The 531,355-nt window shown below is 39.7% G+C and overlaps 11 protein-coding genes and 5 long non-coding RNA genes across 29 annotated transcripts; 7 read left to right on the top strand and 9 right to left on the bottom strand.

Moving 5' to 3' along the window:
• Positions 1-25,014: 25,014 nt before the first annotated feature.
• On the bottom strand, positions 25,015-33,505 carry hsbp1l1 (heat shock factor binding protein 1 like 1). The gene is made up of 3 exons (XM_085148786.1): positions 33,313-33,505; positions 33,148-33,214; positions 25,015-28,221 (listed from the first exon to the last, which is right to left on the bottom strand). The coding sequence occupies exons 1-3, from the start codon at positions 33,355-33,357 to the stop codon at positions 28,127-28,129; spliced, it is 207 nt and encodes a 68-aa protein (XP_085004912.1). The 5' UTR covers positions 33,358-33,505; the 3' UTR covers positions 25,015-28,126.
• Positions 33,506-39,732: 6,227 nt separating this feature from the next.
• slc66a2 (solute carrier family 66 member 2) lies at positions 39,733-76,992 on the top strand. Of its 2 annotated transcripts, XM_085148779.1 has the most exons (5): positions 39,733-40,483; positions 42,200-42,333; positions 45,579-45,629; positions 56,923-57,139; positions 74,019-76,992. In XM_085148779.1, the coding sequence occupies exons 1-5, from the start codon at positions 40,281-40,283 to the stop codon at positions 74,227-74,229; spliced, it is 816 nt and encodes a 271-aa protein (XP_085004905.1). In that variant the 5' UTR covers positions 39,733-40,280; the 3' UTR covers positions 74,230-76,992. The 2 variants fall into 2 exon arrangements, with proteins under 2 accessions (XP_085004905.1, XP_085004906.1); XM_085148780.1 differs by lacking the exon at positions 45,579-45,629 and having other exon boundaries at positions 39,734-40,483.
• Positions 76,993-78,120: 1,128 nt separating this feature from the next.
• On the bottom strand, positions 78,121-125,461 carry kcng2 (potassium voltage-gated channel, subfamily G, member 2). Of its 2 annotated transcripts, XR_014871951.1 has the most exons (4): positions 125,000-125,461; positions 111,958-112,855; positions 78,932-87,600; positions 78,121-78,479 (listed from the first exon to the last, which is right to left on the bottom strand). XR_014871951.1 is itself a non-coding variant. In XM_085148764.1 (3 exons), exons 2-3 carry the CDS (start codon positions 112,741-112,743, stop codon positions 86,773-86,775), a joined length of 1,614 nt encoding a protein of 537 aa, XP_085004890.1. In that variant the 5' UTR covers positions 112,744-112,855; positions 125,000-125,461; the 3' UTR covers positions 78,121-86,772. The 2 variants fall into 2 exon arrangements, 1 of the variants encoding a protein (XP_085004890.1); XM_085148764.1 differs by having other exon boundaries at positions 78,121-87,600.
• Positions 125,462-160,983: 35,522 nt separating this feature from the next.
• ctdp1 (CTD (carboxy-terminal domain, RNA polymerase II, polypeptide A) phosphatase, subunit 1) lies at positions 160,984-258,686 on the bottom strand. Of its 3 annotated transcripts, none has more exons than XM_085148757.1 (13): positions 258,391-258,686; positions 257,215-257,298; positions 256,009-256,102; positions 253,956-254,084; positions 253,383-253,533; positions 252,427-252,517; positions 251,471-251,637; positions 245,737-246,780; positions 242,831-242,972; positions 242,479-242,709; positions 239,642-239,795; positions 220,187-220,410; positions 160,984-162,391 (listed from the first exon to the last, which is right to left on the bottom strand). In XM_085148757.1, the coding sequence occupies exons 1-13, from the start codon at positions 258,684-258,686 to the stop codon at positions 162,199-162,201; spliced, it is 3,000 nt and encodes a 999-aa protein (XP_085004883.1). In that variant the 3' UTR covers positions 160,984-162,198. The 3 variants fall into 3 exon arrangements, with proteins under 3 accessions (XP_085004883.1, XP_085004884.1, XP_085004885.1); XM_085148758.1 differs by having other exon boundaries at positions 245,737-246,777; XM_085148759.1 differs by lacking the exon at positions 220,187-220,410 and having other exon boundaries at positions 162,242-162,391.
• LOC146493693 (uncharacterized) lies at positions 169,048-192,371 on the bottom strand. Its single transcript, XR_014871954.1, has 2 exons — positions 179,822-192,371; positions 169,048-179,531 (listed from the first exon to the last, which is right to left on the bottom strand). It is a non-coding gene; the product is annotated as an uncharacterized LOC146493693 (long non-coding RNA).
• On the top strand, positions 201,053-205,853 carry LOC146493692 (uncharacterized). The gene has a single exon (XM_085148768.1). The coding sequence runs from the start codon at positions 203,718-203,720 to the stop codon at positions 204,942-204,944; it is 1,227 nt and encodes a 408-aa protein (XP_085004894.1). The 5' UTR covers positions 201,053-203,717; the 3' UTR covers positions 204,945-205,853.
• On the bottom strand, positions 221,194-224,413 carry LOC146493691 (uncharacterized). Its single transcript, XR_014871955.1, has 2 exons — positions 224,305-224,413; positions 221,194-223,733 (listed from the first exon to the last, which is right to left on the bottom strand). It is a non-coding gene; the product is annotated as an uncharacterized LOC146493691 (long non-coding RNA).
• Positions 225,903-227,939, top strand: LOC146493690 (uncharacterized). The gene is made up of 2 exons (XR_014871956.1): positions 225,903-226,002; positions 227,083-227,939. It is a non-coding gene; the product is annotated as an uncharacterized LOC146493690 (long non-coding RNA).
• Positions 258,634-271,618, top strand: adck5 (aarF domain containing kinase 5). Of its 4 annotated transcripts, none has more exons than XM_085148761.1 (15): positions 258,634-258,746; positions 262,882-262,976; positions 263,066-263,215; positions 264,042-264,117; positions 265,932-266,132; positions 266,216-266,356; positions 266,517-266,630; positions 266,938-267,069; positions 268,293-268,376; positions 268,664-268,745; positions 269,393-269,471; positions 269,552-269,643; positions 269,735-269,987; positions 270,938-271,054; positions 271,126-271,618. In XM_085148761.1, exons 3-15 carry the CDS (start codon positions 263,178-263,180, stop codon positions 271,226-271,228), a joined length of 1,512 nt encoding a protein of 503 aa, XP_085004887.1. In that variant the 5' UTR covers positions 258,634-258,746; positions 262,882-262,976; positions 263,066-263,177; the 3' UTR covers positions 271,229-271,618. The 4 variants fall into 4 exon arrangements, with proteins under 4 accessions (XP_085004887.1, XP_085004886.1, XP_085004889.1 ...); XM_085148760.1 differs by lacking the exon at positions 258,634-258,746 and adding an exon at positions 262,035-262,219; XM_085148763.1 differs by lacking the exon at positions 258,634-258,746 and adding an exon at positions 262,095-262,116.
• On the bottom strand, positions 267,992-290,104 carry cpsf1 (cleavage and polyadenylation specific factor 1). The gene is made up of 38 exons (XM_085148754.1): positions 289,936-290,104; positions 289,302-289,467; positions 289,176-289,203; positions 288,948-289,081; positions 288,769-288,849; positions 288,532-288,683; positions 286,169-286,315; positions 285,824-285,963; positions 285,629-285,739; positions 285,444-285,537; positions 285,271-285,358; positions 284,256-284,399; positions 284,040-284,091; positions 283,880-283,953; positions 283,726-283,800; positions 283,560-283,640; positions 283,165-283,260; positions 282,890-283,072; positions 282,027-282,168; positions 281,646-281,824; positions 281,303-281,439; positions 281,044-281,224; positions 278,931-279,137; positions 278,693-278,782; positions 278,471-278,617; positions 278,224-278,376; positions 277,746-277,862; positions 277,388-277,478; positions 276,354-276,438; positions 274,598-274,739; positions 274,326-274,478; positions 273,693-273,869; positions 273,306-273,372; positions 273,158-273,205; positions 272,924-273,079; positions 272,114-272,243; positions 271,885-272,023; positions 267,992-271,808 (listed from the first exon to the last, which is right to left on the bottom strand). The coding sequence occupies exons 2-38, from the start codon at positions 289,443-289,445 to the stop codon at positions 271,761-271,763; spliced, it is 4,413 nt and encodes a 1,470-aa protein (XP_085004880.1). The 5' UTR covers positions 289,446-289,467; positions 289,936-290,104; the 3' UTR covers positions 267,992-271,760.
• Positions 290,105-291,394: 1,290 nt separating this feature from the next.
• Positions 291,395-302,711, bottom strand: parp10 (poly(ADP-ribose) polymerase family member 10). The gene is made up of 11 exons (XM_085148755.1): positions 302,584-302,711; positions 301,377-301,552; positions 298,520-298,756; positions 298,081-298,311; positions 296,949-298,006; positions 296,625-296,837; positions 295,627-295,732; positions 294,552-295,553; positions 293,279-293,412; positions 293,022-293,196; positions 291,395-292,948 (listed from the first exon to the last, which is right to left on the bottom strand). Exons 2-11 carry the CDS (start codon positions 301,549-301,551, stop codon positions 292,650-292,652), a joined length of 3,630 nt encoding a protein of 1,209 aa, XP_085004881.1. The 5' UTR covers position 301,552; positions 302,584-302,711; the 3' UTR covers positions 291,395-292,649.
• Positions 302,712-303,625: 914 nt separating this feature from the next.
• On the bottom strand, positions 303,626-404,485 carry LOC146493684 (CMP-N-acetylneuraminate-beta-galactosamide-alpha-2,3-sialyltransferase 1-like). 4 transcript variants are annotated; one of them, XM_085148775.1, is made up of 10 exons: positions 404,033-404,485; positions 396,733-396,888; positions 364,202-364,324; positions 361,285-361,410; positions 355,907-356,599; positions 352,521-352,714; positions 328,717-328,896; positions 318,738-318,783; positions 314,178-314,297; positions 303,626-311,587 (listed from the first exon to the last, which is right to left on the bottom strand). In XM_085148775.1, the coding sequence occupies exons 5-10, from the start codon at positions 356,195-356,197 to the stop codon at positions 311,414-311,416; spliced, it is 1,005 nt and encodes a 334-aa protein (XP_085004901.1). In that variant the 5' UTR covers positions 356,198-356,599; positions 361,285-361,410; positions 364,202-364,324; positions 396,733-396,888; positions 404,033-404,485; the 3' UTR covers positions 303,626-311,413. The 4 variants fall into 4 exon arrangements, with proteins under 4 accessions (XP_085004901.1, XP_085004902.1, XP_085004900.1 ...); XM_085148776.1 differs by lacking the exon at positions 361,285-361,410; XM_085148774.1 differs by lacking the exons at positions 361,285-361,410; positions 364,202-364,324.
• On the bottom strand, positions 336,351-344,710 carry LOC146493685 (uncharacterized). The gene is made up of 2 exons (XR_014871958.1): positions 337,432-344,710; positions 336,351-337,387 (listed from the first exon to the last, which is right to left on the bottom strand). It is a non-coding gene; the product is annotated as an uncharacterized LOC146493685 (long non-coding RNA).
• Positions 404,486-467,470: 62,985 nt separating the features above from the next.
• On the top strand, positions 467,471-471,612 carry LOC146493683 (CMP-N-acetylneuraminate-beta-galactosamide-alpha-2,3-sialyltransferase 1-like). Its single transcript, XM_085149043.1, has 6 exons — positions 467,471-467,740; positions 467,833-468,029; positions 468,129-468,308; positions 469,284-469,329; positions 469,418-469,537; positions 470,091-471,612. Exons 1-6 carry the CDS (start codon positions 467,486-467,488, stop codon positions 470,268-470,270), a joined length of 978 nt encoding a protein of 325 aa, XP_085005169.1. The 5' UTR covers positions 467,471-467,485; the 3' UTR covers positions 470,271-471,612.
• Positions 471,613-504,542: 32,930 nt separating this feature from the next.
• On the top strand, positions 504,543-526,371 carry LOC146493681 (CMP-N-acetylneuraminate-beta-galactosamide-alpha-2,3-sialyltransferase 1-like). 3 transcript variants are annotated; one of them, XM_085149042.1, is made up of 7 exons: positions 504,543-505,545; positions 505,766-506,027; positions 506,119-506,315; positions 506,409-506,588; positions 507,579-507,624; positions 507,713-507,832; positions 526,112-526,371. In XM_085149042.1, the coding sequence occupies exons 2-7, from the start codon at positions 505,773-505,775 to the stop codon at positions 526,259-526,261; spliced, it is 948 nt and encodes a 315-aa protein (XP_085005168.1). In that variant the 5' UTR covers positions 504,543-505,545; positions 505,766-505,772; the 3' UTR covers positions 526,262-526,371. The 3 variants fall into 3 exon arrangements, with proteins under 3 accessions (XP_085005168.1, XP_085005166.1, XP_085005167.1); XM_085149040.1 differs by lacking the exon at positions 526,112-526,371 and adding an exon at positions 508,386-510,082 and having other exon boundaries at positions 504,549-505,545; XM_085149041.1 differs by lacking the exons at positions 504,543-505,545; positions 526,112-526,371 and adding an exon at positions 508,386-510,082 and having other exon boundaries at positions 505,552-506,027.
• LOC146493682 (uncharacterized) lies at positions 524,720-525,769 on the top strand. Of its 2 annotated transcripts, none has more exons than XR_014872008.1 (3): positions 524,720-524,944; positions 525,029-525,109; positions 525,606-525,769. It is a non-coding gene; the product is annotated as an uncharacterized LOC146493682 (long non-coding RNA). The 2 variants fall into 2 exon arrangements; XR_014872007.1 differs by having other exon boundaries at positions 525,601-525,769.
• Positions 526,372-531,355: the final 4,984 nt, after the last annotated feature.

Here is a 531,355-nt window from a genome sequence, read left to right as displayed (position 1 = left end):
TTCAAACCCAGAACCTACCTGCTGTGAGGTGACACGACTAACCACCACAACACCGTGCTGCCCTACACTAAATTATGTTTGAAGTCTTTATAGTTTATTAAAGCTTCTGAAGCGCTCATCAAATGATGAGTGACTGAAGATGTTTGTCGCTGAAAAACAAAAGCACATCCAGCCATCTTTGCAAAGAAAACATTCGAGTTTTAGTCGATCAGAGAGATGAAATTTTCCACCAGCTTTGATTTTTTTTTAGGGTTAAGTATTAAGTCAGGGTTTAGAATATGAGTTTGTGGCGGTTAAACTTGGGGTATTCATGTCAATCTGTGTCCTCACAAAGATAAAACTAATATTTTGGTTGCTATCTATCCCCGACACATGGAGGGTAGTTGTAAGACTGCACACCTTTGGGGCAGGAGTTGCAAGTTCAACTCCTGCCTGGCAGCAGTATCCAGTAAGGATCCTGGATAGACCCCCATGCTAAAACCAAGCCCTGAGATGGTGCAGCCACGTCTGCAGCCTCGGACACAAGCATTTCACTGCATGTTGTTCTCTGTATGATTGTGTATGTGACGAATAAAGACAGCAGTCTTTCTTTTCTATTCAAAATGTAAAAAAGCTATAGAAAGCATGTCTTTGTAATAAAGTGTGGCTCACTGATATACTTTAATTAGTCTTTTATTAATAATTTTATTCAGAGAGGTTTGGTAAACACATGGAGTGATTTGATCAAGCAGTAAGAACTTTTTTAATTTCTTGAAACTAACCCAAACACATAGATTCGTCCCAAGTACCAAAAATTACACTCTTCCAAATACACACATGAGGTTAGCTCCAAAAGCAACGTTTTTAGTTTAATAGCTAATTTAAGTTAATGGACCAGATTCTTTAAAGCACACAGACTGAAACTTTTAACTTATTAAGGCTTAAAATTTACAGTGTGACAGCTTTGATGGACAAACTGATACCAACAGACGTGTCAATAGCTGGCTGGTGTCTGCCACTTCCAAGTGCTGTGCAGTGTTTGTCCTGACAGGCTATCTAAGAAGTCTGAGCTCCAGTTTTGTTAAATAAAATTCGATCATTTTCTTTGAAAGTCCTTTATTGCTAAATTAGTGCCTGTGTCTGTGAGATGCTCCTATAGAGTTGATGAATGCAACTTGCTTACTAAGTTTGTGAGCATTAGCTAATAATTTAGCACCCCAGCCTCTCATCCATGGGGGCTCAAAAAAGAACTGTCACGATGGCTGCTTCCATGACAGAGATCAGTGCTCAGGCTGATCTGTGTGATCAAACTGACTCGGAAATCACATCATGCTAACAGCTTGTTGCTGTCTGTCTGTTGTTACATAATAAATTCACTGGAGCTTTTCCTCCCTGGGTCTCAGTTCAGAGAGAATAACGACTAATTTCAATGTCAACTTGCGTCGTCACTGGGGACAGGCCCTGTTGAGGCTATTTCTGCACACTTTCACTTGAATGATGCGTCGCAGCTTTTTACCATATGGAGAGAATCCATGTCAGTTGGCTCAGTCACATTTCAGTCTCAAATACTGCGTCATAGGACACTGATCTATTCAAGTCTACACTTAACCACTGAGTAACATATGACAAAATAGTGATTGTAGATGACATTATAACTTTGGTTCTTCTGTATAAGATCCATATTTCTTATTCATCCTCTCTCACTGCCTTTCCTTCTTTCCTCCTTCTTCTTTTTAATCCCCTTCTTACAAACTCTCAAGGGTGACAATGAGGGTGTGCGAGAGGGAGATGATGAGTGTCTAGGAGACATAGCAGCTAATTACCAGCACTGATGATTAAACACAGCCTTGAACACTTGGTGTGTGCGAGCGTGTGTATGTGTGTTTCAGTTTTTTATGGACTGACGGGGCAAAGTCATTGTACTTCACACAGCGCTCGACAACTTTTACTGTCACTTTTTCATGATTCAAACCTACCGCTGTGTCTGCAACAGGCTCCACTGAGACGAGAGAAATCTGATTTCTCTCGTCTCCTCTTTAGACGACCCTCGGTTTTTTGCTCCTTGTTCTCCTCCCTCCTTTTCTGTTTTTGCTTCTCCTCTCCCGCCTTTGGCGATGTAAAGAGATTACGGAAAATGTCTTGAGATGGCCTCTACATCGCAGGTCAACTTTTGCCATTTCATTTGGCTCTTTAGACAGAAACTGTCTGCCGCAGGCAAAATGACTTCAGACCAATAAAAACGCACTCTGTGTGCAGAAATGCACAACATCTACAGAAAAGGGGGTATGTAAATAAAACATTATTATTATTACTACTTATTTTTATTTATTTATTTTAGTTCAGCCTTAACATTCCAGATAGTCAGGAAGCATGTCTGAGTTTTTTTAAAATGAGCTGACTGAGAGGAAAGCTAGAGTTAGATAATGAGACAAATCGTCTCATCGTGGAAGTATATTCATTCAGCCCACAGTAAAACCTGAACGTCTGATCTGCTAATCCAACATATTCCTCTGATGTGCTAAAACCACTGGCTGCATATAAAAGATGGCCATAGTTTCCAGGTATAATAAGCAGAGCTAACATCTATGTGCTTCTGTAATCTGTGACTGTCCTGATCAGTTTATGGTCTCAATAAAATCTCACAAAGACTGTATAAATGGTGGACATAGCCACCATGACATCACCCACTGATTTGGCGCACCACATTACCAAGTCTCAATTTTAGGGTTTTGGCCATCACCATGTTTGCATTTTTACGGGGTGGTGCTAAGTTTTAAGCTAACACTAGCAAGCTTGACTAGGATTGTATGAAGCTGGAATTGCTGCTGCCTCTTTTGCAGGTTACAATCACAGAGTGTATATAAAACACGGACAAAGCCACCATGATGGCACCAACTGGTATGCAAAGTACCTAAAGCATCAAGCAAAGTGTTTCTGGCATCACCGTGTTTTTGTTTTGAAACCAGATGAGACAAGCAGTGGGTTAATGTCACAGAGAGGGACGCTGCGCGGTCATAGGCTAGTGACTCAATCACCTAATAAGGCATACCCTGATATTAGGGATGCAACGATACCAATTTTTTCAAACCGATACAATACCGATACTTGGATCTGAGTACTTGCCGATACCAAGTACAAAAACCGATACTGCTACCACACACACACAAATGCAATGAATTGGAAGACAGGTTTTATTTTATTCTCTGCCGATAATAAATAATATCTTAATAAAAATGACCACAAAAAAATTTCAAGTGAAAAATAAGCACTTCTGTTAAATTATTGCAGAGTCTCCACATTGTAATTTAACAAAATACCACTGAACTATTGGCACTGTGTCGAGCTTTCAGAATAATAAATAAACACTTCTGTTTGGAATAAAATAAATACAAATTAGGTTTGAGAATAATATAAACTTTTAAATTATTTCATATCGCAGCTCGAGTATGCTGAGAAGACGGTGCTATCCTTTGTTTTCCACGACCGGCATTGGCTGGTCATCCAGAGCGATAAAATGAGTCAAAGCCTCTGTTATTTTAACTGCCCGTGGATTTTCTCTTGACATTTTTCTTCGCTTTTCCAAAACCCGAGTTAAAGTTGGCTGTTCCGGTCCACACTGCTGACATTTTGTTTAGCCTAGCTACAGCAGCCTCCAGTTTCTCTTTTTTTATCTGAAGCCGCCAGTCTCACTCCTCTAACCCTGTGCCTGTTTAGTGGGGGATGTCCCCCTAGTGGCCAATCTAAAAAACTACAACAAAAATGACAATCCACCCTCTGATTAATGAAATAAGTTAGTATCGGTTTGTGGTATCGGTTAACTTTTCCGAGTTAACCGATACCACATTTTACAGTATCAGTCCCGATACCCGATACCAGTATCGGTATCGGTGCATCCCTACCTGATATAGTTGTATTTAAACTCTAATGGGGGCCATAGTGTCATAAAACAATCATGTATATCCAACAAGACTTGAAATTTTGGCACTAAGGTTAAAAATCATCATACTGCAAAGACCGGATGCCAACCTCCTTTTGACGAGGAAAAATCAGTGATTGAGTTACATTTTTTGCTGTTGGAGACTGATTTCAATTAGTTGCAGCAGCCAGTTCATGACCCAGAGGTTGAGCAATTAATTGCCATCCAAATTTATGCAGACAGGTTAAGAACATGCTGCAATCAGTCTGTGCCGAAGAGCACAACTCATCTGTGATGTGTCTCTTTACAACAGGAGCTTGACTGAACCGGCTGCCAGCTGCTTGCATTCAGGTTATATTCCTATATGAAGCAAGGTTGCCAGGTAACTATGTTACATGACATCGCTGTTTGTGGAGGAAATTCTGAATTTTTCTTTCAAATCTGAATACAAGAAGTTAAAGTAATTTCTGTGTATATAGACAGCAACAGATTTGTGATGTTATCACAGTAAACTGACATATTATCTCAAACAGATTGCATTCAATTGTCAACTTGGCCTCATTCAATCACAGACTGACTCCATCTTGTTGCTGTTTTTACCATTTTATTGCCATCTTGATGAATCAAAGTTGCTGTGAAGATGGCAGCTGGCTGTGAGTGGTTGCAGACTGGGTCCCAACCCTCGAAATAACCGTTTCAGAGGCAACAAGATTGCAAATTCACTGCAACAGTTTGCATCCACTGTTTTCCCTGAAGCAGGAAAAAAGGCTACCAAGGACATCTTTTGTGTCCCCTGTTGGCAAAGTTATTGCCTGCATGAAAATTAAATGTATCCATGAGTGTATTATAGTAAGATTCCTTAAAAATATGTACTAGCACTGGTCTTAAAGTCCACATTCAGTTCTTTCACTGAAACTTTCATCTCGGCTCTCTTTTTTAACAGAAAGCTAACGACTCTCACCTCTCAAGACCTCTCTCTGTTGTTAATGACTCTGTCTTTAAGCCGACCAATGGATGTACCACCTTGGGCACTCAATCGTTAATCATGAGGGGACAAAAAGGGAGCAGACAGAGAGAGAGATGAATGAGGGGAGAACGCATGGGCATGGGGGTGGGTGGGTGATTATCCCGGATTGGACAATGACTCCACTCCAGTGACTTAACATGGAAAGAGGAAAAAGGCATGATCAGAGAAAAAAAAGAAGGAAGAGAGCAGAAGGTAGTCTGACAGATCCTTAATTAGCTGTGGGATGGAGCAGGGGAGGAAAAAAGAGGAGGGAAGGAGGGAGGAAGTAGCGTTATCACTGATCAGACATGACATTAAAACTACATGCTTAATATTGCGTAGCTAGGTAAGGTGCAGGTTTGCATTATGCCACCTGAAAAGCTCTGACTTGTGGGGGCATGGACTCTACAAGACCTCTGACTGTGTTGTTTGCTTACAGAAGCTTCGTAATGTGAAATTCGGGGGAATCTGGAGGTCAAGTGATTCACAAGCCGTTAGTCATTGAGCACATGCTTTCTGAATCTCAAAATGATAAATAATAAATTACAAAATGACCTGAAGGTGATCACTGTCCCCATAACCTCTTCAGAAAAGTGTTTAGTGAGCTCACTTTACAAAGAATGCAGGTTTAAGGCACTTCTGCATTGGCTTCACCACATCCTATACACTGTCCACGGTTGTATGTGGAAAAAGTTACTAACAGGCAGCTAGCATGAAAATGGTAAATAGAGTGGTACTTAAAAGGAGCATTCATGCACTCCTAGACAGTATTACAGCACTTTATTCTATGCCTTTTAGTACTACTTCAAGCCGATGCACTGGGGTACTTTATCTGGTCTTTAAGTCTGATGTCATTAGCCGATTCTGGGCCCAAACTCCGCTGCAGGTCCCTAAATGAAATGAGGCATCACTGAGAGTTAAAAACTGTCTAAATTCTTTCATCTGTAATAAAATGATCAGCGTTGCTGCTCTACCAGGTGTAACAAATAAGTTTAACATCCAGGCATCCATAAAAACAGAATTTATGAAATTTAACGGAGTCAGAAGTTAGCAGGGAGTTAGGTCACTAGTTTCCATCTAAATATAATATACCGTGTTCTGACTGAGGGATTTCTGAAACAAATTAAGACGTACAGCTCCGCTATCACTTCCGACATAAATGTAGACAGAAAACTAAACAGCAGTGACGTTTGTAGGGTTACTGAAGTTTGGCTAGCTGGTATATAATGATGTGCTACGTGATCGCTAGCGACACAGCTATATTAGCATAATTAAAACAGTGAATCTGGAGGATGAGCGCTAACCTTTTTCCAGTCAATAAAAGTTAACGTGAGGGTTCCTGAAGGTAAGGAACAAATGCAATCGCATGGCAGGATGCTGTAAACAGACCGAACTTCAGTCGGGAGAACAACTGAGATAATCCATCCACACTACGAGGTTAGTCATTAATATACTGCTGCTGGGCTGTAGTTACATCGTAATGTTTTAAAAACTGAGCTTTAAAATGATTAGCGGTAATAAAAACAGAGAGAGGCCAACAGTGATCACTGACTGTTTTTAGGGGCTTGTTGAGATTAAATAGAACAAGATACAAAGCATTACATGTTAAAAACACAACAGCCTTATTAAACGCAGAGTAGTTTGGGCCCGGAAGCAGGATTCATCACGTCATCACTAAAAGACCGGATAGGTTTCGGTATCTTGCCCAAGGATTCTTCAGCATAGAGACTTTCCCAGACTGGCTCTGGTAATTGTTTGTCACTATGACGATAAAACTAGCAAACGTCACCGTCCCAAACATCAGGCACTGAGGCAACTCCTACATAACGTATTTACAGTTTAGACTTAGCAGGTAAACTTTTATCCTGTTGCTTCAACCACTTGTAGCAGATGGCTGTCCCTCCCTGAGCCTGGTTCTCCCAGAAGCTTCTTCCTATTAAAATTGAGTTTTTCCTTCCCACTGTCGCCAAGTGCTTTGTTAAATTGCCATTATTGGGATTTTCTCTGTAGTATTGTAGGGTCTCTACCTTACAACATAAAGCACCTTGTTGTGACTACTGTTGTGATTTTGCACTATATAAATAAAACATAATTGAGCTGCTTGAACAGAGAAGGAGATGAGCCACTGAGAAGTCTGAGGAGAAACACTAACCAGGCCATCCTTAACTCCTGACTCTTTTTTTCTTCTGATAACAGATTTGTGTAATGAGTAATATACGCTATGGTGACTTTGACATGCACTATGGACTGGTTCAGATTTACAGTACAGATTTCAAACAGCACTTCACAGTGACTGACACACTATAGGGCATTACAAATTTTCTAAGTTGACTGTTTGAACACAGCCAAAGCAACGTGCACATGAATGCCAGGGTCCAGGTTTCCCATCAGTTAGTCCACTGGGGACAAGGCTGGGATTGGGGCCATCTTCACTGGCAATCACACTGTTGTGAATTATCTGTTTCTAGCACTTGTTAACGTTATTTACAATTATACTCATGAACTATAAGTAAAAGACGGGCGTAGCTTCCCGGCCCAAGAATTAAACCCAATGCAGCCTTAAACCCTTAAACCTGCATATTTTTACGGCTGACATTAACATGGCTGACACTTCTCTGGTGAGTTTATGGGCTCAAGTCATTAGTTTCAAGTCCGTTTGAACACCATGTGAAGATAAATTTTTACTTTATTATAAGAGTCATAAATGAGGATTGACCAGGCTGTGTTCATTGGCTAATAACTCATTCACTAATGAGCATGCAGTGTTCCTCACACATAAAAAATACTTTTCTTTTTCCTACTATATCAAATGTATATTCTTTTTTTCTGTCATAACCTGTGTTCTTACCTGTTTTTATACCTCAATTTCAAATCTCCTGAATGTATTTATTTTTCCCATATGTTCAACTTAGAACACACTCAGCCTGTTTTTCAAATTGCTTTTCAAGTGTCTCCACTCTCAATTTCCCTCAATTCTCCATCTAGTCAGCTTTGATCGCTGACTAGATGGAGAATTGAGGGAAATTGAGAGTGGAGACTAGATGATTTTATTATGATTCAATAAAATCATAATTCACGTCGGCAGTAATGACACCCGGTTACGCCAATCGGAGGTCACTAAAATCAATATTGAATCGGTGTGTAACTTTGCCAAAACAATGTCGGACTCTGTAGTTTTCTCTGGTCCCCTCCCCAATCAGACCAGGAGTGACATGTTTAGCCGCATGTTCTCCTTAAATTGCTGGCTGTCTGAGTGGTGTCCCAGAAACGATGTGGGCTTCATAGATAATTGGCAAACCTTCTGGAGGAAACCTGGTCTTGTTAGGAGAGATGGCATCCATCCCACTTTGGATGGAGCAGCTCTCATTTCTAGAAATATCGACAAATTTATTAAACCCCTCAAAACATGACTATCCAGAGTTGGGACCAGGAAGCAGAGTTGCAGTCTTACACGCCTCTCTGCAGCTTCTCTCCTCCTGCTACCCCCCCAAAAACCCATCTCCATAGAGACTGTGTCTGCTTCCAAAAAGACAAAAAACAAACAACTTAAACAATCACAAAGAAAGAATAATACAGTATCCACATCTGAACCAAAGAGTAAAACAGTGAAATGTGGATTATTAAATATTAGGTCTCTCTCCTCCAAGTCTCTGTTAGTACATGACTTAATAATTGATCAACAAATTGATTTACTCTGCCTTACAGAAACCTGGTTGCAGCAGGATGATTATGTTAGTTTAAATGAATCAACACCCCCGAGTCATTCTAACTACCAGAAATCTCGAAGCACAGGTCGAGGGGGCGGTGTGGCAGCAATTTTTCACACCAGTCTATTAATTAATGATAGACCAAGACAGACTTTTAATTCATTTGAAAGCCTGATGCTTAGCATTGTCCACCCCAGCTGTGAAACTCAGAAACCAGTCTTACTTGTTATCATCTATCGTCCACCTGGGCCTTACACAGAGTTTCTGTCTGATTTCTCAGACTTTATATCTAATTTAGTTCTGAGCTCAGATAAAATAATTATTGTGGGTGATTTTAACATCCATGTAGATGCTAAAAATGACAGCCTCAACATGGCATTTAATCTGTTGTTAGACTCAATTGGTTTCTCTCAAAATGTAAAAGAACCCACCCACCACTTTAATCACACTCTAGATCTTGTTTTAACATATGGCATAGAAACTGAACATTTAACAGTGTTTCCTGAAAACCCTCTCCTGTCTGATCATTTCTTGATAACATTTACATTTACAATAATTGATTACGCAGCAGTGGAGAGTGGACTTTATCAAAGTAGATGTCTTTCTGAAAGCGCTGTAACTAAGTTTAAGAATATAATCCAGCCACTGTTATCATCGTCAATGCCCTGTACCAACACAGAGCAGAGCAGCTATCTGAACGCTACCCCAACAGAGGTCGATTATCTTGTTAATAATTTCACCTCCTCACTACGTACGACTCTGGATACTGTAGCTCCAGTGAAAACTAAGGTCTCTAATCAGAAGTACCTGACCCCGTGGTATAATTCTCAAACACGTACCCTAAAGCAGATGACTCGTAATCTGGAGAGGAAATGGCGTGTCACAAATTTAGAGGATCATCATTTAGCCTGGAGAAATAGTTTGTTGCTTTATAAGAAAGCCCTCCGCGAAGCCAGAACAGCTTACTACTCATCACTGATTGAAGAAAATAAGAACAACCCCAGGTTTCTCTTCAGCACTGTAGCCAGGCTGACAAAAAGTCAGAGCTCTGTTGAGCCAACCATCCCTTTAACGTTAACTAGTGATGACTTCATGAACTTCTTCACAAATAAAATTTTTATCATTAGAGAAAAAATTACCAATAATCATCCCACAGATGTAATATTATCTACAGCTACTCTTAGTTCCATTGATGTTAAGTTAGACTCTTTTTTTCCAATCGATCTTTCTGAGTTAACTTCAATAATTACTTCCTCCAAACCATCAACGTGTCTTTTAGACCCCATTCCTACAAAACTGCTCAAAGAAGTCCTGCCATTGATTAATTCTTCGATCTTATATATGATCAACCTATCTCTAATAATCGGCTATGTACCACAGGCCTTCAAGGTGGCTGCAGTTAAACCTTTACTCAAAAAGCCATCTCTAGACCCAGCAGTCTTAGCTAATTATAGGCCAATCTCCAACCTTCCTTTCATATCAAAAATCCTTGAAAGAGTAGTTGTCAAACAGCTAACAGATCATCTGCAGAGGAATGGTTTATTTGAAGAGTTTCAGTCAGGTTTCAGAGTTCATCACAGCACAGAAACAGCTTTATTGAAGGTTACAAATGATCTTCTTATGGCCTCTGACAGTGGACTCATCTCTGTGCTTGTCCTTCTTGACCTTAGTGCAGCATTCGATACTGTTGACCATAATATTCTATTAGAGCGATTAGAACATGCTGTAGGTATTACAGGTATTGCACTGCAGTGGTTAGTATCATATCTATCTAATAGACTCCAATTTGTGCATGTAAATGGAGAGTCCTCTTCACACACTGAGGTTAATTATGGAGTTCCACAGGGTTCGGTGCTAGGACCAATTCTGTTTACATTATACATGCTTCCCCTAGGCAGCATCATTAGAAGACATAGCATACATTTTCACTGCTATGCAGATGACACCCAGCTCTATCTGTCCATGAAGCCAGATAACACACACCAATTAGTTAAACTGCAGGAATGTCTTAAAGACATAAAGACTTGGATGGCCACTAACTTTCTGCTTCTTAACTCAGATAAAACTGAGGTCATTGTACTCGGCGCTGAAAAGCTTAGAAATATGGTATCTAACCAGATTCTTACTCTGGATGGCATTACCTTGGCCTCCAGTAACACTGTGAGGAACCTTGGAGTCATTTTTGACCAGGATATGTCCTTCAACGCACATATTAAACAAATATGTAAGACTGCGTTCTTCCATTTGCGCAACATCTCTAAAATTAGAAATATCCTGTCTCAGAGTGACGCTGAAAAACTAGTTCATGCATTTATTACTTCCAGGCTGGACTACTGCAATTCATTATTATCAGGATGTCCAAAAAACTCACTGAAAAGCCTTCAGTTAATCCAAAATGCTGCAGCAAGAGTACTGACAGGGACTAGAAGGAGAGAGCATATTTCTCCTGTTTTGGCTTCCCTTCATTGGCTTCCTGTTAAATCCAGAATTGAATTCAAAATCCTGCTCCTCACATACAAGGTCTTAAATAATCAGGCCCCATCTTATCTTAATGACCTTGTAGTACCATATCACCCTATTAGAGCACTTCGCTCCCGCTCTGCAGGCCTACTTGTTGTTCCTAGAGTATTTAAAAGTAGAATGGGAGGGAGAGCCTTCAGTTTTCAGGCCCCTCTTCTGTGGAACCAGCTTCCAGTTTGGATTCAGGAGACAGACACTATCTCTACTTTTAAGATTAGGCTTAAAACCTTCCTTTTTGCTAAAGCATATAGTTAGGGCTGGACCAGGTGACCCTGAATCCTCCCTTAGTTATGCTGCAATAGATGTAGGCTGCCGGGGGATTCCCATGATGCATTGAGTTTTTCCTTTCCAGTCACCTTTCTCACTCACTATGTATTAACAGACCTCTCTGTATTGAATCGTATCTGTTATTAATCTCTGTCTCTCTTCCACAGCATGTCTTTATCCTGTCTTCCTTCTCTCACCCCAACCGGTCGCAGCAGATGGCCGCCCCTCCCTGAGCCTGGTTCTGCCGGAGGTTTCTTCCTGTTAAAAGGGAGTTTTTCCTTCCCACTGTCGCCAAAGTGCTTGCTCATAGGGGGTCATATGATTGTTGGGCTTTTCTCTGTATCTATGAAGCGCCTTGAGGCGACATTTGTTGTGATTTGGCGCTATATAAATAAAATTGAATTGAATTGAATTGAATTGAATCGCCACACCTTTCTCTGACTCTTTTGTCGTTTTGTTTTTCCATCTTCTCTCCACATGTTCCCATCTTATTTCCAATCACTTCATCCCTCTCTATCTCTTTGTGTCAGTGAGACATGGGTGTGTCCAGGGATTGGCAGCTGGCAACCGACCCCATCTCTGTCACCATGGAAACTGGGTCAATTTCTCGGTAGCCATGGCATTGAAACAGCAGTGTGTGTTCCCCTGCAACAGGTGTGTGTGTGTGTGTGTGTGTGTGTGTGTGTGTGTGTGTGTGTGTGTGTGTGTGTGTGTGTGTGTGTGTGTGTGTGTGTGTGTGTGTGTCTGATTCAGTGACATGACTGTGCAAGTTGGGGGGATTCTGGAAATAGACGGGCCAGGAGATGAAAAGCACACATGCGAACAGGTGTGTGCACACATGCACGTTTTTTGCTTGAAGTTGTTAAATGTGTTAAAACATGCTAGTCATTCTAAGCTTTAGCAGCTATAACAGTTATTATTTTTATTAGTAATAGTAGCACATCTTTATTAATGATCATCAACTTTTTCTTTGAACACTAAGATTCAGCCTGACTTTTAACTCAGTATCGTGTCAACAGTTCAGTCTGCTGGTGGTGGTGTAATAGAGTGGGGGATATTTTCTTGGCACACTTTGGACCTCTTAGTACCAGTTGACTTGAGTATTATTGTTGACCATGTCCATCCTTTGATAGCTATGGTGTACCATCTTCTGATGATAATGGTCACTTCACAAAGCTCAAACCACCTTAAACTGGTTTCCTGTGAGGTCACTGCAGTCAAATGTTCTCCACAGGCACCAGATCTCAGTTCATGACCAAAATATCTGATGAATTTTTCAAGCTCACTGTGAAAACTGGGCCATTGTGTAGTTGTACCTAACAAAGTGTCAAGTGAGTGTATACACGAGAATTACCCAATTTACTTAATGGCTTTAGCACCTCATTAAATTCTTTCCCAATGGTCAATGATCTTAAATGCTAGTTCCAAACTCATTTGATACATTTTGATGTTTCTATTTTAAATTATATCTTAATTATTACTTAGAGTAAAATAGATAAATTTGTGGGATCAAACGGTGCACCAATAAAAAAGCAAAAACTTGATCGCACCCTGAACTTCTTGTCTTTTAAGCATTGATTCTGTTATTCCAATAACAATCAAAAAGCACAAGTACATTGTAACAGATCTTTCATAAGCGCTTCTCCAGAGTCCAGAGAACAATCTGGTTCATGAACCAAATCTTGTTCATCTACAACACTGTTTTATCCATTAGTGCTGATGATGATAATTCCCCAGCAATCCAAGTCTTTTTAATGGTTCTTTGATGCAAATGAAGAGAACAGAGTCATACTTGAGAAGCATTCTTTGTATCTCTGTGCCCAAATTTCATTAGTGTGATGAGTACCACCCACCGAAACACTGCAGCAGGCCGAGCACACCTCCATTGCAGGAGTAATCCCCGGTGATGGCAGCATCTTCCGAAAAGACAGAGTACACCTCTACACATCCAAACAGCTTAGAAAAGACTTGAAGAACACAACAGGGAGCCAAATGCACTGACCCAACCTCCAAACTCCCCAAATCCCAATCCAATCAAGCTTTCGCAAGATGCGCTAAGATTAGCTCGCTCCACTGAGGCCCCATCCCAAAACCTACAACATCCTAGTGCCAGACACAACAGGACCAACATCTGTGTCGCAACAGGTAAGAGCACAGGGGCGACCTACGCAGTATTAGCAAGCTGGTTGTAATGTTGAGGTCAATCACGTGGCTAAATGTCAAACATACAGACTACTGGGGCACACTACAATTTACTGATGTTCCCTGGATGCCTCACAAGCTGGCTATTTGTAAATTACTATTGAAATGAGCTGCACTGTTGGTCTGAAAGAGCAGCAGGTGACAGGGAAACACCACTGCTACCGCTAATGTTGCAGTCCAACAATGGTAACTCACACTGTCACCAGTTCTCTGCTTTTCACACTTGCATTTGAGTGGTAAATGTATGACTCTTACCTTTTGATAAGGTAAACTTTACAATTCAAACAGAGAGATGCACTTTTTGATAGAAATAGACGATTAACACCTACAATGATTGTATTTGTAAACCATGTTAGACTGCTTCTTTAGAACCATTAATGGCCTTTCTTGTATCAAAAGCTGTAAATATTAAAAACTGCTTTTTTTTTCCAGTTCCTGAAATAATGTTACAGCACCATTAGCTCAACTAGCTAGCTTGTTAGTTAACCTTGGGGCAGAAAACCCCCCCACAGTTCTCTGCTGACAAACTTAAATCTCTAGCACACATTATTACTTTAAAGAGCATTAGTGCTTTATGTTTGATACCAGAGCCTCCTATTCATTAAAATTTATTGAGATTTCTGAAATTGCAGCCTTTGCAGAGGTGACAGAAACCAAAGCATGTAAAAGGACCGCACTGACATGTGTTTGAAACAAGCTGAGGATTCTTCAGTGTTGTGCAGGACATAAAAACGGACAGCATTGTGTGTTTATTTACATGATTCATGTAATACTGTAGATACATGTTTGTTATTAGCCATTTATGATTAGCTTGTCACTTCAGTAGAACGTTACTGTCCTTTGTGTTTTGATAGTTCAGGCGTTTTTTGTGACTGAGCATTAGCAGTGTAATTAAGCCATGACAGAAACTCCACTGTGTGTGTAAGAAGCAGCAAGTTGTGGTGGCTAAAGGTGACTGCTATCAGGAGGCTACGGCTCAAAAAAATGAAATTGGGTGGTTGTTACATGCATAAGATCCAAACTTGTAATTTGAACTAAATAATTCCATGTTTTTATGGTGAACGTAATTAAATCATGTAGCATCTGCATGAAATTGAGGGCTGGATCCAGGCAACTAACCGCCCTTACTAGATTGTATGATGTCATCTCAACAAGAACAAATTAAGTTGCTGAATTTCATGCAGATGCTACATGATTTAATTACGTTCACCATAAAAACATGGAATTATTTAGTTCAAATTACAAGTTTGGATCTTATGCATGTAACAACCACCCAATTTCATTTTTTTGAGTCGACTCACGAAATTCACAAGATCACATTAGATGTCAAACACCAGGAAAATTAGTGGGATTACACGAGGCAGACAACCACACTACATGTATGCTGTTACTATTTCTTATGGTTTAACTTGTCAAGGACAACAACATAAAGCATCATCAAGCATAGCTTTCCTACTTTTGTTAAGACTGTATTGACAGATTATTGCCATGGTGGTTCGTGCTGTTGCCTCAGAGCAAGAAGATCCTGGGTTCAAATCCACAATGTGGTGAAGTTTGCAGTGGGTTCTCTCTGCGTACTCTGGTTTCCTCCACATTTAAGAGTCATGCAGTTGTAAGGGTAACTGGTTATGCTAAATTGCCCAAAGGTGTTAAAGTGCAAATGATTGTTTGTCTCTGTATGATAGACTGGCGACCTGTCCAGGATGTACCCTGTCCCTCTTGCCCTATCACTTCCGCAGCCCAGATAAAGATAAGAAGATGGGTGGATTGGAAGTTGCTGTAAATCCATTGATTTTTTTTGGTTGAACATTACTTAATATGAATACAACATGTACTACACACATAAGTTACATTTCATTCATTCAACAACATTATCATTGGTGTAACAAGCAAATATTTTACTAGTTCATGTAACAAGACTGACTTTTGATGTGCCAAAGTGTTTAAACAATATAAGATGGATTTAAATAAATTTAATTAGACTAACGTGGTGCAAACATGTTGATTGAACAAAAGTCAAATTAATTGAATGTTAATGTTAATATTATGTTAAACCTACACACATATATCATGTTGACACAACACAATCAAGATGGATTAATATAACATGATTTGTTTAGACGAAATATAAGTGGCAAGATAAAATTACGTTCATCCAATGAATTGTTATTTTGAGTGTAGAATCAAAATGTTGGATGCCTTAAAGGGGATCACAATGCAGGAAGGTATTTTATTACAATAGAATCATGTGATTTAAAAATCCTAAATTAAACTGTATCTATTATTTCAAACACTTCTACGGAAAAAAAATGTGGAAACGTGCAAGAAGATAATTTTAATTTCCTATCCAGCATATAGACGTTTTCTCCCCTTCTGTGCTGAAGCCCTTTCCTCTCTCTGCTGCTCTTTACGCCATCCACTGCCCCTTCTTTGTTCCAGCCATGAATTGACTTTTGTGCCAGAACAAAGTTGGAAGTCTGTTTCTATTCCTGTGGATAGAAATGTATTACGGCAGACAGGGGGTGATGTATGTTACAAAGACCCTAAAATAACTGCCGGGGTAAATTTAGCTCACTGTTGGCACAGTAGAACAGAACATACATGGGCCAACATATGTGACTGTGAGTTAGGCTCCTAAATGAGCTGCGACTCTGAAATTACAATGACAAAGATAACAGGTGGTCATTTGCGGTTTGTTTGCATGTGCGTGTGCAGAGAATGAGGGCGAATGTGGCCGAGCCAGAGGCGAAGGTGACAGGGATTTTCACTTCAAAGGCAGGCAAGAGCACAGCACAGATTAAAGCACGGCAGGAATCAAAGAGCCTCAGGCGACTGGCAACACACAGGTGTCTTCCATATGCATGTGTGTAAGCTTGTTTGTCGTGTCGTAGAAGAGGGACCCGTCCTATTCTTTACCTCCGATCTTAGAACAACCTCTCTTGGTTCATGAACTCTTTATTTTCCTGTGAAATTTAAGACTTTCATCAGGAGAGGAGAGCAGAGGTGATCCTCTGTGGATGTTCACAGAAGGTGAGGCAACATTCAAGCACCCTTTATGAAACTGTTCCATTTTCCACAATTGCAAGGGAGATTTTGGTCATCCGAGGGATTGTTGGTTGAGTACCTTCCATTTTGTGGTGATCTAACAGACAGCAGTGCCACTACGCCACAGGGGCGCTCAGTGCTCTCGTGTTATCCAAGTGGTATCAGTACAGACTAAAACAGTATAACACGAAGAACAAGGTGTCAGAACTGAAGCTGCCCACGTGCAATCCTGGCACTGACATGTGAACTAGTGCTTTTTGCACAAAAAGTAAAAAGAATATCCTGCTGCTCAACATTTTTTAACATTATACTAATGCATTTACACAGAGCAGATGGCACGGTAAAAACACATTAGAAATTTGTTCAGGTTCTGCCAACTTGTTGGATTTTGGGAAGTTTAACAAGCTTAAACTTCCCAAAATCAGGGCTGACCATAATATTTTGGGGTTTTCTTAATACGACCAATTATAATATAACCATTGTGGTAATTAATTTATCGATATCTTTTAATTAAGGGGACAAATTAATAGCACAAAAACTGTCAAAGGAGACATTTCCACTTGATTGTGTAAAGTGACAAAACAATCAGAAACAAACAAAACACAAAGGGATGTTAATATTGATATGTCATGTTTCTACTGTTAGCTTACAGACACACAGCTGTATACTTCTTACAGAGGGAAATGATTTATTACATTTAGATTCATGCTGCATGGTCACAATAAACTAAACCTGCCAAGTTACTGTTACAATAACCCAAACAGGCGCATTTCTCTATCGTTGTGTCTGCAGCACTGCTGTGATGAGGTCAGAGTGGAAATTACAACACTTCTGTATCTAATTTCAACTCAACAAACAGCTTAGTGCAAGTTATCAAGTACCTAATGCTAACACACGAACTGTCTGTATGTTAGATAAAAGTGCAAGAAGACCAGATGAATATAAACACACTATTTATTTTGTGCTGTCTTACTGTGGAGATACTGTAAAAAAAAACAAAAAAAAAAAAAACATGCCATTTCTATAGTAAATGGTGAAAAAACAGGAACTTTTCTCCCTTTTAACTGTTTCTCTCTTATATAATTACTTTGGTGTAGTATGAGAGGCCATGGGGGAAATCCATGAAAATACAAACTCCACAATTTAAGCCCTCCACATTTTAAAAGCGTCCAGTTTGCCGGATTGGAGTCCTTGCCGGGCCAATTCTAGCCCCCGAGCCTTATGTTTGACACCCCTGCTCTAAAGGGCTGCTATTCCCATCAGGTCAGAGTGAGCACTACTGCTACTTAACCCTTTCATGCATAGTGGTCACTACAGTGGACAGCTATTCAAAGGTTGTTTTCTTGTATTTGTGTCAGCGTTGATGGTATACTTGCACATAAACACAGTGTAAATTATTTACCTAAGTGGACATGTAAAAAACTCTTTGAAAAGTACATGTTTAAGAAAATGAAGTTCAAAAATCTTTTTTCATGCCTAAAGATGAATAAAAATACTTAAGAAAGAATCCCGATTGAAGTTGTCATAATTCATGCATGAAGGGGTTAAGGGCAACATCAGGAAGACGGAGCTGAAAAAGGTGACTGGGTTCGTAGTGATGGAGAGATAAACAGCTGGATCGTAGCTTCTGCTCCACTGCATGAGGAAACCAGAGGAAGGAAAACCTCAGGCACACGTGAGCATTTGTCCTGGATGGAAAGACGTTAAGAGAAAAGAGAGGAAACCACTTTGGATTATTGACATTTACCTTGTTTCTCACATATTAAGTGAAGTGTGCAAAAGTGGCATTACGGAGAGGGAGAAATAGGGCGAGCAATTGTACACACACTCTCTGAAGTGCCTTACCCTAGCCTGAGTGCTAACCATGTACAGCCATTAAAGCCCCCCTCCCCTACCGCCCACCCGCCCAGCGTGGGCCACAGGGCTGAACCTCTCAGCCTCCAATCGCTGCCGGTCACCGCTCTCCACACACCCACTCACCACTCCACCGCTGAGGAGAAAAGTGTGTGAACTCCATTTACTGCCCCAAGTGCTAAAGTAGTATCATGCAATGCTCAAAGTGTCTCATGCTCACACTGTGCCGGGAGCAGAATCCATCAGCGTGACACCCTCCCCTCTCCCCTACCTTTGGCTGTTTCCCAAGTACACATAGCCATGCACATGGGTAAACACACACGCACACAAATACACTTACATAGGCTGGCAAATGTCTGCTTTAGCACAGGCAGCCATAGCAACACGGTCAGCAGCGTTCTTGCTCTTTGGCTTCAGCGAGCATCACAACGAGGCCTGGCAGCATTCGAGGCGCACTCACGCACAGGCACACATGTACCCACCTCTACACACACACACACACACACACACATGCAGCCAGTGTTGTTTGATTTCTGTGTAATATTTCTGCTGGTCTCAAAGGGGATTTGGTGTCTGTCTCAAGAGGAGGAGAGAAAAGTCATGCAAAAAAAAAAGGGATTTATACCACTGCCATCTACAGGTGAAACACTGCAAATGCAGCTTTGTGGTTTGCTGTTTTTTGGATTCGCATAGAAAAATAGAAAGGCAAAGCTTACTCTGTGTCTGTTATGCTTACCTTTTGTTCATGCATGATTAAAATGTCCAAATGTACTGTTGTGCCATTGGGTTGAACAACTGAGAACTATCATGGAAAACTACAAAAGCACAAACACCACAATACTGTTTAAGAAAGCACATCTGATCGGAGTTTTAGTCTGTTACCATCCCCTTCATCAGAAGGTTCACATCACTGTATGAATTATCTCAAATATCAGCAGGAAAACTAATGCATTAAAAAAAATAATGCACTGCACTGATGGTTAGAGTAACGCCTGGCACGCTGTCTGTGTTCCAGTTCGTGCTAAAAAAGATTCCAAAACAAATCATGAAAACTGTTTGTTTTTGCTCTGTGTGCAGGATCGTGGTGAAACAGCAAAAGGAACAAAACAGCAAAGTCCAATAACATCATCACATGATGCTGCCAGAAGATTTCTGAGTCTGATCTAACAATTGATGTGTTTCAAATTTCATTACTATGCAGGCACATGCTGCTGGACACTTTCAGCACCACGGTCAGCAACAAGCAAATGCACTGCAATGAGCACATGTGACCACTAGAGGGGAGTGTGAGTTCATTTTAGGAGCATTTAGACTTTTTAATCCCACACTTGGGATACAGCAACACAAGGGACACAAGAAACTGGGCCCAGTCCCATTCACAAACTGACCCCCTCTGAGGTTTTCCCAATGTCAAACCATCAAGTGCATGAGAGCACTGTGACTGATATTAAGCATGGAGTGGCAGTAGACCTTACCAAAAAAACAAAAACAAAACATGTGTAGCAATGTGCAAGTGAAAGCTGCACGAAAAAGTCTTAGTCTGTCCATTTTTTATCCTAGTTTAAATTTTAAACATCCAATATGGAAACTTCCTCTTTTTGGGGGAGGGGGGACTTTTTATTTAGTACTTTTTTTGGTAATAAACAACCAAACAAGAAACATATCAACATTCTCTGACATAATACCATTTAAGAGAAAAACAAAAAAGAAAACAAAACAATAAAAAAAACAGACCAAGACTGATACAATAACATCTCATAGGGGCGATTTATAGCTTTTCATTACAATGTTCCTGAGTTCTTGTTCATTCACCCAAGTATCTGGTCACACAGTTCCATCTCTGGTAGAAGATCTCCATCTTCAGTTGCAAGCTTGCTGTCATTCGTTCCATTGTGTGAACTCTTTTCAGTCTCTGTTTCCATTGTGTTATGGATGGTGAGCTTGTTTGTTTCCATTTCACAGTTATCATTTTCTTAGCTATCACTAAGAGTATTCGCAGAATATATTTTTCATCTATGGTATACATCTCTCTAGGTATAACTCCCAAGAGAAATATGGTTGGGTTTAGTGGAATATTTACTTGTAGGATTTTCTCTTTTTCTTCTTTGATTCTTATCCAGAAACCTTGAATTATTGGACAGTCCCAAAAGATATGTGAATAGTCTCCTATTTCCCCACATTTTCTCCACCATAGTTCTGCATTAACACTGGAAGTCCCAGGCTTTTCTAAGCCCACGTCAGCCAAGTGGAAGCTAAATTGGCTAGTCTTTTAGCATCAATTCATATGCAAATTAGGTTGTTACTTGAGAAGTGGGGGGAGTGGGGGAGTGGGGGTGTGTGAATGATTTCTAACTGCCAAATGCCTCTTTGTTTGTCCAAAAGTCACCAACTTGGAGTGGTTAGTTTCCTGAGCCACAAGGAAACTTGTGTTTCTGCCATCTTAGGGAGAAATCAACACACACAACACATTTCCTTTGTTCCTTAGCTGTTGGCTCTCCATTGTTGCAGATGGAGAGCCAACAGCTAAGGCCAGGAAAAGTGTCTCGAGTCGCCTTCAGAGCTTCCTGTGTTTCATCACTCTTGACATGCTTCGTAGCATTCAAGAATGGACTATTCAACATGCACAGCAAACGGAGCATGTTCATTGGTTCATGGACCTCCCTGAACTAATGGCATTTATTGCAATTGTCATCTTGCGGGGGGTTGCTAGGGTTCCATCTCTACGTGACTGCTGGTCAGCAAACCTGGGAAACCCACAGATAATTGGAACTATGGCACGAAACCGCTTCCAAGACATCATGCAACACCTACGCTTTGATGACAAGTCCACCCGCAGTGATCGAGCGAAGACTGATAAGTTCGCTGCAATTTCCAGTGTGTGGGAATCATTTGTCACCAACTGCATCACGTGCTACAACCCTGGTCTACATATCACCGTTAATGAACAGCTTTTCCCATCGAAGACTCGGTGCTGTTTCCTGCAGTATATTGCAACTAAACCGGACAAGTTTGGGATCAAGTTTTGGGTGGCTTGCGACCTAAAATCCAAGTACATTTGCAATGTCTTCCCATATCTTGGCAAGGACCCCAATCGTCCCAGTGGGGAGAGACTGTCTGAAAATGTAGTGATGAGGCTGATGGAACCATTCCTAGACAAGGGCAGAAATGTTACCACGGACAATTTCTTCACATCGCTTTCACTTGCACAAAAACTTCATAGACGGAAAACCACCATCCTCAGCACAGTCAACAAGATTCGCAGGGAAATTCCTCAATCCACTAGACAGACAGATTGCAATGAATTCACCACTCAGGTATGTTGCAGGTCTTTTGTGGTTCTATGTTTATGTGTTTCATTGTGTGTAAAAGGGCTATGGAAATAACAATTTATCTTTTTTCTTAGGTGTTTTCAACCTCTGCTGCCACGCTGACAGCGTATGCAGCCAAACGGAAGAAGACAGTCTATATTCTTAGCAGCATGCACAGCGTGGTTCAGACTGATAACACCACCAAAAGGAAGCCAAACACTGTCACCCTTTACAACACCACAAAGTGTGGCGTGGATGTGATGGACCAGATGGTGCGGGAGTACACTGTCCGCCAAGGAACACGGCGCTGGCCAGTTGCTGTGTTCTATAACATGATCGACATGGCAGCACTGAATGCACATGTGCTGTATCAAGCATGCACCGGGACGAAGGAAAGACGGGTGGACTTCCTGGTGGAGCTTGCAAGAGAGTTGGCTCACTCTCATGTGGCTGGGAAGAAGGCAAGAAAAGAACAGTTGCTTCGGACTCAACCCTCCACACCTAGCCCTGGAAAAAGAGCCATGTGTCAGGTCAAACACAAATGCAAGAACAATCATGCCACTGTGCGATGTGTTCACTGCTACAGATACACATGTGGTAAATGCAGACTACAGATACCATGGCAGTGCCAGGATTGTGAGTGATTGCTGAAAATGTTGAAATGTACTCACTCACTTTTTATTATTATTTGTAAATATGTGTACAAATGGTTGGGGTGTTTTTGTACTGTTTGTATCAATAAATCTCAGCAACAAAGGAAATGTGTTGTGCGTGTTGATTTCTCCCTAAGATGGCAGAAACACAAGTTTCCTTGTGGGTTAGGGTTAGGCCACACCTAGACTAGTGGCTCAGCGCCACCTTATTTACATAACAAAAGCAGCAGTTCACAGTTCAGTTCAGGATATTAGCTAAAAGCCTACCAGCCATTTGGCTGGTAGGTGGGTTCCTTACAATGTGAGGAGATTACAAGAGGTGTATTAAAAAAAATCTAATTTTACATTTTAAATAAATTTCTCTTCCCATACATTATCAGTAATAATAATATGTAGTTCTAGTTCCCATTTCTCTTTAATATGGTCTGTATTTTGGCATGTCTCATTTGTAAGCCTTTTGTAAATATGAAAAACATGTTTCTTAGTTGGGAGATGTTTTTCTGTAATATTAATAAAGTATTCTTCTATGCTGTTAGGAAATTTATTGATCAAGTCTCTTTCTTTATGGTTTAGGATACAATGTCTTATCTGAAGGTATCGATATAAATCTTTAGGAGGAAGTTGGAAATGTTCTTGGAGCTGGCGAAATGATTTGAGCTCTGTTCCATTAAAAATGGATTTATTGTGTAAAGGCCTGCATTGGTCCATCTACTAAAGCCACTGTCCCACACAGAAGGCAAGAATTCTACAGGGTGGGCCATTTATATGGATACACCGTAATAAAATGGGAATGGTTGGTGATATTAAAGTCCTGTTTGTGGCACATTAGTATATGTGAGGGGGCAAACTCCTCAAGATGGGTGGTGACCATGGTGGCCATTTAGAAGTCGGCCATCCTGGATACGACTTTTGTTTTTTCAATAGGAAGAGGGCCATGTGACACATCAAACTTATTGGTAATGTGACAAAAAAAACAATGGTGTGCTTGGTTTCAACGTAACTTTATTCTTTCATGAGTTATTTACAAGTTTCTGACCACTTATAAACTGTGTTCAATGTGCTGCCCATTGTGTTGGATTGTCAATGCAACCCTCTTCTCCCACTCTTCACACACTGATAGCAACACCGCAGGAGAAATGCCAGAATAGGCATCCAGTATCCGTAGTTTCAGGTGCTGCACATCTCGTATCTTCACACCATAGACAATTGCCTTCAGATGACCCCAAAGATAAAAGTCTAAGGGGGTCAGATCGGAAGACCTTGGGGGCCATTCAGCTTTCCAGGAAACTGTTCATCTAGGAATGCTCGGACCTGGCACCCATAATGTGGTGGTGCACCATCTTGCTGGAAAAACTCAGGGAACGTGCCAGCTTCAGTGCATAAAGAGGGAAACACATCATCATGTAGCAATTTCAAATATCCAGTGGCCTTGAGGTTTCCATTGATGAAGAATGGACCCATTATCGTTGTACCCCATATACCACACCAAACCATCACTTTTGTTGGTCCAACAGTCTTGGAGGGATCCATCCAATGTGGGTTAGTGTCAGACCAGTAGCGGCGGTTTTGTTTGTTAACTTCACCATTCACATAAAAGTTTGCCTCATCACTGAACAAAATCTTCTGTGTGGACTGAGGGTCCTGTTCCAATTTTTGTTTTGCCCATTCTGCAAATTCTGTGCGCCGATCTGGGTCATCCTCGTTGAGATGCTGCAGTAGCTGGAGTTTGTAAGGGTGCCATTTGTGAGTAGCTAATATCCACCGAAGGGATGTTCGACTAATGCCACTCTCCAGTGACATGTGGCGAGTGCTACGCTGTGGGCTCTTGCTGAATGAAGCTAGAACAGCCACTGATGTTTCTTCATTAGTGACAGTTTTCTTGCGTCCACATTTTGGCAAATCCAACACTGAACCAGTTTCACGAAACTTGCTGCAATGACCCGGTTACTGCGTTCACCAGATATCAACACAATTTCGATCTGCTCCTCACGTGTTAACCTCTTTGACATGTCAATGGCTGTGAACAAAGAGAAACTTGTAAATAACTCATGAAAGAATAAAGTTACGTTGAAACCAAGCACACCATTGTTTTTCTTGTGACATTACCAATAGGTTTGATGTGCCACATGGCCCTCTTCCTATTGAAAAACCAAAAGTTGTATCCAAGATGGCCGACTTCTAAATGGCCATCATGGTCACCACCCATCTTGAGGAATTTGCCCCCTCACATATACTAATGTGCCACAAACAGGACTTTAATATCACCAACCATTCCCATTTTATTACGGTGTATCCATATAAATGGCCCACCCTGTATATTGTCTCTCACTGGCATGGTTCTCGAGATGGACAAAGGGCCCCCCATTTTTTTCCCTTATTGTTGTCCACACTTTCAGAGCATGTTTTATCCAGTCATTCTCTATTTTTAGGGTTTTAATCAATTTTGAATTAATGAAGGGTAATGTTAATAAGGATACGTTCTTAGCTGTGCTTTGTTCCATCTGAACCCATCCAGTTTCCTGGTCATTTCTAATCCTCTTTAAAATAAAAAATCCTTACCCTCTAAGCTCAAGCTAATTTTAATGCTCACAGTCAGTGGATTCAATAATGTGATTAAAATGATCACAAAAGCTTTTCCTTTTCTTCCTTCGCAGGATCAGGATGCTGGTAAGATTTCTGTCAACTTGTTGTTCACAGCATACAACATAACTGAAAACCACATTCAGTAATTAGAGGGCACTTTTTTAAGAATATGAGTCAGATCCGGAGCAGATTTAAAGGGTTTTTCTCTTTTCCCATGCTCCACCTCTCCACACAGGTTTACGGAATTTGGATTGGTAGCAGTCGACATGTGTCTGTGGCAGTTTTGACCTGGTCCGTCCCTGGTGGGAGCCCTGTCTGCTGGACCAGTCAAAGTTCTTAAAGACCCAATATTTGGAGTCTTCTTTGCTAATATTTAGAAACAGCTACTCTCCAAATACAACACACCACAGTTCACATTTTTACCTGCATTTCTTGCTAACTTGTTGCCTTTATAGTCCACATACTGCAAAGCAATGTAGAAAGTGTTAGCGCTACACATTCAGTTAAAGCCCCTCCTCCTCACAGGGCAGTCCGGCCCTTGTTCACTACTACAGGTTTAATTCATTTTATTTTCCTAATTTCCTCAATACACTGGATGCTGTACGTGAAACAAAGTTACACTGACAAAGAGAACATGTAGAAAAATTTAATGAGGGTGGACACACTGATGTTGCACATTAAATGATATTAAGGTCACAAAAAACTGCATAGATATTAAACAGCATCATCTCCCAGAAATGCTACATGTAAACTGATAATTACATTTTTATTTTATGCATAGATGCAAAGTTAACAAGTGCCTTTCAGGATTTAGACTCAATATTATAATCACAATATTTCAACAAAAAATGGAAATAAATACTTGCAGTAAATAAATGAAAAACATTTTCCTATTTTCCCCAATGAGCTACTGTCACTGATGCCACGCGTCTTGATTTGACATGTGAATGTACTGAACAGCCTGAGGCAATGTAAGCACTGTAGCATCCTGGGTAATGTTTCCCTGGTCATTTTAAGTATAGAGTAAATATTTAACACTTTAGTTCAGGGGTGTCAAACTCAAATACACAGTGGGCCAAAATTCAAAACTGGAACAAAGTCGCGGGCTAACGTTAATATTTATTGAAATATATTTATTCCTCCAGATATAAGAATGAATCTTTTCTTATGGACACGTTTTGCTGAAAAACTGAATATGGAACAAGCAAAGCTTAATAATAAACAATATATATATATATATATATTAGCTGTATAATACCAGTAGGCCAGCTCTAATAGTAATTTGGTATGGCAGCCTAATTACATTTGGCCCGCGGGCCAGAGTTTGACACCTATGCTTTAGTTTAACAATAACTAAAGTATCTTCACCTTGTAACTTGCCAGGAGCTGGACTATAGTCCACCAATAAAACAAAAATATTTTCTAGCTGTGATGTTTTTATCTCAGGTTGAGCTTTTTAACCAGCTTAAACACTTGTTGTGCAAGAACACGTGTGTTGTGGACAAGCAGAACTGACTGCACTGCTGACTATTCACTGATATTTGTGTCACACTGTGATAAAGAGTTGAGTGTGCTTTGAGTGCTCGGACAGAGTAGAAAAGCGCTATATAAGAACCAGTCCATTTACCAGTCAGAATGTTCAACACACATCCATCAGAGCAGACCAAACCTGCCCAATTCTGATAAGTGCCACAGATACATAACAGCCATCATACTAATAGGTGGGAACCTGCTCAAGTGCATCACTGTTGCAGTTCAGTGCTGAGCACCATGTTCCTCTGACTCGATGTTCAGCTGCTTTGTGAGAGAGGCTCTTTTCAGTCAGGTGGACATACTGCAACCATGCTGGATTGCAGATCCGCTGCAACATTCAGAGATACCAGAACCACAGCAGGTAAACAGCTGGTTCATGTGCCGCTAAGCGTCAAAGACTGTAGAGCAGAAGGCAGACTGCTGTCAGCAGTGCTGTCCATGAAGGTGGCCCTCTTCATACACACGATGAGACACTTGTTGAAGAGCAGCTGGTTTATTGCTCACTGAGTACTTTCTCATAAAGTACTCAGTACCAAAGTAAAACATTTACAGACGAGAAACTTATAAATCTAACTATTAACTGATTTTGGGGTTTTTTCCTATTTGAGTGTTCAGCCACATGTGTGAGTGCATGTAACCCCAAACTGATGCTACAAATAGAATCAAAATCTCTAGAAACCAGTGAACCAGCACAAAAATTAAAAATTCAGACATAAACATTGTGCACCGACACATTACAAACACTACAAGTGTGTAATTTGTGCATTTGTCATATGGAGAACCTGCAATTAGCATTAAGACATCAAAACTTTGAGAACTCCTGGTCTCCACATCAGTAAAACTCAAGGATCCAGAATTCACATCCACAGATGTTACTGAGGTGAAGGTTGTTAGAGATTAAGGGTAGTGATGTGCCAGTTAAAGTAAAGACAACCACCGAAACAAGCAAACAATGGTGTTTTAAGATGTTAATAAAGCCTTTATAAATGCACCATGCTGTTGCTTTATTAGACTTCCCTGTAGATGCATTTCTGCATAACAGCTTAGCCATCAGCCCAGCCTTGAATAAGACAGGCTTGCTTGTAACTGGCTGAGGTTCAGAGAGGTATTTCATTAATTACATGTTTAAAGCCAACACAGACGGTCCTGAGGAGAAGCACACAGCTGAAGTAAGACTTCTGTGAATGCTTCCAGTCACAATGAGAGAGGTCAGCTTTGTCGTGCTGGAGTACGAGGCAGAACTGTTGGAACTGATTGCCCAGATTGTACAGGTGTACCTAATGAAGTGGTAAGAGGCTGTATTTTATGAGTTGGAAAAGTGGAAAATAATGATGTCTGATTGGAGGACATTGCTTCCAATAAATCTCCGAGGTTACCCTGATTGGATATGATCTGAACAGCACATCGTAGCAGCTGGAAAAATAAGGACATGTTAACATGAGATTCACTACTTCAGGTGGGACTTGACCATCTGAAGTCCCGCTTCAAGACCGATGAAGTGTGAGGTCACAACAGGAAACAGCTCATTGGACAGATGAGGTGTCAGCCTGGCGTCACTTTGAAGTTGCCTGCGCCTCCATACCAGCTTGCGTCATGAGCTCAGTGACGTTTCTCTCAAGGTCGTTGATGCGGGTTCCCATCTGATCAAGTGTGAGCATTAAGAAACAAACAAGTCTGCATTCATGAGAAGCTAACTACATCTACAATATGTTCATTTTTTCCCAGCTGTTTGAATAACACCACCTCTGAGACCAGGAGCGGAGGTCAGAGGACACATTTGTCAAAACTGCCAGTTATGAACAAAAGCACTGATAACGCAACAGCAGCAGTGATGATGACGCTGGCACAGAGTCTGTTTACACACTGCAAAGAGGCGGAGCCGTTACTGACACTGTGAGCTCAGGTAGAGTGAAAGAAAACTTGCTTCTAGTGCCAAAAACAGCAGCGCTGTTCCTGTGATCACCATTAAAACCTTTACTGGGAAAAAGCAAGCGTCAGTCTTTCATCAAAGCACCTGACCAGCAAACTCCAACATGAATAAGAGCAAACTTTGTAGCTGCCCCATCCTCGCTGATTGTTTGACACACGGAAAAATCTGCAGTAAGGCTCCAGAAGTTGTGTTAAAACCTGCAGATGGACTGTTCACTTTATTCATTCATTATACAGCTCGCTGAAGCAAACAGGGGTGAGTCTAAAGGGGGGCATGGGGTGTACTAGACCATATTTATTTCAAGGCTTTTGTAACATTTTTCTGATTGAAAACGAAATAATATAAAATATTGTGTTAATTAAAACCATGTTAATATTTAAAAATATAAAAATAAAAGCTTTTTTCATAGCTAATAAAACATACATGAGCCATTAAACTGAGAGCCACTGACCTGAGGGTTGTTCGGTTGGACACTGAATTATAAATAATATTACATAATGTCTACACCATCATTGGCTCCTGTTAACATCAGAAAGTCTTCCAGGAAGTAAAGGTACATTTTTATGCTGTTGTTTAAATACTTGAGATTAATATATATTTATAGGATTTAAGAAAATATTTTCTTTTAAAAATTACATTTCAACATGGCACATAAATACAATTAAAGGGCTTGTTTGGGGTTTTTGACAGATGTTGCAGTTAAACTTTAAAACACTGCAATTTCTAAAATAGAAACCACTGAGCATTTTATTGTGACATACCCATGTTTTCTCTTTTGTCTTATTAATTAGCGATTATAAATATTCAAAAGTATTTCTTATCCAATTGCACGATCTGATATCCTCGTGTCGGTGTTGTTCCCACATCATCATCATAATAAATGTTGTTCCAGGTTCAACATTGCAAGTGAGCAATCACATTGTTGTGACGTCATACTTTTGCAACTTTGGAAAAAAACGCCTTGAAGAAAAAAAGAAAAAAAAAAAAGAATCTACTTAACGTGCGAGAAACCGCCTCTGTCCGCCAATCCAGCAATTTGAATTTGTTGCATTTCAGGATACTGTTCTTTAATAAACGGTAAGCATTATACATATTGTTCTTGCAACACTGGAATTTTATAAATGAATGAATCGCTTGGCTTGCAAAAGTATGACGTCACAACAATGAGATTGTTCACTTGCAATGTTGAACCTGGAGCAACATTTATTCTGATGATGTGGGAACAACACCTACACGAGGAGATCAGATCATCCCATCCGATTAGTCAATTAATCGATGGAACAATTGACAGATTACTCCGTTACTAAAATAATCGATAGCTGCAGCTCTGTTAGCTTTTAATAACTATTTGATCCCCTGCTGTAAATTTGTAAGTTTGTTCACTTACAGTGGGGCAAAAAAGTATTTAGTCAGCCACCGATTGTGCAAGTTCCCCCACTTAAAATGATGACAGAGGTCAGAAATTTGCACCAGGGGTACACTTCAACTGTGAGAGACAGAATGTGAAAAAAAAATCCATGAATTCACATGGTAGGATTTGTAAAGAATTTATTCGTAAATCAGGGTGGAAAATAAGTATTTGGTCAATAACAAAAATACAACTCAATACTTTGTAACATAACCTTTGTTGGCAATAACAGAGGTCAAACGTTTACTATAGGTCTTTACCAGGTTTGCACACACAGTAGCTGGTATTTTGGCCCATTCCTCCATGCAGATCTTCTCAAGAGCAGTGATGTTTTGGGGCTGTCGCCGAGCAACACGGACTTTCAACTCCCGCCACAGATTTTCTATGGGGTTGAGGTCTGGAGACTGGCTAGGCCACTCCAGGACTTTCAAATGCTTCTTACAGAGCCACTCCTTTGTTGCCCGGGCGGTGTGTTTTGGATCATTGTCATGTTGGAAGACCCAGCCTCGTTTCATCTTCAAAGTTCTCACTGATGGAAGGAGGTTTTGGCTCAAAATCTCACGATACTTGGCCCCATTCATTCTGTCCTTAACACGGATCAGTCGTCCTGTCCCCTTGGCAGAAAAACAGCCCCATAGCATGATGTTTCCACCCCCATGCTTCACAGTAGGTATGGTGTTCTTGGGATGCAACTCAGTATTCTTCTTCCTCCAAACACGACGAGTTGAGTTTATACCAAAAAGTTCTACTTTGGTTTCATCTGACCACATGACATTCTCCCAATCCTCTGCTGTATCATCCATGTGCTCTCTGGCAAACTTCAGACGGGCCTGGACATGCACTGGCTTCAGCAGCGGAACACGTCTGGCACTGTTGATTTGATTCCCTGCCGTTGTAATGTGTTACTGATGGTGACCTTTATTACTTTGGTCCCAGCTCTCTGCAGGTCATTCACCAGGTCCCCCCGTGTGGTTCTGGGCTCTTTGCTCACCGTTCTCATGATCATTTTGACCCCATGGGATGAGATCTTGCGTGGAGCCCCAGATCGAGGGAGATTATCAGTGGTCTTGTATGTCTTCCATTTTCTGATGATTGCTCCCACAGTTGATTTTTTCACACCAAGCTGCAGATTCACTCTTCCCAGTCTGGTGCAGGTCTACAATTCTTTTCCTGGTGTCCTTCGAAAGCTCTTTGGTCTTGGCCATGGCGGAGTTTGGAGTCTGACTGGTTGAGGCTGTGGACAGGTGTCTTTTATACAGATGATGAGGTCAAACAGGTGCCATTCATACAGGTAACGAGTGGGGGACAGAAAAGCTTCTTACAGAAGACGTTACAGGTCTGTGAGAGCCAGGGATTTTCCTTGTTTGAGGTGACCAAATACTTATTTTCCACCCTGATTTATGAATAAATTACAAATTACAAATCCTACCATGTGAATTCATGGATTTTTTTTTTCACATTCTGTCTCTCACAGTTGAAGTGTACCTCTGGTGCAAATTACTGACCTCTGTCATCATTTTAAGTGGGGGAAGTTGCACAATCGGTGGCTGACTAAATACTTTTTTGCCCCACTGTAGTTGTAAGTGAACAATCTTTTATTTTTATGAAATAATATCAACCAAAACTCCAGGAAAAACACATTAAATAAACGTTAGAAATGATTTGCATGTCACTGAATTCAAACATAACATGACTCAGTGCTCGGTGGAGAAGCCCTTGTTGGCGATTTTACCCATTTAGAATTAATGCATCTCACAGCATACAGAGTGTTCGGAGCACGAGTGACCCGCATATTGCAGCAGGGCACTTACATCCAAACTCCTCAGGGCGCTTTTGTTTATTTTTGTCTGAGGTTCGATTTTATTGAAATTGCTTTTCAATAAATGATTTGCAATTTGAAACTGCATCTCCATTTCTGTGTGTATTTTCTGACTACATCAGCAACAGCTTGAGCGTTTAGTTTTGGGTCACTGCTATGCTGTAAGACCCTTCTTCTGTGTTTTTGCTGAGGGAAGGGGTTTATATGTGGAACATGGCTCTGTCCTCTGGCCCCTCTATCTTGTAAAGTCGTCCTGTGCCCTCAACAGGAAAACACCCCCAAAGCATAATGTCTCCACCTCTGTGCTTGACTGTGGGGACTGTGTTCTTCGGCTCATATGCAGCATTTCTGTTCCTCCAAACACAAAGAGCTCGACTTTGGTTTAATCTGACCACAGGTTAGATGTTCAGTGGTAAACTTAAGACAGGCCTGTACATGCTGGTCCATACCCTCCTCAGGATAATCCTCATCCAATGATGCAAGATCTTACATGCAGCTCCAGACCCAGGGTGAACAGCTGTCACCTCCTCACCAAACTTCTTGCTGTTGGTCTTGGGCAGGTCTACAAACTTGTCCCCGATGTCCTTTGACAGGACAGCTCTGGTCTTGCCAATGGTGGCGGAGAGGTTAGAATGGAGGACACTGATTTTGTGTGCTTTATACACTGAAATAGTTGAGACCAGGAGTATCTGTAACTGACTGACTGAGGTGTGCACCAAATGGGCAGACAGGCAATCTGTGGGAGTCAGAATTCTGGTATACTAATTTCACCCAGTGACACTCAAATCAGTGTAAATTCATTTATAACAATTAATTTCTTTGTGAGTGAGCAAACTTACAAAAGGATCAAATAATGATTTCTCCAACCATATATCAAAATTACCCCTCGTCACTGACACATTTTCAAGTAGACAAAGCTCAATTTCTGAGTATATTCCCATCTTTTAACACACATTTCACTGTTGACTCTTTTACAGGAAGAAATCTCATTACTGGGTGCCAATGTGCCTTAAACTGATCATTATTATATAAATATATACAGTAGCAGAAGTCACAGACACAGAGGACAGTCAGAATGGCACATTTGACAGAGGTTTGTCTCATTTGATTTTCTTCATACTGCACTTTTAAGTGATTGTTGTATGAAAACCAAAAATGACGTATTTTTAAAGAAGACTTATTTCACCTTCAGTAGCAGTGGCGCTAAACTTGTACAACAGTTGAACAGTTCAAGAGTCTCGGCAGCGGTCGGTCGCCCTCTAGTGGCCACGTGTTCATTGACAGGAGTCAAAGTTAAAGTCTCATTAGTGAGCTCATTGCTCTCAGGTGTGTCTAAGCAAGCAGAACTTTGAGCTGACTGACTGCGTGGATAAAACGCGCCTGAAATGGAAGAAAACGCGGCTGGAAAAAAGGATATGTTTGGACTCCAGCTGTTCAGAGATGCTCTGGAATCTTTGCTCAAGTCGCTGCATGGTTGCCTCCATCTAAACGGACGAGAGAAGGAAACTCGTTCTTACACAGATGTTTGCGTGCCCGGGTTGTGCTTTTTACAAGACACGTAGGTCACATGAAACAAACTCACCGCCTCGGTCATGTCTTCAGCTGCTTTGCACTCTGTTTTAGACATGGTGTCTCCAGACACACACACACAACCCGCTCGGCTGCACTCAAACAAGCCGCACACACGCCTGACTGGGACTGTTTTGCCGCACCGGCCTGTGACACCCAGGTTAAAAAATCCCAAATGAGTTTCCTTTCTGTGACGTTGGCGGTGACTCCCTTAACTTTGCGGTATGCCGAGTTGACACAAACTTCCGCTTGTGGCGCTCGTCCCTTCAAAATAAAAGCGTCGCAGGGAGACTAAAGATCACCCTGAAGACTAAATGGAAAACAAGGGAGCTTCATTCAGAGTCTTCAGGCTGTGTAGAAGAATAAAAGACGTCATTACCAAATACTGACTTTCAAGGTTGCTAGAAACTCAAAAACTCCTTGTATGTACTCCATGAATTTCCATGTGTATTTGCACGGTTACATAAATGACTGCATCTATTTCCCATTTAATATAAATGCAAATGTAAATTTCTATATGAAGAAATAAGGTGCAGTTCAAGACTCCTCACAGTGCTGCATTAAATATGCTGGCAAATTGTCTGCATAAACTTTGGATCCAGTACCAGGATCTGTGGCTCTGCATTGCAATTTCTGTTTAAACCCACCCAGTAAAAGAGAAAACCACCAAAGCGTCCTCTGCCCACTGTCTATTTGTATCAAGACGTGACAAGCTCAGAGTCTGTAGACACCAGAGTCTAACTTCATTGCTTCTCTGTTAAACACCAAATTAAACCTCATAGAACCACATTAAAAGTCCCAGTGCGCGGGCAAAACCTGTGACTCAGGTGACTAAGTGTCCCGCTTTATGTGAGAATAGCTTTTTTTTTTTTTATCTATTTCCCCTACCACATTTATTAAGATAATGTCCCACATTTTGATTGTTTCTAGTTTAAAGCCTGAGCTGCAGGTCACATTTATCCAGTGGATGCGAAGTAACAGGAAGGTCTTTTTCTCACACTTAGTGGTAAACTTAGGAAACCTTCAAGTCACCACATTTTTTTTTCAGCTACAGACGATTTTATTTCAATATGATTTTTTTTTCTAGAAAATTTTTTATTTTTTAAATTTGGCACAAGGGTGAATAGCTATGGCCTAAATGTACACGGTATATGTAAGTTGCATAATTGGCTCATAATTGCAAGGTTTGACTCTTAAATCTTTGTGCCAATCTCTGATATTACCAAGGTGTAAATGCCAACAGCTTTGACATGAGGGTAGGATCATTTAGTCTTTTTGATTTGGATATAATTCACTCATCAGTGTTAACTGGTGACCATTCTGGATAAAATAGACATAGAATAGGAACACGTCTAACACCAGAGATTTCTAAGAATGGGTGGATTCATCCTTAAAGTCATCCAGAAGAGCCAGCGTGGGTTTAAGACGACTGAAAGATTAAGAGGAGCGAGAGGTTGAGGTTGTTGCTCTCTGTTAGCCCTGAGACAGGCTGGTGATCTGCCCAAGGTTTACCCCACCTCTCACACCCGATCTCACCCTAAGCCAGCTGGGATATACCTAACCCAACCCTGAATTTAATAAGTGGGGGAAATGGATAGATTGGAATTTATGCTAATAAAGTCCACTTAATTTAATTGTTAATAATGAGGCAGATCACATTCAGGGGGATAATATTGATACAATGACCATGAAGACAAACTGTGAGTTTGAATTTAAGCAGCAAATCTGGAAAAGTAAAACTGTTCACACAAGTAAACAGATTAGAAAACACACCACGCCACATGTGTGAGCTGGAAACTCTGTTGAATTCAGTCTTGTGCTGTGGCAGGATGTCTACAGTTAGGGTTGCCAACCGTCCCTTAAAAAACGGAATCGTCCCGTATTTAGAAACAAAAGTACACGTCCCGTATTGAGCTGAAAAGTGACGCACTTTGTCCCGTAATACAGTGAGAATCAAAAGTAGTCTATAAGTTTTAATGTAATTAACACTTTGTTTGAAAACATAATTCCCAGCCCCGCTCCTGCTTTGTGACCAATGAGCTGACAGCACACTTATGACAATTCGAGTATGACAATTCAGATTACCGCTCATCTCATTGGTTGAGGAAAGGTCGCTTGCAGAGAAAATACCGGAAGACAACAGATGACCACAACAAAAAGCATGGCCAACAGGGAAACAAACGCCGACACTGCGGTCTCAGACGACAGTACACCTGAAGCTGGGCAAACACTGTGCGATTTTCAAACTGCACGATTGGCTCGCATGGGTTATAAGTTCGTAGGTCACGATGCAGGGTCTCACACTATACCGCCCGATGCTCTGATGCGACCCGAGTGCTCACACTGTGCCTCCATAAAATGAAGGTTATAACAGAAAATCTGTCACACAGACACACACCACCATCAACTTTGCTAAATTGCTAATGAAAAACACTGATCAGGTAGCTGTGACTGAGCAGCAATGTAAATCCGACTATTTTCACGGTTGTTGTGGTCGTGATAATTTGGTGATGCCACTTCGAAAAGGCTCGGATGAGCTTTCCAAAGTTCTACAAGTTGTGCCTCCATCGCTTGTGTCCAGATCACACGCCGCACAGCCGTGCTGCTCCGTCTTTTTCACCGACGTTTAGGTGTTTGCGTGTGAGCAGTGTGGGCGGCTGCGGTGACACCCTCACGAGCGATTGATGATCGGGAGCTGGTCGTGAGGTGTTAATCGCTTCTCGTTACCCCACGTATACTACACGATGCACGATGAAGGCCAAAATCGGGCCGATCACCAAATTGGTCGCACGACTCAAAAATCGGCTCAAAATGGGCCAAAAATCGCACAGTGTAAGCCCAGCATTAGACCAGCAATGTTTGTTCCTCTCAGAGAAAGAAAAAAAGGCTACAAAAGTACAGGAAAGAATGGGAAAAGGAAAACACCTGGCTGGAAAAGTGCACGATAACACCAATAAAGCGCACTGCACTGTGTGCCGGCGCACTTTTTCCATAGGCATGCTTCTAATGGTGGGCACATGAAGAACATGAGGGGCGTGAAAGCTCGGGGAACCCTTAACCAATTTTTGTCCACCAGGCCACGGCAGAAGCAGATATGGTATGTAAACACTGGTTTGTTTGTTTTTAAACCCTCTGGTTAAGGTTAAAATGGGCATGTGCAGTGAATATCAGCGCTATGTGGCCAGAAGTGTGATAATATAATTTATTTTGTGTAATAAACAACTGCAAGGATAGATGATTACAACAAATAGATGAGTAATACATAAAAGTAATACATAGATGAATAATGATGATGAGTTATGATGCGTAATCATGGGAACAAGTGGGTTTACAAACGGGAGCAAAAGCTGAAAAAATGCCTCTACTGAAGCCAATTGCACTAAATGCACTAAATGTGCACTGTTACAAGAATATTTTTCTTTCTATTGTTTTCTATTAATTTATATAATTTTAGGTTAAGCAGGACAGAGTTCTTTTAAAGAAAGATTTACTTTTATACTCAAAAGTTAAGTATGACAGGCTTCTGTTTAAGAAAGAGACCTGTTTTATTGTGTTAATGTTGTCATTTTGAGCTAAAAAATAAATGGCTAAATGATTTTAGTTTCCCATGTGTTGATATCACAAAGAATATGCATCTACTTAAATCAAATTCAAGTCAAATGGTTAAAAAAATAATTTCACACACAAAAAAAGAGCTAAAAAATTCACCACACTGGGAAGGGTGAAGACAACTGGGTCGCCCGGCCCTGGCCACCAGGTGTCCCTTATTTATTTCTCAGGGAGTTGGCAACCCTATCTACAGTATAAATGTCCACAAGGCATTTCATCCAGGTAAAGGCGCAAAGCAAAAAAAAAAAAACCAAAAAACGAAAACCCACTTGTTTTCCCCAATTTCCGCCTTTTATTTTGAAGGCGAATATTGTTACATTTCCGTTGTTGTAGCAGCTGCCTTTCTCATCCTTAACTGTGACAGTGGCGGAGATTTGTATGCGTGCAGCACATGGGACAAACATTTTTTAACTCTTTGTAAACTGGTTTATCCTGCCAGTCAGGTCGCTGTGGGTTTTGTTGCTGCGCCCCCAGAATGAGGCTTTGGTTTTTATGTAATACATTATCCTGCTCACTTTGAGAGATGAGAGAAAACAGCTGTCTGCCATGAGGGTTACATAACTTTTATTAAGCCTTTATAAATCTCTCTTTATTTCGGGGAGTGTCTCTTTCACTCCTGCTGAATATAATACATTTATACTGTATAACATTATTACAACGGCTTGTTAAAATGGACTGCAGTGATTAAGGGATGGACTGTACAAAGGAAGAAGTCAGCTAACATAAACCAGGTTACATGAAATATTGAAGAAGATGTTGCTCTACAGTCAGTGCAGAAAACAGGCAGAAGCAGATGCGTCACTTTGTTTTAGGCCTCTTCAGTTGCAGTTGACTAAAATATTCATTGTCTGCAGCAGGGCCGGATTAACCTGCTTAGTGTTCTCAGGACAAAGACTGTGGGTGGGGGGCTGTAGCCGTATCGTTATGATGCACACTGAGGACTGCGTTAGAGATTTGTGAGAGCGAAAATGTTTCTTACTGCTGTTAGCAAGTGATAGAAATAATTAAAACTGTCCACTTCTTTCATCTCTTTCCCCTAGTTCACCCCCTAAAAAGCTGAGGCAGGCTGACCCTGGATCTCTTCCTCCCCACTTTCACCAAGCACTTTGGAATTCTCTCTAATATTATACAGTCTTTCTAAATAAATTACAGTTAAACTGAATGATTTTTGTGGTTTTTGCACTTCTTCAGATATCCTGTTTGACACCTCCTGCTCTGCGGTTTGTGTCACTGTTCACAAATATATTTCCATTTTAAAAAGCTAAGAAGGACCTCCTTCTGAATGTGAATGTGTTAGAGCTTTGTAATGGTCCAAATGGCCCAGGGGAAAAAGCTGTTTCTGAGTCTGGAGGTGTGGCACCTGATTGTTCTGAGGCGCAAACCAGAGAGCAGCAGGTCAAACAGGTGGTGAGCCAGATCCAAGTTACCTATCATAGAGCTGGTTTTCCTAATATAGGAGGAGCTGGCGATGGCCTCCAGGGGGTGCAGAGTGTAGCCAATGATTTTTTGGGGGGAGTGTTAATTACACTCTGCACAGCCTTCATGTTATCATTTGTGCTCCCTGCGTACCAAACACCCAGGCAGTAGGAGAGCACGCAATGCACTGAGGAGCGATAGAAGGCCAACAGCAGCTTCTGGTACAGGTTATTCTTCCTTTGCCCAGGTGAGATCGCCAGAGATGTAGGTGCCCAGAAACCTGAAGATAGAGACAGAATAAACCCACTCACCATTTATAATGAGAGTGGAGAGAACCTGTCTGTGCCTCCTGAAGTTCACAATAAGTTCTGTTGCTTTAAAGATGCTTAGTTTCAGGTTGTTTTCTGAGCACCAGTGAGAAATATTTCTACCTCTACACTGTCTCATCTCCATCAGAGATTGATCAGAGATCTGTCTGACTGACCGAGGCTGGTTTGTGAGGAGGTCTTTGATCCAGGAGCAAGTGGCAGGGGGTTCTGAATGTGGTCTAGTTTGGTAGCAAGGATGTCTGGTATTATGGTGTTGAACGCTGAGCTATAATCCACGTAAAGCATCCTCACGTAGCTCTACCCATTCTCCAGATTTCCCGCTGCTCTGTGAAGGGTGATGGTGATGGCATCCTTCGTGGACCGATTTGCTCTGTAAGCAAGCTTGTGGGGGTCGAGAGAGGGAGGTAGGCAGTCTCTGATGTGCTGAGACACTTCATGACTACAGACCTGAGAGGTATAGGTCTGTGGTCATTGAGGCTTTCTATTCCAGTCTTTTTGGGGATGGGAATGATGGTGGAGGCCTTCAGACAGGTGAGGACAGTGGCATGAGTCAGGGAGAGGCTGAGCAGGCTGGTGAGGTTTCCTGGCAGTTAGTCTGCACAGGGTTTGACCACTGGCTCTCAGTCTCCTCCTGACCTCATGTTCCTCATGTTGCACCTCAATCAGATGTTTTGGTAGCCATCAACAAGCTTCTGGCATAATTCTGTCTGAACATTTCGCCTGTGTTTGTGGCAGAATAGACTGAAACTGGTTGGTTTTCCTGGTGCCAACCTGTTTTTTTATGAGTAGTCCAGGTTGAAGTGGGGGCCTAATTTTTTTAATCCTCAATTCCAGAGGCTTATGAAGCAATTTCTAAGTAGCTACAGAGTCAGAGCCCAAAATTACCATAACGTTCACGTTCTGCCAAACAGCTGACACAAACTATATGTTAAAATTCTTTCTTTTCTTTATATATTTTCTTTTTTTATTCTTTCTATTATTTTTTTTTTTAGCTAACCTGCTAGCTAGCTAGCCACATACAGTTTGCCTGTGTGTGAACTATCTTGATCAAGTTGGATAATCTTTGATTGAGCGCGTGACGTGTGACGTTCCAGGAAGTGTTGGGAAACATTACAGACGGGCAGGACAGCGAAGAAGAAACAATGGTGATGTAGGGACACCGCAAACAAAAAATGCTGTTTCATTTCAGGTTTCTTCACATTTCAGGGGCTTTTTTATACATTTTCAGGAGAGTCGTGTGTTTCCTATAACGACTTGAGTTCAGCCCGTGCTAAAACGCTGACAAGCATCAGCAGTGTTGAGTCAAGGAAATGGGAAACACAGAGTAAATGACCGTACTGCAGTGACTGCACACAACCGCTGCTTTTGTACGGAAGCTCATTGTTTACTGCTCATTGTTTCCGCTATTGTAACGTCAGCCCCAGATACGTCGTTTGTGCTTCACGGCTCTGTTTATGATGGCGTGGCATTAGCTGCTGTTTCTCAGTCATGCGTGGAAAACACGGATGCTTCTCTCCCGATCTCAAAGCCACATCGAGGAACCGGAGGAGGATCAACAGCCAAAAATAGTCTCTAGAGCCACTGACAGCCAGCTGACGTCTCTTCGCTTATTCCGCCGACGAACAGCATGGAAGATGAGTTGTTTGACCAGATCCTCACCGTGTTTAATAACCTGGTGGCGTGGGTCGCTGCCGGTGCCATGGTGTTCGGTGGGGTGGTGCCCTACATCCCCCAGTACAGAGACATCCGCCTGACCCAGAATGCAGAGGGCTTCTCCACCTACGTATGCCTGGTGCTGCTGGTGGCAAACATCCTGAGGATACTCTTCAGGTAACAGACTCTCACATCCTTTGAGAGCTTGTGAGGTTGTTATGGGAGGCTTGGGATATTCTCTGATATTCAGCTTTTAAAAAAAGAAGAGATCCTCTTACACTGCATGTTAACCGACTCATAGAGGAAAGCCTGCTGGGTTGAATGCACTGCAAACAGTCTGCTGGTTACTGTTAAACACCAAACTGTATTTTACCTCTGAACAGTATTCAACTTATAGCATTTTCCTTTTTTTTATACAGTGGTTATAATGGTGGATATTAAATGAGGCCACAGAAATAATGATGTAGAGACTTGTACATATAATGTGGATAACACGAGGCACAAAAATACACAGTTTAAGATAAGAGTCATGCATTGTGGCTCTGTAGTGCAGTAGTTTGCATGTTTGCCTAACAAGTTTCCTGGTTCAGTCCCAGGATGAGATACAGATCCCTTGGTGGTTGTGTCAGGAAGAGCACCTGGTTTAAAAATCCAACAGGTTAAGTATGCAGCGCTGTGGCAACCCTGTGTGAATAAGTGAGCAGCTAAAAGTAGCTTTAATCATGTAAAGCTACTCTATTAGAGTCCAAGCATTAATACACTGTATTGCCAAAAGTATTTGCTCGTCTGCCTTCACACGCATATAAACGTAAGTGACGCCCCATTCTTAATCCATAGTTTAATATGATTTCGCCCAGTCTTTGCACCAATAGCAACTCTCCTAGGAAGGCTTTCCACATGGTTTAGGAATGTGTCTATAGAAGTTTATGATCATCCTTCCAGAACCACATTTTTGAGTGCAGATGCTGATGTTGGACAATAAAACCTGACCCACAGTCTCCGTCTAAGTCGTCCCAGAGGTAATCTGTCAGGTTGAGGTCAGCCAAGTTCTTCCATACCTTTTCCACACCGCTCCTTGGTATCCTTGGTATGCTGAATCAGTAAGAGTTCCTTTTGCTGGAGCTAAGGGCCCAAACCCAACTCCTGAAAAACAACCCCACACTATAATCCCTCCTCCACTGAACTTTACATTTGGTACACTGCAGTCAGACAAGTATCGGTCTGCTGGCAACCGCCAAACCCAGACTCATCCACCAGGTTGTCAGAAAGACAAATGTGATTTGTCACTCCAGAGACCTTACTGCTCTAGGATCCAGTGGTGTCCTTTACACCACTGCATCCAAGGCTTTGCATTGTGCTTGTTGATGTAAGGCTTGGATGCAGCTGCTGAGCCATGGAAACCCATTCTGTGGAGCTCTCCATGAAATGTTCTTGAGCTGATCCAAAGACCACATGAGTTTTGGAGGTCTGTAACGACTCTACACACTATGCCCCTCAGCATCTGCTGACCCCGCTCTGTGATTTTACATTGCCTGCCACTTCATGGCTGAGTTGCTGTCATTCGCTTCCTTTTTGTTATAAAACCACTAAAAGCTAAGGAAAATTTTACAGCTGGACATGTTACACAGGCGGTATCCTATCAGTGTACTACACTGGAGTTCACTGAGCTCCTGAGAGCGACCCGTTCCTTCTGCATATCTAGCCTCTTGATTGTATACACCTGTGGCCTTAGATGTGATTAGAATTCAATGATTTGAATGAATATGGTGTAATATGCACTTAGGAATGAGTGTAATAGGTCCCCTTGAAGGTCTGGTGACCAGCAAATGGGTGAGTGAACCGTAGGGTAAATATGAAATCTTAAAATCCACATATTGTTTTCTTCTTCTTTAGATTTGGACGCTACTTTGAGACGCTGCTGCTGTGGCAGAGCATCATCATGATCTGCACAATGCTCATCATGCTGAACCTGTGCACCAACGTCCGCATGGCCACTGAACTCAGCACGAAGAGGCGCTCCTTCTTAGGTCAGAACACCCAGGCGGTGCCACTTTACAGTGCAGATAAGGCTCAGATTAGTGTGTGTGAGTGTGTGAGAGGCTGGTGATTGCTGCCTGTGATCTCCTGTGCAGGTTTTTGTTTCTAAAACTATATAAAATAAGCTTTCTGAAGCTGGTTTTATATTGCACTTAGTTCAAATAAGTGATATAGGATGATGGGGTAAAATATATTACTAACCATGAAACTTTCCAGGCTGATTACTGACATTAAGGTGATTACATTTTGTAAGTTTTGTCATAAAGTTATTCATAACCCACACAGGGAAACGCTTGATTCTGTTTTGTGACATTTATCCATTTGTAAACAAACACAAACAGCTGCCCTTTGTTGTCTGATACGTCGTGCTGGGCGTGCTACAAGTTCCTGCATACTTCGAGGAAATTTGACTAAACCTGGCTGCTAATATGAAGAGGCTCAATGTCAGATAATGGGAGAGTATCAGTTAAACTAGTGTGGGCAGGATTAAATATAATCCAGTGTAAAAGGAAAACATGGAGACACTGTTTTATAATCAGAGCCTCACACATTTCTTTTTAGGTCGATAACAATAGTTGGCGACTCTAAAATCTGATACTTCAGCGAATATACATAGACAGGTTTGCTTAAAATTCGTATTGTGTACTTCTATCTTTATGAGTCACTGCTAAAACAGCACAACAGTACAGTTTAAATGCACAGTTATCTTTACGCTCAGTACGACTGCAGCCGGATCAGCTGGTTGTGGCATTTGAAATGCTGTTGCTAACAGGACAGTTGCCCTCTGGTGGACAAACTGTGCAACATCAACACAATGTTTCTCCTGTCAACTATTTTTGGTTCATTTCTCAATTGTTATAAATGCTGATAATTAGCAAAAGCTAATACCGGCCAATAATATCAGCCTGTCAATATAACTGGAGCATATGTCAGGAAGTGCAGTGCAATAAAACACGTTTTATCCATCAGCCTTTAGGATAGATTGTTAATTTTACTAAATGTAATGACATTTTTGGGCTTTGTTACTTTAACTGAAGCTTCAGACTCGTGTCTGATTGCAAAACACACGAGAAAAACAATAAGCTGTCCTGTGATTCTATCTGACATCTAAAATGATCACACAGAGGAAGTTTGAAACAACAGGAAGTCTCTTGTCTCTCTCTTCTCTTCCACAGCTGGTCTCTGTCAGTCACTGCTCATTCACTCAGTGAACAGCGCACAGAGAGACAGAGGGACCGTTTAGTGCCAGGGTTTTTTGTATTTTGGCCAAACGTGTAGTTAGTGCATTTTGCCTCAGTAGGGCAGTGTAGCTTCATGTTTAAGTGTCTACACCAAGCAGCAACTGTCAGAGAAATTCCAAACTTCCAGTGAAGTAAACCTAAGATGTGAAAAACAAAAGTTGTTAACTGCTGAGTTAGATTAGATTGTTAGGCTTAGCTTAAATACTGAAGTCAGGGCTAAAGGCTGTATTTTTCAGTTTTTGTACAAATGTGTGTATTTAATCCACAATCATTCACTGCTTCCTGTAACCCGGAGGACTGTATAGTGAGTTTATCTGCAAAATTGAAGGAACAAATACATTGGAGACTACAGGGTTCATTTTCTCAGCATTGTGAACTTTATAATTGTAGTCACGGAATTAAAACGTCTTGATGCATTCTCAATCATCCAGGAAAAAATAAATCTCCAAAAGTTGATTCTGTTCATCTGGACGTAGCGTTTTCTGGGAGAAACGTTTCGTCACTCATCCAAGTGACTTCTTCAGTCTCAGCTGACTGCAGGTTTCCCCAATCTTTTCTCCCAGAAAACGCTACGTCCAGATGAACAGAATCAACTTTTGGAGACACAATTAAAACGTTACCAGTCAACGTTAACTTGATCAATAAATACACATCATGCCAAGCATATTCATTTAAATGAAAACACACAAATACCCTGGTAGATGATATCGTGCTGCTCTCTTTCATCTTTGGTCTGCAATGCTTGGGTCACGGCCATCGACTGTACTCTAAACTCTTTTTTGTTTTTTGAGTTAAGTTTTGAGACACAGTACGGTCAGACGACACCCTAGGAGCAAGCATTAGGTGACAGTGGGATGGAAAAACTTCCTTTTGACAGGATGAACCCTCTGGCAGAATCAGGGTCAGTGCGGGGCAGCCATTTGCTGCGACCAGTTGGGGGGTGAGGGGGCGGCTGTTTTGCATTGTGGAAGTGATTAATGCGAATGATTAAATGCAGAGTGGTGTATAAACACAGAGAGTGAAAGGGAGTGAAGAAGAAACACCAGGAAGCTCCCAGCAGCCTAGGCCTACTGCATCACAACTAAGTGATGGTTCAGGGTCACCTGATCCAGCCTCAACTATATATTGAAAAAAGGAAAGTTTTAATTTTTAGCTTAATCTTAAAAGCAAAGAGCGTGTCTGTCTCCTGAATCCAAACTTGGAGCTGGTTCACAGGTGAAAGCAATGTTTAAAATAATTTTCCCAACATCACATGTTCCTATAAATGTGTGTGTATGTGTGCGTTTGTTTGTGTTTTGTTTTGTGTGGGGTAGTTAAAGAAATATTTGTTATTGAAAATATAACTGAAAAGCTTGAAAGCGTCACAGCTCTGCATCACACCATCTTGAAATATTAAGCGCGTGTCAGGTACATGTGACACTACAGATAAACATCGTCCTCACCAAGCCAGATGTCGGCTCATTCCAAGGTCTGGCTAATAGATTCGTGTGTGAAATATGCTTTTATGGAGCTTTTATGTATCCTTTGGTAGTAACGGTTACGTTTAAAGAATAACATGACGAAGGCTATTTTATGTCTTCCTATGGAACAAAAAACTGTGCCAGCAGTGCAGCAGAAGCTGTGAAGATGAGCAAGCTTAGTGCAATAAATGCTAAAACAAATAAAGTAAAAGGAATGTAAGACGATTGGGAAAATAGAACTTTGGACTTTGCAGATGTCACCAGATTTGTGGATTAAAACACCTTGATGAAAGGATGAAAGTTACATTACTGAACTCGAAATTTTATTGATTGCTGTTTATTAGCTATAAAGGTTATGCATCTGAGGAAGCTAACAGGTGGGAACACTCCTAACCTCACAGATCACTGGTGTAACAAATCACAGAATCAGTGAGTTCTGTAATTTGACAAAGATCAACTCCAGCTTTGCTGAAGAAAACCAAGCTCTATTTTTTTCTTTTTTGTCTATATATTTTATGTTTTTTTTGTCTGTAGCCACAGACATTAAGGACGAGGAGGTCAGAATCCCTAAGAGGCTCTTTCTGGGTATGTACTTACTGTGTCTGTCATGAAACATCAGTCGTAGTTCATCTGCCTCTCCCATCTCCACTCCTGTGTGTCTTGTGCATGGTGATAACCCTGCCTGGCTCTCATTCACAGCCCACCCGTCTCACTAACTGACACCGACTAACAGTTTCCAATGAGTTGACGTGAAGCATGAGCCCCTTTCTCTCGCATGTTTTTGAATGATCGAGCACATTAACCGTTTGTCGATTCTAGAAACTGTTGTGATGCTTTACAGCATGTTTCACTGCACGCCCTTAGTGCACAACAACGTAGGAAGAAAAAGAAGCTAATCCTGTTAGACCTGCACTGCCACTAGTTTACAGTAGTTACTGTACTCATGTCATTGAGTTACAGTATGAAGTAACTCAATGAAATATACTCATGTTACTGTGATATTTATGTATTTTGAAAAGCAATAATTGATCTTGACGAAGTGCAAAAGACAAAAAGGAAAATCACTGCATCAGGAAACACAGTCACAAAATGTTGTTGTGTTTGTTTTGTTGTTGTGATTTTGTTTTCTTTTTCGGAAATGTCGTGTTTTCTGATTTGTCTTTGTGTTTCGCACTTCAGGGCCAGCATACAAGCAAAATTAACTGTTGTGTATGAATAACAACCTTTAAGCTGCGGCATGTTGATTTTTATTCTGGACTAATACAGTAATGTAAAGCACATTGTTGAAAGGCTGCAAAATCAAACACTAATGACTTTTAATTAATGCTTAATTAATGATTTTGAATTAATGCTGTCTTCCTACTGGCTGACTTCAATACTTTCAGTACAGTGTAAACCCAAACAGAACTCAACACATTTAAAGAGGACTCAGGACTTATGTTGCTGAACTTACAAGTCAAGCTGCATTTAAAGTAAACTCAAATATTCTCATTTGAATTGACGAATCCCAGCGTATTACTTGGGATTAAATTAAAATGGTGAGACTCGTATCCGCTATCTAATACATTTAAAGTATATTTTGTACTTCTTTATTTTTCTGTTGACCAAAGAATTACTCCATACTTGTTTTTCTGACATGGTGTGGATCGTCAACTCGGCAACCCACTGCACTCTTTGTGTCACAGTTTTGCTAATCTAATATAAAGGTAAATGACATGCAGTCCAAATCGAACCCATATATTTTATTTAAAAAATAAACCATAGGAAGCATGTGAAATGTTTAAGAAAAATTTAAAAAAAAAAAAAGTAAAATATATTCTTTCATAGTTTAGGTTATTTGCATATTTGTCTAACAAGTGAAAAATGTCTGGTTGAATCCAAGGAGGAGATACAAACCCCCATTTACCAGTTTACCACTGTGTAGCATCTCCTTTTAACAACAGTCCAAAAAAGCATGGGAACTGATGAGACCAGTTGGTGGACTTCAGGAAGATTAATTTCGTTACATTCCTGTGTAATTTAGGATTCCAGCTAATCCACAGTATTTGCTCTGCTTATTGCTATTTGTTTCAAGATCACCAGATGTTCTCATTTAATGAGAGAAATTGCCCTTCTTTTGTAATAGTCTAAACGACTGTGGCATATAGAGTCCTGCCTAAAAGACTTTAGCCGCCCTTCATTTCTTTATATTTTGATAGGAAAATGGAAATTATGATTTATCAAAATGTGCAAACACATATGGAAATTTATTTTTCATAGATTCAATAAAAGAAATGAGAACAAATTATTTTCTCTGGAAACAGCATGTTGGTATCAAAGTGCCTAAAGATACAATTTGTTCTTTTTAGGTTATCTGTAGACACAACACCGGTTCACATTTTAGTTAGGTGCCTTTTCTGTGTTTGAATGATTGATAGGTCAATGTTAAGTGACCTAGCAAACAAAAGCAGTCCTCTGGAAATGATCAGAAAGTGAGTGGAATAAGCAGCCAATGTTCAAAGAAAAACTTCAGAAAGCCTGGAGAACTATTGCAAGAAATTCTGGCTCCTTCGAATTAAAATACTAATAAATGAGAAGTACTCAAGATTTGTACACAGTCATATACATATGTTTAAATGTGTATATACTTGCAATTGGTATACACAGTTCAATTGGGACACAGCATGAAGAGAGGGCTGTTGTTTTTGCGATGGACACTAGATGGCAGAAGGAAACCATAGATGTGCGAATTGAAAAGGCAGCGTGCACTTTTAGTTCAGTGTGTCCGAATACAGAACAAACTTTCCTGTTTAGTTTGTAGTGCACAGTAGACAACATGGACAGAATTGCTGATTTCCTGTCATGTAAAAGTCAAGAGCGCAGAATCGTTTTTCATTAGCGTCATTGCTTCTTTGATTCAGTGTGTTCTGACGTGTGTGTTGCTGCTGCGTGACTTTGACCACATGTGAAAGCTGCCATCGCTGGGCTCTGAATGGTCATCGATCAGTGAGCTCTGCCAAGTGTCATTAGACCCTTGCTGACAGAAAGCCATGTTCTTTGATCGCAGCTTTGCTGCCTTGCTGCTGTTCATTGATTTGCTAGTGAAAATATCAAGAGCGAGCATGCTGTAGTCCGCCGTCGATAAAAAGTGAGAAAACACACAGGGAGAAAAGACTGTAAGACTGTTAGATCAAAACTGCAGCACAGAACAAACACATTAGAGAGAGCAGATATTCGGTTCACACCATGTCACTCTGTAGTGACTCACTGTGGTGCTGTTTAGTTCTCAGGACAGTTTCTCAACCTGTGCATTTGTCTGACTGTCCAGTTTGTTCCCTTTGTGTTCGCGGAGCCTCAATAAAACCTCATTTGTTCTCATAAGAGCACAGCGGCATTATCACACCAGGCACCTTCATCAAACAGCAGGACATTTGTACCTAGACAGACAAAATGTAGGTGACTTTTAATAGAACTTCCCAGGACTGTCCAAAGGAAGCTGCAATAGATGTGATAGCTGCAACCTTTCTATATACAGGTGCCTCAGACTCACTCACATATGTGTGCGTCGGTGCTGGACTGTAAGTCTTTTGTTGTGGCATGTGTAGTTTTGAGAGAGAAGTTAAGTCCTGGTGTAATAGCAGCTCAGTGTGATTTATGTGCAAGACTGCCTGCTGCAATCCTTTAAGAAGATTAAAACATCAGATCATTTGGCTGTGTCTGAAGCAGAAATGCCAGCAAGCACTCAGGTGGAGGTAAAAGGATTTGGGGGGGGAAAAGCAGGAAGACAGTGCAAAAGTTTGTTTTTGAGTCAAACTTTTTAGAGGATCTATAAGAGGAGGCAACAAGGAAACCAAAATGTGAAACTCTACTCCACCATGACAGGAACTGTGTTGGTTCCCTAAAGGGTGCAGCTCTCTCCATCACATCCACACTTTCATTTGTTTTGAGCTCCATTCAGTCATCTAATTTGATTTTTATATTAGGCCTTTTATTACTTCTGTGAATGCAAATATCTGACATTTTTGCATTTGTTCCAGTCAGCACATCTACACAGAGCTCCAGGGTTGGAGCAGGGGAAATTAGTTCAGTATGGAAACCCGAAAGCTTTAACAACAGTTTTAACAGATGGGTCAGTGTACTTGTACTTACTTTAACTTCAGATTTTTACTCGGCTATCTAGCTACAAAGTTACATATGCAGGGTGTTATTATGAAGAAGCTGAGTATCTATCTTCAACCTATCTTTACTTTGTATAGATGGTGTTGTCCTTTCTTTTGGAATCTCATCATCATGATTAACTTGATGATGAAGAAAATTCTGCTTCCTGACACATCTTCTTAAGGCGCATCCACACATGAAGCAACTAGCAGTCACATGGCAACCAGAGACCACTGAAAGTCAGTAACACCAAGAGACTTCAAATGACTGCTAACAGAATAACCATTGATGACATGAACTGGGTCCAGCTTTGAGGCAAGCCACTGAAGCACCAACCAGTGAGAGCTAAGAAGATATATGACATATCAGTGAATGCTAAACACATTAGAAGAGTACCAAGGCAACAGAAGCCTACAATGTCCACTAGCGACTGGCCATTAATGACAAAGCGATGAGCAGATCACTTCCTTGACATCCTACTGTGAACTACACTGGAAAATGGAAACCTGGCAGTGTAAAGGGAATGCTGGGTATCAGTGACTTTTAGAACGTCTACATCAGGGGTGTCCAACTCCAGGCCTCAAGTGATTAGTTCATTATCAGGCCTCTGGAGAACTACAAGACATGAGGAGGTCATTTAGCCATTTAAATCAGCTGTGTTGGATCAAGGACACATCTAAAACCTGCAGGACACCGGCACTCGAGGCCTGGAGTTGGACACCCCTGGTCTACATAAACACAAATTCATTCAGAGTCCAGTCACACCCACACATTCCTACACAAATAGTGACAAGGTTGCTGCAAAATGACTGTCACCTGTACAGTGTTGCAGACTGAATAGAGTTGGAGAAAAGGGACTGGTAATATTAACTAGGCAATTTTAGACTCCATGGCAAAACACAATATATATCTTAGTATTTCTATGAAGTCGGCGAAACACAAGCCATTCTGGGTTCTTTATGTTCCTTCTCAGTCATGTGGCTACACCCAGATGGTATACAATCCCAACTTATTTTTTAAATTCAAGATTTCCTTTGATGTAAAAAAAAAAAAAAAAAGAGGAAAAGTCCAAATGTAAAAAGGAGTCTCTTTTTGTAGCATTTTTCCCACAAAAAGAAAAGCGTCCCTGTGCTGATGTTGTGAAGAATTTAATAACTACAGTTATGTTATGTGATTATGTCACAATGATTCAGTGGTCCCATATCACAGAGATGTTGGCCTAATGATGTTATGGAGGTACATGGCAATACAAAAGATTTCCATTTCTTTCTATTGTCTGGGAATGGCTCATTGCTCATTTTGGTCCCATGGGGGTCTGCACCTGTATAGCTTCATTGGATTTGGCAGCTTAGAATATATCACCTTATCCTGTAGGTGAAGTTATCCATTCCCCACAGGCAGGAAGGAGCTCAACTTTTAGGCTGAATGTGGAGGAAGTTGCTGTGACTTGCCAGTGAAAGCCTATTAGTCACCGTGAAAAAGCTACCTGTCCAAATTTCAGAAAATGAAGCCCGCTGCAATCCAGGTTCAATTTCCCAGGTTGTTATAACTGTCTTTTATAATAATGTTCTCGCTTCTCCCACGGGTGCTTTTGAGTGACAGCCATTATTTCAACTACCCCCTTAGACTTTTCTGGGGCCTAACTGAAGCTGGCAGGAAACAGCCGGTAAACAAGCGATTGGAATCACCGGCTCTGACCCGTGCCTTCCTACACATGTACCGCAACCCTGTGGGACATTCGGCCACCACAGGGAGTCTATTGTGTGCAGCTTCAGTCTGTTCCCACACAGTGCCACTACGGCTGCCACACAGCATGGGGATTAAAGAGGAAGGCAAGAATTCTCCCGGGCACGCAACAGAGGGTGTATGGTAGGGAATGGCCAAGGTGCACTACAGTGATAAACATCCATTTGTGGTCGCTGTGAAGTGGGCCGACAGACTACTTTTAAAAAATGTTTGCTACTTTTCAGTGCTGAAGGCAAATAAGTCTCCAGAAATTGCACATGCATGACTGAAAGTTGATTACGAGGCAGCACCGACGTGAAGGAGCGCATTTACTGAAATAGGAAGCTGAAATTGCACAACAGTTAAGATGCATGTCCCGGTCACAGTGTTTGCCTTTTATTTGCGAAGGTTAACAGTCTTCATTTGAAAGGTGTTGCAGAATTGGTGATCATGCAGTCAGGTTGCAAGATGGAAAAAATGAAGCTTTCATTTCATGCTAAGGCATGAAATGAAAGCCTCTCCAGCCCCCGGTTCATTACATCAGCGAAAACTGGAAGAGAAGTCAAGAAAAAGAAATCCTGTCGATACATTAGTGCTCACACATTTACATCGAGAAAGAGAACAAATGATGTTATGGCTCAAAAAGGTTAGGGTGCAGTATGAAATAACCTTTATTAATTAGCCTTACACAGTGCAGCTTGCAGGTGCTTTTTGTTTTTTTTAACTCGATTCTATAGGTAACAGTGAGGCTACAAACTGCACTACTACTAAGTAGCAGAAGAGCTGATACAGGAGAGGCATCCACTGCCTATTAATTACATCTATACATCCATTTTCTTAACTTGGTGTATCATGAGCTGTCATAAGCTCGGTGTTCAGAGAAGCACTCAGCAGTCTTTCACAGGACTAACAGAGAGCATCCACACTCATGTTCACATCTGTGGCTAATTTTTAATTACTAATGGTAATGTGACGCAATGCAAAATACTTTATTTACTCAAACTTTAAAGCACTTTGAGTGCTTAGAAGAGTAGAAAAGCGCTATATAAGAACCCGTCCATTTACTATTTACCATTTATTTATACTGTATTTAGAAAATTGTTTCTTACAGCAGCTGAATTTATTGACATTTTTATTTTTATTATTATCATTTTCTCATTTGCACATATGGTCATTTTAGAATCACCAATATGTCTAACCCCATGTATGACTTTGGACTGTGGGAGGCGAGAGTACCTGGAGAGAATCCACTCTGACACAGGAAGAGCATGCAAACTAAGCACTTTTTATTTTTCAATTTCCTGAATAAGATATATCCTGATATATCTGAAATCAAACAAAACCCCACCCTTGTTCTTTAGATTTTCTTGCAGGGAAGCCAGTTTTCCTCATAAAAGGTTAGCATTCTCCAAATACATGCTGATATACATCCTGCTGGTAAAGGATGTATATCGGGACATATACTCTTGATGGTTCCATTTCCAAACCATAAATGCAACTTATCACAACAGGAATGTATCTGAGTTGAACATGGACATTATACTTGGTTACAGACAACATTGAAAAGTAAATATTCCTGTCATAGTTCTTTGAGGTCTGCGCAAAGTCTGTTTGAAGTGCATATGCAGAGTTGGTGCATTTTGGTATAGTGTTTTCATGGGCAAGTCTGCTTGCGGACACCTTCATATGGTCTTATGCTCACCATCTGAGGTTGAAATTTATGTCATTGAGACCCATACATACATTAGCATTAGCAGCACATGCTGCGTCTGATGTGAAAGGACCTTTATGCTGCGCACTGTGACTCACAGCAATGATCCCGGGTCAGCCCTGACTTTGTGTTAAGCTAATCCTAAAGTAATAATGGTTTTTCTAAGCACTGACATATCACAACTTTATCCTTTCAACAGCTGCTGAAAGTTAGGTGACCTAGCTTCTATCGGATATTTATATAGAGATCCTCCAGCTTCAAACTGTATTACCCTTCAAGGACCTAAAGCTCCATAAAGCACCCCTCCGACAGCTAAACCCATCTGCTCTCTGATTGGATAGTTAAATTTGTGATTGACATGACATTGACCAATCAGATGAAAGGAAGAAAAATAGGGTCAAAATTCGTACTTGTAACTTGAAACTTGAGTGCAGAGTTTGACACTTATTTTTTGGCTAAGTCCACACACAAATCTTTTTTACGCATACAAATCTTTTTTACACACACACAAATTCTTTTTACACATACAAATCCTGAGTACAAAATATTTATGACCACAATTTGAGCCCATACCCATTGTTTTCATTACCTGCAGTCACATGTGGTTCCCACCATATATTCAGTTTTGTACTTGGTGTGATAGCTTTAGCTCTAGGTTGGTGTTGATGTTTGATTGCCCTTCATCACTTCTGACTATATTTGGCTGTTATCACAGAGTGCCAGCCTGGTGCTGGCTCGCCCAGATTCATAGTCCTTTGGCTCAGCTGCAAGCAGGGCTTCACAACCACACCAGATATCTACGCCTGCAGTATAAACACTGCTTTAGAGCACACATAACAGCTGTCTGTGGGTATTCTTAATTAAACTCAGAACAGGAGTAAGTACATGCTGCAGCGTACCACTGAAAGTAGGGCTGGGCTATATCGTACCGTTCACGGTAATACTGATGTAATTTTGGGCAACAATAGGAAAATGAAAAATCGCGATAGAATATGGGTAAAACGTGCATGCGCAGTGCCTTTGTTTACATACGCACATGGCGGTGACGCAGAATGAGAAGAGCGAAAGTGGATCGTTGAATGAAACGGATGAACCAGAATTGGTTTGTAAAAATGCTACAACTTCAGTGGTGTGGCACTGGTTTAGCTTTTGTCCGTCAGATACACAACAAAGCACTATTTTTGGTAGAGCATGCTAGCGGGCCGTCATTATTACCGTGTTGTTTGGAAAATACGGCACACTTAATATCAATCCTTTGATTTTTCTGAAAGTCGACAGTGCCCCTTATAATCCCGTGTGCCTCATGTATGAATTCTGGTTGTGTTTACTGACCTCGAAACGATTTTATGTACACGGCGCTCGACAATCTGTCAAATGTTTTAGTACGACTTTGCTAAGCTACGAAGCCGCACCGCTTGATGGATTATCGGAGTATTACAGCTATCGTAGGCAGGCGCCTCGCGGAGTGATACATACTGTGCTTCAACATAATATTACCGTATTGTGTGTGTATAACCTCTTTTTAAGTTTTGTGGATATTATACATGGTTATGCTGAGGATATGTCGGCCAATTTCCACTGGAAATGCCTTTTGGTTAAATTGTCAGCAAGGAATTTGCACTGTTACATTTTTATATAACTTTAACGTACATAAAAAAACAGCTGCTTGTTTAAGTGAAAATACATTGATGGGGTTTTTTGCACTAATAAAGTTGTGGAGTTGTAAAGTATTTTGTCTAGTGTCAATTATATCGTCAGTTATATCGTTATTGCAAGTTTTAAATGTATATTGTGATAAATATTTTTGGTCATATCGCCCTGCTCTAACTGAAAGCTCCACTTTCCTTTTGTTCAATACTATATTGTGTTACCATCTTGGATACTGATTTTTTTTCCATGGTAAAATCTTAGTGTGTGCTGGATTGGCAGGCTACGACCTGCTTTAAATGGCTTTTTGAGAATTCAATTACATTTGTTGTATTTGTTTAGCTTTGCTTTCAAAGAGATACAATTGAATTGGCTCAGTTTTAAAGAGCTGGGTTTCTGGCACAGTTTCATAAATATGTGTGGAAATGCTATTGAAATGTCAGAATCGGTTGCCATTAATTCTGTAATGAAACAACCATCCATTCACTCTTAAACTCAAATGTCATAAACATTTCCACTCTATTACTTCAGATTTTATCAAGTCTGTGTGAAATTTAAAAAAAAAAAAAGAAAGGGATTGTCCAATTCAGGCATTTAGTTGAGCTAAACAATGGTTGGCATTTGGTATTGTTTTCTGTTATTCTTCTGCAGTTCATAGGCTTTTCTCAGGAAGCCTATACAGGCCTATGCAGTTGGCCTTCGTGGAGCACTTAGATGTGCCACTTAGATAAGCAAAGCCTCATTTAGACATGATTAAGTAAATCAGGTCGATTACATTTGTTGCTTGTAGAAATTGCATTTGAGATGCAGCAGTGGGAGTTCAGCCATGATTGGACTTTTATGGTTAAAGTTTTCACTCTCCTAATTTTTTACTTGTGTTGTGGTTTCACTGCCTTAATACCATAAAGATATATCGCATGTGTTTAGTCATCAAAGACTTTATAGGCAAAGTTGAATTATTGTCACCGTTTCCTTCAGTTAAAGTTGAGTCTTAGGCGATGAAGCCAGGAGACATAACAGTGTGATTAGTATTGGCTTGTTTGCTTATTACAGGAAGACAGTGCTGCTGTGATCAGATTCTTTACCTAATTATTACACATGCAAGAATGCACATGAGAGGCATTGGGACTGATAACAGGGTTTAAATCATTCATCATTGTCTCTATTCCCATTCATCCCATTACTACAACGGAAAAGAAACATAACCTCGGCTGACCGTCACACACTCCAGTTTTTCACCACGTTCTCTCTTCCTCCCCCCCATCCACTCATCAAGACCACAAGTAAAATGTTTCTGTTTTACAATAATCTTAATGAGAACTGATTCCAGTGGGGCCCGGCTCAGATATTTGTTGCATGGTAACATGGTGTGTGTTCTGATTATGAGAAGGGAATTGTGACATATTAAATTTTGTAGTTATTTAATTAAATAAAAAATGACAGCAGTAGTTTGTTTAATTTTATCAACTTGAGGCTTCAATAAATAATTAAATAAAAACAGAGAGGATTAGTAGATGATCCCTTGTCTCCAGTGCTGGAAAACAAGAAAATTAATAAAAATTGGCACCACAAAATTGCCTTTGTGACTATAAAACGATGACTCGAACATCATTTCCAAATGGTAATAAGCATTTGGGATTTTAATTATGAATGTTAAAATTCTGCCCTACCTATAAGAAAAATACACCTTCTACACAAGAAATATTACAACTTAATGTGCAGATTACTAAAAGGTTTGCAGAGCTCATCCACTGAGGATGAAAGCTTTTTTGAATTAAATTACAAGTTACAAGAACATTTACCCCAAATGCAATGATTTAATGACATATTCTGGGGTACTGTTTTCAGAATTTTGGCAATAAAAAAATATTCTAACAGAGTAAATCCAACTGAATTCACCTGATTAGGGTCATGTATTTAAATTTCATTTAATTACATCAGATGAAAGTGTCTCTACAGTAAAAGAAGGCCATGTCTTCCTGGTTAGGGGCTAATTTAACTCCATCTGATTAGGTGTAGGTATTTTAACTCACCTGGTTAGGCTTAGGCACTTAGCAATTAGGATTAACCCAGTGGTTCCAGTGGTGACCATTGGTGGCATGGTGGTGCGGTGAACAGCATTAACTGGTTAAATCACCGACTCGGGCCTTTTGCATGGAGTTTGCATTAATCTATATGTTGATGTGAGATAAATAATGAGCTTGAAGTGTACAGAATAAAGCACTGCATCAATGCATAGTTAAATGTGGCCAATAGTCTGAAGGACTTTGAGTATTCAGTAAAGCTGCATCAAAACATGGAGGATTGCTTATCACAGATCACTGTGAAGACTGACGGTTGGTCAGTAGTGAACATTCCAGGAGCCAGTTATCTGGGAAACCATCGAATGTTTTTATTGGCCTGTCAGATGTCAGTCACTGGTATCGTGTGTGCTCATTGGTTGCCAACATTTTTTTAAAATCGTAATCACATGAATTTACTGACTTTTTATAGTCTCTGGTATTAACGGATGCAGCTTAAGATTGGAAAAGCAGTATATAAATAAAAGTGCCTTCCATAGTTGGGATTAGACCATTAGGAACCATTTTTTTAAATGAATTTTTTTAGAAGAATGATTTTTAATTTCATTTCTGTGTCTCTCATGTTATGCACCTTTAGATTTTGACTGGAACTACTTCTGGTCATGGAGTCGTTTTGTGGACTATGTGCAGTGCGTGCTGGCCTTCACTCTGGTGGCAGCGTACATCACCTACCTCCTCCTGGACTCGGTTTTGTTCGTGGAGACTTTGGGATTCCTGGCAGTCTTCACCGAAGCAATGCTGGGTACACCGCAGCTCTACTGCAACTACCAGAACAAATCCACAGAAGGCATGAGGTACATCTGCCATTTTCATAAAGAATCCACTTTATGTATTCAGTCATGAGGGGATGCAATGGATAAAAACTCAAAGCAAGCATTGTGGGAATATTTGGATTAGAAGAAAGGCAGATGAAAGCAGTACTGAACTCTTAGATCTTTTTTCCAATTGTATCAGCAATGACCTTCTAGAGCTCAGTCAAAGTGCTTGTGAAGGTTTTATTAAGATTGGTATTTTCATATTGTCACAGAACACGGAGTGTTCAGGTAACAGGACCCCAAACAAGACTCAGCACACCGCAGCTCAGAACTGTGTACACGTTTTTATTGAACTGAAGAATCTTTTAACAACGTTAAGGAAACGAAAAACTAAGGCTCATGCCAGGGGGGGAAACGAGGAGCGTGGAGCCCAGGAGCACCGTAATCGGGACCGTGGGGAAACTGCAACAGAAAGGGGAGACACAGTTAACAGTACGCAGATTGTCAAGAAATGAACAGCTAGACTTCATAAGTAGCCGAGGCTTACAGGTAGAGCAGGACCGTGGAGCTTGTAGGGGAGAGGTGCCCGTGAAGGGAATCCTAGGGAGGGAGGCAGTCAGGCAGGATGACAGGCAGGCCACAGGCTTCCACGCCGAATGCTGGTCACACTGGGAGGAGACTTACAGACTGGCGAGGAGAAGCCGTCCGAGCTGGCTGAAGTAGTCCTCCGGTGATTGCCTCAGATGAGACGCAGGTGATTTGGAGGCGGCCCAGCCCGAGGGTGTGGCCACCGCAGCCTCCCACGGCTCCCTGGATGCCAAGCCACGGGCCGTGACACATATATACATCCCAGTGACTGAGCCCTACCAAAACACAAAGCAGGCCAGTTATTAGACAATACATATGTGCTCTGCTGTTTTGGCGTTGAGCTCAGATGACAAGTTGAAGTATCTCCATGTGTTTTTTGGTCAAATTCCTGAACAAAAAGCTTTGTTTGTGGAGAAACCAAAGAGTATCTAACAGCATTTGGAGGGCTTGGAAGTCATTTTTTACCCTTACATTGCAATCTGGAGCCTTGAAAGCCAAACCTCAACTTCTGTAAAATCACTAACCAGTTAGCTTTGAGTTGTCATGTTACTTGCAGCTAGTTTTATGAATGCTCACCATTCGAAATACTGTAACAAAAAATTATTACACCAGGCAGTGTATTGTGTGTCAGGTTCTCATGCTTTCAGGTTGGTTGGTTTGCTTTCTGTATGATTTAATCAATCTCTCACATCATTATAGAGACATTTTAGCCCACTCCTCTTTACAGTGTTGCTTGTGTTGAATCATATTACAGGCAATCATTTATGAACAACTCTCTAAAGGTCTTGCTACAGATTTTTAATCAGGTTGAGGTCTGGACTTTGAGCCACTGTAACACCCTTATTCTTTTCTTCTTCTGACGTTCTGTTGTAGATTTGCTGCTGTGTGTGAGATGATTATCCTGTTGCATGAGATGACCTCACATTTGACTCTAGAATACTTTGGTAGACAGAGGAGTAACTCAGGAGCTGCAAAATAGCCCAAATCATCACACTTCCACCACCGTGCTTGACAGTGGGTATGAAGTGTTTGCGCTGATGTGCTGTGTTTGGTTTTCGACAAACGTGCTACTGTGCATTATGGTCAGACATCTCCACTTTGATCTCATCTATAAAATGAACATTTTTCCAGATGTCTTGTAGTTTGTTCAGTGCAAATTTGGGGTGATTTATGTTTTTTAAAGATCTTTGTTACAAATAAGCTGCAACCATTAAGCTTGTTCATGTTATAATTAGCCTGTTGTTTAATTACTTGTTGCTTAGACATATAAAACAGCCAGCAAGAGTTTGTAAAACAAATGTAAAAACAAAAAATAGAAAAAAGGAATCAATCTTAAAAACTACTGAACCCATCAGTTGCTCAGCTGACACTGGTCTATTTATGTATGCAAGCCTACAATTTTCAACAACACTGTCATCATGAAATCATTGATCCGGGCGACTTTTTAGCTTGTTATTGGTGGTGCAAATCTAAATGGAAAAAACGTCCCAGAAGGTATGCAGTTCTCAGGAAAGCACCCTAATTGACAGTTCCCGCTAGAGGGTCCCAAGAAATCTTTTGTCCAAAAATGCAGTATGACACTGTGAAAGTTAAGTCACGCCCCCAAATTAAATTGACAGATGTGTCCTGCAGGGACCTGGGATTTCTATTTTGACTGGATAACAAACATTTGACCGAAATGTTCTCACCACTAAAATTTCAAAAGTTCTGACATGGCGTAAAGCAGGGGTGTCAAACTCCAGGCCTCGAGGGCCGGTGTCCTGCAGGTTTTAGATCTCACCCTGGGTCAACACACCTGAATCAAGTGATCAGTTCATTACCAGGCCTCTGGAGAACTTCAGGATATGTTGAGGAGGTAATTTAGCCATTTAAATCAGCTGTGTTGGATCAAGGAAACATCTAAAACCTGCAGGACACCGGCCCTCGAGGCCTGGAGTTCGACACCTGTGGCGTAAAGGTTAAAATCTCTCATCTTAGAATGGAAACAAGGAACCTTACACACTGTATTCCTATTCATTTTAGTTGTTTATCAGACTGTATTAATGTTGGCAAACAGCCCCATGTGACTGTAGACTACAACCCCCCCAAAATCAGAAGATGGGAGATAATAAGACCCAATCTTAGAAAAGGATAGACTCAGTCTGCAGGCTTCTTAGAGAAGTTTGCCACTATAATCAACTTTAAATGCAGACTGGTTATTGGCCACCACGCTCTTTTTTTCATGAACTATTTAGGTCTTCAGTGTAATTTATCGAGAGTCAGCCCAATGAAAATGAAAACAGATTTAGTCCTGTCCTCGATTAATGATACTGTCTTTGCCCTGTTAAATAATGTTTCTTTTGTGAGTGCCGCTTCCATCACTGACAGCTCTGTGGCTGTACAGCAGCACACCGTAATGATTCCAGATGATATTGTCACACATGTGATCATTAACACTGACACATGCTTATTAAGTATCTCTGGCACCTGAAGTAATAGCACGGCTCACAGCAACCACGTGTTAATTCAGCCTGACAATTGGCTATCTGAAGTTTTGCCTGAGAATCAATATGGTAATGAAGTATTCTGTTTCCCCACGTCAATTGCTAATGTGTCATTTAGGCTCATTAATGAAGATCTGCATCAAGCCTCAGGCTGTAATTAGAGACTGTGATATAATATTGATTTTTGAAAGCATATACAGTTTCAGAATTGGCCCTAGCAGCTCTCTGAGCTGTGGCCAAGCCCTGGTAACTGCTTTTTGGAATTGTATACTTTGTTACAGTAATTGTAGGCATGGATTTAAAAAGAACCCACAGAGAATCAATATGATTAAACTAGATTTAGATAAAGATGTTTAAGTTGCTAAAAGTACTTGGAAAGATTAAACTGATGATGTCCATATGAAAAGACTTATTCATCTGAGATTGTTCACAGAACATGCAATAAAAAGCTTTCTCACAGTGTGTGTCCTGCCTTAGAGCAGAACCCCCTCACACACACACACACACACACACACACACACACACACATACACACACTCATATACCCTCCTCTCTGCTGGTTGACTTTCTGCGGCAGACAGATAACAGAGCTCCAGCAGGGCTGCCTGTCCACTTAACCGGCCATGACAGCGCCCACGCTGGGCCTTTCCATACCCTCTCTGTCCAATGCCTTATTTATTTTTGATTTCCTTATATTTTCTGCCCACCCAACACTCTCCACCACTGACATTGTCCTTTAAGCTCTCTACACTGTGTGATTGCTGAAGGACCCCACACTCGGTTGTTCTTATATTGCTAAATCTGGTGCATTTTGTGATTTTTGTGTGATTAGAAAGTGTTTCTTACTTTTTTGCTAGGTTCCTCTTCCCCTGACAAAGTTAGCTGTTTTCTACACTGCATTTCGACAAACCTGTAGGCAAAGGTTGTAAACATTGTTTTGGGTCAGGGCAGGTGTAATGGTATCTCTATGGTGCATTGGAGACTGTCTGTGCTCTCAGTTGTACTCTGTAAAATGTATTTTAGATGCTCTAAAGGAATATGTTGGTTTTTGTGCTGCTTTTATGACTGAGTTTCTTGTTCTGGCCTTTAGAAAAGAATTTTATTCTTCTGAAGTACTGACAGCACACAGAAATGTTTGTCATTGATGTTGATAGGAAGAACCATATATGCTACTGTCAAAACAGCAGAAAGAATTTTTTGTGGGAAAATACATCATGATGGAATTACAGACAAATAGCCAACAGCCGTTTTAATCATAGATTTAATCTGGCTCTACGACGTGTTGCACTATCTGTATTTACAAAAAGATTGCAATGGCAAGAAGTGGGAACTCTCTTTTACGCAGTCTTGTCATTGCAGTTGCTGATTTTTGTGACTCACCGTGTTGCTTATGAATTTCTAGGAGTTTCTTTCTCATCTTGATTCATTTAATTAAACTCGGCCCTTTATGTTACATATTGTTATGGCCCGTCTAGGGGTGGCCAGACCACAATATAAGGGTGATCCATCCTCGTCAGACCCCGAGCAGCCACATCACACAATTGGTAAAGTTTAATAATAATTTATTTACAATATGTTGATTTATTAGGTTATTTGACACAAAAGAAGAGCTGGTTATAGCTTCGGGGTGGACCTAACACCAAAACAACAAACAAAAGGAGCCTATCTCGAGGATTTACCAAACTTAACTAACCAAAAGAATCAAACTAAATGAAAGCAACTTGCCTCCCTAACGACGAAAAACAGGAGAAAACTATAATCAAACAAAAAGGCAGTCCACCCCTACATGCTCCTGTACTCCTGGTCTGCTGGTTAGAATGAGGCGAGGATGAATGACTGGCTGTCCATGGCGGTGTCATCATATGAGCCATCTCCAGCTGGTTAGCCAATCCGTATGATCCTTCTTCTGGATCCACCAATCACGGAGAGGTACCTGTACACTGAGATTTGCATATTAAACAGCATTACATCAGGAGTCGTAACACACATAGTCACGTGACAAAGAACATTTATTCTGAGCTCTGTACAGCCCTGCGAAGAAGTAAGTACACTCTTACTACTTCCTTAGGAATTAAGAGGGCAGATGCATGTTAACACAATGCTACAATCTCACCAGGAGTGGTTATCCAAGCAAAATGACTCCAAGATCACATCAGAGAAAAAAAAACAAAAAAAAAACAAGTGCTATATCTTAGCATGTTAAATTTTAGGTTTATACCTTGTTAGATACCAGGTATGAGCTGTCAAACAAGTGACCAGTTCAGATGTTGTGGGTAGAAAGAAAGCCTAACTACAGAGGTACTGTAAACACTACTGTAAGCCGCAATAGTGTAGCTAGCTAGACTTCTGAGATAAAGTAAATTTTTGTTGTCTTATATTGTGGATTAATGCTTTCCAGTAAAACTAACCAAAGTTAATCTGAAATTACATTAACGCCACAACACGGCAAGTTCGCACTAGTTCCCACCCATGTAATTGAGCATTGCGTGGCACATACTGTTTTACTTTTGTCCATGACACGCTTACCTTCAGGGTCATACTTCACATGAAAACCAAGATAGTTCCAAACGCCAGATCTGAATGAGGGTGGGGGAAGTTCAATTTGCTATGTTGCAAGGAACTTAGCTTCTGTCTTGCTAGCTTGCGCTGCGCTCAGTGGATCTGCGCTCGACAGTGCAGTTTAGGCGGTGTAGTCGAACACAGATCCACTGAGCTCTCAACACAGACAGCATCGTCAGAAGGAAAGTTGATAAAATAAATTAAAAATGTTGTATTGTTCGATACATATGCGTACCGAACCGAAAGCACTGTATCAAACGGTTCAATATCGATACGAGTATCGTTGCACCCCTAGTAAATAGCCACGTGTGGTCTGCTTTTGTGTAACTTTCAGGAATATTACGGAGATGAAAGGGCTGGAGTTGTTTTCAGGTGTTTCATTTTCATTTGGCAGATGTTCATTGGCATACAGTATATAGTCCAAAAAAGTTTCAATACAAGTAAAAGGAAAGTCATCATTAGGCTGAAAAAACAAGAAGGAGAAAGTAATCTTGATCAAATTAACAAACTGGTACATTCTTAAAAAGAAATAATGCACAGGCAAACTCTATTACACGAAAAGGTCCAGAAACGGTAAACTAAAGTGAAGAGCTAATGGAGTAAGAACGCTGGGGGAGGCAGGCATAACACTGTCAAAGTTTAGTATCAAGAGACACCTTCATGAATGTATATGAACAGTGTTTAACTCGGTATCTGTCATTCCATGTCAAATTAGAAAAACTGGAAAAGTTCCCACTGGATAAAATAACCTTTGCATTTTTAATAAAAAAGTAGAAGAAGCTACTTTCAGCGCTCCCTTATCTACAAGGACTCCATAATAGCTGGAGCAATCCTTCAAGAACCAAGTTTACATGGAAGACGGTGCCAACTTCTAATAATAATGTCAGTTTATGTGTTTAAATTTAAAGAAATATATTAAAGATATATGCAGACAAATATTTTTTTCTCCATGAAGCTCAAACTCCAACTATATCTGTTAACCCATTCAATTACATTATATTTATATAGCACCAAATCACAACAACGATCTCCTGCAGGCACTTTATACCAGTATAGATGCTACAACAATACAATTCCAAGCATCATAAGAAACGAAATCTCATTTTGACCATCGAGATCATGGAGTGTATCATAGTTTCAGTAACAACGCTGGCAGTATTTAACATCAGTGATGTAGAGTAAACATAAAGCACTGGTGCCCAGGGTGTTGTTCTCACTAGAGAAAAGTTCAAAAAGTGCATTTTGGTAAACTTTCAAGGTTATATCACCATGTGGGAAACCAGATTATAGGATATGAAAGGTCTCTGCTTTTAGACCAGGCCATATGGCCATATATGATTCTTACTCTGTTAAAAGAATCTATTTATTTGAAAGTTTTACTAACACCAGAAATCAGTATAACTAATTGCTTGTTTGTGTGGGACCAATGGTTATATTAAAGCTTTTTCCACTATTTAGCAGAATTCAATTATTAGTATAAAATATAAACCTGCTAATAAATTGAGATCATATAGATTAAGCTATATGAAGCAGGGGGAAATTGTCAGTGGCAATGGTGATACAGTCTCATTAGTTCTCAAATGATAAACACAGTGTAGTAGGGATGGGTACCGGTGTCCGGTGCCATGATGGCACCGGTTCTGACATAAACGGTAGTAACCAGACCGAAAAGCAGCGCACATTTCGGTGCTTTATTTCGGTGCTTTTTTTTCCTGAGCTGTGATACACTTTAGATTCTAGCCAATCATTTTACGTTTCCGAGGATAGTAGGCGGGGCCAGGTACGTAAGTTCTTTTAGAGCAGAGCTACAGATTAAAAATGCCCAAGGCGAAGCAGTCAAAAGTCTGGCTGTACTTCACAGCAAAATATGCAAACTCAGCAGCCTGCAACAAGTGCTTTAAGCTGATACTGTGACACTGTCAAAGGTAACACCTCGAATCCGATGAAACACCTGGCGACGCATAGCGCTTTTTTTTTAAAGCCGAGAAATGCGCCGTATTTGATAGCTTGCTGCGAGACCTCACACCGAGCACATCTACTGCGGGTGTGGTGCCTGTTATCGGACCCGGAGCCCTGCTAGTGTAGCAGAAATGATGATGGCAGCAGCAGCCGTTCTTCTCTGCGTGAGTAGCTTCATGTTGTTCATGTGTAATTTACGTTGAGTAGGCTAACCACGTTATTACATTAATGCATGTAAGGTGAACTAGCAAACACCGTCATAGTTACATGCGGCTGTCTTCTTGTTTGATGGCAGATACTCCCTTCACCCTGGCCAAAAAGGCTAAAATGACCAAAGAAAAAGTGGAAAACAGCTAAACATGAGAGCTTTTTGGACAAAGTTTATGTTTTTTCCATTGTTTAAGCACTGCTTCCAGCCAAGAGTGATACCATATATGCCCCATAGCTGCAGAAAAGGCTAACATTGTTATCTTTTTACAAAAAAAACAGCTAAACATGAGAGGTTTTTGGACCAATTTTGTGTTCTCCATTCTTTAAGCACCGGTTTGAGCACCGTTTAAGCACCGGCACCGTTTCAAAAGTACCGGTTTGGCACCGGTATCGGATAAAACCTAAACGATACCCATCCCTACAGTGTAGTCCCTGTATCTCTGTTATCCAAAGAGTTAGTTCAAATATAGCCAAAAGAACTCCAGCCCCCAGTCAGTGAGAACATGAAGCTTCCTGTTAGTTCTGCTTTTTCTTTTGTTAGCCTACTGCACAGTCTGAAGGTAAATCTTCCTCAAAAGGAGGACATTGTCATTTCCAGTCCTGTTCATTGTTTGTCCTCTCCTTCCCGTGAGCACAACCTGTTGAGTCCGGCAGGCTGTTGCTAGGTTACTTACCTCAGCCAACAATCAAGGTGTGTGTGTGTGTGTGTGTGTGTGTGTGTGTGTGTGTGTGTGTGTGTGTGTGTCGTGATATGAAGCAAAAATCTATAAAGGAAGGATGTTGTGTTTTCAATTTTCAAGGTTAGAACTCGGCTGCAGTGTTACTATCAGGTTTGTTCTTGTGTTCGGGGTATGTGTACTTAAGAGGAAGTGAGAAATGCACACATGTAAACAAGAGAGCTACTTTCTGTAAGTGCCTGGAACTAAAAAGGTTCCACATGGTAAAGGATAATGCTGACTTCCTCTCAATTAATGGCCCAGGCAGCAAGCTCCCACTCTGACTGTAGGTATATTTTAAGTTACACCACTTCCTAGTATTTATATATTCAGACTCACAGTAGTGCACGTCTTCACACTCCCCAGTAGGCAGTGGGTGGAGTTGAAGCGGGGTAGATATTGCTATGAATCATTTCAGATGTACTCAGCGTGTAGACATACACCATCGCTGCACCAGACGGGCGGTAGCAAAGCTGTTTTGTTATCGTTGTTGTTGTTGTTGTTGTTTTTAATCATGAAGGGAACTCGGGAAGACAGCTCATGTCCATGAAGACAGATCTGAAACCATGTGTTAGTTATCTGTTTATTTACCCTCAGGTGTTATATTAACCTCATCAATCATAATCATATGCTTCCCAGTATACATAACTTTAAGTTAAATTTCATTCTTTTAATTCGAATGCTAAACCAAATTTGTCATTGGCAGCCTCCAGTAGTTATGATTTTTTTTTTTTTATCATAAGGATAAAGTGAATGCTCCCCATCATCTTCGTCAGCCTCGGCTTTTATCAGCGAACGTTTATACTTCTTATTCCCTCCTGCAGCCAGCTGCTGTTTGCTAAAACTGAAAATTTCACTCTGACTGGGATTTTTTTGTTTGTTTTGTTTTTTTTGGGGGTGGGGCTTTTTAGGGGCTAACACAACATTAATCACAACAGGTCTGCGTAAAAGAAAGCAAGTTTTAATTTTTGAGATATAAGTGTTTTTTGGGGGGTGGGGTTGCATTCATTTATTCTAAACAAAACCTCATTTTAATAAATGACATATTGATTAATATTTAATTTTAATTCAGTTTTTTATTGTTAATTATGAAATCCTAATTAATCAAAAAATAATAAAATCATGAATTAAGACATGCATAAATTTAAAACAGTCTGAATCTGGAGCTAATTTTCTCCTATGTTATTCTTTTAGGCAGCACGGTGGTTAGCACTGCTGCTGCACAGCAAGAAGTCTTTCTGTGTGGAGTTTGCATGTTCTCCCCGTGTTTGCACTGGTTTTCTCCGGGTACTACGGCTTCCTCCCACTGTCCAAAGACATCCAGTTAGTGGGGATAGGTTAATTGAAAACTCTAAATTTCCCGTAGGTGTGAGTGCAAATGGTTGTCTGTCTGTATGTGTTAGCCCTGCAACAGACTGGCGACCTCTCCAGGGTCCAGGACCCTGAAAAGGATAAGCGGAAGAGAATGGCTGGATGGTTATTCTTTTATTCATTGTACTCTAGAATTTATACCCATTTATTTTTTTATTTATAATATAAAACACAGTGTTCAGTTCTTATTAGTGTTCTCAGAAATTGGAGTATTTGCTTACATAATATACATAATTGGCTTTTTAATCCATTTTCTGACATTTAATTCTAGAAAGTGACAAAAGATATGTTAATACGAGTTTAAGTGCTGCTTAATAGATCATTTAGATGTTTTCTTGAATCATGTGGGTGCCACTGGTCTTGGAACCAAGTGAAACTATCTCAGCCAGTCTACAATAAATATTTGTGAAGGCAGATACTTTAAGGAGGACATTAGGCCGGATTAAAGGGGTGTTAGTGGCATGTGTATCCTGTGTTTTGAGGGGGGCTGTGGTAACAGTTTTCAAGCTGCTGCTATTATTAGATGATACATACTGATGCTGACCAGCCCACCATTAAACAAATAAAACACAACAACACATACAGGCTCGCACAAACACAAAACACAGAAATGGGACATCCAGACAGCCAACTGCAGCCTTATAAGGTTTGTGATTTTGAGCTGCATCCCAGTATGCTAGATAACAGTGCCAGAGCCTTATTTAGCCTGCAGGCTGCTGTCTGCACACACTGCCACGTGCCTTGGGTAGATCTGAACTGACTGCTGATGCAGCCAGGCCATCACCTGTGGTCTGGTGCATGGCACCGCTTGTGTGTAGCAGGGCTGTCAGGCAGAGCTTCGGATCACCGCAGCTGGAGGATCCTCAGATCATTCGTCCAACATGAAATCCCTCCATCTGATCCATCACTCGGGGTCCTGCTTTCTCTTTCTTAGATGATTAAATGATAATGGGATTGTTTCTTTTCAATCCTTCAGGGTTACAGCTCTTGAACTGTTGATCTAAAGTCATATTTTTCTAAATAAATGTATGAATGAACAACCAGACAGCGAAGACCACAAAGAACAGCAAAAATGATACAATCTTGAGCATCTTTATTTAAAGAAAATTAGTAAATTAGTAGTTAGTGGTATGGTAATGGTATGCGGGCCTTCATAATCTTCTTCTGATTGAATTTTGTCTTTAATGGCACTTAAATATCAGATCGTCTAATCTTTGTTTTTAATGATAATAATGGATTGCATTTATATAGCGCTTTTCGAGACTCTCAAAGCGCTTTACAATTCTACTATTCATTCACTCTCACATTCACACACTGGTGGAGGCAGCTACAGTTGTAGCCACAGCTGCCCTGTGATAAAACTTGGCATATCATTGCTCGACTCAGCATTTAAGTTGAATAGAAATAGTATTTGAAATTAATGTTTGGATTAAAACTTGATGGAATGGCTAAAACATGATGGAATGACCCCACTGTTTTTGCTTTGTCTTGTAAAAATGCCTAGCTGTACATCTGTAAGCCACTTGGCAACCCGCCATCGGAAAAGCTCCTTCTGTAATGCTACAGCTCTGTTGTCACTGCTGCACTGTTCATCATAGTCAATTTGTTAATGGTTTTTTGCCTCCAGGTTTCCACAGTTTCATATCCTTGCCTTATGCTTTTTACAAATTTGTGCCAGACAATGAATTGAAATTACATTCTATGTTTAAATATTGTGGTTCCTACTAAAGTGTGAGTGAAGCACAAAAAAGAAATGTGCTAAAAAAACAACTAAAAATAGATGGACAACAGATCCTCTGTTTTAACATAAACCTTATAACTTTATACTAGTTTACTGTATACATCATATTGTGGAGCTGAAATATGCTCCTCTGATTAGCTGTTGATGTCAGCACGCTATGCTCTGGGCTGAAATGGCAGAAGTGGAGAACTACTGTGGCGTTGAACCAGACAGTTTCTACTTCTTCCTCAGAAAATGTTTTTCTCAGAATTCTGTTCTGAGAAAAAATTCTGTTCTGGCCTAAAAGTGACATCCATTATTTACACCGTCTATTTTCTGGACTCTAAGCTAACCAAGCTAATGCTACTTTAAGGTTTTGTTGAATTTTACAGAAGAGGATTAGGGCCACTGGGGGGGAAGTTGTCACGTCTTTTTTTTTCTTCTTTTTCAGAATTCTGACTTTTTCCTCAGAATTATTTTTTCTCAGAATTCTCAGAAAAAATAAGCTGTAGAAAAACTTGATGCTTTTCTACAGCTTATAACTGCTCAGTTTACAGTCTTTGCTGGTTTTATTGGTGCACCATGTTGAAAATGGATACAAATAAACAGACAGTTTGTACTTAGCCAGTGTTACCATACCATGCATCTGGAACTCAGTGTAGAAACTGTGTGGTCAGTGCAGCTATGCTTCTCCACTGCTGCCATTTGAGCCCAGAGCTCAGTTGGCACTCTCCGTCCCTCATTTGTCTCAGAGAAGGTGACAGATAAGTAGCCAGACACCCTCTCCCCACAGCCCTGCCTTTGCCACGTCTTATTAGGGAACCACCAAAGGAACTGGTCAAACAAGAATCCTCCGTCTCTTATCTTTACATCCAGATTCAGCACCATAACTAAGACAGCAGCCACTGAGGGAGGTGTGGGTGGTGGGGTTTTTTGGGGGATGTTTGGAGGGGGTTGTTTTCACAGTGCTAACAAGCTCCTCGTGGAGAAAGAGCGGTGTGAGGACAGCAGGTATAGGGAATGCAAATACAAACGGGTATAGAGAGTTGATGGGAGGCTGAATGGATGAAGAGAGAGACATGCTTAAAAAAAATGGAGAAAAAGATGCCAGTGCAAACATTTTGAAAAGATTCAGGGAAGGAGCTGGAGAAATGTTAGAAAGGAGTGTAAGAAAAATGACAAAATCTGCAACAAAAAAACCCAACAAAAAAATCGTCTTAAAAATACATAAGTCTAAGGTGAGGTTGGGGATATAAATAATGCAAGAAGGGATTTGGCTCCAAAGCTTTGCCCCAGTGTGGCTAAAGTGCACACAGTTGGGGTGACAAGCCACTCCTCCACCCCATTCCCTTTTACATTTGTTAAGCGGCTTATAGAAAGGCAGGAAATCTGCTAACACAACGATTCATTGTTTCTTCTTTATCTTCATATCACCATGATTCACCTGCTGCAGTAATCAAAGCATCACACTGCAACATGTTTATTCAGAATGCTCTATCAGAGGATCCGCGGGGCACTGGGAACCGCAACTAAATGTACTTTACTTTCTTAGTGGAACATTCATATCAGACGGTGAAATATGCCCTGAACATCAGCCACAGGTCAAATGTTTCTGGGTTTTTTCATAACGTTCACAGTAAGCACACTGCACTTTATTGCCATTGTGTAACCTAATGGAGACCGTATTTTATAAAATCAGCATTGTGTTGAATTCAGTAAGACTAATGCGGTGAAAGTGTTTTGTTGAGATCACAGACGACTAAGACAGAGTTGTTTTCCCTGGACCGTGGAAAGGTGTAACCAGTTTAGTGTACAACACATCAAAGCTGCTTCAAGGTTTGACATCTTGTACATACCTTTTTTGTAACGAGTTATCTATTCTGCCCATTTTCACCCAGAGAAATGCTCTCACTGGATATTTTGTCTTTTCTCTGTAAACCTTTGAAATGGTTAAATATATGAATCCCATACAGTCTGCTTTCCAGAATATCAATAAAAAGTTTTTCAGAATTATAGCTATTATTTGATTAACAAAAATAAAAGCTGGTCAACACTTAAGTTTAATGGTTCTCAGTTCTAGAATATGTGAACGTTGATTCTAGGGGAAAGATGTCACAGAATGTCTTAACATTGATGGAAACACTGTGTCCTGGCATTACACACTGAAGGTCAGTTTGGCTCTGTCTGATTCAGCTCAGTAGGTGACATTGATTGAATGCTCATTGGTAATCACATTCATTGCCTAGCAGGTGTCAGGGAAGAAGAACCTGATTAGATTTACAAGTTGATAAAAGTAAAGGCAAGCAGCCACAGTCACAGTCAGGAACTGAGTTCCAGCCATCAATCCATCCTGATGCTTAACTGGGTCTGGATCGCAGGGAAGCAGTCTAAGCGGGAGCATCCTTAGTCCCTCTGCCTATCCGGTCCTCCAAGAGGGACACAAGCTTCCCAAGAAAGAAGGAAAAAGAGCGTTATCTGTCCAGCATGTGCTCGGTGTGTCCCGGACACACTCCTGGTAGAGAGCGATCCAGGACAGTCACCTAGAGGCTTTCTAGTCCAAACATTATTTTGGTCACTACCCAGATGAGGGCAGAAATGTGAAAAGCAAAAAGGTAGTGCACTACAGATCAATACTAGTAATTTAGACTCTGTTTTATTTTATTTATTTTCTTTTTTTTGTTGTTTTATCTGAGCACATACGTGTGTGTATTTACATATATATTCATATTTGTAAATGCAAGTATGTGTACTTGTGTATATATTGTTTTTTTTTCTGTATATGTCTGAAATAAATAAGATACAATACAATACAATACAATACAAGGCTAATACCACAAAATACCACAAAAGGAAATGCTTTCTTCTACTTTTTCACAGTTTTTAAATCTCAGATAAACATATCTCCAGACCTGGGCAATAAAACTCATATCCAGCAGTATCTCACAGAGTCAGATACCACTGGATATATACCAGCCCTTCAAATTCAGGGTAGCAGTTGCCTCAGTGGCAGAAAAAAAAGATATCTGCAAAGCTCTTCAATAGTGCTGACCAACCAAGCTAACACGCTTGAGTGAAAGGATTTCAGATATCTCAGCATGTGTTCACATTGTTGTAGGCTGGTAGCTTTAGGAGGCTCATCTGACAAGTCCTCCTTCTGTACGTCTATGAGTGGATTGTGGGCACACTGCTGGTTCAGTCCTTTCTTTGTCTGCATTGCCTGTGTGTATTTCTGCCTCAAACAAATAATACAAAAAAAATGCAACAAGCAAACTAAAAACAGAGGCGAGCGTACCTGAGCTCTGCAGAAGGCGATGGATTTGTTGATGCTGTCATAAAAGAGAGCGGGAAACACCCATAACCACCAAGCCAAACTTTTCAGAGAGCTTTACAAGCATTTTTGAACTGATGTCCTCGCATTACTTGATACGCAGCTGTACATTGTGTTTTTCTATCTTGGGAGAGGATAACATGTATGAGAAAGTGTGTTTTCAGAACCCAGGCCTTTGTTCTTTTTTCGCTCACTCTTGTTTGGCTTCCTTTTCCATCTCATTAGTTGAGTTCACAGTGCTTTCCAGTGCCAGTGAGAGGATGATGATTATGCTTAGAGGAACTTTGGCTCTTCCAAGTCACGTGGGCGCTCATCTCCAGTCACTTGTAGAGCGATAACTGCAGAATTCATGCCTGGATTGTCTCACGTGCACCCTGTGAACAGCTCGGTATGAACCGGAAACAGAATTTTATAGTTAGAAATGTGCCACGGGATGCAAAGTTAATAAGAAGCATGCAACCTGAAGAGATTCATTACTTCAATTTCCCCTGGTACTTATTATGTCATATTTCCTATTTCTTTCCTGCCTGCAATTCTCAGACCTTGTGTCCTGCTGTCATTAACATGTGGTTTTGGTGACCAAATGGAGTAAAAAAAAAAATCAGTCCCAGTAGAAATGAAGCCAGGATGCATTAAAGGTCTGGTCAAAATGCTAATGTGGAAGTTGATGTGCGGACCGACCCAAAGTGTTCAATTTGAGAACAAAGTATTCCATCAGTAATTTGGTTTACTCTGTAACAGCAGTCTAGAACTCATTAATACTAAACAGTTTCATTTTGCACATATTCTTCAGGATTCTATTTTTATTTCCTAATGACATTTTCTGCCAAATAAACTTCATTTGGACACGTTTAGTTTTTGTAACAACCATGTTGATGCAATAACAGTATTATGGAAAAAGTCTCTCATTTCTTTATTCTTTCTTTGGATGATGTGAAATGGGTGCAGCTATTTACTGAAATATGTGCAACAATATATGGAAATACAGCATAGAAGGCAAAAAGAGAGTTTATACAATTCTAATGAGCCTAAACGTCAATATTTGGTATGACCTTCTTCATTCCTCAACACAGACTGAACTGTTTTATTAATTTACGTACTCTTCTGGAATAGTTCTCCAGGCTTTTTGAAGTACATTGAAAGTTCTTCTTCGGATGTAGATTATTCCAATCTCTATCAAGATGATCCACACTGCTGTTGGGGTCCAGGCTCTGGTCATGAGAGTCCATGACCGATTGTGTTCAATTTTGAGTTATTATATCCGGGTATGTTTTTACTGCACTGGCAGTATGTTTGGGATCATTGTCATGCTTAAAAACCGAAGCCTTTGCTAATCAGATACTTTCCAGATGATATTAATTGGTGGATCAAAATCTGGTAGTACTTTTATGCATTTCTAATTCCATCAATTCTGATAAGATTGTCAACACTATTGGCAGAAAAACAGCCCAAACCATGACAGAGCCTCTACCGTGCTCTACAGATGTCTTTAGGCACTGTTATACCTCCCTCCTGATATCCTCTGTACATACCTGCTCCCACCGATTTTCAGTGCAGTTCTTGTGTGGTTTGGCAAACCTCAGCATTTTCTGTTTCCCTTCCTTAAGAGAATAGTCACTAACAGCATTTCTAATGCAGCACCCCTAGACACCTAGCCTGTTACTAATTGCTTTGCTTTTATTGAGAATTACCGCAACACGACTTCTAAAGTCTATTAATCATGTTTTAAATAGGAAGTAATGTATTAACCAACTTATACTAAAAAGAAAAACTGGACAAAGGCTGGTGAAGGCACGACAAAGCTCTACAACACTGTTGTCATGTTGTCAGAAGTGCTTGTTAGAAAAATAACATTCAAAATAATTTAAAGAAAATTAACTCCAGTAAATCTGGTAACAAAAGAATGATACAGAATGGTAAAGCTACAGTAATGGGCTACAATATTAACATTGTTTTCTCTTCTTCTCTTCTTGTTTCCATCAAGCATCAAGATGGTTCTGATGTGGACCAGTGGTGACACCTTTAAAACGGGGTACTTCCTCCTCACCCAGGCTCCGGTGCAGTTCTGGATTTGCGGCCTGCTGCAGGTCTTCGTGGACATCACCATCCTCTTCCAGGTTTACTACTACAGCCGCTACCCGCAGAAACCAGTGTCACACACAGTTTCTCACACCACCAGTGCCAAAGCCCTCTGAGAACATCGGCATAATCTCTGAGGACACTACAAAGCAGCAGCGAGGAAGGCCTTATCGAGGCACTGTGGAAATGTATAAACACACACGCACCAAAGCATCTTGAGATGATGCAGGCTGCTGCTCCCCCTCACCTCCTAGTATAAATGAAGACTCCAACGCACTCATAAATAAGGCAAAGATACACAGACACCAGGTGGTGGCAATGTCTCCAGTGATACCAGAAGGACACTTGTTACACACAACGTCAGCCTGTTTTATTTATTGTCCTCTTGACTTATCAAAGCGGCTCAATGCATGCTAATAGGAATGCAAACGTCTCTGAGAATACACCTTGAGTTATCCTGTGCATGTGGAGAATATTATGCACACACAGAACATGAACATCCAGCGTATGCAAACTGCAGATGCACGCACTGAAATCAGTGCTCAAGGAAAAGTGGACCAGCTTGTGTCGTCCTCAAGATGAATGTTGCTTGGAACTTCTGCCTTAAAGCACCCACATTTTCAACATGGATTGCTGCATTGCCAGTAATGTGTTACACATCAATCAAAACAAAAAAAAGAAATGTTAATATACAGCATTGCTGAATGTACATTTGTTGTTGTTTTTTCCCAACACAGTGGAGAAATGCCAGTCAGTCTCCTGCTTGTTGGACACCATATGCTGTCATACTCAATCTTGCACGACAAAAATACAGAAAAGCAAAGTCAATCTAACGTCACCAAATGAAGAAAACTCCTCACGTTTGGTCATGGATGTGAGTGGCCTTGAGACTAGCAAAAAGATGAGCGACTTAGCCTTTGTAAGCAAATGCCAAGACTTTTATACTAAAGCCCTTGACGACATTTTATATATATTTTCATCGTTTCCAAAACGTCCTAAATAAATGCTCAAAGATGTGTTAACATCATTAAACTTATCCTGCGAGCCTACAACTGCACTTCATAAAGGTAAAGGAATAATTTAAGCTGCCAGTATGATGCAGCCAATTTTCTGTGTCTGGGACTAGCAGCTGAATCATAGCTCGAGGCGCTAGTTTAGCTTCACGTTCAGTCTGAACTCATCTTTATGATGACGACCGCATTTAAAGTCGCATCATGGGCTTAATATAGTGATGTTTGCGGCTTCTGTTTCATTTTGAACATCATCCTACATTCATGCTATAACTGCAGGATAACAAGAAGCTGTTTTTCTGTCCTGAATTGGATCATGTTTTATTCTAAGGCCTCGTGACAGCTTTGCATTCACCACAATAGACTAGATTTTTCTATTTCTATTGTGTTGCAAGCAAGTCTCGCCAACTGACGGCCAGAAGCTGAGCGCTCTAAAGCTTTTTTCAAATTATATTATTTTACATTTGCTTGCAGCTTGATGCCAATATTTTACTGAGACTTGTTTGACAAAAAGAAAACAAGAACACTCAGAAAGCGCAGCTCCCTCCGAAGAGCAAGGGCTAAAATGTTTTTATTACAATATGCTGACGTCAGCCTGTTATGGCATCGTTGTGAGGTGTTATAGTGAAAGAAATATGTGCGTTATACAGCTTTCTCCATGTCTTTTTATGTGATAAAGTATGATATGGTTTCAACAAACTGCAATCTGGAGCGGGCACATCCTGTTACAGCACCACGTTCAAATTCATCAAGCTCTTTAGACCGATCCATTCTTTTACAAACATGTGTAAAAGCACACGGCGTGGATAGGTGTTTGATTTTATACACCTGTGGTAATGGCACTGAACACACCCGAATTCAAACGTTACTTTTGTCCATATTGTCTATCTTGCTGTGGCATTGAGATCCATCGAGCTGCGCTAGACTGTGATTGTATAAAAAAGACAAACTTTGTTGAGTTTGATGATGACCACTATCAGGAGGCTGCTGCTAGAAATGCTCTGCTGCTGCTTGTTTCCTTCCTGAAATCAGAATCATGGATGTCCTAAAGTGGCTCGTGATGCTGTACCATTCCTAATTGTACAATCATAATCCATAACATATCTAAAAACTGAGCTACATCAATCCCACATAGCAAAATTGGTATGGCCCAGATCTGGCCCACACAATGGGCTTACACATGGCCCACATACCGCAGAGAATGACGGCCCTTTGGTGGCCCAGATCTGGTTTGCCAGAGGTGGCCCACACATGGGCCAGCACAAGGCCAGTTGCAGACACACTGGTGGTCTTGTGCCAAAGGGCCGTCATTCTATATGGTATGTTGGCTGGAGGAACCAGGGATCGAATCACTAACCTTTCGATCAGAAGGTGACCTGCTCCACCTCCTGAGCTACAGCCACCCACTGGCAAAGATGAGTAAACCGTCACTAGGTTTTGGATAAAGTGAACACTCACAAACCTGTCAAACCTGCATTTGAAACGTTGGCTACCATAGAAGTATTGCAACGTGGCATTTGGGTCTTCTAACTAAAATAGGAAAATAAAAAAATAAATAGCACCATCATTGCCAGACCTGGCCCACATCTGGTTGACATACACTCTGCCATGACACCAGTTAGTCAGAAGTTCCAGCTTGATGCCGGATCCAGGGAAGACCTGTTTTCTATGAGCCTGGGCCACATACACCAAACCACAATCGGGCCAGATGTGGCATGCCATCACATAAATAGTGCCATCTACACCAGGCCTGCCCCATATCTGAATGACATACCACTTACTATGCCAGAAGTCAGCCAGCAGTGCCGGCTTGACACCAGATCTGGCCCAGACCTGTCTGCTATGTGGGATGATTTTAAGCCATTCTGAGAATAAACCAACAATGACATAGAGCTTCATAGAGCCCCATTCATTCTAAATTATTTCACAAGTAGTCCCTATGAAACCAGAGCTCCCATGAATGGGAGTTCTCAGTGTTATTAGAATTTTTCTTTTTTAAATGTTCGGGATTGACCAGTAAAGTGCACAAACATCATTTCGCTCCTTACAGCAATAATAACGTTAAATACATTTTATGAAAAGGCTTTTATGCAGGACCAAGTCGATATGTTCTGTGAGCGGTGTTGTTCACAAAGCCCAAGCTGTAATAAACTGGAATTATGCCTTAAAGAGATGAACTTCACAGACTCACAGTTCAGAATTTGCTCAGCTAAGATCGTACCTCTTCCTCATATTGGCTGCAGAGAGCACTGACTGGCCAGTTTATCATTTATGACAAATCCAATAACATCCTTTAATATCCCCCCCGCTCATGACCCCACATCATTGTGAGGTCCTCTGCAAGGGCAGGTTCTACTCATCATTGTTTTGTCATATGAAATTCATTTCCTGTTAAACGCAGAGGCAGCCACATGATTTTTTTTTTTTCTTTGTGTTACTGTTGTTGTTTTGTCATTTCTCTCTGAGGAGGAATGCCGGACCATAAGGTGCACGACTGTCAGCCCTTCAGTGATCTGTGTACCACAGCAGACCTGTCCTCGTCTTCAAAAAGAACAAAACTGCAACAAAAATAAATCTTTGTGTTCTGCCGAGAAACGACTATTCTCTGCTTCTTCTTTTTATAAACACGTTGGGTGAGAATCGGGTACTGAGGGATCGGTGGGGGTATTTTTTTATGTTTACATCTTTTTAGCTTACGTATTTATTTTGTCCTTTTTTATATTAACTCTTCAGGTGCCAGTGTAAGATTGCCTGTTCTCTGTCCCGATAGTGCTGAGCCCGAGTGTGTGTGAGTTAATGTGAGATACCTGACAGGGTCCTGTTGTGCAAAACAAGATTAAACTGACCTCGGAGTTCCACTTCTGTGACTGTTTCACTGCACGTGATGATTTATCTTTGTTTGCTCCGTGTTTTGTATCTGTTTGCTCATTTGTCATGTGAACGTGTTTTCATGTTTTTTGTTTGTTACTATACCAAAAATATCATTCCGTGAGTATGTTTATTATGTGGTTTTGGTTTTTTACCCTAGTACAGCGATTTATGTCTCTATTTTTTTTTATCCATTTTCCTTTTAAACTGGCCACACACCTGTAGTTCCTGAGGCTGTTTAAACCCACCCAGTATTGTCAAGCATTTAATGTGGCATTGTCCCCCAATAAAAAAGACTCAGACAAACTCTTGCGCCATGTCTTTACTTATTGGTTTTTTTTTTTTCCTTTTGATGGAGATGTTTTTGGGACTTGTGACGACATCCGTCGTTGCTCTGATCAACAGTGTCGCTCTGGCAGGCATCAGTTGTCAAAGGAGGTGTAAGCCCACCAGCCGTGGTCCTTCTTTGGGCTTTGGGCACATGCCATCTGAAGCAATAATAAAAACATAAATCGTAATGTGCTTGGCTTTCCACACGGACCTCTCTGCAGGCACAGAGAGGAGGCACAACAAAGATAACAGAGTCACCAAACAAAAAATGATCAAAAAGATGGATTTGAAAAAATGTTTTCTAACCCAGATTCACATTCAAAATGTGTTCCTATTTATGCCTTTCACTGCACCACATATGTCTCTCATAGATTAGGCCTGATTCATGCGCACACACACATGTACTGCATATATAAACTGAAATGACACATGGACCATAACTGACAGAAATGTGTTTGAAACTTATCTAATTTAAACTCAAAGGTCAGGACCTCATACACACAAGCCTGGAAATAAAATTCTTTGTTTTCAGTGCCTCTGGAATTTGAGTGAATGTGAGAGAAAGAGGCTTCCCTTTGTGATAAATACTGAAAACATACGAGGCACTCACTTTTGAAACTCCTCTAGGGCCTTGTGTTGTGAACATTGTCGCATCAAACCTCTTCACAAGTGCACCTCTGCGTCAAACCGCCGCTGACAGGTGGCTTCTTACCAGGGTACTCCTCTAAGATTCAGTTTATCTGCATGGAATGAATATATTTTAAACAAAGTGACTGCGCTGCTTCACAGAGAGCCACTCAAGAGCTTTTTGAATGTGAGTGGTGGTGTTCACAAGCAGCATGGCTATTGTTCAGTGCTGGAGATAACAATTGGCCCAGGTATTAGAATGCCTATAGAGCAGTAACAGGATATAAAGTGGGCCAATTATGGTTTTCCTATACTGTTACAGTGGTAGATGCTCATTTCAAACAAAATGACAAATAATGAGGTTTGCCTACTGACAAGTTGTCCATATTAGCTGCAATCTCAACTGTCAGACTGCTTTAAAGGCACTGTTTCCAATCGTTTCTGTTCTATTAGACTATTAGCTATATATTATAGTTTTTATAGATCTAAAATATGGATTGGACATCACTGTGAAATCACCCATTAGTTTTGAAGCTTCTACTTTAGTGTTTTGACCATAGTCATGTCGAATTCTTTGGGACTGATGAAAGGTGGAATGCTAATTTATCAGTTAATGTTAGCTAGCTTGTTAGCAAGCTGTATTCTTGAACGGTATCAGTGCAGCACACAGAAAGCAACAGGCTAATAAAACATGAGAATTTTACTCACCAAAACTGAAGCCCAAATTTCTGGGATGGTCAGTTAACAAGACAATCGGTGATGTAGTAGCTCGTCCGCAATCGCTCTCAATTCACAGGTTATTACAACCAACTGGTTAAACTACAGGAATGTTTATGAGACATAAACCCTGATTGACCTCTAATTTCCTACTTCTAATTTCAGACAAACCTGAGGATATTATGTTAAGCTTTATAGTTTATGTCTTGCATATAAACACAACCATATCCATAATCACATACTGTGTATGCTACCATTGTATATAGTGTATTATCTTACTTATATTATATATGTATGTATTTTATTTTTTTTTTTTTTTTGTATTTTCCTTCTGATATCTGTACCTGAGCTGAGGTAACACAAAAATTTCCCCGTCGTGGGATCAATAAAGTCTCATCTTATCTTATCTTATTACCTTGGCCTCCAGTAACACTGTGAGAAATATTGGAACCATTTTTAATGTGCATATCAAACTAGTATGTAGGACTGCTTTCTTCAATTTACACAATATCTCTAAAAGTAGAAACATCCTGTTTCAGAATGATGCCATAAAACTAGTGCATTTATAACGTCTTACTGGACTACTGTAATTTATTATTATCAGGCTGTCCCAAAAACTCCCTAAAAAGCCTTCAGCTGATCCAAAATCTTATAGTGAGTGCAGACAGGGACAAGAAAGAGTATATTTTGCACATATTGGCTCCTCTTTGCTGGCCACCTGTTAAATCCAGAAACAACTTTAAAATCTAATTAAAAAATCTTAAAGAGCTCATAGTACTGTATCACCCCAATAGAGGACTTTGCACGTCACACCACAGGCTTACTTGTGGTTCTTAGAGTATTTAAAAGTAAAATGGGAGGCAGAGCCTTCAGCCCTCTTTTTTTCACCTAGCCCTCTCAGCCAGGGGAAAAAATTTGGTAAATTTTTGCCCCTGCCCCAACAGATTCTAGAATCACCAACTGGCTGCACTGTAAGACAAATAAATCCATTGAAAATGATGAACATGACCTCACCACTGACCGTGAGCACACTATGAGTGACGACCCATTGGGTGATTATTGTGTGCCACTTTGATTAGAGCGATCCTTGAGACTTGTTGACTTTTGACCAAGATATTTCCTTCAACGCACATATTAAACAAATATGTAAGACTGCGTTCTTCCATTTGCGCAACATCTCTAAAATTAGAAATATCCTGTCTCAGAGTGACGCTGAAAAACTAGTTCATGCATTTATTACTTCCAGGCTGGACGACTGTAATTCATTATTATCAGGATGTCCAAAAAACTCACTGAAAAGCCTTCAGCTAATCCAAAATGCTGCAGCAAGAGTACTGACAGGGACTAGAAAGAGAGAGCATATTTCTCCTGTTTTGGCTTCCCTTCATTGGCTTCCTGTTAAATCCAGAATTGAATTCAAAATCCTGCTCCTCACATACAAGGTCTTAAATAATCAGGCCCCATCTTATCTTAATGACCTTGTAGTACCATATCACCCTATTAGAGCACTTCGCTCCCGCTCTGCAGGCCTACTTGTTGTTCCTAGAGTATTTAAAAGTAGAATGGGAGGGAGAGCCTTCAGTTTTCAGGCCCCTCTTCTGTGGAACCAGCTTCCAGTTTGGATTCAGGAGACAGACACTATCTCTACTTTTAAGATTAGGCTTAAAACTTTCCTTTTTGCTAAAGCATATAGTTAGGGCTGGACCAGGTGACCCTGAATCCTCCCTTAGTTATGCTGCAATAGATGTAGGCTGCCGGGGGATTCCCATGATGCATTGAGTTTTTCCTTTCCAGTCACCTTTCTCACTCACTATGTGTAGATAGACCTCTCTGCATTGAATCATATCTGTTATTGACCTTTGTCTCTCTTCCACAGCATGTCTTTTATCCTGTCTTCCTTCTCTCACCCCAACCGGTCGCAGCAGATGGCCGCCCCTCCCTGAGCCTGGTTCTGCTGGAGGTTTCTTCCTGTTAAAAGGGAGTTTTTCCTTCCCACTGTCGCCAAAGTGCTTTCTCATAGGGGGTCATATGATTGTTGGGTTTTTCTCTGTATGTATTATTGTCTTGAGGCGACTTTTGTTGTGATTTGGCACTATATAAATAAAATTGAATTGAATTGAATTGAATTGAATTGAATTGAATTGAATTGAATTGAATTGAATTGAATTGAATTGAATTGAATTGAATTGAATTGATCACATCCCTAACTCCAGTATCCAGGTCGATGAGTTATGAAAAAATTCTGGGCTAATTGCAATATATACAATATCAACCATGTTTAGAAGCAGCGGCGCTCACCATCACCAGGTTCTGTTTGCAAAGCCAGGTGAGTGGCAGCCAATCAGAAGGAAGACAGACAGGAGCTGCTTATTACTGGACTATGGCATCACACAGTGGTCAGCGAGGTCCCATTGTGAAGCGTCAAGCTGAGTGTTTTCTGTTGCTTTCGTGGTGTTTTCAAAGCAGAGATGACATGCGAGGGGTGGATCTGAGTGAGAAACCAAGGGAGACTGCACATTCACAGGCTAATGACTTGTAAATCACACGGCAAACAGAGCAGAACAGAAGTTTATCTGCACATTTAATCCCGCCAAAATCTTAATAAAAGGAAAAGAAGTACAATTATAACAGTATGTCATTTTTCTACACGATATAGAAATGCTGCTATAGTACATGAAATAAATCTGGACTCTGGGTTCAATTTGCAAGGAATAAACGTGTACAGAAAAAGTCCTGGCAGCTCGTTGTCCACACCCATGATCATAAAACTGAAAGTTTCTAATTACACTATAGAAAATCTAGTTAAAAGTCAAAACTTTATATCTTCCTTCATATTTTTCAAAGCATTCAGGTGGGCCAGATTGGAGTCTTTCTCAGACTGAATCTGGCCCACGGGCCTTACATTTGACACCCCTGTCACAGAGCACCATGTTGGTTTTCCCAAAGACATCTAACCCTCTTTTTTGCCACAAGACTTACCCTCATACCTGGTTTGAGAGACGGAATCCAGCTGGATTGGAGCTAAAATTCCAAACAGAGTGCCTAAATCAACAATAGATGAAAACTGAATGAATTTATTATCAGTGACAGACCTGAAATGAAAAACAAGAAGTCAAACCACAATCAAACCAGTCCTGATTCACGTACCTCGCGAGTATATCACATACAGCTCTGCAAGTTTGAGGAAGCACTTGTGTAATAAATTGTTTAAGCCTTTCACATGGGACTGTGTTCATTATCATTTTTATTACATTTTTGTCAGAGACTTCCTCAGGCTATGGATTTATGACTCAAAGCACAAACCCTTTTAAACTCAAACACACCATCTGCTCCTCATCAAAACTCTATTTCCATTAAAATATTATTTAGTAGTTTTAAGAGTGTTCCCTCTGTAGTATTTTCACACTTTTTAATGACATTTTTTAATCCAGTGACTGCAATCCAGGGCAAGCACGTCCTTGCAACCTGTACGGCCTTTTGCAAATACCTGAACCTAATTTGCACTTTCAAGCACGCTTGGACGCCTCCAGCTTGACAACAGCTTGGGAAAATGGTTCGCTGTTGTATCACTTCAAAGTACCAGGCACTCGAGTGGGAGAAAATGAAGAAAATGAAGCATTGTTTGTGGAATTACATGAAATCATGTGAGGGTGTAGAAATTATTTACAATAGCTGTTATTGCTTTTTGAATGAAGCTTTCCCGCAATCTGTTGTTTAACTGCCTGAAGGTGGATGTTTAATACTTGTCAGAGTTAGTCAGCCTCTTTGAAGAGAAGAAAACTATAATTTCTTTTGGGGAGTGTTTGCTCTCTAACAAACTTCATGTACTTATAAATACAGGTATCACTGGTGATACATTTTGTCACTTCTACATTTTGTCACCAATCTTTGGTTCATAATCAGAGGCCTGTATTATCAGCCTCACATAATTTCAGGTTCAACTCTGGGTGGTCAGTTGTGAGAAAGGTGGCTAAAAACTTAATAGCTATAACCTCTTACTGGGATCCACTGCCATGGCAACTTCTGCTTCACACCTTGCATGCATCGGTTAACAGATTAATGTCGCCTACTAACCAATCATTTTTGTGGGAAAGAAGCGTCGCCATTTGTAAAAGACGTCGTCTTCAAGTCTCACATAGAAAAGCACAGATCGGCACATAGTACAGTTGCACAAATAAAAATATTTTTACTTTATTATGCTTGTGTGATGTTCATTGGTGGCTTAATTTATAATATTTAATACATTTAAAGAAATTAAATTGAGTTAGGCTCAAAATAGCAATATTCATTCATTTGAATTCAACTATATTTATATAGCACCAAATCACACCAACAGTTGTGAGGCGCTTTACGTTGTAAGGTAAAGACCCTACAATAATACAGAGAAACCCCAAATCAGACCACCCCCTATGAGCAAACACTTGGTGACAGTGGGGAGGAAAAACTCCCTTTTAAAAGGAAGAAACCTCCGTCAGGTCCAGGCTCAGGGAGGGGCAGACATCTGCTACAACAGATTTGGGGGGGGGGGGGGGGGGGGGTGATAATGGTAGCATCTGAAAGGATACAACCTTCATCTAGGGAGCAAATTAATTTAGAATTGAAAATGTAAGTGTGAAATGCACTTCACACACGTACACACACGCACAGTTGTTTGTCGCCAGATGCCACGTTTATTTCTAGTTTTCATTTGTTATGACCGTCCACAGTCTGACAGCTCCGGTCTCAGCTGATTTCCAGCTTCCCCTCCGCTCCTCTCCCGTCTCACTATAAAAGGGGAAGGAAACCATCATCAGTCCAAACGCCATCAGCTGTTCTCACCTGCGTCTCCAGCACCGCCCCGTTGAGCTCACTGCACCACTCCTCCCCTGCAGCCGCGCCCGGGACCACACCTCCGCCACAGTAAGCGTTAATGAAATATGCAGTTATAATTAGCCTCCTAGGACCTGGCGTCCACATATGTGGACATCACATTTTGGGTTATGTAGACCAAAATACTCAATTTTGCTCTACAAGGGCCTGATATCCACTTACGAGGACATTATACTGCTACTGTTCTATCAAAATTTTAAACGAATATCCTCACATGTGGCTCTCAATCAGGTAAAAAAAAAATCTGGTAATTCTTTATTTTTATATTCATCGGGTCCCAATATGCCCAGATATCAAGAGAAATTAAAAATGCATGCTGTGGAAGAGTTCGGGTCTTAGAGGTTAATCTGAGATCTTGCTGTGCTGTAATGATGAGTTCGTGATACTGGTAAGTCCATTAACTGACCCAGTCGCCCCTTTTCCAGCCAGCTTTTCTCCCTATGTGTGTTTCTCCCACTGTGAGTTATGTTCACACATTTTTATATTTATATTTCAGTGCTCTTCCTACCACACACACACACGCACACACACACTGCTGCTTTGAAAGCCACTTTGCTGCCAGTAGACCTGTCCATGTTTGTCACAGGTCAACAAGACCTTCTTCATGTGAATGCATTTGTGGATAAATTGGGAGACCCTGGGTGGACATCTTCATGTATCAGTGTTAGAGTAAGTTAATTGAAAAACTATCCTTCATATGGACAAAAAATTGTGTCCAAAAGTTGTTTGTTTTTGTTTCTTTGTTTCTTTTTTACTATAACGGCAGCTATTATAATCTGAGCTAATCATTAGTATCTTTAATAAACAAATACACAGGGAACTATCCTCAGCTAGCAACAACCAAAAAAATCTTTGCAGGATAATAAAAAATCTCAAGTTTTTTTCCAGATCTTTCAGATATATGATTAGACTGTATGTTTGTCTAGATTCCAACTTTCAGCTGGTTCCCTTTTGTGTTCAGCTGTTGACCACCACAACACTAGCTCAGGATTATTATTTTTCTTGCTGTGCACACTAACTTAACCCAGCCCTGTATTCAGCTGTACCTAATCCCAGTGTTGGTGTTGTACCAGAATCATCATAGTCAATGTCGGCCCAGTTTAGAAGTGACCAATCACATTGTTATGATGTCATAGTTTTATGACATGGAAAAATCTGCTGATGTTCACTCAAGAAAACATCCTGAAAAGGGGGCAGTTAAGTGTCAGGGTTAGGATGTGCTCAGGTTATAATTAGGGTTGTCTTTATGGTTATGAGGTGAGGGTTAAGGTTTGGTGTGATGGTGTTTACACAAAACAAAATGGTTACATCACAACTATGCAAATGATCACTTGAATGTTGAACAATAGTTTTGATGATCCAGGAACAGCACTAACACATCGCATCAGATTGTGCCTGTATTCACCCCATTCCCAGTCTTTATGCTAAGCTAAGCTAATGTTTATTCTAGTTTGCTTTTTGGCAACACATGAGGCTGGTATCAGTCATAAGCATATACGCATGAACTATCAGACTATGCCACTGAAGCATCTCCCTGTGCATCAGGCAAAGCCTTTTAATGGAGATGCCAATGTGGGAACAATCTTCCTGTCAGTTGCCAATTAAAACAACAAAACATCCCAGCAGACTGAAAAGCCCTCTGACGGATGAATGAGTGTTATATCATTATGTTGAGAGTAAATAGCTGTGTTCCACTGGAAATGAATGCACTGAGATCATACAACACATAATTAAATACTGAATTGAGATCTTAATAATAAACTGCATGTTTAAAATCTCAGCAAACACCTTTATTTCACACAATCCACTCAATGCAGCTACATGAGGAACATAAACTATTATTCCGAGGTCTAAACAAGAACACGTGTGTTTTAGTAGCAGATTTTCTTTTCAGAGACTAAACTGAGTCACAGTCAGTGAGAGTACGGTTCATTAGGTTTGTTTTTGGGTTTTTTTTTTTTAAGATATTTAAGTGTGAATATTGTGTTGTTTCCTATATTTTAAAATCAGATTTGTAAAAAACGAAAAAGACCTCGTCTGCGGCTCTCCTGTAAAACCTGTGAAATTCAGACACACTCTGGTGCACAAGCGCTTCACACGTTCAAAGCAGAAACCCCGAGCTCAACAGAGAAAACCTCATCCCTGTTCACAGTGCCGCAGCTTGTCATTTTTGAAGTCCCAGTGCTGGGTATCAGCCTCTGTGGCTCCCGCTTGAAAAAAGACAGGCTGACAGAGAGGCTAAGTCTTCATGGACGCTCTGATCTCAGCCGCCCTCTGAGCAGCCATGGACTTTCTCCGCTGTATGGCTGAAGCCGTGGCCTCTGTAATGCCATGGTAGCTGTCCGTCTCCTGGGAGTCCTCGCTGTTCTGCGACTTGGTGCTGTCCTGCGAGTCTGGCTTCTGCCTGAGCGCCCGGCTCTGCTCCTCCTTCAGCTCAACATAGGAGCGGGAGAAGGTGTGAAAGATGGATGTGACAGGAAAGGCCATGAGGAGGATACCGCTCAGGATGCTGCTAAGCGCCACCACCTGGCCAGGGATGCTTCTGGGCACCATGTCCCCATAACCGACTGTAGTCATGGAGATGACCGCCCACCAGTAGCTACCAGGGATGCTGGTGAATTCCTGCTTTGCGCCCATTTCGCTCTCAGCTAGGAAAACGAGTGGTGAGAAAAGAGCCATGGCCACGCACAGGAACAACAGCAACAGGCCAAACTCACGCGTGCACCTCCTCACTGTTAGGCCGAGGGTCTGCAAGCCTAAGGAGTGGCGGGCCAACCTCATGACGTAAAAGATTCGTAGTGCGCGGAGAACTCGGAGAACTAACCCCACCTTCTCCAGGTAGTTGTTCCCTGAGCCTGCAGGTTTCCCACCCACCGACAGAGAGTCCACGATGAGGGTGATGTAGTAGGGAAGAATGGCTACCACATCGATGACGTTTAGAGGCGTACGCAGGAACATACACTTGCTCTGAGTCTGAATGAAGCGCAGCAGGAACTCCAGAGAGAACCAGGCGACGCACACTGTCTCCAGAACAAAGATGTTATAGCATCTCTGGGAGCACTCACCCTGCAGAGGAGGGGAAAACAACAACAACACAAAGACAAGTGTTACAACCTTCAGCGAGAGAAACAGATCCAAAAGTGTTTTAGATGAAGGTGAGGTTAGGACACAGCATGGAGCCAGTCATTAAGAAGGTATTTTAAGGCTTGTTATTTCATCTGCAGGGTTTGTTATTGACAGCCGAGGTTGCCACTTAAGCTCTGACAACAAAAATGTGTCTGTTCTCTCACAGAACAAAACACAGCAGAGAAGGTGCTGAAAGATTCATGAAGCTTATAAGTACACGCTTTGATTATGTGATTTAGGCAACCTCACTGAGTCACGCATCAAACCGCGCTAAACAAAAGGCTTTAAGAGGTGTACAATGTGAAGATAGTGTTAACGTGAAGAGTCCCCGACAAATGAGGCTATGCTGGATTTTTAAGATGAAACACCTCTTTTCATAATAATCTACTGTAAAATCATCTATTTTTCCAAGCCTGATGAAATAGAGTTCATGAATATTTAAAAATATAATTATAAGAGATGACTTTATTTGATTAAGTCAAAGTTACCCCTGGAGCAAACTGAAAACATAAAGTGTGTGAGTATACTTTACATTTTTCTGACATGACTCAGTGTGATTAATGGCCGAGAAATATTCTTTGCTTTGCAGTTTCTGTGGTTTTTCATTCAAATATGAGGAGATACAAAACAGAGACAAAATACAGCAAACATATGGCAACTTCAGCAGCCCATTAGAGCCACCATCTACAAGCACTGGGGTGTTGACTTTGTGTCGGAATGTGCACAAGGGTGAATATGTAAGCCTTTGCATTTGCCTTTGCATTTGCTCAGTCAGCCTCATGCATTTTTAAGAGTATAAACTCTGCTTTGCAAATAGCAGGGTTTTTTGCCCTTGAGACATCAAACTCGCTAAGCCCATTAAGGACCATGTAAATGACTGATAGGCAAAGCTGGAGTTGCAATTTTTCACCCAGTAACAACAGCAGCAGAAGCAATAACCCACTAAAGTAAAAGTGAGGTCACAAATTAAATGAGAGTATACAGCAATCATGCTGAATATTAGGATTTCTAAAAGAATGTAACATGAAAACTAAGCAGTTTATTCAGTCTTGCTGAACAGGAAACATGTCGTGGAAGAGTCCAGCCTGAATGCAACTGAATGCAAAATTGTAGCTTGACATCAAACTTACAGCCCATATCTTACCTACATACATATTTCACTAGACATGGAGTCTTTACTGTACATCACTCAGCTAGCAAGAAATCTGCAGACTAACAGCCAGAACTCCACACTGCAGGCAGTAATAAGTGGCTTTACAGCTAACCATCACCTTCCTTTCTAGGCATGAAGTGCACAGTTACAAGGAATGGAGTTGGGGGGTGCCATAAACCACCCTGAGTGCCCAGGAAGAGTAGAAAAGTGCTAAGAACCAGTCCATTTGTCATCAGTTTAACTGAATCTTAAAACTGAGAATGAATAAAATTCAATTGCATTTATACAGCACCAAATCACAACAACAGTCACCTCAAGGCGCTTTATATTGTAAGGTAGACCCTACAATAATACATCAGAGAAAAACCCAACAATCATATGATCCCCCCTTGAGCAAGAACTCTGGAGAGAGTGCGAAAGAAAAACTCTCCTTTAACAGGAAGACACCTCCAGCAGAACCAGGCTCAGGGAGGGGCGGGGCCATCTGCTGCGACGGGTCGGGGTGATGAAATGATGGGATGCTTGAAACTGACTAATCCTTGAAACATTTTTAGTATACAGCCATGTTTGCTAGTCATGGCTGAGGTAGTGGGTTTCTGAAACAACAATCTGTTTTTATTTCCTAGTTGTCCTATACTGATGTGATGACAGCGTGTTTCATATGCAGGAACTACACTCTAATACATGCAGTACACCTTTACTCTTTTTCAGTGTGCAGGATATGTGCATATTTACTGCTTTTATACTGGAGAACAACACTGACAACACTGCTCCGGATTGTTTTCATGGTTTTCAATGATTCAGCTAATCCAATGACTGCAGTGCAGTGTTAGCCAAGCGCAAATGAAAGCAGTGAACAAAATGAATGAATTATTCATCATTATTGTGTGTCTGTGTGTGTGTGTGTGTGTGTGTGTGTGTGTGTTTGATGCATCTAAAACTAACAAAAATTGAACAATTGTTAGTGTCACAATTATATGTTTGTCACAGTACAAATAGGAGGCACAAACATCACACAGACTTTCTCTCTGGCTCAGATAATCGCTTTCTGTTTAACTTTTCTGTGATACTGAAATCATAATTTTTTTTTTAATTAGTTCTGAGGATGACAATCTTACAATTTGTAATATTTTTTTACACCACAAATGTGAATCTTGATTGAAACTTTAAACCTCTTGATGTCAGGAGGTCACTAATCATTACAATCTATCCTCTTTCATCAAAGCTCATGACAATTCAATCAAGAGCTGTTTATCATCAAAGCAAAAATATAAATTTCCAGGTGGCACAAGAGCAAAAGTACCATCAAGGGCAAGCTGGAGTTTGAGGACATAGAAGCATGTGGACAGGTGGAGCTCGGACCTGAACCACAAGCCTTGCGGTTATTACTAAGCGAACAACTAAGCCTTTCTGAGCACTATCAGTCTTTCCAGTTTTGGACTGACATGCCAAGATTCCCACTTCGTGTAGTTACCTCTTGGGTGGAATGTAGTGCAGAGACTAACATATGCTTTGGGTGCAAGTCCCAAGGTGGTATTAGGAAAATTATAAAATTGTGTCATGTAACTTTTTGGTCTGGTTACATATGGAAGCAAACTTATAAGAAGTCAGAGACAGCATTCCATATATTTCAAAAGTGGATATGAGTCCCATCACAAGATAATCTCCAAAAAAACAGTTGACAGTAGATAAAAAGGTTAGGCTTCACACTCCAATTGAGAAATATGAAATAACACAATAACTATTAGATTAAAAGAATACCATCAGATTCATTTTTGGGAGAATTATCAGCCAATTTCGACCGCTTTGTTCTGTCTTTTAAGGAAGATTTGGACAGCTTGCAGAAACTATAATACTGTGCTAAATATAACTGTATTCTCTGAAAAAATAAGTGCATACCCATTTACAGTTTTTGTGCTACATATTTGGAAAAAGCAATCATTTGATCCCCTTTGGTGTACTACCTACAGCTATGTGAGTCGTGTCAGTAAAGTTAGCTTTTTCAAATATTAAATAAAAATAGAAATCTGTAAGTGTGTGTGCCTAAAACTCTCCCTCTGTCGTGAATCCCTCTTTTAGTCCTCATGCTCCCGTGGCAAACCATCACATGGCAATTTTGAAGCTGTGTTATTGCAGCACGGCCATTCAAATTTGAGCTAAAATCCACCCTCTAACCACATGCTGTCATTTCACATCCAAAGTAATGAGTCTGAAGCCAAAACAAATAAGTGTGCTACTATCCAAATCCTTAAGGAACACGCTCATTTTCACATGGCAACCAGCATGCTTTGCACTTCCTTTGTTTTTCTGCTCTTCCGTGTCCACGGGGGAATCTGTCTGTTTGTGACACATTTGCAATCGATGATGCCATCCCTTCGTTTGAATCTGACCAGTGTATATGTATTGTTCTCTGTCAGAGGCTTTCTCGCTGAGTGCATTCTCCACTCCCTTCTGCTCCTTCTCCACTCTGAAAAGCCTCTGATGTACATAGATGTACCACTGAGGATCAAATTAAAAGCATGCAATTATTCATCTCAGCAGTCAGGGGACTCTGACCCCATCACAGCTGAAGACAAGCATGTAAACCAAACAATGCAGGAAGCAACGGCTAACCTTTGATACGCACAGTAAATTGGAGTGGGCTCTGTATAACAAACAGGCACACTTCAAGTACTGAGCTGCTCCTGTCTTCGGCACGCCCAAGATTTTAATGGATCTATTTACTATTCTCATTTGTTCACTTCACTGGGCTTTACCATGTGCAGCGAGTGTCTGTGTGTGTAATTGCCACCCAGATAAACTCCGGTCTTTTCTTCCGCACAGCAATTTACCTGTTCACAAAGGAATTTCAGACAAGTTGGGGAATTTAATTCAATTCAATTCAATTCAATTCAATTCAATTCAATTCAATTCAATTCAATTCAATTCAATTCAATTCAATTTAATTTAATTTAATTTAATTTAATTTAATTTAATTTAATTTAATTCAATTCAATTTAATTCAATTCAATTCAATTTTATTTATATAGCGCCAAATCACAACAAAAGTCGCCTCAAGGCGCTTCATAGATACAGAGAAAAACCCAACAATCATATGACCCCCTATGAGCAAGCACTTTGGCGACAGTGGGAAGGAAAAACTCCCTTTTAACAGGAAGAAACCTCCGGCAGAACCAGGCTCAGGGAGGGGCGGCCATCTGCTGCAACCGGTTGGGGTGAGAGAAGGAAGACAGGATAAAAGACATGCTGTGGAAGAGAGACAGAGATTAATAACAGATATGATTCAATGCAGAGAGGTCTGTTAATACATAGTGAGCGAGAAAGGTGACTGGAAAGGAAAAACTCAATGCATCATGGGAATCCCCCGGCAGCCTACATCTATTGCAGCATAACTAAGGGAGGATTCAGGGTCACCTGGTCCACCCCTAACTATATGCTTTAGCAAAAAGGAAAGTTTTAAGCCTAATCTTAAAAGTAGAGATAGTGTCTGTCTCCCGAATCCAAACTGGAAGCTGGTTCCACAGAAGAGGGGCCTGAAAACTGAAGGCTCTCCCTCCCATTCTACTTTTAAATACTCTAGGAACAACAAGTAGGCCTGCAGAGCGGGAGCGAAGTGCTCTAATAGGGTGATATGGTACTACAAGGTCATTAAGATAAGATGGGGCCTGATTATTTAAGACCTTGTATGTGAGGAGCAGGATTTTGAATTCAATTCTGGATTTAACAGGAAGCCAATGAAGGGAAGCCAAAACAGGAGAAATATGCTCTCTCTTTCTAGTCCCTGTCAGTACTCTTGCTGCAGCATTTTGGATTAGCTGAAGGCTTTTCAGTGAGTTTTTTGGACATCCTGATAATAATGAATTGCAGTAGTCCAGCCTGGAAGTAATAAATGCATGAACTAGTTTTTCAGCGTCACTCTGAGACAGGATATTTCTAATTTTAGAGATGTTGCGCAAATGGAAGAAAGCAGTCTTACATATTTGTTTAATATGTGCGTAAGAGAATGCCTTTCATAGATGAATTCTGTCTTTTTAAATCATCTTCATGTCAAATCAGCAAATCAAAACAAATCGTTCCAACACCTGGAGTCAGGTTGTGGCATTGTCTCAGCAACACCTGGCGCTTCCTGGCCAGGTATGATCATTTCTCCAGCATGTTTGGGCCCTAATTGAAAAATCTCTCACCACTTGGAAGATTTCAAGAGCCATGGGGATCTGATGCCTGAGTAACCTCAATCAGCTCCTTCCAACATGAAGGAGCAGCAGCTATTGAGGTTCCTCAGGACACGTCTTGCACACACTACTTGAGATCTGTCGGCCACATTGGACATGGTATAACCACCTGGTGCCAGTGGTTGCAGACGGTCGATGCCCTTTCACTTGGTGAAAATCATTTCCAAAGGATGGTGGGTTCACCACCGAAACCTTGGCTGATTGTGACCTACACCCATTTTCACACCTGATTAAGTAGAGGTGGGAGGTCCATGTCCCTCTTGTGGGACACTCTGATAGGGCTTAAATCTATTAAATCTTAAATCTCCACCATTTGACCTTAGAACTGAAGAAACGTCTTGGACGAGAAACGTCTTCAAGCTACTTAAAGAAGTCCAGATGCTTTTCTTTCTAAGCTCATTTGCAAAGAATGTGCTACACCAAAAACCTTGCATTGATGATTTGGTTGTTGGCAGATTCCCACATCTTCCTGTAGTTGCTCAAGTTTGTCTGCAAGACAGCAAGTTCCACCTCAACACACAACATTTAAGATTAGGTCAGCTTTTTCAAGGAGCAGTTTTTACATTACAAAATGCCAGCATGACTGGAAAACAGCATTGTAATTATTTATCTGGTAAGATGGTTATGGCTTTATTACCAGTCAGTGGTTCTGGCTTGCAAACCTTTGTTGTTGATCACCAGCTGAATTAAACTTATTATATGTTATTGAAACACCTGATCACTGGACCAAATCTTAAATATGCCCTGTAAATATGTGGAAAACATTATCAGTCCCATCGTGTAAATGCGCTTCCATGCTTCCTGCTACCATGGTTGCAGTGACAGCGCTCTCCTGGAAAACTCAGAAACAAGCTAAGATACAAGAGAAAAGAGACTGTCACCAACAATTTCAATGACTTACCTGTAAAAGCATATTAAGACAAAGTTGCATCTGCCTTATGTTTCCTCTTTGCACAAAAACTCCTAACTCAGTCTAGATTTACTGAAATGCTTTTCTGAATGGCCAAAAAGCAATAAGGAGTGAAAATACAACCATCACTGAGAGGAATGCCTGTGGGGGCAAACTAGCACGACAATCAAAGAACAAGGTTTTAAAAAGAATGGAGGGACACTTGTACAATGGCAACATTCAGCCACTGTGAAAGGTTTGACATGCAGCTTTATTTTTCTCCTTTCTTCTTCTGTTATGTGCCCACTGTTGGTGCAAAGTGTCCACTACGGCGTCTGAAAGCAATGGCAACTCTCACAGAGATGTACACAATAACTGTTACACAAATCACAAACACTAACACAGAGGAGCTGTCGTGTGGAAAACACTGAGCACAGAGCATGCTGACAGTTGCCTTGTGCTGCATCATCTTTGCCTCATTCTTGTTGGTCTTTTGCTGCACTCTGTGGCCAGTGAGTAGATTGAATTGTTCAGAAGTGCTCTACTGTGTCGTTGTCCCCCCATCACCCACCCCATCATCGACAAGGAGCAGCAATAAGACCATCTCACACAGCCATACAAGAGAGATTTATCTCTCTTGTATGGCGTGTGGAGTGGAAATTCAAGGACGTCAGAGCTTATTTTAATCTTGTCTGTCCCATCACAGGTTTAGAGTCTGATTTGGGCTAACAAAAAATAAATAAAACACTAAATTTATGAAAACTCATTGCATTGATGTGTAGTTTTAAGGTTAGATATATTTAATGCTACAGTTGCACTAGGAAAAACAATGATTGGAGACTGCAGTGCCAAAGTTATTGCAACCATGTGAAAAAATGAATAAACTGTTTTAAAGACAGGGACAAGGCTGCAGTGAGTGGCACTGTCAGTTACCACGTTCAGAGTGACTTTGGTGTATCAAGACGATGATAAAACGGAAATAAGATGGAGTCAGTCTGCTATCAGCTTGCAACTGAATGAGTCCAGTTTACAACTACATGCAATCTGTCTGTGATAATACAGTAATTAACTGCCATAAATCAATGGAAATCACAAATCTGTTTCTGTCTGATAAAGATGAAGAAGTTCACATTGACTACTTACATTCAGAGCCTTGCTTTTATACAGGAATAAAATCAGAATACAACCAGTTGCCAACCAGTTGATTCGAGTTTGCTAATGCAAAAACACTGTGCTCATCTTCACAGACTTGTTTGCAACTCTTTGCCTATGCTTATAAATTAGACTGAAATCAGTTGTAAACCTTGATCAGTCTGCCTGAGAGTGATCCAGTCAGTCAGAGAGCGAGTAAACTGTCTGGCTGTCTACCACCAGACAACCTGTGTAGGTTGTCTGGTGGTAGGTTAATGGTCTTGAATGCTCAGTGTCTGGGGGACCGGTTGGTCACCACAGCTGTTTGCAATCCGTGAAAAAATTAAAAGGCAATCACCAGCTTTATTTTAGGAGAAGTATTTCTTCTTCAGTCACCTTTCTCACTCACTATGTGTTAATAGACCTCTCTGCATTGAATCACACTTGTTATTAATCTCTGTCTCTCTTCCACAGCATGTCTTTTGTCATGTCTTCCTTCTCTCTCCCCAACCAGTCGCAGCAGATGGCCCCGCCCCTCCCTGAGCCTGGTTCTGCTGGAGGTTTCTTCCTGTTAAAAGGGAGTTTTTCCTTCCCACTGTCGCCAAAGTGCTCGATCATAGGGGGTCCTATGATTGTTGGGTTTTTCTCTGTATGTATTACTGTAGGGTCTACCTTACAATATAAAGTGCGTTGAGGCAACTGTTGTTGTGATTTGGTGCTGTATAAACACAACTGAATTGAATTGAATTGAATACTTTGGAACCTAGTATGGCTAAAAAACTAGCATTTACATTCACTGATGGAAGTTTAACAGTGGTCTCCTTTCTGGAGTTTCCATGTAAGCATTAATCATTATTGTCAGTTTTCATCAACCAGCTTTTTTTTGTCTGGCAATAACAAAGACGATAACTAAATAAAAACTAAAGGACAAAAACTATGATAGACAGTGACACTGACACTAACTGACACTTTTGTCAACAAACAAAAATATTCTGGAGAGACCTGATTCAATCAGAACTGAGTTGGGATGAATTTGGGAGTAATCAAGTCAGAAGTAATCTCCTTTGTGCCTGTGACATACGGACACATTTAGCATTTGATGTCAATAAAGATATGATGCTTTGTAAAACATGCGGAGCAACTCTCACGAGTAAAATCACAACAAATTTTTCCACCTTACATTTTAGTTAACTGCTATAATCTTCTGAACTTCTGACTACGACTAACACTAAATTTAAAAAAGTTTGTGAGCTGGGTACAGATTAGGTGAACTGGAAACTAAACAGCCCATGGCAGTGAATGCATTCATACAACTATTTTTAACTGTGGAAAAACAACAACCTGCCCCCACCCGGCCTCACTTAATGAAGTATTTAATAACCATTAGAACCATTAGTGCTGATTTAACCTGTTTCATTTCACCAGTAACTCCAGGCTTCATGGTTGTCACCTTTAATACGAAACACTGTCACTCAAGTTTTTTTGTTGTTTTGTTTTTTTAATACTCATCTGGATTTGTCTCCTGAAAGCTTCAAACAGCAATCTGTGACAGTGAAAGCTGGTTTTGAGATTACTGTAAGTAACCAGGATGCTTGAGAAAGTGGATACAGAAAGTGCTCACTGATACAAAGAAACCAGGCAGAGCAGAGAGAAGTATTTTACACAAATGGTTACAAATAGACCAATATTCCAATGGTGACCTTCTGCGTGTGTCATAATTTATCATAATAACCAAACACCTTATCAATCAAATGCTTTCTCCTCATAAACCAGGCAGTTATAGCTGGTTTAGCTAATTTCCCAGGTTCTTCTGTGTTTGTGTATAATTACTGAGTTGAATCTTAATTAGGAGGTAAATTATTCTGCTGAAACCAATAGTCAGTAATGGTATAATCATGATGACTTTGCCAGGAACTTAAATAACAATAATAATCATATTCACTGACTCTGCCTGGGAGAAAATCTCTAACCCACCATCGCTGCTGAGCTTGATCAAATTTATTGACTCATCTGAAATACATTTCTTTTTCAATAATGTGAAAACACTGCTGTAACTCACGCACGCGCCACACTGACCCAAGCAGTTTTGTACCTCATCGATTCACATTTATTACACTCGGCTGTTTGGGGATGGAAGGAGAAAAGTTTTGTGTTTGCTGCGCAGAACTATTTTAATCATGTTGATTTGTGGCTTGTGCGGTCTGAGAGCCACATAAATTTACTCGTACGTACTTTTTCTCTTTGAAAAAGCCATTAATCAATATTTACGCACTAGTGTTACCAGCAGTCGCACTGCTCCTAGTGTGTATTTGCACTTTATGACACATGAATGTATTTTTCCTCCTCTACATCCACTTTAACTTGTAACAATAAGAAGGTTGTGTCTTTACACTGTTATTTATATCCTGTTCTCTGCTGTGACAAGCCATATTCCCCATGGGGGCCATTATGGTTTCATCTGCTGTAATCTTACCTCAAGTAGCAGCGATATTGATGGCTGTTGCCTAACAAGTGTATGCCCTCACTCTATCTAACTTCTATGGTCAAATGTACCTCTATTACTCATGAACAGGAAATCGTGAAAACAAAGATAGCTAGGTGAAATAAGTCAACGTGACCGGGTAAATGGGTTTCTTTATATCTAGAAGCAGGTACGGAGGATTTTCACTTTTCGTTAACAGCACTTTTTTAACCCATCACAGATCTGGTTCATTTGCATTAACATTTATGAGCAGGGCTAATGCACTTCCATTGGGCTGAAAATGATTGCCTTAAAAAAAAACATTTCTGTCTGACTGACATTGCATTCAGCAGCACATTTAGACGAGTTGAAAGCTCATCGTCTGGCACTGAAAATCCTTTCCATGTTGTATTAGATTTTTCTTTAGGTTTTGGAACAATTGTACCCTCATATCCCCTGAGACTTATCACTGAATAAGTCAATATTCCTCATCTTTTCCACACAGTAGAGTTCTTCTTTTGTGGTCACACTGGGAAAATATATTTTCAAAATACTTGGATTCACTGGTGACCATTTATGTTGCTGGCAGATAAGACTCCTCTGGCTGGAAATGTTTGCTAATGCAAATGCCTCTCGCTAAAGCCAGTGATGTTCCGTCTTTATGTGCGGAGAAGTTGTTCAGCTGGGTGTGCTTGCAGCTCCACAGGGAGAGGAAATTACAGCCAGCACAGCTGAAGCTTTTCTGTTACATTTAGCAACCAAAAGGTAAAACAAGTGCATTGCTTATTCTCCTTTCGTTTTAGTTTTTGTTTGTTTTCAATTAATTCTGAATCCAAATGACTGCATTCCAGCTGGGTAACTGTATGGGGCAGGTAGCTACCTGTGGAAATAATGGCTTTAATTTCCATAGCTGTTGTTTTGATGTTTGGAACTTAGGAGTGTCCTGATTTGTAAATGAATCTTTCTGGAAAAACAAACAATTGGCAAAAAAATAAATAAACAAATAAAAATTAATTTTAAGGTTTTATATATGAAGGCAATAAAAAGTAGTATTTATCAGATATTAAAATGAGGTAAATACAACCTCAGATGAAGAGCAACATAGCACGTTAACAAAACTTGAGCCTAAATGCAGAAGCAGTATATGAAGAACTCAGTACAGCCCATGATTCACCAGCTTGTAGAGCCAGATTCAGAAGTAATAACTTAAAGTAACTACTCTCTGTATGACTCGTTCAGCCGCTCATGTCATTGTGGAAGAATTTTGGCCCACTCTACAACATTTCTTCAGTTCATTGAGGCTTTCAGGCATTTGTTTATGGGTAGCTCTCCAACCACAGTAATCAGTCATTTGGAGTTTGACTAGCCATTGTAATGCCTTGATTCTTTTCTTTTCCTACCATTCTGTTGTGGTGTATTTGCTGGTGTGTTTAAGATTACTGTTCAGTTGCATGACCCAATTTCATCAAAGCTTTGGCTGTTGGACACGTGGCCTCACATCTGGCTCTAGAAACTTTATGTATACAGAGGAGTTCAGTCATTGTGCCCATGTCCTGTGGCTGCAAAAACATGCCCAATCACCCATCCACTACCATGTTTGACAGCTTATATGATGTGTTTAGTTTTCAACAAATGATGCCAAATATCTTAATTTTTTATCTTCAAGGACATTGTTTTAGAAATCTTGTGGTTTGTTCAGATGCAACTTTCCAAACCTAGCCTGTGTTTCCATGTTCTTTTTAAAGAAAAGAGGTTGCCTCAGGACAACCCTTCCAAACAAGCCATACTTGTTCAGTCTTTTTATAATTGTACTTTTAACATTAACATTTAACACTGAAACCTGCAGAATCTGAGATGTCGCTCTCAGAATTTTTGCAGCTTCTCTGAGTTTTGCACAGTCAGACTTTGGGCTTTGCTAGGATGTGCACTTCAGGTAAGTCTGGCAACTGTCATGTTGACTATCTTTTTATGACTAACTCTTCTTACTGTAGAGTGATGGACTTCAAATTGTTTGGAAACAGCTTTATAACCCTTCCAAGATAATAGAACCAATGCTGTTATCATTCCTCATTGGCAAAACTAAACGCTCCAAACCAGCAAACTGCCAAAATCCAAGTGGAGGAGTTTAAGTATCTCAGGGTCTTGTTCTTGAGTGAGGGGAGAGGAAGATCAACAGACGGATTGATGCTGCAGCTGCGGTGATGCAGACGCTGTATTTGGGTAGTGACTGAAAGAACAAGATTGTTGATATAAGTGGTGGAAATGAGCTTTGAAATGAGGGAGGCGTATCTCTCCCTTCAAGATAGGGTGAGGAGTTTGGCCGTTCGGAAGGGGCTCAAAGTACTATTCCACTTCAAAAAGGAGCCAGTTGAGGTGGTTCAGGTATCTGACAAGGATGCCTTCTGGGTGACTTCCGGTTGAGATGGTCCAGGCATGTCCCACTGGGAGGAGGCCCTGGGGCAGGACACGCTGGAGGGGTTATATTTCTTGGCTGGTCTGGGAATGCTTTGGCATGCCCCCAGACAAGCTGTAGGACCCAACTCTGGATAATGGACGAAACTGGAAGGGTGGATATATTTCCATATAAACACAATAGTGTTCATCATGTCTCTGAACATTACACTTGGAAACTGATTGTAGAGAAGGTCTGCTAAAGTTCTTGCATAAAACATTAACAATATTCCCACTGTTGTAAAGTCAAAGAGAATCACAATTCAACTAGAATTATTCACCAAAACTCAGAGTGAGCAGCAAATCATCACCACTGAGAAAAATGATGAAGCAGATCATCACCACCAATCATCAGCACGCACTAAGACAAAATTACTGGCTTTCCTAAAGCTTTTGCGCACATCTTTCTTCCTTGCGATCACAGTCTGAGCTCTTGCTCCCCCGTTCCCCTGTGAGGATATATGACTGTGGCAGGGCTATACTTTAAAGTGGCTGGCATTTACACCACAGTGGAGTGTATGGGCCAGTGAGGCATTGGGCAGAGTCACTGAAAGGTTAGACCAACACCCGGGGCTCTCTGTAGTGATGAATGGGACAAGAGAACAGTTTTCAAAGATGCTTATGTGAACAGAGTAAGCGATTCTGAGGGAAGAAATCGACAAAACACTTGAGATGTTTAATCCCCTATTCATGCAGCGAGTGCGGATGAGAGTCAGTAAATTTAAAATGCAATATAGCTTCTTTTTTTTCTTTTTGCTTGTGTGAGAGAGAAAAAGGCGAGAGCCACTGAATGCTTCTCTAAGAGCCACATTAGATTAGACAGACAGGCTAAGTGCTTTCCATCTAAGACGACGCCTTAAAAACTTCCGGTTTCAGCCAAACTGTTTCCTCCAGCTAAAGAGATTGAGTGCATTGTGGCTTCCTGGGCTTAGGTTGCAACACTCCCTTGGTTAACAGTGAAATGTCATTTAATTTACTGGCAAACTAGAACTGCATTTGAATGTGTGTGCCAGCTGCTGCTCCTCTCTGTCCATCTAACAAGTACTTGGTATGAGCAGGTTTTTCCTCTCTCAGGTCCTGTGTTTGTTTGTTTGTTTGTATTTGGGAATATCTTCGTGTGTTACACTGTCATCTTTGACATTTTTCTAAGATTCATCTACAGAAATGAAAACAAATGATGTCTTTGAGTCAGGCTGGTAGTAACAAAGTGCCTAAAGATACAGTTTTAAACTGGTTCTCTGTTAATGTAGATACAACATTACTGCTTGAAACCACTTTAAAAAATTACTGGTCTGACTCCTTGGAAGTAAACTATAAAGAAATGAGGGGTGGTATGAGACTTGAATAGTACGGTAGTTTAAGTACAGTAAATAGAGCATTCGGGCACCTCCCCACACACGTCAGAAGCAGAGAGAGCACCAAGAAGATCCAACACATAACAGAGCTTTCATCAGTGTCAACAGATGTGAGACTAATGAAGTCAGATACAACAGTAAATGAAGAGTGAGGTGTCAGTGTGATGGAAAGCGATATGAAGAAGTGCAGCAACTGTGGGAAGGCTAAAGTAGCTTAAATATCCCTATGTCAGATTTGCCAGTTGCCAGCTGAGCTGATCAAATAAATGATCATGTTGATTTATGTTTCCCCTTTGTTTCCTGACACTTCTTCCACTCTTAGTGTGTTGTCAAACACTGGAGCAAGCCCACTTTATTCCAAGTTAGCAAGTGTCCAGTGACACAGTGCAGCATTTAAAAGCAAAACAGCTGACTAAAAGTTTGTATCTAGTTTTGACCTTTAAATCCAATCCTATAATAACTCTCTTTACTGAATGTACATTACAACCTTGCTGAATCAAAATCAGTTTGTCCGTGTTGTGTTTAGAACATACCTTTGACCCGTGTGGCCCCAGTATCACTTTTAAATGAAAAGTGTACATTTCATTTCCATCCATCCATTCGCTTCCGCTTATCAGGGTCGCGGGGGTGCTGGAGCCTATCCCAGCTGTCATAGGGCGAGAGGCGGGGTACAACCTCTGGACAGGTCGCCAGTCTGTTGCAGGGCCAACAGACTGCGACAGACCGTTCACACACACATTCATACCTAGTGACAATTTGGATTATCCAATTAACCTATCCCCACAAGCTGCATGTCTTTGGACGCAGGAGTACCCGGTGGGAACCCACGCAAACACGAGGAGAACATGCAAACTCCACACAGAAAGACCCCGGCCTGATGGTGGAATTGAACTCAGGACCTTCTTGCTGTGCGGCAACAGTGCTAACCACCGTGCCACCGTGCTGCCTGTACATTTCATTTAAGTCAGTAAAATTCTATTCAAGGAGCAGCGCTGATCAAACGATACATTGTGGCATCATATACCAGCCAACAAGTTATTCCAGGTTTAGCTTTATAAAGCAGAGTATCAATTATATTGCCAACACTGGGGCCACATCATAAGCATCATAAACATTCTATCTAATAATTTTGCAATATATTATTATAATCTTGAATTGGGTAGCCTGTCTATTTAAGGAAGCCATTTCATTTCATTAGTGTAATTTGTACAATTTGTTGAAATCTAAATGGCAGGCTATTAAAGCCATTAGGATGCAGTGTAATAGAGAAGGAGGGTTAGTGGGCGGATTCAACTGGAAGATTCAAAGAAAAGCGTTTAGCTGGGTAAATGCTGACATTAGTGCTATGAAGGGGTCTACATATAGAACTGATTCACTTCTGAGACAAAACATTAAACCCAACAGACTAGCACTGAGTGGATTCCTCTCATGTCACCAGAAACTCTGACCTGTACATAAGAAAGTGTGCTATGCTGCTGAAAATGCCAAGACCAGATACGTTGGCTTATTCCTCTGTGGACTGTAGTTGCTCCAGGCCTCAAGGGCCGGTGTCCTGCAGGTGTTAGATGTGTCCTTGATCCAACACAACTGATTTAAATGGATAAATGACTTCCTCAACATGTCTCAACAGTTCTCCAGAGGCCTGGTAATGAACTAATCATTTGATTAAGGTGTGTAGACCCAGGGTGAGATCTAAAACCTGCAGGACACCGGCCCGTGAGGCCTGGAGTTCCCCACCCTGAGGACTGATCAGACCTGGAAATGAGGAATTTTTTTCCTCCACTTTTTATTAACCATGATGTTGGTTTGTTTTTATAAGCTCCTAAAAAGCCAAAGTTTTAGAGAGGTGGGTGGCACTGTTGTGAGAAGCTTCAGGGTTTGGGTCCAGCCTGGGACCTTTCAGTGTGGAGTTCTCTCCGAAAATACTGGCTTCCCTCAACAGTCCAAAGATACGCAGAGGGTTAGGTTAACTGGTGATTCTAAATGAGCCTAAATGTGAGTGTGAATGGTTGTCTGTCTTTATGTGTTAGTACTGCAACCTATCCAGGGTGTAACCTGCTTCCCATTTTATTGAATCTGCAATTAGATTTCACCGCCCACCACAACCCCGAATTAGATAGTTAGAAGAACATGGAGGGATATTCTTCCTCCATAATGCACATTTTAAACACTTAGTGCCAGTTTCCTTTAATAATAATAATAATAATAATAATAATAATAATAATAATAATAATAATAATAATAATAAAAAGAGGAAGAAGAAACACTTCCTAAGACAGCAAGGTACGAAGTGTCCACGACAGTGTCCGGGAAGAATACAACCAGATGCTAGAGAGTGTCAGCAGAGAAAGCAACACAAAGTCCTGAAATGCTGTTTTACTTTGGTCCATTTGTTCCGGTGAAGCATTAAATAGCTCAACTGCTCATTAAGATGGTCTGGTGTCACCACATCCCATGTGATAATACTACCCACACAAATGCCAGCACCTGAGCAGAGCAGTGCATTTAATGATGCATGATCAGCGTTAATCGTTTCACCTGTCTGCAGTTCTAATGTTGTGGCTGATCAGTTCTCCAGACCAAACTCTTCTACAAACACTGACGGAGGAAAGGAGACTCTCTTCTGCCAATTACTCTGACAGCATGGTGTACACCACGACTGTTGGGAACATAACAGCTCGATCACACCTATATTTTTTTTTATGCACCACTGAGAGAGAAACTTTTCTTCATCTCATTTTTCATTTATGAGCATGTGCACATTGCCCAATTAACATTTCTTACCAGAAGCTGTAAACAAAAGTGACTCTTTTCTTTTATTCTCTGTCTCTAACTTCTGATACTTAAAAATACGTTGGGGGGAGTGGCACACTGTGGTTTGTCTCAGTTTAACATGGTAGGTATGTCAAGAATGACACAGCTGTCTCATTATACCGTAAAATTCTGGGTTTGGGGGTTGCCTCCTATAGCTGCTTCAAATCAGCTTCCCGGCCCTAATGAACCACCATCAGCAAGACATTCCAGGGAAGAGCCGGTTGTTTAATTAGTGCCACAATGACACAATTTTCAGCTGTCCAATGACATACTGTTTTCTTGATCAGTCCTCTTCTGACTTGGATAATAAAATAATTCGATTTAGAATGACAGATGACACAGTCTTCAGTCAGCGTTCACCTTGTTTTCTGTTTCTGGTTGATTTTCCCGTTCAAGCTTACGTACATGCAAACACACCCAGCTGCGTTGATGAAGATGGATCTTTTAAGAAAAGGAAAACTGCCATATGGCCCCTTTATAATCACACTGAGGTCTTTTGACATCATTCAAGAGGTGAATTAGTGTGACACAAACACTCTCCTCAGCCTGATCTCAAAGTCTCTCACGCAAAGGCGAACATGAAAAGGAACCAGAGGGAGACATCGGCAGCTTTAATATGCTTTTTTGCTCCACTTGTCATTGACTGTGACAACATGTCTAGTTAGCTGGGGGGAAAGAAAAGGCCTGGGGTGGCAGTGCTTTTCTTCCTGCAAGATGAAAGCTAAATGCAGCAACAAGTGAATCCAATCTCCTTGCACTTTTAGACCTAATTAGAGCTCAGAGACTGCAAGTTATGAGCATCATCGCGTTATTTCCCAATTTTGCAGGTTCAAGCTTTGTATTGTTTTGAACGTACAGCGTTTCCCCTCAATTTGTAATAATCATACATCTTCTCTAGGGTATACTGCCATTAAAGGGCTAGGTCTATGATCTGGGATACACATATGATCGCGAGGTTTCTACCAAACAACTTTATATTTTTTATTCTTGAACTCTACTAGACTATTAGAATCAATAGTTTAAAATAATCCTCATTTATCTGATACTAGGTCTGAAATCAGCTATTGTGAATTATCTTCTCTTAGGCCAACTTTGATGCTTGCATTTATAGAAAACAGACTGGAACAGACCAACAAACCAACAGCAGTTACCATCGTCTGAGTTTGATAAAGGGTCTTCCATGAAGCATTAAGAGTGAAAAGAAAATGCAGTATAGATAAATTATATTGTCAAATGTATTTACATGTCTGCCTTCTCACACACGTATGGACCTTTGCAGCTATAACACCTTCAACCATTCTGGAAAGGCTTTAAACAAGGTTTAGGAGTGTTTATGGGAATTTCTGACCATTGTTTGAGAAGTACTTTTGTCAGGTCGGACACTGAGGTTGGATGATAAAATCTGGCTCACAGTTTTCGCTCTAATTCATCCCAAAGATGTTCTGTCAGGCTGACGTCAGGACTGTGTAGGCCAGTCAAGTTCCTCCACTACCAAATACCAAATGCAAAAAATAGACAAAGGAGGGGAGATTATGGTGTCTGGTTGTTTTCCACAAGTTGGGCTTGGCCCCTAAGTTCCAGTGAAAAGGAACACTTAGTGCTTCAGAATACCAAGACATTTTGGAAATTTCAATTTCAATAAGAAAAGGCACAATTAGTTGGCTGTGAGTAGCAGTTGGGAGCTACGCTTACCAACAGAACTAGAGTACTGTGAAAAAATCTAATTTCTTTACATCTTGATAGAAAAACAGGAACTAGGTGCAGCAATTTATTGAAATATGCAAACACGCAAGGAAAGAGAGTATGTAAGAGAAAAAGGGAGTTTGCACAAGTCTAACAAGCTTGCAAGTCAATATTTGGTATGACCACCTTTTTTTTTCCAACGCAGCCTGAACTCTGTTAAAAACATTACAAGGAAGATTGTCTAAGCAGTCTTCAGGAATAGTTCTCCAGGCTTTCTGGAGGACATTTAAAGCTCTTCTTTGGATGTTGGCTGCCTTTTGATCTGTTCTCTGTCAAGAGGATCCCACACTGCTTCTGTAGCGTTGAAGTTCGGGCTCTGCATGTGTTCTGTTGTGTGTTCTTGTGTTTTTCTATTCAGGTATGCTTTCATTGCATTGGCAGTGTGTTTATTTGTGTGTGATGATTGTCATGTTGACAATGAAACTGTTGCCTGTCAGATGCTTTCCATATTGTACTGTCTCTGATGGTCCTTTTCTGTGTTCATAATTCTATCAACACCACTGACTGAAATGCAACTCCAAACCAGACACTCTCTCCTGTACCTCTCTCATGACCTCCTTTATACATCATGATGTTGTGATTTCACATTTGGACATCTAGTATTTCCATTTTCGTGACCTTTTGCAGGTGCAGATTTACAGTTTTAGTGCTGATCTCAAACTCTGGCACAAAGCAGACATCAAATTCTCTTTGAAATTTGGAGAATCTGCAACCGAGACTTTTGAAATCCTCCCCAAAGCCCATGAAAGTGAAGCTGTGAGGATAACCATCAGGGAAACTGCTAACATTCTCGCTAACAGTTCAGGAAATCAATTTTGAAAATGGATATGGATTGTTGCATCTCCTGAAGGTCAGGTCATCCTACGGGATCCTAGGGAAAGCCTCTCTGGACCTTCAGGTCCAGAATTATCAGAGGTGTGTGGTTGGATGTGAAGCTATGACCCGATAACTAGGGATGGGTATTGTTTAGGTTTTATCCGATACCAGTACCAAACCGGTACTTTTGAAACGGTGCCGGTGCTTAAACGGTGCTCGAACCGGTGCTTAAAGAATCAAGAACACAAACTTTGTCCAAAAACCTCTCATGTTTAGCTGTTTTTTGTAAAAAAGATAACAATGTTAGCCTTTTCTGCAGCTATAGGGCATATATGGTATCACTCTTGGCTGGAAGCAGTGCTTAAACAATGGAAAAAAAACACCAACTTTGTCCAAAAACCTGTCATGTTTAACTGTTTCCCACTTTTTCTTTGGTCATTTTAGCCTTTTTGGCCAGGGTGAAGGGAGTATCTGCCATCAAACAAGAAGACAGCCGCATGTAGCTATGATGATGTTTGCTAGTTCACCTTACATGCATTAATTTAATAACGTGGTTAGCCTACTCAATGTAAATTATACACGAACAACATTAAGCTACTCGCCCAGAGAAGAACGGCTGCTGCTGCCATCATCATCCGTCATCATTTCTGCTACACTGGCAGGGCTAGGGGCCAGGACTCTCCTCTTCGGGTTCATGTTGCTAACTCCGGGTCCGATAACAGGCACCACACCCGCAGTAGATGTGCTCGGTGTGAGGTCTCGCAGCAAGCTATCAAATACGGTGCATTTCTTGGCTTTTAAAAAAACGCTATGCGCCACCATGTGTTTCATCAGATTCAAGGTGTTACCTCCTTTGCACAGTATCACAGTATCAGCATTGTAGAACTTGTTGCAGGCTACTGAGTTTATATCTTTTGCTGTGAAGTACAGCCAGACTTTTGACCACTTCGCCTTGGGCATTTTTAATCTGTAGCTCTGCTCTAAAAGAACGTACGTACCTGGGCCCACCTACTACGCTTGCAAAGGTAAAATGATTGGCTAGAATCCAAAGACATCTCAGTAAAAAAAAAAAGCACCGAAATGAAGCACCGAAATGTGCGCTGCTTTTCGGTCTGGTTACTACCGTTTATGTCAGAACCGGTGCCATACCGGTACCCATCCCTACCGATAACCAGACTTCACATCAGTCTTCATAGTAAAAGAGCAGTTGGCAAGACTGAAGAGGGTCAGCAGCAAAACCAAGACCAAGCTCATCATTTTCTTTGACACTCATGAGGTTGTGAATTATGAATTCATGCCCAAAAGTGAATTCTGTTTAAAGCCAGGGCACGTCTTTTTCTCCAAAAACAAAAAGAAAACAAACTGAAGTTCAAGGTTCACCATGTTGACAAAACCAAGACTACATTGCAGAATGGGGCTTCCAAGATTTCCAAGGCTCTTTTTTTGACTAGTAGTGAACCCCTTTTAGTGAAAGATATACACAAACAGAACCATAAAAAAGGTTTTGATTGTTGTGGTTGGATGGAGTGGATGGAGTAAGAGTTGCCATTCTTTCAAAGGACATTTTGAGACCATTCTTTTCTCCACGCTAATTATATGTAGCAAAAGATAATTAATGGCCTAATTCGTCACACGGTAGCCCACACACTCCAAGTTACGCAAGTATCGTGCTAGCAGATGTAAACACATCCTTAAAATGTTTGCCTTGCCCATACAGGAGGAAAGTACAGACCGAAGTGCTGCTGTAGCTGTGATTCACTGCAAGGGAACGCTGCATATTTAGTGATCAGTTGACTGAACATACAACACAGTGAAGTGAGGCCTGAGTGCCAGCAGGCAACACAAACCGCCCAAATCTAGATCAGCAATTCCAAGAGTAAGGCTGAAATGTAAATCAGTTTTTAAAAAAAAGATTAAAAAGTTAAAAGTCGTTAAAGTATATTCACTTAGGGTACTTTTACCAGCTATTAAAAGTACTAAGCAAAGCGCTGCAGTCGCTCACACATGTCAGTGCTAAGTTATGGCAACATTTATGGATGTCAGAGAAACTGAGGTGGAACGATGATGTAAGTTTCCCTGCTGCTGCAGTTTCTGCAGCATGTTTTCTGTGCTTGCAAACTATTCTGTTGCGAATATTTGTTCAAATTGCAGACATTTTGATATCCTGTTCTAAAATAGTGCACATGCTTCTTTAGATTTTTTATAAAGATGGAGAAAAGACATGCTGAAGAATGAGTTACTGTGACAGTCAAGAAGTGCTGGCAGAAGGGAAATTGCCAGATTTCTCTAATTTCTTTTCCTTATAATGTAAAGTATCATTGAGTACTTAGAAGTGAGCAGTTTATTAGAATGTTTCATAATATTAATATTAGTGCTGTCAGCATTAATGTTGTGAAAATGATGTTACTGCATAACCGCATTAATGCAGCAAATCTCTGTTAGCTAGTTAACGCGGATTGCCCCGTGCGTGGGGCTGCATGGCGTGAACGTGTTAGCGCAGTTAGCTAGTTACCGCATTAGCACCGTGCAGCCCCACGCACGGGGCAATCCGCGTTAACTAGCTAACAGAGATTTGCCGCATTAATGCGGTTATGCAGTAACATCATTTTCACGAGATTAACGCTGACAGCACTAATATTAATATTAATATAATTAATATATGTGTGTATTTCCAGTTAGTGCTCTCACTGTGTTTACTGGTCACTTGGTCTTGTTATGGTTTAAAGTATACAGCTGCTAACTGTACAGATTAGCATGTCATGGTGTTATATAACAATAATGAGCTTAATTCATATTCATTTTTTGAAGCAGGTCAAATAAAATCAGCCACATGGAGAGACAATCAGTGGGATTCTGCTAATGCAAAACTAAAAACCATTTATTCTTTTAAAGATGAATACAGAGCCTCGTTATCGTCCTTGTGAGGCGCTTGCTGTCACTCGCCTCTGTCAGTGCGCCCCAGGGCAGCTGTGGCTACAATGTAGCTTGCCATTGCCAGTGTGTGAATGTGTGTGTGAATGGGTGAATGACTGAATGTAGTGTAAAGCGATTTGGGGTCCTTAGGGACTGAGTAAAGCGCTATACAAATGCAGGCCATTTACTTATTCCATATAGGAGAGAACATATATCATGTGTTGATGTGTAATAACATATGCAGAGACTGTGAAGGGAGCCTCTCAATAATCTGGTATTCGAGTGAGGGGAGACGAAGCCTGAGCTGTTGTGCCTGAGCCTTTGCCTCTGTCTGTGTCACGAAGATTTACAATAAAGCTCAAAAACACTCAGTATGTGGGCTGCTGCATAAACATAATCTGAATTTTACTGAAGCAGCTGTACAGCACATACAGCCTGAGGCTATACTGAAACGAAGAGAATTCCTAGGACAGGGTTCCCTTCCCATCCGACTTAAAGATTGTGTTTTGTGTGTAAAGCCATAACTGTGGTGTTCCTCATAAAGAATCTGCTGCTATACTGGAACAGCGCTGAGTGGGAGCCAGAATCCATGACTGCTGTCTGTTTGTCTAAACTTAGTGAGGAAATCCTGTCTTATCTTCTAAAGTTCAGAGATGCCACCTTTGGATTTAGTCATGATTTCTAATAATAGATATTCTGGTGCCCAGCGCTGCAGTTTTTACTGAATAAAAGCAAAGCAGTAACTCAAAAAGGCTTCAATCTGGAAACCAGTTAGGAATTTTTGAATAATTTCAATTAAAATCTGTGGATCTGGAAAGATTTGCAAGTTCTCTTACTTAGAAATCATGGAGGGGTCTAATATTTTCAGCAGACATGCATTTCCACTGTGAGACAGAATCTAAAAAGAAACATCCAGAAATCACATTGTATGATTTTTGAACAATTTATTTGTTAATTACTGTGTCAAATAAATATTTGATCACTTAAGTCAAAAAATGTTAGATATTGATACAGAAGCCTTTGTTAACAATTACAGAGGTCAAACAGTTCCTGTAGTTCAGGGAGGGATTTTGGCCCACTCGTCCATACAGATCTTCTCTAGATCTGTTAGGTTTCGGGGCTTTCGCTGAGCAACACGGAGTTTCAGCTCCCTCCAAAGATTTTCTATTGGATTTAGGTCTAGAGACTGGCTAGGCCACTCCAGAACCTTGATATGCTTCTTACGGAGCCACTCCTTGGTTTTCCTGGCTGTGTGCTTTGGGTCATTGTCATGTTGGAAGACCCAGCCACGACCCATCTTTAATGCTCTGACTGAGGGAAGGAGGTTTTTGCCCAATATGTCACAATACATGGCTCCATTCATTCTCTCCTTAATATGATGCTTCCAGCCCCATGCTTCACTGTAGGTATGGTATTATTGGGATGATACTCATCATTCTTCTTCCTCCAAAATGGCGAATGGAGTTAAGACTAAAATGTTCTACTTTGGTCTCATCTGACCACAGGACTTTCCCCCATGACTCCTCTGGATCATCCAGATGGTCCCTGGCAAACTTCAGACGGACCTGGGCATGGGCTCACTTAAGCAGGGGAACCTTCCGTGCAATGCAATTTTAAACCATGACGTCTTAGTGTATTACTGATAGTAGCCTTGGAAACGATGGTCCCAGCTCTCTTCACGGCATTGACCAGCTCCTCCCGTGTAGTTCTGGGCTGATTCTTCACCATTCTTAGCATCATTGAAACCCCACGAGGAGAGATCTTCCATGGGGCCCCAGTCCGAGGGACGTTGACAGTCATCATTAGCCTCTTCCATTTTCTGACAGTTGCTCCAACAGTTGTTCTTTTTTCACCAAGCTGCTTGGCAGTAGCCCTTTCCAGCTTTGTGAAGGTCTACAATTTTGTTTCTTGTGTCTTTTGACAGCTCTTTGGTTTTGCCCATGTTGCTACTTAGACTCTGGCTGATTGTGGGGTGCACAGGTGTCTTTATGACAGCTAACGACCTCAAACAGGTGCTACAAATTTAGAATCATGAGCAAAGTGTAGCTGGACTATTTGAAAGCAAAATAACAGATCTTTGAGGGTCAGAAATCTGGCTAATAAGCAAGTGATCAAATACTTATTTGACACAGTAATTCACAAATTAATTGTTCAAAAATCATACAATGTGATTTCCGGATTTTTCTTTTTAGATTCTGTCTCTCACAGTGGAAATGCACATATGCTGAAAATTGTAGACCCCTCCATGATCTCTAAGTAAGATAACTTGCAAAATCACACAATAATTATTGACCTCACTGTATTTTGAAAAAAAAAAGTTATTTCTGAAGAGAACTCACTCTCTCCTCCTCCTCTCTGAGGTCGGGCATGGTGCTGACACACAGGGTCACAGCAGTGATGGCTACAAATAAGACCGAGAGGCAGGCGAAGATCTTCCCTGGAAGGCCTGAGTGGGGGTTCTCCACCATGTCCCTCAGCCTCCGCATGCAGCCTCCTGAAAAGGTCTCCTCTGGTCCTTCCACAGGCTGCTGGGTCTCCTCACAGGACTGCGGTGAGTTGAGCTCGGCCCCCTCCTCCTCCTCCAGCCTCTGCTGCTCTTTGTACTCCTCCTGCCTTAATCGCAGCTTCCTGAGGCAGCACCAGTCCAGGTTGTTCTCCTCCACCCCCCAGTACAGCAGCTCCTCCTGGAAGGACAATGCACACATCTCCCTCAGGAGCCTCAGTTTTCCCGCTGCCAGGAAAGTCACGATGATGCGGAAAGCTGACGGGTTTCGGTCGAAAAAGTACTCGTTGCAGCTGCCGTCGTAATCATCGCACACGTCCATGATCTCTGCTTCGTTGCTACAAGCCCGTAGCTTCCCCAGTCGCGTCAGAGGGAACTCATCCAGCGTGGACCAGGGGATGTGGTACTTAATGCCACCCACATTGATGATGGCTGCCCCATCCGCCAGGTCAATCTCACCTCCATCCTCTCGGTGAGACTGAGGCTGAAGCAGGAGCTGAGCGCGCTTATAGAACAACCCCTTCTTGGATGTGACCTCTTGTGGGTTCTCCAAGCGTTTAAACTGGAATGTGGTGAACTGGTGATCAGTGTTCCCTGCCAGGAAGGCCACCTCCTGGTACATCCCTGCAGCTCTGCTGGGGGAATCCTGTCCTGCACGATGCGATGGGAGGTGGTTTCACAGGGCTGGTGACGTGAGTTGCAGCTCGTCACCCATTCAGCAGCACAGCGCGTCTCTGTATGACAGAAAAGACAAATATCTAAGTGACATCAGGTACATGCTCGTGGGCAATGCAGAGCAGTTAGACAGGTTTGTGAAGGTCAGACCGCAACTTTGATTTCATTCTTCGCATCGTCATCACTTTTTATTTGCATACAGCACTAAAATGTATCAGTTCATCTGAACGTAACAGCAGCAATTAGTAGATTTACTCAAAGGTGAATGAGAAGCTGTAGAGTCAAAGATGGAGGAAGCTAATGAAGCCTATTAGGTGGTGCTAGGTGCTCAGAGAGTACTCTGCTTTGAATTATGTACAAGAGGAAGACAGAGGATTACAGAAGTGACTGACATTACTTATTGCATTTGATTGCACAGAAATGCTGGTAGATGCATGTGTGTACGGGAAGTGGGTTTTTTTTTTCGTTGTCTCGCATGTCTACCCGTTTTCCACTATCCTACACAAAAATTACGTAAAAACAGATGACCCACTTAGAAGCATCAGCAAACTAATTTACCTATTTAAGGGGCTTTTATGAAATCCTGGGAGAGGCCCAGAGAAGTGGCATGAATGAGTATGTTTTTCAAAAGGAAACAGTCATAAAGAGAACATGCAAACTCCACACAGGAGATCCAGACCTACCCACTGAGCAGTAGTGGAAGCTAATGTGTCTGGGGAAATATTAGTGCTTCAGAAAGTTCCCAGTCTTTGGAAAACTTCCTGGCATTATGAAACTGGTAACTCACTTTTTTCAAGCTGACCTCTCTGTACTTGTGACTTATATCATCAGCCTAGCCAAGTATATTTTAAGCTGCAAGAGTAAACCAAGTAATAGCTGCAATCATGGCTTTTAACTCCTTTTCTGGCTGGCCTGAAGATGGAACACATAGATGAAAAGTTTTTAAGAAAAAAAAAACACCTCAGTCAAGAGTCAGATTTTTTCCATAGCTGTATAAAATGATGTGGAGTCAAACAGCAGCGTAAGCTCAGAGAAAAGCAACTAGAGTTCATGCTGAGGTTTGAAATCAATGCAGAGAAATGAATAATGTTTTTCTATTCACTGCATCAGCAGGCTGTGAAAAGTTTGCTTTATTATCCTGTAGGAAATGTAGAACATCACACAGGCCCAATCACAGCACGCTGAGACGAACACGAACACAGGAGAGGATCTACCTACAACACATGACATTAAAATACTGTTCAATGTTTTATCTTCATCAAAGTGGTTTTTTACTGTTTTTGTCATGGTGAATTGGGTTAAAGGACTCAGGTGCGAGACTCCTTGCAGAGTGACAGTGAATTTATTCACAGTGAAAAAATAAGTCAACAGTTCGAGTCTGTAATCCAAAAAGGGCAGTGCAGTGATACGGTGGCTTCTCCCCGTGGTGACAGTGCAGTGACAATCCAAAATAACTCCTTGTGCCCGCTCCTCCTCCGATCCCTGGATCCTGGAGGCAGATGAGAAAAACACACGCGCAGTAACGAAAACGTTCTCTCCTTCACAAACTAGGTATGCTAATCGCGACTACGCTACACGGTTTAGCTCAACGTTCCAGCGTTGGTTGTGACTCGACTGCACCGTTAAATAGGTCTGCTTCGGATTAGCAGTATCCAGCGAAGTGATTAAGCACAGGTGCGACGATTCCAGCTCAGGATACTCCCCCGGGTCAGCTGCCGTTCCGTGCCACGGCTTCCGGAAGTACACGTTCCAGCATACAAATACACATGCACAGGATGGACAGAAGAACACCACAAAGTACACACAAACACAACAAAAATTGGCAAGGCGACCAGTGAGGACCGTCTAGCCGTGACAGTTTTACCTCAAATTAATGAATTGATTTGCATGTGAGTGAAATAAGTGTTTGATCCTCAAGCAAAATATGTCTTAGAATTTGTTGGAGAAACCCTCGATGGAAGCGTTTCTCGTAGTTGATCGCCAGATTTGCACATATCAGTTTCAGCTCCCTCCACAGATTTCCTGTAGGACTGAGATCGGGAGACTGGCTCCATAACTTTAATGTGCTTTTTTTTTAGCCATTTTGTTGGCTTGAGGGTATGTTTTGGGTCACTGTCACGCTAGAAGGCCCATGTAAGGCCCATCTTCAGTGTTCTGGCTGAGGGAAAGAGGTTCTCCTCCAAGACTTTACAGGGCATGGCTCCATCCACTGGTACCTCAATGAATGAATGAATGTTACCATGTAGCCTCAGCAGAAAAACAGCTGCAAAGCTGTGCTTGATAGCGGGGATAGTAGTCTTTGGCTCATACTTACCATTTGTCTTCCTCTAAACATGGCAGGTCAAATTGATGCCAGTTTATTTGATTTTCGGTTTCATTCGACCACATTGCATGGTTCCAGATTAATTACATCAACCTTTGTCACCTTCTCACTAAGCCTCTTGCTGATGTTCTTGAAGCCCATTACAGTCGTGTGAAGTTCTACAGTCTTGTCCCTGACATTCTTTGACAGCTCTTTGTTCTTGCCCATGGTGCTGGAGAGGTTGGAATGGAAGAAATTGATTCTGTGGACACGTTTGATTTATCCACATAATGAAATTCGATCAGGCGTATCTGTAATTATGATATACTGATTGTTTGTAATCTGCATGACTTATGGCCATGTAGCCAATCTTTGGGAGCCAGAATTCAGGCTGGGTTATAGGGGATCAAATGCTTATTTCACTCAAGGATATGCAGGACTTTTGATTGGTATTTTGTCTCTCCATTCATTCTGGGCAGCACAGTGGCACAGTGGTTAGCACTGTTGCCTCACAGCAAGAAGGTCCTGAGTTCAATTACACCCAACAGGCCAAGGTCTTTCTGTCTGGAGTTTGCATGTTCTACCCATGTTTGTGTGTTCACTCCAGGTACTCCCGCTTCCTCCCACAGCCTAAAGACATGCAGTTAGTGGGGATAGGTTAATTGGAAACACTGAATTGCCTATAGGTGTGAGTGTGATTGGTTGTCTTTGTCTATGTGTTAGCCCTGTGACAGATTTGCGACCTATCCAGGGTGTACCCTGCCTCTCCCCATAAGACAGCTGGGATAGGCGACCCTGAAAAGGATAAGCAGTAGCGGATGGATGGCAGTTTCTTTTTCTCCAACTGTAATCTCTAAAGATGAAAACAGTCATTGTAAGTATTATATGTTTGCCGAGGGTCTCTACTATCCTAAAAGATTAACTTAAGAAAGGTCCCAGAGACAAGTCATATAGGAATGGTTACTTCAGGCAGGACTCCTGTAGTCAAAAGAAATATCTCATTTCCATTGTCACATATGGTGGCAAGACTCCATTCTAACAGTTCTGTATCCTTTCATGGAAAGCCATGGATGGGGGGAGTGTCATCAAGACCCAGAACAGAGATCAGTGACATCAGAAACAGCAAAGGATGAGCAGGGGTGAAGGTGGGTAGCAAAGGGGATTGCAGATCCTTGGTAAATCCTAATGTTGAGTATTGTACAGAAAGGTATCAGCTGAGTTGGCACTGAGCTAAGCTGATTTCCTTCAGATGCATTTAATGTCAGTTCCAGAGCCATGTTTAACATAACAGCGATACCACATATTGATAACAATTAGTTTTTCTACTGTACAAGCACATTTGATGAGGAAGCATTACCTTTTTTCTTATAAATGTCAAATGAACTGTGTGCTTTTCTACACTACTGGAGCACTCGAAGCATTTATAAGCATGCCTCATTCACCTACTCAGACCTATTCAAACAAACGCTTTTTTCTGTGTGCTTTCTATGTAACATTCACACTGGGATGAATTCTTGATAGGACTACTTGGGGTTCAGTATCTGTCCAAGGATCATCTACTGAAAATATCAGCAAAACTGTTTGTTTGTTTGTTTGTTTTTAAAAAACAATCTACCTACAAATCAGTGCTGTTGAAGCAAGAAGTCTTGCTTTTGCACATTTCTGATTGAGTTTTGGAGTGATGCCTGAATGCCTGCTGTTGTTGCTGAATCAGACTTGTGTCATCACTCGCTGATCACACAGACAAACGTGTTGCTTCTTTGTTGCTTCTTTGCACATCTTCTCTCATCTTCAGAAACTCTTTGACTCTAATTACATATTTGTTGTGTTCAGTTTATAACCCTTTGCTTTACGTAACATGGGTATTTGCACACATAAACCAGATATGTATAGCAAAGGCCTGTGATCCTGTTTGCTGAGAATGACTGGACTGGACCCGAGGCAGTGGAGCTGATGTAGAGAGACTCGGAATATCGTCACAACAAATTAAGAGTTGGACCCCTCCAGCTATCCTCAGTTTCCTCTTCTATTTGTGGGGCCAATCAAGTCGTTTTCTCCCGGGGTGGGGTTCAGAGAGCGTCACCTCTACAGCAACTCAAAAAAGTGGTTCTGACAGGAGCAGTTTATTGAGCATGACACTGCACCCCAGGGTGGCTAAAAAAGTACAGAGAGAATAAATTCAAGCTATATAGGAAGATGGCAAACCGAGAATGAATAACATGTCAAATAAGGATTTATTTAGTCGTGAAAATCCTACATTTCTAGCCAAGTAAATGAAACATTAAAGCATTTGCAGCAAGAGTTTGGCCACCAGACTGCATTTGCTGATGTGTAGTCTTCATTAACGATGTTTTTTGATGTTCACTGTTTTGCTGAATCTGATGAGGCCCCTCCCTGATTATCTAAAAAATTCTAAATATAATATTTTGCTCATAAGTTTACATACACTGCCAGAATTCATGATTTCTTAACCATTTTTCAGAGAATATAAATCATAACAAGGAAAAAAACTTTAATTTCACTCATGGTTAGTTGTTGGCTGAAGCCATTTATTGTCAAATAACTGTGTTTAAATCATAATCACTACACAAACTACCCAAATGACCCTGATCAAAAGCTTACATACCTCAGTTCTTAATACTGTGTTTTGCCCCCTTTAATATCAATCACATCTTTAAGTCTTTTCTGGTAGTTGTGGATGCGGCTTTTTATCTTCTCAGATGGTAAAGCTTCCCATTCTTCCTGGTAAAAAGCTTCCAGTTCCTATAAATTCCTGGGCTGTCTTGCATGAACTGCACGTTGGAGGTCTCCTCAGATTGGTTCAATGATAATGAGATGGCCACTGCAGAACATTCGCTTCATTTTGCTGTAGCCAATCAGAGGTCGACTTGGCCTTGTGTTTTGGATCATTCACATGTTGCAATGCACAGCTTCCGAGCTGATGAGTGCAAATTTTTCTCCAGTATTTTTTTTTTTTTTTTTGATAACTTACTGCACTCATATCGCCATCACCATCACATCTGACCAACTTTCCCAAGTTTCACAGTAGGAGTGGTGTACCATTCATCACAAGACTTGTTAAATCCTCTCCAAATGTAGTGTTTATGGTTTTGGCCAAAAAGTTCAATTTTCTTCTCATCACTCCAAATGACTTTGTTCCAGAAGGTTTGAGGCTCGTCTCTGTGCTGTTTGGCATTTTGTAAGTGGAACACTTTGTGGCATTTGTTGTTTATTGTGCATCTTGAAACAACCACACCACATTTTTTCAGAGAGTCCTGTATTTCACCTGAAGTTATTTCTGGGTTTTTCTTTGTATCCTGAACAGTTTTTCTGACAGTTGTGGCTGCAATTTTAGTTGGTCCACCTGACCATGCATTGGTTTCAACAGAACCCCTAATTTTCTACTTTGCGATTAGAGTTTGAACACTGCTGATTACTTTGACATTTTTTTATACCCTTTTTCTGTTCAGCTACCTTTTCCCGCAGATTCTTTGACAATTCTTTTGCTTTACCCATGACTTTGAATCCAAAAAACATCAGTACAGAAGCACTGGAGTCTGTCAGGAGTCCAGAAAGTCACTGACCTTTTATACACATCCACCAATTACAAGTAAACAGATCACAGGTGAAGATGTTTATCTTTAATAACCTTCTTGTTTCAAGCGTGTGCATGTTATTAGACCAAATCACCAGGCTGTGTAACCGCTGATCAGGGTCATTTGGGTAGTTTGTGTAGTGATTACTATTTAAAAAGAGTAAACACAGTTGTTTGACAATAAATGGCTTGAGCCAACCACTAACCATGAGTGACATTAAAGTTTTTGTGTTATGATTCATATTCTCTGAAAAATGGTTGAGACGTCATAAATTCTGCCAGGGTATGTAAACTTATGAGCACAACTGTATGAGCAGTGATCATAATTATCATAATAACCCCCTTCCAAATAAAGTTAAGCTTTTCTGCCTATTACATCAGTCCTGCATACATATTCGTTTTTGGCTATCTGCCGAAATACAGTATTGGTATTAAAATAAACCAACATGTCAACATTTTAAATGGTAGTGGCATATTATCTTAGTAAAGACTCAGAAATATCTAAATATAACAAATATTTAAATTTAGTGTTTCTGAGTAAAAAAAATAATGGCCAATTTCACCAAATATCAGTACTGGTATCAGTCAGGGTTAAAGAGCTGCAAGTAAAGCAGCTGCCTGTGAGCGAAGACTGATTTTTCAGTTTTTAGCTCAACATCCTCAAGACAGCCACAAACTTGGGGTCAAGATCACATGTTTTAAGATCAATCACCGCCCACATCTCCAAGCAGAGCTTTGTTGACAGTTTAAATTATATTTCATCGCTGAGAAGAAGGGCAGAGCGTCTTCTCGTAGCATGTACACAAAATACATTTTTTTTCAAATATCCTGTCTGATGGTATTCATGATATCTCTGAAAGAGACTGCAGAGCCCTCACATCTTCAAGTGAGGTTAAATAGGTTTAGCTTTAGGGTAAGAAGGCAGCTGATTGTAGAGAAAAGTGTGTGGGTTGTTCTTGTGATCAGCTATGAATGTAGAAAAGCAAGCTTGCCGAGCATTGCAGGGTACTCTGCTAAGCTTAGTTGTTCTTTTAGAACGACCCTGTACACATCCAGCTTAGTTTTTCAGTCTCTTTATCCCCTTAAAAATGAAAAGCTGTAACTAGTCCTTCCAATAAAACTCAACAAGAGTTAGTTCAGTCCCAATTCTAATTAGACACAAAAAGACACAAATAAAACCTGTTTCTTTGGGTGGATTAAGGTGTAGGATCTTCAAAACTCAAAACATCTGTTTAAAGTCTTTTAGTTTTAGATATTTGAGAAAAAAAAAAGTTATTCATTCCCTTATTGGAAAAAGAACATTAATATTGATTAAAACGTATCTAGTGTAGTGAGTCCTGTTTAGATATATTTATTTATTTATTTTTTCCTTGTATGCTGTGACTTTTTGTTCGTACACTCACGTGTGGACACTGATGGCCCTCCTGGCATTTCCCCAAGCCAGAGCAGGAGGTTCATATCTAAGACAAAATATCTCACCTCACACAGAAGGACCTTAAACCAATCTTTATTTAATTTGGGGGTTTTTATTACAAGCCTCGCTTTATTTTTTGGCACCATCATTTTTATGGCAGTGCTCACAATACCACACTAAACATAACGGTCGCTGCATTATCGATGTACACCGTCATCGTAGAAACATCCCAGATGGACATAACAAACCATGCAGTAAACATATATTCGCTGCATGTTGATATTAACGTACTTGGCCATTTAAAATGGATGTAGCATATTATGGATGTTAAACTTTGAACGGAGCGTTTGGCCGCTGTCATCTCAGCTTTTTGAAAACAGATGTATGGACTCTGCATACTCAATCGTGCACTGGCGAAAAGTTTACTCCAGACTTAAGTGAATCCTTTTTTTTAAATCATCCTTTCATGGATCTAAGTGGTTTTTAATTGATCAGATGTGCTCCCTATAATCCACCACACAGAACACCCTAAACATGTATACGGGGCAGGAGGTAGTGAAATGAATGATTTTGGACACTTAGTCTAACTTTTAACTTTAGCCAACTCGTTCTCATCCCAGGTCATCACATACCGTCGTTATGTTGCACATTTGGAGGCATGCGAGCCATTTGGACTGAATCTATACATGTTAATGTGTTTTATGCGCTGATCATAAATCACTTTGGAAAACACTATCTGATAGGGTCAAGGTTAGGGTTAGGGCTGGAATAGATGGCTGTAGCATGTGTTACCGCGTTACTGTGAGACGCGTCGGGACGTGATAAATCATCGGTATGTTATGGGTTGGGATGAGAATGCTCTGGCTTTAGCACATTGATCCAGTAGTTTGCAATTCTAGTTTAATAAAACAGGACATCCAACATCCCCAATAGGTTGAGGGATCACAGCTCAAGTTACAGTTACAGCCTTTTATTTTTAATAAAAAAAGGCTTTTGTCACACCAGGTGACCTTCAACCCCAAATATTGGATCTGTGCAATCAAAAGTAAAATAGTCACCTTTCTCTCTGTCCCTCTTCAGAAATAATAACTGAAGAAGACAAAGAACTCTTGAAATGTGAATTGCTCTTTTACCACCAACTGCTCATGAAAATACAATTTACATGAGTCTTTGCATAAATATGCCATCCTCGCATCACTGATGCATTTGCCTTCCCACATCCACTCAACCTCCGTCTTTGTTAAAGGCCTGAAGCAGACATCTGTTTTGACTGACACCGAACCTTCACCTGACCGGCTGCTAAATCACTGGTGGTTACCCTCTGGATGACTTTTTGGCCGCTGAAAGCCCTGCTCGAAATTATGAGCACCGTTGAGTTTCTTGCCAGCAGTATAGGCACAGCAATCATCTCTGAGAAAATTATTTCATAATCTAGAATGACGCAAACCGCAATAATCACAGAAAGAGTGCTTCTTACGGCACAATCACATATGTAGCACTCAGGAGAAGAAGCACAGAGTACCTATTAGATTATGACTCATGGAAGTTGATGGTTTTGTCCAGCCAGGTTTTGTGTCACTTAACAGATCCTTTGTTGTGGATTCAATACCTAATGTTCATAATTGAAACTGGCAAACCAGTATGGGATGCTTTCCACACTGTGAATTATAAATGGGCTAAATGGGTTGGCTTTCCGCAACCCAAAGCCTATTATTTATGTACACTGCTTTGAAAGCTTAAAAAATGCACTTGCACGACTGTTCATTTTGAGCCGGAATATTTTGGAGATCCGGATCAGACCGGGAAAGAGATGCAAAGGCAGAAATGAGCCTTGCAGCACTGACCCACCTACACTGCACTCACTGTAAGTTTGATCAAAGTACATTTTGTAGCTAAAAGAAAAACACTAAGGCTGCAGCGACTGATTATTGTGATTCAACTGAATCTATAATACTCTTCTTTATACTGTTACAGTGGCACAGGATCATATTAAACATGGGAAAAGCTTCAAATAATGAGGTATATGTATGCAACAGAAACCCCTGTGAGCCAGAAGCTCAGGCTGCTGACAATTCTAGACACTCGGTTTCAGCTCCTTGGATTTATGTAGAACTCTTTGTTGCCAGATCCAGCCAATCAGAAGAAAGCTGGTTTAAAGTGAGAGGGAAGGAAACTAAAATGATTTTTTCTGGCAATGGAAGAACCCAAAGGGTAGCATCAAAGCCCAGTATGGCTTAAAAAGGGTTACATTTAAACTGAGAATAGTGCAAAGCTACTCTTTGGGCTCTACTACTAGAGCTCAAAGATGAATGTACGGAGCTGTCCAACTTCAACAACAACAATTAATCAGTTATTTGGTAGTGTTTGTGTGCCTGTTGTTCTACCTGTAAACACGATAGGTTAAAAGGTTTTGAATGTATACCAACAAAACTTTGTGGGGTCATGTTCGCAGTCCATAAAAAGTTGCCTTACATCAAGGTCTTCAAGGTCAACATGATTCATGATTTATTTGTTGAAAACTGACAAAAAGTTTTATATTATTAGCCTTACAAGTGTGGTGCGATCATACAGTAAACATGTCATGTCAACTTTGACCTCAGGTCAGAGGTCAAGTTTTCTGAAAATTTCGTGAATGTGATCACTTGAGAATTTTGAAATTCATATTATAGGTGGAGACTGGGAGACTGGAGCTCATAGCATCATCATTCCTGTGATGTTCCTGAGGGGGCTTCTAAAAGTGTCCTTGAGGTGCTTAGTGGCAGTACTACAGGGTGCATTCTTTCATTTAGAGATGCTTTCATGCACATTAAATCATTACCTTGTAATTATTTTGGATCTTTTGATTGCCGTGACTTGGAAAAACAATTTTCAGAAGCCAGAAATTGCGTATGTGCAGGCACAGAGTTTAGATTAGGGACACTTACACCTCAGCAGCTTAAGAGGGAAAAAAAAACCACAGTTGTGTCCATTGACTGCACTCAATTCTTTTGACTCACAAGCACACAATGTGGTCGGCCTAGCTGCTTGCTACAGCCCGCAGCCTTCCATTCTTCTGCTCAAATTATGAGTAATCGATGAACCACCTGCACAGCCAAATTTTAGGGAGCGCTTTTATTTATTTTTTAAATCTTTTTCATGTAAAAAATGACAAATGCTCACACACAGGGGCAACTGAATACCAAACAAGTGGTGGTCAAGATTTCAGGCTGCAGGGCCAGCAGCTGAAACAAACTGTGATGCAGTGAATTCTCCTTTTCATGCAACATTTTGATTGTGTTGTCTTTTGTGCATCTGTAGAGTGTTAGCCACACTGTATCAGTGCTGAGGTTTTGGATCTAACTTTTAGCTTAATTCTGTGTATTCTCTGTCAGGAGGCATCTAATAGCAACACAGCAGACTTAAAAGTGTCTTTTTTGAGCAGCGTGCTTTTGCTCTGTGCTTTTTACTTATGCGTTATTTATAATGGAATCAATCATGGGTCTGATTTTCTCTTTTAAAAAGAAGTTGCCCCAGTTGCTTTCATACAAGTCCGTCCAAATCCTCTCAAATTTTACATCATTACTACTTTTTATAGAAGTTTGATAAGTACGTGACCGTTTCAATTTGAAAATGAAACCTTCCCTTTGAGCCCGACACTCCGTGTCAATCAGCTGATTCAAAGGACTGGATTTCTCGAAGCATGAGATAGGGAGGGGAAGATAATGGGTTGAATAAATTGCTGCAATGGAAAGTATCTATTTGATGGTAGAGCCAGTTAGGATGGAGATGGAGTTTAGGGAACAAACATGGGCGGGTGGGGGGGGGGGAAGCTGCCTAGTTCCACATAATGAATATTCCCATTATGTCCCTTCACAAAGAACACAAACAGAGCAGCAGCTTTCTACCTTCCATCTATCATGTCCCAAGAATCTGCAGGCTTCTCTGCTCCTTCTGTTAGCTCAACCTTCAGCTGGAGGAGGAGGAGGAGGAGGAAGGCTAATGAGGGAAATAAGTTGGTGGAACTGTTTGCTTTCAGGGCGAACTTGATAAACCAACATATTTTTAATAGGCAAGACAATAGCCATGTTCCCCACCGCACAGGAAGGGTGGGGCGTGCTTTAAAACACAGATTTACATTTCAGGGGAAAGAAACATTTGCATCCCTTTATAGATACCAGCGGGTTAATGATCCCAGCAGGAGGAGGTGCTGGCATGTTTATACAGGCAATCCATACAGGAAAAATGAGAGAAAAAAAGAATGGGGGTGCTTCTTTTTTTTTTTAAAGCTTCTCTTCTAGTCACGGTGCAACTCCATTGCTCAAATATTGACAGAAAAATCAAATACTCTTCCTCTTGAGATGACAGGTCAAGGTTTGGTGCTCGTTAACCCTGCTCTAGGGCACATTTAAAGCAGGAGGCTGCTGGGAAGAGGCTCCTTAAAGGCAAGGTGACTATTTAATATGCATGAAAACATATTTAAATTAAAGAAAGCAGGCCATAGTACTCCCAGTGCTCCCTAAAGGAATTACCTAATAATAGCATAACAGGAAGAGATGCAACTAAGCACCTTAAGGACACTTCTGGAAGTCCCTTCGAGAACATTACAGAAATTATAATCTAATGGAGAAAAAAACTGGAGGATATTATGAATGTATTCGTTGGACCTAGAATCCTCTGTAGCCACTTTACTGCTCCCTATAGAATAATTAATGGGACAGTCCAGTGAAATGGAGGAAGTTTGTCATATTTGTGAGTTTAAAAGAGGAAAAGCCGGCAGTGCCTCTCTTATTCTTCAGTCAATATTTGGGCGCTTGCATGTCTAAGACTGACTATGCTGTCTCTACCGAAGCAACAAATAAAAACAAAACAAAAAAACAACCTGTAATGTGATGTTTTGCAGTTGTCAGACTTACCCGGTGTGTCGCTGGGCTTGCGTCCATCTGTTTCAGCCCGCTCGCACGTACGCGCCCCTCCGCGTGCAGCATGCCTGTAAGTTTCCCACGCAGATGGTCTGGGACATTGTAGTGAGAACGAAGCACCGAGCTTCACACACAGCTCGCACCGGAGTTTCAAGGCTTCTCAAAGTCACCGGTTTGAACGATCGAAAACGATCTGCGTTAAAATTCAATCATGTGGTCCAGCGGAGACGCCAGAGGACGCAGAAATGTTCCACACCCGCGAAGACTCCGTCCGGGCTGTCCCCGTCTCTTCATCATCAGAGGCGACGTGGCAGATGTTGCGGAGAAGCGTGTGCGTGTGTGTGTTTGTGTGCGTGTGGCTCAGAACAGGTGAAGAGCTGTGTGCAGCTCTCTGACGGCCACGCCGCTGCGCTCCGTCTGCTCAGGTGCGTCCGGATCTGCGCGCTCCGCGGTGCGCTCTGACTAACTGCGCGTCTGGGAGAGCAGGACCGCTTCTCACAGCGTCAGGGGGGGTGTTTGGTATCTTTTCCCCTTCCCACTCTTATTGTGATAAGATTAAACTCTCATCATTTCTTTTCTTTCCATGGGAATGTTTTAGTTTACATTTGAAATAAAAATTCAATTTTCTTTGGTTTGTTTTTAGGATCCCAGCACATCTAATGCCTTAATTTAGAATCTTTTCTTTAACATTTAGGTATTGATCAAAATGTATTTATTTATTTATGTATTTTAGGACCTCTGATTCTCATCTTTGTTGTCTGATATGAATTAAAAAGCTTCCCAATGCAGCGGAAAACTGAAAGAAGTAGCCAATAAAGTGAATAAAGTGCAACGTCTTTGCGCTTTGGCCCTTCGAGAGGCAGACGCACCCAGCTGATTCAGTGGGTGTGGCTTTGCGGAGCTGAAAGACAGCCTTTAACAACACCAGTCCGTTCTGTCAACAGCTGAGTGCATTGAAAATGAGAGACAGCCGCCAGTAATTGCAGGAGTCTGATTGATGCTAGAGCAAACAATGGTGATGGCAGCGGAAGAATCCATTTGCAGGATATCTGCTAACAGCTCGGGGTTAAAGCTGCTGTTGCTCTGACATTTAAAAAAACGACAGGCCTGAGATTTAAATAGGAGCAATTTTCACCTACTCAAAATGTAATCAAGGGCAGGCATTTGTTTTTAGCAGTGGCATGCTGGCTGCACAAACTACCCTTCAACAGGTGGCATTAAATCAGACTACCATATGGTATATATGGAATGTCTGCTCCGTGGCGGTGATAATGAAGTTAATATATAATTATTATTTTAATTAGCTTTAAAAACTATTTTAAGATAAAGTAGATCATAAAATGTCAGACTGTGTGATCATAGTACCCTGCATTGTTAATGACCCGTATTGCTCTTTTTTGTAATCTAACTAATGAATTTATTGTTGTTTTTAGGTCTATCAGCCCACCGTTTTTAAACGGAGGGTATGCTACTCCAAAACTGTGCACAAAGTATTTTTTTTATTTTTGTAACTTCTTTAACAAAAAGATTAAGCACAGGTGTATTTCTATTGTTGGGGTTAAACCATGGATTGATCCTGATATATGTGCAACTGATATTTTTTATTTTAAAAAGATACATATTTGTCTACAAATCTTTCAAGGTGATGTGATATGTGTTGTTGTTAATGGTAAGCACATACAGCAGGCATATATATATGAGTACTGCTTCGGCATCAGCTTGTTCAGTAACTATTTATTATACAGGCAGTGAATTTCTATGAATAGTTTTACACGGTCTGTCTGGCTGAAAGAGCATTTCCATGTATACATGTGGCTGTTCAGGAAGGTCCCTGAACCATCATTGCAGAAGACAATAATAATCTTGTTTTGACTAAAGTGGTGCTGAATCACATGATAATGCATAAAAATAAAACAATAACTGTTTAAAATTTAACTTCGTTATTTGGGATTTGCAACCTACGAAAGCCACTGAACATAATTCAGAACCACTCATAAAATATTTTTTTCTTATTATATTCTTGTATTTCTTATTATTTTTTAATAAAATGTTATTTGTGCTGTGGTGATGCCAGCAGGGAAACTTAAAATTATTTCTAAAGTCTAACAAACTGATTAAATAAAACAATAAAACATTATTAAAATTGAAAGCCTATTGTCATTATACATGGTATAACAAAATTGGAAACAGCTCTATAAAAGTGCACACGTGCTTAAAGCACATTATAAAAACTATACAATAATAATTTAACTATACACTTACTATAAATATAAATACACAGTACAGTGGTGACACAGAGACAGACAGGCAGATAATATTTCAGTGCAGAAAACATTTGTGAAAGTTTGAGTTGAGTATGGTGATGGCTTTGGGGAAGAAGCTATCCCTGAGTCTGTTTGTTCTGGCCCTTACGGATCTATAGCGCCTGCCAGAGGGCAGTAGGTTGAAAAGATGGTAGCCGGGGTGGGCAGTGTCCTTTAAAATGTTTCTGGCCCTACTAAGACAACGGGAGTTGTAGACAGCAGACAAGGAGGGCAGGGGGCAGCTGATGAGTTTTTGTGCTGTGTCTATCACCCTCTGCAGTCTCTTCCTGTCTGCCTCCGTGCAGCTGGCGTGCCACATTGTCACTGCATAGGTCAGCAGGCTCTCGATGGTGAATCTGTAGAAGGTCACCAGCAGCGGGGTGTTTAGTTGCTCCTTCCTGAGTACCCTTAGGAAGTGTAGCCGCTGCTTTCTTGACTAGGGCCGTGGTGTTAGCTGCCCAGGAGAGGTCTGCAGAGATATAGACGCCAAGGAATTTGAAGGACTCCACTCGCTCTACACATTCTCCGTTGATGTGCAGGGGCAGTTCTGTTTGATGCACACCATTCTCCCTCAGGACCTCATCTCTGTAAGCCGCCTCGTTTCCTCCTGTGATCAGCCCCATCACTGTTGTGTCATCAGCAAATTTGACAATGATGTTCTCTGGGTGGGCGGGACTGCAGTCATATGTGTAGAGGGAGTAGAGTAGTGGGCTTAGTACACAGCCCTGGGGAGAGCCAGTGCTGAACGTGTGAGGGGAAGAGAGATGAGGACCCATTATTATTACATATGAAGTTTTGCAACTTTGCAGACTTATTGTGGTCTGTTGCAATCCACATGTAATTACAGCAGACTAATCATACTAACTGGAAAATGAGTTTGTCACCTCTGTTTTAAATAAACCTGAATGCCTCTTGTGTCATTAACTGTGCAAAGTTAAGCCAGTGAGACACCTAATGGTAACTGGAAATGACTCCAAGTTGAGTCAGACTAATTGTACAGTAATAATGCTTACAGCAGCAAACAGATGAGAGCAAGCCAGTGAGTTAAACTGGACTTAGACTGGTTCCCTCTCAGTCCTGACAGATTGAGAGATTATCTGAGAAACCACATAATTATTCATGATTCTATGCAAAAAGGAGGTGAACAAGTTGGTGACAAAGGACTCATTTTCCCCATCATTACTGCTAACTTTGCTTTTATTTGACAAAAGCATGCAGTGGATTCTTTAAAAAAATGACAAAGACTTGCTTTAAAGATTAGAGTCAAGAAACACCACTCAACTGGCATCGCTAATGAACACACTGAAAAGAAAGTGTGCTGGTCTTTGTAAATAATCCTTGATCTCTGTTTTGCTTCTTTTGTGTTTCTCGTGCGCTTGCATACACGAGTGTCTTCGTCTTGCCTGGAGTGATAGTTCTTGTTTGTCGTGTTAGTCTTTGTTCTTCTGTTTACTTTCAGTTTCCTTTTGTAGTTTTTAGTGTTTTTATTTCATCTCTTTATTTTTGTTTCCTCTCTCATTATTTCCTAGATTGAATTCACCTCTGCTTTATCATCCCTCTCCTTCGTGTCTATGTAGTCACCTACTGTCTCCATTAGTCATTGTCAAGCTGTTGTCTGATGTTTCTTCATGTCGTCCATCATCCTCCTGTGCTTCTCTTGTTGGTTGACTTGGTTTATTGGATTTCTTTCCCTCTGCTATAACTGTTCATCTCTGTTTGCTCACTATATAGTTTCATCAGTGATCTTTTTAGTTTACTATGTACTTTGTCAGCAGTTGGATCCACATAACTCTTTGTAACCAGTGCAAAAGAAATATTGAAATTGTGGTATCTTCTGCCTCCGCCTTGAGTTGGGATGGGAGAAAAGACAACAGAGAGTTGATTTAAAGAGATCCTTTAAATTTGGGAAAATCTAATTGGGCTTTTTTAAAATACGTTGTGTTATGCCTGCTTTTCACGGGATATGAACTCTTCAAGCCCTTTCCCCTCCTTGTGCCTCCAACAAGGACTGTGTTTTTCTGTGTGTGTTTCATGAGCTAACTCTACCCACACAGAGGAATCAGATCCTCTTGGGCTCCTTTAGTCTGGTGACAGACACTTTTAATCTGCTTCCCATCCCTTGCATACATCTGTCTCTCTCAGCAGCCTGACTCCAAACTTTTCCTGTGTTTGAACTTGTTATTCAAGGTGCCTTCAGTTCACATCACATTGATGAGATGAAAATGGAAGGTTTCTGGTTGTTGTTGAAAATCATATTTAATTTAACCATTTTGGGTCAGACAGCTATTCTTGGTTTTTATCCATTACATGAAAAGATTATGTAGTCAAGGAGGGTTAAAATAATCAAAACACAGCTAGGAACAAAAAAAAAAACCCATTGCAGTGGGTTTAGACCCTGAGAGATAACTATGAGCCACACTGATACAGCTATTAGCGGCACTCCACAAGCATCTGACACTGATGAATTACCATGCTCCAAATATGCTGCATCAGCCATGTGGATACATAATAAACTTAGACTTCATCATCTCGACTCCCCTCCGCGGGAGGATGAAGGGGCTTGGCCATGAGTAACGAGCTGCTAAACCTGTGATTATGGTCATGGCATGTTTCCAGCCTCGTGTCCTCTCAGGTCTCCAATGATATGGGAGGAAAACATGAAAGGAGGAAAGGGAGCACAAGGCCTCGTTTTCTCCAGAGCGAGACTAAGAAGTGTTTACTGTTGGTTAATAACACTTGTTCCAGCTAATGCGCGCAAAAGGTCTGTCTTTGGTTGTAAAGCCTCATTAGCCATGTTTTTATTTCAAGGCCACATAGGATTAGTTAGGCTGTAGAAAGCCTGTGTGTCCGTGGTTCCCAATCTTCATATCTTGGACATGTTCCCATTGAAAGATTGAGTTACAAATATTCTTTTTATATCAGCTACATTTCAGTGGATTTTGTTACAATATTATTATAATACTAGGTAGGTGGTTAGGGGTGTGACTCTGAAAGGTCCATTCAACATTGTTGTAGCCCGTAGATTCATCACTCAAAGGCAATTAACATTTATAAGATGCCACAACACTCCTGCTGCTGTAGTAAACTCTTAATAGTGGAAATATAGTTGTTTACAATGATCAAACACAAAGAAGAGAGATGGAGACCTCAACAAAAGTAAAGAAAAGAGGAAGAAGACCACCCGCCAACCTCCACGCTCCACTTTTCTATGGCTTAAATGAGTGCAGGTGAGTCAGTCAGCAATAAGAATAAATCAGAGAGGTGAAAGCAGGTTAATAAGGATGACAGAAAGACAGCAGGAGATTGATAGATGTGTTGGCACAGTGGGGTGTGCATAACACTAACATGTGTGGAATAATGGGGATGCATAAACACCGCTCAATCCAACCAAAAGCAATGTGTCAACCAAAACATAGTCTTTTCTTTGATGTTCTCAACTACAATGATGAAGTGTAAAAATAATGCTCAGCTCATCAGTCACTGGTCTGAGTTGCACATTTAACCAATGAAAACAAGACAAGCATAACAAGCATAACTTTTACTCAGCGCTAAATCTTTGATGCTAAATCTTTGATACTACTCTCCTGCAGAGGATAATAGTCACATGTAGTAGCTTTTCATTAAGGCAAAGGCTCCCTAGTTGCACATTCTTTTCCTATACCAATTTATTCATGCTATAAACATTCTGATTGCCTCCCTGCTTTGTTCTTCATCCACCAGTGCAAGCCATAGAAATGCTCCTTTAGGCTTACCCATTAATGATATTGTTAGCTAAAAGTATGTTTAGCTAACTATTTGCACCATTACGTTTAGCTAACAGTTTATAGCATTCCTTTTGGCTAATTATTGCCATTTTAAGGTAATTATTTTACTGTTTGCTATTTCACACAATGATCTAATCATTTTTTTTAACATAAGATAAGCTAATTGTAAATTAGCTGCTTTCACTTGTATTTAAGCTTTATCAGCACTTAGTAACGTTTCAATTCATTCTACAGGTAATTGTATCAGGAGATTTTTAAAAAATATATTTTTAAGCTATACTATACAATTCATGCATATCTCCTGAGCTCTCAATGAATTGCTCTATATACACCTTATACTGAGAATCACTGGCCGAATGAAGCAGTACTAATCAAGCAAATATGTAGTTGTGTGTATATATGTGTGTGTGTTGCATTTTACCTTAATTTTGGAAATTAATGCTATCACAGAATACTGTTTCCTGTTACATTGTCACATTTTGGCCGGTTTAATTCTGCATTATGTATGAGGGGTAGGTGCATATGAGCTGTTGCTACACCATTTCTGTCTCAAATATAGTTGGGTTCTTTTTTATTTTTTATTTTTTTATTATTTATTTTTCTCTCTTTTTTCTGTTCTTTTGTTTTTTTTTTTAAAGTACAGCTTGTTTCAGTATGATCAGAAAGAAATAAAATAAATGTAAATTAAATGAAATTTCACCGAGTGCATGGATCTGAGAGTGTGTGTTCATTTACTTCCCTGTGACCAACTGATGATCTGTCAAGGGTGTATCCTCTCTTTCACACTATGTCCCCTGGGACCTTCTCTAGCTGGATTGGTTAGGAGATGGATGGATGGATAGATGGATTGATTTCCTCACTGGATTGAGTAAATGTGGTATATCTTTAATTTTAAGCTTTTTTATTGATTGAGATTAATATTTTATTTGTTCAGTAGGTTATTTTTCAAGGGTACAGCAAGCAGCCTTGATTGAACATGTGCAGCCTGCTTCGATTTGGCTTTATGATAATGACCAGCTGTCGTAAAGAGACGCTCACCTTATGTAAGATCTTGTCATGATCTGAAGTGAGCAGCTTCAATATTAATGACCAAGCTGTTGATCTGTATCTTCCCATCGGTCTACTGGGGCTCAGCTGACAGCTTGTTGATATCAGGAGGGGTAATCCTTCTGGTGTAGGAAAAAAAGGAGCTTAAAGTATCAAAAAGAAAATGCCCTTGTCTGTTGTGAGTAAAGTTCAATTCAATTCAATTCAATTTTATTTATATAGCGCCAAATCACAACAAAAGTCGCCTCAAGGCGCTTCATAGATACAGAGAAAAGCCCAACAATCATATGACCCCCTATGAGCAAGCACTTTGGCGACAGTGGGAAGGAAAAACTCCCTTTTAACAGGAAGAAACCTCCGGCAGAACCAGGCTCAGGGAGGGGCGGCCATCTGCTGCGACCGGTTGGGGTGAGAGAAGGAAGACAGGATAAAAGACATGCTGTGGAAGAGAGACAGAGATTAATAACAGATATGATTCAATACAGAGAGGTCTATTAACACATAGTGAGTGAGAAAGGTGACTGGAAAGGAAAAACTCAATGCATCATGGGAATCCCCCGGCAGCCTACATCTATTGCAGCATAACTAAGGGAGGATTCAGGGTCACCTGGTCCAGCCCTAACTATATGCTTTAGCAAAAAGGAAAGTTTTAAGCCTAATCTTAAAAGTAGAGATAGTGTCTGTCTCCCGAATCCAAACTGGAAGCTGGTTCCACAGAAGAGGGGCCTGAAAACTGAAGGCTCTCCCTCCCATTCTACTTTTAAATACTCTAGGAACAACAAGTAGGCCTGCAGAGCGGGAGCGAAGTGCTCTAATAGGGTAATATGGTACTACAAGGTCATTAAGATAAGATGGGGCCTGATTATTTAAGACCTTGTATGTGAGGAGCAGGATTTTGAATTCAATTCTGGATTTAACAGGAAGCCAATGAAGGGAAGTCAAAACAGGAGAAATATGCTCTCTCTTTCTAGTCCCTGTCAGTACTCTTGCTGCAGCATTTTGGATTAACTGAAGGCTTTTCAGTGAGTTTTTTGGACATCCTGATAATAATGAATTGCAGTAGTCCAGCCTGGAAGTAATAAATGCATGAACTAGTTTTTCAGCGTCACTCTGAGACAGGATATTTCTAATTTTAGAGATGTTGCGCAAATGGAAGAACGCAGTCTTACATATTTGTTTAATATGTGCGTTGAAGGACATATCCTGGTCAAAAATGACTCCAAGGCTCCTCACAGTGTTACTGGAGGCCAAGGTAATGCCATCCAGAGTAAGAATCTGGTTAGATACCATATTTCTAAGCTTTTCAGCGCCGAGTACAATGACCTCAGTTTTATCTGAGTTAAGAAGCAGAAAGTTAGTGGCCATCCAAGTCTTTATGTCTTTAAGACATTCCTGCAGTTTAACTAATTGGTGTGTGTTATCTGGCTTCATGGACAGATAGAGTTGGGTGTCATCTGCATAGCAGTGAAAATGTATGCTATGTCTTCTAATGATGCTGCCTAGGGGAAGCATGTATAATGTAAACAGAATTGGTCCTAGCACTGAACCCTGTGGAACTCCATAATTAACCTCAGTGTGTGAAGAGGACTCTCCATTTACATGCACAAATTGGAGTCTATTAGATAGATATGATACAAACCACTGCAGTGCAATACCAATCTGCCGATACTATAGATTGAGAAGATAGCACTCGTTGTAGAATTCATATAAAAGATGGGTTTTATGTTTAAGCATTTATACCTACTACCTACTATGAACAATGGCAATATACTTTCCACCAAAGCCTTCAAGCCTATTTTTGTATAAATGTTTTCACTTTTATTTAAACAATGACTTTGGCAGCTTCTCTACTTCTTCCCATAGCAATGAGCTACCAACAATCATGTAATCATGTAATTTTCATCTGTGTTATTCAAAGGCTGATATGTATCATTCCACTGCACAACAGAGCTCGGACTAGACCGTATTTCAGTGTTTGCACTGCCTGTACACTGAGAAAGGTGAACAAAGCTACTGTGGTATTACCCATTGTTTTGCGAAGTCCTGTTCTGAAGCCTCAAGTTGAGCATTTCCACCATCAGTGGTCATGAGAATTTGCATAATTATGATGAAGGAACTGACCTCCCAGCCCATTGTTCCTTCAGTGGGCTGGTTTCAGTTATTATGCAAATGTACTGTTTATAAGATTGGGGAAACCTGCAGTCAGCCTGAAGAAGTCACTTGGATGAGTGACGAAACATTTCTCCCACAAAACGCTACGTCCAGGTGAACAGAATCAACTTTTGGAGAACTAGTAGACATCTTTTTTTCTTTTTTTGCCCTTTCACCTTTGGTTTGGTTCATTGTTAGGTTCAAGTTAAGCTGGGCATACACTGTGCGATTTTTTCAGTCGCGTTATTCAGCTCCTGCTCAAACTGCACGATTGACTCACAGGAGTTAGAAGTTCGTAGGTCACAATGCAGGGTCTCACACTATACGGCCCGATGCTCTGATGTGACCTGAGTGCTCACACTGTGCGTCCATAACATGAAGCTTATAACACAAAAATCAGCGTGAGAGGCTGCGGTGACACCCTCACGACATCCGACAGGAGTTCAAACAGGTTTGATTTTCTTACGACCAAATGACTGATGATCGGGAGCTGGTCGTGAGGTGTTAATCGCTTCTCGTTACTCCACGTATACTGCACGATGCACGACACGCGATGAAGGCGAAACTCGGGCCAACCCCGAAAACTGACTGAAAAATCAGCTCAAAAAGGGCCAAAAATCGCACAGTGTAAGGCCAGCTTTAGGCTTGGTTCAAGTTAGGCATTAAAAAATATTTGCAGGTTTGAGTACAGCACGGTCACATGGAAAAATGAGCCAATTCATTGTACTTACTTGAACAGAAACACAACAATGAACTCATTTATATGGTACAACACAGCAAAGCAAGAGACACAAAGATCTCAACACCAATAATAATAATTTGTCAAACATAATGGAACGGTTTTGTTCCATTATGTTTTCTGTTTTAAGAGCATTACAACACAAGCAGTCTCTGGGGAGACAGCTGATGGAGATCTTAGCAGAAATAAAGATATAACATAAATGCTTTATACAGAGGAGGAAAAAGTTAAATGTCACTCTAAATGGAATCTACTTTCAATGCAGTTTTAAGACTGCATTAAAGAAATATGTACTCCTCACTCCGCAGAAGCTTAACTGTCTAGCTCCTCAACATCCAGTAATCATTGTGAGATAATGAGCCCTAATGACTAAATCACTTCAGGAAAAAGCACTTTAGAGTTGAACAAATTACATAAATGCATTTCATGGGGAGCAACTTCCACCTTTTATAGACTTTTTCTTTCTGGGTCTGTACAGTAGTTGGATTCAGGAAATGTCAATCAAGGCCAGACCTTGTGGGTAAAACGTGGGCACAGAGAGAAGTGTTATATTCTCCTCTGTAGCTGCTGTTATTCATTCACATCATTTAAAGCCACAGGAATCGATATTTGTATTTCACCAATGGATCAAATGATGATGACTTAGCGATATTCATTCAGTAGTTAAAATGAAAATAATTCTATCGAGAGGTGAAATCTGCTAAAATCAGAGTGTTTCACTAAAGAGACATCAGATGGACAGAAATGCTTCTTAAAATGAGTGATCAATGTTTCTATGTGTAAATGTGAAATTCCCTTGCAGCACATTTGTCATTTAACTCTACAGATGAGGCCTAAAATAATATCATAATATATTAATCACGATTCCACTGACCAACATTTATAATAGGATGTATAATTTTTCCTTCAAATTAGAGGTGTAGCCACTTTTACAGGATTGTTGATCAGAGCCAACATAAAGCTGACTAAGATATTGATCCTGGTCAATATTTGTAACTGTAATTATTTACTAGCTTTTCCTATTTACATAAATAAATTTATGTTTTTATACATAAATCTGATATTTATTGATTCATTGAGTCATAAGATATTACTCACACACAAAAACAATTTATATAAGCTCAATACCTACAAATAATGACTGAAAAGGCTCCAGCTGAACGAATGCTTATAATTATACCTGGCCTATAATCTTATCATTAAAGATTCCAAGTAGAAAAAGAAATAATATCAAAAATCATATAAGCCTCAAAAATATATTTGTAGAGCATTATTTTGAAGACCACACAGGAATTTCACATTTTTATGTTTATATCAACATTATTCCACAGTTTAACCCCAACAACAGAAAAGCATCTTCGTTTAGTCTCTTTCTTTGTTTTTGTTTTTTACAGTAAAACAACAAAAGTCTCTCAGATCACACTTCTTGTCTTTTTCTGAGAAAAACCTTTGTACACAGTTTGAGAGTAAATTAGATTTAGCTTTAAATATTAAAAGAAACCAAACTGAATTTATTATTGTTTTAAAAGTCGACAATTCCACCAGACAAAAGGGAAGTATAAGTGAACAATAAATGATATCTCATGTTATTATATTATTTTCATTTGCATTTTTATTTATGAAAATAATATTTAGGTCTGTCTTAAACTTTTGTGAGTATTCTGCCCTGTTGCACATTTAGAAAGCAATTAAAGTGCATTTTCTGATTTACAGTGAACACCAATCGTTAGGGAAAAGAGTGTATTATGTGACCTATCGTGAGTAGTTTCTAGAGGCTGGTGGCAGTTGCTAGATGATCAGAGACGTGGACAGTTCTGCACGGAAAACCTTCTTGCGATTGCTTGGGTCGCTAGCAGGCTGCAGTGAACGGCAGTAGTTTGCATGGAAGACTCTGTCAGACACCCAACCAAAAAAATCACAAGGGGGGTTTTGGTGCAGAATCCGCTTTTAACTGATTTCACCAACTTGTCAACCAGATGGTGAACATGCATTTTACCACAGTGACTGGAGGTACAGTGAGTCAGGGCTGCCAGGAAGTGGCTGACTGGTATTTAGTCTGTGGATTGGCCAGTTACTCCTGTAGAGAAAGTCTGAACTGGCTCTTTGTTCAAAGGGTCCAGGTTTTGATTCCATGGATGTTCCCCCAACAGACAATGCAGAAACCTGATGGAGCCAGGGACGAGGAGATTCACCTGGCTCTAACTACCTACCTGTGGTTGTCTATCTTGCTTCCTCTGACAAAATACTTTTCCTGCGTAGCCTTACAAGTCCAGTGCTATTTGTCAGCCACATCCGTTAGCTCTCCTTTATGATCACTTTGTAAAAAGCAAAAGAACTGGCGCCATGGGTCCGTTACATTTAAGGCTAAGACCAACATATGAGAACCTTGTAAGCAATGAAATGTTCATACACACGTTTTGTGCCTCTTGGTGTTTTACTAAGAGTTAAAAAGGAAATGCACACAATTTAGAAAGGCCAAAGCAAAAGATCAATCAAATAGGAATTACCACTTGATCAATTCACGTAAACTTTGTCCTAATTTATGTAATCTACTCTATGATAATACTGATTTCTGATATGGGTCTTGAGATGAACGAGAGAAAGGAGAAGCAGTACATCCTGGCCAGCGGTGGACTTCTCTCCATCCTATGCCCAATAAAGTCCAAATGGTGAAGCAACGACTCAGTACAAAGTATTTCAATTGCTTTGAGACTTTGATCCAACATGGCAAAAAAGAACAGATCAGTCACATCCTGGTTTCCACTGCTGTTGGTATATTGAGTAATTTCCTATATCTCACAACCTGTATGAGCAGTACTGTAGTTCTGCTAGTTAAGACACATTTCACTGCGTGTTGTACTCGTATAACTTTGCATCTGACAAAGATTCTTGAATCTTGAATCTTTAACCATAAAAAGAGGATTTGACGGAGAGGTTAGTGACGGAAGTGACGGACAAGATAAGTGACTTATGTTGTAACTGACGTCAGACGCCGGAGATTTTGGCGGAAAATTAAAGCGAATGGTAGTTTAGAACTGAACAAATTCCTCTAAAGTTTCAGTATTACCAAATACACTTATCAATTGTCTTATAACTAACAACATTTGTCTAAATCATCTCCAGCACCCTGGAGAACAACGGGGAGAGTTTAGAGGCTCTCCAAGATTACATTGATCAGTGCTTCCAGGATCTCGTAATGAAGAAGGCTCAGAGTGCATCTTCCCTGGCCAAATCTGAGACGCCGTCGTCAAAAAGATGTCGTTCCTCATCTGGGACTCTCCTCAGCTCTTTCTGGGATAGTGGCGCAGCTGCCCCTCTGTTGGTCTTCCTTGGTCTCTTGTGTTCTGAGGGCCTCTGGATGTCTGGAGTTTTGATCTCCTCCATACCTGCTTCATGCCCTGGAGGATGTGGCTCCCCCACACCCTCTAGCAGATCATTACATGAAGGAACCTTTTAATACAAGCGCACTCATGCTCACAGGTGTACACACGGGTGCTCACACACACAAACAACACCCTTTTTGGCTCCTACCTCAAAGCACACTGTGCGCTGTCGATCTTACGTGCTGCACAATAATGTTTAATATTTAGTATTTACTGTTATATTCACATAGATCACCATGATGTTGTTTATTATATTGCTCTTTTTTTTTCTTCTGCTTGTTTTCTCTTTTTTCTTTCTCAACAGGTGATCCAGGTGATTGATATTTGTATTTTTTGTCTGCTTATTTTGTTGGTTTTTGTTTTTTGCCCTTTATCCCCGTCCCTCTTCCCCGCTGTTTTTCTTTCTTTCTCCTCTTTCTTTTCCCCAGTCAAGTCTGTCCCATATTTAGCAAGTGAAAATAAAATGAAATAAACAATAAAAGGTGAATCAAATAGACCATTACGGCAAGGCTGGGATGGACAATTTGGTAAAGTAAATCCGTTGGGCATCTTTCTTCACCTTTAGACAATAATTCTGATGGCAAAAGAGCCAAACGGGACAGGCAAAAAAAACATAAAAAGGTTGGATGTAAAGTCCTTTATTCCAAGCAGCGGGATCTCAATCTCAAACATGGACATTATACAGTTCATATTTGTGGTGCTGAAGTGGACGGTGGGTGATGTGTTTAGCTGGGGTGGAGCCCCTCAGAATCATATTCTGCTGAAGGCCCCATAGAACCCTGGGCCAGTCACTTTCACTGGTAACCAGTGTTGTTTCTTAGGCCTCACCTCGGCTTATAGTACTCACTGAACTCAAACGCTCTCTCTCCTGTTTATACTGTGGGTGCGTTTTGGAGAACGTTTAATGGGATTATCTGGAATTATCTTAGATCCATGATAATCTGGTAGCCAGAAATATTTCCAAACAAAGTTTGCCTTACCAACTTTATTAGTTGAACACAGTTGCTTTAAAGAGCTTACTGTCCCTAAGTGGCCTAAAGCAGGTATTAACACCGCTTTAATCCCTCACCTTGAAATAATAAAAAGATTAAAGCTTTATCTTTTTGTAATGCCATGAAATCCTTTTGGGTAGGAGAAGCTTTTATCTGCTGTAGATCAAAGGGATTTTTTTTCTTTGTTGTTTTTATTCAGAATAGGACTAATCTTAAATTTTAGGACTATTTGCTAAAAGAAATACTTGTCATATTGTGTTGGGGCTTATTCAGAACTATCCCATTGTCTTGTTTTTCTTTTGTTTTTTTGTTTTTCAATTTTGGAACTAATGAAGTAAATTAATATTATCTGAGACACTGTAGAATGAGACATTTAAGTGTGCAAAAATGTCGACTCATGTTCTGATTATTTGTTGTAAAAGATCTGAAGTTAGTTCGGTTTGCACTACCTTCAGTCAAGTACTTTTCATGTGAAGCTGCAGTTGAGATAAGGATGCTGGAGGCAGTAAATAATGTACAACCTCCTGGAGAGCTTTCTTCACGGTATCACATCCCATCAGAGAAGAGGTCTTTCTCTTTTTATTGGGTGAGTCGACAAATGCTCTGCTGCTGTTGTGCAATATTGAATAGATGGAGGGGAGCAGAAGGACCAACCGCATGCGATAACACTGTGAGATTTTTATTTCCTTTAACCCTTTAAGACCTACCATAGAACCAAGTCCGCCAGAGCTTATATTATATTTTTACATGTTGTAGAGCCATTTTTGGGAGCATTTCAAGTTGATATACATCAATACAACCATTATAGCCCAAATTTTAATAATATGTATGCATTAAGTGCATAGTAATTACATAAATTGCAAAAAAGTGCAATAAACTACAAAAAAAATTAAAATTGTTTTTGTTTTTTTTTAACATATATTTCTAGTTAGAGAAATTTAAGAGGCTTATCCTTCAAAACTGTAAATACAAAAAAGTTGCACAAAATAGTTTCCCACCACAGGAAATTTATTTTAAGTGTCTTCATAGTTTTATTTTTGAAATACACCAATGTTTATATACTGCAGGAAAAATGAAAATACATATTATAATGCAAATTTGCAAAAAAACAGCATGTGCATCAAAATAAACTATTTCCAGCAGTGCAATATGAGTCCTAAGCATCCCAGAAACGACACAGAAAGTCATAAAGTCAAACATAACTTTTAAAAACACCAGTATAGGCTCATAAGGTCCTGATGGTAAAAAAACTACATTTCCGCAAAATGATGTCACTTCCGGTTTTGGGCAGGTCATGGCGGACATGCGATAGTTCACTGATGGAGTAGGAAGTGTTATGAACAGCTGATCAGATCGGCAAAGCGTGTTTCTGGAATATTATGTTTTTGTTGCTGCAAGCGCTTTTTATGCAATTTTTGCAAAGCTATATGTGGAAGGAAACTGTGACCTAGGACAAGCTGATGGCATAAGATGTAAGTACAACTCCTCATATGCAAAAAAAAATATTGCGCTAGCTTATGTGGTTGCAGTGCTGCCCGGATTTAAAAATAGTTACGCAAAATGGACCGGCTTTAAAGGGTTAAGTCACAGACGCAAACAATCTAACAAACAGAATCTCAGATGTGGAACGTCTTTCTGCATATACATGGATCTCCATATTCTAGATCATCACGCAAAGGGATTTGATTTGCAGAGTTCACATTAGATGCTGTACCAGCGAGTCTCCCGTTTTAAAATAGTACCTGGAGTCAGAGATGAAAAAGGAAGTGCGAGCAGAACCTGACATCCTGTGTGAAACAGGACACGCAAAGAAGAGCCCTGCCAGCAGCAGGGAGCAGCCTCAGCAGCAGCAGGAGCAGCTGGATCTCCGGATGAACATTTGACTGCTGCCTTTGTTTTACACTCATGCTGGCCCACTTCAAAAGGGGACATAAACACTTCGCCTCTGTCAGTGCGCCCCAGGGTGGTTGTGGATACAATGTAGCTTGCCATCACCAGTGTGTGAATGTGTGTGTGAATGGGTGGATGACTGAATGTGTAAAGCGCTTTGGGGTCCTTAGGGACTAGTAAAAGTGCTATACAAATACAGGCCATTTACTTCATGGACTGCCAATGTGATTTTCCTTGTTCAAACACTAAGAATGAGCGCTAACATCTTGAGATAAAATGATCAAGATTGCTGCCACTGCAGCAGCAAAATAAGACTTCAAACACACTCATTTTCTTGGAAAACAGGTGAAATGATTTCAGATTATCTGGTCTTTGATAAAACCAGCATTTTCCAGCTGAATGACTGCCACTGATATTTCATTGATAATTAGCATCTGCTGCTTCAGTCATGTTTCACCATCACAGGCTAATACTGCAGCTGCTGCCTGGTACCAGGTACTAGCTAGTGACCATTTATTTAGACTCACATAACACCTGACACATCTCTGTCGACTTATTGGTTTTACCTTCAAGCCACCATCATTTGCACTTCATCACTGACTGAACTGTACCAGAATGGTCATGTAAACCTGTTTATAAATGGGACCTAATCCTCCCTCTACTGATAGGCTTCTTTTGTTTGATCCAATATATTCAGTACATATTTTGTATATATGCAAATACCGGCTTTTACAATACTGATCAAAAGTATTGAGCCATGTTCAGTGATTTATTGAAATGTACATGTAGCCTCTTTGTCATTTCAATTCTGATAGGTTACATGAAAAATGCATGTTGACCATACCTGGCCTGTCACCTAATGAGATGGTAAATGAGATGGTTCTTCTATAGCGCTTTCCTTTCTTCATACAACATGCCTCATTCATCCAGTCGTACAAGCACCTTTTTCTACGCCTAAGTGCTTTCTATCTAACATTCACACACATTCATACTCTGCTGAACGCATCATTTAATCTTCCTGCCCATAATGAGGAAAGTAGCTTTTATCTACTGTGATGTAACTGTGATGAGACAAGTGGAAAACTGCTTCTGTCAGTCTATAGTTCCTACAAGGAGCTGTTCCCTGCAATCATTGGTCAACCTCACAGCACTAGTTCCTAAATTCAATCTTGAAACTATGTGATATCATCTGATGACAATTTAGTGTTCAATTAGCTTTCTAAAGTGTGGATTTGCTAACAATAGCTGACACAGTTATTGTTTGGCGACACTGGAAGCCTAAAAGAAATTCAATGAAGAATTCTGGAAAAGGACACGCGGCGGCGGTCCTGCATCTGCCCACAAAGACAAACAAATAATGTTGTGGCCAGTAATATTATACTTTAACCAAAGCTTTATAATGATTTTCAGGTGCACTGTAATTCCTGCAAATCCACGACAATGCTAGCCTATTTGAACCTCCCTTATATGGACTTCAGTGTTTAGTGTCTGTTAAGCAATGCTAGATGTAAGAAAACTATGATGCCAAATATAATAGGACAAAGAATGCTGACGTTAGCATTTGGCTTCATGCATCACTTTGTAAACAGTGAATACAGCATGTAGAATTAACTAAAAATCTAACAGAAAGTGACCAGAATGTTCAAACTTATGCTCTACCAGGTGCATCAGGCTTGTTCTTGTGTATATTGACTCTGTGTGCTCTTTAGTATTTCAAAGATTTAGGATCAGACTATTCAAGAGTTTGCATGGATTTAATGATTTCCAGTCAAAGTTCTGGAAATCTGAGAGTCACATGTTTTTTCTGCTCCGAGGCTGTCAGAGCGGCTCTCTTTGATGCCTCTCATCACAGCCACTGTGTGCTGCCGCACACAATCAGCACCCAGCCAGTGAGAGGCATGTGGGGCGGATTCATGGGATGGCACTGCCTGGCACATTCGTTACTGCTGCCACCAGCAGCAGGAGACATCTCATAAATGGAGTGGGCTGTGGGTGTCAGAGGACGTCCGTCTTGTCAAACAGCAATATTTGGGTTTGCCTATGCCGAAAACCACCTACACCTACCTCCCCCTCCATCCATCTCCACACTGTCTGCTTTGCTGCTCATTGCTACAGTGTGATACTGAAGGACAGTCATAGCTACAGAGGATACAGTGTGAGGTTTTACAAACTATGCGAGTGTTAAAGTAAACCTGTTAAACCCCCTAACATCCACCAGATTATCTCTTTAGGATTGGGATTAGGTTAACATCCACCTCTTTCTATGGCATGCCCAACTGTAAGGCTGGAAAATAGCACTGTGGACAAATCTCGAGCCACCCTTTATTTCTTTATATTTTGCTAAGAAAATGGAAAACATGTAAATAATATGTGTTATGATCAACTTTTTATTCTTTTTATTCTTCAACATAGGCTGAAATCTCTGAAGCGAGCTCTTTAACTAGTCTCCATGAATTGTTTTCCAGGTTTCTTGATGGACAAAGCTCTCCTTTGGATGTTGCTGCCATTTTTTATATTGTCTGTCAAGATGATCCCATGCTGCCTTTGTAATGTTAAGGTCCGAGCTCTGAGGAAGCCAATCGATGACGGACAGCGTCCCACTGTGTGGTGTTCTATCCAGGTGTGCTTTTACTGCAGTGTGTTTGGGATCATTGTCATGTTGAACAATGAAGTTGTTCCAAATCAGATGCTTTTCAGATGGTATTACATTAGGGGTGGGTTTTTATAATCGATTTATCGATTAAAATCGATTCTGGCTTGGATTACGTAAAATCGATTCATTAAAATCCTGAATCGATTTTTTAATATAAATTTATTTTGCCCGAAATGCCAGAATCTCAGGTGAAATCTCACAAAACTTCAACAACCACCAAACAGCTAAAACAGTAAATGAGAGCAGGAACATGGATTCTGCACAAAGACTTAAACACACAGCGCAGCCTGCGGATCAGAATCAGATGTCGAATTTCTCACAGTCGGGGCTGAAAGCCGACAGCCCGCTGATTCTGATCTGTCGGCGGGTCCGCGCTTTGTGTTCACGCCCTTTATGCGCTGATTGTAAAGCTGTTAGTTTGATGTCTCTCCAAACAATATTGACCGAACCAGCAGCAAAAGAAGATCCAAACTACACTTCACATAAACATCGTCATGTATTCACTCTTACTTTTACTGTTTTGCTTCTACCATGATGCACAGCTCTCTCTCCCCCTCTCTCTCTCTCTGTATGGTTTTCTGCATTATTCGCTTGCTTGTTACACACAAGTCTACCTTTGTTTACAGCGCTATCGGCCGACTTTTTTTTCTTTCCGTTTTATATACTTCCGAAAAGAAAACCTAATTTCTGCCGTTCAATGCTGAACAAATTTAAACTTTTTAAAATTATGCAAAATGCAAAATGCTTAGCCGTGTCTCTAATAAAACCGCTGTAACTTCAGAGGTAATGTTCATATGTTGATTAATGGTTTTCTTTCGTTTTTGATGTACTGCAGAATATTTTTATAAAATCCCAGGCCAGGAAAAATCACCTTCATGTGTTTCTGTGTTTTATCTTCAGCTACTTTGACACAAAGGCATCTGCTGTGACGCTCACACCTTTGATAAAGTCTTGCGTGTGTCAGCTTCCTTTTTATAGATACAAAAATATGTAAATGTACTAATCTGAATTATAATATTTCTGACTGTCAAAATTTCCCATATTCAAATCGAAGTGAATCGAATCGAATCGAATCGAATCGAATTAAATCGAATCGTGGATCGAATCGATTCTGGACCTTGTGAATCGGAATTGAATCGATTCTAGAAATCAGTGACGATACCCAGCCCTATATTACATGGTGGACCGATGGTACTGTTCTGAAGTGAATTTGTGGAACCAGCAAAGGATGTGTGGACCAAGACTGGACTAAAATTCAGGTGGAGCACCTGAAATGTTATAGCAAATGGAGTTTGGGCTTTTTTTCTATTTTGAAAGAAATATTTACGTGTTACCATAGCGACCAGAGAGCATTAAGGGCCAGAGAGGAGGATGTTACTCTCAAGGTTGTTGGCGCATTTCAGGAGGACGCTGCTAATAAAGTTACATTTATTTGCGTTAATTATTATATTTACAAGATACCACCGTTTTTGTCTTGGTCGTATCTTATTTTGTTGTATTTATCGGCGACACCTTAAAGGTCAGTCTGTGAAATATTGTCTGACATTAAACTGGTCCGGGGCGCAAAAAAGATTGGGAACCGCTGGTCTATGGTGAGTGGCCAATATAATGTGATGTGTGGGTGAGTCAAAGCAGCCAGACTCACTACACATCAGTAGCATCAATGAAGGCCAAATGTGTTCCCACAAAACTGGGTCATATTTTACCAAACATATGCTTCTGCTTGGGCATGGTCTTCAGAGGGTGAATCATACTGACTTTACTTAATCCCTGACTTTTTCTCAAACAGCTTCATTTTTTGGGTGGCTTGCCATGCAATTTTGTATGCATCTTTATGGTCCCCAGAGGCTAAAGCTTAATCACTCTGGTGAACTCTTGACTTATCATGTAGCAGGATAGGATGAATGATATGATTGCAATGACAAGAATAATCTATCTGTCCCCCTCTTTTTCTTTTTTTTTTTTACATTATGACAATAACCTTTAACACTATTTCCAATTAGAGGCACTTTGTGTTTAGTGCTAATTAACAAATGTTAGCAGCCTAAAACTCTGCAAACTTGTTATCTGTTAAACATCAGCATGTTACTGAAATCACTCAGCTCAAAGCCTCAGTGTGTACTGTACTTCTCCAGAGAGCCACTAGCATGGCTGTACACTTCTGGTCCTGTTATTTAATAACCTCCCCAGAAATGATGCGGTGTAGACTGACCTTGAGCCTCCAGTGCTTTCAGGAAGATTCTGAGCAGTGACTTAAATAGATAACTGATTGTGTGCGCAACAGCACAAAGTCATTTTCTCAGTGTCCTCTTATTTCCTACTTCAGCTGTGAAAACTGAAAAAGATGTAACTCAAATTAGTAATGGAGAAAAAAAAAGGACACGTGTAAAGCAGCTTTTTCTCATCAGGGTTATTTGATAGTAAACTGTGCAATGAACCTGTGGTCAAATGTTCTTTTACAGCAAACCAATAATCCCTGAAGGCACTGAGGCAATCAGGGGTGAGCACTGAGCGTGACTTGACATTCTGGGGTAATAATGGCATGATGAAGTTCTTCTTTTACTGCAGCAAATACCCTTCCTGATTAATTAACCCAGATCTATCTATGCCGAGACATAAGAGGGCCCACTATGGCTCTCTCGGACGCCTGGGGGCCACATGTTTTATGAGGACCGTACATCAAAGTGGCAGAGATCTATAAGATATATGACGTTTGTAAATCTTGATCTGTATTAATAAGCAGCGTGGATGGATTCTGGTGGTGTACCTGCTGCTGCTCTTGGTGATAACACAACAAATACATGACAAAGTTCTCTTCCTATCATTAGTTGACATGATTCCCCCTGTTATCAAGGGTGGCATCCCTGCTGCTGTGTGAAAAGATGATCTGTCATATACACGGATACTTGAAATATGAGCCAAATATGAACCCACTGAGTAAATCAGAATGAGGCTTGTATTATAAAAGACAGTGTGGTTAACTCATAAATGCAAAAATGAACTTTTCTGATTCAAATATGAACAAGGAAACATAACCTGATCAGATGTAACATTATGACCACTGACAGGTGAAGTGAATAACAGTGATTATCTCTTCATCATGGCACCTGTTAGTGGGTGGGATACATTAGGGATGGTAAATGGACTGGTTCATATATAACACTTTTCTACTCTACCTGAGCGCTCAAAGCACTTTATACAATTTGCCTCACCCATTCATGCAAAGACTTGGCTTTCTATCTAACATTCACACATTCATATTCCAGTGGATGCATCCAAGAGCCACTTGGGGTTGGTGCCCTGCCCAAGGACATGCAGACCTTTCCTCAAAGTTGATGTATTAGAAACAGGAAAAGTGGGTAACCGTCTGACTGCGGTATAATATTCTCATCTGTAGTCCTTCCCACATGAGCAAGTTCATCTCTGAGCAGAGTCAGTGACCGCTCATGTTCTGTGATTATTGCAGTTTGCACTGAAATTAACTGATTTTTCTCCCTCAGCGTTTGTGCAAAACACCCCTCTGCTGCTCTCAACTCTGTCAGTGACTGCTCCTGACTCGAAATAAGTAAGGATTTGAGCGATAGATATCACCCTGGGTTAACACACCTGAATCAAATGATTAGTTTGTTACCAGGCCTCTGGAGAATTTCAAGACATGTTAGGGCTGTCCAAATTCATAGGCTGCTTCCTCCAGAGAACTCTGCCTTCACGGTCTACGTGGGGCTGTCCTCCGAAGGCCGGGTGGACCGGAATTGAGTGGCTGTGAAATTGGACGGTCTAGCCTTCAGTTTTGTGTTTTGTGCTCCTTGCTATCTAAAATATAACAGGACACTGGCTTAAACTCTTGATCATCTCACACTTCTGTTTGATCACTTATAAGAGTGATATTAAGTGATATTAAAACTTAGTAGCGGCTGCCATTGTTGGAAACTGGAATTGGCTGGACCGCGCTATGAATTCTGGGATATGGTGGGCCACGAAGGATACACCCGACCCATCATTCAAATTCGGGGAAAAGGAGGACGCATTTCTCGGCTGCATTCAGAGGAGTCTACGAATTTGGACAGCCTTTCGTTGCGTCGCTGTGACGTAATCGGTCTACAAACGCGGCCTCAGGAGGATGCAGCCTATGAATTTGGACACCCCCATAGAGGAGGTAATTTAGCCATTTGAATCAACTGTGTTGGATCAAGAACACATCTAAAACCTGCAGGACACCAGCCCTCGACGCCTGGAATTGGACACCCTGACTTAAAGGGTCTGTTACTAACATCATTGTGCCAGATACCACAGTACACCTTCAGGGCTGTAGTGGAGTCAATGCCGCAACAGGTCAGGGCTGTCTTGGCGGTAAAAGTGTGGCCAACACAATATAACCGATGGTCATACTGTTATGACTGATGTACAAGATGACATTAGCATTAATGAATAAATGCTTTCTGCCCCCCTTTAATGTCAAACGGATGGTTAGCAGGATTCTAAAATTTTGTTTATTTTTTTAACTTTGGTGATGGGATTTGTAAAACGATACCACAGAGAGAGACTGATGCAGAAAAGACTTGAATATGTTTGACTGATGATATTGCTGATCTTCCTGATACAGACCCAGAATCCAACGGTTGTCTGGGAGAGGCTCATGGTTGGCCTTATATCCTACAGAGAGGTGACAGAAGATACGACTGGCACATCAAAAAGAAAAGTAACCCAGCCATCTGTACTGCTGAATATTTGACTGCTACAGATAACATGGTTGACATCAATAAATCCATTGCTTTATGAAGGCAACACTGTAACCAAGGACTAGCTTCTCTTTGCACTTTGAGGTACTAATATTAATAATTTAATCATCCTTTTCAACAGAAGGCTTCCTTTGAATAGCTGATAAGAAACATTGCCACTTCCCGGTGGCATTGGTGTTACTGTCTTAGCCTCATAGTGCCTGCACCTTCAAATTTGTTTATGTGGTTATTAAACATTGTGTTCAGCTCCATCTGTAGCAGAAGACTTTAGAATTTAGCCACCAAATTCCAAATAAATGAAAAAATAGCTTTGACTCAGCATTTCTCAGTGCAGTTTTACCTGCCAACTTAAATGCAATTCCTGTGCTGCATCGTGATAAGGACAGAAATCCTTTGAAAGGAAAGACAAAAATAATTTGCATTGTACACAGCTGGAAAAATCCCCCAATTATGAGCACCATTTCAAGGCTCATTACTGGACAAATTGACATAGTAAGAAGGATATATTTTTCTGTAAGAAGCTCAGCAGGGCTGCCTTTGCAAACTTCTGTTCGTGCTACAGAGACAATGCCGAAAACGGCCCCTGATGTTTTCAGAAAAGGAGCTGAAGATAAACTACAGTGCACGACAATGGACAAAAATATCCTGGGTATTAGTGAGTGCTGTATTTCTGGATCAACGGAAATTAGCAGAGGTGTGGGGATTTTGATTAATATTCTTAGTCCTTAATGACTCGGGACCAGAAAGCTATTGGCTGATAAAAGCTAGATAAGTCTTTGAGAGACATGTCATCTGGATTTATAAAGATATCAGTCATTTGAGTTTAAGATGAAAGACCTCTTTGCATAAAAATGTTAAAGTGAGTCTTTCGTTTATGACTAATTTATCTAAAAAGTCCAACAGATAAGTGTCATTTATGTTTCTTTCAGTGTGGATCTTATTTTTACAGTAAGTTACAATAATTCTTGGCAATAAGTCAAATCATATCTCGACTTATTGATCTTAAAAAACACACACACATACATATATATATATATAGTGAAAGTGTTGTTTTTTTAAAGTTTTGAAGCTTTAAATTGGTGTCAGAAAAATGTTCAAGATCAAAACAGAAGAACAGTAGGACAGTATCTACCGTGGGCCTTTGATTAGCATCGCACAATGGAAGTTGGCACATGATGTTGACCCAGTTACAAGCAGCACATTTACACTAAAATAGTGTCCTTCATTATTTCTGGAACCCATTAAAAACTTTTCTGACCTGTTTTAAAAGTTGGTTTCAGTCTGCAACTGATATATGACTTAAAGGTAATTTGAAGAGGACTCAAGGGCCAAATTCAATTTGATTGATCTCATTTCATTATGCAGCTCTTGCTATCATGTATCTGTCTTATCAACTTAAACCAGGGATTACCGATTCTCGTGTTCATGCATCTTTTTTTTCCTGGAAAACCATAAAAAAATGTTGAAAGGATTACATGAATGGAAACACGTATGTCATGCAGTGCTTGTAGGGTAATGTTAATAATGGAGTTAGTTAGTCAAGCTGGCACTGCTGCATAAACTCAGAGACACCAGTGGGTTTCCAACAAAAGCAAAGAAAAGAGTCGCTGTAATTTTAACTAATCTAATGATGCTCTAAAATGAACTGTATGGAGTGGTGTATGTCATTTCTAAAATGATCATTCACAGTTTTCCAACAGATTGGGGCATTATCTGTGGTTGCTGTAATGGCTTACTAAAATCAGATTCATCGCTCCTTTTCATTCATTCATTGACTTTCATCATTTTACAGCCAGTTACACCTCCTTCTAGTTCCCCACACGCTAACAGCTGCAGCCTGTCTGCGCTTTGCTAATCAAAGGTGTGAAAGGTTTGGACAACCTTTGATGTGAGTCTTGCTATTATGCTTTGCCCTGTATCATATTTGGAAATGCACTTGCATGACTCAAGATGTGAAAATCTACAATAATCCACATGAATGCCCCGAAGTCTGATGATAGGAAAGCTGAACCTTTGTCTGATCTTCTAGGAGACTTCCAGCTCGATGTGTGGGGGTATGTTCATCCATCACTCTTTTCTCACCTTTATTATGAACTTGATTTCCAAGTCAGTGGGTTTACATAAAGCAAACAAATATAATTAGCATGTTCTGGCAATTATGTTACGGTTTACACACTCTTTTATTCATGGCATGATTTTTTTTAACCGTTTCTGCAACAAGGGCTTATTCCTACCTGACTGAAGAATCAGTGCCACCAGTCGTTTGCATCAGTGTGTCCACAGTAGAAGTCTGAAATGATCAAAGGCTCATCTCTCAATAGAACCCAATCTGACTCAAATTCTGTTGTGGAACCTTAAGAACTGTGAATAAAGAAATGACATTTCGTTATTCATAATTGTACTTTAATATTAAACATGCTAACTGAGATGTAGCTCTTCGGTTTTTGGAGTTTCTCTGGGCACTGCCGAGTCTGAGCTTCAGGTGGGTTGCTGGGACGTACTGGGGAGACTGGCAACTGTCTTCAGTGTTTTCCACTTGTGAGGAATACTTGTCACTGAAGAAAGATGGACTTGTTTAGAAACATCTGTCCGCACTGGAACCAATTCATACCAACATGGCAACCAGAGGCCATAGAAACACAATGAAGCAGCAAACAGACAAAGTGGTCACACTTACTGATGATCATTTGATCAAGTGCACCTAAGAATATACGTTCTCACAGGACTGCTTAGATGCCTGTAAAAATGTTCTTTTTCACATCACTGTGGGGATACAATGGCTGTTGAAAATTAAACGAATAAAGAATAAAATTAATCAAATTCAATTCCAGTACTCCTGTCTGCTTTTCTACCAACATCTGCTATACAGAGAATGGATAGGCACATAAAGCGGACACTCCCGATTCTGGTAGCCCTCTAATTTATTCATCATGTTGTTATTTGGGGAGGGACCAAGATGGCGCCGGTGTGTGTGGCTTGCCGTCTGTCACTGCCAGTGTTATGTTTGTTTGTTTTGATTTTATTGACTATTGTAATAAATGCCAACTCTCTCTTGGTGTATGATCGCCAAACCCTACTGGATCTCCGACCTTCTGCCAAAGGCTGGGCAAAGTGGAACCAAGCTGGATATAAAACTTTGCCCCCGCTAAATTCGGAGATCCCAGCTCACCTGTGCCGTGTTCCAGATCCACCACTCCGGCAAAAGTGCCGTCGCCGGGGTCGAAGGGCTGGCTTCCTGGTGAAGCTGAAAGCTTCGTTAAGGTATTCTCTTAAGCCCTTATCCAGAAAACAAGGAGCGGTGCCAAACTTCTGTTTCTCTCGGCGATCGTTGGAACCTGTCTGTGCCTGGCTGGTACCTGTCATCGGCCTGGATGGGATGTTCCAGTCCCGAAAACCCTGCTCTCCTCGCCCCCGTCGGCGTGGTGTGAATCTGCGGAACCTGCGGCCTCTGTGTCGGGCTTCTAGGACGGCTAGCAACGGGGATCCGCCGCTTACCGCCAGGATTGGCCTGGTAAATGCTAGGTCCCTAGCGAACAAAACTTTTATCCTGAAGGATTTTTTCACATCCCGAGGACTGGATTTTCTCTGTTTGTGCGAGACGTGGCTGAGCGCCGGTGAGTGCAGCATCTTCTCAGATCTTCTACCTGGCGATTGCTGCTATTTTAATTCCCCACGTATGTTGGGCCGAGGAGGAGGAATAGCTACGATCTTTAAAAGTCATTTTAAATGTAAGCAGCTATCAACCCCGTCGTTCACCAGCTTTGAACTGTCTGTGTTTGAGCTGGGCTGCTCTCACACAGTGTTGTGTGCGGTGGTTTATCGGCCTCCAAAATACAATAAGGACTTTGTGAGTGACTTTGCTGACTTCTTGGCTGAATTCATGCCAAAATATGATCGTGTTCTTATTGTTGGGGATTTTAATATTCACGTGTGTTGTCCTGATATGCCCATGGCGAAGGGCTTTTTAAACCTTATTGATTCGTTTAATCTGGTGCAATGTGTGACAGGTCCCACACATGAACGTGGACACACACTTGATCTTGTTTTATCTCATGGTTTTTCTGTTTTTAACATAGATATTTGTGATGCTGTGTTTTCTGACCACAGTCCTGTGATGTTTGAAGTTCCTCTTGCCTGTGCCTCAGTTAAACCTCGCGCTACTGCTCAACGCCGTCGTGTTTTTAACTCCTCCACTGCTGAACACTTTTCAACAGTCTTTGACCAGATCTGTAAGATCCCGGATTTTTTATGCAGCCAGACTGAGGAACTGAGCTCATGGTTTTATTCTACCTGTCGGACTGCTTTGGACACTGTGGCTCCATTAAAAACCAGACGGCCTAAAACTAAATCTGAGCCCTGGCTGAACGACATGACCCGAGCTGTCAGGCGCGACTGCCGTCGAGCTGAGCGCAAGTGGAAAAAGGACAAACTAGAAGTGTCGTTCCAGATGCTGAAGGACTGTTGGCGCCAATATCAAAGAACTGTAAAAAATGCCAAAAGAAAACACTTATCTGACATTATTTTGTCAAACTGTCACAACCCGCGTGTTTTATTTAAAACTATTGACTCTGTTCTTAATGCACCTTATACTGACTGTATCGAGCCCTCATCAGATGCCTGTGAAAATCTTTTACACTTTTTTATTGAGAAGGTCTCCTCCACAAGGGCTCAAATCTCTCCTTGTGCTCATGACCTCTCAGTCTCTGTTTCCTGCTCTGCTGTCTTTGACAGGTTTGAGCCTGTGACTCTGTCCTTTTTAAAGGAGACTGTTGGTCATCTTAAGCCTGCAGGGTCTCCAAATGATGCTGTCCCTCCTCGACTTTTAAAAGAGGTGTTACCTACAGTTGGTCCTTTGGTTCTTGAGCTGGTAAACCATAGTCTGATGTCAGGTGTTGTCCCTAAAGATTTTAAACATGCAGTAGTCAAACCCCTGATTAAAAAACCTGCTCTTGATCCTACGGTTCTTGCAAACTACAGGCCTATCTCCAAACTACCTTTTCTTTCCAAAATTCTGGAAAAGGTAGTTTACAGCCAAATAATGGCCTTCCTGGAAAAGCAAAATGTTTTAGAGGTTTTCCAATCTGGTTTTAAACCCTTTCATAGCACTGAATCAGCCCTTTTAAAAGTTTTTAATGACATATTTCTAGCGACTGATGCTGGGGACTGTGTTGTTCTTGTGCTTTTAGATTTGACAGCTGCGTTTGATACAGTGGATTATGCCATTTTATTCTCTCGTTTGGAGCACTGGGTGGGCATTAGGGGCACAGCACTGGAGTGGCTCAGGTCCTACTTGGCGGGGCGAACTTTTTGTGTCAGCCTTGGTGACTATGTGTCGTCCTCCGCTCCCCTCTTGTGTGGTGTCCCACAGGGCTCAGTTCTAGGCCCCCTCCTCTTCTCTTTATATCTGCTTCCTCTTGGTTCTGTACTGAGAAAGCACGGCATTCCTTTCCACTTTTATGCTGATGACTGTCAGATCTATGTCCCTCTAAAGAAAAAAGGCAGATACCTTACACAGCCATTACTTCAGTGTCTCAATGACATTAAGGCTTGGATGTCTGTTAACTTTTTAAAATTCAATGATAAAAAGACAGAGGTGATGGTTTTTGGTAGCCCCACTGAGACCCCCAATGTGTATGTAGATTCCCTGGCACAGTATGTTAAGCCAACTGTCACAAACCTGGGGGTCAAAGTGGACTGTGATCTGAAGTTTGATAATCAGATAAAAGCAGTGGTAAAATCAAGCTTCTTTCACCTCAGGCAGCTGGCAAAAATAAAGCCAATTCTTTCACGGCAGCACTTTGAGACGGTGATCCACGCCTTCGTTAGCACTCGGCTGGATTACTGTAATGCACTTTATATTGGGGTCAGCACATTATATATTAGTCATCTACAGAGGGTGCAAAATGCCGCAGCTCGTCTTTTAACTGGCACTCGAAAGTCTGAGCACATTTCCCCTGTTTTAGCTTCACTTCACTGGCTGCCCATTTCTTTTAGGATTCATTTTAAAATTCTTTTATTTACTTTTAAAGCTCTCCATGGCCTAGCCCCATCTTATCTCTCTGAGCTGCTACAGCCTTATACACCCACCCGCTCTCTCAGGTCAGCTGATCAGCTGCTCCTGCATGTACCCAGGACTGGGCGTAAACTTAGAGGAGATCGTGCTTTTGCTGTAGCAGCTCCAAAACTGTGGAACAAGCTTCCTTTAGAGATTAGACAGGCCAGTTCTTTATCTGTTTTTAAGTCCCTCTTGAAAACCCACCTTTTTACCCTGGCCTTTGACACCACGTGAGATGTTGGTTTTTTATTTTTTTATTTTTTTATTTTTAGTTGTTTTTAGGTGATTCAATGCTGTTTTATATTGTTTTTGTTTCAATATAGGGCTGTTTTAATTTTATGTTTTATGTGTTTTACTTATTTATTTTGCTGTTTTCTGTTATTCTATTGTTTTAACTTATTTTCTGTACAGCACTTTGTTCCTGTGCTGGGTATTTTAAAGTGCTCTATAAATAAAATTGGATTGGATTGGATTGGATTATTTGTCAATGTGTTATAACCTTCACTGGTTATCATTTAAACCGCTTGTCTCAAAGATAAGAAAAGTTTAACTTAGATCCCACTTCACTTTGCAAGCCATTCATTCAGTCATTGTCACTCATAGTAATTGAGTGTAATCGACTTTCTAATTCTCTGATCAACAAATTGCTGCTGGGAAGCAATTCAAAATAATGTAGTGTGTGGCTAACTTGAAATGTATATGGATATTATAATTTTATTCATATATATGTTTTTTTATTCCAATGTATCTAATTATCAAACTATTTTATAACTTTTTTATTATGTTCCTTCTAAAGCATTTTGCATCCCAATATGCAGAGCTGACACCTCTGTTAAGGTGGAATCCAACAGAAGGTCAGGTAAATAACTATAAAACCCTAAAGCTTTCTTTCATTTTATTGTGTGAAAGACAGATATCATTATACTCAACTTGAGGCACTTTTTAAAGCCATCAGAGCTGCTCTCAGACGCAGTGTAGGCAGATCTGACCTCAGCTGTCAGTCAGACCAAAGTGCGTCACCGGTTTTGTAGTTTGTTAATCGTGTTCAAGACACGGTTAGGACAAAGATACAAGAATAAAATCAGCCTCAGCAGAAGTAAGAGCTGAGATAACTACAAGTGGGAGCAGCTGTCATCAGCTGTCTCACGAGCAAAGAAAGCATTTTTCCATTTTGTTCAATCTTTAGGTTACGTCTGGAGGAAAGATCTGAAGTCTCATTTGCATTTCTAGACTGAACAGCAGTTTTGTCTGCTTATATATAATAAGGCAAATAACTGAACGACCTGTTTACTAGATTCCTCCAGGGCTTTAAAATAAACTTCTTACTTTTTTCCTCAGAACTTTAACAACTTTTAAAATGTCAGTTTTCCTGCAGAATTTCAGTGGAATTGCCACAATCAGCAAACTTGCTAACAGGGTGAAGAACATTTGGTACAGGCTATGTCCACACGTAAACGCAGAAATGAAGGAAAACGCTGCTAGGAACATGCCAAAGCAACAGGTGGCGCTATATTCCTAACCTGTAGAAATGCTGGCCAATCAGAAGTCTAGAAGCCTCAGTGGGAAAAAGTAAACAAGGATGGGGCATAGAAGCAGAACCCAGTTGTATGTGTGGAGGGACAGTAACTGTGTGTGTATATGTAAGCATTTAAACACTGCAGAGAGTACAATTAACAGTAACAGTATTGTAGAAGTTCATTTCACTGAAACAATAACGTGGCGCACACTGTGATGTCAAAAAAGGTGCACACCTTTGACGCTGCGTTTTCTCCGTTTTTCTCGTTCACAGGTAAATGCAAAACGAGTTTTAGAAAATATCCACCCTGGCAGGCGTTTTTAGAAATCTCCGTTTTCAGTGACCGAAAACGCCGTTTATGTGTGGACGAAAGGTGCAAACGCATAGAAAAATCTGCGTTTTCAAAAATAGCCTTAGTATTAGCCAATGTTAGCTATACTGTTACTGTGCTATATGCATACTGCAAATCAGTGTTTTCCAACCTTTTGGTGCCATGGCACATATTTCACATTCGAAAAATCACACGGCACACCACCAAACAAAAAGCATACTGATAACAAGCGGAATTGGCTCGGTTTGTCCCCAGTATACCTTTTTTGCTTTCTTCTGACCACTACTCATGCTAGGGCCTTCATTCAGGTCGGAATTTTTCTCAGTCAGATTGTCTTTTCAAATATTTATCTCTCGCTATTGTGCGCTGCAGTCTTACTCACAGCATGACTATTATGCAAATTCTCCTTAGTCTTCTGTTTTACTGGCAGTTGGCAACCCATTTAATTAGTGCAGTTAGTTGTACTGCCCTCTAGTGGAAGAGAATGTAATTGTTCTGCCAGTTTCTTAGGTGTGCCATGGAAGATTATCTCTATGTACCACAGCACAGTGGTTGTGAAACACTGCTGTAAATGGTATTTATTAAAGTGAAAGGCAACAATATGACTCAGAGCCAGCTGTTACACCTGAACTGTGCTGAAAGTTTCTTCCTGTGAAAAGGGAGCCTTTCCTTCCCACTGTCACCAAGTGCTCATTGTGGAGTTCTTCTCTCTATCATTGTAGGGTCTTTACCTTACAATATAAAGCACCTTAAGGTGACTGTTGTTGTGATTTGATACTTAAGTTCAAAATGTAAAAATAACAACAAAAACCAACACAAAACTATATACACACATTAAAACTGAATTTAACTATTTATACATTTAACTATTTCTCTTTCTTCATTTCTGTTTCTTTCTTTTTTATCACTGATGACAACTGTCCAAACGTTACAGCATTTATTTACAGCACCCTGGAGTTGTCATAAAAATGTTTGCTGCCTTAAAATGTGTTGATCTGGCCACACACCAGGCAGGAAACATAACATGATTTTGTGTTTGCAGGTTGTCAACATTTATATTCAAAGAAAGGTCACACTTCTTGTATCCACAGCCATAAAGCCGGATTCTACAAAAAAGGCTTTTGTGATGCAATTTGGCAGTTAAGGTAAGTTCCTCTCTGCAGGAAGGAGGTTTTAGGACCATGTAGTCTAAGTTGAAGCTACAAAATAAGCCTAATTTACATTCAAATGTGGACATCAAAGCACTGCTGAGCACTATAGCTCTGTGAATTCACAGCAGAGGATGATACTGGCCTTGTGCACGGGGAGGAAAAGGGACTCCATTTACTGCTGTTTGCTTTGGCTTTTAAAGCAGCCGACGATCAGCCGTTCCAGGAAAGAAACACATCAAGCACCATAACAGATCTGGCAGAGTTGCGCTTTTAATAGACTTTATGACTGTGATTTATCCTGCTGTATCCTGTGCAATCAACATCACACCTGAACACCCATTACACTGACTGAATGACAAGATGATAGAGTAATATCACAGGTGTGTTTCTTTTTCTGGCCATAAAGCCCCAGGCATCACCGTGCCCTGACAAACACAGCACAGAAGGAAATGTTATGTGTTTGCCATCCATAGATGATTCTTTCGGTCTTTGTTTCCCTCTTGCATCTAGAATTGCAAACTAATGACTTGCGCTGTTTGTAGACCCCAGTAATGAGGCTGTTTGCGTCTTTGTAGTAGGAAAGAAAACAGAAGCAGAGGTTCTTTTCAGGTTGCATAAACCCAAGCGGCAAGATGGAATGAAGGCTAATTCTGTTGGTTATTTTTATGACACTGAGACCATTAACCGAGTGGCATCTCCTGGTGGGAGTCTATTGCTGTCAGACACAATATGATTCCAATGTTTAAAACCCAACTAGGAACAGACGGCAAAGGGCCAACTGACTTCGTCCCGAGTATGATTAAGATGTTAAAGGTGGTTAAGTTCAAAATGTAAAAATATATTATCCCAGAACAAAAACCAACACAAAACTACTGTGTTCTTTAGAAACAGCTTTATTAAAATAAAGTATCTTTTCTCTCTAGGTTAAGTTGGAAATAAAGACTTTACATGTCAACTGTTCTTTCTGTTGAAAGTCACCATAAAATCCACACCAACACAAACAAGTATGGCTGTCAATCACTGTCACAGTTTTGGGGCATAAAAGGTGAAACAAAGTAAAATGTAAAACTTTTACTGAACAGAGAATCAAACAGACACCAGCCGTCCTGCCTTAGGACAGTAATTTTATTGAATTAGCTGAAATGCAAAATATGTCACTGCTGAGTTCTGCAAGTGAGAAGAAAAAGAAAACAGACTCAGTGCTATAGGTTTGAGACTAAACAGATGCCAAACACCAGGGGTAAATGTAAGCAACCCTCGTGCAGCACATGCTCCATTAGTCACAGTCTGTTCAAAAAGAAAAAAATAGAATATGTATCGTCACCGATGTGCCTGAACTACAGGCAGATACCACCAAAAACAAAGAATGAGATGCTGTTTTGTGCTGCTTTCTCTCCACGCTGCCACGAGCGAGTAGGGACAGTTGATCATTTCCTGCGGGAAGATACGAACAAATATCTCTTGAAAAATTAGGCTGAAGCAACAATCATTTTTCTATTACACAAGAATCTTGCCAAAGGCATGGCTTTCTGCAAGGTCTTTATGTCACGCTGCTATTGTTTTTTGTTTTTTTTTTGTCAGAATTGTCCCCCCAAATACCATGTAAGTGATAACACAGCCTCATTAGTTTAAAAAAAATAAATCACAAATGTGACCACAGCACACAGGAATGTCCTGCAAATTCATAAAAACACAATTTAACACCAGTCAACCAGTGTGGGTGGTATATAACAGCAGAGCAATGTTTAATGGGCAGCAACAAGCTAATGCTGATTCCCATTAGATAGCTAATACCCCCAGTAACGAAAGATTAAAATGTTTGAACAAGTTTTCACTGCTGAGTCGATGTATCCATACATTTTGTGGTAAATTCTTAATTTGCTTGTTTGTCTAAAAGTATGGTATGTATATGTTGTTGTTGTTTTTTTAAAGGGCTGTCTCTCAAGCCTGGGCTATTTGACTTTTTTGAATGGGTCCATGAGAATATCGCTACAAAAGTGCACTAATTACTCGGATGGCAAATAAAAAAAAAAGTGTGTGAGACTCTTCACACTCTATCATGGGGTGCCATCTAAGGCTACATCCACACGTACATGGGTATTTTTGAAAACGCAGATTTTTCTATGCGTTTGCACCTTTCGTCCACACGTAAACAGCGTTTTCGGTCACTGAAAACTGAGATTTTTAAAAACGCCTGCCAGGGTGGATATTTTCGAAAACTCAGTTTTTGCATTTACGTGTGGATGAGAAAAACGGAGAAAACGCAGCGTCAAAGGTGTGCGCCTTTTTTGACGTCACACTGTGTGCCACCTTATTGTTTCGGTGAAATGAATTTCTACAATACTGTTACTGTTAATTGTTCTCTCTGCAGTGTTTAAATGCTTACATATACACACACAGTTACTGTCCCTCCACACATATGACTCGGTTCTGCTTCTATGCCCCAACTTTGTTTACTTTTTCCCACCGAGGCTTCTAGACTTCTGATTGGCCAACATTTCTGCATGGTTAGGAATATATCGCACAATATATATGTTCCTAGCAGCGTTTTCCTTCATTTCTGCGTTTACGTGTGGACGGGATTATTTTTAAAAACAAAAACGGAAACTCCCCATTTTCAAAAATACCCGTGTACGTGTGGGCGTAGCCTAAGACAGTAGAAAGCAAGGGACTGTCAAAAAAAGTATGATGCATTGTCAGTGGTGGACAACTCCAGGCCTTGAGGGCCAGTATCCTGCAGGTTTTAGATATCACCCTGGGTCAACACACCTGAATCGCCTCATTACCAGGTCTCCGGAGAACTTGGCTATGTCCCAATTCAGGTTCTGCACGCTTGAAGTACGCACACTACGCGTACTACGTACAGTGCGTACTATAAATACGAGAAGTGCGGAAGTGAGAGGCTTGTGAAATGGGACCGTCTAGCCTTTGTCGCGCTGTTCAGGTTGCCTAGCAACCATGATACTAACCACGAGAAACACGAGATTATGTGACATAAATGAAGGAGAAAAAAATGTTTTGTTGGTCATTCATTGTTGTCATGACATCACTTTGATTAGTTGAGTATCTGAGGCTGAGACCACGGGACTGTAAAACATGATTGTTGGGCTTCATTTCTGTACTGAACAGTCATTTCAAGAGTAGTTAATAATAAGTAAATAACAATTAGCTCTTGTTGTTCATGAGATATACAGACAGCTTAGCGTTCCCCCAACCCCCCAAAAAACTGATATAAAATCTATTGTTTTAATGAAACACAACATCTTCATTTCTTAATAAGTGACCTTTATTTTCATTACTGATAACCTGACAATTATTTTCATGACTAATCGATCAGCAGTTTTTTCAACATAATATCAACACAGAAAAATGGCTGTCAAAAGACTGAGGTATTTTTTTTTCCTTTTGCTTTACTACAGTTGACCAAATATTTACCATCGTACATGAGAAAGAAAGAGTAAAATCTTCACACTGGGAAAGCAAAAACTGGCAAAGGTTTTGCAGTTTTGCATAAAAAGGAGAATAAAACAAATATTTTATTATCAAATTATTTGTCACTTAGCCATCCCCCACATTGGGCCAGCTACAGGTGGTCACCTCTCGACAAGAAACATTTCCCAAAATATCAGACTAGTCCATCAAATCACAGAATGCTGAGCTACAAATGAAATCTTACAAGGAAATCATCAGATTTTGTTTCTTTTGTCAATTAGTGATTGGCTCCAGTGGGAGATAAGTAAAAGGAAGGTATCCATTCTAACAAAAGGATCAACAATTAAGGTAGCAGATGAAGGAAATGTGAGCCATATTAAAAACAAAGTTGGGATCACTTCATGGTTATAGAGCACAAAAGACTCAACAGTTGATCTCATTGTCGCAAATGTACCAAATGTACAAACACAACGAAGAGGAAGAAACAAGCTGTGGAAACACATTCATATGTCTAGATCCGCTGGTTGCATTCATAACACAAAAAAAAACTGTCAAAGAGGCCAAAAATAAAACTGGAAGTCAAGAGTAAAATATTTAGCTGCAGGCCTTAGTAAAACTATCTCAAACTCTTTGGCATGTACAATCAGCAAAATTTACATGTTATGATTTCACTCATTTGTTTTTCAACAATATAAAAATCGAAATAGAAAAACAAAATGTATCAAATTTCATGTGTCCTACAGGTTTTTTTATGTTACAATAAAATGTTAACATCAAAGTTTTTTTTTGTTGCATTTTGTTATTTTTGCCAAAAAGGTTACACATCAATGCTACAAAAATCTAAGTCTTTATTTTTGTCTTGATTTTTGTACAACACATCTTTTCTGTACAGGATAATCTTTTTTTTTGTCTTCTTTATTTTCTATTACAACACTCATACATCCTAATTACACACAGTTCCCAAGCAGAAAAATAATTGTTTAGGTACCATTTTTATGGGAGACTGGGGTTTTATTTTTGTTGTCTTTGAGCCCCTTAATTTCATCATCACATAAAGTCATTTAGCTCTGCCTCCAAGGCGGCGGCCATCTCATCTTCCTCCGAGTTACTGCCCTCTTCTTCCTCGTTAGAGTCTTTGGAAGATTCATCAACAAACTTCTCCCCTTCTTCCTTGTCTTCTGTGTTGTTGCTGTCGACATTGTCTTCCTCCTTATCTTCCTCGTGCTTACGTTTCTGGCCCCTAAAAAAATGACACAGGATTATTTATGAGAACTTATAAAGCCTGATATTTATGAGACCCTGGGGAATATTTTCAGTTTGCACTATTAAAACATTCAAGATTTAAAGGTGCTTAATTTTGTTACTTTCCGTCAGAACAATGCTAGCATTTTACCTATTTCCTGCCTTTGTGCTAGGCTAGTTAGCTGTGAGCTGTGGCTTCATACTTTGCAAAAACACATGAAAGCGATGTCACTTAGCAAAAAAGAGCCTTTAATTAAAAAAAACAACAACTTTGAAACATCATGAACAGAAAAAGTGCCTGCTTTTAAATGCTTAGCCGACTATCCAAATAATCTTTAGTTTCAGTCCTATTTTGAATATAGTCATCTCTTCCAAGATGAAAATGATACCTGGATAAACAGATTTAATCTCTTTCAACATGTTCAAAACATGAAAGAATGACATTCTCCCATCTATTAAACTGCTAGGACCTTCTCAGTCCCTATATCGCACCTATTCCCCTCTACAGCAGATTATGGACTAATTTCTTGGACATCATGAATAACCATCACCCTAGCTTACATTAATCTGCATATCTTCATACCAAAATGAGCCTAATGAGTATGTGCAGATTAATGTATCAATTAATAAATGTCACATTTGCTACTATGGGTAGTCCACCCCACGACAAATGCTATGATTTGCTCGTGATACCAGTCCTCATTTAGCCCGATAATCTGTTTTTAGTCTACAAATCTCACACCCATCACTAGACAGTTGTTAAATTCATAGATCTTATGCACAGCTTTGTCAATAGAAACTAAAACATACAGTGAATCCACCTTAAATGTACTATACTGATGGTATATTTGAGATACTGACTCAGATGGCATCTGAGTCGGTATTGTTGAAGCTGGAGGAAAGCACACATAGCTGAAGAATTCTTTGATATTACTGTGAACATGCCATCCCTCTTTTCACTCCACTCCAGTTTCTCCATGGCATCCTCAGTAGAATGGCTTATTAGCATGATGCTAATGAGGTGTGTAGGTGTTTTGTATGGTCATTGAGAAGGTCTGACACCGGCTCTGACAAGAGGACCCATCTCATTAGACCGCACTGTGTCAGACAGCCTCGCTAGCCTCCCACGGCAGCGGGGATCTGCCTTTGTGTTCATTAAAGGTCACATGTCGGCTTATATCTGTGGAGAAGTTTCGTGACATGACGGTTTACAGCGGACCCCTGCAGACGGTGTCTGTGAGCAAAAGGGCTGCGCTTGTGTTACAACAAACGAGCTCAGAACCCCTGAACTAACAAGAAGTTTAATCTCCAGAGCCAGAAGTTGGAACCTCAGCGGTGAGAGGGTAATGTGAGGCTGAGCTGTGAGGGCAAGAGTGGATATGAGGAACTAATTATTATTTATCTGGAGACAACGGAGAAGAAAAGCCAATCCATCAATGCACTGTATCACGCTGCCTGAGCACGCCCATCACGCTATATGGGCCCGTTTATCAGGATGTGTGTATCACATGAATATTTCCATACCCACATCCCACCATTCTTTCCAAATATTAACAATGGGGACAGCAGGGGGCGGGAGGGGAATGGCTTCCCCCATTGCTTTCTGCTCTGCATCATTACATCCAATCTAAATCCTCAGCTATTAATCCAACCACCCACAGACACACACGCTACTTACTCCCACGAAACTCATTCAAGTCACCTCCCAAGCAGGCTTCAGCAGCTATCCATTTTAAAAAATCTCTTTCACCTTCTGTTAAATGACATGGCTACAAAGGGAGAAACTGCCATTCACTAGTTTATTTACTAGTTAGTAACAGGCTGCAGAATAAGCCATCTACAGCTTCTTTCTTTCATTTAGATATTAAACGGTCATAGCTGAGGGTGTACAGTCCTGGTGCATGTACACCCTCTCTCTGCTCTGGATCAGGATGTAATAGAAATAAGCTAGTCCTTATTAGATATCAGCTGCCTGCTATGCATAGGTTATATGACCATTTCCAAACAAATCCACAGTTAAAGATTATTCACGCATATAAAATGTTCAAGACATTTGCCAGTTTTCCCAGGAGTGGACGTCCCAGCAAGTTTCTCCCCCACAGTCAGATCATTCAAAGCATGGGAAGCGCTACTAAACGACACCTGTGGCGAGGGTTGCTAGTGTCAGCGGAGCAGTCAAAAAACGGCAACATAGAGTTCATTTTTATTGGGTTCACTGGTCTGATTAAAGTTTTGTAGGAGAGGACAGCAAAAAATGAAAAAGTTCAGAAGCAGTAGGTTGTCTTCTACCCAACAGACTGTATATAAAAAGTCAAGACACCATAACAATGGCTGATCTCGATTTTAAAGCCTTAAGCACTTAGACCACGACCATCTTATTGTTTGAAAACAGGTATGTTGAGCCAGGAGTGGATCTGAAGCTGAAACAGAAGAAGCTGAACAGATGAAATGAGCAAATGAGACTGTAGAGTCATCAGCAAAGAGTTCATAGATAGGGATGGGTACCGGTATCCGGTGCCATCATGGCACCGGTTCTGACATAAACGGTAGTAACCAGACCGAAAAGCAGCGCGCATTTCGGTGCTTTATTTCGGTGCTTTTTTTTCCTGAGCTGTGATACACTTTCTTCTTCCTTACATTTCTATTGGCGGTTGGCAAACAACTGAAAGGTGCATTACCGCCACCAACTGGTATGGAATGATACACTTTAGATTCTAGCCAATCATTTTACGTTTCGAGGATAGTAGGCGGGTCCAGGTACGTACGTTCTTTTAGAGCAGAGCTACCGATTAAAAATGCCCAAGGCAAAGCGGTCAAAAGTCTGGCTGTACTTCACAGCAAAAGATGCAAACTCAGCAGCCTGCAACAAGTGCTTTAAGCTGATACTGTCAAAGGAGGTCACACTTTAAATCCGATGAACCTAGCCCTGCCAGTGTAGCAGAAATGATGATGGCAGCAGCAGCCGTTCTTCTCTGCGTGAGTAGCTTAATGTTGTTCGTGTGTAATTTACGTTGAGTAAGCTAACCGCGTTATTAAATTAATGCATGTAACGTGAACTAGCAAACATCATCATAGCTACATGCGGCTGTCTTCTTGTTTGATGTCAGATACTCCCTTCACCCTGGCCAAAAAGGCTAAAATGACCGAAGAAAAAGTGGAAAACAGCTAAACATGAGAGGTTTTTGGACAAAGTTTGTGTTTTTTCCATTGTTTAAGCACTGCTTCCAGCCCAGAGTGATACCATATATGCCGTATACCTGCAGAAAAGACTAACATTGTTATCTTTTTACAAAAAAACAGCTGAACATGAGAGGTTTTTGGACCAATTTTGTGTTTTCCATTCTTTAAGCACCGGTTTGGGCACCGTTTAAGCACCGGCACCATTTCAAAAGTACCGGTTTGGCACCGGTATCAGATAAAACCTAAACGATACCCATCCCTATTCATAGAGCAGAGGAGCCAAAGGTCATTCACCTGTAGACTCTTTACAATGAAACTTCTTTTTGCAAATACAAAATTTGCCCCCTGCTGGCCATCATACAGAATGCAGGTTTAAGGCCCCGACCTCTAGGTTCACTGGGTTTCACTTTTATTCAGTCAGCACATTCACCAAGAGACATGCTGTGGACTTTGTGCACAACTGGGGGTTTGTGTATATGGATACTGAGCAACATGGACATAAATATATATTATTAGCCTTCAAGCGGGAGTAGAAATTGATTTATAAATAAAGTATAGGGTTGTCAACAAAACAAAACAGACTCTTTTTCTTTTTGTTTTGATGGCTATACAAGATGACCAAACTGAAAAAACCCAACCCACAAACAACAAAAAAAAACGCACGAGGGATTAAAGCTGGAAGTGTTCACAATCTGCATATCATATTATTTTTAATAAGAAATGTCTAAATCACTTGCAGCTGCTAGTGCTACGCCTCGGTCTCCTAGTAATAGTGAATAATGCAATTCATTATTATCAGGATGTCCAAAAAACTCACTGAAAAGCCTTCAGTTAAATAATCAGGCCCCATCTTATCTTAATGACCTTGTAGTACCATATCACCCTATTAGAGCACTTCGCTCCCGCTCTGCAGGCCTACTTGTTGTTCCTAGAGTATTTAAAAGTAGAATGGGAGGGAGAGCCTTCAGTTTTCAGGCCCCTCTTCTGTGGAACCAGCTTCCAGTTTGGATTCGGGAGACAGACACTATCTCTACTTTTAAGATTAGGCTTAAAACTTTCCTTTTTGCTAAAGCATATAGTTAGGGCTGGACCAGGTGACCCTGAATCCTCCCTTAGTTATGCTGCAATAGATGTAGGCTGCCGGGGGATTCCCATGATGCATTGAGTTTTTCCTTTCCAGTCACCTTTCTCACTCACTATGTGTTAACAGACCTCTCTGTATTGAATCGTATCTGTTATTAATCTCTGTCTCTCTTCCACAGCATGTCTTTTATCCTGTCTTCCTTCTCTCACCCCAACCGGTCGCAGCAGATGGCCCCGCCCCTCCCTGAGCCTGGTTCTGCCGGAGGTTTCTTCCTGTTAAAAGGGAGTTTTTCCTTCCCACTGTCGCCAAAGTGCTTGCTCATAGGGGGTCATATGATTGTTGGGCTTTTCTCTGTATCTATGAAGCGCCTTGAGGCGACATTTGTTGTGATTTGGCGCTATATAAATAAAATTGAATTGAATTGAATTGAATAGTAGATATACCTATGGTATGAATTTGAAAATCCTACCTGACAATTTTGTTTAGTTATTGCATTCACAAGACTTCTAAAACACTTGATCTCTGATCTTGGAGTCAAAGTCACTGGGATTTAAACTTGTGTGAGATTTTTAATAGCAGATATATGTGTGCCATGAATGTGACAATCTTGCATCACCTTGCTGGAAAGTTACTGTATTCACAAACTTGGATATCTGTGCTGCCAGAGGGTGATGACAGTACCCTATCAGTCTTTTTGAATGATAAAACTATACAGAAGCTCAAAAATATGCTGGATTTATTATCTAATCCAGCTTGCTCCACGTAACACTCACAGAGTTACATGAAGTACTATAAAGCAATCATTACTAACTCATGTATGCAAAGCCCTGAGGGTTTTTGGTGAATGTGCTCCTCAGACTCTCAGTAAAGTCCAATATTTCACTCTCTCTTATATGAGTACAGTTCCATCGTTTTAAATGGCTCCACAGGAAACCCTAGAGCTGAGTCAGATACTAAAGGGGAGGAAACAAACCAAATGGGGAAAGATGAAAGTGAAAAAGGCAGCCTGCTCCCTAGACAAAATAAAAAGATAAGACTGCTCGGTAATATAAAGCTCCCTCATTATTTTCAGTTGTATAACTGATACAGTGCAAGTGTTGAGATAATAGGATCTCTTAATGCACTTCTTTCATTTAAATTTCCTCATTACTGGATGTCTTATTGGCCAGTAAATTTGACGCTGTAGCTGTGAAGGCCAATCTGCCATAAAAACTTCAGGAGGAAGTTGCTAACAATGTACTTTAAAGTGTTAGCGAGGCACTTTTGACTTCTTTTTCAGCATGAGAGGTTTTACCACTGTACACAAATGCTGGCTTGTCAAATAGCTGCAAATTGTCAACAGCTAAATGAATTGGGCCCTGAGCCCAGAGAGTGTGCTTGAAATCAAACTGCTGTTGATAGCACAAGAAGTAGAATGGGGCTGACCTTCCAGGTGGTAATCTGCAGGCACAGTTCCTGCTAGTTATGAAAAAGAACTCAATTTTGTGTATCTAGCACCAGCTCACAACAAAAGTTAGGGTGCTTTAGATCAGCGGTCCCCAACCCATGGACCGGTACCGGTCCGTGAGTTGTTTGGTACCGGGCCGCGAGAGTTGTGGCTTGGGTGTATGGTTTTCAGGGTTTTCATTGTTTTTTAGCGTTATTTTTGATCGTTTTTATTGTTAACTCAGTTTCCCTGGGTCTTTTCCCTTGTGTTATGAATAAATCTTCTTTTTTTGGTACCGGTACTGGTTTTATTTTGTTGTATTTATTCGCAACACCTTAAAGGCCAGTCTGTGAAAATAGTGTCGGACATAAACCGGTCCATGGCGCAAAAAAGGTTGGGGACCGCTACTTTAGATGTTAAGGTAGAAACCCTACGTCCACTAGCACCTGATCCAGCTGTAACTAAGTTTTACCAAAAAGGACAATTTGAAGCCTAGTCTTAGAGGATGTCCGAGTCCTGAACCCCAACAGAAGCTTATTCCACAGAAGAGAGCTCTGATACCTGAAGGCTCCATCTCCAACTTCTTTTTTAAAAACTCCAGTAAACACAATTTAAGCTTGCACTCTGACAGGTAGGTGAACTATCGGGATAATATGGTACTATGAGGTCTTTAAGATGTGATGGGGTGTGGTCATTAGGGACATTTTATATAAAGTAAATAAAGTCAAACACAATTCTGAAGCCAATGAAGAGAAGCCAGTTGGGCTGGTATTACCCAAATGATAAAAGGCAATGCTAAAGATTTATTTTATATAAGAGGATTAAAGATATATCCCAGTAAAAACCAATGTAAACAAAGCATGTGGTTATACAATGTGTTTCTGAGAACTATGCAACTGTCTGGAATTCTCACATTCATGCCTTCCAGATGGTTTTGGAAATTAAAATGATATTGTGTTCCTCAAAAAAAATACCAGAAATGTCAGTTATGAGGGTGCAAAAGGCGATAACGCGTCTGTTATTAGAGACACAGATGTTCCGGTCATTACTCTGAGGTTTTATTATGTGTGTGTACTATGGGAGTATAATTGCATGAGGACATACTACAGAGCGCCTGCTAGCGAACAAATAGCCTGCAGCTACAAAGCCTAAACACATCATTAGAGCCACCAGTGATACAAAATAACTAATAAAAGTTGGGAGAAATGCATCTGCCCCAAGTTGACATACATTTTTATAAAACTGCGTGCCTCAATCCAGGCAGCACGAATGGTGCCCAGGGGAGCATTCAAAGGAGCTGCACTGGGAACGACTTCACAGAAAGGGCACGGTAACCATCCCACTGATAGAAAAGTAAGCTCTTATTTAAGGCTGGGGCGCCAAACACCACCCAAGGCATCCTGATCTAGGACTGTTGAGGAGACGCAGTGAGAAATCACTTCAAACACTTCTGACAGCTCTGCTAACAGCAAGGAGGAAGGAAGGGTTGGTTGGAGGGGAAAGATGGAGCAGAAAGGCAAATGGAGCACATGCAGTGGGGAAGAGGAGGAAACAGAGCACAGAAGACATAAGAGGGAGGTAATGAACTGAATAATGAACTAAACTTTGAGGGGCTCAGACCAAATCTAGTTGATTTCTTGGGGGGTTGATTTCTTACTTCCTACAGTTTGTTAAGCTAATTCCAAGAGAACTTTTTCAAAACAGGATGGAAATCAAAATCAGATTTCCTTTCACACTTCATCCAACACTTTTTCTATCCATAACGGCCGTTTTGGCACAATGTCAACTACTCCCAATGTATTTAGCCAGCTAGAATTTATTTTTAACCATAATCCATATAATTTACAGCGGATATGTCAAGCACAGATGCTTACACAGATACATGCATGTATTCAGAAGCTCCATATGCAGAGAAATGATAAGCAGTCTATTTAAAATGACTGTTTTTCTACTGACTTTATCTTCTCAGTGTATGAGGGAAGCTTGTCAGTTTTGCTTAGCTATGCTTCAAACACAATAGGGGCTTTCAGCAGCGTTCAAACCAAACAACAGACACAATGACAGTTAAACAACAAACAGTCACGCAAGTCCCTTTTTGAAGCCACATGCTTTTAAGCCCCACTTTTCAACAAAGCTTACTTTCTGCACTATTCTGTTCAGTAAGGTCAGGAGAAAAGTCAAGACGAAGACACTCAATTCATAACAAAGTACAACAGTAGTTCCCTCAAGGTGCTTTATACTGTAAGATGAAGAACCTACAATAATACAGAGAAACCCCAACTATCAAACAACCACCTATGGGCAAGCACCTGGCATGAGTGGGAAGGAAAAACTCCCTTTTAACAGGAAGAAACCTGAGGAACCAGGCTCAGGGAGGGGCGGGCATTTGCCGCGACGGGTTGGAGGTGAAGGGAACCAGACAGGACCAAAGCCGTGGAAGAGAACCACAGATTAACAATAACATTAACAATTAAATACTGCTTGTGTAGTTAAAATCTATTTGATCCATTTGAAACCATTACACTAGCAAAAACCTGCCCTGCTGTGCTTTTTCAAATTCTACACTCTGTATTTTGTGCTGACTCAAACAAATTACAATATAATTAGTTTACCGGCCAACCATTTTGACAAAATCTGCACGTCTTGCAGATCCCAAAACAGAAAAGCTTGTGGCAGGAAAACTGCAATGCCAAAATGAATGTACGACACATCTTGTGGGTAGCGGCATCTTCAAATTTGCAAAACAAACCCCTAGATGAACTGCTGTTAACATGGGTAGTGTTAATCATTTAAAGATATAACTGGTACAGCCTTCCTATAGTTTTTAGTTTTTCTCCACTTTTCCTCTAAGACCTTTTTCTCCTTTAAAACAGCTCACCAGACATCTCCAAGCCAAGGCTGTGACAAAGGTGTGACGCAGCATGTCAACTGTGTGATTCCCTGTCAGTATCATTTATATCTTCCCCTGTCACCAATGTCTACATCAAACCACCCCCATCTCTGTCTAAGCCACAGGCTGCAGAATCACATTAAATCCCCCCGGCATCTTATCATATGACTTCTGTTTTTTTTTATTTCATTTCTGAGCGCTTACTTGTAGCATTAGCTTTGACAAGGCAGCAGGGATCAGTTTCAGATGGATTTGGACCAGGATACGTTAGTTTTTACCGAAAAACACACTAGGGGATTAGTGAAACATCAATGCTGATGAAGGGAGAAGACTCTGGTTCAATACTGCAACAAAAAACATCCATTACATACCCCAAAATCTTTTAGATGTCTTAAAACACCAACACTTTGGACTGGTTCCAACATTGCTTAATTAATTTTTAAACTTGTCCCCACTCATAAAATACTTGAGCTGTATCTTTGCTTTGGGGCTTTCCGTCTCTATACTCTACCAGAGCTGTGCTAACATCACTGTTGACCCTGCTATATCTCTTATGTTGTATCATCCCCTCCCCTTCCAAAAATAAAAATTAAAGACTGTTCGAGTTAGCGAACAGTGACAGGTGACACATGACTGCGAGGTTACAGGGATATTCAATATAGTTGAGTGAAAAATGGAATGAGTCTACTCAACGCAGAACTTTGCAGATGTGCTTCGGGTGGTACATAAACCTCTAATCCCATCAGTGTGATACCGAATAATCAATGGATATCGGGGAAAAGGGCACGCTTCACATCATTCCTTTGTTTCCTCTTTCTTCAGGGACTGAGTCAGCAGACTGAACATGCGAATGCTTAGTTCAGTCACTTGGAAAAGAGCAAAGTTAATATTTAACCTTTATACATGGGAGGTGCCAAGGGTCCAGTCACAACAAGAATAAGTGTGTCTGTTACAGAAAAGATGTCAGAGCTCATACAGAGAGTCTGAGGCAATTATGACGCTGATTTATGGCTTTAACACCGAGATCAGCTCCACTTGGAAACAGAACACCTGCTGAGAAATAAACCTCGGATGGATGTTGTTTGATTGGACATGAAACAGAATTTAAACTACTTATCTAAGACCTGAAGTAAGAAAGGCTGCTGTGTTATAGACATTAAAAGCCCTAAGGTTTACATTATTGAGGCTAATTAAAAAGTATACTGGGAACTTTGTGTTCAGAAAAAATCTAAGAGTGGAATTTATTTATTTTGAATATTTATATGAAGACTTTTGTAATAAATCTACATTACAGCTTAAAAATCAGGACTATTTTTGATACTCCACCAACCCCCAACAACTTCAGTCCATGCTGTGGGTGGAGATTGCTAAGGACTTTCTCATCTCAAAGCATTTTTTTCCTTAACAGACTAACTACCCCAGTGTTGGAATCTGGCTCCTGATGAGGTACTTTTTACACCTCTATTGTTGGCAGTTGCCTACTGACTAACAGCTCGCCTAATTATCAATATTGAGCCCTAAGTAGAGACCATAATCATGGTCTTCAATCAGTGGTGATTACACTGTTTGTGTTTTCGCTAAGCTGTGAAAATAGGACGAAGCTTTAGATTCAAATTTGTGACGTTTGCAGTAAGACGACATTAGCACAGTGTCAAAAAAAACAAACAAACAGAGCTTCCTATTTTGTGCGCTTGCAGAGTGACAGCAAAGCAAATGCGGAGTCACCAGGCAAGAAGACTTGAATGTGAATCAAGTTTTGTGAAAATGCAATGATGCAGAGTCACAGCGTTCAGTGAAATGCCAGTCGCTGGGATGGAAAATAATGAGTCTGTCCCAATGATGGCTTCATGCCATCATTGCACTGTGAGACAGTTCTATCTCACAGTACAAACCCAATCCCAGAAATGTTAGGGTGCTGGGTAAAAGTAAATAAGAACAATGCAGTGACTTGCAAATTTCAAAAACCCATATTTTATTCAAAACAGAACATACAAAAGATAACACGTTTAAGCTGAGACATTTTACTATTTCATGAAAAATATTATCTCATTTTGAATTTGATAAGAGCAACATGTTTACACAGGGCCATGTTTACCACTGGGTAGCATCACCTCTTCTTTAACAAAAGTCCATAAACTTCTGGGAAGTGAGGAGACCAGCTGCTGGACTTTTGAGAGAGGGAACTTATCCCATTTTTGTCTGATATACATTTCTAGTGAACAGCAGGCCCCAGTTCAGCACCGGGACGCTTCTGCTACAATGTAATTCTATTGTAATAGATGTAATATGCAGGTTAGCATTATCTTGCTTAAATATGCAATGCATTCCCTGATAATGTCGTCTGGATTGGAGCATGTTTTGATCTAAAACCTGTATATACTTCTCACCACTTATGATGCCTTTTCAAAAGTGCAGGCTTTCAAGTCCATGAATGCACACCCATATTAATAGAGATGGAGGGTTTTGAACTGAGCGCTGATAACAAGCCAGCTGGTTCCTCCCCTGTTTAGTCTGGTGGACATGCTGTCCTGCAGATTCTCTGATTCTCATTAATGAACTGTCTTCCGAAGAATGTCCAAGCAGTCCTGTGCTAAAGAAACAACAAGATCAACCAGCTCAGAAGATATGCTAGCACGTCTGCTAGCATTAGCTTAGCAGTTAATACTCCAATACAGGATAAATGCGAGTGGTACAGTTTAGTGAAGTGCAAAGAATTTGAACGACATCTACAAAAAACGTTGCCATTCCAGTCATGAATATCCAGGCCAGGGAGTTAAAGTCACCTTTGCTCTTTCCAAAGACCCTTAAAACAAACAGCTTAAAAAAGTGTTGCCTACAAAGCAGGTTTATTGTGGGTATAATGGCAACCATAACCTAAAGTAAAAGCAGGTCAGGGTGGTTGAACAAAGCTGCGACCCATAACCCCTTTTACATGAATCACTGTTTGTCCAATTTCCAACAGTTAGCAGATATTAAGTGGTGACTAAAGTACACGAGTGAAGCCTCAGGAGCTTTTCAAAATCCACTTTTCCCCACACACACACACACACACACACATACACACCGCAAACATGTGTTGAGGACATGTAGCTTATGCATGACTGTATGGCTTATGATAAACAGTGGCTATTGACAGACCAACCTTTTCCTGAGATCCATCTCTCTACTTCACTCAATGTGAAGTAAGATAATAAATAGAAAAACTGTGTGCGTCACCAGTTTGTAGGACAAAACTGGCTCAGATTACAGTTTCGGTTTTCCTTCTCGTGCATTTCTCCTTCCTCCCACTTTCCTATCTGTGAAAAGCCTGAATAAGCATTCCTTTTCCTCATGGTCTTCCGCCCCCTCTCGCACTGCTGAACTGTGCGCACAGGGATCACTACCCTGTTTTCCTTCTGCTTTGCTGAGAAACATTTTGCTGGGTTCGGCTTATTTACAAGAGACATGCAAGTTAAGGTGGACTGCTGCCGCCGTCTTTTAAACCCTGTGTCAGTCATAATCTTTCTTTACTGCATGTGACAACTTCCAAAGCACCGTTGGGATTAAGGCTTGAGGTTTCAGTGTCAGACTAACAAGAAGGCTGTGTGTCAACTGATAAAATGTCCCATGGGATAGATTGATCCATTCTGAGAGCCAAGACGAGGCCTAAAGCTCCAGTTGCTCACACACTTCAGTAACCACTACATAACTAAAATTTTCATTTTCAATTCACTATTGGTGTTACCATCAGAGAATACACATTTTCCCTAGCTACAAGTGGTTGCAGGGGGTCGCTGACTGGTTTCTAGACCAGTGTGGCTGGGGCTTTAGTTATCTTTCACTACAGATACACATTTTGTAGACTTTTAGATAATTAAAGGTTTTATTATTGGTGGCTGATAAGGTGAGGAAAAGGAGCAATTGTCAATATGCCAAGAGCGCAAGTGTTAGTTTCAGCTCAGAAAACGCACTGATGTAGTGACAGGTAGCTATCACAATAGTTTTCTAACATCTGAAGAGCCAGATAACTGCTCATGGCCAAACGCGACAGTGATGCACTAAAATGGTCAGGCTATGGTAATGGATTTTCCCTACTTCATGTTCTAGTTTATCCACAGTTAGCAACCGGTTAAATGACAAAAACAAATTAAAAAAATATAAAATAAAATAAAAACTGCCCTAGAAAAATCTTTGAAAATATCAAGAAAACGTGATAAAGAATCTTAAATGTTAAAATCTTTTCTACTTTTAGAAATGATATTAAATTATAGATTTTTTTGTATCCGCAAGCAATTTTCCACCAAAGCTCCACCCCAGCTCACTGTTTTCATACAGTTTCTAACTTAACTTCAGTGTGCTTTATGTCTGACAGAAATATGCTGCCAAATATAAATTACTGCAGATGGAAATAATCTTCTTTTGACTACAGCAGTGCAGAATGAACCAGTTTTTTTTTTTTATATCCATATCACTTGTTGCCACGTGCACTTCCACCTCATGGCTGTGAGAAGCCTCGCTCAAAGGTACCCTGGTGCAGATTGGAGAGGAGGGGCAAATGGTCTCTGAGAAATATCCAGAAACCTTTCTTCTTTTTATACCACAGTTCACGTGTCTATTTCTCTCTAAAAAAGAACTTTATTGTGCTGAACACACAAATACTTTCAGAATGTGACAAAAACACTATCAAATTTAAACACCATTTATGCTGTTCTCCATCATAATGACACCTCACATTAATAACTTGAGCGCTGGAGCGTGACACCTTTTGTTCTCTGTGGGCTGATACTGATATCAGTATTTTAAAATATAGCAATATAAAGCTAATGTCTTTTTTTCTACATTGTATCAAGCATTTCTGCAATGCAACTGACTAGACACAGAAGCATGTGGAGCCATTAGCATAATGCTAAAAACCTCTCTTCTCCTGCTGATCTGATAGGATGCAGAGCTGAGGGAAGCTGGTCAGGCTTAGCCTCAAAGTCTCCTTGAATTCAAGGCATCTAAAATAAATTCTTACAAAATATTCAGTGCTTGTGGCTCCTTCAACCAATGATTTGCTCATAACATACATAACACCAGGGTTTCCCTCTGCCTCTCTCTGTCCAACAGTGAAATCAAGGACTTAACATCCAGCCTCCTTATGGTTAGAGTAACACAGAGTACAAGGATAAAGTTTACCCATATGTGAATTTGCTGTTAGAGCTCCTCACCACCAGCTTAAACCAGTTTCTGCATTATCTATTGGGGAACACCACTAGGAATTAGAAACTTGGACCCTCTAAACTGAAAGTTAGTCCAGACTTCCTGCATTAGGAAACTTAGTTGGTTGTAAATGTAACCCACATAAAATTAGGGTACCACTTTAAGGAGTGATAGATATGAGGAGAGATGGACAGCCTGCTCAACCAATCGAAATGCACAAGTCCCAGTATGCTTTGGCCAATAGGAAAGCATCCTGCCGCTGTGTGTCCCACCCACCTGCTCTGAGTTCGCTGCTATGTGTGGAGGTAGTTGCGTGCTGGCCGGAGAAAAAGAGAGCTGCGCTGCAAAACTTTGATCCCTGAGAAACTGAAGTTTTTGGAGAAGGGTCAGGCTGCAGCCACTGGGGAGTGCCATATTGGGACCTCCACAGTAACCGGAAACACGTGACCTCCACAATAGGCGGAAATACGTTCCTGCATGGATCATTAACCTTGCAAATCGATCGTAAAGGTTGGTACAGAGTCTTCCGTGTATAAATTTGCTGTTAATAATTATATAATTCTAGGAATCATCTACTTTGCTTACACTGATTACGTTGGCACTTTGTTAGCGTTACAACAACAGTCAGACCCCCGAGGTATCTAAACTTAAGTAAGGAATGTGTGCACTTTTGACACCTCTGGTTAGCATTTAGTGGTCAGTTTCGGGGGTAATTGATTTTTGCTTGTTATTAAACAAATTCACTTCACTGCTTTTCACTATCTGACATCAATGCACATTGTTCCATTTACTGCATAGTGCGCTTTATTCATGTCTCTCATTCCACCTGCATCAACATTGTAAAGTTTGTCACAAAGAGATTTATACATTTATAAATACTAATATTCTCTATTCCATTCTGTTCTGCTTTTTTATTGCCCAGATTTTAGTTAGCCTTTGTTAAATTGTCTTTTATATGTCAATATATATGTATGCCACAAATAAAAGTGTCTTGTAAATTATGTTTTTGTAAAGAATTTTCTCCCCAAATCTCTTACATGCTAACTGTAACGTGTTATTATTTCTGCTAAAACCTGAACTTAAATGTGTATATGATGTTTATCTGTTTTTCTCTCTGTTTTAGATGCAAATATCAAATTTGAATTCTGCCACCAAGCCAGAATTGCAGGAATGCACAACATGTTGCTGAAGACTCTTTCACTGCCCTCTGTGCCCCACTTTCAGCCCTACTGTCAGGGCAAAGATCGAGGAGCATATAAATGGATACATTAAAAATGCTTTGCCTCTCAAAGGTATGTTGGTATTAAATATACCTTATAGTTAAAGTTATAAATATGCACTTCTTTTCAGCACTTCTGCAGTCTCTCTGTTGACTCTTCACATTGTACAGTTCAGTGCATTCATCAGCAAGAGAAAAAAGGGTGTTTTCATTAAATATATTTTTTCCTGTTCACCATATTTCTTGACAGTTCTTCTGATCCAAACCATTTTGCTTTCATTATTGAGGATGGCTTGGATATTTTTGTTAATATGTACAATCTGATTGTTAGATAAACTGATTGCATTCTATACAACTAGGCCCTGGCTGTTTGTTTGTGTTTTTTATGTGTTGTTGTTTTTTTTTTTCAGTGTACAGAATTCCAATTAAGCTTATTATAAAATGTTGTTCACTTGTTTTAAATGGTAAATGGCCTGCATTTGTATAGCGCTTTACTCAGTCCCTAAGGACCCCAAAGCGCTTTACACTACATTCAGTCATCCACCCATTCACACACACATTCACACACTGGTGACGGCAAGCTACATTGTAGCCACAGCTGCCCTGGGGCGCACTGACAGAGGCGAGGCTGCCGGACACTGGCGCCACCGGGCCCTCTGACCACCACCAGTAGGCAAACACGGGGTTAGTATCTTGCCCAAGGATATTTGGCATGCAGCCAGGAGGCAGCCTGGGATCGAACCACTGACCTTCTGGTTAGTGGCTGACCTGCTCTGCCACCTGAGCTACAGCCACCCAAAGGTTTTATGTCCATACTTATAGTAAAAAATTTTAGTGTAAATGTAACAGCATTGTTTATACTTGTAACGTCAAAGTAAAAAGCTTACAGTTGCTATTAACATTAATGTATTATCTTGTAATCAATAATACTTTTAGACATTTTACGAATTAACCCTCTGGGCTCTATCCTGGCCATTTGTGGCCACTTCACTTTTTTTTTGGACTACTACACTGCAGTGGATCAATAGAATGATGCAGGTTTGATCTTAAGGATCTAATATTGTGTGTGTTTGTGCATGATGTTGCAAAGCAAATAAGTATTTGCAAGATAGACTGGAATAAATTATGACGCATCAAATATTACACAGGCTGCAGTGAATTTTTGTTGATACAGACTATTGAGCTTTGAGTTTTCCAGTCAAACTTAGCTTTGACCGCATGCTAAAAACACTTTTACTCTTCTATATTTCATAACAAGACACCATAGCCAAAATATTAACAAAATATATATTAATAAAAGATTCAAAGCTGCAGCACATACAGCAACACATACTAGTTAGTAGTTAGTAAATGTGTCCTGGACTTAATGCAGCTGCAGAAAGCGCTGCTGCTGTAAGTAAGCGTAACAGCTTCCAGATCACTTATTTTTCTGGAAAGATGGTAAGAAGGGAATTACTGCTCATTTCTACAATCTCCCAGATCTTGGAATACAAGCCTTTTGCCCATGAAAACCACTTCACAGTACTAAGAGTCCACTAAAACCTACAAATGAAAAGTGGTCCTGGAAGAAATAGGGCGCACACTAGTGACCTCAACAATTGCAAGACAGCCTTGTCCCCGATGCTTAAAATAAATAAATAAATAAATAGGAAGATTTGTGAAACCATTAGGACTTTATCACCTTTTTATCTGAAACGTTACTGGTACTATATATAAGCTAACTGGCATTTAAAGAGTAAAAAAAAAAGAATGTAGATAAAATTTTGGTTTTGATGAAAAGGACTGGTGCTAATTTAAAGAGTCAAGTCGCTAAAAGTAGATAAATGTTTTAATAAATATACATTTTACAGCATTTTGTGAACATACACAAAAGTAGCCTAATTTGGCCACGAACAAGCTGAGAGTTTTATAGTTTTTGCTCTCCTTGAACAAAAATAATAGTGCATGATAATCAATGTGGATGTTAATCAATTAGATGTCCCAGACTCTACTGTTAATAATACAGCAGTCCCTCGTTTATCGTGGGAGTTACGTTCGCTACGCGAAGTAGACAATTTTATTTTTTACAATTACTATAGATGTTTTAAGACTGTAAAACCCCTCACTACATGCTTTATACACTTTTCTCAGACATGGATGAACATTTTCAAACGTTTCTCTTTTGTTTAAACACTGTTAAAGTTCAACCCATCATAGAAACATAAGTCCAGTATTACAAAATGAAACCGTGCAAAACTTTTCGTGTGCAGATTTATATAAATTTGACAAGCTAAACACATTCTGTAGTGTACAGCAGTGGTCCTCAACCTTTTTTGTACCACGGACCAGTTTAATGTCAGACAATATTTTCACGGGCCGGCCTTTAAGGTGTTGCAGATAAATACAACAAAATAAAATGATACAAACAAAGACAAAAAACGGTGGTATTTTGTAAATATAATAATAAACGCAAATTCGGCTGTGTAATTGTGTAACTTTATGAGCAGCGTCTTCTTGAAATGCGCCAACATTGAGAGTAACGTCCTCCTCTCTGCCACTTGATGCTCTCTGGTCGCTATGGTAACGCGTAAATAGTTCTTTCAAAATAAGACACACGACCACAACACGGGAAAGGACCCAGGGAAACCGACTCAACGGACCGGTACTGGTCTGTGGCCCTGTTGGGGACCACTGCTGTACAGGAGACACTGTAGAAGGTTGATTGACAATGGTCTACAGCAATCACAACGCACAACACAATGTTCTGTAAAAAAAAAAATAAATAAATAAATTTTTTTTAAAAATCAGCGAAACAGTCCACAAAAGGTGAACCGCGTTATTGTGAGGGACCATTGTACAATAATTTCCAGTAGCACTGCTGATATATGATATGTTGAGTTTTGAGGTTGTCTTCAAACAAGTGCATTGTACTAGAAAAAGGTGTTTGAAGGATTAAAAATGTAAAAAGTGATTTTTTTTAATAAACCCAGATTGTTAAAAAAACACTTAGAATCAAATGTATTTATCAGCAGCATCAATAGTAACAAAAATACACTTTAGTTTTCACTGTCAAAGTCGATTTAACTGAAGTTATGTGTTTCCGGTTAGTGTGGCGGTCGCAATATGGCGCTCCCCAGTGGCTGCAGCCAGATGCTCTTGGAGTTTTTGGGCTGGGAAAAGTATTAGATGTAAGTTGCAACTAACTGTGCTGCACATAAGTTCGCTGGTTATCAGCTATCTTCCATGTTAAAAGTAGCCAAAGTGAGTAAACAGGCGATGCTCCAGTTTTCTGGCGACTTTAGAAAGTACCCCGTGGAGCTAAACTGTTAGCCTTTGTTAGCTCTGGTTGCTATCAACTGCCTGAAAGTTCATCTCAATCTGCTTCCAGAAGTAAGGTAACACTTGAAGCGCAACTTATGTTTATTTTCCTTCACGCCGTATTACTGTTATTAAAGAGAAAAACAACATGTCCTGTTACGTTATTTAGAGCCCCGCATTTTCCGACCGACACCATACCATTGTTTTCGGCCGTGATGCACTGAGATCGGTGAGCACATGTTGTATGTCTCAGTTAGTTCACGTCTGTTTCACATTTTATCGTTGAGAAACTGAATTCATCTCAATTGTTTGATTAATAATTGTCGCATATGCACTGACTTTACTTGGTTTAATGCATAGTTTGTGTAAGAGAGATGTTTTATTTTTGCAAATTTGAGTATTTTAATTGCAAATTGATGTTGAATGTGATTTCAACAAAATCCTAAGTTGTGAATTATAGCTAGAACAGCATAATTAATATTTGAATTGCTCTTCTGACCCTGTCTGTTGACAGGTCAGGGTTTTTTTTGTATGCTGAATTGTTCCTGAGGTAGATTCCTCCGGTGAAATAGACGGCGAGCCTTCCCTCCTGGACTTAGAGAGACTGAGATTCGCTTCTCTTCCACTTGATGATCTGCTGCACCTTGCGGTGTGGTACGACTGTATCACTCACACTTTCACACACAGCTGGTTATACATGAGACCACTGACTGACATTCGCTCACCCCTATTTTCTTTCACACCCTGGGAATTTTTTGGACTTTTCCCCTTGGACATTTTTTATTTGGGAACATTCTCCACATGTGAAAAGAGTGTTGATTTTCATTTGAATGTACATTGGATTTGTGTAATCTGTTTCTATAAGAATTAAGGAGTCGGGTTACTAGGGTGCACCCGAGCATTGAAACCCGAACATTGAAACCCAACATTGAAAACCAAAAGTAACACTTGGCCAAGTCATTGTCTTAGTAGTTTATGTGTTTTAGTTTTCTTTCATTTTTTGTAAGTTTCCTTTCTAACATTGTAAAGTGTTTTTAACCTGTGCTTGTCAACCTTATGGTTTATTTCACTAAAGTTGGCTGGTTCTTTTGAGTTACATTCTTGTCTCTGTGTCTCATTTAAACACACCCCTGTGCTCCTATAGTCGAGCCTATTGGCCCATTGATATATTCTTTTCAACAATTCTCCTTACTGTGTTACATAAATGATACAAGATATTTATCCCAGAAGGTCACAATGCCTGATTAGTTCCCAAACCAATTTGTTGAAGATTTGTTGGACACTTAGCATGTCAGACATTTTGGACTCTCTCGCTGTATGAGCATCTACCTGCTCTTGAGTTATCCAGCTACTTTGCACAAGCACACTGAAGTAACAAAAATGATGTGGACCCTTTATCAATTGAAATTCAATTTTTTGAATTAAATTTTGTTGCTCAGCCGCTGACATACAAAGAATCCCTTTAACAGGTAAACAGAGGCAAAGGTGAACAAGCACAAATTTAAAATTTTTAAATTATTAGTATTTTTTTAAACCATCCACCAATCCATCACAAACGCTGCTATACAACACTGTGTAGAAGAAACGGTGTGCGCACCCACACCAGCACACACACCTTACCTCCTCAGCTAATATGACAGCTGACCTTATAACAACTCCGACAGCAGCAGTTTGTCTGAGGAAAAACTCTGGATTATGGGAAGAGATGGAGGCTTTGTCACTGAAACAACTGTGCTGGCTGCTGCTGATGAAGAGCCTTTGTACCTGACAAAACGCACAATCACAAAGCCCTGGGTAACAGGAACAGCTCTGACTGCAAGTTAAAAAGAGAAGGCAGCCAGCTGAGTTGCGATATGAAATCAGTCACAGAGGTAAATCGGTTATAAGTGACAAGCTTGATTCAATTAGGCTGTTTGTTTCCTTCTCACCCTGAATGTCAGACACCTGCATAAGTTCCTGCTGTAATTGTAGACGTTTAATTAATCTACAGCGAGCGTCAACATGCCCTGCAGCAGGGGACAGATATGAAAGCTTCGCATTTACCGAGACAGAGAGAAAAAACAAAAACAGCGCTCTGTCTATCTATGGGTTCACAAAAACAGCTTTAATAAATGCAAATAGAATAATTTGAGCACATAGAGCAGAGATACAGTGTCATTACAGCAGGCCTCGGGTTGTCGGGCGATCCTTAAAAGCAATTACCTCAAACTGGGCCCTCGGGTGCAGACGTTGTAATTGGAAAGCTCATGGAGTCTAACTTACAACACGCACACATGGAGATAACAGCCTCAGCTTTCCCTTTACAACCTGAACCAACCGTCTTCAGGAGTGAGCAGCTCGAATGTAATGAAGATTACAATGTCAGCACTTAACAGCAATTTCTTCACATTTGAACGAGGGTAACACGGTTCACGAGCTCAACGGATAAACAGAAATTCTGCCCAAATTAAAAGCCTGATTGTCGGGACTTCAGGCCATCTACTAAAACGTGCTCACAAATTAAATACTTTGATCTGTGAGAACTTAACAGTAAATTGTTCTTTTTAGACTTCAGAATGCCAAACACTGGCAATATAAGCAAGGAAAAAGAGAATAGCCAACTACTGACTACAGTGTACTTCAGAGGGCCACAGATGACATGAGAGAGCGACTGGAGCCCAAGAGTGACAAATGTGCAGAAACAGGTGCGGTACAAGCTGCAATTTATACCCCGAAACCTCAGTTTTTCTCTTAACTGGATGGAATTATGGCAGCTATAATAGAGATGAGGAGGGAGTCAAGGGAGTGCTCTGAATGTGTGTGACAGGGTGAACTGCTATAGTGAAGGATGATGTTGTTTCTCTGTAGACTAAAGTGCTTCGGAGAAGAGGAATAAAAACTTAGAAGATAAAATGAGACAACATGAGGTCAGTAAACCTGTCAGGGGATCAAACTTATGTCCCAAAAATTAGCCTGCAGAGAGACACAAAGGTTGATTTTTTGAACCACATGAACAAAAAGTGAAGTTAAACTATTCTGGCTCGCTTGGAAACCCATGAGCAATGCCTCATGCGGCAGAGCAGGTCATCTAATAATGGTAGTTGGTGGTTCGAGCCCTGGAACCACCAGTCCCTTTGAAAAATGTAAATTTGATCCTGAGTTCTGAATACATTTACTGAAAAGGAAAGACCAGAAGTGTTCAGCAGACTTGTATCACTTCTCACAGCCTCTGCTCATTTTGATTTTTTCACATTTAAAAACGTCCTTGCTGTCCCCATGTCGAGACTGAAACACCGAGTAAGCTGTTTTTCACATGAATGTACATAGAAACAGATGCAACAAAGTATCTTTGTAGTGGTTTCCATGGCGCCACAGGTTACAGGGGTAAACAAATGAAAACTGCAAGACTAGAGTGGAAACAATGTTTGATTTAAGATGATAAAATAGACTTTGATGAATATAAACAAATAAAAAACAATTTACTCTGAAAAATAGATTCTAAAAAGCAGGCGGCTATGCTTCTCTTGACCCAGAGTAACAAAGGCCTCCATCAAAATGAGAAGGCAACTCGTGTTTTTCCCAGGAGGTAAAACAGCACTACAAGATTAGATGGCAGAAAATCATAAATTAATACATTGCAGTGCTCTTCTCGGGCAGCCTAATTCACTTATGATTAGTTTTTGTATGGAAGCCAAAACACATTCAGGCACAGACGGCAAGGAAAAGATGCATATCAGCTGCGTAGCTCAGCTGGTGGGCTTTCATCTCCCTTGTTAACTTGCAGGAGATTTTGATGTTTATCTGCATGAACTGTCAATTTAAATGGTGGAGTCACAGCTTGTAGACTATCTAACCTTCGGAAATGGCATCTTTTACTAATGTATCACACAATACAAAGGACTGAATGAATAGCATGTGATGCATGTGCGCATGTTGTGACACACTGAAGACATAACGGCTCTCGTCTTGAAACACGATGCCCTCAGACAACAAGATTAAGCCAGAAATGATTAAGATGGGTAATAATTACATAACGGCGCAGTGAAGGAATTGAGATTTCACACTGAATGATAAAACGCAGTGGCAGGAGGACAGAAATTTGATGTGTAGTCTATATGCAAGGCCTTTTCTTAATCCCCAGAAAAAGGGCAGAGTGCCAGAGTAGATAGCCAGCTCCACACAGAACTATCGCCTGCAGAAGAACAAAAAAGAAAGGTAGCAGGGAGCGAGACGAGAGAGCAAGGCAAGACAGAGCGAGAGGAAGAAAGCGAGACCAGCGAGTTCCAATTCACAGTACGCCAAGATGGGCTATATTTTTACTTTTCCCTTTCATCTCTGTCAAAGCACACACTGAACAAAAGGAGGTAAATGCTGATGAGACCAGCCAGCCTCACTGTGTTGCTTCTGTTTCTGCTGTTTGCAAAACAGAGGACAGAGCATGCAGGGGGATTTAAGTAATCAGGTTTTCAGTGGTTCTACACGTTTATTTCATCCAAACACAGCAGCTGCGGTAGGACGTTTAAAGATTGCTTCCCCATTAATCAGTAGGCTGTTTTTCGATTATGTAAAAAAAACATGTTATGAATATTTACTTTTAGATGTTAGTAATCTAAACCCTGCATATCATGTTATATAACCATCCTATTACTGAGCAAGGCTGGGTGTTTTAACAAGCCAGGGCAGCTTTACACAACATGAATGCATTATAAGCTAACACAGTGAGCGTGTGTGTGTGTGTGTGTTTGTGCTTGACTAGCAAATTAGTTAATCTGTTTTTTTAAGTGCCACTTATGTAGAAGCCACAACAAAAATCAACCAAAGTCATATTAGCCAAGCTGCGAGGGGGTGGTTTCTTTGCGATCTGATGAGGTGATGAATGTCAAGTGTGCTAACTCCAAGTAGCTGCACAAACTGTTTGCTGACGAATAAGCTGACACCGGAGAACTTGAGCTATGTGAAAGCAACTATTATTCAATTAGGGAAATTCAGGTTCTGGTGGGTGGTCAGGGTTCACTGCAAACAAACAAGCCATTAGTGACAGTGTGAGGAGAGCGAGTGTGTCTCACAACACTGATATGTTTCCATTGTGTGCTGACTTTTCAGGAAGTGCAGCTCTCTTAACCTCAATACAGTTCTTTTAAACATCAAGATTTAGTTCACATTTTCACATATTGCTACGATCAACATTTAGTGCTAATTGGCAGAAGCACTGAAGATACAACTGAAGTCGCTCCGTAGAACTGCTGACAATACATTAACAAGTCTGAGTCACTGAACTCACGCTAGTTTAACTAGAGCAGGATCTCATTCTTCTCTTCATGAGCTCTTTCATCAAGTCTTGTTCTTCCTGAACGCCTCTATCTGGCGCTTTGTTTTGTTTTTATTCACCTTCTTGACGCCCTGTTTGGTTCCTCGTTGTTTTACCTTGTTTAGTTTCAGTTTCTTGCATAGCTGGCTCATGCCTGATTTAGACTTGTAAGAGAAATTTCTGTCGTAACCAGAAGCTGCTGTTAACCCAATGCCGTAACCTGAAGTGCACCTCCCAAGAAATGTAACTACACATCGGGTAGACACAGCCCGTAATGACTTGAATGGAGTGGAAGGTTGTGGTTTAGCGTTGGGAAGGGTTTCCGTTTACATCGCAAGTTAGGATGTAGCTTTCCAGCAGCTTTCCAATCTTTATTCTATTCACCTGGGTTTCAGTTATCTTGCTTTGTCCTTGGCTAATCTGGTTTATTCTTATAAAGCTGGGCCCCAGTGGGTTTTGCCCCACTTTCCATCCTATGCGTCTTAGCTTCTCTGAGTTGTTTTGTTAGAGACCCTCCTACACCCAGCTCCAGAGGCAGTTTTTCTAGTTTCCTCAACGTCCTCATCCAAGGAATATTATTGGATGAGTCATTACATTTTCTCCTGTGTAAAATCTAGTAGGTGTAAATGTAGTAGCTGACTCATTATTTTCTTAATTAATTCAGGAAAATTTGGAAGAAAGTGAAAAATCCCCACAACACTTTTTTTAAGTAGTTAAAACCATCCTAAAAGTTTATCATGTAAGACATGGAAAAGCACCAAAGCCTGAGAAGGGGAGATGTGGAAACAAGACAGTTTGCAATTTACATAAACATTTACTTGAAAGTCTGTTAGAATGCTAAATACTTCTCACAGGTTACTGCATAGTCAACTACTCGATTCTTCTTTATCATTACTTCCTCATGATGCAATCATCAAGGACCTCGCTTCCTCATACTGGGAGAATTTGATACAGCCTTATGTGCTTTAATGAGAAAACGTGGGGCTCTGGCTGCTAATGCTACTGCTTACAACCACAGTTCAACAGAAGACACTTTGAAAACATGACACCAGTCACCTTTCCAGGCTCTCTGTCACAGAGCATGTTTGCCATCAAATACTTTGAAGAACTACCTCTGTGTGCTCCTCATCACATTCTCTTGAAGACGACTGAAAATGCCATATGATCAAAGAAAGATCTGAAGAATTATTCATAAGATTTCTGACGACTTTATCTCCGTTGCTTTCATAAAGGTGCGCTCCAGTGCAGCTTACGCTACAGCAGGTAAGACAGGAATCACTGAGGAACCTTTGCTTCATATTCGAAAGATTCAGTTGGGAACCTTCACAAGCAAAACTAACAATTCGACCAACCCCCAGGCTTTTGTCAAGGATGGTTAAATAATTAGCATTAGTCATAACCATCAAGTAAAAGAAAATAAAACTCTCTTTGGATTTGGATTGGATTAAACTAAATTAATATTCTATTCGTATAGGTCCTCTTATAGACGTTTGGCTTATTTACTCAGAAATCCACAAATCCTCCAGAGGGAAACAAACTGCCTCCAAAAAACAGAACAAAAAAGAGCTCTGACGAGTTGGACTGTTAGATCTTTTGCCTCTCTTCCCCCTGTGGCTCTTTTGCATAAAGCATCACAGACTGGCTGGGTTGGCAGACGTGGGGATGCTGTAACCAGTTCACTGACGTCATTTTGGATGATTTCTGAAATAGAAGCTAAACTTTTTCCAAAGAGTTCTGGTACTAGATCGAGACAACCCTTTACAGCTTCACAAATGGGTTTCCTGGGTCCTGAATTGAAATGATCAGATGAGAAAACAACGTAATCAGCCGGGATAGTTTCCTCAGCCCGGGTCTAAAGTATCACCATGCTGGAGTTTTACAGTGTGAATATCCAGAGCTGTCAGAGAACATACAAGAAAAACATTTTCCCCTGGAGGAAAATGTGCACTTTGTCAAAGAAAGTACAAAAAGTGATGACTACAAAGTGAAGCGGCCGTCTCTTGGAATGAGGAACATCTGAAAATAGTGCTGAGACTGGGGATTCTCCAGTTTCCCATGGGACTATGATTTGGCAAATAGTTAAAGGACTGGGGCCACAACAAAAGGCGTCATCATCAGGGAACACTAACAAACACATTCATCAGCCAGCTAGCGTTTCCTCCTTTAGTGCGCTTACATGCAATGTGTGAGAAAGCAATGACGTCTGCAGGAATCAGCATGATTTCCTTGATGCTCCTGACAAACAATTTTACTCTAATGAATCTTGGGTGCCAGGAACAACAGGCTCTAACTGCTGATGCTGGAAACAAACCCATCCCAAGAAATTTAGCAATGATACAAGCATGAGATGACAAATGAATGCTGGGAAGCAGAACTGGTGGGAGAGAATGATTATTCTATTTAGATACAGAACAGAAAAAAGCCTTTCACAGCATGGCTCCAATTCATCAAGGTGTGCTGCTTTACACAGCCGGTAATATATCCCAAGGCCCACGTTTTACACCAGTTATAATGAAGTATGTAGTCCCTTTACCCAACTTTGAGAGCTGGAAGTATATTCAATCTGTATAGTGAAATTTGCGTGACTTGCAGTATTTTCAGACACAGGCATATATATATATGGCACTGCAGTTTTCTGCAAGTCTGTCAATGATGCCACTAAAGTGCTCAAATATATCCAGGGTTTCAGTGCTCACCACATTTAACGGCAAACCTTTACGACCCTTTAACAGCACTGAATGCAGTTTGACACTTTTATCAGTCATACTGGACAGAAACAAAGCAGACGGGTTGATGGATGAGTAACGCATGCATGTGCTTATCTGAAGTCTGCATAATGTGGTGAAGTTTAGCTACAATGTCTGCTCGAGGGATATGTGCACTGCCTGAAACTCAGCTTAACTTAAACAACATCCTTTGCTGAGTCTATGCTTTAGTTCCTTGTTTCACATTGATGTTTTAAATCTTTCAGTTTTATTGTATCACCAGAGAGACCCCCACAGCTGGAAGAAAATTTGTCGTAGTGTGACATGCTTGAGAAAACAAACAAACAAACAAAAATCAGATTCTGATTCTTTAATAGCTTCAAAAGCTAGCAGAGGTACTTTGTGTCCCCCTTGAATATTGTGTATATCACAGGTTGGGTGATTATCATTATATTTAAACACTCAGTTGTTCCAAACAAAACCACTACATTGCTTATGAGGTGACTTTTATATTAAAACAAACAAACAAAAAACTGGTCTGAACAACGATGCTTTAAATATCAATTTGGATATTGTGCTAATACACTGTTAACTGATCAGGATGCACAACCTGTACTGTGTGATAGTGCTGCTGAGGAACTGACAACAATACTATCTTACCTTACAAGCTACTGGACTCTGGAATGTAAACTTCTACACAGGTGCACTACATCTACAATCTATAGAGATTTACACCGACATTGACAGAGATTAACATCACATATACCTCTCAACTGAAGCATAACAAAACCATAAGGTTTTAGCTAGAATTTTGTGCCTGAGGCCTGAAGAAGAATCAGCAAGGAGATGGAGCTACTAGATTACAAACCACATTTTTAAATGTGGTAGCAATATTATCACATTCACACTTGTGCTGTCAATGTACAGTTTGAGAGTTGTTTTTTCTGCTGCTATATGAATCCATTATAGACTCTTGTAGAAAATGTTGTATGTAAGGTCAAATCCAGAATTTGTAGGCATTGCTGTGTGTTGAATTAATGAACATCTTTCCAGAGCTATTACAGTGTAAATTAGTATATACAGTCTATAACAACAAGGACACATCACTTGTCCCTCTCATAAGTGTCGGATGGAACAGATGTATGACTTTTTAATCAATTCAGATTTCTATACAGGTAGTAGATACAAGTACAAGTAGTGCTGTGCAAATGTGCTGATGATGCTATATATTAGGGCAGGGCAATATGGCCAAAAAATATTTATTTAATATTATATTTATTTAGGATATATATTTGAAAATATAATTGAAACTTTATTAGTGCAAAAAACCCCATCAATGTATTTTCACTTAAACAAGCAGCTGTTTTTTTATGTGCATTAACGCTATATAAAAATGTAACAGTGCAAATGCAAATTCCTTGCTGACAGTTTAACCAGCAGGCATTTCCAGTGGAAACTGGCCGACATATCATCAGCATAACCATGTATAATATCCACTAAACTTAAAAGAGGCTATACACACAATACGGTAATATTATGTTTACAAACCAATTCTGGTTCATCTGTTTCGTTCGCCCTTCTCATTCTCCGTCGCCGCCATGCTTTTTCCGACATGTGCGTATAAAAACAAAGGCAGTGGGCATGCGCGTTTTACCCAGATTCTATCGTGATATTTCATTTTCTTATCATTGCCTAACATTACACCAGTATTACCGTGAATGGTATGATATAGCCCAGCCCTATATTCAGTGTAGATCTGGCATTAAAGACTTCTAAGCAGTGTTTTTGGCTTACAACACATTTCTTTAATGACTGCTACTTTGTTTCCTGTGTATGGCCTGCTATGAATACGTTATCTATGTTATCTTAAATAATGTACATAACATTACAAAAAAGCTTCTAGTGTTGATATTAAACTAAAATGTCAGATAATGAAACCTATTTCCAGACAGATTAGCGTCTATATGCTAGACTTTTAATTTAAAAACATATAACAGTGCCTGAGAGAGCAGGCCAGGCCATAAGACGCTTCATGAATACTTGAGAATGCACAACGAAATCCTTTATGTTAAAAAATGATGTGTAGGCTTTATTCACCTGCAACAGCACAAAGTCAGCACAAAGATTACAGTAAGTAACACTGCACAAAAATCCGTTTCAGTTCCCTGAGGCACAATACATCCCATACTGTGCAGCATGCCCTTTACTTTAACATCAGCGGCCCATTTGATAAACCCATTTCAACAACGTGCCTCAGGTTTATTGCTGTGGCATCAGAATCATCCACTAAGAAAAGGGGGACATGCACCATTATGTGAAACATTTCCCAGGGTGCCTGCTGCTCGCAAACAACATATCACTTAACAGCAGCCGCCTCCCCACCCTCCACATGCAGTGGCACCACATTGCAATACTGAAATGTGGTCTCAGCAAAAACACTCGATATTAGCTTATTCATTTTACAAAGCAGAAACTTACACGAGAATGAAATATTAATGTTTACGTGTACAGCAACGACCATTCAACCCACCAGAGGAAGAAAGTGAAGAATATTCAAGCAGGGTAGCTGTCATGTCACCTGAATAATTAACTTGCTTACTTCAGCTGAGTTCAGTGAGTGAACACTTATTTCTTACATAAGGATAATTATTTCACATGCAGAACTTATAAACTATCATTTAAATACTTCTGTTTGTAAACATTTATTAAATTATTGTGAAAGCTGAGGAAAAAAATCCTGGAAGCATGTGGTCTGTGACTTAGCTATGAAAAAGGAAGATTGTACTGTCACTGCTATATCTGACAAAATTAAATACTGATTTCTTCCCCACTGCTATCAGACTCCTGAACAGCTGACCTACCTTAACTGCAATTTGCACATCAGGACACTTTGCACGCTAAGTTCATTTTGCACATTAAGCTCTTTTGTACATCCATTTACATCGACATCTTCATACCTCACTTGTCTTCATTTACTTATTTTTGTACTTATTTATTTATCTTTCATTATTTTTATCCTTATTTTTCTTATCTTTATTTATCTCAATATCTTGCCTTATTTTTATCCTTATTTATCTTGTTCCTTCAAACCTACCTAACTTGAAGAATTTCATTGCACAGAGAATTGCTATTTCTTCTGTACGCATGACAATAAACACTTTGAATCTCTTTGAATCTCTTGAATGTTAGCATTAAGTTAGCTGACACTACAACATATGTGCCAGTATTAAACCTTAATGCTAGTTACTGCCTGCAGTAACACACAACGAACACCTTTCATAAAGGATTGCAGTGACACAGTGTATAGTTACTAGTGACAACCAAAATTACAGAGGAAGAGAAAACAAACAAGAGCAACTCGCTCTACTGACACTGAAAAGGTTAGCTGGAAAAGTCCGAGTGTCGTTTTTTTAAAGTTGCTGTAATAATGGTCATGATAACTGTGTTGTGAAAATCTGATATTGTGGTTCTGTATTTTATTTAAGATTAAGGTTTTAAGCGTACATTACTAATATTTTAATCTCTGAACTGGAACTTCTGGTTAAGCTAACCTGACTATCAAACCTATATGAAAGCTAAGTTTTAACCCTTTAAAACCGGTTGGAGCGGCACGCTCTGTTTTGCATAACTATTTTTAAATCCCGGCAGCTCTGCAACCACGTAAGCTAGCGCAATAAAATTTTTTTGCATATGAAACCGGAGGAGTTGTACTTACATCTTATGCCATCAGCTCGTCCTAGGTCACAGTTTCCTTCCACATATAGCTTTGCAAAAACTGCATAAAAAGCGCTTGCAGCAACAAAAACATAATATTCCAGAAACACCCTTTGCCGATCCGATCAGCTGTTCATAACACTTCCTACCTTGGAATAGACGTCAGCAGAAATTTTGCATGTCTGCCATTACCTAACCGAAACCGGAAGTGACGTCATTTTCGCGGAAATGTAGTTGTTGTTTTTTTTACCATCAGGGACGCATGAGCCTATACTGGTGTTTTTAAAAGTTATCTTTGACTTTATGACTTTCTGTATTGTACTCATATTGCACTGCTGGAAATAGTTTATTTTGATACATATGCTGCTTTTTTGCAAATTTGCATTATAATATTTATTTTCGTTTTTCCTGCAGTATATAAAAATTGGTGTATTTCAAAAATAAAACTATGAAGACACTCAAAATAAATTTCCTGTGGTAGGAAACTATTTTATGCAACTTTTTTGTATTTACAGTTTTGAGGGATAAGCCTCTTAAATTTCTCTAACTAGAAATATATGTTAAAAAAGAAAAAACGAGTTTCAATTTTTTTGTAGTTTATTGCACTTTTTTGCAGTTTATGTAATTACTATGCACTTAATGCATACATATTATATACAAATATATACAAAATATAATATAAGCTCTGGCGGACTTGGTTCTATGGTAGGTCTTAAAGGGTTAAAGGAATCACAATTTAGATAACAACAATTAAATAAGTTGGTAGAATTATTCTCTTACTCCCCCATATCATTAAGTTGTATCTCTGTCTGCAGACAAACATGAATATCTGTTAAAAAAGAGCATAAAAACTCAAGAGACTTTTGGCATTTCCCAGCACTTTCAGCAGCTTACAAATCAAACAAAACACAAGGGGATTTGTGTCAAGCACAATCAAACTTTATTCGTGATTTCCTAATTCAATACAGAAGAATTTGAGAAAATGTTTTAGGTCAAATTAAAAATTCCTAAGGGGAATCTAGGTCATCACGGCAGCAGAAGATAATGAAGAGGGAAATACTGCAAAAAGAAGCAAATTGCATGGAGCTGTCTTTGTAAGTAAAGAGAAAAAGACTCGCTTTATTATCAGTAGCCTTCAAAAAGACTTGTTTAACAGCCTAAAGGTAATTCACAATAAAAAGCTGCTCTCAACATTGAGCTATTCACAGATTGAGATGAAACACTACCAGAGGATATCCCTGATGGCTTACCCTAAATCTTTCAACTTTAACTGAGGATAATGGTAAATAGCAAGGTGACGCCATGAGGCCCTCCGGATCATAAATCGTCATAATTTAAGATTTAGTAGTGCATTAATTAAACACTGAAGTCACTCAGTTCAAAATGAGTAAGGCAGGATAGTCACAGTGAGAGAGAACAAAATGAGCTTGAACTTCTTGGTAGGTCCGGGGCATTTTGCAGCACTGAGTTTCATTCATGTTTAATCGGCTCTCAGACTGTAGCACCTCTTTGATATCACACAGTGGGCACAGTGAGAAGAAAGCCATGACTTCAGGCTCTGCTGCACATCTATCCTTTGATTAATGAGAGGGCACCATTTAATCACTCCTGTCTCCTCAGGAAATTTCAAAAGACCAATCTTTAGACTCAGCTGAGTGACTCCTGTGTGTGGAGGGGTCATTGTCTTCCATTATCTACTTGGTCATAGAATAGAACATTTCTTAGCACATTTTAATGAGTGTGTATGGGTGTGGGTATGCATGTTCCCTTTGAAATGATAGTTTAAGGCTCTTGTTCTCCATTGTTCCAAGACTGGAATGGATATTGATGGGATTTAATTGACATTAATGTTATTGTCCATTTTGCTTGTAGGTCAGGTTATTTATTGATTACTTCACTGATTCCTGATTAACTTTATGTGGAAGCCATTGTGGAACCAAGGTAAAAATGTTTTATCACTTGAGTTGGAGCACATTGTAGAAAGAATCTGATGATTTAGAACACTCCCAACACAAATGTTAATAAAGCTGCAAAACCATAGAGGCCAGAGAAACCTGATGAAGAGTGTAAGAAAAGTACTGCAATACATTAAATAGGAAGACTTGTAGCTAAAGGGAAGGCTCGTTGAATAAAAAGCTGAATGCAATGGTAATTCTATAACCATGTATTTTATTTTCCAAGTACAACTGTTCTCTTCTGAAGATGCTTGTTAACCTAACAAGCAAATCTAAACTGGCGCTAGAAATAGATCGACTGTTGTTGTCTATCTCTTTATACTGGCTCTTTGATGGATTGTCAATACTAAGATTTCGTGCAAGACTGCAACACTTATTTCAGTTTAAAGGTCTTTTTATTTCAGTCACACTGGTAGAGGATGTGTTAATAATCTTGTTTTTCGTGACCAGAACTTCATCGACGTTGTTTTACCTCACAGCCTGACATTCACAGTAAAATTACTTCATACAATCTCAGTACAACCACCAGGTCAAGTTGTATAAGAAATGGACCCTTCACTTGTTTTCCCATCTTCTGTTAAAGGCTCAGCAGTTTATCAGCAAACCATGAGACAGCACTATATATGGGTCATACATAAACAGATGGTGGGACATGATCTAATCTGGCCACAACGGGAAACAGCGGTTCAAAAAAAACAAAAAAACATCCAACACAGAAGCTCCAAGAAGATGAAACACATTTCAAATTTCACACTTTGCAGTCCGACAACCCTGAATGGAAAGCTTTACAACTCATTTGTCTCGTCCATCACCTCTGTTCTGGCGATGTTATAATAACATGCTCGCTCAAGCTGACAAGTTCCACGCTTTCATTTTTGTTAGGAAAACAAATACACTCCAGAGATATGTGGCGCAGGAAAAGGGAGACATGGGCTGTCTAAATGAATGTGTATCACCTACAGAGACAGGAAATTAAAAGTGAGAAGTCCTGATAACAGCACACATGTCTGCAAAGTGAAGGGGTCTAATTGTGCTAAAAGATATGACAGACAAAGATGTGATGTAATCAGTTCAGCAGATGATGCTGGAATGAAAAAGCTAATGGTGACAGCTTGAAAGACATTAATTAATGGAGACATTTGAAATTTGAAAAAGAAAAGAAAAAAAACGTCCCTGACATGTCAAAGTATAGTTTGTTTCTGACATCTATAATGTTGATGACTTCAGTCCAGCTCCATTAGCACTTTATTTAAATGGCATTTTGATTACCTGCCTCCAAGCTCTCACCTTCATTTATTTTATTCAAAATGATACAGTGTGGATGCTAATGGATTTTTTCACCAATACAGGTGCAGGCGGAAGAATAAAATGTGACGCGTGGTTCTTAGTCCACAAATTCCTGAAGATAAACACAACTTTTCTTCACAGGTAAAAGTTATCCAGTAACAGAAATTTCCAAACACACAAAAAACTACAAATAGCTAGCTAAGCATAAATTCAATGGGAAAAAATTGAAAAAATGTAAAAAAAAACAAAAAAAAAACCCAAAAAAAACCCAAAAAACAAAAAAAACCCCACAAGATGAATGAATGCACAAGAATGCACGAACTACCAGACTTCAAAGAAGTAGGAATGACTCAGCCTCCCAGTCTCCAGCTGTCTATGTCCACAATGGAGTACAACCTAAGCTTAAAGATAATAAAACTTGTACTGTCAGCATTAATGTCATTAAAATGACGTTAGTGAGCTAACGGCACTAACGTGGTGCAACCCCATCCACGGGGCAATCCGTGGTAACTCGTTAATGGAGATTTGCCGCATTAATGCAGTTATGGCGTTAACGTCATTTTAACGAGATCAACGCTGACAGCACTAAGCTACTGGTTTTCTGGCATATGTTGCTGTGGAAGTACTGCGTTTTGTTGGAAGTTGTTGAAGTAGCTCCCTTTTACGTGCTGATGTGTTCACTGAGGCCATTGTATGATCCATTTTGGCTGCATTTCCATGTTTTAAGCATGAAATTTGCTCATTTAAAGGGTGTCTCATGTATCTCTTATGCAGAAATATCTGTTGCCTAGCTGGACAAATGTAGCACAGGTCTATTATTGGCCTAATGTATTTTAACAATCATTTCAGCATCCAGATAATCTCTTTCATACTCCCTTAGTTGAATTTAGCCTGGTTGTCATGAAATAGGCATTTGAAACAATAACTACCAGTATCTTTGAATGTGTGTGATTTCACTAATCCTACACATTCTTTGCAAGACAACTGGGTGCTTTTATGTAAAGAATAATCTGAGAACACTGAGGCTAATGAAGTAACAAGGGAAACATAGTAAGTAGTCTTTCAGTTTGCATGATCAATTTTGATTATTGTTCATTTTCATTGCCATGTCAACATGTTTTAGAGCAACGTTTTCTCATTTTGAACTCTTTTAGGTGTAAGTCATCGTCAGTGATTACCCTAAGCCCAAAGCAACACCAAACATGGGCAACCAAAATGCATCATTTTGTTAGCATGTAATTGTTCTCCCAATTCTTATAAATCAGGAAACAACAAAAATAACAATTTTAACTTACAGACATCAAACACTCCCCCACCCTGGAAAAAGTCAATTTTGCCTTTTACAAAAATATAAGGTTAGTGTAATGTTAGATTTTGCATTAATACCTATGACTGAGACCTCAAAGGTAATTCCTCGACTGCTTCAGTAACAGCCTGTTTGATTTTAACAAGTTAAGTAAATTTGCGGTCAATTTAGACTCAATTCAAAATCTCCTACTTGGGACGAACACTAAATGTAAATAGCTGACTTTCTGAATAAACCTATCCATCTTCGCAAGGTCAATTTTTGCTTTCACTAAAGTCCAAATGTTTAACCATAATTAGCTTAGCTGTCCTACTCTTGTTACTGCTCTTTCCTACTGCTGTTACAATCAAATGAACATCTCTGCAAATATAAATTAGCTGAGACCTTAGGTTGATGGTAGTTACTAGCAAACACAGAAACTTACATACACTATATAGTACAGGTCTATGATACATCACCAAATAGAACAATTTGTGGCAATACAGACAAGCAGAGAAACATGCACAACATTGCTTCAGTCTCATAGCTACATGCAGCACAGTCAGTCCACCAAATCATCAAGCACTTAAAGTACCATTACTCATTAAAGACAGAAGGAAAATCACACTGCAACTTGATACACCTGGACAAGAAGCAAACTGGTAAGAGGGCTGATTTTACATTGACAGTTTACATTCAGGACTAAGCTGCTATTGCTTTTCTTTGTTGTAACTTTTAAACTTTTTAAAATTTCTCTTCCCATTCAAATGAATGGCAAAATCTTCAAATCTCTTCAAACCTACCCTACTTTGAAACTTAACTACTTCAGAGTATGCAATAAGGTTGATTGTGTTCATCTGGACTTTGGTTTTCAGTGGGAGAAACACTACGTCATTCATCCAAGTGACTTCTTCACTTTTAGTCTCATTCACATTGCATTTTTGCTCGCAAATAATTTTCTAGTTCATGTTAGTATGTTATGTTTACAATGTCCACTGCCATTTTTAAGCAAGCTACTGGAAAGCACACAAAGTATTCATGAATTGTATGTAAAATTATTTTGTGAAAAATAATTATTGTTTTTTCCATCTCCCTTCACTCTTTGGCTCACCTTGTTCTTGTTCATCTTCTTAGCTTGGCCTGGATTTACTGAAGGGCTCCTAAAAGTGGATTCTATTTATGTAAAATCATACTAACTCTTCACCACAATTACATATTTTAACTGTAGGCAACACTAACTGTCAAAGAACCTGACAGATGCTTACGGCACATCAGTTGACCAATCTAGTATTTGCCAAAGCTTCACAATGACATGTTTTTGTTTTTTTGGTTTGTTTGTATAAAAGTCAACCCGACACACTGTTGTGTTGATCACTCTGGACGCGTGTTTGTTGAAGCACCACATGTATGGCTTTCATGGTTTGCCAACCTGTTCACCAACTCTCCGGATGGTCTTCTGCACATGCTCCTGCTCACTCTGGTCTCCGGCTTTACTATATAAAAAGGAAAACCTCGTTAGGAAGATCATCACCGCCTGTCCCTGCTGCCTCCCTGGCACCGCCCCATTGAGCTCACTGCATCACTCCTCCCCTGCGGCTGAGCCAGGGACCACACCTCCACCACAGTTTGGATTTCTAAATAATATTTATTGGGTGTTTATAATTCATGTAACCATTATCAGTTACAATTACCATCAATCTGCATTTTGTTATTATTCAATTCAGAACTGCCCAGACCAGACACAGTGACATTCCACCAGAATCCCTTTGATCTTCTTTATGACATCAGCACACTCAAACCCTTAAAGAGGGGAAAGGTTCCATTCTTGTCAGTCTTTCAAAGATAGTGGAAAGATTTACTAGGCAGGAAAACACTTAAAATACTCGAAACTTCAGTTTCTGACACAGTTGACAGTATTTTTAAAAAATCTTTTAGTTAGTGCAGAGATTTAGCATCAACCTCAATTTGAAATATGAATCTGTCAAATCCTGTTGTATGCAACCTGAGAGCTGAGAACGAAAAACTTAAACAGCAAATCAAAGAGCTGAAAAATGAGAATAAAACTCTCAAACAACAAAACTCTACCATACGTGACCTTAAAGTCGAGAACGCCGACCTTAAGGAGCAAAAAAGAGAGCTCATAAATGAGAACAAAATTCTCCAAAAAAACATTGAAGTTCTCTTCAAACAAAGTGGGTTCTCTAAAAACAAGAGGAAAAGAGACCTGCAACTAGAGAATGAAAAAATTCACATCAGAATTCAAGAGCTGGAATATTTGAATAAAGTTCTACAGGATTCACAAAGCTCCAATAGCAAAGAAATTCAGCAACACAAAGAGGTGATGCAGGAAATGCAGGATGAAATCAGAGAGTTGCAAAGCAAAAAGGCAGGCTATGTTATAAAAGTGAAAGGCATGGAAAAGGACAACCACTCTTTAAGAAAGGAAAATGATGTGATGATAAAACGCATGTGTGAGCTGAAAAGGGACTTTGAAAAGGAAAAAGATGACATGCAACAGGAAATACAGGCTGTTAAAACTGAGCTCCATCAGGCAAACACAGCCTTTAAAGAGTTACAAGAGAGTGAAGAAAGAAAAAGGATCATGAATAAGGAAAACAAAACAACGGACAGTGCACAGTTCAGACAGACCCTGGAACTCCAATGCTTTGCACATGAAATTGACATATTAAGGCAACATAACGAACTTCTTGAACAGGACCTCCAGGAGCTTTCCATAAGGAGTGGTGATTCTCAAAAAGAACTGAAACCACACGATGTTGGTATGAAAGGAGAATCACGGATCTTCAAAGCCACCGAGAAAGACTCTGAACATGATTTTAATGTGACCAACAGAGAAAAGGAGTTGTTGTGCCATGAATGTGAGGCACTGAAAAGAGAGCTTGAAGAGGTCAAGAAAAATCTGTATGATGTACAGGAAGCCATGAAAACAAAAGACATGGCGTCGCAAACCCAAGCTCAGACTCCCAAAGTTTCACAGGAAGAACATAACAATCTGATAAACAACTACGATGTCCAAGTTGTCATACTCTTACAACAAAATAAGGCCTTAGAAAATAAGGTTAGTGACCTTACCAAAAAGATGTGGAATGGACGGGAAGCGATGAGACAAATGGAAAAGAACTTTCAAGAACAAAGGAAGCTACTCGAAAATCTCCGAGGAGAATTCGAGGAAATTTAGCACAACTACGACTTTGGCCCTCCCTATTAAACCTGGTTAACGCAGGTTCAATAGGGAGGGATGGGGTGGGGGGTATAACTTAGACAATGGAAATTCATTTGATTTAATTGGCCCAAAATGAGTGACTGTACCCAGACACTCAGTAGCAAAAAAATTACAGAGATTGAAGAGAGAAAACTGTTTCTGCATAGACTCCTATAGTACTGCAAGTCGTGTTTAAGGTATTTACGTATCTTTCAGAATTAGAAGCTATGCTGCGTCAGGGGTTATAACAGCTGTGCCCCCCCAACCGGTCGAGGCAGATGGCCGCCCCTCACTGAGCCTGGTTCTGCCGAAAGTTTCTTCCTGTTAAAAGGGAGTTTTTCTTTCCCACCGTCACCAAGTCTAAGGAGCTTGGAGAAAAGCGCCTGGACTTCTTTAACTTAAAGAAGTCCAGGCGCTTTTCTCCAAGCTCCTTAGACTACTATGGCCTTGATGACTGAGAACCTTCACAGACACTGTCATCAAGGGTTTGCTCATAGGGGATCATCTGATTGTTGGGGGGTTTTCTCTCTTATATTGTATGGTCTTTACCTTACAATATAAACAGCCGTGAAGCGGCTGCAATCCGGTGCTTTAGAAATACATCTTAGCTGAACTGAACTCCATAACATCTGGACTGAAATGCCTACACACAACGGTAGGCATTTCAATCAAGAGCTCTGTCCAAAACGTTCAATGACAAGCATCAGCACCAGGATTGTTTTTTGGCTCACCAACAGTTCATGTTCCATACCCAGTTTTTATTGTAACTGCAACTTTGTAAGACTGGGTTGGGAGATGTTCTTGTGGTGAGCTTTTATTCACATAATTGGTTTCTTTAATAGTGAAATAAAATACATTTGTATAACTGGAAATGGCGTTCTCGTGTGTGATTATCACATTGTATTCTTTAAACCATGTAACAGAATATATAATATATATAATTTACTCATAGTAATATTAATATCTAATGTGATTGAGTTTCCTCATCTCTACTTATGTGCTGATGTGTTCACTGAGGCCATTGTATGATCCATTTTGGCTGCATTTCCATGTTTTAAGCATGAAATTTGCTAATTTAAAGGGTGTCTCATGTATCTCTTATGCAGAAATATCTGTTGCCTAGCTGGACAAATGTAGCACAGGTCTACTATTATTGGCCTAATGTATTTTAACAATCATTTCAGCATCCAGATAATCTCTTTCATACTCCCTTACATGAATTTAGCCTGGTTGTCATGAAATAGGCATTTGAAACAATAACTACCAGTATCTTTGAATGTGTGTGATTTCACTAATCCTACACATTCTTTGCAAGACAACTGGGTGCTTTTATGTAAAGAATAATCTGAGAACACTGAGGCTAATGAAGTAACAAGAGAAACATAGTAAGTAGTCTTTCAGTTTGCATGATCAGTTTTGATTATTGTTCATTTTCATTGCCATGTCAACATGTTTTAGAGCAACGTTTTCTCATTTTGAACTCTTTTAGGTGTAAGTCATCGTCAGTGATTACCCTAAGCCCAAAGCAACACCAAACATGGGCAACCAAAATGCATCATTTTGTTAGCATGTAATTGTTCTCCCAATTCTTATAAATCAGGAAACAACAAAAATAACAATTTTAACTTACAGACATCAAACACTCCCCCACCCTGGAAAAAGTCAATTTTGCCTTTTACAAAAATATAAGGTTAGTGTAATGTTAGATTTTGCATTAATACCTATGACTGAGACCTCAAAGGTAATTCCTCGACTGCTTCAGTAACAGCCTGTTTGATTTTAACAAGTTAAGTAAATTTGCGGTCAATTTAGACTCAATTCAAAATCTCCTACTTGGGACGAACACTAAATGTAAATAGCTGACTTTCTGAATAAACCTATCCATCTTCGCAAGGTCAATTTTTGCTTTCACTAAAGTCCAAATGTTTAACCATAATTAGCTTAGCTGTCCTACTCTTGTTACTGCTCTTTCCTACTGCTGTTACAATCAAATGAACATCTCTGCAAATATAAATTAGCTGAGACCTTAGGTTGATGGTAGTTACTAGCAAACACAGAAACTTACATACACTATATAGTACAGGTCTATGATACATCACCAAATAGAACAATTTGTGGCAATACAGACAAGCAGAGAAACATGCACAACATTGCTTCAGTCTCATAGCTACATGCAGCACAGTCAGTCCACCAAATCATCAAGCACTTAAAGTACCATTACTCATTAAAGACAGAAGGAAAATCACACTGCAACTTGATACACCTGGACAAGAAGCAAACTGGTAAGAGGGCTGATTTTACATTGACAGTTACATTCAGGACTACGCTGCTATTGCTTTTCTTTGTTGTAACTTTTAAACTTTTTAAAATTTCTCTTCCCATTCAAATGAATGGCAAAATCTTCAAATCTCTTCAAACCTACCCTACTTTGAAACTTAACTACTTCAGAGTATGCAATAAGGTTGATTGTGTTCATCTGGACTTTGGTTTTCAGTGGGAGAAACACTACGTCATTCATCCAAGTGACTTCTTCACTTTTAGTCTCATTCACATTGCATTTTTGCTCGCAAATAATTTTCTAGTTCATGTTAGTATGTTATGTTTACAATGTCCACTGCCATTTTTAAGCAAGCTACTGGAAAGCACACAAAGTATTCATGAATTGTATGTAAAATTATTTTGTGAAAAATAATTATTGTTTTTTCCATCTCCCTTCACTCTTTGGCTCACCTTGTTCTTGTTCATCTTCTTAGCTTGGCCTGGATTTACTGAAGGGCTCCTAAAAGTGGATTCTATTTATGTAAAATCATACTAACTCTTCACCACAATTACATATTTTAACTGTAGGCAACACTAACTGTCAAAGAACCTGACAGATGCTTACGGCACATCAGTTGACCAATCTAGTATTTGCCAAAGCTTCACAATGACATGTTTTTGTTTTTTTGGTTTGTTTGTATAAAAGTCAACCCGACACACTGTTGTGTTGATCACTCTGGACGCGTGTTTGTTGAAGCACCACATGTATGGCTTTCATGGTTTGCCAACCTGTTCACCAACTCTCCGGATGGTCTTCTGCACATGCTCCTGCTCACTCTGGTCTCCGGCTTTACTATATAAAAAGGAAAACCTCGTTAGGAAGATCATCACCGCCTGTCCCTGCTGCCTCCCTGGCACCGCCCCATTGAGCTCACTGCATCACTCCTCCCCTGCGGCTGAGCCAGGGACCACACCTCCACCACAGTTTGGATTTCTAAATAATATTTATTGGGTGTTTATAATTCATGTAACCATTATCAGTTACAATTACCATCAATCTGCATTTTGTTATTATTCAATTCAGAACTGCCCAGACCAGACACAGTGACATTCCACCAGAATCCCTTTGATCTTCTTTATGACATCAGCACACTCAAACCCTTAAAGAGGGGAAAGGTTCCATTCTTGTCAGTCTTTCAAAGATAGTGGAAAGATTTACTAGGCAGGAAAACACTTAAAATACTCGAAACTTCAGTTTCTGACACAGTTGACAGTATTTTTAAAAAATCTTTTAGTTAGTGCAGAGATTTAGCATCAACCTCAATTTGAAATATGAGTCTGTCAAATCCTGTTGTATGCAACCTGAGAGCTGAGAACGAAAAACTTAAACAGCAAATCAAAGAGCTGAAAAATGAGAATAAAACTCTCAAACAACAAAACTCTACCATACGTGACCTTAAAGTTGAGAACGCCGACCTTAAGGAGCAAAAAAGAGAGCTCATAAATGAGAACAAAATTCTCCAAAAAAACATTGAAGTTCTCTTCAAACAAAGTGGGTTCTCTAAAAACAAGAGGAAAAGAGACCTGCAACTAGAGAATGAAAAAATTCACATCAGAATTCAAGAGCTGGAATATTTGAATAAAGTTCTACAGGATTCACAAAGCTCCAATAGCAAAGAAATTCAGCAACACAAAGAGGTGATGCAGGAAATGCAGGATGAAATCAGAGAGTTGCAAAGCAAAAAGGCAGGCTATGTTATAAAAGTGAAAGGCATGGAAAAGGACAACCACTCTTTAAGAAAGGAAAATGATGTGATGATAAAACGCATGTGTGAGCTGAAAAGGGACTTTGAAAAGGAAAAAGATGACATGCAACAGGAAATACAGGCTGTTAAAACTGAGCTCCATCAGGCAAACACAGCCTTTAAAGAGTTACAAGAGAGTGAAGAAAGAAAAAGGATCATGAATAAGGAAAACAAAACAACAGACAGTGCACAGCTCAGACAGACCCTGGAACTCCAATGCTTTGCACATGAAATTGACATATTAAGGCAACATAACGAACTTCTTGAACAGGACCTCCAGGAGCTTTCCATAAGGAGTGGTGATTCTCAAAAAGAACTGAAACCACACGATGAGGGTATGAAAGGCGAATCACGGATCTTCAAAGCCACCGAGAAAGACTCTGAACATGATTTTAACGTGACCAACAGAGAAAAGGAGTTGTTGTGCCATGAATGTGAGGCACTGAAAAGAGAGCTTGAAGAGGTCAAGAAAGATCTGTATGATGTACAGGAAGCCATGAAAACAAAAGACATGGCGTCGCAAACCCAAGCTCAGACTCCCAAAGTTTCACAGGAAGAACATAACAATCTGATAAACAACTACGATGTCCAAGTTGTCATACTCTTACAACAAAATAAGGCCTTAGAAAATAAGGTTAGTGACCTTACCAAAAAGATGTGGAATGGACGGGAAGCGATGAGACAAATGGAAAAGAACTTTCAAGAACAAAGGAAGCTATTCGAAAATCTCCGAGGAGAATTCGAGGAAATTTAGCACAACTACGACTTTGGCCCTCCCTATTAAACCTGGTTAACGCAGGTTCAATAGGGAGGGATGGGGTGGGGGGTGGGGGGTATAACTTAGACAATGGAAATTCATTTGATTTAATTGGCCCAAAATGAGTGACTGTACCCAGACACTCAGTAGCAAAAAAATTACAGAGATTGAAGAGAGAAAACTGCTTCTGCATAGACTCCTATAGTACTGCAAGTCGTGTTTAAGGTATTTACGTATCTTTCAGAATTAGAAGCTATGCTGCGTCAGGGGTTATAACAGCTGTGCCCCCCCAACCGGTCGAGGCAGATGGCCGCCCCTCACTGAGCCTGGTTCTGCCGAAAGTTTCTTCCTGTTAAAAGGGAGTTTTTCTTTCCCACCGTCACCAAGTCTAAGGAGCTTGGAGAAAAGCGCCTGGACTTCTTTAACTTAAAGAAGTCCAGGCGCTTTTCTCCAAGCTCCTTAGACTACTATGGCCTTGATGACTGAGAACCTTCACAGACACTGTCATCAAGGGTTTGCTCATAGGGGATCATCTGATTGTTCGGGGGTTTTCTCTCTTATATTGTATGGTCTTTACCTTACAATATAAACAGCCGTGAAGCGGCTGTTTTTGCAATCCGGTGCTTTAGAAATACATCTTAGCTGAACTGAACTCCATAACATCTGGACTGAAATGCCTACACACAACGGTAGGCATTTCAATCAAGAGCTCTGTCCAAAACGTTCAATGACAAGCATCAGCACCAGGATTGTTTTTTAGCTCACCAACAGTTCATGTTCCATACCCAGTTTTTATTGTAACTGCAACTTTGTAAGACTGGGTTGGGAGATGTTCTTGTGGTGAGCTTTTATTCACATAATTGGTTTCTTTAATAGTGAAATAAAATACATTTGTATAACTGGAAATGGCGTTCTCATGTGTGATTATCACATTGTATTCTTTAAACCATGTAACAGAATATATAATATATATAATTTACTCATAGTAATATTAATATCTAATGTGATTGAGTTTCCTCATCTCTACTTATGTGCTGATGTGTTCACTGAGGCCATTGTATGATCCATTTTGGCTGCATTTCCATGTTTTAAACATGAAATTTGCTCATTTAAAGGGTGTCTGATGTATCGCTTATGCAGAAATATGTGTTGCCTAGATGGACAAATGTAGCGCAGGTCTACTATTATTGGCCTAATGTATTTTAACAATCATTTCAGCATCCAGATAATCTCTTTCATACTCCCTTAGTTGAATTTAGCCTGGTTGTCATGAAATAGGCATTTGAAATAATAAATACTAGTATCTTTGAATGTGTGTGATTTCACTAATCCTGCATATTTTTTGCAAGAGAACTGGGTGCTTTTATGTAAAGCAGGGGTAGGCAACCTTTCTGATGGCGAGTGCCATTTAAAATTTCCTCAGAGGTCAGTGTGCCATATGATTGCATTAGCAATAAATTTAATAATGCTCTATATTAACAGTTACACACTATATAAAACCACTTTATAGAATTATATTTGTTCGCAGATGTTGGCAGCGATCAGCGAATCGTTATCAGCTTTTTTGAAACAAAAAAAGACACTTTTTATCCATAACAAGAACTCCATAACAGCAAATGGATTGTACAACAGAAAATACAAATGCTATTTATGGTCTCCTCACAAGAATGATAAGAAAAATAAACTAAGCCAATATGGCATGTCTGTTAATACAGAGTCACACATGTTAATATGATCTCTGGTCTCCCACTCAGAGACACAGGTCTCTGAGTGTCCAGCATTCAGATGGCTACCTGAGGACACAGATATGTAGAGCCAAATACTGTCAATAAGGCCTCTGCAATGTTCTGAAGACAGTTAAACTTGTCAGGTAGTGATGTCCAGCAGGTGAAAATGCAAGCTCCATGAACACACACAGCTGTGGATTCCAGCTGCTTCGATGTTGCATTAACTGGCATTAACTCAGCCAGTTAATGCGAGACAAATCCAGCTGCTCATTAAAGATTTCTGGTTTGATCAGAAAATAAAACATTGGTCCACACACCTGAAAGTCCCAAAAATGCATTGTGTCTCGAGTCTACGGATGTGTCCGTGTATTTCCGTGGTGCTGATACTGTGCTGAGCGGAAAGCTCCTGAAGCTTTTGAAGTGTCGGAATGTGGAAAGCTAACAACGTCCCTCTTACCAGTAGGCTAAGTTATTTTTAGCCAATTACAAGTTGAATCTGGTACTTGGGGTTGTTAGTTAAGATACCGTCATTAAGAAGAGGCACAACTAATGTGTCTATGCGAGCTCATTTGCGATGTGCACCGCTGCGCGGCCATTTATTTTTTGATGCACCTTCTCAGATTAATTCACTGCATGTCGTGCCCAGGGCTGGACTGGGACAAAAAAAACGCCCGGCTTGACTAGAGACTGGCCCACCAGGTATTAAAGCCTTAAAGCCTTTGAATGAAAACAAACGCTCTTGTGACAGTTATGTACACTGTCTTGTTGGTATATGTATGATTTCTATACATTTTACATCAGATAAACAAACAAGAGAGAAAAGCTGATCAGCTGATTATTGATCAGTTTCATGATTAAAGTAGAAACAGGAGAGAGAGGGGAGAGAATGAGAGAAGAAGAGGCAACTGTGCAGCGTAACAACAGAATAACTCCAGCTTTGTGTCTTTTTTCATTCTAGCTGAAGTCCGGGACAAACTGCGTCCCTTCTCAGCTCAACACAAAACGCATAATAATTTCTCTGAATGTGGGAGGATTCCGCCTTTTTACGGGACGGTTGGCAACTCTACTAACTAACCTTATGAATAAAATAAAGTTCACTATCAGTAACATCAAAGCACCCACCCAGCTTTATAGAAACTCCGTCATGCTAGCTAGTACGCAGTATGAGTTATTGTAACTGACTGTAAAAAGTCAGCACAACGAAAATAAACTCCACCTAAACTTGGTTTATATCTGACCCAGATAGACTGCAGGTCATAACTTCTTACCTGAAGTTCAGTTCACCTGATGCTCGGACCAGCGGCCGCCTCGGGTCTCTCTTCCACCTGCCTCCGATCTCCCTTATCCACGTGCTGGCCTCCACCACTTGTTAATGTTACTGAATCTGTGGAAGCTCCGCGATGCCACCACCAAACAACTGAGTTATTTTTACACACACCGGCCAGCATCTGGCTGGTATGTCCAGCTACGGCCGTGCCATCAGTTAACCTTTCGCGTGCCAACTGTGGCACGCGTGCCTAGGGTTGCCGACCACTGATGTAAAGAATGATCTGAGAACACTGAGGCTAATGAAGTAACAAGAGAAACATAGTAAGTTTTAGTCTTTTAGTTTGCTAGATAAATTTTGATTATTGTTTATTTTCATTGCCATGTCAACATGTTTTAGAGCAAGGTTTTCTCATTTTGAACAACTTCAAACCATAAACATGTAATTTTAAAAATAAAACTTAAGTAGTAAATATATACAAGTATAAACCTTTATGATCAATCAATTCCCGTTTACTGGTTACTAATCAAAACATGCAATAATTACGTATCCTAGCTAGTTCAATTAGCAGCAGGTTGACTGAAAACTGGAACGTATGTTGCTGAGCTGCTGACATTACAACGTTGCTTACAGATTGCAATTTAAAGCTTCAGTTTTATTCAGCTGTTGACCTTCTGAGACATGTTGCTATTCACGTCCCTTCGTTTTTTTCATTTTTTATTAAATTCGCACCAATGCCAATGTGTCCTTATAAAAAGAAGAAGGAAAAAGAAAAAATCCTCACACATTTATTCTAAAGGATGAAAATCACAGGAAGAGAAGCAAGTTGGTTGAAAAGGGTTATTTTGAGGTAAGGAAAGGGTAATTTCAGATGTAATTAGCTCTTGGCAGAGTGTGAAAAATTGTCTGAATATGGTCTTTGGTCTGGTCAGGTAATATCAGAATGTAAATAAAGATGGGCTTATCAGAGAAAAGACAGTACCCCATGGATTCTGTTGACCCTTAAGTATTTATTGTATAATAAATTAAATGTTAATGTTAATCTTGGTGGTAAAATCGCAGCTGTAGTTGGAAGTAAGTCTCTGAGCTGTGTGTCACTTGGCACCAATACTTCCACACAATAATCCTTAACTGGAAACCTCTATTTATTGTTTGGCTACAGTCCCAAACTCTGCAGTCTCCCGAGAGCTTCCTAATACACTGAAAAGAGTCAAGATGGGAAAGTACTTTTTACACTGAACAGGAGGTAAAGATGATGCATAAATTATAGAATTATCTGAGTGATGAGTGGTCCCTGCTGTACAGTTTGTTTGTACAGCATCAGTCAGCCCTATATGTGTCTCATCAGCCCACTTAAACCTGCAGGGCTTTCTGAAGCCTCCTCTAACATGTTTTACTGTAACAGAGAAAATCTTTTATGTTGACAGGAAAGGAGTTCAGTGTTTCCTGCATGTTTACCGTAGATGAAGCAGAGAGAAAGTGTGTCAAACAGCTTACAGGATTAGAGCTGTCACAGATAATGAGTCTGTACTATAATTACTATATTACAGGATAGGAGTTACTGTATATTTGAACTAGGCCGGTAACATGAACAGCATATGAGGGTATGAAGATGAAGATGGTAAATGGTAAATGGCCTGCATTTGTATAGCGCTTTTCTAGTCCTTAAGGACCCCAAAGCGCTTTACACTACATTCATTCATTCACCCATTCACACACACACATTCACACACTGGCGATGGCAAGCTACATTGTAGCCACAGCTAACCTGGGGCGCAGTGACAGAGGCGAGGCTGCCGGACACAGGCGCCACCGGGCCCTCTGACCACCACCAGTAGGCAAACATGGGGTTAGTATCTTGCCCAAGGATATTTGGCATGCAGCCAGGAGGCAGCCTGGGATCGACCCACCGACCTTCTGATTAGTGGCTGACCTGCTCTGCCATCTGAGCTACAGCCACCCCAATAAGATAAAAGGCAGTAGGGTTTTTTGTTTTTTATTTCAGGAAGCTATTACCAGGAGAAGCTCTGTAATTTGACCGCTGGACAACACTCACCGACAAAAAGAACGTTTAAAAATCAAAACAACTTGTTCTTTTCAAGTGTTACATTTGGCCAAAGATGCTGTGGAAGCTTAAAAGTGCTCTCTAGAACCTAAATGTTTTTAATAATGCTGAACAGCCCATCCATCCATCTATGGGAGGAAGCCGGAGAACCCGGAGAGAACCGACGCAAACACAGGGATAACATGCAAACTCCACACAGAAAGACCCCGGCCTGATGTTGGAATTGAACTCAGGACCTTCTTGCTGTGAGGCAACAGTGCTAACCACTGAACCACCCCCTGCTGAACAACCCATTCAGAGAAATAAGCATGTTATAGCTGCTGTTTCTGCCTTTATAGCCTCCTTTCTTATTAAATTCTGGTCAATTTATCAATGAATAAAAAAAGGAAAAAGAGCAGTATTAACCCACATTTATTTTAAAGCCTAAGACCAATTTTTTTGGTCTTTATCACCATCCAATACTGTCAGCAGTGAGTGCAGAACATGGTGGTTTGGAGCCAAGCAAATTGCAAACTACTGTGTGAAATACTGCTGTAAATTGAAATAATGACCTGACAGATGACGTATGTAAAGAATATCAGCTGAGACCAGCCCCAGCAGAAAGCAGTTCTTTCACCTGATAGCAAATTAACAAACCAAAGAGACTGCAAGACTATTTTGGTTTAAAAGCTGGCTTCATTAAACTTACAAGTCAAACTAGATAGCATTTGTATTGCTTTACATAAAAATAAATACATATTAATAAGGCTCATTACATCATGTTCAATCTGGCAAAAATCTGTCACTCCTGTGTCTTCATCTAAAAAAACAGAAACCTCCATGCAGGGCACCCAACCCACAGAGTTTAACCAGTTATACTTTTACAGTAAGTCCCAGCCTAACACGTGTATGTGTGCTCTCATATATGTATTAAAGAGGCTACAGAAAGCAGTCTTAAACAAGACTAAACACCGATCATTCTTGAGTGTGAGGTCAGTAATAAATGTCTCATCATGTCTGAATGAAGCCAATCAGAACATTAATATCTTGCTCGCCTTTGTCTGAATGACAAAACACCAACACTGAAACAAATCAATGAGCCTGGCAGCAATGTTCCATTTTCCACAAATGAAAACGTCAACAGTGCAACCCTGCTGAAACCCTGCTTTGAACTGAAAGATGTTGACATGCCAATATGCTATTAAAAAGAAGAAAAATACCAATGTGAGCCAATGATGAGCAGCAGTTCTTATGAAACATCCTATATAAACCGTGGTTTCAACTGTCAAGCCACTTTTCAGACATAGATTCCTTTATTTTAATGACATCACCTCAACATGTCCACATGAGTCACTAAGGTGACCTCACAACATGGACACAAGTCTAAAATGAAAAGCAGCAGAGGGCAAGATTGTGTCACAAAGAGCTCCATTAAAACCCAGATCGAGCTCTGAGTTTCTGTTACACTTCATAAGTGTTGATACCAACAACGCTTGCTGTCAAAAGACAAACAGGTGCTTTGCATATTTTGCAAAACTGTACCGTGGCTATCTGCATAACATAGCATTAAAAAAACAAGGCTCATAAATATAAGGCTGGGATGCCCATAGACATACTGTTATGATTAATAATATTAATAATTAATAATATGATATTATTAAAAAATAATATTAAAATTAATAGCATGTTATTTTAGCACATATATTCACATAATAATAATAATAATACTAATAATGATACATTTTATTTATAGGCACCTTTAAGACCCTCAAGGTCACATTTCAATAGTAAAATAACAGTAGCAACAATACAATATAATAAAATATAGCAAAATAACATTTAAACATAAGGTAAAAGGTAAGGTAAGATGCATAGCTTTCCTTTTTTTTTTCAGGTTCATCCTTCTTCCGCAGTGACCCTCAAAACCTCGAACCTTCTTGTATAATCTTTAATCTGTCAGAGTGTTTCTCCTCATCAAAAATCTTTCACATCAATCCCGACCAGCAGCTAATGACACCAACAAATCCCCAGGAGGGCTGAAAAACACCAGCCCACTGGATTTTTTTTCCTCTGTCTTCAAAGGATTTCTTACTCTTACATTAAAGACATTTCATGTTGTGACAGAAAGTTAAGACAGACGGGGTTTGGGTGATTTTGACTGAACAAGATGAGTAAATTCTTCCTTTTGCTCTGTAGTTAATTAGAGGAGACAGTAATGAAACTGTTCAAAACACATCAGCAACAACCCAGAGGAACACTCTCTGAAAGAAAAGGCATCCAGATTATCCATAAGTCATTCCTACACTTCTTGCTGCAGCATACTTACTAATATTGAGTCCTTGTTCAACTCGAGCCTGTTAACTGTTTATTAAAAATTGTCAACTTTTTCCAAGGTTACTGAGATTTGAAGTTAAACTTGTCTTTTAAATTCTACTAACTTTCTATGTGAAAAATTATAAAGTGTAAACATAACACAATGAAAAGACTTTTGAGGAAACTTCTGTGTAAAACTCAAAAAATTGACAGATATCTGAGAGCTGATATTTTCTGCACAAAGACTTAGCTTAATGTTTACTATTAGCTGTTTAACGCAACATTTGAAAAGAGTGCTTTATCTGGATCACTTTATGTGAAACAGTACATAGCCTACTTCCTGATGTGAGCAATCATTCCTTATTATTATTATTATTCATCTTAAATGTCAATTCTATTTATTTACCTTAAAGACAATGACATGTAGGACTTGGGTTAGCATGAACATTTTGTGGTTGTATTAAAGACACAGGTGGTGGCCTGCAAACATAAATAATTGAACTAGATACCAACTTCAACTTCTAAAGCCCATTTCCGCAAGACACAAATCCCTGATTGTAGCTGAAAACATGAAGAAAAATGGTGAGAAAACAAAAAACTATTCACTTTTAAGTTCAGGTCAGTCGCAGGTGAATTCAGCAACTACGGCACCATGATTGTTTCAACTCTAACAATGGATTTCTTTCGGTTTTACAACTAATAAGTTAGCTAATGAGTCTTATTAGCCAACTGTTCCTGTTAGCAATTTCCAAACCCATAAAGAAGAAGGAAAAAAAGAACAAGGCAAATGTTACAAATGATCTGTTTGACCTCTACAGCTTATATCCGTCCATTAGTTATAGATTGTGGAAGACTGATCGTTGTGTTGCTGTACGTGTCCGATGTCAACTGTGATTTGATGCGTTCTTGTTGGTGCAGGCTATAAAGCAGGAAATCAGCTCCCTGGTGTCTCCTTTGTCACGCACAGAGCAGAGATGCACCAAGGCCAACACGGCTCTGCTTTTCCAATCATGCCTCACGTCTACAATTACAGTGAATTAACAGCACAGTATTAAATCATATATGAATTATATATACCCATAAAGCTGTTGGGTTTAACAACCTTTGTGACCAAGTTCCAATATTTATACATTACTTTGCTACATTGCTAAATTTATTATTGTGGGGTGGCTGTAGCTCAGGTGGCAGAGCAGGTCAGCCACTAATCAGAAGGTCAGTGGTTCGATCCCAGGCTGCCTCCTGGCTGCATGCCAAATATCCTTGGGCAAGATACTAACCCCATGTTTGCCTACTGGTGGTGGTCAGAGGGCCCGGTGGCGCCAGTGTCCGGCAGCCCCGTCTCTGTCAGTGCGCCCCAGGGCAGCTGTGGCTACAATGTAGCTTGCCATCGCCAGTGTGTGAATGGGTGAATGACTGAATGTAGTGTAAAGCGCTTTGGGGTCCTTAAGGACTAGAAAAGCGCTATACAAATGCAGGCCATTTACCATTTCTAAAAGTTAAATATCCCCTCACAGCAGACGCCTGACACCAAATGCTCATTGTACAGTTTTTTTCTGGATTATTCTTTACCTTACCTTACAGTCTTTACCTTACAATAAGACGCCTTGAGGTGAGTGTTGTTGTATTGTATACAGACAAAAGTGAATTTAACTTATCTCACTAACTCAGTGGTCTATTGTTGATTCTAGATTATTGCTTCTTCTTTATCCACATCTGTATTTCAGTTTTGCTGCTATTTGCATCAGTTAGTTAGACAATAAAATGCACTGCAGAATCTCAACTGATCCCCTGCATGTGCCACATTACTTGCTGCCCTGAATGTGCACCGAGTCACAGCTGATTCACCAAAATAAAGCACTTTAAATCAGCAAACAAACAAACAAGGGAGTGGAATCAGCCCAATGGAGATTCTTACAAGCTGTTCATCTTTCAGTGCATTTTAAAAAGACTGAGCATCTAATCGTCCAAGTGGAATGATTTGTGCAACTAAACAGCAAAACTGAATAAATCTACTGCGTTTTCTCAGATAGTTTTTGTCAGCTTTGCTCCTTAGAACAAAATGTGCTGCTTTATTTCTTAAGAAACAAATTGCTGGCGCCGTAGGTGCAAATTCCCCGCTGTACAGGGTGTATTTCTAAAAGAAAAAATCAGATAAAAGCAGGACGTTATTATTTACCTGCAGTTAGCTGTCTAAATTTGGTGAACAGGAAGCTTGAAAAGAACCGTAATAAGAGCAGCGTTGTTTTCACTTTAAATGGAAACAAGAAAGGCTGAAGCAGATCCTGAATGATGGCAAGAACAAAACAGAGACATTTGCATCACTACAGTATCTTAGCAACAGATGTATTCCTGTTTTGTACCAAATACAAGGAAGTGGAAGAGCCAGGATGGAGACTGACAGAATGGCAACTATTAAGCCATCTCCCGGAAGACCAGAGGTCCCACTTACTCTGTTCTAAAACAGGAAGCCGCTATATGAATTCTTCTAGAAATGTTAAACTGTCTCTAATGGCCCACTGGGCAACAATAAAGTCAAATACCTTTCTGTATCAGACAGGAAAATGACATTAACAGGGTCTTGTAGACAGTCAGAGGTGGATACTGAGGATGTTTCCCCCCTATCTAGTAAATGGCTCAGCTTTGCATCTTTGACATTTTAGAAATGGTGTTATGCAAAGTGTTTTATTTGGCCTCCTACTACACATGCAAATAAATACCTGCTAACAGAAAGACTCAACGTATGTACTGTCAAATCTGAACTATTATTCTGTTGGATTTATAGAAAAAAAAAACATGTTACAAACTTACAAACTACTAATTGGAGTCAGAATAATAATCTTACCATCATGATTGTAGCACATGTAGCATTTATATATGCATGTATACGTCTGGATGTATCCCATCTCCTCCTTCACGAATGAACTAATCTGAATAAAACTTTGCACAAACGTAGTTGCACATACAGTGATTATTAACATCTATATGATTTTTAAACAGGGAATTTAGAGCCTTATTTTTCGTATTCATCATCTCCCTGCAATACTATGTTCTCTGTCAGCATCCATTTCATGTGTCACACTCTTTATGTTAGTTAACAGTAGGGCTTCAACGATTCATCGACTAATTCAAATAATTCAATCATAAAAAATTCTCCACACTAATTCTGTGCTCCGATGCTTCGTTCAATGCACGGCTCTGCAGCGTGCAACTGTCACTATGGAAACGTGAGCGTTTCAACCACAACTGAGGCAAAATACAGACCTGCAATACAAACGTATTTAGGAGCAGCGTTTGAATAAAAAGTCTGACAACATTCAGCCCACATGACTCCAGTTATACACAAAAACACAGAGTCTGTTTGCAAACCGCGAAGAGCAAAGACGCGGAGCCGCTACCGACACGGTGAGCACAGGTAGAGTGAAAGTCGAACGCGTTTCCAGCTGTTTCTATTAAAATATAAAGATAACCTGTAAACGTGGTCTGATACCAGACTGGTTAGATGATAAAGCTTAATGAAGGCTTGTTGTGTTTTTGTTAGTGAAAGTTACATTTTCTGTTTAGTCTAAATTAATTTTATTTCTTTTAAGTTTGTTATTTTACCAAAAGATATTGGAGAAAAGCCTCAAGTGTTCAGTCAAAGAACTGCATGTCTCAGGACTTAGACGCTGGCTTCAGTTTTCACCCTCAGAAGCTGCCACAAATTAATTTCTTGCATTAATTCATCATAAATGTTTATAAACAGTAAAATGAAAATAAAAAAACTACAGAAAGAGAAATATCAGTAGCTCAGATTTAAAATCAACACATGACACCTTCAAGCAGTTCAGCTTCAAAGTTGTTCTGTGCTGTTTTAATTGGTGAATGATTTGTATATGACAGGGGTCGGCAACCTGCGGCTCTGGAGCTGCATGCGGCTCTTTTGTCCGTATACTGCGGCTCCCGGTGGTTTGGGAAAATAAATTAGAAGTATTTAGCTGAAGTGTATTTTATTTGTGTTTAGTTCTTTTTTTAACTTGTAGTTCTAAATTGGAAGATTATTGTGAATTTGAAATATAAAAATAAAATTATATCTTATTATTTTTTCATCGCTCAAAATAAGCGTCACACTCGCGGAAGCCGGTATACCCGCCGAAACGCCGTGCATTTATCGAGACTTTCGACCCCAGGTAGGCCAGCTATGGATCTTCGGATCCACATTATGTCAGCAGCTCCACCGCGAACTATGTTAAAAACAAACACCGCTCATGCCTCACAGATGACAGCTTACAGTCCTGCGTAAAGATGAAAGTGACTTCGTACAGCCCGGATTTGCAGACGCTGTGCGCAGAGGTTCGGGACCATAAGTCTTATTGTAAACATATCACGACAGACCCGACGTTGTTTCCATGAACATGCTTTTCAGCATCTCTTTACTGACCACTTTTCACACACGGTTGCTGTACGCATACAGCCGGCTGTAGCTTTTCAGCTCACAGCCCGACACATACCAACACAACAGCAGAGAGAGCACAGACTTTAAGGTGGCGAGGCGTGATTGCGGGTGCTGCTCAGGTGCGTCCGATTCTCCAGGCCACGCCCCGCCACACACATTAACCTGGTAAAATACATAGTTAGGCAGAATTTTGCAAATATCTATTTTTCCTTTTTCAGCAGCATAGTGTTTTTTTCCCCCAATTATTTTTTAAAAGTCAGGTCAAGGCTCCAAAAGCCCAAAGGCGATATAAGGGTGGCGGCTCACAACAGTTTGTGTTTGCTGGATCATTTTAGTTCAGCTGGGTGTCTTTCCTTTTGTTATATTTCTTTAAGAGTTCAAAATGTGTTAATTACATAAATAAAATGTAATTTTCTCTGTAGCACTTCATGGAGTTCATATAAGCAACACACCTTAGTTGCTCTGTGGATTCTTTTAAAAAGCAGTTAAAAACTTTTCTGTTCAAACAAGCCTTTTGTTGATCTACGTATTTATATTCTTTACATTATTTACATTTGATCTTTTACATTGTGTATAATGTCTATTGATTGTATTGTTTATTTTAATATTTGTGTACAGCGCTTTGTGACTGCCTGTCTGTGAAAAACGCTTAATAAATAAACTTTACTTACTTACTTTAGTTGTTCACACAAAGCATAAAAGTAACAATATATAAAACAATATATGCAGTGTTATCTTCATTTTAGATTTCAAAAAGTATTTGCAGCTCCCCAGTGTTTTCTTTTGCGTGGAAACCAGGTCCAAGTGGCTCTTTGGGTGTTAAAGGTTGCTGACCCCTGGTATATGAGAACAATGCTGGTTCCTTTGTGGTACTTTACTATTATTTACACATGAAAACTAACTAGGCTAACTTGTAAAATATCAGAGGAAACTGGAGAGAAACAGTGGTCAGTCAAGCTAAACGCACAGAAAGGAATTCAACGCTCCTGAGTGCAATTTTAACCTCATACAGCAAAAACCTGTGAGCTGAATATTCTTTACAAACAGAAACAGTTGTCAGAGCATCACAGCGGTGAACACAGGGTGATATTATTAGACTGTTACTGGTGTCTTTTCATGGAAGGGACCAAACACCTACCAGCCAATTTCAGTCCACACTGCTTTCAGAATCAAATTTACACCCCTTCCCCTTGTGTGTCAGGCTGTATAATCATGTGCTGCTCCTCTGCACCACCGCACAGACTGGAGGTGGACTTGCAAAGGTTTTCAACAACCAGTAAACAACACTGTGGACAGTGCGTTTCAGGCTTCACTCATTAGCGGCAACCAAAGTTGTCGGACCAGGTGACAGATGGACTGACATGTCTGGGCAACCATGGATACTGAGCCACAGCCAAAACCATTCATAGGGAGAAAAAAGGAGAGGCTTCTGGGTGAATGCAATATAGAAAAATAGTCAATTTTAAGCTCTGACAGTCAGAGCAGTGAGGCTGAACGCTGAATTACACAAGGAAACCCAAGTCTTGAGAAAAAGGTGCAACGGTCAAATATTAGGGCTATTATCTAAAGAGCTCAGGGTGGAAACTGTGGAGTTTGTTTCTCCGTCTACCTCGTCAAAGCTGGAGTTTAGCTTAGCAGATCTTTATAATATACAACACAACAAATATTTAGGCCTGAAGTACATATTTAATACTTATACACAATTGCTAGGTGCATTAGGTACTAGAGGTGCTCAACAAAAGCACCATATGGAGTGGCAGAGGTAAAATGCACTAACAGGTGCAGTACAACACTACGCTGTATTTCAGTCAAAAGAACAAATGACAGGAGTCCTGAAATTCAGAACGCAAAAGGATACGAATATTTGAAATGAAAGGAGGACGCACCTCAAGCCTCGCAGTTAGATCAACACCCATATATAGATTTAAAAAAACAAAAAAACAAAAAACAAATCCCACAGTTTCAGCCCTCAGTGCGTTATCACAATATTCCTATGTAGAAATTATGCATTTACACATGCAGGTGTGCATTGCAGCCACTCTCCACACACTGTATTTGCAAATTTTAGCTTGTTTAGGACAACACAGCAATGACATACTGTGAATACTGATTGACTTTAGTGATCTACTGCATTTTTGATTTTATCTTAAAATATATTAATTAGATGCATCATTAAAGGAAATGTAAAATTGAGTATGTAAAACAAAAAAAAAATTCAGTATCATCAAAAATACCCAAAACATGTTTCAGCTAACTGTCTGCGTGTTAGCTGGCGGGCTACAGATCTATTTCACATATCTATTTGAAATGATACACAATAAGTGTCAAAGGCTTTAAGCCAGTTAGAATTTGTACACAGATATGCTTTTGCTAGCGATCAGCTAACTACAACTTAGCACAATGAGGCAATTAAATGAATTGGCTAACCTTATCTACTCAATACAGGATTTTGCTACACAAGTTAACATGCACACACTCCATGCTAGCACACATGAAGAGAAAGAAATATAGCTTAGTGTTGGATTTAATCCCAAAAATGAAACAATTCCATGATGAATGAAATGCCACTTTCATATCTGTAGTAGTATTGTTTTAGAGGACTAGCAAATGTGGTGCATGCTTAGACAGAGGTTATTTACAGCCCCAAAACATCCCTAAACTAAACAGTGGCAGTTTTATATTACTTTCTGCCATCCTAAAATATATGTGCATGTTGTAAAATCCAGGAATATCTGTATTATTGATTGATATCTGTATTATTTAACCTTTACAATTTTTTTTTCTTGTCTGGAACCAGATTGTCTGGGTCTAATTCATGCTTGCCATTTCCATCTCTTGGAGAGGCTTTTCATACATCAAAAAAATAATTTTGGGCAGAATGCTTCTGTAGACTGCAGTGCATTTTAATGAGACATGCTTAATTTCACATAATAGTCCAAACTCTGAATGTACCAAAGACAGCAAAATACTTTGTCCTGTGAGATTAAACGCTGGCAGTCTGACGACTCGGCATGTTTTTCAGCAATAAGAGACTCTCATATGTTCAGAACTCTTCGAGCGCCTGCTGTCTGTTTGGAATTAGTCTCCATGGCAACGGACCAGACCGTCTGGCTTCAGCAAAGTAGTGCTGATGAAGTGGTGTGTTATGATAATAATCATCGGAGAAATAAGACCCTGGAAATATACAGTACATTTTGCAAGATTCCCCTATAGACTTGTTAAACTATAATTTAAGCTTAGCATATTTCTCCCCTAGACATGTTTATGCAAGATGAGCATCACTGACAGTGAGTGCAAGCATCGGGAGGCAGTAATAGTAAATATCTGGCATGTAGATGGTTGTAACTTTAGAATAACTTTATGACTTCCCTCTATCCTACGATGCCTGTGTTTGAGGCCCAAAAAGCTGCAGCGGGGGGAGTTAAACGGCAAGAGATAAAAAGTTCTGTGCCTCACCTTGCCACACTTTGACACTGACTGGCCACATTGGATGGAGTCTGAAGCCTCTCATCGATGCTCAGCACCTGAGGACCGAGTCTCCTTCCCGTCGTGTGTCCAACTCCCGCCTGCTGGCGCTGTTGCTGCTGCTCCTCTTCGTCCTCCATCTCCTCGTTACCTGGCTTCTCCTTCCCTCGGCCCTCACTCTCGTTGTCGCTCTCCTCGCCTAAGATGTCGTCCACCTATTATATTTTTTGTTAAAAGGAGCTTTGTGAGCACATTTTTATCTTCTTTAACAGCAGCATGAATTCACACTGTAAATGCCACAAATACCCTTTTCATTTTGCATTTTGGCCTCCTCTCAAGTGCAAATTGGATTCATTAATTCCCTTCCTCCACGGAATACAAATTAAATCAACATGTCTTTATTTCTATAAGAAACATCTGGCAAATAATACATAAAGCTCCACTGAATCCTGGGAATCTTTAGTGAATATGGACAAAAAAAGGCTGTGAGAGATTGTCTGTTTATGCCCTCAGCCTTTCAGTGAGAATGCATTTAACAAATTCCAACCAAAGATCCGGTGCGGAGGAACAGTTACACATCTACAGACGTTGTGCATTATTGGAGAACACTGACTAAACAAAATACCTAAGAGAAAGGCCCATGACTGCAGCAGATAAATTTGGATTTAAATATTTATTTCATGATAAGAATTGTTGCTTTCTTTTATTTATTTAAATTTCAGATACACACACTTACATATCTATACAAACACAGACTTATGCACTACTAGTTCTTTTAAGTTCTTGGTCATGCTAATTAAAGCATGACCTAGAGCAAGATAATAATGAGGTCAGTCTTTGTAACAGCTGTGAGCCAAAAGCTTCCAGGACACTTTCTTCTCTACTCTTGGCTCTGAAATATCAAACAGAAAGTCTATCACGAATATGGTCATCTCAGGTACACAGCTCTGGCTCAGGAAGCCTCACTCATCACCTGCCTAAACCTTTTTTTTAAAAAAAAATTGAGGAGCAGCCAATCAGATAAAAGCTGGCTTAAAGGGGATGAGGAGCTACGCTTGCTTTTTTTTTTTCAGGAAGTGAAAGAACTGAGGGACTGCACCAACATTATATAAGATAAATACAATATATAAGAATTTCTTAAGAGCTGTGAGCCTCCAAAAAGGAAAACATGAAACAGAAAATAAGTGTAGTGGGTGCTCAAATCTCTGGAGAGTACTGCAGCAAGGTAAAGATTAGCACATTTCATTGTTCGCCATTAAATTTCAGATGATGAAACGCTCTATTAAAGGACTAATTCCTGTTCAAATTATCATCAAGGAGAACCTCGTACATTAGTCTGTTCAGTTGATCCACTACAGATTCTAATTATACATGTAATTATATTTGGAAAGCACTTTTCCTTTTCCATATAATTGGGTAATATGCTGTACTGTAATGACGGTGATTAAAGTTGGGGGGGGATTAAAGAAGCTGGAATCAGATGTTAGATGCAGGTACTGTTGTATTAGTTCAAAGATAAACAAAATAAAATAATATTAATAATCTAATTATGTGCTGCTTATTTTATGTCTTCCTTTGTTTATCCTATATAACTCTCATAAGGATTACAGTTTAACATTGGTTTATTTCCTGGCTCGATTGCACTGTCAAACAGTCAATGCCATACAAACTTCCTGTAAAAATGTCAACTTTTATTTTAATATTTCCATTTTGATGAATTTTATCAAAAAGGGAATTAAAAAATATCACATTACTTTAAAAAAAGAACAACAACAAAAAAAAACAATAACAAAAGCTCATCAATCCTTTATTGTATTAGAATAGCTGCTCAATTTATAATGGCAATGGCTACGGACCAACAAACTACCCAACTGGCTGCTTTCAGATCAATAGGAATGAATATAGCCTCAGCAAATGTCCAGTCTTTGACCTTAACAAGCATCAAGCTCCGGGAAAGTGAGATTAATGAAGAGGGGCATAAGTCACGATCACGTCTGACATCAAACCAGGTTTTGTTGGTGGTTACATGAACAACACAGTGTGCCTTGGTTAAGGTAGAGGGTAAAAGTGCCAGTAGTAATAAGTCTGATGTAAAAATGGAGAAAGAAAAAATGAAAAAAAAAAAGAAGGTCAGGTTGTTCTTCGTGTTCCATTTGCTGAATCAAATTTGAATCAGATTAACCCTTTAGGGCACCAATAAATTGCAGTGTAAGACAAATAAAACAGTTTTTCTTTTTATGTCTGTCAGGAAAACAAATGAATATTCATCATTAATTCCTTCTAAAATATGATCATCTCAGTCCAGTCTGCCCACGACTATCTACCATGAAAGCGAACACTAACAATCGTTTAGCCTCGTCTCTGTGGCAGCTGCTAAGGATTTACATGGGTTCTATTTTTCTGTTACTACAATCAAAATATGAGGAAGGACAGATGGGCTGTTTATTAGAAAGCAGAACAGTGTAAAAAAACATTTGTAAAAACTGGCTTAGGAAAGCTATTTCATCTAAATAAAGTTAACATTCTCAGGTTTACAGTTATGATAAACAGACATTTGAACCAACACATATGAGGTTCTGACACTGCAGCCACTATATTTAACCTTGATGGAAACAAGCACTTCACCAGAAGGCAGTGTCACAAACAACCAGCCTAAAGACTACAGTTGATGTGCTGGAGGTCCTTCCCGGCTGTGGAAAAGAACAACGTTATAATATACAAAAATATTGGCAGACACTGATACTACTTCTCAGGCTCCTAGTAGATATATCTGTGGTAACAATTTCAATCTCCTTGTCGCCTTGTTCTCGAGTTATTGCATTCACAAACTCGGGAGTCCACGCTGCCCGCCTGCTCACCCGGCAGGGTGACAACAATACCCCATCGGCCTTTCACAGCTGAGGGGTAAAAAGCTGAAGTGAAACTGACTTTAAAAGCAATGAAAAGCACCCACAGCAGCTTCTTGCACCTCTGCTGTTTGTAATGAATTCTGTTCCCTTCCACTTCACAACCAATCGGCATTAGATCTACGCACTAAGTCATCCAAATTGAACTGCATGCCGTAGATTTTTGGAGGACTGAATCGGAGTATGTTTGTGTAGGCTGCAAACCGCTCAGCCATCTTAGGCTCTGTGCAGCCAAATACTTTAGCAAAAAGGACATTCAATTAGATTCTATTTATATATCAAAACTTAAAAAAAATACAATAATAAAGAGAAAACTTAACAATCACATGACTGCCTTTGGACAAGCACTTGGTAACAGTGGGAAGGAAAACTTCCATGAACATATCCAGAGTATCCCGTGTCAGAAAGCCAAAAATGGAGCAATATTTTCTTAATTTGTAACTCTAAACATGATTTCTCCTTTCTTCCTGATAACTGAACAGGTGTTCAAATGACACGAAATGACTCTACTTAGATTTGGTGCCAACATTTGGAATCTACAACTAGCAAGTTCTCTTTTTCCAAAGACCATCTTCTAAAAAAGAGCCAGTTAGCCTAGCTTGCATATCTCAGCTCCTAGCTTGCTCGGCTAACTGGCAAGTACCAAATTTGCACAATAGTTACCCTAAAATGTTCAACAGTTTGATGGGTAAGACCTACCTACATCACAACACCATGGAACCGGGAGTAATGGCATGCTTATTAAGAAGTTTTGAAGGAGCGTTGTGCTCTCAGTGATACATCTCAGGCTCTGGCTTACAAATGTTGCCAAATCACAGCACATGAAACACCTTCAAATCTGCTCATACTGGCATCAAGAATAGGGTTGAGTGACCTCATTAGTACCATCCCATTATTCCCCTGTAAAATTACTAGCAACAGATACAATGTTTGCTGAAACAAGTAGGAAGACAGGTTTCATATTACAGCAGTGTCACAAACAACAATGAGTGACTTGGCCTTGGCCTCAGTAATTAATGCAATTACTGATCATAAGTTGACTATTTTGGCCTGACTAGCTAAAGTATTGCTAAGTAGTAACATTTCCTGCTTCTTTTGTACTTTTCTGCAAGGCTGTTGTGCTGTTAATTTGTTCAGCCACCTAATTTAACATGTTTAAAATGCCTCACCTGTCTTTCCTCTACTCTGCCATGCACTAACCACACTCAGTGGAGGCTTTCTGACAAACACATGCATAGTGGGAAAAAAAAATTGACACGTTAAACTAGCATCTCTACAAGTTAGTTAAGAAAGGGAGCCGAGGTCTGTTTTATCCGAGATCTCTACACAGTGAGAATTACTTTGCAACCACAAACCTCGCACCCCCCTAATGGCCAATAAAAAGAAAGTGGGTTTCAGGTACTTTTCAGATCCAGAAGATACATATATCTTTTATACAGTCTACCATAAGTAGAGTTACTGACACAAAACTAGAACAAGGCAGATTCAATGTAATATAAATGTGCAAAACAACAGTTGACCACTGAAACAATTAAACTCTACCATTATAAAAACTATGCCAGTAGAGCAGAATAGCAGTAGTATAGGTTCTTAGAAAACAGGTCTTTATTCCACAGGCAGGGGGAAAAGCACAGTATGTATCAATTTAAGAGCAAAACACTTACATGTACTGTGCGTGCATAAGAACAGTTCCTGTCTGCTACTCACCATGGAGCCACTGTACAGAAAGCCCCGTCGGCTTCTGATCATTTCCTTTCAAAAACCAATGTACAGTTCACTCTGTCAGGTAGGGTTCTTACAAACTTGGCAGAAACGGAAGTATTAACAATCCTCACAAAGAGCAAGGCAAACTTCCCACAGATTTTTCTCCTTTTTTTCTCTCTTGGATATAATCAAAGGCCAACCAAAGAGCCCACCGTCAAACTTTTCAAAGCACAGCACGACGCCCCCTCAAAGCTTGTTTAGAGGCATGCTTTTGGTCTCATCACTGCAAGCTGGAAGTAGTGAGTGAATAAGTTTAGTGCAAGTGCAATTTCAGGGAACAGAATCTATTTACAGCTAAATATCTCCGCTGCTAAACTATTGTTGTTCGCCTTGTTTTTGACCCTCCCAAAGTTGACTGTGATGATAAATGTGTTGGAGGGAGGTGGTGAAGAGGTGAAGGAAAACAGACTAACGACACAAGAACGTGTTTTGATTATCACTCAGTCGTAGGATGCAGACAAACCACAGTAAATGTATCGTGTTTTACAGAATAGAAGATCACCTGTGCCAAATATTCTTTTGGTCGTTCACAGGCTGCCAAAGCAGGTGCGACCTGTTGAGAAACACTCAAGAGACATTTGAGTCATCTGGATCCAATTCTTTGAGCCCTGTAAAGCTGAGGTGGCTATTCAGCATTTGTTTTCTTTTTCAACAGAATCATGATAAAATACTCAGAGTTACCAATGTGATCTGATTAGTTACTTGACATCAATACCGGTTTAACAGCACAGAGTAACAATGAGTATCACGCTCACAGTCTGAAGCAGCAGCTTGGAGCTTTAGATTTAGTTTACCTTTGCAGAGTTATAGTTCAAATGCAAGCTAGCAAGTTGCAACACCACATTTGTGCTCTGTCCATTGCTGACAGGCATGCATGGTTTCCCAGCAACACTAAAACACCCCACCAAAAAAAGGCACTTGTTGCAGTGACAAATGGTTAAAACTAGGGTACAGCTGTGCGAAAATAATCATGCAATAACTGGATTGGCTGGAATATCTAGAGTAAGAAAAACTAATAAAAGGCACATGCAGAGATGCCCATCTACAAACAAAGAGTCACAAAATATCTGACAGTGACTTCGCTGACTGTTGTTTGTTGATGTTATTTATGAAGGAGCAGCTCACATTTTTTAATATGTAAGCTCAGGGCTAGGGCTGGGCGATATGACCCAAAATTCATATCTCGATATTTTTTACCTGGACGGCGATATAAGATATATATCTCTATATTTTTTTAAAGCCATAAAGTAAGAACAAAAAGAGAGTTCTTAGTCAAAGCTGTGTCCCAGATGTCACACAGGCACTTTTATTAACATAGAGCGTAGATGTACATAAAATTTACTCAAAAATAAATTATCAGCATTTATTAAATAATAATGTTGCATAAATAAAAGAAAACAATGTTGTTTTTGTGCATAACAAAAAGCTCACAATTGTGCAGTCAAAATGTAAACTAAAAGACGATGAGCATAGTAACAAAGACAGATTTCACAGCTGCTCTGTTCCCAAGTTCTACTGCGTGACTGACAGCCTTGAGTTTGAAATCCTCTTCGTAACCACGTCTCTTAACAGGTGCCATTTATGGTCCTTATACACAGTAGGGTAATATTACGTTGAAGCACAGTACGTATCACTCCGCGAGGCTCCTCGGTAGCCGTAATGCTCCGACAATCCATCAACCGGTGCAGCACCGTAGCTTACCAAAGTCGTACTAAAACATTTTTTGTCAGATTGCTGAGCGCTGTGTACCACATAAAATCGGTTCGCGGCCGTCAAGCACAACCAGAATTCATACATAAGGCGCGCTGTCAGCTTTTGAGAAAATGAAAGGATTTTAGGCTGTGCAGCGCCTCTGGGCTGCATGGCGTTAGCGTGGTTAGCTCGTTAGCGTGGTTAGCTAGCTAACACATTGATGGCGTCCAGCCCCACGAACGGGGCGATGCGCAGTAACTCGTTAACGGAGATTTGCCGTGTCCATCTTGTCTCTGCCTGCAGGTGAAGCGATGGGGGAGGAGGGGGAGTTGTGTTCAGTGAAGGAGAGGCGAGGCCGAGTAATGTTGTGTAAAGAGAAAAGTGGACGAAAGAGAGGCAAATTTGCGGCTCCACAAGTATAATTATAACGTAACATAGACTATATCGATATAAAGGATATTGTCACATCTTATATCTCGTATAAAAATATATCGATATTTTTTAAAAACTCGATATATCGCCCAGCTCTACTCAGGGCCATCTAAAAATGTCAGCTTTTGTTTTGTAGTGTCTGGCAGGTTGATGGCTTATTTAAAAAAGAAAACAAAGAAACTGCAGGATGCAGCATGTGGGGAAAAAAACAAAACAAAAAAAACACTAAAAACACAAAGGATACAAAAGCATATTTAAAAGGACCACAAACAGAACAATGACAGCTGGTACTCAAGATTACAGCTTGTAAGCATTAGGATATAGAAATCGTTAGGAATTAAGCTGCATTGTTCTGAAAGACAGGTTTCCTGCCATAATACATTTATTCATACAAGACAAATAATTGTTTGTTTTTTTTAAAGAACATTTCTTCAATCATTTGTTTTAATCTCCCTGATTACTAATAATGGGCATCAGCCAAACTTTTATTTACACTTCTGCTTTCAATCTGTGCAGGTTCTACAGTGTTCAGAGCTGGAGCAGCAACACACAGTAATTATACCACAAAAATGCCAATCAGAATCAATACTGGAATTATTAATCAGAAGAAAAAACCCTGCAGAAATCAGAACCACCTGATCATAAGCAACCAATAAGGCTTTCTGACTGGCAGATGCTTCAATTAATCGACTGACCCTTTAAAATCAAAGTCAGTCAGGTCTTTACATCCAACATGTTGCCTTTGAGAACCAACGACTCAGCTACTGTCTGAGTTGTGTGTCTCTCAAGCACAGATCTAAAATCTCGCTTTTTTACTCTTAACTTTAAGGTTCATATACTGAGAAATAAGCAGACAGTCAATTATGATCAAACAAAGGGCAGAAATTAGAAGAAGCCTTTACTTGGGGGAGCACTGAACAGATGTTGCCCGGGGGAATGAGTATCAGCTTGGGCTGAGGTCAGCTTAAAGAAAATTAGCAGCCGTTGCTCACAGCTTTGATCAAATTTCTGCTCTGACATCTTACTTTGCATAAAGTATCTCTTACACCTTACCAGGGTGGTCTTTTACAGTCCACTGATATTTTTCATTTTATCTCCATTATTATATGTGAAGGCATATAATAAAGGTTTTTCTATCCATCAAGACTTACATGAATAAAACACAAAGATTTTAACAACCTGACAAAGATGGATGTTCATTTTCGCCACATTAGCTCCTAATGGAGTAGTCTTTCAAGAAACACATCAACCTCCTCCACCTATGGAGCTACTTAATGTTTTTTTGTTTTGTTTTGTTTTGTTTTTTTTAAATGCATGGTCTACCGTGAGTTTATTATTACCATCATGTATTAATTTCACGATGCCAAATAAGACAAAAATGGTTTTATAGGACTAACAGCTTAATCATCGTGATGCTAAATAAATGATCACTGCCTTCTGTGAAGATCAGACTACAAGACAAGTAGGTCCTGTACACGTTCTAGCCAATTACACCTTTTCTCTTCTGTCAACAGAACAACCCTTGGTGAATAGCTGCAGACTTGCAACTGCTCTCTATACAAATACCTTTTATTAAAGGGTTTTATCATGACTCTAGACAACTTTTTCAGTGGTGGTTTAGTTCCTCTTTAATGGTGAAGGAATAACTGAGGCCAATGAAATGGCCTTTGTGAATGTTACTGAACTTTTTATCCAAAATATCACCTGCAACAGGATAAGGAAAAGCAAGAGACAAGAGCAGACGGCTCTACTTGAACAAACTAACCAGTTAACCTTTTCATTAAAGACTTGCCAGCTGATCTAGGAACTCCAGGGTTTCTCCAGTGTTTTTTCAGGGGATCGCAGTCTTAAGTTGACCCCTGTGTTTTTTCTAGACCAGATTTGGCCACGCCTCACGGGCTGGTGTCCTGCAGGTTTTAGATCTCACCCTGGGTCTACACACCTGAATCAAATGATTAGTTCATTACCAGGCCCCTGGAGAACTTCAAGACATGCTGAGGAGGTAATTTAGCCATTTAAATCAGCTGTGATGGCTCAAGGACACATCTAAAAGCTGCAGGGCACCGGCCCTTGAGGCCTGGATTTGGACCCCACTGTTCTCAACAAAAGCAATCCTTACAACCCTTAAATTTGCTAACCCTTAAAATGCATCTAATTAGATCTACTGTTCCCGTGAACTTAAAGACAGCTTGGAGAAAAACCTAGAGATAAAATACAATTGAATAAAGAACAAGGCAAACGTTACGGCTTAATACAGTTTTACCTGTGTGTATGATTGGATGGGTACTTAATAAGGTAACTAAATTATTCATTGAGTCAGTCATATAAAATACCTTTACTGTGACTCTCACTGGTGCTCTTTGTATTGTATACAATCCACTCTGTAGTCATACCAGTGTAATTGACAACAGATAATGTTGCTGCTGCAGGAGCAGGAGATGGCACTGATCTTTCAAAATGTGCAGCAAAAACAAACAAAAACACAGCAGCATTCCCTCACCAGCCTCAGTCACATACAACTATGAAAGACTTAGCTTGCCTTAATTACCAAACAGAAGTGGACAGTAGCGGTGGGTGATATAGACTCAATATTAATTAATTCCAAAGAGCTGCAGTCACAGATGACAAACTTTCTAATTTAAAGTGAGAATCGATTGCTTTAAGCTGCCAGCAGCAGCGTTATAGTGCAATAATAGTATATAGTAGTAATATTAGTATAATAACAGCAATATATCCTTAATCCAAAAATAAGTAAGAGAAAAATTTCCTAGCTAGTGTTTTCCCTGGAAATTTTTAGAACAAAGCATAAGGCTGATATGTGGCTGTTTTTCACACCAGGGAACAAAAAGGCATAGTGTTGCTATAGCAACGACTTTGCTATACAATGTAAACATTTATACTGGTATTATTACAGACAATGTGAGCCTTAGTGGACAGATACAAGTGCAACAGCTAAAACAAAATTAAATTAAAAAAATTTGCTTTAATCTTTAAAAGTAGAATGGGAGGGAGAGCCTTCAGTTTTCAGGCCCCTCTTCTGTGGAACCAGCTTCCAGTTTGGATTCGGGAGACAGACACTATCTCTACTTTTAAGATTAGGCTTAAAACTTTCCTTTTTGCTAAAGCATATAGTTAGGGCTGGACCAGGTGACCCTGAATCCTCCCTTAGTTATGCTGCAATAGATGTAGGCTGCCGGGGGATTCCCATGATGCATTGAGTTTTTCCTTTCCAGTCACCTTTCTCACTCACTATGTATTAACAGACCTCTCTGTGTTGAATCATATCTGTTATTAACCTCTGTCTCTCTTCCACAGCATGTCTTTTATCCTGTCTTCCTTCTCTCACCCCAACCGGTCGCAGCAGATGGCTCCGCCCCTCCCTGAGCCTGAGGTTTCTTCCTGTTAAAAGGGAGTTTTTCCTTCCCACTGTCGCCAAAGTGCTTGCTCATAGGGGGTCATATGATTGTTGGGTTTTTCTCTGTATCTATGAAGCGCCTTGAGGCGACTTTTGTTGTGATTTGGCGCTATATAAATAAAATTGAATTGAATTGAAATCTTTCCTGATTTATTCTTTATGCCTAAAATTTGACCGACTTATTCAATCAATTTTTACCTGTGTAAAAATGGTACACCTTTCTTCTTCTCCACTCTTCATTGTGACCTCCACAAAGAGGATGCACCGATGGACAAAAAACGTTCACGAGAGGAAATAAACTAGTATCGCTAGTAAGGTCTGACTGACGGATATTTAAGACGTCTTTTTTTTCCTTTTCTATTTATTGACTGCTATAAAAGCCAACATCAATAAATGTATAGATCAGCAGATAGCCAATAAATTGGTTGGGCTCTGAGCTTTACAAACACACAGTTACATTAAGTGTCAAACTAACCGTGTCTGTTTTCTCTTGATTGATCGTTGTAGCTGCTCCAAATAATTCAATTAATTTAATTAATTGCAATCTTTTTTATACACCTGCACACACATATGGCGCTATGTCAACTGGTACATTAAACTGAACTGAATCACACCACCCCAACAACTTTTCTGGAGAAAATCCAGTAGTACGTACCCCAGAGCTTAGCTATGAAAAGAACTTTCTTAAATCTTAAAGTTTTGGTGTAGGACTGGTTCGCCTACCTAAAAAAAAACATCACTTTCTCTTTATATTAAGGTAACTCACAGGAGAAAACATTATGCCTGCAAGCGCTACAATATGTGAGGTAGGAATCCAGAGTGGGAGCTCAGCATATTTCTGTGCAGCCAATCAGCAATCATTGTTCTCACCAATTTCTGTTTCTGTTGGGTTAGTGTACACGGAGCTCATGTTTTCAGCGTGAGGGCAGCTCATGGAGAACTTTTCATAGCAAAGTCGCAATGAAGAGGGATTACATAAGCTACACCCTGCCAAAATTACCGACTTCATCTGGGAAAGGTAGTCAGAGGTGGTAATAGAGCCGACGGCTGATTGCTGAATGGAGTAAGAGTGTTGATGGCTCATTCAAAGTGGGGAGAGGAAGATGAGGGCTTTGTGCTGGGTGAGAAAGTGCTCACTGGAGACCATCGAGAAAAGAAATTAATGGAAATGAATACGAGAAGTCGATGTGAAGATATTGTGATTACAAGCTATTTAAAACAAAACAGTAATGTTATGCATTGGGACCGGTGAATCGGGAGCACAAAGAACTCCAACACCAATCTACTCATACCTGCAGCTGTTCATTAGCTCAGGGTCACAAACCCAGCTCTCATTGTTTTGAGTCAAGGGCATTCCCATCCTCTGCTTGCTCCTCATAAATAAAGGAAAGCTGAAGTGCTCAGACGGAAAAGATGCAGCAATCTTCTGAGAATGAACTTTTTAGAGGCTCTGTAAACAGGAACACGCTGGTTTCTTTTTACTATTATCCAGAAAAGATATGCTAAAAAAGCTGAGGTTAGTCAAGGAGAGTTGCATAAGGCTGAACTGAAAACATTACTGTGAAATAACAGACCCCACGTAGCTTCAGGTGACAATTTTTTGTGTTATTACTTTTTAGATTTCAGTGTTTATATCAATGATGTGGGGGTTTTTTTAACCTTAGAAAAAATAAACCTTCACCAAGTTGCTCAGAAAGGAATAGAAGCTTCTTCTTTTTCTTTTCTTTTTTTTTTTTTTTTTTTAAATGTGGACCAATAGAGGACATTATGCAACAGCCAAATGAGAGATTTCTGCCAGGCTGCCAAAGACTGGTGCAAATGGAAACTGGACCAAATGGAATATTCATCCCGCTTCAGGTTAAGGGCTAAATGATGGATTCGTGTGACTGGGAGCAATAATTTTCTGGTTGTGTTGGCATGATTCCTGTTTGCAGCATTGGTCTGATTTGATCAGTCTAATGTCTGCTAATTAAATTCTTTAAAAATTGTGAAACTCAAATTCAGCACCACAGACCGTATCACACACCCAGCTTAATAGGTAGATGATTTCATCTGAATAGATTCACTTCGCTCAAACTTGACCTAATACTCTTTTCTTATAAATCTACGTTGTCTTACTTCCAACCTATGTTTCCTAAGCTCTACTGTGAAGACAATATGGGTTTATGAGATTTCTAAATCAATGCATTCTGTTCTTGTTCACAAACGTTTTCAGAATTGAACTCTCTTTGGATAATGCTATGCTATCAGTGTATGCCCAGTTACCATGAAAATGTGCTTTGTTTTTGCAGTTTTCAAGTAATTTCACATCTTCCACTTTCCACATCTTTCTCTAGAATGCGAGGCTTGTCAATCAGCTTTGAGTGTGATCAATCATAATAACTTTAAAGAGAGCTAACGTTTTATGTGGTTGCAAAGCACATCTTAAGAACTAGTTCTGTCAGACAATAGCCCAGTCCTTAAAAGTTTGACAGTATTCTATAAAGTTGAGGCTAACTGAAGGATGTTTGAGTTTTTCTGTTAACACTGCCAGACAATTATCAGGAGTTAACATGAAGCAGCTAAATATAAGATTTTTTTTTATAGTCTTTTAAGTGAGCTTAAACAGCAACCCGAATTAAAAACCTTCAGTGAGTATAAATAGACTGACATTTAAAAACACCAAACTGAGCTAAAATCACAAACAAATTACAAACAAACAACTGAGTTGTTTATTACAATAAATTAAATAAATGACATCACAAAAACTGTCCAGTAAATGTATTAATTGCATGTCCAGAACTAAAAACACATCTTTGCATCAGACATAATGAACCTAAATTTAAGCACTCCGGGTATTTATACGCTAATGCTGTAAGAACACACCTTCAACCACTCAAATCCAAGTTCCCCTAATACATATTTGCTGATGTCAAAAGGCTCAGAACAGGTCTCCATGTCTGAGCTTCAAATGTAATTATCCCTCTTGTATTTCCAGATTCTGTAGCATTCATAAATCATTAGTAAACGCTTGGACTGATGTAATCTGAGAACTGATATGATGACAAGTAGCAGTAATCAAGCTAGGGCACCCTGACCCCAAGGGGAGCTTTGCACTGGATTAAAAGTAAACTTTGACTTTATTGCAAAGAAAATAAATACATTTAAGCTTTTAAATCAACAAAAACGCTCATTATTGGCCAAATTAAATTTCACAGATTGCAAGTCTTAATACACTATATGTCGAAACGGATGGGACTGCTATATTGTTCACATTAAAACTTAAATTACAGGTCTAACTCTATTCACAGAGAGCAGCAGAGGCTTTCATATACCTAATTCTGCATGTCTCTTTTCCACACATTAGCTGTGGCAGGGTGCAGCACGTGCCAAATGACTCTGCTGGCAGGAGACTGGGTTAAAATGCCCTCTCCTGGGAGACCATCCAAATGGATAAAACAGGTGTTATTACGGTTGGCTGTAGGGGGCTTTTTTCTTTTTCTTTTTTTTAAATGAGACAGACAGATGCTAATGGTCCGCCTGCTTCTTCTACATTTATTTTATTTCTTCTTATGATTATCATCTTCTATATTAATTCTAACAAAAATAAATTAATTTTGTTTGCCATGCATATCATATTTTGGGAAATACGACCAAGATCAATACTTGCAGATGAAGAGTGTGACTGATGAATGCACTATGGTCTTAGACTTAATGAGCTATGTGCGTGGGGGAGCATGCTACTCCAACAACAACCAGTCTTATTGCTCGCCTGACTTTATAATACCCACATGCTCATTTATTTACTTGATTTAGAATCCTGGAGCAGATGACTGCATAGAGTCTCAGTAATAACATCCAACATAGGACTGATGGTCCACATTCCACATAATTATGTTAGCGAGAGCAATAAGACAAAACCGATTCCAGTCATTTCCAGTCATAAATGCAGCCATCAAGGGCACAGCAATTTCAAAGAAAGGTCATCCAGTTGGTACACGGTTATTTGCCAGGCAGCTCTGCACACGTTGCTCCAGGTAAACTGACACACACACCACCATGTTACCATTGCTGGCATTTAAATGTGAGGCTGTCTAACTGACTCAAATGTGTACCTTACTTGAGCCAATTAAGTGTGGTTCTTTCCCTCTGCCCCAGAAGATCCAGAGTGTTTAAGAATGTCACAGACTGGCCTTTAGCAAAACAGTTCGAAGAGGATGACATTTGAAATGCAGTGCATCTACAAAGGACCCTTCACTTGAGTCAACTTCTCTACCTCTTTACAGAGCAAAACAGGGTGAACAAGGCTTTAAGCTTCACTTGCAAGAAGCAAACAGTCGTGCCTTACAGTTCTACAAGTCTGATAAATTGCTAAAGCTAATAATCTAAACTAAAAAAACCAAATGCCTACCAACGTGCCTTTATTCAGCTACTCTGAAACATTTTTTAAACAGTTGCCCCTTTGTAATACTGTGATGTAATATGAGTGTAAATGTATTATTTATGGAAATAACACAGTAAGATGATATAAGCGCTACGCAGGATGTAGTAGAATTATCATTTATTAATAGCAGAGTATATAAAATGAACAGTACTATCATGTGTTTATTTATATTTTACCCTGAGCATACTACAGCAGCCATATTAGCATAAACATCCTCCAGTGAATTTCATTTCCTTGTCAGTGGGCAGTATAATTTATCTTTAAACACGTACACATTGGACAGAATTTGTTTAAGAGGTGTTGGAATAGCCCAGTAGTGTGACTTTGAGAACTACAGCCTAGAGCAAATTAAATGATATGCCTTAAAATGTTTAAATAGATCACTTCAAAGTAAACATAAGGGTTTGGACACTGTATTTTTTCCCAAAACAAAGCAAGATTAAACAAATCATTATAAAACTGCCCCCAAATTAATGATTAACTTCAGAACTAATACCACATTTACACAATTGTGTTTTGGGAATAATACTGGGAATCAATTCTGGATACCTCATTAGGCAACTTGATCTTTATCCACTATAGTGCTACATCAGCAAGACGCTGGCCTTTAATTAAGACTGAAAATTAATGCTTGGTCCATGCTGTCATGCTAAAGTTTTAGTGCACATGGTCGTGATAAATGGGAAAAAAGCATGTGCTAGATAAAGACATGTGACTTTCTAGAACAGGACCACCAAACTTCACCCCTTCTGTCTTTATGCAAAGGAGGATTAATACTTATGAACAGTTAATTAAATTGAACCCAGAGTCAAACAGGCCGAGATCAATCTGCGACCCCTCCGGCTGCTTAGGGAAAAAAGCAATGCATGAATGGTTGGCAGGCAGTTGCTAGAGGCTGCTGACAGAGGTAAACTTGTCTGTACATGAAACTGAAAAGTGTGACTCAAACCAGGAAGAGAGGCCGTTCCTCTTCAAAGTAATAGCTGTGCCTTTTGAAACATATTTACTTTTACTTTAAAGGCACTTGATGTCTATTTGTGTTGCACTAATTCAAGCTTCACTATCGCTTGGCCAGTAGTTGGTGAGTGTTTGGAGACGAGTCAGCATCTTCCATGCAAGCTATGGGCAACTACAGCAATCTCAGCAAACCTGATGGGAATACACGTTTTTCCTAAGCAACCACAGGCTGTCAGGAAATCGCAGAATGGTTTCTAAGCCTGTATGACCTAAATCTTAGAGCCAACTGCCATAAATTTCTATAATCCCTGATGTTAAGGATGGACCTATGGATAATCATGATCCTCTCCAATCTCAATTTCATCTTGTGTGTCCAACCTGGTTTGCATTCATTGCCAAATCCTGTTTAACAAGACAAAGTAAATGTTCCTTTGCACTCTCTTTTTAAGGGCAGAAATGTGGGGAAAGTGTGATTTTCAAGCTTCCTCTGGGCATCAAAATATATCCTCCCCATCTATAAGAGAGCAGCTATGAGGTTTTGACACTTCAGAAGATTGAGAGATGGCAGCTCTATCCTCCAGTAGTTCAGCCCCCTACTTCACACAAAGCAATTACAGAGTGCAAAAAGCTCTTAGTTCTGTAGGAGTTCACAGAGGGTGAATAATTAGAATAATCAGAGCAATCCCTACAGAGATATGTGAGCTCATAATTTCACCAAGGTAGAACCAGTGAGAATTACCACATTTGAACAAACTACATTTTCCAAACCTCAGTCTAACAAAACAGTAAATCTAATTTACTTACATGTTCATCAATGAATGAAAGACAATCATTTCATACTTAGAACACATACATGGTTTTCAAGCACCATACCATCCCTGTTTCAAAACAGCATTTCAAGACATGAAAGCCATTTTTTCAGTCTAATTACACCAGGTCAGACATAATTATACCAAAGCTCTGACCAAACCACTGACTGCTCCATTTGCAGATTAATAACAAACCCACAATGTTCAGTTTCCATTTGGCTGCAGTGGTTCTAAAATCCAGTCTGTTTTGCTTTAGCCACAGCATCTAAAAGGACTCATTAGATGCCTCTACCAGAAAGAATTATATTGAGTAATATTAAAGGTTTTAGTACAATGAACTCCTTGTGTGCTTACTGGTAAAAAGAAAATGGGAAAAGATGTACATTTAAAAAAAAATCTAATTTCAATCTATTTATTCTTCTTCCAGACAGCAACTGTCCTACTGTAACTCAGCAACTGAACCCAGGCATGAACAGCCTGTCGAGCTTTGGGATTCATGGCATGTGTGTATAAGATGGGTGTTCAGGCAGAACTCTGGGTTGTCTGTTTTGTTAGCCTTTCCAAATCCAAAACAAAACGAAAATATAATATAAATGAACTGAATCCCTAGGCTATTTATGTTTTACTCTAAGCCCTAGCATGTCCATCAAACAACCTTAAAAGCAATGCTGTGCGACATTCAGTGGCACAGAACATTAAAAATACATGTTTTTCTAGCTTAAGTGCCAATGCTAAAAGCAAGCCTGATGGACTAATTAGCATGCTAGCTAACAGTAGCAACGGGGGTTATCTGCTATTCCAACAGGTCTATTCCAACTGCTATTCCATAGGTCAGCAATATATAGAAGATGTGTGAGTCAGCTAAGGATCTTCTATAAGCACATGAAGTGTAGAAGAAAAAAAATAGGGGGAGTGGGGAGTCTGTTTCCTAAAAGGCAAAGCAAAGCAGTTCCCAGGCTGAGTGGTTGCCTGCAGCTACGGAGTTACTTAACCCCAGAATTTAATCGAGTTAATAACCAGGCAGATCATTTTGCATCCCAGTAACAGGAGACAGTTTGTGGTTTAAAGCATGACCAATCACAATGACATCCACATCATTTAATTATATCTAACTAAAAGTGCAATTTCCTTATAGGGTCTATACCCAGATCTCAAGTTAAAGCCACAAAACTATTATGTCATGTACAAAAATCTTCATTGTTTCATTATAAGAAGTCTTAATGCTTTCAATCCAGATTAATCTTTTGCTCATTACTTTATTCATTCACTAACAACAACCCATGAAAGTCACCTTTAAAATAAATTGATTTGCTTGAAAACAATGGGATGGGCAAAGGAAACATTCCTTTTCCCCAATTTGTTTATATACAACAATAAACTACACAAGCATGCTGCACTTTTAAGCAAGGTTAATGAATGTCAACCAAAATAGTTCATTCGTGGGCTGTAAAATAAGAGTCTGTGAAATGTGCAAAAAGGGACCACAGATCTAACCAGAACTGCAAAGTGTAAAGAGTACCTGAGTATTTTTTTTCCACTACTAAAGATCACAGTTAGTATAAAACACAAAAGTAACTTCCAGGCTGAAAAAAGCCAATGCGGCCAAAGTGACTAAAACCTGCATTCTACCCAAAGGCCACCAGATGGCGATAGCTGAGGCTGTGACACGTTTATGGCAGAAAAATTAAATAACGTCTGTTTTATAAATCTTTTTCCAACTACTTTTCAAAAAGGCGGATTACCTGTGTTATGAAACCACAGGATAATTAGTTAACGACTTGTCAACCACACACCAATGAGCGTGTAGTTTCACAGTCAGGTTTTACTATGACGTCACGTTTGCTTCTTCACAACCAAACGTTGCGAGCTACATCCATCTTTCATACTGTCAATGTTAGCGACACATTCCATTTTTGCAATTTTTAATTAAAAAATGTTCATGGTGCAGCTTAAAGGGGAATGCAGTATATATTAACTACAAAGAAATACAAAAAGTTGCTTTATTTCTTTCAAAATTCTTACTTTTAACTTCCCTTTAATCATATTCAGAGGACAAATGAATCTAGCAGCAACCCATGCAGCTTTCCTGTGAGAAATTATCATTACATGCAAAAGAAAATAATCGCAATAATCCACCATTGACCTCACTTCAAACATGGCTTGTCGTACCCCATGTGAACAAGCCACATAGCTCTTTCACTAGAATAATCGCCCACCGAGAGGCTCTTGGCAGATCTCAAGGATCTGCTCTGCACTTTCCCCCCTGCTGAAGCATTAGAAAAATTCAGAATTCCATTATAGAGTATTACCAAAGAGGGAGCTGAGCTTCCTGACATTAGTAATCACTTCACTTGCCTCGTGAGGCCAAAACTACAAAATGCAGTAAGCAGACAGAAGTAATAGTCCGTGGAAAGATTTGAACATCGGATGAAAGGTTTAAGGATGTGCTGCTGACGTTTTGACTGCTGTGAAAGGTTCCATTATGTTTACCATTTGATAACATTTAACTTTTGTTTTTTTTTTTTTTACAATTCCCTCATTAATGTCCTATCTGTAGTCCTATTTTTTTTTTCTTAACTGCAAATGGTTTTTTTTTTAACACAGCAGAAAAGGGCTGAAATATGTGCAGCATTTCCACTTCTAAATTGATGTCCCTCCTTTGCAGTGCATAACTGTCTGACAAATGTGGTGACATTATCAAAAGAACTAATGAGCTCAGAGGCATACATGTTTTGCTGGATTAGATTTGGAGAACCAGTTTCTGATTTCCATTCCTGCATCCAATGCAAAGCAATAACACTGCAGGTAGATGCCTGCTGTGAGTATGGTATGGAAATGTATTTCAAAGTCACTGCTGAAATGAAACTATTTAATTGGCTCATTCCTTGTACAGAGAACTTTTCCTTTTCACAGTGTCTGTCACTGTTGGCGCAAAAGCCTATTTTGAATGTGTGTAACAGACTCATTAAACATGACAGATTTCTGTAGACTCCCTAGTCTAGCTCAAACGCCACCAGGTCGAATGCTGAACGTTTCGTCCGTCCTTACCTCTTTGTCCATGCTGTCCAGGTCCTCCTTGCAGAGAGTGTATAGCGGCATTGTTTCTGACATGCTTGGCTGTCGTTTCCGCCGAGATGGTCCAGGCTGCTCATCATCTCGGCTGGACTCTACTCCCTCGTCTTGCTGACTCTGTGAGGTTCCCCTAAGGTACACAAGTATAAAACAAACATGAAACACTGAAAATACAAATAACTTTGTCCAAATGTGGTAGCTACATTTTATTCTGAAATTGGTAGTGGGTACTACATCAGAAAAACAGTTTTTAATGGCATCTGTGGTCTTTAAATGCTGTGCTGCTCAGGTGTCACATGAAAGTGTACAATGGCCTGAATATTAATGAGAAATACACAACACCGTTATGTTCTATTATATTTCACTACTTTATGTTTTTATAGATGCACTTGCCTGCCCAGAGACCAGTGTATACACTGTATGCTTGGGTCAGGTGTCATGTTACAGTGAGCTGGCTAACTACCTCCATGTTTGTTATTACTGTAGCAAAATGTTAGTTACACAATTGCTTTGTCACTTTAACAAATTTACTTGTTTCAAAAAAAATCTGCAGCTTGATATTATACTACCATAATAACCATGCAAGCTAGCTTTTCCACTCATACTGCCATAATGTCAGGAAGTAAGGTATCGTTGTTCAGCTGGGTATAACGTAGGCATGCTGCACAAATTTGGCAATGGTTAGTTCCCCAATTCCTTATTTGCAAAACAGCCAGCTAAGTTACTAGACCAGCACATGAAATTGGATGATTTAGCTGACCTTATCTATTCAACTAAATATTTTAGGGAAATCACTTGTAGTTTGTCCGTTTTAGCAAGCAAGCTAACATCACCCTAAACATCAGAAAGACAGCTCCAGGCTGGATTTGATCCTGAAAAACGAACTGACCCTTCACTGAATGCCCTGCTCAAGTCCAACATACTGTTATCCTGAGGGGTAAAATATATTTCTATTTCTTGCAAATGTGATGTCAGGTTACCTGCTCACTCAATGAATTTGTTTGATGCCTTACATAATAATTAGCTGGTTAACCATAGCGACTATGTCATTGAGTAATGAGGCTATCTAAAGCCAAAGCTAAAATGTCTTTTTTGGCCTTATGCGACGTGAGTGCTGGAGTCTTTATTGCACTGGGAGCTTGCTGCTTGTTGACGTTTGTGATTACTGGCATCCATTTCTAAGCTGCTGTTAGCATTTCTCACTGTTGATTGGGAGAACTGAAAAGAAGCATTGTCACATCTTTTGGATTTTCACAGACAATTCATCGAGCATCCTTCACACTGAAGTTATTCCACATGCTTTGGAGGCAACCAACAAAGTCAGGGAAGGTCTCTTCAAAAAAATAAAAATAAAAATAGGATCAGAGAGGATATCTACATCGGGATTAGTTTGTGACATTTCTTTTAGAACTTTGAGACGATTACACTTTTTCTCATTTCTATAAAGATGCAGATTAACACAAAGATTTTCAAAATTTAGGTAAGAGAAAAACAAACCGAATCAAACAAATCACCTTCCAGCCACAAGGATGAATTTTAAAAAAAACAAAGAGTATCATTATCATTTTTCTGTCACATTTTTCTCATGTTATTTTTGATGCTGTATATGTTAAAGTGATATTTACAGGAAATGCCAGGCACCAGAATTAGGTTGCAAACACTGTACATAATCAGCTCATAGACAGGTAGGTGTAGGCAGTAAAAGGGGTCGACCAGTCACAAAAAACACAGATAGGCTTTCTTCTCTGTAACGAGGGCCCAGTAGATGCAAATGGGAAGACAAACTTCTACGGTTCCTCTTGGCAGTGCTTAATTGAGCAGATCTTCTTTGATGATTCAATCCAAGGTTATGCAACTTCCTGAAAACTCCATAGTGCCTCTAATCTATGAATAAAATGAGCCAATTTTCCGCTTTAGATGATTAATTACAGAGTATGATCACAGATATATTCAACTTAAAAACACTTTGAGCTGCTATTAAAAGTTGGAGTCTGTAATTTTCTGGCGTTATTATAAAGCATGCAGGTCAGCGTCTGCATGTGGCATCCCAATGACAAACCGGCAATGTGGGTGACTGATGAATGACAGAGTGACAGATCAGAGGTGAACTGTGAAGCCGTTCTTTCACCTGCCACATTATTGCTGTCAAACAAGGACGTGACTGGCAATTCTGATCACTGCATAGGGAGAAAACATCTGACTGCCCCGAATTCAAAAATGTAAACAATACAAGGTGGGAGAGTTGTCTGGGAGGTGAAGCCTCTGTGGCTGATGAATATCCCTGACCATCAAAGACCATCAGTCCACACAATAACAGGGTGTTGGAGCCTTTTTATTATTCCTCAGTTGATGGCTAAGGAAGCTATACATCTCCAACGGGGGTAATTCATGGAGTAGACTATCACTACACCAGCAGCTGCTTTAGTTTACAAAGAAGGTAAAGATTAAATGAGACTCAGGGGTCAAAGGAGTACACTGAAGATCTAATATAAAAGAGTTGTCGTTAAGCAGAGTGGCTTAATGTGGAAACACTGAGCCACTTTTCTGAAACTGTAGGTACTTTCATAAGACGCTTCAGAGTTCAGCACTAGTTTATGGCAGTATTATAGAAATGGAAAACCAACATATTTAAAATGTAATGATATGATTATTAATACTTTGATAGAAGCGCTCCACGCTCTAATAAACTGGTGCAATGTTGTTGCATTGAGGTTGTGTAATTTGGTATATTACATGATGCATCATACATGGTGTATGATCCCCCATAATCCCTCACAAAGTATTGTTTATTTCACGGTAAAGCCCTACAGTACCTGAGACCAGACTGCTCTCTGGGATCAGAGAGTAACAAAGATCCTGCCGTGTGGAGGTAGGCTGATGGACGGGACACCTGAGGGCCCCTGCGAATCAGTTTCCCTGTTACGGAGTCATATGTGCGAACCTCTGGAGCTGCAGGTGGAGGTCTCGGGTGGATGGGTGCTGGGTGGAAAATAGGTTTCTGCAGGGAGCCCTGATTGTCAGGGAGAAGTGCTGGACTGTTGCTCCTTCAATCAGACCAAAAATAAAAAGGAAAAAGAAAAATAGTCAATGAAGTTTTGGGCTTCTGCAGTTAGTACGCTTTAAATCATCAATTTGCTGGTTTCCATAAGATCACAACATCCTCACCGTGCTGTCTTAGAGTAATCCTCCTTCAGTGGGTAGAGCTGCTCCTCCACCCTCTCCCACCGTTCTAGACAACTCCAGAGCCAGTCTGGGTTGACAACGTGGAGGTGCTTGCAACCTTGTGCCTGACGGACCTTCTCGGTGCCTGGATGACAGAGATGGAAGAGAACGCGAACGAGTTTTGACCTTACAATCGAAAACCATTACCAAACACGCACTCACTCTGCGTCTGCTGAATAATTCAGATAGATGATCCCACTTTCCCTACTGGAAAGCAGAAAATAATTACCTGGTCAATATTTTTTGAAAGATAACAAAGGATCTATCTCTTGGAACCACTGGGGTCACCATCCATTCATTTTTCTTTTTTTCTGCCAAATCTGGGCATAATACAACTCCTAAAAGTCAGGTTTTATTTGATAAAGTGCTGAATAACACTACAGACGTTTGACACAAAGACATCAGACTGAATTACTCAGTGCAGAAACTTGTACTTGATGTATTGATGTACAAGCTGAATGCTTGTACATCAAGTGTAAAGTGAGCAAAGCTGCAATTCAGCTGTATTTTGCCAGATCTATTTACATCCTGGTCAACATACTACTATTTGATAGCTACAAAAGTAAGATGTATCAAAACAAACTAATCTCTACAATTTAAATGTCCAATGTAAAACAGCCAAATAATGCTCTCAGTGGAAAGATGGCTTTCAAGGAGCCATTCTTAAGGAGATGAAATAGGAAAAAAAGGCTGAGGTATGAAAAATTAAACTTGATCTTTACTGAAAATCAACCACAACAGGTCTTACTGAGTGATGAATTCAAATCTGTAATGTCCAAATCTAGTCATCATCAACAAATATGGAGGTTGTAAAAAGAAAGGTATAACAAAGCTCAGGCTAAGATAAATATCTCTTATAATTTAAACTGTGAATCAGCAAAGCTACGCTAAGTAGAAGAAGAATAACAATATGGAGCTATGATGAGCAACTAAACAAGTACAGCTGAGTTTTTGTTTATAAACCAATATGACAGACACGCAGATTTATGCATTAGAATTCACTTTTGATGACCATTAATGTTTGAAAAAAATATTACAGTCTATCAGTAGCTGTTGAGATATCTGAGTCTAGAGCAAAGCTGGAATGGCAGAGACTGCCAGGATTATTGTCACAGTTGCCATGGCCACTTCAAATCCACGTGGCTAATTTTTTTTTTTTTTTTGACTCAAAATGAACTTTTAAAATGATTGATCTGACAATTTTTTTGATACCATATACCCTTAACAGCTTTAACAGCAAAAATAAAACTTAACTCAGAGTTTGTATGTGTTTGTGTTAGGGGCCCATCAAAGAACAGAGTCCTGATGGACAGGTTCAATGGAGGAGAACGTGGGGGACATAAACAGCTTCCTGCTGTACCCCATGTCATTAAGTGGGCACAGATGTTAAAGCTATGATTATTTAATCACTAACCCTAGTAGGATGTGTGTCATGGCTGCCCACTTTGCTGTTCAGTCAATGTAACAGGCATTTTCAGAAGTTATTTCCAGTAAAGTATCCTACTGCATATATTCCATCTCAGGCTATCCTGGTGATGTATGAGGTGACTGATTGCCAAGTGCTGCTCTCAGCAGGACTGCATCCCAGGTTAACAGTGCCACTTCCTATGCTTCTATTCACATGGTAAACTTGATTGGTGGCAATGGAAGCTGTGAATCTACAATTTCCAAGCTGGGTAAAGGGACTCTGACATTTTCAGTGTCATGAAAAACAGGCCTGTATTATATTTGTCCAACAAACCAAAATATCTGATTTGCTTTTCTTAGAATTTGGGAGAAAACACTCAAAATGTCCAGTATTTACACTGTAATATTATGATGTAGTAAAAACATGTTTCTTTCACTTCAGTAGGTCTAATTAGAAAAAAACAAAGTGTATTCATTTCATTTCACTCAAGTAATGTTACTTAAATCTGTATGTTTTTATTTTTAGCACAACATTAAAACAAACTTTCATATCTATTCACGTATGCACTTCATTCCTGGGGAAACACTTTCTTCCATAAAGAAAAGCTGTATAGCTATGACAATACATTTTTCCTCCATTAGTCATTACATCTCTAAATGTTAGTTTTCATTGATGTTGCATTCTTGCATGCATGCTCATATGCATGTCAGTGTAATCTAATCTCACTGATAACCACCTTACTGAGTTGCTGTTTCGGCAAACAGAGCATGCTGCTGCAGCTTCATTGGTACTGATGCAAAGAACTAAACCATGTTTGTAAGTTTAACCAGAACTCATCACACCAGCGCACTGCTTAACTGCATGCCTGACTTCTACGATACATCAACTCTAATGACACTGTATTCACTGACATTTAAACAAGCCTTACGTGAGCTTTCTTAAATTCACCATTCACCAAATGTCACCATTAGCAAACCATAATTTGCATTAATCACACAGTTCCAGCATATTGTTACCTTAAAGAAAATCACTAACTATATCTTGCTAAATAACAGGTCAGAAAAAGAGTGAAAGGTAGCAGGCGTTCAGCACTTGAAATCCACTCTTTTTTGGAAACGCTTGAAAATAAACCCATAAAAACTGAATTGTCAGATTTAACTAAAGCTGAGAACACTATGCACAACTATTAAGAAGTAGGGTTGAAACTAGTGATTATATCCATAATCACTCCATCATTAATTAAATATTCCTTAAAGGAATAAATCAACTGAGAATGAGATAGCCCCCTGTTGTCCATTATGCGTCCCAGGTTTAAGGGATCTCTGCTTCACGCTTATGGCTTCATCCATCTTTTAATACAGTACATGTAACTTGCGACATCACCACTCAGTACCAGCAAAGCCTATACACTATACTTTAACTAGCATGCATCTGTACATACCGGCTCTTGCTGCGATGAGATGTGTTGTCCGATTGGGATTTTGTGCACTGAGAATCAGATTCTTGCTGATCTTCGCCCCCAGCGCTTTGGCATGATAGTACTCACGGGTCCTTTCCATGGGGTAGTTAGTGGGGTACAGACCACTGAATACTATCGTCGTCCCCTCCAGTGTCTTGCTTTTCAGCTCTGGGACGATCTTCCGAATGTCCGGAATTTCAGAGGCCTCCTTCCTCAAGTATGCCTCATAGCGGGCGTAATACTCTGCATGGATCCTTTCAAGCACCTCCTCTAAATAGATGAGATGATCGTCCTGGTCATTATCAGCTTCTTCTTCCTCTTCCTCATCATCTTCCATACTCTGATCCAGCAGCTCCTCGCCCATGGTAACACCAGACTGTTCACTATTCTGGGACTCTGTTTCGGGCTCTCTCCTATCTGAGCAGCCATTTCCGAGCTCGGGGTCAGGCAGAAGAACTGAAGGCTCTGGTGAGTCAGAGCTGCTTTCACCTTCAGCTCTGCCTTTACTGTCCTCTTCATTTGCCCCATCCTTACAAGCAGGTTCTTGCGTGGTTCCTTCCTGACCAGATTCCTTTGTCTGGCCAGACCTACTTTCACCGTCACTCTCTGATGAGGGGGGCTTTTCTGTAATGGAGTCACTGTCACTGTCACTGGAAAGGTCAAAGTCTAGGTTATTGGACTCGTGTCTTGGTGCCGATGAGTTTGCACCTTCCTTGTCCTCTCGCGTCCCATTTGTATCATCTTCCTTAACATTTGTAATCTCATCTCTCTGGGTGTCCTTGGATTCTTCCACAGGTTTTGTTTCAGTCTCTGACCCTTTATTTTGTCCCGATTCGTCCTCATCCGCTGTCGGGTGTGTCCGTTCTTTTGATGGCATGTCCTGAGAAGACTGAGGTGCTATGGACTCTTCCTTTCTGGAAACATTATTGTCCTTTGCCCTTTTCCTGAGGCCATTATTTTGCTCATCGACACCAAGCGTCCCTGTTTGTTCTGTGCTCTCTGCTGGTCGACTCGAGGAGCCTCCTGCTGGAAAAACACATCGAAGTTTAAAAGTATTCAAGGACACACGAATTAGAACCTAGAGGTGGGGCTACAGTGAGATCAGCTTCTGATTCCCAAAAATTACAACAACAATTAAAAAGGCGAGTAAGGACTTAGCTGCTGCCAGTGGTCATCAAAGATTATCTTCTACAACTGATGTGCTCAACAGAGGTTGTGCAGAGTACAGAGTTGCAGTACTAGTAATGGAATACTGACAGCAACAAAATGGTAATGAACTAATGAAAAAAAAGAACTGTGCTAGTTTATAAAATTCTTTGATCATAAAACAAATTCATAGAAAGATGGAATGTGTTTTTTTATTCTGTCCATTATGAAAAAAGTGAAATGGGCCATCAATACATTAATTAATATTTTTCCCCATCTCACTCCAAGTATATTATTTTAATTTTTGCCCCCCAAACATGTGCCTTACTTTCCTAACAAAACTCACATGTTGGTGAGGTGGTGTATTTCAGGACAGGATTGGGTCTAAAGTGTTTTTTCATTATTGGTGGAACGATTTCGAGGATTATGTGGCAAGCTAGCTGATTATTCTTCACTTCCACCATGCTAAAGATATTTGGGACATGTCAGCACATCATTTCATTTGCCAACAGTAGGGTGGGTATTAAACCTGGTTACCAACTGAGTTACATTAGTACTACTGAGTACCGATTACCTTAATGATTCCATTGTTGCTAAATTTAGGTACCAGAACACACATGGGTAGAGGAAGAACAAGACTGTATGAAATCCCTGGTGAAGAGCAACATGTTGAAGAGCAATAAAAATGTCTCAGGTGTGGTTAAACCCTATGCAGGCAATTCTCTCTGCACCATTTTATCCTGCATCATTTTCCTTTTTTTTGAACCCACATAACTTTATTCGAGCTGATGGTTACATGTTTTATATTAATGCATTCTGGAAGGTCTGTTGCCCTCCAATTATAAACTTCTCACTAATAACCCTCCTGACATTTCACACTCCTAGATTTTTGCTCAGGAAGCGCTGTTCCAATTTCCCCTTTTGGCAAAAACCTCTTGGAGCAGAGTCTTCCTCTAAGACAAATTGAGCTTGTGTACACTGAATCACTCCGGTGAAAGCAACTCGCTTTGTGCTAACCAATCAGCAGCACAGAATTAAAAAAGAAAAATTTGGAATTAGGTTGTCATGTTTTCTTCAAGCAAAGGAGTTTATCATTTTAATAAGATAGAAAGATCTACTGCAAACTTTGAATAAGGTTCCTTGTTCAAACAAGCGTGCTGTATCACTGTGACCCACAGGGCTGGATGGACGAGAGAGGGCAGTGAAATAATCTGAGGAGGCAGGCCAGTGTGCATCAGCCATCAGAAAGAGAATTCAGCAAATTAAATAGTGAACAAACAAACTTTTCAACAAAGGCTGATATATTCCAAAGTACAAAGAACCAATTACTCTGACATTATGTGATGCATTTCAAGCTTAGAAAGGTTGACAATTGCGTGGTAAGAGCAAGAACTTTTCATTTAATGTAACTGGAACTCACCCATGATATAACCCACATGCTATATATAGCTATATATATAGCTCCTATATTGTTATTTATTTATTAATTTATATTTAGTGATATATCAGTTAACCATGCAAAAGGCTAAGCTTCAGCTGGACCACAACATAAATAAACATCATTAAAATTTTAAGATCAATCTTTATCATATTTAAATTTTTTTAATAGAAAATATGACTGAAATCTTCTGTGTTTGAATCAGTGAGGTTTATAATATAAACAGAAAAGTAGATCTACTGGGGAATAAATATTTGAGAGCAATACCGAATGCCTCAGAGCTTTGTCCACTATATTGCTTTAGAATATTGAACCACCACCTGGTCTCTGATTTATTCATAAATAAAATGTGATTGAAAAATGGTGCATCACAATTCAGCTCAGCAGGACGGCAGAAATTAAGTGTTTGATACTCACAATTTCTTCAATGAAATCAGGATGCCAACATTGATAGTTCTGGTTGTCTGGGTAAGATAAGTTGGTTGTGCTAGTTTGGCATGTAAGTATGCTAAATAAATAAAATAAACCTAGAGGTTTTTTTTTTTTTTTTTTTAAATTTTAAATAAAAATTTAAAAATAGCACTGTTGATGTCAGTGTTATTAGTTCTGAAGACCAGCAGTATAAAAGAAGGACATAGCTTCTTGGTCCTTGAAAAGTGACAAAAAGTCAGAGTACCTCGAGCCAACAATCCCTTTTACGTTAACTAGTAATGACTTCGTGAACTTCTTCACAAATAAAATTTTAATCATTACAGAAAAAAATTACCAATAATTATCACACAGATGTTATATTATCTACAGTTACTTTCAGTACCATTGATGTTAAGTTAGACTCTTTTTCTCCAATTATAATAATATTATTATAATTATTAATAATTGGCTATGTACCACAGGCCTTCAAGCTGACTGTAGTTAAACCTTTACTTAAAAAGCCATCTCTAGACCCAGCAGTCTTAGCTAATTATAGGCCAATTTCCAACCTTCCTTTTATATCAAACATCCTTGAAAGAGTAGTTGTCAAACAGCTAACAGATCATCTGCAGAGGAATGGCTTATTTGAAGAGTTTCAGTCAGGTTTCAGAGTTCATCACAGCACAGAAACAGCTTTAGTGAAGGTTACAAATGATCTTCTTATGGCCTCTGACAGTGGACTCATCTCTGTGCTTGTCCTGCTAGACCTCAGTGCAGCATTCGATACTGTCGACCATAATATCCCATTAGAGCGATTAGAGCACACTGTAGGTATTTCAGGTATTGCACTGCAGTGGTTTGTATCATATCTATCTAATAGACTCCAATTTGTGCATGTAAATGGAGAGTCCTCTTCACACACTGGGGTTAATTATGGTGTTCCACAGGGTTCAGTGCAAGGACCAGTTCTGTTTACACTATACATGCTTCCCCTAGGCAGCATCATTAGAAGACATAGCATAAGTTTTCACTGCTATGCAGATGACACCCAGCTCTATCTATCTATGAAGCCAGATAACACACACACCAATTATTTAAACTGCAGGAATGTCTTAAAGACATAAAGACCTGGATGGCCGCTAACTTTCTGCTTCTTAATTCAGATAAAACTGAGGTTATTGTACTCGGCCCTGAAAATCTTAGAAATATGGTATCTAAGCAGATTCTTACTCTGGATGGCATTACCTTGGCCTCCAGTAATGCTGTGAGGAACCTTGGAGTCATTTTTGACCAGGATATGTCCTTCAACGCACATATTAAACAAATATGTAAGACTGCGTTCTTCCATTTGCGCAACATCTCTAAAATTGGAAATATCCTGTCTCAGAGTGACGCTGAAAAACTAGTTCATGCATTTATTAATTCCAGGCTGGACTACTGCAATTCATTATTATCAGGATGTCCTAAAAACTCGCTGAAAAGCCTTCAGCTAATCCAAAATGCTGCTGCAAGAGTCCTGACAGGGACTAGAAAGAGAGAGCATATTTCTCCTGTTTTGGCTTCCCTTCATTGGCTTCCTGTTAAATCCAGAATTGAATTCAAAATCCTGCTCCTCACATACAAGGTCTTAAATAATCAGGCCCCATCTTATCTTAATGACCTTGTAGTACCATATCACCCTATTAGAGCACTTCGCTCTCACACTGCACGCCTACTTGTTGTTCCTAGAGTATTTAAAAGTAGAATGGGAGGGAGAGCCTTCAGTTTTCAGGCCCCTCTTCTGTGGAACCAGCTTCCAGTTTGGATTCGGGAGACAGACACTATCTCTACTTTTAAGATTAGGCTTAAAACTTTCCTTTTTGCTAAAGCATATAGTTAGAGCTGGACCAGGTGACCCTGAATCCTCCCTTAGTTATGCTGCAATAGACGCAGGGTGCCAGGGATTCCCATGATGCATTGAGTTTGTCCTTTCCAGTCACCTTTCTCACTCACTATGTGTTAATAGACCTCTCTGCATTGAATCATATCTGTTATTGACCTTTGTCTCTCTTCCACAGCATGTCTTTATCCTGTCTTCCTTCTCTCACCCCAACCGGTCGCAGCAGATGGCCCCTCCCTGAGCCTGGTTCTTCCGGAGGTTTCTTCCTGTTAAAAGGGAGTTTTTCCTTCCCACTGTTGCCAAAGTGCTTGCTCATAGGGGGTCATATGATTGTTGGGTTTTTCTCTGTATCTGTGAAGCGCCTTGAGGCGACTTTTGTTGTGATTTGGCGCTATATAAATAAAATTGAATTCTATGTAATGTCTGAAACTGGACAATTAATTCACCTCTCGTTTATCTGACTGCGTCAATAAATAAATAAAATAGTTGATTGTTGGAAGTGACCCTCAACTATAGCTCAGACACTTCCCACAAAGATTCCCATCACTACTGCAGGCATAAATTTCTGATTAAAGGCAGAGAACCATGAAATAGTGTGTTTTCCAATTAAACTTCTCTAAGCATCATCTATTTTTATTTTATTTATTTATTTCACACTTGGTACAACAATTCAAACAAACCAACCACACTTTCTATCAAAAAGCACTACAACCATGTGTGAAAAGGAGCAGGAAGAAGAAAATATTCTCATTACAGGGTGTTTACCTGCATAAAAGTACTGTTGGTCCAGATTGTTTTTGATGGACACATCACCTTATCAAAGATGAGTGGGTGAACCATACCTTTCCTGGCCATTTGAGCTTCCCGTGATCCCGGAGGAGCATTGATGTCTCCCGTGCCCTGGAAGTAAATGTATTTCTTCACAGTGATGAGGTTAGGTGCGAATTTCCACACATCCTCTCGGTCATCGATGATACAGACCATCGAATCTCCACAAGGAAAAAGGTTTCTATCCAGGAAAGAAAGAAAGAAAGAAAGACAGTGCTCAAAACAACAGTAAAACTGCTGAGCGTCATGGCAGATGCTCAACACAGACAGCCCATTAAAAATCTAGTAGTGTTGTTTGTGGTTACAGGGAAATAAGGGGAACATCAATTTATTATATCAAAGTTCCACTTTTGGGTTTCCAAGAAGAGGCATCGCTGGCAACCACTCATAAGTGACACTGAGAAAGAACAATAGAGCTCTACCATTTGTGCTGCACAAACATGAACAAACAATGACAATAAAGACATTAAACAAATGGATAATGGCTCTAAGAAAATGATTTGGATTAACCAGCTCCTGGGTTTTTTGTTATTATTTGCTTTAAACAAAAACAATCAAAGAAAAAAAGAAAAACGGAACAAAAAGAAATGTTTTATTCATGTTTTTTACTCAGTGGATTCTCTACTCATTTTGTTGTCACGCTTATTTTGCTCCTCTGCTCTCTGTTTCACCTTGTGTCTCACTGTATGCTCCGCCCCCTGTGTAAAGTCTCTCCTCCACGCACTCGGAACACAGCCAATCAGAGGAGAAGGCGAAGCATAACAACTTGTTACATAACTGGAAACCGAGTGTAAATACTAGAATCAAATCCTTACATAACCACCAAAGAAAACCAAAAGAAACATACCCCGAATCTTTCTCTTTGTTTTTAAAACAAAACCCTGTATAGTAGAGTCCAGACAGAAGACAAGGACTGATCACTAGACTAAGCTGTGAGCGACCGATCTTGTCTTAGGTAGGAAATTCTCACCTAAGATTCCCAGTCTTTGAGAATGGATCGATGCATTCATCTCTAGAAAGGATTCGATGAGAGAAAAGCTTCTTTTCAGGATCCAGGAAGCCTAAAAAGAAAAGCAAAAAAATGCAGATTTAATTTTTTTTTTTTTTTTAAAATCTATGCAATTGTAACCACTTCTTCAAGACAACAGTGGATATTTTTCTTAAACTGACAAGCTTTTCTTGACCTTTTCTTTGGTCTTCCTGAATGCAATCAATCCAAGTTTCCCAGGGATTTTTACTAAAATAAAATGTCTATCAAGAAACGTGGACAGTAATGTACTGTGACTAAACAGGACAGCCACTGTACAGGCTGCTAAACCACAACAAAAGCTGTGAACGGCAGGAGCGCTGATCTCAAACATGTCAAATCACTGCATCAGGGTCAGCAGTAAAATCCAATTCAAAATGCATTAAATATTCATCATATGGAGGCAAAACAGTACTAGAGTGAGACTGCCCCTACTATTCATTGCCTGATGAAAGTTTGCACCCAGAATACTAAAAACATGCTGCTTAGACACACTAACATATCAATATAACATTACTGAATCAGAAAGCTGTAAAACATTTTCATTTTGATAGAAAGCAACATCAGGATTACTTTGAGCAGCCAAGCGCTGTGCAAAGTAAATATCTGCAAACTTGGCAAGAAACCTGCTAACATCTGAGACATTACATGGGCTTAGTAAGCGTTTTAAAGTTTAAGTACAACTGCAGCTTGCAGATAGATAAGTGATCCAACAAAACATCAGCTAGAACACAAAGTATGAGCAGACACTCCCCTCTTATGGACACAAACGGGTAGTACAAGTTGAAAAGTTTCCCAAAGTGTCAAAATGCAAAAAGTGAAAGTGTAAGGTGATTTAATACATATCCAAACTTTAAAGTGGAAAGGTGCTGCAACATGTAAAACAATACGCTCCTTACCAGCAATGGTGTGTGCATAAAGGCGGCTCCCAAATGTGAAGACATGCAGCTCATAGAGCTTGGCGATTTTCTCCAAGAACTCCTTGCAGTGTGGGCGAAGTCGTGTGTGAAGCATAGGCTCTCCTCGGCCAAGCTGGAAGTGGAAAATGCCCTGAAGGACACGACAAGAGATTAAGAAAACGTCAGAAAGAAGCTGCAGGGTTGGGTATCAGGATGCACTATTAAAGATTGTCAATAAAGACATTATCATTGCTGACAAACTGAAAACCCCTTGATCTTGTTTTTATGGGAAACAAGGACTTGTGAAATACATGGGCAGGCTCAGCAGCTTAGTGTGTGTTTGTATGTGTAGCTACATTACAGACTGCTTTATGATTCTTTTATTTGCTTTACTTTTAGAGATCATTTTAGCATTTATTGATATCCTAGCAGTGTCTTGTTGCTACAGCGGAGGCTGTTCAACAAAAGCTACATTGTACGAGTGTTTCAAAATAGCACTTTGCTAGAAATCGAAAGACGTGGTAGAATAAAAACCCTGCTGACAGTGATAGTTGTGTGAGGGGAGACCAATACCTTGTTGGACATCCGTTGGCAGTGCTGTTCAGTGGTGTGAATCAGCGTCTGGTCCAGGTCTACCATTAGGACCAGCTTTTTGTTGCGGTGGAGTCTCTGCTGGTCCTCTCTGCCCAGCTGTTCTGCTTGCTGTTGGGAGCGATTGAAGGTAATGAGTGGAAAATTAGAAAAACGTTTGCACACTCTAGGTTGTGTTGTTGTACAGCACAGGTGCAAGAGATATTAGAGAGAGATATTTTCAAGGTTTATGGTTAAGATTTTTTTGTTTAAATTTGTGTGAAGTTGTTAGTTAAGCGCTTGATAGAAACTTAACGTACAGTAGCTGCGTCCAGGTCATTTGTTTATGCTCTCATTTTAAATGAAATTCTCACTGCTTTTAAAGCTATGGCCTGTATATAAAAGATGGACACAGATCCCACTGTTAAGTGTGAGAATGAACAACATGAGCGTTAACAACATCAAAGGAGGAAAGATGTCAGGCTTATTTTAGAGAAGCAATTGTTGCTGTGAGAAGACCATTTCCAAACAATCTGAGGTTCCTGGTTCTGAAGCCACAAGGATTATTCCCAAGACAAAACATTAAAGGCAAATCTTCCCAGGAGTGGATGTTCCACCAAATTCAGCCCAAAGTCAGACTGCACATCCTCAGAGAGAGAATGTAAACAAAAAAATTACTCTACAAGCCTCAGATAGCGTGCTAAAGTTTGTTACAGTATAAGAAGACTGGAGAAGTGTAGCATTTTGCTGCCAGAAGAAAACTTCGTCTCTCTACAAATAACACATTTGCAAAGTTGCATATGAACAAGCCACTGGAAATGTGTGAACAAAGGCCAAATTGCACAAAGCCACGTCTGGTGAAAACCAAATCAACACCTCATTCCAGCTGTCGAGCACAGTGGTGGAGGTGTGAAGGTTTGAGCTTGTTTTGCAACCACAGTCTCGGGCTCCTTGTAGTCCTCAAGTCGACTATTAAGTACTCTCTATGCCAAAGTACTGTAAAGTCAAATATAAGGTCATCTATCAAAAAGCTAAAGCTTGGCAGAAACGTTGTTAAATAGCAGGACAAAGATTCCAAGCAGCAAATCTACAACAGAACAGCTGAAAAAGAAAAGAATCAAGACGCTGCAGGAGTTGCACCTTTCCTGCAAACCTCAATGAACTGAAGCAACTTTGTAAAGCGTCAGTTCTTCCATAACAACTGTGTTCTATATTATTAGCAATTACTTCAAGTTATTACTGTTAGGACTGGTTTGATAGCCTACTGAATCGCAGGGTGCACTTAAGAGTTTCACAGGACAACACAGAGGTCTGTAAAAACTTTATCACATTACTTTATTTCATGTTTACTGCACATTTACTCTGATTTAGGTCGAAATGAATTGGCTCAATGTCAATGCCTTTTTCACTAGTACCTACTCGGTTCAGCTTGGCTCTTTTTATGGTTTTTCATTAGGTGGTAGTACTACCTAATGGTACCAGTACTCGGGTGGGATTCCAAGTGATCTGAGGCAAATTGAAAATGTGACATTAACAGACTGTATGCAAGCGAGTGACACCCAGCAACAAGGGAAATGGCTACAGAAGAACACAACACTGTGACCCCCCCCCCCAACACACACACACACACACACACACACACACACACACATACACCACCACATAGCAGCAGATATATCTTGGCATCATTGTTGTTGTGTTTGTGTCGCATACAAATGACACCACAGGACATTCTGCAGTTGCTATAACGACTGCACCTGCATTAGATCTTACTCGATTGTGATGGAAAACGACTGGAACAGAGTTGCGTTGAATCAAGCCGAGTAAGTACTAACGGAATAGGGCTCTTGGCAAAACCAATCAAGAACTTGCAAATGCGTGGTCACCTACATTTAACTGATTAATCAATCATAAAGATGCAAGTCATGTTTACCGGAATTAGGACTACTCGACTTTTGCAATAAAAAAAAACACACACACACACACGCACGCACGCGCAAAAGGTTTATCTGGCCTGCCAGTCCAGTCCTCCACGTATCTTCATCATATGACTCACCTCAGAGCTCACCATCAGCTCAGGGACACTATGCACCATGGAGACTGTTGCTGTGGAGATGGGAGTTTGCTGGTTCCCATTTGTGCTCTGGAGCCTGAGAAGGAAAAACAGAGTGGGCGTCACACATTTTTTGCATCTCTCAGGTCCTTGAACATATTGCGCCGGGAATAAAAAGAGAGCTTTGAAAAACATACAGATTTGAAACTGCTCCACTTGACAGCAGTTATGTTTGCAGTGAGCACAGAATACACCTCACTTACAAAGTGGTGGTGAGCATTTCAAGCTACTTCAGGAATATGTTAACATGACATCCAAAAGTGACACCTGCTGAGGCAATTCTGTGCCACATCATGTAAACTCTGTCTTCAACAGTGATATCTTCAAAAAAAGAGCCAGGCTTTTATTTCACAACAACAACAACAGCAGCAGCAGCAGCAACAGCAGCAGCAGCAGCAGCAATTATAGTAAAACACAGATGCTGTGGGTCTATGTAAAAATCATTTGGTGTGTTTTGGAGTTTTATTAATAGCTTCAAATGCTCTTGCTTTACCAAAGTGATACAAAGAAAAATTGCAGAGTGCGAGTGCTTGATTTGGGACCAGAGCTGCAGCTCTGCACTCTGTATATGATCTCTGGCACCATCTGATGGCAATAAATGAATCAGGTTATATCGCAAGCATTGCTGTTCCCATTCAGTCAGTGTTTAATTTCAGTAAAAGTATGAGCTTCAAAGTTATGAGGTTCCAAAGTATTCTCTAACTGAACCACGACTACACCCGGTGCCTGCATGGCACTGTCAGCATGAACTTTTTACCATTTATACAGGACTGTTTCCCAGCAAACAGGCTGCTTGAGTTGAGAGACCACAAGTAACTTAGACATTAAATATAACTGGTTAATGCCGCGTATGTAACCTTAGCCTTTTTGTATCAAAAATATAAATGTCTCTACATTCACTTTTTCCCCCTTTTCTTCTGCCACCAGCATGTGAAATGACGCAACCGTGACATCCATCCCAAATGAACCTATATGGAGTGGTTTGCTGTTCCATTTTAGTTTGTTTTATTGTTTATAGATATATCTATGTAATAAAAAGGGGGAAGTTGTAGTTCTTGGGGGGGAAATGCATGAGCAGATCAGAAAAACACAAAGATTTAAGTTAAAGACAAACAAACAAAAAAAGAAAGAGATAAAGCATGTATTTACTGAGTTAGATCTTGACCACATTCGGCACATAAGCCCTTCATGACAATGGGATGGCTGCATTCTTCTATTCTGACTATGGTGCCCCTGGAAAAAGGAAAAAACAGGAAAATAATTAAAGACGCAGTTAACTTGCTTGCAAACTGAAGCCTGAGACTGTGCACAGATTCTCATTAACTGTAACATGCAAGTATATAAAGAAACATATAAAGAAAGGTAATAGTTAGGTGATTCATTTTATTTAGCTGTAATAATAAGACGCTGTAAAAGTACTATAAATAGCTAGCAGTAGATTAAGCGGGGAGCAAGAGTTTACAAAGAGTACCTGAAAGCAACACGACCCTTTCCTAACAGCAAATAACAACTATATCAGCTTTGAATGTGTATTAATATCAAAGGTGTCGAATTTAAATGTAAAGTTTTCAAAAACAGAACATTTCTTTTAAATCTGATATATAATTCGCATAAAAAGTGATGCTAATACATAATAAAGCACAAAAAGACCGGTCAAACCATTTAAAACGAACTTCAAAATCTCCTCTTTTGGTAATTAACTGCTATTAACGCGTATTAATTCTCCCGTTACTGTGAATTAATACGCGTTAAAGTATATATATATACGGCTGGTTCAAGCTCACGAGGATAACGGCTGCCTCCAGGGTCACTCTTCTACCTGTCAATCTGCACTGCTTGTATACAATTTTGTGCACGCGATAGTGGCTGCGTCAAGGCAAACAGCACAGCACGAGAGCATCTACCACGTGGTCGTGCCTTCAAAACAAAAGTGCGGAGCTTTGTGAATTCAATCATTACTGTACGTTAATAAAAATTCTGATTTAGCAAATACAATTGTTTTCTAACTTTCTCTTCCACTACAATCGCAACTCCTGAAAAAGCAAGATAAAACAACATTTATAAAACACGATGCTTTTATTTTGAAAGCCCCCCGACGAAACGCCAGCTTGTTTATTTTGCGGTACTTGACTTTGGTCAGAGCAAACGCTTCACTGTGTTGCTTTGAGCGTGGCTAGCAAACAAGCTAACGTCAGGTTATCAGCGTTAGCTCGTTAGCTAGCTTAGGTACAATGAGCGTGAAGACAGCTGCAACAAAACGGAGCTGACACAAACAGGGAACAGGTCAGCTAACATTAACGAGCTATAGCAAGCAGGGTGACTCACCCGGGAGATATGACTTCTCCAAGTTGACTGCATAGCTCCTTCACTATTCCAGCACGGTCCGATTTCACCTTCTTCTCTGGCAGCCTGGCACCATCAGTCCCCTTCTCCTGAGGTATGGGTGCACACAGTGCTAGCACGGAGTCCACGTTAACAAGAGAGCCGGCTTTGACTTTCCACTCTATAAGCCGGACAGGAACAGCCCCGGCTGGCCAGCAGATATCCGCCACCTGCACCACGGGGCCCTCTGCAGCTGCACCATCGCCGCCACCACCAAAATCTGCAGGAGGATCCTCCATCTGCCCCGCACTCTCCAAAAACAAAATCTCCTTACTTTTGAAAAGCTGACAACTTAAAAGGTATCCACTCGACTTCGCAAACCCCCGTGTATCATTAAAACGTGCGAACCGTCAACATCGAGGAGAATTAAAACAAATGTGCTGCAGATTTAAACACAGCAGCTCCACAGTCCCAGCTACGTTCGCTCTTCCCGCCCGTAAACAGGAAAGCGCAACACTGCAGCGACACGGGTCGCTACAGTATCCGGTATACAGCAAGCCACTCGCGAAAAACACCAGAGAACTTCTATCGTCTCCGAGAACGCCCACTCTTTGGATCTCTGTTTTCTTAGAGGGCGCTCGCGAGGTAGTCCAGAATGAATACATCCCTGTGGACGTGAACCCCCAAATGTAAATTCCGTCGAGGATTTTATGCTGGGGACTTTATCGTGTTTTATAGGTGAATGTGAGGCAAAATATTTTACGGGGTTCGATTGTAGTTAAAATGCGTTTTATGTGACAGCGCAATAATAAGACACTTTACGGTATCTGCCATTTTGATTTTGGGCATAAAGCTAGTGAATCCTAAATTGACCAATCAACTTGCAGGTTTGGTTTTAGGAAAATCCGATTCTCTTTTTTTAAGATAAAGGAAATGATGTAACTGTTGTTATATTTTAGGTCGTAAAAATTATAGGTATGCAGAAAATAATAACAATAGTAATTTGTGGGTTTTTGTCTAGAAGCAGGTTTTACCCGTTTAGGTCCTTTTCACTTGTGATCATCGAGGACGAGCTCGCCGGCGCCCTCTGCAGTGCCGCTGGCTGATCTACAGTCAGTTTGTGTACAGTGGGATTAATAGGAAATGAAACTACTTCCCTAGATTATCTCTGAACGCAGTTTCTACTTAGGTTTCAAAATAAAACGACTCGTGCCTCTTTGTGACGCTTTTCACAATGTTGCCGTAAACTTTTAAAGTCACCAATGTGGTTATTCTAAGTGCTCCTTATTATAGATATCACCTATATAGCGCTTACATATTGTGTTAAAATCCGTGCAACCGTGAAAGATCATTATTTATGTTTTCCCTTTTTCTTTATAGCCGCTGAACCCGCAGAGACATGGTGTTACCTGACGCAACGTGATGTAACATATAAGTAACACTACACAAGTGTCTCGTGGGGTTTTTTTGCAATAAGAGCATTATATTTACAGTAATGTTTTAAGGTGTAAGTGAAGGAGGTTGTTATAGTTTAAGAAAGCCTTAGGTTGGATTGTATAGGTTACACCGGCCCTCGAGGTATGTTAATATTTAACTTTCCAGGCTGAAGATGGGACTGAAGGAAGTCAGCAGGGGACATAGATGATGACCTTACAGGACAAGGACGTACCTCGCACTGTTCTAGCTGTTCAATGACGTAGAACTTAAGCACCTCCTTCCAGAGTGTTCCTAACAACTAACCGAGATGTTTCACTGCCCGATTTCTTTTTCACGCAGGTGTGAAAACGCCTTTCTTCTTATATTTCACAATAAAAGCCATAGAAATAGTCTTGAAATACCAGAGATAAAACATAGCTTACACAAGTAGCTTCCGTTAACGTTTGGTTTTTAAAAATAATTTTATACTATGTTCTACAAATTATGAAATAGACATCATTTTCTTATTACATGTATAAAAGTTGTTGTGGGGTTAATGAAATAGAATCTTTTTTTTCTTTGAGGCAAAATTAGTAATTTAAAGGAACTCATGAAATTCCTGAAATTATATTTTAAATAAAATTATGTATATTGCACACCACAGGGCTTCTGTTACCTAACCTAGGTCATTGTCAGTGGGTGGATGCAGTAGGTCGTTGGATGGATTTAGCACTAGTGTGGTTAAAGTTCTACAATCTATTTCCATCAATAAATAGACCTATTTGCTAAAGACAGGTTCTAGTTATTAACATAACGTATGATGTTAAATTAAGTTTTGCTTTGCACATTCCTTAATTTTAGAAACATACACACACACACACACACAGTGGAGGGGAGTAACTGCATTAAACAGGAAGTTTCCCAATGATCCACATATTACATCCACCATGACTTGTGTCCCATATCATTGGCACTGTATGGCTGTGTCCCAATTCAGGGTCTGCACGCTTGAAGTACCATTTTAAGTGTGATTACGTCACCGCCACGCGACGACGGCTGTCCCAATTCGAAGTGTACTTCAAATGCATACTCCAAATGCGCCGTCGATTTCCCCAAATATCAAGCGTGGTCCGGTGCACGCTTCGTGGTCCCATATATCCCATAATTCATAGTGCGGTGGTGGGTACAGATGGGAGCGGCCAAGAGTGAACTGTCAAAAGTAAGTACTGAAGTACTGAATACGATGTCACTTATTTATGTGCGAATGTTTAATAACTAAGAACATTAAAACATTGCCGACATGTGGCCAACAGCAAAGTTATGTGACATTAGTGAAGTTTGTGCTTTCCTCTCTCTCTCTCTCTCTCTCTCTCTCTATATATATATATATATATATATACTGTATATATATATATATATATATATATATATATATATATATATATATATATATATATATCATAATAATCTGACAATACTGTAATATTGGCCATATTATATTTACATTACCACAGTGAGATGATTTTAGTCTCATGAACAGCATTAGCTAATTGTTATTTACTAACTAATCTTGAAATGACTGTTCAGTACAGAAATGAAGCCCAACAATCATGTTTTAGTCCTGTGGTCTCGGCCTCAGATACTCAACTAATCAAAGTGATGTCAGAACAAAAATGAATGACCAAAAAACCATTTTTCTCCTTCATTTATGTCACACAATGCTGTATGAGACGTTTCTCGCGGTTAGTATCATGGTTGCTAGGCAACCTGAACAGCGCGACGAAGGCTAGACCGTCCCATTTCACAAGCCTATCACTTCCGCACTTCTCGTACTTATAGTACGCACCGTACGTAGTACGCGTAGTGCGCGTACTTCAAGCGTGCAGACCCTGAATTGGGACACAGTGCAAAAGAGACAAAGGTAGTGCAAAGCTAGCCCAGGTGGTGGGAGCCAATCATAATTCAAATACACACATGTCCAGTGTTGGTAGGAACCAAAATTTCTGTGAGGTAGGGGGACCTTTGTGTGTCTTCAGGCAGGAGGTGTGGGTGTGGTTTTGAGACGGATCTAATGATTTAGATTTTTTTCTAAAAGAATCACATCAGATAAGAAAAATGTGACTATTTTCAGTTATCTCAATAATATTAGTAAGAAATCTTTTCACTTGTAGTTTTTATTTCCACGGCCGAACGAGCTGTCAAAAAAATAAACGGAAACCACAGTATGTGGGAGGGTACCATCTCGCATTGCGTTACCCTTTGGTTAAACATAAAGGAAACCAGTGTGCTGTTAGCAGTTTATGAAGGGGAAAGGTAAAGCGTTTACTGGTGGCTGCTGACACGGAATATTAATACGTCTCTTGGAGCGGGTCTGTTTTAATAACTCGGAAACATGATAGCGGAGAACTGTAAAGTGGTAAATAAATCGTATTTATTACACATTATTAACCCAATTCTCTCCAATTAGCAAATTAATTGCTAGCCAGCTGCAATTGCGCCCGGTGTGTTAGCGTCTGTATATATTATCTGAAGTTTAAACTAAATGCCAAGGCCGTGTTTCAAAACCATACTGCTACCTAGAGTGTTTTAAAGCTGGTTTTGACATGAGGTAAGAACACATTCAACACTCTGTTTCCAGCCATGATGTGAGTTGGAGAATGAGACTGCATGAGTGGATCGTTTCTAAGTGTTCGTGCGCGCTGGAACACTTGGGAGGATGGGGGTTTGGGCTGTTCAGGTCCCTGACCCCGCTGACATGTGTAAATTAATTTATCTGCACTGGAAACATTTTGTCCTTCAAAAGCAAACTGCCAAGAACAACAAAGTGTCAGTATAGCTGCTCATGTTCGCCTTGAACCAGACGTTCTCGCTTCCCGTCCCTCGCGCGGATGTTTTCTTGTTGTTCCTCAGAACACAGTGTCAGTCCTCTGGTCCCACACTTTACTTCGTGCCCTAAACTTCTTTACCTAACTCGGGGGGTTGGTTAATGTTGACTTAACCTGTGCAAACACAGAGTTCAGATGTGTCAGATGGAAGTGGCGCTGTAGTTCACTCATACACTGCTTTGTATTTCTTCAGTTGACGTTATGTCTGCATCAACTGGCTCTCCTCCGAAGAGCTCCGCTTCCTGGATCTTCATCCCTCCCAGCAAGGCGATCTTTCAGTTCACTCAGGTAGCAGACAGCTGAGGACCGTAGATGAGCTTCAGGCTATGCTCAAGTCTGCATGCAATGAGACTATGTGTGTGTTTTAAATCTTGCAGGGATGCTAAGCGCAGAGGCTTGTTATGGAAGACGCTCATTGGCCTCTCTGTTGGCGTTCCCGTGGCGGTGAGCATCAAGTATGCCGTATCGGAGCCCAGACAGAGGAGACAGATGAGGATTGTGATTGAAGGGTTTGGCCGCTTCTGCAGGTTTGTATGAATGTCATTATCAGCATCATGAGATTCTAACACGTGTTCAGTCTGAGGCTGTGAAATGGTCTCTAAATGGTGACTTCTTATCTATTAAACTTACATATTAGACTTGTTTATCTAATAGTGTTCTCTAAGTATTGTCAGGAACATTAGCTAAAGTAGGTCATTTTTTCATGAATGGATAAAAGCAAAAGAAACAAATATTCTGACAACATTGCCTTTTATGGAAATCGATAATTTTATCCCTCTTATAAGGTTGTAAATTCTGTCTCATTACTTTTAGTTTTTGGGTTACACCACAAGACTGAGAGCAGGGTGGAGACGGTCACAACCCTTAACGGATCAGTATGTACTTCCAGCGTGGAACCAGAAATCTCATGCAAATGCTTAAACCGTTACACCGGAGAACCATTGGTGCTGCTTAAATGAAACTAACAACATAATATGTATGAAAGGATAAACATGAGGGCAGAGAATGACTCTGCTGTATTGCAGCAGCCTATGTGTGTGGAGCCTAGTGGTAAATGAAGAGCACGTGATTTTTATTACACTAGTGCTGTGTCACTGTATTTAAAGTACACTTTTGCTTTATTCTAACTTGCTGGAAGTGTAACAATTTGCCTTTCTCGGATCAGTTCAGACAGACTACATTTTTAAGAACATTTTGCCATCCTCACTTTTTTTCTCACTAATCTTTATTATTGAAAAACGATCCTCTTACCGCTGATCGTGTTAGGAATTGTCATCACATGCTAGCAACTCTGTTCATTTGTAAGTCAGACCTTTCAGTTCCAGTAATCATCAGATATGTGTGTGTCCTCAGATCTCTCTCTGTGGGACTCTTCATTTCCGCTGACTACTGGTGGACCACCAACGTGCTGCTTCGTGGAATAGATGAGGTCAGTTTGTTTTTAGAGCGGGTCATATAGATTGTGTTACTAGAGCTTTGGCTGAAGTTCTGACAGTGAGTCCAAGGATTTCTTCATGACACCTAATGCCAGGGTCAGTGTGTCGTTGCCAAAAAATTAGATATACAGTTCGTGGGTCTAAAAATAAATTTTATAAACTGTGGTCCCCCTTTCTGGACTTCTTTGAAAGGCCCACAACTACTGTTACTGAGTAGTCCAAGGAACCCCCCCCCCCCCCCCCCCCCCCTTGTTTTTTTTTTTTTTTTTTTCCTTTTATGAGTCTGTTTGTTGTTTTTTGCTTTTGTTTGTTTTGTTTTTTTTTCTGTTTGTTTTTTGGTTTAGTTGGGCAGCAGGCTGCCAATTATTTGTTGTTTTAGGGGTTAGGGTGGGAACAAGATTGAAGTTTTGGAATATTCTGAAGCATTTTGTGTTATTGTATACATTGTATTGGAACCTTTGTCTAATAAAAAGACCTTTGAAAGTGTGTCGTTGCCAAGCCTGCAGTGGTCAGTGTCCCGCTGCATGGATATGCCTCCCCAGATATCACTGACCCACTGAACAGTGGTACAGACAGCAAAATGTTCTTCAGATCCTTTTACGCCTGTCACATGTGCTCAGGGTGAACCTGCTCTCTCTGTGAAAAGTGCAAGGAATTAGTGGTGGAGCTGCCAATTCTGGTATTCTGTGGCATATGTCAGTCTCCGTGGTGCCAGGGAGTGAGCGCAGGGCCCACTAGAGGATGTCGACCCCTCAGACCACCCTTATGAACCCATACAGGGTTCCCATGGCAATGACTTCAGCTTCCAGGGCCCTCTTCTGTGAAACCAGCTACTAGTTTAGATTCTGGAGACAGACACCTCCCTACTTTCAAGATCAGGTTTAAAACTTTTGATAAAGCTTATACTTAAACCTGGATCAGGTGACCCTGAATCCTCCCTTAGTTATGCAATAGTTTCAGACTACTACGGGCTTGTAATGGTGCACTCAGCATTTCTTCTTCACTGTGTTTATACCCCACTCTGCATTTCCACAGTGTGTGTTTTGTCCTGTCCTCCTGTTTGTTTTTGGGTTTTTCCTTCCCAGTGTCCCCAAGTGCTTAATCAAAAGGAGGGTGTTTTTTCTGTATTGTTTTAGGGTCTTTACCTGACAGTATAAAGCACCTTAAATAAATTTATGTTAAATAAAGTCTGTTTCTAATTGTTTCTGTCCTGTTGGAGGTCATTTTGTAGCTCTGGGCCTTCTATGGTCTTCTCCAGCTCTGCTAGAGTAACTGCCTTTCTCCTAGAATCTCCTCTGTGCTCTTGACAAGTTTGCAAACAAACCTTCTGGCAATGGGACTTATTGATGTGCCATGCTGGAGGTTTTGAACTACCTTTGCAGCCTCTGTAGGCTCCAGGTATCGCCCCAGCAGTGACACTGACACTAGCTAAATGCAAAAGTGATCAAAAAACAGAAAAGATGAGGAGGGGAAAATGTCAGTGGCCACTTATAAAGCCATTCCTGTTTTGGGGGCTGTCTCATTGTTGCCCCTCTAATGCACCTGTTTTTAATTTCATTAACACCACCTTCTGCTGCTTGACTGGCCACATCAACATCCCAGAAGCGTCACTGAATTGATGCTATTCTCTCATTAAAATGTGGCCCTTTCATTTTTAGAGCAGAGTACATGTACATTATTTTCTCCCTTCAGTCACTTTATTACATGTTGGGTCCAAGCTTCATGTGAACTAGAAGGAACTAGTTAGCATTCATTTTTAGCACTGATGGCATTAATGCTTTCTGTCTTACGTGTATCTTCCTGTTAGAGCAATCCATCCTTCGTGACTGAGATGTCAGCTTGCCACCAGAGGGCAGCAGAGTCCATCGTGGAAGGAGCCATAAAGAATGGAGGCCTGTACATTAAGCTTGGCCAAGGCCTGTGTGCCTTCAACCACCTGCTACCCCCTGAGTACATCCACACCCTGCAACTACTAGAAGACAAAGCTCTAAACAGGAGGTACAAAGAGGTGAGGAGTGCAGCACAAGCAAAGCACAGGACTCGTGAAAGAGGACAGAGTGACACTGGTCAGGATGTGTCTGTCTCTAACAGGTGGACGCTCTCTTTGAAGAAGACTTCAACAAGACCCCTGATAAGCTTTTTAAAGCATTCGACTATGAGCCCATCGCTGCTGCCAGCTTAGCTCAGGTTCATAAAGCCCTGCTGTTTGACGGGACTCCGGTCGCTGTGAAGGTGAGCTGCTGAAATCACTGTTAACATTTTAAATGACCTCACTACAGCAGTGAAGCATTAGCCTCATGAAACAATGATTCAGTTATGTCTGAGGTTTTATTTTTGGTTATGGGAAAGTTTGGTCCTGACTTTTAATAGTTTCTCGTCCTGTTTCACACAGGTGCAGTTCATTGACCTCAGGGATCGCTTTGATGGAGATATCCGAACATTGGAGATCCTGCTGGATATTATTAAGTTCATGCACCCCAGTTTTGGGTTCCGATGGGTCCTTAAGGTCAGAAAGTGTCTGTATGACTTGACCGATTCACTCGATGTTCTAAACCCAGGGTGTCCAACTCCAGGCCTCAAGGGTCAGTGTCCTGCAGGTTTTAGATGTGCCCTTGATCCAACACAGCTGATTTAAATGGCTAAATTACCTCCTCAACATCTCTTGAAGTTCTCCAGAGGCCTGTTAATGAACTCATTTGAGTCAGGATGATATCTAAAACCTGCAGAACACTGGCCCTTGAGGTCTGGAGTTCACCACAATTTTCTGTTTAGAAAACTTCAGAAGTTACAGAGTTTTATTGCAATTTGTGTAGGACTTGAAGGGAACACTGGCTCAGGAGCTGGACTTTGAGAATGAGGCCAGGAACTCTGAGAGGTGCGCAGAGGAGCTGAAACACTTTAAATTTGTGGTTGTACCTAAAGTCTTCTGGGAGCAAACCAGCAAGGTGAAGTTGTTGTCAGTGGTACAGAGTAGTGCTGGGCGATATGGAAAAAATATTTATCACGATAGGAATTCTTTTATATGACGATAACAATATATATCACAATGTACCACCTGACCTGTGGTCATCTGGAAAGTACGCAGTCTGTAAACAGCGAGCGCAGAGGGTGCAGTCTTTGTTAATGAAATGGATGGTTACGCTCATGTAGGGCTGCGTATCTCTGCTCGTCCATAGGCCAGTCGTCAAGGCATAATGCACAACACTGCAAACATCCTTCTCTCCTTTGGGCCGGCATACGTCATAAGCGAGGCAACTCGACTTTACTGAAGTGCTTACGTACATAACGTACCTCGGATCAAGGACTTTGACGAGGTTACGAAAGCTGTCCTTCTCAACTACATAAACAGGGGCCATGCCTTTACAAATGTAATGCGAGATGGCTCCTGTGATTTGTTTATGGCGCTGGGACGTTTTCTCATAAGGGCCTTGTGTGAAAGACTGCTGTATCTTCGGCTGGCTATAGTTTTTCTTTTCCCAACTTGCTCCCATCGTTCCACAACTTGGTTTAGCTTGAATTTTCTAGATTCTTGAGTATTCCTTTTCGTGGACCTTCTGTAGGTGATAGAAGAGATTTGTTGTGTTGCCATCGGGTGCAGGAATAGTTTTATAGCATAGCTTGGAAATGGGCGTCTTCTGCTCCGTGTTGGTGCTGTTGAACCCAAAATGTAACCAAATCACAGATGTACCCCCTCTTTTCGGTCAAAGTGCTTCTTCCTGGGCTGCCTGTGTAGCTGTCTCTGCCTGTTGCATGTCCGGGCATGAAACTGCAACATGTCGCACGTCCATCGTTTTGAGTTACCGTAAAGCATGTCGCAAATCCGGGTGCACGTAAAGCAGCACCATGTCGCAATACCACAAGACGGAGTTTTGCGAAAAATATCTTCTTCTTTTTTTCATACTTTATTTTCTCTTGCATAAAGTTAAGAGTATGTATAGTGAGAAGACAACACTAATATATTTGCCACAGGCTATTTAATGTTATATTTTATGTAATAATTTAAAAAATTATGATAGAAACGATAGAAGACAAATGGCATGATAGACACTTTTCTATCGTCCACATGATATATATCGTCATATCGCCCAGCACTAGTACAGAGTAAGTGCACAATAATACTGCTCGACTTCCATCGGCATCCTCTTTATTTTTTCTCTCCAATACTCAGAGAGTGCTGACAGCAGAGTTTTGCGACGGCTGTAAAATCAACAGCGTGGAAGAAATAAAACGTCAAGGACTGAGTCTGAAAGATGTAAGCTGCGCAGCTGACGATACTCTAAATCCTCGAGTCACTCGCCTCTTCTCACTCTCTGTTTCAGTGTCTTTTGTTTCTCTTGTCTCACCCTCAACCAGTTGTGGCAGGTGGCTGCCCCTCCCTGAGCCTGATTGTGCTGGAGGTTTCTTCCTGTTAAAATACATTTTTCCTTCCCACTGTCGCCAAGTGCTTGTTATTGTTGGGTCTGTGCAACATAAACCACTTTGAGGCAACAGTTTTTGTGATTTGGTGCTATATAAAATAAATGTAGCTTTATTTTTCAGACTGCAGATAAACTGATCAGAACATTTGCTGAGCAGATATTCTACACGGGTTTTATCCATGCAGACCCTCACCCCGGGAATGGTAGGTACATCACATGGCCTGTAGAGCATGGAACCACTGGTGTTGTTACTCTGCGTTTTTAAACCTCAGCATTTGGTTTCCTCCATGTTGTTGTTGTTGTTGTTCTTTTTAATGGCCCAAAAAGGCTCATAATTAGGAATGAGGGTACATTTTAAACCCAACACTGGCTACCTTGTAAGGACAATCTTTACCTTATAGAAGTGATTCAATAAAGTCCTGTGATTTCACTCATTAAAACTGAAGCACAAACTTCCTGGATGCTCTGTTCCACATAACAGGACATGTTCTTTGTCAGTTAATTCCATTAAAATCTACGAAAGGCATCAACACAGCTGACAAAGAAGCCAGACACCTGTAAGCCTTAGAAAAATCCAAATGAGAAAAGTCACACACTTGAGTGTTTATTAAGAAACTTGTTTATAGCAGGGTTTTTAAATCAGTGGCTGTGTGGGAAGTTTAATTCTTTAAAATTCTGAGATTTTTTGTTTTTACTTTTTTTTTTTTTTTTTTACATTAACGTTCATAAACAAGTTCAAGTTGTTTACTCATGCTAAAAAAAAACATATACATATCATATGAAATAACATGAGTTAGTAACAGAGGTTCTAAAGAGAAGAAGTCACTCAAATTTGGATCATGTGTTGCAGTTCTCGTGAGGCGAGGTCCTGACAACAAGGCGGAGCTGGTGCTGTTGGACCACGGCTTGTACGAATACCTCAGTCAGCAGTAAGAAACTGATGAGTCGGCATGAGATACTCTCAGGTTTTTGTTCAGCTATCTGCTTTAACTCTGACCTTTGAACTTAGAGATCGAGAGGCCCTCTGTAAACTTTGGAGGTCCATAGTCCTCAGGGACGAGGCAGAAATGAAGCAGCAGTCCAGCGCCCTCGGGGTCAAAGGTCAGGACGCTTGACTTAAACGCCATGTTAACTTTGTTATGAACAAATGTGGGGATTAAAATCAAACACGAGGGCTCGTCGTCCTCTGCAGAGTACTTCCTCTTCTGCGAGATGCTGCTGCAGCGACCAATCAACATGCACAAGTTGGGTCTTTCCAACATCCTGAGCAGGGAGGAGACGGCCTACATGCGTGAGATGGCCGTCCACCGCTTCGAGAGCATCATGCAGGTGCTGAAGTCGATGCCTCGGCCCATGCTGCTGGTGTTCAGGAACATCAACACGGTGCGGAGCATCAACATCACACTGGGGGCGCCGGTGGACCGCTACTTTGTCATGGCCAAGAGGTAAACACCCTAACACAACATCTCAGGGGTCAGGGCCATTAAGGATGAGAGCAGCATTGTGTAAAGCAATATTTCTTTTGGGAATGTCAGTCGGTACTTAGGTTTAAATTAGTGGGTATGCTGCGTGTTGCCCCTGTGTGGATACAGCTGCAAGGATCAGCTAATGAGTGTGCACACCACAGTTTCACCCATATACAGTCACTTCTGACTCCAAAAATCATCAGCCAAAAACCCTAATGCACAGACACCAGTAGGTGATGGCTTATGACTCTGTCCATCTGTTATCTACAGTCTGTTTAAAACACCTGATGCCTGGAAGTATTCAAACAATAAAGAGCGTAATGAGTCAATGTCTGCTGGGCAGTTAGTGTGAACCCTGAGTAAGCAGAACCCAAAGTGAGCCCCACACACACTCAAAGAAAACCAGGCCTCAGGATCAATACATTTGTCCTTATTTGGGTTTTTTTTGAGACACTTTGAACTTTGTTTTAACTTTGTTCTGTGCTTATCAAAGAAAAATGTCCCCACACGGTTGGTCAAAATGCACTATGGATTTCTAGTTCAGGACCTTGTATTAATAACTTAAAGGCACATGGCCTCTATTGGACCAAGTTTTGTGAAGAAATAAAAACCGATCAATGCAGCGCACTGAACTCCACACTTGCACAGTCAGCTCATTTTCCAGCATGAAAGTTATAATAGAAATTTCCCCAGAGTGCAAAGTTGTTTGAGCAAAAATGCAGAATTTTAAAGCCTGACACTGAATTACATGTTTATTTTTAAATGTAATTTTGTGTCTCGGTGAACATTAAAGTTGATTAAAACAATACTTTAAAATATCTGCCTCAAGAAGTGCTGTGAGTGATAATCTTTTGTGAAGGCTCCACATCTCCAGCAGAATGTCGTAAAAGTTTGCAGATCTTGTGCATGTCTCTTTTTCTCATCAACAGCGCCGTGCGAGGCTGGGGGAAGATTCAGGCTGAGAAGGTCGGCGTCCTCCCTCAGCTTTGGCTCTTCCGCTGGGGGAGGACTGCATGGGAGAGCGTCAAGTTTGAAGTTGCTCTGAGGTGTGCAATAATTAAAGAAATTATATGTTCTGCGATTGGAGCCACTGAGGCTGATTAGATTACTTTTACAGATCAGAGATGGCAGTGATGAGCCTGACACGTGCGGTCCTGGCGCTGCTCCAGTACTTGGGCCTCCTATCGCTGGACTCCGACTTGTACGAGTACCTGAAATAAGCACGCAAGCGTCTCACTACAAAGGATTCATTCCAAGCACAAGTGAACGCAGCTCATCAGTGAGCCTTTTGCTGCTCAAGCAGCTCCGAGTGCTGGTGGTTTATGGTGCTGCTCGACCGTGAGCAACGTTCCCACCAAACCACCTTCAGGGTCTGCTGGGGGAGAATGTGCTCCACTACAAGACTGTAAGCATCCGTTCCAGGGCGAGAGGAGCAACACTACCAATGTGACTTTTAAGTAATTAAATCTTATTTATTTTAGAGTAATTTTGGGAAACCAAATCCAATGAGGTTTTTAACCTGCAGGTTTTTTAATGAAGCAGACATTTTCTCAGTTATTCTGTCCAGCACCACCTGACTGTTTAAATTATGAGAACATGGTAATAAAACACGAAGAAATCACATCAGTCTTGGTTTGTTTTTTTCCCTCTTTTATACAAAATATTCTAAGAAAACAAATCAAAGTTTCCATAACAAAAACTCTTCTGTTCACTATAAAACAGCTCAGTGAAGAAGAAGCAGGAATGTGGCGTTCAGAAATGAGCCGTTACTCTGTCGATCTCCAGAAGGTCATCCAGGATCTGCAGGTAGAAGGAAATTAAATGAGTGAAGAGCTGAGCTAACGGGAAGCTCCGGTCTGCTGTTCTGTGCACTCACGATGTCCTGAGTCGTCCCAATCTTCTTGGCCAGCTCGCTGCGCTCCATCGTGCTGAGGTACAGGTACTTGTTGAGGAGCTCTCCATCCAGGATGTTCTTCACAGGATTCTGAAGGCTCCGCCTGTCGCTGTGCAGCATTCTGGATACCACAGACAAACACGTCACTCACATCAGCATCCCGAACTGTAACGTTTCATAATTCATGTCAGAGAGCTGCAGTGCTGCTAACCTGAAGGCTTTTGGGTTCAGACCGGCGTGATGAGGCAGCATGGTGGTGAGCGCATTTTGCAACATCAGCAGACGGCGATAAGTCTTCTCCTGCATGGGGAGGAGCAGGCCGATGCCTCCATCCAGGGTTGCTGTGGGAACATGATTAGTTCATATAGGGAACTGAAGCTTCTCATTACCATGTGATTCATACTGGTTGTGATTTGGTGATTGTGATAAGTTCACAAAATAAAATCAGCATAAATCAGTAACAACAATCGCCTCACTTTATATTGTAACGTAAAGACTCTGAGTGCTCAGTGCTTTGGTGACAGTGGGAGGGAAAAACTCATTTTTAACAAAAACTTTTAGTTTAGTTTTAAAATACATCGTTTACAGTTTGTTTTCAGTTACATCATATTTCTTGTTTTAATTTACTGTCATATCCTCTCACCCCAACCGGTCGCAGCAGATGGCCCCACCCCTCCCTGAGCCTGGTTCTGCCGCAGGTTTCTTCCTGTTAAAAGGGAGTTTTTCCTTCCCAGTGTTGCCAAAGTGCTTGCTCATAGGGGGTCATATGAATGTTGGGTTTTTCTCTATTATTGTACGATCTACTGTACAATGTAAAGCGCCTTGAGGCGACTGTTGTTGTGATTTGGTGCTATATAAATAAAATTGATATGAATTAAATTGAATATCTTTGGCTCACAACACATTTGCAATGTTGTGACTGAATGTGATTCGGTAACATCAGCTTAGTTCAGTTAGTAAAAGGAATATTTGTTGGTATGAGGTTTTGATTCTCCCGGTAAAGCCTTGTGCTGCTACCCACCGAACCACGTGATGTGCTTGTTGTCCCAGGTTAGAGCCTTTTTGCTGCTAGCGTCCAGCGCCCCTCTGCACGGCATCCGCCAAAAAGTGTTGATGTTAGCTCCGGCGTTGAAGTCCGCTCGCCTCAGCAGGCGCATTCCTCCAAAGCTCTCTTTAGCTGCAACACACACACACGGAGCACTTAACAAGGACTGTGTAATTTTAAATTAAGTTACAAAACATCTACAGCACATACCTTCAGGCAAATACATGTAAACATAGAGGTTCTTGTCTCGATCCGACACTGCAAGAGAACAGAAAAGCTTTGTGAGAAAACGATTTGATCATTAAAGTTTCTTTGTTGTTGATTGTTTTTGTAAAATAAAGATTATTCCAGACGTTACCCAAGAATCCAAGCTGGTTGTTATCCACCATGAATTCGATGCTGTAGACTTCTAAAGGCTTTGCATCCTGTTGCCAAAACAATAAGAAAAGAGTTAAAACCCAACAGAGAAGGCTACAGGCCCCTGAATCATCCCCTGCTGCCAGAGCTGCTCTCGTCAAGATGAACCTTGCTGAAAGACATCAGTAATCACTCCCAGATCTTCATCAGTACACCCTCCACTGTGTGCTGTAGCCACGGTTACTTAATCCTGATTTACACTCTCATACAGCACATCTTTCCTGACTGTTTACAACCCTGACTTCATTTGGGAATACTTGAAATGACAGACGTTTGAGTCTGGGACAGGCTCCACCCACTGAGTCGTGGCGTGCCGTTTCCTCCTCACCCTGCTGACAAGAGACAGCGTCTTGCTCTCCTCCTGGTAGCGCAGTAGCGAGATGCTCTTCATCAAGTCAGCAGCCAGGATGAAATTCTTGATGCTGAACATCTGGTGGATGTAGAGCTGCGTGTCGATGAAGGCCATACCCGTCAGATCATTGTCCTTCAGGACCCACAGGAAGATCTGAAAGAGGAAGTTATACCATTTGTTTTTGCGGGTGACTCACCTCTTTGGGTGATTATCGCAGAATTTCAAAAATGAAACATTAAAGGTCATTTAAACTCCAGCGAGCATCCTGACGAAAAAATTCAGAGGCTTAATAATAAGTGAGTTCAGATGAGAGGCGACCGGGCACAATCAGTCAGATAGTAAAATCTGACTGATTGTGCAACATTTTCTAAAATATACAGCAATAACAAACTTTTAGAAGTACTAAATTTTAATGGTGGACATCTGATCCATTAAAGACCCTACAGTGTGACACTCTTCACTGAGTGGGATGTGTGTAGAGGCTGGATTAGAAAGCAGGTTAGGACTCGCCCGACCAGGTAAATGTTTGAGTACTGTTCAATAACCAGACCCAGTGTGACGGAGCACTGGTGTCGCTATATGCAGCCATGTCATGAGTGTTTTTCAGACCTTCTGGCCGATGGCTGACACCAGGTATCCGTTACAGTGACACAGAGCAGTCACCGGTCCCTTCTGCTCCTTCTCATAGAGCACTTTAAACTTGTTCTTGGTGAGGGGCTGGCCGGGCTCCGGCACCACTTCAATCACATCCAGGATCAGAATCTGAAGGTGAGACAAAATTGAAAAACAAAAAACGAATTTAATGGAAGTTAACAAAGTAGTTTTGTTACGAGGTGACATGTGGGAGGAAGAGACTAAATAATGGTTCATTTCCAGCTCACCCGGCCCCTACACGTGACCTCCTCCCCCTGCATCAGACACGTTCCTGCTGCGATGTAACCCTTCAGTCCAGACACAGTCTCCTGACTCCTCAGTGCCACCGTCTTCATGCACGTGACGTGTTCCCACTCCTCCAGGTCAATCCTTTATGGAGACAGACATCACAATCATTCACTCCTGTTAGCATCCATCTATCTATGATACAGCATCGTCCGGTCATAGATTACTGGGATTTATATGGCTGTATAGATTATATGTCAATATGGAGAAGGTGCTAGAAAGATTGCCAGCTCAGCAGGAAATCATATAGTCGAGCAGCCAGTGTGAGACGATTTTTTTCTCTGGGTGATTTTGTGACGATCGAAGCAACGCTGGGGGGGCTTTGAGTGGGGAAAAAACCCAAGTGTGCACTACAGGTGATTGATTTTTATTGTATAAATCATATACAGAGAGGGATACAAAGAGCAGGGGATCTCAAACTGTGAGGTGGGTCACATTGGTGGGGCATGGAGGCCCAGGGGAAAAGCATGAGCGGAAAGTTGAATCAATATAAATTCTGAAGAGAAAATAAACATATTATATTGCACCATCAAGCGGATCTTTAGTTCACTAAAAGTCAAACCGGAATTTTTTTTTTGATAATGACTTGGGGAAAAGGAAGGTAAACTTTTTAAAGTGGGCGATTTGAGCAAAGCGAAAGAAAGCAGACCTAAAGCAGCAGCATGAAACTAAAATACTAAAACTGTTCTCCCGGCTTAAACCAGGGAAACACTAGCTCACTAGTCTGAGTTATCCGCCTGTAACTAAGTTCTCCATCGTCCTTTGAAGAGGTCACGCTCTTATGCAAGTGAAGTGTGATCAAAGCGCTCAAAAAAGTTACATTACAGTAATTTGCAGTAAAGCAGCTGCTCTTTAGACACAGCATTTGAAGATAATAATAATAATAATAATAATAATAATAATAATAATAATGGATTGGATTTATATAGTGCTTTTCAAGGCACCCAAAGCGCTTTACAATGCCATTATTCATTCACTCTCACATTCACACACTGGTGGAGGCAGCTACGGTTTTAGCCACAGCTGCCCTGGGACAGACTGACAGAAGCGAGGCTGCCATATCGCGCCATCGGCCCCTCTGGCCAACACCAGTAGGCGGTGTTAGATGCACTCAGAAGATACCTTCTGAGTGCATCTAAAACAGTTCGTTCAACTAAAAATGTTTTCTAATCTGAAGACTTTAAACTGGCAGAAAGCCTCAGCTGTCCCTGCTTCACAATAACAGATCAAATGATCCTGAATGAAATGCACTTTAACATCAAACACAGGAATACAATAACTCAGTGCCCCAAAATATGCTGCTTAAGAAGACTGGGCCCGGCTTACATAATGCATCGTTCAGCTGCTCACAGCGAAGCACTCAGAGGAGCGCTAATGATAATACAGAGTAGTTAATGAACAGGGACCTGGATAAACCACTCAATATTTTCAAGTGATGAAGGTAAGCAGCCACGTGAGACTAAATTTATAGTCTACAACAACTTGGATAAATGGCCCAAGACTTTCAATTAAAGCCCACACTTCTCCCACAGTCTCCAGTGGAACAGCTCAGGGCAGGGAAAATGAGAAAATAAAACTGGCACAATCTGGGCTGGACCACTTTCTCCATGGCTGCCCAGTATCTATTAAAACAAAGCATTTATTGATTTCACAAACTGCACTATGGCTCTTCAAAGCAGTGCAATAAAAAGCTTTTACCGTGTGTTGGGAATAGCCTCCCAGCTCACTGGAGAGATGAGCTGGATTGAGAACTTCTCCTGCTGCGGATGAATGTAGCGTTCATCTGCAGGGGGCAAGAGGAGAAACGTCAATGCTCTCCATTCACATGGAAACGAATCAGCCAAAGACAACTTCAGATTTACACTGATCTTAAGTAAAAGCAGTGACACAAAAACGATTGCGCTAGCAGCTACGGAGGAGAGCTCAATGTCATGCATTCACCACAAGTCAAAAGCCCGGTAGCTTAAGATGACATATTTGTCTGTAACTATGCAAAAATATGACTGAAATCTAGCTAAAAGCACACAAATCACCAAAAACAATGAATAGACAGTTAAACTGGCATCAAGGTGACACTTTAAATACAAACAAAACCCCCATATTCAGGAAATATATTGTAAATGGCTGACTGAATAACAAAAAGTAATTTAGAAATAACTGAAAGACACAGCTGTGAATAACAGAGCAATTCCAGGTTAATGTAGTTTCCAAGTTAAAAAAGCAAAAACAGCTAAAAGTATCTGAAAATAGTTGAGTTTAACATGACTGATTAAATTCATTTTTTAAAAAGCTCAAATAGCCAACTAAAAGTAGTTTGTCAAATACTTCTAAATGACCCCCTGAAGTAACCGATAAATAGAACCTCCCTGTATTTAAACAGCAATTAATCTAATCTAAGGTCAAATATTCTGTATGTACTGAATCTATATTCTTTGAATAAAGGCTGTCAAGTGATCAGTGAATAACATTTTTGCTGGAAAGGCTGATCACTACTTTCATACATTGATAATATCAATACGAACGCAGGTGCTGGTACTGGATAGCTACCAGTCCAATAGCATCGATACTTTGTTCTATCCTCTGAGTTGAACTGTGCTAAATAAACAATTATTAATATTATTTATTAAATCTTTATATAATAATCTTTTTGTGTTGACTGTCAAGTCTGTTTTATTTCTACAGCACATTTAAACAACAGAAGGTTCTTTAGAGACGGTCTCCGAAACACTGACCTCGTTCTATGACTTCGTATTCCTTCTCCTCTCCTGTCATCCTCGGGATGCGTGTACATGGTTCTTTCACACTGGTGCACACAGCATACACCTGAAAGGAAAAAATACAAAATCCCACTAAAAAAGGTTCACATCAAAGACTTAATCCCTTCAAAGTCACCCTGCATTGATTTTTTTCTTTTCCAGTAAGAAAAACCTCAAGGCCAGAAGCCTTTCATCTCCTCGATCAATATGCTTTTATTTTGCATCGTGTTATGTGAGTGGATGTGTTTGAGTCCGGGGAATGTGTTTCGCCTCGAATGTGTGTCGAGGCTTCGGCGCCTTTGGTGCTGTGAGGGCTTAGCGAGAAGAGCCTTGCCTTGGATTCCACGTGGTAGGAGACATAGTGGACGGTGCACCTCAGAGGGATTTTTCTGACTGGCCACGGGGCGTCGTAGGACAGATACGTGGGCAAAACGCTGATCCTTAGCTCGCCCTGTGGGAGAGCACACACACAGAAAAGCCTCAAGGATCTGAATTGGTTTTTGTTTGTTTACTTCCTGTAATGTCACTTCTGAATTGCTTTAGTGATCTTCAAACACTTTCTCAGCTGAGACAATTAAACCTGGTGCTGTTCCAGAATAATTACGCTCCTTCCTCTGTGGTCTGTTTTCTTAACGTGTGCAAAAAAAAGAACAGAATTTCTAAACTCTTCAGGACCTCCACGTTTATATTCATAAAGCTCTGAGGACAAAAATGTCTGCATGTCGTCATTTGTCTACCGATTTAATAATAAAAACCAGCTCAGTGCAGTCTAGTAAAGTATAAAAATAAAATAAAACAAACAGTTCTTGTACCTGTTTGTTAAAGTACAGAAAACCTTTGGGGCAGTTGATATTATGGAAGGGGGAGAAAGACTCAATGGAGCCATCAATGGTCATTGGGTGAAGCCTCAACGCTCCACGAGACGTGACCAACATCCAGTGAGGAGACGGGCCGCAGATAAATACCTGGGATAGCAAAGACACAAAAAGACTCCTGGTTGCAGGGCTGTTTCTTGAATAACAAAGGTCTATAATTAGTTCTTAACAAAGGCATTCTTACTCCTGAGTATCCAGAGATGTCCTCAAAGTATCTGAACCTGGCAATCCGACCTTTCACGCCGGAATTTTCCTCGGTAGCACTGCTCTCTGCTTTCTTATCTTTCTTGAGCTTGGATTTCTTTTCCCTGAAGTTAATGTTGTGGGGTACCTGTGGAGAGTCCGGTGACACGGTTAATGAGGCGTCACCTAAGCTGACTTGATTTAATTTTATCAGTGCACACACTTTTTTGAAGCGGACTTTCAGGTTGTTTTGTGGCTGTTGTTGATCATACTGGAACGCTTCATATATCAGTAGCTCTTGTTCAACGTGGACCTAGAAAACAATGAAAATGTAGATTTTTTTTACTATGGTTTGTTACATCTGGTGAATGATTAATATGACACAGCAGAAGTGACTGTAGAGTGTTGGGAGTTTTCCAACACAACATCTGACTTTAGTACTGAAAACTGTAAAAACTCACCAGCAAATATGGTTTACTGTGATTGTTGCCAAGTGAAACCAAAGCCACTTCTTTGACTAATGGAATCTCTCCTTGACGGGTGACTTCTTCTTTTTTACCCTCTCCCTGTGTTGCCGATTGGCCAGAGGAACTGTCCACCAGCACCCTTTGGCCCACTGGGAAGTTCTTCACCAGGAACACCAAGCGCCAGTCTGGCAGCTGATAAATCTGTTCAAATAACCAGCAGTCAAAATGAGTGAATGCGGAAATAAGCCCTAATGTTCTTCTGATTCGTTACTGTACATACTGATCACGTGTTATTTTCAAGTTCAGTTTTATTGTATGTTCACACAAACTGTAACAAACTGCAAGTCAACATCCAGGAAAAAACTATAACTGGCCGTGAACCACAGATCAATCTGTTAAGTGATTAAATAATAAGTCTCTTGTGTGTTTCTTCAAAGTCATGCTAGAGTTGTACAACTGTGTTAAGATTACAAAGTGTAGCACACCTTTAAGCTAATTTAAAATAAAATCAAGCTGTGCACTACAACACCTCAGAATTATATCATGCATCAGAAATGAGTCTCCATCAGCTCAGTCACAGCTCTTTGGAACAACTGAAACTTTCCAAAAACATTGTTTACTTTGTTGTGAAAGTAGCATCTCAGACACATTGCTGGCTGCTTTTTGTCCATCAAGTGTCACAACTACTAAACTAAAGTGAAATTTACTTTCACTGAAAACAATTTATACCTTTGTTGCTATAGTTTATAAAGTAGCCAGCAATACCTAGAAGCTGCAGAGCATCATGTCAACTTCAAACCCTCTAAAACCTCCCTGCTTTTTAGCTTTTGATTTTTTTAAGCAGCTTGCTAGCTTATTTCTACCCTCCAACAGAACCTGATAAATCCTTTTTCCCCGGGAAAACAATGTTTGCTTGGGAGTAGAATAACACAGATCACTTTAACCAACTAATTTGGAAATTGCTAATTATGTCTGATTTAACAGTGTGCAGTACACAATTTCAACATACTGAAAGATCAAACACTCATATTACCAATAACAGCTTAGCTGAGGCCAAGAGTCTTTTAACTGCATAAAAATCACTGACGAAGGAAGATGCAGCCATTAGTCCAATTACCTCTCACCTCAAGAAAACCAACAGAAAAAGCAAGTTATGTAAACAATCAGGACCAACTGTGGAGGGGGGCTTTAAAAGGCTGCCCCGAAGCTGATTATTCACTGTTTTAGATGAAGACTGAACTCTTTCAGTCTTCTCAATCAAACATTTCTTGATCCATGTGACAGAATGTGATGAGATTGTGGTTAAACTAATGAGAATAGCTAAAACCTGAGGTGGTTTGATATTCTCCTTTAGCGCCAATTAGGGCTTAGTGACATGGAGTTTTCTACCTTCTATCTGAGTTCCCTCAGAAAAGTCTTGCCAGTGTTTGAAGCTCTCCCACTCTCCCTCTGTTTGTAATATGAGGAAACACTGTAAATAAGAACTTATCTTCTTCAAAGCATCCAGACGTCTTTGAGAAAAAAAAAAGGTGAAAAATATTCAGTCTAGTCTGTGTGACTGTGCAGTTTTATTAGTTTGAATGTACACTAAACAACTGCAGTCACAAAATAACACAAACTGACAGAGGTCGCAGTAGATGAAGTTTCTAGTGGAGTGTGACGGCTTCACTTCGTTGTCTGAAAGAGCTTTCTGATGCCAGCAGAAGTGGTGAAAATGTTCTAAGATAGCAAACACTTGAAACCTTATTGATTCTTTTAGGTGTTTACAATCAGTGTGCTGCTGATTGTGGCCACAGCAGAAAATGGCTTTAGTTTGTGTGCAGGTCGTTACTGTAGGGAACACACTGACTGTCCACAAGGACCTGATACAATCCCACTTCAGAGAAAATGAACCCTCCCCAGCTGAGTGCAGACGTTTTACCCAATGCATTGATCATAACTTAAAAAAAAGAAAGAAAAAAAGAAATACACGCTTTTAAATGTGACTTTAAATTACATCTCTCTTATGAAAGTTCTAAAAGCATCTTACATGTTTGTTTTTTCATTGTAAATAGAATAAATGGTGAATCCGCATTCAGTAGATTCCAGTAAACAACTATCACCATACCTCCATCACTCCATTCTCCCTGATAATCATGCACCAATGGGTTGGCTCTGCTTTGCTCGAGGTCGCCTCGCTCCCAGACGTTGTCGGTGCCACAAAGCTGCGGTTCATATCTTCCTTGGCAGGCGTTGCACTCGCATTCGAGTCTCCGTACAGCATTTCCTCCTCGTCATCCACTGTGTTGCTGCACACGCATTTAATAACAGTCAGCAGTGTGAAAACTGGTTGAAGGCGTCAGTGAGGAGGCAAACTGAACTCTTACCTCATGTCATGGATGATGGTCTCTGCTTCCGACTGACTCCTGATGGTGTCCTCTTTGATGGAGCAGCTCACTTTGTTTTCTGTTGTAAACATTCCGCTCACGTCTCGGTAGGCGCACAGTGTGATGACACGAGATTGCTGTTAAATCAGAAACCAGTTTAACCAAGGTTAATACTGCTGAGAACCATATAAGAGTGTTTTGCAAATCCAGTTTCCATAAGAGAAAGACCGTCATGAACGCTGCCAATATTAAAGAAGTGAAACTGAGTCGGCCAACTCTGCTGGGTGAGCTTCACTGTGGCCAGCAGGGGGTGTGTTTGTTTTTGTGAACACCGGTCACTCACGCTGGGAATCTGTGGTTTCTGCAGTGTCAGTCGGTGCATCTTCCCCATGTACGAGTCAGACTTCAGCACAAACATGGTGACCACTCCCTCAGCAGTCATGATAACCACATATGGGTCAGCCACAGAGCAATGCACTATGGGAGAACCCAGGTCCACGGGGATGAAGTGGAGCTGTCTCACTGACAGAAAAAGTAAAAAAAAAATTGTTAAAGGTATCACTCAAATGATGAACCAAAACAAACACACACACTAAAATAACGCTTTTAAAACACAACAACTTGTTTTACTTTATTTAATGAGGTTTTTGTTTAACAGCTTCCAGCTGCAATTATTCAAAGCTAAGGACAAAAGTTACAAAATAAATAAACCAACTAATTGTACCTCCTTCCAGCAGACGAAGGCCCATGGGGGAGACCTGAATGATGTACTTATTGTCCCCAATGTTCCCAGCATACACAGTGGGTCCCTGAGTTGCAAAACCACTGGTATCCAGCTCCATGATCTCCTGACCTGTTTGAAGGATCTTCAGGAAAACGCAAAGATGCTTACAGCCAAACAGTCTACAAGATCAAGCAGCACCTTCAGGCGCTGAAAAATAAAGCCAAACTTTGAATTCCCTTTAATAGTCACTAGCACAGACTGTATATGAGGATAAACACGTCGGTTTTGATTTCCATATTTTGGAAAGCTCTGGTTTACTGCTGTTCTTATCTTAAAGCCAAAAGCCAGTCAACTAACACTATCAAGCTTGGTTAGCAAGCTGCATCCATGAACTGTGCATGAACACACAGATATACATGTCTACTTAATGCTAAGATCCTTTCATTGGAGTCAGTGAACTGGACCTCTTCGCTATGTGTGTGCTTGTGGTGCCTTTTGGAGCATTTGAACAGATTTGTCTAACATGTAATTTGCCTTGTTTAGTGAGTGAAGCTCTAGTTTTTTATTAGTTTGTTACTAATAAAAAGTTACAAGGTATCTGTGTCTGTGTGATTCACCCATACAAGTTAAATGATCATTTCATTTGAAGCGCTTGATAGATTTCCGCTTCTAACGCTAACATTAAGGCTTCAAAAGGAGTTCAAAACTAACGAGAGGCATCACTGTAGCTACTTCCACCTTTTATATACAGTCTCTGTTCCATGTTTTAAATAATCTTTCTTGTCGAAGAAAAGCAGCAGAGTATCGGTTACAGTCTTTTACCACGACTTCAATCACAACAAAGTAGATTAACATGTTTTTACCATTGTTGAATCTTCTCTGCTCAGAATGAGGAAGCCATGCTTCTTCGCATCATCCTCCAGGGGAGGTTCCGTCTTCTTCTCCTCTTCCTCCTTTTCCACCTCCTCTTTGTCCTTTTCTCCCTCTTCACCATCATCACCCGTCTCAGCCTCAGCCCCATCCTCTGACTCATCGCTTTTTGCAGCCTGTGAGAGATGTAAGAAGCATGTGAGTTTAAAAGGTGTCGCCAGCACTTATTTTAAATGTTTATTAGAGAAATAACAAAATAACACTTTACTGTTTTGTCTTCTTTGACATCACTCGAGATCACAGTCCACATGTCGTGACAACCTGGCAACTCAAACGTAGTGACTACTTGGGGTCGGATGCTTCTCTGAGAACAGAATTTCACAAATTAACAAATGAAAGAAGGGGGGAAAAAACAGACACACGATTCTACTGTTGTGACTCACACACGCTTCCCTGTGTGCGTTTTAATTATGCACTGAGGATTGTTGTTTCTGGGGTGTTTACAGGCTACTCTGTCGATCTCTGAGGCAGCCCTGGTAGACCCAGACTTGACTTTAGCACCGTGACTGGACCTGTGGCAGACGGGCCTCGCGACCACAGGTTTTAGGACGGTGCGGTACCAGAAATCATGAATGAGAGACTGATCTAGTAAGGAAGTTTTACCTGAAGCACAGACAGGGCACCATTCTTGCCAAAGCCAGAGCAAACTACAACTTCCAGGTCAGGCTCAGGGTTGCTCTGAAACTGTGAGTGGAATAAAAAAAATTGAGCTGACAATTCATAACAGCTAACTGTCGCATTAATATAAGACTGTTTCAACTGTCTGTACCTCCTCAGACAGGAAAGCAGGTTCACCCATGGATGCATTTGCACAAGGCCCAATGTTCAGTATGCTATCACACACCTGTGAGACAGAAAAAGACTCTTCCTCATCTTCTATGCACATCTACACCACAGTTAAGCTTAGCAGTTAAGCTTTTTACCTCAAAGGAGTAGGTGGCCAGCTGAGTGCCTGACTGGGCCTCACTTCCATACACTTCTATCTCATCCACCTCATCTGACAAAACAAAGAAGTCGAGTATAACACAGACTGGCAGTTCTCACACACGCTGCTATTGTGCACATGTCAAACAGGAAATGTACCGGTCCAATTAGTGGAGGATTCAACTCGCTTCTTTTTGCTTGGTGGTTCCTCCTAAAAGAAAGAAAGAAAGAAAAAAGAGACCACTTTCATAACAACACGTCAAATAAAACATCACCTTTCAAGCGCAGTGAGAAAAACTAGAAAATGCTCTAAATTCAACGCTCAAACTAGCACCGAATCTAAGAATTGCTGTATTTAAATTTGCACCAGCTCACTTGTTTGTCTTTGTCTTTTTCTTTGTCCTGCCTTTCTTTGCCTTCCTCCGCTGGCGTCTCCTGCAGTTTCTCTGTGTACTTCAGGAGCAGCGAGTTTCCGAGGCGGGAACCCAGGAAAAGGTATCCGGGCTCCATGGTCACCATCTAAGGAAGAAGAGTAATGTAAGGCGGCAGTGTAACTGGCTGCATCATTCAGGGGGTCCACAGTTACAAGCGAAGCTTTTAAGATCAATTTAAGTGTCATATTAAAGCAAATTTAAGACCTGACATGGATGGAAAAACAAGTAATTACTCCTAAGCCTTTGGTCAAGAAATGATCATATTTCCATTTCCATAAGCTAACAGGTAGGATGGCCAGGATGACACCTAATCATTTCTAACTATTATTGAGGGTTTTCACTGTTGTATTGCAAGACATCCATCCATGCTTATCCTTTTTAGGGTCGTGGGGGGTGCTGGAGCCCATCCCAGCTGTGAGAGGCAGGGTACACCCTGGACAGGTCGCCAGTCTGTCGCAGGGCTAACACATAGACAGGAGACAACCATTCGCACTCACATTGACTCCCGCATTCACACCTATGGGCAATTTAGTGTTTCCAATTAACCTATCCCTATTAACTGCATGTCTTTGGACTGTGGGAGGAAGCCAGAGTACCCGGGGAGAACCCGAACCCTATTGCAAGACCTGCATTTTTTATTTTTAAAGATGTTAACAACCTGAAAGAGTCTGTGGAAAAAGAAAGCATTGAATGTAAACAGGACGACAGCATAGATAGCCTAAACCTTTTTCACTGATGTATGTTTAAAGGTTAACAGTGGTTTGATTCGCTCCTGTTGGCATAACTCTCTGAATTAGAGCAGAGGAATAAAAAAAGCAACGTTTGCCTGCTCAAATCCTGCTCCCTCATGTCCTCTGTGTCTGTCCACAGAAACACAACAGAACAAGTATTTGTTTAAGAAACAGAGTTCCTGTATCACCAGATCATCACTGCTCACAGTCAGAGGCAGGACTTACGCAGGTCGTCAGGACGCTGGCAGCAGCTTTGTCAAAGTGGAAAGCGCGCACGCTCCTCATGCCGTCAGTTATGAGTGTCAACACGTAACTGCAAAACATCAGCAGCCAGTAAGAAATAATTTAATGTCATCAACATTTGCATGCATGCTGCTGGTAGTGTTACAATAACTCACATCTCCCCTCCTTTCAGCGAGATCACCATCTTGTCGTAAGCAATAAAGTCAGACTGACAACAGTCCAGCGTGAGCTTCACTTCATCTTGTACACCTGCACAACCGAGACATGGTATAGAGTGGTGAGCATCACAGCGTACCCAGAGATACACGTACAGGCGTGGGTTTGAAATGATCAATCTTACGCAGAGGGAAGGCTGTGGTCCCATTTGTCTGAGAATTGAGCGAGACTCCGTAGGGAGGAACGCTCTGGTTCAGATAGAGCAGCGAATTCACAGCAAACACCACCACACCACCTGCAAACGTTTCAAGTGTGATCAGCACTCGCTTAATGCAAATTCATATCCAACAGAGCACTGACACGCTTCCTCAGAACTCACCGATGGGTTTGGGGACAGCCATGACCTGTGTACAATCAAAGGGCAGATTACTGAGAGACCAGATGACAGGATGAACCTTCTGCATGATGTTGAGGGAGATTGCAACAATGCTGCAAGTGTCCTGACGGACAGCCACACGCCTGAGGAAAAAAAGCATATAGAAGTGACAATTCTGATAAAAGTGGCTGCTTAGAAACTCATAACTATAAACTAATACCAAGTTGCCAATACAGTGTTTCCAGATGCATACTTTACTTGGGCAGAACACCAAGCATATATTAGGCGACTCATTTTCGTATTTTTTTTTCCTTTCTCCTGACAGAACTGAATTCTGTTCACACTAACCCAGGCCATGTCTGGTTGGGCTCAAAAAGAATGAGCAACGTGGGCTCGTAGTAGCCGTGGAGGAACTTCATGTCAATGATGTTGAGGAGCTTCTCATCTAGTTCACGGACGTCAATGATGTAGCTGGGCAAGAAGCTGGATTTAGGTCTGGAGAAGAGATAAACAGACAGCGTTCGTTTGAAAACTGCAGTAACATTAAAAGAAAAAGCATGTTTAGGTAACATCAAATACAGAGACGTTTATGAGGATCTAACATCCTTCACTCTATTATTCTGTTTTATATACTCATTCATCAAATTCATGATGTAAAACAAGTTCATTTTGTTTTGTAATTGAATTCAAAAACGAGTTTCATATATTCTGTTCTCATGTAAAGTCAAGCGTTTCTGTTATAAGTTTCAAGATCACAACTTGTAGCTCATCAAAATCTGAAATACATCATCTCAAATTATTCAAACCATTTCATTTAAATTACTATTCAAATACTATGAACACAGTGCATCCCAAACTAGTTCACACAGAACCACAAACCCTCCAGAGAAGGAGTGTCATTGCTGAAAACGCTGGCTGTTCTCAGAGTGCTGGATCAAAGCCTATTCCCTGAAAGTTGGCTGGGAGGGGAAATCAGGAATGAGCACAGCCTCAAGAGGACTGTCATGAGCTGATTCAGGAACTTGGGAGAGGAGTGGCCTGAGGCTGGCGTCAGAGCATCAAGAGCTGCCGCGCACAGACATCTTCGGGAAATGGGCCACAAGTGCCTTCCTGAACCCCAGATGTTAGAAACAGCTAACCTGGGCTAGACTTCTGCACTGTTTGAAGAGCCTACTATGTAACATAAGAGGCTGATGTCTCCGCCCTTATTTCTGGTTGCGTGCTGGTGCATTAACTGTTAATTATCATGTGGTTGTGTCCAGGTGTTTTACATACAGTGCCCGTCACGATAGAAATAAATAAAAGTCTTCACTATTTGTGGTGGTTAGTTTTTTTTTCCAGAGGCAAAAATATTTGTCCCTCAAGTTTTTCCACTTCTTTGTACAATTTCTCTCCAGGAATCTGCTGATTGTGACTCCTTATATTGATGTTGTGATTTTTATGGTTATTTTTAACAGTTTTTTTTTATCTTACTCATTTATGATTATTGATACAATGTTTGCTAACAGTTGCAAGAAAGTAGCTTAAAATGCAAAGGAGGGATGGACAGCCGTGAACAGTTAATCACAGTAACTGTGGGCTGTGTCCACCTGATGTGTAGTTAGTTGTAGTCATGTTACGTTGTAAGTAACTGCACTGTTGCTCATTGGTCCAACTGTCCTCATCTCGGGTGAAAGTAAAATTTCCCTTTCATTTGGAAATCCAACTTCTAGAGTCATGAAGAAGAGTGCAGAGGCATGGAATCCAAGGTGTGTCAAGCCTGTGTACAGTCTGTGACAATTTGGGGTGTAATATGACCTGACAGTGTTCATGGCTGTTGGTCCGCTGTGTTTTATCAAGTGCAATGTCAACCTAACTGTCTACCAGCAGATTTTAATGCACTTCAACTTTCCACCTGCTGACAAGCTTCATGGAAATGCTGATCCTTTTCCAGCAGGACCCACCCACAGTGCCAAACCTTCGGCTGAGTAGTTTGCAGACAAAGTTACTGCCCTTAATTGGCAAGCTCAGCCAAACTGAATTTCATGGAGAATTCATGGATTTTATCAAGCGACAGTTGAGAAATACTAAAATTGGAGGCAAGCTGAAGGTCACTATGAAAGCAGCCTGGGCTTTGATCACCTCTATGCTGCCCCCCACTTATGTAGTAACTTGTGATAAAGACCATGCACTGAGTGTATGAATGGACATGCTTCTCAGAAGTTTCATTTTTGTCTTTTCATTGATCTTATGGCCATAGCTCAGGTGGCAGAGCAGGTCAGCCACTAATCAGAAGATCGGTGGTTCGATCCCAGGCTGCCTCCTGGCTACATGCCAAATATCCTTGGGCAAGATACTAACCCCATGTTTGCCTACTGGTGGTGGTCAGAGGGCCCGGTGGCGCCAGTGTCCGGCAGCCTCGCCTCTGTCAGTGCGCCCCAGGGCAGCTGTGGCTACAATGTAGCTTGCCATCGCCAGTGTGTGAATGTGTGTGTGAATGGGTGCATGACTGAATGTAGTGTGAAGCGCTTTGGGGTCCTTAGGGACTAGAAAAGCGCTATACAAATGCAGGCCATCTTAGCAAATAATCTAATGATTTCAGATACTGGTGTCCTTTTTTTCTATGAACTGCATCACGCAAAGCTACTCCAGTAGAGTAAAAAAAAAATCAAAACAACTGAGCTGGAACTGAGCGTAACAAATCAACTTTAATAATTGGATGTATAGCTTACCCTTCTCCAACGCCGCTCTCTTGTTCATCCGTTAGCGTGTCCTTTCGGAATGGCAGCACCACGAGTTTTGTGCCATAAACGAGCATTACAGCACAGCGATTCTCTGGATCTACACGGACAATGGGAATATGTACATTCTGTACAAAGCCATCCTGAAAATACGAGAACAGTTATATTCACAGTTGAGTCACTTTGACACATGAATTTAAACTCAGGTTTATTTTTGTTGCTACATACTCTGAGCTCTGGCTCCTCAAAGTAATGAAGAGACAGTGTCTTAAGATCATGTGTCCCAGGATCATACTCTACCACAGATAGCTGGTGAGAGAAAAAACACAGGCAAAGGTCACTGAGAAACAATTCTAGGGGTAAAAAACATGGTTTATTTAAGCAGCACACTGCTTGCTCTATAATACCTTTGCATCTTTGAAACTCAAAAGGAGTGCATCTCTGCTGGCCCCAACAAGTTGTACACTGGCCATAGACATGATGTTCCCAAAGAGAGAAAAGGAAGCCACCTGCTCCAGCTTCTCTTTACGAGATTTGGAATCTGCGCAAGAAAAGCTGAGACTCAGCAAAACAACAAACTTTTTTTTTTACCAACAGTAAAATTGTATTTGAATGAGATGCTTTCTTTGACATACCAGATGACTTGTCAGCCTTTGAAGTACTCTGAAATAACACAAATGTGGCATACGTCAAAAAGCCCTTTTATGCTTGTGTTTAAAAAAAGGCACAAAGAAAAAGGGGAATCTTAGAGTTAAAGTTACCTCCACATCATGAATGATCCTGTAAACAAACAGTTGAGACGTTCCAGCTACGACCAGGTTCTTCTCCTTACTGGATATAAAGTTGCAGTAGACAGAAAACTCCACTGAGGTCGGTGTGTGGGCTTGTCTGTACACGGCATACATGGTGGCAGGCTGCCCTTAGCATCTAACAGGTGAAAACACTCACGTCAAGACCTCTGACATCATTTCACCACTAAAACGATCGGTACACAGGTATGTGTGTATCTACGTTAAACAAAATTACCCACAAAAACTGCACAGACAGTCCGAGCGCCGTTTTATAAATTACGTCAGTGTACGCTTAAATAGGCTTCATAATGATCAAATGCTAGCTAGCTTATAACATACCAGAAAGCAGCGCTACATTTTGTCTGTTTTTCAATTATTAGCATTTATTCTGATAACTGGTTTCACTTAACCAGCGATATCCACTCGTGTTGTTAGGCTCAGCTTCAGTTTAGTTAGCTTCGAATACCAAATGTATGGGAAAAGCCGGTTATGTTAGCTGCCTTAGCAGCACGCTAACGTTCCCATTTGTAGCAGGCATGGCATTGTAACAGGATACAGTTTTTCAAATGTTTTCACAAGCAGTGAACGTAACGCGTGGACGTACCTATGTCCGTCACGTTATCTGAGTTTGCAGCTTTATTGTTTCCTCCCTTGTTCACACTGAGCGTGACATATTTTGTGTGATACTAACTTAAGCTAGCTAACCGATAGCAAGGTTAGCTGTCGTTGTTGTTGCTGCGTTGGTCTTCTTCTTCGTGTTCTTTTTTTTTTTAGCCAACCACTCCAATGCACATTAGCGCCACCTATATTTAGCATTTTGATAGCAGCTGCTGTCTCAGAGTTACTTTGTGTGTGTAAAGATCTTAAACAAATGAAGAGTAAAGGGGGCAGAGCTTATCAGTCTGTGGCGCTAAGGCTTTGTAACAGTGTCCCTCTACAATTACATTTATTTAGCTGACTCTGTGGACTCTTTAAAAGTAGCTAAAATCTATTTTGTTTAATCAGGCTTTTTGTTGATTCTTTTACTGATTGTAATGTGTTCTGTATTTGATTTTTTTTTAAATTACATTTTAATGGCATTTAATTTTCTTATCTTACTCAATTTTGTTTACAGCATTTGTGCACACTTGTCAGTGAAAGACAGCTTCAAAAGCATTTCTTACTTGTTAAAGCCAGGTTTATCCCAGCAGAGTGCGCCAAGCGAGTCATTTTTTAAAATAGGTTTTGTCAATGAGTGTGTAGATCCCACATGTGTTACAGGTACATCACATAATGAGGATTCGTTGATATTGTGTGCTGCTCTCACCTTAACAATAAAATGTATAAGGAAACATAAATCAGAATACTTTATTGATCCCTAGGGGACATTATTTATTATTTATTTAAATAAATGTAAAGAAATATTACCACAAGTATTCGCTCGTGTACCTTTACAAACCATGAACTTGAGTGGCATCCCTTTATGATCGGTCTGCCCACAATTTGCAGCTATAAGAGCTTCAAGTCTTCTGGGAAGGCTTTTCACAGGGTTTGAGTTGTTGAGTTTAGGCTGAACTACTGTCGTTCCCAATTGCTTCCACTTTGTTTTAATACCACTAAAAGCTGACCGTGGAATATTTAGTAGTGAGAAGATTTCACGACTGGACTGGTTGCACAGGTGGCATCCTATCACGGTCTCATGCTGGTATTCACTGAGCTCCTGAAACGGACCCATTCCTTCACAAATCAAAGCCGTGTGCATGTGGTGCTTGATTTTATACACCTGTGGCCACGGAAGACCTAAATTCAATGATTTGGATTATACTGTAAACAGTGAGCAACTTTTTTTAAATATCGCCGGATTCCACACAACTTTCTCCTCAGGTGTGCTGTTACAGTACGAGGTGTGCTACGACAACCATCTCCGAAATACATTTAGCGTCTTTTTCATTCATCATGTGTCATGTAAAGTTATAAGATCAGCACATTCTGGACAACATGTGTGCAGATACTACAGATCTGTTTGTTATAGGTCAACAGTGGTCTAAGATCTACAAATAGGGTAAAAAACGACCATCAAACGCTTTCTCATTTAAAGTTTTATTTTTCGTATAAATGAAGTGGAGTTCTCTTAAAACTAAATATTCTTCATTAAAAACAACAAACATGATGCTAAAAACAAAAGACTTTTGTAGTAACTGTAAGTCTATCTAAATTAAACACAGCAAAAACCCAGGGCCAAAACTTTCCAGGATTTAATTAAAATCCAAGACTTGATCAGATAAGGATAAGCAGAAGAGAATGGATGAATGGATGGACTTCTTATGAGAGCACTTGGAAAAATGAAGGCACTGTAATTAAAATCAGGCTGTCTGTGCTCACTTCATTAAACAAGGATCAGCAGAAGTAGAGAGAAGACAATCAAAAACTATCACATGTTGTGCAACACACATACTGGAGCTCGCAGATCATTTTGGTTCAGAAAAACAGCAGCACACAGTCCGTGACGTGTGCAACAGCTGTGATGGATATACGGCTTTAAATTTTTAAGACAGAACATAGATCACGACACTCAAAACAAGACAGATTTATTTTTAATTTGACAAAGAATAAATGTTTTCAACCCAAGCCCACCTGTACGTGAAGATCACTGGCGTCCAGCTGTAGAGCAGTGGACCACACACCTCTACTTTTCTTTTTTTTGCTCTTATTTTGCCCACACTTAAGTTTTATTCTTGCACAGCCAAAAGAAAGAAAAAAAAACCCTCAAATAACTTAACCCAAACATAAAACTAAATAGGGGTCATATTCTTGTATTATCAGATGTGACTCATTCACAATAACCTCATACTGATAGAAGCAGGCAGACAGGGGTGCATGTTGTACTGTCAGCAAAAATGTGTCTTCCACTTATAGGAATACAATGACATTAACAGAGGAAAAGCCAGGCTAATATTAACTGGAGTGTGGGAGTGATGCCAGTGAGAACCAAATCGACTATTACAAGTCAAATGTCACGCAATAAGTGCTGTCTATGTAAAGCTGCGGCACAATGAGCTGTAAATGTGCTGAAAGGGCATGTTTAAGGTTACTGAATGAAAACTGGCTTGTTGGGTTCAGTCGCTTGATTCCTTTTAATTACATTACAACATAGTGAGAAAATCAAAGAGGGGAAACGATCAACAGAGAAGCACTTCATGGGTTTGATCACGGCTGATCAAATGATTACACCTTAGCCCTTTATAAACCAAAATTGCTTTTTAAACTGAAGGCAGAAACATTAAAGCATCAGCAGTCTGCTCTCTCTAAATTTCATCGCCGGCATCTAATCCATTCTCCTCAGCGGTGGATTCTCTGGCATGTGATGAGATATTCTGGAAAAGCTTGTGTGTCGTTGAAAATGACAAACATCGACGGCTTGGTAATGTTATCAGTCACGCTGTCGTATCTGAGGGGGATATCTCCTGTCTCCTTCAGCGGGGCCGTCTTTATCGAATGGCAGCCTTTGGTGTAGTCTCCCGTTAGAACTTTGGACACAAAAATAAACTTGTATCCATCCGCGTTTGGGGGGGAATACTGATCCTGGACCGATAGAGCCGAGTTCACAGCAAAATAGACCCCCTGACCGTAGACGGTGGCTGCATGGAGAAACCAGAACATCAGAAGATGTGACAAAACCTGATGTAAACAAGACAAAGAAAGCCAGCGTACCATTCTTTCCACAGAAGCTTCTGTTGAAGCCATGGACACATATCTCCTTGACGCTGCTCTCGCTCGTGCCGTGGTACAGGGTGCGCTCGATCTGCGGGTAGGTGGCGCGCTGCAATACGCTGGCCTTCTTAAGCTTGTACTGATTGTACAACAGCTTGTTCATGAGCTTCTCAACCTGCAAACCAAACAAAAATGATTGTAGTCATCACTAAAGCCACAGTCAGCTGCTGCAAAAAAGACAGAGCTCAACGTTTCACCTGTATGATTCGGATTTTGCTGTGGTATTCCTGAATGGTCTCGTAGAATTGCTTCACCACGTTCTGGAATTCATCAGATTCCTCGTCCACTTTGGTTGCTTCAGGGAAGTTTGATAGCACGGAGTAGTCATCTTCTGTTAAACAAAAGCATTATTTCAGTTTTTTAAATGATTCGTATTATTTAATAAAATAAACAGGGAGCTGCAAAACTGATGCAAGTGGAAAAACTAACTAACATACATCAATGACAAGAAATGCAAGCCTCCACCAAGGCAGCTCGCTCTCTTTGGCGGTATTTCACTTTGAAGGGATCAGTTTATTTTGTATATATTTATTGTTTTTTTTGTTCTTTTTTAATTATACCACAAACAAAGACAGGACAATTTTAAGCAGAGCTTTAAAGGTAAAGAGATTGTTTTTTGAATATTTGAGCTTTCATGACTTTGCAGATAAGGTCAGACGTCCAAAGTAATGTGATATTTAGAATCCCCATATATAATTCCCTATGTGCCCATATGCTGTCAATATAAACAGCAGCAATAAGAACCATAGTTTTAAATAGCTCTATACAGCATTATTATCATTTTGACCTTCGGATTAATCTAGTGACAATGTTGAAAATACACACCACGTTTATAAGAATAATAACTTCTAAGTCTTAAGGCTTTTACTTTATTTCTGACTAATAAATCATGAAGTTGACCTTGAAGACCTTGGTGGATATAAGCCTAATTTTAACAGATTGCTAACATGACTCTACACTCTACACCCATACAAAGTTTTATCAGAATTCAACTACAGCTAACTACAAATACACCTAATATTCCTCACAGACAACTTTAAGGGCTAAAAACCAAAGCCAACATTCCTCTAATGGCCAAAAATGAGTCTGGCTGCAAAAGCAGATAAATCTCTAAAACTGCTGTGTCAAAAAGTTCTGTCTCTATAGTATCCAAATGGACAGTTTTATAACAACTGTCCATTTGGATACTGTTAAAGCTTCAATTATTGGTGTGCTGACACCAATTGTGTATTGTGGCCATTAGCTGTTTGCTGGGCTTAACCTCAGCTAATTGGAGTCACTGAACCTGAACTCACACAATATTTGTGCTACTGCAGCACCTTTAATGAAGTTATATGAAAAATCATGTGGCCTGTTGTGTGATATAGCATAAGATAGCTGATGACATTTTTGACTTGCTAATCATTTTGTCTCTTTCACGGCCCCACACGCAGCACCATTCCACAATAGGCTTAATAAATCCCACTTTACCTTGTACACTGTCACCTAAATCGTCTAATTCGAGCAACTTCCTGGAGATCTGCGCTGATTTCCCCGAAGCGATGTTGTGTTCTTGCATCTTCTCAAAGTTGATTGTGTGTGGCTGATTGTCTAGCAAGATGTCAACCTTCTTCAGCTTCTTTCTAAAGGCATTCTCAATGAACACTGTGGCTTCGGGAGAATAAGGAGCAGTGACGGAGGAGATTGGGTCGTGCCACAACCACTGCACAGTATTCAGGATTTCCCGTTCTGATACAGAATTGGAGATTTTCTCCAGAAGCAGCTTAACATCACACACAGCTCCCAACACAAAGTCTTTGAAACCAGATACGGTGATTATGGTCCCTTGAATCTGGATCTCAACTGCATGTTTCCTCTTGATAACATCCAGACATGTCTTGTAGTACTCTGACATATTCCTCAAGTTCCTGTGCTCTATTTTCTCCTCAACCTGTCTCTGGCTCACCTTCTTACCAAAGGCTATGTCCACCCGAATCAAGTCACAGTTATAGCCTGCAAACACAAATAACTGGATGGTGTTGGCTGCTTCAATTGCATCTTTCAGGGGAATATTGATATTAGCCTTCTTTGGCTGGTGCACCTGGGGTGTCTCATCAGCCCCATTAGAAGAGCTTTCTTTCTGGCTCATATTCCTGGACAACTCCAAGGCTTTCTGCAGCTGCTCCTCTTCGTCCTCCGGGGTCCAGTGGCTCGACTCCATGGAGTACTGGATAGCTAAAGACAGCTGGGCCTCTTCCTCCAGATCGCTAGAATGGCCCAGAGCTCCATTATTGAAGAATAAGCCGCTCGCAGTGTTCTGATCTGAGTCAACAGCTGTCACATCGGAGTCCTGGTCCATCAGGCTGCTTGGGTCATCTGACGCCGTGTACAGGTCTACGTTATCCATGTTTTCCTGCTGGTCTGAAGTGGGCACACTGTGCACCAGTCTCTCATCAATAACCGAGACTATTTTCTTCGCCTCCTCTAAAAGACCTGCAAAGAGTTAAATGCACAGTTTAAGCTGCATAGAACTGACAGATACCTGCAAAGAAACCAAAGATGCTACCTCCATTTGAAGCATCAATTTGCATTGAATCTGACTTCAACTCCTGCGCAGACATTTTCGGGAAGTTTTTGTGAAACATCATCTGCCACGCAGCTTCAAAGATGTCCTGGAATAAATAAAACATTTGCATGATTTAGTTCCAACTTAATGTTAAATGACTTACAACTTCAAAAGACATCCTTAGTAAGACAACACACTATATGAGTAGTTTTGTATATCTGGACATTTTAGTTAAAAATTCCAGAGCAAGCGTTAAACAATCTTAAATATATCTTCAAATTCTTTGGGTTGATCTGTTGTGAAGGGCAGCTTTTACCAGCCAAGAGCTATCATTAAATTTTTTTTATCTCCCAAAGATTTACTGGATTTAAACCTGCTTACATCTATTTATCATTCTCAGCTGGACTATTGTAACTCACAGGATATAGGGCTGCTTATTTTCAGCCTTTTTTAAAAGCTATAAGAACGACAACACATCACTTCTGGTCTGGTAGAACTGAACAGCCTGCCAGCAAAACACTGAACAGATTTTATTTGTATTGTAAGCCCTCCATGGATCAGCTGCAAAAACAGATTATGCATCCACTGTCAACATTTTCTTACTGCCCTTTTATTAATTAATCATTTCTATTTGCAGACGTCTTATATTTTAAATCTTTTGTTGATTTACTCTTATTCTGTTTCATTATTTCATAGATCTCTGCTCACCTCACATTGGTTACATTTTCTGTCATTTGGATTTCATGTTTAGTGGTTGACTTAGTCTTATACACTACATATTCAGTGTTGTCTTATTCTGTATATTTTTGCATAACTAGAACATTATTCCAGCAATGTGGGAAACGACGACTACTACTAAAAATAAAGTCAAGCCTTGAGGTATAAAAATCAGAAACAACCACCTACAAATCTGTCAAGATAAGAGGAAGCAGTTTACTTTAAAAGCACAGAAAAACACATATGATTACAGAAACAAGCTTAATTTCTTCCATCATTACCTGGTGAGGCAGGGGCTTCCAGGGCACATATTTGGGGCTGATGTAGACACAAAACTTTGCCTCCATCTCATTCAGAATGCTCTGACACTCCTTTTCACCTAAAAACCGGGCCACTCCTGGAGTGTTTGCTGTGATGGTTCTAGTGCAGATTGAAGAAACTACACCTTGCAGCACCTCCTCTGCCATTTGGCAAGCAACAACGTGGCCGTGGATCTGTCAGGTACATCCACACACACGTAAAAATATAATTTATAAACACTCTGAATTTAATGACGTTTACACCGCTACAGTCGTGAAGCCTTTACATGCGATTCTGATACACACCTTTAAGCCACAATTATCCTCAGCCTCTAGTGGAAAAATAGACACTTGGTCCATGTCAGCCAAGAGCTGATGACAGTGGATCTGAATGTACTTCAGCACGCCCGGCTCCATAGAGATGACCGTCTCCCTTTCAATGGGTGTAGTCAGAAACTGCATGATGGCGGCCTGCTTCTCATTCTCCATCCCCGTCAGAGTCCAAACATCAATATTCCCTCCTCGTTCTGACACCTTTACAGAGCAGAAACTCAGAGTCTGCAGGAACTCTGACCACTCTCTGCAATACAGCATGCACTCATTTTCCTGGTCCGCCAGCAAGCTGAAGTAACACACTTGGGATTTTAAAAAGCTGCACGCCTTTTTAGCCGAGTCCTGGGCTAGAGACGTTACGGTAATATTAGAGTCTGATACAGTGTACAGAGTAGAGGAGCCACTTTGTGTCATGGCTTGTAGAAGCCGTTCCTTTACATCTTTTCTGGCAAGAAATTGAGCCTTTTCCAGCTCAAGGGTGAAATGAGCCTCTGCTATGTTACAGAGAAAGTCCATGATGGTTTGTTTAACCTGCTCTGCCTGTGCTCTATCAGGTCCTTCAATGTAAACACCATCGTCTTTAGTTTGGATAATAACATTCGGGTTCGTGTTCTTGATGTCCTTTTGAATGGTACTATGCTGAAACAAAGCATGTTTCCCTGGGTCTGTGAGAGCAATATGACATGTTATTGTATCTGAATCATCACTTTGATCCTCCATGACTTCCTCTGCCTCCTCTTCTTTCACCTCCTCTACCTCCACCTCCTCTACCTTTGTTGGTAGAGGAGGTGAAGCAGCAACGGGCTCCAAAGCCATTTCACTTGGGGGTTGATTGCTGGAACTGGCTGCCGTGGGAGGACTCGTCTGCATCTCAATATCATTCACCTCCTCAGAGTTCTCAGTTGTGTCTTGGCTTGTCTCAACTTCTTGCAATGTTTTACTTTCTACAGGTACAAGAAAATCGAAGTAGGGCTTCACTGAGAGCTCAGCACCCTCAAGTTTGTGTGGGAGAGCCATGACAGCATCCACAGCTGTTCAAGGAAAAACAAATATTTTCAGAAAACAAAGCACACACGTTTTAAAGGTTACAGTGTGTAAAACTTACATTCATAGTTACAGAAGGACACCTTTGCTGTACTCTCTGACAGCACGATGACCTCCTTTACGTCCTGGTTCCCACCGCGACTGCTCTCAAAGTACAAAGTAACGTGGTCCGGAGTGGTTCCAGGGTGCAGATTCTCCACTAAGATTGAGTCGGGTTGTTCAACCTGTTCCACGGTTACTTGAGCCCCATCAAGTGTCCTCTTAGAGATTTGTTTGCTAAGTGTTTGGAAATCTGTAATATGAAAAACATATTTCAGTCAGGACCACTACACTGCACCAATCCATCATGTAGAATTTGAATTATTTCACAAGCGGCCTGCTACTACAAAAACAGGAAGAATCCATGGACCAAAGTCATTAAGATTCACTATCTGGAGACTATGAAGGTCTAAATCAACTCTTTGTTTTTAAGAAAAATTAAAGATATGCATTCAGTCGACCTGTTGCGAGCGGTTCGTGGAACTGAATGAGGATCAAATCTCTCCCTGGTGAGGGATACAGAGAGTAGTCTTCCTGTCCCATTGTGTTCTCCACGTAGAGCTCTATCATCTCTGTGTCGGTGTTGCGGTTGATCCCCCGCAGCAGGAGTTTGCGCGGGTCCTTTGAGGCAGGCTTTCTCACACTCAGCTCAGCATTATGCAGAACGTGGTGCCCTTTAGACAGCACTCGGGCTGCGACTAAAAATGAGTGGAGCGGAAAGAAAAGAATTAGTATACAGTAAATATTTGGCACCGTTTATATCTGTTGTCTTGAATTAAAATGTTTTTTTGAACACAACAAGGTTTTGGTTCTACTCAAGTGCTTCTTACTATAAAGAGAGATGTTTACAAGTTTTTAAACAGTCAGGTCATTGACTGTCAGGTCACAGGTCATTATACAGGCCAGCGTTTTTTAACCGAGTCTTCAACAAATTTGCAGGATGACATTTTGTCTTACACAGCATCAAGATGATTCTCTCCATCCTAACTCTGGGAGACTATTTAAGTGTTGACAGTGGTGCTGCACTGCATGCTTAAGTTGTTTCTACACAGATATATTATCTACGTTTATTGGTATTTACAGAAATTAGACTACAAATAGGGCAGAGAAATATAGCGCCTAATAATAGTGAGTTAATGAAACGGGGATAATATTTGTGGTCGATCTGATTAGAGATTCACTCACATTTCTACCCAAGCGATCATCACAGTACTCGGACATTTAGCAAAGGGAAAAAGGCCGTAGTGCAGCAGTGCTGAGACAGGTCTGTACCAATTTTTTATGAGGAAGAGTGACCACACAATCTAAATCACTTCTAAGCTTGCACTCCATGATAGAATATTTCTAAGGCAGCAGCTCAAGTCTGTGAATACATGCTCTGGACAATATGCTGTGTTCTGTGCCAACCTAAAAATGGCACTGCAGAGGAAAGCCATCGGCCAGCACAGTGATACGTGGACAGCTTGAGCCTGTTTGGGGTCCAAGGTGAAGTTTTGAATTGAGTGAAAAGAAATATCTATCGTTAATTAATACAAATAATCAGCTCAGCTCTGTGTTGTTCACACACAGAAAATGTACAATTTAAAGAAAAATATTGCCTGATTTTGAATTTGATGTCGGCAACATGCCTCAGCAGTTGGACTTTGGGGAGAGGATTGTTCTCCCACTCTTATCTGATATAGGATTTTAGCAGCTAACAGCTATGTCACAGTTGTTTTGTTTCATGATGCTCCAAATGCTTTAAGAAGGTGAAAGGTCAGGACAGCAGGCAGGCCAGTTCAGCACAAAGCCATGCTGTTGTTATCTTAGTGAAATTATAAAGGCCTTCCCTGAAAAAGACGTCTAAATGAAATAATAGATGTGAAATCTCTACATAACTTTCAGCTGCAAACCCATGGGTATGATGCATCCCCACACCATCAGAGACGCAGCCTTTTAACGGGGCACAGATAAAGATTCTGATGGTTTCTCTCTGGAGGAAGCATCCGTGTTTTCTAAAATGTATTTCAAAGCGTGATTCATCTGACCACAGGACAGTTTTCTCTCAGTCGGTTTTATATGACCTTTGGCCACGAGAAGATGGTGACTTCTGGAATCCCTGAAAGAGACCATGGGGGGATTCAGACTCATGCCTGTTTTTAATGCAGTGCTGAATGAGGGCCTGAAGATCACAGACATCCAAGATTGATTTTTCTGAAATATGTGAGAAAATCAATCTTGGATGGCCTTCCTTTAATGATATTATGTGAATAAGGTGATTAGATATTGCAGTTTTAAAAACTGTGGATTACAATTAAACCACAATTTGTAGAAGCAGTTTTTTGCAGACTGGTGAGCCTCTGCATATCGTTGCTTCTGAGAAACTGCCTCTCTTTCGAAATCCAATCATGTCACTGCAAATAAACCTAATTAAGTCCAAAATGTTCTTACAGCCTTTTCTTTTCAGTTCCACTTACTTTTCCAGCCTTTTGTTGCTCCCAACTTCCAACTTTGTTAAAAGAAGAGGAAATGCTACACTGTAACATGTCCTGGCTTTTTTGAGATGTGTTGCTGTGGTCCCTATTTTTCAGAACTCCCTTGATTCGCCTATAATTTTTCTTTAAAAAAGTACATTTTCTCAGTTTGATATGTTTTCTGTGTTCTGCTGTGAATAAAATATGATGATCAGATTTGCAGATCACTGCATTCATTCACCCCCACTGTTTTGGAATTGGGATTGTATTACTACTAACATAGTTGTAGTAGCAGGATTTTGCTGTTGATATGGAGCTCATTATGAACTATTTTGTATCCAACTGGTACTAATGATTATAAAGCAGAACTGTATTAAGTCATTATGTTCAGTATAGCTTAATCTACTAGTTATTTCCTCTGCTGTCTAATTAGTTCTGAATATACAGTGGTGTGAAAATGTGTTTCATTTCCTAGTGTTTTGTCACACTTTCATGTTTCAGATGATCAAACAATTTTTTACATTAGATAAAGATAAACTGAGTAAGTACAAAACACAGTTTTTAAATGATGATTTCATTGATTAATTCAGAAAAGTTATCTAAACCTACCTGATCCTTTGTGAAAAAGTAATTGCCCGTCTTTTAAAATCATGAATTAGTGTGATTAACCACAGCTAATTAATCTGAAGCAGTAAAAGTCTGAAAGCTCAGAAATAAAACTTTTCAAATCACTCAAAATATGAAGGGAAAGTCCCTTTTCTCTTAGCTGGTCCTTTTTAAGGGGACTATAAGTGAAAAAATCCTTTATGTAAGAAATTTGGAAAAAAGACGAGAAACAAATGATTGTCTGTTCACAATGACTTGCCTGCTGCATCTTCAAACACGACTATGGCACGGTCGCCATCCTTCACCACAGATACAAGTGGACCTCCACCAGAGCGCCGCTTGTTCTCAAAATATAAAGACAGAAGCTCTTCATCCACTCCTACAGGCACCTCCGACACCTCCAACGTCCTGTCCTCCACTCTTTCACCAGGCATCCTAAACAAAAAAAGAGAATCATATTTTATTTGTCTGTCAAAACAATGCCAAAGATTTGTTTGTTCCAGCTTTTCAACTGTGAGGACTTCATATTTCATATTGACTTTGTCTTCATAAATGCTCCAAAATGATGGAATTATGTTATGGTACTGCTTTATGACATTAACACAAATCAAACAATAATGGAAGAATCAAATATCAAGGACAAATACACAATATTATATACTGCAACAATATTAATAACAAAGTACAGCTGTGACAGTTACTGCAGTAGTGCAGCTGCACACATGGCCCCACCATGTAGGTAAACAAGTACAGTACTGGGATGAAGACAAAAGAGCATAAAGTTTCACGTCTGTCTATTACAAGTGGCATATGAAGCAGCTATTATCGACACATGTCACGGTTTCTGTTTTGCAATAACGTGTTAATAAAGTTTTAAACTGTCACTTTTAAACCTGTAAACATGGAAGAAAAGGCGAAACCAGGAAATCAGGAGGAGGCAAGCCTGCAGTTATAAAGGAATCTGTAGTCGCTACTTTTTCTTTATATTATAATTATATAGCTTACTTTGACAGATAGTTGGAAATTAGTCATAGTTTAGCTTGACAGTTTTGAGCAGAGACAGCTTTAAAGTGGTGAATTTGTGTTTAAAATGCGATGGCTGCTATCGAGTATGAGCCTGTCGTGTCAGTGATTATGGCCTACATAGCACTGCTCGTAGCTACCTTACAGGAAGCCCGGCCTTTACATAATTTTAAGCACCAAAATGCCGTGCTGCTGTTTTTAAATTAGCTACACAGAACATATTCCTTAGTCTGACAATAAGCGTCACAGCAGCGCACTTTTTTTTACTGCGTAGTTAACCTAAAGTTTATGTACAGCACGCTGTCATTTTGCTAACTGGAAAGTGAAACTAGCGGCTACAGCTGCCATGTTCAGTCACTGAAGCTATTGTTAGTCGCAAAAGCTATTTATGCTAGCGACAGAATAAACTGTTATGTTTTCACACAGCTTTTAGCTCTGCTTACCTGTTCTACAACAACATTTGCTCTCAAAGCTAGAAGAGTTGAACTGTCGACTCTGAAGACTTCCTTGTTGTGCTGCTTGTTGAACGTCGGGTGGCGTCATCAGCTCAACGTGTTAAAGGGCCAACGCAACTTTGTGAGAGTTGACAGCATCGGGCAGTTTTAAGGGAATAGTATGGAGTTTGGTATACATTCGTTTGGTTTTCTTTCTTCTTTTTAAGAAGATTTGTAGTGAAAATCAGATAAGGGTATCATTGCAAATGTTAACTTTGATTACTCAAACATCATGTAGGAGTATGTCATGGATAATATGTACTAATTTGTAAATAAAGGGACATCATTAACTATTAATAAAGACAAATATTAGTGCAGTACTGCAGTATATTTATAACTAACTGTGCAGCTCATTCTTTTTCTCTTGACAATACTCTTTAAATACTCTTTAAATATGAAACACATTTTGGGGCCAACTTAAAAGAAAGGCAGATGTGAAATGTAAAAGTGAGGTCAGAGGTCAAATGTGACATTATATTTGGATGCAAGCTATAATGTTATATTTTGAATCCCCATATACCAATCATTTCCTAAATGTTGCCAATACAAACAGTCTATAGACAGATAAGTTACTGCTTTTTAATCCATATGTATCCTTCTGTATACAACTTAATTGATGGACCTCTCGAGTTTCTATAGTTCATTTCTGTGCATGTGTGGATTGGATGGGTTGTTACGTCTGTGAAGGTTCTCAGTTATTCAGGTCATGGTAATCTAAGGAGCTTGGAAAGAAAAGTGACTGGACTTTGAGTTTCTTGAAGACATTTCACTTCTCATTCAAGAAGCTTCTTGAGTTCTAAGACCAATTGGTGGAGTCTCATGTAAATCTCATTTGATTATGCAGATGATCAATAGTGGGTCAACAACCTTTATAAGGGACAACTCCCAATAGGGTGAAACATCTTCAAGAAACTCAAAGTTGATGGGTTGTTACCAACATCTGGTGAGAATTTCACGTCGATGGCATTTTTAAAAATAATTTTACTTAGAAAATTGGTGATGTGATCAGCAGTTATTTTACCCGCTGTAAATTTAACACTTTACTTTTGTGACCACTGAAGTATATTTTATTGAGAACAATTGCCAGTACATAAAATTATGAATACAGGTCTGGAAGGGAGTATATTAATATTGTGGGGTGACTGAACATTGCTGGAATGTGCATAAGCACGTTTGAATCACTCGTGATTAACAGACTTGTGAAATGACTGTTATATAATGATTGGAATTAGACTTTTTAGCACTTACGTGCATTTTATGGCTCATATAAAAGCCCTCATTTGATTAGGGCTACACCCTGAACAGTATAAACTGGATCCTGCTCAGTCACAATGGTTTACAGTGTGAGTGCTCAGGTAGAGCAGCTGGGTCTTAGATTTCTGCTCCTTTCAGTTTAATTACATACATTTGCCAAAGTAATAGGATGAGGGTGTAACATATAACATTTATTGAGGGCTGTTTTGTGGTTTAACACTTATTAAGTGCTAACTTAATACATAAAATGCTAGCTTCTTCATTCTTCTGGGAGTTTCAAGTATATCCGCTATTGCTAGGACTGCAATCTTCTGGACAGAGACTTCTGATGTTGCCAGAATCTGCTGGAGCTGCGCTTCCAGTTCCAGGTGTTACAGCTGCTAATGCAGTAATTACAAATGTGTCTTTTTTGACCCCGACCAGTTGTTCCTTTAAGCCCTGTTTCAGCTGATCTTTACTGTCACACGGTCTTTCTTACAGATGTTTCAGCTTAGACTCACAACACTCTTCCACTCCTCATCAACTACCACTGTGTCTGACCAGTTGGTCGACAACTGATTGCCTGCCTTGAACTTAGCCCTGTTGTTCTCAACCACATTTAGCGGACTTCTAATCCATATACAGCACTGTCACTAGGTTGACCCCTTGGGTATACTTTTAAGTGCATGCTGTCTCAGCTTGGGACTCACATCCTTCTGCTATGGACTTCCTAATCTCTTGGGCAACTTGTGCAATATGCAGCTTGGATCCTGTCAGCTGTGACTGACTCCTTCCTCTACAGATCTTGTGCTCAGGGCCTGTTGTTGTGATCAGAGGCTGTCCTTTCATGTTCTGTTAGGCTGGCTTTTGCAAGCCGCTTGGTATTTCTCTATGGAGGGGCTTGATCTCTTACCATATTTCCTGCTTCTGTTCCATCTGTATGGTGGTTGTGGTTTTGATGGTTATGTAAAGGTCGGGATCACCAGATTCAACATTTTTTCTGTGTACTGAGCAGAAAGAAGAAATAATGACTTTTAGCTGTAGCAGGTCATGAAGGAAAAAGCAAAGTTATTATTGACCAAACTGTGAAGGGGATTCATGTAAATAGCGCCTCACCAATTAGGACTGATTAACCATTGACCATGCTTGTGATTACATCCTTAAAAAGAGAAAGATTAATCAGGAACATTAAATGCCGTGTATTTCTTTTCAAATCCCAAACTGTGAATCATCTAACTTTGTCTCAGCTGCTGCAGACTGATATGTTTCTGTGAAATCTGTGTAGACCCATCCACATACAAGCTCATGGCCATCTGGTGTAATTTGCACTCAGCCTACTCAGAATTTGTGAAATATTTTACAAATCATTAACCTTCTTGTCCTTTTTACACGTTTCAGTAAAAAGCTCCAGTTGTATTTGTGTGGGAGTCTACAGATAGCTGAACAACTGAATAATTCAACTTCTCATTATCGGTCTCTCCCACACAAGTCGGTGTCAATGACCTGCACTTGAACTGTATCAGACTATAGATAGATAGATAGACAGATTTATATGTATCACATGCTCTTGCTAATATAGTATGCCTTGCCATGAGTGTGTTGACAAGAAACTTGTAAAATGACATCTCCACTAGACAAAATCAGAGAGGCAAGGCTGAGATGCTTTGGACATGTGCACAGGAGGGAAGTGGAATTGGATAAAGGGTGTTGAAGATGTAGCAATGGAGCTGCCAGGCAGAAGGAAAAGAGGAAGGCCATGCAGAGGGTTGGTGTGACAGAGGAGGATGTTATGGGACCCTCGAAAGGAGCAATGGAAAGATGAAGGCAGAAGACACATGTCAATGTCAGTCACATGACAGAGGTTGTTTTTACATTTTTAACTTTTTAATGTAAACTCTAATTAACAAATCTAGCAAATATGTAGAACAGCAAAACTGATGTTTTTTAATATTGAAGGGTTGAATACTTTTGTCTGAAGCATGTGTGTCACTGTGCCGCATCATGAGCCCGTTTTCTGTAGTTTTCTGTGGGTGACTGGCCTGGGCTGCAGTCACACCAGTTTTGCACATGGTCTTCTTTTTTTTAAACCACAAAGCTACGCTGCTGGAATAGCCGTGCTGTTGAATATCTTCTGGGTTAAGCAAGACCTTCCCTGAAAAGGCATCATCTGGAGAGGACCATTTTTTGTTTTACAACCTGTATCACTCAAGAGAAATGTTGCTCCTCTTTTTTTGAGCCTTGAGGACAGGGTGTCTGTGATTTCTAAAAAATAACTAAAATGTTTTGTTCACAGGGTTTAGTTAGGCTTACACTAAATGATTGAACTTTCTTTGATATAAATCACTAACAAATTCCAACAAGATATCAGCAAAACAACAAATAGAAAGGAAACAAAGAGGCTTGAACAGATACAAGAAACCAGCTGAGCTGTTGTAGGAAGTGTCCAGCCTAATGTGTGTCAGACCGTGTGTTAACAATTTTCTGTAAAACTAAATGAAGTCGCCCATTCTTTTCATTGGAGCCTTTATTTTTTGTCTTAGTCTTACATACATACATCTTCACAGCTAGTGTGTGTGTGAAGACTGAAACAATTGCACTACTTACAGTTTATTTAAACGATAAACAATGAATACAGTTTGAAAAGTGCAAGTTCATACTGAATCATATAATAACAAATCAAAACACGTTAATGCTGACCCACGTTTTTGTCCACTAGGTGGCAGTATTCCCTGCTCCCTGTATGACACATTCACACCACTGCTGTCTTCTGTGGCAGCTCAATGAATTCATGGTGACAGGAAAAACCAAATTGTGGTTTGTCTCCGTCCCGCTCGTGTGTGCGGGAATGAAGAAAAGACACCGGCCAGACAAATGTCTCTAATCTGTCACAAGGCACACAGAGCAAATCATAGCCTGTTACTGCAGCTAAGCCTAACTCCTGCATCATCTGAACAAGCACAACATTTCAGGTCAGATGTCTGTGAGTAAAAATAAGAAGGTGAGAGTTCAGTGTGATCAGCAAGCTAATAAAATCTGGACAAAACAGAGCAACACCTCATCAAAAAGTGCAAAACATGTTGGCATCTTACTGACAATAAATGAGACAGCTATACTGTGTGTACCAAGCATATGAGTGTCAGATTTACACAACAATACAGTACACTTTAACTGTAAGGCACTTTACACATACTTTTCATTTACAAACTGTGTCACATAATACGTCAAAAAATGTATACTACATCACTGATTTCAACGATAAGGCACCCCTGTATAGGCTGGTTCGTATGTCGGGTGTTAATGATCGATGACAAAGAACCCGCTGTTTGTGTTACGCTGCAAACACTGAAAACCTTTCTATCATTTTTCCATCACACCCAATGGCACAATCTCATTGATTGCTTTGCTAAAACACAACTCTTAATCCACAGGTAGCTGCAGGTCTCCAGTAGAGTCCTTTTGGCCCAGCAGATTTAATAAAAGAAACAAATTCCAAACACCAAATTTTCTTTCTGTCTAGAAGAGAAACTAAGTTGGTGATGGTATTCTACAATTTCAAATGTAGAATGTGCTGAAATTGTGAGAAACATCAAAAGCTGACCCCCTCCACCTCAGCTCAACAAGAGAGAGAGCGAGAGAGAGCCACAGTGGTTAGTGGTGAGAGAGAGAGAAGTGATCACAGGAACAAATAAGAGCAATAAAACATTATTTTCTGTTTCACCTCGGTTCCATTTTACATATTAACACGCCCACACCGCCACATAAAGCCGCAGGAAGGTACCACATTATGGTATTTTTAGTGAAAGCAGCTGAAGCACACGCTGCATCCTGTCTAATGTGGTGTCTGTGCTCTGAATATGTAGCTCAGGCCAGCCCTCTGTCAAAGAGATGGAAATAATTCATATAATTCATGAAAATTTCAAGAGATTTTTCATTACAGTCATCTCTCCTAATACACACTGGGTATGTAACACTTAAACTGTGGGTAGAAAATTCAATACTACAACTAGAGAAAATGAAAATGACTGAACTGGTGTCCTTTGAAGAAGTTGCTTTGAAAACAAAGACTGGGTCTGGGACTACTCTCAGTCAGTTGCTGACTTCAAAGATGGCAATGCAACAGCAATAAGATGGAGTTAGTCTGCTATCAGTTTGCAATTGAATGGGGTCAAGTTAGCATTTAAATGCAGTCAGTTTTTGTTAATATGGTGATCAACTATATTAAACTGGTGAAAAATACAAATTCATTGCTGTCTGTATCCACAGAAATTCATATTAAACAGAAATTTACATTAACTGCTACTGCCAACCAGAACCATGGATTTAAAATTCAGAAATCCCTCCACAAATAGTGATGTAGTTGCTGCATTATGGTCATTTAACTGCAAGATGACATTGGCGCTCAGCAACTTGGCTTATATATAAAGATATAATGTGAATATAATTTTGGTGGCTAGCTGTTGAATTACAAGTTGTTGACTGTTACACACTTAACCTTTAGGCAACCAGTTGTTGGTCCCAACTATTTGAAATAAGTCGCCAATGTGAAATAATTCAGTACACACAATGACTGATTTTTCCTAGTCACAAGGAGGTTGTCATTCTATTGTTCTCAATGTGACTGAGACATATCTGAAATTAGCAAAGGATAGAGGAGGTGGATACTGTAATGTAGCCCATGAGTACCAGCGTGCTAGCTCAGATTTGTGTGTCTACTTCTCAACCATCACAGTCAAGAAATATCCAGCAAAATAAGAAGAATAAGATTAAAAAGCTAAGTCTTATTTGCAGTGTTGGGTAAGTTACTTTAAATTAGTAACTTAGTTACATTACTAGTTACTTCTATCAAAAGTAACTCAGTTACTTCAAGTTACTCGTTACTTTCAGAGTAACTAGTTACTAGGGAAAGTAACTTTGGTTTTACTCAGAATTCTCTTGTTAATGTGTTGCTTCCGTAACTGGATACCCAGCAAGACTTCCAGTCTTCTAGCTTGCTTACTTGCCACTAGTGCACTGTGCCACCTACCAACAGAAAGAGAAATCCCACGCCTGATTCTATCCTAGCCTGCTTTTTACATCCAACACAAAAACTGCAGTCGTGGTGCTTTCGATTGTACTCAGAACTCGGAAATTCTGCCTTCTGAATAGGAAGATGTAGGTAACACCAGACTGCAGATGAGCTGCATACAGGGCTGGACTGGGACAAAAAAATCGTCCCGGGCATTTTGACTAGAGACCGGCCGCCATTATAGGAAAAATCATAAAGCCTTTGAATTAAAATAAACACTGTTGTGACAGTGATGTACACTGTTCTGATGGTATATATGTATCAATCTATCAATTGTTTGTTGTAAGACTCAGATAATTATGTAAGTATGTATGTAAAGGTAAACCTGTTTCTCCATCACAGCTCTGATGATCCAGTAAGGACATCTCCTGGTTTCATCTTCATGTTTCCCTCTCACCACATAACCAAACCGATATCATGACCAGCAGGTTTACAGCTGTGGCTCCAGCAAACATCAGCTGATACTAGAAATTAAATAAATTCTAACAACAGCTGATCAAGATTAAAAGTGCCGCTGGTTTCCTCTTTCTGGCGCAAAGTGGGCGATAAATAAACAAGAGAGAAAAGCCGATCAGCTGATCAGTGATCAGTTTCATGATTGAAGTAGAAACAGGGGAGAGAATGAGAGAAGAAGAGGCAGCTCTGCAGCGTAACGGCAGAATAAATCCAGCTTTGTGTCTTTTTCCATTGTAGCTGAAGTCCGGGCACAAACTGTGTTCCTTTTCACCTCAATACGAAACGCGTAATATTTTCTCTGAATATGAGACGATTCCGTTTTTTACGGGACGGTTGGCAACTAATAATTAACCTTATAAACAAAATAAAGTTCAACATCAGTAACATCATAGCACCCACCCAGCTGTATAGAAACTCCGTCATGCTAGCTAGCACGCAGTACGAAAAAGTCAGCATAACGAAAATAAATTACACCTAAACTTGGTTTATATCTGACCCAGAGAGACTGCAGGTCATAACTTCTTACCTGAAGTTCAGTTCACCTGACACTCTCTAAATCCCAGTAACGAGTAACGCGTTCCCGGTTTTGGCATAATAACTAGTTACCGTGCTCGTTACCACAATAATAACGTAGTTACTGTAACGCGTTACTTAATAACGCGTTAGTCCCAACACTGCTTATTTGTACCCTCGGTGCACAGCGAGCACAGAGAGTGAAAACTAAGGAACTAGCTTATTAATTTTTTTACTGTCACCATGTTAATTCTGACTTGCTAGGAGATACATACTAGTGTCACAAAAAACACTACGGCCCACAAATGTTCAACAAAATAAGGAGAAAATAAGATTAAGTGTGGGAAAATGAATACACTGCATATACCAGCAGCTCTGTGAGACACAGGGGAACTTGGGCTCAATACTAGCATGCTAAAATGCTCTTTATGATAATGCTAGCATTATTAGCACAATGAATGTTTAACATGTTCCCCATCATAGCTTAGCAGGTTAGACAGCTAACATTTGGCTCGAAATACATAGCACTATTGAAGCTTATTAGTCACAAAACAAAGTGCATAATCATTTTTAGACTCTTTTTGATAGAGACTTAATTTTTGCTCTAGCATTGACTATATGGTTATTTTTTTAAACTTAGTATGTAGGGATGACAAAGTGTTTGACATTTGGACTGAACACGCAAGTATTTCCCATAGATGTAGCTGTAGTCCTGTGGGTTTTCTGTAAATGTCCCAATGTAGTAAAATTATTTCTTGGGGCTAGATTTTGGGTTCAATTTTAAGCACCCCTTTAGTGTCATTAAACTTTATTTTACAGCTGTAATCAGGAAAGCAAGTTAATAAATAGCTATTTGGTGAAGGTTGCACATTAAAAAATTGGCGGGTCTGACAAAAAACAGCAGAATTTCTCGCATGTCCATCACTACAAAGTAAAAAACCAATGCCATATTGTGAAAATGCATTTTGATGTTAGGTCTGTAGGGTTTTGCTTTAAATGCTTTTACATTTATTGAGTATCAATTTAAACGTAAACAGTTTGCAACAGAGGCAATTGAATGAGACATTAACGGTAATTACGGCACTTGGTCTGATCATTAGCATACAAAGCTTTTGGCGGCCACAGTGCTGGACATCATTATATAGAAAAGCGACACATGGATTATACACATACTATGTAGTAGAACTTCAGCTTTTTATAATAACATGCTTATTAACATACATCTTCGTCTCCCTTCTACTATTGTCTGCTCAGTCTCCCATGGCAGTGCTGATTTTGTCTTATGGATGGCCTGTCCTCGTCTCCTGGTGTGACAATAGAAGTGACATTTGTTAAACAGCCACTTCAGTAAATGACAGGAAACTGGGCTGAGCAGAATAGTGAAAATGTCTTTCGACTCTGTAAAATAAAGAAATAAAACGAAAACAAAATTCTTCTTTTGGTGGGTAACAAACATTAAAAGGCTGCTGAGGTTCATTTGGTGGTCATCCAGCTGCACATATGGGCTCGGTATCATCTGCCTTTAAACATTCGGATTTTGTGCTTGTCTGCCAGCAGCAGGGTGACATTATATTCGTAATCTCCATCGTGGACTCCTGTGTGTCGGAAAGCTCCGGCCAAATGGTTCTCCTCCCAGTAGTGGTGCCAGTTTCCATACTGGTCTGCACCGAATCCAAACACACTGACCTGTAAGAGACAAGGTTAATCACAGTGAAACAACCACAGACGCAGTGCATAGTGCATAATAACATACTTTGCAGTATCTCCAAAGTTCTCCAAATTCCTTTTTTTAATCATCAACAGAGCGATCTTTGTTACACAAGTCCAGTTGTGGAAGCATTTTGCAAACTTTGAAATTGATTTTTTACAGAAATACACTGTGCAGTATCACCACATGAGGCCAGTGATATGTGATGAGATTTTGGTGACACTAGAAAACAATTTTGTTTCTACTACCTATTTTTTCTATTTAAAAAAAGAAATTGTTGTAATTTGTAGATGGCCTGGATGCACTCATCCCACAGCCTGTTACACAGAAACTGAATTCAATTTGGCTAGATCAGATGATGCCTCATTTTGATGAAAATTTGGTTCTAGCTCATTGTCTACACAAAATAGTTTGCTGTTGTCACTAATGATGCCATTTAACCAAAACAAGCCTGATCAATTAAACAAGAGATGGAAACAATCTGAGGAGAAGAGGTGGAGCCAGGTCAAGAAAAGTAATTTCAGGTGAGCAACTGAATTTAAACACAACCTATAATTTCTTTTTTTTTCTTTTAAAGAAGGGAGACATATCTCAGCCATTGTCCATTTTTGTTTTTGCTTCATATTTTTGTAGAATTCTAAGACATCAATACGAGGTTTAAAGGCCTGGGATACATCCCCTGAACACTGCTTTTCATTGTTTCATGTAGGGTGTACTGAAAGCTCTGTTCTTATTTTTACTCTCTGTATCCATGAGCAGAACATTGTGTGATTCTGACCACAGATAAAACTGTTTGGATGGGTTTTTAGATTTTGCCAGAAGAGTCAACGGTTTTGCGAATGTAGTTTGACAATTGGGATTTGTTTTTAGAGTTATGACAAAAGGGTGAAATGTTTCAAGAAATGTGTCTCTACAAGTGAAACCTCTACAGCAACTGGAGGAAAGTGTTTCTTTAATTTGAACAATATTTCATTAAGACGATATTGACATTGGAAGTTTAGTCAACATCTTTGCAGAAGCACTTCTGAACGCTACCAGATAGTGATAGCAATGGTTGAAAAAATGACTTTAGCGTTTATGTCCTCAGTCACTCATTTCGGGTCATATTGAATAAAAAACTTCATTCTTTTTATTGTTTTGTTCTTTCACGCTGAACGTTTTCTATGAGGGCACATTCAAATCTCGCATTAAGAGATTTGAATGTGCAATCCAATGTCAGTAATGAAAATGAACGAATGGGATGCTATCAGTGATTGTACGGCCAGGCTCTTCAGACCAGTCAATCGGCCCAAAAGTGCGTTGGCACACTGGAAATATGCCAGATTACCAGTGATGGTAGAAACGTTTATCTCGAGGCTTTAAATTGGTCTATGGTAGCTGTTTCTCTTCTACACTCTCTATGGGTATACTTAGTTCTTAATTACTACATCAATGCACATTGGCATGGAGGCACTCAGCTTTGCCCAGGTTGCTTTTATAGTTGCTTTTATAGTGCTCTTCCATTGTTCTTTTTTTTTGGTCTGGAGTTTCTCATCTTTCTCTTGTCAATATGTCATAAATTTTCTATGGGGTTCAAGTTAGGAAAGCTGGCTCATCAATCAAGCACACTAAAACAACCTTGACAGTAAACCGTTTTGTAGCAGTATTGGCTGTGTGAGGAGGTGCTAAGTCCAGCTGGAAAATTAAATTGGCATCTCCATAAAGCTTGGATTCTTTTCGGATTCTGTGCCTCTCCACTCTTACTCCAGACTTTGAGACAGACAGACTTTCAAATGAAATGCTGAATGTCCTCATTTTAAGTCCAGTGTCCTCCACTGAAAAGAGGACATTGGACTACTGAACATAAATCTCCAACTTTCCATTGATGTGCCCTGATATAGCACTTTGAAAACAGCCAGGCTTTTCAGCAATGACCTTCTGTGGTTTGCACTCTTTCTGTGGGGTGTTGATGATAGTCATCTGGACAGCTGTCAAGTCAGCAGTCTTCCCCACGATTGTGATTGTGTGTATTGAACTAAACCAGGAGATCCATGATGTTTCTAATACTTGAATACTAATTTACTTAAACTCAAAATGATATATTCTAATAATTTGAGATATTTTATTTTTGATTTCCATTACCTGTAAGCCATAATCATCAAACTTAAAACAAAGAAGGTCTGAAATATCTCACTTTAAGTTTATTAAATACTCGATTTCTTGATATGTGCTGATATTTTATCTGTGTCTGTTCCTCAATCTTTGCCAGGTCACAACTTTATCATTTTACCTTGATGTAATTGAGTATGACATCACTGCAGGCTGAAATTATCTGCAGTGTTTGGACTGTATTTCTAAAACAATCTGACATCTTAGAACACATCAGATAAACACACAAAACATATGGATACCAGTATGACAATTATTCATAATGAAGTTTGAGGGTCACACAAATTAGAGGACTATCCAAGGAAAAACTATAAATAAGGAATTGGCAGGGAAATATGGTAGAAACTTATGAAAAATGGAGGTGTTGGCAGGAATGACTGAGTAGTCACATATGTTACCTATTAGAGTAGTTCTCCTTACCTCATCACATATGTGGACAGCGAGCAGCAAACTGAGGAAACCGGTCGAAGGATATCGCCCATGACTGTCAAGCCACGATTCGTAGACGTATTTGAAAAATGTTGGACTGTAAATCAACACCTGAAAAAGAATGAGAAGAATTTCTACTCCTTTGTCATTTATCAAAATCAGGAAATGAAGAAATATAAGTCACCAGTGCAGACTGCTTTTTAGATATTCGGTCTAGAGCAGATTGTGCTGGGCCCCAAATCGAATTCTTTATGGTACACTTCAGAAAAGTGGATAATGGTATAAACTTAGAGACAACAAAATAAAGCCAAAATGTGCTTTGTGTGCCCTTTCGAGGAAAATAAACCCTCTTACCACATCATGCTTTGTAAAGTGTAAAAGAAAATAAGATACACTCTCCACTTCACCTTGATCACACAAAACACAAAATGTTTTTCTCTTGAATATTATGGAATCAATTGACGTCGGTAGCCACTATCATCTGTGTGATTAAAGAGCGTTGACTTCAAGTTGAAAACAAGACTTGTGTCTTCTATTTGATTTTATAAAGATATTTTTAAAGAACTGGCATGTTAGCGTGATGCTACACATGGTCCACGCTACACTCGGTCCACGCTACACTCGTGTGGCTGTAGTTGTTAGAAATTTTCTTGACTGCATTAAAATATTTTTTTATTGCCACTGATCCCCTAATACAGTGCTGTGCATATTTGCAACTTTAAATATTTCAGATCATTAAACAATTTTAGTATTAGATAAAGATAACAGTGTAAAACCAAACAGCGTTTTTTAAATGATGATTTTCATTTATTAATGGCCTGGTGTGAAAGTACTTGACCCCTAAAACTAAAAAATGCTTGTGGCACCCTTGGCAGCAAGAACCACAATGAAGTGTTTGCGAGGAGTCTTTTCACAGTTTTTTGTCGCACTCTTCCTTTTAGATTAGTCTTTATTCAGTCATACTAAAGAGTTTTCGTGCATGAACGGCCTGTATACGGTCTAAATTAATCATCTGAATCAGATTTAAGTCTGGACTTTGACTAGGCCACTCCTAAATCTTCATTTTGTTGTTGTTGTTTTTTTGAGCCATGCAAATGACTTGCTGGTGTTCTTCAGATCATTGTCCTGCTGCATAATCAAGCCCATGAGCTTCAGAGCTCAAACTGAAGGGTGGACAATCTCCGTCAGGATTTTTCTGGAGAGCACAATTCATGAATCCATCAATTTGGAAAGCTGTCCAGGTCTTGAAGCAGCAAACAGCCTCAGACCATCACACGATCAACACCATGTTTGACTGTTGATATGATCTCCTTTTTATGAAATGCTATTATTTTCAATCCAGATGTAACTTTCCAAAAAGGTCAACTTTTGTCTTTTCAGTCCACAGAATATTTCTCCAAAAGATCATTAAGATGTTTTTTTTGGAAATGTGAGATGAGCCTTTGTGTTGTTTTTTTTCCTCAGAAGTGATTCTCGCCTTGGAAATCTCAGTTCTTTAGATGTTTTTTCTGGGTTCTTTTGTGGACTCCTGGATTAGTCATTAATGTAATGTTGGAGTAATTTTCATAGGCTGGCCACTCCTGTAAAGGTTCGCCAGCGTTTCACCAGGTTTTCTCATTTGTGGTTCACTGGAGTCCTAAGCCATGAGAAATGACCTTTTAACTCTTTCCATGACTTTGTTTCTCAGCTGCTTCTTTATATTATGTCATAGTTTGTTTTTAGATCTTTCAGCCTAGTTTACTTTATCAGACTTAAATTATTTCTTGATTTAACATATCTGGAAGTAATGAAGCCTGGATTTTGACTTGTGACATTTACCTTGTGAAATTACATCTTCCAGGTAGATTTGGGTATTTTTTCCCCTTAAGAAATAAAATCATCATTAAAAAATACTGGTGGCTGCAAGTGCTACCCATCAGCTTCCAACAGATGTACCTATGGTTTCAATTTCAAAATCCTACATCGCTTCAATGTTGAGTTATCGCATTCACAAGATTTTCAGAAAACTTGACCTCTGACCTTATCCTTTAAGTTTATGTCACTTCAAACTCGTCCTAAATTTTAAGAAGATGCACCTACGGTTTCAATTTCAAAATCCTACCTCACCTCGCTCGAGTTATTGCATTTAAAAACTCTGATGCCAAGGCAGCCGGTCATGTAATGGCAATAACCCATCAGCCTTTCACAGCTGAGGGTGAAAACCTGCATTCTATTTTTTGACTAGCTATAGTTGAATAATATTGTAATTTGTTTGATGGGATGAATCTTTTAAATGTGACGATTATTTAAAAAGAATATGCAATCGGGAAGTGTGCAATTACCTCAAAGCACTGAACTTCTGCTATGATTGCAGTGAAGACCACCACATGTGATTCACATAATTTTCATACACAATAAACCACTCCATGACCCTTTCTGACCAGTGGATGAGTGCACTGTCATCATTGGAGCCATTCTGTTATAGTTTGAAGGACTTAGGACCCAAAAGCTTTACAAGCAGGCAGAAACTCTACAGGCAGGCAGGTTTAACTAAAGGCTCACCTTTAATGGTGGAAAACTGTCCAAAAATTCAGAGAAACAGAATACATGACAGTCAAACACATAAAAACAAACAACAGTGAGATAAACAGACATTGCGACAAACACAAAGGGCAACTGAAGCTATTAAAAACACAAAGGCCTAATCAGGTGAAAAGGCAGCAGTTGGCTGGACAGATGGAATAAGGCACAGATGGACGGAAATATAAGGCACAAGGAGCAAAAGACTACCAAACAAAACAGGAGGTATAATAAGAAACATCTGGCACAGGGATGGAGATTTGACAACAAATTACAGGGAAACACCAGGGAGGCAGAAAAACTGAAACCTAAGGATGCGATCTATACAACATAACTATGATCAAAGAAGACTAGATCAGAAAACTAAAGGTAAGAAAACATAAATATAAAACTGAGGCTACAAGGAAAATATTGTTAAATAGAAAATAAAACCCAAAGACTAGGAAATCAAACAGTAAATGCCAAAAACCCAGGGTCTGTGACACATTCACATCAGGATAGAAATAATTTAGTGCATTTCATAAAAATTCAAGTACTCACTCAAAACTTTGTATTGATTTGCAGCAACTCTAACCCTGCTGGGGTTCTCACAACGGCAGTCTAATTTTGTGAAGTGAACAAAAAACATAACCGATTGCACCTTTACTTTATACACAGTTCAAGTTATACTAAAATATGGCACAAACATTTCAATGTTAGTACTTTTATTATAAAATATTTATGCATTCTAATCCTCCTGATCATTTTCTAAAACCTTTAAAGCCTGAACCATGAAACAACTGCCAGAAAATTCAAATAAATTTGCATTTATAAGTTTTAGTTTGTATAAATTTTGCTACATCTGGAATTTCTGTGCAATTTACTGCTCGCAGTTAGTTTATCTTAAATCAACAAAAACATATAAGGGAATTAAAGTTATGGTTAAAAACAATCACACTGATGACGCAGAGGCCTCAAAAACTCATGTATCAAATGTGATACACTTGGCATTACTATAGAAATTCAACATGTTGTCTCACAAATGGTAAAAAAAATATATATAAAGGAGTTAAAAAATGACAAAATCACTCTCCTTTGAACAAGGAGGTCACAAACAAGAGCTGAAAGTAACACTTGCATTGCAAGAGGGACTGAAATTACAACGCAAACCTCAACACGCTACAGAGTGACTGATGACTGATAACCGGCGTGAAGGGAAATAAGGGCCGCTGCTGTAGCCTACATTTATTATATTTCGGGCAGACATCTCACATCTGGAATGACTTATTCATTACAACAGCTGAATACAGTTATGAGTTTGGCATCAAGTCTCAGAGCTCATCAGTCCCTGCAAATATGATACAGATACAAATTTGGGAGAGATGAGTAAAAATTCCCCAGGAGCCTAGAGGTGAATGCTGGGAAGCTGGTGTAAGGGTTGAACATGTGAACATGAAAAATTCTGCAGCTTTAATAGACGGCCAAATTGATGTGGTATGTTTGAAGTGGAAACTGTCAGAGTGCAGCTCTCGACAAGCTTGCAAGCCTTGCTCCATTAGCGGGAGGGTTCATAACCACTCCACAGGCTCTCCTGTGCTGTTGTATGTTCCAAATAAATTATTGGTTTTGGAACTATTTTTTTTAATGCGTGGAAATTTTCTTAATGCGTTACTCTTACATGTTCACCCATGCACTCATCTACTCGTTGAGAACTTGGTGAAGGATGACTCATCTGGCCTTCAAGCATGTTCTTACTGGCAGTCTGATCACGTCGTCATTGAGATTCTCACTTGACTGAGGGAGAATTGCTCTTCTGTTTTTCCTTTTATATCACACTGATGCATAAGAATAACTCAGTTGGCTTCAGTGCAGCTGTTTCTATTAAAACACTATCCAGGTGAGCGGTTTGTTTTTAAGTGAATCTCCAACAGTGAACCCTCTTTAAAAGTCATTTACCCATTTTCCTCTTGAACCAACGGCGCCTACTGATGCTGTAATAAATTCATAACTCACCTTATCTTTGTTTGCCTTTATCCTGGACATCACAGGTAAATATGTGCTGTAAGACAAGAAAAATGACAGGAGTTTAGACCGTTGAATTGTCTAAAGCAGGGTTGTCAAACATAAGGCCCTGGGGCTAGAATTGGCCCAACAAAGACTCCAACCCAGCTAGCCGGAGTGCTTTGGAAAATGTGAAGGATGGCATAAATTTTGGATTTCTAACTTTATTTTCATAAATTTTAAACCTCTTCTTACTAATAAAGACTTCTCTCATGACCATAACAGTCCTACTATAACAAAGTGAGTAAATAATAGATAAACAGAGTTTTTACAATCTTTAAAACAAAATTTGTTAAAAACTATAAACTTTCAATTTTATACTTACAGGACAGTCTGGAGTTACCAGAACTCCTTCTGTAGTTTTACACATTCACTTCTAACAATTTAAGCCCAAATCATGTATCACAGAAACATACTTTTGCATGTATTTTCCTTATATTAAGAAAATATTAATCTTCAGGATTAAATGTACAAATAAACTTCTCTATACTAATAGAAACGGGACTTTAGCTGGTGCAGCCCACTTGAGATCAAAGTGGGCTGTATGGGGCCCATAATGTAAAATGAGTTTAATACCCCAGCTCTAAAGCATCCCCTGAAATGTTCTGCTGAACACCATCTGGCAGGTTACATGTTTGTAATGAAATGCCACTGATGATGTATAAAAATGAATGCCCAGTTTCCCTCCTCACCTGTATCAGGCAAAGTAATTAAAACCTCATGAACAGAGTTTGCAGTCATTACAGTGACTAATGCTCACCGTCAGCCTCTTTTTTTTGCATCGTTCCCCACATCAGAGCTGTTAGTGACAACACATGATTTTTAAATAGAGGTGTGTGTGCAGTGCTGTGAGGTGGCTGCATTTAGGTTGTGTGGATTGTAGTGCATCACAAACGGAAACAGAGACACATGCAAAAAAAATGGGACTCTCTACTTTCCTAAATAAAGAAGCTAAGAAACTTAATTTACACTCCATGGGAATTCCACACTCTGCCTGTGCATATGTTCACACACTGCATGATAAACTACTAGGCTCAAATTAAAACTAAATACATGGCAAACTACAATAAAGATAAAGATGTTTAATTAGAAAAAAGGTTTATCAAGGTTGTGGCCTCAAAGGCAACATGTAGGGTATTTTTCAGGAGAGAATTTTTTGGCAACCCTCAGATTTATTTTTCATAAAGAACCAAAAGAAAATGCAGCAAAGTGAAGAAAGAAAAATTGTTTACACTCCATTGTTAATAGAGGTTTCCTCTACTTGAACATAGTAGAAATTTGTTAAACTTATTAAATGGTAAAAAAAAATAAAATAGGAATAACATACATTATTTTTGAATAGGGTAACACAAACTCTTGGCCTTTGCAAAGTAATTGTGCTTACATGTTTAGTCACCCATCCTAGCTGTCAGAAAAACCCTAAGTGTGTCTCATTTAAAGAAAGAAGATGGTACAGAGAAAAGTGTTTCCAGGAATTCAAGTGGGCACAGTGGGGGCAAAGACCCAGTCAAGAGGAGCCTGTGGGAAATAAATATGCATCCATTTGATATTTGTCTGGAAATTCCTAAATATTTTAGTTGCGGACAGACCTGCAGCCTCCATAAACGTGCATTAGGAGACATGGCTGTCCTACAACAATATAGTCACTAAAGTGAAAGACAGGACTCTATTGTGGGAATCTGGTAGAAAGGAGAGTCTCACAGATCCTATTTAAGATCCACATACGCAAAGCAAATTCAATTTAATTCAATTTTATTCATCTAGTGCAAAATAACAGACACTAGAACAATACTGAGAAAACCCCAGCTATCAAACAACTTCCTTTGAACAAGCACTTGGTGACATTGGGAAGGAAAAACTCCCTTTTAACAGGAAGAGACCTCATGCTCAGGTACGGCCAGCCATCTGCTGTGAACACTATGAAGGTGGGAATCAACTTTTCAAGCCTAAAAAAACACAGTTTTTCATGGACCCAACAGATTTCTATGCATATCAGATTATTAGTTATACTTAAAACTCAGCATATGCCATATAATTCCGAAAAGAAAGCCTCATTTCTGCTGCTCAATACTGAACAAATTTAAACCTTTTAAAATTATGCAAAATTGCAAAATGCTCAGCTGTGTCTCTAATAAAACCTCTGTAACTTTGCTCTGCTTCACTTCAGCAACATCAGGTAATGTTCAGATGCTGATTAATGGTTTTCTTTCGTTGTTGATCTACTACCGAATATTCTTTTTGAATCCCAGGCCAGGAAAATAACCTTCATGTTTTTTTGTGTTTTATCCTCAGTTACTTTGACACAGGCATCTGCTGTGATGCTTACACCTTTGATAAAGTCTCGCAAGTGTCAGCTTTATTTTTATAGATATAAAAATATGGACATGTACTGATGCTAGGGACTAGAAAGAGAGAGCATATTTCTCCTGTTTTGGCTTCCCTTCATTGGCTTCCTGTTAAATCCAGAATTGAATTCAAAATCCTGCTCCTCACATACAAGGTCTTAAATAATCAGGCCCCATCTTATCTTAATGACCTTGTAGTACCATATCACCCTATTAGAGCACTTCGCTCCCGCTCTGCAGGCCTACTTGTTGTTCCTAGAGTATTTAAAAGTAGAATGGGAGGGAGAGCCTTCAGTTTTCAGGCCCCTCTTCTGTGGAACCAGCTTCCAGTTTGGATTCGGGAGACAGACACTATCTCTACCTGTAAGATTAGGCTTAAAACTTTCCTTTTTGCTAAAGCATATAGTTAGGGCTGGACCAGGTGACCCTGAATCCTCCCTTAGTTATGCTGCAATAGATGTAGGCTGCCGGGGGATTCCCATGATGCATTGAGTTTTTCCTTTCCAGTCACCTTTCTCGCTCACTATGTATTAACAGACCTCTCTGTGTTGAATCATATCTGTTATTAACCTCTGTCTCTCTTCCACAGCATGTCTTTTATCCTGTCTTCCTTCTCTCACCCCAACCGGTCGCAGCAGATGGCCGCCCCTCCCTGAGCCTGGTTCTGCCGGAGGTTTCTTCCTGTTAAAAGGGAGTTTTTCCTTCCCACTGTCGCCAAAGTGCTTGCTCATAGGGGGTCATATGATTGTTGGGTTTTTCTCTGTATCTATGAAGCGCCTTGAGGCGACATTTGTTGTGATTTGGCACTATATAAATAAAATTGAATTGAAAAATTGAATTGAATTGAATTGAATTGATGCATGATCTGAATTATAATATTTCTGACTGTCTGAGGCAAAATTTCCCCGATTCAAATCAAATTGAATCGAATCGTAGATCGAATTGATTCGGGACCTTGTGAATCGGAATCGAATCGGTTCGATTCTACAAATCAGTGACGATACCCAGTCCTAGTTTGCATAAACAATACCTGTGAATCTCAATGAACTGAAGCAACCTTGTAAATAAGAGTGGGTAAAGCAATGACGTGAGTGACCGACAGTCATACAGAAAGCAATTCCTGCATCAAAGATGGTTCTACAAGCTATAGAAGTGTCCTTAGTTTTTCACAGGACTGCACATGACAACTTGTTTTCATGTCCTTCTGGTTCTTTTATTTAACTACAGGCTGTTATGCAGATTTGTCAGATTTTATTTTTTGTGCGTGCACAGCAAAGTTTGTTCCTATCCAGAAACAGAAAGCCATATGTCCATTTAACTAGTTCTGTCCTTTCAAAGCCCCATTTAATTTAACAAGCTTAGAAAATGTAAAACAATATAAATAACTGATAATAACTCATATCTCCCACTTAAGATCTATTGGCTGTTGGGTTAATGCTGACATTACTCTCAGCAAAGTGAAATTTAATGATGCAGAATGATTGCTTTGGCAGAGTTGGAAGACAACTGCATATTTATGGGCAACATTTGTTTGGCTACTTGCACCATCTAACATGCTGGCGTAATTGAGTTATTGGCAGTAGCATTAATTGGCGGTGACTTCATTTTTTTCCTGGATGTCCAGTAATCAAGCTAATGATTACGGGTCACTGGGGGTGAAACAACTGAAGGTGAAATTTATTGGAAAATTTCAAACTGAGTGATTATCCTTGTTATGGCTATGTGACAAACAGCAATATTGAGCAAGTCTGATTGCTGTGACAATCTGGTATTTGAAGGATGTAAATAAATCTGGGAATGCTGCACATGAAGTATGCCAGATTATGCATTTGGGGCTTTTACGTTTCCATGCTACTGAAAATGTTTGAGCTGATTCCAGTGACAAATGAGATGGTAAATGAAGCAAATCACATCCAACTCGGAATAAAAGAGAATGTCTGTGAAGGTTCTCAGTCATCCAGGTCATTGTAGTCAAAGGAGATTGCAAAGAAAAGCGTCTGGACTTCTTTAAGTTGCTTGAAGACGTACTGCCTCTCATCTGAGAAGCTTCTTCAGTTCTAAGGTCCCCACCATTTGACCTTAGAACTGAAGAAGCTTCTCGGATGAGAGGCGAAACGTCTTCAAGCAACTTAAAGAAGTCCATGATTTGGGCTTTTCTTTGCAATCTCCTTTGACAATAAAAGATAATGTTTTGCCCAATGATGACATTCTGGGGAAAATGTTATATCAGGAAACATTGATTCAGCTTAATGTTTTGAATCTAGAATTTGTATTAATTTAGGAATCAGAATGTAGTGTAAGAATGACATTTTATTCCTGAGAGAATTTTCAAAACAAATTGAGGCTTTAGAAATACACATAAATGACTGGACAGAAACACTCATAGTGATGGCAGTAGGCATGCAAACTTTATATGACATGAAAAAACACTAAGTGAAGAAAATTGTTTTATAAATAAATATGAAGGCTTGCAATATCTGTGTTTGTACCATTTCACATAAATGGACCTAGAACATACAGTAAGGTTCACAAGTTTTTGGGTAATTACACAATTTTGCAATTTATGTAATATATAATAGATTTTAAATGAAGTAATGAAAATGTCAAATGCAGACTTTCAGCTTTAACTCAAAGGATTGTATACGTGTTGTGCGATATATTTTTAATATTTACAGATAAATTGTGTGTGCAACACACAAATAGGGAAGATATCATTATCCCCACCCAAGATTGGGTACCAAGCCCCAAGTAGGAGGTGCGCTGAGTGTAATAGAAGCTGACATGAGCGATAGGATCATGTCGAAGCAGGAAACCTGGACCCTCCGTAGCCAATTACCAAGACTAGGTGAAGAATCCTCTGATGAGAAGATGTGACTGCAGCGTTACAGGTACTGGGGCCATCATAGAAACTAACCAGCTGATCTACACCCTGGTAGCTGTGATCACAGAGATGCTTGACTATAGAGATTGAAAATGTGACGTCATTCAGGGGTAAAACCGCAAACGATTCTGGGAACTCGTGGCAAGAGGTACTAGCGCACACAGGCTTTCAATTGAAATCAGTTACACAGCGATAAAAGAAACACAAATAATGGCAAGAAGCTGTTGTATTATTAACTGCAATAGCCGGTCCCATGACAGCCACGGGAAGCCGACGGGTAAAGAGATCGGTTATTATCGGATTACGTTGTTGAAGAGAAATTGTTCAAGCCATGTTTCCGAAGTAACAAAGAGCCGACGGATGGCCTGGATTGCAGCCATTCAAACACCAAATATAACGTCCCAGAACACTCCATGATGAACAGCCACAAGGAGCAGTGCCCTCCATGGAGAAGGAGACTAGAGGCTAAGATCAAGGCATTCCGGAAGGATGTCAGCCAACTATCGGAGCTGCAGAATGGTGCGATGAGACTGGTGATGCAGCACATAACAGCAGGGTTTAAGATGGTAGCAGGCAGGGCATACATGAAACACCATAACCAAGTGGCCGGCATAGTATACAGAAATATCTGTGCCAAGTATGGCCTGGAAGTCCCGAGGTCAAAATAGGACACGCCCCCTAGGGTGGTTGAGAATGACCGAGCTAAAATCCTGTGGGACTTCCAGATAAAGAGAGACAAACTGAGATGGCTAACCAACCGGACATAGTAGTGGTGGACAAGCAGAGGAAGACAGCCGCAGTGATAGATGTAGCAATACTGAATGATAGCACCATTGAGAAAAAGGAAAACGAGAAAGTCAAGAAATACCAAGGGCTGAGAGAAGAGAGGATTTTTAAGTAATTTTATAAATTACTTTTTTTTAAAGGTCACACCAACGCGTCTCAACCTGATTTTTTTTCCCAGACTTTGACTGTTCCTTTCCTTCTCCATGTCTTTATTTCAGCATTCTGGTAGAGGTTAGCCTTTATTTCATTTGTCCAAATATTCTTTTTAGAACCGTGGAGGCTCTTTTAGATGTTCTCCAGCATGCCCAACTTCGCTTTCTTGTTCTTCACCTACTGTGCTGGTAACCTCTTGATATGATAATCTCACTTTATATGATCTAATATGCTACATGAAACCTGTGTGGAAAAACATTTTTATTGTCTAGTTACACAATAAAAATATACTAACTGAACTCTGTGTAACTATTGAGAATTAAACTCTATTTGACCTCATGGCTATGCTTACATGCTGGCACTGCCACAGTATGCTGTCATACAGTCAGCAGGCAGAACACAGTGGGAGTAGATGGGATGTGTTGTGTAGCAGGCATGCTGGAAAGGTCAAGCTGTGCCTGATATGTTTGCCATATGAGTGACGATTCATGGTGTAGCCAGCATATTAGTCCTTGTATATTGTGTATGCTTGTGATACATGACATGATTTTTACTTTAAATAACAAAGACAAGAGTCGGTGGCTCTTTGTTCTACAGGGTGGGCCATTTATATGGATACACCATAATAAAATGGGAATGGTTGGTGATATTAAAGTCCTGTTTGTGGCACATTAGTATATGTGAGGGGGAAAACTCCTCAAGGTGGGTGGTGACCATGGTGGCCATTTAGAAGTTGGCCATCCTGGATACAACTTTTTGTTTTTTCAATAGGAAGAGGGCCATGTGACATATCAAACTTATTGGTAATGTCACAAGAAAAACAATGGTGTACTTGGTTTCAACATAGACCTTAGCCAACATAGCCATTGACATGTCGAAGAGGTTAACACGTGAGGAGCGGATCGAAATTGTGTTGATATCTGGTGAACGCAGTAACTGGGTCATTGCAGCAGATTTCAATGCAAGACACCCTACGAGACCACCCATCTCCCATGCTACAGTTAGCAAACTGCTTGCTAAGTTTTGTGAAACTGGTTCAGTGTTGGATTTGCCAAAATGTGGACGCAAGAAAACTGTCACTAATGAAGAAACATCAGTGGCTGTCCTAGCTTCATTCAGCAAGAGCCCACAGCGTAGCACTCGCCGCATGTCACTGGAGAGTGGCATTAGTCGAACATCCCTTCGCCGGATATTAGCTACTCACAAATGGCAGCCTTACAAACTCCAGCTACTGCAGCATCTCAACAAGGATGACCCAGATCGGCGCACAGAATTTGCAGAATGGGCAAAACAAAAATTAGAACAGGACCCTCAGTTCACGCAGAAGATTTTGTTCAGTGATGAGGCAAACTTTTATGTGAATGGTGAAGTTAACAAACAAAACCAAGGCCACTGGATATTTGAAATTGCTACATGATGATGTTTCCCTCTTTATGCACTGAAGCTGGCACGTTCCCTGAGTTTTTCCAGCAAGATGGTGCACCACCACATTATGGGTGCCAGGTCCGAGCATTCCTAGATGAACAGTTTCCTGGAAAGTGGATTGGTCGTCGTGGGTCAGTTGAATGGCCCCCAAGGTCTCCCGATCTGACCCCCTTAGACTTCTATCTTTGGGGTCATCTGAAGGCAATAATCTATGGTGTGAAGATACGAGATGTGCAGCACCTGAAACTACGGATACTGGATGCCTGTGCTGGCATTTCTCCTGCAGTGTTGCTATCAGTGTGTGAAGAGTGGGAGAAGAGGGTTGCATTGACAATCCAACACAATGGGCAGCACATTGAACACATTTTATAAGTGGTCAGAAACTTGTAAATAACTCATGAAAGAATAAAGTTACGTTGAAACCAAGCACACCATTGTTTTTCTTGTGACATTACCAATAAGTTTGATGTGTCACATGGCCCTCTTCCTATTGAAAAAACAAAAGTTGTATCCAAGATGGCCGACTTCTAAATGGCCACCATGGTCACCACCCATCTTGAGGAGTTTGCCCCCTCACATATACTAATGTGCCACAAACAAGACTTTAATATCACCAACCATTCCCATTTTATTACGGTGTATCCATATAAATGGCCCACCCTGTATATAAGTGAGGGCCCAGGGAAAGATTATCATTTTGGCTCCGGATTTTTAACACACTTTTGTGCTAATTATATATAAAAAAAATTACCAGTGATTTGTGTTTATGCTTTACTGTAATGAACTTCTTATAAATACATTATGATCGGTCTAGAATTAATACAGTTCAAAAGAACAAAATATTTTTCCTGCATAAAAACTGGCTGCTGCAGGTCTAGCTAAATCTATTTTTGGACCTAAAAATTCTGACTTAAGTTATTTTTATTGATCAATTTTAAGTGTCAATATAGTTAGACATAAAAATATGATATGTTAAATGATTCCACAATTTAATACATTCTGTTTAATACATTTCTTTAAAGCTAGAATAACAAAACCTTTTAATGAGCTCATACTGACTAAACATTTATGTATCCATTCTGGAAAACCTGTGACATCTACTGTTACAGTTCTAAATTCTGGATAAGTTGGCATCAACTGGCCTTTTTTATTATCTTTGTTTTCATCTGCAATAGGCTAGTGACATGTTCAAGGTCAGTTGTGGGCAGTGCAACAGTCACTTTAGACCTTGTTAACAACAAACTACCTAAAACAAACTACCCACTGTAAGCTGGGCATACACTGTGCGATTTTTGGACCATTTTGGGATGATTTTTCACTTGTGCAACCATTTTGGGGATCGGCACGAGTTTCGCCTTAATCGTGTGTCATGCATCGTGTAGTATACATGGGATAATGCGAAGAAATTAACACCTTGCCGCCAGCTCCCGATCAGCAATCGTGTGGCCACGAGAAAATCAAACCAGTTTGAAATCCTGGTCGCCCCCTGTGAGGGTATCGCACTGCGCATGCGCAAACACAGAAATGGAAATGACAGAGACGGAGCAGAATGGCAATGCAGCGTGTGATCTGGACACAAGCGATGGAGGCCCAACTTGTAGAACTTTGGCAAGCCTTTTTGATGTGGCCTCACAAAACTATCACGACCGCAACAACCGAGAAAAGAGCTGGATGGACATTGCTCCTCAATTATGTTTTTCATTAGCAATTTAGCAAAGTTGATGGTGGTGGTGGTATGTGTGTGTGTGTGTCTGTGTGAGTGAAAGACAGAGAGGGAGAGAGAGACAGATTTTCTGTTATATATTAGCTATATAATATTTAGACGCAAATTTGGACGCACAGTGTGAGCACTCAGGTCGTATCAGCTTCGAGCCGTATAGTGTGAGACCCTGCATCGTGACCTAGGAACTTCTAACCCCCGTGACTCAGTCGTACAGTTTGAGCAGGAGCTAAATAACGCGACAGAAAAAATCGCAAGGTGTATGCCCAGCTTTAGGCATGCAGAAGGTTCAAAGCACTGAGTTCACTGAAAAACATAGGATTCCTCAGGGAAAAAAAGAACTCTTTAGCTGCTAAATAGTGAATATGTTGCTGTTAAATTTGGCAGCAATTTGGTGGTGAACAGATGGAGCCTGTCCACCGCCTACAGGTGGAAACAGTAAAGATGAGAGCGGGTGAATTTAAACAAGTTGCTGCCCATAATATAAGATTAGTGAGAAGAATGACATTATGTTACAACTCTCTGTGGGTTCTTCACTGACAGTCTTTCACATTATGCATCAATATTTAATCCATTTTGAATGTGGAATTATAGATGAGCGCAGCTTTAATGTTCACTTACTGTTTAATAGTGCCAGTGGTCAGAGCACTAATAATCCACTGCAGATCCAGAGTCTTGAAAGGGATCAGCACCAGACTAGTAATATTGTCCAGGTCTATGGCACTTTCTGGATACATGACATGATGAGTTGTCCTGCTGCCCACATCTTCCTCAAAACCACTGGTGGGAGCCTGGTTCATTCTGCAGAAACAGAAGAAGAAGACTTTTCTGAGTTAGTGCTTTTGCCATCTTTGTCTTTTATTCGACAGTTCAAAGTGAGTTTTATTTCACCCACATGTTACAAAGATGGAAACCATTTGGCTGCTGTTATGCGAATCCCTATAATCTTCAAAGGGTCTGTCTTATAGACCATGTGTTTAATTGTCGAGATTCTCTCATGTCACCCAAACCACATGTCGCTGAGTCATACAAAACCAGCCATGATTGTGAGAGACAAAGACAACAATAAAAAGCACAATTTGTCCTGCTCTCCCATTTTTGGGCATCCAGACAGTAATTTTGAGATCAACAATCACCACCTGGCAAGCTAGGCGAAACATCCCTTTCATTATGTCAAACAATACTCTCTTTAACTGGAGCGGTAATTGGCAGAAACATAGCTTGACACTGGCAGTTGGTTTTGGTCAATGGCAGAAAGTGACACAGAGGAAAGAGAAATCATGAATCTGACCTCCTATGTAACTAGCATCACCTTTTTGAGCGCTCTGGTCTGGGCAATATCATCTTCCTCATTACTGAATCTTGGTTGACAGAGATGTGATATTTTCAGACTGCTTCTTGAATCATTTTGACTCCTGACAGACTAATTGTTTGTTTTTTTTTCTTCTTTTTGCTGCAGCTATTCATGGTTGACAGAAATGTTTGGGTTATTTGATGTTGCAACTTTTCATTTGAAATGACCCTGCACAAATTGAGACAGTGACAGTCTGGGTATAAAAGTAAAATTTAAGAAAGCGGTTGCAGCATCTGGAAAATATTTCCCTAGCGGATGATTGTTACTTTACTTCTAATTGGTGCTGAAATGCTTGGCCTGGGGCCTAAGATATTATATTATTTTTTATTTTAGGCCGGATATGGTAGTAGAATATTTCAATTCTTTAGTGAATTTCAGGTATTTGAACATTTAAAAATTGCAAATTCTCTCTTTTTTTCTCAGAAAACCTTTTAAAACTTCATGAACTTATTTTTAATTTGATATGGCAAATGATTTTGATCCTTAAATATCCATCCATCCATCCATCTTTAGCAACTTATCTGGTGCTAGGTCACAGACGCAGCAGCCTAAGCCTCCCTTTCACATCAAACAGCTTATCTGGGTCCATCCCAGGCCTCTTCCCAGTAGGACATACCGAGAACACCTCACCCAGAGGTGCCCAGTTGGCATCATGCCTGAACCAGCTGGCTCCTATCCATGTGGAGGAGTAGCAGCTCTACTCTGAGTCCTTTTCAAATGACTTTATTCCTGTCTGTAAGGAACGGTCCAGCCAAAGATCCACAGTCAGGACGACAACAGCATTGTTTCCCCTGAATCTGAGTTTCAACTAATGGCTTGACTCTCTTCTCCAGTATACTAGCATCGACCTTTTTTCCTTCCCACTGTCGCCAAGTGTTTGCTCAAAGGTGGTTGTTTGACTGCTGGGTTTGCTCTGTATTATTGTAGGATGAGGTGACTGTTGCTGTGATGTGGCACTATTATCTAAAACTGAACTGATTTGAAACAACCCCCTTTTATTTATAGTACTGTATCACCCAGAGCCTGTCTTTGTCCTGTCTTCATCCACTCACCCCAGCCGGTTGAGGCAGATGGCTGCCTGTTCCTGAGTCTGGTTTTGCTGGGGGTTTCTTGCTGTTAAAAGGGAGTTTTTCTTTCTAACTGTTGCCATAGTGCTTGCCCATACAGGGTTATATGATTGTTAGGATATTCTCTGTTTTCTTGGTAATATTGTAGAGTTCTTACCTTACAATATAAAGGGCTTTGAGGCAACTGTTTTTGTGATTTGGTACGATATACATAAAAAATGAATTGAATTGCCCGTGTCCTTGTCTTGTAAAAAACACTCAACTTACAGGCAGCAAGCACACACACACAAAATACTATGAGAATGCTGGATGATTATGCTACACATGGGAAACGTTTAGTAATGAGGTCAGCCAGTGTTTAAGTAGTTTCTAAAGCCCAAAAGCTCGGGCGTCAGGCTGCTCTCAAAATTCAGTTTTTAGCTTTTAACTTTTGAATCTGTATGATATAAATTAGAATAGATTTGGTTGTCTCAGAGAGCCCGAGGTGGGATCATCAAAGGCACCACACACATACCATTAGATCATCTGTTTACATCGGGGAGCCAATCAGAAGAAAGTTCAGCTAAAGGGAAAGCAGCTAAAAAGGTTCATTCTAAACAATGGATACACTGAGGGGCTGCACCGAGAACCTGAGCAAGCATCAATGAGAATAATTTTGAGTCTAAGAATAAAGTATATGTAGCTGTAACTGTAAATATGTAACTGAATCATTAAGCCTTTTTTTAAAAAGCATCAAACATTAAACAAGCTCATGAAAACGAAGACAGTGTTAATGCAACAGATGACAAAAGTAGCTGTGAAGCAGTAGGAATGGCAGTTACTCACAGAGGAGAGTGCTGTGTTACTAGTAATAAAGCTGCGGCACCAGATGTGACTGCGGTTATTAACAGCACACCACTGAATATTATGATACATAAAGCATTTAAACTACATAATATCTCCATTCATATTAATACACCTACAGAACTCCTAACTAAACTAAAGACACTGTTTAGCCTACTTTATACCTGACGTGACAGAAGAAGCATCGGTTTATTTTCTATTTGTAAGTAATGGTACTATTTCAGGGGGAAAAACAGTCAGATTTCAACAGCTGTTTGGTAGTCCTTTGTTACTTTGATGAGGTTCATGTGTAACAAACTAGGTTTATGGCTCTGACTGAGCTCAAACTGCACAGTATGGAAGAAGAGAAGCACTGATGATAGGCTTTATGGTGCAATATGTCACTAGAAAAAAAGCACTTTTTGACAGGAATACTTTGGTAGATTTCTTCCTTAATGGTAACTGCAGCATCTGGGAGTTTTAAAATTGCCCAACAAATGGATGCATCCCGTCGAGAGCAGATGAAAAAGTATGCCGAAGAGGGCCAAGCAACACCATATTATATATCAAATAGTAAAATGTGAAGACTTCATTACTCCTGCAGTGCATTCAGATATATTCTTCATCTGCACCACATTACTTTGTGTTAGTACCTAAAGGTAACATTAGCTTTTCTTAGCCCTTAATTTACATCCCAGCTATTATGTAGGTGTTTGGGAGACAACTGGAATCAAGATTAGGCTTTAATAGAATTCGATGCAGATAATGTTCCTTTTCCACTGACACACAATAGGAAAACAGACCCTGCTCCATCTTCCCAGAAATAACCCCAACAGCAAACTATATCTAATTTAACATCTTACAAAACCAGTGCAGGCACTGTGAGGCACTTTTCTATCATCTTTCTCTCAATAGTAGAAAATTGCTACTCATTTTAAATAGAAGAATGGACGTGATTGTTGTGTGTGTTTGTCTGAAGACCTGCTGTGCACATAGAAAAGATGTGTGTAGATGTAAAAGATAGACATTATTCCCCGCTTTGTAGACTTGTTAACGTTTTGGCTGCATGGCATGTGTCAGTTTGTGACCATATTTGGAGGACAGGGTGGGGTCATCAGTCAGTCATCATCTTTAAATGGGAACTGACAAGTGGTTGTTAAAGGAACTGCAGTTTTTAGCCCTTTTGCCATGCATCTCTACAGAGGTCAGTACTACATGAATGCAAATGTGTATGGGCACACAACAAGCCACCTTATTGTGGGCTGCTTGCTCACTTAATGTTGTGGCGTGCGTGTGGAGTCAGCTATGTTAAGGAAGCAAATATATCAGACTGTGCTAATCAATATTCAACTTATACTTCAACTACCCCTTTGGCACTGGAAATTTGCACCAGATGGGCTTGAAACAAACCAAAGCAGATGTAGTGGGCCTTTGAAAAGCCCATCTCATGCACAGGAAACCCACAAATACCCAGGAAAAGACAGAAGACATCAATGGGCAACGAAGCCTAAAAAACGTATTTAATGGCTCTGACTGATATCTTTTTGAACTGATCAAACAATAGTTAATATTCAGATCCTGAAGCAACTCTATGTTGCTTCAGGATAGATAGATTCAGGAAATTAGATTCAGGAAATTATAAAATGTCAACAGTGTTTTAAGGGAATGCATAAAAACAGGACACATAACTCATTCTCAGTGAAGGGAGGAAAATCAGAGAGGAAATCCTTTTATTTATGACAGATATCTTAAGTGGTGATTTATAGCAGAGGTGAATGAGGCTTATAAGTTTAAAAATAAATAAATTCAGTAATTTGAGCATCAACCAGACTCACTCAAGTTAAGTGGCTCAAATCTAAGAGGCAGGTTGAAATGTGCATATATTTACAGAATTCATTTGAATTTTTTTCCGCCCCAGATGGTTTTCTGGAGTTGAAGCATTTAATTTCAAACAGGAGCACCGCGTGGGTTTAATACTGCAGCAAACCTGACAGTGTGGATTAACAGCTGCTTTGTGCTTATCAATTCATGGCATCGCAACTTATTGAATGTTTATTTATGGCTGAAATCAAACGGTGACTGAAAGTTTGTTGTCTGTGTGGTTCAGCGATGATCGGTTCATCTGGTGCCAGTTCCTAAAGATGTTATCAGGCAGTAAGTGTGGACCAAGCTAAGAAATGAACCCAACATGGAAGTGCCAGGCACTGCAGTTCCTCTAACAACCACTTGAGGTGAGTCAGTCCCCACAGACCGTGCCTGCTACCTGTACCTGTGTACACACCCATACAGCTTGTGAATGTGGCTTGCTAATCAGTGTTGCTAATGTTAGCTGATACTCCTCAGAGTAGTTTAAAGATTGTGAAATCAATGGGAGAGCCACATTAGCCGGGAAGTCTGAGGGTCCTCTCCCTTGAGTTTTAAGCATCAGACACATTTCTTACATTCTAGTTATTTCGTATGCAGTATTTGAACATTTTTTTTGCACAATTTTATAGCTTAAATGTCTAAAAAAATAAAAAATAACAGGGGCAAAATGCATCCATCCATTCTCTTCCGCTTATTCTTTTCAGGCTCGCAGGAGGGGCTGGAGCCTATCCCAGCTGTCTTAGGGCAAGAGGCAGGGTACACCCTGGACAGGTCGCCAGTCTGTCGAAGGGCTAACACATAGAGACAAACAAACATTCACACATATGGGCAATTTAGAGTTTCCAGTTGACCTATCCCCACTAACTGCATGTCTTTGGAAAGTGGGAGGAAGCCAGAGTACCCATGCAAACATGGGGAGAACCTGCAAACTCCACACAGAAAGACTCCGGCCTGATGGTGGAATTGAACTCAGGACCTTCTTGCTGTGAGGCAACAGTGCACAGTGCCAACTTTATCATCACTCTAGCCAAGAACCCAGAGTGATGATAAAGTTGTGTGCATGCCGACTCCAGCCGAGCAGCAGCAGCCTGAACTTGAACTGGTAACAAAGGCAATGATGGGCGTCAGTTTCGCAGCCTCCATTTCTATTTGTTCATGTTTTTACTGTAGAAATGACAGTAACGATCATGGTAATATTTTATTGTGTAAATATTATATACTATGTCTGTCCTCGATTGGATGGGAATTTCTGCTGGTGCGTGGGACTGCAGCCTAAGATTTATATTGTTAACTGCTAATCATGTGACAGCATATTTCAGATCATTTTACAGAGTAGCGTGAAAGTAATGTAACAAGTAGTGTAACAAACTGCTTTCTCCGGAGTAATGTAATGTATTACTTTTAAGAAAGGTAACGAGCAATGTGTAATACTTCCCCGCTTTTAAGTAACAACCCCAACACTAGTCTTAACTCAGCCTAGTTAATATTTAAAAATATTAACATTGTTACTGTACATCTTCATATTTTCAGTCAAGGCAACTGATAGCCTTGAGACTGAAACATCACTGGAATCAGATGGACTTGAGTTTGCGCTCAGGCTAGAAGTGAAAACCTGCAAATGTGCAGGTCCATGATTGTGTAGAATTGTATTTTGAAATTGTTTATTTACTTACTTAAAAAAGGATAAAAAGAGGAGTGTGAGGCTGATAAATGAATAATGACATCTTTAATATCAGGACTGTTTGCCTGCCGGCATGTGGTTGCACATTACTTGTCCAATTATTATGTATTTGCACCCAAAATGCTCACAGCCAAGAACCCCAGAGTTCCGTAAGGCAGCCTGATGCTCACGGATCACACAGCATGTAATAGCTGACTAACACTTTAAAGGTCACTGGTGTTTCAGAAACCTCTCTATTCGCCACATTGCTGCTGCTTTCCTTTGAAAACCCGAATGTGTGTACATTTTTTAAAACCTAACAGTTAAGTTTCCACTGACCAATAATCGCAATTTACATTTTTATCGAATGAGTAAAGCTATGGGACCACTAATGAGGCAAGAACTGAGATAAAAGAACAGCTGTCCCAGTGTTTTAAAGGACACTAATTATGCTCATTTTCAGCCCCATATTTTCTATTCTTGGAATACCTGTGAATGACTCAGAATTAAAAAATAAATAAATTAATTAATTAATCTTGACCTTATGTCTGAAAGAAGTTGTTTTATCACCCCTTCCACTGCCTTTAAACCAGCTTCTGATTTGCTGCCCCGGTAAACAAAAGAGTTGAACAGTAGGTGGGAGGAGCCAAAGCTGTTTACCTAAAAAACAACAGATATAAGAGATATCTGCTTTTTACTGACATCATTCAGAGCAATGAATGAAAAATAATGCAAATCTTTAAGTTGACACACATTACTTATAAACATCTGTCTGTATCTGACCTCTTTGTTTTACAGTTTTTTATATGAGCAACCACCGTTGTCATTTTCAAGCATTTTCTAAGATAACATTTATTTTTACGGTAGTTGAAACATAAACACTGCATGCATAGAATAACCTGTCATATGTGATATGCTTGGAAGCATTTTCTTCTCTCCTGGAAGTTATATTTCTAACACCATGTGTACGATTGTAAAATCCACCCATAGATTACATTTCAGGATTCTCTGAGCCATATCTCTCCGTTATGATGTCTCTACAACAGTCTGGCACCGCCTGCTCGGTATAGTAAATAGCTTGCAGTTGTCCTGGAACGACAGCTGATATTATCTACCTGCCTTCCGAGCACGGTCTGATGTATAGCAGCAGTCTGCTCTGTGGACAAAGACACCCAAAGAAAGCTTGGCTACTACACTGTGAGCTTTTTATAGTTAAGTAGCAGGATGTTTCAATCAATTCTTCATCTAATAGGCATTCACCAGGACAGCCAACAACCATTAATGTCCTTTCCCTGATACAGCAAACACAGCCGTGCACACTCCCTCACCTCACCTCACGCTTCTTGTTAAAGCAGCCCTCAACTTGTAGAACGTGCAAACACATAATGAGCACTCAGACTTGTTAAGTGAGCACTAACGAAGCCTCCCTCATCTTGTACATCACACTCGATGAGCAGTTATTAAACAACTGCGTGGTAAACAGGCGATCGTGGCTCAAGAGTTGGGAGTTCGCCTTGTAATCGGAAGGTTGCTGGTTCGAGTCCCGGCTCGGACAGTCTCGGTCGTTGTGTCCTTGGGCAAGACACTTCACCTACCGCCTACTGGTGTTGGCCAGAAGGGCCGATGGCGCGATATGGCAGCCTCGCTTCTGTCAGTCTGCCCCAGGGCAGCTGTGGCTACAACTGTAGCTTGCCACCACCAGTGTGAATGTGTGTGTGACTGGGTGTGTAAAGCGCTTTGGGGTTCCTAGGCGGGACTAGTAAAAGTGCTATACAAATACAGGCCATTTACCATAAACAGATGCAAAAGGAAAGGAGGTGAAAATTAACGCCAAACATTACACTGACCTTTAACCTTTGGATGGAAAAGTGATGGAATGGAAACTAACTATAATCTTTTGACTGAAACACAATTTGGGCGAAATGTTGAGGAATCCACAGGATAGGTTATTGCACACATCCACCAGACCCACTATGACTTCATTCTTTCTCTCCCTTACACACACAGGCATTCACCTTCACAAGCACACACACACAAACCCATACATCTCCTCATTATCATACTCTGTGTGACAAGCTGAACTGCATCCCCTCAGAAGATACAGTATCTCCTTGTGTTTCTGTTGTAAATCTTTATGCGTAACACAAAGTGGACAAAACTGGCTTTGCTTTATAAAAGCACGTTTCACATCCCAAATTAAATTTCTTGCCATTATATATGTTTTTTTTCTTCATTCAGTTAAAATATAATCGGCTGCTAAATAATTAAAAATTGTATATACTGTATTAGTGTTAGCATTAAATCATATATCAACACAACCAATTTGGCAGGCTATTTAAGCTGCAAAGCTTAATTTTCTTTCATATTTGGCAGAAAAACAACTAAACAGAATCTGATCGATCTATCCTTTAGGAGTTCAGAGCTCAGCAAATAAATTTAAAGACTTTCAGCAAGCCTGGCTAATGAAAGCAGAGCTGGGTACAACTGAATACTCAAAAAAGCCTTCTTGTCTTTTCCTTGTCCCTAAGATGTCAAAGAAAGATGTGGGGAATTCATAAGAGTATCACTGTGCTCAGCTTCACTTATTCTTGTCTCGGTGTCAAATTTTATGATTGATATATTATTAGGGACCCTAAAGCTCCCCCAAAATAGGGAGAAATATTTTTTCCCCAAAAATTAAAAAGTCGTGCAGTAGAGGGTTAATAATGTCACAGCAATTGTTTCTTATATGTAGCTGCTTTGTTAAAGCATAACTCAGATACTTGTCCCTCTGCCCATGTTGTTTTATGGCTGTACAAGCATTTTAGTAAGGCTTTCAACACTTGTGCTGAAAGACTGAGTATGACTGCATTTCACTGAATTACAAAAGGCACATTTATAAGCCCATGGTACAAAACACTTCACACAAGAAAAGAACTTCAGAACAAGCTAAAGTGAGCTGTTATTATGGCTGCCATGGAGATATTTTCAGGTCCCTTCATTCAGTTGGGAATCTAAGCAAAACTGACTTCTCTTTCATGGTTCTTTCCAATCTTTATCCATCCATTGCTGGGTAGCAATCTAAGCAGACAAGCCCAGACCGCCTCTCCCCAGCTCATCTGAGGGTACACCAAGGTGTTCCCAAGCCAAATGAGGGATATAATCCTTGGTTGGTTTGACCTTCAGTTAGAAGGTAGATACCAAAACCGCATCCACTGGCTCCGATGGATTTGAAGGAATAGCAGCAATATTCTGAACCTCTTCCAAATTGCCAAGCTCCATACCACATCTCATATCTACTCTGATAAAAAGTGTTTGTGGCAGGGATGTGGTCTCGGGCCTGCTGCAGTGGAGGGGCGGTACTGTGAGCTCTCAGAGCGGCGCTGAGGTGTGGCAGAGAGGGCAGGTGTGAGCGTTCAATGTAATGATCTTCTTCTTCTCTGTGTATATATAGTGACGGCGGAGACGGAGGAGGGTGTGTGGAATGGAGCAGCTGTTACTGAGTGACTGGTACCGAAAACAGTTGCTAAAACAAAATAAAACGGACCTGCACTTGCATGAAATCCTGTGTGTGTGTTGGGTCCCTATCACAGTGTTCCTTTAATTTTTATGCGCAGTATATTAGTCTTTGATTCATGTTTTTGTTGTACTTGTTTTCTGCTGTACTCTGAATATCATATAAAACTTTCTGAAACTGTTCACCAAGTTATTTTTTTCTTTTTAAAAAGTTCAAAATTTCTTTGAACAAGTTAAACAGCAATCCCAAAGTGTACCACAGCCTGAAGTACAGATTCTGCAGCCCAGCATAGTTACAAAAAACAATAACTCAGAAGCTAATCAACATCAGTTACAGTGGACCCACAACAGCTGTTTTGCATGTCAACCTCACCCCAGCACATTACCGCACAGCTGTGCCCTCTCTGAACCGGATTCATCAACACTGGAGAGCAACTGAAAAATAAGCATCCGGCAACCCCTGGCCTCCATACTGCTGCTTCCTGGAGATGAGTCCCTGAGACAGCTGCAAAAGACATGCAAATTAGATACCAGAAGGCCCTCTGATTTATGGTTTTTCTACAAAGAGGAATGTTATGTGTACTTTTGTTTCCAGGTCACCAAAAAGTTTGCCTGAATAAGTTAATTTACAACCAGCAGTGTTTCATCAGGAAGTGTGCTGGGTCATTGAACTTATGTAGCTACAAAGTAGTCCTGGGGGCTTCACACGTGGGGCTCAGTATTCCCAGCATCATTCCTGATGTGTGTACTACTAAGTCGTAGGTTTTAGATCAGCTGCTGGTGCTTTCACCAGCATTTAACAGCACTCATAAACACCAGGATGAATCCCTCCTTCTTTATTGGACAGACGCAGTGAAGAGTGACAGGAAAGCGGAGGGAGACATGCGGCAAAATGGTCGGATTCAAACCCAGGGCCGCTGTTCTGCGGCATGTGGCGCCCGCTCATCCCAGTGAGCTAAACCGGCAGATGTGGCAGCTGTATCAAGGGCCTGGGTGAGGAGTGACTTGGTGCAATTATTACTGAATTCTTGAATTGTATTTTTTATTGTGTGGTGGTAAAGATAAATGAGCAGGGCTGCTGCATCTTTGAAAACAGGAGGTGATACACGGGAGACTGAGGAAGGCACTGGGGAGTTTCCAGTATAAAAAGACAAAACCTACTTAACCAAGACTGAATCACGGTTTACTTCATTCATATACAGAGATTAATGTTTTGGGGTTGTTTTTTTTTTTTACCTCACTTAAACCTCTCGAGGCAGGCGTTGCCGATTTGCAACAGTTAAAAACTAACAACCTGATTACCCCACATACATATTTTATGTGCATTAGCAACAAAAAGTTTAATTTGAGCCTGAGAGGGTTAACAGATATCTGAGGATAAATGCCAGCTGAACATATAAAATGGTATTGAGTAATAATATCTGCTTAGTTCACTCTGCTGTTTTCTTAAATGTTCATTAAAGTTTTTTTCAAGTTGTTGTGTGATATTTGGATTATCTGAAAGTTTTCTCTGGGATTCCCAGAACTGTCATGGATTAGTCTGCTTTGACTACCACCAACATCAAGCAAATTAGAAACTGCCAACTTGAGGGTGTGTCTATCAAAAAAAGAAAAGACAAGCAAACATCATTTGACACACAAAGCGGAAGATAGAAATGTACCATTACACCCAATATGAAGAATACCACACGGAGGCTGCATCACCTATCAACAGCTTGAATTTTCTCCTCAAGTTTCAAATGTTTTGGGAAAAATGTTATCAGAAAAGACCAATGCCAATCCTAGCACTTATCATTCAAATCCAGAAAAGCTCCAAAGGTGAGCCTTCTGCGTGCTGTGGTTAGCTTTTTACAGAAGTGAATGAAACAGTGCTAACACAGCATGTGCACAACAATGCCCTCTTATTCAGTAATAACACAAGGGAGACATTGTCACTTTTTGTGTTGCTATATCAGAAAATGAACACAACAACACTTACTGAGGGGAATATTGCTGCCAGGATGCATCCTACTACTGTAGCGTGGGAGTTGAAAGTATATCTCTTTTTTCCGTGTGTTTTAAGATATTTAAAACAAATGAAATGATCTGTTCTTGCTGTAAATGTCTTCAGGCACCTCTTATTTTTTCTTATTTTTCTTCCAAAGAGACATATTTTCCTGTCATTTTGAAAGTGGTCTTTCTGAACCAGGTTTTTTGAAGCCAAAGTTTTTTGTTTGTTTTTTACAGTCTAAGGAGCCTTGGAAAGAAAAGCACTTGGACTTCTATAAGTTTCCTTGAAGACGTTTCACTTCTTGTCCGAGAAACTTGATTTGATTTGAACTACTTTATTCATCCCGAGGGAAATTGGGTTAAAGCTGCCAGCCGTGCCAGCGCCATCTTACCCTTCCGACCATACATACATTACACAAACATCACATGGGGTTGACAGGTCAGAGAGGTATAACAATGGAAAGTGCACCACATGAGGAAAGATGAGAAATAATCCTAAAGACCCTGTTAATATAGTACAAGCATAGCTGGATGCAACACGATCAGTGTTGCATTCAAAGTTATTGAAACAATATTGGATCATCTTGACAGAGAACAGAACAACAGCCAGCAAATATCCAAAGAAGAGCTTTGAATGTCCTTCAGGAAGTCTGGATAACTTAAAGAAATGACAAGAAAGCTTGCCTAAGAGTTCAGACTGTTCAGACAGACAAATATTTACTTTCACGTTTATTAAAATAGTAAAAACTCTGGTTTTAAATTGTACACTGTATGTCCATTTATGTTTGCACATGTTCCCCTTAACAGCTATACCTATTTCCAGTTTACCTTCCAAATACAACGAAATGAGGGATGGCTTAACATTCTTTGCTGATCACTGTACATCAGGGTATATGCAAAAAAAAACAAAAGAAAAAAAGATGATCATGACCCGATCAAGTGAATTTCATACAGCAAATCTAAATTTCCTACAGTGCCCTGGTGGCACTCATTTGTAGTGTGACGTAGCCTGAGTAGCAATCAAGTCCGAGACCTCAATTGTTCTTTGCCTCACAATAACACAAAGGTCCGCTGAGCCAAGGACAGCACTGATTGCAAAGTGGATTGGGTACCCATGAAAATAAAGTCTTTAATGGAAATTTTAGGAATAATGAATCTTTGAAGGCACCACTCTCATTGTGCAGTAATAATAACCAGGAGGAGGAGGAATAATGGAAGAACTAGCTTTCAATACTAGATCTTTGTTTGAACTTTAAACTACTGATTACCAACACCAAAGTGCAGCTTATTTATCCTTAGACAGGGTTAAGAGGCATTACATGGAGCTTTCTGGCCATTCATCAGCCCCCAGGAACATATCAATATGTTAATGAGTCTCTCACTGAGAAAGGCAACCCCCCCCCACACACACACCCAACTTCTTTCTTATAAACAAGTATATAAACAAAGAAAAAGATTGAGAGAAGACCGAAGAGAAGCAAAGCGAGAAAGCATGTACATTACTTGTGTTAAAATCCCAGTTTTAAAGCCAATTTCATCCAGAGACTTTGAGTCACAAATGCCTGCCTGTTACATCTGCTGGCTCCAAGATCCATCTTAATGAAGTTATTTGCAAGGGCTTACATTATCATGTCGACTATAAGCTTGACTGATCCTCAATTCAGCAGAGTAAATAAAAATGATGAGACAATCATACATCCCAGACAGACTACTTCTATTTCAAATGAAATATGCTAGTGTACCGAGCATACAGAATACTAAGAGAAAGTAATTGCTGATAGTCTCTGTTCAGACATGCCTCGAGTGATTAGACTTTTTATAAAAATAAATTCCCAGGTTTTGTATGTGTTATAGTGGTTATTCTGGCATAGATTGACTAACATCATGACTTATCCCAATACCACCTCTAGAAATATTGAAAAGATGACTTTACCAGACAAGAAACAGCACAAAAGTTCTTTAAAAAGTGCTGGGTGATTTTGAGAGCCATATGTCACCAGTGAGTGCTAACTAATGCTAGCAAGCAGTGACTAATTATTGAAAAACGAGCGTCACAAACTTCTTGAACAGGCTTCACCACATATTATTGGACATATTATTTGCCAGCTAATTTCAATGTGCTTTAAGGATCAGTGTGTTGTGCATTCAGAGATGCTATTGTACTTTAGTAGTAAGAAGTGCTAATTTCTGTCGAGCTGATAGGCAACAAAGCATTTTTCTCCCAGAGAACTGCCTCTCACTGGATGTCTTCTGTTTTATGGAACTTTAGAAATGGATGTGCATTAAAATCCCAGTCAGCAATTTCTGAAATACTCAGATAATACTCTGGCACCAGCAAGTATGCCAAATTCATTAGCATAAGGGGAAGAAATGTAATTTAAGTCACTTGAATCCCCTTTCACCTTGCATCCTGTCGATGCTCAGTAGGTTGTTTTGACCCAAATGGCCTAAATCCACTGAGCAGGAGCCACGTGATTGGCTGACTAGATATCATGTTAATGAGCAGTTGAACAAAAATTTTATGTGTTCCCATATGTGGATAGACCTGCTATTGTAGCCAGTGCCATGTGGCTAGTTTTTGGAACTTGGTTTCTAATTGAATATGATGTATGCTAAACTTATTATAAACCTATTAACTAAATCTATCCAGTTTTTCTCCTGAAAACTGCACAACGGGTTATATGAATTCAAAATGAGGTCATAGAGACAATTTTTACACTTTACCTTTCAACCAAATTTAGCAATAAAGGGATGTCTTTTTAAAGGTCAAAGCTGATGATCTTTAATCCAGAAAATAACTTCCATGGACATCTGATGCTTGATGACTTTTTGTTTTTGTTATTTTCCTCTCCACTTAGTTGCCATTTTTAACTGTGTCTCTTGTATTTCTATTCAGCTATTCATGAAAGTATTACTTTGTAATTATAGTTCCTCACCTTTATGCTGCCCTTTCCATTACGCTTAATTGATCATGGTTCAAGACATCCAATTAGACATCCAGTTTTGTCTGGTGTTTGCCCCTTATTACTCTCCCTTATCTCTACTACAGTGCAGGACAGATGAAATGTGTCTTCACCTCCAGAAAGTTAGCTGTATTTTTACATTTACTAGATAAAAACATTGACTTTGTGTCTAAAATGTCCTTATCTGCAGATACAAACTGGAATTGAGCATAGTGTAACACTGTAACATTCTCTAAGACAAGCTGAAAACAAAAAAAACATCTTGAATGAAATTTTAATAATTACTGGTGCTTCAACAGCAGATCTCTTATAAGATTTCATCATTCAAAAGCCATAGAGCTCACTATTGTCTGTCAAAGGAAAATGCACAGCTCTTTTTATGAGTCAAATCTATTTTTTTAATGAAATCTGCTGAGCAAACAAGAGGCTTTAGCAGATACGCCAGTGCCATTCAATATTCATAATAGTCTGTGAAGGAGGCTTTAGAGGATCTGAGTGAACTGAACTGTGGATATTTGGAATCCTTTGTTTTCAGCCTGCTCGTTCTTACTGGACAGTGCTCCCAGCGAGTGTCGGCCACTGCTTTAGAAATTTGCATATAGACGCCAGTCCAATCAGCACACCAGTTTATTTCACGTTTGTAAAAAAAAAAGAAAAAGAAAAGAAAAATGTATGTACCCCTTAGTGGTCCCCTGCCTATTCACTGTTGTTGTGACCTTTTGGCTCAGCACCACAGCTTCCAACCAAGCATGACTGAAAATGTGACGCTCAGCCTACAGTAAATAAAAAGACAGCAAACATTTTCAAAACGTCTGCAGGAAGCTCTTCTGCTAATAGCAAAGTAATAACTCTTGTCTTGCTGCTGTCCTGTCATCCTATAATTGAATTGGTTGACAGTATCATGCTGCTGCCATGGAGGGGGCTGCCAGAGAAGATAAGTGCAATAATATGGTTTTATATAGAGGCAACATGTCATAGCAGGTTGGTAAAGCCATGCTGGGTTGAATTAAAAGCCTTGTAAGAATAATGCAAGAAATTTGCTTTTGGATATTTGCTTAATGGTTAATCTGTTGATATGACCATCATGCTGAATAGATTATCTATCTGTTTGCTATCGATCATAACTGAGTGCTTGTCCACAGAATTGGGCTAATGTTTGTCCCTGCTCCTCTAAAAGCATCCAATTTTTTTCAGGCTCAAGTTACTATATTTAGTTTTAAAATGGCACTTCAATTTGAAGTAGTAATAGACTTTCCAAAAATCACCCTGTATTAACAGTGTGCCTTATTTACTCTCTGCTTTTTGTGTGAAATTGATCCATTACAGTGTCCTAAAAAGTGACAACTGCACATTATTCAAAAAAGAATGAAAAGCTAATCTCAAATGCAGGTCTTATCTTAAGAACTCTTACCAAAACTCTCCTAAAAAGAGTTTTGGTAATTAATGTTACTACATTAGTTAATAAACATTAGTAACTCTGTAACTACTGTTCCCTTTGCTGACAACTGTATCAACTGTATAAATAATATCAGATTAATCAACTAGTTCAGGCCTAGCTAACAAAAATATGTGCCTCCAGTAGTTTAGTGGTTAGCATTTACTTGGCAAGCAAAAGCTGGGTTTAATTCTAGCTTGACACAAGTCTCCCTTAGGATTGTGTCCGGTATACAAACATGTGGAACTACATGCTGTGGTGACCCCTGGTGGCAAGGGTGCAGCTGAAAGTTACTTTTTATCTGAATAATATGGTCTTCTTTTAGGCAAAGCTTGCATCTTGTCAACGAAGTAAGGTAGAACTTGCTCAGTTAGCAACCCACCCTCTTTTCTAGATGTGGTGACACCTGGGTCTAAAAAACTAACATGGCTAACATTGAGGTTTTAAAGGTGGACTCTAGAAACTATTGGCTGAAACCACAACAGTAATGCTCATCTTTTGGGTATAGCCTATAGTCCCTCCTCATGCTATTCACAAAAACTATATTTGTCTGGCAAAACTCAAATGGACCATCACATCAGATGGAAAATGGACATAGTGGGCCTAACCGTAACACCTTGTAGCTAGGGTAGGCTCCAGCCTGCCCACCCCCTTAACTCTGATCAGGATAAGCAGAAGAGAATAGACAGATGGATGTATGCGTTAAGTGTGGCTTATCAATTACTATGTTTTAGAAGAACATAAACTATTTCTATCTATTGTTATTTTTATATCCTTATATCCATCAAAGTAAGTTGAAATATTTATCTAGAGTTCATGCACTTTCTATGGCACTGACTGTAGTTAAGCACAGACATACCAGGCCACACTTATTTGCTCTTTATTCCAAATTATTCTCCCTTCTCTTCCCTATTTGTTTACTATAAAACAGATGAAATGTAATTCCAAGTCTTTGTCTAAAATGTACTTCTTATCTGAATTCCCACACCAACAGGAAGTGGACTTTTGTGGACTGGTGCATTTCAGAAAGATAAGACAACCCTACCCGAACAAAAAAACGGAGGTTTTAGTGATCATGTGCATCGGCTTATGAATTATACCGCCTTAGAAGAACAAAAACTGTCTGTGAAAGGAAGATGCAAAGGCTGCTTTTATGACTCAAATCTATTTTCCACTTCAATCTGCTGAACAAACAAGAGGCTCTAGCAGACAGGCCAGTGCTGTTCAATATTCATAATAATCCATAAAGGAGGCTTTAGAGGGTCTGGATGAAATGCATTGTTTTATTGTTTTTTGGGGTTTTTTTTTACCCTCTGCTTACTCTCAATGGATGATGTTCACTAATCAATTCTGATCTGATATAAAACATTTAGTAGGTATGGTATTTAATAAAACTATTTCATAATCTGTAGTGCAGACATTATTGTTCAGAAAAAAAAATCTTTGAATACTGATGAAGTTTTATCTCTTGTAGTTGCAGAGGATAATTCCGATGCAGACAGTAACAGCCTTCAGAGTTGTTAAATACTATTCGGAGAACTCCCTCTAGATAATACAAATCCCCTCTCGAGGAATATGCATTTCCCACCCCTGCAGCCTTTAGCTTATTCTGAGTCAGAGCTCAACAAGTCTCATTCAAATCCAAACTGCAAATTGATAAAACAGAATCAGGACATAGCAAAGGCTTCAGTTTGGCATCAATGTTATGGTGTTTGTTTAACCTCTTAAGCCCCAAGCCTACCTGATCTCCTGCTTTTTGCCCCCGTATCAGGGGGTGTTGGGGCTTAAGAGGTTAATTGTTTTATGTTTTGTGCCAATTGAAAAGTTGAAAACACCTTTGAAGCAAGGTTTTGTCTTTAAGTGGTCATCCTCATCTTCTTCAAGTCATCTATTAAATTTTGGTGTTAATCTGCTTTAGAAAAACAAGCTGTAGTACACTTCAGTCTTCAGATATAATAACTATCAATTTGATTTTTTTCTCCTAAATTGTTTAAGAATGCAATCAGTGACTTCTCTACCCTGAAGAAACAGCATCAACAAAGTCTGAGCGAGCATGTTTTTTAACCCTTTCATGTACATTCTTGTCATTTATACCTCAGAGAGCAAACTCTGTTGTTTTTCATCTATTCAAATTCCTTCTCTGCTGTGCTGTAATTGATGTGCGAGAACACAGAGAGCAACAGACTCTTCTCCTGTTTCTCATCACCGCAAGGCACGGGAGAAACATTATAATATTCAAATTGCATGGTTTTAATCTCCTGCATTGTTGAGGCAATTTACTCAAATGGTTATCTAACCCAGAATGAGGATGTGGGACAGTCAAATCTCTAGCCCCACCTTTCTTTCTGGAAAGCTTCACGGCAGAGCATAAATGTGTGAGTGAGACAAAACTGATGAGCGCAGTCGGCAAATCAAATACAGAGAGAGAGAGATATGAGTCATGAGAGAAATCAGTGAAATAAAAACTAAGTGCATCTACTCTTTTAAAACAAGATCACAAAGACACATACTTTATGTGTGCCAAATACTGCAGTTCCCCTAACGACCACTTGAGCCTCTGTGGCTCCAAACCTCATAGATGTTAAAATGAATTTCCAACTTAACAGTATTAAAATCTGTGTTTACAACCTGACAAAGAACAAAACGAAAACACAAAAACAAACTTGTTTCTATGCTTTACTCCTTTATATGTATGTTATATGTATGTTGGGTGTTTTGGGGTGTTTGGTCCATTTAATAGACAATAGCATTTAGCAGGTTAGCAAGTATCAGTGTCTGTGTAATGGACCCATACAATTTTTTGTTGGATTTAGTAACCAAGGCAAAAAACAAACAAACTTGGGGTTACACATTCATCTAAATGCAGCCACTTTTGTCATGGCGACTATGTCCATGTTTTATCTACAGTCTGTTGTTTATTTCCCCTTTGTCATCTCTTACCTTACCCCCAGTTATGATGTCCTTTTTAAATAATAATAGTAATAAAAAACGTATTTTACTTGTCTCTTAGTATTGTTTATCGGATATCTCTGCCTATAAATTTGACCCATAGAGTTTATGAATGCACCTTTATAAAAAAGCTTGCTAGCGTTAGCTTATAACTTAGTTCTACACCCTTTGATCAGATATGGTCACTCTAAAAACTCCAAAAAGCGGAAAAAATACTCAAAATCCTAACACTGAGACTTCAAAAAGCAGAGTCCATAAGTCAATGGGTGATTTCACTGTGGTTATATCCATCTTTTATATACAGTCTATGGCAATAATAAGATAGATAGAGAGATAATAGGGCTGGGCGATACGACCCAAAATTCATATCTCGATATTTTTTAGCTGGATGGCGATATACAATATATATCTCGATATATTTTTTTAAGCCATAATGTAAGAACAAAAAGAGAGTTCTTAGTCAAAGCTGTGTCCCAGATGTCACACAGGCACTTTTATTAACATACAGCGTAGATGTACATGAAGAAATTACTCAAAAATAATATTATGAAATAATAATGCTCCATAAATAAAAGAAAACAATGTTGTTTTTGTGCATAACAAAAAGCTCACAATTGTGCAGTCAAAATGTAAACTAAAAGACGCTGAGCATAATAACAAAGACAGATTTCACAGCTGCTCCGTTCCCAAGTTCTACTGTGTGGCTGACAGCCTGGAGTTTGAAATCTGCTTCGTAACCGTGTCTCTTAACAGGTGCCATTTACACACACAATACGGGAATATTACGTTGAAGCACAGTACGTATCACTCCGCGAGGCTCCAGACTACGGTAGCCATAATGCTCCGACAATCCATCAAGCGGTGCGGCTCCGTAGCTTAGCAAAGTCGAACGAAAACATTTATTGACAGATTGCTGAGCGCTGTGTACCACATAAAATCAGTTTGCGGTCAGTAAGCACAACCAGAATTCATACATAAGGCGCGCTGTCGTTTTTTGAGAAAATGAAAGGATTTTAGGCCATGCATGTCGTTAACGCGGTTAGCTCGCTAACACGTTGACGCCGTCCAGCCCCACGCACGGGGCGATCCGCGGTTACTCGTTAATGGAGATTTGCTGTGTCCATCTTGTCGTTGCCTGCAGGTGAAGCGATGGGGGAGGGGGAGTTGTGTTCAGTGAAGGAGAGGCGAGGCCGAGTAACGTTGCATAGAGACAAAAGAGAGGCAAACTTGTGGCTCCACAAGTATAATTATAACGTAACATAGACTATATCGATATAAACGATATTGTCACATCATATATCTCGTATGAAAATATATCGACATTTTTTAAAAACTCGATATATCACCCAGTCTTAAGCGATAGATCATTATTAATCCCTCGGGCAGGTTCCTCTGGGAAATTCGGTTTCCAGTAGCAGAACACAGACAGAAATTTGCATAGTAAAAGTTTTGTTAAGCTGAAAATTTTGACAGTTAACTGCAGTACTTTTGTATCTTCTGTGGCGGTAAATACTGGTTGGACTGAACAAGCAAGAGCTGCTTTTGTTAAAAGCAGCAAACCCCTCAGTTCATTTTTAAATCCAGGGAAAGAAAAGACATCTGACGAGGCAATAACAGTAAGACAAGGATGCCTCCAGGTTAATAAATTATGAAATGAAAGAACAAAGACAAAATTAAAAATGATAAAACATCTGGCACATTTAACCAGGTTCCTGGGCCGACTTTGATTTGTTGTACCAGCAAAGTAAAAATTATTTTAGGGGCATAACCAGGAATGATGACCTAAATATTAGAAATCTTTCACTGCCTTAATATTCTACCTCTATATCTATAGATCTATCTCTAAATATAGAGATGAGTTTAAAGAATGTCAGATTCCAAGAATACACACTGAGAACAAGACCTCATAGAGTCAATGGTGCACTCAGCCCTGAGCAGACTTCTTTCAGTATTATCTCTAAATTAAATGGGAAGCATATTTTGGCTACAATGTTTTCTAATCATTTTACTGCACGACTATCTGCTCTATTTGAGTTTGTCGTAGCAGTAATTAGGTGGAAAGAATATATTCATACGATATAGGGAAAAAAGTATAGTAAATATTTTAATATTATTTTGAACTTATGAAATATCTAAGAAGTAGAGTTTATTATTGTATTTGGAAGGATTGAAACATACATGTTGCTTCAGTGTTGGGATGTAGGCATGCCTGATGTTCTTTATGGTAGTCATAACAACAACCAGCCACTTGAAAGGCAAAGTAGCTAAGCTTCAGTTAGCAATCATCATTATTGATGCCAGCTGCCAGCCAACTTTCTTCTTCTACAACTAATAGACTGGTTATAAATGATGAATGAAACTACAGCGTGGGCTTCAAAGCAGAAGCCTTCTTGTTAGAGTGCAAAAACCCTGCCTGATATATTGACCTTGATATTTAGCTACTTGCTGATCTACTGGTGTCTGCATTTATAACAAGCGATAAATGGGATTTTAAAAAGTAAAAAAGAGAAGGGAGAAACAGCCTTCAACCATGTAATCCGGGCTGATATTACACATTTTGTCCACCAGGGGCACTCTGCAACTTGGCATCACACGTTTGGAAACGCACAAACAAGGAACTGATCCTAGCAGAGTCAGGGAGGACGTAAACAAGTACTCCACAACTTCTTGTGGCAATAAAATACATTTATTCTGCACCCCCATATTTCTATTATTAACTAAAAAAACAACAATAAAAATACAAATAATTTCACATAAAAATATTTAGAATGTCTGTTTATCCTTCTGGATAATGTAATGTTACATTATCCAGAACCAACAGTTTCTCTATTGCTATCGATAACTCACCGGTCTTCGTTTCTTCCTCTGTGAAAAGTTTGGGTGTCATCCTCGACAGTACTCTATCTTTCAATTCACACATTAATAATATTACTCGGTCTGCATATTTTCAATTACGCAACATTAATCGTCTCCGTCCTTTTCTCACCCCACATGCCACAGCCTTGTTACTTCCCGGATTGATTATTGTAATTCACTTCTTTTTGGTCTTACTCAAAAATCCACCCACAAGCTCCAACGCGTCCAGAACTCTGCTGCCCGTATTATCACCAGGACCCCTTCTGCCCACCACATCACTCCTGTCCTGCAGCAGCTTGATTGGCTCCCGGTCAAATATCGCATCAATTTCAAAATACTCCTGCTCACATTTAAGGCTATTCATCATCTCTCTCCTCCATATCTCTCTGACCTGGTTAAGATCACCATCCCATCTCGTTGTCTCAGATCTTCTTCTTCCCTTTCACTCTCTGTCCCTTCCCCCCGTCTTGCAACCATGGGGAGCCGGGCTTTCAGCTGCTCTGCTCCACGACTCTGGAATTCCCTACCTCCTGATTTAAGAAACATCTCTTCCTTCTCTCTCTTTAAGTCCAAACTCAAAACCCACTTGTTCAAAATAGCTTATCCCACATAACCTCTCCACTCTCCTATTTTATTTGTTAATGTCTTACGCTTTTATGATTCTGTAAACTTCTTGCTTTTATGTTGCTTTTAAGTGTACAGCGACCTTGAGTGTTTTGAAAGGCGCTTTTAAATAAAATGTATTATTATTATTATTATTATGTTTTTGATCAGCTGAAAGATTTTTAAAGCACCAAATATCTGTATCATTTTATATATAAGACAACACATTTAATTGTTCTAAAATATAAGTGGTGATCTGAGTAAAATAATAAATGGCAACAGAACCTAAGTAAATCCAAAAAAAAAATGTAAGCAAGTTATTAATTTTTCTAATTTACACTAGTCTGTAGTTAGTAAGCTACTGCATCTACTGTGGCTGTTTAAAGCTGTGCTCATCTTTACTTTCCCTGCACTGCCTGTAAGCACACCTCCTCACACACCACATATATATGGAGTGGTGCTGACAAAAGACAGATGGAGCAAAATAATATTAATCTAGTCAATATTAATCAAATGTTCTCTAACCATGAGTGCAATAAAAGCAAATATTGCCTTGAACATAATGAAAGGGAGTGAAAGAGAGAGATAGAAGCGTCATCATCTGAGCTCTTCAGTTAAGTCGGAATACTTAACCACAGTTTGCAAATAAATCAAAAACTACCGCAAAAATAAGAAGAAAAGCTCTCGGTATCGCAGGTCTGAAAAACCTCCAAGATACTGAACCTTCAACATTACCTTACTGCGTGGTATGTTAGCTCTCCTACTCCAAGCTAAAGCATGGCACACTTAAAGGCAGAGCAAGAAAGAACTGTATCAGTCGCACATATCGACCTGTCCCAGATACCCAGTGTTTTTAGTCAGGAGTGGAGCTGTACCAGTAGGCAGTAGGCCATATTATTAGTCAGATAATTCCAGGGTAGAGACATCCAGCTCAGTTCAACCATGGTGGGCTGTGATGCTGGGCCTCCACAGAGGGTAAAACTGCTATTGTACCAGGCTGTAATTATACTTTTTAATGTTGTTTGGTTGGGAATTTTACATGGAAGTCTTACTGCATTGTTTTTGGAATCATCCTCATGTGCCCATTAGGGGAACTGCAATTTTTGACATTTGTGTGGCAGTTTTCAGCTCAGAGGTTGGTAATTCTGATGTCTAACGACAGGCTGCACCAGTAGCTACCTTGCCCTCGTGTGATGCTTTCATAACATGAACTGACTCGTGAAGCTTGAAAAATTAAATTCAACTCTTAAATTCAACTCTGCCCAAGCAGAGTGAAGCAACAGATCCACAATTCAATTTTTTACAGTGCAGAGTAAATAGAGGTGAGAGCTTCAAAATCAAACCTCTGATTGACGTGTTTACTGACCTTATGATGAAATCACTAGAGTCGATGAGGCCACCGTAATGGGACCCCTTCAGGTTCCCGGAGTTCCCCACGACGGCGCAAGTCCTGCAGCGCTCGGGACCGGCGTCCATGTAAAGCACCTCATCGGGGATGACTTGGAACAGCTCCTCCACCACTTCGTTGAAGTTGGCCGGCTGCCTCTCTGACTGCAACCACTGGTGACAGAGCACATGCAGGCCTCAGAGACAGACACTGAGCTCCAGGGCCACTTTAAGTAGAAGTGATTGAACAAGGGCAGTGGAGCTCAAGACACCGAGCACATTTCTGAAAGAACCTGAGGGGCGGCTTAGCTCCGTCTGCGGGGGCTCTTTTGGCCCTGCTTTCTTCTGGCAGCTTTGAACTCGGAGAGACAGCAAATAAACGCAGGAATGTGCGTGTGCTGTCTGCTGAATGGATACAGGACATTCTACATCATTCTCAATTTTAAAGCATGGCTTTGGATACATGTGGTTCAAAAATTTTCCTTCAGCCTTTTCTATCATATTTAAACAACTGGGCAATAAGGTTTTAGGTGGACAGCAGGCAAGTTTAGAATATGCAGCAATTGATGCAGGAATTACATTTAGCTGTGTAACATCTAAACTGTGACAGCTCCTTGGAGAAAAGCGCTCAGATGCACCTTATGGTCATGCCCTTGCCTTGGAGCAGAGCAGGCCACACCATCTGGCCGGGCAACCGTTGATATGTGATGCTTGCCTCATCAAGCTTCCTGTGAGAAGCACTTTCTGGAATGAATAGTGACAGGAGGCAACCTTGCAGTAATTTGCCTATTCCTGCCTCTAATTGGACATGGTGTGAGGTGAATGTGGGAACACTGGATGCCTTCCACACAAAGGTAGGATAATTTCTGTGAATAGCTCTTTCTGATTTAGAGAGCTGCAGTTTAATGATGACATATAGAGAAAGTAAACGATATATTGGGCTGGTACATAAGTACTTATGTAGATGGGGCATGGGATCCATAAAACACTAAGCGCTATGGTATCCAGCGACCGTGGCTTCCTTTTTATGTTTGCTGCGTTTTATGTTCCCCACACGCGACAGGCCAAATGTAGGGGGCGTGACATCCATTAAGATTTTTTCCAGTGGAGAGAAAATGGAGGTTGATATGGGGGAAATCTCAGTAAATAACAGTAAAAAAAACCCCAACTGGGTTTCCTGTCACTCTGCATCCAAGGGCTTCTACTCTCAGGGGGCCATTTAGTCAGTGATGCCCAGCAATCACACAGGTGACAAAATCCATCTTGGAAGAGGCAGAGATAACAATTCCTCTGCTGACTGCCATGTCAAGTCATGGTGCTCATGTCAAAACAAATACATTATGTTTAGTCTGACACTAGACAGTTGCCAGATGGAGACTTCAGTGACTTGAAAAGACTGGGATGCACTGAGTTTTCACTGTTACAGTAATAGTAAGATTAAACAGGGATTTTTATGCTTTGTCTCATTTCCTCTCATGCATATATGTTACAGCGTTGGATGCTCATCTTAAGTGTGGCCAAGATTTCAAATGATGCGAGGTTGAGGTTGATTTTTTCAATTCTTATTTCCATATGATGTCAGTAGAAAAGGATTTACAAAAAATAGTAAAACATGTTCTGCTGTTTAGAGTAGGGCAGCCCATTCAGAGGAAAGTTGTCATGAAGCATTAGCCAAACCTTTTTTGAAAGAAATGAGGTCCCGCACCTTACACTTTTTGTCACTTGCAGTGATGAAAATGGTCTGATTATAATTTTGGTGAAATATTAGTCAAGTTAGTGAACTTAAAATGTTTGTGGTTTGTTATTACAAGGAAGCAGACATACAGTGTTACCAGTGATTTTGTTAACTTTCTAGCAACAAAGTCACTAAAGTAAAGCTTTTTGAAAGTTCTTGTAAAAGTTTACTGCTAAACTAGTTTTATGACTGTTTAACTGCCTACAGCAGGGGTGTTAAACATAAGGCCCGGTGGCCAGAAACGGCCCGGTTTGAGCTCAAATCTGACCCACTGGATGGGTTTGGAAAATGTGAAATATTTTTTAATATGTTTTACAACTTTTACTGATAATTAAGTTATAACCTTTAATACCACACCAAAGTATTTACGCTACCGATAAACAATTTTGCTATTTTTTTAACTACTGATTATAAAAATAGTTTTTTTTAAATGGGTATGGCTAAAAAAAGAAAAAAAAGGGACTTTCTGTGAATTAGCAGAAACTGTTTCATATTTACCGGACAGTGAGAGCAATGAGCTACCAGAACTTTGCAATTTAAGTCCAAAGAGTCATGTTGGCAAATTTCCTTTCATTTACCTCAGCAACATTTCTTTATCATGTAGAAAAACTGACATGTACTGTTAAAAAATTGTACTTCTTTTCCTTATAATAAGATATCTACATGTATATTTAACCTTCTTTACACTGACTTCACTGGTCCCGGTGTCCTGCCAAGGTAGGTATCCCCGACAAAATTTGATTCCCCTGCGTCGGGAGCACACGTTGGGCTCTCCAAATCACAAACAAACAGGATCTCACATTCTTGATTTTTAATTCCCAAACACTTCTTATAATGACTTATTACTCCTGAAACTTTGGAGGTTTTAGCTCTTTAAACAGTAAAGTTACAGGAGGATACAAATAGTTATCAAGCAAAATGTCCTTGGTTTGTTGAAATAATCCCATTGAATACCACGTGAGAACAATAAATGTATGATTTTCTGTTGTACCGCTCAACAATGCAATGCAACAACACTCATTTTTCACTTTTTTTCAAAACTAAAACATCACTACATTCATGTCTACTTGACTGTAATGGAGGCGGAGTAAACTGGATCCGCTCTCCCTGCACAGCGAACGCTCCCGACGCAGGGGAAACAAATTTTGTCGGGGACACCATCCTCGGTACAACATCGGCTCACTTAAGTGGCTAACACTAAGGCCTACAATGTAACAGGAGTTTGACAACCCTGGCCTAAAGTGTGATGGAGACAGATTCCAGTAAGTGAACAGTTAAAGCATCTTTTACACTTTCAAGTCATGTATGGAAAATGTCTCTCGTTATCTACAGATTTTCTGGGAGAGAATTTCCATATTCTCCATCTCGCTTGTTAAATATGAACAAATTGTGCGTGGGAGTTTGCTTCACAACTTGATCCTGGTAAGGACTTTTGGATTTGAAACAATCAATGTGGCAAAAACAAATGTGTCGTGGAAGCATTACAGCAGTGTGTGAACTCTGTTCTTTATTCATGATCTTTCCTTTTCAGCACCTCGACTTCTCTTGAATGCTGAATGTGCTTTTTTATTACCAGTCTTGTGTAGAAACAGCATTGCAAATTCCCCCCACACACATCCCCTGAATCTTACCTGCCACCACTTAAAGGTTTCATCCGAGAGGGCACTGTTCTCTCTGGTCATCAGAGGGTGGATGGACTGATTAAAGCGTTCGGCGAACCACGGGTCATCCTCCAGCTCTGCTATGCACTGACGACAGGCACACAGCCCTTTGGAGAAGAAGTTGTCCGACAGGCGAAATGCGTACTTAAAGAAGTAGAGTGAAGGGTCCCGGAAGGTATAGCTGAACAGGAAAGTTGTAAATGTAATCACACAAAAAAGGAGAGCAAAAGTCCTGATTTTCCTGACTTTGAGCAGAGGCATGTTGTCAATAGTCAAAATCCGCTTGTGGGAAACTCTGAGAGTGCAACAGAGAAAAGTAGCATCACGATAAATCTAGAGTCCAAAAGGTGTGAGAAAAAAGCAAGCCCACTGACCACATGGTACAGGTGACTCAGATGTGTCAAAACACGGCGTCAAAATGACTTACACTGGTGCGGTTATTTTTCAGACAACTCGGGGTTTCAGTCAAAAACGTCCTTAATTAAATCCATCAATGTGACTTCTTTGCAGATTCCTTTCAAATCAAAGGAAGATAAATCTGCTGTGTGGTTCTTCCAGCCTGGTTGTCCCAGGTTTATGAGTGTAAATCCGATTTACTGACTGCTCCGATGTTGACTCTTTGAGGTCAGTGACTGTTGTGTCATCCATTGTTTAATAATCCACCTAGAAGGCAAATAAAATGACATTGTGTAACATAACTTCTTGAATTCCCCCAGCTCACTGACAAACCACTTAAGCGTAGGGTTAGATTGCATTTTATGCTAAGAAAGCCTAGAATCAGAGATTACAACATGTTACCCTTAAAATCAAGTTTTTTTCCACCATTCTGGCCTTAGAGTACCTGTATCATAGGATATCCATTTGTGTGTCGAATAGGAGAATTCCATACATAGGTTTACAGGCAAACCTAATACTAACCCTAATCCTAACCAGCTGCGGTCTCAAGGCTGGAGCCGAACAAAAACACCCTGATAACGACTGTGTTTAGACTGTTCCCCCCATTCCATGCAAGGCCACCTGGGTTGGCTGGAAGACTGTTTACTTAGCCTAGCAGGGCGAAGGACACTGTCTATACACTGTCTCGAACTCTGGACACGCACACACATACATATACACTGATATGCACACACTCATCCCCCCTCCCTTTCCAAACGCCTTCGGCGCTTATTCCCTTCCGATGCTGACGGTGGATCAAGGAGACCAGCGCACAGGCTGCAGGCCCGGATATACTGTCTAAATCGGCTGTATCTCACCCTTTACCCACCCCTGTTGCTTGTCATGTGTTTCTTTGGTGCATTAAGAGTTTTTTTCATGTGCTATGTGCAGAGGTGTTTTTTTCTGTTTTCAAACTGATCTCCCTGTTGGAGCTCAGTCTGGGGGGAGTTTTTTTTTTTTCCTTATCTTTCCTCATGTGGTGCATCTTTCCATTATTATACCTCTCTGACCTGTCTTCCCCATGTGATGTTTTGTGTAATGTATGTATGGTCAGAGGGTAAGATGGCGCCGCCATTGCGTGCAATAGGTATATCATAATAAAGGTATATCAAATCAAATCAAATCAAACACATTGCCAGAAAGCTGGTGGCTCAGTACACATCACAACACACATTCTTCAAAGCTGCCTTCTTGTAATTTCACAGCACTAACAGTTCCAAGAGGAGACAATTTGAAAGACTGTGAAAAATGTTTTCTTTATTTTTCTGTTGTTGCCAAATTACACAGGATGCATCAAAGTCTCTTAGCTCTTAAAAAAGACCATCATCAAAAACCATAAATGTCTTCAGCAAAATCATATCAGCTTTTCTGGAATGAAACAGGAAACAACCGTAATCCCCTTTTTAATCCCCCCACCCCACTGTGGCATACATAAAAAGACAGACTGAACATAGAAATCATTGACTAACTGGAGAATAACTACTTTTTGGTTGTAAAACTCCAGTACGAACAGTCACGCTGCTGTTTTCATCCATGTTTCTTTGCAGACATTAGTATTGCAGTTTTGCACTTGCCATCAGCATCATTAATTAGGAATATCAACAATGAACTAGCTAGCTACCTAGCAACCTGGCCGGTTGGCCAGTCAGCTGGTAAAACATGAGAAACACGAGACAGGCACACCTGGAGTCTGCTAGTTTGCATCGGGGAAACATTTAGATAAAAAACAACTACCCTGCTACATCCAAAGGTGGGTTACCGACAGCAAGACCTGCTTGTCGGTACTACCATGCACTACCGGATACTACCATGCGAGTGGCAACATCAAGGGTTAAAAAAACGGAAGGAAATACAGAAGTGCCAAAAACTTCACCTGGCTACTTGAGGCTACTGTAGATCCAAAAGCGAGTTACTTCCTATAGTCTGTTATATTAAAATGCTGAACATCAAGCCATTTAAAAGCATGTTTAAAACGTGGTACGAATAATGGTTTGGGCCCTTTGTAGATGGGTTATTGTCCCTCAATCATATTCGATGTGGGCAATACTTCTTTTACAAACATGCATGGATTGCTCGCTATGTGTCAGGTCACTTTTGGTGATTGAAATTCTAGCATTTTTTTGTAGTCTCTGACTCTACACTAATTAGCTGATATATGCATCTTTGAATTGCAGCTGTATAATTTATAGGCACAGTTTGCTAACCAAGCATGACAGCATTAGCTTAAAACGTACCACTGCATCCTGTCACCCAAACATGGTAACAGCTGGCTCCAACAACAGTTAAACAAAATAAATAACTTGGCAGCAGGATTAAAAATAATTCTTAGACTTCAAAATGCACAACCCAAAATCAGGGGCTACTGCCTTAATTTTATACAGTCTTTGAGACCAGAGAATAGCTAGTTAGTTGGGATAAGCTGACAGATACAGCGTGATATTTACTCGTCTCAACAATCCCATTTTGATGGAAAAAAGGCATCAAGGTACAGATGCATGGGGACAAGTGTTTGGTTGGCCCTAGCTAATTGGATTTGGTGTTAAATCTTTTTTTTCTTTTATAATTAGACACCTTCACATTCATTCGTCTAGGCAAAATAAGAATATTCCCTTCGGAGGGTAGATTTATGGTGAAACTTCACTTTTAAGGAGACAGCAGATCAGCACATCATTACATCATTGTTACAACATTAGTGGTTATTTGCCTCTCCAGCCAGTTTGGCCTCTTCCTTTAGCTCTAAACACATTTTAAGGTCATGAGTCCACTGTGATTGTTGCAGCAGCTAACGTCTGGATTAACTTGCTTATTTTCCTGAAAAGCCATAACACTTCTGGAACAAGATAAAAATTGAGATATTTGAGCAACAGGTTTGGTGAAAACCAAATGCAACACATCATACCAACTTTCAAGCACGGTGGTAGAGGCGTAATGATTTGGGCCTGTTTTGGAGCCACAGGAAGTGGGCAACTTGCTGTCATGGAGTTGACCAAGAACACCTCAGAATATCAAAGTATTCTAGAGTCAATCTATTCTAGAGGTTATCTGTCTGGTAGGGGTGGGGGGAAAATCGATACTGTGTAGTATCGTGATATTTTGTTTGCTAATAATGTATCGATACAGGGATAGCAGAAATCGATATTTTGTTACAAAAAAAAGTTTTGTGGACTGGAACATGCTCTGACTTCAGAGCATGTTGATCCTTTTTCTGAGCAAGAATCCTGACATTCCTTCACTGTCCAAATGTGTTTAACTTGACAGTTTACTTATTTTAATTTAAGACATGTTTTATTTTAATTAAGTGTAAAACTTTTTTATTTAATGCAAAATTATATTTTGTTTTAATTTACTTTCAAACTCTTCAGTTGCTGAATGGGCTGCATAGTTTTCATAAATTGCATAGTTCAGAATAGCTATAATTGTACCAGATGGTTGCATTCAGTTAAGTTGGACTAGACTGTAATACAAACCATTCAAGTTTGTCAACAATAAAACTGACTGAAATGAGAGAAATACTGAGTGTGAGACTTTGATATTAGATAAAATGAATATTGATAAAGTTTACCTTTATGTACAGAATCTGAATATCGCAAAATATTTTAAAAAATTGCAATAATATCGTATCGTGCGTTAAGTATTGTGATAATATCGTATCGTGGGATGTATGGTGATTCCCACCTCTACTGTCTGGCAGCTAAAGCTTGGCCAAAATTGCCTCATGCAATAAGACAATGATCCCAAGCACAGGAGCAAACAGAATGGCTGAAAACAGAATCCAGGTGTTAATCCAAGCAAACCTGATCAGGACCATTAGAAACCATTAGAAACATCTCAAAGAACTGAAGTAACGCAAAAAAGAGTGGGACAAAATTCCACAACAATTTGAAAGACTAATAAAGTCATGCAGAAAATGATTAACTTAGTGCTGCTGAAGGTTGTTTTACAAACTACTAAATCATAGAGTGTATTTGTTTTTTTACAGGACTGCTTAGAATCCCGTGAAATTTTCTGTTTTGCATGGCTGTATAATGTATGGTTTCAAAACTAGAGGTTGAACAGAATAAAAATCTAAAAGTCTTTTTTTTTTTCAGAAGGATCAGAAGGGCTTCCCACTGTCCACAGGCCTCTAGGCCAGGGGTCTCGAACTCCAGGCCTCAAGTGCTGGTGTCCTGCAGGTTTTAGATGTGTCCTTGTCCTCCAACACAGCTGATTCAAATGGCTAAATTACCCCCCCAACATGGCTTGAAGTTCTCCAGAGGCCAGTTTTAGATAACCACAGGATGATATCTAAAACCTGCAGGACACCAGCACTCAAGGCCTGGAGTTGCCTACCCCTGCTTTGGGCCAATACCCAGAATGCACACTGGATAATCCACAAATCCCAGCAAAATCAAGACCAAAAAACCCCGAAAAAGCAAACAGAAAGAAGAATTTGACCACGGTAATTATTATGTGATATAATATGACAAGCCCTGTGTTTAAATTCAAATACATTTACAGCATGACATGTAGTGTCAGTAAAAGCGTACTCAAACTGCTCCATGAGGGGTGTCTGCTAAAAATAGTTGGGAAGCAATAGTAAAAACCACGTTCAACCTACTACGGAGCCTATAGAGTTATTCAGAAACACACTGCTGATAAAATTCCCAGAATATCATTAAGTATTTTTTGGAGCATGGCTTTTCTTGACGCACAAAGCAGGCAGACCTCCTGGGGTTTCATTTCCAACATGAAAAGGCCACCTCTGCCTCTATCCAGGGCCCGGGCTTCATTGTGATGTGCAGTGGTGTTTAGGATTCCACAAATACCTCTATATTTAGGTAACAGCAGATTTACACTGGAGATAAAATGCATTCATTGCAATGCAGGTCGAAAAAGACATCAGAAAAATGAACCCTAGAAAACATGCAACCTACCCTTTGCTCTTAACAATTTCAGAGCGAGCCTGCCATATAGAAGATCTGTGGGAAACTCCATTACAACGAGAGAAAGGCTGCAGGTCTTTCCTGATTAGAAATTGATCAGGTCATTCAAATTCCACCCTGGAGGGAAGCAAAGAGGATTGGGTTTAAGACTGCCTGAAAAAGACTACACAGCGACACAGCTTGCCTGTTGATTTCATTCTCGCTATCGGAGCAGGAAAACAAACTGTACAGGCATTTATCTGCTGCACTGACACAGACCAATGCACAGGCAGGCTTAGAAGTGATCCCGTCTGCTGTTTGAGAGTCAGTAACTCACGCCGCAGCACACATTTGCATAGAGCCCAAGGTTGGTTATTGTCAAAGGCAGCGAGTTTGACAAGGATACCTGCGGACACGTCTAATGGACATATCAATGAATGCCTACTTCTATAAAACAAGCTGTTGACTCCACTCAGTTTGAAGCTCTTTGGCATTAAGGGTGCAGGTAGATGGGAGAGTGAGCAGAATTTATTCTCAAACAGGTGGCGCCTCCCCGCTTTTGACAACACACAGACTGTCATCTCGCTCCTCTGACCTTGTCCGACTGAAGGCTGGCAACCCTGCGTTGATCAAAGATTGCCAAGCTGAGACAGCAAAGCATCTGTTCACACTTCACAGACTCCAGGGGGGTTTAGGGAGAGAGAGGGAGGGAGAACGAGATGGGGTGGCAAACAGTAAAGAGGGGGAAAAAAAGTGCACCCACCCACCCCCTCCTAATCTTCAGTTCTGAGAAGTCATCAACTTTGCGGGGTGTAGTTACAGTAAAGTGTTTTCAGTTTGTGTTCTGTGGAAATTGTTTTTTCTCTCCGGCTTAGCTCTGCCACAATTTTAAAAATCAAAATTCTGCAGTTTTTAAACTCCTTTGTATTATATAGTTGAGAAAGGTATCTGCTGAGCTGAGAACTTGCTGAGTTAAACCAAGCCTCTTAGTTGGAGTTAACTCTCAAAAGTGCTGCAACCACTGTTTCAATGTCATTTTTACATAAAAATAATAATATACTTGCAATGTGGCACACTGCCAGACTGAGTGAATGGGTAATCTTTTCATGTAGGAAGGAAAAATCTCCCCCCTTGTGTTGCAGAACAAGAAAAGTCTTCATTCATGGGACACTTTATAAAACTAAATGCCTGATTGTGTCAAATATAAATAAGTAATCCTAATTTACAGCAACACTGTCTAGTCAACAAAACATCCATCCAGCCATCATTTTTCACAACATAAAATAATGTGCGTTTGATTGCACATGATCTGATATCCCTATGTTGGTGTCGTTCCTGCATCATGTTGGTCCTGGATCAATATTGCATCTGACCAATCACATTGTCAGCTTTTAGTTAGCCAAGAGGTGACATAATGCTGTAAAATGCTGTCACAAGGAGACGAACATGTGTAACCTAAATTTAATAACCTAAAAATCTTCAACCTTATCACTTGTTGTAGAATATTTTTGTATAAACAAAGGTATCCTTTCCCCTCCATGTCCCAAAGCTATAGCATCACAGTGATGTGTCTGGTAAGCTGCCATGCTGATCAAATACAAATTAACTCCTTACAGTTCCTGTTGGATCTATCATCACCCACTGATTTCTGGATTGTATGGCAAAAGGCATAGCGGTTCTTTGAAACCAGGAACTGCTAACTAGTGAAACCAGTTATCATTAAAGATATCAGTAATCATTCATTCATGTTACCCCAACTTTAAAAAAAATATAGTGATATCCAAGTCCCAGCCTGACTGCAAACTAAAAGTCAAACGCAAACCCACCTGATTTTAGTAATGCTTCAATATTAAAAATATCAGTTGTTTTAACTTAAATATGAAGTGATTAATTTAGACAATAGTGAGCGTCACACTTCAGCGCCTTTCTCTGTGGTTTAGTTGGTTTCTTTTTGTTGCACCTTCGGTTTCAAGAATCAGTTTTTCTTATTTACCAGTCATTACTCTAGGTTATGTGTGGGTGGGGCAGTGTGTCACCACCACTGCTGCAATTATTGATCATCATGATTAGTGGACCAGGCTCCAGTAACTACCCTTTGTTTATAGAACGTTGGCATACACCCTTTGCCTCACAGTTCTCCCTCTAGCTCTCATTACAAGTCGGCCACTTGTCCCTTTCGATTTGAAATACTGTCAGACTTTTAGTAGCTTAGAAACACATAGGAGTACAAGAGTGGCTCATTTTATAACACATTCTTTACCTGCTTAGTTAAGCTAAGATAGCCCAGTATCATGTGGAAAAGCCCAATGTGGCAACACTGAAGCAGGGAAGATGTGTCCGCATCACAGGCTGTATATAAATGACAGGCGTATTGTTTTGTGGATTTTAAAGCCTTGGTGTTGGCATTTTGGCAGCATTCTTCTTGGTATTTTGAAGCCAGAAATGACCAGTGTTGGTTTAGCTCTCCAGAGAGTAGAATGCTAGCTTATCGGCTAATGCTAGCAAACTTGGTTAGCAAGCTGCATTCTTAAACTGCAGTAGTGCATCACATATATATGCAAATCTGTGCCAAGCTACCGAACCACATTTTCTTTGACTACCTGTAACATTAAATCAAATATCTCCATTAAATATGATTAAAATGATGCTACACTGAAATTCCCCTACTATACAACTGATAAGCTATTTTTATAAGGCCATTGAAATAAACCAGCTCAATGCACGAGTTAATCTTTTGGAGGTATTTCATCTGTCATACTAGCTAACAAAGCTAGAAAATTCAGATAAGTAGCATATCTCACAATTTGATGGTTGTATAAATGAATAATAATACTCATCAATTTTCTTTCTGCATCCACTGTTACATTATATCATGTATTTTTGGAATTAGCACACATTGAGCTTTCACTTTAGAACCACAGCACCTTACCAAAGGATAGTAGGGAAACTTTTTTTGCTGACCAACGCTAGACTCCCACTGTGAACCCAGAATCCCTTCTGTTCCAAATGAATGATGGGGCAGCATTTCTTCATGCAGGGCTGCAGCCGATCTCTACATGGCCAAAAGAAGAGCATTTATAACGTGAAACCCATCTGAATGACAAAATGCCTTTACTTTCAACAACACGTACAGCCAGTGATGATATATAGTCCATGTCTGAAAAGGGCTTTAGAAACACTCATTGTACAAATATAGGAGCCTACCAGCTCAATTATTTAATAAAACAACATTATAACAAACCTAAGTGTAAGAAAACCTCTTTTATCATCAGCATTCAATATCCCAAAGTGCACCAGGCAGGATGAATAAGAAAAGCTGTTTAAAGCAACCAAGAAGAAATCCAGAGGGATTTTCTGTGAAATTTCTGCTTCATAACTAATAATACCTCTCAGAGAATAAAAAAATGAAACAGCTCCAGATTTTACATTTGATGGCATCACATCTATGAGTCTTCATGTTCTGGTCTCTGCCTTTGATGGAGAGTATTTCATTTTCACAGTTATTGACTTTCAGCTCAGTGCTCTATTTTAATAAAAGGGGGGTTATGGTTATGTTTCTTGCTCTAGCAGATAAAGAGGATTCCAGGGTCACTGAGGGATTGAACAGTGAGGGCAAAGTCTTCTGAGGTGATTTGAATAAGCTGAGAAATGTTTTTGAGGTCAGTTCACACATGTGAATGGAGCATGGGATCAGTTGGTAGATTAGTTCATTCAGCTGGACCTGGCTTATATAAAGGGGGAAAAAAACATAGCATATAACCTCCATCATTTTTAAATTCATCTTAACTGTATAACCAGTCCTTTAGATTGTCAGGTTTTGTTTTATTACTTTAAACACAGAATATGTGGATTGGAAAATACACAATATTCTACATACTGCACCTTTAGTAGCAGTTTCCATGACTCTGACAGGGCTGCAAATGACACCCTTTTAAATTTCAGTGGACCAAACAGGAAGTGGAAAGCGATCACATTTAAAACAAGACTGTTTATCTAACGCCCGACATTTTGAAGGTGAGAATATTGTTTGCCCAACAGCAATATCTATTTTTAAACAGGAATGGTGTGTGTGTGTGTGTGTGTGTGTGTGTGCTCTTCTTGATGTGCTAATTTTTATTTTTTGAAGGCTAGTTGTTTTCAAACGTAATAATAGCTCAAAGAAAATATCTAGTATGAAATTGTATTTCAGTATAAATACTAAAAGAACTTATACTAAATTTATTGTTTGTGAAAAAGTGAATATACTGTATTCTTCTACATTTAGTATTTCATCTACTTCACTGAGTGTCTTATTAGTCTTTTAAATACTCACCAATAAAACATTTAATACACATTAAATAGCATAAACTTAACCACTGTTGGGCTCTAATTACTACCTGAGGCACAGATGAATAGATATATAGATAAATAAAACTGATTTAAAAGTTAAGTGCAGAAAGAAAATAGATGTAAACATTCAAAAACAAAAGCAGAGGACTACTGAAAGGCATGACGTGGATTATGTGACAGCCAAAAGTAGGTGGCATCCTTGTAACTCTAGCACACTTCTTCAATGTTATACAGACATATATAAATACGGGATGAATAATGGCAAACTAATATCTGAAACCTGCATTTTATGTATGCTATTTAGCCATTGACTTATGTTGGAAATGCTAGTTAGCCATGCTAATTAGCCACGTGGAGTTGAATGCCTGGTCGAAGCTAAATAGCTTGTGAGAATTTGCCAGCTGGAATTTACTAATACTTTTTTTGAAAAGAAAACTTCAAAGCATGAAAGTTATCCTTTTTCATTGTTTGGCAAATTAATACTCAACTGAAGACTGATGTTACGCTTTATTTTTAGTCAATATCAGCATGTTAGCTTAACACACTGGAAAAAGTCAAACAGGTAGCCTTAAAGTTTAATCCTTAACACTTTACATCTTCTTTATTTTATTCATACAAAAAAGGAGTACAAAATAAAAACATGTCCGTTTTCTTTAGCACCCACTTTGGTTTTCTTCACTTGTTATTCAAATTGTCACCTCTCGCCGAGGAGGTTATTTTGCTTATGTGCGTGTCATTCTGTCTTTCACGTTAGCTTGAAACGCTTTAAATGAATTCTAAGAAAACGTTCTAAGGCTGTAGATTCGGGTCATGTTAAGAAGCCATTAAAGTTTATAATAAAGTTTTCAAGGTCAACTTCCTGATTAATTGGTCAAAAAACAGCAACTTTATACAAGCGTGGTGTGTTTAGTCAACATATAGAAAGTACTGTATAAAGATTAAAAACATCAAGTCACACTTGATCTTTAACCTCTCAATCAATGTCAAATTGATCATAAAACAAACTTTACTAAACTATGAAATGAATGCTACACATATACTAAATAAATAAAAAATAATTGTACTCCAAATGATCTCAAGCATATGAAAATTGGTTTCAAGAAGTAGGCAAATCAGAAAATAAGGAAAGCCTGCACTTTGCACTTGTTTTTACTGGACTGCAAACTACTTAAAGTGCATTTCGAAAGAACAAAGAAGTAAAAATATATACAATACTATTTCCCTAAAAGCTAATGTTGCTCAGAGGTGTGTTTTACATTACGTTTTATTCTGGGGTGTCTACCCAAACCAATTTTGGGGAGTTATTTGAACCTAACCCTAACCAGTCATTAGACTTATCTGCCTAAATCTATCAGTTTTAGACAGCTCTAAAACCTTTCAATGCCAACATACAGGTTTGTCAGGGATTAAGAGCAGGGTAGAGAGAAGTAAAACATCACCTCTGGTACTAATAGAGTCTCTTCTGGTGGTCTGACAACTGCTCAGAGCCAGAAATAATCCAGCAAAGCACAACATGAAACTTTTGTTTTCCAATCTGCGCTAGGCTAAGTTAACTGACTGCTGGCTTTTTATTTAATGAAGAGCTATGAGAGTAAGATTGATTGTCAAATACAAATCTCTCACAGAAAGCGTATTTTCCTGAAACCATTCCTTTTATGTGTTCCACTGTTTTCAGGAGGAATCACTAGGTTTACATCCAGAGCCAACGGCAGTGTAGTCATGGGATCTGTCGAAAATAATAACACAATATGAAAACTTGGTTGTTATTTAAGCCTGAGGTCTACAAGTTTCATAACGTTAATGCCTTCATATTATATATGAAAAAATAGCTGTTTTAAGAATGGTAGATTATATGCCACCACCACCACATACACACACACCTCCACTGCTCTTTTGAAAAAAATATCAAACTTTACATCACACTCCACCTCTGGGCATGTCGCATCATTTGACTGAAGGTCACTGGGTTTGTCACACTCTCTCACAGTAACTAGAATGTGTACATTTTAAACAAATAAAGCATCTCACTACTGCACAGCTGCACGCGTGGAAAGAAATGCTTTCCGTGCCCTTGATCTCTCGTAGACTTGCGTAAATGTTTGTGACGTGCTTCACTGCTACAAAGCAGCACAGATTCTTTCCATTTACATCACCGCCTGCTTTCTTCTTTAACGCCCTCGCTGAAATCAGGTTTACTTTTATTAACACGGCCGTAATAAACCTTTACTCATTTGCCCTGAGTCAGCAGCTGATTATATATCTAATTTTATTGCTGCAAAATTACATTATCCACTCACTTTCACTCTCTCATTGCATTTCCACTGATTACTGCAGACTTTCATTCGTCACATCCTTCACAGCCCTCCATGTACCTGCAGTTGCCTGAAGCAATAAAGTTTCTCTGGTGTGTTAACTCCCTGTGAGGCTGCCTTATTCACTTCAGGCTGATGTCACCAAGTACAAACAGAGAGCAGTGCACTTTGAGATGAATCTTCACACCATGTTTCCAAGCAATTCCCTCAGCTCAGGCTTCCCATTTTAAATGCCTTAACATACCCCCCCACCCCATTCCTTTCCCTCCAGCTTGGTTCCAACTACCTCACTCTGACAGTATCACATATATTCTGTGCCATGTTGTGCAAGCTTCTAGCGATATATGATGTTTACACAGTGAAATATTTAAAACTCTGTACTGTTTTTTATGGCTGTACTAGTCAATCAAATAAAAGATGTCTTGTGCAATTTCTCTAAACCACCCCCTCTCCAAGTTTGGTACCTTTGAATACTTGGCTTCTCTACTAGAATTGAAAATAAGCTTTTGTCAGTTCTGAATGTTTTCATGTAGAGAATAAGTTTGCAAAGAGCGACCCAGCAGGCCAGGACGGTTTTGAATTCATTTTTGAATATAGGGTTAAAGACTGTGTCAGCAAGGGTTTAAAGGTTAAATTCATTGACTGATATAAAGAATCAAGGAAACAGACTGCTATAAAGGGTAAACGCTTAATAATTTTTATATCATAGTTGAAAACCAGCCAAGAAAATTTCCGATGAATGAAAGAAAGGCTCATGGATACAGCGATTATACTTTCACCCTGAGCTCAGAGACCACATTTGGACTCCAGCATGGAACCTGATTTTCTTATTACTTTTACACCGCTTTCATTCATTAGTTCAGGCTTTTTTCAAACCTCTGTTTTCTTAGTTGCCATGGTGATTTTACATCCCAGAAGAGTCTTGTATTTCCTATTTAAATACATTTGTTTAAAAGTCATGCTGGCTGTAATGCAAACAGGGGGAAAATGTGTTGCGTTCTTGTCACTACTAAAAGTTTTGCCATGATACATGCTTCAGTTTATGTCATGATTTCATTTCTATTGGATCTTTTCTTGTTTTGCATTTGTCAAATAAACATTGCTACCTCAGCAAGTGCAGCAACTTTTAAAAGCTATTTTTGTGTGCGTTATTTTACTAACTCCTGGCACTTCTACTGAAGATTTTTATCATTCAAAATGAGAAAGTTTTTTGCTGCAAAATGAAAAAAAAACCCACAAAAGGATCAGAGCCCCTTTTTAAGACCATCCCTTTCTGTAGTGCTGCACAACTTTTAGGCTTAGATTGCTCTTGGCAAATGCTATTCTGATCGCCTGCGTGTTCAAATGGTGATTTAAACTCTTACTTTCTCTTTTTTTCTTTTTTTCGCCTGCCCGTTTGGTTCTTTTACCATCAGAATGGTTGTCTAAAGGCAAAGAAAGATGCCCAACAGATTTACTTTACCAAATGGACCATCCCAGCCATGCCGTATTGGTCTATTTGATTCACCTTTGCTTTTTGCTTTTTCCGTGGCCCTTTGCCAAATGTCTTCCCCTTTCTCTCTCCTGTCCGTCTTCACTGTACCCTTTCAAAATAAAACTGTAAAATATTTTTTAAAAAGGGTAATCTTTGGTGATCTCTCACTGAGCATGCTTGTTTTGTTCTTGTTGCTTTTTTGACAGCTACAAGAGTTTTTATTATAATAACAATGTAAGGCGTTTTGCCAGATATAACTGTCACAATGCATTAAAATTTGGGGGGCACTAGCAAGAAAACTGTCAAGATTCAAGAGATTCAAGATTCAACGTGTCAAGTCAATGCTGCCACACAGGTCCATTGGGGCTTCTGTACACACCCAGTTATTCTAGTAGAATCCTTTCTCTGTGCCTTAACATAGTTAAATTGTAAATGAAAAACTAAAGAGCCAAGGTTGGGCTGCAAGAGGACAGTGGACAAATTTAGGCACAGTTGGGTTTTTTTACTCAACGTCTTTTACTCAGTGTTGCGTCTATTGTGTCCTTCTGTAATTCCAATTTGACAAATACTGTGTACCAAAGAGAAGCCGTCTTCTGATGTTTATAATGCTGTCACATGCTTGCAGATTGCAGTTGGTTGTACACTACAGGTAAATCTTTCACTAGAACAGAGCCCCATGAAATCTGTTTAACTCCCTGATTGAGGCTTTTGTGCCATTTTGCTGTTTGGAACATTGTGTTTGGTTGTCAAACACAACAAACACAAGTCGATGTTCACTTTAAATATTTTTTCTTCACTCTGCTATAGTGTCATGACACACACACAAAAAAAAAAAACATGAATGTGATAATGAAGCCCCCCATTCCAAAAAACACACGAGGTACAGGTGCACATTTTGTACAAACCATTTGCCCTCTCTAACTCGGTATCGGCCAGCTAATGATTTTCAGATTTGATGAGCTCTTTGTGTAGTAAAAAACAAACTCAGGTAGAGGCAGGCACAGCTACAGCCTCCTGTGAAAACTGGGTTTGATGTTCACTCTCAAATGAAAATCTCTGACCAATTTTGCATGCAGTCAAATGTCGTCCGCTCCCGTCCACGCACATTAACTGAGAGCAAGGTGGACAGAATGTAAAGCAGGCTGTGATTATTAATGTCTGTTGTCAAGCACATTCTGTGTCCAAAATGAGACGTCTCACTCATTAATCATTAACAAAAATGCACAATGCCTCCAATAGAATGAAATGTGTAGTTCATTTGGCAACACACAATACATGTTCCCATGATACTACAGCTTTTTTTCTCCCTCCAGTTTCGGTGTTTTTATCTCTAGTTTTGATTAGGCCATTTTGCATGCAGACAAATGATTTTCCTGCACTTTCACTGATAGCTAGATGCAGCCAGAAAGAGAATGTAAAACAGGTCTCAGTATTAATGTGTTTTGTCGAGGAAGTTCTCCATCCGAAAGGCAACGCCTCTCCCATTAATCATGAGCACCAGGGTAAGGTGTGGGAAGAAATAAAGCAGTCCATTTGCATTTCTGGCAGACATAAAAATGTCCACCATGATGCAGCACATTCTTTACGTTTAGTCTTTCTGATCGTTGACTGTTTTACTGTAAAGCAGTTTTACACCCGAATGCCTTTTCCCTCTTTATGTAGATGCAAAAATACAAGCCGCAAAAGGAGATCAGATGGCACAGCAGCATGTTTGCTGAGGACTGAGGTCCTTGGAGGATTCTTCAACACTGTAAGCTATTTTGCCATGTGGAGTCAAAAATTTGGCACACAACTAGGAAACATGTTTCCAGCAGCATGTTTCAGCATGAAAGTGGTCCTATTTAACTGCTAGGCACAAGGACGCTCCCTTTGTTTAATTTCTGACAGTCATTATTCAGGCATCAGGTGGGATGGTGGATCTGTCACTACATCAATGCCACAGAATGTTGGATTTTTTGTTTTTGTATCAAATGATTTCTCTATCAGCGTGCCAGTCAGATCCACTGAGGATTTCACTCAGTCTCTGATCTTGTTCCAGATTCACTCCTGCATTTGGAAGAAATCCTCTTCTGTCAAGAAGAACATGAAAAGCAAAGTGTCCTCTCCAGAGAACCAAAGCATTGGTTGTTTGTTCAAATTTTAAAGAACCAATGTTTATGTTTACTACCGTGACACAGCAGGAAGTGCGGTGGGAGATCCTGGAGTGAAAATGATCCACGCACAGGTGTGTGGTTGGTTAACAGAAAATGGTAAAAAGAAAAGAAAAGACTATGAGTTTAGCACTTAATAATGACTTTCCATGCACTGTAGCCTCTATACAGTTTATTTTGTTAACTGGTAATTAAATGTATGAGTGGTGTGAACAGTTGCCACATGCACATTAAGCAGGTTGCTTCCCCAGACAAAAGAAAACGAAAGTATTCTGACCTTCACATCTAAACCCAAGCAAACCCACATGAGTACAGAAGAGACTGTTGACTCAGTAGGGATAATATTTAACAAGGACAGATGAGAATAATTATTTGAAAGTAATACAAAATGCATGAGAGCCTCAGTGCGTTTCTGCCATAAACCAGAAAAGGTCTAAATTAGTTCATACAAATTCATCAGAATTCTGAAAATTAAGAGTCTGATATCCAGCTTACTGTGTCTGATCCACAGCTCAAATGAAACCTAAAGCAATCTGCGAAGGTTCACACAAAACAAACTTTCTTTAGAAACATGACTATGCCTTAACTCTTCTTGCCTGAAGCTATTAAAGCCTAACCCCAGGTAGGCGGATAAGTATGAAGCTCATTAACAGTCTGTTTCAAGGCTGTTTTTGGTGTATGCGCTCGGCTCTCACCCTCCACTGAAAGATCCAGATTCAGTTAGCTCAGGCACCATAACACTGCACATCCACACAGAATTCATAGTGATGCTGATCAATACCAGTACTGTGACGAGTACACGTCTCACTGGTGACATTTCAGGCTTTCACAGCATCTCAGCGTGATTAAAATTTTTAACGCAATTAATGCATCTGGAGTGCAGAATGACTAAAAATCCCTAAAATGTTTCTGTCAACGCATTTCGGGCAGTTTTCGGGCAGCGAGTTACCCTCGCACATCTACAAATGGACAGTTGATCTGGTAGTGACGGGCAATCAACTTAATATGGAAAATGATAAATGCACATTGGCCCTCTCGATGGGAAATTTGAGCATTAAAAAAGCTAACAAGACGGAACAGTTGACCGACATAAAGTATTATGCACATTGTGCAAGAGGGAATTTTCTTTTCACCGAAGCACTTGCAGCTTAAAATATCACATTGACGCAAAGCATACGTTAGCCGGGCATGCTGTTAGCACTTTGGCTAACGCATCACACAGCTTGCGACAAACCACTCGCGGAGCATCGGAGGCTCAGTGAGTCTACCTCGGACATATTGACTGACACAATTGGCAAGTGAATTGCAACAAACTGCAGACCTGTTAATGTCGTTGAGAACATGAGTTTTACATAGTTTTGGTTCCTCGTTTCAAGGATTTGAAATGCCTCCCCAAGAGTGACAGAGAGAGAGGATAAATGTCTACAAAGTTTTTTGTTAACATGAATGTTCAAAATGTTCAATAAACATGTTGTATTTCACAGGAGAGAACCTGTGCTAAAAGAAAACTATTTTTTAAATCTATCGACAGCACTACTTAGCATGCTAAAACTCTGGATGAATGTGATTAGTCTGCTTCTCACAGTTTTTTTCTTATTTTTTTTACTGTTTCAATTGTAATTGTGATGCTGATTTTGCAATAGGAATGCTGTGCCTAAGCACAGTTTCACAAAGCTTCTTTTTAGGTTGCATTCATATTTTCTTAAATCATTCCTCCCACATTTGCTAATATGGCTTAACCCATTAAGAATAAGCATTTTACTAGCTACTTTTAGCTCATTTGATTTAAACAGTTATAGATACAGTTTTTTTTCCTATTCAAAACTTTCTCCTGTGAATTGCCTGTTTGTACAATCATTTATCAATATGCATGATAAATGATCATATCAATAGGCCTCTTTCACTTATCCTTACCAGGGTCACAGGAGGGCTGGAGCCCAACCAAGCTACCACAGGGCGAGTGGCAGGGTACACCCTGGACAGATTGCCATTCAGAAGCAGGGCTAACACAAAGAGAGACACAACCATTCACGCTCACATTCACACCTATTGGCAAATTAGAATCACCAGTTAACCTAACCCCACTAAGTGTATTTCTTTGGACTGTGGAGAGAACCCACCCCAACATGTATGCTCCACACAGAAAGGCCCCGACCTCCATGAATGTATATCAATCGTATATTATTAGAATCCTAATGAGATAACAGTAAAGATGATATTATTTGTGATGGTTCTTGTATGACAATCTTAAACAAACATTGAAATTACATTTCAATTTCAAGAATTATACACACACACACATATATGTGTGTGTATATATATATATATATATATATATATATATATATATATATATATATATCACCACATTAAAGTGTTACATGCCTGTTTTTATAATCTGTCTGTGTTAGCATGGAATAAAATCAGCCAATGAATAAAGAGTACATCAACATCTAGCATAGTGTTTATTGCCTGTTTTATCATATATATTATATCATATATATATATATATATATATATATATATATATATATATATTATATCATATATATATATATATATATATATATATATATATATATATATATATATATTAATATATTCAAAGTCGACACGTCATAAAAAGCAAACAGCGAATTCTGAGTAATGAAGGTGCTAAACGCAGCCTACAGTGGTAACTCCATCAAAACCCAGACTGGTGAGGTGATGGGCACAGTCTGTGCCACACCAGATTGCAGGATACACTTAACTCTAAATACCGCTGTCAAAATCTGCAACAAGCATCAATAAAGTGCATTTTGGAGGCATGAAAGCACTCTTTGGCTGGCCTTTGTATGCAGCGATCGGCTAGTGAACATGAATAATATCCTGTCATATATGGATTTGTAGCAGTGCAGTAGCTGAACGCGCTCACTAAAGCTTTACAGGAAAAAATGCTAATGGACACAAATGACTACCACTACATTACTTTGCATGCTGTTCACTGGAACTTTGGGTTGGGTATTCGCCACTAACAGATGAGGGAGCGAAAAGGTAGGCAGTGTAGAGGCTTGTGTGGGAGGAGATATTTTCTATCAGTGTTTTCTGGTTCCCAAGAGAAAAGTGAAGCTACACAATGGTTAAACACCAACTATAAGTATTTCCACATGTAGTTCCACATAATTACTTTTAATGCTGTTTTGAACCAATGTCATCAAGCCCCAAACTTTTAAAACTTCATATGTATAAATTATAAACATTATACACACCTATATGCAGGGAACAGATGGGCTTCTTTGGGATTAAGACAGGCTGCATTAAATAACCTGAACCTTCTCAGGAAGAACAGCCGGCTCTGCCCTGTCTAATCTATTGCCACAGTGTTATCAGACCACTGCAGGTTGTTAATAATGTGACACCCCACCGCCATGCAGAGCAGTCAGGATGGGTGCTGCCATGTGGAGTGCTAGATGGACTTGGAGTGGTGAAATCTGTCTGTGTTGGCAAGAAATAAAATCAGCCAGTGAATAAAGAGTACAGCAACATCTAGCATAGTGTTTATTGCCTATTTTATCATATATATTATATCATATATATATAAATTAATATATATATATATAATATATATATATATATATATTAATTTATTCATTTGTACATGTTATGCAGTTCAAAACTGTAGCGTAATTGCAGTGTAATCTATTAGTGCTCATGTACCGCACATTAATGTTGGCACAGTGAATACTGCTGTGTAATTTAAACCAAACGAAACACATCACACAGCTTGTTTATTAATGTGTGTATGTGTATCTATACATCATGATAACGTAGTGAAGTAAAAGATGCAATATTAGGAATACTGATTTAAAGTATAGTGTAGCAAAATTCTAATTATCAAGCATTTTCACAGTTTTTCTACACTAAGTAGAATATGCTAAAGATAGATTTTCCTTTCTGAAAAAAAAAGTTTAGAGTAGAGGCAACATTTAATGAGATGTGTATTTACTGTTGTATGTAGCTGGGAAAAGTGCACAACCAAAAGATCACAGATGTTAATAGTAACATTACTTATGGGTCAAATTTTATGTTCTGGGCATAAAATTTGAGTCCTGACCTCAGTCTGTCAATTAGACTTGCAGATGAATGTGCTCTTAGCACATAGCCAACAATCATATTTACATTTTACTCTTGGTTATCTACTAAATGATTAATTATTATTAACACAGTCATGTAAAAAATAAACTTTCCATAGAGGTCTGTGAGAAACTATAGCAATAGCTTTAGGTGCAATAACTTGAAGTAATCATTGGTGGTATAGCTTCGTCAGTCTCTTCCGTTTGTGTCATCGTCTTTCAGTCGCACCGTAACAGTGGGTCAAGATTTTATGTTTTTAATTTGCCATATTTTTCTAGCTTATTTTAAACAGTCTAATATTTTTCAGGTGCAGGATTTAGCCACAAGACATTTCCAGGGCTGGAAAATATTCTATGAATTGTCATAAAAACTTTAGCCGGGCTCACCCTGCAAGGCTTTTCAACAATCTCTTCAGGAGCCAAAGCTGCTGACAGAACTAAATATGTGTGTCCAAATCATTATAATGAACATGAAAACACCAAGTTAATTATCAGTTTCACAGCCGTTAGTTACATTCATGTTAAAATATGGCTATAATAAGAAATTATGTTGAGATAGAAGAAACCTACATCCTGTTGATAAACAGGGTGTCGCTTTTAATTGGTTATCTTTGTCCAAGTGTGAGAAACATGCAAACAAACTAAGAAATCAGAAAGCTGGAAAACACGTTTAGAAAATTATCACAAATCATTTGAAAATCAAGTGGAGCTATAACATCAGCTGCTTATTATTCTTACAAAACCACTATCAAACCTTATAAAGTGAACCCTTCTGCAAACACGTCCTCGTGTCATCAATTCTCACAGCGAACTTCAGGACTCAGTTCATTACAAATTATTCTAAATGTTAAGAAACGAGACCATCTGCAAGCCTTTTATGATTCTATGGAGTCATAAAACTTATCATTTATGAGAGTCATCCCTCTCATAAATGTTAAATCCTGTGACTGAGTTACTTTATGGTCAGAGAGATGTGAAGATCAAATAGGAAATAAGAACGCAAATGAAAGATAACAGGATGGTGCCTTGGGATGGCTCCTGGAACAGCACCAACAGGAGCCTTTTGGCAAGATAGTCTGTAATCCAGGACACCGCAGGGCCATCCACCTGCATCCCCCACAGTTTATCCCCCTACAGCAGTTTGATGTTAAAGGGAAAAAAGAAAAAGAAATGCTCAGCACTGTGCAACCCCAGTCACTTAAACTGCAAGAAATATGCGGCCGGGCGATGGCACCTGCCAGAGTATGAGACTGGATGGTAATGACGTTAAATTTCCATAAACTCAAATAATCAATGTTAACCTGATAAAGACTCTGAGTGCAAGATTATCATTTAGATTGTTTTATTCGATTAGCTAAATCGGAGTACGCGTTCCACTAAAGCTACAATTAGGTTTATGTCCTCGACTGAAACAGGAAAACACTTCTTTACATTTTCGTTTTAAAACTTAAAATTCTTACAATTACACACACTAAAAGAAATGCAGGCCCTGCAAATGCTTGTTGTAATGTTTTTGTCCTCTCAGACCTTTGGATCAATAGCATGGACCCACTAAAAAGCCAAGTCAGTGGATTAGAAATACCATTGATCACAATGATTCTCACTAATCCAATACTGTTTGTGTAATGGTACTTGAGCACTCAATGCAGCAGGAACCCTGGAGATGGCTGAGTTCTCTGTTTACAGAGGACTGTCTGCATTTCAAAGTTCACAACCATTTCACTCGAAGTACATACAATTTATATTGGATATTTATGTTTATCTGTCTGTCTACTACTCATTGGGAAACGCTCATACTAATGTAACACTTTTGCTAAGCTTCTTTAATTTAAGCTAAATGTCTACATGTCAATACAATCTTGATTATTTGTTTTAAACATAACCAAGCTGGTGATATAGAACATGATGGGCCTATGATCGGCCTATTTAGGGCGATCGTGGTTCAAGAGTTGACAGTTCGTCTTGTAATTGGAAGGTTTCCGGTTCGAGCCCGGCTCGGACAGTCTTGGTCGTTGTATCCTTGGGCAAGACACTTCACCTACCGCCTACTGGTGATGGCCAGAGGGGCCGATGGCACGATATGGCAGCCTCGCTTCTGTCAGTCTGCCCCAGGGCAGCTGTGGCTACAACTGTAGCTGCCTCCACCAGTGTGAGAGTGAATGAATAGTGGAATTGTAAAGCGCTTTGAGGGCCCCGAAAAGCGCTATATAAATGCAATTCATTATTATTATTATTATTATGAGGCATACTTTCACTAATTAGACTCGAAATAATGGCATGCTAATTTAAACCACAAATTTCTATTTATACACTCACTCAATGCCAGGATGCATATATGTGCTTCTGAGGTACCCATTGTTCTGGCACAAATGGACATGGTGCTCAAAAATAGTGGAGCAGTAGGGGATCGAGAGCTTGAAATATCAGTGCACTAAATATTCTTTATGGGGTTAAAAGTTATCCCAATACAGTTGGTTATCTGGGTAGATAATTTCTCCATTTGGATCTTTCTACTTTGTAAAACTGGCTGGACACCCATCATCCATCTGGTTCACTGCCTGTAGGTCCATGTTTGGTTTTTTTTTTTTCAATTTTATACCACCAGAATAGCGCTAACATCTCTGATACCACCCCCACCCTCATTTTATGAAGTCCTTCATGAAATATCCCTTCAATTCATTCTTTCTCCTAACCCCTGACCACATTTCAGAAAAAGAATTTATTCATATAATAATTACTTAATATACAATACAGAACAGACTTTTCTCAAAAGTGGTATTAACGTAGATTTATTAAGTTCATTTCCTTCTACTACTAGAATTCATATGCTTGATTCACAGTTAAACATCCTAATTTATGTTCTACTGAATTAGCTTTATTCCTTTTAACAATGTAGCAACTCATTAATCATTCAAAACCAGATAGATAGATAGATAGATAGATAGATAGATAGATAGATAGATAGATAGATAGATAGATAGATAGATAGATAGATAGATTGGCTGTCTATCTTTGAACAGGATGTTTGAACAGGTGGCTTGGGCTACTGTGCTAAAACCTGACCTGTGTGCCTGAGAAGATTACATTAGAGATATACCCTCTCACTGACATAAGACAGAATAATTTACTTCCTTGTATCGGATTAAGACCTTATAATTATTGTACCCCTTTGCAATAATTCCAATCTAATGTTGTGGTGTAAAGAGGAAAATTCACAAAGCTGTTGCTGTCAAATACTTGCTCTAACTGTATAACACAGCAGCTGGTCTGCTAATCAACTCCTGATGAGCTTTGCTAAATCAAAAAGGGGTGTTTTTTTATGCCCTTCATAATATTTAGAAAAGGGTAAAAAAAAAAAGAACATTCCAGCACATTTACTTTTAGAGATAGTGTTGGAGAAAGGAACTTCACAGGACTTCATTTTATTTATTTTCGATACAAGTGAAAACAGAGGACACCCACCCATCTAGCAATTCTAAAAGGAGTCGGTGTAACACTTGAAAGCAGTAAGAAGGTCAGAGCAATTCTGTAAAGATGCTAAGAATATCTTGTTATTAACTAAACATAAGAAATGACCTGCAAGTGGTACAACGTGATTTGCCAGCGAGCTACTTGTCAGCAGCGCATGTGGAGTGGATTGCTGCCTACACACCGGCTTTCTCCTTTCACCCAAATTTCTTGAATCCCCCACTCAGCTCAGATGGAGTACTTTGCATAAATGTCAAAGAAATGTATTTCAGTCTGAAGTGAGAAAAAAAATGTGCAAAGCAAACACTTTTTATGGCTGAGCCATGGGGACTGTAAGCAGAGGTTACAGGAAACCTTTTTGCCCATTTGATTTCTGCAGATCTCTATTTTTGGCACGTCTTCTTTTTAAATGGAGCAGATACCTTAAAGTGCACACATCTAAATGTTGCATGTGTCGAAGACTGTGCTTTTTGCACATTTATGTCTTACACACTTCACTCACTTATTACCATTACTTATTAAAATTATTCATGATGAACAGACAGACGTTCATGTTACTTGGACATATATTTTTAATATTTAAATGTCTCCTTTTTGTAAATGTCCTGGATCCTCTTTTTTCAGCTTCCACACAGCTTTATAAAGCTACTGCACACTCAGAAAATTCAAATTGTTTCATAGCTCTTTCAGTGTTGCCATCAAAGTCCATTCCTTTCAGCTGTCAGGCTAGTCTGTAATGTAGGCCGATTAAAGCTGACAAAGCTGATGGCATCAATAATTCTGAAATATAATGAATATGAATATTTTTAACTTAGTGTTAGCACTAAATGAGAATTCTGCTGTCAGAAACATTCATGCAGTCTCTACATGGATGCAGATACTTGACATTGTAACTGCCTTTACATCATGGAGCCCTGCTCTCAAAAACGTACACAGATGTATCTCTATCTGTGTAGCTGGATTTAAGAAATAAGCACTCAAAGTTTTAAAAACATGTTTAGAGCCGTGTTCTGTCTGTATGAAACGTGATGCCATGTAGCTGGTTGACTGATTGCAACTAATAGACTTACATTAGTTTATGCTAGCTAGCTAGTGAAAGAATCGATAACTCAGGGGAAAATAAGGACACTAAAACTAAAAATCACTTTGAGGGAATCACTGTTGGACTGCCTCTGACTGCAACAATGAGTTTTATGTTAAGATACCAAAGATATACTGTCCACTTTCGCTCTCTGTCTCTTTAGCAGTAAGTGCCTCTGCATTGTTTAGCTAGCTGCAATGAAACGAAAAATCCAGCCGTTAGCCGTAATGCTCAGGTTTGTAAAGCGCTTTATAAATGAGCACTATGTCAGTTTTTGAGAGCAGAGCTCAATGATGTAAATTAGCCTTTATATGTTTATTGTTTAATGTACTCTTTAATCAGGACCAAATTACCTCGGTAAACACAGTCACCATTCAAACCACTGCTGCTCATATGAATATAAAATATGTTCAACATTTAAAATTCAATAAACAAAAAAACAAACAGAGACATGCATATATTTACTGCTGGCTTTTATATATAATATTTGTAATACTGCTTTTAAAACTATTTCTTATCAAACAGACAAATAAGCACATTTTGTGGAGTATTAGCTCCACTTTAATCTCTGTGGATAATTGTGTTGCTGTCTACCAAATTCTTGGATCAGCATTAATTTAACTGCAGAGTAAATGCTCTCAGAAATGTCCAACTTTAGCCTTCTAAAAAAAAACATACAGTGGGGCAAAAAAGTATTTAGTCAGCCACCGATTGTGCAAGTTCCCCCACTTAAAATGATGACAGAGGTCAGTAATTTGCACCAGAGGTACACTTCAACTGTGAGAGACAGAATGTGAAAAAAAAATCCATGAATTCACATGGTAGGATTTGTAAAGAATTTATTCGTAAATCAGGGTGGAAAATAAGTATTTGGTCACCTCAAACAAGGAAAATCCCTGGCTCTCACAGACCTGTAACGTCTTCTGTAAGAAGCTTTTCTGTCCCCCACTCGTTACCTGTATGAATGGCACCTGTTTGACCTCATCATCTGTATAAAAGACACCTGACCACAGCCTCAACCAGTCAGACTCCAAACTCCGCCATGGCCAAGACCAAAGAGCTTTCGAAGGACACCAGGAAAAGAATTGTAGACCTGCACCAGACTGGGAAGAGTGAATCTACAATAGGCAAGCAGCTTGGTGTGAAAAAATCAACTGTGGGAGCAATCATCAGAAAATGGAAGACATACAAGACCACTGATAATCTCCCTCGATCTGGGGCTCCACGCAAGATCTCATCCCGTGGGGTCAAAATGATCATGAGAACGGTGAGCAAAGATCCCAGAACCACACGGGGGGACCTGGTGAATGACCTGCAGAGAGCTAGGACCAAAGTAACAAAGGTCACCATCAGTAACACACTACAACGGCAGGGAATCAAATCCCGCAGTGCCAGACGTGTTCCGCTGCTGAAGCCAGTGCATGTCCAGGCCCGTCTGAAGTTTGCCAGAGAGCACATGGATGATACAGCAGAGGATTGGGAGAATGTCATGTGGTCAGATGAAACCAAAGTAGAACTTTTTGGTATAAACTCAACTCGTCGTGTTTGGAGGAAGAAGAATACTGAGTTGCATCCCAAGAACACCATACCTACTGTGAAGCATGGGGGTGGAAACATCATGCTATGGGGCTGTTTTTCTGCCAAGGGGACAGGACGACTGATCCGTGTTAAGGACAGAATGAATGGGGCCAAGTATGGTGAGATTTTGAGCCAAAACCTCCTTCCATCAGTGAGAACTTTGAAGATGAAACGAGGCTGGGTCTTCCAACATGACAATGATCCAAAACACACCGCCCGGGCAACAAAGGAGTGGCTCCGTAAGAAGCATTTGAAAGTCCTGGAGTGGCCTAGCCAGTCTCCAGACCTCAACCCCATAGAAAATCTGTGGCGGGAGTTGAAAGTCCGTGTTGCTCGGCGACAGCCCCAAAACATCACTGCTCTTGAGAAGATCTGCATGGAGGAATGGGCCAAAATACCAGCTACTGTGTGTGCAAACCTGGTAAAGACCTATAGTAAACGTTTGACCTCTGTTATTGCCAACAAAGGTTATGTTACAAAGTATTGAGTTGTATTTTTGTTATTGACCAAATACTTATTTTCCACCCTGATTTACGAATAAATTCTTTACAAATCCTACCATGTGAATTCATGGATTTTTTTTTCACATTCTGTCTCTCACAGTTGAAGTGTACCTCTGGTGCAAATTACTGACCTCTGTCATCATTTTAAGTGGGGGAACTTGCACAATCGGTGGCTGACTAAATACTTTTTTGCCCCACTGTATGTATGCAAATATGGTTTGGTATAGTCATGACATTATTAACAAAAGCATAATATGCAGGCGGCTCATTTATGGTCAAACACTGCTCCAGACAGTGGTACATGGGCATCACTCGTTTAGACTAACCACACATTCATATAAGAATAGCAACAAGTGAAATATTAAAGGTTTTAAAACAAACACTATTTCAGAGACAAAGTATGTCCTCAACAGACCAGCTGCTCTGAAGCTGTACTTAAGCTAAACGCTAATGCCAGCATACTGACATGCTCACACAGCCTAATTCACAAACAGTGGATAGCCACACATCTCAGATTATACTGAGTGTATGATTGTTTCACACACACAAAGCCAGGATTCATCAACATTTTCTCAATTGAATTTGTTATACAACATATTTTTAATTTAACTGGGCAACAATTTCCCTGCTAGGTTTCATCAACACAGAGAACAAACAAAACAGTGAATAAAAAGAAAAAAAAAAAATAGATGATCATGCTGCTGTTTTACATGTGCAGTATATAAAATACATCCCAGGGGGGCAGAACCAGCTCATGAACTATCTCAATCTCCATAAGGGAAAGATAAACAACTTCTACCTACTGCGAAAAAGGTAATCAAAAAGAAACATTTTGTTAATGAGTTTGAGGTGTACGACTGTAATAATTCATTGTAACATAAAGTTGGGTTTTGAAGTATTTTTTTGTCTACCTAAATTCACCTTTGTTTCTTTTTTGTTTTTCAGCATAATTCAGCGCAATCTCCACTATATCCTTAATTGCGTTGCTCAAAGTGTGGCTCTTTGCTTACTGTCTATGAAGAAAAATGTTGCTTAGCATATTAAAACTGCATTGACTAAAACAAGATTTCCATCTTTGTTGGATGTCATCACTTACAGTTTAATCCATCTCTTAAGTCTGATGTCAATAGCCGTTTCCGGGTCCAAACTCCTCTTCAGTTTCTAAACTCAAGCAAATAGTGCTGCATCACTGAAAGTTAAAAACTGTCTAAATGCTTTCATCTTTAATAAAATGATCAGTGTGTCTTCTCTATCAGGTGTAACAATAAAATTTAACATCCAAGGATCCATGAAAAACAGAATTGACTAAGTTTAGCTAGGTTAGCTCGCTAGGCTAGCTCGCTAGTTTAGCTCAGGAGCGAGAGCAGGTCATCTATAGATTAGAAGGTTGGTGGTTCAATCCTTGGCTCCCCCTAGTCTGCATACCAAATATCCTTGGGGAAAATATTAACCCTAAGTTGCTTTTCGAAGCATCCTTTAGTGCTTTGAGTACTCCAGGAGAGTAGAAAAGCACTACATAAGAATCAGCCCATTTACTTTTTGGAAAGGTTTACCTTTTTTGGCTACCTCCTCGTTGTTTTGTCTTTCTCTGGGTTTCTCACTTAGAATGACATCATCTACTCCATGATCCACCTCAAATTAAACACACTTCCTTCTTTAAAAGAAGACAGGCATAGGTGTATGCAGATTGCAGATAGCAAGCATGTGCTCATGTATACAGAATTATTCTGACTCCCTAACCTAAACATGTGGTAAGAACAAAACTTGTCCATGCGTATGTTTTATTAGTGTAACTGTAATGTTGCATGAGCATTTATTTTCTGCACAGGATAAACAGAATTTCTGTGCATAAATTAATAAATGAGACCCAGTAAATAGCTAACAAGTTTTCGCTATCTTGGTTTAGCAGATTAGTATGCAGATTGCAAGATACCAAATGGGACACTGGCAGTGGATCCTTTTGGGTGCTGTAGATTACAAAGTTGGCTATTTGTGGACTTGGCTTGTATAGTGGTTCCCACAGGAAGTGTTGATGCATTGTATGGATGTGCTTTGTGTGCAGCAACATTTAGACAGTTGGTGCATGTCGAAATAAAATTCAGTTGAATGAAGACACCCAAGATTTGCAAGCAGAGCATTACATTGTAATGAGATACTTAAAGTTATAATATTTCAGTGTATATGAATTAAGCTAATAGCAGCTAGCTGTACTCAAGATTAAGTAAAAATACTTGAGTTTGATAGGCTACAAGGCTTCGGGGCATTATAATAATATTTCCTGATACTGAAACTATCCTGTTCAGCAAACAGGGATTAGGGCATATTTATTTTGCCTCATGCATGCTGTCCTCCCTGTAAATGTAGAACTCAGAGTGGGAGTTCGCATTCGTTTTGATTTTGATTAGTCACTCTTTGTTGTGCCTGCAGGGGGTGCTATTTTACATAAATCTTACATAATCTACCTTTGAGCTGAAGAGGGATGGGGCGGAGCAGATTTCATGGGATTTCTTTTAGCACCAAAATATCTCCTAGAAGTATAGGTCTTATTCTCCGTAGAAGGCAGCTTTAATATCTAACAGAAAAATGTATTTTTCCATTTTCTGCCAGACAGTCTCTGTTTGGCATGCGTTACCTTCCTAGAGCTTATATATTGGAAGTAAAAGCATTCTTCAGTATAGTTTAAATAAGTAGGGTGCTTTCAGGGTGCTTCAAAAACATTTTTTATTTTGGGGTGGGGGCTACAAAGGTTCCAGCAGGAACCCTCTGAGGCTTCTCTCCAGTTGTTTAAAGATTACTTTTTTTTTCTGCTTACCTTTCTACATTAACTTTTAATACTGCTCCAAGAAATCGCTGAAATACTTATTAAAGCTGTAGTCTACAGTTTTTCAGGACCAAGCCTCAAGTTTAACAATGATGCATGGTGGTGTGTGGGACTCTGACATGAAATTTGCTTCAGTGCTTTTTAGACCATTGTCAGATACCTTGTCCTCCTAAAATATTAACAATACTGAAATATCTGATGAGTTCATACTGTGAAACAGGTAGAAAATGTTAGTCAACAGTGTGCTGCAGACAAAACACTGCTTTAAATATGGGTTTAAACATTGATGTGAGGTTGCACTTCATGTCATGCATATCCCACATCATAGGATAAAAACAATTCTTTGAATGGCTGTGGTATAGTATATATGTATTAGCAGTGTTTTTCTTTGCAGTGTTAACATTTGTGGCCAACAGCAAGAGGAACATTTGGAAGATTCTAAGGATATAAACCCTCCTCGTTAGTCACACACCCTGTATTAATGAGCAAATATAGAAGCAATTTACTTTTTGTGGCTGGTAAATTAATCAATTAGTATCAGTTGTTGTTTTTCAGTTTATCTGTATTGCGCTTTATCTGAAATCAAAGATGAGAGGTTCAGGCTTGATTATGATTCTGTTCATTCGTCCTGCCTCAACAGTTCTCAGTGTTGATTAGGCTGATCAGCAGTACTTGATATCCGCGCTTTTAATTATGCTGCAAATGCGTCTTAAAAATAAAACATGAAGCACAGGATTTAGCAAGACTTGTATGCTGACATAATGTGACTGCTCTATCTGAATGGAAATTTGCATTTTTATATTTATTACAGAATTTATTGACGCCAATAACCAGATAATATAAACCCACTGGGAACAAGCAGACAATCGTGTGCTTATTTCACAGCAAATAGGCACCCAATTTGGAATTTAAATCAGGGTTTACCCGTGTCAGTGCAACTATATAGAGCTGGTTAATTAGTCCTATATAACAAAATACTGTAAGCTGTCTCTGTCTTTGAAAATTAAATAGTTCATTTGATCATTCTTAAGATATTTTTGTCATTAAGCAGTAAAAACATTTTGGTTTATGAAAAATGTCACATTTTCACTGTCTGCATGGAGGGAAAAACTGGAAAACTCTCAAAGCTAATTTGTGCAGCATAGTGAGCACATACAAACTTCACACATGGACAAAACCTGAGTTAAAAGACCAACACAGTAACCATGAAGCCACCTACTGGTTTTAGACTTGTTGCCATGTTGATTATAAGAGTGTTAGGACCACTTTGGTAGTATCAGATTGGCGACCTGTCCAGGGTGTACCCGCCTCACCCTATGGTAGCTGTGATAGGCTCCAGCCCCCTTCCCTCCATGACCCTGATAAGGATAAGCTGAAGAGAATGGATGCATGGATACAAGTGTTTGGGACTGATTTTACTTTTGAAGCCAGCCTCGAGTATAGTTGGTATTCCACACTTGACTTGAAGAACCAGAAGTTGCTGTGTCGACCCTTTTGGAACGATATAACAACGTCTCAAAAGCAGGAATGCTTGTTCTGTGAGCTAAACTGTTACAGTCCCGGCATACTATTTTTGGCTCCATTTTCCCCTTCTTTTTGTTATCCAGCCACCCATCCAGATCCAGCAACATCCTGACTCTTCACATTATTTTCTGCTCTGTATATAACCTATTAAATGAACTAAGAGTGGTGAAAGGTGGAGGAAACAACAGGAAGGACTAAACAATTATACAGCGATTAAGAATTGGTCATTCCAACTTCAGCAGACATCAAACTTGTGATTTCAATCAGTGTAAATAAAAAATATCACTGAAAAATGGAAGCATGTTCTGTTTTCATGTGAGAAAGATGAAGAAGAAACAAGGGCTGCACCGACAGGACCACAACATCTGAGTGTGGGGACTCGACTCAGAGAGGAAAATTAATATTTATGTTTTGAAGCAAAATGTACCAATGTTACACAACTGAACAACAGTACAGACTGTGAAAAACAATAGAAGACTATAATCTAAAGGAAGCAGTAATGCAACTGGGATACCCCTCCAATGGGCAGAAGTAAAGCCAGGTTCAAGTTCTAGTACAGTTTTCCACATGATGTCACTCCTGCAACTCAAGTGAAATTATTCAAGTCATCTCTGTGCTTTTTTTTTTGCCTCACACAACACTCAAGACACCCTGGACAGAAGGTACATCTCTTGATCGCCACTTCACACCACATAACCCCTCTCTCCACACAAACCAAATACAGGGTGGGCCATTCACCGTAATAAAGTTGCGTTGAAACCAAGCACACCATTGTTTTTCTTGTGACATTACCAATAAGTTTGATGTGTCACATGGCCCTCTACCTATTGAAAAAACAAAAGTTGTATCCAAGATGGTCGACTTCTAAATGGCCACCATGGTCACCACCCATCTGGAGTTTGCCCCCTCACATATACTAATGTGCCACAAACAGGACTTTAATATCACCAACCATTCCCATTTTATTACAGTGTATCCATATAAATGGCCCACTCTGTAGTTTCCACCAGTCCTTACAAGGATATCCAGCTACTCGGCTGCATCAGCCAGCTTCTAATTACCTAAAGCTTAGATCTAAAAAAACATTTAACTGTTTTGTAATTACATGAAGCCTTGTTCTGCTGTGGTAATTCTAATTTCTCGGTTTTTCTTTCCCCTCTGGTGTAATCAAATTCCTACCACATTTTCCCCCCCAGGAGCTAATATTATTATATTATTCTCGAGGTTTGCTATACAGAGACACCTTCAGGAATGTAAATCCAGAGGTGCAAAGCACTGGTTACACTGAATAACAGGAAGGCCTGATCAAAGAGCTGGCACAGTTCTGGAAAGAAATTCTTTGGACAGATAAAACCAGGATTAACCTGTACTAGAATCAAGAGAAAAGTAGCAGGATGAATTCTAAAGTGTACAGGGAAATACTCTCAGCTCACGTTCAGTCAAACGATGCAGAAGTGATCAGAGAGCACTTCACAGTGCAAATGAATAATTACCTAAAAGGTGCTTCAAAAGCAACCCAAGGGTTTCTCAAGGCAATTATATAGGATAGTTTTCAATGGCCAAGTGATTCACCTGATCTCAGCAGAGGATGCTTTTCAGTTACTGAAGACACAGGTGACGGTAGTGAGACCCACAAACATGCAACAGCTGGAGGTGGTTGCAGTAAAGTCCTGGGAGAACATCTCAAGGGAGGAAGGTAAGCATTTGATGATGTCCATGTTTTCTAGACTTCAGACAGTCGCTGACTGCAAAGAACTTTCATTCAACTAGATTGAAATAGTCCAGTTACTTTTGAGACTAACATAAAAATGCTCAAATTAGATTACACAACAAGCTATATTACACAGCATAATATCTCCATACAGAAAGCCAACAAATATAAAAGAAGAATCAGCAGACTCCATATTTGATAACTTTATTACAATATTGTTCAGCTTTGTGAAATTGTTATAGTGTCCACTGAAATGGATGTGGGCATAATTTTAAATTAAATATAAATTCATCACCTTATTCTAATTGAATATTGGTTTTCTGCAGGCAGTGAAGTTAGGTAACATTAATTTGTCCTTACTCTCTCATCTCAGCTTGGCTGGGGTTTTTTTTCCTTCTTTTTCAATTAAACATCCATCTGGAAAACAGACATCTCCAGTGAGTGAGGGTTTGTTCAAATGCTTCAGTTCACTGCCCATAAATGCACTTTAGGGTGCTAAGGCTGTCAGGCCAGCTCTTTTTGCTGGATAATATATTGTTCCAGAAATAATTGCAATAAACAATAAGAGTCATTTTAAGACCTCAGAGCACAGAGAAAGGGTGGGGGGACAGAAACACAGCATGTCTTTTCTGCTCATTTGATTTAGGTAATGTAAAAAAAAAAAAAAAGTCTGTATTTTGTTACTTTTGTTCTGTGTCCAGAAATGATTTTTGATAATAATTAATGTCTGTAGCATTGCTTTGATAAAATGTATGTGGGATTTAACAAGTCCAATTTTGTCTTGAGGATACAAAATTCACAATTCTTATGGAAGTCCTAGGCACTCCCCACCTTTGTGCTGAAACCATAGTACCTTCACCATACAACATATGGTAATCATACATTGACCATACTTAATTAAAAGTATGGTCAATGTATGATTACCATCATACAATGATGTACCGGAGCAAACTTGTTTTGTTTTTCTATTTGACTTTTTTAAGTATAGAAGACTTCTGCACTGGCAAGCGCAAAGACTCATGAGATGGTTAATGTTTAATAACAAATTGTTAATTTAGTAGTGTTGTGATCATTATTTCAGCCATGTTGTGTTTAGACTCTGATTCCTGTGAATGTGTTATGTTGTTTCTAGTGCTGTGTGCACAGATTTAGCTAGAAATGGGCCACCGTGACTGAGGCTTCTCTGGCAACTGACTTTATTTTCACCCTGTTTTACAGCAACAACAGCAATGACAAATTCTTTGGTAAGTCATTTCTCAGCTGGCTTCAACAAATAAGAAACACATATTAATAAATTAATTATTCTAAAAATAGAACAAAGATGGTTTATCATCTCATCCACATTTACCTCCTCTTCACCTAACCTACAGCCTCTCTCTCATCCACCGTTCACATTGCTCTGCCTCGGTCTGCAGCCCGATTTGTGTGATTTACTCGTACTAGTTCTCCGCAATCTGCCCTGGCTTAACATGTCATCCATGGCAATTTCAGTCCTACAGTAATTATTCATCTTTTATCTAACTGCAGTCCTATATATATTTATTTATCAATCACATCTAGCTAGGTGGTTCATGTTTGTAACAGAAGATCCATGCACACAGCATTGCAAGGTAAGTGGATGTTTCCTCAACTGCTTGTGCAGCATTCAAGCTCCCACAATTCTTTTCCATCCAGCAACGCTCTCTTATCAGGCCCTATGAATCCCACTCAAATAGGGGATGCATGATTAGATGATGGAGATCTGCTCAGCCTCACCTGACATCACACCCTAAACCCACTGCTCCACCCCTCCCCTGCAGCTGAGCCAGAAACCATACCCTCCCACAATGTTATATGTTGTGCAAACAACATATAAGGCAATCATGCATGGAGCAAATTTTAAGAGTAGCTTTTTACATTGAAATGTGGTCAAAATAATTCGGTGTATAAGTGATTCTTGGTATAAGCTGCAATGGTCCTTTTCCTTCCCCCTTTGAATTATAAATTGACCAATTTTAGGAAAAGTCATGAAATATCAGATGATGACATTTTATTTAAAGAGAGTTACATGATTTGTAAAATGCCAAAGAGTCAAAATAACCTGTAGTGGTGATGCAAACAGAGAAAAATAAACCATACAATGGTGATTTGAAAACTAAAGGAAAGGTGAAAAGTAGACACCGAGTTGGGACTGTTTGTTTCAAAAAACAGCTTTCATACTCAAGAATAAACTTGAACATAAAATTGATTTATTCTTCATGTGCCCGTGCTTTGACTTCAGAGATTACACTGGGATTCGCATCAGCAGCAAGGAGTCAGTAACATGAAAGAAATGAAACCAAATTTGGGGGATTTAAAGGAGAACATTACTGGAGCAGAAGATACTGACAGGCAGGCACTTTTATTTATCTGCAAGTCAAACCTGTAACCCTTTTGAAAACTTTAATAACTGTAATAACAGAGTTTACATACATCACCTGCATGTAAAAGCAGGGTTAATACAACCAATGTGTTAATTGCTAACTAACCAACTAAGGTCATGTTTAAGTGGGAAAACATCTTTCACGAGGGGGAGGCCAGACTATCAGCACTGCATATTCATGAAAAGCTCGACTGACTGACTGTGACTGGTGATTATGAATTTGTCTACTTTCATCACATTCATTCTGGTGGAAGGCTACAAAGTATTAAGCCTATACAAAGTCTTTTCATGTACTCAGGAGGAAATGGAAGCAATAAAAGAAGCTAAACCAAATTTGTAGATAGCAAAGAGAAATTGTCAGAGGTGGATACAGGAGATCACTAGCCACTGGAGATAAGGAAAAACTCAATAATGGCGATATTATCCTTTAAGCTGATTACTAGCCCCCATGAGATGGACTGACCTAATCTGACAAAGAGATTTTGTGTGTTTACTTGGATGATGAGAAAGTTGCAGGTCTGATTCAGATCCAACAGAAGAAAGCAGTTCTTTTCTAAGAACTCCGGTCCTTTTATTAACCGGAGGTTTCGCCTCCTCCCCCCTCTATTCTTTTCTGCAGCTCTGCTTTGATAACAACATCTGTGACATAAACTATATAGAAGAATTTGGCTGTTTGATCAATGGAAATGAAAACGATACAGTTTGTAAGCCACACCGGCACTAGTCGGTGTTCGCAATTCTAAGAAATGAGATGAAGTCTCTCCTGCTGTGAAGCTCAGCGGGTAAGTCCAGCACAACAGTGAATCAAAAGTTGAATAACACCACCAGCTGCAAATTCATGTCTTCACTCACTCAAAGAAAGTTTTATAACAAAATCTGGACTCCCACCTGTGGCGTGCACCACCCCTGTTTCCCAGAAATTACCAGAAATTACCTTTTCATACATTCAATTATGTTTTTGCAACATAAGGTAACAGGTAGCCTGTTGTTAGAGTTGACAATGATGCCACAGAGGCAAAAAAGGAAAAGTTAGTGTCAGAGAAAGTTTGTAATTTTGTCTAAATGTAAATAAAATATCTTAATTTACCATTGTCTGCAATCCCTACTCTTAATTTCACTGCAGTTACTAAACTGACAACTTATTCAGCATCAGTACAACATGCATTTTTACTCCAGCATCAGACAACTGATTTTGTCAAACTTACACATACATCCACACTGAGCTGCACTATTAAAAAGGCACCAGAGCCACAGGGTTGATCGATCCATATAAAGAGAGCATGAGCAGTATAAAAGATATACATGGCTTCTGCTTGCAAAAGGGAAGCAGTGCAGAAGTGCCTATCACCCAGATAATTTATAATGGCATGAAGGGGGCGACACTCTTTGGGTTGTATAGGCGTCCATGGGAAAACAGCTCTTGGCTTCCTCGCTCTGTCACTCAAGTAAACATTTTCCTGATTAGTTTCAGGTCTTGTTGAATAAATTATGAAGTTCAGTTTGTGACTTATGATCATTATAAGAGACAGAAAGGAAGATTACCCAGTGATTGCTAACAACTTGTCGTCATTAACAAGTCGTTAGCCAATGAGCATGCAGTGTCCTCTGTTTGTCCGTGAGATCCACCGCTGGCTTGTTAAACCCTATATTTAATTGAAATATTACAAAGATACTATATCCTATATTGGAACAGGTAATTATTTGTTGTTTTGCTGGGAGTAGGACAACAATAAACTGATTGGTTCATTAGTAACATGACTGGGTATGAAATGAGTTTCAGGAGTAATGACAGGGAGAAAATCAAGCATCGCTTATTTCAGCAGGACAATACAAAGCTACAAAGAGCATGGGTCCTTACTAAAGCGAAAGGCTAAAGTGGGCTGTCTGATATCAAGGCTGGTTAAATTTTGAAAACATTTGACACTTTTTGATGTAACATAATGGTAAACAAGCCTCTTTTACAGCTTGTTGGAAACATGTTACTGGCAATATTTTCTATGCAGTTTAAATAGTTTGAAAGGCATCTCTGGCTTGGATGTTAATGCCCCACATTATCTTTAGTAAGTATTAATCATTTTAATAAATTATAGCCCTTTTTAAAATGTACTTTCCCTAATACTCCATGGTACACCCAGATAACACATTCATTTAACAGCACTAACATACAGCAATACCAGTGATCCTCAAAGCTCCAGTTAAAACTATTACCACACAAATCTATGCCCTTGAGTATGTTATTTTTCCCCACAGCATTAAATTTAAAAGAAAAAAGAAAAAAAGAAATGAAATATTCAATTGCAGCCCAAACTATTATGAAAACTCCAATCAGAGTCTAGAAGTAATATAGTAGTAGGATTTAACTAAAAAAGGGGTTTTTCTGAGCTGAATGACTGTGCAGACAAAAGCACACCAGGGGAGCAAAGCGGCCAGCAGCAATAATAACAGCTGCAGTATGTTCTGAATGCCGGAATCCCATACCAATGGATACAGCAGCTCATTTGCATGTTTTTGGGTCTGTGCGGTCAGGTGGCAAAGCAGACTCCCCTTTACACTTAAAATAACATCCAATTTATCTTAATTATGCAAGAAGATGCACTCAGCTTTTTAAAACTATCTGAAGAAGCAAATTAGTTTGTTTTGGGTTTTTTTTAATTTTTGGTTTTAAAAATGTTTTACGTGGTTCAAATGTTACCTTTTACCTTTTTTCCCCTTCAAGGAATATCCCCGCACAAGAAACGTCTGCATACATCCACACTGAGCTGCACTATTAAAAAGGCACCAGAGCCACAGGGTTGATCTATCCATATAAAGAGAGCATGAGCAGTATAAAAGATATACATAGCTTCTGCTTGCAAAAGGGAAGCAGTGCAGAAGTGCCTATCACCCAGATAATTTTTAATGGCATGAAGGGGGCGACACTCTTTGGGGGGTATAGAAGTCCATGGGAAAACAGCTCTTGGCTTCCTCGCTCTGTCACTCAAGTAAACATTTTCCTGATTAGTTTCAGGTCTTGTTGAATAAATTATGAAGTTCAGTTTGTGACTTATGATCATTATAAGAGACAGAAAGGAAGATTACCCAGTGATTGCTAACAACTTGTCGTCATTAACAAGTCGTTAGCCAATGAGCATGCAGTGTCCTCTGTTTGTCCGTGAGATCCACCGCTGGCTTGTTGAACCCTATATTTAATTGAAATAGTACAAAGATACTATATCCTATACTATACTAGTCGTTATTATTACTATATCCCCTTAAGGAATATCCCCGCACAAGAAACGTCTGCATACATATAGCACAGCTGCAGACAGCAGGTCTGCTAAGGAAAATCAATTTTACATCTAAACATGATTTTCTAGAACATTTTTCTGTAAGAATATAAGCCAACCTCAATTCACATTTATTCACAAGAAATTACATTAGAGGTATACCAATAAAGCAAATAAGTGTGGATCTACTGTCTACAAAGCAGATCTTATTTTTATATAAGACAAAACCTGATGATACCGACAACAGCTCTAAACTTTACCCATGTGACTGCATAGAGGAAATATCTGTATAATGGGTGGTTTCTCAGTTTGGCTTTAAATGCGATCTAAGGTATGATATGCTTAAAGGCAACAAAAACCTTCTTATTCACTTTCTTGCAGAGGGGTGGATGAAAAACCCCTACGTGTCCATATAGCCAGAGGCAGGCTAGCTCAGCTTTGCATAAAACAGCTAGACTAACTCAGCCCAAAGCTAACAAAATCCTCCTACCAGCACATATAAAGTTCAGACTACTTGGTTTAAAACAGCAGAGAAAAAATGACACATTGTGGATTCATGGCAGGTATTAAGTTTTTAATTTTAAGGTGTTTTATATTGTAAGTTGTAGATCCTGCAATATTACTGTGCTGGTCTGATTGTTTCCCCTCCGTTTTGTCTTTTACATAATTAACAATGAGTGAAATTTAGGGGCAATCATTGTCATCATAGCTGGAGAAACAACAGCTGCAATTAAATTTTTCACTGGATATGCATAGATACATTTATTCTAATAATTATTCACTGAAAATCCCAATTAAAGCTGTGAAAGCAGCACTCTTTATGTACATACAATTAACTTCCTGAAGCTGCTGTAGGTTTTTATGACACCATATTTAAAAATCAATAAGGAAGTATTAACAAGGACCCATAATAGCAGACACCCTAAACGGTTCGGTAGTGTTGCAAAGAAATATATGTGCATCGTTAAGTGGACATTATAATGCTATATAGTAACTCTTTGAACACTCACAGAAAAGCACCTGAGTAAATGAGCGGGGAAGAGACTGCATATCGTCAGTGTCCCACTTCAAGAGCTAATGTGGGGCACAAAACACACAGAAAAAGAAAGAGTGAGGAGAGCAGGACCACAAAACTCTAGCTACACTCGCTTTTTTAAACATAAACTATGCCCAATAATGACTATTTATCAGGTTATTACTGCCATTACATCAAGATGCAAGTGTTGTGAAACAAATCACATGTTCATGCATTGGGCACCTCAGCCATGTGTTTGTACACCACTTTGCATTATCATTAGTTATTATTAATCTTTGGTTCTCTTGCACAGTGTGTCTTTTCTCCTGTTTCCTCCCCTCACCCCCAGTATCTCAGCCTGAGGTAAAAGGGAGTTTTTCCTTCCCACTCTCATAATGGGTCGTCTGATTGTTGGGGTTTTCTTTGTATTATTATCCTGTTGGTATTTTACAATATAAAATGCCTTGATATGATTTGTTGTCGTGATTTGGCACTGCATGCCTGCTGCTATGCAACAATGCCATGTTTTGCATCTTCCACAGTGACTGTTCAGTGTGGTGCTGCTGCGATGTATTAATGACTTATCATCAGGATGTGAAAAAGGCCCAATTTGTTAGCTGAACTGTTCCATACATGTTATTACTTTTTGAGACAACTGTTGAGCAGAAGCTGCTGCCGAAGGAGGTATCGGGATTGAGATTGATGGAGGCTGAGTTTGCGCTAAACATGTTCTGTGCTGCTCGTGATATTCAGACTCATATTAAAAGTAGCTGGCGGAGATTTGGCTTTTGTTCCAAGCTGTGCACTGAGTGAAGGAGGATAGGCTGCTTAGGCATTTGTTAAATTATGAAAATGCCATTGTAAAATTCCGACCTGTTATCAAATGCTGATCAAGCAGCAAGAAATTGGGGTAATTTATATATATTTTAATGTAGCTTATTCTGATATTCAAAAGACTATTTATTGGCCTATTGTCCTGGCCACTATGAAGATGATTTAAAATAATGAAAAAAAGTGAGAAGTTGGGGTAATTCTTTACTTAAACCTTTTCTTGTACTATACAGGAGGTAAATTGCATCCTTTTTTGCATCTTTTTAAAAGGTAAGCTCACTCGCCATTTTAGTCAGCTTGAGCCAAGATCTAAATCTAGATCCATCTGATCTAGCTAGAGAAGAGCAACTAGATGAGCTAGAGGAAGTTTACAAAAATGTTCTTGTGCAGCCACCTTTTTATCTGGGTCTCCCTCACACTCCGCTTTCTATAGTGTACAAAAGTTCAGCTCTCTGTTGCTTGCCCATAACCACCATGCAGGTTTCCCAAGGTATGCGACTGGGGCTCTGTCCGCCACCTTCTTTACTCTCACAGAGACTGCTTTTGCAAGACTGGCTATACAAAAACACCCCCTAGCCATGCCCTAACTCCCAGCCAGACAACCATATTCAGTAAATGCACGATATGAGTTCTGTTTCTGAATAATTGTAGTAAATAAGCAACATAACAATAGCAACCAAAAAACGCATGGTTACGATTTTTGCTATAATTAAGCAGTCTTCCTCTGGGCACTTGGAGGGTGCATCATCTGCCACATTTTGCCCTTTAACAATGACCAGGAAAACAAAAACTGACAGGCTCTTGATTTGCTTCTTTTCCACCTTTTGGCTCTGCAGTTTTTACATAACCTTGATCACAAATACTTAAATAAATGGAAAACATACCTCTGCTTTGGCTCTTGCTTTAGCGGAGGAATGACACTGGTACGCTTCTTGAAGTGCTACATCATGCCACAGGCCGGACAGGGGCTCTGGTCAGTGTAGAGGGGAAGATGAATGGCTCCAAACACCAAGTTGTTTGAGGTGACAATCTGCTGCCCTCTGGAAGAAAAATACACTGCTAATGTCAAAGAAGAATTTCATCTTTCAACTTGACAACAACCCAAAGAACACAGTCAAGTCAACCACCCAGTCAGCCTAAAGGATGTCTTTTTCCTGGATCCCTCCATTTGTACAAACTCTGTGGACAGAACCAAAAAGAAAACTGCATATAGGCTCATGAGCTGAAGACACAAATGTGGGACAATTTCTAAATCAGATTACTCGGGTGGTAGAAATCTTTTCAAAAAAAAGTCATGCCTATTATCAAAGCAAAAATTACGGGATGTTCAGCATTATGCAACGATGGAGGTTTTGCTTCCCCTTTTTTAATACATTGCCCGAAATTAGCTGCTTCTCATTTCTACCTTTTGCTCTTTATTTCAGCATATCCAAAGGGAAATGGAAAAATCAGCTTTGATTTAATAGGGTTTCATTCCAGCCTACAAGGCAATAAATACTAGAAAATTAGAAAGAGTCTGTACATTTCTGATATCCCTGGTATACCCATGCAGAAGCCAGCCAGATGTACTTCCAATACTGATTACAGAACTGAAGACAGTAATTATTCATAACCATTTCAGAAGCCAACTATCATGTCTGTGTTGCTCTGATGAAGACTGGTGCCCATTCTCCTCCATTTCAAGGATTTCTCGAACAAAACATTAATAAGCTCGACTACAAAGTGTTCAGAAAATAAAAGTTCTAAAATTATAAGACGGTTATGAGAGGTTTAGAGCACTAATAAACTCTCAGTAAACTCGCAGTAAAACGAATGCTGATAAAGTGACACAAATTAGTTGTGTATGATTTGTATGCTGTAAATGAAGGTGTAGCTTTTGGTAGTCCAAATTTCCCGATTTAGAAAAACTGGCCCAGTACAAATGTTCAACATAACAATTTTTCTGTTAGCCACAACTATTGCGCTTTACTATAGTCAACCAATTCTGATTGGTTATTATTGGTTATTATCGTTTGAGGGATGTCTGTTTGACTGACAAGTGTACCGACACAGGGAGCTGGAGCTGATAGCTGTCTACTGGGCCTCATCTGGTCACTCAAGTTGTGGACCAAAAGCACTCATGTTGAGGCAAAGTCCAAATCTGGTGTATTACATCCAAAGGCTATATCTATCTATTATATATACAGTGTAGCCAGTTAAAAAGGCACATATACAGAGTATATTGGTCCAACTGTATTTATTCACAATGTATCTTGTTGTGAAATGAGAAAATCAATGCAGTGCCTGTGCATAAACACGATATAATCCATGCTGGTTTACACTTTCAAAGGTTACATCAAATCAGTGTGTATGAAACTCAATGATTACACATGAGGTGTTTCAACTGCTATACTGGGATTAACTGAATTGCAATGTTACAATTTGCTTTAGTTTCAAAGCTGTTTTCATCAGAGATAGCTGCACCCAGTCAAAAGGTTCAGAAAACCCACCACTCGCTATCTACCCAGCATCAAATGACAGTCTCATTAGTAACATGCTGGGCAACAGTGGTGATTACTGCACAGTAAAAGGACCCATTCCCTTCCCTGAGGTGTTAGCACTGACACAGAGCTTAAAGGCGAAAGGATATTGGACTTGCAATTACAAGTTACCAGAAACATGACTGCAAACAAATGGTAATAATACCCTGTAGCTGTCATTGTCTTACAAATTCACTTGTTGTTGCTGTCTATGCAACGTTTGAGCAACATTCAGATTAACATAGTTTACCTTGAAGACTGGAGGGGGACAGCAATACAGCAGGGTTATTTCTAAAAGCTGCCAAACATCCCTTTGACAGGGTAACTTATTGCCTGTCTTTCATCCCTTGCACTGAAGTAAGCTAACTTCTTCATCTCCATATTTATAGTCACAGGCAAGAATTCCCAATGTCACACCAATGAGATAAGAGGGTTTTCCATCCATCCATTCGTCGATCCATCCTCCTGTGCATATTCCAATTCAGGTATTTTTGGCATAGCAAAAATCTCTGTTTTTCACTCCACTGGTCCAGCTTGTATCATAATAAGCTCCTCATTACGAACCTAAATCTCAAATTTGGCTTGTCTCAGGTATTCTAAGTGCTCTGGCAGTTAAGCAAACAGGAGTATTTACATTTCTCCCAGCTCATTATTCCTGAGATGACCTCCAGAGCAAAGTAAAGCTACAGTGGGCCCAGTCAAGGAGAAGTCCTTTCCATTGAGCTAAAGTGCAGAGTTGCAGTGTTGCTGTTTTTCATAGTATGTTTAATTAATGAAGTGTTATTAATGGTGGTTGCAGTGAAGCATTAGGGGAAGTAATGATTTCACTATCAGTAATTATAGCAGTGATAGGCCTGTTTATTCCAATTAGTCTTCATATGGCAGTAATTTGCTGTTTTTGTTATTCTTTATGGTTTGTCGATTTTTATACATATATATTAAATGGACTCTTCCAACTTAGTTAAGACTAATTGTTGCTGGTGCTTAATATCCTGCTGATAATAACTCACTTTCTCATCGATGACGTGCTTCACATAATATACTGATATGCAGAATTCGCAGGCTGCTATCATAAAGCACAGGCTGCCAAAGCTCTGCGCCTAAACACAACATTTCCTGGAAAAATAAACAGAAAAAACAACAATTCAAACACATCCACATCATCCCCAGCTCTGTTGTAGAGCGTTAACGTTTTTTGCCTACAGCTGCAAACACAACGCAGCTCCAAAGCGTTTTTTAAGCACTTCTTCTATTGCTCCATCCATCAAGATATGGCACATTGTCTAAATCCGCTTTACATCTCAAATTCCCATTGTGATCAAAGAACAAAGGCACGACACATTCGGGTATTACTGTGAACCCTAGATGCTGGAGCTGCAAGACAAAAACAAAGCTTTTGACTTTGTGGCACAAAAAGACAGAGGTCTTTTGTCCTCTGGAGCACGGCGACGCTAGGCACGTTTTATCAGTGGTTTGCTTGAGTCATACACAGGTCACACCTGCTTGGCCTCTTCTACAGACTTTATGATTGGGCATTGTGATTGCTGCAGATTTGGACCAGTTAGTCAAGATTAATGGGGGTCAAAGATGGATTTTCTCCCATTGCAGAGACGCATCATGACTCTCAATCACGCGTGGGAAAAAAAAAACTCACACTATTCCAGCTTACTTGAGTTTCCAGCGCGCTGTGAAAAGCAGCAGCATTCTCTCTTGATTGAATCGCCGCCTTTTCTCCGCAGCTTTTACCTCCACGTTGCAACTGCACTGAATTAAAAATTTAGAATGTGGCTTTAATTGAACAATAATTTGAACATTCACATTTCCCCCGCAAAGAGCAAAATAGACTTAATTACACAATTGTTCTCTTATCTGCTCTGTACTCTGTGGACAGAACCTCTCTGATGCCAGCTATTGTTCAGTCACAGGATGAACTTATTTTTCCTCTGTAAAGCACAGGTAAACAAACCCTGCACAGGCTGCGCTTGGTGTTGATGTGCTGCCACCTCACATCGCCTGAAGTGTTAGAAATCCGAAACAAAGAGGTGTGATGTGTGACGACGTGTGTATCAAAAGATTACACTAATTTTTCAGAGCCTTTCTTTCATGCCGGCTTCCAAAAAAAAAGAAAAGGAAAAAAAAGGCTTGCTCAGCTACGTAGCATGAAATAACCTTTTGCAGCTGTTTTTCAGCTTCGCCATTTCAGCAAAGTTGTCCTGATATGGTGCCCACCGTCTTCCCCTCTCCTCTATCTGTCTGTCTCCGCTGTCTGCCTTCGTTTAAGAGGCCACAGCTACACAATGCCAAGGCCAGCGGCTTTGCTGGGAGCACCTGGTGAGTTAAAGGCTGGGCCAGGTGGTACACAGCTTTGACTGCCAATTAGTGCGGTGACCATGTGAGAGCTGCCCGAGATAACTTCTAATTAACGACGGACCTCCGAGGCATAACAATTAGCCTTTCCTTCAAATAAATCCACAAAAAACGTATCCACGTGTCAAGCCCACTGACTAAATTACTTTGTGCTGGCAAATAAAACCCTCATGAAGACAAAACAGCAGTTAAAGTTAAGTAGAAAGTAGCTGCAAATGACAGCCTGTATATCATAGTGACTTACTGTTGATACGTATTGTAACAGTAAGTCTCTATCAAAGAAGAGAATGAAGGCATTTTCCCTGACAAGGTCATAGATACTGCGGTGCTGTCAACAGGACTATAAGTAGAATGAAAGGAAGCAAAGATGCTTTACATTGAGGACGACACTGAAGTAGGCATGCACGCTTTCAGACTAACTGATTGGACCAGAAAATGATTAGACAGCACTGGAACAATTTGTGTAGACAATGACAAGATGAAAGTCAAGGACGAGGCACGTGCGTCCATGGGAAAGACAATGAAAAAATCACAGGAAGAACTCCAGAGGACGCCACTGTGATATGGAGATGTATGGTTATGTCGCTGGGAGGAAACATCTGCCTGCACGATACAGTATGGCTTTACATAATGCATCAGCTGTGGGCTCCCTTCCTCTGCTCCTCCAACGGCACCTGCCAATAAGCATTATCAAACAAGCAGTCGCGGATAAAAAGCCACGCTGTAATTTTGACAAGCCTAATTGCAGGACTGATGTGCAGTCTCGATGTTGTTGATTGCACTCGGGAAAGATTACGGCAGCAATCACAGGATCGGCTCGCTTTGTTGCCGCATTCAAATTGTCATTTTGTAATCGTCTGTGATTAAAACCTCAGGTGGGGGGCAGCCTAGGTGCTTTTTTGTAGATTCGCACATACAGTAAACTCCAATGCATTCTCCACATGTGGCCAGACTACAAGAAGCCTGTTTATCCTGGAGAATAGTGCTGAGGTGTTTCTTGGAAAATAGCCAGGACTGCTAAGTGGAAACAGAGGGCAAATCAAAAAGCCGGGGAGAAGTCCAAAGGGAATACTATGAAGGAAAAAGACTGTGTGACAGAGCAAAGAAGCCTGAACAAAAGACACTAACTATTAGTGAAATACCCTTGTACAGGCTGCAGATGCATGTGGACCACCACCCCGGGGAACTGGAAACAATTTTTTGCTGTTGCTTTTGCTGCTGCTGCTGCACTCTCGGTCCCAGACCTTGCTCTAAAGCTGTGTACTTAAAGGGCCTGATTGGGTTTGTGGTGAGCCACGGGGATTCCTCTGTCTGGAGCGGAGACTCTGAATGCCAGAGCTGAATAACTGATTACAGTAAAGCCTCCACTGACTTAGCACAGCCTTCACACCACGGCAGCTTAAGCTGGAAATACCTTGCAGGAAAGATCTGAAAACAAAACTGGAAGTCAGATTGTTAGAGAAACTTGCTCAAACTTTGAACGAGCTGTTAGGCGCGCTCGTGGAACACTATACGTTATACCACGGCGTGCTTTGAAGTAGAAAGAGCAGCACACGAGTGCAGCTGCAGTTTCGTCAGACTTTTTGCTTGCAGCGTGTCTTCATCTGGCTGGCAGCTGGTGAGAGGCTGCCATGATTCACTGTGACTCATTGCCTCTTCCATGCACCGTTGTTGAAAGGAGCTCACAAAGGACTTTTCATTCTGAAGAATCACACCTTTCTTTTAAATATTTAAATTAAGACGCACATTAAGATGAGACGGACGACACCCAGAGCTGTCCAAAGTACATATTATCAGAATAACACACATTTCTCTCCAAATAGCTCCACTATCTTATACGGCGTAACAAATGGCAATTGCTTATGGCAACCACATTTTCTAGATATAATTGGGTTCCTTGATAACGGATGCCACCAAAAGCAACCCATCCCCATCCCTCCACCCTCCTTTCTAAATGCTGCAGCACGGTCCCCCCCCCGCCCCCCCCCCCCGCCCCACCCCAAGGTCACGCCATCCAGTCTGATTGGAGACATGATGAGGAACTGGCTGAGCTAATGGGTTCTACTTGCTTATTATTTATAATGGCAAGGAGAGGTTCCAGGAGAAAATTAACCAGCCTGCTGGCAGACGCCTTCATCAGTAAATGAGGTGACGTCTCGTGCAAAATACAGATCATTACAAAACTCATAAACCTGGAGTTTATGAACACTGGGATATTAAGCATACAATGGAACCTGGAGTGATTAATGTTTACAACAAACTGAAAGGATTTCTGACAGCGAACATTGTTGCTTAATGAGGCTGCTTGCAGCATCCCCCAGACAGCTCCTGATATGTACTCAGCACAGACCTGTTTCCCTTTCAGTAGATATTGACAGTCATTGATACCAACACTGGTATTGGACTAATACTGGCATGATAGGATCGATACTTTGTTTCTACCCTGTAAGTTCAGTATATAGCCCGACTGAATTGTGTTAAACATATACCTTAAACGTTTTTGCATTTACTCTCATGGTTATTTTATTCATAGCCTAGAGCACATTTAAACAACAGCAGTTAACCATAAGTACTTTAGAAACAGCTACATTTAAATTCTAGGTCTCCAAAAACACACACAGTTTGAAAATACGCGGAAAGTTGACAAAGCTGACCCATGACACGAAGCTCTCGCCTACATAAGCTGCCTTAACAAGTAAAAAGTATCAGTATAGTCAGTACTGACCCTCTTGGTACCTTTTTGGCACTGCTACTGTATATTCAACAGTTACCCTGAACGCAGTAAATGGTCCATGCAGCATATCTCTGCCTTCTTTGGATGCTTTGATGGGATAAGAGTATAAGAGGATGAGTTTGTCCTTTTGGTCATTTTTCTCTTAAATCTCGAAGAACAGAAATGTGGGAAATCCAATCCAGTTGTTTTTCTCAACATGACCCTCCAGTGCGAGCTGTTTCCTTTATTAAGAGATATTTACACAAACAGAGTGAAATATGATTTACGGCCACTGATAACTGTTCTCCTAACTGTGCACATTTCAGCACGACACTTTCTCAACATTAGAAAGCACGCATCTCTTTTCTCTCAGTGCGCAACTGAATAATTGTGCAGATTTTTTATTTTTGTTGCAGCAGAAAGTTGCAGCGCAACACCTTCTCAGCCGCACTTTAAAATACTTTAAAAACCTGCACGCGCGCCGCTCACTGTAAGGCACCAAGCTTAAAAGCTATACGTAGAATAGGACGTGATTATTACCGCAGTCCACACAGTTAGAGCCACGCGCGGTGATCCCACACTCACCTAAAGTCTGTCCCCGGAGCTGCGGGCGAAGTCCCTTTATTCCCGCGCGGAGTGACGGCGGCTTCAGCTTCAGCTCCACAAACAACGGAATAATGCAAATCAGCCCCAAGCTACAGCTCCAAAGGTCCAATTTAAAGGAGCAGGGAGGAAGAGGGGGGGGGGGGATAGCGCCAAACTGGCAACCTCGCACCGTTGCCTGTTTGAATGTGACAGCGCTGGGAGGAGGTTTACTCCCCCCCCTCCTGGAACAAGCGGCACATCCGTGCGTTTTTGCTTTTCTTGGGGTGTGTGTTTCAGTTTGTTTCCGTGAAGGAGGGAAGGCTGGAAACAGGTTTTCTCACGTAAACGGGCTACACGTTACTCTCTCCCAGGCAGTGAGGAGCATGCATTTTAATTCCTGAGCGCTGACCATGAGGGGCACAGCGCTGCTACGCCCCTCAGCATCCTCACTCGCACACACTTGCATCAGGATGTTTTTATTTTTTCTTCCTTTCCCCTCCTTTGGCATGCGTGACTGTCCTGATGTTAGCCCGCAGCTCGGTGCCGCAGGAATCAACAAGCGCTTATAAAGTGATAAAGAATTTATTTAATCAATTTATGGGTCTTTTTTCATCATTCTCTCTCACTCATTCCTTTTCCTCTATTAAAACAAATATATAAATAAATGCAAGGGTAAATGACAAGCTCATCCCCAGTTAATATCTGCCGAGAATCTTTAAGGTTAAAACTTTGGAAAGCTTCCAATGAATTTTGCTTACAGGACCAGTACGGCTGATTTCCATACTGTACTGTAAGTGCTGCTGACTAATAGGATAATAGAGGTGACTGGTAGCTTAACTGCAGTGAGTTTAAGCAGGGTGAACTCACCCAAGCTGAAGTTCACTCAGCCATAATAGCCTCAGGCCTGCAGAGACCTGTTAGTTTTTCATGCCCTTGGCTAAGGTGACTGCATACCTTCACACCCTCAGGCCATAGGAAAATATTTACTGTCACTGGGTTTCATTGAAAGTGTCTGGAATTATTTTTGCAGCAACCTTTATCAGATCCATTGAGTCAGGCCTGCAATGTACGCTCACAGTGTGAAGAAATATGTGACAAATAAGTCATTGATACTTTTTTTTAAAGCATACAAAAAATTAGGTGTAACTAGAATGAAAAACTGTATTTTAAAGGTTAGAAATTGAAATACATGAGGTTAAAAGGAAGCACATTGCTTGCTTAATCAAAGCCAAGACTACGTCTTTTATAAGTGTAGCCTCGCCTGTAGTTCTGTGGCATGCACTGCATGAGTTCTGAGCCCAGAGGCCCTGAAAGCTGCTGTTTGAATGCAGATAAGTTCATCATTTGATAGAACATTTCCTTTCTGGTTTCAGAGCTGCATGCTGTCTTAGGCTCAACAGATGGTTGGGCACTTGGCTAGATGGGGACTTGACGGGCCAGCTGAACATACACGGTGGAATGATGGCTTCTAGCAGAGAGAGCGTGTGTGTGCAGGGGGGCTGGTGGGAATGTAGTTTGTAAAGAGTGAGGGAGGAGGTGCAGATAATGTGGTTAGGCTGGAAGCCGGGCAGTAGGAATGGAGTCCCATTTAGAGCGATGTCCCATAATATCTTTTTCTCTCTCTTTTTGTCTTTTTTTCCCCGCTCTGGGCAACATCTCTGGTTGTGATGGAGGATGTGGTTTCATTTGTTGCCATGGGGTTTAGGACCAAATCTACTGGCTTATAATACTGCATTTAAAATATTGAAGATACTCATTGTGGTTGTTGTATTTCCTTGATCTTCAATATTTAACCAAGGGTGACAAACATTTGGCCCGTAGGCCAGAACTGGTCCCTCAGACAAACAAAAAGTCCTGGTCACATTAGCAGTAATACACAGTCATGCAAATGAAAGAAAAGTTATAATTATTTCTCAACCTTGATTAAAATAATTTTGTTTAACAAGTTTGGAAATCCACTGTGATCTTAATATTGTAGTTCACATGTAATGAGACAAAGGGAATATAAATAAACAATTATCATCCAGTGGTTTCTAAATATACTGACTTCATTATATAAAACTTTGGCAATGTGTAATATGAACATTTATCTTTGTATTTTTTTCTTTAATAAGACAAAAATAATTAAAAGTTAATTAAGATGTATTATTGCATTGGTGCTCCATTCCCATCTGCAAAATAGCAAGACTCTGGACCTCCTATAGCAGGTCAGCACTTCCAGTATCTAGTGTGTAAGTGTGTGAGGATGCACAACACCCACTTTTTAGAGCACTTTGTAGAACTGGTGAGGTTAAAAGGCCCTATGTAAGTGCAGAGCATTTACCTTTTTTACACCAGATATTTTGGCATAGCATAGCAGGGAAAGCTAAAGTATCTGCTGTGAGTCCTATTTCATTCTACTTTGAATGTAACTCAAAATCAAGCAGTTTGTAGTACTGTTCAAGATTGTTGTTTTTTTGTTCTTGTAATTTTAGAATTAATTTTGGCACCAATTAACAGTATTTTTAATTAACTAGTCAGTTTGTTCTCTTAGATGTTTATTGTATTGAACAGTCAAGAGATAGTTGAGGACAGCTTTACTACTCACTTTAAATGGAAAAACACACATTCTTGCAAACAGCAAAATAAAAGACTAGCAGCGATCTATACAATTTCAAAACCAATATGTGATCAATTAACAGTCAAGGGAAATGGCTTATTATATACATATATATGTATTAACTACAGGCTAATAATACAATAGCTACTACCTACACACAAAGATGTATAGCTAGAGCTTTACATTCCCTAGGCATACTGTATAAAGGTGAGTGACTCAATAAAATAATAGTCTTATTGTTGAAGTCGTTTATTCTTTTGAGCATATGACTGTTGGGGAAAGGGGATAAAAAATATTCTGCTTCTACATATCCCTTTTAGTTCTTAAGCTTGAACTCCAGCTTTAGGGTCTGAAAATGAGTTTTGTTAAAGGGGAGATAATGCAGACCTTCCTTTGATGTGGCTCTAACATTAACGTCCCAATTCCTTTGCTGATCGGCAGTCCTGATCTGCAGAGAGGGCCGGGGGTGTCAGCCTGTCACAAGACACTGTGTGTTGGTAATTGTGTTTGAAGGTGTGAGTTGTGATACACTTTGAAGGTATAAATTCATGTGGATACCCTCCAGTGGTCACACGCCTCACTCTTCTAACCACTGGTGTGTTTTAAGTTTAGAAAAAGCTCATATTTCTTTTCCCCCCTTCTTGATAGGAGAGCTAAAGAAACCTAAAGTGTGTAGCCATGTGTTTGAGTTTGTTGATCAAAGAAAAATCTTGGGCTGCCTGTCACCCCTTTTTGGTTGTTATTTGCATATTTAATGTTGATGATGTAATAACCTTGAACCCAACAAACTTAGTGCAGTTAGCTAATGCTTCTGGCTCTAAAAGTAGTGCTTGGTTCTGGCTGTCGATAAATGTATTATCTGAAAATGCTAAGCTAAGTATACAAAACTACAGTGTTGGGTAAGTTACTTTAAATTAGTAACGTAGTTACATTACTAGTTACTTCTATCAAAAGTAAATCAGTTACTTCAAATTAGTCGTTACTTTCAAAGTAACTAGTTACTAGGGAAAGTAACTTTGGTTTTACTCAGAATTCTCTTCTTAATGTGTTGCTTCCCTAACTGGCAAGATTGCCAGTCTTCTAGCTTGCTTACATGTTAGCACTATCCTGCCACAACTGCACTGTGCCACCTACCAACAGAAAGGAAAAAATAATGTGCATATTTCCACGAGAGAAATCCCACGCCTGGACTGTCGTCAACTGCCACCATGATTCTAACCTACATCACAGCGTCACGTGCGCTTTTTACATCCAACAGGAAAACTGCAGTCGTGGTGCTTTCGATTGTACTCAGAGCTCGGAAATTCTGCCTTTCGAGTAGGAAGATGTAGGTAACACCAGACTGCAGATGAGCTGCATACTGGACTGGGACAAAAAATCGGCCCGGGCATTTTGACTAGAGACCGGCCCGGCATTATAGGAAAAACCATAAAGCCTTTGAATGAAAACAATCGCTGTTGTGACAGTGATGTACACTGTCTTGTCGTATTAAAAAAAAGGATCCTGGTGTTATTTGTCTCTCAGAAACAGTTCATAACTTCCCTTCAACTCATTCATGTCACCTAAAAGGTAAACCTGTTTCTCCATCACCTGTTCAGCTCTTATGATTCATACGGAGCCCCGCAGGGGACATGGCAGAAAAAAAAATTAAGATGGACTTTTGCGAGATCTCGCAAAAGTTTTGCGAGATCTCGCAAAAGTTTTAGCCGCATTCTTCGGAGGCCGCCAGCTCAAAGCCGACTGGGAGGTCGAGGCACGATGTGCCGGGAAAGCGGTGTTCCTCCCGGCTGTAGTAGGTCTTGACCTCCCGTTAGCTTCGAGATAGTGGGTGTCAGATCTCCGAAAACGTCGGAGCACATTTGCAAATATGTGATGTCTTGTAAACCGAGCAGGTATCTGACGTTTACACAACTACATTCACGCCTCAAAATATCTTAAAAGTGTATTTTGTGTATTGACCCAGAAAGAGTAATATTACAACTAAGTAGCTGCCGCCATTGTTGGAATTCAACTTTTGCGAGATCTCGCAAAAGTTTTGCGAGATCCCGAGTTTGTTTTGCGAGATCTCGCAAAACTTTTGCGAGATCTCGCAAAAGTCCATCTTAATTTTTTTTTCTCCCATGTCCCCTGCAGGGCTCCGTAGATTCAGTAAGGACATCTCCTGGTTTTATCTTCATGTTTCCCTCTCAGCAGAAAACCAAACCGATATCATGACCAGCAGCTTTTATGGCCCTGGCTCCAGCAAACATCAGCTGATAGTAGAAGGTAATATTAAATAAATTCTAACAACAGCTGACCAAGCTTAAACACGCTGCTGTTGTTTAACGCAACCTCCGCTGGTTTCTTCTTTCTGGCGCAAAGTGAAAACAAAAATAAACAAACAAAAGAGAGGGGACTTAGGACAGAAAAGCCGATCAGCTGATCATTGATCAGCTTCATGATTGAAGTAGCAACAGGAGAGGGAGAGAATGAGAGAAGAAGAGACAGCTGCAGCGTAAAGACACAGAATAACTCCAGCTTTGTGTCTTTTTTCATTGTAGCTGAAGTACGGGCCAAATTGCGTTCCTTTTCACCTCAATATGAAATGCGTAATATTTTCTCTGAATATGGGACGATTATGTTTTTTACAGGACGGTTGGCAACTCTTATAACTAACCTTACGAATAAAATAAAGTTCACTATCAGTAACATCATAGCACCCGCCCAGCAGTATATAAACTCCGTCATACTATCTAGTACGCAGTATGAGTGATTGTAACTGACTGTAAAAAGTCAGCATAACGAAAATAAACTACACACACCATCGGTCCACCGAGTCCAGCTATGGCTGCATATGTGTTTAGTAGTAATTTCTTTTTGTAGAGGGCTAGCAAAACAACCATTTTCAAGGGCATTGCCATATTGGAATCCCGACTTCTCTGACAAGGCTAACCAGAACGCCGTTTACTCGAGTGTGACATCATTCCCAGGTCCGTGTTCCGATTTTCGGGGTAAGTCGAACGCAACACACAAAGTAACAAATAACGACCCTATCTAAATCCCAGTAACGATTAACGCGTTCCTGATTTCGGCATAATAACTAGTTACCATGGTCGTTACCACAATAATAACGTAGTTGCTGTAATGCGTTACTCAATAACGCGTTAGTCCCACTGCAAAACAATACCTATTTCTCAGTTCTTATAGCCTACTCCTGTTAGTAGTTACCTTTCCATGTAGTTGTCAGTTATATACAGCAACACGGGTGAATTTTGATAACCTATATAGGGTGGTCACCAAAATGTACAGTTACTAAAAATAATGACTAGCAACGTTAAGCAGTTCCTGAAAAAAACTGTAACTGTTGCTGTTAGCTAGCTAATATGATGCAGTTTATTTTTAAGTTTAAGTTTATAAGTAAGTGGAAATGAAAAATAAATCAGAAATTAGTTGAAATAGGTCACTCAAGATTAATGTGGGGCAACATGGTGGCATGGTGATTTGCACTGTTGCCTCGCATCAAGAACATCCTGAGTTTAAAGCCATCATTTGACCATTGCTTCTCTGTACGGGGTTTGCATGTTCTCCCCATTCCTGCGTGGGATCTTTCTCGGTACTCCAGCTTCAGTTTCAGTTTTATTTGTCATATGCAAGTTAGCACAGGGTCAATATTGCAATGAAATGTATTTAAATGTATTCCTCCTACAGTCCAAAAACATACAGTTATTCACATTAGGTTAATTTACTTAGATTAATATGTATGAATGATATCAGGCTCTCTGTGTTAGCCATGTGACAGACTGGTGGCTTCGGCCAAAATAGTGTCCATTTAGGGTTGGAAGGCTACAGCAGCGGTCCCCAAGCCCCGGGCCTCGGACCGGTACTGGTCTGTGAGTCGTTTGGTACCGGGCCGCGAGAGTTGAGACTCGGATGTGAAATGTATGGTTTTCAGGGTTTTTATCGGTTTTCAGCGTTATTTTGTTATCGTTTTTATCGTTAACTCGGTTTTCCTGGGTCTTTTCACATGTGTTATGAATAAATCTTCTTTTTTTCAGTACCGGTACTAGTTTTATTTTGTTGTATTTATCCGCGACACCTTAAAGGCCGGTCCGTGAAAATATTGTCGGGCATAAACCGGTCCGTGGCGCAAAAAAGGTTCGTTCCACTTTTCAACTACTCTTAGTAAACCACCTAAAACCATTAACCCAGACTTTCTCTGTTTCCATTTTGGAAAACCTCAACATACACAACCCTCTAGACTGTTACTAGTAATAGAAGCAATGTATATATGCTTTTTATGCTTACTAAGATATAATTAGACCATCACTGATTAAACAGGACCTTAGATTGAAGCTATATGTCTTTACTGCAAAAGTAGAAAACATAAAAGCAGCCACAAACTGAATAAATAATTAACTGGTTCATTTTTTGATTGACAGCATGCCTTTGTCCCCAGGTCATGAAATTTTAATGTATGGGATAATGTCAGCTGGTAATTACAAAAAAGGCGGCAAGATTGGATTTGTGCACTCTCTGCAGTGCCGCCAGTGTTACTCTGAAGGCCGGGTACAGGGCAATCAATACTGTGAACATTCACAATTCTCCTCAAATGCTACCCTGGAGTTGTTCAATTAACAATGAATGGTAGATGGATTTTGTGGTTTCAAACGTTGTCAGGATTTGTGCCTTCAAAAAAGCTTTAAATTCTATTGAATCTGTCAGTTTTAAATTAGGAAGAGTGTTTGCTGGAGAAACAGCTTACAGTCAGCATTTTCCTTTTCATTTTATTTTGTCATTAGACATCTTAGATTAGAAACCAAGACAATATATTTTTGTTGCCTTGACTCATTAATGCTGTGTCTCAAGAAGTACAGCTGGGTTAAGAATAGTTGTAGGAAAAAAAAGGTACAAGCACTGAATTCATTTTCTACTGCTGGCAAATCTTCAACATCTGAAATTGGTACAGGGTCTGGCAGGTTAAATGAAGCATAGGTTAATTAATTTCAGTATGTTGGGCTAAGAGGTCGGCTCACACTGGTTTTGAACATCCTCGGAGAGGAAAGAGAGTTTGTCTGTTGTCACTATGAGAGAAAGATAACCAATGAAAAATGATCATTTCCCCTGAAATATATATATATATATATATATATGAAAAAACATTCTGTACTGTAAACAACACCAAACAGCAAAATAAAAGACTTGCAAGAATGTGTGTGTTTTTTTTAAACACAGAAAGTGCAATGCATGCTGGGCTTCAGCTGCAGTATCTGTGCGCCAAATAGCAATATCTCCCAGCATGAGTCGTACAGCCCTCTGGCAATATCCTTCTCACACAGAGCCAAGGTCACTTGGCTAACTACAGTATCTCATCTCACAATGCAAAAGGATTACCATTCTTTGGGCTACTGTCCATTGGGGAAGCTTCCTCACTATCGCTCTTCTTCAATAGCCTCTCCAACATCAAGTGCTGTCGACTCCGAGCTTGTGCTGCCCTTTGTCATTCAGTGCGTGTGAAGTGTTGCTTGTATTTTTGCAGTTTTCCAGGTGCACACCTAATTACACCTGTGGAAAAAATGAACCAGAGCCTTTTTTGGCTCGTTTCCAAGAATGGGTCTTTCACCTCCTTCCCACTCTTCTCTCTTCTCTTTCATCAGGAGCGAGCAGTCAGGTGTTAGGGATAAATCCTTCTTTGCTGCTTCTCCGTATAGTTTATTTGTCAGAGTGGTCAAATGAAATCATCAGCCTTCAAGCTGGTTTGAAAAAAATGGTATCTAAGGAGAGAAATCCCCATAACAACCATTTTCAAGAATTTACTTGGCGAGGGAAGTAAGCTTTGCTGTCCTGACAGTGTCATTTTACACTGTATGAGTGTAAAAAAAAACAACTCAGATTAACAAGCAAAAGTTTCAAAGTTATCCTCACAGCAGCAAACTACTCATGATTTGTGGATATAGTAACAAATGAACTGTCATGTAATTAATTGCTTTTTTTGGCATGTTGGTGTTTTGTGGCTCTGCAGTCATGGGCAATTAGGATTAGACGATTTGAGATATGGAGAATTGAGTGTTGCGCCCGTCTTCCAAGCAACAGCTCCACAAGAGAGTGAGGACCCCAGGAGTATTTTACAGAGCGGATTATCAATTCACTGCTGCCAGGAGAAAAACTCTCTCTCCACTGGGAGATGCTGTTATTTCAAATCTTTGTCCAATTATATTATGCTCGCAGGGGCTGTGTGCATGTGTGTGTTTGTGCTCGCATGCATGGTGTACGTGCAGGTTGAGCAGGCTTGAGAGGAGGACACTGTGTAGTAGGGATATAATCAAAAGTTGTGCTTGCAATCAGCTGGAATATCTGGAGAGCTGCATAGCTTCCAAGGAGAGATGTGAGTCAGGGTCTCCAAGGAGGACGTGTTAGAATGTTTTGTTGATGGAAAATCATAATCAAGCGCGTTTGGAGCGCTGGGGGTGAAGACAGAAATGTAGCCCACGGACTCTGTCTTGGTGTTGTCTTGTGAAGTATTGATTCTGCAACAGCTTCGCTTTTGATTTTGAGTAGTTTTTGTTCCTGAAGTCCTTGCCTGTCAATTTGTAAAAGAGCCTCAGAGTTGGTTCACAGCGTGGGTGTTAGATGGGTTATTGGCAGTGTGTGACTCTTGCCATGCCTTGGCCTCTCCGAGTCGCTCAACTCTCTTTGTTGTTATTAGAGTAAAGAGCAAAGTTCATTGAAACTTTGCAGAGGCCTATTTGAAAGCAAAAGAAAAACAGATTGAGAAAGCCTTCCAAGCAGTTGGCACAGGTTGTGTGGCTAAAATGTGAGTTTTGTCCTTTAGAATGGAGCGAAAGTAAAGGATCACATATTAATTTGAGATAATAAAGAGCTGACCGTGGGACTAAGAATTCAATCTTTTACATGGGGACAATTTTGATTGCTAGGCCACCTGATGATCAACAGGAAAGAAAAAAGAAGATAAGAACAGGATACCAGTATATATGATAAATATGAAATACAGCGTAGGAATGTGCCCCAAAAGACATTTAATACATGAAGAGTGGCATCTTATAAGAATTTAATCATCATTTTGTATTGAATAACAGGTTTGCAAAGTGGCCAAACAAGCACAGACTCATCATAATAATCATAATTAATGATACATTAAGATTCACCTTTAGCTATTATGATGTAGCAAATTAGCAGACACAGACGCAAGCATAATCCTGCAAACTTGTAACTGGTGATGGGGAAAAAAATCCTGGTACAAAGAATAAAAGGAATACAAACATTAAATTAACTAAAAAGAAAGATATAATAAATAATAATAAGAACACTAATAAAAATGTGCAGCCTCTGGGTTAATAATATGCAATTAAAAATAAAAATCTAATTCTTAAAACGTACACTTTGTGAATGCTAGGCTCTTTCTAGACACACTTGCTCCTGAAACAAAAACACACATACACACACATACATACACACTGTTACGTTTCCAAGACCACAAAAAGCCCAGCTTCCCCACAACATTAACTAAAAGCCCAGAGGCAGTCTGACCTCTAATTAATAAAGAGTCTTCTATTAGCTAAAACTATAAACCAAGCAGAGGAGCAACCCCGTCCCACCCCACAGCTAAAACTTTAAAATGAAAAACAATAAAATAGCAGCATAAATTCTAAAAGGAAAGTAAAACCAGACAGGTATTTTTCCTGTGCAACCTCCACACAAGCAAAATAACCTACACACATAACAGCATCAGGAAAAAGCACTGAAGATAAAAGACAAATATCAAAAGACTCTCATGTCTGCAGCAAAGACTATGTATAAAAGTTGAATGTAGCTCCTTTGACATTAGTCTCAAGCTTAGTGTTTTGGGCTGATGCTATAGTAGTTTTTTGGAGCTAGAAGTGAACATATAGTTCAGAAACTGTGTACAACTCAAAGATACACAACATGCTAATGACTGCTAAGTAGCAGATTTTACCTTCCAAAACTGCAGAATACGTGTTTTGGACAGTAGTTTATGTAATATTTTATGTACTTAATTAACTTAAAATAACATGGCAGAGCGATTTAGGTGGAGTTATCAGGAAATGAGTAGCTACACCATCCTTGGTCAGGTAATCTGTCATGTCAACAGGCTTTGCTTTCAGGCTTTTGTTCAGCAAGTAAAACCTTTAAATGCTAACACGCTAACATTTAGCATTTAGCATGAACAAACAAAGAAGCCAGGGCCCTTTCGGTACTTCACACATTCCAATAAATGGTAAATGGCCTGTATTTGTATAGCACCTTACTTAGTCCCTAAGGACCCCAAAACGCTTTACACTTCATTCAGTCATCCACCCATCACACTGGTGATGGTAAGCTACATTGTAGCCACAGCTGCCCTGGGGCGCACTGACAATAACCTGTGAATTGTGCTGAATCATGACCCAGTTGACTTTCTTGCTCGTCTTACCGTCATGAACATTTTTCTTTGTCCGTGCACTTTTTGTGTTTCACCTGTTTGTTTCTCCGGCTAGCTTCTCTTGTCATCTTCTCCTCCCTTTTTAAACTGGAATACCTGCCACCTTCTGCAGCACCTTTTGTTTGGTCATGTACATTTTAAGCATGAAAATTATTTATTTCATCACTTATTTATAAAAAAAAAGAATAGATTAATTTTTAATTTTTAAGTTATTTTAACTTTTAATGTTTTTTTTTAATTTTATTTTTTTTTACAATATTTAATTCATTTAACAACCTGCCTTCAGGCTCTTTTATGTGTTTTTCCAAATGGCTCTTCTTTACTTTACCAGCTTTATCAAACTGTGATACTTAAACTATTGGAGAAATAAACATTTCTAGGAGTCCATAGTTATTGTAATTCATATTTCATCTCCACTCTAGTCTTCTATCATTCTGTTTTTCTTCAAAAATAAGAACTTTGACCTGTTGGTGGCACTAAAGGGATCACTAAAGACAGCATTCATCCTCAAAGACCCACTGATGTTCAATTTCCGTTTTATCACTGACTTGGTGGGAGCTGGCAGCAGGCATCAGTGGAATGTGAGAGCGATAAACAAGTTTATGGAAACCATATGAAGCACTACCACAACTCCTGTTTCAAAAACAGGGCTTTGGAAAATTTGATTTACAGTTGCAAAAAAAAAAACATTTTATGAACAAGACCGTTTTTGAGATTGGTCAACAAAAATGAAATGAAATAAAATAAAACAAAAGCCAAAAACAACCTAGTCAAATATGAAATTTCAATCAATTTCAAGTAGGGCTGCCACGATTAGTCGACTAGTCACGATTACGTCGACTATCAAAATCATCGACGACTAATTTAATAGTTGACGCGTCGTTTGAAGCTTTCTGACGCAGGAATAAGTAGTAGGATTTAAGAGTGTAATAACGGACTGAAACAGAAGATGGCAGCACTGCATGTACAAGGATGCCAGCTGCCGTTAAACCCCGAAGAAGAAGAAGCTGTGTCCCAGAATTCATAGCGCGGCCCAGCTACTTTTTCAGTGTTTTATTTGTTCCTGAGTAAATCGGTTTGGCTGAGATTAAAGACAACTGATTATCAGAAGTGTGAGATGCTTGAGAATATACTCCGGTGTCCTGTTATATTTTAGATAGCAACGAGCAGACGGCTGCGTTTATTAAACTCCACTGAAACAATATGCAAATTTCATTAAAATTTAATAAACTATCATCTTGTCTTTATTTTTAGTTAGCACATACCTTAAACACTTAAAGCTGTGAGGTAATGATAGTTATATAAGAGCAGATGCATGCTGGTGCAATAAGCTGTACGCTGTACGTCCAATGGATGCATGATCTGATTAGTCGACTAATCGCAAAAATAATCGGTGACTGGTCGACTATCAAAATAATCGTTTATGGCAGCCCTAATTTCAAGTCAGCTTTCTGACTCTGCTGCATTGATTTTAATGTTGTTGTTTTCTCATGTCTGTCATGGCCTGGAGGTTCAGCTGGTCGCTGATCAGCTGTTTCTCTCTATCTCTCTAGTTCGCTCTCTCTTTCTCTCTCGCCAGGGCGGAACTCATTATGAGTTCACGCCCTTGGCCCACGCCCTCGAAGGAGGAAACACCTGTGCCTCATCAGTGTGGATGGCATTTAAGCCAGGAAGCAACGGCTGTACTTCGCTGGATCGTTGTGAGAATCGCGTCAGTGAAAGTCGAGCGTCTAGCAAGTGTTTTTCCATGTAGGTGTGTTTGGAATCTAACGAGCGTTTCTTTGTATGCAGACCCTCTGGACTGTTTTCCCTGAGTGACGAGTGTTCGAGTGGATTTGTATTTGGATTGTTTGGAGAGAGACGAGAGTGTTCAGCTGGATTTCCCCCAGAGCCCTGCCCCTCTCACCCTTTGTATATAGCACTGCCCCGCACCTTTGTATATAGCACTGCCCCGCACCTTTTGTATATACACTCACTGGACATTGTTCATTAATAAATTCTCTTGTGTGGATCAATCCCCGGAGTCCAGCGCGTGAGTCCACCTTGTACACCGTTACAATTTCCCATCTATTGTGAGCCTGACAGTTTCAACTGAATGTAGTACTGAATCGGTTTTATTTCTACAAGTACACACATTTTACACATTAGGAATACTTCTGGTGGTTGTTTGTTTTTTTATTAGATTCCAAGATGTGACACAAAATGCTCCAAAGGCCCTGAAACAAATCACAGTTTGGGAGAGCAAAAATCCCTTCTTTATGGTTGGTTCCAAATCAGAGAACATGCACTCATGACCTCAGTTAATATGAAAGCCTGAACCAGTGTATAAAGGAAACTTTGGCACACACACACACAGTAAAAATCAGAAGGTCAGCAAAAATATCACGATGAAGACCTACAACTTCAAGACCATCTTGCCAATATTTGTGGAAACTTGTTCAAGGGGAAAGTGACAAAGAATGGAAACAACAAATGGTCTGCTTTCTCAGAAAAGAATAAAATCCCTCAAGAGAGCATTTGAAGCCAGTAAGATTTCCAGCTAGTAAGTGTGATGCACACCAAGTATCAGTTTGCAAAGAAATACACAACATCCCTAATTCAGGGTTCATACACCTTTTTCAGGGTGAAATTCAAGTACTTTTTAAGCACTTCCAAGGTCCCTTTTCAACCTTTTTTCCAGCACCCCCCCCCCCCCCCCCCCCAAAAGTGCATGTTTCAATTCGCATCACCTCTGTAAGACCATGTGAAAATTAAAACAAATCATCCTAGGTGAACGTAAACACCTTTGTTCCCCTTTTGTTAAGACAGAAAAACACACCACACAAAAATACTGCAAAAGGGCGGTCGCCTTATATACATAGTGTATAAACTCAAAATGCACATTTCACTTAAAAATTGAGATGTGAACAAATCAACTTGTTAGATATTCTTCTCCTGTTGAAACACCCCCCCCCCCCCAAAAGAAATAAATAAGTCTTCTCATCAGATATTGATGCTTCTTTCCTGTGTGACAGAAAATAGGAGACAGATGTTTGTTTGTTTTTTTACGTTAATTCCCAATAAAACTGTTCTATTGCTAACTACATTGCTGTCTGTATTATTGCAGAAGTCCTAAATGATCACCTTTATAGTGTTTGTGCTAATAACATCATGTACAGTCAGACAGGCATGGAGAACAGCACTGACTGGGAGGCTTTGAACAGATCACAGTTCAATTCAACATATAAGACTTTAAGAATGCACAAGCATCTACTTAAAATCTATTGAATTTATCATCTCTCATATTATCACGTACAGTTCCAATGTTTGTTCATCTCACCTGAACCTGTGCTTTACTTGTGTTGTTGTTGTTGTTGGTGATGTGTACAGTTGGCAGCGGGAGAGCTGCAGCCTGTTGAATGTACTGTTTACAGCAACCGTGTGATTATTGTAAGAATAAATGATGCTGCGAAGCATGAAAATGCCATCAGGTCTGCCATGGTGGTTTAGTTATCAAGTTTATTTCTTAAAGTGCACACAAATCAGTAAACAAATTCAAACAAGTACTGCTGAGAAACTATAATGCAAAAAATTACAATTCAAATTCTCAACAACAAAAACAACTGGTGAAAATATAATTGGTGAAAATATATAATATGACAGACTAACAGACAGACATTTTGCCAGATTGCTAAGAACTTCAAAGTGTGTTTGACATGTACACTTGGGAGGCACACACCGGGAGCGAGAGTGGCTCATGCTGAGACCTTAGAAGAGGCCTTAAAAGCACCACACACATATATATATATATATATATATATATACAGTGGGGCAAAAAAGTATTTAGTCAGCCACCGATTGTGCAAGTTCCCCCACTTAAAATGATGACAGAGGTCAGTAATTTGCACCAGAGGTACACTTCAACTGTGAGAGACAGAATGTGAAAAAAAAAATCCATGAATTCACATGGTAGGATTTGTAAAGAATTTATTCGTAAATCAGGGTGGAAAATAAGTATTTGGTCAATAACAAAAATACAACTCAATACTTTGTAACATAACCTTTGTTGGCAATAACAGAGGTCAAACGTTTACTATAGGTCTTTACCAGGTTTGCACACACAGTAGCTGGTATTTTGGCCCATTCCTCCATGCAGATCTTCTCAAGAGCAGTGATGTTTTGGGGCTGTCGCCGAGCAACACGGACTTTCAACTCCCGCCACAGATTTTCTATGGGGTTGAGGTCTGGAGACTGGCTAGGCCACTCCAGGACTTTCAAATGCTTCTTACGGAGCCACTCCTTTGTTGCCCGGGCGGTGTGTTTTGGATCATTGTCATGTTGGAAGACCCAGCCTCGTTTCATCTTCAAAGTTCTCACTGATGGAAGGAGGTTTTGGCTCAAAATCTCACGATACTTGGCCCCATTCATTCTGTCCTTAACACGGATCAGTCGTCCTGTCCCCTTGGCAGAAAAACAGCCCCATAGCATGATGTTTCCACCCCCATGCTTCACAGTAGGTATGGTGTTCTTGGGATGCAACTCAGTATTCTTCTTCCTCCAAACACGACGAGTTGAGTTTATACCAAAAAGTTCTACTTTGGTTTCATCTGACCACATGACATTCTCCCAATCCTCTGCTGTATCATCCATGTGCTCTCTGGCAAACTTCAGACGGGCCTGGACATGCACTGGCTTCAGCAGCGGAACACGTCTGGCACTGCGGGATTTGATTCCCTGCCGTTGTAGTGTGTTACTGATGGTGACCTTTGTTACTTTGGTCCCAGCTCTCTGCAGGTCATTCACCAGGTCCCCCCGTGTGGTTCTTTGCTCACCGTTCTCATGATCATTTTGACCCCACGGGATGAGATCTTGCGTGGAGCCCCAGATCGAGGGAGATTATCAGTGGTCTTGTATGTCTTCCATTTTCTGATGATTGCTCCCACAGTTGATTTTTTCACACCAAGCTGCTTGCCTATTGTAGATTCACTCTTCCCAGTCTGGTGCAGGTCTACAATTCTTTTCCTGGTGTCCTTCGAAAGCTCTTTGGTCTTGGCCATGGCGGAGTTTGGAGTCTGACTGGTTGAGGCTGTGGTCAGGTGTCTTTTATACAGATGATGAGGTCAAACAGGTGCCATTCATACAGGTAACGAGTGGGGGACAGAAAAGCTTCTTACAGAAGACGTTACAGGTCTGTGAGAGCCAGGGATTTTCCTTGTTTGAGGTGACCAAATACTTATTTTCCACCCTGATTTACGAATAAATTCTTTACAAATCCTACCATGTGAATTCATGTATTTTTTTTTTCACATTCTGTCTCTCACAGTTGAAGTGTACCTCTGGTGCAAATTACTGACCTCTGTCATCATTTTAAGTGGGGGAACTTGCACAATCGGTGGCTGACTAAATACTTTTTTGCCCCACTGTATATATATATATATATATATATATATATATATATATATATATATATATATATATATACTATTAACATTCAAAGAGACTTGCACTTAGCTGACTCTCACATAGCGCCTTTGAATTAAGTGTGTGTCATATTTGTTTACAGCAGCAACAGTAATGTACTGCAGGTTATACTGCCGTGTGTGACTGATAAGGAGTGAAGAGACCCATGTTTTATGGCCTAGATAGCAATTTGCGTTACTGCGTTACTAAAGCTGATTTTTTTTTTGCCAGAGTGTCTCATGACAATGACGTAAGCAAGTGCGACGTTTGTGACAACAGCTGTGTGCAGATCAAAAATGGATAATATAACGAGTGCAGGAGAGAGTATGAGCATGCAGCGTTTAAAGCGTGGAAGTACTGACCTTACTTTGAGTTTGATTCCATAAAAAGTGACAAAAACAACGAGTACACTGCCATGGAATGGGCAATTCACAGAGAAACTCCCAGATCCTTCCACTGACCGCTGCGGCACACGTGCACCAGGGCAAACCTCCGCCTGCCCCACACCTGCTATACAGGTGAAAATAGAGCAACAGGACAGCTGAGTCTTTGATTTTATTTATTTTCTGCTGTGTTTTACTTGCATCTATTTGAAAGAGTGAGTGTAAACACAAAAAACTATTTTATTTTATGTGCTGGAATGTGCAGAAAATAGGTTTAAATGTTGAACAAATTTCTTCCAGTCAGAGAATGTTGCATATAATTTAATGTTTGCTTCATGCGTAAAGTTAAAAGATTAAAACTAATAAAACAAGTTTTAAAAAGAGACTTTTTCATTTGATTACATTTTATATGATGGATTATGCAGAAAAAGTAGAATTGGGCTGAAAGATCTATCACTTTATCACCTATTTAGGGGATAAATCATGTTTTAAAAATTAACTAAGTAACTAATTACTTTTGAAAATAAGTAATCAGTAATGTAACGGGATTACTTTTTGCGGGAAGTAATCAGTCATTAATTACTGATTACTTTTTCCAAGTAACTTGACCAACACTGTTTGGTTGTTCCCCGAACAAGTTTTAAAACCACAGGTGATAGATCTTTTAGAGCGGTGGCCCCCAGGTTGTGGAATTCTCTCCCTCCATCTCTACGTTGCCTGGATTGTATTTATTCTTTTAAACCAGCAGTTCCCAACCTTTTTTGCGCCACAGACCGGTTTATGCCCGACAATATTTTCATAGACCGGCCTTTAAGGTGTCGCGGATAAATACAACAAAATAAAAACTAGTACCGAAAAAAGAACATTTAATCATAACCAAGACCAAGGAAAACGATAAAAACGATAACAAAATAACGCTGAAAACCGATAAAAACCCTGAAAACTATACATTTCACACCTGAGCCTCAACTCTCGCGGCCCGGTACCAAACGACTCATGGACCGGTACTGGTCCGAGGCCCGGGGGTTGGGGACCGCTGCTTTAAGTAATCATCTTAAGACTCATTTATTTAGACTAGTTTTTAATCAGATTTGTGCTGTATGTTTGATTGTACTGTTTTATGTTTATCTGTTTTATATTATTGTGAAGCACTTTGTGGTTTTTATCCTGTGAAGAGTGCAATATAAATCTATAAAGTAAAGTAAGTTTAGACTTCAAACAATATTGAAAGTGATTTGTTAATCACATCAGGGTAGACCTGGGAAGATTGCCTTCGCACCTTTATAATGGACATGTTATATATCTGATTTATTTCTGGATGTCAGACGAAACTTTACTATTATCGTTCGAGATGAACAATAATCCATATTTGAGTTTCTGGCTACTTGGGGCACTGAAAGAAGATATAAGCACAAGAATGCTGCATGCTGTAAAAAATACTGAAAAATCCTTAATGCAGCTTTATGACTACCACAATTATCATGCACATATACTGCTACACATTCTAAAATTTTAGCCTTAGTTCAAACGAGAGATTGGCATTTACTTAGAATGTTTTGCTTTTCTAGTGGGGTTAATTGTTATATATAGTACTGTGCAAAGGTTTTAGGCAGGTGTGAAAAATGCTGTAAACAAAGAATGCTTTCAGAAATATAAATGACTGTTTATTGACCCAAATGTATTCTGCAGCAGGACAACGACCCCAAACACACAGCCAAAGTCATTAAGAGCTATCTTCAGCGTAAAGAAGAACAAGAAGTGCTGGAAGTGATGGTTTGGCCCCCACAGAGCCCTGATCTCAACATCATCAAGTGTGTCTGGGATTAAATGAGGAGACAGAAGGATGTGAAGAAGCCTACATCCACAGAAGATCTGTGGTTAGTTCTCCAAGACGTTTGGAACAACCCAGCCGAGCTATTTCAAAAACTGTGTGCAAGTGTACCTAGAAGAATTGATGCTGTTTTGAAGGCATAGGGTGGTCACACCAAATACTGATCTGATTTGATAGATTTCTCTTTTGTTCATTCTCTGCATTTTGTTGATTGACAAAAATAAATGATTAAAACTTCAATTTTTGAAAGCATTCTTTCTTTATAGCATTTTTTCTATATACTTTAGTTCAGTATATATACAGGGTGGGCCATTTATATGGATACACCGTAATAAAATGGGAATGGTTGGGGATATTAAAGTCCTGTTTGTGGCACATTAGTCTATGTGAGGGGGCAAACTCCTCAAGATGCGTGATGACCATGGTGGCCATTTAGAAGTCGGCCATCTTGGATACAACTTTTGTTTTTTCAATAGGAAGAGGGCCATGTGACACATCAAACTTATTGGTAATGTCACAAGAAAAACAATGGTGTGCTTGGTTTCAACGTAACTTTATTCTTTCATGAATTATTTGCAAGTTTCTGACCACTTATGTGAAATGTAAAATGTGTTCAATGTGCTGCCCATTTTGTTGGCTTGTCAATGCAACCCTCTTCTCCCACTCTTCACACACTGATAGCAACACCGCAGGAGAAATGCCAGCACAGGCATCCAGTATCCGTAGTTTCAGGTGCTTCACATCTCGTATCTTCACACCATAGACAATTGCCTTCACATAACCCAAAGATAAAAGTCTAAGGGGGTCAGATCGGGAGACCTTGGGGGCCATTCAACTGGCCCACGACCACCAATCCACTTTCCAGGAAACTGTTCATCTAGGAATGCTTGGACCTGGCACCCATAATGTGGTGGTGCACCATCTTGCTGGAAAAACTCAGGGAACATGCCAGCTTCAGTGCATAAAGAGGGAAACATCATCATCATGTAGCAATTTCAAATATCCAGTGGCCTTGAGGTTTCCATTGATGAAGAATGGACCCACTATCGTTGTACCCCATATACCACACCAAACCATCACTTTTGTTGTTCCAACAGTCTTGGAGGGATCCATCCAATGTGGGTTAGTGTGTCAGACCAATAGCGGTAGCGGTGGTTTTGTTTGTTAACTTCACCATTCACATAAAAGTTTGCCTCATCACTGAACAAAATCTTCTGCGTGAACTGAGGGTCCTGTTCCCATTTTTGTTTTGCCCATTCTGCAAATTCTGTGTGCCGATCTGGGTCATCCTCGTTGAGATGCTGCAGTAGCTGGAGTTTGTAAGGCTGCCATTTGTTAGTAGCTAATATCCGCCGAAGGGATGTTTGACTAATGCCACTCTCCAGTGACATGCGGCGAGTGCTACGCTGTGGGCTCTTGCTGAATGAAGCTAGGACAGCCACTGATGTTTCTTCATTAGTGACAGTTTTCTTGCGTCCACATTTTGGCAAATCCAACACTGAACCAGTTTCACAAAACTTAGCAAGCAGTTTGCTAACTGTAGCATGGGAGATGGGTGGTCTCGTAGGGTGTCTTGCATTGAAATCTGCTGCAATGACCCAGTTACTGATATCAGATATCAACACAATTTCAATCCGCTCCTCACGTGTTGACCTCTTCGACATGTCAATGGCTGTGAACAAAGAGAAACTTGTAAATAACTCATGAAAGAATAAAGTTACGTTGAAACCAAGCACACCATTGTTTTTCTTGTGACATTACCAATAAGTTTGATGTGTCACATGATTTTCCTATTGAAAAAACAAAAGTTGTATCCAAGATGGCCGACTTCTAAATGGCCACCATGGTCACCACCCATCTTGAGGAGTTTGCCCCCTCACATATACTAATGTGCCACAAACAGGACTTTAATATCACCAACCATTCCCATGTTATTACGGTGTATCCATATAAATGGCCCACCCTGTATGTATGTATGTATATATATATATATATATATATATATATATATGTGTGTGTGTGTGTGTGTGTGTGTGTTTTTGTTGAAAATGAAGTGTTTATTGTCCCTTCTGCCAGTTTACATTTTTTTGCATACTTAAGTTTCAATTTGTATGATCTTTTCTACATCCAACATTTTTATGCCCTTTATTTATTTATATAGGTTTTTTTGGGGGAAATAATTAGGATGTTGCAGAAGTCTCAAGAACCCATGAACCAACATGATACACTTGCTGTTACAGGATCAAGCAAACACCAGCAAACAAAAATTTCTTCAGACCACACTTTAATAGAAGTTGAATAAAACACAGCAGAAATAGAAAAAACAAACTAACAGAAACAACACAAAAGCTCACAAAAAAGCGCAAAACACTACAGGGACACACTAATGGCTAAACAGCTGTGGAAATGACAAGCTAAACAGTAAACAGCTAATAGCATACATGTATTTACAGTATTTTATGAATCGTGTGATTAAAACACACACTACCTGAATCTTTTTGTCCTTCACAACACTGATGAATCCTTTGCTTATTTTAAGTGTGTCTCATTGTAGTGTTTTGAATGTATTGGTTTCTGTCACTTCATGCTCATGTCTTCCCATGCTCATGATATCATATTGGAGAGAATTGGTCAATGTAAAACAGATTTCAGCAACATAGATGTGAAAGTGGTTAGCCAGTGTCTCTTGACTACTTTCACATCTATGTTCTGGATTTGCTCTGAATTGGGCCTTCACTAACCTGAGGTCTAGACTGTCAGTTGCTTTTAGCTGATCTTAACTTGAGGACGCAGTCACTTGTTCCAGTTCCTCTGTGTCATATATTCCAGTATCTGAAATGGGAGTTTTATAGTGGTACTGACATGCTCTCATCCGACCTGGGTATAGGGGTGAAAGACCAATCTAATGTGCTCTATAAAATAGACTAATGTTCTGTTTTACATGTGTTACGTATCAAATAACTAATGAAAAAAACTGTGATCTGTGATGACAATGATGAATTTGCAAGCATGTCCCTGAGAACAGGGACATGCTTGCATGCAAGCATGCATGCTTCATTCCTTGTCTGTGGCTGCTTTTTTCTCATCTGTCTTTGGAGGACAAACATGGCTGTAAAAACAAGCAATAGAATTTAAAGTTTAAGAGAAAATAAACAATAAAAGTGCACTCTTTGAAAAAAAAAAAAAGGATGATGTTGTGTTGCTGCAGATAGCAGCAGACAACATCCATTTTTTTATTTGGCAGCACCTGACATGGCTGATCTTAACTGACATTGTTTTACTTTTACAGGATTTCAGTCTTTGTGAAAACTGTTGTGAAAACAGTTTCTGTGTTCTTTATGATTCCCCTTGCAAATTACTCATTGCAAACATTGAATCAGAAGAAAAGCTTTCTCGCAGCTAAAGAGGTCATGTGAGGAAAATCTTCCACGTCAAAACTGCAGGATGTCAGTAAGGAGAGCCTGCCTGCTCTTTGCTTACCTTTCTGCAGGATGAGATTTCCATGGCAGCTAATGATGTGCACACCCGGTGTCTCTCATGCTATCCTAATAGCATTACCAAGGGGATTGGACTGCAGGACATAATGTGTTTGGACAGGTATGTCAACATGATCACCTCTCAGCTAATAAGATTTGAGAAATCAGTGGGAGGAAATGCACAGGGCCATTTAGTATGTGGGGATTTCACAAGGAAATCTCCTATATTGCACATATATTTTCATTATGCGTCTATGTGGATTAATGAAATGATTTAAAGCAGAAAGCTGGCAGTTTATTCACATTTTGTTCTGCTATTCCACAAAAACAAGATCATAAAAGAAGTATTGCCAGTATCCACAGCCTGCTTTTATCCTCTGTGCTGAAGAGGTCCATTGTTGTTACAAAACTATTAATAAAACATCCGTGAGTCATAGCAGTGAATAGACTGCCATGTTCCTTCATTACCACAACACTGTAACCTACCTCTGTTCTTCATATACCACACCGTCCAGACAGAAATGGCAGGTAATATCACTGAATTGATTGATCAGCCTTTTTGGTGCTGCCAAAACTATCTTAGACTTCACTCACACTGCAGGTCTTAATGCTCAATTCCGATTTTTTGTTCACACTACAAATAAAATGTGACAGCAAACGTGCTCTAGTGTGAACGGTTCAAGGCCCTCAAAGCGGCCCACATGCGCAAAAGAAGACGTCACACATGATGCGCACTGTTTGCGGAAGCAAAAATGGCGGCTACCGAGCTAGTAGGTCAGTGATACTTGAGATAAAGGACAAAACATGTCCGGCAGATAAAACCCAATTTTGTGGTTAAAAATATGCATACAAGTGTTAACCCAACTGCCTAAAGGACAAACCAAGGCAATGTTTATACAACAAAACTATGATTTTGCATTTTTTATAAATATATATTTATTTTAAATGGTACAATAGATTACCAGTACCTTAAAAATCCATTGTCCACAAGCAGGTGTGATAATATTAAAATACAGAAAAAAAATTAAAGGTAATGTAAAATTAAACGTCGTGGCTCTCGTCACTAAGTATTTAAGTCAATACCTTATATAATATCAAATATGCAATTGAAAATTTATTTTTAAATATTTTTAAGCGATTAAAATCGTGTCCAGAGTTTTTGTCAACACCGTCAGATTTTTTTAAAAGTACAAAAAAATCAGGAATTATTGTGGGTAGCTTACACTCTGAGGACCCCTTTACCACTTCCTGTTTGATACACATGCCATGAGATCACTGCTGTGATAATTTGTTTGTTTTTATTTCATTTACTGCACACCTTTCTGATGAAACTCTGTGTCACAACCATAGTGCGTCAACACCAAAGTCGATGTAATCCAAGATTTAATTAGTTTTTTTGTAAAAACAGGTAGATTGTAGAAGCCATAAGCAAATGATGAAAAACAAGATGGCTTCTGTCAGATAAACATGTGTTATGAGAGAAAGTCGGGTATTTTGTCAACACCATGAGGATTTTTGTCTGACGGTGTTGACCCTTTTTCTAATGGTGTTGACAAATGTCACAAAAGTGTGCTATTCACCATTTATATTACGTTATTTTTTTTTTTACTAATATTTGACACTTCTTGTGTATTTTACTGATATTTCTGCTTCACAGATGTGTCAAATATTATCAAATTTGCCTTATCTTGAATCTCATTGTTTATGTATACATTATTAATCCTGTAGGAAAATGCTTAGTCCTCTGCATTTAACCCATTCACTCACTCAGTGATGCAGTGGGCAGCTACCAATCCAGGATAGCCTCTGTTCGTTGGATTTGAACGATCATGTCAAGGGTGTAGATTTGGTTTTGGCATTGGTGGGGATGGATGATTCAACCACGGAACCCTGCCCTGTCCCCCCCCCCCCCCCCCCCCCCTTATGTCTTTGCTTCTTGATAAAAGGAGAACTATACTTGCCTACATATGCTATTCTACATGCTTTTAAACCATTTAAAATTACAATTCATAGTTTTATTTGTGAAATATATAATGTTAAATTACTATTAAACGTATTTTAGGCTTTAGTTTACATCAGCGATATTCCATATAAATCAGGTATCATACAAAAATAAAAATAGCTTCAAATAGAGTCATGACAATAAAATAATATGACTTTAAGGACTTAACAACATTAGTTCAGTTATAGTACACCAACATCTCTTATACATTAGCACTGAGGGAACACTGAATGACCTGGTGGTTTTTGTCCATAAAACTACTCATCTAAGAATACCACAAAGTAAAAGATCTCTCAGCAAAATTATGCAACATTTTAGGCACTATTGCCCCGATCAAATCAGTGAGCTGGGATTTTTCATTCTAAACATGAACTACTGTTACAGCAACAGACATGGACTACATGCCCCACACAACAACTCAATGTCCACTATGTGAAGGAGCCAAACACATGCCTTCTCCTCTCGTTAACTGAGATAAACTGCTGGCATATTTGTTTTACATCTATACTGTCCAGTCTGTCCTGGTTGACATACAGCAGCATTGTTTAATCTCATTCGAGTCATTGTTGACCTTAGCCATCTTTTTAGTCTTCTGAGAGCACTGAAGCTTCTTTCAGCCTCAGTACATGCGTTTTATCCTCAGATTAAAATTATTATTATTATGTGCTTGATGGGCCTCATGTTTGGCCCTGGCTCTTCCCCTCTGACTGCACTAGGACATATTGCCACCTAATAAAATAACACATGGATTCGTGCCATATAAAAAGTGAGACATGTCAATTCAGATTCTTTGTCAAATATACACTAATGAATAAATTTACATCAGCAGCCTGACAATTGTCATGATAATAAATACTAGTTAATCTATAGCACCAAATCATCAGTCAGTCACCTATGACCTCGCCTCTTCACCTTTGTCCGAGCTACAACATGGCAGAGCTGCCTCTGTCACCTGATGAATAACAGTGAGACATTCCAAATACATGCAGTCACACATGTGCTTGTCATCATCCAATTTCACCTGTGATCTTGTATCACCATTGCTCTCTGAGCTTTGTGTTGGTTCTTCTGTCCCCTGACAAATAGGACATACATGACAATAAGAATAAAATGTGGAGCTGCTTCAGTGTTTCTGTCAATTTGTGCAGATCTTGACTCATCAGTAATGTTTGTAGGGTGAGTGCATTTTTAAAACAATTTGTGCAAACTGCACTACAAGTTGGAATATTTACAAAATCATGACTACCTCATGACATTTTGTCTCAAAGATTAACCCTATGAATATGTCAGTGCCATTAGGATGAAATTATTGTGTCACCAATATTTTAACGTTAGACGTATAATTTTAACACCCTCTGTAAACTAATACCCTGGCTCGCTTGAGGCTCCGTTTTCTCTGATAGTTTCAATCAAAATTAGAAATGCTGTTTCTGAGACTGAGAGATCTAATAGTGCTGCCTGTTGTGCAGTTAGTTTCCAAAACACGTTATTCATGGTTACAATTTTAGACTGATGTGGGCCAAAGCCTAGCATAGCCTGTAACGTTATTATGACGGACACATTTTATGAGTGAACTTGACTTTAAGTAACTTACAGATTTCTTTGAAAAATACTTATATCCAGGTTCTTCCTTTTTGCTGCCGTCCTCCTCTCCTCCTGGCAGCGCAGGCTTGCCGCTGCTGAAACTAAACAGAGTTCAGTGAAAGGCACAGCCAATCACATTGGCCATATTTGTCACATGAGGTCGGACTCCAGTAGAGAACATAATTTAACTCTTTCTGCACTGCTGGGTGAATGAGAAGTTGACAGATCGTTTTTTTCTTTCTATCGAGTTTGGGGTTTTTTTACTCGAAGAGATCAAAGTATTGGTGGGGACAATTCAATAATCGCTGGATATTGGTGGGGACATGTCCCTTCCGTCCATGCCAAATCTACGCCCTTGGATCATGTGGCATCTACTGAGCTAGCTGTGCCCTGAGAGCTGTTCTTTAAGTGATGATGTATGAATCCTGCTTTCGGGCCCAAACTCCTCTGTGTTTATTAAGCCTGTTGTGCTGTTAAAAATTTTAATGCTTTTGATCTTGTTCTATTACATCTGAACAAGCCCCTAAAAACAGCCAGTGATCACTGTCAGCCTAACCATCGGGAACCCTCACGTTAACTTTTATCAAGTGGAAAAAAGTTAGCATTCTTCCTCCAGCTTCACTGTGTTTATGTTATGCTAACACAGCTGTGTCACTAGCGATCACGTAGCACATCACTATATACCAGCTAGCCCAACTTCAGTAACCTGACAATAGTCACTGCTGTTTAGTTTTCTGTCTCCATTTATGTTGGAAGTGGTAGCAGAGCTGGTGTATCATGTTCAGGTGGAAACAAGCAATCTAACTTCTAACTCTGTTAAATTTCATATATTCTGTTTTCATGGATGCCTGGATGTTACACCTGGTAGAGCAGCCACACTGATCATTTTATTAAAGATGAAAGAATTTAGACAGTTTGTAACTCTCAGTGATGCCGCAGAGTTCCTTTGACTTTGGGATCTGCAGCGGAGTTTGGACCTGGAAATGGCTGATGACATCAAACTTAATGGCCGGATAGCATTTCTATTGCTTAATGCATAATTGTGTTGTGAATAGTCATCCTTAATCTGTGAAAAAGCACAAGGTTCAGAAAAATTATAGTAATTATAAAATGGTACATTTCAGGCTAGAATAGCAAAGGGGAACCTGTCAGTAGAGGAACGAAAGAGAAGGAACAGGGATGATCAAAAAAGAAAGAGAGAAAAAATTAACAGCCAGCCTGAGTTGAAGAAAGAGTTTCTCATAAAGAAAAGGGAAAGATGGAGAAATAGAGTGAAAGAGGGAAAAATAAAGAACACCAGTGATCTGAAAGAAAGAGAAAAAAGTCAGAAGAGAAGGTTTTGGAAACAAGCACAGAGAGACAAAAGGAGAAAAAGTCCAGCAGGGTCTAAACACACAACCACAGAGAACTTTAGGAATCAAGGAGTAGTAGGTAGGTACTTGCTGGTGAACGATTAAGATGTAGAACTTGACATGTGCAAAAACAGAATTGTTATGATGTGTCTTGTGATATTACAAAGGTTGTTAAGGTTTAATTGTCATTTTGAAAGAAATAATATCTTGTTTTCTACTAGTGTGTCACCACCGTCAGATTTGTGTCACCACCGTCAGCACCTTGTCAACTCCATAATATGGAGTTCTTGTTTATTTTTCTCTTTTGGAGAACCATATATTTTCCTCCCTCATGATCTTCCAATAAAAATACGTAATTTTCTCAATAAATGTGTAATTTGCATGCTGCTTAATATGACTGTTTCTTATATAGATTAAATACAAGCTTCTGAAAATATGTATGACTGTAACTCTAATAATAAAAAGCCAAAACAATCTTACTTTTAAATGTGGTATAATTACTTTGAAAACATATGTGCATAAACAATAGAATAGAGAAGCTGCTAATAGTCAAAATAGCTGAAACAACTGAATTTAAAATATATATTTTTGCATTTCTTTGTGTCTGACGGTGTTGACAAAAACTTTGCACTTCTCCAGCAAAAACATAAATTATTAAAAAATGTTACACCTGGGAGATTGTACCAAAACATGGTGAGACAGCCAAAACTTTGTGTAACAATTATATGTAAATATGTTTTTGAAAAATCAAAAAATATATTTTAGAAAATTAAAACCTGTTTTGTCCCTAATCTCAGGAATCACTGAGGGGTTGTTGCAGCAGTCTATCAATTTCTGCACAGTCGATTCAGTCACAATTCAGTAACCAACAGAATTTTGACAAATTAGTTAGAGAAAGAAGGACACTGTGAAAAAAAGAGAGCCCGTGCTTTAACAATGGCCTTGTTTGGAGTAGTGGCTGCTACCTCCGTGCAGAGGTATATATGGACACAGAGTCAGAACCAAGAGTGGTGGGATTGGGATGTGAGAGGCTTCACTGACTGTCCATTGACTTGCTCCGTCTCTGGCGCTGATAATTGGCGTCTGTCTTGTGTCAGTGACGTAGAAGACGGCTATAAAGCGACATGACCATTCAAACAGCAGTTCTAAAACATCAGATATGTATCGGATTTACTACCACATATGAAAGTCACCTAGGTCGGATTTGAAAATATCAGATTTGTGCTGTTCACACTGTCATACCATGATCGGATATGGGTTGCATAGGGTCAAAAAAGTCAGATTTGATGCGCTTTCGCCTGCAGTGCCTTAGACTTGGAATACACCGATTATCCACTGGTGCATCCGTCCATGCAATTCATATTCACTGCTTTATTCATGACTTCTATGTTTTATTATTCTAACAATTCAATGCTTCATTATGTCTGATGCTTTTATCCATCATCAGACACGTGTACCAGCCTAAACTGTATGTGGCTTTAGTGCTAAGCAGTGGTTTGTATCATATCTATCTAACAGACTCCAATTTGTGCATTTAAATGGAGAGTCCTCTTCACACACTAAGGTTAATTATGGAGTTCCACAGGGTTCAGTGCTAGGACCAATTCTGTTTACATTATACAGGCAGCATCATTAGAAGACATAGCATACATTTTCACAGCTTTGCAGATGACACCCAGCTTTATCTGTCCATGAAGCCAGAAAACACACACCAATTAGTTAAATGTCTTAAAGACGCAGAGACCTAGATGACCTTGAATTTTTCACCAGGATGTGTCCTTCAATGCAAATTTTTTAATCGATTTCAATTCACTCAATTTTATTCATACAGCACCAAATCACAACAAAAGCCACCTCAAGGTGCTTTATATTGTTAGTTAAAGACCCCACAATAATACATACAGAGAAAAACCCAACAATCAAACAATGACCCCCTATGAGCACTTTGGTGACATTGGGAAGGAAAAACTTCCTTTTAACAGGAAGAAACCTCCGGCAGAACCAGGCTCAGGGAGGGGCATCCATCTGCCGCAACCTGTTAGGGTGAGAGAAAGAAGACAGTATAAAAGACATGCTGTGGAAGAAAGCCAGAGATTAATAACAAGTATGATTCAATGCAGAAAGGTATATTAACACATAATGAGTGAGAAAGGTGACTGAAGAAGAAATACTCAGTGCATCTTGGGAATCCCCCAGCAGCCTGCACCTATTGCAGCATAACTAAGGGAGGATTCAGGGTCACCTGATCCAGCCCTAACTATATGCTTTAGCAAAAAAGAAAGTCTTAATCTTGAAAGTAGAGATAGCGTCTGTCTCCCGAATCCAAACTGGAAGCTGGTTCCACAGAAGGTTTCTCCCTGTTGAAAGGGAGTTTCTCCTTTCCAATGTTGCCAAAGTGCTTGCTCATAGGGGGTCATATGATTGTTAGGTTTTTCTCTGTATGCATCATTGTAGGGTCTACCTTGCAATATAAAGCACCTTGAGGCGACTGTTGTTGTGATTTGGCGCTGTATAAATAAAATAAAGAGACTTCCATATCAAGATGCCAAAATGCATCTTGCAGTTGAACCTTTTACACACTTTTGACATCAAAAAACCAAGACGGTGATGGTCAAAACCCTCATGTTGAGACTTTGGAATAGGGAGTCCAGAAACCGGTGGTGATGTGTAATGGTTGCTACTTATCTTTTATATACAGTTTGTGCTGTAGACTCTTGCAGTTTTTACTTTCTTCTTGGATTAAAGAACATATGTCATGGTCCCTGTGTCTATCCGGCCGGCTCACTTCTGGCCACGTTGTTATTGTTTTCCTCTCTCTCTCTTTCTCGCTCTCTCCTCATTCTCCTGTCTGCCTGGGTGGAGCATATTATGGACTCGTGTCATCGGCCCACGCACCTGGCCTGATTATCCACCTGCTGTTGCTCATTGACCCAGTTTTCCTGCCACTACTTAAGGCAGTGGCTCAGAGCTTCTCATCCCTGGATTGTTGAGCTATCTGAATTTGTGTTTCTGGCATATTCCTAGTTCTCCTCCTTGTGTTTGCTTACTATTTTTCTGACCTAGTGTCTCCTGTACATGGATTCCCTGGACTTGTCCCTTAACCTTCCTGGATACCTGTTTGCATGAGTAGTTTGGAGTGTGACGGAGCGTGAGTGGCTGAAGAGGACCAAGAATGTGGACTGTTTCCCTCTCTTCCTTCACTGGGGTCCTGGACCCTTTGCCCTGCACCTTGCATAAATATTGCACTGTGGACTGAAAATATATTTGTGAACTCTCTTTCAAAAGTCCGAGTCTGCACCAGGATCCGCTCCGGACTCTTACGTTAACTTTAAACACAAAATTAACTTAAACATAACTTTAGATCCTCTCATTACCATTCTTGAGTGTAACATTTTCCAAACTAATGTGTTACTGGTTTCATGTTATGACCCAAGGAGTGTCCCATTTTAAAACGGAACCTTTTAAATTAGACAGAAACAGAAACAAACTAAATGGAGGTAGCACACGCAAACTTGAATATAGATTTTAACCATGATTTGAGATCATGCCCCAGTTTGAATTTCAATTTCAATGCTAATTTCCAAACCATCTGAAGCTGACAAAACAAGCACGCATATCATTTACAGTTATTCACAGGCTATGACGTTGCCAATAAATGCTTCACCTGGCAGCCTGCGCAGGGCGTGCCCAAATGATGAAGTTACAGAAACCTGATAGGACCTAGAGTCAGGTTCATTTTATGAGAGAGAAGACAAAGTGCATTTTCTTAAATTTATTAAGCAGTTAAAGGTTCAAGTTAAAAACGAACAAAAGAGCACCACGCCCAGGCAGTAAACTCTTTTATTGCAGGTCACAGAAACAGAATGAATGAATGATTAGTTGCAACAGCTGAGGGTGGTCTTAGGTTTGATATCTGGCTCGTGTTTCATCTTATGCACCTTCTTGACATCCTCCTGTAGTAGATGACTCTTCCCTCTTCACCATGGCAACCATCTGTAGGTTGGTGTCCGGCCTGCAGAGGTCGAGAAGGGGGGAAATAGAGGAATCCCTAACACCAGAATTTTTTATATCCCTGTTTTTCTCTTGCAGAGTCAGCCTTAACCTCCTGGGACCTGAACTCTTCCACAGCATGCATTTTTAATTTCTCTTTGATATTTGGGCATATTGGGGCCCGATGAATGTAAAAACAAAGAATTACCAGATTTTTTTTTTTTTTACCTTATTTTTGTTTTTAAGAAAAATAAGAGCCATATATGAGGACATTCGTTTAAAATTTTGATAGAACAGTAGCAGTATAATGTCCTCGTAAGTGGATATCAGGCCCTTGTAGAGCAAAATTGAGTATTTTGGTCTAAATAACCCAAAATGTGATGTCCACATATGTGGACGCCAGGTCCTAGGACAGGGGTGTCAAACTCAAATACACAGTTGGCCAAAATTCAAAACTGGAACAAGGTCGCGGGCTAACATTAATATTTATTGAAAAAGAAATCTTCCTCCAGATTTAAGAATGAATCTCTTCTTATGGACTCAAACAAGTTTTGCTGAAAAACTGAATATGGAACAAGCAAATGTGGCAGGATGAATGTTATTCTTTGGTTCCACCCACTTTCAGCCTGGCGCATTAGGGGGCGCTAGTATAAATAGTGGCCCTGTGAGCATTCCTGGATCGCTTACCTGTGATCTCCTTTTTGGTCACCTGACTTCTCCTTGGTGTTGCAGAGATCATTCTGAAGCCTCCATCGCGGCTGGTAGGTGTTTACCCATCGTAGTGTGTGCATTACCTTACTTGATGGTAAACAGATATTGTTTTTAGGTCATAGCTGTGGAAGCCTCCTATGAGCCCCTGCTCATGACGCGGGGTTACTCGGTACGTAATTCAATTACGTCTCGATCCTTGCCTTTTATTGTTTGTTTTATAGTAATTATTTATTATGCTTTGCAGGAAGTGTGGGCCTTGGTTTTACGCAACGCCACACTAACTGAAGTGCTGCTGCTTTGCTTTGCTTTGCTTGGCTTTTACCGTCTGTTCCCGTTGCGAAGTTTCTTTTCCTGCTGCTGTCCGCTTTTTAACGTGGACGTCGGCGTGGACAGCGGCCATATGCACGCCGGTTATGGGAGTCAGCTGGCGTACATATTGATGAGCGTATGATTAATTTATAGTCGGGCAGACGGCTAGTTGGAGTAATACGGCGATTCCGTTTGCTCCAGATTTTAAAGTTTTATCCAGATTGTATGTTGTTTTTTCTGTTTTGATTTGTAGTTTTGATTTTTGTTACACCACTGGTGGGAGGCCCTTTTTATAGCTGCAGATCACCAGTGTGGTCCTGCAGTAGGGTTATCCCCCAGCGCTACATTAGTTTTGTTGTAATCTATTAAAATTTTCTGTTTCTTTTATTCAGATGCAGAGTGCCGACGTGGAGGAGACCAGGGTGCCTTGGTGGTGGGATCCTTTGAGTGTACACACCTGCCTTGTTTAGTTTATTAGTGTGAGTGTGTGATTTTTGTGTTGCACTTGTGTCTTGGTGTGTTTTCTTTTTTTGAGTTTGTGCGTGGCATCCCTGCCCCTCCACTGGTAAGCCTCAGCTCTGAATATATTTTTAAGCATGTTTGTACATGGATTTTTACGACTGTTTTTATACGGTGTTTTAAATAATTGTTAATAAATTGTCAATTTATCTTAACATTGAACCTCGTCTCTGTACTGAGTATAACAAACCTAACTGCCTTCGTGGTGATTAGTGTTACTTATTATTCTCTGGGTGAAATTCCCAGAGTGGCGTTGTCTTTTAAAATTGTGAAGAGTATTTACTTTATTCTCACCTCGTGCTGCCACACAAAGCTTAATGCTAAACAATATATATATATATATATATTAGCTGTATAATACCAGTAGGCCAGCTCTAATAATAATTTGGTATGGCTTCACGGGCCAAATGTAATTAGGCTGCAGACCAAATTTGGCCCGCGGGCCAGAGTTTGACGCCTATGTCTTAGGAGGTTAAAGTTTTGCACCTTCTGGTGCCATCACCAGTCTAGGCAGACCATCCCCCTCAAATTCCTCAGAGAAGGGGCTTCTCCCTGTTCATATCTGTTAGTGGCTGAGTGTAACAGTCTGAATCCAAAACTATTCTACAATACTTATTTGTGTGAAATAAGGATAAAAAAAATTACGAGTTATATAGCCTTAAAGATAAAAATTTATTCTAGCGACGTTTTTTAAATGATCAAACTTTTTTTTTTCTCCTTTGTCCGATAATTGGACACAACACACAGACATGTGTACATAGATATAAAAATAATATTTCCAAATGATGAGCACTGTACCTTACTGGAAAAAATTAATAGTAACCAACACAAAACAGGTTAGTGTCTGATAGTAAGGCAAAATGAAGCAGCCAGGGCTTTTCAACGTATTTTATAAAGATAAAACTATGCTTTTGCACCACAGATGAGCTATCATGCAAAACTGCTTTCTTTCTCCACAAAACTTTGCATGCTTTACTTTGTAACTCACCTTGAGTGTCTTCTTGTAAACACAGCTACAGCTCTACAGTAGACAAATTAGAGCAGTCTTTGAATGAAATTAAGGTATTTCCTCCTCAGATACTTCTATCGTGAGCATGCCCATTAGAGGTAATTGGATTATTTCTACTCTGTTTATCTCTTAATTCTCCACATCTGTAGTTTAAGGAGGTTGGGGTAGCCTGGAAAAAGGAGAAGCACCAGGGGAGCATTCCCACAGTGGGATTTCATCCCTTTCCCGTCGGTCTCCAGGGGACAAAGCCTGAACATGTGATATTAGAACCTAGACGAGGGAAGACAAGGGCTTATCCATCCTCCATTACACACCGCAAAGGAGGGACAACTTCATGCTTTAATGTGACTGTTTGATCCTTGACGGTACCAGACACGATTACCTTCCAATCTAACCAGAAATTTTAATTTGTGGCAGCAGATGAATACACAGTACAAGCCCATTGATTTTTCTCAGAATTACATCAATGTGACAAGCTAAAAGTGGAAAAGAAAATCTGTCATTTTATTTTTTTTCTTTCTGATGCATAGTTTTAGGCGGCAGACCTGATGGAAGAGAAAATTAGCTTTCTCTTTCTTCTCTCTTCCTCATGAGTTGGATTTTTGTGTACCTACGGCTTCACGAGAGTGAAAAGTAAACCCCTCGAACCATGTAATCTGGCCACGCTACCTGACTTTCTTTCCCACTGCGGAGAAAACTGTGAAGCAAGACCTTGGCTTGCAAATAAATTTCTCTGCAAAAAAAGGATCAGTGCACTCCGCAAGAGTGACATTCACCTCTCCTTCTTCTTTGCCTCCGCACTATTTGATTTCAATACTGCTTATACATTGTCTCTCATTAGTTGAAATTTTCTCCAGAGCTTCAATGCCGCTGATTAATTATGCATTGTGCGACCTACATTTTTTTTTCTTGCTGGGATTGTTTCTTTCTATTTGAAGCCTGCAAAAATAATTATACTCTAAAATCTGTTCTTACATTAAAATCAATCCTGGGTCTTATGTGCTGAGAGACTGTAGCAGCAGCTGCAGCAGCAGGAGCAGCACTACCAGAAGGAAAAAACGAGCTTCCAGGCTCGCTGCAAATTCCCTACACAACTTACACACAACAGGACTTTTTACACAACCGTGACATAAACAGTAGTCAGTCTGCCACCCTCTCCAAACCCCCCTTTACCCCACCGTCGCTGCCTCTTCCTTCCATAAAATTCATTATTTAGCTTGATGTCATTGTCACTTCTGTGCACATCACAGTCTGCTCCGTTGACCTTTTTCTGACAGATATAAGGCTGTGCGACTTCTGTGTGCTGTTGCTGATCTGCCCATTTATAATAGTGAAATAAAGGAGATTGCAAGGTTATACAGATTTCAAGAGCAACAAAGAAGCGTGGGAGAGGCTGCTTACATCTGCTACATACTTTGCTTTTAACCTTGGCAGACCTTGAAGTGCTATGCCTGCATGACTGGCAGCTAGAAAATAGTCTTTGGTTTGGGATGACAATCTCAAAGAGATGTGGGAGTGGGTGGCATTTGTTCTCCAAGATACTTTTTTTTGCATAGCAATGTAAAGCCTTGAGTGTCGCAATAAAAGCGCAGGACACACATTGTTTCTTCAAGGGAAAATCGAATTCCATTTTTATGGAGTTTTTTTAATTTACGACAAGGAAAAATAAAGTAGTTCTTTTAAATAATATCACAGTATGAGCACAGATTCACCAGGCACCTCAGTGAGAAAGCGCTCAACCCTACGCTGTACAGCCATTCTCGCTTATTATGAATGGCATCTTCACCGCTTCACGAGTCAACTGATTGTATGAATTACAGTCTCTGGAGTAATAAAGTCATTTGCATTGCCCTGGTTTACACAGCTGAGAAGAGGGACATCTATTTTCTCCCTTTGTCTCTGTTGCAGCAGCGATCTGCCTAAGCATTTGCCAGGTCTGTCCTGCGGCGACCACATCTGGCCCCTTCCTCGCTCTGTGCTAATTTGGCACCTGTGTAAAGTTACTTTTAAAAATAACTTTAGATCATGTCATTATGATTCTTGGGTGTGACATGTTCCAATCCAATGTGTTACTGTAATCACATTATTTTTCACTGCTGGAGTAATATAACAGGTTAGTGTTCTAAATTCAGTAATTACAATACAGCTACAAACATGTCTGCATTTCTTCAATTATTTGCACACTGGGTGTCTAGCAAGGAAAAATAAGTCAAACGAACTTGCTTTTTCAGACTTGCACTACAATCAGTTGATTTCAGTTGGTGTTTGGGAGAACGAAAATGGCAGAGCAGTCTACAACTTTTCAGGTGTGTTGATATGGGCATTACTTTTAATTTTATTCTACAAAAAGACGACAAGCCAATGGTAAAGTGCAAACTGGATCCTGCATAGAACTTCAGCTCTTTGCAAACATCTGTGCAGCCAGCATGCTAATGCTAAGCTAGCCAAGAACCCAGAGTGATTGTAAAGCCGATTGCATGCTGACCCTAGCCCAGCAGCCAGAGCCAGATCTTCAAGAGATAACAAACTGATGAGCAGTCAGGCTGCAGCCTTATTTTCTACTTGTTCATGTTTCTAAAGTTTAATCACTGTAGTGATAACTTTGAAGTCTCTTTGAAGTGTTTTTAAAAAAAAAAAAAAAAAAAATCATTTTGTTGATACGTAAAAACTAAAAGGAAGATAATTTTTCTGTGAATAGGCCCATATGGAAAAGAAATAGTAAAAACTTAGGAAAGACTTGCATAAGATGTGGCCTACTTCATATAGTGAATCATATAAGGCTTATATGATTTACTCATGAAAGTGGCCACTTTCTCATTACTTTCATATATTGTTTTAGTAAGTATCCAAAACATACAAGTTTCATTTATATAATTTTTTTAAAGCATACACTCTTGTATGCTTTTCATACAAGTTTCACACAAGACAGATACAAACTTTATAAGATTTATATATATCTTTTCCATATAGGGGATTTGTGTTGGTGTGTTGAACTGTAGCCTCAGGTTTATATTGTTAACTGGAAATTATATGACATTGTGTTTCAGGTGTAGTTTGGTAAGAAATTACTTTCTTTGGTGAATAATTAAACAACGCACTGCATTACTTTTAAGAAGAGTAATGAGTAATGTGTTATACATCACTTTTCTTTTTGGAATAACGAAACCAAAACTAATGATTACTGCCATTTTAAAGTAATCTGTTACTCTAGAAAGTCACCTACTATCTAGTTAACTTTTGTGTTGCCAAAAATAAAAAACTTTTGCAATTAGCTTGTTAACTATAGAGTCAGGAGGTGTGGACTCTAGGGTTGTGCCAGTAGATGACAATATCAAAGTTAATAATGATAGGTTCTAATTTCCCCACTGTGTTATATTAATATTCTCTTTGTGCTGAGATTCAAAACAAATTACTTCTCCAAAGTCACAGTTTCATATTACACTTCCATATATAACCCATACAAACATATCTGGTTGTGTTTATTGGGGGAAATCTGGGTTTTTCAAAGAATCGTTCTGTTTTAAAGTCAAGTTTATGTCTGGGCTTCTGCTCACAGTTTAACTGAAGTTAATGTGTGTGTGTGTGTGTGTGTGTGTGTGGAGTGACTACATGATTACATCATCATGAAGTGAGAGAAAACAGGAGGTTATTTCTGACTACCTGATTGATTTTTGAGTCAGGGCTTAATGTGACGGCATCTGCCGAGACACTGGTTTCTCTCATCTCCTTTGCTTTTTCCATCAGGCCTTTTTGTTGATGAAAACCTCATAGATAATTTGGGGATACTCCTTCTGGGGAAAACCTGGTCTTATTAGGAGAGATGGCATCCACCCCACTTTAGATGGAACAGCTCTCAATTCCAGAAATCTGGCCAAATTTATTAAACCCCCCAAAATGTGACTATCCAGAGTTAGGATGAGGAAGCAGACTCTCTGCAGCTTCTGTCCTCCTGTCATCCCCATAGGCATTGTGTCTGCTCTTGTATCATCAAAAGACAAGCCCCAAAAAAGTATAAAAATTAACAAAGAAAGACTGATATAACACCTTCAACTTCACCTGAGAGTAAATCAATTAAATGTGGACCTTCTACTGATATTCCTTCTCCTCAAATACAAAATCTTGAATATTGAGGCAATATCTTAAAGACCTCATAGTATCTTATGAACACTTCACTCTCAGGCTACGTCCACACGTACCCAGGTATTTTTGAAAACGCAGATTTTTCTATGCGTTTGTGCCTTTCGTCCACACGTAAATGGCGTTTTCGGTCACTGAAAACGGAGATTTCTAAAAACGCCTGCCAGGGTGGATATTTTCAAAAACTCAGTTTTTGCGTTTACGTGTGGACGAGGTAAACGGAGAAAACGCAGTGTCAAAGGTGTGCGCATTTTTTGACGTCACACTGTGAGCCACGTTATTGTTTCGGTGAAATTAATTTCTACAATGGCGGACGTAGACAAAATACTGTTACTGTTAATTTTACTCTCTGCAGTGTTTAAATGCTTACATATACACAAACAGTTACTGTCCCTCCACACATACGACTCAGGCTACGTCCACACGTACACGGGTATTTTTGAAAACTGAGATTTTCTGTTTTCGTTTTAAAAAATTATGAAGGAAAACGCTGCTAGGAACATGCCAAAGCAACAGGTGGCGATATATACCTAACCGTGTAGAAATGTTGGCCAATCAGAAGTCTAGAAGCCTCGGTGGGAAATAGTAAACAAAGATGGGGCATAGAAGCAGAACAGAGTCGTATGTGTGGAGGGACAGTAACTGTGTGTGTATATGTAAGCATTTAAACACTGCAGAGAGTACAATTAACAGTAACAGTATTGTAGAAATTCATTTCACCGAAACAATAACGTGGCGCACACTGTGACGTCAAAAAAGGCGCACACCTTTGATGCTGCGTTTTCTCCGTTTTTCTCGTCCACATGTAAATGCAAAAACGGAGTTTTAGAAAATATCCACCCTGGCAGGCGTTTTTAGAAATCTCCGTTTTCAGTGACCGAAAACGCCGTTTACGTGTGGACCAAAGGTGCAAACGCATAGAAAAATCTGCGTTTTCAAAAATACCCGGGTACGTGTGGACGTAGCCTCAATTCTGCTCCTGTGCGCCATCTTTGTTTACTTCTTTCCCACCCAGGCTTATTGACTTCTGATTGGCCAACATTTCTACACGGATAGGAATATAGCGCCACCTGCTGCTTTGGCATGTTCCTAGCAGCGTTTTCCTCTGTTTTTGGCTTTTATGTGTGGACGGGATTTTTTTTATAAACCAAAACGGAAAATCTTCGTTTACAAAAATACACGTGTACGTGTGGACGTAGCCTCAGACTGCAGGCTTAATGGTGGAGTTTTCTCAGTCCCTGTCTGTACTTGTATTAGTTCTTTCCCCAATTTGTTTTTCTTCCATCCCCTCTTGTCAGGTCTCCTTATATTAAATCGTGTCCCTGTTTAGTTATTGTACTTCACTTCCTGCTTTATTTTGTCAGTTATTTGTTCCTTGTGCCTTGCTTTTATTTTTACTTCCCCTTTCTTGTCTTCTGATTTAATTCAGCTGTGGTTTGTCCCAGGTGTCTCCACCCTGCGCTAATCACCTTTCTGTGTATGAATAGTTGCTGTCTCTGTTTTTAATGGACCAATGGACATTTATTTATTTATTTTTAAAATCAAGTTCTCCCTCATAAGTCCACATTTGGGTCCTTTTTCATACAATCCTTGATAGAAGGGTCTGACAACAACATAAACCAAGCAGACTCTGGATTTGTTTTGGAAGAGCAGCTGAGGTGTTTCAAGCTTCTCCCAGCAGTTGCCCCATCTCAACCTGAAGCTCCAGCAATGATGGTGGGCTGGCAATTTTTTCTCCATTCCCATCACAATCCACGTGTTCCCATTACATTTAGCTAATTCTTCCCTCTTGGAGCAGCAGCCCAGCACTCAAGCCACATCACCAGGAGTCAGCAAGCGAAGCCAAGGCTCACAGCGGTGGATTCATGAATGTAAGCCTGGAGTCACAATTACCTCAGCTTTCATCCTTCTTGCTGTCTGAGTGTCTTCTTGCAGTGCTGCCCAGCTTTCCAGCTGCTTCCCTGGCTAGGCTGTGGGCAGAGGACTATAAGCCTGTAGCTGTTGCTCTGGCTGGTCTCTCATCCAAAAGGATGAGCCTTTGTCTCTTTTTTCCCAGCCAGAGCCAGCTTCTTTGCCCATGTTTGCTAAATCCTGTGGCTCTGAAAATATCTCCAGTGCTTGTAAATTGTAATAGTGAGTTGGCCAGTAATAAAATGGCACCATTAAGACTGAATTTTCTTTTTCTGAGCCTGATAGTATAGAAAATGAGGTTTTTTTTAATGTTAATCATCCTGAGTTAGAGCTAGAGCTCCTAGAGCTCCAGCTATCAGAGGAGACTGCTCTGCTGAGCAGCCCCAGCTTTTAGAGCTACCTGAATATCCTGCACCACTGAGTGTCCTGGATGTTCAAGACAGACAGAATTGGAACCTACAGAACCTGCAGAGGCCCAGGCAGTGGATCTTGGGCCGCCTAAGGCTGAACCAATGGACTGTACGTTTCTATCAAGTTCAAAGGTCTCGGCCTCATCTTGGCCAAGTGTCATTCCTCCAGAAGGGTTCCACCTCCTCTGTCATCAATAACCCCCAGCCAAACCAGAATTGCCCTATTGCCTCTGCTGACACTGGCCTCCAGGGGGTCTTCTTTGTCTCTAACGTTCATCATCTCATTCACCACTGCTGGCTGCATATTAGGTGGAAGGTGCCTCAGAAATTCGAATTATTAAACTCTCTCTCTCTCTCTCTCCCATAATGTGTCTCTTGTCCTCCCTCTTTTTTCTGTCTTCTCTTTCCCTTTATTACAAAAAGGTTGGAACAGATGGACTCCGTTTACTGAACACTTCACACTTTTTACACAGAAAAAAAACAAACTGGATGAGTTGGTTGAACTACAGGTCTTGAGTTTAAAAGTTAAACTCAGTCAGCAAATGTCGTGACTTAATGTTATAGCTGGTCAGCTGATATCCAGCCATTTAATGATTGGCTAAAGTCAGTATTATGTAAGTGTAAAATATGTCTGGAAGTGGAAAATGAACGCCAAGTAAGTGTGTTTCTCTTTCACCTGTGTGCTTTTGTTGTGGCACACATTTTTACGTTTACACACAGTGGATAGCGCTGCCATAATGGTATGCTCCTCCGGTACCTGGCAGTGATACAATCAGTCATTGCTAATGCCAAATGAGCTACATTTACCTCTGCAATTTCATTAAGTTTAGAATGACTAAAAGAATAACACTTTTTTTTTTTTGCATTGAATGACATAGTGCAAAAATACACTAACAAAGTATAAGGTGGCAGATATTATTAGGTTTTCTGAGGTAGTGCTGGACCATAAAGCAAAAAATATTTATCACAATATACATTTGAAAATTTGTGATAACAATATAACTGACGATGTAATTGACACTAGACAAAATACTTTACAACTCCACAACTTTATTAGTGCAAAAAACCCCATCAATGTATTTTCACTTAAACAAGCAGCTGTTTTTTATGTGCATTAAAGTTATATAAAAATTTAACAGTGCAAATGCAAATTCCTTGCAGACAGTTTGACCAAAAGGCATTTCCAGTGGAAATCGGCCGACATATCCTCAGCATAACCATGTATAATATCCACAAAACTTAAAAAGAGGTTATACACACACACTCCTCGAGGCTCCTGCCTACGGTAGCCGTAATGCTCCAACAATCCATCAAGCGGTGCGGCTTTGTAGCTTAGCAAAGTTGTACTAAAACATTTGACAGATTGTCGAGCGCCGTGTACGAAATAAAATCGTTTCGAGGTCAGTAAACTCAACCAGAATTCATACATAAGACACACGGGATTATAAGGGGCACTGTCGACTTTCAGAAAAATCAAAGGATTGATTTTAAGTGTGCCGTATTTTCCAAAAAACACGGTAATAACGACGGCCCGCTAGCATGCTCTACCAAAAATAGTGCAAAGGCACTGTGCATGCGCGTTTTACCTATATTCTATCGCGATATTTCATTTTCTTATTGTTGCCCAATATTATACTGGTATTACCATGAACGGTATGATATGACCAGCCCTACTGGACCACACTGTAGTTTGTTGCTCATCAAAAAGAGTTGATAAGCTAGACTGCCTGTTTGGTTGCTAGAAGACTTTTGTTAGCTTCAATCTGAGAAACAACACTTTTTAGACACAAATCAATATGTTCTGCAGTTAAATTAACACTGCCTATTAACATTACACATGGCTAGGACTGATGACATTTTCCCCTAGCTCCAACAATAATGTATGTAGTAGCCACTACCCTAACAGTTGGCTTACATTTTTAGTATCACTTTTTTGATAAACCTACTCTGTGCTGACTTTAGCTAACTGAGATAACCTTGACATCTGCTCAGTGCCACTCTTGAATAATGCTTGCTTCTTCTCTGTAGCAAGGTTAATCTTCCGACAAGTATTGTTTTGTATTATCCTTTTATATTGTTAAACAAAATAAATTAATTCTGGCTTCTGGAAAGAGTAAGAAGCTCGTACAATGCTAATCTCTTGCTTTGTCCAACATAAATGCCAACAAAGGTTTATAAGGCCGGGTAGGGATAGAAAGACATCACCTGGAAGCTCTGACAATAAACTTCAGCAAGCAAGGCAACAATTAATATGATCCACCCACTTTGAATGCTGACCACCATTGTCTGTAAAAATAGCATGCAATCTGTGGGTTCATGATTCAGTATTTTTACACACACAAAGTCATGTTCACTGAAAAACAACGAGCTGGTTAAATGTTCTAAATGCTAACCATTGTGTTTTTCTGCAGGATAGGGACTGGTTGTGAGGCTAGTCAGTGAGCCTCACAACCAGTGTTGTGGAGCTGTACTTAGCTTATAGGTGCTTCTTCAAAATGTGAAGGAGCACTTCTTAGCAACTGACAGAAACTTGAAATCACCCAGTTTATATTATTTATATACTTATTTGACCAAGTTACCTCAATTTCAGGTCTCATAGGTGGAAGGTGGGCTACAGTCTGATAGATTTATCTTTTTTAATTAAAACCAACACAGAAGGGCAGCGAGCAGTCATTCTGTTCTCCAGTGCACGTTAGTGATGTGTGGATCGATCCTGAAATATCGATTCCTCCGATACCAGTCATTTATGTGCTAGAATCGATTCTCACATTAAAATATTGATATTTTAGTAATTTAGGGTAAATCTGTAGTTTATCATTAACAGGAACACAGTGGAAAGGAACTATAACATTCGGATTGTCTACATTTGAAGGAACTACTTCCTCTTCTGCCTTTCATAGTCATGTGTGAAATACGGCTGTATAAATGTGTGGCAGCCCCTGGCGTGCGCACTCATAACAATGGCTGAACGTAATTGGAGTCATGTGCGGACGTATTTTACCTCCACAAACAGCTGAGACGTGGTTTGCGATACATGTGGCAAAAAAGTGAGGTGTTGCCGCAACACCACTGACCTTGTCAAACACCTCAGAGTAAATCATATCACAGAATGTGACAAGCGTATGTTGAGGCTAACTGAAGAAGAGGAGAGAGACAGGTGCTGCTAGGGCGAGACAGACGTCTTTCACGGAGTCCTTTAGTGCTGCAGGCAGGCAAATAGTGTACAACTTCAGTTTTTTATTTCTATATGATGAACTCTGCATTATTAAGTGATAAGAACAAGTAATCTGATGTCCTGTAATCATTATGACGCTATAATTTGAGATACAATAAATATATCGTATCAGTATCGTCGATACCACCCTGAATTTTACTTGGTATCGGATCGGAAAGGAAATCAGTGGTATCGCACATCACTAGTGCACGTATTACCCAGAGAATGTAACAACCTAAACAGTCCCAACATAAACAGTGACAAGTAGGAACCAAAATTACCCTGGACAAAGAGTTGTGCTATAATACATAACTCAAATGTTCTTGTACACATTATGAAAGTCATATAAAATCATGTTTTACATTAAGCTGTTGGCTGCTAATCAAGGTTGTAATAATAAACATAAATGAATATTCAAATGTACTCAGTTAAAATGATAAAGGTGTACTAACAAAGGGTGCAGCGACTAAAAAACTGATTTCTTGAATTGAAAAACAAATGCATTAGTTATTAGTTTCAACAAAGAGCACTCTAATGTCAAATGTCAGCACCCAGAGCTGACATTTGGCTACCGTGAGCCTTCGCCACCCAGCCTTTCTCACCTTACCACCTGATAAAATCCCATTAGCCATAAAAACACTTGCTAAACAATGTGAAACCTAATCCTGTCTGAGTTCATCTGCGGCTTTCGCTGCATTTTTTCTCCATTTCTCGCTCCTGAAATGGGTTTCACAGATTGAGAGTGCCAAGGTGCATCACTAACTGTCTTTGAGTTTTAAGTCTGCAGTGATTCAGTGTCGGCAATGGAGTAAACGTATATCCGGAGGCACAGGTGAGCCAGACAATGAGAACTGTCAGCATGTCCAGTTTGATATATAGTGTTTGCCGGTGTGAATGAAATGTATAATTCCAGCTACGTATTAAGATGGGCAGACTCCATGCTTCCTGTAAATGAGATGCTCTCACACGGACATATATTTATCTGCGTTTTATGGCACACAAGTGCATTTGGAAGTTCTAATGAAGAAATCCTTTCACAAGATGCTTCTAGATGTCGTAGAGAAATCGCCCTGCTTCATGTTTATTAATTATAGGGATATATCCCTAAGCTGGGAGGGGGAAAAATACAATTTGCTGCACCACAGGACAAGAAATTCATCCTTGGGTGCTGTGGGTTCAGGCTTGTTTGTGGATTCAATGTGTGTATTCCATTTTTTTTTCTACAGAGAGAAAAAACTGGGAGGGAGGAGGATCTGAGATTCAATTTACGGGCAAGATGGAAAGCCAACACAGATGTCAGGAGTGAAAAATAGTTTCAGTTGACAAGTGAAAGAAGTTTGCAGTTTGGGGCTGGCAGATGTGTTTCTGTCCTTGGCACTGTGTTACAGCTGACGAGCATGGCTGTCGGCTGCTGACATCCTGCAAACTTATTTACAGGTTTTTTTCTTTTCTAACTTGAAAATCCTACAATACAACAGGTTGGAAAGACAAGAGGCATAACTGATGTGTAGTGGGTGTACAATTTATTTCACAGGCATCGTGATCAAAAGCAGCCGGTGCCATGTTGCTTCTCACTGCACTGTAAGACGACAAGTGTCCTACCTGTAACGCAACGTCTGTGACTGACGGAGCAGCTGTAATCCCTGCTCACACTCACCAACTGGAATTCACCAATATCCAAGGGTATTGCCTAATCAGAGCTTGTTCAGGATGAAGTGAATAGCCAGACTTTTTCATTTGGGAGGAAGCGAATAGCAGCGCATTTAGCCTGAGTGACTATAGGGCAGGGAATATTAGTTGCTTGGCTGACCAACGTTTTTGGCACTTAATATCACAAACACTTGTACCATAATTTTGTTTACTAGTGTTGTCCCAAGAAAATAAAAATTATTCTGATCATCAGTGGAACCACAGCTTTTTTCACAGGTTGTTGACTTTTGTTTTGATGCATGTCCAATCATCCAGGTAAGTAAATCCCAAAAGGTTTATATTGTTGGGGAATCCTGCAGTCAGCTGAGACTGAGGAAGTCACCTGAATGAGCAACGAAACGTTTCTCCCACTGAAAAAGTTACATCCAGATGAACAGAATCAACCTTTTGGGGTTGTTGACTTTTATGTTTTATCTCTTAAATTTCAGAAGTTCAGTTTATCCGTGTTGATTTATAACAAGATTTCTGTAAATGTTACAGCTATACTTGTACTGGTGCTTCAGTGGTACATTCAGTGCTACCTAGGAGATAATAGCATGCTTGTCTGCTTGGTAAGCAATACACACAACCTCTTAAAACTGTGTGACTGGTGAACAAGCAACAACCTTCGACAATGAAAAATGAAACCAGCATGGAAAGGCCACAAACTGCAGTTCCTCAAGTATCCTCCTGAAGCTAGCCTAAAACACGAGTTCAACTCCACAGGCTCAAAATGTTACAATGTTCAACTTTACAAAAATAAACTGCATGCTTCCAACATCTTTACCACCAGTTTCAATTTGTAACTGCCAGCAATGCTCTCCAACCATTTGGCAACCCTGTTTTTTTTCCCCTAGTGTTGCGTGGTTGCTTTAAATGCTTTCCATAAATGAAACAAACATTGTTAAGCACGCACCCCGTTTCCCCCCTGCAAATGCTGTATTCTTCCCCGTCAGTGTTTGTTCATTTTCAGTTTCCTTTGTCATGCATCACTTTTAAAATCTCCCCTGTCTGGGTGGAGGTGTTTTATGTTTACCAGAGTTAATAACTCATTCGTTCACCTGAGAATACAATGGAGTGGCAGGAAGCGCCGGCACAAGCTGCATGTAATTCATAAAGATGAAGTAAGGAGAATGCCTTCTGAAGACAAAACCAACTACTGCGGCACTTTTTGAGGCACGCTATGGACACAGGTCATTTCATATCATTTCATGCTGAATCTGCCAGAAATATACTTTATGATATGCTTTGTAGCCATTTTGGAGTGAAGGCACTCCTCAGAATGTGAAAAGCTTGGGAAGAATCAATGAAAAATAGGCACAGGTGTAATATGAGTGTGGTTTTAATGGATCAGTGAATACCCATTCTTCTGTATGTATGACTTATTGTTGTTCTGTTCAAAATTCATCTTAGGAAAAGGTAATCCTTGCTATTGTGTTTGAGTAAACCTCGGGCCATATGGAGCTGCAGAACATGTTTATGCAGTTCTCATTGTATGTGTAAGGGTATCAGTTGCCACGTTGTTGCCACAGTCACATGAAAAAGCTACGTTTTTACAGTCCTGTGAAAAAATAAGTACACTATTACTTTATTATTTACTTTGCTTTATAACCAAATACCTTTAAAGGTCATGTCTACACTTGTACTGGTGCTTCAGTGGTACATTCAGTGCTAGTTAGGAAACAATAGTATGCTGGTGTACTTGGTAAGCAATACACACAACCTCTTAAAACTGTGTGACTGCTGAACAAGCAACAACATTCGACAATGAAAAATCAAGCCAGCATGGAAAGGCCACAAACTGCAGTTTATGACTGCCATCCACTCTCTAGGCCTGTGTGACTGGGGACTTATGAATGCAGCTTGCTGACCAAGTAATCCACCTCCTCATTCATTTCTAGACACATTTGACTCCTGATAACCAACCTTGCAGAGGACACTAATGTTGATGTTTCAAAATGTAGAGTCGAGAATGATTGGGTGATGCCACAGTGGTTATTTCCATCTTTAATATAGTCTATGGTCTCAACTAACTTAGGAGAGAAGCTCTGCTGCATGTCTTTTACTGAAAGGTTTTGTATAATGTGGGGGAAATGAAGTTTGTGAATTAGTGTTTTCTAAATGAAAACAGTTAGATAAAAAAGGTAGTAACCCATCAAAAATACACCTCAAAAATGAGAAGAACTGCAGAGCCATTTGAACTTTTGTGGAAACTTGAATTATTTTTTAAGGGTTAAAGACTTATCAGATTCATGTTGCTACTTTCCCACATACACATAATTAATGATTTTTAATAAAAATACAACTGATGATGTTAAGTAAATCCTCATGTGCACATTTGGCAAGAAATCCTGTTGCACTGATACAGCAATCTATATTATTGGGCTATGCCCTTCACTGTCTTAAGTGATGGAGTCACTATGTAGATGCCCCCATTCTGGCAAAGCAAGTCAGTGGATCATTTATCATCTATCATAGAGGACTTGGCTGGTATATAAGGTTATAAAAATGCAGCAAAACCAATGCAGTCCTAAATGGCTAAAGGAGGAAATTAACCATTTAATTTCATCAAAGCATTCGGGTTTTCAGAAAGCCTATAAGAAGCACTGGGACTGAGCCTAGTTATATTTTTTCTATAATGTGATCACGATGCTGTTTGATGCTCCTGGAGCTGTTTGATAGTCTTATGCTGACATGCTGTGCAGCTGTAACACTCTTCATAATTTCCAACTAACATGACAAATGCTTTCACTGAAGAGAAAGATTAGCTGCTTACCTCTGCTGGAGCAAATGTTCAATTAAACACTTCACAGTCTGGAGGATTTCATAATTTATTGTTTGAGAATTTGCCATAAGGACGATAATTTGCAACAGAGATGGCTGGATATTTTCTTCAGGTACTGCTGAGCTTTGGTAAAATGAAAGTGAGTGCAGTAGAAAACATGCTGCATTTTAAAGTGTATGCTAGTCATTTGTTCACATCTGTGCACAAAATACAGTTGGTGCAATTTTTTCCCCTTTTTGACCACTGTGGAAACAAAAATGCTGACTGTGGTGAGAGATATCCGCCCTCTGGGTGAGAATATTTCCATGTCACATCAGGGTGAGATTAATGAAAAATGAAGATCCAGCCCCAAAGTGGAAAGTCACCCTTAAAATGTTATCTGATAATGCAATTACTAATTCTAAGAGCAGAGTCATAAATATGACAGGACTGGTTTAAGAGTCTCTTGAGCCTGGAATTAAACTTGCTCTCTTAATAACCTGATGATTAACACATTCATAAAGTCTGGCTGCAGACTGCTCACAGCTACATGGTACACTCATAAATACTGATTTATGACTTGTGCCAGCCTCATCACAACTGAAATGATCATTTGTGATGGACCATGGAGCAGTGTGTCAAAACTATTTGTGAAAGACTAAAGGTCTTCCTGTCACTTTATGTTTCCTGCAGAGAAACATGAGCTGAATTTTGTTTTTAAGTCGAGGGCTTCTCTCTGCTTCTGTGTCACCTGCAGAGAGCTCGTCTTGTCATCTTCCTGGCTGGTCTTTGTCTGATCAAAGAGTTGCTTCGTCTTTGCAGCTGTGCACGTGGGTGTGCTTTTCAGTGAAGAGAGACACATAAAGGCTTTAATCTTCATTAATGTATCCTAACAGAACATGAAACAGTCACTGGATTTAGGACGGTTTTTTAATTTAATTTTTATTTGGCATCCAAAGTGGACTGATTATTAAAAGGTGAGAGGAACAACTGTCATGGTCCTGGTGTCATTTTGACCCAGCGTTCTTAGTTTTCTTATGTTTTTGTATTTTGTTCTTTATTCATTCCATGGTTCCTAGGTTGTTCAGTTTAGTTTACTAGATTTCCCCTTGTGTCTGTACCCCATGTCCCCCTCCACGTATCTGTGAGTCCCCATGCCTCGTTTCTCCTCCTCATGTTTTATTCCATGTTTTCCCCAGCCCGTTATGTCTGTGCTCTCCCCGTGTTCTCTCTCCCCCTCCTGTCTGCGCCTCTGTGTACTTCCTGTTTTACTTTGGCAGTCTCTCGTCACTATACGTCATGTTGTTTGCTCCTGCCCTGTCTCATTATGATTATCTGTGTCAGCTGTGTTCCCATGTCCCTCGTTATCCTTCTGTGTATTTATGTCCACGTCTCCCTCAGTTCTTTGTCGCATTCTCCCTCTTAGCTGTGTGACTTTCCCAGTGAGTTTAGTTTTCCCAGTTTAGCTTTGTACTGGTTTCTGTATAGCCTCTTTCCCGTTCTGTTAATAAAGCTATATTTTGAGTTGAGTACCCATTCTGGTGAGTTTGTGTTTGGGTCCAATTCCTGCCTGCACACAGCTGATTATGACAACAACACATAACCATAAAGGTGGAAAAGAATTCATACAGAAACTGAGATTTTTTTAGTTTGCAAATATCACATATTTGATTTTTGTCCAAGCGATCTTCAGATTAATCACTTCTGACTGGGAAATGTTGAAACTCTGAATTTGTTCTTTTTCTGTGCAGCTGCTGATGTAACAGTCGCAGTGCTCCCGGCTTTGACCTTGCACCAAGTGTCTCTCAGCTCTACAGTTATTTAAATCTTGGCTCTCTTTGCCTTCTCGTCCTTGGCAACCTTCACAGGAGCATAAAGTACAGACCGCACAGCATGCAATCAGAGTTGACTCCGAATCATTTCCCTGCATGTCTACCCTGAGTTTAAAATCGCTGAACTTGAAGTGCTGGATATTAGTCACAATTGTAAAGCACAGACTGTAAATAAAAGATTTCATGTTAGCATTTTTCATCACTGCCATGCTGGTGTTTTGGAGCCAGGAGTGTCATGATCTGTGGCTTTTGTGACGTTTTAAAGCGTCTCAGTTTAAATTTTTCGCTTCCTCTAGTGCTTAAAAGTTTAGATTCATATATGTGGTAATTTTTAGTTTTGGATTCCTGTTTTAGTTTATTTACTATTGTTACAAAGAACCTGATTTCTCTTGTTATTATTTAGTCTTTGATTTCTGTCTTTACTACATAAATTTTGCTTTGTGATCCTATGCTTTGATTCACTGATGTTAGCAGAGGTGAGGCCTAGCAGACAGATAAAAGCTACACCTGCTGGTTTTACACACTGTACAATTGTTATAAAAGGGAAACTAATCCATAGAAGTCAAAACTTGATGTTAAAAAGTCCTACTGTTTATTTGCATGGCATAAAACCATTTCATACATTAACATGAGATTCATTATGTGCCTTGTGATCCCAAAAATCTGAGAGCAGGTTAATAAAAGTTAAAGAAAAATCCTACTTGAATGAGCTTTAGCCAGTCTCATTTGAAAGGAACTAGAGCTGTGCTGTGTTAATAAGTCTGGATCAAATTGGCACAATAAGCAGCAGACAGCAGACCATCACTAGTTTCTCTACAGTAAAATGGTATAGCATGGTTTCGGTAGAATAAGTAAGTAAGTAAGTAAGTAGAAAAAAGCTAGCGTCTTATCATTTCAGCTAATATCATGTCTTGGTTGTACATATACCCGACTAATGCGACTAATAGAAAATTAATTACCACATTCTAATTTCCGTCTACTGAACCCGGAAACTTTGTAGTCCCCGGGCAGTTTGTGAAAGTCATTTGCTTTTCCTGACTGATAATAAAGTAATAAACTGTAGCAGCAAGAAAAATATCCTATCCTACATATCCTATCCTAAAACTACAACAAAATCTACAACAACATAATCTTTTCAGCTCAGTTTTAATTAGAACACAGTTTGAGGCCCATATAAATGAAAAATGCCCGCCATACATAAAATACCTATTGCTGCAGTATATGAGTGCCCATCGTGAATGTGTCCACACTCTGCTTAGATAAAGCGACTGCGATTAGCCTCACTAGGAACTTTCAGTTAAATGAAATTAAATCAGGCACATTTTCAATCAGAACAATAAAATCGGCGCTGTACACACAGGTTGAATTAAACAAACACCTCCATACATCACAAATTCCCTCGATTATTCACTTGATTGTTTCTTAATAAAACAGGAAGGAGGAGGCAGGAAAAGCCCCTCTAATTGTTTTCATCTCTTTCTTCTTTTTTTTTTTCATTTCTGCCTGTCATCACCTTAACTACAAAAAGGAAAGAGAAAAAAGCAAACACAGTGATGACTTCCTGACTGCTACTTAATTAAACACATCCAGGGTTTAACCCAACACTTTAAATGGCAGTAGTTAAAGTTCCGGCGCTTTGTAATTCTCAGACAACTCTATCTAAGCTTCTTCAAACTATTTTAATTGGAAATTTAACTCTTCATACGCCAAAGGCTGTCCACCAGTTTATGTAGACATCATGCTTCTGTATCCTAAATGAGCACTGCCTGCTTAGAATAGACACCAACAAAGACTCCTTGATTAGCAGTGTTCATTCTGTACTGTGATATACTGTACACTCATGCTTTGAAGCTCCAGTTTGTGTAATGCTGCCTAAAGAAAATAAGTAAAAATGTGGAAAAAAATCTACGTGTATGTTTACAATATTTCATAAAAATTAAGGGACTGATGTGTAAAAGGTGTGTGTATGTGTGTGTGTGAGCTGGTTTCTTTTGTAATTTCACTCATTCTTTATTAGCATTGTGGGTATAATTATGATGTATTGAGACAGAGATCATGCGCTGGCAACAGATAAATAAATGTGGTTTATGTTGGAGTGAGAAAATGTGAAGCATTTCCTGGAGTCTCTTTTTCTGAACTATGCTCAATTGCACATACCCACTCCAGACACAAACTGCAACGACTGGGTGACATTTAGAAGGTAAATATCCTGTCAAATGTCATAAATCTTCCATCCAAGCTCATTTGTGAAATGTGAAAGATGATTAAAGATGTCAAATCTAAACTGAGAGAGAGAAAAAAAAGAACATTCTAAATGCCATCACTGGAAACATTTTATAATTAATTGCCTACTCAGAGCACACAGAAAAGAAGGTTACAATTTAGTCTAAAAATATCTATAAAAGTGTAGGTGATGCTGTGAGCGTAACAAAGCTTGAGATGCGCCTAAGACAAGGGGGCTTTGTTGTTGTGTGCCACAACCACCACCAGGGAGCACTGGAAGCACTGAATATAACACTGTTTTTAATTTTATATTTTTATAGTTTAACAGTTTTTTTTTAAACTGCTAAAAGAATAATTCCCATTCTCTCAATAAAATACTTACTAGTCCAAATCAATTTGTCTTTTGGAAAACCTCAGGCTTTCCTTTTAATATCAGGACAATACATACAACAGCTCAAAGTTGTTTTTGTTGCTATGAAGGCAATGAAAACTAATATAAATCTATTCAGATTCTGAGGTTGAGTTGTGAGTTGAAGTTTAGAAATAATCTTGTTAGCAGAGGTGAAAAGCAAGAAATACGATTATCAAAACAAGGAATTTCAGATCAAATCTGAGTCATTATGATAGACCATATTTTTCATGTAATGAAATAAAGAAATGTATAGTCTGAAATTTATGTGCCTCATAGTGTGATTTAATCAAATAATATCTCTCTTTCCATGTTTCCCTTCCACATTCATTAATTCATACAAATATACTGGATAAGATTTTCTAGCTAGTTATTATATTTACATGTAATATAATATAATATATATTACATTTATATCCTATATACAAATGTGAGCTGTGAAAGTGTAACACTACCATCTGCTTTTTTAATAAGCACATACACAAAACAGTTAAACAGTGAAGAAGAAAGAAAAACCGAAATCATATTTCAGGTCATCTGATCTGTTTGTATATGGAGTAGAAAGTGGAGACATGTCTTTCCATACACGCACGCACGCACGCACGCACACGTACACACACACACACACGCACACTTATAGACACTTCCCATGATGCTTCCACTGTCCTGACATTCCAAACCGACTTTCTGCTTCCTGCAGATTTGTTGACAATCATTACATTTTGAAATCATCCAAAGGATCTTTTAAATATCATCCATTTACAACATAATACACTGGATAGAAAAACCATATACTGGTTAATTACATTTAGATTTTGAATTAATGTGGTACTGTAAACTACACCTCAAGCAATTTGATCTGAAAAAGCTCTACTATTGCCTAAAGAGAAAAAAAATCAGTTCATGACAGCAGACTGTATGAAGTAAAGCTATGTATTTGTTATTTTGGAGACAGAAGCATTGCAACACAGAATGACAAACACTCAGCTCTCAAACACACCCTTAGAGTCAGACAACAAAGACACACAACTGTGTTTAATGGTGATGACAAGCATGTGTCCTCTTACAAAACATGCTCAGGATTATCATAAATTTTAACTAGATTTTTTAACATTTTAAATTTTGGCCTTTTACTTTTATTGGACAAAAGGCAACTGTATGACAGGGGAGTAGCAAGAGAGAATGGTGATCACATGCAGTAAAATGGCCCAGATCCCATAATGCATTTCTTCACTGAAACACAGTGATGCGCATAGAGGATTAAAAAGCCAATACTTTTCCACTAACAATAGTGACTTTACAATCATTATTGTTTCCTTCCCCTTACTGTCCTTGTATCTGCTATGCTGGACATTCTGTTCTGAATGCTCGCTAGCAAAACCAAAATGTATGTGTGTCAGAGTAGTGTAAATTAACCAGATCAGCCAGTTATTTAACTTAGAACCTAACATATGGTCCTAATTGCTTCATGATACAGTGTGCAAACATGCAGGTGTATAATTTGTGTTCCAGCTCGTCGAACCTGTACTATTAGCATGCAATTGTAAATTTCTTGTTCAAATGTAGGCAAGTCAAACTCACTATGAAGTGGGTGGTTAAAACAATTAACAATAAAATGAGCCTTTATTACAACACATGCTTGTAATAAATGGCCAAAAGCCCGTCTTGCCAACGCCCTGAAAAACAAAGTTAGAAAAGACAATAAACCCCTGCTGCAGTTTACCAGAAGAGCAGTGCCATTCAATACAGAATTAAAGTTTCACGTTTTTCCATTCATACAAACCCGTCCTTGTGTAAACTCACCACAGAACATCATGTACCCTACTTCTAAGAGTGGAGAATAGATTTATAGTCTGTCACATGAATGTAGTGGCAGATGTCCTGTGCAAGCCACGTTTACTGTCCTCTCTTCATCCTAGTCACCACTTGGTTGCTCTGATAATCACACACAAGCACACCCTATTCAACAAGAGAGTAAGCGCAATATAATCCTATAATCATATGTAAAAGAGGAGGTTAGGAATCCACATGTCTTAACAGTAATGTAATCAAATGTGGATTGCCAATCTTGGTTATGCGAAATCATCATCAGTGAAAACAGAAGTTGCATTAACTTTTAACCGACTTTACATGGCCAATCTGTTTCTTTTTGCTCTCTCCCATTCTCTATTTTCCTCTCTTTGCCTTCTCAGTCAATTTATTTATTTATTTTCTTGGGCACTTCCTTGGGCACTGAGTTGCTGTGGCTATGGAGGTTTTGAGAATAGCAGTGGGTGAAAGAAGGTGAAGAGTGGTGACTAGAAAGTTCTTGACCAACCCAGGTAGGGAGTCTAGCAGCCAACGGAAGCCAGAAACCAGCCTGTGTAGTTTAAGAACTACCTCTTCATTTTACTTTTTACAGGGCTCAGTCAACCACTCATCTTATCATCGCATCTTATTACACACCCTCTCCACAATATCAATAATGGTCTCCTTTTCCTCATCATAGAGGCTACTGGGTCCATTATTGGTCAGAGCATGCTGTGACGATGTGGACTATCGTGTATCCAAATGCAGACTGCAGAAGGTTAAGAGGTGTAAGTGAGAACTGACCTTCAAAAGAGTTCAAAACAAAGGGAGAGCTGAAAAGCTAACAGAAAAAGACAAAAAAAAAAAAAAAATAGAAATAGATAGTATTAAAATAGTAGCAAAATGTGTCAAATTAACTGACATGTTAGCCGTCGAGGCTGCTGCTGCTACAGCTGCACTGTTAAAGGTAATGCCAACAACAACTTGTATCCCTCTCAATCACAGGAAACTACTGTTGTTGGCTTTAGCTGTGTAGACGTGAAGGAAGATGGACAGCAGTGACAACAACAGAGTGAGGAATAGATGGAGTAAAAGTGTAATTAACATGATAGAAAAATAGATATGAATCATGAGAAAAGGAGAGATACAAGTGAAATAAATAGCTACTTTGATCATAAGCAACTGTAGTAACCCACAACTAACTATACCAACGTGGTTAAAAAGAAAAGCTGCTTCAGCATCCATAATATTGTCATGGTCCAGGGCCATGTTGGCCCAGCATTCTTAGTTTTCATGTATTTTTGTATTTGGTTCTTTATTTAGGCCATGGTTCCTGAGTTGCTCTGTTAAGTTGTTCCTTATTTGATTTCCCCTTGTGACTTTTACCCCCTGTGTGCCCCTCTGTGTATCTGTGAGCCCTCGTCTCCTCTCCTTATGTTTCATTCAATGTTTTCCCCAGCCCGTTATGTCTGTGCTCTCTCTCTCCTCCTGTCTGAACCTCTGTGTACTTTGCAAAATTGCAAAATACAGGCGGCAAGAGAGAGCCTGGATTAAGGCTCAAGGCTGCTGATGGCCAGGAGAGCACAGAGTGTGTGATAAGGCTGAGAGTTGGCAAAGGTCAGGGGAGAGAAGAGAGAATCAGCTTGCATTCAGGCAGAAAGGGTGATGTGTGTTGGGATAGTGAATGGAGAACCTACAGCAAAGATTGGAGTCTACTGAAGCTCACCCAATGAAACACTTGTAAATGGGACCAGAAATGTGAGTAAAGCTACCACCACCATGTAGACTTGAGATCAGTTTAAGACTTGAGCGACTTAGAAGAGAAAATCAGGACCACAGGTAAAAAAAAAACATGAATGATGTGAGCAAAAACACAAATGCAGGATGGTGCTGGAAATGAATTGGATGCAAGAAGAAAAAGCCATTATTGACCAACAGTTCACTTGTGGATAAGAGGGGAAAAAGCCTTGTGAAGTTGTCAAACCTTTAATTGAGTTAAAGTCTTGTTTGGATACATCTTGAATTAGCCACCAGTGAAGAATGGACACATCTTTGCATCACTATTTGTACTGTAATATGAGGATTTATGCACTGACAATTCTAACCTCATATGGAACATACAAACTCCACACGTAGCTGAATAAATTGACTTCTCATCTAGGAAGACTCAAAGTCTCAAAGCCAAAAGGAGATGACACGATAGACAAAAGTGTCAGTGGAAACAGTACACAGCTGGATAGTGTAGTCGTAGGACTACACATATCTGGGGATTGCAAGTTCGATTCCCACCTGGTATCCAGTAAGGGTCCTGGCTAGGCACCACATGCTAAAAACCAGCCCTGGAATGGCGTGGCTATGTGTCCTGTCTGCAGTTCAGAACACAAGCAGTTCACTATATGTTGTACTGTGTATGTGACAAATAGAAAATTGTGTTGTATTGTACACAGTTAGGTGCCATTGACACAAATCTAAGTGTTTTTTTTTTCTTTTTGAATACATAGTGATCATCATAGTGGACTGAGTGTACTTTTGTAAAAATGACTTGTGCAGATATATAACATCATTGGTAAACGTATTGCCCTATCAGGAAATACTGGGGCATGATGGAGTGCTAGTTTTCTTATAAGTATTATGAGGAGCAAAGTTGACTGTAGCTGAAGAAGTGATGGATTTATGGACAGGCTTTGGAGACCCAGGTTCAAGGAGCACTGAATTATACATTATGAAAGAAAAAAACATGAACACCCTTAATGCTGATAGGTTATTGAAGTGCAGGATTTTTTCCCCCAAGTGCTTCTGCTGCAACTATGTCTGAGCATGTCTGAGGAGAACACAGGGTTTATGGGCCTAAGCAATTCAGACATTGGGATTACCCTTCATATCTCCTCATGACTCTTTGAAACTATAATAATCACTTCCGGTCGAGTGAACGCTGGCGCGCTTGGCTGCCGCTGCTCACCGGTTATTATTATCTACTATTACTATTTTTATTATATTTTTTAAGTTGCTGATGACAATTTAAATCTAGTATCTAAGGCGCGACCCTGTTTTGACTTGTTTTCGCAATATTTGCGGGCTTCTATTGCTTGCGCTGCAGCTGTCAGCTGGTTGTTCGCTCCCTCCGTTTGTGCTCAGTGCTCGGCCCTGATTAACATGCGGATCCACAGGGTGTTGGTTGGTGTGGCTCGTGCTCACCTGGGTTTTTTTATCCATCATTTATCACCCGGCGACAGCTCTTCTCCAGTATTCTGCTACGGATCTTTTGCGGCTCCGTTTTTGCCTGGCTGTCTCTCCACCTGTGGCTCTATACTTCTACCCGGACATCGCCTTCCAGCCCCGCCGCAGGTATATCCACCGAGGGCTTCGGCGGAAGTTCAACATCAGTGACACTAACTCAATATTTTCCATCTGGTCAAAAACTCATCGTCCTCCCTGCAAGACTGACCGGACTGTTGACCACAGTGTGCTGGCCCACCTGGCTAGATCAACTAAGCCTACTGTCAGGCATGGTAACTCCAGCATCAAGTTTGGTCTATTAAACATCCGCTCTCTCACTGGTAAGGGACATCTCGTCCATGATCTCCTCTGTGATCGTAAGTTGGACTTTCTTTGTTTGACTGAAACTTGGCAACAGCCTAATGACTTTGTTTCTCTCAACGACTCTACTCCATCTGAGTTTGTTTACACCTGTCAACCTCGCATCTCGGGGAGGGGCGGAGGTCTCACGATAATTCACCGGAGGCACTGGAAAGTGCTCCCTGTTTCTGCCCCTCCCTCCCATTCATTTGAATACACTGCACTACAGCTCCCTGGATCTATCCCCACCATCATATGTACTGTTTATCGGCCACCTAAGTCAAACAAGGAGTTTTTAAATGAATTTTCTGCTCTTCTCACTCATTTTTCTGTACTTTCTCCAAATCTGATCATTGCTGATGACTTCAATATTCATATGGACAATAATAAAATCCCTCTTTCCAGAGAATTTACCTCCTGCCTGGAAAGTTTTGGGCTTCTACAGTACATAAAATTTCCTACCCATTCCAAAGGTCATATCCTGGATTTGGTCTGCTGTTCTGGCATTACCCCCACCCATTGTAAAGCCTCACTGTTTCCCCAGTCTGATCATATGTTTATTTCTTTTGATGCAAACCTAACCGCTTCCAAAACCTGTATCTCTCGTAATATCACTTTTAGGAAAATTAGTAATATCAACCCAGCTGTTTTTTCATCTGCCGTCCATGACCTTCCATCTATCCAAAGCTCCTCAACCCCTCATGAACTCGTTTGTCATTATAATGTGTCAAAAGATTTTACCTTATTACCTTCATGTTTAGCCTTATTTGAATTTTGTAGTAATGCCTGTACATAGCGTGTCAGCAAATTCTTTAGCTGGAACAAAGTGATCACATGAGGAAGTTGCTCAAGTTTAGACAACACCCACATGTATTGTTTTAACCCACTACAAGATCGTTAATCAACTTGTCCATCTTTGTCTTGCAAGGCTGCATCCTGTGCAGCCTCGTATGCAATCACCAGATAAGAAGTTGTTTTTTCCTGAACTTGTACTCCACCCATGAGTGTTACGTGAGTAGCACAGTATATAATAACGTATGACCAGAGGCCTGGCGCGCATTCCTGCACAGGAATCGTCCATGTACATGAATTGACTCTGGGCCCGTGATTCTTTGCTTTCCTGAGGTTTTTCTCCTTACATAATGTCAACCTTCATAGCCTTCTTAACATATTTGCTCCCCTTAAACATCGAACTGTCTCATTTTCCCGTTCAGCTCCATGGTTTACCTCCGACCTGCGTCACCAGCTAAAGGACACCAACTCGAATGTCTATTCAAGAAAACCGGACTTACTGTACATAAAGAAATGCACAATGATCATGTTTTGTTCTATAAGGACTGCATTGCCTCAGCCAAATCTGCTTACTACTCTGGTTTAATTAGTTCTAATGAAGGTAACTCCAGGTCCCTCTATTCATTGTTCAGTAAAATTACAAAACCTCCAGACACATTCCCCTCCCACATGTATTCTGTTGATTTTTGCAACTCTCTTATCTCTTTTTTCACTTCTAAAATCTCAGACATTCACCGTCAACTTAACTCTTTAGGAGCTCCTGACTCTGAAGTAGACTTCCTGGTTCCCCCACTGTCTTCCTGTCAGTTATTTTCAAGCTTTACTCTTCCCTCCATAACTGACGTATCTAAGCTCATTAAAAAATCTAAGTCATCCACCTGTCAACTTGACCCTCTCCCCACTGTGTTAGTTAAAGCCTGTCTTCCCTCGTTAGCGCCTCTCATAACCAATATTATTCATTCCTCCCTGAACACTGGAATTGTTCCTGAAGCACTGAAAAAGGCTTCTGTTATCCCAATTCTCAAAAAGCCAGGTGCAGACCCCAATAACTTTGATAATCTTCGCCCAATATCAAATCTCCCCTTTATTTCAAAAATTCTTGAAAAAGTTGTCGCCGCCCAGCTTCATTTACATCTCAATGACCATAATCTCTATGAACAATTTCAATCTGGTTTCCGCCCCAATCATAGCACAGAAACTGCTCTGTTAAGAATTACCAATGACCTTCTGATGGCAGCTGATTCTGGTCTCCTATCCATTCTCATCCTTCTTGATCTTAGTACGGCGTTTGATACCATTTCTCACAATATTCTCCTGAACCGGTTAGCTTCCATTGGTATTAGTCATACCCCCCTTGCCTGGTTTACCTCCTATCTCTCAGACCGCACTCAGTTTATCCAACGTAAATCCCATTCTTCAACTCTCTATCCTGTTTCTGCTGGTGTGCCCCAGGGTTCAGTACTGGGGCCTCTTTTATTCATTATTTATATGCTTCCTCTTGGTTATATATTCCGAAAATATAATATAAACTTTCACTGTTATGCCGATGACACCCAGCTCAACAGTAATAAAACTGAAGTTTTACTTGTTGGCACACCATCTATCTTAACCAAATCCCACAGCTTTTCCATTAACATTGAAAATTCTCCCACCCTTCCCTCCCCTCAGGTTAAGAGTTTGGGTGTCATACTTGACAATACTCTTTCATTCCAGTCTCACATTAATTACATAACCCGGTCTGCTTACTTCCATTTACGTAATATTAACCGACTCCGTCCCTTCCTTACTCCCCATGCTGCTGCCATCCTTGTCCATAGTCTTATTACATCCCATATTGATTACTGTAATTCCCTCCTATTTGGTCTCCCTAAAAGATCCCTTCATAAACTCCAACTTCTTCAAAATTCTGCAGCTCGTATCATAACCCGTACTCCGTTAAGTGCTCATATTACCCCAGTTCTTCAGCAGCTTCACTGGTTGCACATAGAAGCCAGGATAAACTTTAAAATCTTACTTCTCACGTTCAAATGTATCCATAAATCTGCTCCTTCATATTTGTGTGACCTGCTCCATATCACCACTGTTTCCCGCCCTCTCAGATCATCATCTGCTATTCATCTTACCGTTCCGTCCTCACACCTTATCACTATGGGGAACAGAGCTTTCAGTCGCTCTGCTCCCCGGCTCTGGGACTCTCTTCCTCCTGCACTAAGAAATATTGACTCCCTCTCCGTATTTAAGACACAGCTCAAAACACACCTGTTTAAACTGGCTTATTCGCTTTAATGCTGATTTTATCTGTTGTCACGCTCTGTTTTGTAATTTTAACTTATTTTATGTATTTTATGACTACTGTTCCTTTTATTAATTGTGTTTTTTGTAAGGTGACCTTGGGTTTCTGAAAGGCGCCCTCAAATAAAATGTATTATTATTATTATTATTATTATTATTATTATTATTATTATAATGGGCATTCATCAGCTGCATAGCTAGAAAGAGTGGCCATAGTAAAAATGGAAAACAAATGCACTCACATATAACTATACTAGTTTGTGGTGAGTTCACTAATCAGCCATTGCATTCATGAATTTCCTACTTTGCCACTGGATTCTAAGACAGAGTTTAAATCAATTCATATAGCACCAAATTACAACATTGACAACAGTTGCCTCAAGGCACTTTGAGGCCTTTGGTTTGCTAATCAGCCACATAATTGCTAATCACTTCCGTTTATTTGTTTACTTGTCTATTTGCTAGCAGTCTAGTGTTTACAGTTTTTAAGATATCATTTTTAAATTTTGTGTGATGGTAGACACCAGTAAGGCACCAATAAGACAAAAATAAGATACGAATTGACCAAGGTCAAAGTTGACTTTGAAAAAAATTTCAAGAGACCATATTGAAAGATATATCATATGAAAGGTCATGGGGAAAGCTGTACAGCATGTTTTTTTCCCAAAAAAAATGCCCTACGACGCCACAATGATAACATGAAGTATCACAAAATCACACATTGCATGAATATGTCTTAAAATGTCTTACAGCCAAACACTTTAGTCATTTCTGCTCCAATCATAATAGTAAACATAATAAAATACACCACATTATTATGTATTGCTTCATGGTCATTGGTCAAAGGTCAGGGTCACACGAATTATGAAAAAGTTTTAGTTTCTACTGGATCGACTACAAATGTTAAAGCTATGTATTAGTCATTGACATAAGCACTTAATTTGTTTGAGCTCTTTAAAACATTGTTTCTTTGCAATACAACATTCTATGACTTCACAGTGACACAGACAGAAGTAATATACTAGACTAGATTTCCATATCACCAGTGCTGACATCAGTATAAATAATACATGAAAACAATGCAGATGTCATTATTTGGGATTATCACTACTAATGCCAACATATACCACTGATATCATTAAAAAAGGCCAGAAGGCCCCCATATCTAAGTTTTTCTCTGCAAGGTTTCTTTTTTAACTTGAGCAATAGCGAGCCAGTCAGTGTAAACATGGAACAACAAATGAACAAAAAAAAAAACAGTACTACATTAATATCAGTCTGACTCAGAACATTTTTAGTCTTGACGCATGCCCTATGACCAAGATATAGAAAATTTTGGGGATCTCCATTTTAAGGTCTCTAGTCTTGATGTAGCAACCCTGACTCAGAGTCATACTAGTCACAAATTATGACAAATGTATGTAAATGTATGTGCTGTTGTTGTCTGCAACAATAACAACAACAACAACACAGGACCACAAATTCATTTTATTTAAAAATGAATAATATTGTGTGAGATTTTAATACAAAAAGAACAATGGGACAAAAAAATACTCTGACTCATGGAAATGGCAAAATACACACAAAACGCAAAGTTTTGTGTGTGTCTGCAAAATGGACAGATTGACAGATCAAATGTGTGATGTCAACAGAATTTGACTGTGTGCTCTAATGTGGCAGTAACAAGCATGTGACAACCAACTCATGTGACAACCAGCCCTATTCTAATCTACCTTTTTCTGAGGAGAGACAACAGCAACTAATATGCAAATCTCATTCAAATGTTAAGGTAAGTAATATATAAGAATACCATTCATAATTGGGAAAAAACACAAACTTTGTCCACATTTATTAAGTGACAGAAGCACAGCTAAGATGCAGAGATCTTCATCATGTGGATTCATATTTAACATATTGTTGTTTTTGTTTTTTCCCTCCAGCGAAGAGTGAAATGGAGAGCATGCGCGCGGTCTGCTTCGGCTTTTTAAAATGAAAATTGATACTGTATAATTGTTTATGCTGTGTGTTGTCTCAGTGAATAAACTGGATATAAACAGAGCTCATATTGTGATTATTTACACCTTTAAAGCCGTTAGGATTCTCTATAAGCGAAAACAGTCACATTAGGACAAAGTTGAACAAAGTAAGGTTTTGTGGAAGATATATATAGTCTGTAGTATCGTATATACATAGTCTGCAGGTCGGTTTCCAAACGCGAACATGGGAACGTGAGGAAATCGGCACAAACCACACCTCTCCACACCTTTGTCAGAGACGAAGGCATCGCGTTCTCGGGTAGCAAACGAGTATGTCACGCTTGTTACCTGTGAGTGAAACGGTGAAAAAGTTGTCACCGATAGTGAGTCTATGCGACCTTTGTACTTGTATTTCATAAAACATGACCAGAAAGGGATTTCCTCGCAGACTGGGTAAGTCATATAGAAAATTATCATATTTTTACAAATGATGCGGTAAAAAAAGCTTAATTTTTGCTGATGTTATTTTCTTATGAGTGAATACAAATATCCCTACATAAAACGTCATCTGTTTTATGTAGCCAAATGTTTACTTTCCTGAAAATAAACATGACTTCTTTATTTATTTGTTTAGTTTTTAATGGCTTTGTATAAGTGGCAATTAAGTTAAGACTTATCCTTGCAGGACTATATCGTTCGTTTTGCACAATATGGATATTATATAAGCATTATATGACGTCTTTTCTTGTTGTGAGCATAACTTGTGTGTATCTCCACACACTCTGTCTGCAGATTGGTAATGTTTCCTGGTCGCACATCTAGAATGATTTCAAAATTTAAGGTACTTGTTTTCCTGATGTGTTTCACTTGCATTGGTGTGTATTTCAAAACGGGCTACCATTTGACTCATAATGCTGTGGACCAAAAGCTGTGTGCTTGCATAAAATGTTTATCAGAGGATAAGCAGTTGCTTCTGGATCGATCGAATAGAAGTGTTCAACCATTTTTGCCTGCAAACTTAAACCTCTCACAGAATGAATTCAACTGGTGGAAGGTAAGTAGTCACCAGGAAAGGATGACATTTTTACCCCTCCCCCCCCCAGCTCATTTGGTCTAACAACAAAGTTTATTTGAAATGTCTGACAGGATTTGCAGGCTGAAAGCCGTAGCTTCAGAGTTTATGAAACAATGGTGGCCAACTTGTTTCAGATCTTCCCACAGAATCCAGATGTTATACAACGCAAATATGACCACTGCAGGACTTGTGCTGTGGTGGGTAATTCTGGTAATTTAAGGAGATCGCATTATGGACCGCTGATAGATTTACATGAAGTTGTCATAAGGTACTTTCTAAGCTAAAGCAATTTTTCTTTAACATTAAATGTCCCCTCCTACACAAAAGATCCAATCTGATGTGAAATATATCCCTTTGTGCTGTTTAGAATGAACACTGGTATTACCAGAGGCTTTGAAAAAGACGTTGGAAACAAGACAACTCATCGTGTCATGTATCCAGAGAGTGCTGTGGATTTGGATGACAACACCCATTTTGTGCTGTTTCCCTTTAAGATACAGGACTTTGAGTGGCTCATTAATGCCTCTACAACAGGTTTTACTGGAAGGTGAGTTCTATTTTTCAGGGCTACATGCACATGTATTTGACATTTATACAACGAGACTCAGTGTCTCATTTACAAGAGAGACCTGTTTTAGACAACATAATTAAATGAAAATAATAAAATAGAAAAAATAAAATAGCAAAATCTGCCTCATAAAGATCAAGTTTCCAGTGATGAAAATAAAAAGTGATGAAAGTTTTTCTGCAATGTATTCCACGAAGACAGACCTCAAATGACGGCACCTACTAAGCTCTCTACAAACTGATTTTCCTGAAATCATACTATGACTACATTTTTTATGCAACATGCAGACAGATGAAGTGTCCTCATAACAACTCATCTTACTGTAGTTCATTTAAGTATGCTTTTGTACTGTTCTTAGGATTGTGACTAAATATAAAGTAAAAAATAAAAAAATAAAAAAATAAAGACTCTTAATGCTTGTTGAAAAGTTATTTTATGTAAACCATTTTTAGGCAGTTGTGCAGCCACTAATTTGGGCACATGAAAATCATACATTCAATCATACAATCATTTTGTAATTTATTTTGTTTCAGATAAAATATTCAGATTTCATCTGAGCTTGCCCAGCTTTCTTCTTGTTCCCACCAATGCCACCCCATTAAAAGAAAAAATAACACTCTTAGGTTTAGATGTTGCAGTCAGCATACACTACCTTCTTCTCTCCCAGCTGCTAAAATTACCACAGCAAAGTATCTCAAAGGATTTCCCCTAGATTGTCTGGCAGCACAGAATTTACATCAAATGCAAAAATAGAATGCCAGTGCATGAATTCAACATGTATGCAGATTAAAAGGATTTGGCTGATGGATGTAGTGTGAGGTGAAATAAGGTGAATTTCTGTATCAAACCATTACTCTGATCCTTCTCTATGTTCAAGACGGACCATGCCTTTTTTAGCTTTGTTTTTGTTAAACACCTACTTTATATTTTTCAATGTCATGCTGTTTCCAACAGGTCATATATGCCAGTGAAATCAAAGATCAAAACTAACAAGGATTTGGTGAGTAATGTCAATGGCAAAGCTTCCTGGTGGCAATGGTAAACATAAAAATAAAAGCTGTTTAAAGGCTTATTCTAATTTCTAACAGGTCATGGTGGTAAATCCAGCTTTCATGAAATATGTACATGAGGTTTGGCTTGGAAATAAGGGACATTATCCATCCACTGGCTTTATGGCTTTGATTCTTGCACTTCACATTTGTGATGAGGTAAGTACAAAGTTTTCAGTTTCTGAAGTGCCAGACGTACAAAATAAAATATGATTTTTATTGTCATACAAGCTGGTCCATTTGAGTCTTTGCTAATTTGTTCTTTTGTTCTTATATTGCTCTCCTAAATAGATGTGCATTTCAAAAGTTCAAAATGTCTTTAGTGAAGATCAGAACAGGTTTACCCACCAGTACCACTTGATTAAAAAATTCTGGTTTAATCTGTGAATGGTTAAATTTCAGTTCACATGTCCTATGAAAGTGAAAGCTGTTGCAAGTATTTTTGATGTGTCCCCTTCTTAAATTGACTAGACTACATTCTAGAAGACAGACCTTCATGGAAAGCTTTTTAGCTAAACCTCTCAATAAGAGATTTTGTCATTGTATACTCATGGTATAATCATGGTGTTTCCATTTAGTGCTTGCTCAGGTCGCTGTCCAACTGTTCATTTCATTTTTCAGCAGCCATTGTTTGGATTTTAGTTAAAAAAGGGACATTTTGTTCATGCATTTGTTTCCCATTCATTCATCTGTTCATTTTTTGTCTTCCTAGGTTGGTGTGTTTGGTTATGGCGCTGATAGTGATGGAAACTGGAGTCACTACTGGGAAAAACTCACAAACAAAAGGTTAAGAACTGGAGTACATCCTGGAAATTATGAGTATAACATCATCCAGCAACTAGCTCAGCAACAAAAAATTAAGTTCTATGAAGGCCTAATGAAAAAAATGTGATTGAATGCCATACACTCAGTGGGGAAAGAACTGAAAGCCAAATGGATGTGTATCTACAACTACAGTAATTTCCTAACCCTCCTAACTGAAACTGATATTGGGAATCTTTAGGAAGGACTTGTAATCATGAAAGGGGTTACGTTAAAGAAGTCATTGGATATGTGACATTTTGGTAGTTTCCCCCCCCCCCCCCCCCAATCCCTAGCTTAAATTAACCATGTAAAAAAAATGTACCCAGGGGTTATACTCTTTAGTAGTTTCTAACATCTAAGGTTCTTAAGAAATGAAGTATTTTCTTAAGAGTTGGCAGAATTACAAGAAGACAGACAACAGCAGTATTATTCTTAGTAAGCTGTTTGCATGAAAAGGAAAATGGTGTGGTAAAGTAACTTATAACATAGAGGGTGTTTAATTCATGTAATGAATATTGTCAGCATTTCCTAATACAGTCACCAAATATTTAGATTTGTAGAATTTTACAGGGTTGATCTCCTTAAACTTGTGTTATTGTTATTATGCAAGTGGAGAGCTGTCCTACTCTCAGAGTAGGACTTAAACACACAAACACAAACAGAGGCAGGCAGTCTTTTCTTTCAAACTCAGGTCCTCTACCAGAGGCCTGGGAGTTTGAGGGTCCTGCGCAGTATCTTAGCTGTTCCTAGGACTGCACTCTTCTGGACAGAGATCTTCCTCGGATCTGCTGGAGCCACTCGCCTGGCCTGGGAGTCACCACACCGAGTGCTCCGATTACTACTGGGACCACTGTTACCTTCACTCTCCACATCTTCTCGAGCTCTTCTCTGAGCCCTTGGTATTTCTCAAACTTCTCGTGTTCCTTCTTCCTGATGTTGCTGTCATTCAAAACCACTACATCTATCACTCACATGTGGGCAGATGTTCCAATCAAATATTAATTATTGTCACAAAAGCATTGTGGTTAGGCATGATCATGATTTCTAGTAGGGATAGTATGGATATATCAGCATTTTTCTGACAACCCAATTTTGTCCCTACCACTGCTGCCATAACCACCACATCAAATAAAATGTAAAAGGGTACACCACATAGCACTTATTAGTGAATGTATGTTTTGCTGGACACCTGGAGTGCATTCCTGACTATCCATTGTAAACAGTTTTTTTTTTTTGTCGTTGTAGTTTTATGTATTTTTGAATCATACACAGCAAATGATTTTTTTTTTTTGGTCAGATTGATGTGGAACACCAGATTTGACAATGTGCTGATAAAGGTATGCTGCTTTTCAAGGGCTGGACCCTTAAACCGCTGGCCGAATTATTGTCCTCAGTACTTTCCAAATTAAAGATATAACCAAGGCAATAGACGGTTCATGATTTAATGACCTCCAGAAAATCATTAACCACCAGCGTGAAAAGAAAAACCTGTTCAAACTCCCTCAAATGGAATAAAAACAGAGACAAAAAATAATATTAATATATATTCAGATTAATATATTAATATTAATAATATTAATAAGGTTACTTATTAAAGATCTATCCATGTCCACATGCACATCTTGGATAAAGAGGCTCACATGGAAGTATTTGAGTGTTTTGCAATTACAAAATTTAAATTAGAATTCAACAAATTTGACTTTTAGACTAATGGATCACAAAAGTTTAAAGTTAGATATGTCATTATAGATGATGATACATAGAGGGTGCTCTTTTACGTCTTACTGAAGCAGAAGAAACTTGTAAAACATAACACATTGGGTTATGTGTAACTGTAAACCTACACAAAGTCTCTTTTCTCCTGGGACTTATACTCCCAAGAGGCAATATTCCTTTCAAATTCATGGCTTACAAGAGAAGAAGCTGTTTAGAACAAACAAAAATGTAAATATATAAAATCAGATGGAGTGGCTATGAATGTAATGACAAGAATGCAAAAGACAAATGATGAAAACCTGGAAAGCCATTTGGAAATGGAAACAAACAACCAATCAAGCTAACATCCAGTTATCTTGAGTGGTTTAAAATAGCTAATTTTAAAATAACACTTCACCTAGAATCCACACAGTGACAAAGAGACCACAAGTCATCAACTGTAAGAAATTTGAAAAGATTTAAAGATTATTTGTAGTTTACATTCACTACCTGGCCTTGTTACACAAAAGCTGACAAAATAATCAGTTTCCTGTGCTCAAGTAAAAGGCATATGAGCAAAATAATTTGTTTGTTGTTATGACCAGGGTAAAATGATGAAACTGACATTTGCCAACTTTTAATTGTACTTTGGGATGCTGAACATTGGAATTATATGACAGTTGTTAAACAGGTCAGATTAACACGCTGTGAAATTGCTTCTTTTTAGAGAGTCCATCTAAGAATTCTTGCCATTGGTCTATGTTGAGTCAGTCTGCTTTTTTAAAGCAGAAAACCTGCAGAAACAGGTAATGGTAGTGTGATGATATTTTTGCTGAAAACTACCATCTAATTTTCTTCCAGTTTAGGACAGAAAATGATAGAAACAAGAAGCAAACAATGGAAAAAAAACCTATAACATAAAAAACAATTGTGAGTTATTTTTCTGAATTACTGAATTATTGGTTTAACCTTAGTGTACTTAAAGTTGTTATTGTGAGTTTCCCCATTCTATTTTGATAACAGGAAGAATCTGTTAGCTAGGTAGCAAAGTGAATCTGTAATTCACTTTAAAATGAAAAAAAAAAGAAGAAAGTTTGCTATTCCTTCCTATTATGTAAAGGATCATAATCTAGAGAACAGGAAACTACAGAACACAAAGTTTATTTCCTTTTCTGATATATCAGGCACACTGAAACAGTGCTATAATCAGAGTTAAACAACTACATCGCTTAATGAATGAATTGATCACTGAATGAATCTTTACAGTAATAGACTGAAAGGATTTGTGGTGATTGTTTTTAAAATGTATAATAATAATAATTTTTAAATTTTTTTTTACACCTTTCCTTAGGTATGATCCCATAAGGGTATGGATAAAGTAAGCAGGTAATGTTTAGATCTTCCACTAGCTTTTTGAAGAACTAGTAGTCATTGGAAGATAAGACACACACACACACACACACACACACACACACACACACACACACACACACACACACACACACACACACACACAGCTTGAAAATGTCAAACAAAATAACTCCTGTCAGTATTTTTCTCTGTGAAACCAACCACTACCACACCAACTGCTAAAGGGATAACAGAAAAGATAAAACCTAGTAGACTGACAGCTAATGAAGCTGACCAAAAAAGAAAGTGAGATAAAGATGATAGCACTTAGGAGTTGAATGATCATGACTGTACTAACCCATTAAACGAAAAGCATTGTGCATTCAGTGATTTTCTAAGCAAAATCCTAGGTGGAACAAAAACAAAATATCTCCTAAGAAAGAAAAGATTTCCTTCACTACTATTGTGAAAGCAATACAAAATATAGGGTGTGTGTGCGTGTGTGTTGTAATTGAATAAAGTCAAGGGTTTGTTTGCTTGAGAGTTATATGTGTTGTTGTAAAATGTAAGAGCTATATCTTAAAAGTGTGTTTTATTGCTGGTAAAGAGTAGCATCATAAGTAAATGATTATGATGGTAATGTTTAGTCTTCTCAATTGAATGGAATAGGCCATAGGAGAACATTGTATTTGGATAGCTTGAACTAGAACTAGTGGTGGCCAAACGAAGCTTTCTGAAGCATTGAAGCTTGTGTTAAAAAACTGTTCATTAATCGAAGCGTTTAAAGATAGTCCTCTCTGGTGACATCTGGTGGCCAAAAATATGAAGAACGTCTTGAATGTAGAAATTAAAGTGTACTGCTTCACTATGACTGCCCACTCTACAGACTGGACTTCACAATTCTGTCTGATACTGGGCTACCCTTGTGTTGCTTTGAACATGTATTTTTTGGCTGTTTTTTCTATTTGTTTAATAAATACATTTGATCAATAAACAACGGTACATGTTTTAGTTAAATGTACCATGGTGTGGTTGCTCTTTGCTTGCGGCTTCTTGATGTTGGTAAATACAATAGATGAAAAATACATGTAATTAATATATATATATATATATATATATATATATATATATATATATTAGGCCAACTTTCCATCACATATTTTTGTGCAGGTATATTACTACTTATGTTCAACAAGCTCCTTGAGGTGACTGTTGTTGTGATTTGGCGCTATATAAATAAAATTGAATTGAATTGAATTGAATAGATGGGTATTTGACAGATGTCATTGGGAGAGGACAAAATAACACATATAGTATGTGTATTAATATGGTTACAGTTAAGCCTCAATTCTAACCCTTGGCTTGCAAGCTGCAGGTTACTAACACAAAGGTTACTGTCCTCAGGCAGTACAACACACACAAACACACACTCACACTGGAAGAGGAGAGAGAGAGAAAGGAAGAAAGGTAAACTGTATCCAGATAACCCAGGGACAATTTGCTTTCCTAAGCAGCTTAACAGTTCATTTCATGTTGAAGTTGCCACCTTTGGTTTCGAGTTTGATTTTAAAAGTGACGTTTTGAATATTTCTGAAATGCATTTTTTCCATTCATCATTCATCACCTCTTTCTCATATCTTTTTTCACCTTTTTTGTTTCGCTAGGTTGATGTGTTTGGTTATGGAGCTGACAGTAATGGAAACTGGAGTCACTACTGGGGAATACTCAAAAACAAAAATTTAAGAACTGGAGTACATCCTGGAAAATATGAATATGACATCAACCAGCGCTTAGCTCAGCAACAAAAAATTAAGCTTTATGAGGGCATAATGAAGAAGATATGATTGAAACAGGAGGCAAACTACTGATCTGAAGCCAAATGTCTGAATTTACAACTATAATTGTCTCATAAGGAGTCAATTCAAACAAGTAATTTGATATGTGCAGTTTTGGCAGTGTCATTACTAATCTTAGACTTTACGTTACCTTTGAATATTATGTAAGTGCACCCAAGGAGAGGCGGTCAGTCATACATCCATCCATACATACCCAGCATTAAAAATTATGGAAAATTATGGAAAGATGGCATAATGGAAGAGCAAAAATTAAAGAAGAAGATGATATAACACAATTCAAATTTTGTTTAAAATGGGCATTTGCATCCTTTCAGATCCACATTTTATATAGGGTTGTAATAATTTAACTTTATTGCTTTTTGTAATGATTATGGGAGAAATAATATATTATAGTATTTGAAAAAAAATGCTTACATTTTATGATCTAACATTTGAACATAGCAGCATTTAACTGCATTCAGAAATCAGATATTTGTAACTATGTTAAAAAAATATTTGAAAATTATGTAGGACATAAACAGCTGGTCAGCAGAAATGTGCACTACATTGCCAAAAGTATTAGCTCATCTGATCTGACTCATCTATCAAATTTCCAGATAGAGAAGCATGGTTTGTCACTCTGGAGAACACGTCTCCACTATTGTGGGGGCAAGTGGCGGTGTGTTTTACAACACTGCATCTGATGTTTTACATTGCACTTGTTGATATGAGGTTTAGATGGAGCTGCTCGGCCATGGAAGCCCATTCCAAGTAGCTCTTTATACATCCTATCATAGTACCACGGTAGAATTCACTGAGCTCCTGAAACCGACTGTTCTTTCACAAATTTATAGAAGCAGTCCACTTGATTTTATACACCTATGGATTTTATATCCCCATGTAAGTTAGGATGGATGGGTGAATTAATACTTCTGGCAAGTAAGAAAGACATTTGAAGGCAAATCTATGTACTGCATCTATAAATATGGATGATATATGGATCCATACAGTGTGTACATTGTGTATTGTGTTCAGCTAAAGTACTCTGCTGTACTCTTCTTCACTAAAAAAAGCTGTTTACATGAAAGGAACATTTTACATTCATAGCAAAGTAACTTACTACAGAGAGTGTGCTACATGTAATGTAATATTATCTCCTGAATATTTCAATACAGTCACCAAATATTTAAATATCACAATTTTTACATGAACAATCTCAAAGTTTTGTTATGCAGGAAAATACCACTTTTCTGATTATCTGATATCCTTCCTACCACTACTGCCATGGCTACCATATCAAATAAAATTCCACAGGGTAAACCAAAGAGCACTTATTGGATTGTATAAAGTATTAAGACTTTTTTGGCTTTGTATTTTTTATGTAGTTTAGAAGCACACACAGCAAATGGTCATTTTATCAGTTTGGTATGGGATCACTGAATTTGGCAATGTATTTTACAGTGAGCAGCAGCATGCTTGCATTTAAGTATATAATTGTTTGCAATGTAACAAAGATTACCCAACTTTTTTAATGATCTGCAGACGTCTTGTCAAATTAATAACCCACCAATATGTTCCATTTATTTGTTTAGTCACCAAATATTTAAATATTACAACTTTTACGGGAATAATCTCAAAGTTTTATTATGACCCAACAATATGTCCCTTGTGTTCAGTAAAGGGCAATATAGGATTCATGTTTTAGTGGCCTTAAGAACTCATTAACCACTCATCAGTGTGAAAAGGATCACCCATTCAAACCTACTCAACCAGAATAACAAGGGTAAATAAAATGCTCTTAAGCAAAAAAAAAGTGTGTTTTAACATATATATAATATAGTTTGTTGAGTCATTCTTTAGACTAACTTGACAGTTCTTAATTTTCTGAAAATCTATAAAGGTTTTAACAGTTTTTTTTCTGTTAGCTGGATATGAATAAATAAATAAATAATTAAATGAATAAAAAAAAAGGTTTGTGTACAAATGAAACTGGACAGTTCCTCAAGCCAATTCCACAGAGAAAATAAAGTGTAAAAATAAGATAAAATGGAAACAAAAACAAAAAACCCCATGGTCCTGCTCCCCAGTCGATGCCATACCTATTATATTTAAAACTTGCTCATTATGTAAGTGATCATTATCAAGTTACAGAATAGAACCAAACAGAGCACATGAAGTTGATTATGTTTTCTGTTGTGACAGGTATTTTCAAATGCAGTATTTCAAGCAGAGGTCAGAAATTAAACGAGGAATGAATTTATGAATCAATAAATGAATGTATCTACCAATTCATCAGTCATTCAATATTTTCACAACAATAAAGTGAAATGATTTTTGCAAATGTCTCCCCAGTATGAACTCAAAAACCACAATAAGGGCATTTGTGAGGTAAACTGGTAATATTTAGACTTGCCATTTGCTTTTTGAAGAAGTGCTTGTATTTGGCTTTTTCATGGAAGTTCTTGGCCAGATAACAATTAACATAATACGTAACAGTAAAAAGTCTGAGTCAGAAGAGGCAAACTAATGTCTGACCAAAGACTGCTGGCCTGAAAGAGCAGGCTACAGTTTTTCCCTTTTTATGGGACATTGGCAAACATTGGACAGTCTGGCTGCAGACTCTTGTACTGGAAATTTCTTTAGTTTATGTATTAATTAAATCACTTTAGTAATAGTACACAGCAAATTCAAAAGTGTTAAATGTTTTGGTGTTAGTAGTCTTAGAGTTAATTTTACTCTAAGTAGAGTCACATTCTTTTAACTCTGAGGTGTAAAATGATAGTAGTTAAAATCGCGTGTTAAAAATGAGTGTTTCTATTTCAAATCTGGAGGTGTTACAATGGAAACATTAACTCTTGACCTCTTAACTCTGAACTCCTACAGGGGATACGACACTAATAGAGTAAATTCACAGACTCCGCCCCCAGCACGGCTCCAATCGAAGCTGAAGTGAAGCCGTTTCAGAACATTTTGCTCTACATATTTGAGTTGTTTGCCATGCTTGGTAAGTCATTATTTCAAAGATTGTTTCATTTATTATTATTAGCTTTTACTTCTGTGGCTCTTTGGAGTTGAGACAAAGCTGTGTGAAAGGCATTAGCCATGTTGCTCGCTGATAGTATAATATTCTGTTTTAGCTAGCTGAAAGGTATTGTTTGCGGGCAAATACCACAGCCTTGAAAAAAAGCTTGCATGTGAATTTTCTGTCAGATTTTTGGTCAAATACACCTAAAACAATGTCTAGAATGTGAAATGTTGGTATAATGGTGCTACTTGAAGCCTGAAAACGATCTCCCATAAAAAAAACGAGCAAACAGCAGTAGCAGATGTCCTGACTGGGTTCTACGTTAGCGTTTAGATCCCTCCAGAGTTTTGTGCACACGGTTTAGGTAAAAATGAAAAAGGTTGAGGTTTTACATTTAGTTCAGTATTACCTGTTGCCTGTGTCCTTGTCTTTTGGGAAAATACTTTACACAAGTAATGGCTCAAAAAGGATTCCTTTTTTTTTTTTTTTTTTTTACTGTGCTGCAATTGATTTGTGCCATTAATTAGTGTCAACTAATTTTTATTCAATCTCCACATAGGATATGCTTGTGAAGATGGAATATGGGGGAGAGCAGAAGTGCGTTGAAGTTCCACAAAGTGATGAATGAAGGACATGCATATTGTATTTCGTATTTATTGAAATAAGTGATGAGAATGCTGTTATTTGCATTTACCAGCTCACCTATGTCAGACCTTTTGATAAACAAAATTCTATTGAAAGTGAGAACATGTACACTGTTACATCTTTCAGAAAATGTTTTGAAATTGTGGTGCACAGCTCAGGATAAATGTTTTTCAAAAACCATTGCATCTTTTTAGTAAATGTTTATTTCCAAAATAAATTTCTAGAAGTTCAGAACAGTAAAATTCCCGCTTTTTAGAATTAATTAGAAAATAACTCTTACGTAGTTAAACTAAAATACTCTTTGAGAGTTAATATATAAACTCTTAACACCAAGTGTTAAATTATCAACTCCAGACAGATTTGGTGTTTAACACTAAATCAGAGTTAACGTACCAACTCTCCAAAAAGAGTTAAATTAACACTCTCTGGTGTGGACCCATATAGACACTTTAAAAGTGTTGAAATCAAATCTGACAGTGTTAATTTGGACATGCTGGATTTGCTGTGTAGTAACACTTTTGTACTCAGTATAGAAAGCTCACTCTTGACATCAGTTGTATGCATGTGGAAGTGGAATGTGATCAAAAGTGGGGTCCAAGTTTTATTGCACCTTCACAGCAGATTCATTTTCCTCTCGAGGGCTCTGGACATCCTGTTGCAGATGAGATGACGGTTGGTCGGAACTGTTCCTAGACTGAAGAGATAAGGATTTGTTAATAATTGATCTGCTGTGAAACATTCTTTGTTTGGGAGGTATAAAGGGATCAGGGTGATGTCTTTGCCTCAGAAAAACGGGTTATGCCGGGCTCACACTGTGCGATTTTGTCAGTCGCGCGATTCAGCTCCTGCTCAAACTGTACGATTGACTCGCAGGGGTTAAAAGTTCGTAGGTCACGATGCAGGATCTCACACTATACGACCCGATGCTCTGATGCGACCCGAGTGCTCTCACTGTGCGTCCATAAAATGAAGGTTAAAACAGAAATTCTGTTGCTCGCTCTCCCTCTCTGTCTTTCACTCACACAGACACGCACACCACCGCCATCAACTTTGCTAAATTGCTAATGAAAACCATTGATCAGGCAGCTGTGATTGAGCAGCAATGTCTATCCAACTATTTTCACGGTTGTTGTGGTCGTGATAATTTTGTGAGGCCACATCGAAGAGGCTCGGATGAGCTTTCCAAAGTTCTACAAGTGCCTCCATCGCTTGTGTCCAGATCACACACTGCACTGCCATGCTGCGCCATCTTTTTCGCTGACATTTGTGTTTGCGCATGCGCAGTGTGAGAAACGACGGTGACACCCTCACGACCAAGCAATTGATGATCGGGAGCTGGTCGTGAGGTGTTAATCGCTTCTTGTTACCCCACGTATACTACACGATGCACGACACACGATGAAGGCCAAAATCGGACCGATCGCCAAAACGATCGCACGACTCAAAAATTGGCTCAAAATGGGCCAAAAATCGCACAGTGTGAGCCCGGCATTAGGTGTGTGATCTGAACGTTTTTCTCCACTGCAGTGTTTTTCTTTTCTTTTTTTAAATAAACCTCACTTCAAAAGCCACGCATGCCTGTTGTTTGCAGTTTTATTCAATATTTTCCATAACACTCTCCACACTGAATATCCAGCAAGTTTTTGTTGTACTTGCCCACATTGGATGTAGATGCTGAGAACCAAACTTAGTGCTGAAGTAATTGCGATGAAACTATTATAGAATTCTAGTTGTACTTTAATTCTATAATTCTGTAAATCTAGGGCGTGCGGTGCCTTGTGGTGGACTGCTGACCTGTACATACATGCGTGCAGCCTTACAACATATTTATTACTGTGTTGGAGTTTCAGAATCTTAATTATTCATACCTAACATCATAATTAATGGTGTTTCGAGAATAAAATTTAAATTGACAAGGGATTTTGTTGCAATCTCATAGTGTTGGAAGAAACACTTTTAAATAGTCTAAGGAGCTTGGAAAGAAAAGCGTCTGGATTTCTTTAAGTTGCTTCTTTAATTTCTTTAAGTTGTTGTGGGGCGATCGTGGCTCAAGAGTTGGGAGTTTGTCTTGTAATCGGAAGGTTGCCGGTTCGAGCCCCGGCTTGGACAGTTTCGGTCGTTGCGTCCTTGGGCAAGACACTTCACCTGTTGCCTACTGGTGGTGGTCAGAGGGCCCGGTGGCGCCAGTGTCCGGCAGCCTCGCCTCTGTCAGTGCGCCCCAGGGTGGCTGTGGTTACATTGTAGCTTACCATCACCAGTGTGTGAATGTGTGCGTGAATGGGTGGATGACTGGATATGTAAAGCGCTTTGGGGTCCTTAGGGACTAGTAAAGCGCTATATAAATACAGGCCGTTTACCGTTTGCTTGAAGACGTTTCACCTCTCATCCAAGAAGGTTCTTCAGTTCTAGGGTCAAATGGTGGAGGAGTGTCCCCCCCAAGACAGACAATCGACGCCCTAATGATCCTCTACCTAATCACATGAGCCAAGGTTTCGGGTGAGCTCATTGTGAAACCTAGCCCCACCCTATTGTGTGATTTCCTGAGGTCAGATGGCCCAGGACGTGAGTGGGCGTTCAGGCGTCTGGTAAAGAATCTCAAAACTGGATTATAGATGGCAGACATTTGGCGTCGTAAACCACCAAAGATGGTCGCTCACAGTGGACATAAATGGCTTCTTTTGCTCCTCTTTCAAACCATCTGTCTTCTCTGTCCAAAATATGAACATTGGCATCTTTGACACAACGACACGACGAGCTCACCTGAAACTTCACACCTTGGGTCGTGTGATTAGGTAGAGCACATGTGTCAAACTCATGGCCCGCAGGCCACATCCAGCCCGGCGTACATTTATATCCGTACCTCTTAATGGATCTCAAGAAGAAAAGAAGAGGTTGTTGAAGGAGTGTATGGTGAAAAACAATTATATCCTTTCTCCTAACACTCACTCATCCCTTACTCAGGAGAAGCTAAGATGAAGCAGCATTAGCTTAATGAAAAGCACTCACTGAGACACAGATGCATAAACAGTCACCAGAGACAGTGAAAATATTTCACACCACATAACAAGATATATTACACTTTACAAAGCTAAGCAGCTTAACAGTTCATTTCATGTTGAAGTTGCCACCTTTGGTTTCGAGTTTGATTTTAAAAGTGACGTTTTGAATATTTCTGAAATGCATTTTTTCCATTCATCATTCATCACCTCTTTCTCATATCTTTTTTCACCTTTTTTGTTTCGCTAGGTTGATGTGTTTGGTTATGGAGCTGACAGTAATGGAAACTGGAGTCACTACTGGGGAATACTCAAAAACAAAAATTTAAGAACTGGAGTACATCCTGGAAAATATGAATATGGCATCAACCAGCGCTTAGCTCAGCAACAAAAAATTAAGCTTTATGAGGGCATAATGAAGAAGATATGATTGAAACAGGAGGCAAACTACTGATCTGAAGCCAAATGTCTGAATTTACAACTATAATTGTCTCATAAGGAGTCAATTCAAGCAAGTAATTTGATATGTGCAGTTTTGGCAGTGTCATTACTAATCTTAGACTTTACGTTACCTTTGAATATTAGAGCAAAAATGAAAGAAGAAGATGATATAACACAATTCAAATTTTGTTTAAAATGGGCATTTGCATCCTTTCAGATCCACATTTTATATAGGGTTGTAATAATTTAACTTTATTGCTTTTTGTAATGATTATGGGAGAAATAATATATTATAGTATTTGAAAAAAAATGCTTACATTTTATGATCTAACATTTGAACATAGCAGCATTTAACTGCATTCAGAAATCAGATATTTGTAACTATGTTAAAAAAATATTTGAAAATTATGTAGGACATAAACAGCTGGTCAGCAGAAATGTGCACTACATTGCCAAAAGTATTAGCTCATCTGATCTGACTCATCTATCAAATTTCCAGATAGAGAAGCATGGTTTGTCACTCTGGAGAACATGTCTCCACTATTGTAGGGGCAAGTGGCGGTGTGTTTTACAACACTGCATCTGATGTTTTACATTGCACTTGTTGATGTGAGTTTTAGATGGAGCTGCTCGGCCATGGAAGCCCATTCCAAGTAGCTCTTTATACATCCTATCATAGTACCACGGTAGAATTCACTGAGCTCCTGAAACCGACTGTTCTTTCACAAATTTATAGAAGCAGTCCACTTGATTTTATACACCTATGGATTTTATATCCCCATGTAAGTTAGGATGGATGGGTGAATTAATACTTCTGGCAAGAAAGAAAGACATTTGAAGGCAAATCTATGTACTGCATCTATAAATATGGATGATATATGGATCCATACAGTGTGTACATTGTGTATTGTGTTCAGCTAAAGTACTCTGCTGTACTCTTCTTCACTAAAAAAAGCTGTTTACATGAAAGGAACATTTTACATTCATAGCAAAGTAACTTACTACAGAGAGTGTGCTACATGTCATGTAATATTATCTCCTGAATATTTCAATACAGTCACCAAATATTTAAATATCACAATTTTTACATGAACAATCTCAAAGTTTTGTTATGCAGGAAAATACCACTTTTCTGATTATCTGATATCCTTCCTACCACTACTGCCATGGCTACCATATCAAATAAAATTCCACAGGGTAAACCAAAGAGCACTTATTGGTGAATTTGTGTCTATATATATATATATATATATATATATATATATATATATATATATATATATGGATTGTATAAAGTATTAAGACTTTTTTGGCTTTGTATTTTTTATGTAGTTTAGAAGCACACACAGCAAATGGTCATTTTATCAGTTTGGTATGGGATCACTGAATTTGGCAATGTATTTTACAGTGAGCAGCAGCATGCTTGCATTTAAGTATATAATTGTTTGCAATGTAACAAAGATTACCCAACGTTTTTAATGATCTGCAGACGTCTTGTCAAATTAATAACCCACCAATATGTTCCATTTATTTGTTTAGTCACCAAATATTTAAATATTACAACTTTTACGGGAATAATCTCAAAGTTTTATTATGACCCAACAATATGTCCCTTGTGTTCAGTAAAGGGCAATATAGGATTCATGTTTTAGTGGCCTTAAGAACTCATTAACCACTCATCAGTGTGAAAAGGATCACCCATTCAAACCTACTCAAACAGAATAACAAGGGTAAATAAAATGCTCTTAAGCAAAAAAAAGTGTGTTTTAACATATATATAATATAGTTTGTTGAGTCATTCTTTAGACTAACTTGACAGTTCTTAATTTTCTGAAAATCTATAAAGGTTTTAACAGTTTTTTTTCTGTTAGCTGGATATGAATAAATAAATAAATAATTAAATGAATAAAAAAAAGGTTTGTGTACAAATGAAACTGGACAGTTCCTCAAGCCAATTCCACAGAGAAAATAAAGTGTAAAAATAAGATAAAATGGAAACAAAACCAAAAAAACCCATGGTCCTGCTCCCCAGTCGATGCCATACCTATTATATTTAAAACTTGCTCATTATGTAAGTGATCATTATCAAGTTACAGAATAGAACCAAACAGAGCACATGAAGTTGATTATGTTTTCTGTTGTGACAGGTATTTTCAAATGCAGTATTTCAAGCAGAGGTCAGAAATTAAACGAGGAATGAATTTATGAATCAATAAATGAATGTATCTACCAATTCATCAGTCATTCAATATTTTCACAACAATAAAGTGAAATGATTTTTGTAAATGTCTCCCCAGTATGAACTCAAAAACCACAATAAGGGCATTTGTGAGGTAAACTGGTAATATTTAGACTTGCCATTTGCTTTTTGAAGAAGTGCTTGTATTTGGCTTTTTCATGGAAGTTCTTGGCCAGATAACAATTAACATAATACGTAACAGTAAAAAGTCTGAGTCAGAAGAGGCAAACTAATGTCTGACCAAAGACTGCTGGCCTGAAAGAGCAGGCTACAGTTTTTCCCTTTTTATGGGACATTGGCAAACATTGGACAGTCTGGCTGCAGACTCTTGTACTGGAAATTTCTTTAGTTTATGTATTAATTAAATCACTTTAGTAATAGTAGTAACACTTTTGTACTCAGTATAGAAAGCTCACTCTTGACATCAGTTGTATGCATGTGGAAGTGGAATGTGATCAAAAGTGGGGTCCGAGTTTTATTGCACCTTCACAGCAGACTCATTTTCCTCTCGAGGGCTCTGGACATCCTGTTGCAAATGAGATGACGGTTGGTCGGAACTGTTCCTAGACTGAAGAGATAAGGATTTGTTAATAATTGATCTGCTGTGAAACATTCTTTGTTTGGGAGGTATAAAGGGATCAGGTTCCCATCCCCCAAAAGACTGGAATAGACAGTCTCAATGACTAAAGACCATAGCCCTCACACCTACAGTGGGCGGACAGGTCCTGAGTGATGTGGACACCCAGGTATCGGAAACTGTCCACTTTCTCCACTGGCGTGCCACTGATGATGAGGGGCTTGTAATTCCTCGCCTGCTTTGTAGTGAAGTCCACGATCAGCTCCTTAGTCTTGCTGATGTTTAGGAGGAGGTTGTTCTCCTGGCACCAGGTCTCCAGGTTCCTAATCTCCTCCAGGTAGGCCGTCTCGATATTGTCGGAGATCAGGCCCACAACAACAGTGTCGGCAGCAAACTTGACAATGGAGGTGGTGTCTGATGTGGCTACACAGTCATAAGTGTACAGTACGTACAGCAGGGGGCTTAAAACACAGCCCTGAGGCGTTCCAGTGCTGAGTGAGATGGAGGGGGAGACTTGTTTTCCCACCGTCACTGATTGGGGTCTGTCTGTGAGGAAGTTGAGGATCCACTGACACAGTGATGAGCTGAGTCCTAGATCCGTCAACTTGGTGAAAAGCTTAGAGGGAATTATTGTGTTGAATGCTGAACTGTAGTCCACGAACAGCATCCTAACATAATTCCCTCTGCCAGTGTCCAGGTGACTCAGGGATGTGTGGAGCAGGTGAGATATGGCATCGTCTGTGGAACGATTAGTCCGGTAAGCAAACTGAAGTGAGTCGATGGTGGCAGGAAGTGAAGAAGTGATGTGATCTCTCATCAGTCTTTCAAAACACTTCATCACAATTGAGGTCAGTGCTACTGGATGGTAGTCATTGTGGCAAGCGGGCTGTTGTTTCTTTGGAACAGGGACAATGATGGACTGTTTGAAGCACGTGGGAGGGAGAGCCAGGGAGAGGTTGAAGATCTCCGTGAACACCAGTGCTAGCTGGTCAGTGCAGGCTCTCTAACAGTTCTTGAACGGAGTGTAGCAGTGGTCTAATGTCCTAGTGCCCCGGGTGGGGCAGTTGATGTGCTGGTGAAGGTTGTGAAATGTCCGTTTGACATTTACTCTGTTAAAATCTCCCATAACAATGAGTGCGGCATCTTGGTGAAGTGTTTGTTGATGTGTGAGAGCCTCATGTAGCTCACATAAGGCAGTATCCGAGTCCGTGTGAGGCGGAATGTAAACAGTGCAGGCAATGACTGCAGTGAATTCCCGAGGGAAATAGAAAGGGCGACATTTAACGATCAAAACTTCCAGATTGGGCGAGCAAGAGCGTGTGAGTGCGGATATGTTTGTGCTGTTGCACCATGTGTACCATCAAACACACTCCACCACCTCTTTTCTTCCCCAACTCCATTGTCCTGTCCATGCGGTAAACCGAAAAGAACCCCTCCGGCTGCACAGCGTGGTCTGGTATCGCTGGGTTCAGCCAAGTCTCGGTGAAGCAGGGGAGGTTGCAGTCCCAAATGTCTCTCTGGAACTTAGTTCTGGCTCTGAGGTCATCCAGCTTGTTCTCGATGGATTGAACATTGGCTAGGAGGATACTGGGCATGGGTGCGTGGTGTGCGCGAGCCCGTAGCCTGTTCCTGATGCCGGCTCGTTTCCCTCGAGGCCGTCGCTTAGGGTCGCGTCCTTTGTTCTCTCTCAGGATCTCCTTTGGCCAGGTTGGGTCCGGAGTTAAACATGGCTACCGAGGACAGTGACGTCATCAGCGAGAGACCGGTGACCAGCATCACGGAGCATGACGTCCGAGCGGCATTGAGGAGAGTGAACACAAGGAAAGTGGCGGGGCCAGACGGCATCACCGGCCGTCTGCTGCGCTGCTGTGCTGACCAGCTAGCAGGTGTGTTCACTTACATCTTCAACGAGTCCCTGGCGAAGTCTGTGGTCACCACATGCTTCAAAAGATCCACCATCATCCCTGTGCCCAAGAACAGCAAACCCTCATCCCTGAACGATTACCGGCCAGTTGCACTGACCTCGGTAGTAATGAAGGTGTTTGAGAGGCTGCTGAAGAACATCATCTCCTCCTCCATCCCAGACACCACAGATCCGCTGCAGTTTGCCTACCGACCCAACAGATCCACAGAGAATGCCATCGCCCATGTCCTGCACACCACCCTCAGCCACGTGGACAAGAAACAGGGTAACTATGTGAGAATGCTGTTTGTTGATTACAGTTCAGCGTTTAACACAATAGTGCCCTGCAGACTGTTCACAAAGCTCAGGGATCTGGGACTCAACAGCTGTCTGTGTGCATGGGTGTTTGACTTCCTCACTGGCAGAACTCAGGTGGTGAGGGTGGGTAGATGCGTCTCTAACAGCATCACCATCACCACAGGAGCACCTCAGGGATGTGTCCTCTCGCCACTGCTCTACTCCCTCTACACTTCAGACTGTGTGACCACCCATGGCTCCAACACCATTGTGAAGTTTGCTGAAACACAGTGGTGTTGGGTGCCATCTCCAACAACGATGAGGCGGCCTACATGGACGAAGTGAAGAATCTGGCATCATGGTGCCAGGACAACCACCTCCAGCTGAACGTCTGCAAGACCAAAGAGATGGTGGTGGACTTCAGAAGGAGTCAGCACAGAGACTACAAGTCCATTATCATCAATGGAGCTCCAGTGGAGAGGGTGCAGTCCTTCAAGTATCTTGGTGTCCACATCTCCTCAGACCTGACATGGGCTGCCCACATTCAGGTCCAGACCAAAAAGGCTAGGCAGCGCCTGTATCACCTACGACAACTGAGGAAGTTCAGGGTCTCTCCAAAGATCCTCAGGATTTTCTATACAGGCGCTGTGGAGAGCATCCTCACAGAGAACATGACATCGTGGTTTGGGAACAGCTGTGTCAAGGACCAAAAAGCTCTCCAGAGAGTGATCCGTACAGCAGAACGCTGCTGCAGGATTGCTCTCCCCCCGCTTCAGGACACCTACACCAGGAGATGCCGGACTAGAGCAGCACAGATACTGAAGGACCCGTCCCATCCTGGCAACAAACTGTTCCAACTTCTGCAATCTGGTAGAAGGTTCCGCATCATCCCGGCAAGGACAGAGAGACTCAAGAGGAGATTCTATCCCCAAGCCATCCGGGCCCTAAACACACACACACCCGCCCTCTCACATAATCTATAATTGACTGAGACAGGACTCTTTTCCAGACACTCTAAACCCAGGCACAATGTACATTTCAAATTCCTTTCATTTTAAATATGTAAAGAACATTGAACCTTGAACCTTGAAATGTTCGTGTATTGTAGACCAATAGAAACCAGAGTGTCTCTACTGTAGCGAATTTTTGTGTTTTGCATGATGCCTAGGGATGGGTATCGAAAACCGGTTCCTGTTGAGATCCCAGTGTTTCAATTCCTTGGAATTGTTTGCCATTTTTGCAAACGATTCCCTTATCGATTCTAGTCGCCCTGAATGACGTCATCACGTTGCGTCATTTACCTGGCAGGAAACACGGCGCCTAAGCGGCTCAAACGCTCAAAAGTTTGGTTTTGCTTTATGAGAATGGATGACAACAGGGCAACTTGCAATACTTGCAAAGTAGATATTTCATTTAAGGGAGGAAACACTACAAATATACAAAAGCATTTGCTCACAAAACACACGATGACCTTAAATGAATGTCGTGTTTTTAATTCTGCTCCGGACTCGTGAATCTCAACCCAGCAGCAGCGGTAACGTTTGCACGTCCTCTCCCGTTAATGCGGCAGGTAAATAATCAACTAACAGTGCATATTATGTTAGCGCGATCTGCCTTATTACAAAATCTGCCATTACTGTGCATTTAGATGACCATGATGAGAGAGACAGACAGAGTCTGGCTCAGATGCTGGAAGTTCTCACTGCAGTCTACCGTTAGCGTCTCCTTTCACGCTAGGATAGACGAATGTCACCGAGCAGTGACTAAGTTTGTGGTCAAAGGTTTGCACCCATTTCCCACAGCAGATGATTTTCGGTAAGTGAATGTGTTTAATTGTAGGCAGGGACATTACTGGATATTCTTGTGTAATTGCTACAGAATAATTGATGTTATACTTTGTTATTGCTACAGAATAATATTTATTTTATTATTTTACATTTACAATTTTTTTTCCTGGGGACCCTGTGACACCCCATTGAAGGCTGTGGATCTCTTAAGATCTCACTGTTGGGTTTGTAAGGCCATGTTACTCCTAAATTTCTATCTTGTTCAAAGAGAAGATATAAAACAAAGTTCTAAGCTATTAGACCTTAGTGTTCTCTTTTTTTAAAAAGAATCGATAAGAGAATCGATAAAGAATCGAATCGTTAAACAGAATCGAAAATGGAATCGGAATCGTGAAAATCTTATCAATACCCATCCCTAATGATGCCCATGCAAGATTATGGCAGATATAGCAAAAAGTGATGAAAATAGAAAAAAGCGGAAAAGTTGGGGCAGAGCATCCAGCACGGCAGCCGACCTCACCGGCGCCATCTTAGATTTTTTCATGAAGTGTTTTGAGCGATTAGGTTCTCAGAACATCAGAGACTGTCTACCCCCCCCCCCCCTCAACTCCCACCAGTTTGCTTACAGAGCGTATCAGTCCACGATGGATGTTAGCACCATCGCCCATTACAGAGCAGTGCGAAATGTGGAGAACAGGTAGAGCTACGTAAGGATGCTGTCCAACACCAAAATACCGGACATCCTCACAACCATACTGGACCACCTTCAGATCCCCCCTGCCACCTGCTTCTGGATCAAAGACTTCCTCACCAACTGGCCTTAATCAGGCCATTGCCAAATTCTCCTGTCTCAAGAAACCCACGGCTGTCACAGGGTCACCCCCTTCGCATCCTGCCAACCACATGACTTGATGCCCTCCAGTCGGCTCCTCAGGTCAATTGGGTCCCACACCTCCAGACTCACAAGCAGCTTCTTCCTCTGGGCCATTTGGACTGTCAATAAACACTATCCATCCACATCCCACCCCTGCCCACATACCTCACCAATCTGAGCCACGGTCTGAGTAACCCCCTTATTTAGGCCACTCACACACCGACACTATTCAGACCAAAGTCTATTTTTTTGCACTACTTTCAAGCACTTTGCAAGTTGTCCTCTAATGTGTGGCTTTCTCTTATTTTTGTTCATATGTTTGTATCGTGTTTGTATATATATCTCCTATTTGCTATTCATCCCCGCTGTCAACTATGAATATTTCATTCTGGCACACTTGGTGTGGAGCACCCATCTCTGTATTCATGGTCTGGTTTACTGGTTCAAATGTGCTCATTTTGATTTTGTGGTCATTAATTAAGCCTTTTTAACATATTCACTGTAGCTCTGAGCTTTAGACAATACTCAACCGAGTTGCATGTGAGATTACAAATACCAGACACAGTAAAATTGGGCATTAAATGATCTTCCATCAACAAATGTGCTGTTGTGAGAATTGTGCATGGTAAGAGTGCTGAATTCCCAGCTATTGAGTGGTCTTGTAATCTTCCTCCTGCTTTCCTCAATTACTTAGAACATTTTGAGCAGTAAGAATGCATCTGAAGCAGATTATCTCGTCTTATGTGAATGCATATTTCTGCATGTGAAAAACGGCAAGTTGGAACAGTGTCCTGATCCTGGTTCATATGTAAAATCGTTTCAATTCAATTCAATTCAATTTTATTTATATAGCGCCAAATCACAACAAATGTCGCCTCAAGGCGCTTCATAGATACAGAGAAAAGCCCAACAATCATATGACCCCCTATGAGCAAGCACTTTGGCGACAGTGGGAAGGAAAAACTCCCTTTTAACAGGAAGAAACCTCCGGCAGAACCAGGCTCAGGGAGGGGCGGCCATCTGCTGCGACCGGTTGGGGTGAGAGAGGGAAGACAGGATAAAAGACATGCTGTGGAAGAGAGACAGAGATTAATAACAGATACGATTCAATACAGAGAGGTCTGTTAACACATAGTGAGTGAGAAAGGTGACTGGAAAGGAAAAACTCAATGCATCATGGGAATCCCCCGGCAGCCTACATCTATTGCAGCATAACTAAGGGAGGATTCAGGGTCACCTGGTCCAGCCCTAACTATATGCTTTAGCAAAAAGGAAAGTTTTAAGCCTAATCTTAAAAGTAGAGATAGTGTCTGTCTCCCGAATCCAAACTGGAAGCTGGTTCCACAGAAGAGGGGCCTGAAAACTGAAGGCTCTCCCTCCCATTCTACTTTTAAATACTCTAGGAACAACAAGTAGGCCTGCAGAGCGAGAGCGAAGTGCTCTAATAGGGTGATATGGTACTACAAGGTCATTAAGATAAGATGGGGACCTTGTATGTGAGGAGCAGGATTTTGAATTCAATTCTGGATTTAACAGGAAGCCAATGAAGGGAAGCCAAAACAGGAGAAATATGCTCTCTCTTTCTAGTCCCTGTCAGTACTCTTGCTGCAGCATTTTGGATTAACTGAAGGCTTTTCAGTGAGTTCGTCTGTATTAATATTTATCAACTTGATGTTATAGTTTTGTTGTGATTGAGAAATACTCCCTCTTCTACAGAAACCTTACAATAAATGAAAGTGTGGCAGTGCCTGCCTGACAGATGAGTTGTTTGAGCAGCAAGACAACACAAGGCTCTGAAAGGTAAATTCAGTTTCAAAAGAGAAGCAAGATAGTAAAACAAGCAAAACAACAACAACAAAAAAACCCTCAAGGAGTATTAAAAATATTTACTATTCAGACAGTAACAAATGTTATAAACTTAAGTGAAACCAGATACACTAGGATGTAACACAGGGTATAAGCACACTCAGGAAACAGTATGACAAGACAAATAACTAAGGAGAGAATGAGGCGATAAATACACAAACAGTAACAGGAGAGAAAACTAAACAGCTGAGACAATGACTCACAAGATCGGGCTCAGGGAATATGGCACCCAAGACTCAAGTTCAGGCTTTAGCTACTTGGCACCTAAATGCTCCTTTTGTGCCTCTCTGGTTGCTCTTGTTGCTGGGACTGAACAGAATTAGCTAGCCAGTTTAGGTTAGTTGAAGGCTCCAGGAGAGCTAAACGCAGGAACAGAAAACTCACTGGGACAGCCGGCTCTGATTGCTCTGGTGGCTAACCAGACAGAGCAACAGTGTCTTAGGGGACTGTTACAGGAGACACAATGAGTTCAGGCAAAGCAGTGGAGGGCTGGAGGGTCCTAGTCCTGGCTGCATGGACAGGCTGGAGTCTAGCACCCTTTCTCGTCAGACTTGGGACAGGCTGAGAATTAGGCACCTTTACTCTTGGAACAGGGACAGATTTGGTCTGCCGCTATGGGACTCAGGCAGAGGGGCTGGAATAGATCTGAAGACCCTCATTTTATGTGGGGGGACTAATGGAGACTCGGCCAGGCACCACAACCTTGGTCAAATTAAGGTCAACTGAGCAGTGATGCCGGAAGATTTAGGGCAGCGTGGAGAAAACGTGGGATCTTGACAAGAGATTAGATGAGGACTACTGTGAGGGCTACTGTCGTGGTGAGGAGTGTTGGAATTTAAAAATATAATCTGAAAGCTTATCTGCTATTATATTGTTTTCTGGATAAGAGAGGCCCAACTCTTAGTACAGTTTGTGCCGACAGGACTGACAGGAAATTACATGCTTTTGCAGAGCATGCTTTGGCAGAGCATGCTTTGGCAGGCGAAAAGTGAAACTAAGCAGAGTGTTTGATCGAAACTTAAAGTGTGTGTGACGTCTATATAAATGACTAGCCTTCCTGTTTTGTGCTTCAGACCTTGGGTTGTGTGTTATGAGAAAGGTCTCCACGACCGACAGGGGCGTGGCCTCAGTCGTGACCATTCAACGTGACTGACAGGTAAGACATTGCCAAAGTGGGATACTTAGACGCTGGAGGTGGAGCTTCCTGTCGAGCCGCGGGAAGCGGTTATAAATTAATTAGGGCCTAGAAATTTGACTGCTATCGGAGAGGGCGTTCCCGAAGCGGGTTGATTGACCAGCAGGGTGGGCGACCCTGGGCCTTAGAGGCTTTTAAAGTGGTCGAAAAGTTAGGTGTACTGGTACTAAGGTTTTGAAGATGAAGTGAAGATGTGACATGGTAATGGAAATAATTTATCTTGGCAGGCAGTGGCAGTCTTTTGTTATATATAAATGTGTGAATGTATAAGTGAAGTGTAAAATTGTTATTTGGATGAATGATTAAAGGTGCACATTGTGTTGAGAGAAAAAGGGCATGGTGTGTGTGTGAGACTATTTATTTTATTTTATTTTTTTAAAGAAGTTCAGGGAAGTGTGTAAAATGCTGATGAAAGTATTGTGTGGATGATGCTACAAAACTGAGCTGGTGATGTGTGTGGAAAATTGTTAATTGTCCTGATGTCTGAAAGAGCTTTGCTGAGCACATTGAAGACTGTGATGTGAATGCTTGCAAAACCAAAGAGCTTAGTATATTTAAAAGTGTGTGTGCGTTAAATAAGGGTGCACTGTTTTTAGATCAAGACTTAGCAGAATTACAGAGGGTTTATAGACTGTAATTATAAAAAACAAACAAACAAAAAACCAAGAGTTTGAATAGTCTGTAGAAACAGGAAAGAGAGAAACAGAAAAATATGAGTCTGTGTGCCTGTGTGTGTGACAGGAAGCTCTGTGTGTGACAGGAACTTTGCATGCCCATAAAAGGAAACTGGCTGGTGTGTGAAGTGTGCACCCAGAGAGAGAGAGAGACAAGTTAAAATCTAGGCAGATGAAGCCAATGGATGTCTTAAGAAAAGAAATGAAAGGAATGATATTAATTAAATGCTTCAGTGTGTCAATACAGGTGGACTCTTTTCAACCTGAAAACGTGAGTACAGCGGCAAAAGCATAGATTAACAGAATTGGGAGGAAAACAGACCAGGCTTTGGCTTAAAATTTGACAGCTTCACCTCTCATTGTCTCCTTATCCTGAGAAGAAGCTTAAAGGACAGTCAATCTCCTGATGAAGACAGAAGACAGACAGAACACCGTGTACTTGAGGAATTAACAGCAGGCAAAAAGACAGTGCAACTGAACTATAACACTGACGACTCCAGCAGCAGCATGTAAGGAACCATGTGATGGAACATGCCCTGTGAAATACAGGCTGGGAAGAACAGTGGGATAAATAACTGTGTGAAAGCACTGAACACTGAGTTCATATTTGCCATGCTTGGAGTAATCCTGAAAGAAAAGACTGAAAAGATCAAGAGAGAAGCAATGGAGAGAAGAAACAGCTGATTTGGGCCTGTGTTGATCTGCGAGGCCCCACAGGAAACTGTGAGAACAGTAAGAGGTAAACCTGGACATTATATAGTGAATGCATATGGGAAAATTGGATTGAAGGCTGAACTTATGTAGGTTTAGAAATGTCCACCACATAACAACAAAGAGGCAAAAATAAAGAGAGAAACTAACTAACAATTAGATTAATGAGTAGAAAACACACATATACAAAGGGTTACATGTGAAATTATTTTTCGGGAGAAGCAGAATTGAGATAGTTTGAATCCACAGCTCAGTGCAAAGAGGCATGAGTTAAACCTGATTATAAAATACATATGCAATGAAGAAGCAGCTTACGCTCCATTAACATGACCACATAACATGAACGCAAGGAAGAACACGCTTACATTTATCAAGGTGAATACATGAAATAAATTGGTATTTCTGGCCGGAGAGAGAGAAGTGGGTCGTTTAAGCACTCATGATAATAATGAAAATGTCTCAGTTTTGTTATTTTCAGGTCCAAAGCAGACCTGGATCAATTTTCCACATGCGTCGTTCGGAAGAAAGTTATAGGTTAACATCACTGTAAACATTCAGGCCTGGTTGTTTACAGCGCCATGCACCACTAAACCTGACAAGTGAGCTCTAACTCCTGGTGGAAGACAAGGGATGCTGTTATTTAAGGTGGGAAATCAAAATTTGGGTTAGCAAATTTGGGAAAGACAAAACTGCTTAAGTGGGAAAATTGTGAAGGAGTCTGAAACACTGAAAAAAAGAAACATATACAAAATCACACACACAAACAGAAAATGCCTTAACCTTACAAATACAAGAGAGCTCATGAGGATTAGACAGCATGTTGAGAATGTGAGTCTGTTTATCAGTGTTAACATAGTGTGAACACACTTAAACCCTGAAGTTGAGGAATAGCTGAAAAGTGATTAAAAGCTTGAAGTAATTTAAAAATAGTGAATTGGAAGTGCTCTTGTGTCTATTAAGCAAAACAAGTGATTACTCTAGGAAGAAAATCAAATAATTTAATAATGTGGTAAGATTTAAATATGCCTTTCTCTTGTCACGGTAACTTCCTGAGATATGATTCAGTATGCAAATTAGCTAAAATGAGTGGTGAGAAAGAAGCTTCCTGTGTGGCTGTGTGACTGAGGCTTTCAATGAAGGAAACATAGCAGTGACTGAGGAGGATTACTTGGTGAAATATAATGGTAGAGTAACAGGATAATTAATTAAGGTGGTCAGGTCTGTTCAGAAGTGCAGATTTGGACAATAAATTTATAATTTAGTGATGACACATTGTTATAACGTGCTTATATCTTATGCTAAATCTAAGTATGTTAAAGCGCTTAAAGGGGGACATTACTGTGTGCAAACTGTGTGGCTTTTAACAAGATTTTTTGTGTGTATTTAGCAGGTGAAATTATGTCAGTTGACCTCGGACTCTCAGGACACTGTGGAATCTGAGGCCAATCACTGAGATATAATGTGGGGAAAAATGAACAGAGGGAGTGATTTTAAGTCTAATTTCAGACTATGTAAGTATTAATTAAAGCGAGAGTAGGGCAAAACTTTTGTGGCCCTGAAGTTCTAATCTCCATAACATATTGATAGATTAATAAGCAAAATTTTTTGTGTTTAAGATCTTTGGGGTCGTTGTTTGAGTGATGGGTTGATTGTGTCAGTGAAGTTTGGGTTGCTTTCTTATTTTAATGGAGGGAGTTTTATTAAACATGGACATGTCTAGAATTGGGCCCTTTAAAATTGTAACAGTGCACTTAGAGAAAACCTGTCAGGTTGTGTCGTGTTTTGATGAGCTAATAATCAGCTCTCTTTTTTTCTCATTTTTTGTAAGCAGGCCTGCAAGATTGAATTAACAGCGCTGAAAATTTCTTTGGGACAGCAAATATAAGGTGACCTTTTCCAGATTACAACTGGCTGAGGAAAAGGCCACCTGTGGGAACCTGGGAGTTCCGGTTTAAAATGATTGCCGCGTGCCAATCCAGACCAAAAATGATAGACAATTGTTTTTTCTTTTGAGTGAATGTGTGTGAATGAGCGAATGTGGGTTAGCATGAATAAAAGGGGACAAACAATTGACTAGGTTGGGGAGAGAAAGGGGATGCTTTGCAGACTTAATATTTTGGCTGCTGATTTTGGGTTGCTAATGTTTGCTTTGAGAAAATTCTGTTTTATTGACTGGGTGTAGATTATGGCAGTACATTGTATTGTTGGGAAAATGCCAAATGCTAAAGGGGAGAAACCTTTTGATATAACTCATGCCATTAACAAAATAGGCCACTGCAGAAGTTAATTAAAGTTTATAGAGGAAAATAACTAAAATAAAAGTAATATTTATGAGTCACACAGGGGATTGCTAGACTTTTCATATAAAATGCAGTTATAGAATAACAAACACTTGACGAAGTGACCAAGGTTTTTTCCTTTAAAGCAGGAGCAAGTAAGGAAAGCACATATATTTTGGTTAAGTCTGATGAAGTATAATTAGAATCTACCGTTACATTAAGAGGAGCAAAATGAAATCAAAATATGCTGTATCAAGAACATGTTATAACACAGGAAATGTGAGTTTTAACCCTCTGGTCTCTATCTGGCCATTTTTGGCCACTTTCTTTATTCGGTTTTCAACCATTTTTGTTCTGTTAATGCAAATGGAATGAAACTTTCCAAAGGTGTGCATTTTTTAAAAATTTTTTAATTTTCAACATTTCAACTTAATAATGTCAATAATATTCACTATACACCAATTTGTTCCTGTTTTACTGATCGTGGCCATTTTTGGCCAATTGAAACCCATTATAACCACCTTTTTTGATTCCTTGTTACTGGCAGTACTATAGCATGCAATTTAGGTAAAATTGCTTTCATTCTAAACTCAACACATGAAAATTGTAGTTTTTCATTTTTTCTACCACATGACATCCTTGGCCCATTTTCTGCCAAGCAAGCAATTTCATGTAATATTCTTGGTTTCCACTAGGTGGGGTTGATGGGTTACCACACTCCAATGGACCAATATAATGAAACAATTTTGACATAGGTTTGGTCTTAAGGATCTGATAGTTTGTGTTTGTGCATGACATTGCAGCACAAACATGTATTTGCAAGATAGACTGGAATAAATAATGACGCATCAAACATTACATAGGCTGCAGTGAATTCCTGTGGATGCAGGATATTGAGCTTTGAGGTTCCCAGTCAAACTTAGCTTTGAAGCACATGTGAAAAGCACTTTTACTCTTGTATTTTTCATAAAAAGAGACCATACCCAAAATATTAACTCTAGAAACAAAAACAAAAACAAAAAAAAACCCCAATCACAGGACATTTTGCACAGTTCAAACCTGCAGCTGCAGCGCAAACAACAACAAACACTGTTTGTAAACGTGTCCTGGAGTTTATGCAGGTGCAGACGTTGCTACTGCTGTAAGTCAACCTAACAGCTTCCAGACCATTTATTCTGGCAATATGGCAAGAAGGTGGGAGTGTCCCCCCCACCCCAAGAGGGACAAAGGGACCCCCTGATGATCCTCTAATCGCCTGAGCCAAGGTGTGAAACTGGGTGTGAACTCTGGCTGATTGGGAACCACACCCAGTTCAAAGCGTATAATATCTAAATTTGAATTATATTTTGGTTTTCATGACTAGGACTGGTGCTAATTTAAAAAATCAAGTCAATGAAAGTAGAAAAATGTTTTAATATATATGAATTTTATAGTATTTTGAAAACGTAAACATGGGTGGCCATTTTTGGCCACGAACAAAATGAGAGGGATTTTTTGTTTTTCTGTCACAGCACAAAAAACCAAAGATACATAAAACTCATTGATACTTTTAATTATTGCTATGCATCTAACCTCCATCATGGTTAGAAAATAAATCAGTTTGCATGTATTATTTAGGAAAAAAATGGGGATTTTATGCTTTTATCCCTTTATCCCTTTATCCCTTTGTAAATCATTAAAATTATGTAATTTAACTGGTATTTAAAGGGTTAAAAGTCTGGATTTGAATTAAATTTTGGTCTTGATGAACAGCACTGATACTAATCTAAAACATCAAGTCAATGAAAGTAGAAAAATGTTTTAATATATATGAATTTTATAGTATTTTGAAAACGTAAACATGGGTGGCCATTTTTGGCCACGAACAAAATTAGAGGGATTTTTTTTTTTTTTTCTGTCACTGCACAAAAAACCAAAGATACATAAAACTCATTGATACTTTTAATTATTGCTATGCATCTAACCTCCATCATGGTTAGAAAATAAATCAGTTTGCATGTATTATTTAGGAAAAAAATGGGGATTTTATGCTTTTATCCCTTTGTAAATCATTAAAATTATGTAATTTAACTGTGATTTAAAGGGTTAAAAGTCAGGATTTGAATTAAATTTTGGTCTTGATGAACAGCGCTGATACTAATCTAAAAAAATCATGTCAAAAAAAAGGGGAACTTTTTCTTAATATATATGAATTTTATAGCATTTTGTAAATGTAAACAGGGGGTGGCCATTTTTGGAAGTTTTTATGTTTTTCTGTCACTGCACAAAAAAACAAAGATGCATAAAACTCATTGATACTTTTAATTATTGTTATACATCTAACCTCCACCATGGTTAGAAAGTAAATCAGATGGCATGTTTTATTTGGAAAAAAATTGGGGTTTTGTGATTTTTTTCCATTTATGAGTTCCTAGGATTATTTGATTTAACTGGTATTTAAAGGGTTAAAATTATGAATTTGAATGAAATTTTGGTCTTGATGAACAGCACTGGTACTAATCTAAAAAATCATGTCAAAAAAAGTGGAAATTTTTCTTAATATATATGAATTTTATAGCATTTTGTAAATGTAAACAGGGGGTGGCCATTTTTGGCCACGAACAAGCTGAGAGGAAGTTTTTATGTTTTTCTGTCACTGCACAAAAAAACAAAGATGTATAAAAGTCATTGATACTGTTAATTATTGCTATGCATCTAACCTCCATCATGGTTAGAAAGTAAATCAGATGGCATGTTTTATTTGGAAAAAAATTGGGGTTTTGTGATTTTTTCCATTTATGAGTTCCTAGGATTATTTGATTTAACTGGTATTTAAAGGGTTAAAATTATGAATTTGAATGAAATTTTGGTCTTGATGAACAGCACTGGTACTAATCTAAAAAATCATGTCAAAAAAAGTGGAAATTTTTCTTAATATATATGAATTTTATAGCATTTTGTAAATGTAAACAGGGGGTGGCCATTTTTGGCCACGAACAAGCTGAGAGGAAGTTTTTATGTTTTTCTGTCACTGCACAAAAAAACAAAGATGTATAAAAGTCATTGATACTGTTAATTATTGCTATGCATCTAACCTCCATCATGGTTAGAAAGTAAATCAGATGGCATGTTTTATTTGGAAAAAAATTGGGGTTTTGTGATTTTTTCCATTTATGAGTTCCTAGGATTATGTGATCTAACTGGTATTTAAAGGGTTAAAATTATGAATTTGAATGAAATTTTGATTTTCATGAACAGCACTGGTACTAATCTAAAAAATCATGTCAAAAAAAGTGGGAATTTTTCTTAATATATATGAATTTTATAGCATTTTGTAAACGTAAACAAGGGGTGGCCATTTTTGGCCACGAACAAGCTGAGAGGAAGTTTTTATGTTTTTCTGTCACTGCACAAAAAAACAAAGATGTATAAAAGTCATTGATACTGTTAATTATTGCTATGCATCTAACCTCCATCATGGTTAGAAAGTAAATCAGATGGCATGTTTTATTTGGAAAAAAATTGGGGTTTTGTGATTTTTTCCATTTATGAGTTCCTAGGATTATGTGATCTAACTGGTATTTAAAGGGTTAAAATTATGAATTTGAATGAAATTTTGATTTTCATGAACAGCACTGGTACTAATCTAAAAAATCATGTCAAAAAAAGTGGGAATTTTTCTTAATATATATGAATTTTATAGCATTTTGTAAACGTAAACAAGGGGTGGCCATTTTTGGCCACGAACAAGCTGAAAGGGTAGTGATTTTTAACAAGGCCAGAGGGTTAAAATGAAGTTAGTGTTAACACACAGGTGTTGTTTCTAGGCAGGTTTGAATGGAGCCAGTGGTGTAAAAGATTTAACATGATGATTAGACTGATTTTATTCCTAAACACAGGTTTTGAGGCCCGGGGCAAATATACCCTAGAGGAGAATTGCTGAGAGTTTTAGAGAAATGACGTGACTAAGCTTTTCCTGTCATTTTTATAAAGGGTGGTGAAGTATTTTCAGTATTTTCAGTTTTAGTGGCTGGTTTTAGCTTATTTGACACATGAGGTGTGTCAGGACGGAGGGATTTGGGGTTTAATTTGAAATAAGGGGCTTTATGATCATGTTATGACTTTCTGGGAGTTTGATTTAGCGATGATAAAATTTATTCATAAGTAATTGCTTGTATGCTTAAGCTTAATTGATTGATTAAGTGTGTTAAAGGTGTTAAAATGTTGTTCACTGAAATGAGTAACACTGAATAGATGAATAGATAAATTATTTTTTTATACACACATTGCAATTGTGCTGATATGAGTCATCACTCGGTCAACTGAAGGTCAAAAACGTCGTTCAGCGAGACTGATTGAACTGATATATTGTAGGGAGGACCTTGAGTGCCGATGGATAAATGCTAACACGCTTATACACATAATTAGGTTAATGCTTTTGATTAGAGAGTCTCAAAAATGATAGGTTGAACCAAGTTTGAATAATTAAGAGAACAATTGATACGCATAGCAGACAAGTAAGGCGTTGTAGGGAAAGGTGTTTGTTTCCTTTGCAGGAGATTTCGGGACCACAGCGACCAGAGGGGTGGCGAGACTGAAGGGAGGCGAGAATCCAGGAACCAACCAGAGACAGGGGGACCACAAAAGAAGCACAGAGCACGACAGTTCAAGAAAATTTGTTGTTTAGGAGATTAAAAGCTTGTTAAGGTTAAATGTGAGCATAAAATAATAATGGATTGGATTTATATAGCGCTTTTCAAGGCACCCAAAGCGCTTTACTGGCTGATGGCGCGAGGCTGCCATATCGCGCCATCGGCCCCTCTGGCCAACACCAGTAGGCGGTAGGTAAAGTGTCTTGCCCAAGGACACAACGGCCAGGACAGAGAGCCCGGGAATCAAACTGGCGACCTTCCGGTTACAGATACGCTTCCCAACCCCCTGAGCCACGGTCGCCCGTAAAAGTAATGAAGAGTAATGAGAAGGACTTTAGGAATAGTTTGCAGGATTTCTATGTTATGTAAATTGCCCAAGAATAGTGTTAAGACCGGATATATGTTACCCCTAGAGGGGGTGAAAACCAGGAGTAAATTTTAAATTTTAACTCTATAGAGACTGTTTTCAAAGAGTAATATGGAACCTTTAGGGGATAAAGTTAATTATATATGATTGGGTTTTATAGTGAGCGTTGAGGGAAGTCAGAAGTGGAGTCAAATTGTGACTCTGTGGTCAAAAGGGGATGTAGGAAGAGAAGCAATGATAGTTCACGGCCAAGCGTAAACGCGAGGTGCTGTATAAGGGCTTGATTTATTTGTTTGGTTTATTTGTTGTGGATACCAGTAATTATGCCATTGTGATAAGGGAACATTGAAAGGGTACAACTCATTGAGGGGTCGGAGGACCTAAAGGGTTGGGCAATTGAAAGGTTTCATTTTTGATATGATTTCCTTTGTTATATTTTAACTATTATTCTCACATGGAAGTAAACTTAATGGGATAAATTAGGGTTTATGTCATCTTTTAAAAAAAGACAAAAAGGGGAAACTGTTGGAATTTAAAAATATAATCTGAACGCTTATCTGCTATTATATTGTTTTCTGGATAAGAGAGGCCCAACTCTTAGTACAGTTTGTGCCGACAGGACTGACAGGAAATTACATGCTTTTGCAGGCGAAAAGTGAAACTAAGCAGAGTGTTTGATCGAAACTTAAAGTGTGTGTGACGTCTATATAAATGACTAGCCTCCCTGTTTTGTGCTTCAGACCTTGGGTTGTGTGTTATGAGAAAGGTCTCCATATCCGGATATGTAAAATAAAGATCATTTTTTGAGTTTGACCACTTTGAGCCTTGTGTCTTTTTGGCCCTAAGAATCTAAAAGAACCGTTTTTAATAGGAGCTGACCCGGTGCCGCAGGAACAAAGGGCTGGCCAGTAGCAGTGAGAATGTGAATTCAATAGTCTTTCAGAAAATCATGCAGAAATCCACAAGAAAAAAGAATTAGCCACTTAATCTGACTGATTTCTTTCTCTGTGGTGAAAACAGGGTACCATCATCCTCAGAGCCTGATTGCTTAAAGCAAAAACTCAAAAGGCAGGGGAAGGTAAACAGGATCCAAGACACAGGAGACAACTTACCAATAAAACAAAACAGGAAATTAATTATAACCACATCTGATGTACTGAACATGGGTGAACTTTACAAAAGGAAAACACAACATATTAAAGAGCGAAAACTGGTAATTTCAGAAAATACAAAAAAACCCCACACATAATAAAGTCAAATTTAAACAGCAAACTGTAAAGACCTCAGAGAACATAAAAAGACAGTAACTTAAAACCTAAAAGAAAATTAAAGAAATACAATTAGAATTTTTTTTTTTACTATAAATCAGCCAAAGCCTAATCCAAAATGTAATCAGTAATTTAAAGCACTGGCTCCAGTCCCATTGATCAAGATACCATAGCAGTACTTTTAAATGACTTGGTGGCAGAACACTGACATCTAAAGAGAGATTAAAAAAAATTATTCTCATGTAAGACAACTGACTTGAAAGCATGACAGAAGACTAACACACTGATGAAATCTTCAGTGTTACAAAATCCATGCGTACCAGTGCAGTCTGACTGGCCCATTGCTCATGCATAGGTGTTAAGGGACCCATGGACTCAGCTACAGGAGGCATCAGACCGTCAAGCTCCATGGCTTTTAAATCTATTTGTTTACTCTAGGGGCTTAGTTTTCTTCTCTCTAAAACAGATCAATCTATTGGGAATGCTACTGGTGTTGTTATGATGTTTGCCTGGGTGCTGCTCTGCTGGTAGCAACAACTCCTTCAGATTCACAAGATGCTGACACAGTGATACAAAGTTCTACAATTAACTCAGCATGGGAACCACAAAGCACCAGCCACCTTGCCATACAAATTTGGATCTTGGAATGAGATAGTGAGTCATTGTAGTGTTCAGATAGTCTGAGCCCAATCCAAAACAAGAGAAAAAAGTAGCACTGACCTGTATTATAATTTTTATTTATTTAGTTATAATTCTGACCTTTTTTGTTTGCCATACTGAGAGAAAGAGGCAATCATTGTATGAAACATTAATTTTTACTGAAGCTATTTGAAATGGTCTAAAATACATTAAGGTGACATCTGTGTCCACATAGATAGATGTGTTAGATATTGCTAAATTAACTTGTATTTTATTATTATTTCATAAGCATCAGATGAGGAGCCCAAAAGAAGAATTTTGCCCAGGAACCTCAAATCCAGTTACTTTGGCTATTAATTATAGTAATGATAATTACTCACTACCAGGGCTGGACTGGGACAAAAAATTGACCCGGGCACTTTGACTAGAGATCGGCCCACCAGGCATTATAGGAAAAACCATAAAGCCTTTGAATGAAAACAAACGTTGTTGTGACAATGATGTACACTGTCTTGTTGGTATATATGCATAAGTCTAATAAACTTAAACCTACACCCTCCTCCATATTCCGGTATTCTAAATCGTACTTAGCAGAAACCAAAAGACTGCTTGGTCGAGTTAACCTCCTAAACTATCTACAACACATGGTGGAAACCTGACATTAAGACAGAGAAGACTAAAGGTGAGACATGACCATTACTGAATATTAAAAATAATAAATGACAGATTTTGTGATATTTTCATAAACTGTTCATTTACCACATCAATAAACAGCATGGCAGGGCAAAATATTTTTTCTATCATGGCAACCTTTAAAAAGTGACATAACATGACTTTGGTTGTAAGATTCAGATAATGATTTATTAAAAGCCAAACAGTTTAAATGAGAATAAGAAAGAAAAATATATTTTCTGTCCCCCCTTTCCCTGTTAATGCCCTACCTGGCCCCCCTGGCAAAACTTTATTAGACCCGCCCCTGCACAGTTACCAGCTGTCAGCTACTTAGAAAAAGATCTTTGTGTTATTTGTCTCTCAGAAACAGTTCATAACTTCCCTTCAACTCATTCATGTCATTTCTCACCTGCCCCTCGGACCGGCGGCGCCTCATGTCTCTCCTCCTCCTGCCTCCCTTATCCCTGATCCACCTGCTGGCCTCCACCACTTGCTAATGTTACTGAAACTGTGGAAGCTCCGCCATAGAAACCGCCAAACAACTGAGTTCTTTTTACACATCTGCCAACATCTGGCCAATCCACCACCTGTCATTGTTTATACCGTTACAAAAAACAAAGCAAAACGAAACGAAAAATCCCCATCTGCCCACCAGGCAAATGCCCAGTATGTCCCATGGCCAGTCCAGCTATGCTCACTACTGCTAGTACTGCTCACTACTGAGTTATACTGCCAATTGGGAATAAAATTGATGAACGCCAGAAAATAATTTGGATCATGTCTTTATGAGACATAATATCATCACCTGAGCTCTGTAAAGCTATTTAAATATTGCTAGATTATTTTACTCCCTTAACAAACATGCTACTTCTATCTATACATGAACTTGGTGGCTTACTGTGTAAGTCACATTTATAAGGAAAAGATTCCTAATCAGGGAAGATCATAATCGGGGTATGTCCACATTAATAAGTGACAGAGAGCGGAACTAACAGCCCTCCCGTTGTTCAATAAAAATGATTTAAATATAGCTCATCCGAGGGTTACTCACACTTTAACGATGGTATGGAAACCAAATGATCCACAGAGAAAATGTATTTTCTTAAATTGTGTAATCTGTAGTCTATGATGCAATAAACAAGCTTGTTCCTGGTGTGACTGATTTCAAAATGGGTGGTTTCCAAACGCGAACATGGGTACGTCAGGAAATCCGCGCAAACCACACCTCTCCACATCTTTATCAGAAATGACGGTATCACGTCCCCTGGTAGCAAACGAGTATATCACGCTTGTTACCTGTGAGTGAAACGGTGAAAAAGCTCTCACCGATAGAGTCTACGCATCGTTTGTACGTGTATTATGAAACTGAACCAGAAAGCGATTTCCTCGTAGATCGGGTAAGTCATTTATAAAAGTATCATATTTTACCAGATGATGCGGTAAAAACAGCTTAATCTTCGCTGATGTTATTTTCTTTATTATCTTATAAGTGAATAGAAATGTTATCACAAAAGAGACATGGCTAAGTGTGTTGTAATGTTGCTTTATATATGATGACTTTCTAAACTATAACTTGTTATACTTTGCTGATTATATCTCCACACACTCTGTCTGCAGATTGTTAATGTTTCCCAGTCAAACATCTAGAATGATTTCAAAATCAAAGGTGCTGGTTTTCCTGCTGTTTTACACTGGTATTGGTGTGTATTTCAAAACGGACTACCATTTGACTCATTATGCTGTGGACCAAAAGCTGTGTGCTTGCATAAAATGTTTATCAGAGGATAAGCAGTTGCTTCTGGATCAATCGAATAGAAGTGTTCAACCATTTTTGACTGCAAACTTAAACCTCTCACAGAATGAATTCAACTGGTGGAAGGTAAGTAGTCACCAGGAAAGGATGACATTTTTACCCCTCCCCCCCCAGCTCATTTGGTCTAACAACAAAGTTTATTTGAAATGTCTGACAGGATTTGCAGGCTGAAAGCCGTAGCTTCAGAGTTTATGAAACAACGGTGGCCAACTTGTTTCAGATCTTCCCACAGAATCCAGATGTTATACAACCCAAATATGACCACTGCAGGACTTGTGCTGTGGTGGGTAATTCTGGTAATTTAAGGAGATCGCATTATGGACCGCTGATAGATTTACATGAAGTTGTCATAAGGTACTTTCTAAGCTAAAGCAATTTTTCTTTAAATGTCCCCTCCTACACTAAAGATCCAATCTGATGTGAAATATATCCCTTTGTGCTGTTTAGAATGAACACTGGTATTACCAGAGGCTTTGAAAAAGACGTTGGAAACAAGACAACTCATCGTGTCATGTATCCAGAGAGTGCTGTGGATTTGGATGACAACACCCATTTTGTACTGTTTCCCTTTAAGATACAGGACTTTGAGTGGCTCATTAATGCCTCTACAACAGGGTTTACTGGAAGGTGAGTTCTATTTTTCAGGGCTACATGCACATGTATTTGACATTTATTCAACGAGACTCAGTGTCTCATTTACAAGAGAGACCTGTTTTAGACAATATAATTAAATGAAAATAATAAAATAGAAAAAATAAAATAGCAAAATCTGCCTCATAAAGATCAAGTTCCCAGTGATGAAAATAAAAAGTGATGAAAGTCTTTCTGTAATGTATTCCACGAAGACAGACCTCAAATGACGGCACCTTCTTGCTAAGCTCTCTACAAACTGATTATCCTGAAATCATACTATGACTACATTTTTTATGCAACATGCAGACAGATGAAGTGTCCTCATAACAACTCATCTTACTGTAGTTCATTTAAGTATGCTTTTGTACTGTTCTTAGGATTGTGACTAAATATAAAGTAAAAAAAAATAAAAAAATAAAATAAAGACTCTTAATGCTTGTTGAAAAGTTATTTTATGTAAACCATTTTTAGGCAGTTGTGCAGCCACTAATTTGGGCACATGAAAATCATACATTCAATCATACAATCATTTTGTAATTTATTTTGTTTCAGATAAAATATTCTGATTTCATCTGAGCTTGCCCAGCTTTCTTCTTGGTCCCACCAATGCCACCCCATTAAAAGAAAAAATAACACTCTTAGGTTTAGATGTTACAGTCAGCATACACTATCTTCTTCTCTCCCAGCTGCTAAAATTACCACACCTGCTACTAAGCAAAGTATCTCAAAGGATTTCCCCAAGATTGTCTGGCAGCACAGAATTTACATCAAATGCAAAAATAGAATGCCAGTGCATGAATTCAACATGTACGCAGATGAAAAGGATTTGGCTGATGGATGTACTGTGAGGTGAAATAAGGTGAATTTCTGTATCAAACCATTACTCTGATCCTTCTCTATGTTCAAGACGGACCATGCCTTTTTTAGCTTTGTTTTTGTTAAACACCTACTTTATATTTTTCAATGTCATGCTGTTTCCAACAGGTCATATATGCCAGTGAAATCAAAGATCAAAACTAACAAGGATTTGGTGAGTAACGTCAATAGCAAAGCTTCCTGGTGGCAATGGTAAACATAAAAATAAAAGCTGTTTAAAGGCTCATTCTAATTTCTAACAGGTCATGGTGGTAAATCCAGCTTTCATGAAATATGTACATGAGGTTTGGCTTGGAAATAAGGGACGTTATCCATCCACTGGCTTTATGGCTTTGATTCTTGCACTTCACATTTGTGATGAGGTAAGTACAAAGTTTTAAGTTTCTGAAGTGCCAGACGTACAAAATAAAATATGATTTTTATTATCATACAAGCTGGTCCATTTGAGTCTTTGCTAATTTGTTCTTTTGTTCTTATATTGCTCTCCTAAATAGATGTGCATTTCAAAAGTTCAAAATGTCTTTGGTGAAGATCAGAGCAGGTTTACCCACCAGTACCACTTGATTAAAAAACTCTGGTTTAATCTGTGAATGGTTAAATTTCAGTTCACATGTCCTATGAAAGTGAAAGCTGTCGCAAGTATTTTTGATGTGTCCCCTTCTTAAATTGACTAGACTACATTCTAGAAGACAGACCTTCATGGAAAGCTTTTTAGCTAAACCTCTCAATAAGAGGTTTTGTCATTGTATACTCATGGTATAATCATGGTGTTTCCATTTAGTGCTTGCTCAGGTCGCTGTCCAACTGTTCATTTCATTTTTCAGCAGCCATTGTTTGGATTTTAGTTAAAAAAGGGACATTTTGTTCATGCATTTGTTTCCCATTCATTCATATGTTCATTTTTTGTCTTCCTAGGTTAATGTGTTTGGTTATGGTGCTGACAGTGATGGAAACTGGAATCACTACTGGGAAAAACTCACAAACAAAAGGTTAAGAACTGGAGTACATCCTGGAAATTATGAGTATAACATCATCCAGCAACTAGCTCAGCAACAAAAAATTAAGTTCTTTGAAGGCCTAATGAAAAAAATGTGATTGAATGCCATACACTCAGTGGGGAAAGAACTGAAAGCCAAATGGATGTGTATCTACAACTACAGTAATTTCCTAACCCTCCTAACTGAAACTGATATTGGGAATCTTTAGGAAGGACTAGTAATCATGAAAGGGGTTACGTTAAAGAAGTCATTGGATATGTGACATTTTGGTAGTTTTCCCCCCCTAATCCATAGCTTAAATTAACCATGTAAAAAAATGTACCCAGGGGTTATACTCTTTAGTAGTTTCTAACATCTAAGGTTCTTAAGAAATTAAGTATTTTCATAAGAGTTGGCAGAATTACAAGAAGACAGACAACAGCAGTATTATTCTTAGTAAGCTGTTTGCATGAAAAGGAAAATGGTGTGGTAAAGTAACTTATAACATAGAGGGTGTTTAATTCATGTAATGAATATTGTCAGCATTTCCTAATACAGTCACCAAATATTTAGATTTGTAGAATTTTACAGGGTTGATCTCCTTAAACTTGTGTTATTGTTATTATGCAAGTGGAGAGCTGTCCTACTCTCAGAGTAGGACTTAAACACACAAACACAAACAGAGGCAGGCAGTCTTTTCTTTCAAACTCAGGTCCTCTACCAGAGGCCTGGGAGTTTGAGGGTCCTGCGCAGTATCTAGTTGTCATTGGAAGATAAGACACAGACGCACACACGCGCACACGCATGCACACACACGCACACACACGCACACACACGCACACACACACACACACACACACACACACACACACACAGCTTGAAAATGTCAAACAAAATAACTCCTGTCAGTATTTTTCTCTGTGAAACCAACCACTACCACACCAACTGCTAAAGGGATAACAGAAAAGATAAAACCTAGTAGACTGACAGCTAATGAAGCTGACCAAAAAAGAAAGTGAGATAAAGATGATAGCACTTAGGAGTTGAATAATCATGACTGTACTAACCCATTAAACGAAAAGCATTGTGCATTCAGTGATTTTCTAAGCAAAATCCTAGGTGGAACACAAACAAAGTATCTCCTAAGAAAGAAAAGATTTCCTTGTGAATGGTTAAATTTTGAACCGTACCGAACCGAAAGCACTGTATTGAACCGTTCGATACAGTGCTTTCGGTTCGGTACGCATATGTATCGAACAAAAGATTTCCTTCACTACTATTGTGAAAGCAATACAAAATATAGCAAAAGACTTCAATAACAAACTCTCAGAACTCAAAGAGCAAGCTAGTTAACACCGAGATGTTGCCAGACGGGTGGAGACATATAGACACAGACGAACAGGTACACACAGACACAAACGTTTCAACTTTGATAGTTTGTTAAGTTAGCATTTTATTTATTCCAACTGTTAGTTTCCCTAGTTTACTTTGGTTGAACTCCCCTTACTTACCTGTGTTCCAGGAGCAAAAGGAGGAAGTGCTGTCTCACTTCCTGTATTTATAGGTTCCTATTTAGTTCTGATGTCACAGGAAGGGACCATGTGAGGGGGTAGGTGGGGTGGGGGTGGGGGGGTTGTAATTTAATAAAGTCAAGGGTTTGTTTGCTTGAGAGTTATATGTGTTGTTGTAAAATGTAAGTAATTTTAGAATCTTTATTTTTAAAATTGTATTATTATTATTATTATTATTATTATTATTATTATTATTATTATTATTATTTAAAATCTTTAAAATTGTAATCTTAGAAGTGTGTTTTATTGCTGGTAAAGAGTAGCATCTTAAGTAAATGATTATGATGGTAATGTTTAGTCTTCTCAATTGAATGGAATAGGCCATAGGAGAACATTTTATTTGGATAGCTTGAACTAGAACTAGTGATGGCCAAACAAAGCTTTCTGAAGCATTGAAGCTTGTGTTAAAAAACTGTTCATTAATCTAAGCGTTTCAAGATAGTCCTCTCTGGTGAGATCTGGTGGCCAAAAATATGAAGAACGTCTTGAATGTAGAAATTAAAGTGTACTGCTTCATTATGACTGCCCACTCTACAGAGTGGACTTCACAATTCTGTCTGATACCCTTGTGTTGCTTTGAACATGTATTTTTTGGCTGTTTTTTTCTATTTATTTAATAAATACATTTGATCAATAAACTTTTTTTAGTTAAACATGTACCATGGTGTGGTTGCTCCTTGCTTGATGTTGGTAAATACAATAGATGAAAAATAATGTAATATATAATGTATAATGTAATATATATTAGGGGTGCAACGATACTCGTATCGATATTGAACCGTTCGATACAGTGCTTTCGGTTCGGTACGCATATGTATCGAACAATATACATTTTTAAATTTATTTTATCAACTTTTCTTCTGATGATGCTGTCTGTGTTGAGCACTCAGTGAATCTGCATTCGACTACTCCGCCTAGGCTGCACTGTCGAGCACAGATCCACTGAGCTCCACCCACATGCATTCAATCAAGCTAGCGAGACAGAAGCTAAGCTCATTGCAACATGGCAACTGCCTCAATGCCTCCCGAAGTTGAACCTCCTCCACCGTCATTGAAATCTGGCGTTTGGAACTTTTTTGGCTTTCGTGTGAAGCATGACCCTGATGGTAAGCGCGTTGTGGACAAAACTACAACAGTATGTCGGATGTGCCACGCCATGGTTAATTACATCGGTGGGAACACAACAAATATGAATGCACATTTACGCCGACATCACCCTAGTGCAGGGGTCTGCCACCTTTTACACCCTAAGAGCCATTTGGACCCGGTTTCCACGCAAAAGAAAACACTGGGAGCCGCAAATACTTTTTGACATCTAAAATGAAGATAACACTGTTGTTTTTTACCTTTATGCTTTGTGTAAACAACTAAAGTGTGTTGCTTATGAAATCCATGAAGTGCTACAGAGAAAATTACATTTTATTTATGTAATTAACACATTTTGAACTCTTAAAGAAATATAACAAAAGGAAAGACACCCAGCTGAACTAAAATGATCCAGCAAACAAAAACTGTTGTCAGCCACCACCCTTATATCGCCTTTGGGCTGTTGGAGCCTTGACCTGACTTTTAAAAAACAATTGGTAAAAAAGCACTATGCTGCTGAAAAATTAAAAATAGATATTGAAATTCTGCCTAAATCTGTATTTTACCAGGTTAATGCGTGCGGCGGGGCGTGGTCTGCAGCGCCGCTGCAGGGGAGGCGGACGCACCTGAGCCACTTTTATGCTCTCTTTTATGCTCGATGGACCACAGCATAAAAGAGAGCAGACGCCACCACAGTGTCGTAAAACGTCCTTAGAAGAGTGCTGTTCATCGTAAAGGATTTCAGCCACCATAGCAGGTGGAGACGACTTAGACCCTTTTTGTAGAGTGCATTTGTGTTTGTGGACCAGTCCACCCTGGATGTTCACTGGTGTAATAGGGGGTGGCTTTTTGCTGAAGTCAATCACCAGCTCCTTCGTCTTGCTGGCATTAATGTGAAGATGGTTCTGTTCACACCAGCTGATGAAGTCATTGATGACCCCCCTGTATTCCAGTTCGTTTCCCTCTGACATCCAACGCACAATGGCGGTGTCGTCTGACAACTGTCCATGTTATAACGGAAGTCTGCAGTGTACAGGCTGAAGAGGAAAGGGGCAAGTACTGTTCCTTGTGGGGCCACCGTGCTACAGACTACCACCTCAGACACACAGACCCGCAGCCTCACATACTGGGATCTACTGGTAAGGTAGTCAACAATCCACAAGGACAACTGATGGTCCACTCCCTGTAGCTTTTCCCTTAGCACTGAGGGCTGGATTGTGTTGATGGCACTGGAGAAAATAAAAACATGACTCTCACAGTGCACCTGGCACTCTCCAGATGAGAGAAGGCCTGATGCTGCATTTAGATGACAGCGTCATTCACCTCGATATTCGGCTGGTAGGCAAACTCCACCAGGTCTAGGTTTCTCCCGATCAGTGGGCAAAGGTGGTGAATTATGATCCTTTCCATGGTCTTCATCAGGTGTGAAGTCAGTACAACGGGTTTGAAGTGGTTCGGCTCCTTGGGGTATGTTATCTTTGGGACTGACACCATGCAAGAGGTCTTCCACAGAACGGAGTTGATCTGCACAGTCCCTCAATAGTCTGGAGCTGATTCCATCCAGACATGTGGCCTTCCTGGTTTTCATCTTCCTTGGCTGACTCCGCACCTGGTCAGTTGTGATGGAGAGGCTGCAGTGTAGGGTGTGGGTGGTTAGCTCCGGATGGGGGGAGGAGGCAGTACAGTCGTTGAAGGAAAAAGGGGGCAAGTGAGGTGCTGTCCACTACTGTGTGAAGTCACCAAATTAGTGTTGTAATGCTAATGACCTGAGTGGAAGACAGCACTTAACACGGGTCAAATTCCTTCTCCAAGTCCATAAAACACATGTAGACATACATGTAAGTCACTTCTGATGAACAACAACTCATCACTTTGTGATGCTAGGGAGGCAATGAAACCAGTGTAAACCTGTTCAGATTGTGAGAGTGAATTATGAGTTGAAGAAAATAATCTTGTGGATAGAGGTGAAAAGCAAGAAATAAAAGTATCAAATTGAGTAATTTTAGGTCAAATGTGAGTCATTATGATGGGCAATATTTTTGTATATGGAATGGCAACCAATATGCAATGAAATGAAGAAATGTATAGTTTGAAATATATGTGCCTCACACTGTGGTTTAATCACTAAAATCTCTCTCCATGTTTTCCTTCTACAGTATATATATATATATATATATATATATATATATATATATATATATAATATACTGGATAAGAAAAAATGTGAAACCTTCATTAAAGAAATCTAGTATGAGACAGAAAATTATATAGAAATGTGAGATGTGAATGAATAAATGAGAAAACTGAAACAACTGCCATCTGCTTTTAAAATAACCACATGCACAAAACAGTTTAAAGGTGAAGAAGAAATAAAACCAAGGTCATATTGTTGTTTTTGGATTATCTAAGGTAATCTGATCTAATTGTTCATAAGGAATGAGGTGGAACAACATATTATCTTACACATGTGCAAGCATACTCAGTCACACACCAACCCTTTTATGGATCTCAAGGAGATGAGAAGAGGCTTTTGAAGAAGTGTATGGTGAAAAACAAATATATCCTTTATCCTAACACTCACTCATCCTTTACTCAGGAGAAACTAAGATGAAGCAGCATTAACTTAATGAAAAGCACTCACTGAGGCACAGATACATAAACAGTCACCAGAAACAGTGAAAAGAATTCATTGGAAAATATTTCACACCACACAACAAGATATAATACACTTCACTAAGCTTTTTTTTCTATCAACAGATTATCCAGTTTTCTCACTTAGACAGAACCATAAATGCTGTTCGAAGTCCTTCATCATCCGTTCATTCTCTTCTGTTGCAGCCTATCTCAGCTGTCACAGGTCAAAACACTCTGGGCAGGTCACCAGTCTGTCACAGAGACTTGTGAAAGGCGCTATGGAAAGGTAAAACGGATATTATTTTTGAAATGACTACAAATATTGATTCATTATATTTGTATTGTTTTTAATTAAAGTGACATGATATCAAAAAACTGCACCTTAATAACATTTGATCTGAAAACCCTTAGCTATTGTCAACAAACACAAGTCAGTTGATGACTGATTAGGAAGAAGTCATTAGTTGACTCAGAGCTACACAGAGCAACACATTACGGAACAACAAACACTCCAAACACACCCTTAGAGTCAAACAATGAAGACACACATCAAATGTAGATTTATGATAAAATGTGTCCTTCGACAAAACCTTCATAACTTTGTTATGAATAGACTTGTAGTCAACACCCTCTCTGTTTTTCACATAATGATATTATCTTATATCCTCGTATGTGATTGGCCACAATGTGGAGAGATTAGAGCATAGCTGAGCCACTGTGTGAGAGCTGAGCAGCGAAAGGAAATTAAGTGAGGAGCTGGCTCTCGCTTAATGGGAGTCGACTCTTCTGATTCACTACAAAGCAGTCTCTAAGCACGGCTCTTAGAGCTGATGCTTTTGCGCATGACACATTATCGAACGTTACGTTGTGTGTCATGGATACTGTTGACTCCAAATCTCCCGAACACTATCTCGATCTGAGACAGCAAGACCAAGACAAGACCGAGTGATCCGAGATCGAGACAAGACCAAAACCAAAGATCGGTCTCGAGACATCCAACTCTACTGACTACATGAACAACACTTTAAAGTGGTTGTATATAAAACACATATCTGTACCCATTCATCTCTCCATCTGTTACAGGTTCTCATGTAGGGTGATGGAGTACCTGGAGGGAACCCATGCAGGATTACGGAGAACGGTTCCTGTGTGGGAACAGAACACACAAAACATAACATAACTTATTTGCCTAACATTTATCTCCATTATACAATTAACCTCCTAGGACCAGGTGTCCACATATGTGGACATCACATTTTGGGTTGTCTAGACCAAAATACTAAAATTTGCTCTACAAGGGCCTGATATCCATTTATGAGGGCATTATACTATCACTGTTCTATCAAAATTTAAAACGAATGTCCTCATATGTGGATTTCATTTTTCCAGAAAAAAAAATCAGGTAAAAAAAAAAAATCCGGTAACTATTTGTTTTTACATTCATCAGGTCCCAATCAGCCTAAATAGTAAAGAGGAATTAAAAATGCATGCCATGAAAGAGTTCGGGTCTTAGGAGGTTAAGACTCTTAGCAGGTTAAGTCAGTTGTTTTTATATATACCTTATGTTGGGGAACTGGGGGTTGGAGCTTAAACAGTTTAGGCCAACATTTTGCTGCGATCTTTATTTTGAGTTTGTAGTTATAGTCTTGATTATTTTGCATTACAACATAAAACAATATGCTCCACAAATTTGTCCTGCCTTGTTAATCTATTGGCTTGTTGTAAAGTGTTGGTAGGTGTCGTAAAGGGGGTGTGTTAGGCACGAGGGGGTGATGAAAGTTTAAGTAAGCAGGACGTGGAGCAACAGTTTTCTGATCGTCGCCGTTTATTGTGGTTTCGTTGTAACATAAAAGGAATGTAAACAGAGCTCCCACCAGAGGCATTTGTTTTGTATTTTTCGGTTTGTATGGAGAATAAATGTTTTCCTTTTTTTTACATTTGTGTCGTTTTTGCTACCGAAAGACATATAAGCGATTCAAGAAGAGCACGAGTCAGAAACTTTACGTCCTGCAGAAGCGGCAAAGAAGGACCAAAGGTTGCCGCTACACTGGGTATATCATTAAAAAAGAAAACTGGGGCAGAAAAAAGACAATATACCTGTCAGGGACTGGGTCTGTGACCCAGCATTTTTGAGTTTATTGTTATATTTTTGTGATTTCTTAGGTATATTGGAGGTATGTTAAGATCTTGCTGTGGCTGTTATTAGTTATTAGTTTGGATTTGAGTTTCCTTGTATTTTGTTATTCATTGTTTATGCTTAAGTCCATCTAGTCACTACTACTCACAGTTTCTATCATGCCCCTGCTCACTATCATTTTAAGGTCAGGTATCATCGTTGCCATAGTCTAGTCTCGCCCAATTTAGGTTTAGTTTTAGTTCTCGCCACTGCTGATTTTACCTTGTTGTATGTTCCTGTTTTTCATTAGCCACAATAAACGGCTCACTTTTAGTTTACCACAGTTTTGTCTTCCTCCATGTCCTGCTTTTACATCCACTTCCTCATCACCGGTGTACCCTGCTGTGACAATATCCTTGCTTCATGGATTGCCTGTATTAGATAGATGTAATTAAATGACAGGTAGGTAAGGAGAGAGGAGTAAGGTAAGTGTCTTTCTTTGTTAAAACACAGTGATGTGTATAAAGTGTTGCAAAGCAACAAGTATATTTACAGGATCTGTTGTGCATCACAATACTGTAATATAACCAGATCATCCACTTCTGTCACTTTGGACAAGTTTTGTCTATGTCCTTCATCATATAGTGCGGAAAAATGCAGACACATGCACACACACATATTCAACTCCTGTTGAACACATCACCTTGGTCCACAGCCAGACCTCTGTGGCACAAAGTTTCAGGTATTAAACTGCTAGAATTTCAATGATTCATTGAAATGAATCATTCATTTCAATTCATTGTTTTGAATTTCACCCACATTGGACAAAGACAGGAATACTTGCACAGCCTGTTAGGCTTCTTTCCTTTTTTTGCTTAAAGCAAATATTTACATTTATCTCTACTGTTGCTCTTTTGCTGACCTCAACATTCATTTCAAAATATTTTGAGTTAGGAGCAAAGGCTTTGGTCTGCTTAATTTTTTACCTGTTTAGAAAACAACTATAGAAAAAAACAACCTCTGTACTTTTAAAATGTCAAAGTCATTGTCAATGTCAACTTTATTTATATGGCACTTTACAGCCAACAACATGCACCAAAGTGCTGCACAGCAAAAACACCAAAGCAATTGATAGGAGTACCTGAAAAGAAAGAGGGGGGGGGGGGAGGCAGAGATTATTTGTTTTAAACGCAACACTAGTTTCATGTAGTGGAAATCAAAACCAACTCTAGATAGGACATAGGTGAACTGGTGGACATGTATGCTACCATGAAAGTAAACAGTCTATTTTTGAGCCATCATCTGGTGTTCACATTCTGTGGAGATTTTCACATTAGTCAGATATGAAAATAATAAAACACAGCTACAAGTTAGGGGCTCCTTGCAGCCAGTCTCAGACATAGAGATACCGTAAAAGTCAATTTATTTCTCTGCATGTAGGGAGGATTTTTTTCAGAGAACTGGTTCTCAGTAGATCAGTTCTTTGGATTGTGCTTATCGGTTACTATCGCACTTGTACAATTAACAGATTTCAGTTGTGTGCCAGAGGAGGAAAACAGTGGTGCATTCTACAGCAGGAATATGGACAATATTTTGTTTTTTCCCCTTTTAACAAAGGGGGAAATCCCTCCAACATGTACAAACATTTGAACACACAGCATGCAATTAATTTGCATGTTAGTAATGTCTTTGATATGCTGCTTAGTGATGGTGTAGCCAATGAAAACCCAATAAGAATCGATAAGAGGATCAATAAGGAATTAAATTGCTAAGTGATACTGATATGGGAAAACAGCCCTTACTTGTCGAAGCATGGACTCCACTAGACCCCTGAAAGAGTGCTGTAGTATCTGACACAAAGATGTTAGTAATAGATAGATAGTACCCACTTAGCAGACAGGTCTGGCCCAGATCTGGTGTCAAGCCGGCACTGCTGGCTGACTTCTGGCATGGTAAGTGGTATGTAAGTAAGTAAGTAAGTAAGTAAAACTTTATTTATATAGCACCTTTCAAGATAAAAATCACAAAGTGCTTCACAGAAGCTAAAACCTAAAAATAAAAATCAACCAAAAGCAAGTTTAAAAAAGATGAGTTTTTAGCTGTGATCCAGATATGGGCCAAGCCTGGCATAGATGGCACTGTTTGGTTTCGGTTTGGTTTACGTGGCCCAGGCTCATAGAAAACAGGTCTGGCCTGGATCCGGCATCAAGCTGGCACTTCTGACTGGCTGGTGTCATGGCAGTGTGTATGTCAACCAGATGTGGGCCAGGTCTGACAATGATGGCACTATTTATGATCCTATTTTCCTATTTCAGTCAGAAGACCTAACTGCCACGTTGCAAGACTATACTGCTATGGTAGCCAACGTTTCAAATGCAAGTTTGACAGGTTTTGTGAGTGTTCACTTTATCCAAAACCTAGTGTGATTGGGTGAATGTGGCATGTTGTATACCGTGAGTAATCCGGGAAAGCAGAAAAGCCCTATGTAAGAATCAGTCCATTCCCTGTCTGAATAGAGTTTCGCCATGTTTCTTTTGCACTATCATGTTGTTATTACATGGCTTTGTTAAGGTACACATTAGGCTGACATCTGGGGCCAGAGCTGAAACTGTTCTGGGCCAGCACAGGGCCAGCATAGTGTCTGCAACTGGCCCGTGGCTGCACACAACTTACACATGGCCAACATACTGCAAAGAATGACGACCCTTTGGTGTCCCAGATCAGGTTTGCCAGAGGTAAACCACACATGGGCCACCAAAGGGCCGTCATTCTTTGCAGTATGCTGGCTATGTGTAAGCACATTGTGGGGGCCAGATCCAGGCCATACCAATTTTGCTATGTGGGTAATAGGTGCTGTAAGCTGTGAGGTGGGGGCTCCATGGAGCTGACTTGCTTGTCCAGCATATCCATTGGCCCTTTTCACACTCACTTAAATCCTTACGCTTGCCCATTTTTCCTGGTTGTAACAAATCAGTGCTAAACTGCAAAACTCAAAAAACAAAACAAATCAGTGCTGAGGACAAAATGTTCACTTGCTCCCTAATGTATCCCACTTACTAACAGGAGTCATAATGTAGAGATAAACAAATTATAGCTATAATTATATAAAATATTGTAAATTATAGTTATTGATATATTTCACTTTTAACAGAGACAGTGGAACAGCCACACCATTCTGCATGGTTAGAACAGAATTTGCCTCAAAGGAACTAGTAAACATACAGTAGCTTTGACTAACACTGGATGAAACCATGCAAAAATGACTCATGGGTTATGCATGATAAGTTTTTCAAACATGTGACTAGCCAGGAAGCAGTTGGCACTTCCTTGTAATATAATACATGCAAGTACTGCTCACCTGGTCTTCACCAGCCCTGACATAGAAGCAGGAAAAAAAGGCATCACAGGGCCTCTGGTTAAAAGCCTGTGTGGGCAAACTAGCAGGGATCGTCACCGGGCTGTTCAACCTCTCCCTGACTCATGCCACTGTTCTTACCTGTCTGAAGGACCACACCATCATTCCATTCCCCAAAAGACTGGAATAGACAGCCTCAATGACTAAAGACCTATAGACCTCACTCCTGTGGTCATGAAGTGTTTCGAGTGATTAGGTTAGGTTGATTAAGAACATCAGAGACTGCCTAACTCCCTCTCTCAACCCCCACCAGTTTGCTTACAGAGCGTATCCGGCCACGGGGGATACCATCACCATCACCCTTCACAGAGCGGTGGGAAATCTGGAGAACAGGTAGAGCTATGTGAGGATCTTTGTGGACTACAGCTAAGCATTCAACACCAAAATACCGGACATTCTCACTACCAAACTGTACCACCTTCAGATCTCCCCTGCCACCTGCTCCTGGATCAAAGACTTCCTCACCAATTTGGACTGTCAATAAACACTATGTTACTGCATGTGAGAAGCAGCAAGTTGGAACAGTGTCCTGACCCTGGTTCATATGTACAATCTGTACTAATATTTATCAACATGATGATATAGTTTTGTTGTGATTGAGAAACACTCACTCTTCTAAAGAAACCTTACAGTAAATGAAAGCATGGCAGTGCCTGCCTGCCTGACAGATGAATTGTTTCAGGAGAAAGACAAGACAAGGCTCAGAAAGGTAAAATTACTTTTAATAGAGAAGCAAGATAATCAAAAATAAGATAATCAAAGCAAACAAAAAACAAAAAAAACCAAAACACCTCTCAAGGAGTATTCAAACTATTTACTATTCCGATAGTAAAAAATATTATAAACTTAAGTGAAACCAGCAACACTAGGACGTAACACAGGGTATAAGCACAGTATGACAAGATAAATAACTGAGGGGAGAATGAGGCGATAAATACACAAACAGTAACAGGAGAGAAAACGAAACAGCTGAGACAATGACTCACAAGATCAGCCTCAGGGGAATATGGCACCCAAGACTCAAGTTCAGGCTTTAGCTGCTTGGCACCTAAATGCTCCTTTTGTGCCTCTCTGGTTGCTCTTGTTGCTGGGACTGAACAGAATTAGCTAGCCAGTTTAGGTTAGTTGGAAGGGCCCAGGATAGTTGAAAGCAGGAGCAGAAAACACAGGAACAGAAAACTCACCGGGATAGTTCTGGTGAGAAACCAGTCAGAGCAATAGTGTCGTAGTGGGATGTCACAGGAGACACAATGAGTTCAGACAAAGCAGTGGAGGGTCTGGAGGGTTCTGGTCCTGGGTGCAGGGGCAGTGTGGAGTCTAGCGCCCTTTCTCCTCGGGATTGGGGCAGGCTGGGACCTAGCTACCTTTACCCTTCCTCTTGTGTTAGCTCTCTGTTATCATCACTCATGTTAACGGGTTGGTTTTGACCTGTTTATTAAATCAGCTATAAACTACACTAAAAACAACAATCATCCAATTTGTTTCTCATCTCTTGGTTACCTTGTTAGGTAAGGTAACCCTTATCCATGAAAATGTTGGTTTCGATACTTTTGGTGTGGACCTCTGGGCCTTTTTTTTCTCAGAATACCCCTGATTTTCAATTTAAAAAAAAATGGTCAAATTAACCTCAAGAGAATCATATTAATACATAAAAGGTTGTTACCTGTTACCTGACTAATACTGAGGGGTATAGAAAACATCTCTTAAATAAAGGTTTTGTATTTATTTATTTATTTTAATATTAATAACTAAAGTGACATCTATGGTGTTACGGGTCAATTTCGACCCATAGATATTTACATGAAGAAAAGGCAAAAAAGTCTTTTTTCAGCAATAGAATTTTAATATAAACTGAAAAAAATTGAAAAGCAGAACAGATGACAAGTGACACTTTTTGTGTGTTCTTTGCAGAGATATTTTTTGCAGTTGAAACACAATACATTTGTCTTTCTGTCCTTACTGCTTGGGCAGACCTGACACCTCTTTCTTTTTTAATCAGGTGGCCTGACTGGGGTTGGGGCTGTTTCGGTCGGTGTTGAGGCAGGGCTGACTGAGGAGGATGCTGATGCAGATTCTCTCTGTGTTGCTGATGGTGTGGATGGAGTGCTGGGTGAGCTCTGCAGCTTTCTGACAAAGGATGCAGTGTCTGGGTCATCCAGAAATACACAAGATACATGTTGGGAAAAATTAGCTAATTAATCTGACTGACTTCTTTATATTTGGTGAAAACAGGGTACCATTGTCCTCAGAGCCTGATTACAGCAAAAACTCCTTAAAAGGCAGGGGAACTGGCCACAAGACACATGAGACAACTTACCAATAAAACAAAACAGGAAATGAAAGGAAATGAATTACAACCAAATCTGATGTACTAAACATGCTGGTGATTTCAGCAAATACAACCCCCCTATAACCAATGAATATCAAAATACAAGAAAACACAAAGCGCTGGGTCATACGACCCAGGACTGTGACATCTGATTTGTGAAATATCTAAAAAAAAAAAAAAAATACATAGACAAAATAACGTTTATCTTGTCAACAGTGTCAATAGTGAAATGTTCTAAAATACACTAAGATGACATTTGTCAGCATAACATGAGGTCCAACAGGAAGAGCAAATTTTGTTTCAGATGGCACTTAATGATGATCTCCATCTGATTTAGTGTGAATCTGACACATTTTCCTTCTGTATCCAAAGAATCTGTCGTTCTTTATGATTTTCCTAAGCTTTTTCTAAGCTTCAGTTTCTGAATGACTGCTTAGATTTGATCAAATGTTGGATGGCTGTAAATGTCCTCCAACTCAATGAGGGGAAAACTGAAGTCCTTATATGTGCTCCTGACAGATCTTTATCCCATAGTGAAAGCCCTTGGTCCTCTCTCAGTTTATGTTAAATCCTCTGTCAGGAATTTAAGTGTCACTTTTGACTCGACTCTCACACTCGATGGTCATGCTAAATCTCTGGTTCAGTCTTGTTTTTATCCCTTAAGAAATGTAGCTAAGTTAAGCCCTATCTTATTTCGCTCTGAACTGGAGATTGCTATACATGCATTTATTTCCTCACACTTGGACTATTGTAACTCACTTTTTATGTGTCTAAGCAAAGGTGATCTGCATCGTCTGCAGGTTGTGCAAAACGCTGCAGCTAGGCTTTTGACAAAGTCCATTTTAAGATCCTGGTCTTGACTTTTAAAGTTTTGCACAGATTGGCACCAGCCTACATCTCTGATCTGCTACAGGCCTAAGTCCCTAGCAGATATCTCAGGTCATCTGACCAGGGCTTACTTGCTATAAAAAACTAAGATGAAAACTAAGGGTGATAAAGCTTTTGCCATTGTGGCCCCTAGACTGTGGAACTCTCTCCCTCAAACCTTAAAAACTCTGGACTCTTTTGCTTAATTCTAGCCTTTTTTATATTGTCTGTTTTTGTCAGGGCTGTGTGCGGGCAGGTGGAAATGTGGATCCAAATGCAGGACTCCGAGATGAAATGTAACTGAAAACCACAGCTTTTATTGCTGGCATGAAACAAAAACAGAACCCAAACCATGAAACCAAGCAGGAACTCACAGGCAGGATCTGAGGTTACGACGCAACACTGGGTTGAGGAAAACACAGGGCTAATATACACAGGGTGGTAATCAGGGAATGGGTAACAGGAGGGAGACACATCTGGGAGAAATTGGGGCTAACGAGACAAGACGAGCAAAGCTGGACACTGATATAAGACATAATCCTTCAAAATAAAACAGGAAACAATACACAAGGACGCAGACTAGGAAACACAGACTTAACACGGGCAGAACTAAAAATAAACCAGAATAAGCTGGAACATAGAACATCATCATCAAATAGATCAAGAAGATAACCAAAAAATACAAAATCAAACCAAAACATGAAAACTCAAAATACTGGGTCAAAACTGACCCAGAACCGTGACAGTTTTATCTTTTTATGACTTGTTATCTTATGTGCAGCTCTTTGTGATTCTGTCTAGAAAGGTGCTATATAAATAAACATTTCATTAATAATTTTTCCAGCTATATTCTGCCTAAAAATAAATGCATACCATTAGACCATTACAGCCCAACAGAAAAATTTTGCCCAGGAACCCCCTATCCAGTTAATTGGGCTATGGTTAACAGTAATGATAATTACTCACTACTGATAATTATACTGCTAATTGGGGATAACATCGATTAACATAATCTTGATCATGTGACATTTATAATGAAAAGATTCGGGGAAAATCATAATCGGGGTGTGTCCACATTAATAAGTGACAGAGAGTGGAACTAATATGCCAAGATCTTTATCGGACAGAAAGATGAATATATGTGGATTGTGGACGTGTTTTTATAGTTAACAGTATTTGTTCGTTTGTCGCGAGGTGCAACACTCTTGTTGTTCAATAAAAAAAATTATTGAAATATAGCTCGTCTAGTGGTTACTCACACTTTAACAATCTTAGGCACTCTTTGTGGAGACGAAAGCAGCCACAGAGAAAAGGGATTTTCTTCATTTGTGTAATCTGTAATCTGTGATGCAATAAACAAGATACAGCTTTGTCCTGGTGTGACTAACTATCTAAATATCCTTTATAAAATGGGTGAAGTGGTCTCCAAACCTGAACATGGGTACTTAAGGAAATCCTCACAAACCACACCTCTCCACATTTTTGTCAGAGATGAAGGTATCACGTTCTCGGTTAGCAAACAAGTATAGATGTCACACTTGTTACCTGAAAGTCTTTCTGTAATGTATTCCATGAAGACACCACACCACTGAGACAACATTCTATTACTAAATTATTTCCGCAACATGCAGTCTGATAAAGAGTCCTCATAACAACTCATTTTACTTCAGTTCATTTAAGTATGCTTTTGTACTGTTCCTTAGGATTGTGACTTTTCTCAAATAAAGACTCTTAATACTTGTTGAACGGTTATGTTATGTAAAACATTTTTAGGCAGTTGTGCAGCCACTTTTTATGCCATCTGTGTTTGGGCACATGAGCCTGTTCAAAAGTTCAAAACGTCTTTGGTGAAGATCAGAACGGGTTTAAACACCAGTATCACTTGATTAAAGAACTCCGGTTAAATCTGTGAATCGTTAAATTTCAATTCACATGCCCTATGAAAGTGAAAGCTTCTGCAAGTCTTTCTGATGCTTCCCCTTCTTGATGTGACTAGACTACAATGTAGAAGACAGACCTTCATGGAAAGCTTTTTAGCTAAACTTCTCAATAAGAGGTTTTGTATAATCATGGTGTTTCCATTTAGTGCTTGCCCAGGTCGCTGTCCAACTGTCCATTTCATTTTTCAGCAGCCATTGTTTGGAGTTTGCTTAAAAAAGGGACATTTTGTTCATGCATTTGTAGCCCAGAAAAAAACAACATTTACACCAATGATAGAGAAGAAAGAGTATTTATTCAACCAATCAGAACCTACCCAGGCCGCATTGACCCCGTCAGCCAGGAAGTGAGGTGAAGGTGCATGGAGTTCCCGGGTTTTTTCTCATCTCAGCAAGAGGAGTGGAGGCATCTGCTACTCAAATCGAGAAATCCACGGACAAAAGAGAGGGAAAAACTCAGAATTGAGAGGAAAGGAAGCCAGCATACTTACCTGCTGGAAATCCGGAGTCGAGTGGCTGGATGAAGGAGAGAAGCAACGTCGGTAAGACAAGTGTTATTCCGAAGGAAAAAAAGTTGTAGAGACTTACCGTCGTGATCACGCTAATGCTAGCTCGGTGTCTCACAGGCTAACCACTCACCTTTCATCCGGAGAGCTGCTGCAATTCCGACACCAGTGTGTGTTGGGCTTTTGTGAAACAGAGCAACGGTGAGCAGCATGTTCTTAGCCGCTCTAAAGCTAATTTTTGGCAGTTCACTGTGAGTTTAAAGTAACCTAGAGGGTAATTTTTAGTGCATTTCTCTCTCACGAATAGGCCTATAGTGTGGAGAAATTAAGCACACTGCTTTAATACCTCTGAACTGAACTCACATGTATATTTTGTTGCTTATTTGCACATAGTTCTGAATTTGTTATGGTGTATTGTATTTTGAATGTCAATGGTTACTTACCATAAGTATTGTTTAATTAATGTTTACATGAATAGAGACATATTTGAGCAACTTAGATGTTTAGTTCTCATATTTGACATATTTGAAAATTGAATGTTGTACAACAGAACTGTGAGATTTGATAAGATTTAAGATGTTAATGCAATGAATATGAGGTTGATGCAATATTTTGATTTTGTATTTTAACCTTAAAAACAGTGCATCTGAAACAGACTGATTAGAATGTACATTTTATGACCTGGATTATAGGTCAGGTTTTTGGAGAGGACAGAAAAGTCCAAGGACCAGGACGATATTCTGGTTGTGATAGATGGCGAGCCAACCACTTTGAGGACGATCTACCCCAAAAGAAGATACACACCACACACTCATACATTCCAATTACACTCACAAGGACCTTTGAAGTTGGCTATCGCCAGCTTAAATTCTTAAAGGGCCCCAACGAGTACTTTTATTTTGTTTGAGTGTGCACACTATTTATTTTATTTTATTTTATTTTTTTACTTTATCTGTACAAATTGGACAAATATCTGTTATACCTTGTAACAATACAAGAGTGGCTACTCAAAAGTTAACATTGTGTCCAGGTCATTATTGCTGCTCAATACTTTGGCTCCATACGAATTTGGTGTCTTCTGATTCTGGCCAGGGTCTTATTACAAGCCCAAGTAATTATTGCGCTGTAATTCACCTTTATACCTTAAAGTTGGTTACACATTTATTTCCCATTCATTCATATGTTCATTTTTTGTCTTCCTAGGTTGATGTGTTTGGTTATGGTGCTGACCGTGATGGAAACTGGAATCACTACTGGGAAATACTCACAAACAAAAGGTTAAGAACTGGAGTACATCCTGGAAATTATGAGTATAACATCATCCAGCAACTAGCTCAGCAACAAAAAATTTAGTTCTATGAAGGCCTAATGAAAAAAATGTGATTGAATACCATACACTCAGTGGGGAAAGTACTGAAAGCCAAATGGATGTGTATCTACAACTATAGTAATTTCCTAACCCTCCTAACTGAAACTGATATTGGGATTTATTAGGAAGGATGACAATTAATCTCTAAAGGGATTTTCTTTCCTAATCCATTGCTTAATTTAAATATGTAAATAAATGCACCCAGGAGTTATACTATATGGTAGTTTCTAACATATGAGGTTTTTAAGAAATGAAGTATTTTCTTAAGAGTTGGTGGAATTACAAGAAGACAAACGACAGCAGGCAAGCTGTCGGATGTCTAAACATGTACATAGTATGTTGTGTTTAACTGAAATACTATGCTGTATTATTCTTAGTTAAAATAAGCTGTTTACATGAAAAGAAACATTTTACAGTTATGGTAAAGTAACTTATTAAGAGAGGGGCCGTTTATGTTCATGTACTGAATATTGTCTGCATTTTCTTTCATTTTTTGTTTCCCTTTCCTGTTCAGTACTTCAGCAATCAGAATTGTTGTGTGAATACAATACAATACAATTTTATTTATATAGCACGTTTAAAACCAGGTGGTACACCAAAGTGCTTCACAGTAAGGAATAACGGTAAATGATTAATTCATTAAGACAAGGTAAAATAGACAAAATAGAGAAAACAAACAAAAAGCATTAGTAAGTAGAGATGGGGAGAAATCATGATTATCCAGATAAATGAGTAGCGAAACAGCAATTAATGAGCGAGAATGAGGTGAGAATCAGCGAGTCGGAAAAGCCAGGTTGAATAGGTAAGTTTCAAGCTTGCTTTAAAGGATTGAATGGAGTCAGAGGCACGAATGGTAACAGGGAGACTATTCCAGAGCTTTGGTGCTACAGAGGCAAAAGCACGATCACCCCTAGTCTTCAGACGGTACCTGGGCTGGGCCAGAAGTAACTGACCAGAAGATCGTAAAGAACGGCTTGGAGTATAGAGACTGAGGAGGTTGGTGAGAGAGTCAGGGGCAAGGTTGTTTAGGCATGTGAAAACAAGCAGCAGAACTTTAAAATCAACCCGAAATTTAATAGGCAGCCAATGTAAATCAGACAGCACTGGAGTAATAGAAGCAAACTTTCTAGTTCCGGTTAGGTGATGAGCTGCAGCATTCTGAATGAGCTGTAAACGTTGGAGGTAAGCAAGTTGGAGTCCAGAGTAGAGAGAGTTACAATAATCTGATCTGGAGGTCACAAAGGCATGTATCAGTTTTTCAAGATTTTTGTACGGTATTAAGTGTTTGACCTTTGAAATTTGGCGCAATTGGAAGAAGCCAGATTTAACCACTGAGGAAACCTGTTTATCCAGCTTAAATGAACTATCCAGGCAAACAACTAGATTAATTACAGTATCTGTAAGAAAGCAAACAAAGGGACCAAATCGGGCAACTAGCTGGTCTCATGAAGTGTGACTATCAAACACCATAATCTCAGTTTATTTTCTCATTTAAAATGAGAGAATTGTCTGACAGCCACTCAGTCTGTAACCTCAGACAAACAATTCAATGAAGCTGACAGGTCATCAGACAATTGGAAATAGATTTGAATGTCGTCAGAATAACAGTGGTAGGAGATCTGATATTTGTCAAAGATAAAACCCAGGGGTAGCATGTACAAGGCAAACAGTAGAGGGCCCAGCACAGACCCCCGTGGTACTCCACAACAAAGAGGGGCAGCGGCGGACGAGTAGCAGTCCATCATGACAGAGAAAGTCCTACCTGAGAGGTAGGATTTAAACCAATTAATAACATGTTCCAGTCTCTCTAAAAGAATTTTATGGTCTACCATATCAAAAGCAGTGGACAGATCCAATAAAATTAAAATGGCAGGGCAACCTGAGTCGGTAATTAAAAGAAAATCATTGAAAATCCTCAGCAATCCTGTTTCAGTGCTGTGGTGAGGTTTAAAATCAGACTGAAATTTGTCACTAATGTTATTTGCATTTAAGTAGGCCTGTAGTTGTAAGAGGACACGGCCCGTGACTAATGATAAGTTAATCAATGATAAGAAATGAGGCCCAATTACATCGAACCCATCCTTTAAAATCCGGGATGGGAGGAAATGATGAGCCGAGTTCGAACTTCTTAATTGATCAATCATACTTTTAAAAGTAAAAAGTGAAATTGGCTCAAACTGGTAGGAGTTGGACAGAGATTCACCAGGAGGAAGAGGATTCACTACAGGAAGATGTGGGAGTGAGGTTTTTAGAAGTGAAATCTTCTGTGTAAAATAATTTAAAAATTGCTCACAGAGAGCTGGGGAGGCAAAGTCTAGTTTATCAGGGCAAGGATTGATGGCAGAATTGAAAATTTTAGACAAGGCCCGGAGGTTATGGCTATTAGTCGCGATGATGTTGGACAAAAAAGCAGCTTTAGAAGTCTTAACACCATCCTGATATATAGTGCAGCTGCTACGTAAAATGTCGTAAAATGCCTGAAGCCCAGCTGATTTATTTTTTCAAGTGGAGAAAAAAATGCCAATGCCATATTGTCTAATATAGTCACCAAATATTTAGATATTTAGAATTTTACAAGGTTGATCTCCTGAAATTTGTGTTATTGTTAATATCTGTGGGAGTGGAGAGTTGTCATACCCTGAGAGGAGGCAGAACTCTTACACGCACAAACAGTCAGAGACAGGGAGGCAAGAGAGCTAAGGTGGAGAGCAAGAAAAACTGTCAGCAGTATATATATACACACACACACACACACACACGATAAAGGTTGATGTGGATCACCCAGCTTTGACAATGTATGGTATGCTGCTTTTCAAGAGGTGGACCCCTTGGACTGCCGACCACATTATGGTCCACAGTACTTTCCAAATTAAATATATACCCAGCATTATAGGCAATAGAGGATTAATGATTTAATGACCTCCAGAAAATCATTATCACCAATCAGAGTGAAAAGAAACACTTGTTCAAAATTACTCAAATGAAATAAAAGGGAGATAAAAGAAAACAAAGGGGCTTATTAAACATCTATCCATTTCCACATGCACATTTTGAATAAAGAGGCTCACATGGAAGTGCTGAAGTGTTTTGCAATTACAAAATTTAAATTAGAATCCCCAAAATTGGACTTTTAGACTGATGAATCACAAAAGGTTAAAGTTAGATGTCATTATATATGATGATACATAGAGGGCACTCTTTTATACGGTGGCCCCTAGAGACAAAGCACGTACAAACTCCAAAACACTTGCAAAGTCCAAAACACTTGCAAAGTCCAAAACACTTGCAAACTCCAAAACACTTGCAAACCCCAAAACACTTGCAAACTCCAAAACACTTGCAAACTCCAAAGCACATGCAAATTCCAAAACACAACGGAAGTGCTCCAGGACGCTAGGGGCAGTGTTGAGCTTTTGTTACCTAGTAACTACACAAGCCAGGAAGTACCAATGACCGGATTTGGGGTCTGCAGCCTTAAAGGCCGTATTTTAAGGCCGATTACGTCACAGCGACATGACGAAGGCTGTCCCAATTCAAAGGCTGCTCGAAATGCGGCCCTCAAATGCGTCCTTAATTTCCCTGAATTTTAAGGAGGTGTAGCCTTCATGGCCCAACATATCACAGATTTCATAGCGGCTGTGGTGTGGATAATTTTGCCGAAAATAACGGCGGAAGCGGAGCCGCTGAAGAGTAAACTTTCAGAAGTAAGTACTGAATATTATGTCACTTATTTATGCGCAAATGTTTTTATAATGTAAGAACATTAAAACATTACTGTTGGCCACATGTCGGGAAAGTTATGTGACATTAGCGATGTTTGTACTAACTTGGTTTTAAAGCCTTTACTTCAAAATATACGCCGTTCAATAGTTGACTTTAATCTTACAGAGAATGTGATGATTTTATGGATAATTAAAGTCAGTCATATATCCACAAACACAACAAGCTGAAAGTCACTGATGCTGCTCGGTTTGCAGTCCTGAATATCACGGCACAAGCAGGATTCACTGCACTGTTAATGTTAGCTATGTTATATTGTTGCCTCTGTTCGGTGGTGTCGAGCCAAACGGACTTTAACGTGTGTTTGAACGAGCTGACGGTTCACTCGTTAAGCTGAAAGAAAGATGCTTTAATCACAGGAGTCACACATGTGTCCACTGTACCAGCTGGGAACTCTTCTCGTTTCGTAATAACACAATCCTCCTTCTTTTGTGCTGTTTTGTAGCAGTGTCTACACCTGAGACTGTCACCTGTCTGTCTGTCCTGCACTCTCTCTCTTTTTCTTTCTCTCTGATTGTGGAATAAAAGTATGAACATGTATTTATAAGTTACACTTGTGTTTGAATCCTGCAGCTTATCACACATTTGATTTCCATGTGTGACGACTGCAAGTGTCCAGAGTGAGGACAGACTGAGGGACCCACTGCTGCACATCATCTGTGAGGCTTTACACCCCTGATGATCCACCAGGACAAACTCAGCAGTGTGTGAGGAAGAGGAGGAGGAAGAGCCAGCAGCAGCTGACAGATGGAGAGAATAGATAGACTGTTCCCTGTTTGTGAGGGACTGCTAGGAAAGTTTAACATAACTAATTGTCTGTCCTGAATCAGTCTTATTAGGTAATGTTCAAATAATTTTATCATTCCAGTGTTTTCAGTGTGGGAGAAAGTACTCAGGGCCTTCAAGTTACACACTATGAAAGGCAGAAACAAGTTTAATATTCAGAAACCTAAAGTATGTATCAGCAGCAGAATGGAGCTAAAAATAAATGTTTGTTTCAGTTCTATGAAGCTTTGAGTATTTTGGATTAGTAGCACTGCTGTGTTTGTTGCATCATATTGCTGTAATTGTTTATATGCTTTATATATTCTGAGGTAAGTTGATCTATAGTGTTACATCATATTCTATAAGGATGTTATGTGTTTGTATACTTTCTGCCCAGTTTGACCCATTTAGCAGAAGTCAGCCTGTTTAAGGCTCTGATATCTATTCTGTATGACTTAAAGCAGTTATGACATGGTCTGATTTTCTCACCCAATAAAGGAATATTCAATATATCAGTCTACTCTTCATTTTAT

Source organism: Neolamprologus multifasciatus, chromosome 22, assembly GCF_963576455.1.
Source record: "Neolamprologus multifasciatus chromosome 22, fNeoMul1.2, whole genome shotgun sequence".
Lineage (NCBI taxonomy): Eukaryota > Metazoa > Chordata > Actinopteri > Cichliformes > Cichlidae > Neolamprologus > Neolamprologus multifasciatus.
Note: the sequence above shows the minus strand (reverse complement) of the source record. Positions and strands in the feature narration are given on the sequence as shown.

What these genes read in the sequence shown, in the direction of transcription:
- parp10 (XM_085148755.1), bottom strand. Translation starts at nt 301,551, where the DNA reads ATGCCTGGTGAAAGAGTGGAGGACAGGACGTTGGAGGTGTCGGAGGTG. An exon ending in CGTGTTTGAAGATGCAGCAG is followed by an intron (nt 298,757 to 301,376) that starts GCAAGTCATTGT and finishes ACTCATTTTTAG; the next exon opens with TCGCAGCCCGAGTGCTGTCT. An exon ending in GTCCTTCTGTAACTATGAAT is followed by an intron (nt 298,007 to 298,080) that starts GTAAGTTTTACA and finishes TTCCTTGAACAG; the next exon opens with CTGTGGATGCTGTCATGGCT.
- LOC146493681 (XM_085149040.1), top strand. Translation starts at nt 505,773, where the DNA reads ATGTTTCCCAGTCAAACATCTAGAATGATTTCAAAATCAAAGGTGCTG. An exon ending in ATGAATTCAACTGGTGGAAG is followed by an intron (nt 506,028 to 506,118) that starts GTAAGTAGTCAC and finishes AATGTCTGACAG; the next exon opens with GATTTGCAGGCTGAAAGCCG. An exon ending in TTACATGAAGTTGTCATAAG is followed by an intron (nt 506,316 to 506,408) that starts GTACTTTCTAAG and finishes TGTGCTGTTTAG; the next exon opens with AATGAACACTGGTATTACCA.
- LOC146493692 (XM_085148768.1), top strand. Translation starts at nt 203,718, where the DNA reads ATGAGTCTGTCAAATCCTGTTGTATGCAACCTGAGAGCTGAGAACGAA.
- adck5 (XM_085148760.1), top strand. Translation starts at nt 262,196, where the DNA reads ATGATAGCGGAGAACTGTAAAGTG. An exon ending in GGGTTTGGCCGCTTCTGCAG is followed by an intron (nt 263,216 to 264,041) that starts GTTTGTATGAAT and finishes GTGTGTCCTCAG; the next exon opens with ATCTCTCTCTGTGGGACTCT. An exon ending in TGCTTCGTGGAATAGATGAG is followed by an intron (nt 264,118 to 265,931) that starts GTCAGTTTGTTT and finishes TCTTCCTGTTAG; the next exon opens with AGCAATCCATCCTTCGTGAC.
- LOC146493683 (XM_085149043.1), top strand. Translation starts at nt 467,486, where the DNA reads ATGTTTCCTGGTCGCACATCTAGAATGATTTCAAAATTTAAGGTACTT. An exon ending in ACAACAGGTTTTACTGGAAG is followed by an intron (nt 468,309 to 469,283) that starts GTGAGTTCTATT and finishes TGTTTCCAACAG; the next exon opens with GTCATATATGCCAGTGAAAT. An exon ending in TCAAAACTAACAAGGATTTG is followed by an intron (nt 469,330 to 469,417) that starts GTGAGTAATGTC and finishes AATTTCTAACAG; the next exon opens with GTCATGGTGGTAAATCCAGC.
- ctdp1 (XM_085148757.1), bottom strand. Translation starts at nt 258,686, where the DNA reads ATGGAGGATCCTCCTGCAGATTTTGGTGGTGGCGGCGATGGTGCAGCT. An exon ending in TTATGCACACACCATTGCTG is followed by an intron (nt 252,518 to 253,382) that starts GTAAGGAGCGTA and finishes TTTTCTTTTTAG; the next exon opens with GCTTCCTGGATCCTGAAAAG. An exon ending in TCAAAGACTGGGAATCTTAG is followed by an intron (nt 251,638 to 252,426) that starts GTGAGAATTTCC and finishes TTTCCTGGATAG; the next exon opens with AAACCTTTTTCCTTGTGGAG.
- kcng2 (XM_085148764.1), bottom strand. Translation starts at nt 112,743, where the DNA reads ATGTACCAGGAGGTGGCCTTCCTGGCAGGGAACACTGATCACCAGTTC. An exon ending in TCAGAGAGGAGGAGGAGAGA is followed by an intron (nt 87,601 to 111,957) that starts GTGAGTTCTCTT and finishes CCTCCTCTGCAG; the next exon opens with GGTGAGTGCTCCCAGAGATG.
- cpsf1 (XM_085148754.1), bottom strand. Translation starts at nt 289,445, where the DNA reads ATGTATGCCGTGTACAGACAAGCCCACACACCGACCTCAGTGGAGTTT. An exon ending in ACAGTAAACCATATTTGCTG is followed by an intron (nt 278,783 to 278,930) that starts GTGAGTTTTTAC and finishes ATTGTTTTCTAG; the next exon opens with GTCCACGTTGAACAAGAGCT. An exon ending in CGCTGTCTCTTGTCAGCAGG is followed by an intron (nt 273,373 to 273,692) that starts GTGAGGAGGAAA and finishes TTTTGGCAACAG; the next exon opens with GATGCAAAGCCTTTAGAAGT.
- slc66a2 (XM_085148779.1), top strand. Translation starts at nt 40,281, where the DNA reads ATGGAAGATGAGTTGTTTGACCAGATCCTCACCGTGTTTAATAACCTG. An exon ending in ATCCTGAGGATACTCTTCAG is followed by an intron (nt 40,484 to 42,199) that starts GTAACAGACTCT and finishes CTTCTTCTTTAG; the next exon opens with ATTTGGACGCTACTTTGAGA. An exon ending in CCCTAAGAGGCTCTTTCTGG is followed by an intron (nt 45,630 to 56,922) that starts GTATGTACTTAC and finishes ATGCACCTTTAG; the next exon opens with ATTTTGACTGGAACTACTTC.
- hsbp1l1 (XM_085148786.1), bottom strand. Translation starts at nt 33,357, where the DNA reads ATGTCTAAAACAGAGTGCAAAGCAGCTGAAGACATGACCGAGGCG. An exon ending in CTGAAGACATGACCGAGGCG is followed by an intron (nt 33,215 to 33,312) that starts GTGAGTTTGTTT and finishes TCGTCCGTTTAG; the next exon opens with ATGGAGGCAACCATGCAGCG. An exon ending in TGAACAGCTGGAGTCCAAAC is followed by an intron (nt 28,222 to 33,147) that starts ATATCCTTTTTT and finishes TAATGCTCACAC; the next exon opens with TTGATCAGATGGGAACCCGC.
- LOC146493684 (XM_085148775.1), bottom strand. Translation starts at nt 356,197, where the DNA reads ATGCCTCTGCTCAAAGTCAGGAAAATCAGGACTTTTGCTCTCCTTTTT. An exon ending in TAAAGGCAAACAAAGATAAG is followed by an intron (nt 314,298 to 318,737) that starts GTGAGTTATGAA and finishes ATTCTTTTTCAG; the next exon opens with GTGTTGATTTACAGTCCAAC. An exon ending in CTGTCCACATATGTGATGAG is followed by an intron (nt 311,588 to 314,177) that starts GTAAGGAGAACT and finishes TGTCTCTTACAG; the next exon opens with GTCAGTGTGTTTGGATTCGG.